Source organism: Microchirus variegatus (genome assembly GCF_963457635.1).
Source record: "Microchirus variegatus genome assembly, chromosome: 7".
NCBI lineage: Eukaryota > Metazoa > Chordata > Actinopteri > Pleuronectiformes > Soleidae > Microchirus > Microchirus variegatus.
The window spans coordinates 17,949,638-18,526,353 of record NC_139808.1 but is presented as its reverse complement, the minus strand read 5'-3'; the positions used below and the strand labels follow the sequence as shown (position 1 = coordinate 18,526,353).

The following is a 576,716-nucleotide window of genomic DNA, read 5'->3' as shown; positions in this document are numbered from 1 at the left end:
TTTTTCTTCCAGCAATGTGTAAAACATTTCCAACTGACGACATTCACATCTCCTTCTCTTTTGTGCAGCGTTTGCTGAGCTGCAGACGGACATCCATGAACTCACCCAGGAACTGGATGGAGCAGGAATTCCGTTCCTGGACTACCGCACCTATGCCATGAGGGTCCTCTTCCCTGGGATTGAGGACCATCCTGTGCTCAAGGAGATGGAGGTACGGGTCAGTAGAGAGCACGCAGCACACATGTACACACAAGCACTCGATGAACAGTTAGAAATGCTTAATTTAAAAAAGAGATTTAAGTTATGTGTTAAATGGGAAGGAAGAACAGACAGAATTAATCGTCTGGAACTTATTACAGGAAGGGAAAATTTATCATCTATCTGCTTTAAAATTATTTGTCTGGAAATAGAAGTTCTAATAGAGTTAGAAGTGAGTTCCAGTACCAGTAAGAATAACTCGAAATTTATAAGGGAAGCTCCACTTTGATTTAATACAGGGAAGGGATAGTTCTTCTTTTTGGGTAGTGAGCAATGTCTGCGCTCCACTTAGACTTGGTGCAAGTGATAGATGGCCTCTGCAGGACCGAGCCTGTTTGAGGCTCCTGAGAAAGCAATGTTCACACGTTCAATAAAACACTCTCCCCTCTGCTGCTGCTCATCCCTCACGAGGGAACGCTCTCTCTCACTCATATGAACCACACATGAACTGCGTGGACACTGAAATGCAGCATGTGTGCTTCAGTGTGCCCGACATTTGAACATTAATATACCTGGGCAGTGTGTGCTGCACTTAATTCCATCTCCTCTCTGTATATATTACACTCTTACACATGCATTACATGGAGCAGCACAGTTGCCGTCCGCTGACGTGCATGTACGTTGGCAACCCGTACAAAGTGTGGCAAAGCGGTATCTGCCCATGCCATCAACTTTATTCCAAAGGGATAGTGTAGCACGACATTGGATTTTCATTTGTTTGGTCCAGGCAATCACAGTCCACAGTAGTGCGCTCGCAGGCAGATCAATTTCTTATTACAGCATGAAGCTCGCATTCTCACTTCAAACCACCGTTGCTCTGCCTCAGAGGGGGAGGCCTGTCAGTCGCTTTGAGAAGAAAAGAATCGGTTGAAAGGAGGGGTAGTGAGGGATGGAGGGAGGTAAAAAAAACGAAGGAGTGACAGAGAGAGATATTGCGGATATAATTGTGCATGTGAATGTGTGGCTCTTTTCCCCAATGTACCCTTCATCTGATATTCCTCATTCTCACACATACTCATTAATCCATTTCTCAACTATAACTCATAACCAATGCTTATCTCCATTCCCTCCTCTTCATTCCGGCTCTCACCCTCTTCACTGCCTCTATATTGCTCTTTTTTTGCTGCATGTCTGCTGCTGATTTTTCTGCCTATTCCCCTCAATTACACCTTTTTCTCTCTCACGCCCCTTCTTTTAACCTCTCTTTTATACTTCCTTGCACTCCAACCCCTCTTCTCTGCACCTGTAACATATTCTCCTCACACACATTTCACTTCCCCTGTGCTACCTTTATCCCCTTGTTCCATCCTGACTGCCATTTAATTTTCTCTTCCCTTTGTCTACCACATGATCACCTTTCCTTCGTCCAAACCTCTTTCCCTCTCCTCACTGTCCTTCCCACCATTACCTCCGTCACTCTCTCTCCAGGTCCCTGCCAATGTGGAGAAGGCCCTGACGTTGTTTGGCCAGCTGCTTACCAAAAAGCACTTCCTGCTTTCCTTTATCCGCACTCTGGAGGCGCAGCGGTCCTTCTCCATGCGAGACCGAGGCAACGTGGCCTCCCTCATCATGACGGCGCTGCAAGGGGAGATGGAGTATGCAACTGGTGTCCTCAAACAGCTACTGTCAGACCTCATTGACAAAAATCTGGAGAGCAAGAACCACCCCAAGCTCTTACTCAGAAGGTATGAAAAGTGACAAGAAGACAGTTTGGAACACATGGGGGTGAAAGGTTTAGGGTCTGTCCCTTCTTTGTCCTCCTGTGTTCAAGACTTTTCCAGGGTATCCGTGGGGTCTTAATAAGTCTTAAATCCAATAATTTGAATTTAAGGCCTCAAAATGTCTTAAATTCTCCTTAAATATCATATAAGGTCTTAAATACAATTTTGAAAGGTCTTAAAAATCTATTAACGTTACTTTTATTTAAAACGTGCATAAAGCGTCTCGCTTTGATATGTTTCTATTTTTGATGATGCGATGACATAACTACAACATGGAACTAAAGTAGGCCACCTGTGCTGCCCGGTGAGAATTTATCGAGCACCACTAGCTAGAGTGCTGTGCGCGCGCCGCGATGTGTTACAGCTTAGCATAGCAGCGGAGAAAACTTAATGAAAGCCCACAGCTAATCCAAATTGCTTGCATAAGATGGGTAAGTGCAAGTTCAACAATTTGTGGCTCCAATTTTCCTTCATGTCCTTTGTACTTTTTTGCCAGTATGGATTTGAAATTGTATTCATTATTATTATGGCCTTAATAAAGTCTTAAAAAGTCTTAAATTTGACCTGCAGAGACCCTGTGTTCAACATATTCCTTGCAGAGATAAGATGTTCACTTTAGATACAATTTCATGATTTCTTCAACTTTATTCATCTGATATTTATCAACATACTAACGATACTATCAACACAATCGACTGATTTGACAATGGGGCATAGCAGGAAGTTCATGTAATGGTTGATAAATGGGAGGCTGCCAAGAGATCTAGTAAAAAATGTATGGAAAGAGAGGAAATACAGAGGGCAAAATTATGATGGGAGGAAAATAAAGAAGGAGAAACCATGCTCTGGTAAGGTATAGAAATGCAAAACAGTGAGAGAACAGAGAAATTAAAATGAAGAATTGCAGACAGCCAGCCAGCCAGGAAGAGATACACATACTGTATTTAAGGAAAGATACAATTAGAGAAATGGCCTGTCTCCAAATAAATTGGAATTAGACATTAAATGATAAAAAGTTAGTTTTTTTTTCCTCCTACTCCTTGGAGAGATATTTAATTAAAAATCTAATCAAATAAATGTTTCTCAGCCAGTGTGCCGGTGTGAAGCCTTTTCCAATCCCCTCTTGGGGCACACGGTCACAACACGCCGTCCCTGTTAACTACACTAGCCTCGGGAGCTGGCATTAATAAGCTTGGCAATTATTACACATGGATCACCCTGTTTTTGGTCTTTTTACTTCATTTTTTTATTTTTAGACACACTGTATGCACAGCAAAGAAGAGGAGAACGTTGTAATAGTGGGCTCTCTTGTGAGTTTCTATTGCCTGTGGTGAAACAAAGCTCTACCATGTTCATTTGGTTCCATTTGTACATTATGGTCTGGGAGTTGCCGTGTGTAGACAGGAACGCTGAATCGACTCCCCCTCCTGTAGCACATTTAAAAATGTTAGAAAGATAAGAGCTGGCACATTATTCAACATTAGTGAGATGATGTTACAAGTCGCCCAGTATCAAATGCTGACATGCCCATGAGCGTGTTCTGTCCAGGTGTGTTCATCTCCTTCATCCTTTGTCCCCCAATCCTTCACTCTGCCTCATCTTTCATCCGGTATGGTTTGCTGACAACCAGGAGAGAAAAAACAATGCTCTACACACATCAAACCACAGTCGAACAGGGAGGCTTGCAGCAGCGTAGGAGTTCATGTCTTGTTACTGCTAAAGGCCTTCGCTGGATTCATAACCGCAGTGGCCTAGTTTCCTGTTTGCCTTTCATATTCTTTTGCTATTCCTCTTTTGTCACTAAAAAGGCAGAGCTTCTGTGCGGAGTTGGCGAGAAAATATCTCCTTTATGCTCTCATATCTCATCCAAATGTACCCGTCCTCACCTTTTGGCAACTTGTGGCATGCTAATGACAAAAAAGGACTAATATTTACTATCAGTATACAAGCGTGGCCCAGTTAGACAAACCAGTGATCAGCAGACGACTGTGGAAAATTGAAGATGGTTCATGTGCTCTCCCTTCCATCTCGCGTAAAAAACAATGAATGAATAAATTTGCACTCTTCCTCATTAATGCCAAAAAAAGGAAGGATGGTGAAGGTAAATGTTACGCTGATACACAGAGAAGTAACTTTATTTTTTGGACCCCTGCCAGCTGTGTCCTTTTCAGCCATTTAACAAATTAGACACAATAAGTCCATTAATTACGATGGCTTTTAATTGCTTTGTTTTCATTCAGTCATCAGTTGTTAGCATGTGTGTGTGTGTGTGTGTGGAGGTTCCCTCCATTACACTGCACGTTTGTGATTAACGAGAGAAGTTAGCGAATTATACTAATTGCTGTATTTGTAATGAAGACGAGTGTGTTTGTTTTCCTTCGCCGTCATCCTCACCCTATTTTACTTTGCTCTCCCTCTCCACTCGTCACCGTCTCTCCACCATCCTTTCACGTCTCTCGCAGGACGGAGTCAGTCGCCGAGAAGATGCTCACCAACTGGTTCACCTTCCTGCTCTACAAGTTCCTCAAGGTAAAATTGTCCAACACACGCACATCTCTTCACGTCTTTTAAGCAGCGCTAACAGTAAACAAAAAAGGCCTCTTAAACACAAGTCCACACTTTCACAGCTGCAGTATTAGATAAGGCAGAAGACAGCAGGTGACCTGTCACTTACCTCTCTGTCTTTCATGTGCTTTCTCCAAACCGAGGACTGAACTGCGTCTGAAGCCCGAGTCAGACAGAGCTGGCTGTGTTGTTGTGATCACTGAAGCCTGTTGGGCTAACCTGTCGTTTCTTTGTCTCGGCAAAAAGAGGAAGCTTTACACGTTTTTTTTCTTCTGTCTTTCTCCCTTTGAATTCCCTTCTCTCTGATATGGAATCAGAGGGAATAATTGAGGCTTAAACTGTGTTAAATTCTTGTTGACACACACACACACACACACACACACATTCTCCACATCCAAACATTACTGCAGCTAATCAGTTAGCAGCGGGGCCTCAAACCCCTGCCAGGACAGGCGTTCTGGTGGACAGCAAACCAGCCAAACCCCTGGGGGTCCCAGTAAACATCTGTCTGTCAATGTGTGTGTGGGTGTGTGAGAGTGAAGTTTGCATGTGCAATGCATGTGTGTATTTTGGCCTGGTTTGGACAGCTGGATTTGAGTTCAGAGAATGGGGACTTTCTTGCTAGGGAATTTGTTTGGGATGTTTTATAACATGATTACAAGTTTTAGTTAAAGAACTACAGAAAAAGAGCAGAGAAAGGTAGAAGTTTGAAGAGAGAGAGAGAGAGGAATATTTTAGGAAATAGGCAGAAGTGGTTATGCAGGTGAGGAGAATGAAGGCTCTAAGACGAACAAAGAGTTCAAAACAGTGTGAGAATTGGAAATTAAAGACATGGGAAAAATTAGAACTGATGTAAAGACTTGCCGTAGCTAACAGCAAGGTTAACAGACGAGCTTTAATCTAACCTCTGCAATTCAGCACCTCTCTCTGTGTGTGTGTGTGTGTGTCCGGGGTCACATAAAAGAAAAGCCTGGAACAATTTCTAGGTTCAGCCAGGTGTGAATAGAGATGAGTAAAGGTCAAGTAGTTGTTCAAAGGAAGGAAAGAGCGAACCCACCAAAGAGCACAGAAGAGAGAGGAAAAAAGCTTTTATCCATTAACCTATTCTAAGGGTTCACTTGTTCTCTTTTCCACTGACTTGTATACAAGAGAGTATGGGAGTCACATGACTACTCTCCTTCTCCTGCAGAAGTCCTTTCTGTTTCCTGTTGCTTTTGGGTAAATTATCACATTTTGTGTATGGATGCTATATTAAAAGTGTTATTTTTATGGTATAAGACAGTCCAGTGTGTAAGAATTAGTGACATCGAATGGTGAAACTGCTGAAAGAAATTCTCCACTCCTCCCTTTCCAAAATGCACCAGGGAATCACAGTGGATCAACCAAATATAATCAATAAAAAATAATGGCCAGATTAATCAATTATGAAAATAATCTTTAGTTGCAGCCCTTGATCGTACATTTCTACATACATTGGTGGGTAGTATCTTCAATTTCTGCCCGTGAAACCTCCTAAATGTTACACACTTATAGAAATGAAAGAAATTAAAAGATAAAGTATGATAAAACAGTGGAAAGGCTAAGTATACATTAATCATTACCAATTCAGCATCAGTCTTGCCTTGCCATAGCGGTGGCATCTGAAGGAGAGTGATTTCGATGCTGTGAGAAAGAGAGGACATCTGTCGGTGTGCTGTTTGTTCTCCATAGGAGGCGGCCAGTGCTCGATGATCCCACTGAGTTTATCTGACAGCTCACCAAGCTGACTGACATGTGATGATGCATGAACATGCTCAGCTGAGGGACAGAGGGCAGGACAACACACACACACACACACACACGTCCTCTGCCCGGAGCCACCAAGATGATGCACGTTAGGAAACGCGATTCACTCCTTTAACTGCATTCATTTGTTTGATTCAAATACTCAAATGTGACGTAAACAAAGCAGCAAATAAAGAATGTGACTGAGTGAGCAAAGGAGAGAGAGTGAGGGAGAGACAGGGGTCCCAACATCCCAGCGCTCGTTGCCTGGTTGACACGTCTCATGCACCAAAGTGCTTCTCCAAGCGTTTTTCACCCCTCAGTCATTAACCTTCTATTAACTCCTCCGTCAATTGCCACTCACTTACACTTTCTGTGAATTTTCTCCTTCTTGCTCACTCAATCACACTCACACACTCACAGAGTTGTTTTTCCCTAAAATAGATATTCCAGCTGGAAGTACTGTAGAGAGAAAAACAGTTCTCTGTTAGCGCACAGAGGCCACGGCCTCATCTCTTACTGCTGTGCTTGTGGTTGACTTCAAGAAAATAAGAAAAAGTGAAGAGTTTCACATTTTGCCGTCATGTACTCTTAAGTTTTTTGCACAGTTGCATTCATAGTTAGCATTATTCACAATCTGTTTCCTTCCTCTCGTCTCATCCGTCCACTTGTGTCTCTCTCCTCCCACCTCCTCCTGTGTCTCTGTCTCCAGGAGTGTGCGGGCGAGCCTCTCTTCATGCTGTACTGTGCCATGAAGCAGCAAATGGAGAAGGGACCAATAGATGCGATCACAGGAGAAGCCCGCTACTCCCTCAGCGAAGACAAACTCATCAGGCAGCAGATTGACTACAAGACTCTGGTTAGTATGCACACACGTAGTTAATAGTGAGTGTTCATGTTCATTTTTGCAAATCAAAGACCCTTTTTCATCCGCAAATATCCTCTGATCTTTATGATCTAAACATAAGACAAATGCAAAACCAACTGGACCATTTGATTTGGACAAAATGCCCTTAATAATCATTTTCAGGAGTTTAGATACTGGACTGGACTTTAGCAAAGGTGATGACATTTCACCTATCATTTAAGAGGCTTCTTCAGGTCCTCTGTAAGCTGGTTAACTGTCTTTGTACAAAACAATGCCTCATTCACCCCCAACCTAGTTTCAGCTTGATAATAATATTAATCCTAATATAATAAAAGGCTGAGTGTGCATTGTTCCGTGGACAAATATTGATTCTTAAAAGCAGTGTGAAGTGTTTGTTTCCAGGTCAAAAAAACATTCGTCCTGTCAATAATTAACATGCTGACTTCCTGCTCTAACTGTGACCTGTGACCTTTGCCCTCTGACCTCTGACCTCTGCCTCTGTAGACGCTGCACTGTGTGAACCCAGAGAACGAAAACGCTCCCGAGGTGACGGTGAAGAGTCTGAACTGTGACACGGTGACGCAGGTGAAGGAGAAGCTGCTGGATGCCGTGTACAAGGGAACACCGTACTCGCAGAGACCAAAAGCCTCAGATATGGACCTGGGTAAGAGGAGAGGAAGGTTTAAGACACACACACACACAGCAATTATAGACACAGAGCACAGGTGCACTACTACAGGGAGGGAAAGTGGGAATCATGTCGAGGGCTCTCTCAAACAGGAGGGGGGCCCTTCAGGCAGGAGAGGTGATTGTGCAGAAAATAAATTCAAGCAAGGCTTCAGAAGTCTTTGAAATGTTAGTGTTATACAGATTCTAACTTTGTTGAATCACTGAACATTACTTCTGGCAGCCTGAGTCCCAGCAACTTGATTTTGTTTGAATAAGGAAGGTAATGGTGCAAAGTCACTTGCATCTTTGAGGAGTGCCCACTGTTCCGGACAGTCGTCATGCATTAACGCCGTTAACGTGCCCAGCACTATTTTTTTTTTAATAAAAGTTTATTGTAAAGTATTGAACACTCACACTCAGTTCTTTTGTGTGACAGAATGGCGGCAGGGCAGGATGGCTCGCATCATCCTGCAGGACGAGGACGTCACCACGAAGATTGACAATGACTGGAAGAGGCTGAACTCCCTGGCTCACTACCAGGTACCGTGACCGTTTAGTTCATGTCACATATCTCCTACGGTCATCGTGCACTTGAAGACGCAGAGAACAAAGGATGTTTGGTAGTTTTGTGTTGTTGAACACTGATCTCACAGATCATGAATGTTGTATTTCAGGTGACGGATGGCTCAGTGATCGCCCTCGTGCCTAAACAGAACTCAGCCTACAACATCTCCAACTCCTCCACCTTCACCAAGTCCCTCAGCAGATACGGTACGAGAGAAGGTGTGTGTGTCTGTGTGTGTGTGTGTGTGTGTGTGTGTAGTGTAGGTGTGTTTCCATGCATTCAGGTAGTGCTGTCTCAAAAATTACCATTTGACTTTTATTTTGTCCTTGTTTTTAAACACGCTCTGCTGTAAAGTGTACATAGTGGAATTAATTAGTTCATTAGTTGTGTAGAAAATATCTAATCAGAGCAACCAAATCCCCATTTATGCAACAAGAACGTGTTCTTACCGACTGCCTAGTTCCTTCACTGACGAGCTCTCTATCTCTTCTAACTTAAATTATGCCTGATAACCTTTATGTCTTACTTCCCTATTCAGTGTGTGATATTATACCACTATCTATCTACATGTAAATTAAAACCTCCATGTGCAAGCTTGTCATTTCTCCTCCTGAAACTTTTAATAATTTTTGAGTTAGAATGATTAAAAGTGATATTCAACTCAGTCGCCCTCACACAAAAATGACGTTATTGTAGCATACAGGTAGTCAGGTTTGAATGGAGAGATTCAAAAGGCAAAAGTGAAGAGAAATTAGATAAATATTCTCAGAAAATGACCAAACAGTCATGAACACTGTATAATTCCCTTCAGATTTAAAGAGGGAGAGTATCCTGAAGTTCCTTGCTCTCTCTGCTTTGCTCGTGGACTTTCACGTCACACACAGCTGGTTTTCTCTGCCCCTGAATATTTGAATATGCAGAATCTGTTGCATTCTGGGTAACAGCTTCACCACAAACACATGACTCCAGCTCATTCCGGGTCCTTGCACACAGGAGCGTGTTAAATCCAGGTGTGAAGTGGACCTCTGTTCTTTATTGTCACTTTTCCCCACTGTGACATACACATAAATACTCACAACAGCCTCATCACACTGACTTACTCTCTACTTCCCTGGTTCACGTTTTGAACCTCTCAATCCTTTCCTGCTTTGTCACACAAGTGACAAGCATTTAAACTTAACGCATGTCACAAAATACAGGATCACTGTCCAATAGAGGGGGAGAGAGTGGCAGACAAATTTATTCTGGATGAGAGTGACACACAAAGTAGAAGAAGCTGTCATCTTCAGAAAATGCTTTTAACTTCACACAGGGTGAGAGTTGACTCTCTGTGCAGCTGCCTCATATTTCGTATTCATGTGTTTTGTCACCTGTGGTTTAAACAGGTTTCCTTGAAATGCTGATTATGTTGCAATAAGTAGCACTTGTGTAAAATTGCACAGCGGCACAAGTCGGAGCTTCTCAAACTGATGAACAGGGTTCTCTTCAAACTCACATTGAGATTTGACCCTGCTGTGACCACTGACCTGAAACAGTAGATAACCCTATTTTTTCATCGTCAAAATTGTTCATTTAATTAAATAAATAGAAACATAGTGCTTAATGTTATTTATTTTATTAGACCACCACCCAAAGCCACAGCCGCCCTAAATTAAAAGTGTTGGTAATTATCAAAATCATTTCTTATTTTTCACTAATGGGGAATACGGCAGTATGTAGAGGCTCTGTAACCAAAATTATACTTCTTATAATGTGCTTTACTTCTTACAGTAAAGCACATTATTTCTTGATTAAGATGTCAAATTATAGTTATTTACTTGCATTCCTGTACAGAAACATTCGTTTTAGTGGTTGTTTTATGTTTCTCAGAGAAATGTCTAAAGCGCACAGAGGCATTCAAATGTCTAAAAATGACATAATTTTCACATTTTAAATGCATAGTAATCCATTTTTAGGATTTATATGCCTCGGCATTTACATTAAGTTGAAGGACTGTTTGCTTTTGGTCGTCTTTTAATGACAAACTGCTGTAAAGTCTGGGTCAAACCCCCTGACCCCTGAAGGAAATGACTCGATGGCCAGTGTGTTGTCTTTTGTTTTGAACTTGTCAAACCCAAACATAACTCTTAATTTGTGTTGTTTGTTTTTATTGTGTTAATGTTTTTTGTCGCTCTCTGCTTACCTTTCCTCCATGTCTCCTCCTCCTCCTCCTCCAGAGAGCATGCTGAGGACGGCCAGCAGTCCAGACAGCTTGCGCTCCCGAACGCCCATGATCACCCCCGACCTTGAGAGCGGAACCAAACTGTGGCACCTGGTCAAGAACCACGACCACTCGGACCACAGGGAAGGGGACAGAGGGAGCAAGATGGTCTCTGAGATCTACCTGACACGACTGCTGGCCACTAAGGTATGGAGATGCTGTATATTCAACGCACACACAATTAAGCCAAAAACCTCCCGCACACCTCCCACATCCTTGTCATGTTGCCCGCTAACACACCAGCAGCCTCTACTGACCTTTGTTTGGTGCTGGTCTCAAAGCTCATTAATATTTTTCATAACCTTTTGCACAAAGACAAACATATGCACAGGAATGAGTGTGTGTGTCTTAATTAGGAGGTTGACCTTTGACTATTGAGTTGTTTGGTCGGTGTTAGTGGGCCCTGTTGGTGGCCTGAGGGCTTTTAGGCCTCAGCTTTTACCGTACGATCATTACTCTACTGAATCCCTCCTTTTCTTTCTTAAAGCACACTGTAGAGCCTGTACTTTTTCTGTCTGTCTATTTATGAGTTCATTTATCGATTTAAAAAGGTACAGGAGTAATGCAGGCAGTAATTCACATACAGTGACACCAACTATAACTGCTATGTCTAACAATACAACGCACTGTGCCAATAAGGACTTCACATCATCCATTTATAATGCAGATTCTCACATACGTTAAGTCTGGTGTCGTCCACACTACCTTTGGCATTTTTTACCTCCAGTGTTTCAGAAATTATTTATTGTTATTTGACCTTTATTTAAACAGGTAAGTCAACAGAGAGCCAGTTCTCGGCCTGGCCAAGAGGCAGCATAGAAACAAAAAGGGATGCATCAACAACAAAACGATATTGAACTATGCATAGCAATTACATGTATAAAACAGGCTACTGTTAAGTGCAGGTGCAACAGTCGTGCCCTCACTAAGTTTTTTAGAAAAACATATTTTTCTCAAAAGCTAAAGGTTTCATTTATTTTTATTAATCTCAAGAAAAGCCAGGTTATCATATTTAGAATTATACTGTACATTAAAGCACACGGAGCCCAGTGTTTCTTTGAATCTGCTAACACACACAGACTCATCTACCACATTAATATCATGAACACAAACACAGCAGCGTCCCGACTGCAGCCTGCGATAACGTCATTATTTATATGTAAAGGTTTAGAGGGGCATTGAAGCAGCCTGAAGACAAAAGAGCTTATCATGTTTACGACTCAACATAAACTTTAAAAACATACAGATATACTGTACATTACTACACATAGACCCCGGTGTTTTGTCCCAAATTCAAATCCACATCATGCAACTGAAACACTGCAAACACAGAAAAGTCCCTCATGCAGCTGATGAACAGTGTCAGGCTTTTGCTTTCATTTGCAAGCACTAACAACTCTGGTGCTGCAGCTCAGCTGCTACATCCTCTGCTGCGATGTTTTTCTCATTAGCTCTAAATTTCCATTGTTCCAGCTCCAGGTAGGAAAGTTCAAAGTTAGAGGGAACCAGTGCTGGGAAATGATTAACATGCAAAGCGGATGAAGACAATGGGGGAGCTCGGAGCGATGCAGTTTGTTCTTATTTATTACAGCTCCCACAGCTTTGTGTATTTTGGAAGCTGATTTGTGGCTGAGTGAACAAATACAAACGTGCAGATTGAACTTGTAGATTGGCAGAATGCTTAAAAATGAAAATGAAGGCATTTAATTCTGGTTTTAAAGCTGATGGACTTTTGGTGATTTTTGGTCATGAACATAAACAATTGAATATTATTTTGAATATAACACACTCTGTTAAGCAAAATTATCAGACCTGACTGATGGAGCGTTTGTGTGTATAAACCTGCGGTGCAGGGGTGGGAGGGGTCAAGAAGTTTTTTTTATTTGAGCAGTAGAATTAATTTCTGAAACTCTTTGTTTGTGTTGTTGCCTTGTTCCGTCTTGACATAAAACAAATCCCTTTTTGAATCTAAACACAGCGATACTGAGAAGTTGACAGCACTGTTTGAACTCATTGTACAAAGATTAACAATAACGTGAGGCACTACAGCAACAACATGACCAGTGATTCCATGATGTGTCTGAAATCTGAAACCACTTAATATCGTTCTACAGTGTAAACATGGCCCCAGCAATAATTTGTATTATAGTAATAATGAGATATTCATCATAATTGTCACATTGTTATGTATTAAATTGAACATTGCACTAAATGTATATCATGAAGACTTGTTTGTTATTTTAATTTCGGTTGTCCACGTTATTATTTAGTTCATTTTAATGTAAATACATATATTTTATATAAATATCTTCATAAGGTATCTTTACTGCAATCTCATGATGGAATATTGTGTTGTAGTTTTTACCTCCTTACCCTTACGAGACGTTAATTGGTCCGGAGGTCATAAGAGTTTGACTCCCCTGGTTTAGTCCCTAATCAAGTGTAACTAATGTTTACGACACAGTGTTCCTTCTTACGATGCCAAAGCCTTTTTCATTTAACATTATTTTAGCAGCATCCTTGACAGGCCACAAATTTGTGTCCTTTATTATGGAAAAGTAGCCTGAAATCAGTATTTTATCAAATGTCATGAAGTCATATTGTGGAATTGGAACATTTGGGAGCAATGGCTCATATTTTAATGACTGAAACATTCATTTATTTATAACTCATACGTTTACATTTGACTTTAATTTTTGTTTGTGTTTTATCTTGTATGTATATGTGTACTGTGAAATAAAAGAACCCGTCATTGCTTGTCATGTTCAGGGAACGCTGCAGAAGTTTGTAGACGACCTGTTCGAGACGATCTTCAGCACGGCGCACAGAGGCAGCGCCCTGCCCCTCGCCATCAAATACATGTTTGACTTCTTGGACGAGCAGGCGGACAAACACTCCATATCAGACTCTGATGTGCGGCACACGTGGAAGAGCAACTGGTGAGCGGAGCCTCTTTCACTCTCAGATTAGCTTTGATTTGTTTTACCCTATGAAGTCACTAAAATGAGGTGATCAACGGCACTTTAACAGAATGTACAGTGTTCTTAAATTCCCCTCCTTCAAGTATTTAATCACTCTGTCTCCTTTGTTCAGTGTTTATACAGCTTCATTCACTGCAGTTCTTTATAAACTGTCAAGTCCTTTCTAACTGCAACTCTTCTCCCCACCCCTTCCTTTTTTATCCCCTTTCCCTTCATACCTTTAATCGTTCTAGTCTTCCATTGCGGTTTTGGGTGAATGTGATCAAGAATCCGCAGTTTGTGTTTGACATCCACAAGAACAGCATCACAGACGCCTGCTTATCTGTGGTGGCTCAGACCTTCATGGACTCGTGTTCGACATCGGAGCATAAACTGGGGAAAGACTCGCCCTCCAACAAGCTGCTCTACGCTAAAGACATCCCCAACTACAAGAACTGGGTAGAAAGGTACATTTGCAAACGTGTCAAATTGCTTTGATATTTTAGTTTTAAATTACAGCAGAAACTGTGGCTGCAAATAATAAACTCCATGGTGTTTATTGTAGGAAACATTGTGCAGGTTTGTTTATTGATTCGCCAAAGGCTTTTGACTCTGTAATCACTGATTATTTCTACCTTTTGATGAAGAATCCTTTAATTCCAAGAACCACCTGAGAAAATATTGAGATCTCGATTTAACACCATTATCACCAACATTTAAATACAGAGGTGTAAATAGGTCGAGCAAAGTCAGCTACAGGAGGCAGATTTATTCCCAATAAGATCATTTGATCTCTCATCATCCTCCTCTTCCTCATATATACTTCACACACTGGTATAGAGCCAATAGATTAAGATGGAGCGAGAGACAATGTGACTTGAATTATTATTATCTCATTTATTATATATTTTTTGTTATTTTGCACTGTGGTCAAAATTCCTCAGCTCCACTGATCACATACCCTGCTATAATATACAGTCGAACAGTATTTCTCCAACTAACACCAGAGGAAGCTGGCGTACCACTGGTGGTACACGCACCACAGTTTGAAAATCATGGTGTTAAAATGGTTTCATGCTCTTGAGTCGAGCTCGGTGCAGAGATGCTCCAAGATAGAACTGAAATATTCTCTCAGTTGTTGTCTGTTCTCTCTGTGAGAGTTATGTGGGAGGGACATAGAAACACCACACAGAAAGGCCCGGTATTCGAACCAGCAACCTTCTTGCTGTGAGGCAACATTGCTAGCCACTAAAGCCCAATTTATACTCCTGCGTAAAGTGCTCTGCGCAGGCTACGCAGAGTCCTCTGCGTCGACTCTGAGCCTGTCGAAGAGCCTCTGCGTCGTCTCCGACTGCACAAAATATTTTTTAAGTGTCCGTCACTCCGTCAAGGGACAACGGAGACGGCAAGAGCTGAGATTGGTCCTCAGGACAGGCCGAGCGAAGCTGCTCTGTGCCGGCTCACAGTGCGCACCGAGCGTCCACAGAGGCGGAGCTGATCACCGCCAACAACGTCCCTGCCAAACTATTAATACTATTACTGCCACTGTTTCAACAACAACAGTCTTTCTCTCTCGGACGCCATTGCTCATTGTAGCCAAAAGCACAACAACCTTGCGCAGCAACCCCTACTGATCGGGAGGGAAATTGCAGCCCACAATGCAGAAGTATGAAGTCGAGGTGTCGGATAACGAATTATGCAGTCGGAGAAGTATAATGTGGCCTTAACATGTACTACTATTAAGCTCTAATTTTTGTTGCCACTTGCATTCAACTTGCTCCTCAGTAGACGACTGCAAACCTCATGTTATGCAGATGACACTGTTCTTAATGTTTCTTGTTTTACTGCACATTTTCAATTTGTGCATTAAAAAAAACACCTGAATGGAAACACGCAGAATTTGAAAAAGGTCTAGTGCAAGTTTTTTTTACACTTGCTGAAAGTGGTAAAGTTGGCATATCGATAAAAGGGAGATGAGTGCAATAGAAATGGTTTAAGTGAATAAAAGTCTCCCAGTATTGCATGTTTTCTTTTAGCGATGATTCTGAAAATGTCTTCATAAATGCAGCCCCTGCAGACTGAGATGTTTAAGCACAGCTCATGTTGTCAGAGTTTGTCCTGATCATCAGTGACCAAGTCTTCCCTGAATGAGTTTTCAGGTTATTGATTTGATGTTGTGTGTGTGCAGGTACTACTCTGACATCTCCAGGATGTCAGCCATCAGTGACCAGGACATGAGTGCCTACTTAGCAGAGCAGTCACGCCTCCACGCCAACCAGTTCAACAGCATGTCGGCTCTGCACGAGATCTACTCCTACATTGTCAAGTACAAGGATGAGGTGAGGATATTTTCATCAAATCAGAGCGATTGAATCTTCCACTTGCTTTTTCCTGATTTATCCCACGTGTTGTTCTTCTAATCAAACAGGCTCAGAAGAGTCCGGCTGTTTGTTGGTTTCAGTTTGCTTCATCGATTTAAGTGTAAACATGATCAGGCAGATTAGCCGTAGCAATTAGCAACTTAATCTGGTCCTTATTTTTAAGGTTTTCATTTGAGTGCCAGCTTCTACTAAAGCATTTACTGTCGAAAGCAAACATCAATCAGTGAACTCTAAACGCATTTATTTAGAATTCAGTAACACGGTGACACTTTCCCTCTGTTCTTAATTGTACATTTTCTAATTGTATTGGTTCTTTACTGTTTAATGTGTATTTTACTCCTTTATTGTTTCTTTTTATGTGAAGCTATTTTGGCACTTTTCCACAACACAGTTCCAGCACGACTCGGCTCTTTATGGCTCAAGTTTTTTTTGCTTTTCCATTAAAAATAGTAGCTGCTACCTGGTACATTTTTAGTACCTGCTCTGGCCAGGTTCCAAGTGAGCTGAGCCCATGCTAAATGTGGGGTTGACTGATTGAAGAGTCATGAGTGCGACGTCCAACACAGAAGTCGTGCTGAAACTGTATAGCGGAAAAGCACCATTTGAGAACCTTGCAGATATTTTAAAGTGCCGTATAAATAAACCAGTGCTCGGCACGTGAACCGCGTCAACGTTAACGCATGACACGTTTCCATGACGACTGACCGGAAAAAATACGTGCGTTCAGGCACCGTTTACCAGTTAGCTCTCTTAGCTGCGTTAACTCCTTTAGCGTCGCTTACAGTCCAACTGGAGCGGTCTGTTTATTAAATGAAAAGAGCAGTGCTATGAATAACCAGCGTACCTGTGTACTGCGTATGTGTGCCTCTGTTTTTAAAGTTTAGCGTTACTTTAGACAATTTAACAATCGGGAGTCACGTAAACATGACGCCACGCGCGTCTTTTTCTGGTCAGTCGCCATGGTAACGCGTCATGCATTAACGATTGTGCCCAGCACTAAAATAAACATTGATTGATTGATTGATCGATCATCCAGGTGGATCATCAGTGTGTGTGTGTGTGTGTGTGTTGTGTAGAATCCTTCCATGTTCTGAAAGCGAGAGCTTCCACATGTCTCAGCTCCTCTGACCTCTTCTCTCCTCTGTCCTCAGATCTTGTCGGCTTTGGAGCGGGACGAGCAGGCGAGGAGACAGAGACTGAGGAGCAAACTGGAGCAGGTCATCGACACAATGGCCCTGAGCAGCTGAGGACAATCCAGCACCTCCGAACCTCCTCGTCCTCTTCTTCTCCTTCACTCCTCGACTCCATTCGTCTCTCTCTCTCTCTCTCCCTCGCTCCTCTCTCGTAGAAAACAAACAAAACTCCAGCCCCCAACGACACAGACAAACTGCACGAGGACTGACGCAGTATACTGAAAACCTGGGGGGGGTTCGGCAGAGATGGGCGGGCATGTGTGCGCTTACATGTGTATGTGTGTGTTTGTGTGCGCGCCCTGGACAGTGTGAGACACTGGGACACTGGACTTCTTTTTTTTTCTTCTTTTTTTTCCCCACATGAATATGTGGAGAAACTTGTCAACTGACAGCATTTGATTATCGTGGATGTCTTTGGTGGTTTGCTTGATTTTGATTTCAGGAGTTTTGTGCAGTGGTCACAAACACACAGAGGACACAGCCTGAACATGAACTACACACACACACACACACACGGCATCATCGTTAACAGGATGGACCAATCTGTGCTGAGCCAATGGAGAAGAGGCTGTCAAGGTCACGTGACCCCGCCGGGGGTGTCACCGTTTTAAAGGTTGATAGTTTTTTTTTTTTTCCTTTTTTGTATAAATGTAATCGACTGCCCTCTCTCTGATCTCTCGCCACTTGTATTACTGCTGAATTTGCACAATTTACAGAAACGTTACAAAGGAAGACTATATAGATATTATATATAAAATACAGCTACGTTTTTAAAAGAAAGATTAGGGAGCAAACATTTTACTTGTTTTCCTTCTCGTTTTAAAGCAAACACAATAAAAACATGATTTGGTATTTCAAGTACAAAAGGAAAAAAAAAAACAACTACGTAGACAAAAGGAAAAAAACTATGAAAAAGAAACAAAAAAGTTGTACTGTGCCATGTTTTCTTTGAATGTTGTTTAGTGCAAAGACATTTTGTTAGATGGAATGTGCTACCGTATGATTTTTTTTTTAAATATATAAACATGCCTAGTGACTGAAAAAGAATCGTTTTGAGAAATGAATCCCATTTTAGATCCTTGTTGGAAGTAGCGGGAAAAGAGCGGCGACGACGTGACGTCGCTGCTGTTCCTCGTCCAATCAGTGCAATCGTTTGGTTTAAGGAAGCCAGATATTATGATATCGCAGGATTGTCTCTTTTATGGTGAGCGCGCTGTCGTCTGGCTCTCAGGCTGGTTCTTTGGTTCAAGGGTCAGGATGTGACAGCTCGGTGATGCCCAAAGACTGGGTCGGGACGCACAGATGTATCATGGGAGATGTATTTTCAGGATCCCCAAACAAATTTGCTGAATTTTTACCAACCTTTATTTTAGATGAATGTGTACATGTTTTAAATACCAAGCCTAAAATGAAGTTGTAGTCCAATGATTTGAATTGAAATTCAAAATAATCTTAGGTGTCACAAATGTGGCTGTAAATGAATAGACAGATCTGCTCGTGTCCTCATCGATGTTGTGATTTGCTCACGATAGTTTGTCATCTTTAAAAAAAAAAAAAAAAAAAAAAGTGGGTCCTCGCCGTTTTACGGTGACTGAACAATGAAGTAGCTACATTGCACTACCGCAAATATCCCCCCATCAACGCAGCCACTCTAAATCTAAAATAGATAAAATAGAAAATAGAGTCTGTGAGGGTTCCGCTGGTCCAGGGTCGTAGGTCACGGGTGATGCGTCCTGTGATTTCAGACTGTTTCCGTGGTTGCAGCAGCCTCGGTGAGGTCAGACGCAGCTTATTGGAAGTTTCCAGCCTAAAGCCGCCTCTTTTTTTATCATTTTCTCAGCGTTAATACTCAAATAAAGGGGGGAAAGGAAAAGATAAAGTCAGTGTTTTCTCTCCACCTCTAACCTGTTCTGTTTCATACAGGGATTTAGCTTTTTTTTATCCATAAGGGGAGGACGATTGAACAATTCAGAGGTGAGATACCTCTGTTCATTAGCGACGCGAGGCTGAGTAATCCTCCACTTAGCCCACGGCTCTTGTTTCAGAACTAGCCTCTTGCCATGTGTGGCTTAAGCTTCTTTTTTATTATTACTGCTCTCCTTAGAGGATTCCTTTGTCTCTATCTCTCTCTTTTTCTTTTTTTTTTTTGAAGTCATGATTTGTGGTGAGAAGTAATGTTGGATTGTTTTTTGTTTTTTTCTGCTTGCCGAAAAACCAAACTGTGGTCTGTAAAATGTTTTTGTTGATGTTTTCATTTGTAAATTGTGTACTTTTCACCATGAACAAAAGCTATATGCCATTTTCTTTTGTGATCAGGTTGTTCTTCTTTTGTTTTCGTTTGTCTTTTTGTTTTTCCACATGTAAATTGTACATTTGAAGGTACGCAGAAGACAAAATTCTCTTTAGTTTGCCTGAAAGTTTTTAACTACTTGACGGAACTCGAGGTGGTTTTTTTTGTTGTTGTTGTTTTATTTGTTTTTTTCTGATCTCGTGGATCAAAATGAACTCATCAGATGAGCATCAGTTGTCTTTGTGATGGAAATGTGACTTGCTGCTTTAACCTCGTACCTTGTTTTTCTGTCAGATATTAGGGCTGTCATTTTGTGCTGATCATAAATGCTGTCCATGTTCATTTTTAATGCCCCGGTTTCTTTAATAAGAAAACAATCCTGTGTCGCATCTGGGGCTGAACGGTTTGGAATCGATATCTAATTGCGATTATTTTTGACAGGAATCTGTGAGACAAAGATGTTCTTCTCAGTCTGTAGAATAAGACGTGTGTAGATCAACATTAATTATTGGCTTTAACAATTTCAATAAAATGTTGATGAATTGTTCAGCCCTAGTCGCATCTGAAAATCAGAAACACAAATTGAAGATAAAGCCGCCATTTTGTCTGATGAGACGTTGCTCTGAGCCTAATTTAAGTGAAAATAATAGTTTTCACGAGAAATTACAGTTAAAATGATTTCTCTCATCGTGCAAAAAACCTTTCACCGAAATATGCTTTGTTCACCTCTTTTTTCTCGTTTTTGTCCGTCTGACCTTTTGCTGTATGTGAACACGTCAGTGCTGTCACAGTTGATCACATGGTAAAGACGAAGACGGCTGCTGGTGCAGACTTCAGCAGTGCACAAACACATGTGAAGGCTTCTTCTTCTTCCTTTTTTTTTTTAAAGACAAACATTCTCAGTTATTCTCAGGTTCATGCTTTATTTGGGTCGGGGTGTTTTCCTCGTGCTTGTAAACCGGTCGATTTCTTGCCTTTTTGAGAGCGTCCACACACAAACTTTCCAGTTATTGCATGTTCCGATAGTCTGCTGTGTTTGCCGTGATCTAGAGGCCGACCGTAGTTTGACAGAGTCGCCGGGATTTTTTTTGCCGTTTTTACGTCCAATCGGAACAAATGAACACGTGAATTCACTGCCTACAGTTTCAGCACAAAGCCGTGTATCTCATGTTTTAATCCCCAGCTCTAAGGACAAACTAAGTCACACTTATGCCTTTTCCAAAACACCACCAATCTGTTTCTGTTTTGTTTTTCTCCCCACTGCTGTTCTCCATTTCTGAATGTGATGTTTTTATTTGTTTTTCAAAGAAGGAAATTGCATATAGGCTCCTAGGAAAACGCAAAGCAAAGGACTTTTAATACTACAGACCTCAGACTTGAAGCGACTGTCACAAGTTTGCAGGTTCAACATTCATTGTGTAAATATTCTGTTATTTCCTATTTTGCAGATTAACTACTTGTAAATAAACACGCATCAAGGAGAGATTAAACATTTTTTGCTAAATAGAGTGTGATGTGGGATTTCATTTTGTGTACAGTAGGTTAGTTACTGTTATTATAGTGTGTGTTATAGACGCAGGGCTTACAGCTATATATACTTCATAATATATGTATTTTAATGTGTTATTTCCTGACCTGTTATTTCCTCTTATTTACACAGGTAATATTATCACAACTGAATCTTGAGGAGATTTTAGTGACAAGTAAGTGGTAACTTATGCAATGTTTTACATGACTTTTATTATTATGTACAGTTGATCAAAGGGTTAAAACATAATCCCTGTTCACCTACAATCACCTGAACAACCATAATAGTGTAATAATAGTTATTTCACCCTCTTATGACCATAACTATAACCAGGACGCCTGGATTCATTTTGATTTGAAGTGCCTCTGCCCATTTTTCCAAGATAACTTTCTTACCGTGGGTTTTGAAGATAACAGTTTAAAGGAATAAAAGATACAAAACAGATATGGATTTTTCAAACTTATAACAAAATGGGAACTCTAAAATGACCATAAACAAACAATTTAGACATTTAGAATTTGAACTTTTAACTATTTTACATGTTTATGTGCAGGCGTTTCTACTCCCTAAACTATCCGGGTCCTGCTTTTAGACGTTTCCCTGCACCTCTCTATCTCTAAAGCTCCATTTCTCTGCTTTCCATTTAGTTTTTTGAATTGTTTAAATATCTCAAACGGTGTAGGAGTTATGATTATGAGACTGACGCATGTCAAATCCTGTCTGCGACGACATGGACAGTCACACGAGTGGGTTTTCTTTTATTTGGACTTAACTTAAACACTGTCCACGTTGTTAATACATTTACAGTGGAGGTTTAGACTTAATTAAATGTCGTACGTGCCGGACTCCGCCCGTTTGAAGAAGTTCATCACTGTCAGATGTTGGTCGTGATTTATAGGACGTGATATTACAGAGCTGATTCTTAAACTCATCATTCACCGGGGGATTTTATTAAAGTGCTGATGAAAAGCTGCCGTCAGCTTTAACCCTGCAGGGCTGAGACAAAATATTTAATATTACAAGGTGTGGAAGTTTCAAAGTAGTTTTTATCATCTTTAATAGATTTGTCCAACAGATATTAAATCTTAGTATTGTTTTTGGCTCAGCGCTGAGACAAAAAAGCCAAGAGATTTTGAACATTTACACCGTCTTGAATACGCATTTAAATTTATAGTTCAGGGTTTTTTTAAGTGTGGTTGTAAGAGATACTTAGTCACACGAGGACAAGACATTTTAGCCAATAAACCAACAGCTTTGGGACAATTAAGTTAAAGTTAAACCAGTCACTCTCCTGCACCAAAGTCCATAGTGAAAATGTGTGTTTTTAGCTCACAAAGCCTCAGGAGCTGTTGGTTTCCTGCTGCCTTGTTTTTGGTGCTTGAACAATTGATTTCAAAAACACGTACAGGTCACAGAATAAGACCAAAGTGCATCACCAACCTCTGTGTGCTGTAGTGTAAAAGTGCTGATTTTCTCCATGGGCTTTGGTGCAGGGAGTAACAGGTTTACACAGTTGCACATCATTTTTTGTCGGGCAATAAAAAAGCAGAAAAACGTGTCTTTAGGTTATTATAGAGATAAGCAGATACTGATGTTTTCAGGTTTTTATTGTGTCAACTCTGCCAACCAAGTTTTAAGTGTCTCAGGCTGGTTTCTGGCAAATATTATTGCTGTGTTTCCACGACATGGTCCCAGCTCGCCTCGGCTCTTTTCCTTGGAGATTAACAAAGGTTTTTAGGATTGTTAAGTCTTTTTAACTGATCTACATTTGGGCATTGTTTGGCTTGATTCTGGTGTCGGACATCACTTCCTTTTGACGGCACTCAATCAGTGCACGGCAGTAGCATAGTGTCGGTTCGGCTCGCTTGGAACCTCGCTAGAGCAGGTACTATCGCTAGGGGAAAAGGGGCTTATGTGTCAGTACTTCACGCCTGTATCTGCTGCTTTTAAGACCTATTTATCTTTCTAATTATATGTAGTCTTTATTTACATTTTTAACTTATTTATTTTGTGTTTCATTTCATTTCCTACATGTCTAACGTCCAAGTATCCTGCTGTGGCTTGAGCTGCTACTGGATAGTTGAATTTCCTGTCCGCCGGTCCGTCCTGTTCAGATTTGCATATTTCTTTCTACATTTGTGTCAGCATTTGAAAAAAAACCAAAAAAACGTCGATTTCTGCAGTCCTGAGGTTTTTCCTCTTGATATTCAGCACATTCGCTCTTTCATCCATTGTAGCGTCTTAATGGAATGTGCCCATATTTTAGTGTCAAAGAAGTGAGGCTCAAAATGTTCACAGTCAAGTGCAAGTTTTCTTGTCAGCCTGCAGCCTGATGGCTTCCCTCCTCCGTCTCCCTGCCTTTCACAACAGGCCCGGCGTCATTAATCATTCTTATGGGGGATGCACTTGAGTGGCTGCTCGGGGTTGGTTCTCTGGAGGTGTTAATACGAACACGTTTACCCCCCGACTGTACATCATGCTTGCACTGCCCTCAGCTTACCCGACCACTGACATGGAAGAGCGGCTCTGGCTGTATAATACAGTGGTGCATCAGCTGGATCACATCAATTCAACATGTATTTGTTGCTGAACATGGAGTCGAGGAGCAACAAGGAGACTGAACCAAGAATGAACCAAAACCTCTGTGTCCTGGTTTTTTTCCCCTGGCCTGCCGTAAACCGTCAGCACTACCCTCTCTCTCTCTCTCTCTCTCTCTCTCTCTCTCTCTCTCTCTCTCTCTCTCTCTCTCTCTCTCTCTCTCTCTCTCTCTCTCTCTCTCTCTCTCTCTCCCTCTCCGCGAGCAGATTCAATGAGCCCAGATAGACAGAAAATGTTATCGTTTGCACCATGTGTAACCAGCCGGTCTAATTCAATTAAAATTCCATCCAAGGAGGAACGCTGAAATTGCGTAATGGTCGTGGGAGCACTGAATCTGGTAATGATCCTGTCAAGAGGCAAATGATCTTGTGGCGCGAACATTATGATAAATGCCTTGCAAAGCACAAGATGCTCGTTTCTTCACCTCCCCCCGCTCTCCCCTCCCCCCATCCTCCAGCTCTCTTTGCATGGAAAATTCTGTTACTATAGTTAATATAGCCATGATCTATATTTCCTCCCCCCTCCCCCTTTTCTCTTTAATCTCCCTTAGTTACAATTGAAGATGGCTCTGTGTTTTATCGCGCACTGAACCCGGTGAAATTGGAATTCTATTTTTGCCGGAGAGTCTTTTGGTGTCTGTCAGTGTGTGTTGAATCAGGAGTCTGGCGGAACCAAAAGCACCAGGAGCAGCAGTGGTTTCTATAGGTGCCTCCTAAATCCGGTGAGCGGCTCAGTTGCTCCTGGAGAGGTAAAGGTGACAGCCGTGACCGGGGGGGGGGGAGGCTACGCCATGGATTACTGTCACCGCTCTTATCGCGCACAGGAAGAAAAAAAGCAAAAGCGCTGTGAGTCTGAAGGAGATGAGTAGGTGTGAAGTTCAGGTGCTGCCAAACATCAGCCCACCACAGACCTCCCAGCATGCTCGAGTAAACGTCTGCAGTGTTTAGTCGTCCGTGTTAGTTTAGCTGTTTATTCATCACATCATCTATCATCATCATTTAACACAAAAGTTTCTGTAAATAAAAGATACCAGGAGATTTTAGTGATCTTAAAGGAGGCATATTATGCAAAATCAACTTTTTAATCATTTTGATACTTTATATTTTGGACTCTGGAGGCCCTATGAGTAGGCAAAGTGTGAAAAAAGATGGCTCACTCATGTTTTTGTGGTCCTACGTCACAATGACACATTCCTGGAATTGTTATCTCGCGGAGCTCCGCTTTGTCCCTAAAAAACGCAAGAGTGCAGGCGAGGGCAATAGTATCCGGAAGAGCGGAAGTCTGTAAAGTGTTCTATTCTTGGCTACACAGTGCAGCACAGAGTTCTACACAAACTTCCAGCCTCAGGATTTACGTATCCATTGGATACATGTTATATATGACGGCAATGTGCCGGCTAGAGTCGGCAAATAATCACTTTTCCAAATGCTAACTGCTGTTAGCTGCTCGAGTGACGCTGGCATAGTTTCCTGTGTCTCATTTACATTTAAAGAGACAGACACTCAAAACAGAACGTTCTGAACAGGGCTGTTTTGGCAGAGTGATTGAACTGCTGTGGTGCTTCAGACTTAAGTTATTTTGACCAAAGCATGTCACAGACATGTTCATTAGGACACCAGGGAACTAGATTAAGTTCTAGAAATAGGAATACACACACACACACACACACACACACACACACACACACACACACACACACACACACACACACACAGGGAGAACATGCAAACTCCATGCAGAAAGGCCCTTGTTCTGACTGGGTTACATTCAGTGAATATAATTATAACCACTTGCAGTAGATATTGTCCTTGTTTAACAATAAAAATAAAACACTACACTACACTACGATGAGAATGTCACGTAATGCATCATGGGAAATTATTATTCTGGGCCATAACAAAAAAATTGGACAGATCAGCCCACTCACGTGAAGTCCCACAACACAAACAAAATAGCAAATTGAAGAAGTGCCGTTACTGAATACCGGACAGTAGCAGTCCTCTTCAAGGCAGACAGAAGAGGAAAAACAAACCAAGAACCAAGACAGGAGAGTAAAGCAAAAATAGATAAAACAAAAATACCTGCGGGAAACACAAGAAGCAGGAACAGGTATCCAAACACAGCAAAGCAGAGCATAGACAAACTGACAGAGAGACTGAGGAGTCCAGAGACGAAATACTTCAGAGAGACGGAGATAATACCACATGTGAAACTCATGAGAATAAGGCACGGATCGACGACCTCAAAGATGGAAACACAGGAAGTAAATACAGACAGAAACAAACACGAGGAAGAGCTACTCTCTGGAGCTCCAGGAGCTGACATCACATGATCCTGTCATGCAACACTTGGAATCAAAACAACGCCATTTTGGCAGGAAGCCGCACTCTTCTTCAAATCCATAGACGTACAGAATGTACCAGGCAACTCATCTCTTTGCTGGCTGCTTTCATAAAAATTGAAGATGGTGAATCACTGTTGTGTCGCCGGACGACAAAGCAAGTCAACGGGAGGGCGTTATACCAAAGATCCTGAGAGACGACAGATACAGGAAACAGATTCCACTGGTGTGGTGATGACTTCATATCAGCGACACAATCCAAGCCTTATTAACTTTATTAATCCTGTTTATTCTACATGCTTTCTTTTTGATGTGCAAGAGGTCGCGACAAGGGAAAGATTATCAGAAAGTTGAAGATGTCAGGTTACTGCAGGTCTGGAATAATATCCGCTCCAGCTGTTTCCATATTCATGAAGAGCACATCGGGAACTTCACAAGAGTCAGATATTATTCAGCCTCTCAGGTTCGGAGATATTCTGTGTGGAAGTGCACAGTGAACTCTGAAACCCTGGAAACGTTTGCCTGCCACCACAGAGGTGAAAGTCACATGATGTCCAGCGATGTATGAAAAACATAAACACAAGGAAAACCAGGAACAAAGATCTAAGAAGAAACCAAATAAACAAAGCATCATATGCAGTCAGTCCAAGTCAGAGGGAAACACGCTCTAATCAGATATTTCTTTTGCTACAATGAAGCCCAAAACTTTTTTTTTCCACACGCAGCAGACTGTAGCCTCTGTTTGTGATCAACTACCGGCTCAGCATCAAACAGCGAGCAGACAGTTAGCAACGAGGTGGAGACGAGCGCGGAGCATTTGTCAGCTAATTAACCAAACTGTTCCCCCGAGGAGACGAGAGACCAAATATCAGGCTTATGTTGTGGATAGAAACACAACTCTGAATAAATATGTGTAAAAAAACACACTGAAATCAAATCACTATTGTTCGCACAGCGACGAGTCAAAGTGAATTCTGACATTAGAGCGTAGATAAAAGTGGACGTCGTCTTCTTCTCGGCTCCTATTGGACGACACCAGCTGTCAATCACACCTGTGTTCGCTGATATGTGTCGTGTTCAATTGTTTTCCTCTAAACGGGAACATAACTGACAGTATTGACGCCATGTTCGATTAAAACTGTCCCTGAAACCAGTGACTGAGACATTAACTCCTCAGGAACGTGTCTATTGATTAAGTGGAAGCCCATTTTCACAGACTTCCATGAGTCGCCCCCTGGTGGCTAACTCCTACTCCCTTCCTACATGCGAGGCCTCACTCTTTTCGAGCTGCAAGTCTACGTCCAGTTTGAATCTACAGTCTATGACTGCAGCACAAAGAGGATTCATGGCTGTTTGTAAATAATCTGTATTTTCTCGTCTTGATGATCACTCAAAGCTGTTTTTGTCGTTCACCCGTTCACTCACACGTACATACAGCGCATCTAAGTGTCTTGCAAGGACAGATTATACCTTACAAAGTCCTTTTTTTAATATTTTTATCCATTGAAATATCCTTAAAGGGCAAATACAACCCATGAAATGTACATTTCCACTCATCGAAAAAAAGGTGAATGCAGCTCCTCCTGTGTGACTTACATAGTTTTTTTCTGCATGAAAATCACTTGGTTTCATTCACGAGGGGAATATCTGGACAGGGACATGTAGACTCACTCAATCCCACCACCTTTAAGTTTAAGGGTTGGAGGGCTACTGTCATGCTGGTTTAACATTTAGAGGGCTAACACTGTCAGGCATAAGCCAGGCCAGTTTGTGCCATTCCATACTGTATCATTGCCTAAAAGTTCTTTGAAAGAATACTCCATGTTTAAAAACGGCATGTTTTTTGACGTGCCATATTCCATTGTGATAATTCTGTGTCAAACCATCAGTGGAATGACGTGTGTCTCGCTCCTCCCTTTATCTGATGGACCACTGTGTCAGGGACCTCAACTTAAGGCTGCCAAAAAGTGGGGCAGATTGTTTTGTTTGCCTTCTCGAACTCGGGATAATTGAAATGCAAATAAACTAATTAAACTGTACCTCTTGGTGGAAACAAGGATCTATAATAATGGAACATTAAAGAGTAAAAAAAAGTCAGGTGAACAACCAGATTCAGAGATGCTAAGTCATCTGCCTCGGCCGGTTGTGGTGAAAGGAGAAACTGTGTGACGGACAAAGAGAGGGTGGAGAGAGGGAACAAAAGCATTAGGTTAAGATTGAATCTGTCCACGTGTTTCTTAAAATAATACACAGATTACAAATGTACATAAACAGTTATTGGTCTCTAAGGTTTATACATTTCTGACTTAAGATGGAGGACATGAACATGGACAGACCTTTGACCTCTCGACCTCTGCTCACCTTCCAAATCCATATTTTTGCTGTTTTATTTATATATTTCTTCCCTGTTGTAATAGAAAATAATCTCATTCTCTATTAACATAAAAAAGTTTTAGAAAAAACACATTACAATCTGTCAGTTAATAAAAAAACTATCTAGATTCACGGTGCATTATTTGTACAAAGCTTCTTTCCTGATTAAAACTCGTCATTGTGGTTGCGCATGAAAAAAAAGGAATAAACAACAGATACTTTGTTCGTGTAATATTTGCAGTCACTGTAATTTTGATTAATGGTTGAGTTGAGTCATTTTTAAGGCAGACAGGTTCTTTTATAATTTTCTGCAAACTGTAATTTATGTGTCACGAGTTTCACAAAACCTTGAACCAATTATAATCCTTTTGTGTCATTTGAAAAGTTAAGTTTAGTCTCCTAAAATATTTGGGAACAGATTAAATTAATTGGACAGAAACAGAAACAGCCGACAACTGCTCAGCACATGAGTGGCAGAACAACTTTAAATAAAGTCTGAGGACATGAACGCACCAGAGAACCCACTCAAGTCTTTATCCACATGGAACCAGAGTTTTAGGAGCGCTTACATTTTTGGAAAGCTAGAGTGAAGGTGAAGGTGGTGGGGCCCTTTTCCAGTCTGTGCCCAGGGGCCCACTGGCTCATAACCCACCCCAGTGCAGTACCAAGGGTTAGAGCAGCTTCAAGTTTCATTCTGGTTTCAGCAATTTCTAAACAGTTTGTTCTGTAATGGTCAATTCAATTTCTCTATCTCAGAGCTACATTTGCCCTACACAGATACCCACCCAGTACAGAATCCCAGGTCCTTTGTGTATAGTGTATTGTATATTGTGTATTGTGTCTAGCCTGCACCTTCCTGCAGCACCAGCAGGGAGCCAGCTCCCTGATGCCTACAGTAGACAAAGAGGTAGAGTTTTTGTCTATTGGAGGAATGCGAAGTGCAAAGTGTTCACTTTTCACTTTTCCAGCAAGGATCTCTCCTGTGAAGATTGACCTTTTCATTGCAACGAAAATAAAACCTTGTCGGCCGGCAGAAGTTCTCTATTTCATTCTTCACCAGCAGCAGAGAAATTTCCACAACAGTTCTCATTCGTATGTGATGTAAATACTGTATTTGACTGGATTTCCTTTACGTAATTCTAAAGAACGTTTCCATGGTTCCTGTCTTCTTTGTGGTCTCTTTTCACCAAAACAAGTGTGCTCAGCCTTTGTCAGATTATTATGTTCCTGTGTGGATAATTAGACCAACCATGATACATTCACAGTCACTTAAATTGTCTTTCTTCTTCATTCTTCAGCAGACCATCATGACGATGTCTACATGCCTGAATTAATTAAGCTGCTGTCACATGATTGGCTGAGTCTATATTCGCCGTAACAATGATGCAGAATGTTGCGTATCGGACCTTTAATGGACCACGGAGTTTTATAGATTTTTGCTTTGGCATTTGATTAACTTCCTCTGTTTCAAATAGATAATGGGTTGAACTTGACTTCCAAGCGTCACCTTGGTCACCTTTGAATTTTCCTTCTTCCCTAGATTCATACACACACACACACACACACACATAGAGCAAACAGACCGAGTTCCCTGAGGAGACAACCCCCACCTCGACCCCCTGCTGTGAGCGTGAGGAGATGGTCTTCCCCTCCAGGTGAAGGGGTCATGTCCCCCAGGGTCTGAAGGAGTCTGTCTGATTAGCCCATCCAGCCTTCAAACCTCCACTCTGCTTTGTGTCTGTGTGTGTGTGTGTGTGTCTCTGTGTGTGTGTGTAGAAATGCTTTCACATGCATGCATCTCTCATGTGCTGCTGCTGTGCATGCGTGCATGGTTTGTGCCGAGGTCAGAGAGGTCAACTGCAGACTTCCCACACAAAACACCGTCAGTCAATTTAATCACAACTCAAGCAGCTGACAGACCAGACTGAGAGAATGCTGTGGAAATGCTGCTAATGGCTGAATTCCACGGCGGCTCCTTCTCTTTCTCCCTCACACACACACACACACACACACACACACACACGCACACACACGCACACACACACACAACACACACACACACACACACACACACACACACACACACACACACACACACACACACACACACACACACACACACACACACACACACACACACACACACACAGTGCAGACCCTTTTGATCTTCAAATGTGTGTCTTTGGCAATTCCCCCCCCCTCCGTCTTGCAGCTTCGTCAAACCACACTTGAAAGGCGCTGCTTTTCCTCGGAGACAAGAATGAATCTCTTTAGGTCTATTGTGGCATTAAGCTTTGAGGAGGCGCAACAAAGACGTCAAACAGATATGTACATATTTTTTTAGTTGCTTATTTTTCCTCTCAATTATTTGAACGATTCTTGAAAGAGCAGCTCCTCAGACAATAAGTGCAATTATTCTCTCCGTTATTTCACCGCTTGGTAATAAGCTGCGATGTGTTGCAGTTACAAAAAAATAGAAGAAACAGAAGAATTGCATTGCATCGTGTTCTTTAAAGATAACAACACAGAACAGATGAAACTGAAGGAATGTTTACGCAGAGATGTGCGCGTGTGCGAATCATTTTTAAAACATTCACTCAGAACAAATGTAATGATAAATTATTAACGGCGGCGAGACGTATCAGAGGACGCCAGATGCAGCTTAAATCCCTCAAAGATTTCCACTAAGCTTTGCCCTTTAACCCTCACGTTCAGCTCATCTGTCGGCCTTTTATGTGTGATCAACAGACTTGCTCTGAACATGCCACTTTCACACTCGCAGCGTCCTCTTCCTCCCGTACATTCGCTGGCGATGTCACTTTGATGTCACAGGGATGTGGTGTGCGTTTGAGTAGCTCATGAATTAATTAATCACTTCTTGGGAACGTCTCAAACACAGCAGCTAGTGATCAAGTGCATTGTGGGACTGAGATAAGGCTTGGACATTGTCTGGCAATGGAACTGACACAAGGACCCTTAATTAGTTTAATTAATTAGCCATGGGGATGAGGCCACAGTGGATATGTGTGTGTGTGTGTGTGTGTGTGTGGGCACCATAAGTGACAGCCACCTGGAGATCGAGGTTTAATGGTGCGTTCCAGTTGTAGTCAGAATCATTTTTGAGTTCCTGTTTCAAAAGTTTCAAATGGAATGCCCCAATTTGGGAAGTTGTAACTCAGGCTGCTACTGTTCACTGCACTTCTGACTTACTATAAGTCACATAAGGTGTTATTGACTTTTATCACGACTCGCTCAGACTACTGTAACCCCCTCTGTGTTGGGCTAAGCTTACTTACATCAATTGCTCAACTACAGTGAGTTCAAAACGAGAGGGATTTTTAGCGTCACGTCATTGGCTCTCGGTTTGTTTTCGGATTGAGTTTAAAATTATTTTATTTGTTTTTAAATGTCTTACAATATCTGTCCGATCTGCTTCAGTTGTACGCTCCCTCACCTTCTCTCAGGTCAGCAGATCAGTCGTTGTTACTTCGTCCCTAAGACTTAGCGGCGACTGCGCTTTTTCCAGTCGCTGTCCTGAAACTGTGGAAGGAGTTGCCTTTGCACATCAGGCAGGCCGACTCACTTCCTGTTTTTAAATCCTCTCTTAAAACAGGATTTTTACTCAACTTGGCTTTTACTGTTTTTACTTTTGTATTTGTCCTCATGTCTGTGTATAACACTTTGGCCACTGACTGTGCTGTTTTTAAAGCGCTTTATAAATAAAGTTGGATTGGATTTTTTTCCTCCGACTTCTCAAATGGAACGCTGTAAACTCACAGTTCCGACCTCCTATGTCACTTTGCAGTTGTAATGGTTGGTAAATGATTCTTGTTGACGAGATGACAACGCTCAGCGTCTCACACACAAACTGTGGTTTAAATCTTTGGAAACGCAAATTTGAGAGAATCACTACGAGAGTGAAGACTTTCACTGTCTGTTCACGTATGCGTAGAGTAGGAAAACTACTACACTCTACACAAGCACTACAGGCTTGATACAGACAGTCGCTTCATCGGATGTAAAGTCTGGAAGCAGTGAAAAATGTGCGGTTGTGACCAAGGTTAAAATGTCCACAGCAGTTTTATTTATGCACAAAGACACCACATTTCAGATGTTTAAATATTTGACAGAGCCAGACAAATATTTATTTTAAATCCCCAAACTGAACAAGACTAAAATAAGTGTCCTTCTGAAATAAAATCTGTCTCATTTGTAAAGCCCACATACACTTGGTTTTGTTTAAGGAACAATCCCCTCCCACCAAAAAAAAGAAACTTTTAACTCAGCACAAAATGTATTAATATTGTATTCATGAATGTGCTGGCCTGTTTCAACTGGTTAAACTGGTTCTCTCCCAGTCTGCTGCTAACTCTACACTGGAAACGACTGCTTGAATTACTGCATGATATGAAAATTCTGCTGCTTCTGCTCATCTCCCAGCCCCAGCCAGCGCCACTGCCAAATGCTCAGATGTGATTTTATGTAGTGTAGCAGGGATATTACAGTGCATATTCCCTGGTAGCTCATACATCAGCCTGTGCAGAGTATATAAAAATGTCTCCATTCACGAGCAAAGACAAAAAGCTCCTGGGTGACAAAAGGAGAGCTACACAGAAGCACGAGAATAAGTAAATACTGTGTTAATGTTATGAACTCACTGCCACTTTGTTAGGTACAACTGTTCAACTGCATTTTAAGACAAGCATCATTTAGGCATGAAATGAGCTGCTAAGGTTCAAACGAAGCATCAGAATGCAGGAGTGTTTCAGAACCTTCTAATCTACTGTGATTTCCACAATTTGTCCACATCTCTTTTTTCTTCTTTTTTTTTAGAGCTTACAAAGAATTGTCCAAAAAAAGAGAGAATATCCAGTGAGCACAGTCCATGACAGGTCAGGGGAGAATGGTAACTCAAAATGCAGCAGATGAGTTGCAGCAGCAGACGACCACACTGGGTGTCACTCCTGCCATTCTATAAGGTTTATTAGGCATCCTCTGACCCCAGTAAACTACTATACTGTAGAACTATGTCTTCTATTCCAGTGTTGCATGTACATAATCGAAAAATCAGCTTTCATAGCTGTGCAATTGACTACTTTAATGCTGTTGTTTTAACAATAGAAAAAATAATCAATGCAAGTCATTCCAGAAGGTCTGTAATCACCGATAGAGAGAAAAAAGAGGCAACAATGAAAGGAGAAGTTCACAGTGCACAGCTTCTTTCCATTGGCCATGAATTTTTTAAAGGTCTGTTGCTTGTCACTTCCTCTCTCCTGCCTTTGTCTGCTGAGTACAGTTCTCCTTGCACTGGAGCTCTTGAAAAGCACAGAGCCATGACCTTCTCCTCTCTTCTCTGAATGCACGGTGTTTGTCTTGAAGGGGGGGGGGGGGGGGGGGGGGGCGAGTGATGGAAGAGAGAGCGAGAGAGCACGAGAAAGGGAATGTTAGAGGAGGAAGCGGTTGATGTAGCACAGATGGATGGAGAGGTGCCTTGAGTTGAGTGTCAGGTAGTCATGGTAACCTGTTAGAGCGGAGGAAAGTTGGGAGAGAGTTGAAAGAGGGATGGTGTTAACTTGTGAGGACCATCTCACCTCACGGGGGAGGAGGAAGTGCTGATTGATGAATATGTCAAGTCATCGTCAATGAGGAAGAAAGAATGCGAAAAAAAATGTTTTCAAGGACAATTTGCATGTTGTTATTGTGAAGAATTTCAATGTCAAGAGACACGACCAGAGAAACCATGATAATTATTATATTTGTGTATGTAATGTTTGTCAAGTTTATATAAATATATTACATTTCTGCCATAAATGTTACACACTGACCCTTTAAAAGTAACTGTTCTGTGCAAAAAAGCAGGCTAGAGGAAAGCAGTTATGGGGAGGCAGCAGGTGTTTGTCTGATAATGACCAGGTGGAGGGAGCTCAGCTCGGTTTTACTCCAATCGTTCTCCTGAGTCCTGTGGGGCAGAGAAGTAGGAGGCAGACGGAGAGGAAAAGGAAGACGAGGTGAAAGGAGGTGAAAGTAGCCCCGAGTCTGGGGAGGTGTTGCCAACATACCAGCAGACATGCTATCAGCCTCCACCTGAGCTCCTGTCAGGACCAGGCTCCTCAGCCAGATCGATCACCGGACTGCGGGAGAACAAGAATAGGCCCGACCTGCAACATGGCGCCACAGAGAGGGCATTTTCATCAACATATAATCCCCCGAATGTCACGGTGTATTATGAACTGCTGTCATCATCAGGTACTTTACACCTGTTTGACAAAGAGTCAGGTATCTCCACGCACACCCACTGCCTCGTTTTCACTGCAGGTGGTGGATAAAAAACTTTCTGCCCTGAATTAAACCTCACTCTAACTTTCCTGTTGTCAGGAATATTCCAGTAATGATCATATAAATCACCATATATAAAAAGTGGACATTGTCTTCCAGGAAGTACGAACTTACTGAATAGCCATCAGGGGATGATACTGCTTGTTGCAAAAAGAGCTCTGTTTACATTTTACTGAGGTGTGAATGGTCTCAAGTGCAAGTTTAAGCTCTTTTTGCAACAGGACGTGAAGTCAGTTTTGAAAATGATTGTCTTATTATCGAGGAAAATAGATGAAGCATGGCACTTATGAGTGGATATCAGTGTGATCGGACTGTCCAGTGGGTGCCTGATTGCAAAAGACCAGTCAAATCCCAAATGCTGAGGCTTCTAAACAAAGTTTGCTTTGCAGCTGGACTGTTTTTTTTCTCTATATATTTATTAACTGTGATATACATAGCTTTAATTTCACTTTGCAGCGCCGCTGAGCCCAAAGTGAATTACCTGGACAATGAAGTATCTGAAATAAGTTTGATTTGACTGTAGGGTCTTAAGTGTAGTGGGTTTCTCTTTTTCAGCCTCATAAATATACAACAGACAGAGTCAGAGAATATGTTTTGGTGTAATCTATTCTGAACCTGCCTCTTAAGGTGAATATTAACATTAAAAAAGTAAAACATGTACAATGCTTTTTTTTTTTAACAATATTACGATATTTTTGCCACTTTCAAACTAAATTGTCAAAGTGTGTAAGTGTCAAATAGACTTTTTTTTATTCTTAGCTCCTCCCACTAGATGCAATAATTCTGCCTAATAAAACTTTTTAACGATCCTCAGAAAATAGAGTCAAGACATAGGCTACATATTTTACACAAAATTCTTAACTTTATTTCGTTAACCACCAACCTGATTTAAAACAGTTTAATAAAAAAAAGGAAAACGTAACTCATGTGACGTCACGGCGCCAGGATTTCCTTCCTAATCAGGAAAAAAAAGGTGCACCTGTTTGTTGACAAACGGCGGATTACGGTGTAGGAACGACACTGGACGACGTGGTGAGTGTTTAACAGATTATCTAAGACTATTTTTATAACAGAGTGAACGTCCTTAACTGAACTACTGGGTCATTTAATGTATGAGCGAGTTTGCGACAGTTTAATGAGGAGCGCGCGCACATGTTTGTGTTTGCGTGAACGTGTGTGTGTGTGTGTGTGTTGCAAGTGTGTTTGGACACGAGGAAGAAAACAATGCCAACAACTATTCAATAATCATTGCTGTCTATTGTTTCACCTTAGAGACGTGGAACTATTGTTTTCAGCTGTATGTTTCCCTATTGTTCATTTTTGTGGGTGCTCCTGTGTGTAAAGATGTGTCTAGAGGCCTCCATTTTGGTCCATTTGATAATTTAAATGCACCCACTTTATTATTATGTTCAGGTCACTGGCTCAGTGTGTGTTTGTGTACATCATCACACTGTTTTACATTAGGTTTGGTTCAGTCAGCTGTAGTTTCTGAAATGTCAAGTTAGATAATAATAATTATTTCTTTAGATTTATGTCATTAAAACTTAAACTCATCCTTCATACTCACTGTAACCACAACCTCACAAATGAGGTTCTTCTTCAGTAGGACCAGACTTTAGTGCTGAAAAAGGACTAAAGTGCTTTTAGTGCTTCTCAGATTCCGGGATCCTTACTTAGTTGAGCAGGTCATTCCATGTTAGGTCCTATAGAGACGAGGCAACACTCCCTCCTGTAGTTTTGTGGGAACATGTAAATGGAAGAGGCCAGCAGATGTGTGTCATTGCATCATTGAGAGGATTCTTCGCAGCAAAACATGCATGCACATGCATTCTTAAAAATCCCCTGTGGGAAGGACGCAGTCCATCTTAAAACATAATGATACTAGTGCACTACCTATTCAATATGCAGCTGTTTTTGTGTATTATGTATTTTGAATTAGCGCTGAACAATTAATTGAAATTTTATCAAAAACACAATATGGCCTACTTCAATTTTCACAAATTACAGGAGGCGCAATATTTCTTAAAGCCTGAATGTGTGTCAAATTACCATTTTAGATTAAATATTGTATTCACCGATATACTGAGGAAAACCTTTTGTTTCTCACAGATCTGCACCAATATCGAAGACTACTTATTTAAAAATTGTTTCAAATGAAATTGAGAATGATTATATAAAAGAATATACCATTACTTCTTCCATTGTGAATCATATACTAGTTCAGCCCTAGTTTGAATGGTCACCATTTCACAACAAAATAATGTTTTTATTTTTATGACATAATTTAAAGTTAAATAATGACAGATTTAAATCATTTAGACATTGTGAGGAGCAGAAGTGGTTGTGTTGCATTTCTACCAACACACTCTTATCTAAGCACTGCCAAAGTCAGCAGCACTGCACACACTGGTGAGAAAAGGTCAGGATAATGCTGTAAATATACACTCATAGTATGGGGAATCGGTTTGATTGATGCACACCCACAGATCACCTACAGCACTGTAGATTCAGTGACAGTTTTAATTACATTAACACATTTTTTAAACACCCACTGATGGTATTTCATATCCTTGTCATTTGGTGATTAGTCATAGAAACTGTTATTTTTCCCGTGGACATTGCCGTCAGTGGAAGTTATTTTCTCCATTTGACTTCTGCATAAAATGTGACACATACTTGTGGAATCCTGTGCTTTACTGAGTCTCTAGAGTTAATAGAAGAAATTCGAAGGACTGTATTTTTTCTCTAGTTATGTAATGTAGTTCAGAAACCATAGGTTCATTAAACACCTGGTTGTGACTGTTATGGTCTGGTTGAGGAGCACTATAGGAAACGGCTGTTTTTTTGTTTAGTTTTTTTTAGCAGGATCCTCATCCTTTGACCATTTAACAGGATACAGTAGGACAAGCACAGGTGTACAAAATGAAATAAATGACGGTTGAGGCCTATTTAATTGCCTCAGTTTCAAAATAAGTAAATAAATTATAAAGACTAAAAAAAGAATCATGTGAGTCGGTATCTAATGAGGGAAAGCCAGTGCTCGCATGAATTTTACTGAATTGATAGAAATACAATACTGCCTACACTGAAGAAGAGAGGACTGAAAAGTCTACCACTTTGCTGCTTCAGGACAGACTTTAGAACATCTGTTGGAGATTTGGAAGATTTGAGCAAGGTCCCATTTGTTTTTTATACCTAACCCTAAAGTTTGCTCATTTGTTTATTTGAATAGTTTACTGTCGGAACTCTAACAACACACACTCTAATTGGTTAGATGTGTACTTGTTGAAAGCTAAATTTTGATCATCTGTCTGATGAAATAAAAAACTGCAACATACAGTGTGTAAAATTCTGTTAATGATGTGAACTTAACATAAAGGTTAGGAGAAAGTTCTTTAAACATAAATAAATAGCACATAGAAAAGTGTCTGGTGTGCACAGGCCTTCAAGGTGCATGTTATAGCTCTGTCACCATCTGCCCTGACTTGGAGGAATGGAACAGAGCCACAAAGTTATCAGTAACACCTGTGCTTTTCCTGCTAAAACATATCAGAATGTCTGCTGTGAAAAAGCCCAATGAATGCTGAGGACTGTGTTCTTGTTTTGGGTCGAAAATCTATAAAAAACTTTGCCATGAACTGTGATGCCAATGAGACATTCTGGTGAACATCAATGTTGAGCATGTTGGCATTAGCAGGAATATGCTATGTTGTTATCCCAACAATTAACGCCAATTCAACCAATTGCAACGAATGCACGGCCTTGCATTCTTCCAATTTGACCAATCACTTTGGCAGAGGTTGTTTCATCATTTGTCATTGATCTTTTCTTTCTTAAATGTTGGGTTTGGACTAAAAAAATTGGTCACATGACTGGACATGACTGATTACACATGGCTATGTTGCGTTCAGCTGCTTCTCTCCTCTCACCGCAGAGACACAGTGAGCTGCAGGACTCTTTAATCACAACCAGGGATTTTACTGCAAGTCCTGACTCTTCCTCCCAACAAAAATCCAGCTTGTGTCTTCAACCAAAATTTTTTTTTTGTAAAGAGTATTGGTGTAATCACAGGGTACCTCACCGTACGTGTTATATGGTCCACAATATGAGTCTGTGATAATCAATATATTGCAAGGCAACAAATCACAATATCTGTCTAACTGAAGAAAACAAAATATTTGTGAAAATTTAAACGTGCATTATTTCTCTGTTTATTCACAACATGGGTCATCCCTAAACGTAGCTTTCGCCATTATTCCACTGTAAACTCCCTCTTCCTCAACCAGGTAACCTCTGCCAAAGTTTCCCTGATTCATTTGGGCAGCACCACTGTGAGGAGAAGTCATTTGAGTGAAACTGACCGATTGTTTACTTTAGATATACAGTATTTACCATGGTGTATCAATTATCATATTGCTCCAAGAAGGGTATATATATATCACCAAATGGATATTTTGAATAAAGAACATTGACCTTGTTCGGTTTGACGTTGCTAACTGAAATTGCGACCTTGCGCTGCTAAGGGGGGTGCGGCTCAAAGCTCAGAGTGCAGACACTTTGTTTTTTGGTTTAGAAAGGCATGTTATCATCTGCACATTGTGAATAAGTATGAAAGATGTGTGATAGCAAACGTGCTGCACATTGCTGTTGCTGAATGAATGTGTGAGTGAATGGTTGAATAGCAAAACTGTTGTGTAAAGCAGCTTTGAGTGGTCATCAAGACTTGAAGCGCTATATAAATACAGACCATTTAACATTCATTGATTAGTACATTTGTTTGGCGAGTGCAGGCTGTATTGATTCTGGTTTATATGTTTCCATGGTTAAATCTTGAGGTGGAGTTTGTCTGCAAGAGGCAGGATAATATGACGTTTTGAAAAAGCAAAACAAAAAGTGGATATGATTCTAACTCTCTTTGATCGTCAGAGAATTTCACACTCAAAAATTGAAAGTGTTATAAGTTAAATGCATGGCTCCTTCATGATGGCATTCATTCATTCAGATTTATCCATCAACACTGAATACATTATTTCAAGAAATGCTTGCAAATCTTAAATATTAAAAGTTTAGCTGAGAGTAGATATTAATTGTGTAGAAAACTCTGTGTTTGGCATCTGTGCAATGTTTTTAATTTTCCCAGGATGCAGGGGCCTTGGTGTTTTGGCGGTGTCACACTTTTTGACAGCTCCCTGCTATCTGCCTAGATTGTTTTCCTGTTTGGCAGATATGTTTCTTCTTCCCATCCAGTCCCCCACGCAATCTCTCTCTCTCTCACACTGGAAAGTTTATGTTTTCATTCCGTATGTGGGAAATAAGGCTTGTCAGAGCTGTTGTGAAAAAGTTTCCTGTTTTGTTTTGTGTGTCTGCAGAGGAGAAAACAAGTTTGACTGAAGAGAGTAAAGAAAGTGAGATGGTAAAAACAGACCTGTGGTGGATTATAAGGCACCAGCAATTAAAGGCAACAGACCAGACACGGCGCTCAAAGAAGGTACACACACACAAACGCACACTCAGAATATGCACTTACAAGACACTGGCAATGTGAGATGATCTGAGTGGAGTGTTTTTCTTTGAGGAAAATCCGATACATTCCAGCTAAAATCCATTTAAATCTACAGAGTTGACATGCTTTGTGTTTTGTTTGTGCAGCTATTCTTCTAAGGATACTGCATTGATGTCTGTTTATTTGGACAGCCTAAACAATGTGTTATAACAAAATGTAACCATAACCAGTTGATACCTAACATTAACCTAACCATAATTCAAATCTTAACCCAAAACTTAATTAGTTCTACTTTATTAGGACCAAGTTTGGTCCCCATGATGACTACTGGTCCTGACGGGGTCAGTGTTCATGCCAGAAAAGGTCCTTACGAGGCAACGTATGCAAGTATTCTGGCTTCCACATGCAAACACAGATGAGACACTGCCAGGTTTTATACACCTGTGGTACAAGTACAAGGCCAGCAGCTGTGTCCTCCCAGGTTCAATTACACAACATATACACTCGTATAAACAAGGACATGTGAGGCGAGGTGGCAGCCACACCATTGGATTTTGAAGGTGTTCCTGGGCTGCAGAAGGGAGGGGTTGTAATGCAAAGAGACAGATTCAGGTCACTCACTCGCAGCGGGAATGAATATAGAAGGAGGAGAAGAGAAGATGTTTCGTGTTGGAGAGAAAAAGGGAGTGTGTGGGATGACGATGAAACGCAGGACGATGAGAAGCTAAAAAGCGGTCGAGTCCTGCCGGGAGATGAAATGAACGTGGTATGGTTTTAGAAGAAGAGAGGGAATGCAGAAGCTTCACACGGAGGTAACGTAAAAAGGATGAAGAAACAAATGACACTAACGGTGAATGAGTGACAGTCAATAAAAGGAATGGATAAGTAAGTGGGGGAGGATAGATGAACGCGAGGAAGCTTTGCATGGGGAGTGATAGTAGAGGAGTAGAGAAGAGGTACATAAGGACTGATGAGAAAATAGTGGGATAAGGTGTGAGAGAGGGCGAGCAGTGCCAGAGGAGGGGGGGATGTGGAGGGAGATGGTAATTGACATGAAGGGAAAGTGACAAGCGAAAAGATGAGTATGTAGGGAGGAGGAGAAAAGTCAGAGAGAAAGAATTACTATTGAATGAGGAATGTGATGGGAAAGAAGCCTTGGAAGGCCGAGCAGACGAGAGTGAACAGGCTGTCATACAGGTCGACATTCAGTGTACGCCACTCATGACTATTTTAAATCATTGAACAAAATAGGCTGTGTAATGACAAGGGATTGTACTCTTCTTCCACATTATTAATGTATCTATGGAGTGTCACATTTGGCAGCAGCGACCACGCCCACTTCTAGAGTCAAGTGAGGTTTTTTTCCTCCGTCTTAAGCTTTTCTCTCCTGGTAATTTCAGTGTGACAGTACCATAGTGATGTTTCTACACTGGACCAATATGCAGTGCTTGAGTGGCATCAGGGCTGGTTGTTTGCTACAACCTCACAAGATGATACGAGCCACCAGACAGAGGCTGTACTTTTGAGTGTTAAAAATATTCTACACAGAATTTACGATAAAAGGTGCTTTATTAGTCTTAATCAGCAGGAGGTGTATTGAAATATATGTTGCATCAAGTCAGTTGACCTCTGCTGCCATCCACTGGTTAACGTGATTATGTCAGAAGACTACGTTATTAAATAAATACTTATGTGGTGTTCACACGGGACCGATTGTTCATGTCACTTCGATAATTTTGTTCAGTTTGTGACTCAATGGTAGCACTGGACGCAAGTATTGTAGCACAATTACTGTTGTAAATATTTTCAGAGAAGAAACCGCCATCTTGCGTGGGTTCACAACGCCATCCGTGGCTGGACACAACTTGGCAACAAACGTTTAAAAATTTCAACTCAAGTGACAGATGTGATGTGTGCAAATTGACTCTCATCTATCGCAACACTTGGCCAGTCCGAAGCAAACAATCACATCTGTGCATTGACTTTGTAAATTTGTCACATGACAAATTCACTGTTGGTCCGGTGTGATCGAGCCATGAAGTGGCACTGGTCATCGTATTTGATCATGACTGGCTTATGAGGTATTTAGGAGCAGTTGAGCAAGTGTACCTTATATTTTTTGCAAAAGAGTTCAGTGTACAGAAAAGGCTGCACTTTCTTTCTCTCCCTACCTTCTCTTTGTCTTCTGAGATCTGAGCGAGCAGAGGCTACATGCAGAGGAAACGATGCAGGCCAAAGCCTCCGTCTGTCTCTGTTCCACTCCCACTTGCTGAATATGTAAGTCGGAGAGCTTTCATGAGGATGCTGCAGGTGTGCTGTGCAGGGGGTCTTTGTTCAGTGGGGCTGCCGAGCAGTGCAGGGTGGCAGGAAACTCAACCACACTTTCCTTTCCCAGCAGGAGCAGAGTAGCTGAATTATTAAGTCCCACAGCTTATTATCATAGCAAAGGTCTCGGATATACATAGTGATGGGTTAATACTTGATGTGTTTTACATGTATCCATCAAATTGATGAGATGGTTGACAGACAGGCACTGCTCTTTAAAACAATGATGATCACTCCATCTCTGAAATACTGAAGAGCATTTTTTTGCTTGTTTCCTTTGATGCCACCCTTTTTAGTCCTGAACAGTTATTGTGGCTGATGGTGGTTAATTTTACTTCACCTCTGCAGAAAAACTTGCAATTAACACATTTTCCCCCACCAATTTAAGTACATGACTCCTGCCAAACTGTTTGTGTGTTTTCCTGTGACAACCACACACACACACACAGGTTGGTGCCGCTGTTCTTAGGAGACTGCATCCCATTCCTTTGTAGAGCCAACAAAAACATTTAACCAGTTAATGCCTTACCCTCACCTAACTACAATTCAAATCTTCCCTCTACCCTTAATGAGAACCTCAGCGATGAAGTTCTTGACTCATTAAGACCAAGCTTGGGTCCCCATGAGGACTGCTGGTCCTAAACCATTACACAAATGTTGTGTCAACACCAGAAAATATTTTAAATGGGTACCAGTGGCGGCTCCTGAAGAAAATTTCAGGGGGGGGGCAATTTTTTCTGATAATGATCAGGTGACCCATTCAATAGGTGCATAAAGAAAGACTGTATCAATTTGTTGTTTGACAATTGAGAATTTGATGATTAACAGAGTCCTTTTTGTGTCCACTAGATGGCTACTTGATAAACACATTTGCATGAATCTAATGTATGATGTTAAATAGCTAAACAGGACACAAGATGTGTACAGCAACTACATTAAGACAGGGGCAGCTTATTAAGTCAAGTATTTATTAACTGACCAAGGATCAAGAGCTTTCACAACTTTTACCAGATACATACAACAAACAAACCAAATTAATCAAGTCACATTATCCATTAAGTGTAAAGGAATGTGCAGAATTTGATCTTTAGATGTGTTGCTAAATGCATCTTACAATACTTCGCTCACACAAAACAGTCCGATTGTCTGATTTGCGTGAAGTTTAACCTGCAGTTAAACCCTGAGCGATACAAACATCAACAATGTTGGCAAACAAGCTAACGAACGTTGCTTCAAATTACTGCTGTCCGCTGTTACGAGCCATAAACAGTTAACGCGTATGAAAGTGTGAACTCCGTGACACTGGTAAAACTACGTGTACTTATCAGTTAGTGCTGGGACCGATTAAACAAGCACAATCCTCTGTGTATTTTTAAAACGGTCAGCTTCGCTGAGAGCGCCACCACCAGAGATGCGAACAACTTATCGGGAGACGTGATGTGAAGAGGAGAGAAGATATCCCCTCCTCTCTTTGCTCAATTTACATACGACACAAGCACGTTGGTGCATGCACATAAATCGTCATTAAAAATGCATTGGAGGGTACGTGTTTCGAAAAAAACTTTTTTAACACGAGAGTCAAGGGGAGAATTGTCGGGCCATTCTCCACGTCAATCAAATCGCCCCAGAAGAGGCGGAACCATAAAACGTGACTTGAATCTGACGATTCTGATTGGACAATCACAGATAATGTCTTGAACACTAATAATAACTACTTTTGCTGGCAGAGACGGCTGAAAGGAATATTAGTACTAAGGATCTTTGGAATTGCTGAGGAAAAAAAATGATCTTTCTCCTTCTAGTTGTTAGGGCGTTGCCCAAATCGTCCCTATACACCGTCCACCCCTGATAGGTACATAAACAAATACACACAGGTTTACACAGCTATTCCTCTTTGTGTGTCTTTGTCTGTTTGAATGAAGTTGTGACCTCCGGGTTTTCGACAGAGAGGAAGGAGAATAGGAAGAAAGAGTGGAGCAAGGGATGGAGAGATGGATAGAGGGCATGATGAATAGAATGTTGTGGGGAAAAAATGTCTCAAAAAAGGAAAGGGAAGAGGAATGAGGTCATTATCTCCATTATGTCCCCACCTGTGGCCTCCAGTCCACACACACACACACACAAACACACACATAATCCACATTTCAACAGCAATGCGGATTAACTCTTTCTTTCTTAATTTCTTTCTTTTCCTCCTTCCTCTTTCAACTGTCCTTTCTCCAAACTTTGTACGTCTCCTTGTCCGTCATGAGACTCCCTCCATCCTGATCCATATCTGTCTCCGCTTTTCCTTTTTCTAACCATCACACTCATCATGGTGATTTCTCTGCTCCTCACATCACTATTACAATCGCTCGCACCAATTCCCTTCCCTGCCCTATTACTGTTCAATTTTCTTTGCCTCCGTCTCACCCTGTTCCTCGTTTACCACACAGCACAGGCTGTAATCACATCCAGTGGACTGTGATCACCCCTCTCAACCTCTTCCTCTTTTTTTGCCCCCCCACCACCCCACCCCTCATTTTCGCGAGGCAGGTCACGCCTCTTGAGGCAGCAGAGCAGAGAAATTGCCTGTTATCGGGGGTCGATTTTTCATGCGCTTGTAAATTGCTTTGTATTGACACTCTGTCAGAGTGGGGTCGTCACACCAGCCGGGGCCACAAGCCACCCCACGGTCACGCTGCTGAATTTGGGGTGCTTCCACCATGAATGAGTGGATCAGGAGGGGTACAGACCGTGTGTGTGTGTGTGTTGGCTGTAATCTTTGGAGTGCATGTTGAGTGCGTGTCATGGATTTCTGTAACACTCGGGGTCGCTGAACAGAGCTTGGGGTGAAAATTATAATGCTAACACTGGCTGCCTTTCCTTTGTTCAGATAATTTTTATGCTTGTGTATTTATATTTGGAGGCTGTCGCAGTGATTGTATTTGCAAGTGGTTGCAACAGCAGATGTTAATTTATTACGCAATGTCTGTATTTCATAAATGAGATCTTGTTTTCGCTCCTGATGTACAAGTCCACTAATTAATGCATCATTTTAGGACAATTACCCCAACTTATTTTACACTGTATTCATTACATGTCCCACTGAATTCGCTTTTAAGTCACTTTGTCTGTTTGTTTGATCTTGTCAGTTCAGACCTGGTGTGTGGACAGCCCTTGATATCATGTGACTTTACAATACATCCTTAAAGGGATAGTTCGGAATTTGGAACATAAGACCTATTTTCCAACTCAGCCGGTGTGATGGAGACGTCTGGAGACGTCTGGAGACGTTTTCAAGAAATTTCATTCAATTCTTCTAGTTCCTGAGTTCGCTGATGCTATGGCTAGCGCAAGTCAATGATACAAGTTAGCATGGCATTAAAAACACTCATACCGACTCCACAGTGCACCCGAGGCAAATCGATTGTAACGACTATCGATGTACATATCTGTGTACAAAACTAACGTCGCATCGCATGAATTTTTGAGGGACTACTTTCTCAGCACTATACTTCCGGCAGCGGAATCAGTCAACCACTGCCGGAAGTATGACGCGCTGCTGCTGCTGCTGAGACATGAATCCTTCAAATTGCAAGGTTGGTTTTATTTCAAACATTCTATCAACACAGATATGTACATCGATAGTCTGCCGTTACAATCGATTTGCCTCGGGTGCACTGTGGAGTTGGTATGAGTGTTTTTAATGCCAAGCTAACTTGTATCATTGACTTGCGCTAGCCATAGCATCAGCGAACTCGGCAACTGGAAGAACTGAATGAAATTTCTTGAAAATGTCTCCAGATGTCTCCATCACACCGGCTGAGTTGGAAAATAGGTCTTATGTTCAAAATTCCTACCTATCACTTTAATGTCTCCTGTGAGTATTTGATTACATCTGCCTTCTGTTATGCAGTGAAAAACCGCCATTAAAGAGGAATTACAGGAGTTTTCAACTTGGGCCGCATGTTTATAAGTTGGACACAAACCTTTTCACTGATCAGTAGATGAGTCTGGCCAGCAGCTGTGACATGGCAGCAATGGTTCCAATGTAATCCCATGGGGTAACTGAGACATTGTGTTACATCCTGTAAAATAGCTTGTTTTCATCAAAAAAATAATTGCCACCCCCCCTCCACAGTTCTAATGGTGTAAAATGACTAAGTATAAATGACATCACATTCCAATCTTGTAATATTCTGTAATGTTGAATATTTTGCAAGTAATTTGGACTCACTCTCAACATTTTAGGCTTTTAGGAATGTGAGATTCATATGCTCATATTAAACTATATCATATATACGTATGTATTTGTTGAATTATAGTAATTTTAAATTCCCTATTTGAAACAGCCCAATTTTCAAATGTTGCAATTTTATTAAATTTATTTGGTGCATACATTAAGTCATCCATCCAATAAGAGAGGAACATTTTCAGTGCTAATATAATGGTCAGTATTTACATCGAGCGTCTCTAGTCTTGATGTAAAAGCTGCTTTGCACTATACACTTTTGCAATTCAAACAATCCAATGATGTGCAGCACTTTCTCTACTACACGTCTTTCATATGCATTCACACGCTGCCGGCACAGTTGTCATCTGACGGTGTACCATCCTAGTACAAACCAGGCCAGACCTTGCTGAGCTGAATACGAGATACGCATTCAGGTTGGCATGCTTCATCCTTATGATATTTTGACTAAAGCATGACACAGACATGTTCATTAGGACACCAGGACCTAGTTTAACTTGGGTTAATAGGGTATAATATGGGACCTTTAAGGTCTTTACGAGACATTGATGACATTTTCAAAATAAAACAGGATATTTTCATTACTCTCTGTCATAAAAGAAGCAACACCCCCTTTTAAATATATAGCATCAAGGGAATAAAACAAATTACCTGTTGGGGTTTTTGCTCTCAGAAATAAGGATAGAAAATGTATAGTTTTTCTGCAGATTTAAGTGAATCAAAGGGATCAGATCCTGGCTGAGTGGGAGGGAGCAGACATATACCGTATTCATATTTCTATGCAGCCTTTGGCTTCAGAGTGGCTCTTTTTCTCTGGCAAGATGTGCCAGTGTCTGTGTTTGACACCCACTCTCTTGGTAGGGTGGCACAATCAAGACCGCACTGGCACAGATCTCACACCAAGCTCTGTGGCTCCTTTGGAAAAAAAAATGAGAAGATGGTCTAAAAAAACACACGCACACAAAGAGCTTGCAGTGCAAAGAAAAGGATGAAAAACGAGGATGTATAGTACTTGGACAGGAAGGAGAAAGAAAGGCAATGTGAGGAATCCAACAGTGTTTTTGAAAAGTGAAAAAAAAAAAGGCTAGAGGGAGAGTGAGTCCAGATGTGGTGTGAAAACGAGGGGCGGGAAAAAAAGGCAGAAACTGATAAATGGGGAGAGAAGAAACAAGGAATGCCTGAGAGACTTTCTTTCTTCCTTCTGCTCTCACCAGTGTGAGAGCCAAGCCAGCCTCCCCTTGGCAGTCGTCTCCTCCACCTCGTCCGTCCCGCTTGCTTTCCTTCCCCCTCTCCTCCCGCGATCCTCCCACTGTCCTCCTCCTCCTCCATCCTGTATGCCACACATCTGCTCATACACTCCCCGTGCATTAGGATTCATTCATTCATTCATCTGCCTTGTTTTTGTACTGTAAGAACCCACCAGTCTGCCACTTATCTCAAATAACATTACACCACTGTTTCACTAAACTTTATATATGGGGGACCCACTTTTTAAAGAGGACAAACTATAATGACCCAAATCAGAGCAAGCAGATTTTGCCTAGTTTAGGAACTCATTTTTGTACATGTATATATGTATAATACATAAACACACACACATCTTAACTTAAAGGCTGGTTGGTATTCTGTCAGTCAATGTGATGCTGCATTGTGATGACTAACTAACGTTTGAGTCAAATACATTTTTATAGCACATTTAAAAACGACCTCAGCTGACCAAAGTGCTGCATTAATAACACATTTATAATTATAACAAATACAAACGGCAATAAAATCAGAAGTAAGCTGTGCTAAGATTAAAAAAAAGAAGTAATTAAAAGAAGATAAATAAGTAATTTTTCAGAATCTAGGCATGTTGAATAGGGACTTTTCTAGAGCTGCAACTAACAATTATTTGCATAATCAATTAATTGTTTGGTCCATAAAATGTCAGAAAACGTTAAAACATATTTATCAAACCTGGACATGATGATGTTCTCAAACGTCTTGTTTTGTGCACAAACCAACATGATTCAGTTTGAATGATTTCTTTGTTGTATGGAGCAAAGAAATGAAGAACATATTCACATTTAAGAAGCTAAAACAATCAGAAATCTTGTTTTAATCATGAAAAAAGCTGCAAGCTGATTGATCGATGATCAAAATAGTTGACGATTAATATCAATTATTAATTAATTATTAAATATATATATTATATAAGTAATTGATTGATCAACTCATTGTTTCAGCTCTAGACCTTTTCCTACCCAATCAAGTTCAGAATATACAACCTAGAACAGACAGACCTATCTGAAGTTATTACCACATGGTACAGCAGAGGGCCCTAAAAGGGAAGTGTGGCCTCAGGTAAATTTTGAACGCCCTCTTGCCCATCAGAAAAATACGTCTCGTTTTATAATTTGCTGTAAAGAGAGAGGACGGAAGAGAGAGAAAGACAGTCTTACAGTACAAGACGCATCTTCTTAAAATCCATTTATTTATTAAAATGTTTGTTTGTTTGTTTGCAGCTGATGTCAGAGTCCCATCACCACTCCCTTTCAAACAATAGATTTCAGGTGGATCCACACCTTCTTCACTGCTCTGACTGAAATACAAACCAGTGCTTGCATCTTTGTCTATGACTACAAATCAAATTTGAGCACTGTGTGTTTAAAATCATGTTTCTGGCCACCTGAGTTCTCCACAGACACAAAGCAACAAATGCACCAACAATTATTATTTTATTACATTTATAAAATATTAAAGGGTTAATTTCGAAACCGTACAAACAAATAAATGCATCATGTGATTTCAAACATCTGTACCTGAATGACTTTTTGACCTTTAGCAGATTTTTTGTTTCTCTCTAAGTTTTGTTCTTTTTCCTTTTTCTGAAAATTCCGGTAAAGTTTTTTTTCATTGTTAAGTTTCAGTATCCTGGGAGTGTTAAGTCCATAGAGAGCTGACCTAACAAATAGTTGAAAAATGCTGCTGTGGGGATTTTTGTATAACCAGCTTAATTTGACAAACAAAAAGAGGGAATTCACTACTCGGAGAATAACAAAACCATTATACATGTTTTCTGAGGAATGAAGAGATGCAGACTTTAGAGGAATTCCAACTGTTATCTCAAGCTGCCACTTGGGACGACAGAATTGGAAATCAGTTTTGTGGAGTCTTCGAATGTACACAAGTCCTGTGTCGCTTCAGCAGCAGATGCGTTGCTGTGCAGAGATAAGGACAATTTTCTATTTTCAGTTAGTGGAAGGATGTCTGTTTGAGATTCAATTACATGTGCTGGGAAAAATAATAATGAAACACAAACTGGTGAAACTCTTGAGCGTACATGAGTATGTTTTTGTAATTACATGGGTCATTCTGCTGTTTGGAGCCTCTGAGAGTAGAGGCTAACTGCCATACATGTAAAGTTAAACTTGTTTTCTTTGAGTTTGGATTGACATTTGCAAATGCAGTTTGCTGTGATTTCTGAAGAGAAATTACAAAGTAGTCATGAATCGAGAAAGGAAAGATGCAATACTTGTAATTTAAAATGTCTTGGGCTGTGTTTATATGACGGGCAAATCAGATCTTTTTTGTGCAATATGAGATAAAAATTATAACATGATATTCCACCATGATATTGTCATAACAATTATCTGTGACAGTATTTCAAAGGTTTTCAAAATAAAAGTTTTTGTTTTGATATGGAACTTTATATAGTCCAGAAAAAAAAACATATTTATGATGCAGAATGAATGCAAAAAATATTGACAACAGATGATTGTAAGGTGATATTAAGTTGTGGGCCGCATTAAATGGATTTCTGGGCTGCCTATGGCCTGCGGGCCGCAAATTTGAGACCTCTGCCATAGACTGTGGCCGTTTCTCAATACCTAAGTATGCCGGTATGTACTTGCTTACTTGGAAAGTACATACTTGAGAAGTACGACTGGAGTACATACTTGCCAAGTATGGGAGTACACGAGCATGATTCTTCAATTGGAACAGCAGTGTACTTCCTAGTTCTACTGTTTGAATGGCGGGTGGCGCGAAGCACTTAAGCCTCATTACCGCCACCTACAGTGTTGATGAATGAACATATAAAATGCTTTTAATAAATGCATATATTGTTATTTTCACATTTTAAATATTTAACTTATGTATTAATTCATGTTTATTAAAATATACAGTACCATGTGGAAAATAGATAAATTAGAGCAGTATATAGTAACACACACACACACACACACACACACACACACACACACGCATATATATATATATAAAATGTGTGTCTATATGTATTTAAATATTATAGTGTCCATTATATTTAAATACATATACAATGACAGTGCGACTTTTGACTAAATCTAACATTAATATTATACAAATGTTCACACTGTCAGGTCAAAATGTTTGCATTAAAAACAAAACAACATGTCAACAACAAATCTATGGATCACACCAAGTATGTAATGACGGAGCCGTCTGAGCCAGTGGATCATTTCATCAGGACAGGCAGAGTTAACGCTGCTCTGTGCCGGGCACTGTGCGCACCGAGCGTCCGCAGAGGCGGAGCTGATCACCTCCTACAGCGCCGCTGTCAAACTATAAATATGTCATATCTTATTATATATCACAAACCACATGTTTGGATTCTAAATGACAAATTTCTTGCCTCAAATGATTTCAAAACCTTGTCTGGGACACAGAAAAATATTTATTTCAGGTTTAAATTAGTATTTTATCCTGCCGTGTTCCGCCGAAATGCATTCTAGGATATATGGCTTTCTCAAGTACGCTCAAGTCACCACCCAATGCATACTTGGTAAAATGGGTGTTTTCACAAGTACAGGAGTACGCAAGTACGCACAAGTATAGATATTGAGAAACATCCTGTATATTGAAATGGATGTTGCATTGCGTCACATGCAACAGGCTCCTATTGGATGATACCAGGTGTAAATCACACTGGGGTTCAGCAACACTTTACACATAAAGATCACTGCAACACTCACTCACTAGCTCCATAACACAGGACAGCCTTCACAAAGGCATCTAAACATGTAAATAATTTCCAAATACATTTCTAAATATGAATGAGCTTTAATAGATTTTGACTTGCTATATGAGAGCAGAAAGAAATCACTTCAAAATCGCACACGGCGTGTAAAGCAGTAAGTTTTAATAGATGCTGACTTTATTTTTGAGGATGTTGCTGAGAGAGAAATAAAATCTCCAAAATGCTAAATGTGCCAGTTTTTTTTTATTTTTTTATTTTAAATGGGAACATAGTTTTAAACATCATTTTCCATTTGAGAAGACATGAAACTAGTGTTTGAGACCATTAACTCCTCAGGATTTGTTTTTACTGATATTATAAATCAAGTGAGAATTAGAAGCTCATTTTGTAATAACTGATACTGATGCTGTTACTATCGTCATACTTCCTGGGCTTCACCTTCCAAACTGAAAGACTATACAACAGCTGTTTGTGAGTTCTTTGATGGCATTTCCTCACTTTCCTCTTCTTTTCCCCACTTCTTCACTTCTCCATTGTTGTTTTATTATTTTAATTTTTATTATTATTTTTTTACACAATACCAACCATTTGTCACCTGAAATAATTGTTTGGTGTGTTGCTTTCTTTGTTTTCTATCCTGTGAAGCACTTTGAGTTGCATTGCTTTGTATTGATCAAATTTTATTTATAGAGTTTATAATCCAGTCATAACCAATTTATTTGTGTGGGTTGCTTTTGCAATGACGGTGTTATTCATGTTTATGACATTGACTTTCAAACGACATGGATTTCCAAACTATCGTCCTGTCGGGTCGTTGTGCAGTACTCCTGTCTTGCACAAGAAAAGCTCTGCGGTGGAACAGACGAGTTTACAGTGTGTTCTGTGCTGTCGTTGGTGAGGGGTCCTGGGCTTTCAATCTTGGATTTGACATCGCGGACGTCATCATGTCGCATTTAGAGTGACGCAAGAGAGCAGTTGAAATCTGATATGAGCAGATGGAGTGTTCAGAGTATAGAAATCTGATTTAAATCACATTTCAAATGACCCACAATGACTGGATTGTATCAGTTTTGTTCATATCAGATTTTTTTTTTTCTGTCCAGACTTTCAAACCAATCTAGATAAACTCTGATTTGTTCCTGGCTGCCTGAACAAGGCCTTATCCATTAGTTCCTGTGCTGAGCATGTTTTTGAAAGAGCTGTCATGATTCATACAATGCAAGAGGTTAATTTTAACATGGATGTGACACATGAAATGAGACACAAGCAGAGAGGACTAGATATAAGGACTGAGATCAAAGGGAGCAAGTATAACAGGATAGGTAAAAAAAAGAAAAGAAAGAAAAACAAAAGTGCCACATGCTGGAGGAGCCTAGGAATAGTTTGGGAAAGAGTAAGAAAAACCATCTTTCTTTGATGTTTTAGATTTTTGCCATTGCTTGATTGTTGTGCTGCCCTTGTCAGTCCTGGCGGAATAACATTTTGAATATCTTTGACAACTGCTGCCAAAAAAACTATTTCTGTCACTTTTTCAGATGTTTTCCATTGACATTGTGCCAAAGTATTGGTATCTCTTGTCATCCTTCCGGTTTTACACCCTGCTGTGTGATTATAGAACACTGTAAGGAAAAAGACAACCTGCAGTATGAAATGACTTTGTCTGGGAATTAAACCTGGGATCTGCCTGGTGAGAGAGTTGAACTACCTCCTGATGATTGAATAGTAAATGGGTGTTATCTTCATGCAATAATCTCAGGCTTACTTTGATTATGACGAGGCTTTGATAAAGTTGTTAACATGGATAACAAAGGAGAATGACAATATTCACAATTTCATGCATGGATGAACATGAGCGGCTATAAAAAGCAAGGTGAGCTCATTTGCGGAAGAGAAGCACCTCGTAAAGCGTATGATGAGGCGTTTTATGCACCCTGCTACAAACAGCAGGACAGCCTTCGCTAGTTTGTGAAGTTGACTCACACCTAATGAAGGAAAGTTCATTATCCCGTCCACTCAAATATGACTGAGGTGTCTTTCCCTTTGAAAACAGGTTTTATAGACTGCCTGGCTGAATAAAGGTCACAAACTGCCATATGTTGTCAGAACAACTTGAACTTGATAATAGCTCACATTCTTTGATAATATTGTTCAATGTCACATTTATTTCAATCCACAGTTGCATTTTATTTTACCAGGATCTTGTATTTATGAGGGATCGCTGTGTTAGTTCTGTGTTAAGTACATGCCAAAGATTTTCAATGGTGTGAAGGACTGAATAGCCAATCCATGTGTGAAAATAAATAGATAGATCAGGGTTCCCACGGGTCCTTGAAATCCTTGACCCTAAATTGAAAGGGTAATTGAAAATGCTTGAATTTGTGCAAGAAAGAAGTCAAGTTGATATTTAGGTAAGTGTCTCCCTTGTTTGTTACGACGCCACCTACTGTTTCATGCCCTCCATTGCTTTATGTACGTAGACTAGGTATACACAGAACAAGCGTCAAGTCATAATTACTAGCGGTGTTGTGTTCACCGTCTCTCCGCTGTTGACATCCAATTTCATGCATAGCAACGACCGAGTAAAGTTAAGTAAGAGAGAGCAAATGACGTGATGCCTGGGAAATGAAAATTCCAAGATCTCTGTCTCGCCAAAGAAAACTTCAAAGACCAGCTTTGACCAAGATCCCAAGGACAATCACTTGTCCAGATGCAAAGCGTGCTGCAAATCAATAAAAGTGGACGCCATGGACGAAGCCTCTCTTACAAGTTGCCCTCCCATCTCCAAGATTCAGTCTTTGAATGTGAGGGAACTGGTCTGGGAAAGTCCTTGAAAAGTCAAAGACTGGGACATTTTTGTTATAGCAGCACAGTTTCAGGCACTAACAACTCTTAATATAACAAATAGAAGATATAAGATTAAAAAAACAGCTATATATACATCCATCCATTATCTACCACTTTATCCTCCACATGAGAATTTTAAACAATTTACCATGCATTTACATGCTGCTCATTTCAATAGCATAATGCGAAAACTACATGGGAGACATTGGTGGCGTCTATGGTCTCTTACAGTTTCTTTGCATTTACTTTATTTTATGATTTTATGAATTATATAAAATGTTTTTCCTCAACAAATGATCCAGCAGTGATGATCAGTATCAGACCCTTATACAGATACTGAGTATCAGTATCGTCCCTATGGGCTCGTCCCTAATTTAGACCTGACCAACTGAAGCAACACTGCCCCCGCATGCTTAGGCACTAGGCCAAATATTGTGATTACGTGTGTGAGCAAGTATGTATATCATGTGACCATATTGGAAGAACACTCCATTAAATGTAAGTTTTAATGGAGCCTTTTTTTAACAGCTGATATTCTAATTGATCTGAGAATATGAGGCGTAGCACATACACACACACATACACATACACACACACTCTCCCTAATGCTGTATTAATTTATATTTTCATTGCTTATGGATGCAGAAAGTGGGGTGCAGTGGGAGTAAGAGAGGTGGCGGGGAACCATGTTTTTGAACAGGTTGGCGATGATCACAGAGTCTGGGGGGCCAGAGTAAATGACTTATTCATGGACCCTTCTGGCCCCTCACAGCCCCTGGGAATACACCAAACAGATGCAAAAGAGAGAGAGGGGGAGAGGCAGAGCGAGAGAGGGAAGAGAAGGAGGGAAGATGCAATGGAGGAGGAGGAGGAGTGATGTGGGACAGAGGAGAGACACAGTGTGTACGGACAGTGGTGGATGTACATGGATGCAGAGAGGGAGGCAGGGTAAGCTTTGCATAAAAAGACAAACACAAACGGAAGATGAAAAGGCGGGAAATGGAGTGTGGCGAGGAGCAGACAGAGGGAATACCCTCACTGGTGAATATGTCCTAACCTTGCCAGTGCCAGTTCTGTGACACAGTCACTGCTGCCAGAGATGCTGCAGCAGGAGTAACAGGCTGGGTTCGGCAGGTGTCCAGTGGCCATTGGATCATTTCCATCTACATCTTCATCCATGAGAAGATGATGAGTGTGGGGCATTTTTCAGATTTTATAAGCAGGTAACATGAGATCTAATAATTGGGGGTTTCATTCAATTTAAATAATATACTAATCAGATGGACCCTTTGCGATTAATTGCACCTTTTCACTGAAGTGTGTCGTAATTGATGTTTAAATGTAAAAAGACGGAATTCATATTTAAAACTATAGTGCATGACTTAAAAACAAAGATATGTGTTACATTCAAACCACTGTCAAATAACTTCACAAAAAAACTGACTACGCCTATCAAAAAATAAATTCCAATGATTAAAGCTTTAATTTTGATCATGCTTTTAATAGTTCAAACAATCATGTGGTGGTAGTAAAGGGACTGTAAATGAACGGTAGCATCATCGCCACATGTATGTAAAATCTTTAAATAATCCAAATGACAATGTCAGGAAAACGCAATCCATTGTCTTTCCTTGTGAAGTTACAGTTACCTGCAAGTGTTCCACTTCAAACATCCAAGCACTGATAATTATTTTCTCATGAAAACAAGAGCCTAAAAATAGTTCCTGCTCGCCTCAAAGTGTTTGTTACAGGCGTCGCTGAGAAATGGAAGCATTTAAAAAATATTGAGCAAAAATATGTTTGATTCTTTTGTCTTTGTTTGAATCAAATAATTAAAGAAGAAAAAAGTGAGATTTTCTGGGCCCAGGTGACTTCTCAACTCTCCATAGAATTGGATTCTTTATGTTTTTTTCACTTTTTGTTCAAATGCTTGTTTACACGTCTCTACCTCAGGTTGTTTATCCAAGCCATTTGAAATCTGTCTTTATCAGAGTTGTGTTCAAAGATAAGATAAGGGCTGAGCAAATCCTTTTTAACCCACCAGCAACACACTTCACAGCACATTTACAATGTGCAGTGTATCTTAGAGAATAAAAAAAAGATGGAAAAGATGCAGTCTCTTCTTGACAGACTGGCAGATATCCACAATGAATTGCTCTTCTTTGTTTTTCACTGAAACATCAGACTTCGGGTTTTTTGAAGCGTGTGGTAAAATTTAGAATGCCTATTTAGAATGATTCTTTTTTTTCTCTGAGCGATAGAAAATGTCAGATGAAATGTTATCGACAGGCTTGAAACTTGTTTTTGCAGCTGCATATTTTTAGAAAGATGTCGCCCCAGTTTTGCAAACTTTTATTTTTTTAATTCCTCAAATTAAAGATGATTTTATTGTTTGTGGAAGAGTGCTCCCTCTATTGGATCTCTGCCTTATTTATTTATAATGACAATAGACTTTACTGCAGTTAAAGCTATGAAACCCATCCGTCAGCCATCTTTTCTTGTGAAACTTTTACCTTTGTTACTTCACACCCACGTAGGTTGCCTATGTTATTGTTTTATTGTTTTGTTCTTGTTGTTCTGTTTTGTTGGTTCATATTCCCCTCTCTTTTGTTGGCTCTCTCCCCCTTCCTGTCCACCTCTCTTCTGCCTCTTATTTTCCTTTCACCCCAACCAGCCGAGGCAGATGCTGCACATCTTTGAGTCTGGTCACTGTTCTTTCCTTGCCTTACCAGGCAAGACGCCTTATAATTTTTTATAATCTATTAAGCACTTTAAGAAAATTGATTACAAATTTAGTTATTATTATTATTATTTGATCAAAGATGAACATAGGGCTGAACAATGAATCGTAATTCAAAATAAATCGCAATACAGCCGACTGCAATTTTCAAGTCGTAGAAGGCACAATAAGCCACTATGTGTGTAAAAATATCAGTTTCGATGAATTATTGCCTTAATCCACACTGAAGCGAACATCTGTGTCTCTCACAGATGTGCACAAATATCACACAGTCATCATTTTAAATGTTTTCGAATGACAATTACATAAAAATGACTAGAGCTGCAACTAACGATTATTTTCGTAATCGACTAATCTGTCCATTATTTTCTCTTTTAATCGATGCATCGGTTGGTTCAGAAAATGTTAAAAAACGTTGATCAGTTTGTCAAAGCTGGAAATTATGATGTTGTCGAAAGTCTTGTTTTGTACACAAACCAAAATGATTCAGTTTGAATGATTTCTTTATGTGGAGCAAAGAAACAAATAAATTATTCACATTTAAGAAGCTGAAACGATCAGAAATCTTGTTTTAATCATGAAAAAAGTTTCAAAGCGATTATCGATTATCAAAATAGTTGGCAATTAATTTAGTAATCGATTTATAATCGATTCATCGATTCATCGTTTCAGCTCTAAAAATGACCATTCCCTCATCATCATATCATATTGCAATAGCAATAGATATTTATTCAAAATCATTCAGCTCTAGTCAGGCTTTTAGATAGGATATTTTTAGAGGGTGTCCCCCCCTTGCCCTCCTCTGACTGTTCTTCTCTCTCTCCTGCATTGTGCGCCGCTGTAAGTGGGCTCTCCGCAATGTCTGCATCCAACTCAGAATGGATAATATCTCTATGCGCAGTTATATCCCCACATCCATATATGACACATACATAATGATCTTTATGACGAGAATCAAGTACAGTCCCGTTTTCACTCCGGTCTCAATCTAGAAGACGCTTTAGCGCTGTAATTAAGGGAATAAGAGATTAATCAGATGAGCTGACGTCTTTAGTTAACTGCTCAAAGAGAGAGAGAAGCGAGTTCTGTCGCGGGGAGTTCATAATCTGTGCTGCGCTGCAGCCAAGTTTCGCTTTTGCGCAAAGAGACTTTCCAGCATTTAATAGGTGCTGTTCCACTGTGTCCTCGCGTCTTGTTGGAATCGTTTTATTGGTGTTCCAAACTGATCTTTTGTGGCCAGCACGCACCTGTCTTTACCCTTTTGTCATCACAACATCGTTTCAGTGGTTACCGGGGGAAACGGGAGGAAACAATAGGGCGTCTATTGGGCGTCCTGCCTAAAATTAGGGCGTCTAATTTCTCATTATTTTCAGGACGCCCTGCTGGCTAAAATCCTGGCCCTAGTACTACAGTAGTCTCTCTCTCATGCTCACACAGAGGAGACTGCTATTGAATATCAAATCATTATAAAGTATAAACTTTTTCATAGATCAGGGGATGAAGCTCTCTCCTCTCTACCCACATCTTTTCACTTCCACATCACTCCATCCACTTTGATGCAAATTCTTAAAATAACTGGTGGGTAAACAAAAAAAATTATTAAAAAAATCTATTTTTCATAGAGCAGCATTGCCGGTTGTGCTTCTCGGAGTGCGGTACATGTGATACTGAGAGGAAGGGGGAGCCAAGAGGAAACCCAAACACACTCAAAGAGCCAGAAGTCTGACAGCAAAAAGCAAGATGAGGCTTTAAAAGCTTGTACTTGCCACTGTTTTAGGGCTGTCGGTGGCTCCGTTTGGCTCACTGTACTGTATGCTGCAGCTGATAAGAGAAGGAGGGTTTTGTGTGGGTGCTATTCACATATGGATAAACTCACACACATGAAAACACAGATTGATACGGCACATTGCTCCACCATGACTCCAAATCTGTTGAAGTAAGGGTATGAAGCTATAGCCTTGGGGTATCAGCCGAGGTTAGACTAAGTTTAGTTCATAATAATATATGTTAAAAATAAAGGATGGACACAGGAGGAAGCCACATGTGTGACTTTGTTGACATAAAAGTGGAATTGGAGCTTCTACGGGAAAGCAAATCAACATACTTTCCAAGTGTGTTGAGCAATTCTTATGACATTGAATTTAAACATCTGTATTTATATTTGTATACAGTGGAAAGGTCATAAACTGTGAAGTGACTCGCTGTCATTTTCATTTATAAACACAAAGGAATCGCAACACTGCATTCACGGTTTTCCATTACGTGACTCTTCAGCATCTTTAATTTCCAGAATCTTTATTGGATTAGCTGTTTTAGTAGCTTCATTCCCACAGTTTATTTTTTAAATGAGTTAACTGGCTTTCATAATGTGTAACCTCAGAGCAATACCAATCAGTACAGGTATGAAAAGTGGAGGATAATAAATAACAAATAAAGCTGTCCCTTTGTTTAAGGGTTGTGTTATTGCTCATGCAGTGGAACAAAGAACAAATCATACAAAATGTCATACTATAACTATATAATTCTAAAATGTGATGACCAGCAATCTCACATTAAGAAAATCTAGGAAAATGCTGTGTAGATATCAAACCAACATGTCCTTTTCTTGAAAAGTGTAAAATGGTAATTGTTAAGACAGATGCTGTCACACTGATGATAACATTTTCATAGACTAATGGACTGCATTCATAATAGATCAAATAGGAAACCAACCTGTGAGTGAGACATGATCTGTTTTGTCAGTTGGTGACTAGTATCTCACTCTTTTAATCCTTACCATATATCGTTACCCTCTGCTGACTCCTGCATTTTGCTTTGCTCAGAAAAGATTATCTTTTTTTTTCCAGAAAGACATTATCGTCATTCACTTTCTCACCGTTCCTCTCTTCTCTTGTGTTTGGAGAAACTTCTCTGGGAGAATTTACTGGAATATGTGTCTCATAATTGGCAATCTCGTCACCTATTAATGGGAAAACCATTTGTAATAGATTCTCGCTTATTTACAAACGGCGTATGTTCACTAATGTTGGTGTTAAAAAGGGGCCTGATGTTGACTCCAGTAATTGCAACATCCACATGGGAGGACGTTCAGGAATTATCTATCTCAGTAGGGAATGGGGGAAACACAATTTGTATGAATCAGCCTATTTTTTTTTTTTTGTAAATCAGTGATTATATTTTCTGGTTTTCCATTTATGTTTCCTGGCACATAGCATGCATACAGTAGACTGTATTTGAAAAAAGGACAGTCTTCTGGTTGCAGTCCGAACCCCATCTAAACCCACAAGATCCGTCATCTGACATAGTTTAAAAGACATAATTTTTGAAGACCTGAAACCAGTGATTCAGACCATTTAGACATCAGATCACATTTTCAGATAATAACAACTTCATATTTCATGTTGCTATCACAGTCTCATCAATCGGATGATTTTTGAGAAATTTTGTGCTTCACGATTTCAATTTGAAAGAGCTGCATGGGACTTCTGTGGTATTGAGGAGAGCTTTCCTACAGAAAAACCAAACAAGGCAATCAGAAATTGCAGACTTAACCCCATTCACCCAACAAGCCTCTGGCGGCCTCTGCTGGTCATATTGGCAAGTGCAAGTGTGGAAGCACAAACAAACAGACAGTGACTACCGACAGATTCTATAGAAGACAACCACAGAACAGAAGTGAAATGTTTTGAGCCTTTCAGTGGTTTTAAAAACAGCCATTTGACTCTCGAAACCATGCGATAATTACAAAATATGACTTTTCTCAGAAATCATCCGATTGAAGTGATTGTGACACCAACACAAATTATGAACTTGTTATTATCCGAAAAGACCTTGAATGTCTGTAACTCTGGATTTTTCCTTTAACTTCTCAGGAAAATGTTAACTCATGCTCCATCAGTTTTTTGCAACCAGTGGAGTCGCCCAATGGTTGCTTCCTTTTCAAATTACTTGCATTCTGTGATACACACCCTGTTGTGATCGATCTTCCGTCTTTGTTTACATCTGTACTACGCCTTCCTCATGTTAATAAACCATGAATTTTCTCTAAACACACACACATATACACACACTACTGTAGCAGTTAACACCTGCTTATATACACATTAGTTTTGCTTGAGTACCTGTGCAATGACTATAATCCATCATGGGCTAGTACCACCCTGATATCACAGCGCAGCTCCGACATGGGTGTGCAGATGTTGGGAATGCTGCCAAGGCCAGAGGAGGAAAAGATGATCCACACAACAACTCCTCCCACTCGCTGCTTCATAAACGCCTCCTCCTCCCTCCTTCGTTATACACACAATCAAACATGACTCGCATCCCCAAACTATGCAAGCTGGCAGTCATGGATGCATTTCTGTGATTCAGCATTAATTGTATATCATTTGGAACACCTTCAAATCACACGAGCAGTCAAACGGCATCATTTCACCAAACATCTTCAGTCATCAAAAGCTCAAAATGTAAGCTGTGATGCAGCAGATGCTAAAAGATAGATTTCACATCCTCTGTGTTTATTTGTAACAACGTGATTCTGTGACAAAGCTACAATGTGACAGATACTTACAGTGCTTAACACATTTTATTATACCACCCGTCACAAAAACGAGAAAACATACATGTTTTAGAAATCGAGACAGTGATATATCGTGTTATTTTGCATGGCAATATTATATGGCTTTTGAGACACTAATTGTTGATAAGCTAAAATAAAATCAATAGATGTTTCAGTCCACTAGATGGTGCCAAGCGCTGACTCTCCCTAGAGCTGTTGTGTGAGTGTATCGCAATATAAGTTTGTGATAATATCGCGTTGTGACTTAAATATCGTAATAATATCATGTCATAGTATATCTGGTGATTTCTAACCCTACAAATGGCATATTAAAGGCTACAAAAACCAAACAGTTTAGATTTTAAAGCAATTATACACCTATCGATATTTAATTTCTGCCAGTTCTTCTCCTGTTACACATGGCTGCATGTCTGCACGTTCATGTAGATTAAAAAATCTGGTTTTCACAATAAAGATTTCAAATCATTGATGATTATGATTTTGATAATTATCACGATAAATAACTGCCAGATAACTAAAGATTGAGTGTTGCTCCTGAGTGAAATAACTTAATGTACAGAAAATGACAAACATTAGTTAAACAGAGAAACATTTCATACCTTTCATAAAAATGGAAAAAAATGTGTTGTATTATGTCTAATTTTGAACCTGTTTATATTGATATAGAGGAAATGTACATCATGATTAGCATTTTTTATGTAATTATTAATAATGTTATCTAGTGTTTATGATAAGACCACAGGAGACAGAGAGCACCTGATGGATTTCCATCCATTATGCATTTTCATACATAAAAGCCTGGAACATAAGTACCATCGGATGCACAGATCAAGTGCTGGTCTCTACTCATGGTGCATTCAAACAGAAATCAAAAGGGGAGTAAACATTAAATCGGTCTCTGAGCACTCACTCTTTCCTGTTTCTCACCATTTTGCTGTTTCTTTCTTTCTCTCCTCCTTTGCACTTGCATGTCCACACGATGACAAACAACTAAATTTGTAAAGCCACCCACCAGCAAACTGGCACCACCTCTTCTCATGCATACTCACACATGCATATACACACTTGTGTCACAATCATTTGTATGCAAAGTGGCTGGCTGTGATGGTTGCTATGGTTGCAGTTACCAGGTTATGTGACAAGAAGCAGCAAGTTGCCTCACTTCTGATTCGTGCCAATATGTCAGTGTGGAGACTTATGGAGCCGAGGAGGCAATTAAATGGCACAAGGAACAACAAGGGAAACTTGTTTTTTAAGCAAAATTTGCTTAATGTTTAAAAATGGGATACATGCCTGTTGCTACTAATTCATATTTTTATGTTTTCAATTGCCAACCTTACAGTATAATGTTGTTGAAAATCCAGTGTAAATAATTTAGAGTATCTATCAACAGAAATTGAATACAAAATTTTAAATTATGCTTTTTATTATCACATGAACCTGAAGAATTGTTTATTTCCCTCTGTTCCCATGGAGTCTGGCATGGTGTACTCTCTTAAAGAAATAAAAGTGCTAAGTAGAACCATATAAGATTCTTCGGCTTGTCCTCATAGAGAACCATTTTTTGGCTCTAGGTAGAACCTTTTTATAAAGGTTCCACCAAGAACCCTTTTGTAGGGTTCCACCAAGAACCCTTCTAAAACCCTTCATTCAGGAAAGGGGTTTTAAAGGGTTCTCTGGATCAAAATGGTTCTTACTGGAACCATTAGTGTTACCAAGCAAATGGTTCCAGGTAGAACCTCAGACGTTGTAGAAGGACCATTTTGGAACCCTTATTTCTAAGAGTGTAGTTGGATTCAGTTGGTTGAAATATGCAGCTTGATGCTGCCTTCACGACAATACTTAAATCGGAGCTACGGGTGCGTTACGTGCAAGTGCTTTTGTTTTTTTGCTGTAGGAATAATGGCTGACACACTGTTCACCCTTCACTACTTCTTGGGTTAAACCAAACAGACTCGTGTATCAAAATAATCAAAATAATTCTTAGTTGCAGCCCTAGAATCCACTAAATTATACACTGTGTTTATTTCATGTTTTGTGGTATGAATGTGTGAATTCTCCGTGTTTTTAAAGCTCACATAGAGTGGTCCTGTTGCACATATGTTATGGAGGTCTACTTATTTACATTAACTTGTTTTTATGGTCAAAAACCTCCTAGTTGCTGTAAACGAGCCAATAGAAATCCTCTTTTCTGACGGTGTTTCCCAGCCGCAAGATTTGAGACTCAACTCTCACACTCAGAAGACAGAGTCTTGTGATTGGCCAGTACCCGGAAGTGACATATTCAGTACACCCACAGCTCCCCCCTCTGGAACGGTGGATGCACTGCTACGCATTATCAAAACATTGTTTTAACAATGTTTAAAAATAGCTTCTTCACAACTCCCTGCCACAGTCCCTTTTATGACTTTGACCCGGAGTCAGACCTAGAGTCAGAAGACACTGTCGCTCGTGAAACACCTCCACAACGGACGTTATTCTTCTTCTGCGGTTCAATGTACGCAACCGGATGTGCCCGGACTAGTGCCCGGACTAGTGACCGGACTAGTGCCCGGAGCAGGACGAACTGCTGTTCCGGAGAACCGGTGTTTACGTAACCGGACCGGGTTTTTTCAGAGATCTCGCTGAGCCCGAGATTACAATACAACACATCGTTCTCAGCAGTGGCTGAACTGTTTGTTTAGAACCTTCAGGGCTTCTTAAACAAGGTAAGGACGCAGATACACACTAAAAAACATACAAAACGTTAATTGGAACTTCCGGTCTAGGTCCGCTTTAATCCATTACACAACAAATGTTGAACTGAAGGCAACTTAAGATAAAAAAAAAAATATTATTAAAGTACAGTCACAATACCTGTCTGAAAAAGCTCAATTAGTTATTTTCAACAAATCATTTGGCCTCGCTATGAACACAGCGCATGTGGAGGAAAACATGGACACATTAAAGCAGCACTGTTGAGAGTGGAGGCAAACATTTGATAGCCAGCCAGCATGAAGGGCTCAGCTCAGTAATTGCCTCCATGAGATTCGTCAGTATGCGTGCGTGTGTGTGTGTGTGTGTGTGCTAAAGTATGTTATGTGTGAGTGGGTGTGCATGTATGGAGAAGATAACACTGACGGCTTAAGGTCATGAAGAAGGGAAGGGCACATCTGAAGACGACGTATCTTTGATCTCAGCATGAGGAATGTGTATGAACTGGTGTGTGCTGTACTTGGAGGAGATACAGTAGATGGCAGAGTCGACGTGTTGGAATTTTTTGTGTGTGTTTGTTGGCTTTGCATTTGTGCGTGTGCATGTTTAATGCATGAACTTATTTATGGTAGACATTTGTGTTTGTGTTGGAGGGAGCGGTGCAAAGATTTAACTTTTGTACAGTTTCTCAGTGTGAATGTGCAGGGACACCAGTGTCAGGATGTGGGGCAGACGAAGCCTAATAGGGTGATGTAGCAAGATGACAGTTTACGATGGATGTTGAATAATAACCCTGGTTTTCACCAAAAATGTATTGCAAATTAAACCACATTTCCACTGCTGTTATTACTGGGAGTTAGATCACAAAGATAAGCAGGATTTATTTAGATTTTATGGCTGTAGAATTGTCAAATGTTCAATGTGCTTCCGCCCTTTTCTGCCCCTTTTCCAAGATAACGTTCACTTTTGATATCTGGCAGTTATTCGTCACAAACCTGTGACGTGCTGGTGAATCTTGTCTAATTGGACGGTCGTTCCGCAGAAGTCCTGAGGGCTACTGTAATGACAAGTGCATGGGTACAAAGTGCAAACCCCTATATCTCAGCTGACATGGGGCGGAAGGCGGGGTCACACCCTGGCCAGATCACCAGTCCTTAGTTTTGAACTTTCTAGATATCACAAATGGTCTAGGAGTAACGGTAATGAAAAGTACGCATGCCAAATCCTGTCGGTGACGGCCCGATGGTAATGGAAGGGTTAAAATAAAAATAAGAACAAAAAGGTGCAACTGGATCTGTAAATAGCTGTTTATATATGTCATCAGTTATGGTTGTAATATTTGTTTCTTGCATTAAATTGAGGAATTGTGTAGTTTCCTCTTCTGTACACACATTTTCTCTCTCATCCACTATTTTACAAGCGTGGTAACATGTGGAAGCTGCAGGGACGTTTGAGTCACAAGATTTATTCATCCTATATTCACTGAATCGGTTTCCAGATATTTGCATTCACTTTTGTGAAAAACTGTGAACTGCTTTTTTTTTTCCCTGACAAAAACCCACCTGATGTCTTCTCTTTTCTGCCACCATTTTTGTTTTTCTGCATCTGCAATCATTTAAAACCTATAATTTGGCTTGCTCAGGTTAACTCGCACAATCGATCATCATGAAATGGATAATTTAGGGGCTACAAGTCTTTTTTAAAATGCTGCAATCACAAAATAGCAATCAAAATGTGTGGATAATGGAAGGCAATCAAGATGGTGTCTCTGGACAGTCTCCTAATGGAGTGTTTGACTAATTGACTGAATCTATCCGTGAACTGTCTTGGCCCCCTCAGCTTCTCCGTCACTTCTTAATTGGCTATTGTTCTGTTATTACCAGTTCTCCAGGGCAGAACCATCTGCCATCTTCAACAGGTGAGCTGTGAGCGGCACACGTGTGTTTGTCTACATCTGTATTAAGGCCTGCATATATTTATCTGCATTTATCACTGGTTTTGGTGCATTTGCATCATTTTCTGAAATGCTGCATTTGTAGCATCAAACAGATATTTCACGGTGCCAGTACATGTTCCTACTGCCTCCAGAAAAATAACAGGTGCACTGTAGTGGGCAAAAAGGAAAAGGGGGGGAAAAAAAGGAGCTGCAGAAGGTGGAGGGGGATCTGTATCATTCATCAGCAGTGCAACAGAGCATGCACTGTGCTGGCTACAGTATTATTTCAACTCTCCCTCTCATTTACCATATTATCTCCTTATCTGTGCGCATCATTATTGTGAACGTAGCCAGTGTGATGAATAGCCTTTTTGATTAGGGATGTGTGGTTCCTTTTGTTTAACATATGGAGCTCGCCTTGTGTGCTGCTGCTGCTGCTGCTGCTGCTGCTGCACTTCGGCCTCTAATATTGCAGTATAATGTATATTATTGAAGAGTTCTCTTACCTTGTGGAGTAATTACTGTATTTGGAAATTACGTTAGTTTAAAGTCTCTGTAAAGTGATAAATAAATAAAACAATATCTTCTGACTTTGTCACTCCTCAGAGAAACGTGATATAAACAATCTTACTAAATTTGAATGTCTAAAAGTGTGTTCACGTTTCAAAGCAACATTCTCTGCTCTGAGTCAGCTGGAGAAGCTGCCACACGCAGTAACTCTGAAAGAACATTATTTTTCTCATAGCCCTCGTTTGGGAGTTCTTGTGAGGTGTCCGCCAACCATTGTGTGATTGACCATGAATTTGAAGTGGGCGTGGTTAACGTGCAAATGCTGTCATTCCCTATGACGATGTCCCAGGAGTTCTGCACTTGTGAAGTATGAAATGTCCTGAACAGAACTAACTTCATTCTTGTTCTTGACACCTCGAGAAAGAGAACACATTTCTCTGTTGCAGAGTATGCAGGTCTTTACACGCATACTGGTCTAGTCGCTTGAATGACGTCTGCAGACGTAGCTGTTCGTCAAATGTAAATGCACTGTTATTAAACTTCCTGTTCAACAAACACGTAGATAAGCTTTGCTTTGTTTGCACCTAAAGCGTGCACGAGTCTGTGTTAGCTGGAGGAGATGTCCTCTCCTCCTAATGCATCGCCACGCACACATTCTGGCCTATTTACTTGACTGGGGACCAACATGTAGAGAAGCAACCATCAACACAGCAGGGGTATGCTCTTCTTTCTGTTATTTTCTCTATTTCATTTCTTCATCTTTAGGAAATGAAACGGTTTTCTTTTATGAAGTGGCAGAGCTTTTCTGTGTCTTTTTCCATCTTGGGAAGACACATTCTCAAGACAAATACGTCTCAGTCAGATAGCAACGCAAAGGCACTAGAAGCAGATGCTATTAAAAATAAATGCTGAATTGAAGACTGGAGAGAATGTGTAGTTTTTTTCACCTGTTCTCAGCTAACGAGGAGAATCACAGGTCACCTCACGATATGATACGCAATACATGGTCGATGGCACGGATGTGTCGCCAGATGGCTCAGGTTTTTGAACCTGCGCTCGTTAGTTGTCCACCAGAGTGCAGGATCTTGACTGGGTGAGATGCCGTCTACATTGTGTAGTGTTGTGTAGGGCCAATGCCCTAAATATAAGCGCATGTTCGTTCCCTGAAGTTCCTGAAGCTCACGAAGGTCTCTGCCGTCAGAAAAACCTCAGTGTAGGCAGTATACTCCTGGCTTCGACATATTAACGTGCCTCCGGACGTCGACGTCACACAACCAAGGTAACGCCTCCAAGATGCTTCCTGGCAGTGAATTACTGTATATGTGTATGGGATGAATCAGGTTTTTGGCTAAATGATTGATCCACAAACCGAGCGGATAAATGTCGTTGTAGACAGGGTAACGGGAGAGCATTTTACCGGCTCCCCACAGATTCAGATGCCTCCTCTGTGTCTGTGTGAGTCCAGTGTTTAAAAATTAAAAAGTTCTAGTATCTGAGTGTCTGGATCCAGTAAAATATTTTTTTTTATCGCCGCCATATGGCTGCCACATGTTTCATCCATGTCAACAGGAAATGCACGAGCTGCCTGTGTCTTCAACTTCCTGCATGTGCTTTAATGTTTTACTCAAGAATCCAACAAGAATCCAAACATTGTTGTTTGAAGAAATTACCCACACTGTCATTGTACGTGCCTAAGATGAAACATTTTAAGACTCGGTTCAAGCTGTTGTTTTTTTCCTCCATAGCTATTCAGAGTTGATGCAACAACTGCACAATCGTTAATTCAAAGAGTCATGACGTCGACTTTCCCGCGATAACAACACTCCTGACCCTCTAACAGTGTCAGACAACTTAAATAAGTGATGAAATGGCAACCATTACATCCCATAGATGTCATTTTGATGAGCCTGGAATAAATGGGGTCTAACACTGTCTATTTAGCAAAGCACTTTAGTTATCCTCTTCCAATCTGAGTCAGTTTGGAACTGTAACACACATGCTGTGTTTCTGACAGGCTACAGTTGATGCGTTGGAAAGGCGCTGTGCTCACTAGCCTGACTGTAATGAGCGCTAGCCGCTAATTAGCTTGTTGCAGGATGCCAGATACGGCTGGAGCTAAAGCCCCGTCACTGGTGCAGAGCAGCGAGGAGAGGAGAGAGCTCCTCTAATGAGCTCTCAGTGGTGTGTTTACTGTTAACCAAAGTCATGGCTTTACTCTCTGTGTGTCTTCTCCTTCCATGCAAAGCACTCTTGGATCTCACCGGCAACTGCACACACAAATCTATATTCATAACTCTTGTGTGCAAATGGCAACGCACAAACACAAAAAAGGCACCTCACTGATTCAGCCCTCAGTGTTTGCCCAGTCACGAAGGCCTAATTAATACGGCTACGCTACAACTCGTCATTATATCTGTAACAAGCCATCTCCACTCAAACAGGATCAATCAGGCTTGATGTCTGACTCATTATGCTGTGTTCGGTACGGCACTACTTTTTTGGTGTTTCCATTAGAAATAGTACCAAGATAACAGGCCCCAACGGTTTCATTCTTCGGCACCCTTCCTTTGGGGGACAAATAGTACGGTTACGGGTGGAGCTTGACCTGCTCCACTCACGATAGTCAGCTGATTGGGCGACAGAAAAGTGCCACTGGTGTTTCTTCAATGCCCATAGTCTCTTCTCATACAAAGCTTGATGTCTTGTGGAGACAAACAGCCACAAACCGAGTAAAAAAATTAGTTGCAGGCTGTCCTCCAAATCAATGTCTTTCTTTGGTGTTGTCACATCGGTATGACATCACACTGCGTATCTTGCTCACGCGGCCATCGAGCACAGAACACACCCATCTATCAAGTAAACGTACTGTTCTTCGTCGAAACACAAGCCTGTCCGAGGCCTTTACCCTTCTAAAAAGAACCGCACTGTATCGAACCGAACTTTACCATGATGTAAACATGGCTTTAATTTCTTCACAGCAAAGCAAAAAGATAGTTCTGCTGCTGGCCATTCCGACTGGCCAGCAGCAGAACTATGCCCACATCACCCGCATTTTCCTTTTTTCGTCATTTGTCCATTTAAAAGAGCTGTGTTTCTTAACAAGGACAAGAATGTCTGCTTTAAAGGACAGAGGCACAGCTTTGTTTACCTGGTTTCTTCAAGATTGATCATCAGAAGGATTGAGGAATACCAGTGTCACCACAAGGCAGGCAATTACCTGTTGAGAGTATGTAGAGCAGCTGTGAGCGAGTCAGTGTGTGTTTGATTCTACTGTGAGTCATTGTCGGCAGCAGCTAGAGGACGTTAGCGCAGCGGTGACTGGAGTGCAAGTGAGTGCCTGCGATGTGGTCCCCCTACGGTTCATTAACAATACAGACCTGACAGAGCAAACTCATTCAGGATGGATGAGCTCAACCACTGCACACACGCACACACACACACACACCTGCCATGACTATTGAATTTTTTTTTTCCCCTGTCGAGAGCTTCTCTAACGAAAAGCAAGTGTTTTGAATCTGTCTGTTGTGGATATTTGTCAAGGCTGCAGTTTGGTTGCAAAGGGCAGACACTTTGTATGTGCAGCTACCATTAAATTTGCTCATCCTCTGTCTTTGGTGTAAAGGTTATTTTAGTATTTTGGGTAACTGAAGATTGTGTCTGAGTATGACAGATAAGCTCTGAAGTGGGAGTCTTTTGAATTTGCAGGTAAATTGTGAGTATTTAATGCTGGAAAATATTGACACAATCGGCGCATTTAAAGCATTCTGTTCTCCAAATTGCTGCTGGCGCAAACTCATTTATTTGCCATGAATTCTGTGTTTGACTGAACTTGGCAATAACAGAATTTTTAAATACCCCGTTGTGCACAGAGGAATATTATGTTTGTATTCTAAATAATCAAGTACAGCTCACACTGAATGTAAAAGTAAATGATGGCCTTGGTTTAAAAGTAAGGGTGGGTTTTCTTCCTACAAGAGCAGAGAGTCTGCAAAGGCTCACTGCACATTCAAATGAAATAAACACTGGGTTCTGGGCAGGGTTGACAAAGTTGCATTTATCAAACTGTCTGCAAACCAGTTGTTTTTTTTCCCCAGGTCGGTAATAAAGAGGGTTTGGTGTGCAGACACTTGCTATTTTTCTTCATTGAAAGAACAGTTTGACATGTTGGGAAATGTTCTCGTTTGCTGTCTGTCCATTAGGCCTTCAGCCAACAGCTGGTTAGCTTAGCATGGCATGAAGTCTGGAATCTGGAGGAAACGTCTTGCCTGGCTTCATTTGTCTCCCCAAGCAAACATTTCATTATTGAGAATTTGTTGAAGCTCGATGAAAGCCCAGATGTCGTCAACGTCATCAATTCTATTTAGAATTTTATTTAAATGGGACTTTTAAGTAATCTGTAATACTATAATACTGAATTTGATGCGTCTTTTGTGATTTTGACTGAATTTATTAGCAACTACCGATTATTTTTATAATCAAATGTGGATTGGTGTTTCCTAAACCTGTGCATGGTGATGTCCTCAAATGTCTTGTTTTGTTCACAATCCAAGACTATTCCATTTGAATGATTTCTTTGTTTTATGGAGCAAAGAAACCAGAAAGCACACATTTAATAATCCGAAAACTGTGTTGATTCTTTACGTCTAATTACGATTAGACGTAATTACTAATTACTCAAACCAATTAATTGATTATCAAAATAGCTGGCAATTAATAATCAATTAATTGAACAATATTTGCAGCACTAGTATTCATACACAAATCTAATTGACCCATGCTCCATCTTTCCACCAACATTTAGACTAAACATTGCTGATAAACAAGATTAACAAATTGACATGGGACATAACATTCCTGGCAGAAGTAATACATTCTCTCAAAGTAGTTACTTCTAATTTACTTATTAATTCCTCACATTTCTTTGATTATTTCCTGCAGAACCTTGTGTGACTTCAGCCACAGTAATTTCACCTCTGCCTCCTCTCCAAAGTCCTTGTTTTTGGCCTGTATTGATGCACGCTGGCCTTTTACATTTGTTTCCTTCCTGCAGTGTCCCCGGGTGAGTCGGGACAGATAACGGTCCTCAGTTATTCATGGGGCTGTCGGACACAGTGACTGGTGACTTGCACAGGTGGCCACGGGAAATAACAATGGACTGTGACTTTCACAGCGAGCAGCTCAGGTCACCACCGGGTAAAACTGGAAAAATGAGAAAGTCGGTCTAAGTTTTCGTCAGTCTTGTCAAAAAAGTATTAGTATATAGTATTTTTGTCACGATACTATAAATGACATTACATCATGTCCATATCTTTGTTATCCTCGGTGTTAATCTCAATTTAAACAATGGGATCAGTGAGTATATGCAGGATTTTTAAATCTGGATGAAAAAAGTTGGTTAACATCATTGCCGTTGCCTTGTGGTGTTTTCTTTTTTTTTCATCCCTGCATGAATTGTGAAGTCACAGCAGACAAAAACAAGTCAGAAGAAGAAAAAGCAATATCACCATAGACTTCAGGGATAATGTTACTATGGTTACTGTTTTCCTTTTTACTTCAGTCACCTTAAATCTATTGAATAAATAAAAAATAATGAGCACTGTTAAAAAGCAGGGTGGCATCGCAGCTTTGCACTGGAAATGACACATTACTGCCAAATGAATTTCATTTCCGATAATGCCGATACATTTCCACATGCGTACGGGTTATGTGACCCGTGAGTAAATGAAAATTAAACGCATTTCCAATGGTGGGAACTCTGCGTACACCTGGGTTTAAATGTTTATTTTTGGCCTGTGGGAATGAGATATTTGATATTTGTTTATTACTTTTTTGTTACGCTGTGTTCGTCACATTTCCACTCAAAAGTCTTTCCTTCTGTGATGTAAGGTGACTGTGGTGACATCTGAGAGCTTTTGCTCTCTGCCCAGTTACACTTTCTATGGCAGGTCTCACTGTCTTCAGCCACAGTCTACACTTTGAAAAGACGCCCAGATAACTCTTTGTACAACAGCGTGTGAGGTGAATGCAAGTCCCCTTCAAAGTTGAGTTGAACCAGCTGGTGTCAGTCCCTCAGTTCCGAAACATGGGTGTCTGTGATCATTGTGACATTACTCATTACTGCATCTGTGTGAATGTGTGTATGCTGAAAAAACCCCCCCGACATAATTCCATGTGTATCTATGGAGCCCCTGAAGTGACATGAGAAAGAAAAAAAAGACGAAAAAAAATAATTAAATTGAAATCTCGAGTTTCAAAGTCGAGATCTCGAGTTCCAAAAAAAAATTGAAAAAAGAAAAAAAAAACTTTTTTTGTCATTTTTTTTCAAAAATTACATTTTTAATTTTATTTTTTTGGAATATTTTTTTCTTCATATATTTTTGGAAACTCGAAATCTCGACTTTGAAACAACTTTGAAAGTTTCTTTTGACTGGCAGCCACTCAAACATGTTCAGGGCTTCTTTGGTTCAGCACCGTGGACAGTGGTGAGAGAGAGAGAAATAGCGAGCTGCTCGTCATTAGCAAGAAGCAGTTTGCTTATGCAAAGAAATGAATCTGTTTGTTTAAACACAAAATAATTTTGTGAACTGAAAAGGAATGACAATGCTGCTTGCTTGCGTGTGTGTGGGGGTCCTCCGTTGTGATAGCAGAGCAGAGAGCCAGCAGCTGGATTTACAGCCGAGGTCAGTGTTAGTGTGTGTATAGGCAAACAAACAACCACAACGACCGTTACTCATTGCGTTATCACAAAATTACAATATTGAAAGTTGAAAGCGTGTTTTGTTTGTAGTAGGTAGTGGCTATTACGTTTGTTGAAAATGTATTACGTTTGTGGGATTATTGCAACACACGTATCACAGAATTTGACCTGTACACGCATGCTTGTGTGCGCTCCTCATCTCGGTGTCTATCCTGCTCTACAGCTGGCAGTGACCCCCTGTGTTTCCAGCCAGGTGTGCATGTGCACATGCATTTGTCTCTGTCATTCTCTCTCCCTCACACACACACACACAAACACACATAAACAGATAGACATGACTCTCCTCTGGGCTCCACGCTGTCACAGAGGAAAGCTGATTATCAGACGTTCCAGGGTGTCAGGAACACCCCCCTGCCAAAATTATACAGACTCGCAGCTTTCCACTCATCTGTATGGATGCAACTGCAAAGCTGTGTCTCTTCCGTTTCCTCCTGCCATCTGGAGACCAGGCGATGTGCTCCATCCACAGCGTGATGTAGAATTACACAATTGCTTCATTTTTTATTTATATTGTTACTTAGTCCACAACAGTTATTTTCATCAAACTGGAATCAGGCTCACTAAAACCAGCACTCTCCTAGGGATTGGTGTAAATCGGTGTTGGTCAGTAACGTTATTGGTCCGATACTGGGTAAAATTGCTGGATCAGTTAAAATTCTGAATTTGATGCAATCCAAAAATCCTACATATCGCATGCTTCACTATGCACATACTGTAAACATGGAAATATAAATCTGTTAAATGAGAGTCATGTTTATTTCTTCTTTTTGGGAGAATCAATATTTGTTACAAAGTTGGAAGATTGCGTCTTTGAAATGGCTCGGCACAAAATGTGAGTTTGTGATATCCGTTTGGTATTGGACATGGAGAAGTCCAGTGTGGGGATGGGGTGATACACATTCCTACACATGCATATATTATATTTTAATATAACCTTGCAAACATTGGCACGGTCAGACACGTCTCTTATTTTACCTTGGTCAAGTAAAGTCACTTTATTTTTCTCTGTTAGTAGATTTGTTGTGCAGTTTCAAGTGTCATCTTTGTTACCATTAAATATCAATCTGTCATCATTTAATTTATTTAAAAAGATTTGGTTATATAGCCTTTTGTTGTTTTTTGGGGTTTTATGTCATAAAATATGAAATAAAAATATCACAAAATAAAATGACTGAGGTAACAGTGCTCCAGGTGCCACTAATCAAGAATAAAATAAAACACCAACGTCACTGCACCAATACTAGAATTAATATGTGAAGAAAATCTATAGCTCTCAGACACGATGAGATTTCTGATCAGGCCATGAAAGACTGTTCTGATTATTCAGAGTTTAACACGGTTAATCCACAGCAATAATTTAAGGTATTAGGACCACATAATCTGGCTTATTGACCATCTTGAGAGATATAAATGTTTAATTTGACAAATGACTGTGTTATGACCTCACTTTGAGGAACTTGGCAATAGATTCTTAAAAAAGCCAAACAACTGGGAAACATTTGACTGCACAATCGATGTGTTAAGCACTTCATTAAAAGTTAGTCATTACCTCACTGCTATAATGAGGAATGCATTTAGAAAGTTGGTACTTGAGTAATGATCTTAATTTATACTTGTCCAGCTCAAACAACTGAAATCAAATGCTTGTCTCAAAATTGAGGCATTGATTTTGTCCCACCGTTTCTTCCTGATGAGCTTTGTCGTCGTATTGTTGTGACAGCCGGATCAAAAATTATTGCATTGACCAGCAGATGTTTGAAAGAAAATCTTCTTTAACTGGGGACGAGCAAACTAATTGTCACTATTATGAAGTGTCTAGTCTTTTTCGCGGTACTAATTGACTCCTCGTATTGAGCGTGTTTCTCTTTGAGGACGGTGCCAAAGAAAGCGTGAGGCCCCTTTGAGTAAAACCTATATAGAGTCTGTTTTTATCAATCAACTAATGCTTTTCCAATGGAGCTCTATAGCTTTGTTAAAGCAGAGAAAAGAACAAACAGAGCAGAGGCGGGACATAAACTTACACACACACACACACACATGCATATACACGCATCAGTGACTGTTGTCCACACATGCGTGAGCGTGGCTTTCTTATTACTGATGCAGCGCAGCCCACTCTCAGCTGTCTTGCCAGGGACATTTGGTGGTGGTGGTGGTGGTGGAGAAAGTGACCAGGCTCCCATGAGTATCTTGTCCACCCGGGGCTCTTCAGTACCCGCTAATTATTCTTCACACCTAATATGAGAAAGAGAAGGAGGAGAGACAGATGAGAGTGAAGGAGCGACAGCGAAAGAGAGGGAGGAGAGACTGGCCACCAGTGGGACTTGGGCTTTCTTACAGGAACAATGAATCACATGTATCCGCCACCTGTCTTGTGTTGTCCCTTCTGTTGCTCGCAGCATTGCTGACAGGACGACTGTGTTTGTACAGTATCAAGCCAGACTGGTTCATATTGGCTAGAAAGCCTGTCACTGGGCATTATAGGCATTAATAACAGATTGGACAGCCGTTGGCGGAATATCTTTCCTTGTTGGTATCAGACTTTTTCATAAGAGCCAAGCAACATTTTGCAGCTCCTACACCTCGTTGTTGTCTCTGTCCTCCTCTGGAATGACAGAAGCTGTTCTTAATACTAATAATATAAAACATCTTGATAGGTGATGATATAACACTGTCATTATGTATTGAAGGACGAATTAAACATTTGTGTTTGGCTGCTCAATCCAGTCCTGTTTTAAGTTTTTCACGATGAAGAGGTTGTGATGGTCCTGTCCAGCCGAGGTCGCAGCAAACCACACTGCTTTTCAGCTGGTATCACGTGATGATTCACAAGAACATCTCACTGCAGAGAGACAATGTTACCTGGTGTCAAAAATAGAAGGGCAGTTAAAGAGTGGTATAGTTTCCCCAAGAGTAGAACTTAAAGACTGAGCATAGTCGGGTCAATGAGTCACATTGCTATGTCACAATGACACATTCCTGTAATTGTTGTCTCGCGGAGTTCTGATATTGATCTGATATGGGCAATGTGCCGGCTAGAGTCGGCAAATGATCGCTTCTCCAAATGCTAACTGCTGTTAGCTGCCGGAGCCTCAGTGACGCTGACGTAGTTTCCGGTGTCTCATTTGCATTTAAAGAGAAAGGTACTCGAAAACCGACCGTGTAATAATATCAACTTTAAATGCTTGTCCAAGTTCAAAATATACAGCCTAGAAGCGCAGCAGAATCAACTGAAGTTATACCACTTGATCCAGCAGAGGGTGGAAAATAAAATCAAAATGAAACAGCCCTGTGAAAATGGAGATAAAGCTAAATCATCCTCCTGAAAAAAATCACTAGAGTAAAATAAAGCATCTGAAAAGCAGCTTGTGGAAGTTTTGTAGTTCCTCCATTGTAGATGACGATGTATTGAACAAAGATAAGGCAGATTCACAACTTTGTACGACGCAGCCGTCTTGCACTTCAAGGACAACAAATCTGCAGGCTCACTTGTTAGCTTTCCATCCGATTGATGCTGCAGAGGAGACATCACAGACACTTTTCAACTTCATGTGACTGCCTATTTTTTCAGCACACTCTGCTTTAGAACACACCTTGCCAGAAGTGTAGGAAAAGGCCATTACTGATAATACTGCATACATTTGTATGCTCGGATCAGAGATCCCCAGGTTGCATTACAATCTCGGTACTTGCGATAAAAACCATACGACAGACAGCACAAGAGAAAATATCAAGACAATTATAAAGGATAAGATACTCTTTCTTACGACTGATTGGTGTACATTGTTGGCCACACTTGTGACAGTTACAGTGCAGTGCATGCCTGACTTGTGGGAACTAAATGATTATTGTGCACTTAAGAGCTGAGAGGAAACCACACAGCAGTCCCTGCGGCAGAGGGCATTGGCACTGCTCTGGATAATGTTGACATTACATTTCACATAAAGTGGTTGGGGCTGTTACATCGGACAATGCTATGAACAATGTGAATGCTATATGCAATATAGGGTTTATTGATGGACCATGGCCCTCACACTAAACTTGGCAGTGTGCAAGGGCCTTGAGATTAAAGGCATTGATACAGCCCTTTCCAGATTGAAACAAAGTGCAGCTAATTTTTTGAGGTCTCCATTAGAGCTGGGCGATTTTATCGATTCTGCGATATATATTTCGATTTTTCTTTTCCCAGAAAGTATCGATTTTTCAGGCTCGAGTATCGATACATTAAGTCCCATTCAAATCCCCCGTGTTCAGCCTGGCACGTCCTTGCAGGAAGAGCGATTAGGTCAGCCAGCCGCTAGTGTCGCTGTAGAGCATTTATAGCAAGTGACCTGTCTTCACACGCCGACGTCTCCCTCTTCCTGTTTACTCAGTGAGAGTCGAGGAGAATCAAGAAAATACCGGCGAACATAAGTCCAACACTTTCGTGCTTAAAAGCGTGTGTGGAAGCACTTCAGGTTTAAAAAGAAGAAAGTAACACAGTTTTTTCATAACCAGTGTACCTGTGTACTGCGTATGTGTGCCTCTGTTTTTAAAGTTTAGCGTTACTTTACAGACTAATTTTAACAATCGGGAGTCACGTAAACATGACACAACGCATGTATTTTTCCAGTCAGTCGTCATGGAAACGAGTCATGCGTTAACGCCGTTCATGGTCCAGCACTAATTTTAAGTTAAAGTAAAAAGTTGTTCTTATTGACTGTTTGGGAAAAGCCATGGTACTATGTTTACTTACCTGGTGGCTAGACTGGCTGCTTCATGTGTTAAGTGTCAAGCTAAAAAAGCAACTGTTCAGAACAGGCCACTTGATGCTCTTTTTTAACTCTCCGTTGTTAATTGCAATACTGAACTTTGTTTACTATTCAGGCTTGTAAGCTACAGTTTGCACTGTTTCAATAAAGGGAACTAATTTTCTCATCAAATTAATCACATCTTTAATTCATTTTGTCCAGCATTTGCAAGCTGTAGACTCTGTCCAGTCAGAGACATATATTGTGTAATTGATGTTTTTAGTTTTCAGTTCAATTAATTCAATCCAAGTAAATGGAACACTCGCAAGATGTCACCAAAATCACTTTGTCCCCTTTAAATCTTTCAGAAAATTATGTAAGAGTATCGAATTATATCGAATCGTATCGTTGAGTGAATATCATGATATATATCGTATCGTGAGCTGAATATCGCGTATCGTATCGTATCGTGAGAATAGTGTATCGCTACAGCCCTAGCCTCCATCTAATAGTTTGACTGCTGGAACAGGAGGTTCTTGGATTAAAGAAGAATGGATGGATAATGATTGTTTCACCAGTTGGAATAACACATATGACTTGATATGTTGTGCATCACTTCCGAGTGGATCCATCTGAGAAACTTAAAGACTGACTGAAACCATTTTCACACTGGGTGCATGTATGATTTGACAGCCACACCTGTTAAGTATTGAATTCAAGTGTTTCAATCAGGTTTTGGGCTCTAGGCCCCTTATCTCCAATGAAGGACAATCTTAACACTTCAGCATACCAAGACATTCTGGACAGTTTAGGGAAGACCCTTTTCTATTTCCAACATGACTGTGCCTCAGTGCACAAAGCAAGGACTATAAAGACATTCTTTGACAAGTTTGGTGTGAGCCCGAACCTCAACCCCATCAGCACCTTTTTTTTGGAACAGAGATTGTGAGCCAGGCCATCACGTCCAACACCAGTGCCTGACCTCATACTGTTAATGCTCTACAGAATGAATGGACACTATTTCCCATAGAAACACAGGGAAGTCTTCCAAGATGTGTGAAAGCTGTTATAGCCCACATGTCACTAAAGCCTCCAAAAAAACTAAAAAAATGGAATTAAAAATCTATTTGTTTGCTTCTTTTGACTCTCTCCATATTAAACTGCTGCATTTGTATCTGAATACGTCATTACAGGCCCTGTTGATGTAATGGTCAGACGTCCCAATACCTATATATAGTACAGTATAGACAAGTATTTCAAAATTGTTGTTGCTGCTGTCCCACAGCAGACCCATGCTGCCAAACAACATGTATTGCAAATGTCAATATAAATCATAATTTGACTAAAGTGGTCAAGCCATCCCCTCTTTTGAATGATCCATACAGGTTTGAGATGGATGGTTTGCATCTGGAAATGGAAACTCTGGCCACATTTTCAGTGTCAATGAAAAATCCAACAGGATGAAATATATGGAATTTATTTCAACTGAGGTACGATTCTACCCATGGTCCTTTGCATGTTCACCCCCTTTTCTCCTCCATACACTGCCCTTTCCCCATTGTTACTAGATGTGATAACTTGAGCCATTATGCTCATGTTGTTCGATTGGTTGTGTTTTTGGTTACAGCTTTATCTGTCTCTAATGTCTCTGAAATGGCATTGACTCATTGCAAAAAAACAACTTGTCACCCAACCCACTGAAGGAAATGTCAAGTGTGCTTTGGAACATCAGAATGCTTAAATCCCTGCTCTGGACATATCCAAATGCCATTAGTTTGATGTTTTTATCAGTGGCGTGGTCACCGTTCAGTGTGCAATCAAATATTATCCAATAGTGCAAAGGGTATGTAGACGGACAAGAATTTTTTTTTTACAAAGTTACACCATCACTACGTAGCTGCTTTTATCATCGGATTGTTGATTTAGTTTGTCACATTATTTGTCAATGCTCATAACTGCTTAATTTCTGACTTGTTTTCTGGCAGACAGAGTCAGACAGCAGTGATCACTCTCCTTCTATTCCTCCGTGTCTCTGTGTCGGTCTTCGTCACTCCATCCAACCTTGGACAATTTCCTGAGGCATGGGGGATATTTGGCCGAGATGAAAAATCCTTTTGGAGATTCTTACCATCCCAGCAGCATATGGAAACATGCGTGCACTCCACCTCTCCCATCATCCCTCATTCCACCCCATCCTCAATCAAACCCCACTCTCCTCCTGTCTCCACCCTTTGACTCTTGAGGCCTAAAACAAAGCACACAATCAAACACACACACAACCTTTGCTCTGTCACACGCCGCTGTAGCCCTGGTGCCAAATTCTCCTGCATACAGGCATCTCCATTCATTTTCTGGCCTGCCCCAGATTGATTTCCTCCTGCAGCACATTAAAAACTTAATGACATGCCCACATCCACCCGTGCCTGACTCTACTTCCATCTAAAAGGCTGGCAGGATAGAGGAGGGATGTGGGGTTTAAGGCAACTGGAGGCTCCAGAGAGAGAGGTTGGTGGCTCAGGATGGCTCGATGGGTCGTTCCAGACTTAATTAAACTGGAGCAGATTCTGTAATCTGTGGACATTAGCTAGCACTGATGCTGCTGCAAGCTGCTGCTGGCTATGTTTGGTGTATATGAGCAGCTGATGCCTATATGGTGCTGGCTATGCAGGGCTGCAGGATGTTGATATAACTGGCAGCGTAACTGGCATACAGCGCCGTATGTGGGTCTTTGGTGGTTATTCACAACACAAATGTGAGGGAATATAATTACATTTATGGTGAGAATTTGAACAAGATGACAAATTGGTAGTAAATTGATAGCAGACTAATGCTGCGCTCCCTAAGCTCAGGCATAAATCAGATGTCATTTAGGTTCCTAATGAAGCCAGATGGTATGTATGTAAGTCAGTGTTCTGCCATCTGATGTTGGTTGTAATTTTTAGAGTGCATGTGTACTATATGTTTGTGTGTGTGCTTCTGTCTCTTTAATTAGATCAAAAGAAAGGAACTGACAAGTAGACCAAGTTTAATTTCCAAAGCCTTCACATTGTAGTGTTTCTTAAAGCTCCAGTGTGTAGCCTCTATTAACCCCACCCTCTTTCACAAATACACAACAGCTCTTACCTGCCAATGCTGATGTAAGCCATGTGTTGTATATCTGTCCAGGTAACTTGAACCTGGAGCCGCGTGGTGCAGTGAACAGCAGAAGCTGCGTAGCATTCCGTTTGCCCACATTTTCAATATCGGTCGTGTTGGCAAGATACAAGATTGTACTAAACATCCAGACTTATATTAAGTATAAGTCTAGAATCCACCTCTGTTGGTGTGATTGTGATGTGCCACAGTGCGACATTCTGCTCTGCCATGATGTAAAATGTGTCACTCAATGTGTCTAGCTCAGTAATGTTGCCATAGACATCAAAGACAATCGCTACTACATGAGAAAGAGAGGGAGGGAGAAAGTCACGTTGTGGGGACCCATTTGACAATGGTTTCAATGTCACAGATATTTGATTATCTCTAAAACTTAGTTTAAATTTCACTTCTGACATCGAACTATCTCAAAATTGGCAAAATATAAAGGTGTGTTTTTTCCCTCTATCTCAGGGAGAAACATTACAACCTTGCTCACTCTGTGCTTTTCTCGCATACAGCAGGGTGTGAAAACACAAGGTAGCAGTATACACAGTACAATGCTCCATCCAGCAGTTAAACCTTCCACTTCTGTACACAGAGCTCTGTTTTTTTCACCAGACGAAGGAAAACACTTTTGTTTATGCTGACCCAGGACTGATCAGAAATGATGTATAGCAGGCACAACTAGCAGAGAACTGTAATCGCCTGCCTCAGGCTTTTAATACTGTTTCTCCCTTTCAATTCTGAGGTCAATTACCAGCAGGTTAAAGACATCATTAAACTGGTGTTTCCTGAATTGCCTCTTGCTCTCTGTCAAAATAACTTATGATGCATTGACAGGATTGATTTTAAATAGGGACCAACAGCGTGCCCGGAAAGCCTCAGCAAAGGCATATATTTTCATTATGCATCACGTTGCATCTCCAACAAATCTTTCTTTGTCCTTAGACTGAACATGGGTGATTTGTCACTTTGGCTTTAAAAAAAACAAAAAAACCTTTTCTTTCATACATTTTTTACAATACGTAAGCTCATTGGCAGTCTCGGCTGGAATTCAACTGGCACACAGTCTTTGATTTAGATGAAGGTTTTCTGCCCAATTATCTGTTGGTTCTGTGTGTGTGTGTGTGTGCTGCAGTTAGTCTTTCTGTGTGTTTGTGTACAAGAATTAGCCAGGTCATCAAAGGCCCGTCTTCATGTGGAGCTCACTGTGCAGTGGTGACAACAGATTACGCTGACAAACTGACCCATAATCTATCCATCTCTGCTGGGTCAGCCATGTTGAGCGGCCTGTGGAAATCATGTCTGTGAGCTGTTGTCTATGTGACGGTTTTATTCTCTGCTCGCCTCGCTCTAAACCAGACTGGATGGGGAGATCTGCTGCATCCCATGCTGTCAGATAATAAACTGGATTTTTACTGTTTAGAAGCACAGTGTTGCTTCTTAAATTATTGCCACTGTAGAGTTAGTTTAAGGTCATTATGTTTTGTTTGGTTAAATAAACAAGAGTCCATCTAAGCCTTCTCCCATAATCCAGCCAAAACAATGACTTTGCATTCTATCATAAAAAAAAAAAAAAAAACATATTACACACACCTGGAGCAATTTACTGGATGGAATGAACACAAAAATGTAAGAACTGACACCAGGAAACATACAGTTGCAGATAAAAGATCATTAGGAAGAACATCTTTGTGAGCGTTCGGCTCTGGAAATCGCAACTTTTATTTTTCTACATGCAGGACAGATGGAACTAGCCCTCATTAAAAATGGCCATGCATGGCAGTGCATGCTGGGAGCTGTTCTGATGGCAACCACTGATCCTTGACACCAGCGATATAGTATAGAGCCTAATGAATGTACAGAACAAAGTGACGGAGATTAGATGGAGAGAAGAGCGGATGGTAAGCGATGGATAAAAAATTAAGAGAGAGAGGGTGTGGGTTGGGGGGAGTCAGGGCGGTTTAGGGGAGCAGAAACGATGGGGCTGTTAAAGAGGGATGGAATTGCATTATTCTGCTTTTCCTTCTGGGAGTTTTTGAGTCTTTGTGGAAATATGCCAGATTGTTGAGCCTAAACCGTGTGTGTGTGTGTGTGTACTGCGTACATGTGTGGAAATGATGGTAAGACCGGGAGAAAAAGTATTTGCTAAAATGTGAGGTGTAGAAATGTTTTGACTCGAGAATAATTCCTCTTTGTGTGCATGTGTGTGAAACAACCTTGATTATAATTGCATAGCAGCTCAAAGCAGGAACTGGAGCCAAGCCCGAACCAAGCCATGCTGAACTAGACTAAACCAAGCTTGGACCTACTCCGCTCAACATGCTTTGCGCCTTAAGCCCTGGCTAATTGGGCCAAAGGCAAGCTAAAGCCCCTTCCCAGCTGTGATGGGCACTGGACTGGGAAAATAGGGGCCCAGAGAGAGGAGGAAGAGAGCAAGGGAGACAGAGAGGGAGATTAGTTTTCTCACCATCCATTTACATGAGCCCCTTGTTGGATCAATACCATTTTGTATTCCTCCCTTTTTTTGATGCTCCCTCTTTCTCTTCTGTATGCACAACCATTTTCATTGGCTCAGCTGGTCGGGAACCCCAGATGTTGCATTCGCGTGGTTGCTCTCTCTGACTTAAAAGTGATGTCTAGAGACTATCAACAGCCTGGCAATCTGGCCAACTAAATAGGAGGACCGTGTGGAGAGGCCTACACTGGTTATTGCACTCTGTATTTCTGCCAGTCTGTCAATTTAAAGACTGGGATTGGGTGTCTCAAGTCCACCTACCAGCTGTTTTTAGCAGCAGGGGGCCCTCTAGCCTTGCTATGAGAATGGCAGAGTATCAGATGCAAAATAATTGCTTGTGTGCCCTGCAGTACCATGGATTTCATCATCGTAGCGAGCTGCTTGTGGCTCTCTTCTCATCTTCCACTTGACCCCTCCATTTGTGTATTTTTGTACCCTTGCTATAATGAGCTACTCATGTATTATGTAGTGATACCATATGCAATACTTACATTACTCCTCAGTGTGCTCTGTGTCCAACACACACTGTGTGTGTTGCGTCATTAAGTTGTCTTTGTTTCCAACTCCTAAATAAGAGAGGAAATATAAAAATGACATACTTAAGATATGAAAAGATGGGGTCGTTACAGCCAATTGCATTATCTGTGCTCTTATTTTCACGTTTATGAACTGTGTGTGCATGTGCATGTGGCCTCGAGGCTAATCTCCTGCATGCAGACAGATAGGTATACACACACACACTCGCGCACTCGCATATGTATTCACTGCAGGCCCCCTGCTTCTCACTGGCTGAGTGACAGCATGACTACTGCATTCAGTCTCTCCATTATTCAACAGCATTAGGGGGAAAGAGGAGAGAGAGAGAGATTAGAAGTAACAGAAAAAGAGAGATACAGGAGCAGAAGAATAGGCTGTTTGTGCTCACACATGATTTTGGATGCCAGTTTGTTTTCAAAATAATGGAGGAATCTGTCTATGAAGGCTGAAGATGCCATTTGCTTTGTAGGGGGAGGAAAAAAAGACAATTCAGAGGGTGCATTACAAGCAAAAAGAGACAATGATAAAGAGACAGAAGAAATAGACAGAACAAAAACCATTTACAAAGGAGGAGCAGTGTCTGCGGCAAATTACGAAGCATGCGGATATTAGGGTCAGGAAGGTCTGGTTTGAATTAAAAAGAAGCAACATAGCCTGAACCTGTGTGTAACCGAATTTGCCACAAAACAAAATTGATGTGACTCTGGAGGGTTTGAGTTATCTCCAACCTCAACTCGGGATGTGTTTCGATTATGAGAAAGGACCTGCAGACAATGTGTATGATGAGAAAAGGGTCCGTATCAGCGTCATCTGATATCCTGTCTTAAATGAAAGGTAAGCTGAGGTGATATCCTCCACTGCAGCCGATCACCACGATTAAAAGGTTGTTTCTGATGAGTTGTCTCCATAGATAAACTTTCGCATTTCCACCCTTGGGGGCAACATCGTCTTTGTGCTTTTACAGATACTTGCGGTAGGCGCGATAAAAATCGTGATGTGAAGGTCTAACTGATTCTAACTTTGCATTAAAGCGGAGCTATGAAGGATTTTAATTTAACAGCTTCAGTGTCATTGTGATGGTTCGATGGCTTGTTGTGAGGAGATTTAAGTGCGGTCTCCACTCCCCCTACAGTCTTTGAGCAGAAAATCAGCCTTACAAATTTATGGCTGCTGACCCAAAATCCGAGGTTTCGTGAAGTCTCTGGTCTCGCGAGCTTTATGGCACTACACACTATGATCATGGCAGCGATAGCGTTATTTCAGATGTTCACCAAGGCAGAGCCGGCCAACAAGAAGCAGACAAAACTGTTGTTGAGGGAAGCGAGAAAGAGGAAAAGACTGTCTGACTGAGCGAGGGGCCACAAACGGTTTGCTCTCAGTAGATGGTTTGCTGATCTTCCATCAGCATGGACATGGCTCCATGGCTTGTGTTCGCCAATTCCGTTGAAAACAAATGCACATGGCCAGGAGAGGGGAAGGGAAGGGTTCAGCATCCTCTTTGAGTTTTTATCACAGTGAGGATAAGGCAGTAGACACAAGGGGGAGCTCTGTAGAGAAACGGGCAAAACAAAAAACAAAGTTCTGCTTCCCCAGCTATCGCATGTGGAGGAAGATGGAGATTATATTTGTATTTGCTTCATTTACTCAACAACAAATATTTAAACAAATAACCATTTGTTGCAGCCCTACTATTCATATATTTTCATGTCATGTAATGCACTACCAGTATCATTATCAGTATTAATAAAATCTAATAGTTCTCATTCCTTCTCCTCACTCTCACCGTATAATTTCCAGCATTGTTCATTCATCGTCATATAAATCAGGAGTGTGAGTGATGGTAAAGGTGGTAAAGTGATAAAGGTGCTAGTGCAGACTGGAAGCATTCAAATTATATGTATTTTTTTTTAGCTTTCTCCTGTTTGAGATTCAGTGTTAGAGAGTTAAACTATTAACTCTGTAGAACTTTATACATGTGGTATATTATTGACTTTGCTTTTTCTGGCAACTTTTAAACAATATGTTTTTATAATAAATGGATGCAAAATTACTGTCGTGGTCTTTTTAATATAAGAATACTAAATCACTGTCAATAGCCAACTCATGATAAGAAGTTTTCTTAGCACAACACTTACTTTTTTCCCTGTGTTTATCTGTTCTTCCTCATCGTTCATCATCTCCTCATCATTATTCTCCCATTTAGCTATATAAAACAAGCACAAACCATTTATGCCGAACAATGTCGGGCTAAAATAGGCTTCTGTGTCTCTGAAAAGGCCAGGCTGTAATTGTGTATAATTGAGAACACTGTACACAATACATTTGTGTGATTTCATATTAGTCCCCTTGAATACACAAAGCTCCAAGTCTGAGTGGTTTAGATTGGATCGCAACAATAAGCCCCACTCTACAACGCTGTAATTATGCAAATGTAATGCAAGTTTCAATCAAATTGTGTACACATACCACACTCATTATGATTTGAATGAATCACAAGGCATTTAAGAAGCCTGCCACGAATGTTTGAGTGTGCTGAAGAAGAGTTGGGGTGATGTGATGAAGGATAGTTTTGCCAGTGTAATCAAAGACACAAAACGGTGTAAAATAAGTTGGTTAACAAGCAATAAATCTGCCTCTTTTGTCTGATTGCACCTTTTGATAGAATAAAAACTCAAACCCGTTATTGAATAGAGGAGGTGAAACTTTGTTTTCGGCAGCTGTTCTGTGTTTTCCTTCAGTCAGTTGCAATGAAAATATCAAACTTTACAGCAACAATTGCTGATGAGATGTTGCTTTTAATGTGGAGTCATTGGGAAAGAAGTGGACAGCTACAAAGCGACAAATACAAACAAGCTGCTGTTGAGATGGTTTTCTCAGAGGACATGATCTTGAGAGGATCATGTCCTCTCTGCTGTCGCTGTGGTAATGACTCGTGATCCAGAAGTCTGGTGTCTGCAGCTCAAGCTAATACTGCTTCCCATTGGGACCTTAGCGACAAAGCTAATGCTAATAATTATGCATTACTATTAATTTATGTTTAGGCTTTCATTTTTATCTGCTTTAATGCTGGAGGACACCAGCTGCTCAGTTCAACAGGACATAATGTGGATTGTATAAAAAGCTGTGTATGAGTGCACTCAAATCAGGACACGGTCAAGGTTCCCACAGGTCCTTGAAATCCTTGAAAGTTTGTGAATTTAAACAAAACCACCCTAAATAGACATCGACAGTGCTTGAATTTTGTGCAAGCAAGAATTTAAGAAGATATTTAGGTAAAATGTCTTTGTCAACGCCACCTACTGTTTCATGCCCTACATTGCTTGATGTATGTATGCATGTAGGCCTGCCCGGAACAAACGTTGAGTAGTAATTACTAGCGGTGTCTCTCTCCGGCGTTGTCATGAGATTCCTTGCAGAACAAAGCCTGGAAAATTCCAAGATCTCCGTCTCACCAAAGGAAACGACAAAGACTGACCTGACCGAGATGCCACACAGGAGCCGCTCTTTTTCCCTCTATTTTTCCCTCCCAGCGTTGGTCAACCCATTCTGTTCTTGAATTTGAGGAGGGAAATGGTCCTGGAAAGTCTTTCAATTTGATGTGAAGGTGTGGGAACCCTGCACTGTAAAATTAAAGCATAAACATCACCATTTTATCCACTTTTCTACACACTCTGGTCAAAATTCCACAGCTCCACACCGATCACATTTCCTGGTATACACAGTCGAACAGTAGTTCTGATTTTCCTCCAAGTACCACCAGAGGAAGCTTGCGTACCATTGGTGATACATGTACGACAGTTTGAGAACCATGCATCTAGATAATCAGCCCCAGAGATGAAAGCTGGTCAATGTGGCGAACTGTTGGAAGTAGTTTCAAGGAGAAGGTACATTTTTTTTTTTTATTTAGTTTTCTATATTCATGTTTTGTATTAGTGTCATCTTAAGAAAGTGGGTCCACATTTATACATTTAAAATAAATACACAGATTTTAATGCAAGTTTAATCCGATGACAGTCTTAAGAGAAAGTTGACAACATTTCCAGAACAGAGTGCTTTTTTTTATTCTTCTTCTTCTTGGACAAGTACTTCCTGTAAAGGATTTGGATAAATTGAACTGAGTGTTTTTGAAGGGGGAGAGCGCCATCGCTCTTCTCTTGGTGTTTGTGGTCTGTTTGAAATGATGTCAGCCCCGAGCAGACGGCAAACATCTCTTGAGCCGTGCCAGAGCCAAACAGACAATGCTCATTTAACATACATATCATGTTTCTGACTTTAGGGCACTAATGATTATTTGAATTCTGTGAGTTGTCGCCATTTGCCTTAAAACTCACTAATAACTACCTCAATGTCAGGTCTCTTTTACAGCAGCATGCTCTGCTTAATTGCGATAAAAAAAAAATGTTCAGTTTGCATTATGTTGTCTAAGCAAAACCTAGTGAGTTTCCAATGTCACGAGAAAATATGGGAGGAGAAAACATTTCAGCAGCTTCTCCCTCAGGGAGAAATTAGAGGAGTAAATCACCCGTTCCTTTCTTGATGTTTTATCTCAGCAGTTTCCCCTCTAACTAGATCTGATGTTGCCTCTAATCCAAATTGTACATCATGGCCACACATATCACACAAATTCAGAGTTTAGATACCGTGGCTTAGTTTATAACAATCATTTCATCCGATACGATGTGTGGATTGCAGACCATGATGCCTTACTAGGGTAGTGAGGTTCATCTTGTCGTCCTGTAGAAAGGCTCCCTGTCCTATAGGTTACATCACATTTTTAAGAATGTTTTTTTTTTTTTAAGTGATGCAAAAAAGAAACGCAAACCTCTTAGAGGCTCATGTTGTCTCATCAAATCCTGGAAGAATTACGTATTGAAAACCTTTCATAATGAAGACATATCGACTCCTGCTGAGTTTTGAACGATTTAAGGTCAAATATGCATTAATGAGTTTTGTGATAACTTTTGTTCCGCCTCCACGGAATCCACCGATTGTCTGTGACACTTTTATTTCCTGATGAAAAGCACAGCGATGACTCATTTAACTCAAAATCCTGGGGTGCTATGATTGGGTAACATGCAAAACTGGTGTCTCGACCCCTGATGTGCAGAGAAACTCCTTTCATACACCCAGGTGTCTCGCTGTGTGTACTAATCAAAAGATGTATAGTGACAGAATGGAGCAGAACAAGGCAGTTGATGTTTTGTCAGATGCAGTAGCACTGCGAGACGCAGCGATGCTGTGCGATGCATCGGTTAGAAACTTTTATCAAAGAGAAAATACATTGAAGCCCCAAAGAAAGAGAGATAGAGGTATGAGTGAGTGAGAAAGCTTGTGTGTGTGTATTTGTTTGCTATGTAAGCAGCATTTTTGTTAGAAACTGGAGTCAGGGTGGAGAAGTTTTCATTTTGAGTGTGAAGGAGGGATAGATTGGTTAATGGATATTTCGGCAGCACTTTACTGAGCTCTAGTTGCGGTGATGGCCAGACGCAAATGTGCTCATCAGTGTCCTTATGAGTCACCTGCTGTAACAAAAAGCAATCATGACTCATTAGTTGCCATTGGTGCACAAATCAAGGACAATCAAAGGGGCGTTATTGGTTTTAAATCAGACTCGGTTGGAGTTTTTCCAGTCATGGTGGAGGAAAATGGAAAATGAGATGAGAAAAACTAATTGCAGAGATGTCGGATGCCTCTGATTTTTAGCCATTTTGCCTGAACTAAAACTTGTAAATTAAAAAAAAAAAATGATAACCTGACATTTTAGAGTTCACTGGGTTTTATAGAGTAAACACGCACACAGGCTCCCCTGCAGCAGCCTAGATGTTATTATTCAGCTGTTTACACTTAGTGCTCATTATCATTTGTGTTGAGATGTTGTGTGTCTGATTGATTGTTCTCTGTATATGCATAAACCAGCCACTTTATTAGGTGTTGAACTGCTTGTTAAAGCAAATAATATCTAATCTACTTGATGCATTTAGGCACTGAGATGTGCTCAAGATGAGCATCAGAGTAAGGAAGAAAGATGATTTAAGTGACTTTGAACGTGACACGACTGTTGGTTTGAGTGTCTCGGCAACTTCAAGGTTCTTTTATTTGTCAGGGGTGTGATTTTACCGTTTTTGAACGTGGACGTGAATCATGCAGATCCACAGAGTGTTTTTTGGGGGGGGGGGGTGCGCAGGTGTGCGGTCAGGTAAACTGTGCAGCGGTTTTAGTGCCTCTGCCACAAGACTGACTGGAAAAAGACGCGTGTTACGTCATGTTTACGTGCCTCCCAATTGTTAAAATTTTTCATGCCACGGCACTGGAGTCCAGGCGCCGTTTACCAGTTAACTCCATTAGCTCCTTTAGTGTCGTTTAGCACGCCTACAGTCGAACTGGAGCGGTCTGTTTATTAAAGGAAAAGAGCAGCGCTACAAGTAACCAGCATACCTGTGTACTGCGTATGTGTGCCTCTGTTTTGAAAGTTTAGCGCTACTTTAGAGACTCATTTTTAACAATCCGGAGTTACGTAAACATGACGTCGCATGCGTCTGCTTCCGGTCAGTTGCCATGGAAACTCGTCATGCCTTATAGCGCTGTTACCGTGCGCAGCACTAATAAAATGTTCAGTGAGCAGCAGTTCTCTGGGTGAAATGTCTTGTTGATAGTCAGGGGAGAATTGGAATTTAAGACCATCAGACTCTCAACACAGAACATGTGGAACCTTGTACCCCACATGTTGTTGTGGTCCTCCTCAGTCAAAATACAGGAGATAAAACGTGATGTTGACTTCCGTACTCATTGTTACGTCACAATGAGACATTCCTGGAATTGTTGTCTTGTGGGGCTCTGCTTGGTCCCTAAAAAAAGTAGTATCCAGAAGAGCGGAAGTCCATGAAGTGTTCTATTCTTGGCTGCACAGTGCAGCACAGAGTTCGACACGAACTTCAGAGGATTACAGAGGATTTTTCTGTGTCCAGTGGATACTTTTATATATAACGGCAATGTGCCAGCTAGAGTCGGCATACACAGACATGTTAATTAGGACACCAGGGAACTATGTTATTGGAGAAATAGGGTATAATATGTCTCCTTTAACAGAACTTGACTTCACTTGACCCTAAAATAAATGCAGTATGACTTTCCACATTGCAGTAATTTAACATGACAACATTCACCCACAGGCATCAAGCGTCAAGAGTGTGGAGAAACATCTCCATGTCTCACTGCTACAGGTTCTGTTCAGAATTGACCCAAGACTTCCTGGCAAAAATTAACGACCTGACTTCACCAAATGCAGCAAACTGCTTCAGGTTTGGAAACATTCTTCTTAACACTAACATTCCTCAAACTCTGTTTTACCATAATTTTAAATCCCCCTAATACACTCTGGGAAGACAACTCCATTTCTAATCCACCAGCCCGGTTCATGTGAAAGTGTCTTTAGTAACGACACACCCTGGGAACCTTATTGACTTAAACTTTATTTAAGCCTTCTACAGGATACAGTATTTACCCTTGCAGACACAGACAGATGTATTTTATCAGACGAGTGGGTGAGAATCTTTCTGTTTATCCAAATATTCTTAATACCAGCTGCTCTGCAGTCAATGCACCTAATAAATAGCGGCTTACAGAGCCTGACCTCAAGGTTTAAACTGATGAGTGCATTTGTCTGTGAGGAGGCAGACAATAGGAAAAGCTAATCTCACTATCGTCATCAGTGCATGGAATCAGATAGAGGAAGTGAGCGAGAGGCAGAGAGAGACAGAGGAAATGATGAAAGAAGACCATGGGTATTTTGGTCATTATTTACACTAAGTCCTAATAAAGAAAGGGAGATGAATGCTGCTGCCATGGTACAGTGGCCACAGATGATACGAGACAAAAACCAAGACAGTTGTTGAAGATTATCAATTCCACTGAGTTTATTCTTTGTAAATGTAAAATAAATATAAAGATTGGCTCCATAGTCTGTCTGTTATGCTCTCTGAGGTACCATTAGTTTGAAGATGGGCCAAAAAAAACTGATTCGGCCAAAAGCAGTGCAGTCTTTCATCCTGGTGGAGGAATTTCCTTGACAAGCATAGCCTTAATTAGGGCTGCAAGTAACAGTTATTCTCATAATCAATGATGATCTTAAATGTCTTGCTTTGTCTTTAATCAAAAACTATTCAGTTTTAATGATTTCTTTGTCATACGGAGCCAAGAACCAGAAAACGATTAAAGAAAAACCTACTTCATTGATGATCAAAATAACTGACGGTTAATTTAGGAATCAATTAATACTCAATAATGAAATAACCGTTGCAGCCTTAAGGCCACATTATACTTCTCCGACTGCGTATGCGTTATCCGTCTGCGTCACCACGGAGACGCCTCGAGCATTTATACTTCTGCGTCGTGGTGACGGACACTCGCTGCAATTTCCCGCCCGATCAGTAGGGGTCGCTGCGCAAGGTTGTTGTGCTTCTGGCTACAGTGAGCAATGGCGTCCGAGAAAGAAAGAGAGAGAAAGACTGTTGTTGTTGAAAAAGTGGCCGTTTCTCACTTTTCTGTGTGACGGAACGCAGTTTTAAGATAATTTGAGGCGAGAAATTGGCCATTTATAGTCTAAACATGTGCTGTGTGTGTTAAGATATGACGTATTTATAGTTCGGCAGCGGCGTTATCGGCGGGGATCAGCTCCGCCTCTGCCAGGACGCCCGGAGCGCACTGAGAGCCGGCACAGAGCAGCTTAGCTCGGCCTGTCCTGAGGACCAATCGCAGCTCTTGCCGTCTCCGTAGTCCCTTGACGGAGTGACGGACACTTAAAAAATATTTCGTGCAGACGGAGACTACGCAGAGGCTCTTCGACAGTCTCTGCGTCGACGCAGAGTCTCTACGTAGCCTACGCAGAGCACTTTACGCAGAAGTATAAATTGGGCTTTAGTCATAATGTTCATGCATGACTCTCGCTTTCTGCCGACTTAACTTCCTTGATACACAGCACTGCAAACACAAGAAAACACAGCTACTGAAATACATGACAACTGAAATGGATCTTAACATGAACTGAAGTGCAATAATGGCAAATCTGGTGGGAGATGACAAAGAAAGCCTTTGTCAGTTGAAAATGCAGGTGCTCTCTTCAAGATCTTCAGAAACTGTGGCATTCTCCCTCTTTAAAATAGCTCTTTACAGTCTTTTTTTCATCAGCTATAGATAAAAATGGCATTTGCTATTTAATTATTTCAATTATTCTAAAGGGACAGCGTACGGTTCAAACATATATCACCGTTTAAATTGCACCGTACCAGATTACAGCTTCAAGCTTGTTCGTGTCTGTGGTCTCCTGGCAGGTGAGCGCTAACAGCACAGAGAGATTACTTGCACGAATGAAACCACAAGTGATTGTTGCCCGACTGTAAAGTTCCTCTGAGAGCAATAACGTTTTCAAGCACTTTTAAGTCATTGTTTTTAGAGGTGCTGTGGCTCTAACGCAGTATTTTGTTTATTCCAGTCATGAAAGAGAAGTTTCCAAACATAGATGAGACATAAAAATGAACGCAGTCTTTAGATTTGAAAAGTGAAGCTGAGGAAGACGATGGAAATAGCAGTGAGCCGCCAGGAGACGACTCTGCTGGGTGCAAGAAAGAATAGAAGAGGAAAATGAGGCGATGTCGCAATTGATTTATACCTATTTTCCTGAGGAGTTAATGGTCTCATTTCCTAGTTGCAGCTCATGTCAATTTAGTAAATTATGTTCCCATTTAGAGCAAGACTTTTAAACTCCGCATCGGCGAACACGCTCAGTCGCAACGCTGTTGTTTACACACGGGATCAGCTGTTAGCGCTTAGCAACGCTAGGCTAACACCCGCGGAGAGACCGGTCATTCCCGCTGAACTACGGAGGAGACGGAGAGGATGTAGAGCCGGAGTCAAACGCCGTGAAAAGAGACGACGGTACAAACCAAGCCTCCCATCTGTCATCATGGGAAACGTGCGGTCTCTTCAGAACAAATTCGAGGAGCTTGCGGCGCTAACGAAGCTACAGCGGGAGTACCGTGAGTGCAGCCTCATTCATTTCACGGAGACTTGGCTGACCGATCTCATCCCGGACTCACTGGCGCAACTTGAGGGGTTTCAACTCGTGCGAGCGGACAGGAATACAAGGGAGAGTGGTAAGAAGAAGGGCGGGGGACTGGCGATGTTTGTGAACAATAAGTGGTGCCACCCGGGACACATTCACGTGAAGGAGCAGCGGTGTACTAGGGACATTGAGCTGCTAGCAGTTAGCATTCGACCATACTATCTTCCGAGGGAGTTCTCACACGTCATTGCTCTGACGGTGTACATCCCTCCCTCTGCGAATGCTGCTGCTGCCTGCGAGCTTCTCCACAGTGTTGTGTCCCAACTACAGACAGCACATCCCCAAGCCTTTTTCATCATCACTGGGGATTTTAATCATGTTTCCCTATCTGCCACTCTCCCTAACTTTCATCAATACGTGGACTGTCCCACCAGAGAAAATAAAACCCTGGACCTGCTGTATGCAAACACAGCGGGTGCCTACACCTCCTCCCCCCTCCCCCCGCTGGGTCGCTCAGATCACAACCTTGTCCACCTACACCCTGTCTACACCCCCATGGTGAAACAACACCCCCCCACCAAAAGGAGTGTGAAGCTGTGGTCTGAGGAGACAAGTGAAGCACTCAGGGACTGTTTTCACACCACAGACTGGAATGTGCTCTGTGAGCCACACGGACAGGACATAAACAGTGTCACTGACTGCATCACGGAGTACATAAACTTCTGTGTGGAGACCACCGTGCCTACCAAAATGGTGCGGTGCTTTTCAAACAACAAGCCCTGGGTAACTTCTGAGATGAGAGCTCTGCTGCTGGAGAAGAGGAGAGCTTTTAGATCTGGAGACCGTGAGGAGCTGAGGAGAGTGCAGAGGGACCTGAAGAGGAAGATCAGGGAGTGCAAGGCAACTTATAGGAGGAAGATGGAGAACCACCTGGAACATAACAACGCCAGGGAGGTCTGGAGGGGACTCAAAACCATGTCAGGACAGGGCAAAGTAAGGACGAGGGACCCTGCTCCTGGTGACAGAGACTGGGCCAACAACCTTAATGTCTTTTTCAACAGGTTTGACACCAGTCTCATCCCTCCCCCCTCCAGCCTGTCTACTTCCAGCTCCCCTTTTCTTCCTGTCCCCCCCCCCTCTCTACCACCATTAACACCTCTCAGGCTCACACCCCCCACCCCTCCCACACCTCAACCACCACCTCAAGGACCCTCACCACCACCTCCCCCACCTCTGCTGCCCTCCTCTCCTCCCTTCACGACCACAGTGGATCAGGTGAGAGCACAGCTGAGAAAGACAAAAGCCAGGAAAGCTACGGGTCCTGATGGCATCAGCCCCAGACTCCTCAGGGACTGTGCAGACCAGCTCTGCCAGGTGGTTTGTTATATCTTCAACCTGAGTCTGAGCTTGGAGAGAGTACCCACCCTGTGGAAGACTTCTTGTGTGGTCCCTGTCCCCAAGACATCATGCCCCAAGGAACCCAACCACTTCAGACCCGTGGCCCTAACATCACATCTCATGAAGACACTGGAGAGGATAATCCTCAAACACCTCCGCCCCCTGGTGAGCCCAAACATGGACCCTCTGCAGTTCGCGTACCAGCCTGGCATCGGGGTGGATGATGCCATCATCTACCTGCTGCAGAGGTCCCTGTCTCATCTGGAGGGCACTGGAAACAGCGTGAGGATTACCTTTTTTGACTTCTCCAGTGCCTTTAACACCATACAACCATCGCTGCTTAGGGTGAAGCTGGAGAGAGCAGGTGTCAGCGACCGGCTGGCTGCATGGACCACCAACTACCTCACAGACAGACCCCAGTTTGTGAGGCTGCAGGACTGTGTGTCAGACACGTTAGTCTGCAGCACGGGAGCCCCCCAAGGCACTGTGCTCTCACCCTTCCTCTTCACCCTATATACATCGGACTTCAGGTATTCCACAGACAGCTGCCATCTCCAAAAGTTCTCTGATGACACTGCCATTGTGGGGTGTGTGTCAGGAGATGGCGACCAGGAATACAGGAGGACTATCATGGACTTTGTCAGCTGGTGTGAGAAGAATCACCTTCTTGTCAACGCCAGCAAGACGAGAGAAATGGTGGTAACCTTCAGTAAAAAGAAGCAAATCACTGCACCGGTGAACATCCAGGGACTGGACATCGAGAGGGTGACAACATACAAGTACCTGGGTGTTCACCTAAATAATAAACTGGACTGGACTGACAACACTGACTCGCTCTACAAGAAGGGTCAGAGTCGCCTTTATCTTTTGCGGAGACTGCACTCTTTTGGGGTGAGCAGGACACTGCTGAGGACTTTCTACGACACTGTGGTTGCGTCAGTGGTCCTGTTTGCTGTGGTGTGCTGGGGAGGGGGCTGTTCTGTGCGGGACAAAAACAGACTAGATCGGATAATTAAAAAAGCCGGCTCGGTCTGTGGCTGTCCCCTGGACTCCATCGAGGTCATCCAAGAGAGGAGGGTACTGGCCAAACTATCGGCCATCATGGACAACACCTCTCACCCACTGCACGAGACTGTTGGGGCCTTGAGAAGCTCCTTCAGTCAGAGACTGATGCACCCTAAGTGCAGGACGGAGCGGCTCCGCAGGTCGTTCATCCCTACTGCTGTCCGTCTGTACAACAGTGTGCAAACCAAATAACTATGTTTGTGTCACTGCTGTATTAGTCTGTTATTGTTTACAGTTTTTGTTCCTCGTTTTTAGCTGGTCTGTTATGTTATTGTTTACAGTTTTTTGTTTTCGTTTTTAACTGGTCTGTTAAGCTATTGTTTACAGTTTTGTTGTTTTTGTTTTGAACTGGTCTGTTAAGTTATTGTTACAGTTTTTGTTTTTTTGTTGTTTAACTGGTCTGTTATGTTTATTGTTTACAGTTCAGTTTCTTGTTTTTAACTGGTCTGTTAAGTTATTGTTTACAGTTTTTGTTTTTTTACTGGTCTGTTAAGTTATTGTTTACAGTTTTTGTTCCTTGTCTTTAGCTGGTCTGTTTAGTTATTGTTTACAGTTGTTGTCCTGTTTGTCTTGTCTGCCTAGATTTGTCTTATTTTTACCTGAACCAAATACGCACCTTATTTACATTCACTCTTATCTTATTTCTTTCTTTGTACAGTTTTTATAACATTGTGTAATTGTTAATCTGTATACGGAGCTGCTGAAACCCTGTTCTCTCCCCACTGTGGGATAAATAAAGCTATCTTATCTTATCTTATCTTATCTTAAGAAGGACAATAAAGCACCGCACATTACAGTATGACAATAGTGGTTACTGCTGAGACGAGTGTACGCTCCAATGTTTATTTATTCTGAGGCTTAAAAGACACCTTCCTTACAAGTTCTTTAGATACTAATCGTAAACTGTGCACAATTATTCATCATGCGTAGATTTCAAGAGTTCATCAATAAAGGAATTGTTCAGGCTTTTTGAAGTGTGGTTGTCTGAGGTACAGTCACGTTCTGCTGAATTCTGCTGAGTCACTGAAAATCAGCTTCGAACATAATGTTTGTGCTGAAGACTCACTAACACTATGGCAGACAGATTTTAACCATTTCACCAAAGGGTCTCCTCATAAAATTGGAACTTGCTTAAGTCTACGACACGTGTCAAACTCAAGGCCCGGGGGCCAGATGTGGCCCGCCACATCATTTTATGTGGCCTGAGAGTGATTAATTGGTCTTAAAAATCTATGTTAAAATAGGTCTATGCTGCTTTAAGGCTTGTGTTGACCATATACTACATTTCACACAATGCATGGCGATTGCGTTACCCGCAAAGTGACGGCATCCCGCCACTAGATCGCAGTGTATCATTGTATATGTGTCATGTGACGAGTGAAATTGAGATTGAGACTGTGATCGTAGGAAATGTGTTCACAAAAGCCACAACCAAAAAACGATGAGGGAGTGAAAGCTGGCTTTATTGTGGTGTGTGTTTGAAGCAGTGCATGCTGAAGGTGTGTGAGCAGGTCTGCTCCGACCAGAGACAGACTTTTAAAACTGTTAGTTTGTCAAGAAACACCATCGTGGACTGGGTTACATCTATTATTTGTAACTTGAATAAGTAATAAATACAGAAAGTTATTTAGCAATATGTTACAGTGTAGTTCCCTTTATTTTACATTATATTTGGTTACATTAAGTTACATTTATTCTGTATGACAGTTGCATCTGGCCCTTTGATAGTAACCATTTTGCTGATGTGGCCCTCAATTAAAATGAGTTTGACACCCCTGGTCTACGATATCTTAAGAAACTCACTGTTTCTCAGGTAGTTTGGAAACTCTGCTGCACCAAAGTCCTTCGAGAAAGTCCATGTTTTTAGCATGTGGGGACATGGAGGCACTGAAGGCTCAAAACACCATATCTGAATTTACTGATAGAGGCAGCAGTGCATCAACAGTCCCTGTGTGCCGTTATGTAAAATCATTGATTTTCTTTGTGCGCCTTGTTGTAGCGAATGAGTGTTTCACAATGTGATGTAAATTGCAGTTTTTATTCAGAAAAGGCTGTTTAATGGCATATTATTTGAGCCTTTTTTAAGTGACTAATATAACTTTTCTCTTTCTGTTTTTTTCTTGTGTCCTTGCTGGCGCCATGTTTTCAGTGAGTGTGAGCTTTCAGTGTTTAAGGCTGGTTAAACATCAGTCAGAACCTCATACGACCACTCTTCAGAAAGCCTTGTTAAGCTGCGCAGTGAGTTGGAGGGGTTTAGCAGGTAGATTCTGTGCTTCATGACTGCTGCAAAATCAGTCTTTAGACTTAAGGATTTTCTGTCACTGCTCAGATCTCCTCCTTTTCTCTGATGATTGAAATTTTAATGCATTTTCCTTCTCTAAGAACAATATGTATTTCCATCATCTTTCAGCTTATGTCCCAAATCACAACTGCAGCCTTTCTATTTTAATGCCAGACCTTAGAAATGCCCTACATTTATGTATATTTCTGACCCCCACTACACACACACACACACTGCACACCCTCCTCTCTCAGGCTCATTCATCTATGTGAGTAATCAAGTGTTTGCACAGGAATGACTTTTGTGATTGGGATGAATTTTGAAGGATAAATCAATTTTCAAAGTTTAATATTTAAGAGAAGGGAGTGTGTGGGGCATCGTTGAATAATGCATGTGGTTATTTAGAGTTGGAGACAGAGGGGGAGAGTCTGGACCGGCTCCAAGCCGAAGGATGTGAGAGCTCCAAAGCAGTTCGCTAATGAAAAGGAGACATATTCTCATGCTCCCTCGTTTGAATTTCATAACTCTGATGCTCGCCTTGTTTCTTTTAGCACCACAAGTTGTCAAAAGAGTTTACACCATGATGATTAAGCCTATCTGCTCCACACAACTCTGTGTCTGTTTCTCAGTGTCGTGGTGTTTAGATCTTGTGTCACCATATTGTAAATATTTTTATATTTATCTGGAAATTATTCTAAATTTAAATTGTATTTTATTTTATTTTATTTTTATTTTTATTTTTATTTTTATTTTTATTTTTACTATACTTTACTTTATCTTATTTGATTTTATTTATTATTTATTAGTGCTTCACAGTTGCACAGAGGGGCTTGTTTTGCAATGTCATTCGACTGGGGTGTACTTGTACATCCACATGTGACAAATAAAAATCTTGAATCTTGAACCAGGCAACATAACTGAGCTGCAAGTGATTGGCTTTACGTCAACAACACGGATGGAGGCAACAGCAACACAGCACTATTGAAAACTAGGACTGCAACTAAGGATTGTTTTCATAATTGTTTAATCTGTTGGTCTGTAATGTTGACCAGTACCGATGCTTACATGTGCAAAATTTGTTCGAATTTGTTTACATCAGGGGTGTCCAAACTTTCTTAAGGAGGGCCAGATTTGATAATGTGAAGATTCCCAGCAGCCAATGGTCCCTTCAGACCTTCAGGTCTACTTACATACATTAACTTGTTTTTATGGTCAAAAACCTCCTAGTTGCTGTAAATGAGCCGAAAGAAATCTGTCTTTTCTGACTCTGTTCCTCAGTCGCGATATTTCAGGCATAAATCTCACCCCCAGAAGACAGAGTGTGTTGTAATTGGCCAGCCAGCGTAGAGCCTTCCCAACTGTCTTGTGATTGGCCAATACCCGGAAGTGACATATTCAGCACACCCGCTCTCAGAAGTGCAGCGCCCCCCTTTGGAACGGTGGATGCACTGCTACTCATTATCAAAACATTGTTTTAACAATGTTTAAAAATAGCTTCGTCACGACTCCCCGCCGCAGTCCCTTTTATGACTTTGACCCGGAGTCAGACCCAGAGTCAGAAGACACTGTGGCTCTTGAAACACCTCCACAACGGACGTTATTCTTCTTCTGCGGTTCAATGTACGCAACCGGATGTGCCTGGACTAGTGCCCCGAGCAGGACGATCTGCTGTTCAGGAGAACTGCTGTTATGTAACCGGACCGGGTTTTTTCAGAGATCTCGCTGAGCCCGAGATTACAATAAAACACAGCGTTCTCAGCAGTGGCTGAACTGTTTGTTTTGAACTTTCAGGGCTTTGTAAAAAAGGTAATGACGTAGATACACACCAAAAAACAGCGTTAATTGGAACTTCCGGTCTAGGTCCGCTTTAACAATAAAATTTACATACAAATGCACTATTTTATAATGATTTATTTTCATTGTCTGCCAAATCTTTATTGTCTGCCGTGCAGGAGTGAACAAATGAAGAAATTCTTCCTTTCTTGCACATCTGGAGTCAGATATCATAATAGGGGATGAATGCATAATCCTGTCTGTCATGGTTTTTAAAATGCTCCTTAGCAGGTGACGCATGACCAGGGCTGATTTTCTATCCCACTCTGTCCCTGGCCATACATAATACATTATAAAACTGAAGCTTTGGGCCGTATAAAATCTGACCGAGGGCCGTGATTGGCTGAATTTTGGATATGTCTGGTTTACATTGATGCAAATTGAAAATATCTGATTGTGGTGTGTGTACACATGCATAAAGTGTTTCGTCAGAATGGACCATTTCGACATGCACAGTATTTTCTAATTCTCAGGAAGTAGAAGCAGAGGAAGAAGCTTCACTTCCGCTTCCATCGTAAACAAACGTGTCTGCTCACCCCCTCGCTGTCCACCATCCATTTCATTTACCTCCTCTTCGTGTCTGTTCATTTGTCTTTACATTTACGTGGATCAGACACCAACGTGGATCACATTCGAGAATTTTATTTGTCTCCGAATCGGCTGCCAAGTTTTCAGATTGGCATGTTTACATGGCGTTTACTTTTGTCAATGTGAAAACAGCTAGTGTTTCTCAAACTTTGAAATGATGACGTTCTCAAATTTCTTGTTTTGTCCAAAAAACAAAATTATTCAGTTTGAATGATTGCTTTGTTATGTGGAGTAAAGAAACCGGAAAATATTCACATTCAAGAAGCTGAAAAATACAAATGCTTGTTTTAATTATTGAAAAAACACTCAAAAATTGTTGACAGTTAATTTAGTAGTCTAGTAATTTAGTAGTACAAAAAATGCCCATGAAAAGCCTCATTAGGACCAGGTTCTGGTCTCCATGAGGACTACTGGTCCTGACAAGAGCAGTGTTTGTACCAGTGAAGGTCCTAAAGAGGCAACAAAAGCTAGTGCACACACACACAACCATCACAATTAAATTACCCCTGCCTTAGCATAATTCTAACCCTAAATCTGTGTCTTCACCTTCAAACAGGCCTTGAAAAAGTGAGGCTCAGCCAAAATGTCCTCACGCTCCCAAAATATCCTCAGTGCAGTCTGTGCTCAAAATGGTGCCTCATAAAGAAAATGAGTACAAGCTATAATGATGATAAAGCTGGATAAATATCTCGTAAAGGATATGTAATCACACGGTATATTAAATCTGTTTGAAAGAAGTGCTACACCATACGGAGGACAAACAGACGAAGTATAATTGTCATATTTGCAATCTCCCCATCTCTCTTCAGAGCATGTTGTCATGTGAGAAGAGCTGGGTTTAGTTTCTCAGCATGCCGCTCCTCGTTTCTGTCCTTTCACTTTATCTCTCTCTCCTGATCCCACTGTGCAATCAGATATGTAATTGTTAGTTCTTTTAGACAAAAACATGTTTTGAATGAAGGCGGTTGCTGAAGATGAGCCTCCGGAAAATTAGGCAATTGTGTTTTAATTGCCTCTCTTCTGCTGTAGCATCTACAGTACTGTTTACGGCTCCTCTTCTTTTAATGCTCCAATCCCTCCTCTTTAATACAAAGAGAGAATAGAAACAGGAAAGAAAAAAAAAAGAAGAAAACGGTGTACTTTGACCCGCTTTCCCTGAGTCTTTTCTGCACTGCAACTAATGTAGTTTAATAGGTTTGATTCACCATGACATTACAGGCTCAGTCTGCATGAGTCCATGGGCGCTGCACAGTGTGCATATGTGCTAAGATACATTCCTATTGTCTTTGGAAGCTCTGTTTCTGTGCGATGGTCTATTTTGAACTGTATGTACTTTATGTACTGTGTTGTCCAGTGGACCTTTTAGAAATCAATCAATGCTTTTTGGAGGTCCTACAGGGGACATGTTGTCGTCTTGGGACTGAGAGGGGGAGAAAATTGGCAGCAAGGAATCATTTGGACGCTTCTGCTTCTGTCAATACATAAAACCCTCAAATGCATGCAAAAATTCTATTGTAGCATGCCTTGCCGTCTCTGTGACTTCATTTGACACACACAGGACACACAGGACAGGCCGCTTACAGCTGAAGTAGCTTCATTAACACTCACTCATTCATTGTCTAACGCTTTATCCTCCAAAGGAAGGTTGGAGGGCTACTGGAGCCAATCCCAGCTAACAGGGAGCTATTGCTCTATGACAGCAGGGGAAGCTCTGTTTCCTTTAAAAATTGTCATAAAAATAAATGGCCAAATATGTACTATTGTATTTACATTTCATCTGTAATAGTTTGCTGGAACTCAATCAAGTATTTGACTTGTTTGTTGCTGAACGTCTGACACGGTTTTAATTGTATACATCCTTGGATGGATTGTTATCCGATTTGCCAAACCACTTAAGGATCGCCAAGACAACGTTAAGGTTGCCAGTTCATCACGGGGCAAACACATAGAGACAAACAAACAATCACTCTCTCGCTCAATTTAAAGTCTACAATTAACCTTTGCATGTTTTTGGACTGTGGGAGGAAACCAGAGAACCAGACACACACAGTAAAGCTCTTTGTACCACTACTCCGCCATGTGGCCCCTTCATTAACACTGTCACAAATAAACAACATACACTTCACATTTTATTATGACACATTAGGCCTTTAAAAGTCCCAAAAACGTAGGTTAATCTCCGACAATTACCAGGGAAATGTCTAAAATCTTAATATTTAACACAGTAGTCTGGTCCGCGACTGGCATCACGCTGTCGCTGTATTTTAGTGCAGAGAATGTGACACAGACTGTGCTACAGTCATGGAGGATGTATTTATAATAGTTGAATTAACTGACACTGAAACACTGTGTATGTGTGTGTAAAACGTCATGCATTTACACATCATATGAATAATTCTTTTGTCTTTAGTAGTTAAAAAAAAAAATCTATTTGAATCAAAAATCTGATTTTTTTATCAATATATCAGGGATTTTATTTTTTAGGCCATATTGCCCAGACCTATGGCGCACACATCTAATTTGTCATTCTACTGCATAGGAAAGTCTGCTTCCTGGTGCAAGTGAATCTCATGTTAGATGGACATCACTCCTATAGAAATCCTTCCTCAGTGCCAGTATATTTCTCTTGTCTCTCTCTCTCTGTGTAGCAGGTTACTGAAGACAGTCAACAGGGAAAACACACAGAAAAAGATTCTTCTCCTCTCAGCCTGACTGATCAGATAGTCCCTGGTGGATGCCACTAGATAAAGTGAAGAGGAGGATGTGGGAGTGGGAGTAAGACTGGCTGACGATGGATTTGCAGCCATGTTTACATAGAGGCTGACTTAGTCAACTGGAGCTGCCCACAAATGACTTATTGATAGAGGGAGACTTGACTGTGTGGTGTAGATTAGAGGATATGACACAGAAGAAGGAAGGTGGGAGAGTCAGGTTCATGCACTTGGCTGCCGTATATAACTCTGTGTCCTCAACTTAGAGGATAGATGTGTACATTTCTGCTTGCTTGAAAGACTAAGAAGGCTGCCTACTGCTCCACTGCAGCAGGAGACACTGGGAGGTGACGGGGAGAAGTCAACCTAGATCTGTCATAAATACACCGCATTACCCATCATTCACTGCACCACAAGGGTGAACTGAGCAGCAAAGGGGATGATGGGGGAGGATGAATGGAGTAAAGACAGGTTCACACGCCTCTCAGGGTCCCGTCCTGCCTTTTTGACATGTGACAACTGACCTCATTGTGTGGGACAGGTGACAGTTTGTGTTGTTTGTCGGGCAGAGAATCTGAGACAAGGGGTTGGTGTGATGCACACTGTAATTGAAGAAATGAGGAGTGCAGTAAAAACCCAGTGTATATGGGTGTCTCCTGATGTTAGATGCTGATCCATGTGCAAATCTTTACAGTTTAATGTAAAGTATTGAAATACATGATGTGATGGGGTGATTTAGATTTTAGGCTGATTTGAACAGATTATCTGGCCAAATAATCCTGTCGTGTGAGGCGTTAACAGAGGCGATTTGAACATCATCGGACGCATTGCAATTGGGGGCGTAAGCAGATAACCAACAAGAACAAGCTGACCGGGAAACGGATGTTTTGCACGTTTGTTTAGAGCCGTAACTTGTATAAGTCGAGTTGATTCCGTTTTCTCAGCCATGAACTCATCCTACAGTTTTTTTGAGTTTCTCAGCATAAAACATCGCACACACAACAACTATCAACTGACGACACCGACAGTCCACCTCCATGTCGGGTTATATTCTGACATCACGTTAATACAGGTGGGTTTCCAGCAACCAGCTAATTCCTGGACTCTCCTCCCTGAAATTGTTTGTTTCAACGCCAAGTGTGTAGTCCTGTGTCTTGACTGGATCATCTAGACTCTCCCTCACTCAGCCCTCAGCCCACTTCTTGGCATTTTCCAAAATCATACATTAGCCTTCAGAGTGAGTGTAGTTACCCTTTAAAGACTGGTGACAGAGAGATACGATTGTGGGCTCTGGGTTTTGACAAAGTGTTGTCGGACTTGCCTTTTAGACGCATTAACTCCAAACATCTCAAAGTGAAGCATAGTACATTTGCTTATATAGTGGCTCCAAAACTCCTGAACAAAACAGCAATTTCTTTCAGACGTTACAGAGTTTGACTTTAAATGTGACTTTTATGTATGTAATTTGGCAGTATGTAGTCAAATATATCGTTTAAAGTAACAAACAAGTAAATGTCACTAATGGTTGAGTGAATGTAGTCATGAAAATGTTCAATTTTTGTTTGTTTGTTGTTTGTCATGAACCCTTTTCTCTCTCTCTCTCTCTCTCTCTCTCTTTCTCTCTAAAGGAGACATAAAATCAAAAAAGGATAAATCCAGAACAGATGCAGGAGGGAAGACAGAAAGATATAAGGTAATTGAGGACTTCCTTTCTTGCAGGAGCTTATCTGATAGCATTGATCGATTGATATCATTGACAGCAAATATTCCTCTAATCTTAACACTGTCCGTCCACTGCATTTGTACAGAGTGAGAGAAAACAACCTCTTTCCGGCTTGCACTGAAGTTTGCAGAAAATAAATCACTCCTATCAAACACAAATGTACATGTCATGTTCTCCCTAACAGCTCTTTTCCAAAAAACACACAGCTTTACTCACATTTATCATCTTCAACAGCACCTCGGGCGTTTTGTTGTACCGGCACTTTTCAGCTGGCACCGGCACCAGCCTCCCTCACACCCCTTTTAGCAAATTAGGCCGTTTAATTAGAAAAAGCTCATTTGTATCAAATAATTTACATGGTGCAGCCAGCCTTTGCCAAGGTATTCTAATTGATTATTGTTGCCTGAGGTGCTGTTGGCTTGTATGTGCGTTTATGGATACATGTGTATTCTTCCAGTAAATTACTTTGTGGTGATAAGTGCAGAAACTTTAACATTGTGGTCATTGAAAGCAACTAGTATTCTCACAATTTATAAATAACCATGTTCTGCTGAGAAGTATGTTCTAACTTTGTGCCAAATGTGTTCTCAAATCACTCTTTTCTCTCCTCTGTAGCACTAGTTAGTTCCTAACTTTAGTCTTGAGGGATTGTTGTGTTTGCATACACTGCATGTGCCCATGTTTACATGCAGAAAAGAGGAAATAATCCACTACATCTCAAATATGTGTATTTTATTGTATCGAATCAAAAATCAGTATTCAGTCAGAGTCAATGTGAAGTTAAACATTTCAATAAAGTAAAATCAACCATTTCGTAACATTTCTGAACAAATTATATATTTTAGGGACATCATTTACATTTAACACCTTAAAATTAAGTTGTTTCCTTACAAAAAACTAATTAAATGCAAAATTATTTATATTTTAGATGGGGGAAAAAAACTTGTGGAGCTCTGGGCCCCCTCAATTAGGGTTGGGCCCCCTGGTTGGCTGGCGACCTCTGCTCTGGAGAGCCTCTCAGCAAACTCCTGTGGTGCCACGCTCCATTCAATTACATCCTCCCAACAACAGAAGAGACAGTTCCCCAATTTCACCGTTCCCTTTCTCCTCAGAGCACTTCTGTCGAGGCAAATCCCATTTAGGAAATGAGTGAGCCTACTTCACCATTTGAGCCTCACAAATGACCCTTTGATGACACCGCTCTATGACCCTTTTTACAATGCTGAATGAACGAGAGAGCGCGCGAGTGTGTGGGGGTTTCAAGCATACTGGATAAAGAAGAGAGACAAGGAGATGACAGATTATTAGAATTCATCCAGTAGTGCAATGAAAAGCCTTTCAGCAGGCAAGTGTCTCTTATTATTCAGCAGTTGCACAACAAAGAGACATTAAATTATAACCAAATGGTTACCATGGCACCACGTATGAGCGAAATCTTCCTATTTCTGTGAGTCTCTGAAAGCTGTCTCTTAGAGGCGTCTGAATAATTACAGCCAGTTTTACAGGTATGGGTCCACATAAGGGTCAAAAAGGCTTTCAGCTTGTAAAGTGATGTTCACAAATACTCAATTTATAGTTTTTAAATCAGACTGAAAAATAAATCTGTATAATTATGTTCTTCTTTGACCTTTGTTTGTCTGCTCCCCGATGTTGACAAAAACAATATATATACACATACATAATATATATATATATATATACATGTATGTATATATATATATATATGCATATATATGTGTATGTATATATATGTGCATATATATGTATATAGGTATATATATGTATGTGTATGTATATGCATGTATATGCATATATATGCATGTATATGCATGTATATGCATATATATGCATGTATATGCATGTATATGCATATATATGCATGTATATGCATGTATATGCATGTATATGCATGTATATGCATATATATGCATGTATATGCATGTATATGCATGTATATGCATGTATATGCATATATATGCATGTATATGCATATATATGCATGTATATGCATATATATGTATATGTATATATATATACATATGTATGTATGTATATATCAGAGGTTGCGCTAGACTTTTTTGTTGTCATTTTGACTGACAGGGTCATAAAATTCCTCTCATAAGCTATTTTTACCGGTCACTTTAATTTATTTTAAATGATAATACATTTTCAATTGCATTTAATTTTAATTCATATTTAATTAATATTCAGTCCAAAAAAGCTCAACAAATAATCCACACCGTGGATACACACATCAAGCAGAATATGAAGAATATGTAACTTTTTCTAACAAAAACATCTGACTGTGGCCCCAGTAGCTACATATGAACAATGAATAGTGAAATATGAGCGGGTCACAGAAGCGCTCCAAAGCCTCCTGTCCATAGCTCTTTAACGCGCTGTCGGCACCACCCTTAGATTTTTCTGTCGCCGTTTTAAAAAACCGGTCAATGACGGAAAATATTCGGTTAACACGACCCCTGATATATATATATATACCTTTATATATAAAAATTCTCCCATCTATATATGAATTGAATTTTGAATGCCGTTTTATGCACCTGATTCTCATGAAACGCAGGCAATGGTCTTAATATTTTGTCAACAACTCCAAAGCTAATGTTGACTTAATTTGAACCCAAAGACACAGACAAATAACATTCTCCTGAAAATGAACAGAAATAGACAGATGGATGTGGTAAACCTTCAGTGAGAAAGCCAAATTAGCAAATTTATGTTCTTATTTTTCCCTCTTTTCTGTCCCATCCCAGCAACGTCTGTGCTGTTTTTGTCAGACTAAAACAATTTTAAAAGCAGATGCAAAAAAACAAACAAAAACAAAAAACGTGCAGATTGTGAAATATCTGATTTTTCTATAATGTTTACAACAAGGATTGATTTCACTGCTCAGTGACATGAAAATAAGTAATTTTACCATCACTCTTCACATTAACAAGACCGCAACAACGCTGCAATTTCCTCAACTTAGTGTCTGGAATTACAGGCTTGAACTGGTCAACTGGATATATTAGGCCCACACAGTTGGTGAAGTGGTCTTGTCTTTGCAGCAAGAAGACCCGGGATCGCGACCCTGTCAGAACAAAGGCCTTTCTGCATGGAGTTTGCATGTTCTCCAGCTTCCTCCCACTGTCCAAAAACATGCAATATGAGGATTCAGTAAATTTGACACTCTAAATTGACCGTAGGTGTGAGAGTGTGAGTGAATGGCTGTTTGTCTCTATATGTGTCCCTGTGATGGACTGGTGATCTGTCCAGGGTGTACCCCGCCTATCGCCCTATTTTAGCTGAGATTGGCACAGCACCCATCGCGACCTTCATATGGAGGATAAAGCGGTAGAAGATGGATGGATTGATGGATATGTTACCCTGGATTTCCACTGGACGCGTTACACGTGGCGTGGTCGCCGTTGCAAATCGCTTCCATTCTAATCAATAATTTCCACTGGGCGCGCTGCGGAACGTCTCAGCAGCGTCTCAGAAGCGGCTCGCCGCACCGCAGCGCTATCGATACGTAGCAGTTCTATTTTTGCCGTTGCCGCTGCTGAACCGCGTAAATTTCAACAGAGCAGATCGCACCAGACAGGAAGTGCGACACAGACTCAAAGTAAAACATTTCCGTCCCCCCTTTCAAAATACGCAGGTCATAATGTAAGACGAGAGACTGATTGTTGAAGTGGAGAAACATTAAATCATTTATGACACCGGATCAACGGTTCTTCCACGTCGGAGAATGAAAAGAAGTTGTGTTGTTGTTGTTTCCTTTCCCTCCTATCGAGGGATCTCGCGAACTCGGGTCCGTTCAAGATTATCGCCCGATCTTCCATGAATACCGCTGGCTCCCAAGGCACCGCGCCGCTGCCGTAACGCGCCCGGTGGGCATTGACGCTGGGCAGAGGACGAAGCAGAACCGCGTCGCTGACGTTCCGCGGCTGTAACGCGTCCAGTGGAAATCCGGGGTAAGTATGTATGTATGCATGTATTTTGTTTTGCACCTGACACATCATTAAGCCATCTGAAGTGATACCAGACATTGTGGATCTCATAAGAGAGGCATTATCACTCCATGATCACTAACATAAAAGAAAACTAACTAAAAAGAGTGACCCTTCCATCATCAAAAGCTGGGCCATGTAGTGAAGGAAAAGAGACAAAAGAAGAATCAGAGACAGAGAGGCTGAGGATACTTTGGAACCTTTTCCCATTTGTTTTTGTGCAAATATCACACATGCACACCCTTAGCTCTAAAGCGCTGCAAATTAGCTGTATTTTCTTCCTTCCTTTCAGACACCCTGCTGTGAATCAAATTTAACTTGGAAACAACAGGCTCCTTTTCTCTTTTTTTTTTATACTTTTTGATCAGGTTATTCTGACCAGAGACGGATGGAACAAAGCACTTTCCTCCCATCTCTGATATATCTTTGTCTGTTGTTGTTTCTAAAATGCCAGAGCCAGTGTGTCGACAAATCCATTTTTCCCCTCAGTGATCCAACACAGATGCCTTTGCAGTCATAGCAGTGAGAGGGGAACTGTGAGCAGAGAGAGAGAGAGAGGCTTCACTTTGTTTTGTTGCAGATTAGACAAAGGTAGACAATGATAATGGCGATGTTATTAAGGTTTTATATGAGGAAATACTGGGATAATGAGTCATATCAGAAATAATTTACTTCTGATTCATGAGCCACAGTATCAAAGACGGATAACACCAATGATTTGATGATATGATGAAGCACATTTTGAAGTCTTATATCATTTATTTATAGACCTATTACCATGTGTCCCTTCATAACACTTTATAGAAAAGATATTTCACTTACAGTTTGTACTGTTTAAAAAAAGAAACCAAAATGATTGGGTTGAAGTTTCAGTTTCTAATACCAGCTCGAGCTGCCGTGTTTCCACATTTAGATGCACTGTGAAGAAGGAGGGGAGAGTGGACGGTTGTCTTTTAAAATAAATCAGTTACATGCGCTAGAATAATAATTAACAGCTATTAAAGTTGTCAGTTAAATGTAGTTTCTGCCACTAGAGGTCACTCAGTTAAAACAAGAACAAAACACCTTTGGTGATGTTGGGGAAACAGTGGGGGATCATGGGAGTCGTTGTATTGTCTTGTTTTGAGGTTCAGCGGCAGAGCGAATAGTAATGAGTAGTACAAATGCACACTATAAAATGAAATTTTAAGAAAATAAGCCCACTGAGTGATCAGTTGTACTGAATATTTATCCTCACGCTGATGTGTCATGGTGAGTTTGACCCAGAAGTTAAAGCGGACCTAGACCGGAAGTTCCAATTAACGCTGTTTTTTAGTGTGTATCTGCGTCATTACCTTGTGTACGAAGCCCTGAAGGTTCGAAACAAACATTTCAGCCACTGCTGAGAACGCTGTGTTTTATTGTAATCTAAGGCTCAGCGAGATCTCTGAAAAAACCCGGTCCCGTTACATAAACAGCGGTTCTCCTGAACAGCAGATATTCCTGCTCCGGGCACATCCGGTTGCGTACATTGAACCGCAGAAGAAGAATAACGTCCGTTGTGGAGGTGTTTCACAAGCGACAGTGTCTTCTGACTCTGGGTCTGACTCCGGGTCAAAGTCATAAAAGGGACTGCGGCGGGGAATCGTGAAGAAGCTATTTTTAAACATTGTTAAAACAATGTTTTGATAATGAGTAGCAGTGCATCCATTGTTCCAGAGGGGGGAGCTGCGCTTCTTAGAGCGGGTGTGCTGAATATGTCACTTCCGAGTATTGGCCAATCACAAGACAGCTGGGAAGGCTCTACGCTGGCTGGCCAATCACAACACACTCTTCTGGGTGTGAGATTAATGTCTGAAATATCGCGGCTGGGCAACAGCGTCAGAAAAGAGGATTTCTATCGGCTCGTTTACAGCAACTAGGAGGTTTTTGACCATAAAAACAAGTTAATGTATGTAAGTAGACCTCCATAACTACATACATGCAACAGGACCACTCTATGTGAGCTTTAAAGGTGAAGTAAGTAGTTTATAGTGACATCTAGAGGAGAGGCTGAAATTTACAACAAAGAACTTCTCCTCTGCTCACCCCCTCCCTTCCCTGAGCGATACGGTGTCCGCAGCCAGTCATATGTCGTCCTCGTCGTCTTTCTCCGTGTCAGCAGATGAGGTTCGTGAGACGAGGGAGAGGGCGAGCTACCACCGCCGTAGCAGACGAAGCAGAGAGAGTGGAGGCGGGACTTCCACTACAAGTAAAGCGACGCTTGATTTGTTCTCTCGCGTTTGTCCTTACAGGCTCCGGTTGAAACATGGCGTCTCGCTGCTAACAGTGGCAATGCAGTAGCGGCCCACGACCATGTTAGTTTACATGATTGTTTGAAACACTACGAAAATGAAACAAAAACTATTATACAGCGACTAGACAATGCAGGAGCACATAATATGTATAAAAAAGTGGATTTTGGGTTATATAAACCCATAAATACTACAGTGTCCCTTTAAAGCAGATAATCTCATTAAGGGCGAACCAAAATTAAATGAAGTACTGATTTTTATGGATTTTGGAAACATTTTGACGAATGTAAGAACAGTACTGAAGAATATGTAATATTAGTCTTTATATATAGATATTCTATATTACATTTTTATTTAATTAATACAGTTTTAATCACAATTAGCCGACAAACAGGAATTCTTTAACATCTCATAGTCAACCATATGCATCACTGCAGGTCTGTAGGTCTAAAATAACTTCACTTCAACTGAACTTATAGACAGGGCCGTTTGTAATTCCTCTAATTCTGCAAACTACATTGGAGAGACCCCTTCAGGACCATTTTGGATCTGTTTGTTTGGCGATTTCAGATGATGAACATAAATCAACATAGACTGTTGCCTGGAATAAAAATGCAGGTGGCTTGGGGAGCCATGGTCCACATATCGGCAACGCTTGTGGGCAGCACAGCTGACCAACCTGCTGCCCCTCAGAGTGCACAGATGTCAGCAGAAGCATTTTTTTTCTGCCTGACTATCAACACACCAAAGCTGCTCTCAGTGAAGAAAGGACTCAGGAGATGAGACTCAAGCTAAGTGTCCACATGATCAGGACTTGGTTGTCTGCATTTCCTCCCGCTTCACTGCTGCAGTCGGCCCATGGAGCTCAACGGAGCAGACAACCACAGCTCACAGGTTAAGAGGAGAGCGAAGAGAAAGTCAATACTACAGGCTGCCATGGTATCCCCTAAAGAAGACCAGCCAGGAAACGAGAGATAATAAGACACCTGCAACGGTGCGTAGAGATGTCAGAGCACAGCACGGCATCACGTTACTGTTCATATTTGTTGAAAACATCCTCTTTTTTTTAACCCTTTTATTCACCAGGACAAAATACAGATAATGTGATGTAACAAGAAGAAGAAGAGATAAATAAAGCTAAAGAAGACAAATTGAAACATAACAAAGCCAGTATGGTTAAGCAAGGCCATTAATCTAAGAGAAAACAAACTCAAATAGGGATTTTGAGTGCATTTCAGTTGTAAAAAGTTTTGTGTTACACATAAAACATGTTGAAATAACACTTATTTGTTTATATTTTATTGTACTTTATTTACATCTACATTCACTAACTCACTTACCTGGTCCTAACCCAAAATTGTCTCAATATCAGATCTTTTTTTTTTTACTTTCCTCAAGTCTTGCTGCTGTTTCTTGTTTAACGTGTCTTCCAGGAGCAGGAAAAACCATGTGTTGTTTTTTCTTTTTCAAAAATAAGGATGGAGAAGGGGGGCGGGGGGAGAAAAATCCATAACTCTCTTCTCTGCCTCTGATCCCAATTCTCGACATGGGTTTTTTATTTTCAAGAAGCCCCAGTTTCTCCTGCGTCTCCTGAGCCTCAGTAGTGTGACACTCAAACATGCAACAGGTGTGTTTTCGCTTTCCTTCCCTCTCTCGTCTCCATCTCATGCACTGACAGCCGTGCAGGTGACTCTCTGCTCGTTGTGGTTCGGCAGTCAGTCGCGTATGAAGGTCAATACTTTGAAACGGGGGACATGAGAAGAACAAGCCAATCGGAGGAGGAGGAAGGTGAGGCAAAAGTGATTGACTGGCCTGGGGGGAGGGGCCACGCAAAGTGGAGTTGAGGACGCCGAGCGGAATATTATACATACTCAATATGAAGTCAGGAGATGAAAGGGCTGCGTTGCTACGGCAACACACCTGCCGTGGTAGAATATCAGTGTGGTTTCGATAATATTACGATGGCGACAAGGCTTTAGGCCATGAGGCGTTGTAGTAGGATTGTTCAGGATATCACACCTTTTGTGTGTGCGTGTGTGTGTTTGTGTGAGAGATTGTGAAGACTTGGGTTTTAATGTTAAACAGCATGAGGTCTGCTTTAAAGTGTAAACTTCTGTCGTATGCTGATGACTCAGCCAGCGCTGCTGGTGTCCCACTTTTTATTGGAGGTACACCAACTACAAAACAGTATTAAAACATTCATGGCAATGGCATGTATGAAGTGAGAAAGCATACATGTTAAATGCAGGTGCAAAAATAAGGGAATATTGAAGATAGGGGAGTCCTTGAGCGTGGGAATTCATCAGTTGAAGAATGGCTTATGTCAGGAGTCTGGGCGACCTTTAGGACGAAAAGAGCTGACTTTCTGACCCCTCTCGAAAAAATAAATTAAACTAAATTAATCTGGAGCCACAAAACCAATAAAATTAATTAACAACATGGTTTTTATACAGATATAATATAAAATGCATTTATGAAATCTAAGAACTACTAAGAAAAGAAAACTGTTGACATCTCATTGCTGTGTTTATAACCAACCTCTTATAAAGTGGAGAAAAAAATGAAACAGAATTATTTAGACCTAGTCCTTCCGTTTGTGAATGAATGAATAAAGATATATCTGGATGTTATGTAGTCTTCGTGTGTAGCTTGAGAAAACCTGCCAGTGGATCCAAAGATGGACAGGACTCCAGATGTTGTAGACAATGTTTAAGTTTCACACACAAGTTTTGTCGAGGCTTTTTTAATTCAAGATCTTTTTGTTGAAGTTTTTCCAATATAACAAAAGTGCAGTGCTGAATGATGGTCATTACCGAGATATGAAATGAACATTGGTGTATATATCCGTCACAGCATGCGCCAATGTAGCCAAATAAATTGGAGGGTGGCAGAAAAAGGCAAGGCCTTTTAATGTTGCATTTGACGTAGACATGTTAAATGTTAAAATAATAACAAATAAAAATATTTATTTATCACCTTGATCTCCAAATAAGAGGTCTTCATTTTGAAAGGAGCGACAAGGAGCCACTGCAGAGGGTCTGAAGAGCCACAGGTTGCAGAACCCTGGTTTATGCAGAACAAATTTGGTTTAACCAAGTGGCGCAAGGGTTTACGTGAGCCGGCATGTGTCGGTGTTTGGCCGTTGTAAAAAAATAATGTCAAAGGCCAAAATGTCTGGTGGAAAACAATTCAATCAATGATGGATCATTTTGGCTTCGCCAAGACGACAGACACCGTGCATCTGCAGCTAGATGTGATGCCAATGATGACAGATCTGCGTGGGTATGGCGGCTTGATATTCCACACTGTCTGTGAAACAGTCACCAAGGATTTTTGGGGAAATCTACCCCAACTGTGGAAGATCACCAGCATAATTCCCATAATTCTCGCTCCTGAACAGGATTAAAAATATTAAAAATAAAAACAGCCCAAAGAAGTCATGTCACAGAGGAAAAAGTGATGAGAATTGCACTTCAGTTCAATGAAACACGAACTGAAATATAAACAGAGAATCTTGGCTGTGTTGCACTAATTCCCCTTTTTTGTTTTATTTTGAAGTTAATGCAAGACATGTGCGTGTAAAGTAGTCTTTATTTAAGTCGGCAAAATGTTTTTCTGGTTAATTCATAACAGCAGGGTATTTCTTTATTTATTTAGTTAGTTTATAATAATGTGATCTATTTTGCCTGCTCAGTTTATAGTTTTTGGAATGTTTGTTCTGTTTAATCTTTTTTGTGTGTGTGTTTCTTGTTCAGTGGCTCTATTTAAGAACATGTCCAGCAGACATTTTGACTGTGTTGCTCAGCCTGGTGTAATGGTGTCACTTGGAAGAACAAAATAATGTTATTAGATGAATGAAGAATGACAGAGCTCCAGAGTAACTTAAGGTATTTTTAGCTTTAACAAAGATCTACTTCTATCCACCTAACAGTTGTCTTCCAAATGTCTTATTAAGGAGAATATTAAAGTCTCAGTAGTTTTAATGTCCTCACTTTTCACTTTCAATTTCCATATCTGCAAATGTTGAACTGTAATCTTTGGCAGTGTTCAATTTTTTTAGCCCGTATTTTTCAATACTTTGCTTTGTCCCGAGGAAACTGTCCACCACAATTCAATAGTAATTATAAAACATATCCCAGATGCTCATACTTTTGAATGAAACTGACTCACAGTCTTGACTCTGTTAAATAATTGGTCAGATTATTGGAATTGAATTGTCATTTTCATGACCGTTTCGAGCAGACGGAAAGAGGCACAGATGTAGAACATGCAGTACAACATATCATACTGTACATTTTATTTTACATTGTGTAGGTGATAAGAAAGTTATTCATTTGTTTGTCTTTCGACCACAACCTTTATTCTATTTGCCGACACACTAGCATAATGTGAGCTGTACGTTAAGATCAGCTGTAGATTTACCCATAGAAATGCATTAAGTGGACCATATCAGATAACCTTGATAGAGCGGTTGCACGTGTCAAGTAAATATGGTCACAGATTGAAATCTGAGCACTTCTTAAGGGTCTTGGATGATGTTTTTATCGCGCACAGGTTTCATACATATTCTCCCTGTGTGTGCGTGGGTTTTCTCCAGGTTCTCCGGCTTCCTCCCACAGTCCAAACACATGCAATATGGGGAATAGGTTAATTGATCTAAACCAGGGGGCTGCAACCTGCGGCTCTGGAGCCACATGTGGCTCTTCAGCCCCTCTGCAGTGGCTCCTTGTAGCTTTAGAGATCAAGGCGACAAATAAGTATTTCAATATCTTGTGCATCACATCCAACGTCGGCGTAAAATGCAATATTCAGTACACTTTTGGATGTGTCCTCTCCATCTTTGGATCCACATACCGTTTTCTCGAGCACAAACAACATACAATCCAAATATTTGCTTCATTTATTTCAAAGTGGGTTCATTTGAATTTCTTTAATTTGCCACAAACAATGAAACAATGGAAGAACCAGGTCTACGGGGTCTAGAGGTTGGGTATAAACTGAACATGTTGTAGTTCTTAAATGTCATAAATGAAAGAGACTATTACTATTGTATATAATTTGTCTGTATAAAAACCTTTATACGTGTTATCTTCATTTTGTGAGGTTTTTTGCGGCTCCAAATGAATTTTTTTTGGGTGGAGATGCAACAAAAATGGCTCTTTTCATCCTAAAGGTTGCAGACCCCTGATCTAAATTGACCGTAGTGTGAGAGTGAATGGTTGTCTGTATTTGTGGTCCTGTGATGGACTGGCGAACTGTCCAAGGTGTACCCCGCCTAACACCCTGTGTCAGCTGTGATTGGCACAGCACCCCCGTGACCCTCAAGTGCAGGATAAAGTGGTAAAAAAAAAAATGGATGGATGGACAGGTTTCATTCTTGAGCCATTTTAAGTTTTGTGTATCAAGTCTTGTCAAAGTTGGTGGAAGAATAACGGATGAAAACATGTCTGATGAGTGAATGTATGACATGACTAGGTAAAGAACAAAGTAAAGGCAAAAAACAGAGATATTAGTGAAAAAAAAATACTTGACTTATCCTCGAGGCCATATGGAGTAAAAAGACCTTGTTGTCCTCCTCCTCCTCCTTTTTTCCCTCCACGTCTCTTCTCTCCTCTCGCTCTCATTTATTTCAATTTGTCATGCTTTACTTTTCCCTTAAGAGAGCACGCTTGCTGGTGAGCGACCCCATATAGGCCGCGAAATTGTGTCTGCGCTGAGGCTGTAATGAAACATTTAGATGCAGGGGAGAGTGATGGTTGCGCATTAATACAAGTGGTGTTGTTGCCAATGCGAGCGTCGGGTCGCAGCAGCCGGCTCGGCTCAACACTCCACACAGCATTGAGCTAAGAGGTGTCTCCTCAAGTGTGTTTTTTTTCCACCCAAGTAGAGGTCAAAGGTTTTCCAGTGGTGCATGGTGATTGAGAGTGTTTGCCGATATGTTATGAGGTGATAATGGAACTGTGGAAATGGGAGGCCCTGGACTAACATCAATACAAGTCAAAACATGATCATCCAAAAGGGCAGGATAGTAAAGATGCTGATAAAAGGTAATAAAAATGTAGGATTTTGATTGGTTTCCTTTTGTTCATCATTTGTAAACAGATAACTGCAGTGTCCATCCATCCATCCATCCATACCGCTTTATCCTCCACCAGAGGGTCGAGGGGGTTGCTGTGCCTATCTCAGCTGACATAGGGAGATAGGCAGGGTACACCCTGGACAGTCTGCCAGTCCGTCACAGGGCCACACATAGAGACAAACAACCATTCACTAACACTCTCACACCTACGTACTGTGAGAGGAAAGCGGAGAAAACTGGGGAGAACGTGCAAACTCTATGCAGAAAGGCCCTTGTTCCAACCGGGGTTATAACCAGGGTCTTCTTGCTGCAAAGGCAAGAGTGCTAACCACTATACCAACAGTGTGGCCCTAACTGCAGTGTTTACACTACAATTTTTAGGGGGCCATGAGTATGTCTCTGGGGCGGGGCCCAATTTCGTTTAAGCTGAATTTTTGTTTTTTAATACATGTTTCTTTTTATTAAAAAAAAAAATATATATATATATATAGGGCTTTTAATTTGAAATCTCTCTAAAAACTCAACAGTAAACATTTTTGATTTGCAGTATGCTAGTAGACATACATGTCCTGAACACAACCTAGTCGGTCCTGGTCAGAACTTATGGAAATTGCTGTTTTTATTACATCTCAAATTTTGGATTTTTAAAATATTTGTTTTTAGAACATCAACTTTTCGATTTTTGGGAATTTTTTTCTTTGATTAAAAAGTCAGAATATGGCACTTTCCATTTTAAAATCTCTTTAAAACTGTACAATAAAAATGTCTCACTTGTAGTATGCTACTAGACATAGATGTCCTGAAGACAACCTAGTCAGCACTGGTCAGAATTTATGTAAATGTTTGTTTTAATAACATGTCAAATTTTGATTTCTTTTATTAAAAAGTGTGAATATGGGAAAAAAAAATCAAATTAAATTGCCAAATAATTATTGTAGATTATCATTTCTTATCTTCATTTGTGGTGTTTGATGCTCACATGGGTCAAGGTGTTTGTGATAATCATTAGGGGCACAGTGATTTTAGCAGGGCGTGCTAAATAATCAGCACTGCTGCTGAATGAATGCACGAGGAACAGTGGACAAAGTGAACCGCCTCAGTTATATGTACTCGACTCCCTTCCTGACCAATATTAATCCTCTAAAATCTATAAATCTAAATTTCACCTTGGATTAAAAGGGTTATTTATGAAGACAGAGAGAAGGGGAACAAATCAAAGCCCTCATTCATCCTGTATCATAATAATTACATTTCCATACAGACAAACAGCATCTTTCTTCAGATTTTTTTTTTTTGACATGGCACAAGTAGTTTCATTCTTCACAAGTATTTGAGGCAGAGTTCTCGCATGGAGGTGGAGGAGTAGGAGGTGTAATGTAACAACGTGAGGCGTCCACCAATCAGCAGACCACAGTTTGAGACCAGTTTTAGCAACAAATGTCGGAAGATCTGTTGCTGGTGTAGATTATTCAGACGTGTTTATGGAGAGTGAGATGTCCGCCACAAGCATTGCGATTGTTTCATCGCCCGAATCGGCTGATTTTTGGTTCAGATCCAACCAACATAATATGGAATGTATTATTGATGAATTAGTCAAACCGTTTCCTGGTGCCTTTTCCTCTTCAAATACCAACACACAGCTAAGACTACATACATAAGTGCTTATATTTTAGATTGAACTGATGTAAATGGGATTAAATGTGTCACAAAGCAAATGTTATTCACTGGAGATTAATTAAGTTCTGCCTGAAGCAGCTGTGTAACATCTATTCTTGAACCAAAGCCCTCTCCAGTCAACACTCTACTACACGTTAGTGCAGACATACACTGTTATATTTGTGGGTGTCATTTTTGCTCTTATCCTGCTGTGTAGATCAGCTCTGCTAATGTGTGAATTTACAAATAGTTCACAGGCATATCTCATCATATTAAACGCGTATTATGCTGTGTATTAAACATTTGTTGACACAGTGTTGTCGATATTCATGCATCTTTGAGAGGCATATCCAAGCTTTCAGCAAATTAAATAATGATAATAACGATAATAATGCACATGCTTAATGACCCATCTTGTTTTTTAGGCCTGAAGCAGCAACCACAGAACCATTAAAACACACAAATCCACTCGTCCACAGCACTTCCTTTGATAAAAGTCCAAGACTTTCCACTTTGCCATTCAACATTCATGAAATAAAATAAAAACCCAAAAGAATATACAGCAAATTTGACAGCTTCTTGTATGATGCTGTGGCCTCAGGCACTCAGTCACTTTATTACATGAGACCAGTGTGTGTGTGTGTGTGTGTTTCTCAGTGTGTCTTTGTGTTTGAACTTGGTTAAGGGTCTTGCATTGTAAAACAGGCACAATACACATGTGTTATTGAGAGATCAAAAAGAGACATGTCATTGTCCATTCTTACATATCTCTGCTTTTGGAGACTGCAGGCAGACAGAGTGTGTTTTGTATGTGAGGGAGACAGAGGCAGCTTCAAAGGACAGAAGGACCCGTTCACAACATCCTCAAGAAAGCATTCACTGGCAATTTCACAAAGAACCAAAACGGATCTATTTGGTATATTTAAAGAATACAGAAGGACAATGGCAAACTCAAAATTTGGGAAATCAGCGTCTCATTTACTAGTTCTTGCTGCAACATAGTCATGACATAAAACGGTGAAAGGCCGATTCAAGCTGGCTTGAAAAATAAATTAAACATAATGGTTCCAAGGCCACGCGGTTGGTGTAGCGGTTAGCATTCTGGCCTTTACAGCAAGAAGACCCGGGTTTGTGACCCAGTTGGGGTCACAAAGGGCCTTTCTGCATGGAGTTTGCATGTTGGGATCTCTGGTTTCCTTCCACAGTCCCAAAACATGCAATATGGAAATAAGGTCATTTGGATACTCTGTATTGATAACAGGCGGACCGCGGTCCCAGTCCAGTCCCAGACGCCGTCCTGTATGGACCTGGACCTACAGTGAATAAATTATTTAAGTATTTTAAATGTTGACGAGGTGCTTCTATTTTGACCGGCGCAGCTTCTCTAGACTTTACGGTACTGGTTGAGCGGATCCGGAAATCTCTACTGACCAATTGAATTCGACTTGAGCCATCCCACGTGACGCCACTAAAAGCCAATCAAATCTGTGCATCCCGCAAAATTTTGCGACCCTGAATACGGACAGATGAAGGCAGTGAGGAGCGAGTGACAGACAGGGAGACGAGTGAGCGATACAGCGAGAGAAAACGGAGAAAAGTGCGTTTACAGCGAGAGAAGAAAGAGAGAAAAGTGCGTTTACAGCGAGAGAAGAGGGAGACGAGTGAGCGATACAGGTAGAGAAGAGCCTGTGAAAAATAATTAACATGGCGCTCTCTAAGAAGGGAAAAATGGACAGCGAAAATAGAGCTTTCAACCCAGAATGGACAGACTCATTCATGTTCAATCTTCCCCCTGGAAGCACAAAACCAGTCTGTCTCATATGTTCAGAGACGGTGGCACTTGTAAAAAGTGGCAACGTGAAACGCCACTATGAGACCAAACACAACATTTTTGCACACACCCACTCAAATCTGAACTTAGGTGACAGAAGATAAGCACTCTCAGAGCTTCTTTTCCTTTAAGACAGAAGAAAATTATACATATGTTCAGTGTTACATCTATATAATTGTATAAAAGTGACAATAAATATTGTCGAAATGTTTTTGAATTGTTCTTAATGTATTTGATCTGACAGGCAGTTGTTGATTACATGCAGACTACTAGGCTACTTCAGTATATATCCCACTACTAGATAATAACGCAAGTTAGACATCATGATGTTACGGACCTTTGCTTGAGGAAATGTTCTCAAAGTGGACCTATTAGAATTTTAGTGGATTATCCCTGGCGTAGATGGTTGTTTGTCTCTATGCGTGGCTCCTGTCTACCGCCCTATGTCAGCTGAGATTGGCACAGCTCGGTATTATATATTTTGGATTAAAAACCAGAGACCTTATGTATGCAGTCTCATGGCATTAAGTCTATTAGTTGTTGTTGAGATATTTCAGATCGGGCCTACAGACACACTGATACTGCCATTCATGCTGTGCCACGAGCACCATACTAGAAGGAAGAACAGAAAATCATGCTGCATATTAGTAGAATACATCTTTAGACATAGGACACACAGTTTGTCACTCCTGAAGGTGAAGCCTGTGGCAGCTGAGGACGGGGCCAAGTGCAGTAAAAGTGCCATTTTGTCCTCGTGTGGCTCCCAAAAGCGCGTCATAATGAAAGGATTGCAAAATCAGTGAGGATAAAAAAGGAAGGAGACAGAGGTTATTAACATTTGATGATAGACACCAGATATTAGCTTGTAAGACATTCATCCTCTCACATGACTGATAGCTCAGTAGTGGTGCCAGCCTGTATGATCATCACTTGTGTCAGAGCCATAACCTCGAGCCAAAGCATAACTTATGCACCACAGGCTTATACTTTTTCCTTAAGGTTTCCAGAGCCATTTTAAAGATGGCTCAAATCTTCCTCGGCAAGCCCATTCATTTCCACTATGCAAGCAGCGCGACACACTTTTGACACAATCATCACGGCTAATGTAATTAGTCTGAAGTTATAAAAGGAAAGGTGGTAATGAATTGTTTAATTCCGGAGCCAGAGTAATACATTTTCCTGCTTAAAAGTTGCATGATCTCGCTGTAACACATCCTCTCAGCGAGGGCAGTGTTAAACTTGTACATTGTGAAGAGTGTGTGTAGCACACAGTGTATCAGACAAATCCAGCATTACCACATATTGTGGTAATAACAGTCAAATAATCATACACACACACACACACACACTCACACTCACACTCGCACAAGCTAAAAGCATCATAACTCCCTGTCCTGTTGGCCCTGTCAGTGTGATCTGCCCCTCAGGCGAGCACAGGAGCAGACGTGGAAGGAATCTGGGTGGGAGTGCCTCGGGTCCTTTTCTGACGTGCCCATATATACTCTTCTGTCTGCTGGAGGGTGAAATGAGCCCTGGTGGAGCATACTGAGCAGTGGCTGGTGTAGTGAGACCAGATAGAAGGCTCTTCCACCTTTGGCCCTCCTGCATGTTTTCCAGCTGATAAATTGCATATCTGGTCCTAGAAGTGTGGAGCGGAGACGGTCTGTCGGTTTTTTGAGCTGTGTGTAGGATGGCGGTGATGCTATTGGTGGAATGCTCAAAATTCACTTGCAGCTGATGCTCACTTGGTTGGCCATAAGTAGATATTGTACATGTGCGTGAAATCACACATGAAATCTAATAAAGTGGCAGGAGTGGGTGTTGTGCTGCTGTAGCCCATCTGGTTCAAGGTTTGATGTGTTGTAGGTGAGATTGTCTCCTGCACACCTTAGTTGCAAAGAGTGTTTGTTTGAGGTACTGTTGCCCATCAATCATATTAAATCAGGGTTTTTCAGCAAGTTCCTAAATCAGGGTTCCCAAACCTTGGTTACATCAAATTCAAAGGCTGTCCAATAACTTTCCCAGACCAATTCCCTCAAATTCATGGACCGAATGTGCTGACACAGCTTAAGATGGGAGGGCAACTTGTAAGAGCCACTTCGCTCATGGTGTCCATTTTTATTGATTTGCAGCACGTTCTGCATCCGGACAAGTGATTTCCTTGGGATCTTGGTCAATGTCTGTCCTAGACTTTGCATTCCCCAGGCATCGTTGTTCTGCATGGAATCTCATGTCAATGATGGAGAGCGACAGTGGACTGTGTCCAATCACTTTCATTGGTATATACTAGGGCGTATCGGAATCGAAATTGCGACACTCAGACACACAGAATCGCGAAACGCCCTTTCTAACTCCCAGTTATTTTTCCAGTCAGCCACATGATATGAGCTAGTGCTACCAAACTTTTACTTTTATTATTAATAATAATTACTATTATTTTTATTAGGGGTGTCAAATTATCGCGTTAATTGTGATTAATTAATTACAGACATCATTAACGCGTTGTAATGTTTTTAATCGTGTTAACCTTTTCTTTACTGATGTCCCCGCTACCGGGGGCAGCGTCAGACGCAGCGACAAAAACCATGTCTAACTTTAACAAACACAGACATACTGCATACCCACAGAAAGATCAGAAACTCAGCTAAAAGCTCATATAAACCATTCTCATGTTCACGAAACACAGTTAAAACAACGATGGATCAAACCCGCAGAACGGAAAAAAAACATTACAGCGCACATGTTTAAAAGCAGCACCAGAGCATCAGCGTGATTATGTAAACATCGAAGAATCCACAGATTCAGGCCCAAAATAAGAGCAAAACAACAACTGACTTTCAAGAAATACAAGCAGAAATGTTGTCTTACCTTTGCTGTTTATCAAACCAAGTTTTTTCCACTGGAACAAAACTGCTTCTAATGTAGAACTACACTTCCCAGCATGCTTTGGGGACAAATCCCAGTCTGATTGATTTACTTTGTATTTTTCAACAGTATTATTTTGTTACAGAAGAAAAGGAAACCTTTGGTTATTTATTTATTTATGTTCGAATTTTGGAACACTGTGAACAGTCACAGTGTTCCAAAATATTTGTTATTAAATGTGACATTAAGTTGTTTTATAAGTAAATGTTTAAATAAAATGTTTTTTTAAATTTAAAAAAAATCGTGGAATGTATCGAATCGTGGGTCAAAAATCCTGATACAAATCGAATCGTGAGTTTGTGTATCGTTACAGCCCTACTATATACAGTAGAACAGTACTTCTGATTTTCCTCCAAGAAAAACCAGAGGAAACTCACGTACCACTGGTGATACATGTACCAGAGTTTGAGTACACACACACACACACACACACACACACACACACACACACACACACACACACACACACACACACTGAACCAACAGATAATTGGGCAGAAAACCTTCATCTAAATCAAAGACTGTGTGCAAACCTAATGCAGGAAGGCAGGTCATGAACCTGGGGCCTTTTTGCTGCAAGGCAACAGAGCTGACCAATACTCTGCCATGTGTCCATGTTCTTCCCCATTCTGTACTTCAGCAGGTCGTCTTCACCATGTTGACGTGCTTTAATGCGTTGAGTTTCTGCCATTTGCTGTGAATTTGTGTTAACAAGCGTTTAAAAGGTTTACCCAATAAAGCAGCTGGTGAGTCTATATTGTCCAAGTAGTTTTGTTGGTAGATGTAACCAAAAGGAAAATATCTTTTTAGGAAATGTGAAGTCGTCCTTTTGAGGCTACTTTGTACAACACAACAAACTGTTAAACCTTGCTCTGTGTAACAGCCCAATGTATCAACTCTCCCCAAGAGCGAAAACCAACAATTTTCATCAGATTGATTTTGGATGCAAATAGCATTCTTGCGCATGGTAGAAAATGAAACTTGTTTCCTATTTTCTTATTTTTCACCTCCCTCTGTGCACTCCTTTGTAAATTAAATGGAGTGTTTGTGACAGCTTGATGCTGGTGGAAGCAACAGCGAGCGGAGCTTTGGATTGCAAATGTTCCCTGAGGGGGCCGGTCCTGGTTTGATATACTTAATAAACTTCAAATCCGACAAGCTGGCAAAGGCAGCACACACTGCTGCTTATTTCTCACCATTCCAATAGTGAGATATTGGACCCTGTGGAAATGGAAAAAGTTTAGACACTTTTCTATGAAGGATCAGCAAGAAATACGTGTGTATATGGGTGTTTGTTTGTTATAGAAGTCTGACAATACATTTGGAGGTATGGACTAAGTGGTTGGGGCAAGAGATGAAATGGTATTGAGCCTAAGGCCTTGAATAGACTGCAGCCCAAATCGGATTTGTCAGCACATCTGAACAGAATTTGATCTTCCTGAACAACTGTCTTCCACATAGATTTCTAGAGTTACAGGTTACACTCTGAAAAAACAAGTAGTCCTTATTGTTCCCATTCTTGATTTCTTTGTACTTGGTTTTTTTATTTTCTGCTGACATTGATGCCACGTTTTCCAAAACCCTTGCTCCTCCATCTCATGCACTGCATCCCAGACAAATTCCCCCAGATAGCATTATCAGACATTTATCTCCTCGTCTGCTCACGGTCCGTTGTTGTCTGTCATGCTTTTACCTTGTTCTTTAAACATCGTTTAACGAACCTCCAATTAACTTCCCTCTCTCCAGATCTACGCCATTGACGTTCAAGACAGAGTCAGATCTTCCAAAATCTGATCAGAATCGCACTTGCTGGTGTATTTTAGTTGCCCAAAAAATCAAGCTAGATACAATCTGGGTATGCTTAAAAATCCAATTAGGTTTTAGGTTTCCATTACGAATAGTACTAATACTAGTACTTCCCTTCCCTGGGGGCACCAGAGTAATGGTATCTTGTGGAGCTAGACCCACGACAGTCAGCTCTTTGGGCGACAGAAAAGCACCACTCCCTTGTGACCGGTGTTTCTTCCGCGGCAGCAGTTGTGTCGTTGTCGGTGCGCTGCTACAACATTGCAATATGTCTCTCACTGACACTGCCATCGGGCGCAGCCCTCACCCTGCCCACCAAGTAAAGGAACTGTTCTCAGTTGAAATGCAAGCATGGCCGAGGGTTTTACCATTCCAAACTGTACCGTACTGTAGCAAAACACACTGTACCATGATAGAAACATGCTCAAGAGTTTAAAGCCTTCTTTGCTAATGCTAATATTGGTTGATATAATGTTTATTGTTTTGAACATTTTGGAAAAGTAAAGAATGCTTTTAGTTGATGAAATTAGGATGTTGCTATGCTAACATTTGCTAATTAGCGCTGCACAACAAGGTTGTTGTGCAGCGCTAAGATTAGCAGGGGATTTATGATTAAATGTAACATTTATTGGTGAAGTTACATTTTGCAGTTGAATATACCTCACCTCACCCTCCCCATACAAGTGTGTTCAAGAACCTACGTGTCCTCAGTAAGCATTAATACTGATGAAAAAGATGTTTAACTTGTCCATTGTGAGCTAATGGTGGTAAAATGGGCCACCGGTGTAGAGCTGACCTGCCTCTCGGTATGAATATAAAAACAATTCATACACTTTTAAAGAAAATGAATTATCATTATTTTATCTGTATCTGTTTTCTGTCCAACAAAAACAATTTCACCTCAATTCTACGCTCTGGACCTTCAACCAAATATTGCAAACCTCATTTCACAGAAACCTAAATGGAATCAACAAATATTGCCAAAACTAGAGCCACTAGCTTGGTTAAAAAGAGAAAATGTTTGGATAAATTAGCAGTGCACGCTTGGTATGGCCATGATAAAAATCTGTAATAATTAGAAAGCACTACACAATCCCAAAGAATAGAACATCAGCCTCAGTTTGTTTCCATCTCAAGCTTCACTTTGGCTCATAAGAGGGTGAACAGACACAGAACACACCTGAAGTCACCTAGTAATATTGTTCTGATGGTTATGGCAGTGGTATCAATCATCAATAATTAGTCATCAAAATCAGTAATAACCCTAGTGTTTAATTACATACAACCTTCCCAGGTTTCTCAATTCCTTCCACTAGCTGTAAGAGCCAACTAAAAACTTACCAGCAGGAAAGTGCTGTGTTATAATCCTGCAACATCTCTCAGGAGTTCTTTTTAATCCTCCCTGAGTAAATTAAAGTGAGTAATTGAATTAGAAGCTTTTCTTGTTCAATAATACAGATTTAGAACAAAGTATGTGATGGAGAGCAAACATGTTAGTCTCCTCAATTCTGACATATCCTCAAAAGTCTAATCTGTCACGTACACGAAGGGTTTGATGTCCAATTAAGCAGAATGCACACAACTGAATATCCCATTTAAACCCTATTATCTAGACAAGGTAAATGCTCAGCGCTTAAGTTTTCTGTCTAAATGCCCATGATCTGCATTTCCAGTGATGCAAGCCCTTTGCAGATTTAAAGGAGAGATAAAAATAACATGGACGGAGAGAAAATTAAAGGTGCATTATGTAATAAATCTAAATCAACTGGCCATAAAATCCTCCTAATATGTCACATAGACTCAGGAAAAATGTTCATATAACAAACTGAACTCACCAACAACAACAGTACAGCCAAAATATTTGCATTAAAAAAAATATTTTGCAGACTGCAAATCATGTTTAAGTTTTGAAATCATGTTTTGGCATGTGGCGCCACCTACCGCCGTCTACCAATTATTGCAGTCAGTAGAGTCTCAGCTGCCGTGCAACCACGGGTTGCCAGTTACGTCAGAAAACGAAACTTAAAAGACCTTGGTATTTTGAATTTGAATGTAGTTTCAGGATTCACAGTTCCCTGAAAGCAGGAAAGGCAAAACATCATTGTTATCCTAACTGTGTCTTTTAATACGATCACATGTAACAGCTTTCAGTCAATTACATTGACATGTTTTGGATTTCATATTGAACTATCGAGTTGAGTTTTCCATCGACTCCAATCCTCCTGTTTGTTTACTCTAGAATGTCTAGATTAGGCTGTAGTATCAATCTTAAGCGGACCAAACATTGAATATAATATGGCTCTATATGAAAATTTAAATATTTGAGGGGTTTGACCCTCCTGGGAAAAACGCACCACCTGGAAAATGGTGTAGAATCAAAATGAGAAAAACAATCTTACCACAACACAACTTCAGTTTATTCCCTGTCTTCATTTTAACCTTATTTTAATGACGCTGTGACATTTTTAGCACATCTTGTCAAACAGTGCATTTAAGACTAAAATACACACATTTTAAAACTTGAAAAGGCATTTCTTCCTTCGTGAATATACAGGTACAGTCCACTTAGATGTAAATGGCATGTAGTTTGACAGCTGAGTATGATAAATTGTGGCAGCAACTATGATCAAAATATCATCTCTTGGGCTTATGGCGTAGCAGATAAGCTGTATGATTACATATCAGAAAACTCTTTCTCTTTGTCTCTTTGCTGCCATAGAATGAGATTTCAATCACTTGCACCAGACGTATTAGGTTCATATCTGAGGACGGTCAAAAAAGATGAGTAAATGCCGTTTCCACATGGGCTGAAAGGCATCAACACCGTATAGTCAGTCAATCATGACTGTGGGCATCTCCAAGGCCTCTGGATCTTTGTTGTCATGTCAGACCACTCGTACTGTTTATCGTTTCCTGTCGATTACTACGGTCATAAGTCAAGTAATGCCAAACGCTTGCCTGACTCCCTTGTCCTCAGCCACGGAGACCAACTGTAACCCTTATCGTCCACATGGCATCAAAATCAACATGTTAATCTATTATGTATATTTTACTCGACACAAGTATGCACCCCAATAATATTAATATTACTGCTTGAGGTTGCTATGCTTTTGACATTTCTGATGACTCATTTTGTAGTATACTTATTTGAGTCCAGTCAATTGTTGTATGATTATTTTGATGCCCGGTCCTGCCCCAACCTGAGGTAACATTCAGATGCACCAACCCCATCACGAGAACCAGCATTTCTCCGATCTGTCCTTCCTCAGTAACTCCCCAACATTGCGTATCGGTTTGAAGATACAGTTTGTGGCCTTACCCCTCCGAAATATCGCTCTCAACTTCTTCTTTTGGTGAACACAGCAGAGACCGGCAACAGTAATGGTGAGGTCTTCCATGTTTAGCTATCGCATCAGCTGAAACGCCCAGTCAGCAATATTATTGGCTACACTAAGATCATCTGTTCTAACCAGAAATATATAAATATGTAGAAGCTGCCAGTGCTCGGAGAGCCATTAGGACTTTAAAGATCCTGTAAAGCATGGGTGTCAAACTCTGGCCCGCGGGCCAAATTTGGCCCGCTGTGTAATTTCATTTGGCCCTTGAGGCAATATCAAATTAACATTAGAGCTGGCCCGCCGGTATTATTATACACTTATCTATGTGAGCAACTTTTCTCCTCAATGAAGATGACAAAAACGTCTCACAGGATACGTCTGACTGATGAACACCTTCGTTCGATAATGAAGGTTCAAAGCCTGAACCCCGACATTAATGAACTAACATCCAAGAAAAGATGCCAGGTATCTGTCTTGGGCACATCAGATTAGATCAGTGTGTCGCAAACTGAGCAGTAAAAAGGCCTGAATGGTTGATTTATTCATTGTTATTTTATTTTCAAATTTATTAGCTTGTGGAAAAAGTTAATGTTGATATTTACCTCAGAAGGCTGCAAATAGAAAAGAGGCATTCAATTTTTTATAAAAATGTTATTTAATATGCCATTGATGTGTTTTCGTTTGTTTTTTGAAAGTTGATTTTGCACTTTTAAGTTATATAAGCGTTGCTTGTTCCATATTCAGTGTTAAAGCAAATCAGTGTAGCAAACTGAGCAATAATTAACGTTTTATTCATGCACTTTCTCTTGCTACTTCAAGGCTTGAATGTTTGATTCATTCATTATTGTTATTTTATTTTCAAATTTATTATTAGCCTGTGGAAAAAGTTTATTTTGATATTTACCTCAGAAGGCTGCAAATAGAAAAGAGGCATTCAATTTTTATCCATCCATTATCTACCGCTTATCCTGTATTTAGGGTGCATTCAATTTTTATTAAAATTTTATTTGATATGCCATTGATATTTTTTAATTATTATTATTATTTGAAACTCGATTTTGCATGTCACTATAAAGTTATATAAGCCTTGCTTGTTCAATATTCAATGCAAAACTTGTTTGGGTCCCTATTAAAGGGTTAATTTGTTCAACCTTGGCCCGCGGCTTTGCTCAGTTTTAAATTTTGGCCCACTCTGTATTTGAGTTTGACACCCCTGCTGTAAAGCAAATTCAGCATTTATTGTCTTCACATATTGTGGGTTAGATATAAAAACTCCTTTAACTGCTCTCTTCCATTCACTTGTGAGTTACTGCACCTCCTCATTAGTGTGGCCATACGTCCAGATTTCGGCAGTCCGGATTTTAAATACCCTGTCTGGCATCGAGCACAGGCTCCTGTCGGACGCTCAGTTGTCCTTCTTTTTGGTACTACTCTTACACTAGGGCTCTACCAATCAAAACTAATGTTTGGAGCGATAATTACGATTATCGCTCCAAACGACTACATTAAAGCTCACATAGAGTGGTCCTGTTGCATATAAAAAAAACAAGTTAAAAACAAGTTAATGTATGTAAGTAGACCTCCATAACTAACATATAATATATGTTAGTTATGGAGGTCTACTTACATACATTAATTTTTATGGTCAAAACCCTCCTAGTTGCTGTAAACGAGCCGATAGAAATCTGTCTTTTCTGACGCTCTCCTGAGCCGCGATATTTCAGACATAAATCTCACCCCCAGAAGACAGAGTGGTGTTGTGATTGGCCAGTACCCGGAAGTGACATATTCAGCACACCCGCTCTCAGAAGCGCAGCTCCCCCCTCTGGAACGGTGGATGCACTGCTACTCATTATCAAACCATTGTTTTAACAACGTTTAAAAATAGCTTCTTCACGACTCCCCGCCGCAGTCCCTTTTATGACTTTGACCCAGAGTCAGACCCAGAGTCAGAAGACACTGACGCTCGTGAAACACCTCCACAACGGACGTTATTCTTCTTCTGCGGTTCAATGTACGCAACCGGATGTGCCCGGACTAGTGCTCGGAGCAGCATTTAATTGGTTTTTAATAATTTGGTACCTAAGAAATCTCAAATGGCACAGATGGTGCCAAGCTGTGCCAAAAGTGAGAACGCCCAGACATCTCTTGAATAAACCTCTGTAATTTCACTCTGCTTCATTTCAGCAGCATCAGACTTTGCACAGCTCATGTCCACATGTTGTTATATGACCTACATGTGTTTATAAGCTCCTACTGCATTTTTTAAAGGTGATATTTGCTTTAAAATGCAATATTTTTTTAGGCGAGAGAAAAAAAATCCTTCAGTTATGCTGTGTTCCATGTACATTAACTCTGACACAGTGGCATCTACAGTGAAACTTACACCTCTGGTGGAATCTCACAAGTGTTATCTTCATTTTGATACCAAGATAATCCACATAGAGCTTGTAACTGCAGAGGTTTACTCTATTTAGTTTGGGCATGTCATTTTCGAGCAGGGACTCCAAAAAGAGGGTCAGGGAAGAAGTGGTTAAACAAGGTAATGACGCAGATACACACTAAAAACCAGCGTTAATTGGAACTTCCGGTCTAGGTCCGCTTTAACAAAAAAAATGTTAACAATTAAATCAAATCTTATTCTGAAAATAGCAATTTTAATGTTGTAATGGTTGACTTCTTGGTTCGTCATCTGGCAAAAATAGAACACAGACATTTAGTGGAATCCCTGTGTTAAACATGCCATAAGTAAAGATATATACAATATACAATCATTTCTAAATTAAAGGTAAATTCATAAGGTTCATTCAAAATTTCACGTTTAAAGCCACTTTTTTATGTGCAAATAATTCCATTTGTTTCAAGTCACGTTTGAAATAATCATGATTTAAATTTTGACTCAAATAATGATGATTATAATTGTTTCCATCATAGAGCAGCCCTGTCCTACTGCGTTTGTTTTGTGAGCTAGAGGAGATGTCTTTGTCCTGAAAATGTGTTGTACATGGATGTAAAAAGTTTTAACACATAGAAAAGCTGGAAGTTTATATTAAATTCCTAGACATGAGGAAAGGAAGTAGGGAAGAAGAACAGAAAGAGAAGCAGAGTCCAGCTGTGAGGCTGCAGGTGCTGCTGATAAAGAGGAAGAGGGAGATAAAGGGTGGAGGACTGCTGCTATTATGTGAAAGGTGTTGTTCAAACTATACTCAACAAAAATATAAACGCACAAACTTGAAATGGTGAACAAAAATAGAATGTCATGACATTTGCTCAGATTCTTGTTGCATTTGTGGAATGATTTGTTTTGCTCAAACCCAGTAGTCCAGTGTCACTTGGCCACTCCTATTGACTACAAGAGAGTCATGGAGTATGGCAGAGTGGTGGTCAATATGCATGACCAGTACACAGACACTCCTTATGGTCTGGTCAATCAAAGGGCACACCAAAATGTGGACTTTTGTCACTTGTCAATATGCCACAGTTGTCACAAATCATGAGGGAGCGTGCCATTGGGATGCTGAGTGCTGGGTTGAGCGTTACAGCTGTGGCAACACAACTGAATGACGCTGTATTCACTTTTCGAACACCTTTGGGATATTCTGGAAAGGCGTGTCCACCAGCGGGTTCCAGTTCCCCAGAACAGCCGCCCAACTTCAAGTGGCTCTGCAGGAGGAATGGGACAACATCCCCCAGGACACGATCGACAACCTGGTGATGTCCATGCGTCGCCGGTGTACAACTCTGCGTGAGGGTAATGGTGGACACACACGTTATTGAAGTTTGTGAACTTGGATCATCGACCCCCATTGTGTTCTTCCTGCCATTACTCCAGGACTTTTGTTTTGAAATTCATCCTAATGCTCGCAAATTAAAGCCACTTTATTGATAAAGTTGTACTGTTATTTTTAGATAGTTACTAACTACAGGTTTTTCTTGGTGCGTTTATATTTTTGTTGAGTGTACGTGTGACTGGAGCTTTTACGTTAATATTGTTTACAAACACTGATGCACCACCTGTAGCAGCCATATCGTCAAAGCAGAGGCTGTCGTTTTATATGGTGTTTGCCGTCAATCCTTTTCGGGGGGGTTTTTTCTTCAAAAAAGCGAATCCTGGGTGCACATAATGCGTTTCCATGATGAGTGACAAAGACGTGCGTGACGTCATTGTTTACATGCCACGGCATCGGAGTCCAGGCACAGTTTACCAGTTAGCTCCGTTAGCTGCGTTAGCTCCTTTAGCGCCATCGGAGTGCCGTTGGCGTTCCTACAGTCGAACTGGAGCGGTCTGTTTATAAAAGGTACAATGTGTAGTATTTATGGGTTTATATAACCCAAAATCCACTTTTTTTATACATATTATGTGCTTCTGCATTGTCTTGTCACTGTATTATAGTTTTTGTTTTATTTTTCGTAGTGTTTCAAAAATTCATGTAAAATAACAGGGTAGCGGGCCGCTACTGCATAGCCACTGTTAGCAGCGAGACGCCATGTTTCTACCGGAGCCTGTAAGGACAAACGCGAGAGAAAAAATCTAGCGTTGCTTTACTTGTAGCGGAAGTCCCGCCTCCACTATCTCCGCTTCGTCTGCTACGGCCGCAGTAGCTCGCCCTCTCCCTCACCTCACGAACCTCATCTGCTGACACGGAGAAAGACAACGAGGACGACATTTGACCGGCTGCGGATACCGTAGCGCTCAGGGAAGGGAGGGGGTGAGCAGAGGAGCAGTTCTTTGTTGTAAATTTCAGCCTCTCCTCTAGATGTCACTATAAACTACTTACTTCACCTTTAAAAGAAAAGAGCAGTGCTACAAATAACCAGTGTACCTGTGTACTGCGTATGTGTGCCTCTGTTTTTAAAGTTTAGCGTTACTTTACAGACTCATTTTAACAATCGGGAGTCACGTAAACATGACGCCACGCATGTCTTTTTCCGGTCAGTCATAATGGAAACGCGGCATGTGTTAATTGGCGCCGTTAACGTGCCCAGCACTAAAAAAAAAACGCAATGTCAGTTTTTTCCAATATTGTGCAGCCCTAATGTGGAAAACACCATCCACGTTACTATTAAAGGTACAATATGTAGTATTTATGGGTTTATATAACCCAAAATCCACTTTTTTATACATATTATGTGCTCCTGCATTGTCTAGTCGCTGTATAATAGTTTTTGTTTCTTTTTCGTAGTGTTTCAAAAAGTCATGTAAAATAACATGACCGCGGACCGCGGTTGCATAGCCACTGTTAGCAGCGAGACGCCATGTTTCTACCTGAGCCTGTAAGGACAAACGCGAGAGAACAAAACAAGCGTCTCTTTACTTGTAGCGGAAGTCCCGCCTCCTCTCTCTCTGCTTCGTCTGCTACGGCCGCGGTAGCTCGCCCTCTCCCTCGCCTCACGAACCTCATCTGCTGACACGGAGAAAGACGACGAGGACGACATTTGACCAGCTGCGGATACCGTAGCGCTCAGGGAAGGGAGGGGGTGAGCAGAGCAGCAGGTCTTTGTTGTAAATTTCAGCCTCTCCTCTAGATGGCACTATAAACTACTTATTTCCCCTTTAAACTCTTTGAAAACAGAATTTCAAACAAGCCACAGTGACCTTTCTGCTCGATGCTGCAGAGCTACTGCAGTGAGGAAGTGTCTGAAGTACGGTTGATGTGAGCCAAGTAATTGTGAACCCCGCTCCTTTTTTCCCTCTGCTGGCTGTTGTGAGGGGAAACCTGCAAGCGTGTGCTGAGGTTGTGAGAAGCCCTAGCATTCCCTCTAATAAGCCCCAGTGGGACCTGTGTGAACGCTGCTGCAAGTACATGCAAGCCTCCTGCAAAGTCAGAGCAGCAGCTACGTTTAAGCTGAGCTTAACAAGGCAAGTGTGAACGTTCACGGTTATAAAATAATGACCTAATGTCAACCTCAAGATCCATGTCTCTGTGACGGATTTCTGTCAATTATATCCTAAAGAGACTCACACATAAGATTAACGCAGATTAAAAGAAATGTAATTTCTACTTGAGAGCACAAAATCCTGAACCTGGCTGCCAGGCAGGTAATCCATCTCTTTGATATGATTTGTTACTGAGCTAAGGATTGTTAGTTTCATATCATTTTATGCCCTTGTTATGTCAATAGGTGCTGGTAATTAGCTGTTTATTCACAAGGGACCAAAGTATGGTGCTGTTCTGCCTCATAAAGCAGCTCACTGCTGAAAGGAAATGACCCACTTGTTTGTTCACTGCACTTTTCGAACTTTTTTGAGGTTAGTCATACTACAAAATCTGTCTGAAACAACATAAAACATTTATTATTAATAATTAGAGTGCTTGCTTTGCAATGCAATACAGTAGAGTACTTCAGCAGAGGTGGAAAAAGTACTAAAATATCGTACCCAAGTAAAATTTCCAATACTTTGAAATATTACTCAAGTAGAAGTAAAAGTAGTCATCTGAAAATGTACTCAAGTAGAAGTAAATAGTAATTCATTTGAAATGTACTTTAAGTAAAAGTTACTTATACTTTGCGTGGGGTGTGATGGTTGTAGAAATATGACAAGGGCTCAGAAATCCGAAACTATTTTGGAGCTCACGAGCCCGGCGCAACACAGGATCTATGTTCACACGCCAGTGCTGGTGCTAACACATCATCATTCGTCTGGTTCTGCTATATATTTCCCCCCTGTAGGTCTTCATTTTTATTTTTACTCAGTCACGGATAGGATTTATAAAGTAACTAAGTACAATACTTGAGTCAATACGTACTCAAGTAAAATAGAAAATCCAGATTTTACAGTGTACTTAAAAAATACACACAAAAAAGTATTCAATACAGTAACTTGAGTAAATGTATTTCGTTACTTTACACCTCTGTACTTCAGTAGTATTGGAGTACTCCGTTGATCCTATATCAAAATGTGCGGTTTGTTTGGGAATGATCACATAGAGGCATGGTTGAGTCAAAGTTTTGATGCCTATTACAATGAGCGAGTAATGTTGTGTCATTGCATGTTAGTGTGGTGTGAGACATCTCATAAACACGCTGATCTAACTTCCTTTTGGGGGTTACATCATTCAACTGCCAGTTAACGTCCTCTGAGGTTTAAGCAAAGCAGTACATACTCTTATGTTTTTTAATATGAGAGTAAAATATAATTGAGCTGACGGGGAAATATTTAAATGAACATTTCCAAAAAGAAATGCACATGAGAGATACAGGTCAGCATCAAGCATATGATGCAAATTCTCTGTATTTATATTTATATGGTGCTTTTCTAGACTTGATGACCACTAAATTGCTTTAACTACAGTCTTGCCATTCACACAAACATTCATACAGCAAATCTACAAGCTGTCACCATATCACCATATTGATGAGTGAGTTGAGAATCAAAGAACAACCTTCTGGTTGGAAGACGACCTGTGATACCGCTGATCCACAGTCAGGAATGTAATGATATCAAGACAAAGGAGAACAGTTAGAAAATGTGAGAAATTCACAGATATGCCAGTTTCCTTTTTTTCACTTTCACATTGTGCAAGTTCCTGACAACATGAGATTTCGACTTAACCCTGTTTGTTGACACTCAGTTGCTGTGTTCTTCAGACTGGTGAGAAGAATGTCATCAGGTGCTGAAGATATCACTGTGTGGAGCACTGCTATAATTATTTTTCTGCGAGCTTTGGCCCCAGAGCTCCAGAGCCTCTTCTTTTTATTCTGTATCAGGCTGAAGGATCTCCTCCTCCTCAGAGCTGGTGGTTCTGCTGCAGGTGTCTCCAGCCTTATCTGCAGCCCTGTCTTATCTCCAGCTTGTCCCTGCAACCTGACTGTGGGAAGATTAGTTCTGCACCTCTTGTCAGCTCCTGGTTTTTAGTAAAGAGAGAAAGAAGCCCATCATAAGCCAAGATTAAGCCGATACTGTGCTTGTTGTGCCGCTAACTATGTTTTTTCTGGAAGCTTTCTGGAGCTGCGGAGGCTCGGATAAAGGTCAAAACTGTTTACTTTCACTTTTGCAGAGCAATCACACTCTGGTGTAGTGACTGGTAATTGGTGAGTGAGTGTTTTTTGAGAAGCAGATTGTTGTTTTTTATGTTATCTTTTCAATGATATAGTCCTAGTGAATTCGGCTCAACTCATTTGTCCTATTTTGATAGTACCTGGTACCTGGTGCTTTTTTAGCACCAGGTCTGATGAGGTTCCAAGCGAGTGTGGTAACTGTCAGCTGAATATGTCTGTGGTTGTGGTATTTGTATGAGTATCATCTTATGACTAACTGACAACCTAATAACTTGACTGAAATAAAATAATAAATAAATTATCGTGATGTAAATGTGTTCTTCTTTTTCTTTTTTGGAGTTGACAGACTGGACGCAGCTTTTGCGTTATTCTGCCCCCTACAGTCTGAAGACGTATCTGCATTTAAGGGGTGTCCCATTTCTAAGTGACAAAATAACCCTCAACACTTGGTTTTGAGGGCCAGTTAAGATTAAGGGTTAAGCTTGAGGGTTAAGATTGAGGGTTAAGATAGCAATTGGAATTGGCCCAAAATTCCTCTCTGCTTTTAACCTACATTTTTCACATTTTACATTATTATCTGTTTGCATCTCCTTGTCTTTCCTCTTCTTTGGGCATTTTTGGAAGGGGAAGTTAAGTGTTGAGTGACTCATGTTAGGGTCAGGTTAATTCCGACTCATAGTTGCACCTTGCTTTATTTGTGCTAAAAGCACTAGTGAAAAGGTGACTCAACTGGAAATTACACAAACTGAGACCATAAGCAAAGTTTGTAGGCTGTACAATGCAACACTTGTTTCATAATGTACCTTCAAGTGCGGCGGTGAACGATATTTGTCAGTGTGACCACACTCATAGTGCGTGTGTGTGTAGTAGAACACATATTAAGACAGTATTTTTTTAACGACATCCACAGACCGTGGGTATCAGGTGTTTTAATAGTTATATGAGACTCGGAGATGTGTTCTGTTAAAAGCTCAGTAATGACCAGTCTTATGGTAGATTTGGGTCAGTTGTTGGCTCTGAGCTGTCACAAGAAGAGGGCTAAACGCAGGAAGCTGAAGGCTCTGATGTAGGCACCTTCGGGGGGGGGAGATCACAAGCTCAGCCAATTATCAGCTGAAAGGCTGGCATTGAACTCTGACCCTGCCCGCTGTACTTTTATTCTACAGAGAGATCTCATTTTGTTCATTAAGCCATGTGGTATTCTCCGCTGTCCGCAGCTAACAATTACACAAGCTTCAGAAGCGGGCCAAATGGTCCAGCTACAGTTTCACTTCAGCATTCTGACATTTAGAGGAAATGGTAGAGAAATAATAAGAAAAAAAAAGTGTGATTGTACACTCTCTTAGAGAGATAAGACTCTATAATTAAATCCCGGCAGAATCCAGTCACTCTTTATTTCTCATTTATCCCTTTTTAGAGAAATGTTACTGTAAATGTGTCAAATTTGTCAATTAAGACCGTCTCGAAAAACATAAAGCTGGCTGCTTCCTCATCCATTGCCATAAAAACAAAATTAAAGCTCACCCTCCCATCACAAATAACCACTGATCTTTCGTAAATACACATACTGAGGCAAATTATAGGACACTAAGTTAGTGTTTGAATTTTTAATTATCTCCTTCCCCCAAAATGCAGTTTGACAATCTGTCAGTTGATTTTTTATATATATATATTTATTTTTGAATCGTGTCCATAAATAATCTTGTAGTCAGACAAGAAAATGTCAGCGCATGTCAGACAAAACTCCCATAATAAGTGCAAAACATTACATAATGCAAAAACATTCTAGGGCTAAAGCTACACAAAGTCATAAAAGACAACATCCTCACCAGCCGATGTTTGTCCAGTTTTTTTATGATTGAAATAGAAGTCATATCATAATTTCTTTTTTTTCGATTTCCTGAGCCGGTCTGTAATTATGCCTTGTGTAGCGTCTTTACGCCTTATCTTCACCCCACACATTGTGTGTTTGATATGGCATTTTATATATCAGCATGTGCAGCCAGCAGAGTCTCTCTTGTTTGCACAGCACATATGTGGCTCTGTGCTCACATGTGCATGTACTGAGCACACAAGAATGTACACAGTTCTGTCATCACTATTTAAATTTGGACCGTCACCCATCGTTTCTGAATACTTGACCATCTGCCTGCGTTCTCCTCGCCCTCAGAGGGGCTTGGCCGACACGGCAGCAGCTAACAATCGGCCTGCTGTGTTTGCACAGGAGCACAGTCTGAAATCTGTCGCAGCCTCTGTTTAGACTTAGAGTCTCACATGTTGGTCTCTGTGTGGAGTGGGCCTTCTCCTTTTGTATGAAGGTTTTATAGCTGTGGCAGCATTGTCCTTTAATCACTTAAGCTCCAAAGAACCCATTCAGGTTCTGGTAACAGGTTACATCCGTCCTCCTCTGATCGTGTGCAGATTGTGTTTTTTTTGTGATCAGACTTTAGGACACAGTAAGGAATGCATGTGGCTTAATTCCTGTGCAGGCATGAACGTTATCATTTCTCAGGGTGGATGAGAGACCTCATCAGCTTATATGGCACTTTTACGTTATACAGTTCTAGCACGACTCTGCTCCACTCTACTTGGTTTGGTAACTGGGACTTTATTTTCCATTACTATAGTACCTCCTCAAGGGCCACATGGTTGGCGTAGTGGTTGGCACTCTTGCCTTTGCAGCAAGAAGACCCCCGTGACCCTCCGGTGGAGGATAAAGCAGTAGATAATGGATGGATGGATATTACCTTGTCAACGTGGTCTTCATACCACGATTGCGCGAAACCGCAGTGATGTGGTGACGGGTAAATACACCAGACTCTGTTACTACTCTACTCTGTTAAATATTGAGATTTTAGACATTTCTTTGCTAAATGTTGGAGATTAGGCCATGTGACAACACTCTCTGACCAATCAGTGGCCATCAGTCTGCCGACATCAAATTTTAGTATCAGCTCGCTTGGAAACTCACCAGAGCAGGTGCTAAAAAAAAAAAAAAATGTACTATCACTAATGGAAAAGCACAAAAAACCCAAGTAGAGTCGAGCTGAGTCGTGCCAGAACGGTATCATGAAAAAGCGCAATTGGACTCTTCCTTTTTTTGAGGTTTCTTTGCAGCGTAGGAAGTTGTTTCCATTGCTGTAGAAGTTTCTCAGAGGAGTTTCTGTCTCTCAGATCACAAAAAAAGTACAATGGAATGACTGATTGTTGTATTATTAGATCTGTACCTTTAAATAAAAAGCTAAAACATTGTTGTCATAAGTTGATGTCGTGTCTCAAATTTAGGAAGCAGAGTTTGTTTTATCGTCATGTTGACTACATGAAAATGCCTGGTTAGCATTTTGAGATTTTGTGGCGTGGTTAACCATACAAACTTTATTGTTTTCATTTTACCTCACAAGACAGGCCAGCACAGAGGACAAACTTTTATTTCATTTTCTGACACATCGCTGTGATCATACAAAATCATGAAGCTGAAAAACAGGAGATAATACAACATTTATCTCTTGCCGCCACCGAACAGTGAGTGGTTCTGTTCTGGAAAAAAAAGAGAAAAGAAATAACAGACAAGTTTGGGATGATTGGCAAACAACAGCTGGGAAGGAGGATAACAAGCGCGGAATACAGTGTCACAGGAACACGAGTGTCAGTCAGAACGCCTAATTAAAACAAAGCCAGCAGTGTTAATGAGAAATGAGTGAATGTCCTGCCGTTCTCAATTTACCTTTGAGAAACTTAGCAGCAAAGAAACACTCTGTGATCTGAACAAAGTTCACTGACAAAGTTAAACTATAATTGGCTGAGAAAAAGAAAAGAAGAAGCAGCGTCCTGTGCCTGTGCATCAGTGTGAAAACTTGCAGACCGATTATAATATTTTGTAGGAAATAAAAACCATGCTTAATTGCTATAAACCTCAGATTTACTAGAAGAATCATGATTTATTTTTTCCTCCAACTAATTTATATTCTCATGTAAAGCTTGGCCTGCAACAAAAAACATGCTGAATAACTCTGACATGAAAGCTCCTCTGCCCTATACTCACTTAGTGCAATTCTCCATGCAACGCAGGTTCCTGTTCATACAGACAGAAAATAGAAAAGTCTCTTTTCATAATTCAAATTAAGAAATTGAGGCAAGTGCAAGAACTAAACTTTTGTCCCCTTAATCTACCTCATCGCAGACGGGGCTCACAGGAGGAGATTGCACTGCCCTGGAATAATGTTGTGTGACTTGCATTCACTGACCACTTTATTAGGCACACATGTTCAACTTCTTGTTAACCCACAGATTTTATCAGCCAATGACTTTGCAGCTACTCAGTGCATTTAGGCCTATAGACATGGCCAAGATGACCTGCTGATGTTCAAACTAAACATCAGAATGAGGTAGAAGGGTGATAAAAGTGATGTGGTTACAGACCAGCAAGCCAAAGTATAACATATATTACGAATAATCCCTTTTTTTGTCCTGACTTGATACACAGAAGCAGCAAATTTATAGACATGAAATCTTCAATTCACCAGATCATTTCTAGATTTTACTTTCTAATGCCATGGTTCCCAAACTGGGGTCCAATCTCCCCTCAGGGGGGCGCCAGATATCACATAGGGTAGAGGTGTCAAACTGGCAGCCCGTGGGCCACATGTGGCCCTCCAATCATTCACATGCGGCCCGCCACTAAATATGTTCATATGTTACTATGAAAATATGGCTCACACGGCCTGTGGCTGAGGTGATATATATTTATATATAAGTATAGAATAACACAGAATAAAATACTATATATCAACATGTAATTACATATATAAGCTTTATTCATGTTTGAATTTACAGTTGTCCACGTTATTATTTGTGTCATTTTAGATGTATTTTGCATCATAAATATTTTAAGATTGTGAGGTATTTCATATATAAAAACAAGCATTTTTACTTTGAAATTCTGTCAAACATCATCTTGGAAATCTTAGGATAGGAACTGTATATTTTTACATATGAACTTTTGTAATTATTCACTTTATGTGTGTGGTGTGTGTGCGTGTGTGTGTGCGTGTGTGTGTGTACAAGCAACTTTAAGGAAAAGAGGTTGGGAACCACTGTATTAATGATTTTCTAATCATACTTCCTATAGGATTCACTTTGCCAGTAATCACTAACACTTTAGGTGACACAAACATTGCAAACATGGGCAGATTATGACATTTACATCACATGGACGACGGCTGATGACAAGTATAGGGATGAAAGTCAATGGTGATGATGAACTTGCAAAATTTTGACTAGATAGAAAGCGGTGTAGACAGCATCAGGGCCATGTTTTAAGATGGCAGCAACTCAGCAGTGGACATGCTTTTGCATGCCATGACAGTGTTGTTTGTCAGTCAAAAATGTAGTCTAGAATTAAATCATCCAGTGAACCAGACCCAGAGATTGTGTCATTGTCGTCTTCAGGTGTGTTTTCAAGCAGTTTGAGTTCTTTCTCGCCTCCATATTTCAACAGCAGTTGTCTCAGCAGGTTGTTGCAGCAGGAACATACCTGGGTTCCATTCCGAGTTAGAATCTGGTACAAGTCAGCTACAACAGCGGACTCCAATTTTGAATGCACTGAAGAGGAAGAAAATAAACAGAAATTTCATGTTGTGTTTATGTATTTCATTTGTATATATGTGTGTTAAAAAACAAACGGACAAACTGTTGTACATAACTTACAGGCAAGACGCAGCGAGATGTTAAGAGTGACCTGTAAAACAAACAGCACTGCTAATGTTATGAGCCCAATTCTGATGAGTCTTCTTTCTGTGGATGCAACACATACAGTACATGTTGTGTCATTGGTGGTCATCTACCCTTCTTCAAATCAGATCACTGTACATTTCATGATACTAAAGGAGACATTAAAACCATAGTATAGCTTTTGAATATAAACAAATGTCTATTACGTTCAAACCAAGTTTGTCAAATTAGTATACTCAAGCCTTAATACATAACTCTTTACGTGAACATCCTGGGGGGTAGGTGAGTGTTTATAGGTCACATCTTCAGGCTTTTTTGCATTTTTCCATTTTACCATATTTCACAAATTCAATCCATCCATCCATTATCTACCGCTTTTTCCTCCACCAGAGGGTCACGGGGGGTGCTGTGCCTATCTCAGCAGACATTGGGCGATAGGCAAGGTACACCCTGGACAGTTCGCCAGTCCATCACAGGGCCACATATAGAGACAAACAACCATTCACTCACACACTCACACCTACGGTCAATTTAGAGTGACCAATTCACCTAATCCCCATATCGCATGTTTTTGGACTGTGGGAGGAAGCCGGAGAAAACCCACGCAGGGAGAACATGCAAACTCCTTGCAGAAAGGCCCTTGTTCCGAAGTTGTTCCAAACGGGGCTCGAACCCAGGAACCCGGGGCTTCTTGCTGCAAAGGCAAGAGTGCTAACCACTACACCAACCGTGGGCCCAAATTCAAGGAAAGGATATATGACACTCACATTTTAACATTCTAACACAGTAATAAAAAAGCAGCCAAAATGCTCCAATGTTATTATTATTATTATTATTATTTATTATAATAATAACAATAATGATTCATTATCATCACCTCTATCATCTGCATCATCTCGTCCATGGTGTGACATCATGCCTCTTGCCCCAACGCCATCGGGGATTGGTTCCAGCTCCTCATGTGACCCTCCAAAAAGGATAGATGAGGATAATAATTACATAAGCAGTTATGAGTAGCTATATCATATCATATACTATATCATATATATCTATATAAAGAACAATAGTTTGTTACATTTACAATGTAAGAATTAAAAAAAGAAAACTGTTGACATTTCATTGCTATTTACACCCAGAAAACAACGGAATTTTTAGTCTTGTTTGTGGCAAATCAATGAAATTAAAAGCAAGCAGTATTTGGTGATTTGGTTTATGTCGAGACAGAGGGAGGCAACAGCAACATTGCACCCGGAGTATGACTGGAAACACAAAGAGGTGTCCACAAATGTTTTTTAAAAAAAAATGTTCTACTGGTCAAAAAGCTGGTTTGTTCAGCAGTTGGACAGGATAAATGTATAAACTCTAACGCTCCCTCAGTCAGGTCTGATAGTATTGCCTGACGGAGCCTGATTTCAGATGAAGGGTGCAATATTACATAATAATGTAACATTGTTTACAAGCATTTCTTAATTGTGAATTTTTTTTGAAGAAATCATTCAAACTGAAAGATTTTGGTTTGTGGGCAGAACGAGACATCTGAGAACATCGTCAGATTAGTCAGTGATGGAAAATAATCGTCAGTCGCAGCCCTAAATGCAACTGAAATCACCAAAAGTTTCATAATCATAAAAAAAAATGAAGTAAATAAACCAAAAGAAACGGTTGTATCATCTTACCTGAACGTTCATAAATGTTACATCTTTTAGTCCCGGCCTGTTGAAGCTCAAACTCTTGTGCCATGTTGATGTACTGAGAGAAGGTTTGTTCCTTTAAAGAGTCTTTATACGTCTGCTGAACGTCTGCCCTGTGGCTTTTTTTAATGACGTCACTTAAGGAAGTTTGATATGAGAAACTGATGACAGTGGAGTTGTGGTATTCGTGAGCTTCCTGAAAGACTCATATTTTATTGGAATGGTGTGTTCACATACAAAAATAGTGTCAAATCCTGTTTGGTTCATTTGATAAAATCAGCATTTCACTTAAATGTCAAAAAAAAAAAAAAAAAAAAAAGGAAGTTTAATCCAAAATGACAGCCTTCCTGTAGGATTTACGGCAAAGTCGTCATTGACTTTTCTGAGTGTCCTGACATGATGAACACGTGTAGTGATGTTTTTTATCCATTTTGGTTAGCCCCTGCCTCTTCCATTTTGGCACACCTATTCACCAAACCTCTTTCAGACGTCCACCAGGGCTGATGCAGTCACAAACGACTGCATTGCATAACTCTGTAATGTTTCAAATAAACTGAACTATAAAAGGTGTTCACTGTTACATGCACTCATTGTTTTCCCCTGCAGAGCAAGCAGACACCACATCGCATTTATGGATGAACTCTGGCGCTGTTTCCCCGAGACGGTGGAGTCCAGGGGAAGGTGAGCAGGTTGCCACAGTCAAAACAAAACTTTATCTGTTCACATTAAAGCTTTCGCTGGTGCAAACGACACAAAAGCCAGACAGTACAGTTCCCTGCCACTCCCATATCCTAACAACCACGGGGAGCCACGTGTGATAAGAGGCGAGGAGATGGTTGAAATAAATGGGTGTGTCGCTGCAGAACGGACGCTGAGGAGTATTGAAAAGTGCAACAGTGCATTCTAGTGGTCATGAAGGAAAACCTCAGCGAATGTTAAAAGGTGTCAGACAGAGTGTCTGATTTTGTGGGGCTTTCACGTAGTGGCTAAAAACAGATAGGAAGCTTTATTTTGATGTGTAGCAGCACAGTGACTGAGATAAAGCTGTATGTTTAAAAGGCATGGTGCCTTTTTGATGTGTGGAAACAAAAGTCCAAGTTAATTAATAATATCTGGTTTAATTAATAATGCTTTGACAGATAACGCCAGCCCATAATGACAGTGTTCTTCTTTGCAATGATAATGTTGCACGACTGCCCATCTTCCCTTTCCTTTTCTTCACTCCTTCACGGCCTGGAAAATACTTTTGGCCACGAACTGGGGTCGACACTCACCTGCCACTTTATTAGGTACACTGGACGTTCAGAGATCTTCTTCTTCCTAACTAATAACAAGTGGTTATTGGAGTTACTGTTGTCCTGCACATCCATGCTTCTCAAACTGTGGCATGTGTACCACCAGTGGTATGTGAGTGTCCTCTGGTGATTCTGGGGCCAGAAATACTGTTCTACTGTATATACCAGGGTATGTGATCAGAGCGGAGTTGGGGGATTTTTACCAGAGAAAAAAAACAAGTAGCAAAAAAATTAGAATTAGAGTCACCTTATCTCTTGATCCATCTTGATTTCACTACACCAGTGTGTGAAGTATATGTGACGAAGAGGAGGATGATGAGAGAGGAAATGGTCTTCTGCCTCCTGTGAAAAGTCTGTCGCTGACTTTGCTCGGTCTATTTACACCACTGTATTTTAACGTTGGTGATAGTTGAGCTCAATATTTTCTCAGGTGGTACTTGGTGTAAAAATATTGAGAACCACTGATCTATATCACCTAATAATGAAAATGCTGTGCCTCAAAAATGAATCTCACTAGCGTCAGAGAGCCAGTAAACAACAAGCTGCTGCAGAAACATGGCAGTGTAAGATGGCAGAGCAAGGCCTTTGCCTGAAAGACTTATAATAATAGGTTGTATATTCTGCAAATAAACCTTCCTACACGTTAAACACTGTACTTTTAAATCACCTCTCCTCCTCATTCTGATGCTCAGTCTGATCTTCATCAGCTCACCTTCTCCATGTCTACAGGCCTGGCTGCATGGAGGTGCTTCCATGTGATTGGCTGATTAGATATTTGCATTAAGAAAGCCTTTGAAAGGGTGTACCCGATAAAGTGGCCAGTAAGTGTATTGTATATTAATACATATATATATAGTATACATGCAGCCCCATCCATCCATGCAGAAAAACAATCCCACACTCGGAGGCAGCAGCGCACATACCTGCACACATTCACTCAAAAACCCTCAGCCATTCATGCACTGAGCCTCTCTCTCACACACACACACACACACACACACACACACACACACACACACACACACACACACACACACACACACACACACACACACACACACACACACACACACACACACACTATTCCATATCATGCACCTGTGCACACAGTCACATTAAATTACATGAATTCAGATTCACTCATGCAGGAGGACTCACACAAACACCCAGCTGCATTCATACAGGTACTTAAGTGTGGACCTGTGTGTGTGTGTGTGTGCCTGCATGGGTGAGCACACAGTGTCCTGCCAACAGGCTATGATGTCACTCTGCCGGCAGAAGAAGTTGCTTATTCTGTGAGGATTTATATTTAGCCACAGTGGCAGTGTGGTGGTGAGGTGGCATGGTGGCCTGTCACTGTCCGTCCACCCACCACTGTGGTCCATCTCTTATTCTTCCTCTTTGCTGTTGACACCCATTACGTTGCATAGCTGCCTCATCTCGCCATCCTGTCTTTTTCTTTGTCTTTCTCCGTAACTTGAAAGGACTCATATTAAACTCTATTTCTACAAGTCAACCTAGTTCCCTGGTGTCCTAATGAACATGTCTGTCAATCACCCTGCCAAAACAGCCCTGTTCAGATAGCTCTGTTTTGAGTGCTTGTTTCTATAAATGCAAATGAGACACAGAAAACTACGTCAGCGTCACTGAGGCTCCAGCAGCTAACAGCAGTTAGCATTTGGAAAAGCCATCGTTTGCCGACTCTAGCTGGCACATTGTCTTCATATATAAAATGTATCCACTGGACACATAAATCCTCTGAGGCTGGAAATTTGTGGAGAACTCTGTGCTGCACTGTGGAGCCAAGAATAGAACACTTTGCGGACTTCTACTCTTCCTGATACTATTGCCCTCACCTGAACTCTCGTGTTTTTTAGGGACAAAGCGGAGCTCAGCGAGATAACAATTCCAGGAATTTGCACAATGTTTTTTCACACTTTGCCTACTCAAAGGGCCTACAGAGTCCCAAATATAAGTATTCAAATGATTAAAAAGTTGATTTTGCATAATATATCCCCTTTAAAGTAAATGTTAATGCTCCCTAGAGGATTCATTTTAGGGAGTTTTTTAACAGGTTCCCAGGGTCTCATGCCCGGTTAGGTTTACGGTTAGAGTTGGCAAATGATGGCTTTTCCAAATGCTAACTGCTGTTAGCTGCTGGAGCCTCAGTGACGCTGACGTAGTTTCTTGTGTCTCATTCGCATTTAAAGAGACAGACACTCAAAACAGAGCGTTCTGAACAGGGCTGTTTTGGCGGAGTGATTGAGCTGCTGTGGTGCTTCATCCTTAAGGTATTTTGACCAAAGCATGTCACAGACATGTTCATTAGGACACCAGGGAACTAGGTTAACTTGGAGAAATATGGTATAATATGAGTCCTTTAAGAAGTTGAACTCAATGCCACAGTACAATCATTTAAAGGTTACCACAGAGTGTCTCTCTTGTGCTGTTTATACTGTATAAGTTTAGGGTGTTTAGTGGAATCAAGCTGGAAAGCTTGTGGTGTGTTTCAAGTCACAGTGCATACTGCAGGAACACAGAAGGATCATGAAGGTCTGGGAGTGCAGGACATGGCTGTGCTGTCTGCCAAACATGTAGGATGATAAACAATTTGACAGCAAACAATGAATGGACTTGTAAATGAGGTTATACCAATGCAGAAGTGATGACCAGCTAATTAGCGAGTGCAACAGCGAGGATTTACAGCCTGTTATAAATCTTAATGCTCCATGATTGATGGCATTCAGGAGAAACAAGATTTGTTCCCAAGGAAAAGAGCCACAGTTTTTATTTCAGTTTCTTCAAAATACATTAAATGTGGAACTTAAAATTTAGATTTTCTTTAAGTCAGCTTTGTACGCTTTTTCTTGTCTTCATGCGCTGCCGTCAGGAACAACTCAGGGTTAAGTGTCCTGAGCTGAGCCAGGGATCAAACCCTCAGAAGGTGACCCGCTTTTACGCTGATGCCCATGAATTAAAATCTAATGCACGTATTGGCACAAACTTTAGTGCAGACACTGAATGTCCCTGTTGTATCATCATGACTTTGGAGATTTAGACCGATGCATAATTCGTGTATAATTTAGTATATACATTTACTTTAAAATGTTCATTAGGAGGTTACGTATTTTTTTTTTTTTTCGTAGCTGTGTTTGTTTATGAGTTGCATAACTCATACAGTAAAGGCACAGATTTGAATGAGACTGTCTGACGATGTAGGCTATGACCCAAGAAAAAAAAAATACAATTTCAATGTTGATCCAGATTCAGGATTTATTTTTAAATTGTTAACATGGCGAGCTGGTGGGAGTGTATTGACACTGTGGGAAACTGAGCGTCTGTGGCAGAGGTTTGCACTCTCTTGAGTACTTTTACACAATTAAACTCCCATAAAACTAACTCTTGGTATTGCGCTCTAAGCACTGAGGCTTTAGCACAGCTTCAAAGACTTCAGAGAGTGAAACTTCTACTGCTGCTCTGATCACGAGTTGACACTGACCCAACTGTGACACCTTTTGCTTTATTTGGTGCTTTTTAAAAGTGTTATATTCGGGATTAGACCTGTCCAGCTCCCCCATGAGGCTAAAGCAGTGGATGGATGGATATTTGGGATTGGGATTAATGCCATTCTTTTTATTTTTGGCACCAATGCTGATTCCACCTTGAATAGATGATTCCCTTCATTTCCTCGTGCTGCTGATCTCTGAGGTCGGATAATTGTTGAGTCACGATCAGACACCGTGGAGACCAATGTTGAGGGCGAGCATCAGAGGTCACAGAAAACGTTTGGCTCAGTTTAGTTTGATTTGGACGGAGAATCATAAATCAACGGAGAAACAGTTTTATGAAGGACGAACAGATATTCATCTTTTAAAGGTGGGTATGATCCAGATGTGACATGTCATTTATTATGCTCTTCTCTTGACTCAGTCAGCTTTTTTGTTTTTATTTCCGCTTTTACTAGAATTCTTCTCTGTTGTGTCCATTTGTGTTGGGGGGAGGGGGGGAGGGGGTGGTAGTGGTGGGAAAGGAAGACCAGAGCATGTTAGAGAGACACAAAGTGTCTTTGGACCAGCTGCACAGCAAATCTGTTTATCCTGCACAATTTGGCATCAAACACAACAGACTGCTGAGTGCCTGCTTCTGCTTGTGGTGCCCCATTAAAATGGAATTTATCGCTGCCTTAAGAGCAAACCCCAAATTACACAGTTTTTTCCCTCTTTGCTCTATCCTTCTCCCCTCTCTCTCTCTGTCTCTTGTTCACACTTCCATTTCCCCCCCCCCCCTCTGACTGTGGAGATGGTGATGATGGTGGTGGTTTGGGTTTTGGTCCCCCCCCCCCCTCCACTTCCTGCAGCTGCTGTCAGACATGTCATCAGAAACGGCTCATTACAGAGCAGGTATGACAGGTTTGCACACCTTCCTGACGCCCGTCACGGTCATCTCCTCCGTCACCTCTGAGCATGGCTCAAATCATCTCAAAACAGATGAGATTGCTGCTCTGTCTATTTATGTGGTGGCTCTCACGTGGTTTTTATTTAATTTTCCCCCCCTCAGAGGTGAAGTCACACGAGATTCATGAAGACATCGTTGTCGTATACGTGTCATGTGCATTCCACTTGCATACAGTTGACGGAGGCTGAGATAATCGAGTCCCTGCTTAAGCTCCAGGCCGTATCATACCATTAGCCAGTTACCCATTTAGTTTATGCTCATAACGAGACATTGAACTTATGCTGTAAAGTAGGCGTGAACTCGGGGGCCCACACCTCGCTTCATAAATCTCCTCAGCTAATGATAAATTCATATTTAATGACTGTGGCCATCGTCTGGAAAGGAGGAGCATTCTTTCATTATTGCCTCTTCCCCCTGCTGCTTGGTCGAGATAATTGATTTTTCTGTGGTAACAAGGTATCGACCACGCGCGGTAGCCAGCGAAGACGGTGGTTCGATTCAAAGGAGAGAAGAGGGAGGGAGGGAGGGAGGGAGGAAGAGGAGGCGGGGGTGCCATGTAAGAAAAGGCAGAGAATAAAAGCGTTAAAAGCCAAGAAGCCAGTTAAATAACTCACAGGTGGGTGTAAGATTGGACAATGACTTTTTTTTAAAAGGGTTATACGGCAGAGAACGTAGTTTGGTGTTTCAGCATGGTGTGTTTAATTTTGCCATAAAAAGCATATTGATCACAGTCTGTCACATAATTCACTGGTGAACAGTGTGAAAAACAAATCTGGAGGATGACTTTTCAAGCACATGCTTTGCCTGCGACATGGAGGCGACAGAAAATGACTTTGGTAGAAGTTGAAGTCACTTTTTTTTAATAATATTACTGTAGTTAAAGTGATATAATATGTAGTTTTAGGATTGGGATTGAGCCATGGTAGCTCAATGTGAGTTGTCTTCCAACTGGAAGGTTGAGGGTTCAATTCCTAAGTATATGTGCCCTTGAGCAAGACACTTAACCCCATGTTGCATTATGTGTGAAAAATATGACAAAAGTATTTGTACCTTGGTACATGACAACACTGGTGATTGTTCATCATTATGTTAGCTTCATTAGTGAGTCTGGCTCAAAGTGTGCAGTGTGTAAAACATTTATCAGTGACTTTGCAGAGGAACGTTCCTCAACTCACTCTTCATTTCCAAACGTGTTGGAGAACCTACACTTGAAAAGTGTTATTGTATTTAGTTGTGCCGAATTTCCCGAAATTCTGCGGGTATAATTGCCCGGCCCGAGACGAACAAAAAATCCTCTTTACACCATGACCTCAACTCAACAGGAAGTCAGCCATCTTGGATTTGGCGTATTTCTTGCCATTTCGCAAGTTTCATAACTGAGATGGTAGTCTGAGGGCGTTTGTTCTAGGAATAATAATAATAATAATTTCCTCAATTAATCAATAATATTGATTAAATATAGTTATTATTAGCTCTATTATTTACCTGTTTTTTTGGGGGGGGGGGGGGGGTTTAAACAACAGGAACAGGATTCCCTTGAGATAGAAATATCTTCTATGTAAATTAAAGTGTATTGTAGGTGCATATTTTATGGCTGAAAGTCGTCGAATAATACGTGGAGATCATTTGTCTCGTCGTTAACATGGTTTCCTACTTTAACAAACATATTGATCAGGATCAGGAACATGATCAGATGGGTGGATTTGACTGGCAGTTATTGAGTTGACATCTGTGAAGCGCTGACATTATTGGCTCCGACCTCAAACTGGCAGCACTGCAGACGCACACAACACGCCGACGCGTATGGATCATATTTCCAATCCGTCAATACCGGCGATAACTAAACCTTCTGAAACTGAATAATGTATTGATTGTACTCTGCTTCCAGAGATTGCGATTGCACTGTTGTTCCCTTTGGTATCAGTGGCTGACGTCCACTGTATAAATAGAGGAATTAAATAGTGCTGTTGTTGTTGTTGTGTGTTTACGAGCTTGCATCGTAATTTATTTAAGAGCTCTTAATTGGAATAGTTACTCATTTGGCCCTCACTAGTCCCACAGCAGAGTGGAGCAGTATCACTGTACACTGGGGCATGCTGGAATAAGGAGCTACAGAGACACACACTGTACACAGCCAGCTGTTTGATGTCTGCAGTCTCTGAGCATATGCTGCATCGTGCAGCATAAATACACAATCCCCCCCGATGAGAGGACAGATCGACACACAGGAGACCTTATTTCAGGCTAATGAACTATTAATGTTGATTTGAAATTCAAACATTTTCAGAGACTCTCCTCTGCACGTTGGCGAGATAAAGAGGAAGCAGGAATAAACTAATTTGGATGAACTCTGCACACTACATTTTCATTTCTCTCCCCCCGAACAGCTGTGTTTGCATCTCAGAGGACTTAATGTGTTGCAGAGGCTCAGTGTTGAATGAGGCCATATAAAATGTGTGTCAGTGGGTTCAGCCAGAGCTTCGCTATCGCGACAGTATGTGTTCGTGAAATAACAATGAGAAGAATAAATGATCCCTGCATTAATTCATAATAATTTTGGACCTCATCGCCTGCTCACTCTGCCCAGTAGATTATGGAAATAGCTGTAATGACTGTTTGAACAATGAGCCAAATTACATTATCATTCAACGCTCTGTCAGCTTTGGAATTACTGGCGTCATGCTCTTGCTCCTCCACTCGGGATCTTTAACAGTGGTCAACATCCACAGTAGACCTTTAAAATGAAGATGAATTAATATTCTCAGCTACGTGAAGACTTGGCCTGTGTATTTGGCAAGATTCAGAAGATAGGATACATATAACAATACTCACACATCCGTGTCCTCGCCCAGCATTTCAAGCTCACGCATGAACACCACCCACAAAGACAGTCATGTTTTGAGGTTTTATTGTGGACTTCTGTGATCTCATATAAACCAAGAGAGAATATAATATTCTGTCCACAAAATCTTTTAAGTCAGTTTCACGACATGTCATTAAAGAAACAGGATCGTATATAGTTGTATAAATGTATAAAATACAAACAATACAAAGAGCAGTGTTAAAAGGACTGCAAATTCTTTCTTTTTTTGGCACTGGCACACAAAATCACATCTGTAGCAGTTTGGTCATCATGACAAAATCTGGAGTTTGTAAAAGTGACAGAAGACATATTCTTCACTTTTTAGGAATAAATAGCAAACTAAAGTGGATATACACTCTAAACAGTGACATGTAAATCAGTTTTAACAATAATTCAATTTCTGTTTTGACCACACAGATGTGTGAGCATTTGAAGGTTAGATCAAATTAAAGATCCCTCATGATCTGCTAAAGCAAAACAAAACAAAATAAAACGAAAACAATAAAAAGCATAATCTTAGTCCATGTCCATCATAGACAGTATATCATTGGTTGATGTTTGCATATTAAAAGTGGAGCAACAGCAGCCTCTAGTGGCAAATATACCCAAGTAGAAAAATACTTAAGATTGTTAACAAACAATACACACAGTGCAAAAAAAGCAACAACATTCCCATTCAGTATCAGTGTTAACTTTGCAGCATTGTTAAAGTAGAAGTTAAAGTAATGATTGTTATGCAACACCACACAATCAACACACTCGCATATAAAAGAAAATGTTACATCAGAAAAACAATCAGGGGGGGAAAAGACACTGGCCAATAATATAACTGACTTTTTGTGCATCATTGTTTGTTCATCAGTGTTGCTGCAGTTAGAACCACAGGTTCAAAGATGGATACACACCGATGGCCCCAGCTAAAGAACTTCAATACCAAGTGTTAATAGAGAATATTGATTCTTCAGTTGGTTTAGAATGCTTGAATAAACCCCTCACAATCACAGATGTGAGCAGTTTTGGTCAAAACACATCATTAGTACTCAAGATAGAAAAAACAAATGGAAAATAGGACTAGGAAGTTATTTTTTGTTAAAACACTTGATTAAAGAAATTACAATAAAATACTTGCATGTTTAAAAAAATTGCACAGTTGATTTCCCACATGATTATGTGAATAGAAATTTGGCTAAGTAACCCAAAAGTACAATATAGGTTCATCTTTTCTTGTTTGTTTTTTTCTTTAACCCTTCATTACACCAGCTGTGGAGAAGTGAAGAAGTTCCCCTGACGGTTGGAAGCAGCTGTTGCTTTGCCCTTGCTCCCAAATCTAAAGAGGGTGTTGGTGGGGAGAGGCAGATAGAAATATTTTAATCTGTGTGTATCATATAAAGGACAATAGGAAACACTAATGGCACAATTAGGGAGGAGTAATTAGAGGTGATGACACAGAAACGTATTATCCAAACTCTAAAGAGTGGCTCTGCCCACATACAATTAGAGTCATAAACAATGAGGAAAGAGAGTGGAGGGAGTTTTAAAAACACTCTGGTTTAAAACAACATGTGATGAGTTTGTCACACTCTGCAGTTTCACCACTAATTATTACAAGTAGGACATGTACAGTTGTACAGTATTTAAGCCCCACACGGGTGTCAGGACAGTGTGGGCGTGTACAGCCAGTACTTGACTGACATCCCTGATTTAAAAAAATAAATAACAAAATAGGTGCCAACTGGCTGACATTACTGTGGCTAAAGCTCGACGCTGTGTAAATATATTATAAAAAGTGAACTTACATGGTGGTACTGGAGAGAGTCTGCATCATGCGCTTGGACAGTGAGCTGGAGGAAGGTGTTTTTGCCATCATCTGGTGCTCTGGAGTGGTCACTGGCCCCAGGATGCTAACTAAAAATTGATTTAAGATACATTACCGGTATGTTCATTATAAATCAAGGTGGTAGCATATATATACAGACAGTTAGTGGTTTAAATCTCGTTTTTATCCTGTCTTCTATGAATCACACCAATCCCATGCTTGCACCAATCCCATCTTAATCCCATGCTTGTAAAGTATACGTCTACTTCAGTTTGCACTTCATTATTTTACCTTTGTGTTCTGGAGTTTCAAACTGGTGATCATTGTCCATGCCAGCGATATCTGGAGAGGCGAACTGGCTCCAATAGTTTGCTGAAATACTGAGCAGGCGCTCGATCACCTTAAGAGACAGAATCAACATAGAGCTTATGATAAAGTGATGAAAAGTCCACTAAATTGCTAGCTAACATTTTCTGTATTTTTTAAGAACAAAGACATTGTTCTAGAACTGATTCACTTTACCCTTGGTTGTCTGCTTGTGTCGTGCAGGATGGTCATGGGGTCTGGGTCAGAAACAGCGTGACCCACGAGGGTTGGGCCAAAGACCCTGGCCAGGTTGTTCACATCCATTTTGGTAGCCACACTATGTGACACTCTGGGGAAAGAAAGAATGGGAAATTAAATTTCATGCAGTCCTTTCAACGGCACATTATGACCTGCACAGCAGAAATGTAAGCGCCTCCATTTGGCATGGAAACGGTCTTAAACAAAAGCTTTCTGAAATGTTATGAAAATTACTTCTGCAGGTGAATCATCAGGCAGGCCAGAGTGTCTCGGTTGGGTTGAGGCAGCTCACTAATGGCCTGGTAAATCATGGCCAGACTGTTGCCGTCATCCTGGATTTCTACCAAGATATAAACACCAGTCATTATCTGTAAATCAGTTTACTCTATCAAATCCATTTATTTGTTATGTAATGAAGACAGGAAAAGGGTAGTGAGAGAGATCAAGTTGAAGATGGATTCTGCAAGTGTCTGGGACTCACCAGCTGCTTCCATGAAAGCTTTGTTAAGGTGGAAGGTGAGCAGCGGCTCTGGGAGGTTTCTCAGGAAGTCTTTGAGGACTCCTGTGACCACGTTGATGTCATCAACTTTGTTAAGCTGAGGTAGAACCTTTCCTCTAATCAGCTTCTCCTTCAGCTCCTTTACCATGCGCTCCTGGCCAGAGATTCTGTACAGGCCAACCTGCAGCAAAGGAAAGACAAAACCAACTCACTGTCTGGCTACCTGTGATACTATATTACTGCAAGAAGATAGGCAATTGACTTGAAGGTGAATAATAAACAACAACTTTGATTAAGTCTGTCTCACCTCACGTAGGCCTCTGTGCTCAATCTCCTTAATGCAGCAGATAACCAAAGCTGGGATCTTTGGGGAGGTGGCTGGAGCAAAATCAGCCAGAGTGGCCTTTACAGACACAACAGAAAAGTATTAATGTAAACAACATGTATGTAAAAGAAAACGTATGAAGAAGAGTGAAGTTAAGTGAGATAGATGTACCTCCGTGTTTGTGATGGGAGTGCTGGCAACTGTTGGATTACAGGGCAAAGGACAACGCTCACGACATTCTGGATGAGCCACGATCCTGCAGTCCTGACAGCGAAGGAAAATCTTACCAAACTTTGTTCTTCTGCCACATGGCACACAGAATTCAGACCGGATCACCTTGGGATAGGGAGGAGCAAAGTGTGTTAAGTGTCATACACATCAGTATGAATTATTTAACCTTCACAGTAGTGAGTATACATCTTACTGTTTTGGGGACAAAGTGGTGTTTCTTTCCTCCTTTAGGTTTGGGAGTGAGAAATTGATGAGGGAAATCTGAAACTGATGTGCTGGGAGCCTCACTGGCAGTCTCTGATTGGTCAGTAGTGGTTGTATCAGCCCAGCTTGGAGCAACTGTAAACATAATCACTCATTAGTAAGTCAAAGGAAACAGATTAAAATACAAACACCATTTTGTCAATTTGTTGTTTTGTTAATATTCTCACCACTTTTCCTTCTGCTGCGTGTCCAGTAAGGCACAGTTTCAATGGTGGAGACAGCCTCGACAGCAACACCATTGACAGGCACAGTGATAGTAGTTTTGGCCACAATAGACTCATTTATCTGAATCGTTTAAAAATAAAAGATATTTAATATACACTCTTTTCAGTAGATGTGAAGCTTTTACTTGGTTTAGCAGTAGAGGTCAGCATTACCCTATCTGATGTGCGTCCAGTGGAGCGAGTTTTCTTCACAGCCTGTGGAGGACCGTCACAGAGTTTTCTGGAGGAACGCTGTAAATTTAAATGCAACTTTTAAAAACACTTATTCTCATAGAATAACTAACAGCAAGACAAGCACTTGAGAACATAAAATAATGACTAATCCAGGGGAAAAAACGCATTGGTGAACATTACACTGTTATAAATTTCAGTCTTTACTCACCCGCTTCTGCCGTTTCCTCAGTCTCACAGTCTTCATCACAGACGAATCCCAGTCCTACAGTAAAAGGTTCAGCTAGAGTATTTAACAAGTCAAAGCATGATTGGAGTCTGTTACCCAAACTCACTTTAGCAATATTCAGGAAAATGCTTAAGATTTTACCAGCGAGTCATCTGTCTGGTCATAGCTAATGTCTGACAGCAAAGACGCAGATTCATCGATTGTTGTTAACCTGTAAAATTAAAAAGAGAAAAACTTAAATATAGGAGCTTACATTTCATTATACTGAATTCAATAGTCTCCAGTTTACTGCCTGTGACACCTCTTTAAAAGACAATAGAAAGTGATATGCTACAGTACCCTTAAAGCTGTGTTTCCACCAAGTGGAATGGTACATTTCAGTATGTAATTTTTTGCATTTCAATTTGGAACAGTACCAAAATAACTGGCCCCAAAGTTTTCATCTTTTGGTCCCCTTCCCTTGGGTGCCATTGGAGTAAAATGATACAGTGCAGTCAGCCCAGCTCCACCCACGACACTCAGCTTATTGGGCAACAGAAAAACATAACTCCCTTGGGATCGCCACAAATCAAGCAGGGGAAAACAAAGCTGCTGGGCGTTCTCCATCGCTATCGGCCACAGCCCACACCCCACCACCAAGTAAAGGGACTGCTCTCAGTCGAAACACAAACCTGACCCTGGACTTCACCGTTCCAAACTGTACCAAACCGAACTGAACCATGATGGAAACGCAGCCTATGGTAACTGAAAGCTCAAACGGCAACAAATATGAGGCTCTGACCTTCGGCTTGAATTGAGGTTGCCTTTAGCAGCCTGTGCTGCCTGGGAGTGGGCACTGAGGAAAGCCAGGGCAGAACGCTGCTCCTCACTCAAGTTGATACTGTTAGCGTTGTTGTCCGATATCAGCAGGTCCTTAATCAGTTGTAGCTGGCGTTCCTTTTACACCCACCAACCAGAAAATGGAACAGCAGAGAAGATAAACAAAAAATTACCCATGAGTTCATTTCAGTAAGTTTAATGCTGATTTATGCACTGAGAATGCTTATTAATGTATGTAAATGCATGGCCATATTACCCATTTTTTTAAAGACAAAAAAGAGAGATGCACATACCAGCTTCTCATAGACCATCTCAGCCTTTTGACGCCGGCGAATCTCGACGTCCACCTGGTTGCGGGCGTGCTTCAGTTTAACGTCCAGGGCTCCTCGCTCAGTCTCTGCTTTAGTCATCATCTCTTTACAAGAAACTAGCTCATCACTTGCTCGCATCCACTTCTTGCGACACTCCTCAAAGTTCATCGCCATCTGAAGGAACTCTGAATCAGACATAATGTTACTGCAGCTGGGCATATTCACCTCTCATTCCTTATGTACATTTGGTCCTATTAATCCCTTAATTCAGAGGAAACTATGCAAATTACCTCAACACAGAGCAAATCACAGGCCACTTTCAGGCCTGGTTTTTACATCTGTCTTGAGAGATCTATTCACAAGTGGACAGTACACCTGTTTACATCTGGCATTAAATTGTGCTCCGTCTGCAAATGTGATCGGAATTGAAGTTCCCATGTTTTCAATAAGTCTGACTGTGGTTTTATATGATTGAATTTTAGAACACATTCAGGAAGCAATGGGTGTGTTCAGATCTGTACTAAGTGCTGTCCAGTGTCCACTCATGATCGTCTCACTCGGCATGGATGTTAATACCAGGTCTGAACCGGGTCAAAGAAAAGAGTGCTCTGCTGTTAAGAGAGCGAATCAATTATAGTGCTTTCCTGTTGGTTAAAATGGAAATGAGCTGCATCATCCGGACTATTGACATGGACATTTTTATTGAACAAAGGCCTCGTCAGACTTTACAGCACTGTTCCTGCATTCATCCTCCTCTGTGGTTAATAATTCACTGTGGCCCTTAAAACATTTTGAGATTAAAACTGAATGAAAAACACACCCAGCAGATTCATGCTCATGTTTAGTTTGCACATTCACATTGTTTGCACTAAATTTGATAAATGCTGTAAAGTGCACTAAAACTTTTCATTCAAGAGATTAGTTTTTGACGTATTGTTTTCTGTATTTAATATTTAGCTCATCGTTTTTATTTATGCACTGCAGTGCAGACACAAAGTGCAGATTGGAGAGACAGACCATAAGTGTTGTTCAATAAATGTTTATCGAAGTTAAGCATTAAGCAACTTTTACGTTTGTTTTTCTTTAATTAAACTTCTGTTTGATCAGACAGAGGGAGGAAAACGGCCAAACACGCAGCCCAAAACAAATCTGCAGCATGTGGCTGTCAGATGCTCTGATTTCTTCAGACTGGCATCAGCTATAATAAAACCCTGACTCTGATTTCAACTGGGGATGAAGCAGTAATAACTTTTAATCATAATTTAATTTCTGTATTTTTAACTTTTCTTAAATGTAAGTATGTGATACTAATTAGGGATGCACACTATTATTAGCAAACACACCAGGATCTGCTGATATGACTAATGCAACATTTATATCTCACTATTGGTTATTGGCCCATGCTCTCCTGATATATTGGCATAACATACAGTTTGCATAGGTTTCATTGGTGCCTTGTGTGAATGCAAATCAAATCAATAGAGATTTCCCCAAATCGCTAAGCCCTAGTTAGTTTCACCCATTGAAAAGCTCCATTGTTTCAGTGGCAGGTTTCAAACGCGGTGGCAAATACCAAAACAACGTGTGGAAATAACTTACGTGGTTCAATGCCCTCATTCAGGCTGTCCGCCTGGGCTCTGAGACTCTGGAACTGGTTGTACGGGTTCACAACAGACGACTCCATGGTGTCCTCCTCCTGCAGCTGCTTTAACTCGAGCTAAAGTTACGTTAAAAAGGGGAACATAAGGTAATAGCGGTGTTATGCATGCGTTACATCGCCGTTAGCGCTGGCTGAGCACGACGTCTATATTTCAGATTATCATTTACAGGCTTTTCACGTCACTTGGGTGAAAGTAATACGTTTCTAACGATCGCTGTTGCCACTTCGTTTTAACCAACTTGTACACGTGTTGACTAAATCAGTGTTTCGCCCGTTGTAACGTGTCTACGCCCGCAATGAAGCTTCATGCAGGCTAACAGTAGAATACCGGTGCTAGTGTTGACATGACTAAACTTCCCATTGTTACCGTTGGTAAATAAGAAACTGGTAAACACTCACCTGTGTAATAATTCTCCACTGAAAACCACAGCTTCCACGTAATATTACAGCATTCGGTGTTAACGTAGAGGTTGGTCGGTTCTGCCCTTTATCAACCGCAGTAGCAACAGCAGAGCCACACCTGCCTGATAAAGTTTTCGCATTCTTCTTCAAACTTCAAAATCAGCGCTTGTTTTCTTCCTCGCTGTGTGATTCGGCAGCGACACGGGCGCTCTATCGCCCCCTACACCTCCTGATGTGCAACTGCAGCGAGATTATCAAGACTTTCCTTTTTTTTCTGCCATGTACCTGGTGTTTTTGTCGTTTTTGAGCAGTTTTTTTTAAGCTCTTTTACAAGTGAGACGTATATATTAAAGTGTATATATACTTTTTCTGTTTGTATATATGTTATATATAAATTGTCATATATTTATTATTATAATTGTTACTGTCTTTTAATGTTTTTCACACTGGTTTTGCTTATATGTTGCTACAATGACTGAATTTCCCCTTTGTGGGATTAATATAGTCTTATTTTATCTTATCTTAGACCAGGCATGTCCAAAGTCCGGCCTGCGGGTAAATGGCCCTCAGTCAGGTTTTTCTACAGCCCACAGCTTCAGTTTTATTATCCTTCAATCTCAAGTCTGCATATTTTGTAAATAATTTCTTCTTTCTATATTTAGGCTAAATCTGGGCAAAAATTGGTAATTTGGTGTCACGTGATGTACACTGGCTCTCTTGGTGCTTGAAATTTAAATTATTGTTGGAAATGTAATCTAAATAATCTAAATATAAAAGTTGGCAAAAATGAATGTGTAAATTAAGTCCAGTTTGTAGTTATTTCAATATTTAAATAAATGGGTGAGGGGAGAACTGGCACTCATTTTTCCCACTTGGTGTGTATCATGTGTATTATTGAAGCTATATGATGTTGCATTGTATTCAGTTGTTGCAGACACACAGAGTTTTTGAAATAAAGTCTAATTTTGCGTATGATTTAAACAGAAATGTATGCAAAATGTTATGACTCAATATATTACTTTTGTGCATTTAATTTTTTTAATGAAACCACCAATTCGGTTAACATATTAATAATATGTTAATTTCATTATTAATCTCTGTCTCACTCTATTATCTAATTCATTATTAGTTAATGAATTGCTACCTAACCATTTAATGACTCTGGAGGTTGTCCAGCCATTACATTATGGATGACTTCCATAATACATTCATATATCATAATCATGACCATAATGATCACACGGTATATGTATTTCTCTGCATAAAGACATGATCACAGATAGGCATCAGTTTGAGTTCTGGGTCAGAATCAGTGGAGGTTTTTGTCTGTGCTTCATCTGCTGAACCTGATTCATGATGATTTATGTACCTTGTGTTTTTTGCACAGTAATAAATAAGCAGTTTTGGTAGAAATGCATCAGTGCACTAGTTTCCTGTTGGTTTTATGATTGATCGCAACATTTTTTATTTGTTTTTTTTACATCTTTTACTGGACTGGCACCATGTTACCTGTCATATCAGCTCTTGTTCTTGGACGTGCCTAAAACTCAGCTTGAAACCCAGGGTAGTCACGCCTTCTTAGTGGCTGCTTCCAAGTTATGTAAAGGCTTTCGCTTTCAGTATGAATCTACCCCCACTATAGAACATTTTAAATGATTTTATAGACCTATCTCTTCTTTCTGTCCTTCCCATTGAAATTAAAACATTTTATCCAGGCAGATCTTACTAAATTTTACAGCTTTGCTATTATACTACTTTATTTGACTATTTGTGTATTATGTTCTTGTACCTTTTCTCCTTGTAAAGCGCTTTGGTCAACCCTGGTAACCCTGCTGTGGAAATAGAGTTAACTTTACTCTACTTAAGTGTGTATGAAAATACTCTCTATAGCAGTGTTTCTCTAACGTTTTATACCAAGAACTACCTGAGAAAATATCGAGGTCTCGAAATAACATCATTATCACCAACTTTAAAATACAGAGGTGTAAATAGGCAAAGCAGAGTCAGCTACAGACTTTTCACAGGAGGCAGATGTATTCCCAATAAATATTACATATACTTCAAACACTGGTATAGTGACATTAGATTAAGATGGATGAGAGATAATGTGACTCTACTTTTCGTTATTTGTTTTTCTACACAAATTCCTCTGATTACAGATTTATACAGTAGAACACTATTTCTGATTTTCCTCCAAGTATCACCAGAGGAAGCTCACATACCACTGGTGGTACATGTATCGCAGCTTGAGAACTGTGTGCAGTACTGCATTTTACATGATCAGTCTAAACGTCAATGAAATCTCTGCAAATGTCCTGTTGCCCATATGCACACATTTTAAATTCCTTTTAATTGCAAATCACTTTACAATTATGAGCCAAGAGAACAATTTTACTTTTGTAATAATAATCTCAATGACAGACTGTAACTGATTTGTGTCCAAGATTTAAATGCATTGGCTGTCTGTGTGTGTGTGTGTGGGGGGGGGGGTATGCGTGTGTTCTGAATACCCCTGGTCCTTTCGAGTTGATCTGAGATAATAGGATCTGTCAGTCAATATGAGCTCTCTGTCTTCATCAATTATTCATCTCCATATATGTACATTTCCTCCAGTCACAGATAATTTAACTGCCATAACTCAGGTTTTTTTTGGGGGGGTTTTTTTTAATACCAATTGCAATTTGCTCCTTTTTAAACTGAGTGAGGCATCACTGCGATCTCCACGTATAACAAACCAAGCTTTTCACCATGCAAATCACACCTGACACTGTAAAAGGTCTGTTACCATTTTCTCAAGTTTATTTAGACGGGCAACATGAGTCAACACATGTCCTCACAATCTTACAAAGCTTTGTGCAGCAGTACCTTGGGTACTGTGTATATACCGGCACCTTTTATTTAATTCACGTGCTGTTTTTGTTTACCTGAAGAATGAGTTCACAGATTTTCAGTTGTCTGTTTAAAAGGTGCATGGATATCGCAATAACAAGGTCCACATTTCAGTAATGAAAAAAAAAAAAAAGTATCGGGAGGCTCTCATGCACTGAAGTTTCAGAGGAAGCACCTGCAGTTTGTGCTGAGTACAGGGTTAGTCAGTCAGTGGCACCACTGGAAGGTTAATGGATCCACAAACAGCCTCATGGGGAACACTTGGCAGATATACATCTACTTAGGAAGATGCAGTGAAGCAGAACACCCTCTCTATACATCCTGTGCATGTTTTGTACAGAAAGCAAAGTTAAGTTTAAGGGTCTGACAAAACAATACAGGCTCAATGTGACATTCAGTGCACTTTGGTGTATATGCCATAAATTGAGAAAAGAAAAACCCAAAGCTTATCATTTGTTGAGTCCAAACAAAATCATCCACACCGATCAATGTAGAGGAAGACGGCACACGACATGAACACCGATACAAATTATAATGCAGTCCGACACAGCAGAAGCCCTATAATAAACATTAGTTGAATTTAATTGGTCATTTTGAGGCAGTGGTTAGTGATATTTGACCTCATGCTTTCCATTACAGCTTTAGAGATCAATATACCACATTATCAGCAGAAACGGAGCGTAAGTGTTACATCGGTTTTGTGCTGTGGCATAATACTGTGCTGGATTCCATTATGTTTCACAGATGAACAGATGAATCTCTCTGTATGAATTTTATAGACTGGCACCAGACGTCAGTATGAATAAAATGTTTTTCCTGCGAAAAGGATGTTTTGTTTTTTTAGAAAATGGAATGTCTCAACCACTGGCAAAAACTGCTTTCACCACCTGTGAAAGGAAGTCAGATGAATATGTTGGTGCTAAGTGAGTTTGCATGTACATGAAAAAAAATCTATGGCTAAGAGAGTATAAAGTGAGAACATAATGTGCATAGGTGCACTCCAAACATTCCATCAATTGAATTACAAGTGGAATCTCCTACTTAGAGGGTTTCCTGTAAAGGGCTCCCTCTGTCCTCCAGGGCTAAAACATCATCATCATCGTCAACAACAACAACAGCATTTTAATCTTCCATTTCTTGAAACCTGACACTTGGTAAACATTCTGCTCCACAACACAAACACATTCTCGGGTGGATTAAACAGCTCATGTTTTTTTTTTTCTGCTTGAAAAATGGGAGGGAAATCTATAAAAATATTGTTTTATAATCGATTGAAGCTTGAGTACTACTGTTTGTGTTGTAACTTAGAGGAAGTACACGGTCATTCAAACTAAAAGAAAATGAAAACAAAAAGTCGACAGAATCCATTACTGTTTATAAACTGTAGATGTAAAACTCTTATGTACTGACAAAACTATTATACTACAGAGGAAGAATTTAAGCCCTGTAGTGGAACAGCAAAAAAGAGTCAGGCAGTGCTCATGGCTGAAGCTGATTCACAATGCTACAGTAACAGTGTTGCTTTAAAAAATAAAATTAAAAAAAGAGCACATGAAATAAGGTTCTGCATGGAGGTTGCATGTTCTCCCCGTGTGTGTTCTCCGGTTCCCTACCACAGTCCAAAAACATGCAATCTGAGAATTAGGTCAATTGGACACTAAATTGACCATCGGTGTGAGAGTGAATGGTTGTTTGTCTCTCTATGTGTCCCTGTGATGGACTGGTGATCTGTCCAGGGTGTACCCCGCCTATCGCCCTATGTCAGCAGAGCTTGGCATAGCACCCCCTGCAACCCTCATGTAGAGGATAAAGCGGTAGAAAATGGATGGATGGTTGAAATAAAAAAGAACATGATATTGAGAGTTTTCATTGGCTCAGTGATAAACTCTCAGAGTTGGTATAGAATTATTTTAAATTAATCTCGAAGGACTTAAATATTTGACTGTAAATAGTGTAACAACAGATTACTCTTACTTACTCTTTGCTATAACTACTGTTCTTGTTTTTCTAAAGTCGTGGATAATGATGCAGCATGCAGCAATGAAGTCACACTCTCATTCATCTCGGTGAGAGTGATGTGCAAGTTCCAGGATACAGAGCATAGCTGCTGAACATAAATGTTAAATCAAATAAAATGAAGGGGGGTGGGGGGGGACGAAGATGTGGATCGTCTGTGATTGTCTTCACGAGCTCACGGTGCAAATAGGAATGACAATGATGAGAATGATAGCCACTGCAGTGGCAATAAGTGCAAATAGCTTGCAGGCCTTGGCCCGGCGCTGGTCAGCCTCTTTACGCCTGAGCAGTGCATCGTAGCCCGGAGTGTAGATGTCGTCCATCCAGAACTCCATGTTGTTGGGGTTGAGAGACTCCTGGCCCTGAGGAACACGTCAATTATAGAGTGTTAGGAGATACAGTGCATGGAAACCTTTTACAAGGGACCCACTTTTTAAAGACAAAACAAAAACATTGTGACACAAATAGCAATATAATTTGTGACGGGACAAAATTTGTGCATAAAGTTTCTGTCTATTTTTTACTGCCAATAATAAACCAGTCATTTCCAGGACAGATCTATGTGTGATAACAGAATTACCTTCACTTTATGCATGTATCAGTGAAAAAACATAAATGCATTTAGGGCAGAAAACAAATCCCAATTCACACCACAGCTAACTTTAGCTGCGGCAATCATCAATTTATTATTGTTGACAGGTGAATTGAGAGCAGAGGTGGAAAATGAAGGTGCGCCTCATGAGGCTCAGATACATCTTAAATAAAGACTGAATAAAAATTTAACCCAGTCTCTGGGAGCTACTGAGAAAGTGTGCACACATCCAAATTATATAAACACAAAAAAACTCCCAAAAAACTTTATTACTAACCAGGTGATTTCATTTTACCAGAGGACTTCATGTTGTTTTATTTTATCATAATGACTGATCCAAGCCTTTCAAATAATGTAAACTCCTCCACACTATAATCTTGGGTAGTAAGGTGTACTTTACCAGCCCCACTTTCCTTGAGTCTACATCGAGCATGTATGATAAGCCAGTTATTCCCAAAAAATCTCACCAAAAACACAGGAATGTAGTCTGTTTAGTCGTGATTAAACTTAGCTAATGATATTGCATGTAATTTAAGTCTAGCCCTTTAAAAGTCAACAACCTACCTGTATGTCCAGAGGGGAGATTCGTGCCTCTCTGTCATCCACAGTCCAGATGGGCCTTCCCCTCCCCTCAGCCAGTCTGGTGTCCATGATCTTCCCAGAGCTCAGTCCACCTGTCAGACTGCTGTCTTTGTGGCGGAACAGGGATGAGTTAAAAACTTGTTCCACCAGACTGGAGGACTTTTTCTGGGAGAGTAGGTTAGTTGTGCTGCTTGACTGATCTGCCTAGAGAGAAAATAGGCCAAATGCACAACTTTTTTAAAATGTTGCAGTTATATGAGGCAAACTTGGCTGTGTAAATTCCTCCATCACTAAACACGCATCTTCATTTGATAAGCTTTTCAGCCGAGCCACACTGTAAAGATTTGAAGCCACATACCACAAAGCAGCCTGAATAGATCATCAACAAAGTACAATCACATGTATCGACACATTAACCACAGAGCTGGCTATAGGCCATGCAAGCACAATTTTGTTTATACAGCATCAAAACGCATGGTGCACATATTATATTATATTATATAATACTATATTATATTATATTATATTATATTATATAAAGTTTTGCTACCTGTTCCACTTTTCCATGAGAGCCTTTTCCATCTTTATTTTTAGAGAATGACACTGTCCAGTCTCTTGCAGAGTTAGAAACATTCATTTGTTTGGAATCAGAGACACCTTTCTCTTCAGGCTGTGTTTTGGAGGCACGGCGAGATGATGCATCCTTCTTCCCTTCTTTTCCGCCTTTAAAATCAGCCTGACCTTTGCTGCTCTCTGGTTGCTCCCCGGGAGTGTTCCATCTGCTCCACTCCAGACTACTAGAGCTGGTCAAGGGAAACAGATGCCCGGACACTGACAGAGGTTGTGGCTCTGATGATTCAGAAGGAGTTACAGGGTGGCTCATAAAGGAGGAAACGCCACTGAGGGGCTCCAGCCATCGCCCACTGCTGCTTTGTTCAGCAGCACTCACAGGCTGCTGGATCTTTTCATCCAGTCTCTGCAGAGCAGATAGCACCTGGGAAATCTCAGCCTTTACATCATTTAGTGATTCCAGTTGTCTTTCTATCTGGCTCATACGGAGCAACAGCTTACAGACACTGGCCTTTAACCCATCGTCACTGCTTTCCAAAGAATGAAAAAGCCTTTGGAGTTGACCCAGGCGGCCACGTCTGGCCTCTGGGGTGTCCTGGTTTATAGTCCCTGTTCCTTCACTGGGGTGCAGGACTCCTGTAGAACCACACATGCTTATGTCATCTAAGAAACGAAAAATGGCACTGATGTCATCCTCACCAAACTCAGGGTCATCCAATGAGGTCATGAATGAGAGGCGATCGGCATGGACCAGGCTACGGAGACGTCGAGGGTCTGGTGGGTCTGTCTGGGTTCCCTGAGCCTTTACATCTCCTCCACTTGGCAAACCACTATCTGCACTCTCACCTCCAGTCGACCCCAAAGCAGGTGTTGATCGTCTTGGAAGTTGTCCCTTTTGTGATTCCATCCCAACACTGCCCAAGCCTATGCGGTCCTCTAGACTGTGACTCTTGTTGCTCCAGATGGGTTTCTGTGTCTTTGGAGGCTGGAGGTGTCGAGGGGACCAGTCTGGAACTGACCCAGGTCCAAAATAAGTTGAGTCTTGCAGGTCATCAAGACTTTCGTGTTTTGTCCGCTTCTCTGTAATCTGGTGGGCTGCGCTTGGTGAAGGGTAAGGATTTGGGATCATTCCAAAGCTGTGATTGTCAAAGCTCGTCTGTAGCCTATTGGGACTTGGAGATTCACTGTTTACAGTTACCTGTGGAATCAGAGGTGGCTGGTTATGGAAGTCCTTCCTAAAGATGCTTCTCTTCTGGTCAACAGCCGATTCCTCTTCAGCTTCAAATACCTCCGCGTGTGTAGAATCTCCACTAGATTCACTGTCCGTCTCCAAAGGCAGGTAGATGTTCTTCATGACCTCGTTGGGTATTTGACTACTTGAATACAAGAGTGTTGTGTGAGGCAAGTCGAAAGACACAGCCCTTGCCCTGATTGGAGGGGAGGACACAAGGGAGATGGGATCAGGAGGAAGACTTCCTCGCTTGCGGGCTGAGTAATTAGATTTTGGAATCAGCAAGTGCTGGTCAATAAGCCTTCCTCCAGAATCTGAGTGGGCACGTGCTCTTTCTCGACCAGAAATGTTCAGCTGGTGGATTCCAGGAAGGCTCGGGCTTGAGGAATGGTCGACTGGGAGGACGGTCTGAGCTCTCATTTGCTGACTGTCATCAGGAGCCCCACCCGTCATTTGGATCAGATTGAAGATTGTCACAATATCAGCAGCGACGCCTATGGGTGATAGCCCCTGTCCTCTGGCGGAAACCCGGTCTCTGAAGAGAGTGGCTGGGAAACAGGGGTCCCGACTGGCGGCAGCAAACAGCAAACTCCTGAGCTCAACGAGATGCTCTAGGTCGAACCGGGTGCTGACCATACGACAAAGGTCCTGGAACGTCAGCCACTGGCGCATGTTAGCCAGTTCCTCCAGGATCCCCAGAAGAACCCCGGGGTATTCCTGCTGCAGGTTCGCCATGGCTGTGCACCTGAGGGATGAAAAGGCAGTAAGCAAGAGAAATCAAATTCATTTGTAGAGCACTTTTTTTTAAAGTAAACTCATAGTGCTTCATTGAACATAGAGGCAGCCTTTAATATAAGACATTAAACAGAAAAAACGACATAAAACAGGCTTAAACTATGAAAAAAAACAAAGGTATGATTGCTGGTAGAATTAAAACTGTTTACCATATCAAAGTGCATGTAACAATTAAACATTAGCTCAGCTTCCTTTGTATCATAACAATGCATATAAATGAACATGAATAAGAATAAGAAAGCGACAGTAAGGTACTATTAAGATGTATTTTTTATTTATATACTTTAGTTTATAGAATATTGATACAATTATGCATATTAAAATTAACTGTTAACCATTGCTATGGTAGTTTATTTTGTGAATTAAACATGTTAATGCTATATCAAAATCAGCATATCGGTTGACAGCGTGGCAGCTTCAGTGATAACAGGAAAATACTCTTTAAAGGGGAGCTTGCAAAGCGACCTTATTTTTGGCCCTAAAATAACTGATCATCTGACCTGATGATGACGCTGTCACGCTGCGCACATCTTTGACTCACTGGACATTTTAATCCACATTATTTCTATTAACAGATCCAGGTCAAATTCTTGAAAATACTAATGTGCCTTTAGAAAGTTATTGTGGCACATTTGATAAGGATCTGAATACAAGATTACATTACATCTGAAAAGATTACAGTTATGTGGGCTGGGATAACATCACAGGGTTGCAAACATAATCCAGCATGCACACATTTTACTAAAGGTGTATCTTTAGTGGAGGTAAGCTTTATTTTCACTTACCTGATTCTATTCAGAGATAATAGCATCCATCACCACTGACAAATAATGTCCAGTATTATTATTCCAAATAGATCCAGGTTGCCTCATTCTGACACAGTCCTTTCACGGGCTTCTGTGTTTGTAACAGTGACTAGTCCACAGCCCACAGCCCAGGCAGGAGAGGAGAAAATTAGAAATCAGGTCATCTTCACACAAGTCCCTGCAGTCCCTAAAGGGACCTTAGAATATATCCAAACGGTTTCCCCTCATCAAAGATCAGCGACAACGCTTGTAAAATCAACAATACACCCACATTTCTAACACATATATCAGAGGTGACTCTTGGCAGGACACTCCAGTGTGAGTGAGTGAGTAAGGCAGAGCTAGCAGCATATTTTCTCAGGGTGCCATAGCAGTAATTGGTTATGTTCGCAAGGTGAGCATACGGATAAAGGTCAGATTAAAAATTGATGTTGACTAAGTGACACTCTTAAAACTCTAAACTGACAGAACACCATAAGGCAGAGGGTGAATTGCCTGCTAGATTGCTGCTTAGACACATGAGTGTCTGCCAGACTTCAGCCCTCCCAGACTTTTCACCATTATTCTGCATTATCATCCATAAAGGCTTGTACTTAAAACCCCATTAGTGCAAGAGAAGGGCAAGGCTTTCATCGCTGAGTAGTTGCACTCTGCTACAATCACAACGGACATCTCTAATTCATCCGACAACTAACCATGAAGCGCATCCATCATCCTATGTACTCAGCAATCATTGGAAATCAATGCCGTGAATGAGCCATGGTATGAAAAGCAATGAGGGTCTGGATAAGGGACAATAATATAGTTGCACGCTTTCAGGCCTGTAGCTTGAGAGTTTATTATAAAAGTTGAACAGTGCATTCAAAAGAACAGAAAAGCCAAGTTTATAATAATAGCATTAGTAACATAAAGACTTTATATGGGTAAAGCTAAACTGCTGTGAGTCTTAATTGGTGTCACTAGTAAGACTCACTAACTTCAGTGAGTCACCAACTCACCAGTATCTTTTTTGAAAGAGTCGGTTGGAGACTGGGGATAGTAGCGTCTGGGCTTCCCAGCTGAGACTGATGCCCCCAGTTTGAAAAACATCAAGACTGTTATGTCTTGGCAGGGTTTCCCCCAGAAAATCTGCTAAGCCCGGTGGTAGGACCTCTCGGGCAGCCCACCGTCGGACCACAGCGTTTTTGTAAAAAAAATTAAAAGTTCACAGGAAATGTTAAATTATGACTATTATATGTTATTGTAAGACATTTATTAATAATACTTTTACACCAACTATAGAGTCTTACTAAAAGACACGCTCTTGAAATTAAATAAAAATTAAAATAATTTTTATTTTTTTTTCCACCAATGTTAAATACTAATTAAGTAATTGGCCAGTGAAAAAACAAGCCAAGCACATGGTCACATTTAAAAGTAAAATAAATCAACATAAATAAAAAAGTGGTAGTGCCCCCTGATCTGCCACATCTGGTGCAGACAAACGGCCCTTTTATTTCTGCGCACCGCCCCTGCGCTGTTCTCTTCTCCCTCTCCTGCGCCATTCATCGCTCCTGTGCTCTGCGTCTCCAAGTGGTCTCTTCGTATCCAAAGGAGATTGGATAATTTCTCTATGTGTTTTATCCCCACATAAAAATAATGATCTGTACCGACTGTACTCCATCCTCGTGGAGTACAGTCGCGATACCTGCTTGGGATCAACCAAAACTTGACCAATCTGAAACAATTAGGAGCCTATTCTGGGATTGTGGTTCACACGATGCAATCCAACTGTGCTGTGATGTCATCTGTGATGTCAAATTGTATTTCAAAGGCAAATCAAGAAAAGAAAAAAGCCTTGATGTTTTTTATTTACTAAGTTATGAATTAAGAACACCTCTAAACTTTAAACTACTAACCCACCAACCAACCGATGAGAAATTTGAACTTCAAACTCTCATTGAGAACTTCAAACTTTCGAGGGAAGCATAACACTTCTCAGTGTACAGTCTGCCGGAAATAATAACAACCAATCAATGGATTGAGCATCTGAGCACCAGAAAGAGAAGGGGTTGAAATCATTGCAGACGAAATGGATACAGTCTTTGAGTGTATGGATGCACTGTCACTGAAGAAGATTTCCCTGATCTCAGTCAACACAACAACCACATGGCCAAGGTGTTAACACTAGACATGTGTTAAGAACCTGAGAGCGTGGGCCACAACTAGTGGTTTCACTATCGACAAAGTTATTCAGACAGGGGTTGATAATCCTTGTCACCCCTTCATCATGACTGTGGGCATCATGACTGTGGGCTGTGTCTTTAAGGAGCTGATGGATCCCATCATTGAGGACAGACGTGGAGGATACAAACCCTCGGACAAACACAAGACTGACCTGAACCCTGACAACTTGAAAGGTGACGATGACCTTGACCCCAACTATGTCCTGAGCTCCGAACAGGACGCGGCATCTGTGGCTTGTCCCTGCCACCACACTGCACACGAGGTGCAAGGCGTGCTGTGGAGGCACTCTCCATTGAAGCTCTGGCATCCCTGAGTGAAGACCTCAAAGGAAAATACTATGCCCTGAGGAACATGACAGAGGCTGAGCATCAGGGATGGCTTGTGACTGGCACAATGACAAGACATTCCTGGTATGGGTAAATGAGGAGGACCACCTGCGTGTGATCTCCATGCAGACAGGAGGCAACATGAAAGAGGTGTTCACTCGTTTCTGCACTGGACTGGACACCAGATCGAGAGCTTGTTCAAGGAAAAGGGTTGCTCTTTAATGTGGAATGAGCACCTGGGCTACATCCTCACATGCCCATCTAACCTGGGCACTGGTCTGCGTGCAGGTGAGCATGTGAAGCTACCCAAAATGAGCAAACACGCAGATTTCGAAGAGGTTCTAAAGAGGCTGAGGCTCCAGAAACGTGGAACAGGTGGGGGTGGACACAGATGCTGTAGGCGGAGTGTTTGATATGTCTAACGCCGACAGACTGGGCTTCTCTGAGGTTGAGCTTTCTAGACGCTTTCTATGATTAAACAACAACCTTAGATTAAGAGAAAGATTAATCTGATGATAATCACTAGCTGTAGATTCAGCTGCCAATTTTATGGTGGCTACACCATAGATGTACAGCCGTTTTTAATAAGTTGTTATATCTGACTAATATTAGATTTGAGGGTGAGTCATCATATATTAATGTTTTTAGTGGAAAATAAAACAGTTTAACTCCAGATATCTTGCATATAAAAACATGCCCATATTTAATTACCATAGAAGGAATTCCAATGTTAAACAGGCCAAAAATGTTTTGTGAGGCCATCTTAACATTAACCTTTGAACACCCTGAATCCAAATCAACCATGAGTCCAAGTGGACATGCCAAATGTAATTAGATTTATATGCGCCCATTGAATATTACATTTATTAGGAACACCATGATATGGAAAATTATTTAACCATAGATTTGAATTCTGAACAAAACATATTCAGTTTATTGTCATTTAAAATGGAGTGAACCTTTGTGCCAAATGTGAATACATTTCTTTAATGTGGTGTAAATAATACTCTTGTTTGAGCATAATTTAAACAGAAATAACATTAGATGATAGAGGGCTAATGAATCACAACCTAAATTATACCTATTGACCAACTCTTAAAAGTCGTTCTCAATGATCTCATAACTTTTATAGTGAACTGAAATGAATAATTATTAGATGAACCACTGCAAACGTTTTGCTATTGCATAATTTTGAATAATGCACTGAACACAATATCATGTTTTATCATTTTATTCAGTAACTATAAAGCACTCTCTGAATGTACAGCCCATATAGAAAGTATGTTTGAAAATATACTTCATGTTGTCTTCCGTCTCACTCATTTGGCTGCATCACTCTCCAGCCCCAGCGGTCCAACAACCATCTTGGCACAGTGAAAATCTTTCCGCCTATCCTTACGAGAAACTGTTGGCCTGGTTGGTTTCCATTATACTGTATCAACAGCTGCCTTCTTGTCTCTGCTTGCTCTCTTTGTGTGTCTGTGTCTGAAACTGTATGGATGTCACCAGTCCTCTTCTTTGTTTGGTGTTGGAAAAAAGTTTCCGTGTCAGGATTCGTCGTCGTCGTCTTCTGTTGAACACTGCTCATCTTGTACTTCAACAGAATAGGGTAGCATTGCTTAAACCCTCTGGTCACATCCCGCACATTTGGTCCTGCAACTATGATCTTACCAGTGAAGTAAACCTGGAGAGTTGCTTTGGGATTTGTGATTCGGTATGTGGCAGCCGCAGGAAAGAGCTCCGGCTCGTACGTGACAGACAGTTTATTTTCTGTCACAAGGCGCCTGAGGCAGATATGAAAAGGAAAACTGTAAACTGCCAGCACATTCACAACTCTGAATTGTGAAAACTTCACTTTGTAGCCCAGTTTTTGGAGATACCGTGCAACTCGGCGAGCGCCCTTTTTTGCATCAGCCTCACTCTTTGCTCCAGCACAGGCGACACCGCCTGAGGGCGAAATGGTCGCTGTAATCATTGGCTTTCGAAGCTTCATCATGACTTTCCCTCGTTGTTGCTGATAGATGACGTTGTGTCCCTTTGAAGCAATGAAGTGCATGTTGAGGGGACACTTGGTCTTGAAGGTTGCCACCACATTGGTGATGGTGATTTTATGATTACAGCTGGAATCCATGGCTGGAAAAGTTCTGGTTCAACAAAACAATCTCTTTGTTTCTCCTCCTCTGCTAATTCCAGTCAAGCAGCAACACCATTTCTTTGCTTCTCCTCTGCTAGTACTTTCTGCCAAACTTCACATTTTATACTCTGTGCTGGCTTTAGTCCTTTGATCCTTTGATACGTCATGGCATCGCGACGTCGAGAAAGCCAATCAGCGTTGAGATATTCTCGTGTGACGTCACGTCCGGTGTCCGACCGCCGATACGATACTGTTCAGGATGGAAGAACCGACGCTCGACCTTTACCTTTCTCTGTACACAAACCCGGTGAATGAGGCTTGAGAAAGTCGCCGGTAAAGTCGCACTACTTGGTCAGTTATTTGTGTTTTTTAAAAACGCATCTCTTTAGTTTTTTGCTCCACTTTGCTATGAAGCTGGTTAGCCTTAGCATTAGCCCGAGTTAGCTTGACCGCTCGCACGCTTTTCAAGCGTGCATAAGTTAGCAGGTTGTTTGATATTCGCTGGATATTCGTTTTCGAAAGATATTTTCTCATTCTAATTGCTGTAGTAGTTGCCAATGGTAGACAGCTAGTTACTACAGGTGACGTTTTGTTGATATCTGCCATTATTGTGAAACATTATGAAATTAAATATTTAAAATATTAACCAAAAATCAACAAATAGACATTTTCCCATTCTGAATGCTGTAGTAGTTGCCAATGGTAGGCGGCTACTTACTATAGCAAAACTGCTGTTGTTAAATATTCAATTTATTCGAAAACGAATATCCAGCGAATATCCTGCTAACGTATGCACGCTGTTTTCAGTGGTGTTGCGTTAGACACCGAATATTTCTCTGAACTCATGGGTTTTATTCCCCATTAAATATGAACATTTATGCATTATAGTTTATGATCCCTGTCACATACTTAAATTACATTTATCAATTATAGATATCTGGTGTAATGTAATTCCTTTGGTTTGTTATTGTTTAATATTGTCAACTGTTTACATTTGCTTTTAAATATGGTCAAATCATATAAGTAGTCAGGCTCATTCTGAACAACTGCTATTAACTGAGATTTTCGATTCCATGTTTTTTTTTATGATTCCTGTTACTATCAAACACAGGCTCACTTGCAGCTGAGACAGATGACTACTCGGCTGGAGAGACACTTCTACCCCATCTATTGCACAGCACCCCTAACCACATCCACACAATAAGACTTTCATGACAGTAGAGAAAGGTGATATCGAGTCAGTTGAAGCCCAGATGCTCAGCAGGCTAGGCTGCACACATTCCTTGATTAAAAACATGATAGTGTTCAAATGTCTTTGATGTAAAGACACTGATGATGAAAGGAGCATAATGGCATTCATCCAAGGATCATCTTGTTTGTGAAAGGTAGGTTATAGTGCACAAGATTTAGAAAACTGTGAAATAACCATGCCCTTGTGAATAAGAATAAAATCAAGTTGTTATTCAGAAAGTGGTTTTCATTACTGTTAAAAGTGAAGTGTAATTCTATTGTCAATAAAGTAGACTTGTGCACTGAACACTGATCTGTAAACACGGACGCAGCAGCGTCACAAGAGACACGTCCAGTGGGAACTAGGCCTGGGTCTTTTTGGCTCAGTTCAGACCTGGTTTTATTGATCCGATCACAAGTGGGTCACTTTAGGTACTGATGTAAATTCACCCAAATGTGCCATGAATGCGTCTTTAGATGTGATCACACAGAATGTATGTTGCCACATTCTATATGTAAAGTCTAAATGTAACTATATGCAAGTGAAAGCAAATTTATTCTCTGGCACATTCATGGCACAAGGATAGAGAGACTGAGGTCTTAAAATAGCAAAAGGGCAACTTTTGTCATTAACATGGCTTTAACATGAAATGCCTTCAGAAAAGGATAAATAACATTAGACTACTTTATAAAAGTTATATACACAGTAAAGCACAGTACACGCAAAAGAACATAAGGATAGGAAGGGCAGAGGAACAACAGTTTACTTGGGTTATGATTAGGGCTGTAGTCACATGTATTTTTGGCCAGGAAGTTTTTGCTTCTGGGTATTTTATTCAGGCAAAAAAGTTCATTTAATTCACGTATGTTCACGATATTAACACTTGGCTGTGACATCATTTTTATGATTAAAATCTTGCTTCATCTCACAGCACTTTATATTACATTAATATACAAAAAGAATGTCAAGAGTTTGAGCATTCGCCTCAAACTCCCCATTGATTTCATGTGGCCCTCACAACGATGTGAAATGAGTCATATATTCATGTAATCAATTAAATAATTGTAAATAAATACATGTAAATAATTAATAGATTCCCTTTGCATCATAAATGTGTGTTTTTATTGCATATTAGAACACCAATTCGATCCTAAGCACTTTAAAACAACCACAGTGGACAAAAGTGCTGTGCATAAATATTGTTACTGTAATGCCATAATGGCTCATATCACCCCGTCTGAACAGTTGCTTTTACAAAAAAGAACCATACTATTGACCAGAGGGTGGCACTAACGTCGCTTCTTTGACCAGGTCCAAATAAAGCCCCATGAGAAGAAGAAGAGGAAGCGGAAGACGTTTCCAAACCAAACAAACATGTCGAACAGAGACGAGTCAGTGGACCGCAGTGATCATTCTGAAGGCACTGGGTCACTAATATCAGCGGAAGATGAAAACACGGAGACACGTGAAGCTGAGGAAACTCAGGACCTGAAAAGCGTTCTGGTCACCAGCGTTTTAAACCTGGAGGAGCTGGACATCGACCTGTACAGGTAGATACAGTAGCAGACAGATTTAATTCAGTTGTTCATAGTCACGTTAAACGCATCAGAAATCCACATTGTAATGTTTCTTCATGGACCAAATAACGTCACTCTTTTCATTCATTCATTCATTCATTCATTCATTCATGCATTTGTATAGGGTTTCCTACCTTAAATTCAGCAATTTGATCACTTAAAATGATGACCGTAATTCCATTTGCCTTTTATATAAATCTAAATTGACTTATAGCTCTCCTGAACTGGTTTTATGACTAATCAAAACTATGTAGGTCAATCAAACTGGAATTAAGCATTGTATATAACTTTATTTTGCCTAGTTAAACTCAATTACACATTTTCTCTAACTGGCAGCGAGTCAAAATATAATGACAAAAATGATTATGCTGCTATATTTCGGCACATCTAGCCTTTAAATGTTAAAGCAGCTTGTCACACGTTCAGATCGTCTTATATTTACTATACATATTATATATACTGGACTGTGCAAGTCATTTTAGGCAGGAAAAGTGAGCTAACAGGAAAAATAAATTAATTCATTAATCAAGTATTTGGTGGGACCACTGTTAATTCAAAACGGCATCACTTATTATATGCTACTGTACACTTAGAATGTTTTATTTTTGCACATGCACGCCAATTAGTGATAGTGAGCTTGGTATGGCCATAGGGTGCATGCACAAAATCAGGGATTTTGTTAGGTGTGTTTATGATTAACCACTTGGACCAAACCGGGGTTAATGATCATCATATTCATTCAAATTCATATTTATATTCATATTCATGTTGATTTTTTAAAAGATGGACATAAAAGTGGTTTTCCATTATTCTTCCAAGCTAAAGACATTGTTGAACCTTCATTCATATCAGTAGACAGCCTCCATCATAGAGCTTAATCACCACAAACTGAGGTATAATTTAATTAAAGCTTGTTATATTTGACTATATTTGTATTAAGTGATTTTGGCAGTGGTTTGTATTTCTCACTTATTTCTCCAATTCTCCTCAGAGGGACACATCACTGGGTTCCCAGATCTCAGCGTTTGTTTGGTGGTCAAATAGTGGGTCAGGCCCTCGTGGCGGCTGCCAAATCTGTTGGCGATAACCTCTACGCTCATTCTCTCCACTGCTACTTTGTACGAGCAGGTAAGATAACCTGACACAAAATCAGCTTTCCTAAGGGGGAAAAAAAGTCTACTTTACCTAGTTTAGTTAAAGTAATTGTTCAGGTTTTTTTTAGGGTGGATGTATGTGGTACTGACACAGTTAGTGCTGCTTGTGCTGTGCATGTCAGTGACATGCCTCCTGCACCAGGAACCAGCTTGTGACACAGATTCTTGACCTCAATAAAAAAAGCTTTTAGTCTATAATTAAGGCCAACTGAATAAAACTGACACCAGCTTTAGTCTGCAGTTCACTGTTTTATCTTGCCATTAGACTACTAATATCTATCTACTGGAAACTGAAGTGTGTAAAGTTACTGCTCACTCTCCTGCACCAAAGTCCATTTAGAAAATGAGCATTTTAACCTCATGTTGACACAGCAGCTGCTGATCAACTGCTGCCTTGTTTGCTAAGTTTGTGTCACTGAGGTAAAAATAAACGGACAATGTCAAACACAATAGTCACAAAATAACACATTTGAACCTCCCGATGGTGGATCCACAGTGTCTGTGTGCTGTCAAGAAAAATTACTTTTTGGACTTAGTAAGAGGTTTACAAAGTGATACAAACCTAATTTTGGCTAAATTCTGTTTTTCTTCGTGTCTCTGCTGACATTCATTCATTTCAACACCACTTCAAAAAACCTTAATAATCCTGTTACGTTTCAGTTCTAAGCAGTGAATTACCTATTAACAATAATTTTCTCATAATTAATAAAATAGTAACGAGAGCACTGCACACAGAGAGTTCAAGTCAGTGCATGTCTTTTAGGGGATCCTAAAATTCCAGTGCTGTACCAGGTGGACCATATTCGAGATGGCCGGAGTTTCATGGTGCGTTCTGTGAGGGCCATCCAGCATGGACAGCCTATACTGATTTGCCAAGCGTCCTTCCATAAGCTGCAGCCAAGCCCCCTGCAGCACCAGTTCACTATGCCTGTGGTCCCTCCGCCTGAAGACCTCCTCACTGTGGAGCAGCTGATTCAACTTTATCTCACGTAAATATTTATTTTGTTTGTGCAACATTGAGGTGATTGTTCAGTGCGTGACCCCTTGTGCTTAGAGCCAGCTGTAGACATGGATGCTCCAACACACTGAAAACAGTTTGCTGCTTTGTCTTGCTGTTGCAGGGTGTTTTCTGAGATGTATAAATTACTTACTCTCCTGCACCAAACTCCATAGAGGGATTTAAGCTTGCCTGGACACTGTGGTCACTGGACTACTATTGTCTTTGTTTGTTAAGTTTGTGTCACTTATCTGAGAGAAGGAAGAATGTTAAACACAGAACTCACAAAATAACACATTTGAACTTACTGAGTGGATGAACAACCCCTGTGTGCTGTGATGTAACATCTCAGATTTTTTTCTGAGGGATTTTAGATCGTGAGGGATAACATTATTACAGGAAACATTACCGTCAGATGTTTCAAGTTGAGCAGTTGGTATAATTTATTTTATAATTTATTTACACCTCGATCATGACCCTATTAGGACAGAGGTCAATATAATGTTATTTGCGGGGGTCTCAAAGCACTGAAAATGTATGCAGATCATTTCAGTAGCTGTGTGTGGGAGATGAATAATCCACCTTCCTGAATTTTGGATACATACTTTATCATCTCTGGTTTATTATATTCAAAACTATAAGAAATCATTATAATAAATGAAATAATAATAATTAAAGTCACCATATCTCACTTCATCTTAATCTAATTTCACTGCACCCGTGTGTGAAGTACTGTGAGGAAGAGGAGGATGATGAGAGAGCAAATGATCTTATTGCGAATAAATCTGCCTCCTGTGAAAAGTCCTTAACTGACTTTGCTCGGCATAAGTATTTACACCTCTGTAATTTAATATTGGTGATAATAGTGTTACTTCAAGAGCTCAATATTGTCTAAGGTGGTACTTGGCAGAAGAACCTCATCTTGCATGCACAATGTTGCATTACTGCCATCTTCTGGACTTAGAAAACTCCTACACTCTGTTAGACACTAATCAGTTGTAGCAATAAATCAGTTAGTGGGTTAAAATGTTATGTGATGTTCATTTTTAACAATCTGTAATGTCATTTTAAACTACTTTTTAAAAAAAAATCTTTCTCCATGACTTCATATTCAATCAAAAACTTTCAGTCCCCTGTTTTATTTTTGTGACCGTATCAGTGTAGATATTTATATCAGGTTTTGTCCTCTGTTATTTTACAGTAAACCAAACGTGCCAGAGAAATTAAGACAACACCTTCACAAGCGCTTGGCCGATGAGGTTCCCATCGAGATAAAACCAATCCAGCCACAACCTTCGTTCAAGCGACCTGCCGCTGAGCCGAGGAAGCTGTTCTGGGTGCGAGCACAAGGACATATTGGTAACAAACTCTGAATCAGTTCTAATACCCTTTGTATCAATATACTTGTATTGAATATTTTTATCTGTGTAATTGAAGTTCTTTTTTAGAAACATGGAATTCTATTGGCTTTCTTGATTTCAAAACTGTTGTGTGTAATTCATAAGGAATTCATATCAGCTCCACACGACTATGTTTCACAGTATAGCAGTGAGTAAATCTCATTCTGCACACAGGAAGTGATTTGTTTGTTTAGAAATGGAAATTGGACCCTGGAAATGAAGATGCTCTCGAATGTCTTGTTTTACCATAATGATTCAGTTTTAATGATTTCTTTATGTGAAGCAAAGAAACCAGAAACTATTCACATTTAAGAAGCTAAAACAATCAGAAATCTTGTTTTAATAATGAAAAAATCTTCAAACCGATTTATCGATTATCAAAATAGTTGACGATTAATTAAGTAATCAATTAATAATCAATTAATTGTTTCAGCTCTACCACCAAATCTCCAGAAGTTAGGCGCTAGAGATTTAAATGAAACAATACATCCAGATTTTAAGTTAAATTGTTAAAGTTTAATTTTAATCTAATCACTGCTGCAGTGTTTTATTCAGTAAGCAAAAACAGAGCAAACTCATTTTAGGTGGAACGTTTTTTTCTAAACTGTATATCAATGAACAAACGTTTTTGACAATGTTGAGACATAATAAGACGCTACAAGCTACATTCGGTGATGCATTTCTTTTGTGTGTATTTGTAGGGGAAGGCAACATGAAGCTGCATTGCTGCGTCGCTGCTTACGTGTCAGATTACGCCTTCCTGGACACAGCACTGCTGCCCTGTGCAAACTACAGGGCCAAGTTCTTTGCCTCTTTGGACCACTCCATGTGGTTCCACACCACATTCCGCAGCGACGAGTGGATGTTGTATGAGTGTGACAGCCCATGGGCCGGTCAGTATTAATATAATAAACCTTCAATCTGCTGTGTTTAGGGTTGATATCAAACTACTAAATTACGAACAAGAACTGTTTCACAGTAATTACATTTCAGTAGTGGAAGTAATGTAAATCTGTTTTTTGGGGGTGAATTGAGGAGTTACCTGGAAATGGAACAATGGGTTACAGGTACCAGTATCAATTAATATAAACACAGCCCTAGCTGCTGTTTATATTAATAATTTTTGTCTTGTCTATATAAATCACAACACTACAAAGTAAAGGAACTGCAACAGCAATGTAGTCATATGCATCTGTCGGCATTAATTTATCCACAGACTTTCAGAAGGGTCTGATGTTCTTTGTCAGTCTTGTTTAGAACCAGACCAAAAACATATGAGGGTTTATATGGAGAAATTGAATATACTACACCCATGAGTATTGTGAATAATTGCTTTAATAAAAAAATCCTATGGCCTTAGAATAAGCCTAGCAGCCCAAATAGATGCGCTGTAAGTTTTGTGCTGTGAAGTGGAAGCTGACCAGGCAAACAAAGAACAGAACATCCAGCTTTTGTCTAATGTTTTCTGTTTGTGCTTTTTTTCCTATAGCAAACAGTAGGGGACTGGTTCAAGGACGAATGTGGAGAAGAGACGGAGTCCTGGCTGTCTCATGTGCCCAGGAGGGTGTCTTCAGGGTGCAACCCATCACAGAGACCAGTAGACTATAAGAACATTCCTAAAATCTTTTTAGATGTCATATTTATTTTCAATCTATTTGTAATTTAAGGTAAGAAATATCATATAATAGAATTGCTCACATCATAGTGTCAATATAATTAAAATATTATAATCAGTGCATGCTTGTCATTTGTCAGAGAAGTCCCTCACTTTATTAGGTACACCTTTGACTGTGTTTGACTGGAGTTTACAGAGAATGCTCTGAAAAAGAGAAAGTTTAAGTTTAAAAGGTTGATTCATTGTACCAGATTAAGACAGATACAGAACGAGTCACTATACTTTAAAACAAAACAAACAAAATATTTCAGCTCACTGAAGGATTATATGAACTAACGAGGACAAAGTAGGGAAAATATGTATATAAAATATGACAAAGACTGGGTGACGGAGAGAGCAGTGAAAGACAAGACTGTGTGTGTGTGTATTTGTGCTTCATAGGCACAAAGCTGATGACAAGGCAGGAGAGGAAAAGGATGCATTTTTATTTTCATGCTTTCATCTCTTTGAACAGCGGCCATTTTGACACGTTTTAGTAGGAAAGGCACAGGCGTTTGTGATCACATCAAAATGGCTCTGTAAGTCAGGGCAGTGTGACAGTGAACCAGCATGCGCTGTGAAACTGAAGCTAAATGGAACTCGTACATCGCATGTATTTATTATTTTTAATAAAATAATTTTTATTATTTTATTACACGCTGTTGTCTGTGCAAAGGGCCTATTAAAATGGCCAGTCAAAGATTCACTTTGTGTGTGTTTTTACATATTGTTTACAAAATGCGTTTTTTTTTTGATTCACTGAGAAAAAAATAAATTTTCAGTTTGTTACTTACCTTTGATTTAAATGAATGTATGTAAATGTGTGTGTGTATATATGTATATATATATATATATATAGGTAGCATCAAAAGTGGGCTAAAACCTGGTATAAATATAAAAGGCTCATTCTGTGGTTATTAAAAACCCAACAACATACAGTGAATCATACAATCCGGTGACTGTACAATTTAGGCGTAAACGTACAACTGTCCTTTGAATTTAAATTATATTTTTATCAACTCTGTCATTGACACTGAAAATTAACAAAACCGTTTAACAATACAATGGTCTTTCTAAAATGTATTTATTATTTAATGTATTTATTTACTTATGTTTTATTTTATTATTTGGTTTGTTTCGTGTCTGCTGAGATAGGCACAGCACCCCCCGTGACCCTCTGGTGGAGGAAAAAGCGGTAGATAATGGATGGATGGATGGATGGGTTTGTTTCGTTATGGCCTTATAACCCTCCCCCCCCCCCCACACACACACACACACACACACACACACTCATATTAGACCACAGACAGACGATAAGTGTTGCTTAATTATTGTAAATAAAATCAAAACGGAAAAATAAAAATATATTTTGATTCTCTCGCGGGATTTGGCAATATGGTTTTATTTTGAACACCGGAACCCAGCACCGGAACTCAGCAACCCCCTGTTGTTATTTTTTTATTTTTTTTTTTTAAAGAGGAACATTGATTGAAAAAAGCAAAGATGCAATTTCTCTATATTGAAAATGAACTGAAATAAATGTGTAAATATAGAATAAAACCAAACAGGACCTATATTCATATTTGGTTATCTCAGGCACAATAATTTACATATTTGTTCCTCCACAGGATTTCATGCGGCAAGCAGGTGAAGTAACCTATGCTGATGCTCATAAAGGCCGCGCCAATGAGGGCGTCATTGAATTTAGATCCCGTTCAGACATGAAGCGAGCTTTAGAAAAGCTCGATGGCACTGATATCAATGGGAGGAAGATCCGTCTGGTGGTCGACAAACCTCGGCGCAAGCATTCTCATTCTGGCAGTAGATCCAGGTAAAGAATAAAGTAATTGAAGGTTTTGCATCTGTCATGTTTTTACCGTTTTTATTCTTGTTCAACCCATAGGTCTCGCAGCAGACGGCGCTCTCGCAGCCGAAGAAGCAGGAGTTCTCACAGCCGTTCCAGGTCACGCTCGTGGTAAGTCCAGTACTTAAGTCTTGCACTGACTTGAAAATAATGTTTACAGCATCTATGAGGTACTGACATAGTTAGAGCTGAACCACTTTGAGATATGGATGCTTGCGCTCACTGAGATTATGGTAAAACCACTTGAGTTTCGCCACTTAACTCAATGAAATCCAAGCCCACTTTAGCCTATGATATCTTAAGAATATGTTTGCTGTTTTATCTCACTGTCAACAACCTTCTGCAACTAGAAATGTGCAAATTTGTAGTTGAAGCACTCACTCCATGCATCAAACCTATAGATGATATCAACTATTTTAATTCACGGGCACATAGGAGTTGTTGATCTATTGCTGCCTAAATTCAAAAGTTGTTGGAAATTATTTGTTCAGATTTGCCTAAGTGACACAAACTTAGCAGACGAGGAAACAGTAGAGCAGCAGCAGCTCCCATGTCTCTGCAAGATAAAAAACGCTGATTTTCTCTTTGAACGCTGGAGCAGTTTCTAGTTGGGGAAAAGTCTAACGATGAAGTATTCACGACTTGAGAAGATGTACATTTATTTTGGTGAGACGTTTTTCCTTTGTTTTTTTTTTTGGCGGCCATGTATTTGGAGAGAGCATACATCTGTGTCTTAAGCTCAGTGCAGCCGGCACTGATTATGTGTCAATAGCAAGTGGCAACCAGTTGTGACGTCACCCATAAGAATTTAAACTCCCATTTTGAAGCCTCCAGAACATTGGTTCTCAAAGTGCGGCCCGGGGGCCAATGGCGGCCCGCAGAAACATTTCTGGCGGCCCGCAATGAATTACAGTTGATAGTTTTAATCCAGGAGGTACTAAGCTTGTTAAAATGTTTATTGAGATTACTGGATACAGACCAATAAGTGTAAACAAAAATACTGGGTATTTACCTGGTTTTATATATGGTGAATTTTAGTGTATTATTGGGTTATAAGCTGGTAATAAGCAGGTAGCTACAGCTCCCAATTACTAGCTATTTACCCAGTAAATATATGGTAACAGAAATGTGTTACTTGGTATTAACCTGTAATCAGAAGGTAAGAACAATGGCCAAAATACTGGATAATTACCCAGTAAATTATAAAGCGTTATTATATTAATGCCTAAATTACATTATATTACTTAAGGCTAAAATGTAGAACTGCAATCTGGTCTTTAAAATTATTACAAATGGGATTTCTTTCTGTTTTTTTTTCCTTTTTTTCCCTTTTTTCCCTTTGGTGGCCCTCAGTCCGATGTTGGGTTCCTAAATTGGCCCTCAGGTATCAAAACTTTGAGAACCCCTGCTCCAGAATCACAATTTGGCCTGTGGTATTCTGATGTTTTTCAACCCGAAGTCCAGCTTTACTTTCTTATTTTTTAATGTTTTTAGGGATAATAAAACTGACAATATTCTGACTTCCTGATTAACTTCACAAAGGAAAATTCCATATACGGTCTATAGTCAGTACCTCATACAGCCACACTTGATATGTCATACTAGTTCATAATAGGTGTCTAAAATAGTAGCTGCAGGGGTCCTTATGATATTTGGGAATGCACCTTGCAGTGTTTTTTAGTGTGAGTCATAGAGACCATGCTGTTAAATTACAGTTACAGAAATGTAATTTTCTGATAAGCCAAGATCACGTGCAGGGTAAATGAGTCGTTTTATGTTTCTTTCTTTTCAGTTCTCGGTCTCGCAGCAAGCGCAGGTCTCACTCCAGATCGGGGCGGAAGTCCCATTCAAGATCAAAGAGAAAGTCCAGCCACTCTAAATCTCCAGAGAAGTCACACTCCCACATCCACAAATCACAGAGTCCCACCAAGAGCAAAAAGTCCCGCTCTCACTCAAACAATTGCAAGTCTCGCTCCAAGAGCACATCCAAAGTCAAGGCTGAGCACAAATCCCAGAGTCGTTCTAAAGATAAATCGTCCAGTAAGAAGTCTCGCAGCCACTCGTGTTCCAGATCGGAAAGCAGAAACAAAAAACACTCCTCAAAGTCTCCTCCTGCCACAGACCATCAGTGCTCCGAGTCTCCCTCCAGTTTCCGCTCTAGATCGCGTTCCAGGTCTCACTCCAGGTCTCGCTCATGATCCTGGGTCAGCCTCTCGAGACTGACCACATCTTCAACAATGTACGGGTACACATCCCACTCCTGTGTTTGATGTGCGAGATGATTTGTACCTTTTGGAATATTTTCCTGAGTTTTATTTTTTTCTGTAAAGCGTTTATTAGAGTTTGTTAACTCTTTGGTTATTTCACTTGCTTTCATTAAGCTCAAATGCACCATTTGAGTCCAGCAACAGTGGTTGCTCCATATTTTGATAACATCTGAATAACATTATGTCCTAAGTTCTAACAGAAAGATGTTAAACGTTGTGGTGATTGTTTTGTCAATGTCAACCTGCTCTTCCACCTGTGCAATTCAGGTTTTCAAGCAAACTGCAGCATTTAGTTCTGGTCTCTGATTGGACTTTGAATAAAGTCTCTTTGTTTTCCCATAAACATGAGCTGTATTTCTGTATAAATAAAGTACAAAGACACTTTTCTTTTATGTCTCACTTTCCCTATATACCCTTCAGGTGCCCTCAGTAAGTCACCTACCAAGTTTAAGGTTCTGTTAAGTGACCCATTTGATGGACAGATAGACATTCTTTTGAATTAATAGATGGATGACATCATGCTCCTTTCATCATAATGATGGAAGTTCACAGACCAGTTGGCTTCAATATGAAAGAAATATGGCAGAAATTGAAAAGGGATTAATGAAATTAAAACATAGTTCTTCTTCATAATTATAACAAATGTTGGGTGGATGGGGTCTTGATTATATCAAAACATTTCCAAATAATTGACTGATGCATTTATTAGTTTTTGTATAGCATGATTTAAAATGTGTACCCTTCTAAGTCATAAAGGACAAAAATGTCTGCTTCTATCTTTTCTTTTTTAATCTTTTGATCAACTTCAGTCGTGATCAAATCTATGGAATATTGAATAAGTATCAGGATTTTAACCCTTTAAATGTTGTGCTGCTAATGATGTTTTTAATGAAAAAAAATAATTATATGGAAAAAAACAAAAATCTTTCAATAACAGTGACATTAAGTAATCAAACTGACATTTAAAGTGTTAAAACTCTCAAAATGATTGAACGTTTGGTAGTTTTGAGCAGGGCAAAAAGCAAAAAAAGGGAAGATTTATGATTTGATTTTGTTTCAAGTGTAACTGTTATTTTTGCATTAGCCCAGTATAAGCCTTTTAAATTTAAATCAGAAGCCATGTCCTCTCTATGAAGTCCACCATTGTATTAGTTGTTTTTAATATATTACATTATATAATACCTGAAGGTCCCCTTGCGACCGTCATGTGGATGATAAAGCGGTAGAAGATGGATGGAATACCTGAAGGCTCCATATGTTCTCTAGTACACTTGGAAGGAAAGAGTGAGGAAAGCAATGATCAGCTGTAACCTGAGACACTTCAACAATATATCCTGCTAAATTCCACACACTACACCTTTAAAGCCCAGCTTTGTAAAGGACTAAACATATTACATCAACATGTCAACATGTACTGTTGAGCATCATATTTCTGTTTCTCTTACACATGCGCTGCCTGGTTGCTATGTGTTAGCGCCCTTGGTTACCACTCTCTGCCCCATAATGCACCGCTTCTAGCCGATCTTTTGAGATAACTTCAGCTACGCTAGCTATTAAAATAATGTAACGTTCAAATGCAAGGCTTCATGTGTGCATAGGTGGAAGATAGTAGACCGGCAATCTTCGCTTTGTTTGTATTTAAATGGACTGAAAAGAAAAAACTTGGTACTGGACGCTGTTGCAAGGTAACAACGGGAAGCTATGAGCTAACGGCTAATGTGACTGGTTAGTTAGCTACGATGGCTAAAGATTACACTGCTACTTGTTTGTACTTTCATTAGAGATTTCTCTGTTCCATTCGTCGAGATAACTCGTCCCACAGCCAGATATGATGCCAAAAGTGTGTTATATTATGAAGTAAATAACTCGCGTATTGTCAATAACTGAGCTCAAACCTGTCTCTAGGTGTTTGTTGGGATAAACTGAGTTGATGACATAAACGATGGAGAGGGAAACGCACACCTTCGTGGTCTTCAATGCTTCAAAAAGAGAACTTTTTACCTCCATCAATGGATACAAAACAATGCAGAAGAGACTTCGGGCTCAATGGAAAATCCAGAAGTAAGTGCTGCTGTTGGAATCCTTCACGTGTGTATATATGGAAAACCCTTTTATTAAGATTTAATCACCAAGTTGGACTAGCTGGAATTACCTTTACAGACATCTGTGACGTCATTTTGACTAGTTGTAATTTCATTGTGACTAGTATCAATGAACTAGTAGTTGTAGATTTCTGGAAAGTCATTCTTACTAGTCAAATCCTGTCTGTCGATGAAGTGTTCAAACCGCTTGCCATACATGCGTTTGCTTTGACATGAGTCCAAGTTGGGGCTCTGTTTTTGGGGAAGAGTCAATACAATTTATAACATAATGAATGTGTTCCACAGTATGAAAGAAGAGTTGTCTGTGGAAAAGTTGAGGGGAGTTAAGTTGTGGATAACTGCAGGACCAAGGGAGAAGTTCACGGCATCAGAGGTAATAATGTATTTGTGTGTGTAACAGGATATCATTTTCACAGCTTCAAAAAAACAAATAAATAATAATTATTAGATCATAATAATATCGAGAGGAAACACTCCACCAACACTGTTTCCCCAGTCTTTCAAGTTTAAATGGTGAATGGTCTGTATTTTTACATATCGGTTTTCTAGTCGTTTCTTTACCATTCATACACTGCATCTATGTGCAGTTCATTTTCTGTCATATGTTTATACCCATTCACACACTGCCGGCAGGAACAACATGAGGTTAAGTGTCTTGTCCAAGGACCCATCTCCACTGAGCTATCATCGCCCCCTAACAATTGCTTTAAAAGAAAATTCCTCCCTTATCATTGTTTAGTTTTTGAGTGATATTGTTCACAAACGAACAGACACATGCATCTTCTCCACAGCATGGCTAACAATAATGTAATCAATTACATTTACATTTAGGGCATTAGCAGACGCTTTTGTCCAAAGCGACTTACTATAAGTTCATTTGTCACAAGAAAGAAACTTTCCATAAGTGCTATGATACAAATGCTGAAGGTAGGAACCTATTAGTTCCTCAATAAGAATAGTTTACTTTAGTTTTGTTGAATTTGTCCCTGTTTAACAAGTGTTTGTGACTTAACAAATGGCCCAGGGAACGTGGACGTAAATGTGACAAGTTTGCCAGCTGAGTTTTCTCACAAGCGTGTTATTGACGCTGTTGTGTATTCTTATGTCGTCCCAGCTGGAGGTGCTGAAGCAATACCTGGACGGAGGAGGAAACATCCTGGTCATGCTCGGTGAAGGGGGAGAAAACAAATTTGACACAAACATCAACTTTCTCCTGGAGGAGTTTGGAATAATGGTTAACAATGGTGCATATTGAAATGACTGAAGTTGGATAATTTGCCTGATCATTATCAGTCAGTTTTTTTAATGGTGGTTTTCTCTCCATCACGGCTGCAGATGCTGTTGTGAGGAATGTTTATTACAAGTATTTCCATCCCAAAGAGGCACTGGTGTCCAATGGTGTACTGAACAGGTTTGTTGCTTTTTCTCACACAAATGTCCAATTCACCCCAGTGTTGGTAATTATACAGAATCTGTGTAAGTGGAGTATTTAGGGCTCCAACCACTTATTAATTAATAAATGAATCATCTATTATCTAGCAACAATTTTAAGCGTCATCTATATGAGTGTTCTTCTTAAATATGAAACAAGTTCTGCTTTTTTTCATCTTCTCACATATGAATATACTTGTGGCTTCTTTTTGATAAATAAACCAGAAAAACTGAATATCTTTGTTTTTTAGTCGATAATGAAAATACCTGTTAGTTGAAACCCCAGTTGCGATGTCTATAAAGCTGTTGCACATCACTAATCTACCTCCTCCTTGTCCAGAGAAATCAGCCGAGCTGCTGGCAAAGTGGTGACAGGGATCATTGAAGATGAAAACATTGGAAACAATGCCCAGTAAACAATTTTACTTTTATTACATTTCAGTATACAATCTTGTGCTAGCTTTGGGGGCCTTAAACACAAGTTTTTCTTGTTTTGTGTTTTTGTGAAGGGCTCTCACATTTGTGTACCCGTATGGTGCCACGCTGGGTGTGATGAAACCAGCTGTGGCCGTTCTTTCAACAGGCTCCGTCTGCTTCCCTCTCAACAGGCCTGTCTTGGCCTTCTATCATGGAAAGGTCAGGAGTTCAAAGAGGCTTTCATTCTCATTGACAGCACTTGTGATTTTAATGAAAGGTGATATTGGAACATGTCTTGTGTCTATTAAAGGAGGCTGGCAAACTGGTTGTGCTGGGTTCCTGCCACATGTTCTGTGACCAGTACATAGACAAAGAGGAGAACAGTAAAATCATGGTGAGTCCAATTGTCCTTTACAGGTTTATTATTTAAAGGCTCAGCGCACTACATGATTATTGCAATTATAACACACACAATGTTATAATTGGACCAGGGGTTCTCAAAGTTTTGATACCTGAGGGCCAATTTAGGAACCCAACATTGGACTGAGGGCCGCCAAAGGAAAAAGATTGCAGTTCTACGGTTTACACTTATTGGTCTGTATCCAGTGATGTCCAATAAACATTTAACAAGCTTAGTAGCGCCTGGATTAAAACTATCAACTGTAATTCACTGCTGGCCGCCATTGGCTCGCGGGCCACACTTTGAGAACCAATGCATTAAACCTTTAATATTTTAGAAGGACAATGTTGTCTGATGCTGGTTTTAGGCACAGGACACATACATTGCAGTCTGCACCCACAGTGTCAATATCTCATACAACTGCACTTCAAAGACCTGAACGATGCCTTTTGAAAGAAATGTATTCTGCCCTCCTGTGGATTTTAAGTGAAAGTCTGTCTTTCCAGGATGTTGTGCTCCAGTGGCTCATGAGCGATACTATTCAGCTGAACCAGATTGATGCAGAAGACCCTGAGGTGAGGACATAGACATAATATGCTTGACAGGGGAATGATGTCATTGAAGCCCTTTTATAATTAGCTGATATCCTTCTTCTCTCCTCTAGATTACAGATTACACCATGTTGCCAGACACCGGGTGCTTGTCAGAACAGCTCAGAGTGTGTTTACAAGAGGGCGATGAAAACCCCAGGGACTTCACCTCTCTCTTTGATATGTCTTTGTTTAATTTCTCCACTGACACTTTACCCCAAGTCATCAGGTGAGGATTTAAGTACATACATTTTCATTGTTCACATTGAAACTCACAGCCAAAACATCAGTAACATTGTTCCTCCATTACAGCAGTTTTTCAAAAAATTCTCATTCATTCATCATTGCCGACTAAGCTGAATGTCCCTCCTGTGCCCGTGAACCAGCTTGAGAATCGACACCTGCTTGAATCTAGAATATATTATGAATGTTTGCCACTTCATTTTACTATGATAGCTTTTTCTGACTGGAAACTGAAGCTTTTGTAAACCCCTCACACCAAAGACTATAGAGAAGTGTTGCAAGTGTTTTCTTCTGTGTGAGTGACTTCTGTGTTTTAATGCATTTATTATTCCCATATTTGCCTTAGTGACAAACTTACCAAATGAGGTAGCAGTAACCCAGAATCTCCTGACTAATCCGGCATACATTGGAGTCTTTTTCGGTCTCTAATATGTTGTTCAGTGTCTTTGGTAGTAGCTATGATTTCCAGACTGGTTCTCAGTGAATGTGCCATTTGTGTCAGCAGTTCATACAATCACACTTTTAAGACTAAAAGAAAACTTTTGTGCAGTGCTTACAAGCAGCTGAATGTCAAAGATGAGCCACTCCAGCTGATCACACCACAGCTAGAGACCCCTCTGCCTCAGCTTCAACCTGCTGTAAGGATCTTCATCCTCCATTACCGTTTTCAGTGCTATGCAAATTTAAGACTCACAAATCCATTTTGCCTCGTCTTTTAGGTTTTTCCACCTGCCTTAAGTGATCTACCGCCACCCATGTTGGACTTGTTTGATTTAGATGAAACATTCTCTTCTGAGGAAGTGCGTCTAGCACAGCTCACCAATAAATGTAAGTTTGGTGCTTTGAAAGTTACCATTTAAGAATGTTGTGAGCAGGGCTGCAACAGCTGCTGAGCTGGTCATTTGATAGTTTTATAAACTTGATTAGTTTCTAATTTTAGCTTCTTTAAAATGGGAGTACAGTATATGCTGGTTTCTTTGTTTCCATATACCAAAGACATTAGAAAAACTTTTACACCATTTTCTGGATGAAGTCTTTAAGTGTGTCAGATTAACCAGTAAATGAAAAACTGTTAATTGCAGTTCTTATGACTGGTCACAGGTACAGAGGACGATCTTGAGTTCTATGTGCGGAAATGTGGCGAAATTCTAGGTGTGACTCCGAAGTTGGATAAAGACCAGCGAGATGCCAAGCACATCTTGGAACACATTTTCTTCCAGGTCGTGGAGTTCAAGAAGCTCAATCAGGTGAGTATTAATATAAAAAAAGAAAGAAAGAAAATTAAGTTGTAAAGTAATTAAGGACTTGTTTCAACAGCGTTTCCCCTCTTTGCAGGAGCACAATATGGACAATGAAGCACAATTCACTCCATTGTGAATGGATTGAAGTAAAAATCTTTAATCTCAACTTGCATCTTTTCAATAAACCTCTTCCACATAGATTACTATATTCTAGTAAGAGAACTTTTGCATTGAATTTTATTATGTAAAGTTTTTATTTAAAGTATTCAAATCTTTAAAAGCATTTTGTTGACAGCATACTTCTTTCTGTACAAGTCTCCACTCATGGATGCTGTTAAGAACAAAAACAAAAGTTATATCAAAATGTTGTCATGGCATACAATTAATATTTAAAACAGTCAAGTGAGCATCTTACCTTCATATGGTCAAGGGTTTTATCCACCGATTCATCATGGGTGCAAAGGAAAAAAATAAATTCTCCACATTAAAGTGTGACAGGGAAACAGTCAGGGAGAAAGTCCAGCAACTGAAAGTTGTATAGACTGAGGCTTTGGACTCCATGTGGACTCCAGAGTACTGGACTCAGTGAAGGGTTTGGGGCTGTTGCTCTCAGATTTGATCAAAGACACATCCCACGACATCTGAGAGGCTGTGAGATCACTGAACGACTGGTCAAAGAAAGTGGACTTTTTTTGCTTTTGAAGGAGCACGCAGGGAGTGGACGACTTTCCCAGCAAAGGCACAGCCAGGTGACAACCATCTCTCTCTTGGGTATTCAAGTTATTCACCGAAGCCGTCCGAGGAGAGGAAACCGGGTCTGATGACACGCAGGGGAAAGCCAGGCTCGACACCTTGGCATCAGATCGATCAGCCACCATTTCGTTCGATACTCTCGATGTGGAGAGTTGCTCCAGAGACAAAGAAGACATCAAACTCGGCTCCTCAAAGAACTTCCTGTCAAGCTCTGATGGAGATGAACACTCAAAGCTCTTCATGTCTAGGAAGTGAAATGTCAGATTATGTTATTGGAATTAAAAGAGTATTCCTTCATAGGGAAAAAAGCATTTTTTCTTACCAGCGATGACAGTAACTTTCTCCATTGTTTCCCACAGGCCTGTTAATGTCACCTGATTCACCTGTGGCTTTTTAAACAGCTGATGCTGCAGGTTGATTGACCCAGCTGGAGCCTGACCAGTGATCAGTATGAAGGAGGTGGAGGAGCAAATTTGTTAAGGCTTCACACAGATCCAACTGTGACAAATGGTCTTTCATATGTTTCAATATTCACTTATTTTATATATATATATATATATATATATATATATATATATATATACATTATCTAACAGCATAAATGTATTTTTAAAATAAACAACTTTATTGTCACACAAATGTCTAAAGCATTTCTTGTGTTATGTTGCCATAACAGGTCCATTTGCAATGTCACACAAAACACAGGGGAAAACAAAGACGTGTAATAAATACAGTTAATCGCATCATACAATTTGACACTATGCAATGAACCACACAAAACAATTACAGGAAAGAGAAAATTCATATCACCATATGACATTTAAAAACAATTAAACTATTCATTTGTTACTCTTTTAAAAATGTATTGGATATATCTTCAAATTATCACAACTTAGCAGGAAAAAAGATGTGGAACTGCATATAGCTACACCTTATGGATTCCAAAATATCAGTAACATAACAAAATATACAAACATTTTAAAACACAAGTAATTAGAAAAAAAGAAACACAATATAATGTAATTGACCATAAACGATATGAGAGAACATGTATTTAATTCATGTATTTGTTTGTTATTTTATTTTCCATTGTTTTAGTAAAATAAATTTAATGTGTGTCGTATTAAATTTGTTTGTGAAATATTATGTCGTAATGTGCGTAATGTTCAATAAATAATAAAAAAAAAAAGTTTGAGAAGCACTAGTCTGCGCACGCGCTGCACTGAACCTTTTACTTTGAAAGCGCCCGCCGGAAGTTTTATTGAGCGTATGCGCACACCACTTGCGCAACTACGTCACTGTCCGGTGACTACGCCAGAGAAGGGCGCGAGATAGAAATCCAGGAGCGCGGAGAAGCATCCTGGCTCTCTGCTCCAGCTGGAACTTTAGCACTGAACACAGTAACACGGATCCTCCGTCACTGCAGTCTAATAACCGCGGTGTGGAGGAAACAAATACGAGGAAAACACGGAATTTACATCGCACATGACGTGTAACGGCAGCAGGACATTGTACCGTCAAACCGTCAACAACAGAAACAGAGGGAAATGTCTTGGTGGCCGCGCGGGTAAGACGTTCATCTTTGTTTTCTGTATTTGTCACCAAGATATAACTGCCCTTTATCAAATCGTGGACGATTTTAACGTTTTATTACAACCCTACGATATCAATAAGTGTCATTATCTGTACAAAATGTGCTTTTTGTCAGTTGTAAGTACTTCACGGACTCAGGTGTGGCCGCCTTTTTCCCACACTCACTAAATATAGGATCATTTACGCGCCAGGCACACTTTATATTAGATAATATGAAGTAACTGGACACTGGTCACATTATAATTTATAATATTTCAAGCTTGTGCTGTTGATGTTATGTCCAAGCTACAATTAAAACCAGATCATCAAGTTGACCTCGTCGCTCCCTGACTGCAGGGCGGACCAGTGGCTAGTTTCTGCTCCCGCAGTCAGTCTGTCAGTCTGTGTTGTGTTCATTCATTCCGTGTCTGTTTCTTAGGGAAGATGGAGAGGAGAACATGGTCCAGGACACCGATTCTGATGTGGCAGAGCAGAGAGACGCTGGCAAAGTTAAGGTGAAATGGACACAAGAGGAGGTGAGTGTCCTGTCCTGACTCGTCCTGTCCAACACATTTGCATGTTGACATAAGGATTCACTGCAGTAGGACAAAAATTTAGATTGGAGAGACCATAAGTGTTATTTAATAAATATTTATGAAGGTAGATGATGGGGGTATGGGTTCTAAAGAATGACATCGGCTAAAGACAAATGATGTAAACATGGTCATTTTGTCTGTGTTAACAGGATGAAAAGCTCAAGGCTCTGGTTCAGAACCTGGGACGTAGTGATTGGAAATGTATCGCCGGCTACATACCAGTAAGCTTGATCAACCTGCTGTTGTTTATAGTATCCACTTGGTCCTCCTCCTTGGTGATGGGATGTCCACAGAAATCATATTGTTTCAAAGTGTCTGACACTTGTTTTGTTTGTTCTGCTTAGAATCACACTGAACATCAGTGTCAGCACCGCTGGTTCAAGGTCCTGGATCCAGAATTGGTTAAAGGTCCTTGGACTAAAGAGGAGGACGAGAAGGTAGGTGAAATGTTCAGGAAGCAATGCAGAGGCTTGACGTGTGATCCTCTCCAAAAGTTTCAAATATCTTGTCGGTTGTTGAAAAAACACCTTTTAAATAAAATGTAAATACGGTGCTTTGACAGACAAAGCAAATGCAGGACATTCAGGGACAAAAATGAGACAAAGGCGAAACCCCGAAAAATGTAATGTCAAAAGCAAAAGGGAAACGAGAAGAAAGCGCCATGCAAAAGCAAATGTAAACCATTCACAGAATGTATTCAAAGTTAGAGCTAGTTGGAGGAGAGTGACCTTAGCATTAACCTGAAAGCAACTGTATTAATCCATTTCCAAACCTTTTTTTGTTCAGTCAGATTATGAGTTGTAATTCAGGTTCTCATTATTTGCTCCTCAGGTTATAGAGCTTGTAAATCTCTATGGCAACAAACAGTGGGCAATGGTAGCCAAACATCTGAAAGGCAGACTGGGGAAGCAGTGCAGAGAGCGCTGGCACAACCACCTCAATCCCAACGTGAAGAAATCATCGTGGACAGCTGACGAGGATCTCATCATCTACAAGGCTCACAGCTTGCTGGGAAACCGCTGGGCAGAGATTGCCAAGCTTCTACCCGGACGGTAAACACCCCCATCAGTGCTTTAACTCGTCAGCTTATGAGATAGAAATTATGGTTCAAGTTTTTTAAACTGTGTTTGTATGAATTAGTGACGTATAGTCAGAACTGATGGCATTGTTCTTGCCCCCCTTTGTTGATGTTTGCCCTCACTGAAAATATTGCTGCCCGCATGGAGCAAGGAAAAACGGATTTCTGCCACTTAACAAAAAGCTCATTGTAGTTCCTAGCACAATGTTGCAGTGTGGGCTATTTGTCAGTTTACATTCTTGAAGTATCACTTTAAATTGTTGGCATTTTCTTTGTGTAAATAAAGCTTTGTCATTTGTTTGTTATATTTTTAATTCACAGAACTGACAATGCAGTGAAGAATCACTGGAATTCAACCATCAAACGCAAACTGGAAATGGGCTTCTATGCTGGAGAGGTTTTTAAACCAGAAGAGCTTGAGGAGCTGTTGGCCCGTGCTGATAAAGACGCACAGGTGGGTTATCTTCTCATCCTCAATGAAATTCATACAGAATTAAATGTGTCTTATTTAAGGTGCAAACATGGAATGGTGGGTGTTTTCCACAAATCTAAATCAACATCTGAGTGCCAGTGTAGAGAGATCTCTGTGTATAAATAGCTTAAACGAACTGTAGTTAGAATTTTTTTTTTTTATCATTCACAGGTGGCCGGCTGCTCACAGAAGGATGCAGACCATGACTCAGAGCAGAGTACACTTTCTTCAGTAAGTGATCGAATGTATCAATTTGATAAAACTGTAAAATACAGGATGGCTTTGACTTTGTCAGTAGAATGTCTGCTCTGTTATATAGTAATGTGATCATCATTGTAGTTTTACTCTTGCCTGCAGTTGCCAGATACACCAGTCTCAGCCACTGCCAACGCTACTCCCAAAGAAGCAGGACCATCAAAAGCTGACCTCTCTCAAAAGGACAACTCGGGCATTAAGCCTGAAGCAGACACCTCAGGAGAAATGAACAGTACTAGCTGGGTGGTAGACACCTCCGGGTTCCTCTCCCCTGCAAGCTCAGGCTTAAAGGAAGTGCTAGACATGGTAGATGGGGTAAGTATCAGACTTAAGCTTGTTGTGTAGTGCTATCTTTGGTCTACTGATGACTAGCGTTGGGTACCAAACTCTTAACACTACTGGCTTATTTTTCTCAACTTCATAATGTGAATATGTTCTGGTTTCCTTGTTCCATATAAATCATTAAAACTGATTCATTTTGGTATGTGAACAGAAAATGATAATTTGAGAAAATAATTTCATGGTTTTCCAACATTTTGGACCAATTGCTAGAGATTAGTACGCAGATTAATCGACTATGAAAATAGACTTTTAGTTTTATATTATTTATTTCAAACGAGCATAGTCTTGTAAACTAATATTGATTTTTATTTTTTATTTTTTTTAGTCTTTTAAACCATTTGAAGCAGTGACTGTCAGGTAAAATGTGTCTTCTGCTATTAGGACCTGGATGGCTGGTGCAACCTTGCAGCCTTTGACCTCCCAGAGGAGAGTCTGAGTCCAGAGCGCCACATGTTTCGTCTGGAGGGCAGTGCTCTTCAGGAGTTGAGCAAAGGCAGCAAAGGGGAGCTCATCCCTATCTCTCCTGGAGGGGTGACTCCGCCTTCCATACTGAATCGCCGAAGCCGGAGACGCACCACCTTGTCTCCTGATTCCAATAACTCCATGACCCCCAAGAGCACGCCTGTGAAAATCCTGCCCTTTTCTCCATCTCAGGTAAACTCTTTGACCTAACTCCTGTACTAATTACTGTGACGTTGCTTTTCAGGTCATGTGAAAAGGTCAACTAACACGTGTGTCCTTTCAGTTCCTTAACATGTGGACCAAACTGGACACTCATGACCTTGAGAACCCGTCCCTCACGTCCACTCCTGTGTGCAGCCAGAAAGCCATTGTTACTACACCACTGCAGCGAGAAAAGACCCCTCTCACACAGAAGGAAAACTCTGTGTATGTGCTTTCTAACCCGCATCTGATTTAGTGCACACTACATTTTGAGCGTCCGTGTTCATGTGTTTTATTTTCATGCAGATTTGTTACACCCAACCATAAGTCGGATCTGAGTACAATTCCACGAACTCCAACGCCGTTCAAAAATGCCATGGAGAAGTATGGCCCTCTGCAGCCTCTGGTTAGTGTCTGTGACTTTTCAGTGCATTACTTTGTACACACCATCAGTACATTAACACTATTTTCTGCTATGCCCCCTCAGCCTCAGACTCCAAACCTTGAGGACGATATAAACGAGGTCATCCTAAAAGACACTGGGATGGACTTGGTTGTTGTACGCTCGACATCACCCAAAGCAAGGCGCAAAACAATGGTAACTACACATCATCTGTAATTTACTTCACACTAATTTTGTTCTCTAAAACCCTAATAAAGGTATATCAGAGTATCTGTACATACTACTGTTGTTTAACTGGTGGAAATGCTGGACTGGCTCCACCCCTCCTGTATCTGTTTGTCCTGCTTTGGTGAGAACAGCCTGTTGACAAACTGACTACTTCACACATTGGAGTAAAACGCTGCTGTGACAGTCCTCCTTTGTTGGTCAGCATGCAGCTGCAGAGCAACAACTCTGTGTGAAAACTCTTGTCCATTCAATTCCACCAACCAAAGACATATTTGCCTACACCAGTCAGAAATGCTTTAGTTCAGTTTTTCCACACCTTTGCATGTCATGTATACAACCAATGCCAGAAAAGGCCTTCTAACAGCAAGACAAAGCAGCAGGTTTATTCTTAAGAGGTCAATTAAGTTCAAAAATGGTCCCAACACCATCAACACCAGCAGGAGCAGCCTGGACTTTACACAAGGCAGATTGGATGCATGGACTCATACTGGTCATGATAGTGTTGGGGACTGTTTCTGCAACAGTCTGGAATTTACAGACACGCTTCAGTCTTCAAAACAAAAAAAACGTTGGCACATAGACAAAAAACTGTTTTTAATTAATCACCTGTGCCCACTTCTGCCTGAATTGCAGTTCATCAACTATTGGTGCTTGTTTTAATTTGCAGCATCGCTTTCCAATGAAGAAAGTGCGGAAATCGTTGGCTCTTGACATCATCGACTGTCAGGTGTCGAAACGCAAAACCATCAAGCTTGAAGCCCAACACAGCATCAAGGCAAGTGTTGAAATGTTATCTGTCTGTTCACATACTTTGAAGTGTTACGATTCTTGACTTCTGCTCGTCTTTTCTGGCCACAGGATGAACCCGTCATCGGTCCTCTGAACTCCTCATCATTTTGCAGTAAGCGGCATGACAGTATTTTGGATCAGGGCTTCCTTTTGGGACCAAGTGATGGTGCCATATTTCCCAGCACAGTGTACCCAGTTCCTGTAAGTTTTATCTTTCAGCTTTAAAGTCCAATATGCAACATTCTACATTCCGCAACAAGCTATCATGAAACAAATTTCAGCTATGTTAATATATAGTAGAGTAATGATGTCTTCCTCTGTGTGTTATAATCAAGCCTCTGATTTGGTTCTAATCCTGCAGCTGCAATAGATTTTACTTTAAATATGCTGCATTCAAATTAGGTTGTTCGTTTTTCTCATGGGAGGAGCACATTTGAACTCTCCTCTGTTATATTCATTGCCCATTAACGTGTGAGTTTTTTGAAAGCTCAGAGTTCAGTATGTCCTGTGTACAATATGTAAGTCAATAATATTTAATCAGAAAAAAATCGTCAGAAAAGACGCAGTGAATAACGAGCTGCTCTGCAGTGGCAGAAAGTCGTAAGTTATGTTACCAATGTTATGTTGTAATGTTACCAGTCTGAATACACATGATGGCTTGTATAAGCTGGGATGATCACTTTCGACCCGCATGCTCATTTGCTTAAAGTGGACCTAGACCGGAAGTTCCAATTACCGCCGTCAGAAAAGAGGATTTCTATCGGCTCGTTTACAGCAACTAGGAGGTTTTTGACCATAAAAACAAGTTAATGTATGCAAGTAGACCTCCATAACTAACATATATGTGCAACAGGACCACTCTATGTGAGCTTTAACTTTGAACACTGGTGGTGCTCAAGTGTTACATATTGGACATTTTTAAAAGAAATGAATGTCCTCGTTTCTGTAAAATATTATGTCGGTTTTTTTAAATTTGACCTAATTCCACCATCATGTGTTTCTTCTGCTTCCAGATGTCAAAGGAGTGGGAGACCATTGTATGTGGACAAACTAAAGACCAGCTCATAATGACAGAGAAAGCCAGACGCTACCTTCGCTCACTTAAATCACACGCACCCAACCGGGCTCTGATTCTGTCCTGAGATGTCTCTCATCTTTCCACCATTATGTTCCATATTCGGAATGTAGTGTTGTTTTTGATGTTTGTACCAAGCATTTTTAATGTGTGAGAAAAGAACATGTCCTATGTAAGGTTAATACAAGTCGATCAGTCCCTTACAGGGTGTAGCTCTGTCAGTAATTGGAGAAAGAATAGTGCTTTTCGATTTAGTCTTGCTCCAGTGGCTTTGTACAGGGCTTGAAGTTTGATATCTCATTTTCACCTAAATGTGTATGAAAAGAACAATGAATGTAAAATAGGGGCGGGGGGATCATAGCACCTTTGCTATCTAGAAGACATGGTTTTTACATTGCATAATGCATCTGTCATTTAACAGTTTTATAATTGTGAAGAGTCCAAACACTCAGGTCGAAGGTCCATAACTGCTTTTGTTGTACAACAAAGGTGTAGTTTTGGTCGTGGGATGAGTTCAGGCATGTTAATACATCCCACCAAGCTCAATCTGTGTTTTCAAGTGTTACATGAAGACAGACCTATTGTTAGCTCTGTTTAGCACATGTATTGGATTAACGATGTTAGCTTTGTTTAGCACATGTATAGATTTATGATAATTTCAGAGTGACTTGAGGACATCTTATTAACACATCAAGTTGACTTTCTATTTCCTGGGAGATCAACAAAGTGACAAATACAACTGGGAAAGTTGTTTTTATGCAATATTTGATAAATTGAGATGCAATGGGGGCATGGAAGGTGTACCAGCCACTGATGGCAATGGTATTGTTATTTGGCACTGTTTGTAAATATTTAGTGTTGTATTTTTTTACTTCATCATACAACAAGTTAAATGTAATGAGACAGAAATCTTATTTTCCAGTACAATTGTCCTCTGGTGATGATTCTACTTCTACCCGATACGTAATGCAAAGCTGTCATTTAATTTGTGACCTAACAACGCGTTCAGATGAAGTGGATTCATGTTTAAAACAGTTCACCTCAGTGTAACAGTTGTGTTGTAGAATTTACCACTTGAAAAAAGAAAATTAACATTCTTTTGTGTAAATTATGTTTATATTTTTGTCAATTTGAATCAACATATGGCTTGATTTTTACCTGTGCTAATAAATGTACTAAGGAGTGCAGTCTTTCCTTCTTCTTTTCATAAATACACATTTGCAGCGGTGTATTAATATTTGCACGCTTTTCATCATAAATAAACTGGTAAACATTATTGCTTACGAGTCAATATAGAAATTGAACGAAACAAATCGTTTATTGGTATGACTGAATATTTACAAAAATATTAGGATTGTGCTTTAATTTTGAAAAGTGATACTCAACCGGATATGTTACGTCTGGTGACAGGTCGCTCTCAGAAACACCGGAAGCAGTCGTGGGTTTTGGTGACGCTGCATTAGACTCAATAGACTGCAAGACATGGACCGGTCTCGTAAGTGAATTCATTCATTAATTCTTTAGAAAATAGTATTGGTAATGCGTGTTTTTCGATGTTATTGTGTTTTATGTGCAATTATCGACCCGCTGTTGTTAAAGTAGCGCAGAATGAAACACGCACTGTGCTACTTCCCACTGTAACGTTAGCTTACTCGCCTGTTGGCTAAACCCGTCTTGACCACGGAAGCGTTAACTCCGTGAATGAATATCAATCGCCGGTGTGTTGTTAACTTTCTTCGATGGTAACGTGTGACGTGTCCCCGCTCTGTGCCTGTAGGACTGTACGGATGGTTCCTCTTGAGCCTGACTCTAGCCGGAGCTCAGGCGGTCACACCGGCGCACCACCTCTCCCTGGCTGATGTGGCCCGGCTACAGAACATCCTGAGCCAACCGTTCACAGACCTGGAGTCCGCGTACCACTCGGTCATTGGCCTCACCAAGCTCGGAGCGGCTGTTCCCGATCACGATGTAAGCGAGTTTTTACAATGTTAATGTGACTTGGCGCTAGAATTTAATATTTAATTAACCCCAAATGTTCCTTTTCTTTGAAACTCATTTCTATTGCAGCAAGTATGTCAGTTCATCAAATCCCAGCTCGACCCCACAAGTGTCGACTCCATCTTCTTTGCTGCTGAAACCAGTCAAGCCATATCTGGATGTGAGGTATGGGATAACATATTTTATCTTAAAACAGAGGGCATATAGCTCTATTCATACACATGGCAACTCAGGGACATTAAAATTACATTAATCATTATAAAAGCAAGACGTCAAAATCATAAGACATAAAAGTGTGATTTACCAATAAATGAGTATTTAAATAGAGGAATGAATTGAAAGCTAAGATGATTACTTGAGAAGTTAAGAAACGGCTGCAGTGAACTTTGATGTTTTCAGGTGTGATTTAAATGAGTCGAGTATCTGAGCAGACCTCAGTTATTCAGGAAGTTTGTTCCACAGATGAGGTGCAGAATAACAGAATTCTTCTTCACTTTGTCACTTAAGTATTGTTCGGCTCTGTATGTCTGTCTGTCTGTCTGTCTGTCTGTCTGTCTGTGTGCTTCCACACTTGCACGTGTCAATATGACCAACAGAGGTCACCAGATGCTTGTTGCGTTAATGGGGGTGAAGTCTGCCATCTCTGTTCTCTTGTTTAGTTCTGCTTCTGGAACCTTCTGGAAACACCAACATTTCATAAGGCCCACCACTTCATATAATTATTTATAGAGTTATTTTCCTCTGTTTTTGTTGTTCATAGATTCATTTTGAATGATAAATACTACATTTTTTATACATACAATTTTACATGTTAACATACATATTAAAACTTTTGAAATGTAAAAATGCTGTGAAATATCATTATTGTGATATCAAGGTGGAATATTGTGATATCATTTTAAGATCATATTTCCCACCCTTTACTGAACAGTTTTCAGCGAAATGTAGGACTTATTTTCGCTTGACCGGCCCCCTACTGACCAGACAAGATGCTCACTGGCCCTGGATCATTTGAGTTTGAGTCCCCCATCTTTTAGTGTTACACTGGCTCCCACACAGCTCTAGAATATATTTTGAAATTCTGCCACAGGTCTACAAATCACTAATTGATTTGGGTCCCGAACACATCAATGACATTAAAATAATTTAAACCTAGTAGATCTCTTAGATCCACTGACTAAAATAAAGTAAATAGTGAAGTCTCATTTAACCCTTAAGCTGCACACAACTGGAACAAGATACCAAAAAGAAATGAGATCTGCAACAAATGTTATTCCAGATTTAAAAAAAAAAAAACGTATGCCTATATTGAGCTTTTTAAAGCTTTTTATTTCTGTATTTTCTATAAAGTTAAATATATTTATCATCTGTCATATCAGTCATATGCTGTTTTAATCTAGCTTTTGGTTTTCTCCTCGTTCTATTTTTCTAATTGTTTTAGTTTTATTATAATTGGGCTAAACTATGTTTGTGTGTGTGTTTTAATGTTTCTAATTTTGAACTGTTATTTAGTTTTTACTTAAAGCAAACTGTTATTTAGTTTGTTGTTATTTAGCACAGTGATTTGCCCCCTGTGTATGAAATATACTTTTCATACACTTATCTTCTCCAAATTCTCCAAAGCAGTATTATTTGTACAGTAAGTTTGGTTTCTTTTAATGGTGTTGACCATAACATGTTGGACTGATATTTCCTTTGATGTGGCATGGTGATTAATGTTGTTGTGTAGCGCAAACACCAAAGTACTTAACAGTTTATCTGAATGTTTTGTCCCCGTCATAGATCCCTGTGTCCAATGAAACCCGTGACATTCTCCTGGCAGCAGTGAGTGAAGACTCCTCCATGACTCAGATTCACCGAGCTGTGAGCGCTCTCAGCTCTCTGGGACTTCCTGTGGTATCTAAGGAGGTCATCGGTGCCCTGACGGCTCGCATCAACAAGGAGGACAATGTTATGGCGTAAGTACTGGTCAGTGAGGGCACTGCAGTCCTTGCGAGTAAATGATTTGACCATTTGATTTCACAACAAACCTGTGTTTTCTTTGTACAGTATCACCTCAGCTCTGCAAACAGCAGCTCGTCTCCCACAGCAGGCAGAATTTGGAGGAATACTGGAGGAGATTGAGGTGAGCTCTTTAACCTCCAACAGGTCATGCTATATGACAGTATTCTGAATCAGAGAACCATACAGTAGACTCAAATTAGGTACAGTATTTTTTTCTCTTAGCATGATTGGGTATGAACATGTCTTTGCTTTTCCCTTTCAGGATCTGACAGCTCGTTTGGATGACCTTGGTGGTGTCTACCTCCAGTTTGAAGAGGGACTCGAGGCAACTGCCACTTTTGTCACTGCTGCCTATTCTCTGTCAGATCATGTGGATATGGAGCCCCCTCTCAAGGAGGTACAGTTTGTCAATCTGCTTGAAAAGGCAATTAACACCAATCTGGTGTTTCTACTGATCAGGATCAGAGCTGAAGCCATTCAGTCATTTTTTCCAGGAGTGATTGCTGATAAAACACATTTCTAATGGTCAAAAGCTCATTTAAACCTAGGACAAGTGTGGTGTTTTTTAAGGTTTAGACATTGATGGAAGATGTGTTCCATTTGTAGGACCAGGTCATCCAGTTGGTAAACTCCATCTTCAGCAAGAAATCCTGGGACTCTTTGGCCGAGGCTTTCAGTGTAGCAAGTGCTGCTGCTGCTCTTTCCAACAACCGCTTCCATGTGCCAGTCATTGTCAGTGCTCAGGGCCCAGCCACAGTGTCCCACAGCCAGCCGACTCTGCAGGTAGACATGGTGGATCCGAACATAGCACCACTCCCCTGTGTGTGTTTTTTTCCGATTGTCCTGTGGTGACTTTCTCTATTCAATTCACAGCTCCTGGTCACCGATGTCATGTCTCAGTCTCTGGCTTCAGCCAATGTACTGGTGGAATCTGCATACTCTGTGGCCTCCAAGAGCATCATCCTCAACCAAGCACCCTTCACTGTTAATGAGTATGTATCGTTAGGGATAGCGGTGCCAGATTAACGTCACACGCTTCAGGCTTTTCCACAACGTGAAAATTATTCCAACACATGGAAGATAGAAGTGGGTGATATAAGGTTAAAATTATATTGTAATATTCCAGGGAAATTAGCAATAATGGTATTCATGGCCATTTTTATTTAAATAAGAAAAACAATCCAAACTGAGTGTTTTATTGATGGTTCTAAGGAGCAGCATTTACATGCATATACCTACTTTCTACTGAGTTGATGACTACCTAAATAGAAGAGCAATTATTACCTCAATGTAATATTTTTTCATTTTTTTTGGTTTTAATTAGTACGGGGGTTGCAAAGTGCGCCTTTGAGCTCTAATGATGAGGTACAATATATGCTGTGGTGTTATAGACCCTTTGAAGTAGTACCCATAGGATTCAGCAGAGGGTGCTTGTAAGGTTTCCTGCTAAATGCCGTGTTTCCTTCATGGTTTGATTTGGTACAGTATGGTACAGTTTGGAAGCCCTGGCTCAGGCTTGCGCCTTCGACTAATAACAGTACCTTTTACTTCGGAGTTTATATTGGTACTGTTCCGAATGGAAACACTAAAAAACACTGGTAAAGACAGCAGCAACAGTACCTTGGACATGCAAGCCTACATGCGGGAGACTCTGTGACGCTCAGTTGTTATTAGGCCTGGACAGCACTACAACAGTGCTCTCACATAGCAGATTAATAAAAGCCAAATAAACGACAGACAAGAAACAATAAAAAGTACAAGGAATAAAAAGTACAATAAGCAAGATGGTTTGGCTTTCAGCCGTGCTCGTGTTGTAGTGAAGACAACACACTGTGGACCTTAGTCATTGCTGTTTGCGTTTGCTTCAACCTACACTTTATCATTATTATATTTCCTCTTTCTTTTCAGTGGCATCTTTGAACTGAACTTCATGTCCACCCATCCTGCCAGTGGATATTACCAGTTCACCATTGCAGTTGCTGGGGACACCCGACTGGTTGCTAATCGCGTTGAGGTGATTGTACATATTTAACTTTTTTTTTTCTACTTGCATAATATTTAAACTGAGTTTAAACAAGCTTTCTGATTTTTCAGCTACTTAAATATTAATATTTTTAGTTTATTTGCTCTGTATAAAAAAGAATTAAATTGAATGTTTATTTACATTCAGTAGAAAAGGATTTCAATAGTAATGGTATTAAGTCAATAATTAAACCCCAGGCAAAACATGCAAGGGTGAGAAAAATCAATCGATATCTATTCTGGACAATACAGATCATCAGTTTGGTCTTTTTAGATGACGAAGAAAAGTTATGTCAGTAAAAATGTGCTTTTATACTTCCACTACAGCATGAGTGATTTATCTTGTGACTGTGTCCACTTGCAGCTTAAAGTAAAGGTGTCCACTGAGGTGGCAATCAGCAACATGGACCTCTCCGTGGTGGATAAGGACCAGAGCATCGGCACAAAGACCACCAGGTTAAAAAAAAAAAGAGAGAACTTTGACCAATCAGTCAGTTTTCCTGGAATCTGAGTGGAATTTCACTTTTTTGTTGTTTGTTTGCTTGTTTTTAAATCAGGGTGGACTATCCTTCCAAAGCCAAGATCCCCTTCACTGCAGACAGCCACCAGAACTTTGCCATGTCTTTCCAGTTGGTTGACGTCAACACTGGAGTGGAGCTAACTCCTCACCAGGTATATAATAATCACACATCAGCAGTCTGAGCAGAGTTGCAGACTACACCTGCTTTTCATAGTCACATTTGTGACCAGTACTCATGAAAACAATCCACTGTGACTTGGGGCTGGGAAACATGGATATTATATCAATATTGTATATATATTGTCACATTGTGATATGTTTTAAAGGCTCTTGCAGTGCTAGTATTGAGGACTTAAGTCTGGTATTATATTTCTGATATCAAATTCAAAAAATGCTTAATCAAACATTAATAAATGAAAAAGATGCGCCAGATGTAATCTGTAATTTAAGGTAACGAGTGTATTTGAAGTGTGTAATTAATAGCATACTTGACAATAATGCTGAAATTACTGTATCATTTTTCGGGTAGATATTTCCATTTATTTTAGAGTAGAGCTCTTGTCTGGTCTTCATACCGTTTTAGGATGAAGAATCATTTACTCTCTTTCTGTCATAGACTTTTGTGCGGCTGCACAACCAGAAAACTGGCCAGGAGGTCGTGTTTGTGGCTGAGCCCGACAGCAAAAATCTCTACAAGTTTGAGTTGGATACAATGGAGCGTAAATCTGAGTTTGACTCCATCTCTGGTACCTACTCCCTGTACCTCATTGTTGGTGATGCTACCTTGGAGAATCCCATCTTATGGCACATGGTGAGTAACTTCTCAGAAGTCAGCCCCGTTTCACACATTGTCACTTAACACTTTTAATTAATCATCACTCAGAAGATCATAAGAAGTCACCCAATGTATGCTCTTTCAGTCATCCGTTTATATTGTATCATCCTTACTGTTACTGTCTGCTAGTGTTCATGTCTGTGCTACTTTTTCTTTATTTTTAATAATGGATGTACATTGAGGAGAAAGAGATTTGGACTTTTTATTTGTGTTTTGATAGGGCTGGGCGGTATGACCAAAAATATACATCATGGTATAAAATTCAAACGGTTTCACAGTATCTGACGGTATTTTTTTTTCCATGCATAATCAGGTGTTAACAGCCTTTTCTACTGGTTGAGAACAGAATTACTGCAGTAGATTAATTTAGGGTGGTCTATTTTACTGTCATAAATACTGTAGAATAACTCCACACTAGTACATATTTCCCCAGAAAATGATGCTGTTTACAAAGAAGAGCTACTCATAATTCTAATGAAGTGAGGAATCGGAATGCAAAGACAATTGCAGTCCAAATACAGAACTTTGACTGTGCAAATCAACATCTTTTATAAAAATTCCCCATGTTACCTGCTGATGTGGAGGGTGCCGACCTTAACTTCATGCATTCTTGATATTCCAAGACATGCTTACTTGGGCTGTCAAAATTGCTCAAAAATGATATTCGAATATTCCCTCTTAAAAAACACAGATATTCAAATGTATTAGCTTACAAGACTCTGATATTGAGGTGTAAATTTAAATGTAATCTTTTTTTGAAGGCTGATGTCATTCTGAAGTTTCTGGATGAAGAGGCTCCTGCTACCATTCAGCCCAAGACTCTTTACGTGCCCAAACCAGATATCCAGGTAATGTATTGATGTTTTTTTTTTTTTTTCCTGTTGTTGCATCATGATATGCTCTGTGTATCTGACGGGAGTTAGAACAAACTCTTTTCCTCTGCAGCACTTGTTCAGAGAACCAGAGAAGAAACCTCCAACTGTTGTCTCCAACACCTTCACTGCACTCATCCTGTCTCCCTTTCTGCTTCTGCTCATCCTGGTAATAATTTCAACTGTGTTGTTTTGAATTTTTGGTGTCAGCTAAACTAGAGCAACTACTATATGGAAATAATTGATTAATCATTTATCAAATGTAAGGGCAAACAAAAAAAACTCAACTAAACTTCCTACACCATTAATTAAAACAATTTAAATAGCACATTAATCTTTGTAATTGCTGTTGTATTCACAGTGGCTCTTCAGTAGGAAGCCGTCATACACAATGAATGAAGCTGCAGTACAGCATGAATAAAATGCATATTTTAATTAGAAATTACAAAAGATATGAGGTATTTATTCCCTGGCATTTACAGTACTTAGTGATGGTCATTGTTATAGTGGTTCAGTGTATTATATGTTAGGCTGTAAACACTTTTTCAGCCCCTTTTGTTCGCAGCTCTTGAAGGGAATGAGAATCACATTGTTGTTTTTTGTTCACCCTCTCCTCTTCAGTGGTTTAAGCTCGGAGCAAACATCTCCAACTTCAGCCTCGCTCCCAGCACCATTCTCTTCCATGTAGGACACGCAGGTCAGTCCCCCCGTCTTTTAAAAATGTTTCTCACACATGTGATTATTTCACAGCCCTCTTCATCTGCTGCTGATCCAGCAGTGTTTGACACTGCGCGTCATTATCATAATTAATTTCAGTCATGTATTATTCATGACGTTCTGTAGATTAAGTCTTTCCAGTCCATTTCTACCTAAGTGGTGCAAAAACTTTAATAAGAGTTTCAGGGGGAAAAAAAGAAAATGTGAATGGAAGTTCTGTGTCCTATCTATCAATCTATCAATAAAAAACAAAGTTATATATTAAGTTTATATTGCATATGGCTCTATACCGGTTCATGTTCTGCCTCTCTCCGACTTACAGTATGTTACGTTCATTTGTAGCCATTTTGCTTATACGCTAATGCATTTTTGACCCGTGTTGACCTGTAATTTCAGCCTTGCTGGGCCTGATGTACGTTTACTGGACCCACCTGAACATGTTCCAGACCCTGAAGTACCTGGCGATTATTGGCACCATAACTTTCCTAGCCGGGAACCACATGCTGGCACAGAAAGCTATAAAGAGGTAGGTCTCCCAATTGGTGCCTTACACAAATTGTATCCTAGAGGGCCCTTAATCCCAGAGAGAAAATCCTAGCCTCATTCAGACGATGAGAACTCGTCAGATTTGAGGCCTCTTGGGAGTTCTTCACTCCCAGCCGGAAGAAAAGTGGCTCTTCTATATCTGTAGCTCCTCATGTGGTCCCCAGAGACTGATCTCAGTGCCATCCTTTCCACCCAATAAGAGGTCTTGTGCCTACTTGGATCAGTGGAGATGTGAAGCAACAAGTTCGGTTAGAGTGATGACCAGGGTGGGAAATGTCTCCACACCATCAACCTGTAGAGTCCTACGAGAGCCCAGGAGTGAGCAATTTGGAACCTGTGACACAATCTCAAGACGTCGCTCTGCAATTATTCTCTTTCACTGCTTCCTCTTAAGATGGCCTGTTTAAAGGGATAGTTCAGGTCTTTTGAAGGCTGGTTGTATGTGTTACGGACACACGGTAGCTCGTAGGAAAGTAATTTCCCTATAAGGAAAAGTACAATTGTGCCACTTTACAATGTCTTTTAAAATCATATTCACTTTTTTTCGAACCGGAATTTAAAGTTTGAAAATTCTTCATCGAGAAAATCAGTGATTTTGTATCATAACACAGAGTTGTTGATCTGCTGCTGCCTCCATCATAAAGTTTAAATGTGGTATTTTTGACTTTGCTATTTTGAAATCCTTAACTCAATTATATAAGTGAATAAACAGCAGACCAGCAGCTCTAATATAAGCTAGAAATGCAAATTTTGTGCGGTGCACAAAGCAGCACAAACTTGATTTTCTAAAGCAGTGAATATATTGTAAGATACCATAGACTTAAACAGGTGCCAATTTGTTATTTGAGCCTTTTTAAGTGATGAGTGACCACAGAAGGTCCCTGCTGATTGGGTCAGAGTTCAGGGATCTCAGGGGGCTTATCAGATTCAGCCCAATGATATTTCATTACTCGCAGTACAACCACACATCTCAAAAGAAACTGAACTGTCACTTAAAACAAGATCAAGATTGTAATTTCTGATCACACAAATGTCATTCCCCCCCCCCAGCTAGGATTTCTTCTCTTCTGCTTGTCCCTGTCTCTTTTTTAATCAATCTGTCCACACCTCCGCTGTCTCTTACTCCTCTTTCAGGATTGCAGCAGAGCAAAGTAGTAGGTTGGCAAAGTATAGGAGCCTACGATAAAGCCCCCATTTGTAACAAACGAGTTGATGGTGTTCCAGGCTGAAGTAAGGGCGCCCTCGTAGCCTGCTTCCACAGTGCATTCTCATAGTGGCTGGCAGCGTGCATGACTGCGTGCTGCTCACTCATTCTAACACATCCCCCCCTGAGTGTTCACTGTATTTGCCTCCCTTCCCCCTGGTTTGCCTCCTCACTCACCCCACACTGTGGTCTCACACTCATGGTTCTGGATGTGCCATCACGTCAACACGTTGTGTGTTTATGAACCAAAGTGCGTCGTCTCAAATGTGAACATTTGTCTTGAGAATTTCTCTGTCTGTCGAGGAAGGCAACGACATAATGCATGGTCAACCCTTTACATGACTCTTCAATAATCAGGCTTTAAAGCTGTAGTGCGTGGCTTTTACATATAAACAAACCTGATAAGACATATCAGCTCCACACCACTGTCTGTTTCTCAGTATAGCAGTTTGACAATATTGTGGCCTGCACACAGGAAGTTATTTGTTTAATGTCAAGACTGACGGAGGCAACATCAGCATTGCATGATTTGATGGCTGCATACAAGTTGGAATAACACTGAAAACACCCACAAAAGAAGTGAATTCCACTGTTCAAAAATAACGAGGCAATTCAGGAGTTTGATGGGATAAGCGTTTCTCATCCCCACCCACCCCTGCGCTGCTGCTGTATAGATACAAATGCTTCCTCAGTCAGATCTGACACAGGGAGCACATTTTCAGATGAAGGACATGGCAAAAGCATAATATTGTATCGTTTTTGTTCACAAATCCCAAACGGATGCCCAATGATAACATCACCAAAAGTTATGCACTGCAGCTTTAAATAACGTGATAAACTTCCTCTCATGTTGCTGTTCACTAATGTCCTCTCGTTTTTTTTCTTCTCTTCCACAGGAATGAGAAAAAATAAAAGCAAGGCACAAATGATTTAAAAGAAGACACTGTCGAAGTTCGTTTTTTTGTTTCCAAGGAGTCTGTCATCAAAATCAGACTTTGTACATGATATGGCAGTTGAAGAGTCCAGTCACCACTTTAAACATGCAGTTTGTCTCTGTGTTGCCAGATGGAAGAAATTGAGACATCACAGCATCTCTAAGGGGGGAATAAAAAACACTCACTGACAGATTGTCCCACAGAGAGCTGTGAAGCTACTGATCATTGCACTTCATCTTCCTGTGAGATTTGTTCCGATTGTCCAACATGCCCATATTTTTGAAGTGAGCTGGGATTTTGATTTGTGGTATTTTTTTTAGTTTCTCATCGAGTTTGGGTTCATCTTTGTTTTTTTTTGTACATTCCTCTTTGTTTTGACTCTGTGCCCATTTTATATTCTATGTTTCAGCTGATAAAACACTGGCAGCAGCACCAACACTTGGATCATTACTAACTTTGCCAGCGTGTTCACCTGTTAGGTGGTTCAAACATGCAGCAGGAGCTCCAGTGTCCTATTTGATACATTTGAGTTTTGCCCCCCAACCCCAAGACAAATTGTTAATAATTAAATATGGGCAATTTGAGGATGTGATGTTTTTTGTAATGACAAGGAAGAAATAAAGAAACTGAGGGTGAATCCATGTTTCTGAGCTTTTGTTTAGTAGAAAAGCAAGAAGTAACCTTATTATTATTATTATTACCATTATTATTATTATTATTATTCAAAGACTCCTGAGCATACATGTGAGATCAAAACAATAGTGATCTGATGCCAGGTCGTTATCATGCCTATTCCAGGTGGTCACCCATGAAAACTGATGTCACGTGGCGTAAGTAGAAAGTAACTTTTCAAGTTTTTTTTTGCATTAAAAACTGCAGGGAAGAAATTATTTTAGCCACTTTAAAGCCTCCTCTAGTACAATCTGTGTCTGCTTAAATCTTATGGATATGTTTGCTGCTTTATCTCACTTATGAATAACCTTTATGTAAGTTTGTAAACGGTTCACTCTCCCACACCAGAGTTCAAGGAGGAAACCAGAGTTTTTAGCTCTTGACTGCTGCCTTGTTTCTTTTTCTCCCTGAAGTGAATGTGGATTAAAGATCGTAAACACCAAAGTAAAAGAAAAAATGCATTTGAATGTACTGATTAAGTCAGCAGTGGATAAAGTAATTCTGAGTGTCATGAGGAAAAAATATTTCCAGTGGAGTCTGCTTCTCCATTTCCCCATATAACCACACTTTCAAACCTGAACTCTAATGCTGTAATAATTACTTTACAGACATATAACATAAAAATTAGATGTTTATAAGGACTGATGATGACTCGGGTAAAGAGGGCATTTGAATAGCTCATTTTTTCTGGTCATGTATTTTATGTAACCTCTTCTTTTTTTCGTCCTCAGAGATGTAAATATGGTGCACCAAGCGGACTTTCCTGCGTGTCATTCCCCATCTCTCTGCCTCCTGTTTCCTGTCTCTCTCCACTGTACTATCATTCAAGGAAAAAAGGCAAAAAAATAAATATAAAGCAGTAATAAATGGAAACAGATGCACAAATTCATGTAAGTTCATTTTACCTCCGGTCACAGCAGCAAGTTCAGCATGAGCCTGACCTGCACCACATCCTCATAGACGGCCTGTTTTTTTAACGTGAGATTGCACAAGTTTTCTTCGCAGCTTTTAATGTCCACAACAAATGAATAAAAAAAGACAGAATTGTTTTTTATTTTTCAAATAATAGGTCGGAAGAAACGGAGCAGATACGATGACTGGCAGCAGCTTCCTGTTCTCAGCTCAGCAGTCTGTAAAGAAGAAAACCTGCAGGTTAGTGAAGGACTATAAAGGTTAAACTTCTAACTGTTGGACCTGCTAAGGGAGTATTAATTAGTTATTATTTATTATTTACCTTGGTCCCATGACCTCGCCGTGCACTCCTCTGTATCTGTGCTTGCTCTGGATGGATGTGAGATCTTCTTTGTAGGTGCCTTCATAGATGTCGGACTGACGCTTCATGTAGCTCTCGCTTTCATCTCTGTGAACAAAACGACAACAATTCATAGTGCGAAGTGTTTCTGGAAAAACTGTCTCAAGAGACACGCTTCCTTCAAGTGTTAATATCATATATTTTTGTCACTTATTAATGGATATACAAGTAAATACGGCATTAAAAGGTGGTTTAAATATCTTGATTTTTTTAAATCAATATTTATTCCTGTTGTATATACGTGTATAACCATGAATTTGGGACAAAACTAAAAGAAATGAACACTTAAAGGGAACCACAGTTACATACTCGTCCATCGTCCTCACAAGTATTAGTTTTTTTTCGGTCTCTGAATTTCCTATTTTCCATTTTATAATTATTTATTTCGACAATAACAAACCTTCATGTCAAAATGCATTTTATTTCACAATTCTCTCTTGCTTTGGTCGTGTTCCAACCTGTACACAAGATGTACACACTGTGTACAATGTGTATATACCTATATTTTTACAGCCACAACTTTAAAAAAAAACCCATTATTTAATATAATGTAGGGCTGCAACTAAGGATTATTTTCATAATCTGTCTATTACTTTCTCGATTAGTTGAGTACTTGTTTGGTCCGTAAAACGTCCGAAATGTCACTTTTGTCCACAAACAAACAAAAGAGATTCTGTTTTAATAATTTCTTTGTTATAAGGAGCAAAGAAACCAGAAAATATTCACATTTAAGGAGCTGAAAAATCTCCAAAAAAAATAAAAATAACTTAAAATAGTTGACGATTAGTTTAGTAGTCGATTAATTGGATAAAATAAAGTTTAAAATAAAAAATAAATAAAGTAAAATAAAGTGATGTCATTGCTTTCTTCATACTATACCTACCCCAGCCGTTTGCCCATGATTGTCTGCAAGAACTTCCTGGCTGAGATTTGACCCAGAACTTTCCTGTAACTGTTTGTAAAGATGGCATCAGCGTGACGTCCAGAGCTAAAACCGGAAAAGTGGAAAATTCATAAATTTTTTCAACAATAAGGAATAAAAAAGTATTTGTGTCTGTGTAAAAAAATGATATAATATTTTTTTCTCTACTGTTTTTACATTTTTGGTGCAGATATTCTCCTTAGCTATTGGACACTGACACAGAGAGATGTCTCGGAAACTCAGTTTACCTCCACTGCATTGGTAGAGACCAGCAGAGGTAAATGAGAACATGTGGTAAAGTGTCCTTTAAAGCACTGGGTGTGTGTGAATGTGCTAACCGTAACTCTGCTCTCTCCCTGGGAGGACTGGTGTCATCCTGCAGCTTCTCTGCTGGGTCATTGATAGAAGACGTCATCAGGATGGACGTGTCCCTCTGACCGAACCTGAGAAACGTCCCCGTCAAAAAAAAAAAAGAAAAAAAAAAATGCAGGACAAAGTATTCACTCTGATGTGTCAATGGAAGAAACAGCGAGTCATTTACTTGTGACGGAAAAAAGGGGGAAAAATATCCTTCATGACATTTTCTACAGCTTTGACACAGGACACTGTGATTAAGCTTGTGTGTAAATGCAACACTAATGTGACTAATCCACACACCTTGACCCCGTTTAGCATAACAAGTGCAGAGGTCAGAGCTGTGACAGGCAAAGTGGACGCAGGATGCTTGAAAACATCATATGTGACCTTTTTTTTCCGCGCAGACGCTGGGTTCACGTCAGTGTGGTTTCTGGGTCTCGCTACACAATAGAGTGGGAACTAAGGATTATTTTAATTATCATCTCATCTGTTGATTATTTAAGATTAACCACTGAGTTGTTTACTGTCATTCAAGAGCAAAAAAACAGAACATCTTCACACTGAAGGAGCTTGAAACCCCTTCTATCCGGTTCATTTTATATAGTTAATGATTAATCAATATTACTTGTTTGAAATAATGAACATTACATGTTTTTTTTGGCCTACTACCAGGGATGAGCTTGTACAATATTCTCATTGGTCCGATAGTTGTTAAAAAAACAAAACAAAACATAAAAATACACTCTGCAGTGATCAGTCTTATTATAAGATTGAAAAAAGACACAAAAATAAGCAAAATAGTGTAATTTTGAAAAAAAGGCTGTAATATTTGTTTTGGACATGACAAAGTGATGTCAAAGCATCACTCCCTTTTTTTTTTTTTTTTAAATTATTATTATTATTATTATTATCATTATTTTATACATATTACTTCTTCGTTCAGTTGGAGATTTAAGATTTTCTGTGTCACTAAGTAAAGCATTAAATGACACAGATAATCTGTAGTGTTTTTAAAATTAAATTTAGCAGTGTTCTATTCCAAAGAAACTTGTTTGCTCTTTAAATCTTGGAGGGAAAACTATAACCACAATGTGTCTAATTAGGGTGTACAAGAGTACGAACAGCTTAAATAATGTACTAAAAAATAATTTTATGGTTAAAAAAAAAGAGGAAGTGAGTAAATCCAGTAAATGTGCGAGGACTTACCTGATGGATGGGTAGAGTGGGGAGCCTGATAAAGACATGACCAGGCAACAGAACAGCAGCAGTGCAGCTTTGTCCATCATCACAGCTGGTCCTGGAGAAAAGAAGAAAAGAAAGGAGAAGAGAGGACAGCTAGAATAAATGACAGGAGAAGAAATAACATTATGAAAAATAGAATATGCTGAGAGCACAGTTTCTCCTCACACAGCCTTATTACTCTGTCAAAAACACTCAAGTTACAGGATATGTTTGGAAATATCAGCAGCTGAATTGCCACAAAAAAATAAAGGATTTAAAGATATTACAGATATTAAATGTGTGCACATTTACACACTTAATTTACCTTGATGTTTTTAAAGTAGATTCTCAGTGTCCCCGCAGTTCTTCTTTATTTGGCGCCGTCCACTTTCCTCATCGCTCACTGCCAGGAAACACTGGACAGCAGGGTCACTGGAACAGAACTGTGTGTTATTCCTGAATACATGGTGAGTTTATACTAAACCTGTAGCTCACAGTCACTCCCACATTACACAGTATTCTCTCTCTCTCTCTCTCTCCTTGAACTCAGCAGCCTCTGTTCCCTCTCTCTCTCTCTCTCTCTCTCTCTCTCTCTCTCTCATGTCATATTTGCTTTTATTGGAATGATCATTATTTTAACAAAGAAAGGCCAAAATGGTTTGTCATAAATAACAGTCTAGAATATACTGCAAGAAACATTATAACAAATGCCCAGTTTACTAAAATAAAAACAAAGATTGTCGTTAAATGGTAAATAGTGCACAATTTAAACATGTTTGGATATAAAAATCTATTAATAATAATAAAAAAAAAACATATAACAAAAATAATGTATTATGAGATAGGCACATCACCCCCCATGACCTGGTGGAGGATAAAGTGGTAGATAATGGATGGATGGATGGATGGATAATTTATTATAAGTATAATGATAGAAATTGTTTGGGGGCCCACAAGTTTGAGCCCTCTGATTTAAACTTTGAAAATCAAGGTCCTCAAACATTACATTACCGTCTCTGGCTCCTAGAGTCATAACACAAACTGCACAAATACAGAAAGAACGAAACAGTTAAAAGCAGTTGATGCACATAATCAAATATATCGCTTTTTATTTAAATATTATTATTTCAAGAGTAACTTATTTGCTCGTAGAATTGGACCATAATATGACAAATAAATGGGAACTGTTGACTTTATCTCACTAATAAATGTTCAGCTTCTAAAGTTGATTGCGCTTCGGTGAACGATGCCGACAGGAAGAGCGTTCCATGCCCGGAACGGAGCGCGAAGTTTGTCGTACCGGGGGGACATTTTCAGCCGACGGACAACCGCGGTACCACAAGAGCATTCCCTGTCACTCACTTCTAACTTCGCAGTGAAGGATATTATAGTACATTTATCCAGACAATATTGTCTCCACATTTAAGAGGGTAGTTATACATTATTTGTTCTAACACAGATACAGCCGCTGTTCCTTCGCGTTCGTTGACACACGGCAACAATTCACGTTTGATTCGTCGATTTTTCTCTTGACATTGAGACATCTTTGGCTCCACAAGACATGGACATGAATGACATGTGTAGCTAGCACACTTACAGTGAGCTATTCAGTAAGACAAACATGGGACACATATTGGATATAATGGACTACAGCGACACGCTAGTGTGGTAATTTAGCGCGAAATTCAAAACGTCTTTAGCCTTTTGAGCTAAAACTAACCTAGAATGGAGTTTCTCAGGACTTTAAAACCCTTGTTGACTGTGTCCAGACCCTGGATTCATGTTAGGTGCATCCAGCTCAGATATTGCTCTAATATAGAGACCACCAGTGTCAATAAGAGAGGGAGGACAACCGTGGACAGGTTCAAGACTCATCTGTCCTCTGGTCCAAGTTTTAAGGATTTCATTAAAGGTGTTGATGCTGCTCATGGACATCAGTCAGACACAGATGACGACCTTTATGAGGACCTGGTGATGGGCAATTCAAGGAAAGGTCAGTCTGTGTGAGTGAAAGCAGTTTGTTTTTGAGACAGATGTTAAAATGGTGCATTATTTTTGTTTTTTATGTAGTGTATTTTGAAACCTATGGATGCCCAATGAATGTGAATGACACAGAATTAGCCTGGTCCATACTGCAGAAGAAGGGATATCAACGCACAGTATATATAAATGAGGTACAGCTGAGTTCTCTGTTATTTTTTCTGCTTTAATATCACTGTTATCAGCACTGATTTGTCTTTGCCTTGCAGGCAGATGTTGTCCTCCTGGTGACATGCTCTATCAGGTAAGACAATCTCATAAGACAAATAGATTAGGGCTGCAATTATTATAGCAACCAATTTGATAATCGATTCAGTGTTTGTTCAATAATTCAAACAGTCCTTCTGATATTCAGCTTCTTAAATGTGAGTATCTTCTGGTTTCTTTGCTCCATATAACAAAGAAATCATTAAAACTGAAAAATGTTCGGTTGTGGACAAAACAAGGCTTTCGATCATTTCCACATCTGGTAAACACCAATCAACATTTTCGGATATTTTCTGGCCCAAACAAGTACTCGATTAATCGAGAAAATAATAATTTAGTTGCAGCCCTATAATCGTTATTAAAACACTCAAAATTATGCATTCAGGAGTTTAGATATAGACTACTGGACTTATTTTAGTTAAGTTGAAGATGATTCCCTTCATCCAACAGACATCTTCGCCTCTTTGAGGAAGTCCACTTACCTGTATTCAAATTGATGAAAATACAATGACTGAGAACTTTCACAGTAAAAGTGATACAGTTCTGGCAATCGAACCCATTCAACTATGAGATGCGTCAACTGACAGAGACATTTGAACTCCTTCTAACAGAGAAAAAGCTGAACAAACTATTTGGAATCGATTACAAGAACTGACGTTTATGAAAAGGCGACGGCTGAAGACCCGCGCACCAATGAAAATCGGGATTTTAGGTAAGTGACTTGAGTGATGGCTTGTTTTGCAGCAGCAAAGACACATTTAACCTTATCGGTTGTGTCTGTTCAGGTTGCATGGCAGAGAGGCTTAAGACTGAGCTGTTGGAGCGGGAGAAGCTGGTGGATGTTCTTGCAGGTCCAGATGCTTACAGGGACCTTCCCCGCCTCCTCACTGTAGCTGATGGAGGTCAACAGGCCAGCAATGTTCTGCTGTCATTAGAGGAGACCTACGCTGACATCATGCCTGTTCAGCATGCCCCTCATGGACACAGTGCTTACGTGTGAGTTTGTGGAGCAACTCAGTCTCTGTACTCACCGCCAGACTTGCATGACACTCATGCTTAGAGATTTGACTTTTTTTTGGAGTCTGTTGGCAAATGGAGACATGTTGCATGTATGAAATGTTGAAACTGACTCAGCCTTTATTCACTGGATCTGTTTCAATTATACTTATTTACTGTTACCTTTTATTGACACCAACATTTCAACCTCCCTCAAGCTTAAACATGTTAATGTGTCTGTGTCTTCTGTGTCTGTTTTTGATCCTCTTTTCCATCCGCCTGAAAAGAAACTTACTGCATCAACTGTGTGTGGTAATCGATTTGGTTTGTGTCTTTTGCGGCCGGCAGGTCCATCATGCGAGGCTGTGACAACATGTGCAGTTACTGCATTGTTCCTTTCACCCGAGGCCGGGAGAGGAGTCGACCTGTCGGTTCAATTCTTGAGGAAGTACGCATGCTGTCTGACCAGGCAAGTTATAAACACAACATCAAGACAAGACAGCCCCAAGTAGGGGCACTAACACTGATTACACTATTATTATCAAGGAGGGCAAGTTAGGACATTTCTTATAAAAAACAAAAAATATTACTGGACACAAATACAGTATGTATTTAAGAAGGAAATTACATTTAATCTATAATTATGTCTACAGTAAAATGAAGAGTTGTGTTTTACAATTGCCAGATTAAAGGGTTCAGGTTTTTTGAAGTGAAGTTCAAGTCAGAAAGTCAGAAAAACAGATTTTTGACAATTAACAAAAGCCTCATCTCATGAAACCCACGGCAGTAAATGATCTTCAGAATATGTTCACTGCTTTATCTTGCTGCAAAACAGCCTTGGTAAGCTGCTCACTGCCCCAAACCTAAGTCAATCAAGATAATCTTTGATTTAAACCACAGCCCACAGTAGTTGTTGATCCACTGCCTCCTTCAGTGAGTTCAAATGTGTTATTTTGTTCTGATTCACTAAAGAGGAAGAGATAGTGTAGCTCAATGGGAACTTCCTGGTTAAATAAATGATGAATAAATAAAATAAAATAAAGACAAACTTTCCAAGAGAGGCAGCAGTGGACAAGCAGCTATTGTCTCCTGTGGGCTAACATTTAAGATGTCTGCTTTAGTGTGGTGGAGTGAATATTTTACAAAGTGATACAAACTTTAGTTTTCTGTTAAAAAGGCTCTCAAATGGTGAAATTAAGCAGTGAACACTTTCTTTAGATAGTTTACACGTACGCTGATATAGATTGGTGAGTTATTTGTTCAGTGACTGCAGCCAGCCTGTCTCAGCACAGTACTGTGCAAACTTTATATTAAATGAGTGAATAAATAGTTCCCTGACTTGATTTTGTGTGGTGGATATTTTCCTCAGGGTGTGAAGGAGGTGACGTTGCTGGGTCAGAATGTGAACAGCTACAGAGACACGTCAGAGGAACAGTTCTGTGGCTCAGACCTGACCAGGCTCAGTCCCGGCTTTAAGACGGTTTACCGCTCCAAGCGGGGAGGACTGCGCTTCTCCGACCTGCTGGATCAAGTGTCGCGCATCGATCCTGACATGAGGATCAGATTCACCTCCCCTCATCCCAAAGACTTCCCAGACGAGGTTCGCTTTTTTTCATCACAGTGCAATGTCGAATTCCAGCTGTCAAAATAAAAATAAAATCCACTTTCCTGTTTGTGCACAACAAAACAGAATGAACTTATGAACCAGAAGCTCATTGACCTGGGATCTGTTTTACTGTTTGTGATGCAGTTTTTGCATCTTATTGCAGAACGAGGGAACATTTGTAAGCAGATTCACCTTCCAGCCCAGAGCGGAAGCAGCCAGGTCCTGAAAGCAATGCGTCGTGGGTAAACAACAACTTTTCTAAACTCAATTCCATTTTTTGTAAAAAAAAAAGTTTCTTAAAATGTCAATAATAGTACTGATAAAGTGTCTTTTCCTTATACAGCTACACAAGAGAGGCTTACCTTGATCTTGTCAATACCATCAAGAGAATCATCCCAGGTAGGTTCTGTTTTCCTTATACTTTGTTCCACATCTTTAGGTAGAAATCTTCACTCTATAATTTGATTTATTAAAATATGTCGGGGTAGAGATATTGTCAAACCTAAGATCTGCAATTACATAGGCCTTACATATACAGTGGTATGCAAAGGTTTGGGCACCCCTGTAAATTTTAATTATTTTCTTTTACAAATCATTGGTTGTTTGGACAAGAAATTTCAGTTAAATATATCACATAGGAGACAAACACAGTGATATTTGAGAAGTGAAATATATTTTATATGATTTACAGAAAGTGTGCAAGAATTATTTAAACAAAATTAGGCATGTGCATAAATTTATGTATTTATGTCATTTTATTGATTTCAATACCTTTAGCACTAATTATTGGAACTCAAATTTGGTTTGGTAACCTCAGTGACCCTTGACCTCCATACACAGGTGAATCCAATCATGAGAAAGGGTTTTTAAGGAGGCCAATTGTAAATGTTTCTCCTCTTTGCGTCTTTTCTGAAGTGTGGCACGGGAGCCTCAAAACAACTCTCAAATGACCTGAAAACAATGATTGTTCAACATCATGGTTTAGGGGAAGGATACAGAAAGCTATCTCAGAGATTTAAGCTATCAGTTTCAACTGTGAGGAACATTGTGAGGAATTGGAAGACCACAGGCACAGTTCTAGTTAAGGCCCGAAGTGGCATACCAAGAAAAATCTCAGATAAGCAGAGGCGAAGGATGGTGAGAACAGTCACAGTCAACCCACAGACCAGCTCCAAAGACCTACAACATCATCTTGCTGCAGATGGTGTCACTCTCGTTCAACTATTCAGCGCACTTGAGATGCTGTATGGAAGAGTAATGCAGAAAAAGCATTTTCTCTGCACCCGTCACAAACTGAGTCGCTTGAGGTATGCTAAAGCACATTTGGAATAAGGTGCTGTGGACTGATGCAACTAAAATAGAGTTATTTGGGCAAAACAAGGGGCGTTATGCATGGTGAAAAAAGAACACAGCATACCAAGAAAAACACTTGCTACCTACAGTACAATTTGGTGGTGGTTCCATCATGCTGTGGGGCTGTGTGGCCAGTGCAGGGACTGGGAATCTTGTTAAAGTTGGGGGTCGCATGGATTCCACTCAATATCAGCAGATTCTGGAGAACAATGTCCAGGAATCAGTGACAAAGCTGAAGTTGTGCCGGGGCTGGATCTTTCAACAAGACAACGACCCTAAACACTGCTCAAAATCTACTAAGGCATTCATGCAGAGGAACAAATACAATGTTCTGGAATGGCCATCTCAGTCCCCAGACCTGATATTATTGAAAATGTGTGGACTGTCCAACGGACTGTCCATGCTCGGAAACCATCAAACCGGACTTAACTGGAGATGTTTTGTAAAGAAGAATGGTCCTGTTATTTCTGCAAAAGGAGGATGCACAAAAGGTTTCTTTTGTGGTGCCTAAATTTATGCACATGTCTAATTTTGTTTAAATAATTCTGGCACACTTTCTGTAAATCATATAAACTTCATTTCAATTCTCAAATATTATTATTATTATTATTATTGTTATTATTCATTACATTTCTAGAGTGCTTTTCTAGACACCCAAAGCGCTTTACAAATTGGCCATTATTAACACATTAAATATCACTGTGTTTGTCTCCTATATGATATATTTAACTGAAATTTCTTATCCAAACAACCAATGATTTATAAAAGAAAATCATGAACATTTAAAGGGGTGCCCAAACTTTTGCATACCACTGTATTAAAACATACAGTAAAGTAGAGTTTTTATCCATAAATTCTAATTAAAACATGCTCCCATCTCCTGAAAATAGAAAAAACCTCAACCTTCATGTGCCATGGATATATAAGAAATCAGATCAGCATTTCAGACCAATTTAATGACGAAATATTGATTGTCAAAAAGCAGTCCAAAATGATCTTATTTTCAAATTAGATGTTTTTCATGGAGAAGTGATGACTTGTGTGTGTGTGTGTCAGATGTGAGTCTCAGCAGTGACTTCATCTCAGGCTTCTGTGGAGAGTCGGAGGACGATCACCAGCAGACTCTGTCTCTGATCAGAGAGGTTGGCTACAACGTTGGATTCCTTTTTGCCTACAGTATGAGAAATGTGAGCTCCTATAACTTGTGTCTTCACACCAAGTATAACGCCGACTTTTGAAATTGAACCCGTGTCCGTGTGTCCTTCATCTCACTCAGAAAACCCACGCCCACCATCGGCTACAAGACGACGTGCCAGCAGAGGTGAAGCAGCGGAGGGTGAGAGAGTGTTTCGTTGTGTTCAGGGAGGAGGCTGCGAGGGTCAATGCTGCTCTCATCGGCAGCACACAGCTTGTCCTGGTGGAGGGAGTGAGTACTGCAAATGGACTTCAACACTGATTGTTTACAGTAGCGATGCAAGAAAACAAGTATAGTAGAGCAGTAGAGAGCTTGGTAGCCCACCAGTTGCATTTGAGTACCGTTGGAAATGCTATGCCTGTTTACACTTAAAGTTCAGGATGTTCTATATATGGTGTGTTGATAAGGTTTTGTCAAAAAAGTATTTCAAAGTGTCCACCGAAGGCAAATCTCAGGATTTACTTTCAAAGAAGGCTTTGACTAAAAAGGCTCCAGACAAGGAAAGAGATCAAACCAGGGTTAAAATTGATCTTACCGCGATAAAGAACTATAAAGGCAAAACAGCTTTAAAATGCCTTGAAGCTAGCCCTTCTTCTCCAGATTTCTTCTCAAGATTTCTTACTTGGACCTTATTTTTTATTTTTTTTTAAAAAGGGTTTATATCTTAGCCACATGGAAGCAGAACTTTATAAGATCTTTTTCTTTTTGCAGGAGAGGTCTTCAGATGTTAGAGTTTAGGGTGTTCAGGCTCCCAAAATACTGATCCTGTGTGGATAAAGAATGCTGAATTATACAAAACTTTTTGCAGATTCTGCTCAACTTTTTCTGGTTCTCATAAATTGCTAGAAAACAGATTGATGGACAGCTACTTCTTTAGGTTATGTGTGTACCTAATAAATTGTGATCCACTCACTGATCCAGGACAGTAAGAGATCCGCAGAGGAACTGTGTGGAAGAGCTGATGGCAACCTCAAAGTGATTTTCCCCAAAGAAGATATAGCTGCTCAAGCCAACACTGCACCCATCACTGCTGGAGACTATGTGCTGGTGAAGGTAGGCTTTGGTTTATAGCGTACACACATTTTAAAATGTTTTTTTTTGTTGATATTGTAGGTAAAGTTGACATGATTACAGATCTGTTAGTAGCAGTGGACCCTAAAATGTGAGGAGAAATGACCATTTAAATTATATTGTGGGTAAACTACATTTAGAAACTGTAAAGAATGATATGTCCCATTATTTTCAGTCAAAGTTGGAATAGTTTTGCTTTTTCCTTAAGAATATGTTAAAGGCATGAGAAGAATAGCAGCTCCTGTGTCCTTGTGAGTTAAAAAGTGTGGTTTCTTTGAATTGTATGAGTATAAGAGTATATTTAAAAGTACGTAATTACCTTTTTCTTGGATTTCGGATGAAAGTGGACTCGTTAGAGAGAGCAATTTTATGTTTGGAGTTTCATGGACATGTGGATAATAAACAAACATGGACATTTTGCTCTTTATCTTACACATGTGAAAATAAACCAGTAACCGTAGTGATTGTGTTTGATAAGCAAAGGTCGCTGTAATGTCATCCAATAATATGACCTGTTATATATATGTCTTGTAATATGCACATGTTAATGCATTATTATATAATTGTACTTCAAAACAAACATAAACGGTAGATTGGAGGGACGGACCATTGATTTATAAAAATAAACGGCATATGCGTCCATCGTTAAAAAAATCCATCAGTTTAGTTAATCTAGTTTGCAAACCTAGAGTTTCCAGTCAAAACAACTATTTTACTGTGAGACAAAGTGGTGAAAATATTGTGTCTTAAACCAGCAAAGATTTTGGTAATGTGGCTTAAATCAGTTTTCTTTTACAGCTCTGTGCTGAGTGACTATTTGTCAGTACCTCAGAGCTATTACTTGAGGTGGGAAAGTATTTACACTACCATTCAAAAGTTTTGGATCACTTAGAAATGTCCTTATTTTTTGAAGGAAAAGCTTTTTTTTTTTCAATGAATATAACATTAAATGAATCAGAAATACACTCTATACATTGTTAATGTGGTAAACGACTATTCTAGCTGCAAACGTCTGGTTTTTAATGGAATGTGTAGAGGTGTATAGAGGCCCATTTCCTGTGTTCTAATGGTACATTGTGTTTGCTAATCTCGTTACAAGGCTATTGGATGATTAGAAAACCCCTGAAAACCCTTGTGCAATTATGTTAGCACAGCTGAAAACAGTTTTGCTGGTTCTTTGACGAGTTTGAAGGGCATAATTATTATTTGGAATAAAAATCATTATTTATAATCTTATTAATGTCTTGACTATATTTTCTATCCATTTCACAACTCTTTTGATGAATAAAAGTGTGACTTTTAATGGAAAACACAAAAAATTGTATAGGTGACCCCAAACTTTTGAACGGTAGTGAACATACTAGTCCAAAAATTAAGATTTCCAGCTGTTCAGATATTGGAACACATTTTAATAGTATAATAAAAACCTCAACTATAAAATAAAAGAGCAAAGTGAAGGTTTGGATGAAAATATTATTACAGGATCTCATCAAGTCAACAATCATCACAGTCTCCACAATTAAGGCATTATATATATGTTGTTTCAGAGATATGGATGTTAGCCAGTCATTCAATTCATTAAATGTATTTTTTTTTGTCTCTTGATTGTAGATATTGTCGGCCAACTCTCAAAGCATGCGAGGTCGAGCTCTCAGTCACAGCTCTCTGAGAGGCACAGTGAAAAACTATGAGACTCTGCCAGAGCACCAGGTCGATGAATGTGGCACAACCATGATGGAGACCTGCCACTGATTGACAAAGGTAACGCCACAGGCCACTCACTAGCTCCGTCTCCTTCTCTTCTCTGGCTACAAAGACACACTGTGGGTGTTTTTACAGACACTGATCCAGTCCCACTGAACCGCACTGATGGGCTACAACGGCTTTAATCTGTCATCACCAACTATGTGCATGTACATACTGAACTAACTCCTATTTTTTTTTGTCTATTTTAACCATTTCAATTAAAAGAGTCCTGCTCGTTTTGCAGAAGAGTGCTTGTTTGGTGCTTTTATTTTCTTATTTCCTGGAGATTCTTCAAACAAATATCACTGATCAGCAATTCTTTTGTACTACAGAGTCAGAAACTTTGGAAAAAGAATTTGTCAGCAGCAGAAAGTGCTGTGTTCTGCTTTGCTCGGAGCCTGTTATTACAGAAAAGATGACTGTGTTTACAAAAAGAAAAACCGCACCCTCACACATTGCTGCTTGCAACTGCCTCAGCAGTTCTCATCTACATTTAATATGTAAACAATAATATAAAAATCATTCAAAAAAAAAAAATATGTGAGATCCTAATGCGATTTTTGCGTTTACCAGGTTTTTAGAAGTAATGCTCATACAATGTCTCAGAGATTTTTCAGTCAGGTTGTTGAAGTCTCTTCATAATGACATGCTCCAGTGCAGAAAGGAAATGTGGGAGTTTTGAGGAATGCAGTTTAACCAGTAAACTGTACGTCTGTTCCGATCAGCATGTAGTCCTACATGAAAACAGAGCACAGCAGCAGCAGATATTTACTTAAATGGCTTTGAGATCACGAGTTCTATCTATCAAGTAGTTATTCAAGATGATTCCTGACTGAGTACTGGTTATGTCACTTTAACCCTCATTAAAATGGCTGTCATAAAATACATGTAGCTCACAGCTCACAACATGCAGTTTTATACAAAAACGTCACGTCTCTGACCTTTAGGACCTCGACCTGTGTGTTCACAAGCTTCATCTTTCCAATCGCAGGGAGAGGGTATCCCTGTGCAAGTTTTACTACGGAGAAAAGTTAAAACATTTATGAGAAAAACATGCTCAGAAATCTTTTGTAAAAACATGATCATACAGTTGTTAGATTTATAACACAGCCAGGTTTTCACCCTTGTGTTTGTTCCCTTTTTTAAGACATGGTGAACGAAAGAGCAAGAGCCCATTAGATTTTAGATCATAGGAATTGTGGGAGTTTATTGTCATGTATTGTCATTACTTCCTCCATTTTTCATCTATTTTAACAGTTGGGCAGGCCCTTAATCTCATAAACGGGCTCCTCTGTACCAATACCCATTGAGATGATCAGCGATTTTGTTTTATAGCACAATATGTTGATCCATTTCTGCCTCCATTCGTCAGTTGACATTAGTTATTTTGTGATCTTGTTTGGATTCACCTACCACAAACCAATTCTATTTTAACTTTTTATAGTCTTATTGTTAATATCTTTTTATATTGTACATTCTTGGAAATGCATGTTTATTATTTATTATCTTTATCTTTACTGTCGTTGCGACTGTGACAATATAAATTTCCCGACTTCGGGACTAATAAAGGACTATCTTATCTTATCTTGTGTGTTCCTCTGAAGTACAAATTCAGATTTTCTCTATGGACTTTGGTGCAGGAGAGTGAGCTGTTTACAAACTGGTTTCCAGTTGAAAATGTCTGCCTGATGGAAGGAAATTGGGCTTCTAACTAGAGGGCTGCCGGTTCAAATCCATGCACAGGTCAAGGGCTGGGGTGCCCCTGAGCAAGGTATCCAACCCTCATTGCTCCCCAGGCAGAGATGAGCGCTGCCCACTGCTCCTGTGCATGGTTTATGTGTGTTCACTACTGGTGTGTAATAAGGATAGGTTAAATGCAGAGGTCAAATTGTCTCTTCCTAATTGTTATGTGTGCACATATAAACAATTCTATTTCAAATGTAGAATGCATTCAGTGGCTAAAATAATGTTTTCCTTGTGTCCTCATTGGCAGCCATGTTTTCAGTGTTTCTGGTTCTCAATGCAGAAGGCTTACCCTGGTACTGTGTTTATAGTTGCATAGTGTTGCTTTAATTTAAGGCATTAAGTCATACACAATCCGAAACCTACGTCTAAAATTTGACCTCCGAACTCTATTCTTTGAACTGATCTGCACGCAGCAGCCCGAGTACATGATATAACACAGAGTTCACGTAGGGAACAGCTTAAAAATGCACAAACTTACCATTCAGTTTGGGTATCACTACTGCTTTGAGGACCATTTGCAGGACACTGTCCAGGGTTCTGACCTGAAGATTAGAGTTGGGGTTAGTTTATAAAGTTGTTAGTGGTGGTGCACACTGTGACTCGTGCTATAATGCATCCCTCACCTGAAACTCTCCCACATAACTTGTCCTCAGGGTCAGATCCATTCTGTGCAAATGAGGCAAAATTAGACCCTGACGTTCATCTCTGCCAGGACCTTATGGCCCCATTTTTCTCTTCTTGGAACAAGTCCCAATTTTTTTTTTTTTTTAGTAACTCACTTGTTGAGGGTGACAGCTCCAGCCAGCTTTGTTCCACTGACGGACACTTGGGCACTGACGCTGGTCACCTGTAAAGATAACACAATGATGAGTCACGCTTTGGTGTTTGTTCCAACAGTGACTTTTAATCATGTTGTCTGTGTAACCCACCAAGTTGAGGGCAAAGAGAGGGGTAAGTGTGGCGTTGGGCTGGATGGCGTATGCTGTCATTACTGCACTTGCTTGAATGGTCACATTGTTGGGGCCAAAGGTGATGATCGGTGTTTTGTCTGCCTGCAGCAGCAGTTTCATCATCAGACCTGGGTAAAGCTTGGCGATCTGAAAAAAAAAAACCCCACCAAGAAATACCCTAGTTGACAAATGAGCAATGAAGGTAGTGTTTACAAGCAAAGCAGTGAAGTGTGTTGTTGTAACCTGCGGGATGAATGTTCCAAATGTCTTGGTGTTGAGTCGGATGGGAGAGCTCTGTGGGATCTGTTGTGATAGAATGAGAAACGTTTTAGATTTAGGAGATTTATTGAGTAATGAGTCAGGAGGGTGTTTCTCACCATGTCGTCAGTGATGTACAGGCTGAGAGCTCCAGCTTTGCTGTAGACGAAGGCTGCAGTGTCGGCAGTGTACGCCGAAATGCCAATGTACACCATGTTGTTGACCTGCGGCGGCAGGTAAAAGGCTGTGGGGGAGAACGGAGCTTCCTGATGCTTCCCTATGTTGTAAAATTCACCCTAAAGGACAGAGGAAAGAAGAGGAGCCAAGGTAGAAAAACAATAACAATGTGTTTTTTAAGCTTATTGAGTTTTCAGATTCTACAGTGTTGACTGATATCAATATCAGACTCTTTACCTTCAAGCCCAAGTCGATGGAAGAGTTTAAAACTGTGGGTGACGACACCATGGAATATTCGATCTCTGCATACTGGTCCACCTTGGCTATAACTGTAGTTAGACAGAAAGCCACTCATTCAATATGGGTGAAACATTGTCGTATTCAGACCTGGTATAAGACATATAAGACATATAAGACATATAGACGTATAAGACGATAAGGACACACTTGCTTTAGGACACACTTGTCCACATTCCCGGACTCAATGCAGTCATTCGCTGGACAGGTTAGAGACCACCTCTTAAGCTGATTTTAAGCAGTTTTTTTCTTCACGCTAATCAGGGCTCATACATTTTTTCATATGATTTCTTGTGTGTATTGGTTAAAAGTTCATTTTATATCGTTTTTCTCTGACTCTCCGTGTCGCCCTGTCACTGACGGCAGACACATCTGTACAGTCCAGACTAGTTTTCCCATACAAACATGACATCAGTGTGTTTTTGAATACAGGTCAGGTCTAAACCAGGTCTGATCTCATCTGGTCACAGGAGACACATCTAGGATGCATTTTAATGCCAGGTGTAAATGGTCATACTAAGGGCTAACCACATATCATCGGACGTCTGAGGAAAGTTGATACCAGATCTGCTATGTCACTGTTTCTTAACATGTTGGGCAGGACAATAGGTGAGGAAGTAGTTGCTCCTCTGAAAGCTTGTTTGTTTTAAACACAGCACTGATTGGCCGGTACAACATCAGTATCAGTCTATTACTGGTTAAAAAAAAAAAAAGTACTGGATTGAATATTGGAAAAAGGAAATGGAACATAAAGTCGAATACCATCCAAAAACTCTAAATATCCCAAAAGTACAGGCTGTAAAGAGAGACAACATGCACCACCAACTAAATGTGACCAGAAAGTGAGTAAGGGATGCACATATATGTTGTTTAGGATAAATACTTTACCATTGAGAGTTTTCAAATAAGGGTTCATGTCAGATACAGCGTCAGCCACCAGAGGGCACATCTGCAACAGTAAAGAGCAGTGAATCACTACAGTAAAACATTTATACATGAATGTGCCACAATGTCATCTTTATTAATGCATCACTCACACAGAGGTACTTTTTTGTATACATTAGATAATGGATGGATATATAGTAGTTACATGTAGTTTGAATCACAGTGCTTTAAAATGTGTTTTCACATTAAAGGATCATTCGGGTTTTTTGAGGTGTGGGTGCCAGCCTGGGACCTGGACACTTACTCCCACTGGGACAGAAATTTGTATCGGTTTGTAAACTACTCACTCCCCACACCAAATACTGATTTTAATCACTTTTGTAAAGTGGTTAAAATATGTTATCCCTTCTGTCTCTGATGCTACTAGTAAAAGAGCAACTGTTTGGGTCCAGGGCTGGTTCACAGAAATGATGTTGCGCTTGGCAACACACTGCAAAGTCAGTGTTGACAATGTGTCTGTGTCTCAACCACACTTAAAAAACTGAACTGTCCCTTTAACCATTTGGTGTTACTCTACTGAGTGATAGCTTTATTTACAAAATATGATGTCATCCAACGCAATGAGTACATTTACATGCACAGTTTGATAGAGTTAAGGCCGTAGTCTGACTAAGAGAAGCAATCGGACAGTGCTGTATCTCTCTCTATAAGCTTGTCGTTTTTGAATCAGTTTCCTGATTCGTTAATGACAGAAAAACAAACTGGTGAGATGTATCGTGCTGTGGTTCTGTATGTGAATTGTGATACAAATTAGATGGAGCATGGCTCTTGTGGTTGCTGTGTTGTCCGAAGAAAGACTTCTGGGTCAAAGAGCGGGGAGGAAATGTTGGAACATGCGCGGAACGTCAAGTCTGACTACAGTCCGACTAAATGTATACATGCAGGTATAATCTGACTATGAATCGTATTATCCAGGTATGTAAGACTGGCTCAATGTTAGTCGTACTAATGTGTTTCCATGACTCTAAGAAAACCAAATTATTGTCTTAATCCAACTAAAATCTGACACGCTGAGTGATGGTTGTCCAGTTATGACCGATCTGAGCAGTGTTGTCGTTTAACCTCACCTGTTTCTGCAGTGTGCTTCTCAGTGCCTTATCAATGAATTCACTGAAGAGATTGTACAGCCAACTAAAACAAACAAGCAACAACCACAGGAATGATGGTGGTAAACGGTGAATTGAGTCACATCGGTACAACCGTAAATTGACATGCTCATTCAACATTCATGCAAACAGTAATGCTTGATTTTTACCTGGCTCCATGGTGGAATTTGATGCGTGCACTGGCGACAGTAGCTGCACAGTTGACACTGCTGACTGTAGGTCGGCCTGTCTCGTCGCTCTTGATGGCAATACTTGTGCTGATAGTGATTCCATTCACATTCAAGTCAAATGAGCCACTGTCTTTCCTGTTGAGGGAGAGAGAGAGGGAGACTGACTGCAGCACAGAAACATCACAAAATGCAATTTAAAGCTGCAGTGTGTAACTTATTAACTTTAAACAAATTTATGTTATGTTTGAACCAGTGTCAGATGATTGAGCCTATCACACAACCCGGTCTGTGTTTCCCAGTACGGCAGCTATTTTTGTGCCGGTTGGCAACATTCCAGCACTGCACACAGGAAGTGATTTGTTTTATGTCAAGACAGCAACATTGCGCTTGTAAACAGAGATGTTGACAAAAAGGTTGGGGAGTATGACTGAAAACAAAGACGTGTTTGTCGAACAGTACTGCTCAAAAAACTCAGTTTCATGTTTCCCCACCCGCCCTTGTGCTGCTACTGTATACACACAGCCGCTCCCTCACTCAGGTCTGGTAGTACACAAGTTAACAAATTATTTTGCATAAAAAGCCCAAACTGAGGCAGGATAATAACACCAGCAACAACAAAAATTACCAAAAGTTACACACTGCAGCTTTAACTGTACTGTTTAGAGTAAATCTCGCATACATCTCAAAAATCACACTCACACTATTCGCATATACTTGACCTTCCAGTTTCCCTTCAGAGTGAGGAAGGCGTCACCAATAGACAGTCTGACGCCATTGCCCGGTACAAGATCCACTGCAGACTTGGGTAAACCCACATTCACAATTTGCATACTGGAATAAATAAAAATGCTTGTTTGTAAATTGTGCTTGGATTTCCAGGTGATATAGATGAAGATGTAGAGCAGCCTTACTTTGACAAGCTGTACTGGACTTTGCCAATGACTTTGACTTTCTGCTTCCCTGCAATATCTGGGATTTTGATGGTCTTGAGTCTCTTCTGGATTGAAGCCATGCCCAGTTGTCTGCCTAGCAAAAGACAAGAACATGCGATCATGGGACTCTGGAGACAGATACACAGAGAGAGATGCTTTGTAGCTAAAAGACGAATCTGTTACTTACCATATTCAAGGCCCTTTTCTGTTAGCCTGACCTTTACTCCAGGATTGGTGCTTGAGCTCACGGCGATAAAAGCCAACACAAGGAGCCAAAAACTCAGGGACATCTTGACTGTTGTGAGATAGAAAGGACAAGTTCTTCAGCCTCATAAATCTAACAGAGATTCTGTTTCAGTATGGTTGACGATTGAGAGGACAGTAATCAGCACTTCCTCATTGAGGGGATTTCTTTTCACTGCTTCCTTATTTGCCACAGTAACCCATTCATTCGACGGCTATGAATTTCTTTTTACACTATTGCTTTCTGTTTTAACTGAAGTCAACATTTACTCTCCAGAATAAATATGACCTACATTCTATGCATGTGGACTAAATAATATAACATAATATATGAAGTGTTTTAGTCATTTCATTCTGAGAGAAGTCATAGGGTCAGTGGTGAGAAAAGAGCTACTATTTAAAGGGATAATTCATGTTTTCAAGTATGGATAAATGACAGACAGCACTGTCACGCAATCAGTGATTAAACCAATCAGCTCCGCATGACTCTCTGTGTTTCTGGCAACATTGCCGCTCCACACACAGAAGCTGATTTGTGATTTATGTAAAGAGTGACGGTTGCAGCAGCAACATTGCGGTAGCAAAGCAAGACGGCAGAAAACATGTTGGAGTTTGTTTGACTGAAAACACAAAGTGGCGACCAAGAAATAGTTCAGAAATGAACTCTATTGATAAAAAACCTTTTACTTAAAGGTGCCATATGTAAGAATGTGGCCAAAAACGGTTACTACATTCAAATTCAAAATACCGAGGTCTTTTAGGTTTCGTTTTCTAATGTAACTGGCAACCCGTGGTTGCTCGGCAGCTGAGACTCTACTGACTGCAGTGATTGGTAGACGGCGGTAGGTGGCGCCACATGCCAAAACATGATTTCAAAACATAAACATGATTTGCAGTCTGTAAAAAAAATTCATGCAAATATTTTGGCTGTACTGTTGTTGTTGGTGAGTTCAATTTGTCATATGAACATTATTCCTGAGTATCTGTGACATATTAGGAGAATTTTATAGCCAGTTGCTTTAGATTTATTACATAATGCACCTTTAAGTTTCATTAAATGACAAATTATGCAAAGAAATTATGCATTTATCTCTTGGAAGTGGCTGGTTTACCTCTTCTAAATGATATAAGGTGTTAACAGAAATGGCAGCAAAAAGTAGTCAGAAATGTTATATTATGTACAAATTAGCAAGATACACTATATAGACAAAAGTATTTGAAGATTTGAATTCAGGTTTTGGGCTCTAGGCCCCTTTTCTCCAGTGAAGCAAGTGCTTCCAACTTTGTGGCAACCGTTTGAGGAAAATTCTATTTCAACATGATTGTGCCCCAGTGCACAAAGCAACGATTATAAAGACATGGTTTGACTTCAGTGACCTGACCTCAACCCCAGTGAGCACCTTTGGGATGAACTGGAACAGAGAGTGTCTGACCTCATAAATGCTCTACAGAATGAATGAGCACAAATTTAAATATAGAAACACAGAAAATCTTCCAAGAAGAGTGGAAGCTGTTAGAGCTGCAAAAGGGGGGACCAACTCCATATTGAAGTATGTATTTGAATACGTCATAGCACTGCCTGTTGCGTCCATATAATTTTGTCCTTAGTGTATATTGTGTTTTTTGGTCACAATGGTTAATCTTTAAAAATGGGTCCCCATATCACAGTTGTGTAACGCACCACACGGGCCATGTTATTTTTACACAGACGTGCACCATATCGGCCATTCTCTCACCCAAGCTCACACTGTCCTTATCGAGGGCCCGTGCCGTCTGTCCCACATCTGAGCTGTTTACAGACTTCAGTTTCCCGCCAGAAAAGGTTGTTTAATGAGATATTTTGTATATTTGAGCAGATGTAGATTTAATTGGGTGTCTAAAATCTGGCAGTCGTGTGAACGAGCGAGCCTCCATTATGTTCCAGACTGAGATTCTGTTTGTTTTACAAATTAAAGTTACCTATGTTAGGTTATTGTACAGAAACACCGAATGTGCAGAGTTGCCACCGCTTTCTTTTTGTCAGAGGTTCCTGCTTCAATCTGAGTCTTGTGAAAGATTTGACCACTGCGGAAGAAACCACATGACTGCCAATAGGTCAGCAGACGAGCTGCAGTTTTATTAAATTAGCCAACGATTAAAGGACAAATCCACCATTTATTTCCCTTTTGAATGTGAATTTTTGTCAAAAACACTATAGAAAACATAGAAAACCAGAAGAGTCACACTTCAAGGTTGTCTCCTTGAGTAAGTCGCTACTGTTCAACCTCAGATATAGAGGGAACAAGGCCCAGATTAATGCAGAGAGAGAGAGAGAGAGGGCACAGGTCATCTTGATCCTTATGCACTGTCTCAAAGATTGATGTGCACGTTTGTCTATATGTATTCAGCCCTGGCAAGATGCTCATCAGAATCTGAGACCACGCCCTGCACTTCATGTCTGGCGTTGTCTCTGTTGTTCTCCTTTAGAACTGAGCTGCTGTCAATAAATTCTTGAAACTTGACTCATCAATGACTGCAGAGATTTCTGCTCACTGATCCCAAAAACTTGGTTTCAGAAATCTCCCCCAACAACTCAGCTTTCACATGTTGTTAGTCTCTGATCAAAAGCACCACGATGAAACAAATTTAACCAGTCCTAAATCCTGCTTTAATGTCTTAGGCTGTGAAAGAAACCAAATAGAGCTCTTTAATACGCCAAAGAGGAACAGTTCATCTCCTAACACGAGCAGCCCTGACACTGATGATACACAGAATATTAGATATGTCTTATATAACCTGTTTGTGCGTCATAGTTTACACAACTTGTAATGCTGAATTGTCTGCTTCTCAAATCAGGGCACGGAAAAACACTTGACAGACCTGTGTAATACATATTTTACAATATTTAATGATACATTATCAAGAGAAATTAGCAGTATGTGTGGCTCTTACCTGAAGCAGCAGTTTGTCCCGGTGTGTCACTGTGACTGCCAATAAGACAGACTGAGGGAAGGAACTGGAGACACATGACCTGTAATCCACTTACTCAATCAGGAAACTGAACCGATAGCAACAATAAGCAAACTTGGTATCTGAATGTCTCGCTGCTCTGCCCTGCGACAATCTCCTCACAAAAAGAAAAAAAAAAATGACAAAAGACCAACTGTGTAAGATTAATATTTATCTGAGAGTTGTTTACAGAGACAACACACTGTGAAGGTACAGTTCTAAATGTTTGACAATAGTGTTTGTCTTTGTAGCTTTGACTTTGTTTAAGTTCCTTGTGTGGATTTCCAGTAAATTCATGAACATTCAAAACATTGCCCACAAAAAAACCCTAGTTTCAGAACAATTCTGTGTTGGTTTACTAGTCCTGCACTGCATCACCACACTGATGTGTTTACAGAAAAGACCACATTAATACATGTGTATTAAATAGTGTTTATCTAACTATTCTACTTCTTTATAGAACTGCACTGTTGAATCATCTTTTTATTGCCTTTTTATTATTTTACAGTTTTTCTTCTTTTAGTGTTTGTTTTCTTTCGTGTGTACTTCTTGTATCATTAACACAATGTCATGTTCTCCCTGCGCTAAGTTCCATGCTCCACTTTTAGTTCAGCTATTTTGAATTATGAGGAACTGACACAGTCATATCTAAAGGTTAATCTAATACAATAGATGCCTGCTTAAATCTACAGTGGTAATATGTTTGCTGCTTTATCTCACTTTTAGACAGCCTGTGTAAACTTCTCACTCTCCCACACCAAAGTCCATAGAGATAAATCAGTGTTTTTCAGCTCATGGTGGCACAGGAGCTACTGGTCTACAGCTGCCAGCTTTGGTAAATGTGTGTCACGTAGGTAAATCTGAACAAAGGAATAACACATTTTGACTTTCTTATGGAGGCTGCAATGGACAAACTTCTCCTCCATACCTGTAAAATCGATCATTTTCTTGATGGACTTTGCTGTGGGAGAGTAAGTGGTTTGTGAAGTGGTACAAACTTAGAAAAACTTTCTTAGATTTTATTCGGTGGTATTAAACAAATAGGGACATCTTTTCCCCCCAATTATACATCTTTAAAGTGGGAAGCAGAGTTTAGCCACAGGGTCTCGTCAAAAGCAGCTTTTAAAGGAGATTAAGTATAAAACACCAAAGTAAAATGTGTTTGTCCAATTACTGTAACTGAAACAGTTCATTACAGAGCTCGTATGAACTGCAATAAAAATGTATGAAGTAAAATGCACTTACATACTCTGAAAATGACTGTTGTGGCAACATATTCAATACAAAGTGTGTTTTTATTACAAAGCACCATCATTTAATCATCAACGTGTTCTACCTAATCAGCATTCTATTTAAAAAAAAAAAAAAAAAAAAAAATCCATATAAACTGCATTTTGCCCAATTGGGACTCTAGGGACATCTAGTGGGCGAAAGTGCACAAAACATTTCATCCAAGTGTGCTTCACTGTCACCACACTTTACCATGTTTGACCTCATCAGGATTTACTAATATACATTTACATTTGTTCACACAGTGAGGAAACAGCCATTCATATTAATAAATGAATAAAGAACCATAAAGTCATTCCTGGTCCTTCACTGCCACAGCCACAGTCTCTGCCACCCTCTTCCTGTCCTTGGATTAAAAATTCTCTGTAATTAATACATACAAATATGTCATGTATTGTATACATTCTAATCTATAATCAGCTTGAGACGGCTTAGACGAGCCTTTTCTGACAGGGAAATTACAGTTTGTGTTGCTTTGTAAAACTGCTCACTCCCTGCACCAAAGTCCATAGAGAAAGTCAGCGATTTTACATCACAGCCAGAGGCGATTCTAGAGTCTGTAGGGGCCCTAAGCAAAAATTCCCAGGGGGCCCTTCCAACCAGTGTTCATCACCATGGTGTTATAAATAATCTGACACCAACAAAAAATGTATGAATTCAAAATATATATTTTTTTCGAAATGAATGAAATAACATGGAAAAACCTTGTAATTAAAGTGTGTGAAACTTTAAATGTAAATAACAATAAAATACTGTAAATAGCTATATAAACTTAGTAAAAAAAATACATTTCACTGTAAAGAACCAACATTATAAAACAATAGAAATATATAGAACAATAAAATACTGTAAATAACTGAAAAAAACATATAAACTGAGTAAAAAAGATATGCATTACACTGTAAATAATCCTCTTCATTTTCCAACTTGCAGAACGATAACTTCACACAGGTTAACGTGAGGTGGGGCCCCTTTAGGGAGTTTTCCTACTGAGATCTCATTGCAAATCGCCCATTGTTTTTTAAGGGGGGCGGGGAGTAAAAACAGCCCTCAAGCTCTGAGTGTCAGGGGCCCCCTATCAGCTCGGGGCCCCAAGCAGTTGCCTGCCCTGCCTGTTCACAAACTACGCCTCTGATCACAGCACAGTGATCAGAGGAGCACAGGATTTGTCAACCCACCAAAAATGCTGATTTTCTCAATGGACTTTGTTATAAGAACTTTAAACTATATTTTGAACTAGTGCAATGTTCACTTTCACTTTTAAAAACATAATTTCTACCAAAAATTGCCACGATAAAGGCTGTTAAAGTTAGGGAATGATTTCACATCCCTGAATGAGCTTTTAGATTTTACAGTACAGGCATTGTAAAGAGAGACTAGAAAAGCTCTGCAGCAGTTCTTCACCTGAGGTCTGAGGACGAGTTCAGACGGAGTTCAGTGTCATCATCACGCTCTCCTGTGCTCCTGCCTGCAGGCTGTCCACCCTCAGTCCGATTACAGAGAGTACCTTTTTTTTCTCTTTTTGCTGTCAGCGCTGAGTTTTATCTAAACTGCCCTGCGTGCATGCTGACACTTCATGGAAAAAAACAGAAAATGGTGAAATCACTGTGAGGCTTTAATCGTTGGATCTGACTTTGTATGGTGACTGGTATCAGATGGTGCCATTTCAATGTGACCTTTTCAGTTTTCTGTCAGTTTGATTGGACAGGGGTTTTTTTTCTGAACAGTTTTTCAAAACAGGAAACGCATTTAGAATGTGAATCGAGATCCATCCTCTGTGCTGCAATTAACCACAATTATCTCCCGTTTTAAAATTGATTACACATGCAAATGCCACATTTAAAGGTCAGACGGATGTTCCCTCATGGATTTACTTAAAGGTCCAGTGTTTAACATTTAGGTGTTGTTTATTGGCAGAAATTGAATATACAACCCATGGGGATGTTTGTATTTGTGCGTGATCGCTTTGAAATGACAAGTGTTGGGCTTTTGTAGCCTCAGAATTAACCTTTTATGCATACTTTTGGCAACAGGGGACCACCATCTTGTGCCGCTATGTTTTTTTCTACAGCAACCATTATGAGGCTGCAACACAAAAATAAGAACATCCTCTGGTATGTGAAGGCCACCGTACTTCGCTGACTCTCTTGGGGAAGAGAGGGCTGAGCAGAGGAATACTACATGTGTTACTATCCTCAGATGTCTTACAACTCGATATTATTAATTCTTAATGTTGCAGAGAACAGTGAGGAAGTCATTGAAATATACACTGTATGAATAAAAATGTATTGGGACGCCTGACCATCACATCAATGTGACGGTAATGACGTATCCAAATACATACACATGACTTTAACATGCAGTTGTTTCCCCTTTTGCAACTATATCAGCTTCCACTCTTCTTGGAAGACTTTCTTCAAGATTTTAAAGTGTTTCTATGTAAATTTGTGTCCATTCATTCTGTAGAGCATTTACGTATTGAGGACAGACACTGATGTTTTGGACGAGAAGGCCTGGCTCACAATCTCTGCTCCAGTTCATCCCAAAGATGCTCGACGGCGTTGAGGTCAGATCGCTCAAGTTGTTCCACACATAAACTTTGCAAACCATGGGCACAGTCACGTTGGAAATAGAGAAGGTCCTTCCTCAAACTGCTGCCACATAGTTGGAAGCACAGCATTGTCTAAATTGGTAGCAGTGGGTGTGTTTTTACCTGTGTCTCATTTGCATATAAAGGGACCAGGCACAAAACCGAGCGTTCTGAAAAGGGCTGTTTTGGCAGGGTTATTGAACTGCTATGGTGCTTCATCCTTAAGGTATTTTGACTAAAGCATGTCACAGACATGTTCATTAGGGCATCAGGAACTAGTTTAACTTGGGGGAAATAGGGTATAATATGGGCACTTTAAACACCTGAATTCAATACTTAACAGATGTAGTGTACTTGGTTAAGGAGAACAGAGGCAACATCAAGACAGCCTGATGCTTCCTTAAATTCACAAGATCATTTCTCAAGATGAACATAAAGTTATTTATCTAAGACACAGACTCTCTCTGGATTAATCTGCTCTCACCTCTATGCTTATCTATATTTTGGTTTACACCACACTCTAATCTAATCGGCCTCTTACTGGCCAGGATTGACCACAGAAGCTTTGTCTTGGAGCCAACTGTGAAACAACTGTACACATGTTCTCTTTACTCTCAATGATAGCAATGGCTATATTTCCATAATAATTGATGTTTAATAACGCTAAAGACTGACCCAAGAGTTGGACCTTTAAAGCGGAACTAGACCGGAAGTTCCAATTAACGCTGTTTTTTAGTGTGTATCTGCGTCATTACCTTGTTTAAGAAACCCTGAAGTTTCGAAAAACAAACAGTTCAGCCGCTGCTGAGAACGCTGTGTTTTATTGTAATCTCGGGCTCAGCGAGATCTCTGAAAATCCCGTTATAGTTACGTAAACAGCGGTTCTCCTGAACAGCAGATCGTCCTGCTCTGGGCACTAGTCCGGGCACATCCGGTTGCGTGCATTGAACCGCAGAAGAAGAATAACGTCCGTTGTGGAGGTGTTTCACAAGCGACAGTGTCTTCTGACTCTGGGTCTGACTCCGGGTCAAAGTCATAAAGGGACTGCGGCGGGGAGTCGTGAAGAAGCTATTTTTAAACACTGTTAAAACAATGTTTTGATAATGAGTAGCAGTGCATCCACCGTTCCAGAAGGGGGAGCTGCGCTTCTGAGAGCGGGTGTGCCGAATGTCACTTCCGGGTACTGGCCAATCACAACACAGTCTGTCTTCTCAGGCGAGATTTATGTCTGAAATAGCGCGACTGACAAGTGCTTCAAAAAGGACAGATTTCCATTGGCTCGTTTACAGCAACTAGGAGGTTTTTGACCATAAAAACAAGTTAATATATGTAAGTAGACCTCCATAACTAACATAAATGTGCAACAGGGCCACTCTTTGTGACCTTTAATCCATACATACTGTGTGTGGTACTCTCACGCCCCCCTTAAGGTTAAAGGCAGTATTGCACCAAGTTGCTGCAAAAATATGCCTTTTCCAGGATCTGCTGAGAGAGAAAATATTGATATTTTATTGTATTTGTCTTCAGGGCTTCGACACAGAGAATCCATTCTTTCAAAAATACCTTTTCTTCACTTCCAAATTAACTTCACTGTTCGCCCTTAAACTATTTCTCAGTATTGATAATACAAAAAAAAAGATCAAGTAAGCCTCCAGCTACTGTGAAACTATACACTCACTGGCCTTTTCTTCAGGTGCTAGCTGCATCTTATAAATAGGGGAATATTCTGCTACTAAAGCCCTGCATCTGCTTTAAGGGTCAACATGTTTTTGCGTTTATTGATGATCGTCTTATTACCTCGGTTGTAATGAGTGGTTATTTGAGTGACTGTTCCCTTTCTATCATCTTGAACCAGTCTGGTCATTCTTGTTTTGCGTCAACCAGGCATTTTCACCCACTCACCGGATGTTTCTCTTTATTTCTTTCTCTGTAAGCTCCAGAGATAATTGTATGTGTGAAAATCAGACCAACAACCGTGGCACGTTCAAAGTCACCTATATCGCCTTTCTTCCCGCTCAGTTTGAACTACAGCGACTCATCTCGACCGCGTCGACATGACTGAGTCGATCAAAGAGAAGGTGAACGGGTGAATCTAAAGTGAGGGAAATCTATTTATGTTGTACCATGTCTTGGTGTGTGGGAAAATCCCATCAGTGGTCATGGACGGATAAAGATGAAAAGGGTTTTTAGACGGTAAAAAAAATAAAACCAAAAACAGATTTTGCAAAATGGAAAAAAAAAGTGTAAAACACTCCCAGATTCCTCAATAATATTACCTGAGTTGCCTCACACTCCGCTCATTTCCTCAGGGAGGTGCTAAAGGTCACCGTCCGACAACACCAAAAACTCCAATAACTTTTTTTCCCCCTGTGCACGCTCGCCTCTAACTCATATACCTGACAGGAATCACTACTCTACAACATTGTGCACTGTTTTTACGACGTGTTAGTCTTATTTTTGTAAGTTTTCTAATTGTCTGCCCTCTCTATGGGTATGTTTGCATTCCAGAGTATGATTACTGCAATGATATCAAAACCAAATGAACTATTAATGCAACAGAAACAATTTGCAGTTTCAGGACGATCTGTAATTTAGATTTTATTGAACTGCTTATATATCTTGTGATCTTATTTGCTCATTTCAAAGCCAGTTTCCATTTTAGCCTGTAAGCAGTTCCAGCGCAAACTTATAAGTCATCTGTAGTTATTATGTTTGGTCCACTGCTCAAACAAGCTGAATGATCAACGTGGCGTATCTGAGCCGCTGAGCGAGCCGTCAATAATTCGCTCTTATATACAGTCCACTATATAAACAATAAACATTGACTTTTTACTAACTTGTTTGGTTGCCTATCCATTTCATATATAATCAGTAAACTGACAGGAGAATAAAACTGCAGGACTTGTAAACACTGAGTCGATGTGTTGTAATAAATGAACAGTGGGGTTTAAAATGTAATATAATATATGTTATGGGTAAAAATGATTGACGTCAGCTCATCTGGAATATCTTATCTTCACTTATTAAAAGGTGTATAGCAAAGCCATGAGGTTATGTAAATGCTCTGGTAATGAGATAAAACAGTAACGGCCTGAGCACACGTTTGTGTGAGGAGTCTGATGGTTTTTATTCAGGTCACATATTTGCATAAAATCAACCAAAGTCACGTCTTCCTTTATTATAGTGTTGGTGAGTTTCTGACCAGTTTCCTTCCTTCTGTCCCATTACCTCTTCAGGCACTTATTTCAATTCCTTTCAGTCTTTGTCATGGATTATTTGTTTATTTTTTATTTATATCTTTTTCTCTGTCTTGTTTTTAAATGTTACTGTACAGCACCAGTGAAATTGACTGATTCTACTCTGACTCTGCTCTGGAGTAGGAGACGTATTACATCACATTCATTATTCATTTCAAAGGCAAATCCTATATGTAAAACAGCAGCAACAGCTCTGCAGACACAGACACAGACTGAGCGTAACAGCGTTACCACAGAAAACAAAACCTAAAAGACCTTGGTATTTTGAATTTGAATGTAGTAACCGTTTTTGGCCACATTCTTACATATGGCACCTTTAACTGATTATCAAAATAGTTGACAATTAATTCAGTAATCCATTAATTGAATAATCTTTGCAGCCCTAGACAGAATATTGGACATTCTAGACGAGCTTTGTTGCCAAGGAACCTTTAATAATACGTGTTATCAATTTACCATCTTGATACGATAATAAGAAAAGCAAATCTGCAGAAAATATGCAAATAAATGCCTATATACTATGAGAGTTAAGGTTTACATTTTTGATTGAAAATAAAGAAGTCTGAAGGAAATCATGTTTTCTACAAACATGGAAGACAAAATGACATCATGTACTAATTCTACAGCAAACAAACGCAGATGAGGTAATTGTATTTATTCTCTTTTAAGCCACAGTTTAAAAAAAACATGTGATTTCTGAACGTAGTATGTGTTTTACACTGCACATGTGTGAATTACATATTTAAAAGGCATGTTGCGCCAGTTCAATATGCTCTTGCAATATGTAGGTCAGTTAATATTTTATCACTTGCTGTGGGCTTTGCTTTGTTGGCAATGTCGGACAAACATGAAACTACAGGCCAATGCTCTGTTCATGTTTTTTTTTCTTCCTTGGATTGAACCAATATTGAAATGTGAAAAAAAGATCATGATATACACTACCGTTCAAAAGTTTGGGGTCACCTATACATTTTTTGTGTGTTTTCCATTAAAAATCACACTTTTATTCATCAAAAGAGTTGCAAAATGAATAGAAAATATAGTCAAGACATTGACAAGATTATAAATAATGATTTTTATTCAAAATAATAATTTTCGTCAAAGAACCAGCAAAACTGTTTTCAGCTGTGCTAACATAATTGCACAAGGGTTTACAAGGGTTTTCTAATCATCCAATAGCCTTCTAACGCGATTAGTAAACACAATGTACCATTAGAACACTGGAAATGGTCCTCTATACACCTATGTACATATTCCATTAAAAAACAGATGTTTGCAGCTAGAATAGTCCACATTAACAATGTAGAGAGTGTATTTCTGATTCATTTAATGTTAGATTAATTGAAAAAAAGTGCTTTTCCTTCAAAAATAAGGACATTTCTAAGTGACCCCAAACTTTTGAACGGTAGTGTATGCGCTGTATAAAGAGAAAGGGAAGTTGTTGAGCTGGATTCCAAAGAGACTCGGGCTGTAGTGAGGGTTACACTCAACAACACAAAGTGGAATCAGGGAAAAAAAAAAAAATGACTTGCCAGAATCATAAAAAAGCCTCAGCGTTGTATTTGACACACTTCCTTCCACTGACTGTGTAAAGTGATCATTGCATCAGCCAGGAGAGAAGTGCAATGAATATTAAGCAGTTGACTGTGGGCCAGCAGAGAGCGTTTACTGTAGCTGACCACATGACGGACAGACAGACATAAAGAAAGAGGAAGATTGATGTTTTTCATCTTGCAGTTTTCATACTTTTCCACATAAACTTTTACAGTCACAGTCTTATATTTAATGAATGATGTAACTACCGGACTTCACCGTATATCACCTTAGTTTATCTTTGACCATTACGACATAGACCTTTAGTAAAATGGTGTCTACACCACACCTGTGCTAAAGTCTCAGGACACCAGCAGCTTTGTTGTTTTGTGGCCAATCGCTAAATAAAACCCCTCAATTCTAATGAAGTTGGGACTTTTGACAAACACGCGACAAAGACAAGATATTTATCACGTTCAGAAATGCAGAGTTGGAAGAGAATAGAGAAAGGAGAAAATATGCTGGAGTATTGACCCTCACCTGCTGAAGAGCACAGTTTAAATACAGGGAGAGGGACACAGGTGAAATCAATTAGGGTGGAGACTAATCACAAGGGCGAGGAAGCTTGACAGGAAGTGGGGAATAGTCCCAGACATTTCAAAATAAAACAGGAAAAGAAACTAGACAGGACAAAAATACTATGCCAACCCTATCAACCCCGACATTATACTTCTGACAATATTTAATGTTCAAACTGATAAACATTATTGTTTTTTTTGTTGTTGTTTTTTCCACTCCATTTTAGTGTTTGTTTTCAGTTTCCATGGGCCAAACTGACCTGGAAGTACACTGATCTGTGTCTCTCTTTTTCATGACCTCCATTTGTTTTTCCTTCCATGTCCCTTCCTGTATTCATGAACACATCTAGAAATCACAATATTTCCTCTACCATTTCCCTGCCTGTTACAGTGTCCTTTAATATTTTATTTCTGTTCAATCATTTTGTGGAGCACCCCCCCTCCCCCCCCCACACACACACACCCCACACTTTGAAAACCACCTTTTTCATATCACAATAAAAAAAAAAAAACATTTCACACACATTTGAAGATGAAGTATATAAAATAGCATCGTAGGACATTTCCAGTTCAGTCAGCCATGGAAATAATTTCACAGCCTGCAGTGTTTCGACCACAGAGGGAAGACTAACAGTGTATGGAGCAGAGGGCATGGATGAGTGCCCAGGTCCCACAGCTGCATGGTGCTGGGGTACACACACACACAGACCTTCTCTCATGGGCACATTGCTCTTTTTATGCACGACACAGTGAAGCATTGATCCGCGGCGCCTCATCTGCGCTGCACCAGCACAGCTCAGGTCAGCGCAGACCCCAGCAGCGGCTCAGCGGACGCCATATGAGACAACATCTCCATGCAGACATTCATTTGCTTAAAAGCCCTGCTGATGTATGAGATACTGGGAGGGGGGGGGGGATTCTGATATGTTATCAGGGCCACTTTAAAGATTTGAGGATACAGAGATGCTTTAAGAAGACATTTTAGCCAGGATTCACAAAATAGTGAGCTCAATGAAGAATTTAGGAATCGGAGATGATTTATTATCATGAAAAATACTGTTTAAGCAAACGTGCCCATTGCAGTGGCACTGCTGACTCAACATTTATTAACACGCAAAGCCACAGCTGCCCTAAATGAACAGAATTGGTTATTATCAATTTAATAATCAATTGTTTTATGTTTGTGTTATGGTTAATGCACCAGAATGTATAGAAGCTCTTTAACCGAAATGCTAAAATAATGCTAAAATATCATTGTTATTGTTATCCATGAATATTCAAATAAAAAAACAGTAAAGCACAGTGCCAAATTATAGATATTTACTTGCATCCCTGAACAGAAGAAAATAGTTTTAGTGGTTGAATGTTATGCTTGATTAATTTCTGACTTCTCAGAGAAGAAGCCCGGCTCAAATATGAACAAGTTTTTAAAATTATTTCTAAAATATTTATATTTTTTATGACAGGTGGTCTAAATTTGTTATGCACTGTGCCTCCTCAATCTATTTGTGATAAATGTGACATGCTGTAGTGCTAGTGCATAGTGTCCCTTGAGAGTGCAGATGTTAGTGGAGTCAGGCAGTTGTCATTGTTGTTTTTGTGATGACCTGATGGTTTCCTGTGCATCTGCGTCAGTGCTGCTGCAATCATAGGAGTTGTCTATGCAGCACGCGCTTGGTGGAGCTTGACAGGCGGTTCGCCCTTTGACCTCTGGTGCGTAGAAAGCTACAGGGGGCACAGGAAGAAGTAAAGCAAACAGAAAGTCGTCTTAGTGTCGTCCAGTTGATTAGGATGCCATAAAAAGGTTAATTTCTTTCTCCGTCTGTTCAAAAAGGTCGAGAGGGTCTTTTGTCTTTTCCTATGAAACACAAAAGGTCTGCTGTGATGTGAGTCTTATCAGTCAAGGCTCCTTTAGAAGCGCTAAAAACAAATATTTCACTTTTCATGCCATCAATCATTCTGTCAGAGAACGGGCGCGGGACCCTTCAAACCTGTACAAGCATAGACGCAATTTTAATCGACATTTTAGTCCCACTAATAGCCCATTTGGTTGCCCTCCATTTTCATCACACAGAGAGACTGCACTTTGAATTCAACCTTTTGTATTTGCCTTTTAGCTACAGCTACCGTCCACGGCTGTAGAAAAGGTCACGCGGTGGTGGAACAAATGAAGAGAAGGAAATAGCCGTGTCCTGGTCAACAGATAGCAAAGGGGGGGAAAACGGAGCAGACAGAGAAGAGACAGGAAGCTGCAGCTCTCCTCTGAGTCTTTTAGAAAACAGTGCAAATCACTCGGATTGGCCCACTTTATCATTTCACGCCATACTTTGTCACACAGAGAGGAAAATTGTTTGGGAAGTGATTGTTTTACACAAACAGATCGGGGAAAACGCTAAACGCTAGCAGTGACAATCACACTGAAATACACTGAAAGTGCTGCACAAACAGAACAACACCGTTCCTTTGAGGTTATTGTGCACGTCGTTGGCACGGTGGATCAGTGGAGACTGCACCAGGTTTGACTCATGGCTCGTGTGGACACCTGATAAAAAAGCAAATCAAATTTGCCTTCAGGGTGAATAAAAAAATAGTGATGGGTTCAGGGAAAAAGCCAATTTTGAATGCTTATCAATTTTGTTCCACTTTAACTGGTTTTTGCCTTCATAAAAACAGAAAGACTTAAGAATAATAACATGCAACAAACCTCCCAGCATCCCTGCAGCTTCACTGGGCTCTAGAGATGCACTCAAACTGTTTAATATTAAATTAAAATAATGAAATACTTAATCACATCAACAGATTGTGTGAAGTTAATTAAAGAACCTGGAATTGTTTTCTACTGCTTATTATTTATTACTATTAAAATGAATATAAACTATAAGATGAATAAAATTACAGTGAATAGTCGCTGTTCATTTTTCCATAATAACATTTTTATTCATATGTCCGGAGGGAGTGGTGTTGCTGTCATCTTTCAGACAGTTAGTCTGCTGTCACTGAGAAAAATACATAGAAATCTGTGGAAATATTTGGTACTACTAATTAGCCACAGTGTGGTGTTTTTTTGTTTTTCATTCTCCCTCCCATTATCTGATGCCTCATCTCCAAGTCATCAAACTAGGTCATTTTCTATTGTTTTGATGGAGAGACCCCTACAGGCAGGAATTATCATAAGGTGTGTTCAAGGCTGTGCAACGCTACCTTCATAGCAGCTAGTTAGTATACTGTCAACTTTTTTATTTATTTATTTATTTTTAATAAATAAAGCATGTCATTATAGAGCCTTCATCTGGATTGTTGAGATTTAACAAGGAATGTATTCATTTATAGAAATAACAGAAGCCTTTTTAAATGTGTTTTTATTATGCTAATGAATTTTTCAAGATGTAATGTGACATACTGACTGTGCTGGTGTGAACAGGGACACTCAATGAAAACTTGACTGTCAGTGACAGTGGGGAAACAAGGAAACACATTTTGGCAACCAATGAGAAAGGCTCACCTTATAAAATCTCTAACGCATCTAAACGCATGGCATTTTAAAACGATACAAGACGATCCACACACACAAGACAGAAAAAAGCTGCTTCCTGTTAGACGAGAAATTTAAAGTGTTGCATTGGTATCAATCACCAAGACCTGGCTACTCCGAGGTGGTGGGAAATCAAGCTTCGGGTCCCATTTCAGAGCCGTCCCTGAAATCAGTGGACATAATTCTTAAGGTATTGTGTGTTGCTACCTCATACACCCACACTTAAAAAAAGCACAGTCTATCCCTTTAGGGTATTATGAGAATTTAAATTGGATTTAACAGTTGCTCCGGCTCGTTCTTCATCTTCCGTATGCACCATGCATGGATTACGACAGTTTGGATTTCTCCGCTGAATGGCTCCATCTGACCAGCAGCACTAAGTTGATGGAATGGATATGATTCAGGAGTCTTCAGCTACAACATATGTTTCTAACAAACTAAGCAAGAAGCATTCACTAAAGAGTTGAAAAAAGAAAAATGGGAAAACAATAATAACAAATTACATCAACAGGAAAATGAATGTGGTGTTTTTTCCCTTTGGTTGACTCTGAAGTTAACTGCTGAACATTTAATTACATTTTATGTCCTGTTTGATTGATGTTTTTTTTTGTCGTTACAACTGTGAGTCATTGTTGTATCTGTAAAATCTTGTATACTCGTATTGTTTTCCCAGGCCCAGTGAGTAAGTATCAAGCTCAGAGTGTAGTCTGAAGACCTCACAGTGTCCTTCAGTTTGAATAACTGCATCTGTCTCTGTGTGTTTGTCACGTGGTGCACCACCTCCGTGTGTTTCCCTGCATTCCGCCCTGTGCCTGCTGGGAAAGAAAACTGTGTCGGTGAAGAGGGAGCAGAAGTGCATGAAATAATTATGATCTTCTGTCCTATTTAGAAACGTCACTGTAACACACAGCTTATCGACAACATGCGGCGTCAGTGCTTCACACAGAGTAGACGTGCCGTTTTTTGACGAACAACCTGAAGCTGAAAGAGCTCTCATAGATTATCCATCAGTTCTGGTTTTGGCAAAACATTCTGCTCTTAGAGCTGAGCTGAGACGGACAGGTTTAAATAATGCGTTACCAGGATTTGTGTGGTTTCAGCGGTTTCTGTTGTCCGCATTGCATCCCCTGCCCTGCCAAGTGTATGTGTTTGCCTGGAGCCAAAGAAATCCTGCTTCCACCGAGTCGTAAACAGACAACTAGTTTGTACTACAGCATCAGTGAAATGGAGGCTGGAGGTGTTTATGTCTGTCAGCGTTCTGTCGTTCCCTATTTCTGTGGGTTTCCGGTGTGTTTTAGTGTTTTGGCCTGACCTGAATGCTGCCTCACGGCAAGAAGGTCACTGGTTCGACTGTTTGGAGTTTGCATGTTCTGTGTATGCGTGGGTTTTCTCCAGGCACTCCAGTTTCCTCCCACAGTCCATATACATAGAGAGGTTAATTAGACTCTCTAAGTTGACCGTAGGAGTGAGTGTGTCCCTATGTAAGGTTTTTCGCTCCTTATGTGGACAATAAAGTGGTAGAAAATGAGTGAGTGAAAGCTGCTTTTAAATGCTGCTTTTTTTTTTATTATTTTTTTTTTAGTGTAAGAATTTACGCTGAATTTACAAAGCACGACCTCGGTGCCAGCACAAAAGAAAAAAAAAAGATTTTACTTACTAAAGAAAAAAGCGGACCTGATATTTCTACAATATTTGAAGAATATTTATTTAAAAAGGACTGTAAACGTTTTATAAACCTCCGACTCTCTGCACCAAAGTCCATAGAGAATATCAGCAGTTTTAGCTTGCAGGTGCACGGGAGCTGCAGGTCTACTGCTGCCTTGTTTTGTAAGTTTGTGTCACTCAGGTAAATGTGAATGAAGGATTTCATACACAGAATATAACACATTTGAACTTGAATGGAGGACGTAGTGTAGGGATAATCAACTAAAATTCTAATAGGTCCACTTTGAGAAAATTTCCTCAAGCAAAGGTCCGGAACATCACAATGTCTAACTTGCGTGATTATTTAGTAGTGGGATATATACTGAAGTAGCCTAGTAGTCTGCATGTAATCAACAACTGACTGTCAGATCAAATACAGAAAGAACAATTCAAAAACATTTAGACAATATTTATTGTCACTTTTATACAATTATATAGATGTAACACTGAACATATGTATTATTTTCTTCCGTCTTAAAGGAAAAGAAGCTCTGAGGGTGCTTATTTTCTGTGACCTAAGTTCAGATTTGAGTGGGCGTGTTTGGTCAAAAATGTTGTGTTTGGTCTCATAGTGGCGTTTCACGTTGCCACTTTTTACAAGTGCCACTGTCTCTGAACATATGAGACAGACTGGTTTTGTGCTTCCAGGGGGAAGATTGAACATGAATGAGTCTGTCCATTCTGGGTTGAAAGCTCTATTTTCGTTGTCCATTATTCTCTTCTTGGAGAGCGCCATATTTTTCTCTGGCACACTCTTCTCTACCTGTATCGCTCACTCGTCACTGTCTTCTCTTGCTGTAAATGCACTTTTCTCTCTGTCTTCTCTAGCTGTAAACTCTCTTTTCTCCCTGTCTTCTCTCGCTGTAAACTCTCTTTTCTCTCTGTCTTCTCTCGCTGTAAACTCTCTTTTCTCTCTGTCTTCTCTCGCTGTAAACTCTCTTTTCTCTCTGTCTTCTCTTGCTGTAAACTCTCTTTTCTCTCTGTCTTCTCTCTCTGTCTTCTCTCGCTGTAAACTCTCTTTTCTCTCCGTCTTCTCTCGCTGTAAACTCTCTTTTCTCTCCGTCTTCTCTCGCTGTAAACTCTCTTTTCTCTCCGTCTTCTCTCGCTGTAAACACTCTCTTTTCCCTCCGTCTTCTCTCGCTGTATCGCTCACTAGTCTCCCTGTCTGTCATTCGCTATTTAGCTGGATGCACAGATTTGATTGGCTTTTAGTGGCGTCACGTGGGATGGCTCAAGTCGAATGCAATTGCTCAGTGGATTTCAGGATTCGCTCAACCAGTACCGTAAAGACTAGAGAAGCTGCGCCTGTTCAAAATAGAAGCACCTCGTCAACATTTAAAATACTTACATAATTTATTCACTGTAGGTCCAGGTCCGTACAAGATGGGGTCTGGGTCCGGACTCGGACCGCGGTCCGCCTGTTAGTGACCTCTGACGTAGTGGATCAATATCTTTTGTGTGCTGTGATGTAAAATCACTGAATTTTTCTATCGACTTTGGTGCAGGAGTGAGCTCGATAAAGGGTGCTTGATCATTATCTCATAATGAAATAGTAGACTATCCCTTTAAAACTTAAAGGTATGGCAACATTTTGTGTCATGTCATTCACTTCTTCCTCTGGCCGAACCTTTAAGCCTCTGTAATCTCTGACCTCTGGGTGTGGTGAGTGCTGCACCTTTAACAGAACTTCCCAACAGTGAGAAGTTAAATCAGGCGAGTGGGCGAAAAGATAGAGCTGAGAATAACACAAATATGGATTCTTAGTTGTTATTTTATATTTTGAACGATGTATGCACTTCAGAATTTAAAGTCATTCTGTGGTAGAAGCTTAAAAAAAAGCTGAACTGTGGCAGGAAGGTACACGGAAAGGCGTGGGAAGATAGCAACAAATAGCCTGCACCCATGGGATTTCCCATGAATTGATTCTCTTTCTCCCTGACAAACAAAATGCTTATGTCTTCAGAATAACTCAGCTCAGCTCAACACACTTTATTTCTCCCCTGAGATGCAATTTGAGGCAGTTTCCAAACATACGTGCACATAAACAGTCCATTCACGCACATAAATAATGCGAAGACACAATGTGTTGTGGTGCAAGGAAAGTTGAATCACATTAACTTAGACACAACATGGATGTTCTGACTGCTCGTGATTATGCAGGATTATGATGCTTTTTGCATTTATTTAACACCCACATGTTTGTTTTGCTTCACTTTCCTCCAAGGCCTGACCATCATTTTCCATTTGAAGAGTCTCCAGCACTGTTTTCTACAGAGGGACTACATTATTAAGCAGTCTGTCTCTAAAGTAGTTATTATTGATTGCCACATTTTAAAATGCTAAGTACATTGATTGGTAAATACTTAAAGCATTTTCATTTGTGTTGGCCTTATGGTTCACAGTGATTGCTGCTCGCTAAAACAAATATCCTGAAGAGAAGAGGAATATATTAACGTGGACATTCAGGGGTTTCAATTCTTGTTTGCGTGTCCCAGGGGGCAGAAGTACTGTCAATAAAACAGGTATCAGACTCTAAAGGCGGATTTCCACTGGACGCGTTACAGCCGCCACACGTCAGCGGCAAGGTTCTGCTTTGACCTCTGCCCAGCGGCAATCCCCACTGGACGCGTTACAGCAGTATTCACTGAAGATCACGCGATAATCTCAAACGGATGCGAGATCCTGCGATATACTGTGTGTATAAAGGAAATAACAACAACACAGCTTCTTTCATTCTCCGACGTGGAAGAACTGTTGATCCGGTGTCATAAATGATTTTATGTTTCTCCACTTCAACAATCAGTCTCTCGTCAGAAGTGTTTTACTCGTGTCGGACTTCCTGTCTGGTGCGATCTGCTCTGTTGAAATTTACGCGGTTCAGCAGAGGCAACGGCAAAAATAGAACTGCTACCTATCGAAAGCGATTCGGCGCGGCAAGCCGCTTCTGGACCGCTGCTGAGCCGTTTTGCAGCCTGCCAGTGGAAATGCTCTCATTGATTAGAATGGAAGCTATTTGTAACGGCGACCGTGCCACCGCTGTAACGTGTCCAGTGGAAATCCGCCTTCAGTCAAGCAAAAGGCAGCCATTGAACAGACACCTTAGTGAACACTGTGTGTGAAAAAGGTCCTGAAATCCCACACGGCTAAAAATGACAAGATGGTAGTGGGTCTGCACCATAGATTGTATAGACACTACAAAAGCTGCTGTCATCAGCTGTCCCCATCCCAGTCCTGTCTGCTTGACGTCTGCATCCAGGTCCTGGCACCAGGCGTCCCCTCCTTGTGGTTTAACTTTCCTTGTGGTTTCCACGCCATGGAGTCCATGCCTTGTGATGTTGGACGCCAGTTTTTCCGGGGATGTTGCCAAGTCAGCCCCATCTTCTTCTCAGGATCTCTTGCTTCATAGGACACTCATCTGTCTTCTATCCACAGCACAGGTGGGACTAAATATCCATAGAGGTAAAACCAAGATTTTGAAGGTCAACACCATGGGGGAGGAATCAGCGAGGTCTGCCGGCGAAGCCCTAGAGGAAGCTGAGTCCTTCACATACATTCGCCAGTGTGATGGATAAGCAAGGAGGGACAGGTGCCGCCACACCAAGATACGTCTGTTCAACACAGAACATCAAGTCTGTACTGTTGTACGGAGCAGAAACACGGAGGACGACAAAAACCACCAAGAACAAGATCCAGATCCTCATCAACCAGTTTCTGCCTAGGATCCTTTTAATTTCGCCGGCCAGAGGTCATCACTAATTTGGATTTGTGTCAGAAGACAGATCAGCACAAGTTGTTTGAGGCGCGGACACATAGTCATAGTCAGTGCTGACTGTGCCAGGCTTGGCCCAGCTTGAGAAATCTTACTGAAAACAAGGGTACCAAGCGGGGACACAAGGAAAAACTGATTTGAGACACTTCACAAAAGGCTCACTAAATAAAATCTACATCTGCTTAAAGTCTACAATGTCTTAGGAGTGCGTTAACTGTTTTATCTCACTTTATCTACAGCCTTTTACAACTGGAAACAGGAGTTTGGAAACCTCTCACACTCCTGCGCCAAAGTCCATAGAGGAAATGTACATCTTTAGTTTGAGGGGAGATGAGAGCTGCTGGTTTATGGCTGCCTCGTTTGATAAGTTTGCATCACTTAGGTAAAATATGAAGGAAGGATTCAAAAGACAGATGGGTGGAGGCAGCAGGAGTTCAAAAACTACTGTTTCCTATGATGTAAAAGTGTAGATTTTCTCTATGGACTGACACACTGGATTTACTAGTCTAACGGTGAGATCAAGCAGAGCAAACACGTTCTTATGTTGTCTGTGATTAACACAACTCTGTCCTTGGAGCTCTGTGGACACATTTCCCACAAATAAAAGGACATTGCTCTTTGGGCTGTAGCACTTACACTAACTGGATCATGAGATGGTGATGACCTTGTGTGTTCCGTATAGAGGCTTTACAAAGGTGTTTAATACAATCAACACCAGAGACCTCTAATCAGTGATTAATTATATCAAACTCACACTTGCCTTTCAAAATAAAAGGCTATACCTGGTCAATATGGCAACACACAATGGAGAAGTGATATTACTGGTTTTCCAGTTGCAGTCATTTGTGTTTTCAGCAGCAGCAGCGCGAGGCTCACCCTTCCAATAAATCCTATCATGTCAGTGCAGTGTGGGCTCAGGTGTGGGGGTTTACAGGCTGTGCGTTTGTTAAACAGTGACCCAAGTGATGAAATCACAGGGTTTGTGCGCCATCCTGACGACACAGGAGGAAATAAGCAGCAGTCCCCCCCTCTCTCTCTCTCTCTCTCTCTCTGATGTAGCTGAGCCAGCGCTCTTTAAGTATTCCATTAAAAAAAAGAAGGAAATAGAGGAGCGGAAACTGCTTTTAAAAGTATTATCTTAAAAAAATAAAATAAAAAAAAATCCCCGATGTGCATGAATAGAAAACACTGACGCTTTGTTATCGTGTTTATTCAGGCTGGAGAACTTGTTGACGTGTTTTTTTTTTGTTGTTGTTGGATTAAGTCAAGCTTGTTTGTATTCCGCACGTCATTTACGCATTCATTCCAAACACGGACAGTATGAGCGTCTCCCTCCTGCCTCCCTGCATGTGACAGCGTCCCTCCCTCTTTCTCTCCTCCTCCTCCTCCTCCTCCTCCTCCTCCTTTTCTCATTAGGTTTTTTTTCTTCCGCGGGTTAAACACAGACACACTCCCTTTTCCCTTAAACCGGGGGAATAAACACGGAGCGGCGGCAGGAGCTGGACTAACCTTCCCTCCCCGGTGCGCGCCGGTTCTCCCCTTGGATGCCCGTCTGAAAGGAGGGTATGTTGATATATCCATGTTTTTTCCTCCACTGTCACTTTCCTCGTGTCGGACTATAAGCACAGCCGTGTTGTGTTGCATATTGTGTTGGCTTTTATGTGACCGAGGCTTTTAACGCATATTGTGCCTTGCGACGTTTTTTTTGTTTGTTACATTATTCTCTTTGTGCGTTTGAGCTGCTGCTGCTGCGAAACACACACACACACACACACACACTCACACACGCATACACACACACGCGCGCGCATTTAAACTGCAGCTGTTCATGACACCATCATTTTATAACGCGGACTTTGACCATTTTGTTGACCCTACCAACGCTGGAGGATGAATACTATTATTATTTTGGGAGTGAAGCTGAGGCAAGTTGTGTGGTTATTGTGGTTCTCCAGTCAGTGTTTTTGACAACACAGCTGCAGAGGGAGCAAAGCTGCAGCCTGGCGCTAAAACTGGAGCCATGTGATGTTGTCACACGAACAGCAGTGTGTGTGTGGACCTTGACTTTCATTTTAGATTCCTCACTTGCTTCTCCTTCAAAAGTTATTGCTTGACTTGAGAGATCATGCTGCTGCTGCTGCCTGCTGTGTTTTTGTTTCAGTGTCAGGCTGCCATGGCAAACTGGATCTACTATTGGCTTAGTCACTCTACTCCCCACACACACACACACACACACACACACACACACACCCATCACTGTAATTATGCAATGACCACACTGACATACACACTCGCCCAATGTTGCCATGTCACACCCTCTCATCACATCAGCACCTCTCCCACTCAACGTGTCTTTGAGTTTTGCGTTTAAAGGAAAACTTGAGTTGATTTATTTCTTGTTTCCTGTTTGTGTTGGACTCACAGTCAGTCAGTGGTGACTCAGCCTGACAGTGAAGTGTAGAAAATGTGTGTGTGAGATATTCGGCTGCAGAAGGGAAGCAGTACTTTGCTTGTTTTTTTGTTTTTTTTTCACCTGCGTGCTCAGACAGGTCTGTGTGTGGAAATAACTTCACCTTTGCCCCCCCCCCCCCCCAAAAAAAAGTCCATTGGTATTGCATACAGTACTGAGGAGGAATGTTTCAGCAATGCAACAGTTGACTTCAGGATGATGTTCTGTGTGTTTGTGCTGTGTGTACCAAATGTATTTCATTTCTGCAAGTGACACTTGCTGAAGTGTGGTTGCCACACAGGGAGACAGGGGAAAAATACAGATTTTAGCCTATGAATTCTGTGCCTGTATCATAGTCTTTAGAGAAAATCACCATTTTTAGCTCATGGGGACACACGAGCTGCTGGTCTGCTGTGTGCCATAATGTGAAATGGCTGTTTTTTTATGGACTTTTGGTTTGGGGAGTAATTGTTCGAGACAGAAAATGCTGTGTCATGGTGATATGAAGCTGTTGTAGACTTGAGCTTTAATTGGTTGAGTGTTTTGCTGAAAAATGTTTTTGTTTTTTTCCCCAATTGTGTCCCCACTGACAGCCATGTGTTCAGTGAGGGGGAGCATCTGTATCTTCAGCTGGTTCCAGATGCAGGGAGTGAACACAGCACAACCAGCTTTGACTATAGCCGTGTGTTTGGTTCGGTACCATACTTATTGTTTTGCGTTTCGATTAGGAATAGTACCAAAATAACCAGCCCCAACAGTTACATTTTTTGTATCCTTCCCTTGAGGTACCAGAGTAATGGTACAAAAGAGTATGGGTGGAGCAGAAAGCATCACTCCCTTACAAATGGTGTTTCATAGCCTGCAGTCTATTCTCATACAAAGATTGACATCTTGTTAAGACAAACAGCCACAATCCTAGCAGAAAAAAACATTTGCTGCTGGATATTGTCTGTTGTGTTGCATACGATATGTTGGGCCAATTCCAATTCCTATCTTAACCCTCAATCTTAACCCTCAAGCTCAACCCTTATCTTAACTGGCCCTCAAAACCAAGTGTTGGGGGTTATTTTGTCACTTAGAAATGGGACACCCCTTAAATGCAGATACGTCTTCAGACTGTGGGGGGCAGAATAATGCGAAAGCTGCGTCCATTCTGTTAACTCCAAAAAAGAAGAAGAGGAACACATTTACGTCACAATTATTTATTACGATCCGTTTGCCAGTCAAGTTATTAGGTTGTCAGTTAGTTATAAGATGATACTCATACAAATACCACAACCACGGACATATTCAGCTGACAGTTACCACACACCACGGCTCATTGAAAAGTAAACCATAGCAAACGATCGCGTGTGCACGCCGGCTATTGACAAAAGATCGTAAAATAAAAATACATGTTACGCAACAATGACGTCAGTAATCCATAATATGGGCCTAAACTAAGATAATACAATGGTTTTCGTAATTTTTATATCTCTATTAACAAAGAAAATACTTAATTTGTAGCGTACTCGGTTCGCTGCTTTCGGCGCCATCTTTCTTATGTGAAAACACGCAATGCATTCTGGGTAGCCCTTGCTCCCAAGGGTGGTCTCAGAAAATCGCAATATTGAGGGCAATACAGCCCTTAAACTTGCCCCTCAACTTAATTTTTCTGAGAATCGGGACAGCACTTGCACTAGAGGGAGAGCGCATTTTTGAGATTGAGGGTTAAGCAAGGAATTGGAATTCACCCGTTGTCTCTGGCGCACAGGTACAACGTCAGGCTACGCGTCTCACTGATATGACCTTCAGGCACAGCAAACACCTCACCTACCAAGTAAAGACACTTTTCTCAGTCTTAACGCAAGCCTCGCCGAGGGCTTTATCGTTCCAGACCGTACTGTACTGTAGCAAACCGAACTGTACGATGATTGAAACATGGCTTATGTGTCAGCACCTCCTGCAACCACGCTAGAAAAATCTGAACTATGCCTTTAAAAATGTCTAAAAAATTCCAAAATCCTTTCCAGCAAAATCCAATGAAGTGTTATTGTGAATTGAATATTTTCTTATCACAATTCTTATTATATTTGTTTAGTTATATTATAAGTGCTCGTATTGACTCGGCTCCTCTGCAGTGCTCTCGCCTTCACCCTTGGCTTGTTGTGAAAGTGTGCCGTTCTCTTCCCCAGAACACACACATACACCGTCAAACTCGGCTGGCGGGCAGACCTGCTGTTATGCACCATCCGTGCCATCAACATATGACACAATCCTGTGTCTGCTGTGTCGGGCAGCCAGGCAGTCGGCCTCCCGCCCCTCTGAGCATCACCTGATGCTTCTTCCCCCTCCTCGCAGCCAGGCAGCCATTACCTCATCTCACCAGGAGCATCACTTTCTTCTCTGTGTGCTCATCAGTGTTTCAACATAAATGGGCTATAATATGCACAGTCACTTCCTGGTTTTCAGTTAGCCAGCCTGACTATTTCCAGTAAGACGCTGTTCCACAGTCGGTGTCTGCAGAACTTACCGACAGTCTTAAGTGATGAATTATATAATTTGGTGGAGGCTGTGCACAGAGGGATGCAGCAGTGCTCTGCTGTTGCCTTTTTCATTTTCTCTCAGGGCTAACGACTAAAACAACGACTAAAAGAGAAAATGGAAAGTTTTAATTGCTAACTTTAACTTACAAAGTCCAAGGTTCATCTTAGGAACAAGTTACCAGACGTTTAAGGCGCTGTCTTGTATTGCATTTAGCGGAGGTTGTGATCGATGCTCCTTGCATATAATCGATTCGTGATCCGGCAGAGTTTAGACACTTATTTATCTTTTATTTAGCCAGGACAGTCCCAGGATCTCTTCTTCCAGGAGTCCTGGTCAAGATAGCAGCACAAATAGTTGCAGAGACGAAACAATTTCATATATAAAACTCACAGCAAAATATAAATGTTAAAGAGAAATAGTTGATAAGGGATGAAAGACATAATTGGCAGGATATCAGCCGAATCACTTGTTATCGGCATATCAGATATCGGCAAAAAAAAGTCCAATATCGTGCATCCCTAACACTGATTTAATGTAAGAATGGCTTCATCATCATCATCATCGTCATCTTTTCTGCTACAGTGTGTACATGTTTGTGTTTGTGTTTGTGTGTGAGTTCCGATGCTCCAGGGTGCTAAAGGGAATTTAACAACGCAGCGCGCTGCCGACCACCATTTGCAATTCAAATGAACATGTATGAGGCCTCTATTGAAACTGAGCTGGCTTCCTCTTCGCTGTCTCATTGGAGGCAATTATTCTCTGCACTTGTAAGTGAACTCATCCACTTCTTATTGACTGCTCTGTCGTAAGAGAGAGAATTTTGGTTGGTTTTTAGGTGGCTGAAGTGTAATTCCATATGTACAGTCCAGTAAATTGCCCGGAGGGCTGCAACCATAACGATTACCTCAAGAGATTTTTTTTTAATTATACCTTGTTTATTTTTCCTCACTCATTCCATCTCTCCTTGCCGTGGGCTCTGCTTCTGTTCCAAACTCCAGTCCATGTTTTAGTTGAACAACTGGAGTCTGCACACCTGTGAATGTGACCCTCTCTGCCTTAATGTCCCTTAAGGACCCATGAAATATTTGAATTTGAATAACATTAATACATATTAAATAGTTTAGAACAAATAGTATTATAGTATTATAATATATTTCATAATATGAGGCATTGACACTTAAATTACGCATTGATTAATTGACATCACTGATTGTATTTGCACTTGCAGTTTTTCAGTGAAGATTCTCATTCGCATAGAAGTGCAAATCACTGTATATTGTGTGTGTGTGTGTGTGTAGTTTCAAACTCGCATTTGAAATACAGATATTTTCCCTGTAGCATATTAAATATCATAGACTTGAACAAGCATATATTTTATTGGGTGAGTCTTTTAAGTTCGTGAAATCTGTGTTTCCTTGTGAAACCAAGTTTTCAGTGAGTGTGAGGGTCTGTGTTTCATCTTGGCTCTTGGCACAGGGGGGTTGTCTACAGTGCTGTCAGTACCTCGTATAACCACATTTGAAAATATTCTGTATTATCTTTTCAAACCACGACTTAAATCCTTGGAAGAAATCTGTCCATGGAAGAAGTCTAAAACGTAAGTGGTGAATGTAAGAAGTATAATAGTAAGAGGATTTTCCTGGGACATAAATTAACTCGTTACCTTTGTTACATGAATGTAAACGTCTTTGACAGAGGAATTTTTCACAACTTTCCATCAGCAACGCAAAGATAGTTTACGCTCCCTCTGACTCATACCTGATACCTGATAACAGACGAGCACCACTGTGTTATCGATCGCTGGCTGATGTTGCTGTGATGGCAGCACTGTGGTGGCTCAGTGCTCTGCAGCTTTGTGTTTGTTTACCCAGTAAACAAGCACCTAGTCTCATTCTCCTGTATGTTTTTTTTTTTCTCTTAAAGCTTTGTTTTAAATAAGCAAAACAGGAAAATGCAACATTACAGCAGCTCAGTGCAACCACAGTTCTCGTTTTTGTAAGAATTGAATTAAGCTTCATCAGGATGCTGCAGCCACTGCAGTCCTGTCCAAATCTTGTTACGCTGCTGACTTGAACATCATATTGCTTCGTTGCCTGAGCTTTAATAGTGTGTCCGGCAGTTGCTTCCACAGTCATTTGGTCCATATCCCCCTTACTGTTTGTTACCATGTGTCTTATTGGAGCTTTATTTCTAGATTTGTTGTTTTTACTCACACAGCTCTGGGTTGTTTGTTGTCATCCTCGGATTGCATCGTTCTGTCTGCACTCGGGTGTGAGGGGAGAGAAGAAGCCATTCAATCCCATGAGACAGTTTTCTTTCACCACTCTGTTTCCCATCTTCAATCGTATATTGTAGCTCTTCACAGTTGATGGGAAGCAGCACTTTGTCCTTCCAAAGGGGAGACAAAAAGCTTTGCCATGAGCAGAGGCAGCTCAGTCTGCCTCAGCCTCTTAACAGTGAGTCAGCATCTTCTCTCATTTTCCCCCTCCTTTGCATTCTTGCACTTGTCTTCCTCACCCCCCTTTGGTTTCAGTCTTCTCTAAACAAATCCCTCGCTTCTCAAAGATGAGACTCATTATGCTGTTGTCTAGAGCAATGGCAGCCATAATGTTTTTGGTGCTCTCCCCATAGTAAAAGAGAATCGATTTTTCCACCAAAGTTGGCTGATGACGGGAGAGAAAGAGAACATTACCTTCCGGCCGGTTTATTCCATCTTCATTTGTGGAAATGCTTTTCTTCAGCTATTTCACCCTTATTTCCAAAAACCCAATCCAACCGCTATTGTTTTCCTTTGGCCACTTTGCTCATAGCAGCCACTAATTAGAGCCTCTGTATTCAACAGTTGCAGAGGAAGGCTAATCCCATTGTTAATCTGTGTTTATTTTCCCGTGGATTACAAAATGTAACTGGCTGAATCTCTCACATTCAGTACAGCTACGTGACGTTAGAAAGAAATCTAATTATTGTGTTTGGTTGACTTAAAGCGGACCTAGACCGGAAGTTCCAATTAACGCTGTTTTTTAGTGTGTATCTGCGTCATTACCTTGTTTAAGAAGCCCTGAAGGTTCAAAACAAACAGTTCAGCCAGTCAGTCAGTTGACAGCCCTAGTAAAAATAAAAATAACAAAAGCCCTAGTTAGATGACATCAGGATGCAGTGTGGAATCATGGGAAATGTTGACTCATTTTGTTTCTTCTATGCATTTGAGCCTTATGGGGAGAGTAGTCTTGATCCATTAGGAACAAATACACACATTTTTTATTCGAAACATTTAATATTTTTTTTGTTTTGTTGATATTTTAATGCAGCAAAGTTGATGAGTCAGACACACTTCACTCAATAAATGGATTATTCGTCAGTTCTTCTACACTGGGCCAAGGACAAATTCATTGGTGTAGTCAAGGGACAACTGCAGCTTGAATTAACTGTGCATGAAAGTGTGCTGATTGTAAAAGGCTGGTGAATTAAGCAACAAATATAAAAACTGACCTATAAAAGGTCAGTTTTGCTGCAAATTATCTACAATTACATAAAGCGAGAGCCAAACAGCAGAGAATAGAGAAGACCGAAAATTCACAATCACACTAGTACTGTTGCAGAGTAAATTCCTCAGTTGATGTGTACGAGATTATTTTTACAACGTGTCGAGACAAAGTGAATTTTCAGGATGATGCTCCCATGGTAACTGTGTGCTGCTGTGTGGTTAATGAGATATTCAGTAGGAATGTGGCTACTCTTGATCTCAACATTATATTTCATTGTTAATTAGACGGAAAGATGATTATGAAGCAGGAGGATGTTGTCTGCTGGTGGATGGTGAACTAGTGTACTTGTTGGTTTGGCTGAACTATTTTGATGTTTGATATCGTGATATGAAATTGTTTTGAGTAAAACAATTGAATTTGCAGTGTTTGCATTTTGGCAATTGTGTTGTTTCAAACTGCTATATGAAAACTTGAAAAATTTGGTTTGCTGTTGTCTTTGGAGAAGTGCAAGACTAGACACAAACTACTCCCAGTCCCTTTGGGCCCATCATGTGGCTTCTAAACTGGTTGAACAGGTTGGCAGATCTAGACACAGCTGCAGTCACTAGTTCACATATTGTTCACTCACACTAGGTGTGTGTGTGTGTGTTTTTCAGTTCCCAGGTATAATCTGTGTTTGCACGTGACACAAGCCTTATTTGTTTACTGCGTGGCTCATGCTTGGCTTTGAACTGTACTGTAGCTTATTGTCCTTGCAATGTACACACACACACACACACACACACACACACACACAGTTTGTACCGCAATTCCTCTTTGGACACTGCTTAAAAATTTACTTAAAGTAGACATATTATTCCTTATTTCTACCAGTTAACCTAGTTCCCTGGTGTCCTAATGAACATGTCTGTGACATGCTTTGGTCAAAATACCGTAAGGATGAAGCACCACAGCAGTTCAATCAATCGGTTTTGACTGCCTGTCTCTTTAAATGCAAATGAGACACAGGAAACTACGTCAGCGTCACTGAGGCTCCAACAGCATTTGGAAAAGCCATCATTTGCCTACTCCAGCCGGCACATTGTCGTCATATATAAAATGTATCCACTGGACACGTAAATCTTCTGAGGCTGGAAGTTTGTGTAGAACTCTGTGCTGCACTGTGCAGCCAAGAATAGAACACTTTGCAGACTTTTGCTCTTCCAGATACTATTGCCCTCGCCTGCACTCTCGCGTTTTTTAAGGGACAAAGCGGAGCTCCCCAAGACAACATTTTCAGGAATGTGTCATTGTGATGTAGCAATGAGTGCAGAAGTCAACATTGTGTGTTTTATCTCCTGTACTTAGACTGAGGCGGACCACAAAAACATGAGTGAGTCATCTTTTTTCACACTTTGCCTACACATAGGGCCTCTAGAGTTCCAAATATAATTATTAAAATTATTAAAAAGTTGATTTTGCATAATATGTCCCCTTTAACTTCATTAACAGATGCTTAACCCGAACCTAACCACGATTCAAATCTTTGCTCTAAACTTAACCAGTTCCTCAGTAACGAGGTTTTGGTCTTCAGGATGACTACTGGTCCTGACAAGGTCGGTGTTTATGACAGAAAAGGTCATAAAATGGTAACAAATACAAGTACACACACATCGTTATACTCAACTGGATTGTCAGGACTCGTCAGCATGAAACCGTGCATGTGTCAGTCCTGTAGATATTTCACGAGTGATTTCACTTTGAAACAGGTACAGAAAGTGTTGTGTTTGTGAGGTTCAAACTCTGCTGAAAGGTCAGTTCCACTGTCTGGTGTACAGAGGAAAATGGGATGATGAGTGCTCTATTCTCTTGTCAGAGCAGAGTTTGTCACTTGGCTGAGCTGACAGTGTGGCTGCTCTCATCTTTCAACATTTCTGCCTAATTGTAAAACAAACCTTCTCCTACGCAGTCTGGCCCGTGCCTTACAGTCATTTCCCCAAGAGATTTAAATAATGAAAACTAACTTTTATTCTAACCTTAACCTTAACCTTGCCTTAAAACAGGTCTCTGCCTTTCAATTGAAAAACTACATAACGGGATTCGCTGCCGGTCCCTGTAAGGAATACATTTCCCACAGACACAAATTGGACTGTGTGGCAGACAATTGGCTTCCATTTGTATACAAACTGCACACTTATTCACCTATCATATCTCCATGACAACAAGAATAAAAATGTCAGATCTTCCACATGTGGTTTCAGACTTAATATTTTCTGTGTGTTTTGCTACTGTACGAAGGACTCGCCTTCCATTTATGCGGAGAATAAAATGGAGCCAGAGAGTCTGAAGCTGAACATGTTGACTTTTGCTGTCGGTAGTTAAAGAACGGTTGCATCATGGTATGAGCTGGGACTGAGGGATTATGCAAGCGCTTTTCATGCTGGAGTATGGTTATTGAGGTGTGCTGCAGGGCCAGATGAGAACTGGCAGCTGCCTGGAGAGTTGAGTCAGACAGTGTGAGAAACTGAGAAATAACACGGTGCATGTCCACATCCACTGAGAAGAGCCAACCCACAGTAACACGTGTAAAAACACGGGTAGTGTTTGGTTACTATACAAACACAATGTAAAAAAAAAAGTGTACTTTTGGGGAATTTTTTTTTATGTGTTAGAGTTAAAAAAAAATAAAAAATTGAGTGCGAGTTGTCAAACAGAGAGCTTTTGTTGTAGTTATGAGTTTGACCACGAATACGGGTGCTGACGGTTCCATCTTAACTCCTACATATGCTGTAGTGTCCTTGAGCAAGATCTCGAACCTCAAATTGCCCGTCAGTGTTTTACTGTGAGTGTGTGTGGGGGCGTGTGAGTTGATGAGTGAATGGTATGTTTTGTTTTTTAGTGATTTTAGTGGTCGATGAGCATTGAGAAGCTCTGCCTGTATACACGTACACGTATGTAAATGGTGAGCCCTTCCTTATCTGTTATTAGAAGTAATTGCTGATAACTGATTCATGAAAACGTTGCTGTCCAGTTGTATATATGATGCTGCTAACAAGTGTCTTCTCTCACTTGTAAAAAAAATCTACTCTCAATATAACTTAAAATAAACAGTCAGTTTATTAATTGCAGTTAAGGATTGGATTATGCACAACTAGTAATAACTCTCATTTGAGTTTGTCATTTATTTGGACTGTACGCGCTGTGCGGTTAAGTTTTATACCAACAGAGATTGCACTGTACAGAACAGTCACAGATGGGTTAGGCTAGTGAGTTCCAGAAGGATGGTGTGCAGGGGTGGAGAAGTTCTGTGAGGTAAGAGGGTGGCTTGCTTATAGAGTGCTTTGAATGTCATGTCGAGTAGGACGATTTTGAACTGGATGCCCTGTCCTCCAGAAGCCAGTGCAGGTTCTGGACGATGGGGCTGATGTGGTCCCTGGAGTGGGAGTGAGTGAGTGAGTAGGTGTGAGCAGCAGAGTTCTGGACATTATGTTGAAGTTTATTGAACTGTTGAGGATGCTTTTGTTGTAGTAGTTGATCTTGAAAGTAATGAATGCATGAATCCGGATTTCAGCAGGAATCTTCCTCTTTTGGCTTCTCCCTTTCAGGGTTGCCACGGTGGATCATCTGTCTCCACCTTGTCCAATCCTTTATGTCCTCCTAGACTACATCCATGAACCTTCTCTATGGTCTTCCTCTTTTCCTCCTTCCCCTACAGCTCCATCTTCAACATCATTCATCCAATATAGTCACGATCCCTCCTCTGCACGTCAACCTTGACTCTCTTACTTTATTTCCAAACCGTATATGCTAATTTATAATCCTGTCCGTCCTGGTCACTCCAACCTCCAGCTCCGCCTTCTGTCTTTTAGGCAGTGCCATACTGTACATCATAATTGCAGGTCTCACTTTCAGACCTTCCCTTTCACTTATGCTTCTGTCACACATCAGCCCTGACACTGGTCTCCACCCACTCCACCCTGCCGGCAGACACGTCTTCATCTTTCTTGTGCTCTGTCCGTTGCTTTGAAAGGCTGACCCCAGATATTTAAACTCATCCATTTTCCGCATCTTCAACTCTCTCACTGCCATTCACACACAGGTATTCTGTATTCTACTGACCTCCATTCCTCTTCTCTCCAGTGCATACTTCAAAGTGTATTAGTTTTTTTTTTTTTGGTATTAACACATGAGCAGCTTCTGCAAGAGAGAGCATCATTGTTTTATTAAGCAATTAGTTCTGCTAATGGTCTGGTCGCGGGTTAGGGTTAGGGTAATACGTGATAATATAATGGTACGTTTAGGTTTAAGATTGAAACTATGAAAAAGACGTGTTTTTCTTATTTATCTTGTTGTTACTGATTAACTTAGTTCAAGTCCTCCTTTATTTACTGCTCTTGCTCACTAATTCTGTTCATGTAGGAGTTGAATCTCAATTATCCAGGTGTGCAGTCGTTTCTTGATATTCATGCAACCATATTCAGTATATCGAAATACATGGCCAGTGCAACTGAAAGGGCGTGCAAACATATGTAAATTTACCGTGTGGTGCTCTTAACTTTCGTAAGATGTCGTTCCTTCCTTTTTGTCCCCATTGAATTGTAACCTCTCGCTGGATGTTCGTCATTGCTGAATCAGCCGCATGTCCTGTTGTTCCTCTCACGGCCTCATTCCTCTCACTGCCAATACGTGTCCTCTCACCTCATTAATAAGGCTGTTGATTTAGAATCACAGCAGATGCTCTCATATGCAGCAGGTCTCTTTGAAGTTGCAGCAAGGATAAAACAACTCATTGCCTTGTTGATGGTTATCAAACTGATACCAGTCACTCACTTGAAATATTCATGTTTATCTCCGTTAACGATTATCACTATAATAAAAAAGACATTCACCAAAATGAACTTCTTGTAAGTGCTGTTTATCATGATGAGCGATAATATCCTACATTGTCCCATCACTAGTCCAGGGTGTACCCCGCCTTTGGCTCCCTGTCAGCTGGGTTGGGCTCCAGCCCCCTGCGACCCTCATGTGGAGGATAAAGCAGCAGGCAATGAGTGAGAACCTGACGTAACACTTACATCTGCAGCTCTCTGTAAACGTGAGGCATCGCAGCATGTTTCACTGTTTTAGCAAAGCTCAAAGCAAAGCCTATTGTCTCCTTTGTATAGTAGCTGCTCACTCTAGATGTTGTTTAATTTTAAAGGGGTCATATTATACCCTATTTCTCCAAGTTAAACTAGTTCCCTGGTGTCCTAATGAACATGTCTGTGACATGCTTTGGAAAAGAACATCAGTCAAATAGTAGCCACAGCAGTCAGCTGGAAAGTGTCACTCTTCCTCACACTGCTCCACCACACCTTTCTGTTCAGGCGTCCTCAGCACCAAATTGTAGACGAGTAACAATAATATTGATAAAAAGGCAGTATCAGTATCAGTGCACTGATAAAATCCTAAAAATACTTATCTCTCTCTGTGCAGTTGCACGGCAGTACAGTTATATTTTGGAATGGTTTACTCCAGACTGAAACTGTCTGTGTGTTTGATGATTGTCGCTCATGCGTGAGCGCAGTTATGGCGTCACGTACCACTCAACACTCACTTTCACTCTCTCCACATGCACTCTAAGAAGCAGCGAGGCCACTCCTCAGTAACAGAAACAGCTCATTCTTTTTAGCATCGGTCGCTCCCTCTGTGATATTCAATTGCTTTGCTTTTAACCTTCGGGCATTTCTCTAATTGTCTCTCTGCTTTCAGAGCTCTCTTCTTTGCTGTCAACCATAACATTTCACTCCGCAAAAATAATCAATGCTTGACAGACAAGCTACGCATGATCGGTACATGCGTAGCTTGTCTGTCAAGCATTGATTATTTTTTTCCTCCGTTTTTTGTTTTGGTTTTATGTTGGCAGTGATAATGCGAGGCTCTTTTATAATTCATGCCATGATTGATGTCCCTCTCCTAGTGGTTTTCATGCTGCAATCTCACCAGACACTTTTACTCCGACAGCACTCAGCGCTGCCAAACACTCCAGTCCACAAATTAAGATGCTCAGCGTTGGCTTTTAGCTGCCATTCAGCAAACAACACTCTGTTGTTTAGATTAGTGGCAAGAGGCTGATTCTGCTCCAAATAATATTTTTTTTAAGTAACACATTGTAGGATTTGCGCTCTGTCCGTTGTCAAATGCTGCAGGAACACATGCATTTGTTGACTAGCCAATGATACCGGCTAAACTATGAAGCAGTACTTCTAATGTGCGAAAAACCAACAGCGATGATCTTGAATATCTTGTTTTGTCCACAAACACAAAAAACAACAACATTTTTCAGTTTTAATAATTTCTTTGTTATATGGAGCAAAGAAAGCAGAAAATATTCACATTGAAGGAAAACTGCTTTTAATTATAAAAAAACAACTGATTGATAATCGATAAATCATTAATGTTTTGCCTTAAAGTAGAATGTTCTTGTTATTTTTGTGTCATCATACGGAACCGTATTGCATTTACTCGAAAAAACAACAACACCTGTGTGTTTGTTTTTTTGAATATTTTTTTTTCTAGTTTTTTCCGTCTAATTTTTTTCCAGATTTTCTGAATAATATTTATCTGTTTTTCTGAGTATTTTTTTCTTCTGTTTTTCGTGCAAATCCCCCCCCCCCATTTTTCACAGTAATGTTTTTCTCATTATAGTGAGTGTTGTAATGTCATCCAAATTCGTCCGTGACTTTTCGAGTTATGTTGCTAACTAACAGACAGACAGACAAACAAACAGACAGACAAACTCGAAAACACAATCTCCTTGGTGGAGGTAATACATTACTCCGAAAAACTGACCAAAAAATGTATTACTCCGAAAAACAGACCAAAAAATTAATTACTTCGAAAAAAACCAAAAAACAATTAATTACTCCGAAAAACAGAAAAAAATTTACTCCGAAAAACTGAACAAATATTAGTAAGAAAAACAGAAAAAAAATTATACAAACCGAAAATTAAATACTCAGAAAAACAGGAGTTCTTTTTTTTCAAGTGAATGCAATACCCTTCTGTATCATCATGGTGCTGACTGGAAATCTTAAGTTCCATTGTGCCAATGCAGCTGATGCAAACCTGCTCAGGCTTGGAAAGAGGTGCCACTCATCCTGTTGTAAGTTGATGTACTATCAAAAACGATCTTTGAGACTTTATTTTGTAAGGTGGCGCCTCCTGAGTGGCAGCCTGTTACAGCAGTTCATCTCATCTCATTATTTGAAGGTCAAGATCCTAAATTGTGTTGCTTTGAAAGACGAGTGCAAAGGGTTGTTGAGCACTATTGACATAGGCTTTTGTGCCTCACTCTGCCCGTGCCTGTCTATACCTAAACAAATACTGACCTCCTTCTTCAGCCTCTTTACAAATCCTCTGACACTGACACCAGTAACACACAGAGTTCCTGTAGCTTCCCTTCAGCCTCAGCACTGATCCTAATAAGGCGATGAATGGCTTTATACAAACAGCAGAGCCGAGCAGGGGACTGTATACGTCTGATGCTCTCTCTCTCTCTCTGCTTTGCTGTGGGTGAACTACCTGTTTCAGTCTGTTCTTATCCACTGGCGCAGGGGTTTCCAACCTGGTACTGGACAGCAGTTGTCATGTTTCTGACAGATCGGTGGTGCTACATGATCCTACTAGTGACGTCATGTTATGATATGTAAAGCAAAGTAATTCAGCTGTATCCACTGTACAAAACTCGGTGAACTGAAGACTGTTGTAGTAGGGCTGTCACATTCTATCCAAAATACTGAATTCCACTTGAACTTGGGGAGTAAATTTCAAATTTTAAATCAGTGTCAAAACAGACTGTCTGAAGTCAGGATGCACATTTTACAAAGACAGAGAGAGCTCACTGTTTATAAGGGTGGAAAAATATGATGTGATCACGTTCTGCTTAGCTTGAGACCAGACTTGATTTTCCATCTTCACTTCTCACCTTTACTAAAGTGTGATAATTATGAATGGTGTCGTAGCATTAAAGCTGTTTTAGCTTGCGTCAGTGTACAAGTTTCACAGATTATTTTCATGGTGCGAATGCCCCGTAGCTAATGTCTTTTCTAATTTCCATATTTTCCTTTGCTTTGCCTCAATGAATTTGAATTAGGGGTGACAATCACAGGATACTACATGGTCCACGATACCAATAATATCATGACACCATGATTCTGTGATAAGCAGGATGTTGTAAGACCATTGTATAGCAATACATAACAATATCTTTTCTAAGTGAAGAAAATAGATGCTTTAAATGGTAATTTTTGAATTAAAAAAATCCATAATATTTGCCCTGGCTTATCGATTGTCATAGCACGAGGAAGGACGACGATATATATCACCAAATAGATATTTTGAAGCCGCCCCTAATGTGGAATTCACATGATGATATTGGTTTTACTTTATCAGTAGGTGAAATGCTAGAATGTGATTATTATTCAAAGTTTTCCATCTATGCTACATCTGAATGCAACCTTGACTAAATTTGGATGAGATGATCCAAATTTTTTTTTAAATCCAGACGAGGCAAATGTATGCGAGGCGTTTCAAGGTGCTTTACATTAAAAATAACACCTCATAATAAATGGCATGTAGAAAGAAACAGATCTGTGCAGCAGATCAGAAATGGTATTTGGTATTTTGGCCCCGAAGCCTTTCAGTGCTTTATAAACCAATAGCAGTGTTTTTACGTCAATTATTTGATGTCAGAACTGGACTGATATGATCTACATGGATCTGCAGAGCTTTCTTTAAACCTTCAGTTTAGACAGAACCAGGTTTGCCGTTTTCAGACTTTGTACTTTGTGTCTTTGTTAGCATGGACAATGTCTAAGGACATGAGGCCAATAATATTTTACGAGCACATTAATAAGTTGTACAGCGCTGCAGGCATCACAGCCCCCAGTCCCTCAGCTCTTGAATTTGGGGTGCAGTGTCTTGCATCAAGGACATTATATGTATTCAAGACATAAAACTAGAGCTACACAATATCAGGCAAAACATGCAGTATGCAGATGTTGTTGAATATTGCAATGGCGATATGATTATGCAAGAAATGTATTGTAATAAGTCATAAAATGACCATAATGTGAGAGATCCAGTGACAACAATGTTCATTCTGTATATTTGCAGTTCAAATGTTCATTTGCGGCGTGCAGTATGTTTCGTTCGGTGTGGAGTTTGTCAAACTTTCTGAACTGTAAATGCCTTTTTTCCTCTCAAAAATGCCTTAACCAGAGCAGAAAAGGTTAGGATCTGCAGTAGAGATACATGAAAATAAACATATGAAAACAGAGAAGAAGTTCTGGACAGGGAAACACTTGACTATGTACCTGAATTATTTCAACAAATAACTGAAAATAATTTACATTTTTAAATAAATGTAAACCTAATCGTTTAAATAATTTATCTGCCGGCACAGAGGGACTGAACTGTGGCTGTAGTTCTTAACAAGACAGAGGCCAACACTTATGTAAGTGGACTCGTTAGCATTTTAAGCTAGCGATCTTTATGCTAACGTGTTAGCAAACAACAAACAGATGGATTATTTAGCGGCAGAAAGAAAGCAGGACATGACAATAACTGGACGTAGTAGTTAGTAGTAGTGGCTTAAGTTAGCTTTTGTTACGCTAACGTCAATTCATGTGTGTGTTTCTTTAGCAGCATGTTTAGCCATGTTTACATTCAGTGACGGTGTGGTCATCTCTTTGTGTGTTATAATAGCCAATCTGCAAATTCACAATGTGTTGTCTGCTGCTATTTTCACAACTTATGTGTGACACTTCCTAACAACAATCTCAAATACTTATTGACCTAAATAAATTTGTTATGAGACTATACTTCTTTTTTGACTAAAACTAGACTAAATCCTTTTTGAGTTTTCGTCGACTAAAACCCTTTTGAGTTTTCGTCGACTAAAACTGGACTTAAACTATCACATAGAGAAGTGACTAAAATGTGACTAAAACTAATAAACATTTTCGTCCAAAAAACTAAGACTAAGACTAAATCTAAGATGGTTGTCACAAACAACACTGCTGCCTACCTAGTAGTTGAGTAGTTGAAAGACAGAGCAGTACATACTTGTGATCATGAGTTGTCCATGTATTTATATGTCTTTGGAGAAAACATGCTGGAATGCAGTTTTAATATCATTTGAGCAGAGAAATTAGTAATTTAGAATAAAAAAAAAGGTTTATGCATCAAGATCTGACATATTTATAGTTTGGCAGCGACAGTGCCCAGCACAGAGCATCGATACCTCTCGTGGGGCTTTGTGTGATTTGATTGGTCCATGCTGCCTCTGAGATCCGCCTTTATCTTTGTCTTGCATACGGATACATAATTATCTACATTTATATCTTACTTGCCAATTTATTTTGTTTAATAAGTGTTTAATATGAACAGTTATTGGCAGTGATGAAAATTCCTCAACATGCTGTGTAGCTTTTTGTCAAACCACCTTCCGACTGTTGGACGACTCACTCCGCATCCTGAGCCACGGCCGCTTGAACGTGACAGATGTGTTTATTTAATGTTCCTTGTCTTTGTAAATGTTTATCTTGGTAAAATGAGGATCTATAATCAGCAGTCAGCAGACTTTCCATCTGTCTCCACATAGTCTCGGGCCAAGATGGGCTGCACGCTGCCATTGAATTTTCCAAACAAACAAACGAAGCAAATTAGATGAACAGTGTCTCGGTGACGCACTTGACATTTCGCTGTGATTGATGTGGCCCCACTGACATCCCATGAGGACAAAAACAAATGTCTCCTGCATGGAGGGGTGGACCAGGGCGGGACCAAAACCATTTACTCCTCTGTGCTGCTTCGTGTCCTCACTTAATCCCTCAACACTCTGCCTGAAAACCATATTCATAATTCATATTTATTACAGTCATGGTTTTTAATATTTCATCTTTAGGGTGGACCATATTTCCTCATAGTGTGAAGATGAAACACAAATGTATTTAATCAGGAAGCCCTACTTTTCAGGGATCAATGTTTATATCACAATAATTCATATTCACCTCCAGACGTCACATAGGACTATAGATCGGAAATACAGAGATCCTCCTCCAGAGAAAGAGTGTGAACCCGGCTGCTAATGGAACATTCAGTCCGACTACATTCATCTCACATTGCCTGCTTGTCTTTGACTCTCACAAATCCTGCCATGTTCTACTCCAGTGCTCGTTTTAGATTCACAACCTCAGCAACAGTGTTCAGGATTAATGGACCTATACCTTTGTAACTCTAGTCCATTGTCCCGTCCTAACAGCTCAGAGATCCCATCCCTCCAGGAAAGAGGTCATTGAACCCTTGTTCAGATCTGGCATTAACATCTGCTGTCTGATCCGATCCGATCGCGCTAAGGACGGCTGTTCAGTTCTGGAATTAAGAAGCATCCAGGATGCATCTTCTGTGGACACATGAGATTGGATATGGTTCTCCTGGCTCTTTATTCAAATTCTCACTGCCGTCATGTTTTTTAGCGAGACAAAAAAATTATGTTTTCAGCCAGTCTGACTGTACGGGTGTGTCTGTGAGGTCAGCTGAGGAGGCGGACTCTAATGACGTGTATGGTCCTTTTTTTTTGCGTTTCCATGAGGAATATACCAAAAATAACCAACCCAACCGTTCCATTTTCCGATACAGTACAGGTGGAGCTAGACCCACGACAGTCAGCTGATTGGGGCGACAGAAAAGCATCACTTCCTTTTGACTAGCGTTTCTTCAACTCTCATAGTCTCTTCTCATAAAAAGCCTGACGGCTTGTTGAGACAAACAGCGCCAAATCGAGCAGAAAAAAAACGAGCTGTTGGATGTCCTCCTGTTGTCTGTTGCGTTCGATGTAGTTAGTTGTTGTTGCACCAGTAACCTTTCCTCATGCGTCCACATACCTGCTCCAAATGTATTTTTGATCGGACTGGGACAGATTAGGAATGATCACACCTGTGCTTAGTGCAATTTCAACGTGATTGGCTCACTCTGGATGGATGTTAATACCAGGTCTGGTCGGGTCGGGGTCTGACCAGTCTTTACAAACTTTGCTCTCACAACTGTATCCTGTGCAGTAATTGTGTTATTAAATTTAAAAAAGTGTCATTCAACAGTTCCACAGGTTGACTGACGTAAAAAAAAGGACATGAAAATTAGCTCCACACATTTCACTCTCATTTGTTACAGTGCAATCTGTGTCAGTCGAGCTCTTAATTCACTGAGGCAGCAGCTCATTTCGCAGTCAAAGCCTGGGACTGTGCTCCAGGCCCAATCTGTGTGTGAGAGCGGGAACGGTAGCTTGGTAATGAGATTTGCCCCAGATTACCAAGCCCAGGAAAGAAGTAATATTGTAACATTTAATAAAAGAGATCGTAATGAAGTAGGGAGATTCAAGTATAAGACGCAGCAGCGGAGAGAAGAGAAGGTGGTGGGTAGGGAGATCGTGTTGATACGGCTGATGTCTCGGTAGAATAGTGAGGCACATGCAACTGTGAAGCTCATAATAAAAGAGTTCACGGAATGTCACGGTCAAGTTAAAATGAAAAAAACCCTACCATTTATTGCTCTACCTTTAATGCTTATCTTATTATTAAGCTGTTCATTAGTCTTTTCACATTAGTCTTCTGAGTGAGAAGTCAAGATGGCAAGAGTCTTTAATCATCAGGGTCACCTTAATTATGATGTAAATCTGTGTGTGTGTGTGTACTCGTGTCCGTGCAGGTGCAGCTGAAGGTGGAAGAAAAAAACTAGTCAACTTGTGACTTTCATGTCGCCAGCGGTGATTTCTTCATGTTTGTTTGCACTTGCTTCCTCGTGAGATCTCATCAGAGCATTGACACGAGGTGGTGCACACGGTAATCTTAATATCCTGTTGTGTGTGTGTGTGTGTGTTGTGCCATTATTTGAAAATAAATACTGCACTGTGTGCATGTTTAAGATTAGATGCAATCAATCTCGGAATCCGTCAGCATTTTAAAACCCCCCTGGAGTCTGAAGCCAGTTTTAGAACTGTCCTGGTAAATATTTCCTCAGTAGGAGTGTAAATAAAATCCATTTTGCTTTTTTTTTAATAATCCTTCCTCAAATGCATATGCAACAGGGAGAGATGTGTGAGTCACTGCTGACTTGCAGACACACAGCAGGCGCTGCCAGAGCTGTTTCCTCACTGCGGCTATGAGTACATGTGGGCTTAATTACTTACTAGTGCACCAGAGGAAATACTGCAGCATGTCAATGCTCTCTTGCTGTCCTAATTCCCTCTCGGCCTGGGTATCACTGCTTATTTACTAAATCGATTTGATTTTGATTCTCAAGCGCCCAATTGGATTACATTTTCCATTTCGAATATTAATTTCCTTGGTGCGTCATTCAAAAATGTTGCTATTGGCCCCTGAGTAGTTATATTAATGTTTTATTTAATATATGGTCCACACAGTGCAACTCTACAGTACAGTCATAGGTCATGATTAAAACTCTTAACACAAATCGACAGTTCAAGGTCAAAATATCCAGCCTACAAACACCTGCAGACATTTTAAAGTAATGAGTAATGTAATTGTCCAGCAGAGGGTGCTGTGAGTGCAGCTCATTATAATTTACATATCAGTGATTTTATGTTGTTTTTGAGGTGACGATAAGTGAAACGGAAAACCAACCAATCACGACACCAAAGCGTCTGCAAAGTGGCGTGTGAGTATTTCTGGTTCTACACGATCGATAAAGTAATAAACAAATCTTCAGTCTATCACGGTCAATGTGATGTGTGCAGAGGATGCAGTAAATAGCAAACAATAAAAGATGGGTTTTATGAAAGTTATCAGACCTTACAAATACAAATCATCATGAATCAGAAACTCTGTTTCTAACTTGTTTTTAACCCAGCCCTAATTCACTCTTGTTTTTCCGTCTCCAGTTTTTCCAAAATCCAAACTCCAAAAATTGACCAACAAGTTTATGTCCATCATTCTCCCGTTGCTCTTTGCTTATTTTCTGTTCCTGTTGGAACATAATAATTTCACTTGTGTGGTGCTCTGTACAAACAAAGCACTGCGTTTAGAGTGAAGCTCTGCAGAGCTGAGGGGAAGAGCCCAGTGTGCTGGTAATTCTCCAATGGTTCTTAACTACAGGCGCTCCCTGTAAATAACACAAAAAATATTGATTGTAGGTGCTTAAAGTAAACACCAGCAAAGCAAACTTGCCTCAAGTGATTCTTGTGCAAAAAGCGGAGCGTTACTTGATTGAATCAATTGCGAATGAAAACAGCAGTAATAATTCCAAGCAAATGGTTATGATTTTGTTTGCCAGGCATCTGTTGAGCCTAGGCTGTCACTTTTTATCCAAGTTCATACACATATCAAAATATATCTGCGAACTCCATCTTCCAAAGAATAGCTTGTCGCAATAATCGCACCTAATCGGGAAGGGATTGGCAGTCGCTTAGTTGGTAAATGTATGATATTCAAAAATGCAGCTGTGGAGATGCAGCAGTGTCTCCTCACTGTATTGCAGATCCTTAGGATACCAGGTCAGGGTGATGGCAGCCGAAACCTGAGCAGGAATACAACAGCGAGAAAGAAGAGGCACAAGGAAGAAGAGAAAAACAACATCTACTGTACAAAGGTGACAGAGAGATCACCGCGAAAGCAAATAAACGCTCAACTGTCAACCTTCAGACGTGAAACTGAGCCAAGTTAAATCTAGTTTCACGCATCGTTCCCTCGTGTCACTTCTCTCACGTGTGTTTTGTGATTTTGTTCCTCCTGGTGAGAGATTCTGCAGTTTGTGACCTCCGCCATTCTCGGTCACTCTACAAGTGACTGCAAACTTTTCTGGTCATAAGACAGCACATCGTGTAGAGTGGGGATGTGAAGAGAAATGCCTCTTATAATCTTAGTTTAATTTATTAGTATGCCCACGGAGCTGTTGTAACTCATGCCAGTGCTGCATGTACATGATATCTTTTAGAATGAATAATTCTTATGATGAATGCATATCTGTGATTGTTCCCACAGCAACTGTGGCTGATGTGGTAACAGTCTCTTGGTCTTTGAAGGACTTCACAAGTCTTGAGCATTTGTTGCAGTTTTCTGGTCTGAGCCAAAATGTTGACATCCTGTCATTGGGATTTATCAAATGCTGGACAAATAGAGTATTATGTGGTCGGGTAACTTTTCACTGGTAAAAATGCAGCCTCGCTGTAGCAACGGGGAATATTGTCTGCGCTCAGTTGGAGGACTGGAGTGTCCTGAAGACGAATGAGCTCAGTTCATGCAACTCTCCGTGTTGCCTTACTTACTGCACATCAGTTATTCCTTCATCATTGTTCATTGTGTCCACATTCATAATTCATGCCTATTATACTTGAGGGTCGTGCATTTTTCATGGTTTAGGGTGATTACCCATTTTTCAAAAACTCCAGTGCGTCCAGTGTGGATTTGTTGTTTTTGTGTGAATATTTCATGTAAGAAGATGGAGAGGACAGTGGCTGCGCTACATTACAGGTTGTCATTTGTATGATTGGTGAGAGAGGGGAAGCTGCAGGACTGTGTTAGTGCTGATGTGGTCTGCTTTAGCCTCTGAGTGATGTTCAGTGTTAGGGATGTAACGATACACTCAAGTCACGACTCGATACGGTTCACCATTTTTCAAAATGAGCTACAGACAAATTATGACCAAATAAAATTATCTTTTATTCGTAGGAAACAGATCTTAGAGGTGCTTTCTTTACAGAAACTCTGGGAAACAGTTTGTGTCCTCTTATAAAAAGTGCAACTTACATGGTCATCTTAAACAACAATATACATGAAAAATATCTCCTTTCTTTAGAAACACTCTCACAAGTAAGGGCCACATTATACTTCTCCAACTGCGTCACCACAGAGACCCCTCGAGCCTTCATACTTCTCCGTCGTGGTGATGGACACACGCTGCAATTTCCCGCCCGATCAGTAGGGGTCGCTACGCAAGGTTGTTGTGCTTTTGGCTACAGTGAGCAATGGCGTCCGAGAGAGAAAGACTGTGGAAGCGGAATAACATTGAAACAGTGGCCATTTCTCACTTTTCTGTGTTACGGAACACAGTTTTAAGATACTTTGAGGCGAGAAATTGGCCATTTAGAAAGAAGAAAAAGAACATATCCTACTTCTCTCGCATTCGCGAATCGCGATTCATTTTTTCAACCGGTGCGAATCGTCACGCATTTGTACCGATTTTAATCGTGTCACAATGCGTCGTTACATCCCTATTCAGTGTAGATTAAGAACAAACAATATATTTTTTTAATATGACATTTTTTTGTGTTTGTGTTATCGGTAAAAAATGAACAGTGCAACTTCTGAAAGCTTAGAAGTTGCACATCGAAGCCAATGTGTGGTCATTACGATCATTTCTGGTCTTTGTCACCAGAGAGGAGAGATTTGAAAACCTGTACATACGTTTTATACTGTTCAAATTTGACACACAAAATCTGGTGGTTTTTCTTAATAAAACCTTTAATTGTTAATGCACTATTTTAACATGCAGTAATTGTAAATAACTGCTAGATTGGATGTTATTCTGAAAAAATGGGCAACACTGGACATATTTTGGTCCTTTTTATTGTTAAAATAAGCATAAGAAAAATTTAAAAATGAAAAACCGTCCCTAACCCAGATGGGCATTTTGAGGCTTATGTATAAAAGGGTTTAATGGTTTCGCCCTGATATACTGTATACTAACTCTATACCTGCTAAAGCAGGTGAGTGGTTTACTATCTGAAGCTTCCAATGGGGCAATACTTGAAAATGTCTTGTACCCCCTAGAAGCATATTGTTAAATTAACCCTCTGTGGTTTCACCATCTTCATTAACAGTAATGAAGTATTGGAAATTAAATTCATAATTTGAATTTAAATAATTTTTTTTTTTTTAAACAAAAGCGATTACCAGTCTGGGCTTAATTGTGTAATGACAAAGAAACTGTCATGCATTAAAGCTGATGCAAGTTTTTGTATTTGTGCCTCTGTTATGCAATGAAACATCTAATTATATCATTTAACTGAGCCTAATTAAATCTGAAAATCCAGTCTCACCATTAGCATCATTAAATTATACTGCTGCTCCTTAATCACGCCTACAACCCCGAGGGTAGTCACATCATCTGAAGGAGACCAATCTTAGTTTGCCTTAAGAATACTTAACCCAGTCATTTCTCTGTCTCTCAGTTTTCATCCGTTCATGCTGGTGCTCCACTGCGTGCCCTTTTCTGAGCATTAATCTTTCATGATTCTCATATTATTGTGGCGTGGGCACCTTGGCCAGACGTGGAGGGAGCATTGATTGATCAGAGCCACAGGTTATTAGCTATCTCTTTTATTTACCTGGCTGAAGACTACGCGGCCCGAGTCCAGATGCAGGAAGCAGAACGGAGATCAATGTCAGATATGGAGGGAGGGTTTTTTTATCACGTCACATCAATCACAGGTGGCTGCCACTGACGCATCCTTCAAACTTATTTGATTTGATAGACGCTCAGTCTTTCCAAGGTTATTACAGTACCTCTTCGGACAGCCCGTGGCATGCACACTTTGAGTAAATAATGTTGAAGTGCATCACATAATGAGTGATGTCATCATTTGTGTGTCAGAACTATTTATGTAGGTCAGAATGAGCTGAAGGCTGATAGTTGATGATATTTAGCAGCCGGACATAAGTTTACTTCTTGACCTCTGTGTGTGAATTTGTCTTCTGTATTTGATTTGTTCTAAACTTTGAGGAGCAGAGGTCAACCATTCTCCACTGTGACGTCTGTCTGTGACATGCTTTGGTCAAAATACCATAAGGATGAAGCACCACAGCAGGATAATCACCCTGCCAAAACAGCCCTGTTCAGAACGCTGTTTAGTAGTATCTCTTTAGGTCCACCTTAAAAAAAAAGAAAAAAAAGTTCATAAAGTAAAACTAAACTTAAGGGACAGGAAATGACATCAACCACAGAGGCTACTGTGAGCTAACAGCAGTTAGCATTTGGAAAAGTGATAATTTGCAGGCTCTAGCAGACACATTGCCGTCATATATAACATGTATCCACTGGACAGATAAATCCTCTGAGGCTGGAAGTTTGTGTAGGACTCTGTGCTGCACTGTGGAGCCAAAAATAGAACTTTTCTCTGACTTTATCCGGTTTTCGGATAACGTTCCCCTTGCCAGCACTCTTGCGTGCTCCGCGAGACAATAATTCCAGGAATTTAGCGCATTGTGACGTCCCAGTGAGTGCGGAAGTCAACATCGCATGTTTTATCTTCTGTACTTAGACTGAGGAGGAACACAAAAACGTGAGTGAGCCCCTCTTTCACACTTTGTCGACTGATAGGACCTCCAGAGTCCCAAATAAAAGGATTTAAATGATGAAAAAGTTGATTTCGCATAATATGCGACCTAACACATTGTCAACTGTGTAAAAGTTTATAGCGATAGTTTTTTTTTTGGTAGTTGTGTAGTGTAGGTGCATGATGTACTGACACAGACATAGACACTGGCTTTGAGTGGAGACACAAGGAGAGACTGATTTAGGCCACTCAGTAAAATAAATATATAGATTCCGGTGCTTGAAATCACTGAAAGTGGTGGGTTTTAAACGTTGTTTTTGAGGTTTAAAAGAGCTTTTCTTTTAAACAGTGTCGCTGACAGGATTTCGCACGTGCACTTCTTTTTACTGTAACTCCTAGACCTTTTGCAATATCTTGAAAATTCAATTCGCCTTTCGCCTTATGTCACCTGAGATTGGCTCGACCGTCATGTTGAGGCTAAAGCGGCAGAATATGGATGGATGATGAATACCAGAAAGCAGAGTAATAGAGCTTTGCACCTATATACTTGTCATTACGGTAGCCCTCAGGACTTCCATGAAAAACGGCCGTCCAATCTCTGACAAGATCCACCAGTGCGTGACACGTTTGCTTCTCAGTACCATTATTCCTAAATGGTTGATATTGAGAGTGAAAGTTATCTTGGAAAAAGGAAGCAGAAGCACCCACTCATTGAACATTCATTGACAACTCTACAGCCATAAAATCAAAATAAATCCAGGCAGCCTGATTATCATGATTGTCATAAGAGAGTAAAATCCTTGAAAATGATTGAAATTGTGGCTTTTACAACAAATACCTATCTGTCAATATAGTTTGCTAATCAGATGGAGAAATACAATAAGTCCTAGCAGCTTCTTAAATAATCTCACTGACTATCTGGCACTAACAGCCACACCATGTTCAAAACCACTTAAATCGCCTTTCTTCCTATTTCTGAATCTCAGTTTGAACTTAATTCAGCAGGTCACCTTGACCATGTCCACATGCCTAAATGCAACTGAGTCGCTGCCATGAGATGGGCTCATTCATTATTTGTTGCTAAGCAGTTGACCCTAGTAAAGTACCCACTGAGTGCATGTTTCCACTTACAAAACACTTTTTTGGTTGTTTATATCATCTCTTTGAATGTGTTATTCTGAATACATGTGTTTGTATAAATATGTAATTTACCAGAGCTGTAAGGTGATAGAAAAGCTTGAAAATAGACCTTGAAAATGTGCTTGAATGCGACCTCGGAGCATGAACCTTGGTCTCTGTGTAGGAAGTGCAGCTGTGCACTGAATTTAAAGTGGTTGTTGACATTTGTGCTAATGAGTGAGTGAATTCATGAATATATGAATAGGTGACAGCTTCATGTCAACCTTTTCCTTTTCTCAGATGCCACGATCTGTCTTTGTTGGCTCCTGTCTTGAACTTAATCTTTGCTTATTACAACAGTTTGTGAACCAGATCAACTGGTAAATACTCAATTTGCTGGACATCTGATTTCCTTTCTTCAGCTTCTGGCCTCTTGTTGTCCTCTGTCCAGATTCTCACTCATATTCACCCCAAAACTTCTGGATATAACTGTATGAACCTTAAACAAACTGTTTTATATCATATTCAGCATGTCAACACTGTGTAGATTTTTCCCCTCTGTTGAGATTAAAATTCTGGTAACTGCACAACAAGGATCTTGTGATGACGCGTGTTTGACAAACAACCAACCAGACAAACTGGAAATCACAATTTCAGATCATCATGTGACAATCAATGGCATTAGTTTTCCGTCCATTTTAAAAAAAAATAATGCATTTTTGCAGTTTTACTGGCTTCAATCATTTTTGCTGGTTAAATGCCGCAATCGTTTCTTTTATTTATCCATCTGCACTTGTGATGACAACATATATATGGGTATATATTGGAGTTAAAGGTTCATTACAGTGAAGATTAGGCTGAATTTAATTATTTTACCTGTGATATGTAACTGACTGCAAAGACAAGTCCAATTGGCTCAGAGCTGTATTGTTCTGACCCCTGTTTATATAATGGTCATGCAGCATTGACTCTCTTTTTAACAGTGGGGCAGACGGCGCCTGGAGAAAGATCTGACCAAAACATTGTTGAGATAGAATTATCCACTAAGTTGATTAGCATTTCCACTCAGCCGGTCTCAGTGATCCACAGCTCAAGGAGACAGTATTGAGCATTGTTTTGTCTGTGTGTGTGTGTGTTTGTGTTTGTGTTTGTGTTTATGAGAGAGTGAGAGTGAGTACCCGCATTCATTCCTCTCCATGGACATGGCTGACAGGACAGATAACCATTTACATTCAGAGTACTTCTGGGTCAGCACATTCATCCTCTCCTATTTCAAGTCGGCCGCTCGCCAGCTATCCCATGGAAGGCAGAGGGAGAGAATTGAAAGGTGTTTTTGTTTTGGTGGGCTGCTGCCTCCACTCACTGTGTGAGATCCACTATGTCCATATGACTTACAGTCTTTTGTTTGCTGTGTGCAGCCCTGGCTGAACAGAAAGTACTGACCTCTTAGTGCAATATTAAGGAGAACTGCTCACTTTAACGTCCTTATTGTTAAAATTGGACTGTGTATATTTTAAAGATAAACAAATGTCTGTTGCACTCACTTTCTCTGTGTTTTCTCAGTATAGCGGTGTTTACATCTTGTCATGAATTGATTCATGTCTGGATCAAGTAGGGAACGTTCATGATGTCACCCACAAGAATCTGAATTAAAACTGGTGAAACCTTGAGGTTCACAATTTGGTTGATGCCATGTTACTATTGTGCAAAGAGAAAGTTCTCAGGTGTCATTCTGATGACCATAAGATGACCGTGACCATTTACCTCTAAACAATCACAATTCACAACATTGACATGTGCTATTGAGGAAGACATGGAACTAGCAATTTAGGCCAATTGAAGCCAACAGTAGTGGAAATTGCACTAATTGCTCTTCCTTAAATTCACGATCGGTGGAGGCAACAGCAAGATTTGCACTAGTAAAGTGAGACAACTGCAAACAATTGGAGTATGACTGAAAACACAATAGTCGTGTTTCCATCATGGAACAGGTCGGTTTGGTACAGTACGGTACAGTTTGGAGCGGTAAAGCCCTTGGTCAGGCTTGTGTTTCAACTGAGAACAGTACCCAGTAACGACATACCGTATTGAACCGTTCCATTCGGTGGGAACACCAATGAAAAGTTTCAGAAGTGAGTTCTACCTCTCAAGAAACGTGCTCATGTAGCATGTTTTCTGTTGATGAAGACCAAATATAGGCTGAATAATAACATCAACAACAAAAATCGCCAAAGGTCACAGTAAAACTGCAGCTTTAATGACTGCTCATGTAAAATGGAAAATAGTACACTATAGTTAAACGTAGTTGTAGCTTAGTTTCTTTGGAGTTCATTTAGATGGAAAACATCCACTGATAATGGAACCCAGAGGTGAGAGGTATTAAAGATGTCAAAAACATGATTTGCAGCTCTGACTGCTTAAGTCCTAATCCATTTGTTGCAAATGAATCTTGTCCTTGGCAGCTGACGCCTCCGCACTGAAGTCTAAACCTGTTTTTCCCACAATGAAATTTGTGATCTGGCATTTCTCAGATACAGCCAATACATTTTGAATAATTCCCCTCATGTGACATCATTGTGAACTTCAGAAATCAACATGATCTTATTTTTCTTGGGGCTCTCCTCCTTTTATCTGAACACAAACAGCTGTCAGTTTTGGCAAACGCGGTGGTGAAATTCTTATTTTTGAGCAAGTTTTCAAGTCGGAGAGTATTATTTCCATCTTTCCGTTTCCTTTGTGTTACATTATTGAGTGACAAAGTCATTTCTGACTTTCCCAAGAATTATTTAGCAGCATCTGCTTATTTCTAAGGCATCAGTTATACTTAATGACATTGTTTATGGCCAGTAAATCACTGATGATCATGTCACTAGTGAGAACAAACTGTGTGCTCCAGCAGGACACTTTTTTTTTTTACTTTGACTGTAATTGACATTTGTTTATGTTTAAAAGTCACTCACTACAGCTGTATGCTTAATAATTTATTACTCTTTATTTTTTTATTCATTCTTGTTTGCTTAAAGAACATCATGTACTATGCATCAGTAGAACTTTGGCTGCTGCATACTGTGTCTGACATAGGTCGAACCCTGAAGTATAACCTAGAACCTAGTTTGTTGACCTCATTTCTTCTGTCTGTAAAAAGTGTCACAGGGTGATTCGCCATATTTTTTTCCCCGAGACACAGAAGTTACTTTTTAGTAGAGGAACACGCTATTCAACATGGAGCTCACGGGAGTGAGGAGGATAATCATACTGTAAATAGCAAAGAGGCTGTCGATCATCTGATAGTGTCTTATGAACAAAGACAAACATCAGCATGATTGCACAACATCACTGCAGTCATAAGGCCGTTTATCATCATCAAGTCTCATCACATGATAAGTAGACTCGTCTGGCTCTGGGTATTCCCATAGCATACAGGATATAACTAAAAGAGAAATCCCGGAAAATGTTCCCTCCTCAATTATTTATCCACTCAGGTTCCAGGTCAACCCTTGTTTTTTTTTTTACTAATAGTTTGAATTATATCTGAGGTTCAGGACAAGCATATTAAGCAGGTGATTATGTGTAAAGTTTTCTTCTGTTCCTTCTTCACCATGAGCCAAATGGGCAAAGCTCTGGATTTACCAGTTGATCTACGTCCACACCTTCAACTATGGCGATGTACTGTGGGTAGTGACCGGAAGAGCGAGATCACAGATACAAACGGTCGAAATGGGTTTCCTCCGCAGGGTGTCTGGTCTCTCCTTTAGAGATGGGGTGAGAAGCTAGGTCATCCGGGAGAGGCTCAGAGTAGAGCTGCTGCTCCTCCGCATCTAGAGGAGCCAGGTGAGGTGGCTTAGGCATCTGGTTAGTATCCCTCCTGTACGCTGGAGAGACTATGGGCTCCCGCTAGTGCAAGTGCTGTCCCGATTCTCAGAAAAAGTAAGTTGAGGGGCAAGTTTAAGGGACCACCCTTGGGAGCAAGGGCTACCCAGTATGCATTGCGTGTTTTGACATAACAAAGATGGTGCCGAAAGCAGCGAAACGAGTACGCTACAAATTAAGTATTTTCTTTGTTAATAGAGATATAAAAATTATGAAAAACATTGTATTATTTTAGTTTAGTCCCATATTATGGAGTACTTACGCCATTGTTGAGTAACATTTATTTTTATTTTACGATCTTTTGTCAATAGCCGGCTGGTGTGGACAAGCGGTCGTTTGCTATGGTTTACTTTTCAATAAGCCGTGGTGTGTGGTAACTGTCAGCTGAATATGTCCGTGGTTGTGGTATTTGTATGAGTATCATCTTATAACTAACTGACAACCTAATGACTGACAAACAGATCGTAATAAATAATCGTGACATAAATGTGTTCTTCTTCTTCTTTTTTGGAGTTAACAGACTGGACGCAGCTTCCGCGTTATTCTGCCCCCCGCAGTCTGAAGACGTATCTGCATTTAAGGGGTGTCCCATTTCTAAGTGACAAAATAACCCTCAACACTTGGTTTTGAGGGCCAGTTTAGATTAAGGGTTGAGCTTGAGGGTTAAGATTGAGGGTTAAGATAGGAATTGGAATTGGCTCTATGTCTCTTGGCTGACCTGGGAATGCCTCGGGATTCCCCCATTAGAGCTGGACGAAGTGGCCAGGTAGAGCGAAGTCTAAGCTTCTCTGCTCAAGCTGTTGCCCTCGCGACCCAACCTCAGATAAACGATAGAAGATGAATGGATGGTTTTTTGCTGTTGATCAGTGAGGGTCTTTGGGGTGACGAACCGAGCAAACACAGGTTCATGCAGCAGACTCTGCATTGACCTTTGTTGCCAAAGATGAGTTTGTTACTTAGCCATCTACGGCGTAGAACCTGAAAAAGGTCCACATTTTCGCTTTTTCAGATTTGGTGCTATGATTATCCACTCAGGAAGACAGATGAGCTTGTCTCCTCCATTTTCACTGCAAAGCAACAAAGTTACCATCTTTTTCTCTTGGACCAAGAGGGCAATGTGCTTCTAGGTTGTATAATCTCAAACAAGATTTTTGCAAATAAAGTCTTATGTCATCTGAAGTAAAACTTTTATGTTAATCCAATTGTGTTTGCTCACACTCAGATTAAGTGCACCACATGGGTGAACTCAAAGTGTGAACTCCAGTAGTAACTCTCCATTGTCAGCCTGTGGCTTATATCGCTGTGCCTTTACACTTGCATTTTATTTTTCTCTTCTGAGAATGTGCAATGTGGCACAATAGAATAGATGAATGTACAGTGTATGATGAGACACTGGGGAAGTGAAATATGCTCATAACAGTACAATAATATTTGGAAGGAAGCAGACTAGAGCTTTGCCAGAAGGCTGAGTTGGCTCCATCTCTGCGGTGAATGCGAGGAAAAGGTCCTTCATAAAGTGATAGTGATGTTTGTGTGTGGGAATTCTCGATCTTCTGTCTTAACTTGTCAGGCTTTAGCATTCACTGTGTGAATGTCAAGCAGTGCATATAATAAGAATCAGGAAAGTGAGAATCACTTGGTTGTAGTCTCTCAGCTTGCCTGAAGGAAGCTTCCCTCACTCAGGATTGTTGCTGTAAACACAATCTGTCTTTTGTGTACAGTCTTTTACGGACTCGGGACGAACGCTTCTGGCTCCTAGCAGAAAATGATGAGAATGAAGTGGCAACGTCACTGATTCTGCAATTGAATATGGGCTTTGTATGAGTGCATTGTAAAAGTGCACGGGTTAAATTGGTGCATCTGCTGTTGATTTTATGATTTTGCTTTTACATTCTATATTTCATCTGTGTGAGATACAGTGCAGGAGGTTGTTCCTGCTGCTCTGCGGGGCTGTAAATCAAAATGCCGCGACATGAAAATCGTAAATCCAGATCCAGGAGGAGCATGTGTTCAATACGGAGGAGTAAAAACACCTAATCACTGTCATAACAACAGCACTGTTGTTGTGCCTGGTCGCCTCTCTGGTGCCTCCATGAGCAACATGTGTCCTGTCCACTGCAATTATTCAACACAGCCCTGATAAATACCACCTTAATATGCGAGCTGGACACTGCAGGGGTCAGTTTCTTTCAGATGCTCTGCACAGGAACACTTGTGAACACTTGTGCTCATTTGATAGACATGAAATTATCAACACCCTGTGCTGGATACTAGGGATGACAATTGGTATCGGTCAGTATCGGTCAAAAAACAGATATTAAAATCCTGTACAACCACTGTCAAAACCTATTTGCATATCAATACAGCACCTCAAATAACACCACAGTATCATGCCATGAAATATCACAGTATCTATACGTAAGTCTATCACCGTTTACTTACACACCGATCCCTGAGTGGCACTAAATATATAAGATGAAGTTAAAGGTTGATGCCCTTGGAATTGCTCAGTCCATCAGTCCATAACATTTTTTTATTTATTTAGCGTGAGGTTTTTTATTGCTGTTGTTGTGACACAAAAAAGAGAGGTGAGGAAAACATCTCAATCAGACGTGGCACCGTTTCTCCTTCTAAACAATAGCCATTGTCCTGCACCTCTGAAGCTTTGTGGAGAGAATCCTGAAATGTGCAGCTATGTCTGCCACACAGCACAACCTCAGCTGCTCTGACCCTGCAGCGATGGAACGGAATAACAATGTCACTAATTGAATAACACTCATTTGTGACTCAGTCATCGTCATGCTTCACTCAGAAATACCAAAGATTTGTTTCTGCACTGCTTCTGGGAAGTGAGGATTTCCACCTCTCTTTTTTAATGTCTTTTGTCACACTTTTTTGTTATTTAAGACCGTGAGTTGCAAACTAAATAGATTATGTATTGACTTTGGAAATAATAATTGAAGTAGGATTAGCTGCTAAAAGCCTTGTAATTGCCTGAACCTCTTTGCTTTCTTTGAAATGATGTCTTAGAAACAGCATGTCTGTCTGATAATAGTAAAGTCAGTGCAATGTCATTTGTTTACATTCTTTATTATTCATAATCTGAATCTTTAACGCTGCAGTCAATAAATAGTGCACCATATGCAGGTCATTAAAATACTTGTGTGTTTGTTGCAGGTGCTGGAGTAGCAATGAAGTGACCTGCATACAGAGTAGATGTAGCAGGAATAGGCGTGGGTCAAAATATCGGTTTGGACGACATACTATACTATGACGTTTTTGACCAATTTTGAGCATTTTTGGACGACATACTATACTATGACGTTTTTGAGCATTTTTGGACGACATACTATACTATGACGTTTTGAACCATTTTTGGATGACATACTATACTATGGCCTTTTTGACCATTTTGGACGACATACTATACTATGACGCTTTTGACCGACATACTAAACTATGGCCTTTTTGACCATTTTTGGACGACATACTATACTATGACATTTTTCACCAATTTTGACCATTTTTGGACGACATACTATATACTATGACGCTTTTGACCATTTTTTGGTGATTTATCATTGTCCTTCCTTGTGCAATGTGATAACCGATACGGCAGGGCAGATATTGATATTTTGGTGTGTATAGATAGAAAAATCCTGCACTTTTGGTGGACGTTTTGTTTTCTTCACTTAGGTATCGTGGTGTATCGCTATATGATTGCCTTGCGATGTATGGATGATCACAGATTTGTTTCGTATCGTGGTATTATTGGCACCGCACCATGAGGCACCCTGTGCTTCCTGCTGATGGTATCTTTTAAAAGATCAAAAATCCCCTGGGATCATTTCACATTTGTGACTCCTGACTGATTTAGTCTGCCAGGGGAGCAGTTCCTGACTTCCTGTCCTCTGACTTCACTGTGTAACCTTGTGGAATAAATGCTCTGCCCCCACCGGCAGATTGTATCACAGATGTTGTGCAGGACTGGACGCTACACAGAACTCACTCTCTCTCTCTCTCTGTAGCTTTCTCTCTCTCCATGTGGCTTTTTAAGGACACACAGCAGAGGACACGGAGAGAGTTGAGGAGGGCAGATTGATGGCAGCGAAGTGTGTGTGCTGTGGCAGACATCACACCACAGGACACACGCACGCACGCACACACAGGTTTTGAAAAGCTGTGTCATGTCTTATTTTTGAAGAATCATATGATACAGGATATTTCTGTAGTGTTAGTCTGGATTCATATTTTTGTTTTTTTGAAAACTGGCTAATACAAGATAGTGCTGTAGATGAGTGATTCTCCAGATTTGATGAAGGAAAAAAATTCAATCTAAAAATGACCCATGGCTTAAACCTGTCACAAATACAACAGTGAAAAAAGACAATAGTTGACAAACTAAACATGTTCTTTAAATGGTAAATTCATTCAACTCTTTCATATTTAAGTGAACAATTTGTCATCACATAACTGGCTCACTCCGTTTTTAAAAAAAAAAGTCTGTCAATCATTTTCTCTTTTTTTTGTGTAAAACCAAATCTGTATTTGTTTTTTGTTTTTATTGTTGTCACACTGTCCTGCTGCAGTGGCAGTCATCCATAGTCCATACATGAAAAAAGAATGCCAGTACGTTTGTGTGTGTGTGTTTGTTGTTACGTTAAATTTGTGGAGGTGTTTCACGAGCGACAGTGTCTTCTGATTCTGGGTCTGACTCCGGGTCAAAGTCATAAAAAGGACTGCAGCGGGGAGTCGTGATGAAGCTATTTTTAAACACTGTTAAAACAATGTTTTGATAATGCATCCACCGCTCCAGAGGGGGGAGCTGCGCTTCTGAGAGCGGGTGTGCTAAATATGTCACTTCCGGGTATTGGCCAATCACAAGAAAGCTGGGAAGGCTCTACACTGGCTGGCCAATCACAACACACTTTGTCTTCTGGGGGTGAGATTTATGTCTGAAATATTGCGGCTCAGCACAGCGTCAGAAAAGAGAGATTTCTATCGGCTCGTTTACAGCAACTAGGAGGTTTTTGACCATAAAAACAAGTTAATGTATGTAAGTAGACCTCCATATAATATTATGTGCAACAGGACCACTCTATGTGAGCTTTAAGAATTTTTTGTAACAAAAAACACTGTATCCTTTCTGGAGGATAATTTGTGTTATTATTATGTTGTTGCTTATCATTGTTGACTGGCAATACATGTGGTTACCATGGTGATGCACTAGAAGAATAGCTACCGTAAATTGGTCAAAAAAGTCTAATTTTAAAAAGAAACCTGTGATCAGTGAAACAGGTGTCTATGAAAAACAGACTGACAGACAGTTATTTTTCCATTGCTGTCACATGATTAAAGACGGATGGATTATCACATTTTCCAAACTCCATGAACAATTTTCTCATCCATACATTCATCCACCTTCTAAACACTGCCTGTTTACAGTACATTGTCAAAAGCTAAGACACTGTTTTTAAGACTATTCATGATTTAGCCTTGGCATTTAAGAATTCCTTTCTTTGATATGTTCTTTTTGCACAAGTGGAAGGAGATGTGAAAAATACGGACTTCTGAGGCAACTTGTTGCCATTCTATTCACCACTAAAACTATTTAGTATATGATGCTCGGTGATGATTGTGCTGCTGTTGATGAGTGAATTCACCGTTTTGATTGAGTAGTGTCAGTATTAACCAAAGCTTGTTAGTTGCTACCTTTTTGAAAGACCCAGTCATAATTAAGCCAAAACTATTTTAACAGCCCAGCTGTCAGAAATGCAAAGGGATAGAGGATTTGTCTGATTATCACACAAAATCCTGTTATTTTAATAAAGTCGTTCAAAAATAATTAGCAACCAGGATCAGATTTCCTCTTTGTAGTTTAAGGCCTGGGACTTAGTGGGTTTTTTGTGCAGTGTGTGACGGCTGTCTACGCTTGTCTGCTGCATTTTGTGCGTTTCTTTTGTTCACACGTGGAGCGTGTCATCTGTGCGTCTGCCTGCCGCTGTTTTACACAGGGTTAGCCTTTGAAAACTGCTATAAATAATGTACTTTTGAATACTCCTTTGTACTCAACTAAATGCCACGACTCATGAATGGAGTTGGAAACGCTGGAGTGCTTTTCCTTTGAAACAGGTACAGAAAGTGTTGTTTTGTAACATATTTAAAATTGTGGTGAAAGATCATTTTCAGTGTGAAACTAGGGATGTGTCTTTAGCAAGTTGTTACAGCTCTAATTTGATGACACTTACTTGTGCTTATGCAGGCATCCTGAATCCCACACAGTAATGCTGTATTTCCTACTAAAACTACTGTGTGAAGAAATCATTTCCGTCTGCAAATATGTATATATATATAATATATATATATGAAAACAAAAATAAATGTTGTGGGGAAAAAAAGTGGCAGCTGTTGCCAAGAAACAGGTTTTTGATTTTGTGATAACAACATAAAAAAAGTGACAGGAATTATACATCAGCATTCATAGCTGAGAAATCTCATATCAGACCAGGTGGAGGGTGGAGATAGATGCTGCTGATACGGTTGATGCCTCAGTGCAAACCATTAATGTCTATCTTTAGAGGGCAACCTGCATGTATTGACGTTATGGTTCGCCAAACATCACCTTCAAGTTAAATTTCAGGAGCAGTGCAGCTCCCTTGTCACATATATGAGACACTCACACGTTGTCTGCGGACTTTTGTGGAAAGTCAGAAAAGCCCGTCTGAAATGTTTGAATTTCAGGTTTCATTCCCCTGTCATTATATTATTTATACTGTTTATCTTTTTGAGAATTTGAGAAGTGTACCTGGAGCCAATCCCAGCTGACAATGGCCTCGATCAGACCTGGTAATAACATCTGTCCTGGATCCATCTCCTGTGACAACATATTATTATTGGATCTGGCTTTTTGGACATTTGGAAGGACACGGGAGAAAATTAAAAGGGCCCCTAGTATGCTTAAGGCAGACTAAGGGCCAATTCCAATTCCTATCTTAACCCTCAAGATCAACCCTTAATCTTAACTGGCCCTCAAAACCAAGTGTTGAGGGTTATTTTGTCACTTAGAAATGGGACACCCCTTAAATGCAGATACTTCTTCAGACTGTAGGGGGCAGAATAACGCAAAAGCTGCGTCCAGTGCAATGTGATTTAGCATTTTGGACGACATACTATATGTATGACACATTTACGTCACAATTATTTATTACGATCCGTTTGTCAGTCAAGTTATTAGGTTGTCAGTTAGTTATAAGATGATACTCATACAAATACCACAACCACGGACATATTCAGCTGACAGTTACCACACACCACGGCTTATTGAAAAGTAAACCATAGCAAACGATCGCTTGCTATCGTCTGATAGCCGCACCGGCCGGCTATTGACAAAAGATTGTAAAATAAAAATAAATGTTATGCAACAATGACGTCAGTAATCCATAATATGGGTCTATACTAAGATAATACAATGGTTTTCATAATTGTTATATTTAGGACACACAGGGTTTCTGAGGAACTGGTTAAGTTTAGAGTTTATATTTGAATTCTGGTTAGGTTAAAGGGATACTTCACCGATTTGAATGTGGCTTTGTATTGCTAGAATAGCAGTAGTATTCTTTAGAAAATGTGCTTCCCTCCCTCAGTTTTTCCCTGACTTGTAAAAAAATGTGTTTTCCCTTATCCAAATGTACCCTACTGTGAGTCAAATGATGAGTTTTGCATCACAGTAGGGCACATTTTGAAAATGGAAAACAGATTGTTTACAACTCAGTGGAAAACTGAGGGAGGGAAGCACATTTTCTAAAAAAATACTACTGCTATTCTAGCAATACAAAGCCACATTCACATCGGTGAAGTATCCCTTTAAGGTTAGGTATTAAATGGTTATGTTTAAGGGTGTGCATGCACCCAAGTAACAGAGAGTGAGAGATAAACAACAGACCAGAGGAGCTTGAGTGAATTAAAGTTCTCTTCAAGGTGGAAAAAAAGTTTATGTATCAGTGCTGATTAGAATTTGGGGAAAAAAAAAAAAAAAACTGTCAACTATCGCTGTGTGCTTGTGTGTGTGTTGTTGATAACAGAGCCACGCCCACCACCTAATGAATGCCTTAGCTGAGCAACCTTGATATAAATGCTTAACATGCTGAGGCTAATTTTAGGGCTTTACGTTGCGATGATGATTTCTTTTCTAAAGCTATACTCTTGGCATCGGCCTCATGATTATAATTACGTGTCACTGTGATGCCTTCCGCTGTTATTACAGAGCGCTGCTGCTCTGTTGCACCTGCTGCAATCCGTGCATGCTTCATCCGCGTGCCGTAACAGAGCAGTACGCTAACTGCTTATTATTCCAGGCCTATCAGATAACAAAGGGCACTGGTGGAGAAAGGGGAGGGAAATAAGGAAGAAAAAAAAGAGCGATAGAATGTAACGCTGCTCTTTTGAGACCTTGTCTTCATCTGCAGTCAACACCAGTCACCATCTGTTCTGAATGTAAAGTGGGACGCCTTCTTGCATTTTTGAGCAGCCTGGTGAAGGTGTGGTGAAGTGTCTTTGGCCTATTTAAGGAGAAAACCTCCCAGATCGTAGAGGCATTAATTAATGTGATGGACAGTCGAGGTGGGAATATGAGGAGCTATGAATCAATCTTCAAACAGTTATCATCTCCGTTTTTCTTTTCACATATTTCTGAGGAGATGAGGAAAATAAACCAGCAGTGTTTAATACTCAGACTCAGGCAATAGTGGCTTGTAACAACATTTGAGTTTTCTATTTAAGCGTTGTATAATATAAGAGAACAGCATAATTATTATCTGAGAGGGATGTGATCTGTCTCTTTGACAGAAATCTAAACAGTATTTTCTGCTCTGTTTCATGCATTTGGTAACAAATATTGACAATAATTAAGTTATTGGCTGAAACAAGCCTCTCTGAGTCACACAATCCTTCTGAGAGGATTTTCAGTAATAAATGTGTATAAAACTCACTCGAGGACTATTTTGGAGCATGAACGTTCACACGATTCTGATGAGGTTCACCCTTAGTGCTCACGTGGCACGGATCTGTGCCACCGCTGCACCCTTGGTAATTTGCTGTGGGAATAATACACAACTGCGTATATGGACGTCCTGGTGGGTTTCTGTTTATAGGTAACATATTTGGGCTTTAAATTATAATTTTTTTTTCATCTTCTTATGTGTTGTTGAGTCAAAGTTCTGAATAATTTAGACTATTTTCCTTTTCTTTTTGGTCATATAAACGAGCCAAGTGGATTTGGAACTGTAATTTATGTCCACATTTCACAAATTCTGTGATTTTAAACATTTTCAGTACTTTTTGTTCAGGTGTGTTTGTATAGTTGGTGAAAATGAAAAATAAATGTAATCAGATTGTGGTGAAAAAAATGATATACGGTACTATATTGCACTTCCTATAGCCTCTGTACTGTATATACTGTGTGCTTTAATGTAGTAATGGACAAAAGCTTTTCAATTTTACAGTTCTATCACTCAGCTGGACTTTATTTCTTTGTTTTGCTTCTCCATTGAGGATAGTACCTGGTACCTGGTGCTTTTTTTGATACCTACTCTGGCGAGGTCATCACTGGAAGAGTCATGAGCGCGACGTCCGACACAAGAATTAAACCGAACAATGCAGTTAAAGAGACTTAAGAATCCTGAAAACGTGACCGTGACCCTGCAGTTCAGTGACTGTGTCAGACTAGGTCAGTCTGTGCTCCAGTCATACAGGAAGTACTGAACTAATCCTTTTATTTAGCTGATTCTAATGATTCAGTACACTGAAAACAACTGCTTTGATTTTCACTAGTTTGTGTGTTTGTGTTGTGTATAAAATGACAATTTCACACAGCCGTGCTATGACGCCTTCGTTAAGGAGTGGAGTCGAGCTGAGTAGTGCAAGAACTGTATTGTATAATGAATGGAAAAGCGTAATTTTTTCTCCTGTTTCTATTCCCTTGCACTGCTGCAATGCTCTCTCAGTCAGCTCCGATAGTATTGCTTGACAGAACCTGTTTGAAGAGCAAACAATCACAGAAAGTTACACACTGCGGCTTTAAATTGACTATTTAGGATTTTTCTCTATCAATTCATAATTGTTCTGGAGAGAATGCATTTAAGAACACACATTTTTTCCCCTAGTATCCTTTCTTTAGGATACTTGGACAGCTCAGCTCTCCTGTACCATGATGCAGTTCACCACAATCTGTATAAGAACATATGGTGGGGACTTCTGCCACCTTCTCCATGGGCGTTTGGGAACGAGCTTGAAATGGGCCATGACAGGAAGTGACAGTGGGTGGGGCTGCTGGCTCTGTCGCTATTGTGTTTTTTTTTTGTGGCTTTGTGAATCAGCACGGCAATTTGTAAGAGGAGGTGCCGCGCACGTCGTCTTCTCTCTCCTCCCTCACGCGTGTCCTCTCCTTGGGTCGCTGTACCACTGCGGTATTTTGCATGCAGGTGGAAGAGCTGCAGATAGCACCAACACCAAAGCTTCATTCTCTGCATCCTGGCTGGTAGAATGTGAGCAGGCGTGCAGCCAAATTATTTTGGAGTGTGCCCCGCTCTCACCTGGAATATGGAGTGTGTGTGCTGTACTTGGGTGTGTGTGTGTGTGTGTGTGTGTGTGAGGGAGTAGAAACCGTGGGGATGGGAGCAGGCAAGCGAACTAATATTCGCACCTGCAGCATGCCAGTCATTCTGTTGCAGGCCCACATTCGCACTCTGCTTCTCCTCTCTTTAAGCAGTCCATTAGCCAACAGTGGCTGATTGCAGCTTTATATACAGTATCTGGGCAGCAGCAGTAACAGCAGCAGAAGCAGGACATGCTCAACTGGCAGACAGCTCAGCCGCTGGGAGCTAGCAGGAGGCCCATTTGTGCTGAAAAAGCATACAATCCCTCAATAACCCCTCTGTACGTTCCCTGAGCACACTGCAGTTGTCTGAATCTATTAACATTCACAGAAATGCTGAACGTTCCAAAGATTAAGCTCTTATCCTTCCGTTTTCCTCGTTAAGAGCTAAGCTGTCCTCTTAAAACTGAGCATAATTTTCGAAAAACAACCACTTAAAAAGCTGAGATTGTTTTGTCTGAAAAAACCTGACATTCACCAGAAAACCTTTAGTTCTCGCTCTCTGAAGCACAGGCTTGAAATAAAACCGTTTCGACTTGTAATCTTTTCTAAATCAAATTGACCTTATACTGTATGTTGTAGATAAAAGCACACCTCAATGTAATGCTTATATTATTTAATGAGTTCAGATGAATGTTAGCGTAAAGGCCGTAGTTTACAATAAAAGCTGTAGTGCTTTTCATTACCTCCGCCAAGGAGGTTATGTTTTCGCCGGATTGTGTTTGTTTGTCTGTCTGATATTAAGCAACATAACTCAAAAAGTCATGGACGGATTTGGATGAAATTTTCAGGAAATGTCCGCAATGGGACCAGGAACAAGTGATTATTTTCACACCCAATTTTGGGTGTGATCTGTAGACACTATCAATGGTTACAACACTAGCTGTCTGACCATAACGTTATCACTGGTTACAACAATTGCTGTCGGCAGGCACGCCCCATCATCACTAAATGATGGGGCTAAAATATTTTTTTATATGTTGCCAAAATATTAATGCTAAGAGTAGATTTTCAAAGTCCAAGGTGGACTGAATTTTAATAATTTGTGTTTATTCAAAGGCTGAGAAATAAATGTTATATTTCCGCTATAAGATTAAACCCCTGGTTTAACAAAAACTTCTCCAGTCATGTCTATCATCCTCATCTTTTTAGCAGGTGCAACTCTTTGTGAATCTTTAAGGTCATAAGTGATGTCATTATGTCTCCTCTGGCTCTGATGATGTACCGTACGTGAGAAACGCAGTACATTGTACTCAGCCTTCAGAGCAGTAAAAATGCATCGAGTAAAAGGAGAGAATGTTTCATTCCTGTTTTGTTGTATGTATCACTGTCTCTAACAGTCATTCTTTCATCTCACAAAGGTCAGCAGATAATGCATTTTCTGTGAAAATTGTCACACGTCTCTCTGTCGTTTGGAATACTATACTTTTTTGCTGATCTCACACTCGGTGATATTTTGAAAAATAATTGCTGCAGGCTCGCTGCTGTGAGTCTCTGCGCAGTACTTCCTGTGTAGCTGTACACCACTGTGCAGTAAGATCCTATGAGATAAAGCCTTTGACTGTAGTTCCTGTAGCCTGTTTCAGCTGGAAATGTTGCTCTGCGTAATTCTTCCTCACCATTTTGTAGCGGAAAGATGCTGACACCGTGTGACTGAGTTGTGTTGTGTAATCTCCCATTGTGATGCCTCAAGTTTAATTTTTGGTGCTATCCATGAAGGAAGTAAGCAGTGTTTCATTACAGTTTGTAAAAGTCAGTTGTCAGGTGAGATGAAACCGTGACTCACCAGTGGGACATGCCAAACACCCGCAGGTGCACCAGTGTATTTACTTAAATTAAAATACTTTGCTTGGAACAATGTTTGTCTCCTTTTCCTCAGAACAGTAAAAGTTCCACCTTACAGAAACTCAGGAATCAGTTTGAGTTCAAAACATATATAGAATCTTAATGTGTTGACACTTCTTTACATGACAAACTAAATAACCCAAATATAAAATTTGGGAATAACACATTTCTCACTGTTCAAATATTCATGATTTTAATATTTTTGTGTGAAAATGATTTGTACTAATTATGAATTACTTCACTTGCAATTCATCCGTCAACAATAATCACAATATGATTTTTGACCATAGTCTGTGGGGCACACTGCTCTGATATTTAAAGACAAACACCACGGTTGAGTAATGTTGGCTTTGGTTCAGTGTAAATAAGCAAAAAGAAAATCAGCATGATGACAGGCTTTATTAATGGCAGTATCACAGGATCTCTATGAAACGGGCTCATGCGTCAAGCTATGAAGAGATAGGTCCAACTGTGATGCCACCTGACATTTCCCTGCTGATTTATCACGTTCTTTATGACTTGTAGGGGTTAGAGGAAATTGGAGAAACCACCTCTGTGTGGAGAATGCTGTGTATATAAGGCGGCCATTAGTCGTATCCTTCCCATGAAAGATAATGGAGGCTTGTGGCTGAGTTGCTCTCCCTGGTTATGTTTCCACAGGCGACGACAGCTCTCTCTAATGAACTCTGATACAAGGGCATGCGCTTGCATTCGGCAGTGGAGCGTGACCATTAGCATAATGTTGCTGGACGTGAAGGATGACACAAGGTTTATTTCCTGCAACGTTCCTGTGGTGTACACAGAATGAAAGCCGTATTTTCAAGTTTTCAAATGGTGAAAATGTGGGCATGGATTGAGGACATTCAAAAATAATGTGAATAAATCAGTCAACAATTATTATTTTACATTTTTTTCCAAAGAAAACTTCAAGGCACTCTCCTTTTTCACTGATAAAATGTCCTTAATATAAGGACATGGCCATGTTCAAGCGTTTTGAAAGACATATTCAAACACATTTCTACGTGAAGCCTTGACTTCATTTTGAAAATACAAAAAACACAAGCTAAATGGACAATCGTGACACCAATCCCCACACAAATCTGCATATCTTTGAAAGAAAAGTGTGTCGCGTAATATTTGTTGAAATTATTAAACTGCCGTAACTCATAGTCGCTGTTAACTGCGCTCCAAGAACCAGCATGAGACACAGATGATTGCTGTCGATGAAAACATGGCTATTAGTGAGGACACAAGACAAAAAATTTAACAAAATTACTACTACGCACACTATTTTAAGAATATATTAATTGTTTAATCTTTTAGGCGGCCCTTTCTGAGTGGACACTGCTGTTTGTAAAAACGCTCACTCTGATACACCAAAGTCCAGAGAGAAATTCAGCTTTTTTTGGCTTGCAGGGACACAAGAGCGCCTGGTCTACTGCAGTCTCTTTTGGTAAATTTGAAACACATTTTAATGTACTTGTAAATGCAGTAGTTGCTTAACCTCTCAGGAAAACGGTGATGTAAAATCGCTCACTTTCTCTATGGAGTTTGGTGCTGGGTCAGAAAAGACTGTTTGACGGTGAGACAAAGCTGTGAATATACTGTATTCTTAAGATGGTCATAAAAGGAGAATGAATCTGAGCATTGCACCAGAATGGCTAAGACTGTGGGAAACAAAGCAGGTTTTTATATCAGTGCTTACAACGTGGTCACGAGGCAAGACTTTCTGTGGGAAGGGATGGATTTCACAACAGACTTAGGCAGCTGTTACTGAAAACCAGAGGGATGCACATTCCAAACTGCAAGCCCTTATGCTTTTAACAGAGACATCCAGCAAGTTGTAAGGCATTAAAGAATAGTTATGCTGCATGAAATATGTTATTTCATGTGTATTTAAATTACCATAATTACTATGGAATGTTTCCAAGCCACAATGAAGAACAAAAAACAGTATTAAGCAAGTTGTCATTTGTCTCATATTTGGTTCATATTCAAAAACATGAAAAGGGACAGGCCAAATATGTATGTGCAAATTATAATTTTCAAATGATAATGAAAAAGCAACTGTTTACTCCACCACACCTAAATTCTGGTTCAGTCAGTGTAAAATCTACAGAAACCCACACGCAGAAATTCAACGCCTTGTTTGTTGTAATCAGAGTAATCAGTTGGCTGTATTTACAGTGTGTCGTCTGCGGTGTTGGAGCTGTTACAGAAGCTTGTGTCATCAGAAAACGCTCTGCTGTCAAACTGACAGGAAGCCAGCTGAATAATGTCTGCATAAGACAAATCATTGTTAAAAAAAAGTTTACATCACAACATTTTACAAATTTTAGCCACAAGACCAAACATTTTTGTTTGGCAGAATGCAGAAATCAAAGGGAAGGTTAGAGTGTGAGTGTGTTTGTGTGCCACTCTGATGCAGAAATTGAATCCCTTTGGGTCATCATACGTTGAAAAATTGTGATGTGGATTTATTGACACAGCGAGTTGAACTTTGGCGCAGAGGACCCCATCTTCTTCTGCTTGAGAACAAACAGCAGCGTTTCTGAGACTTTGGCAAGTTGTAGGCTGCTGAAGTATTGTTTGAAATAAATACAAGGTATAAAAAAATGACTCATCTCTGCATCTTATCTTCGTCTGTAATCAAATTACTGTAGGCTCTTGTGAGTCGTGACCAACACCAAACAGTAGAAAACGCTTGTGAGTACACTTTTGTCGAGGTGCAAAAAACGACTTAAGACAACATTATCCAAACCTCACTAACCTGTTTGCTGTTTTTCATCAGCAGCACTTTGGCAAAAGCCAAAATAAACTGATGCAATGTAGGTTCTAAGCTACAGGAAGCAATTTTCCTGCTCAGAGATTATAGTGGTGGAGAATTTGGTTCGGGAAGTGCGACGATTTGTGACAGTCTCTCATTATCTTCAGCACTGTGGATGCTTCCCCTCAAAAACACTTGCACTCACCAGTCTTCTTGACGAAGGAGGCATATATGCTTTTTAGACACAATCTATAAGCATACACGTTGTGTTCAGTGAGTTACATGTATATTAAAGATTTAGATAGACACAGGCGACAGAAGGAAAAGCCTCTGAAAGAAACCGATAGGTGACATATTTACATTTCCCCGAATTTAGCCCACTTCTGAGTGAGCTGATGAGCAAACGAGCTTTGGCTTGTCTTCGTGTGTCTCCCTGCCCTCAAGGTCTCACAAGCACGGGGTGTGTGCTCCCACACCCATGTCATTGTTTCAACTGCAGCTCTAAACTGCTGTTGCTGTGCTCTCAAACTGCTGTGTTTCCCTTCAGCTCGGCTGCTTATGCTCATTTATCACAGCATCAGTTGAGAGAGAGAGAGAGAGAGAGACCACAGAACAAAGGGGGGGATGCTTTGCATTTGTCCCTGTGGAGTGCAACGTCTGGCAGCTTCAGGGACAGATCTGTCAGTGGTGAGGTGTCGCTCCTCGTGTATGCACCAATGGTCTCCTGCACAGCATGAGAGAGGTCAACTTCCATTACATAGACTGTGACAGAAGTCTCTGCAGCAATTTAGGGCAGGAGGCAAAACACACTGTGGCGAGGTTGTGATGAGTCCTGGATCACTCTAAGGGACTTCCTGAGGCACCGTCTGTGTACTTCCTGTAGGCTGGGGAGCTTTCACCTGGTGATATGTGCTGTACACACCACCCACGCAGGGCTCTGTGGTCTATGCTGCTGCAGCTCTCATACCAGGAGGCAATGCTTCCTGTTGGGAGGCTCTCCATCCAAATGTATGCCCAATAGATGTACTTGAGGATTTAAATCCTCAGGTCAATGGTCATTGTTTTGCCAAATGAGGGATTTTGGTTTCGAAGTAGCCACTACATGCTTCAAATCACAGTATTGTGGGTTGTAAAACCATAAACTTTGTATTTGAATTAGGGTTGATTGATTGCTGTGAATCGATTCCTAGTCAGGGTGTGGTGATATCATATTCATCACAGAGAAAACACACCTACTACTTATATGCAGCCGAGGCAGCCGCTCCTCACTGTGCATCAAGAAGCTGCTGTGTGTGTTCACCGTTGAATGAAGATGGACAAGGAAAGGCACAGAAGAACTAAATCATGGCTGTACTTCTTAACAAAGACTGAGGCTTCTGGTCATGCGGACGCTGATCTCACTTCTGCTGTGCGAGTGGACACGTTAGCATATAAACTAGCGGACTATATGCTAACGGGTTAGCATAAAAGTTAGCCGACTTCGTCACAAACTTTCTCCAGAGCTTATGTACAACAAACGGATGGATTATTTAGCAGCCGAAAAAGAGGACATGAGAATAACTGGACACCTTGAGGAAGCAGCCGGCTGGCTCTGTCTAGAGCAGTATTGTTGTTTTAAAATGCAAATGTTTTATAAGCTGTAACAGGAGCACGCAAGCATCTGCTATTAATATGAATAACAAACCAACCTGATGTGCTTGAATGTGTGTATGACACCACTTTGTGTTTGAAGTATTGACTGTGATGCTCATGATTTAGCAACTAGCTAAGAGTTAGCACATCAGCTCATTCAGCATCAGAATGAACCATCCACACTACACCACAGAGCCACTTATTATATTTTATTTTATTCGATATTAGAAATATGTATCTATCTTTGATCCTTCTAACTCTTAAATATTATCAGGGCTCTCGAGTCATTTCAGAGTGAGATTTTGTCTGGAAGGGCAGGGGTAGTAGGTGAGGGGTGTCAGTGGCGGGGGTATGATTGTGTGTTGTGTCGTTTCTGGCCGTTTCGATACTCGGATACTGAAAAGCAACATGGTTGTGTTATCAGGGTTGGATACATTCAGTCTGTGAAGTTCTGCTCGATCTCAGTGGATTTAAAGTGCACAGTGAACTCTTGACGGCCTGAAAGCGGCACGTGCTGTTCATTTTTGCTGAAGCTTTTCCTGCCAACATGGCAGTGTAAACAAACTCTACTGCAACAGCTGATTCCCTTACTGCAAGGACTCATCTACTTATTACACACTAATGGTAATTGTATTCAGAAATAATACTCAAGCAAAAAGACCCACTGCACTGTAGCTAATGTATTGTCTTGCTCTCTTGCCAGTGCATTGTGATTATTCAACTGCCTCGTGTTCTCGGTGCATACTAATGGAGAGAGCCATGAATTGTTACAATGGGATAAATTGCCCTAACAGCGATGATGTCTGTGTGCTTTGAGGGCTCACATGCTGAGCAGGTTAGATGGCAGTTTGCAGCAGTAGCTACATCTCTGCTGCTGCTCCCTGTGTTTGGCTCCTCCACCACTAACCAGAGGGGAGGCTGCTTGACATTTCCGTTGAGCAAACGCTGCCACATCAGCTTATTTCCCCTCCTCTTGCCGTTTCTTATCTTTCCCACTCATCGTCGATCCCCCTGCCTTTCTGGCCACCTCGTATTTTGGCCTCTCATCTTCCCCTCTGCTTTGGCTCGTCTTTCTATTTCTCTGTGACTCCTCTGAGGAGAGAGGGAGAGATGATCGGGTGTGAAAAAAAAAATGAAAAAAAAAGCACTCTACTGTATGCTGTTACCATGGCAACTCGGAGCCGAGCCACGACTCCTCCACAGATACGTGTCCTCCCTCTCTCTCACTCTCCCTGCCACTTGCCGTACTCAGATTAAAGCTCACGTCTGATGAGCGTGAAGAGAGAGGCAGTGGGAACGAGGGACGAGGCTGCACTTGTTTGGGAAGAGCAGCGCTTCATAACCCTCCAAGGAAACAACGCACTTTCCTCTGTGATGAATTATTATTACTGATGGCAGATATCAAAGACAGACACTGTCAGTGAATGGCACACTATGCATAACAAAGGAAACACACGCAGCTCCTTCTCCACTTTGAGGCTTGCTATATCTCCTTCACTGCAGAGATCTCAGGGGCTGGGCCTGACAGAGGCGATTGTGGGTATTGGGTAATGGCCTGTTACAGGATATTAATGCATTTGCAGAGCTCCACTGGCTCACTTTTTGTGTTAATATGTTAAATCAATCTCATTTCATGAGACGATGTCTCACTAAGGGGATCACGTTTACCACAAACTAACTTTACATTTATGTGATTTGAATTAAATTGTCAGTGCACACGTGTCCTATGAGGCATTATTGGCTGACGTGTATCACACGAAAAGCAAGAGAGTAGCTATTGACGTGTGGCACGGTCGGTGGTGTACTCGTAATGTGTTCACAAGAGTAAAAGTGAGAAATGTCATCAGTGGGGGGAAACAGAAATGCTTTGACTGGAGTTGTTTTCAGCTGATTTGTTGGTGTGAACACAGCGCAGCTGAGAGAGTCGATGAACACACTGTGTAAATACATGTGGCCCGGATGGATGTTAAGTGATTTGGCACGTCAACTCCCGTTTGACTTGGACTCAATGAGCGAGTGTGCACCTGTATAGTAGCACACAGGAGAGATGCTGCTCGTTTTTAGCTTGACTGATTTGGACCTGGAGGAAAATGCAATAACAGAAAAAGTCACTGAAAGTTTGCTCCGACTGTCACCAGGAACACAACACTCAGCGGAGTTTGTACTTGGCAGCTAATCCTCTCATCACAAAATCCACAAACGAGCCAATGGTGGAAAAACTGATTTTGCAACTTCAGACTAAAAGTAAATCAGATGTATTTATTTTTCTCAAATCAGCTATTTTCAGACAGGCTTTCCTAGCTGTTTATTGCAAGTGATTACATTTGTGTATACATATTTGTAGGGAAGTGTATTGCGTTCACCAATACAATACTCTATATAAACTCTATCGATTATCTATATAATAACTCAAACATATATCCATTCCCTTCTCTTTGAGCTCAGTTTAATAAAAACATTCACATCTACATCTCTATTTTTGGTTTTAACCAATTTTACTTCGTTTTGGGTTTGAGACACTGGTGTGTCACTTCTCAGATTATATCTCCCATGATCTAAGCAGAATGTGTTCTTGCCGTGTGTGATGACCGTCCTCACCCACATGCGCATTGTGCTAACGCTGTTTGCTGCCTATAGACTTTCAGAGTCATATAGAGATGGGATTTTATACAAGGTCCCAGGGAAGGTCTATGATTCACAGCCATTATTCATTATATACGACGTGTTGAGCAGAGCCTACCGAGGATGCGTTCATACATCGTGTGTCCAGGGTCGTCTTTTCATAAAAGGTCAAAGAAGAATGTTTTCCAGGGTGATGATTATTGTCTGGTCCGGAGGATCTGAGTGCTTGTGAAACTATAAAAACCCTGGATGACACAAATATGTATCTGTGGGATGACTGTAGACACAGCAGGAAGGTTCTAATGGTCTAAGAATATAGACACTGACATCATCTCAGCAGCTGCAAGTTTAGCAGCAGGACATTGTGTCTTTTTAAAAATGAAAAACCATGTCTTTGCGCTGACATCTGACATTTGCGATCTTTCTTACTTCAGCATTTGCCATATTATAGATAGATTATAGAAACAAGTCTACAGACTCCTCTCTATGTATGGAAACGTGAAATAATTTTTGCTGCGTGTGGTATCAAGGAATTGCTGGAGGGCTTTTGTTGGGAAATTTATTGATTTGAGTTTTTGCTTTAAGTGACATGACAACATGGATAAAACTCTCATGCCGGTTATGTGAAACTAAAGCCAGGAAATGGTCTGCTTAGCTGGTATTACCTGCTCCCAGTCAAGGAAAATAATTAAATTAAATTCACTTATGATGTATTACGATCAGAGGAGCATGACGGCCCGTGGGGGATTCAACACATTAATGCCTCTATGAGTTAAATCAAATATTACACATTATCCTGATATGGCCATTAGTGGGCACCTGTTTTAATGTATGCACTCTTACCTCATTAATGCGTTCGAATGCAGGGCTTTTACTCGCAACACAGTGTTTAAGTGAGGTCAGATATTTCGTAATGATACACGTCCTTACTGTTTCTCTTTGTAGATGTGAAAGCTGCAGTAGACACAGGATCCCTGGGACAAGTCTGAACTGCAGGTTTTTAAAATACTCGAGATGGCGGCTCTCTGTCCTGAGCTGCGTTCATCACGAACACAGACAGACGCACTTGTTTTATACGTGATTTATTAGTGACTAGTTTTATTAGACTCTGTTTTTAGGTGTCTTTGCAGTGTAAGCTGTTTTTGGAGCTGAGGTAGTAATAATTCAAGTGAAAGGACCTGCATGCAGAGTAGGTGTAGTCGAACTTAAGGATGGGATGAATCCACTTTTTGGTGTCCGATATTGATATCACAAACTCATGTATCTACAGATGCCGGCATTAGTCCGATACAGTCATTTTAGACCATTCTTGAACTATGAAGCTGTTGACACACATTTTGTGCTGAGTCATTTCAAAGACAATTCTCCAACTGTGTAAGAAATATTGTTCTCCCACAAGGAAGAAATACACAGCCCAAACATGACGTGGCTAAAATGCTTTTGCAGATTTACATTTTTACAGTCTGTGCACTCTGAAGCATGCGATATATAGGATTGCTGATACTGAGGTCAACGACAAGGTCGACAACATAAGATAAAAGATAAGATGAGTCCCGCTTTATTAGTCCCACAGTGGGGAAATTCACATTGTCACAGCAGCAAAGGCAGTAATGATAAAGATAATAAATAGTAAACATGCATTTCCACATTATGTGAAAGTACAATGTAGGAAGATATTAACAATACGACGTCAAAATATAACCTACATGAGACGAGTGACGAGGTCTACTGAGAGCAGTGCTCGTCTAACAGCTGCAGGGAGGAACGACCTGTGATAACGCTCCTTTAAACATTTAGGATGTTTCAGTCTGTCACTGAAGGAGCTGCCCAGTGCTGCGATGGTGTCCTGCAGGTGATGTGCTGTCCTCTAAAACTGCCAATACGTCAATATAGACAGTCGTTTAACATGAAGCCATGCTGCAAATAACACAGTTGTGCGGATGCATTCGCCACCTATAATCACTCATTTTTGAAACATAAAGCTTAACAGAATACAAATTACACATATTTGGCTCAATTAACATACTGTTTTATTGTTTTTTGGTTTTTTTTTGCACTCGGCTGTTTTGCTCATTTCCTCTTTAATCGATGCAGTTAAATCCATACAGCTGACGCGATGACTGCAGCATGGGAGGCAAATGCAGCCCTCATGACGTCACACGTCTCCCTCTACAGCCTGTGCTTAGTAAAGCGTTTATGTAGTATTTAGGGATTTTTTTCATTCTAATTTTCTTTTTCCATATCTGATCCAGTGATTTTTACCAGAAACAGCTCCTCCCTCTCCTTTCTTGTCTCTAAACTGCACTGTGATTGGTCATAGTCGAACCATGACACTGCAGATTTAATTATGAGGCTGTCAGAGGAGTTACAGAAGTGTCATTTCACAATGCTGAACATGATATTATTATTGATCAATAATGCCAAAATAATCATTCCCCCAATGCTTTTATGAAAAATTGCAGATCCAAGCAAATGTAATAATCATACTTTTAGATTAAAAAACAATGAGTCAGTCTTGTTTTTAGTATAAACTGGAAATATGACTCGTCTCAATAAGCAGCTTTGTCTTTATTTGAGTTGTTTTTATTAGATACAATGGGACATGTCTGTAAAATCAGATTTAGTTTTTATCTTTTCATTTGTCAGATGACAACTGTGCACTATGATGTATTCAAGACAATTACTTAGTCTGTGGCACTGTGGAGAGACAGATTGAACATTACAAGCATACATACAGCTCCTGCTTATTGAAGAGTGATAAGACTATAATGATTTATTGGGTTGAAAATATTTATTATTATAAGAATATGATAGCCATGGGTAGCAGAGGTGGACCTCATGGCCTGATTCCCAAATTTATTCTTGGTTTCATTTATTTATTTTTCTATTCGCGATTGTTGTCCTCTTCCCAAAGCATGTGCAGTTTAAAAAGATAATCCTCTTCTGCCTCAGTGATGGATTTTACAATTAAAGTGAAAACGTCCTTGATGGCAAGGTGAATTATGTTCGCAGAAACCGTTATAATATCAAGGTGCTGCAGCTTTATGAAAGTGTAATGAAGGCGATGCCGGCGACGGTGCTTTGCTGTCATTGTTTTATTGTGCATGCGTTCGTGTTTGGAATTTTGTGTCAGTCTCCAGGTGCAGCTTGTGTTTGCTCCATGACTGAGGGAAATCATTCATTATTTAATCTGAAGGATTTAAAGGAATTTGTTGACAGAATAATAAATGAAAAGTTATATGAACAGTACTCTATTATAACCTTTTTTTGGTTTGTTTTTCCTTGTAATAAGCCCTTTTTATGTGTGTCGTGAGACTTTTTCCACAGACAATGAACCAAACACTGGTTTTATAGAGAGAGACATTTTTATATTAAATTCAAACTTTTTCACCTGAACCAAGTGTACACACATCAGTGACACACTACGGTTCTCCTGCTTGCTTTGGATGTGGAGGAACAGAGTTGCCACACAACCTCACACCTACTGTATTATGTTCTAAAGCTTAATGTCCCACACATGGTATTCTTAAGGGAATTCTCCATTCACTGTTCTCTGTGTCTTCTTTCAGGTTGGTGTTACTTCACTGAAGCAGCAGAGGCAGCCCCCCCCCCCCCCGAGTCAGAGTTGAAGAGTGCAAGACAGGAGTCCTCCCAGTCAGCAGGGGGTAGCAGCAGCAGGCATGCAGGACTCCACCTCTGACACCAAGATGGCCAAACAGGTATAGTAAATTGCTGCTAAAACTATATTTTGGTTGTGTCATTATCAGTTTTCTTGGATTGTGTTGCACCATGTGCAGTGAGTCATCTCTACAAGGGAGGTGGAAACGTCAACAGACTTCAATGTGGACGCTTTTATCGAGCAGATTTCCTTGAACAATTTAAACAGCAGATTTAATTCATCTGTACTTAGATTATCTAACGCTGATTCTGAAGATAAAACACAAAGGATGTTTTGAAATTCCATTTATCCTCTTACTGATACTGTAACAGCTTTTTTAAGTAACACCACTATCGCCAACATTAAAGGCAGCAACAGACTTCTCACAGGAGGCAGATCTGTTCCAAATAAGATCATTTGCTCTCTCATCATCCTCCTCTTCCTCACATATACTTCACACACTGGTTAATTAAGATGGAGTGAGAGATAAGGTGATTGAAATTATTATTATTTAAAAGTGCCATATGTAAGAATGTGGCCAAAAACGGTTACTACATTCAAATTCAAAATGCCAAGGTCTTTTAGGTTTTGTTTTCTGACGTAACTGGCAACCCGTGGTTGCTCGGCAGCTGAGACTCTACTGACTGCAATGATTGGTAGACGGCGGTACGTGGCGCCACATGCCAAAAACGTGATTTCCAAACATTAACATGATTTGCAGTCTGCAAAATATTGTTTTAATGAAAATATTTTGGCTGTACTGTTGTTGTTGGTGAGTTCAGTTTGTTATATGAACATTATTCCTGTGATTAGTCTCTGTGACATATTAGGAGGATTTTATGGCCAGTTGCTTTTGATTTATTACATAATGCACCTTTAATTTATTGTACATTTTTTTGTTTCTCATACCCTGCTATATAGAGTAGAACACTATTTCTGATTTTCCTCCAAGTAATCCCAGAGGAGGGTCGTGTACCACTGCCGGTACACGTGCCACAGTTTGAGAACCATGACTATAGAGCATTACTTTTGCTGATGTTTGGTGTTGTTGTTATTTCGCCTCAGTTTGGTCTTCATTAACAGAAATGATGCAGCATTATTTGTACGCTGCATCCTTTCATCTACTATCAGACCTGACTCCAACCTGCAGCGTTACTCGTGCAATGTTGCTGTTGCCTCCATCTGTATTGATATAAGAATAATGAATAATGACTGCTATAATAAGAATCAGAAAGAGAGAGTTATGTGGAACCGGTAGTCTTAATCAGTGCTGTATAAAATCATTTGGCAATGGTTTAAATATAACGGACCTTTGTTTGTTAAAAGTTATGCTCTTCAGTTTTTAATTACCTCAGTGCTGCTATGTCCCTTCTACCTAGATAGGGCTGTGAGACATGACCAGAATCTCATATTTCAGGTCCAGATAGCTGTAGGCAGCTGTACGCTTTGTTCTGTTGAAGTAGGCTGGATGGCATCCACAGTTTATTAAAAAAAACAAAAAAAATATACCTTGTGTTTTGGAATCATCAGCTCTCTGCTCTCAGTTTCTCTCATCATATGAGCACTGACAGACTCCTCTTTCATATACAACAATTGACTCCAGGCCATCTCTCCATTGTTGCAACTCTCTGCTGATATCAACACGTTTTATTGTTTGTTTGTTGTCCAACTCTCTTTTCGAGTCTTTCCATTTGTTTTTGGTTTCTTCCAGTGTAGGCAGTTTTTAGCAGTGCTTTTACCAGCAAACAATTTAGTATTTGCTCTCTTAACTGCCTCCTGTGATGCTACAGATGTAGTTTTGAGGCTGTGAACTAAGCATAGAGGATGTGCAGACGTGTCTTTCCCTCTTATATCACTTGATTTACACTATGTTGACAGGCTTTTATGGAGTTACTGAACAACTTTGCCATATAAATCCTGCCTACTGTACCTTCTTCATCTAAAATCAATGTCCTTATACTGGCATGTCAAAGTATTTTTTATGTATTTTGAATACTGACTGTTGTCAGGGATGACAGTCGATGAGAGTCTTTCTTTTGCATCTGTCAAGGAACACAACTCCAAGCATCTGGACGAAAACAAAGAAACAGACGAGATGTCTGAGAAGACGTCGCCAAACAAGAACCTCAAATCGCCGCAGAAAGGCTCCAAGCGGCTGAAAACGGCTCCCTTCAAAGTGACCCTGCTGGACTCCGTGGAGTTCGAAGGAGAAATTGAGGTATGCACAACAGATTTAACAAACTGTGGTAACACACTTTGTGGAATTAGTCGTAATATGCTTTGAAAAGCAACAGTTTTTTTCCTCCCCCGTTAGTATTTTCCCTGTGTGGGCAGTTACAGTATGTGTGTGTTGTACTGTATGGTGCTGCACAGAGCAGATAAAAACAAGCAGAGAGAATAAAAGAGAAGGTGCCATGCTATGAGCTCAGCAGGCGTGCAGAGCCAAAGAAGTCACACGTTTCTGTAAAATTTAACATAACAATTTATAACCAAGGACCTGACCTGATGATGTGTCCTGCTTGTTTCTTGTTTGTCTCATACACAAAGCATCTGTGAAGCACTGTTAGTGCTTTCTGAGCATCAACAGAAACGTTCCTGTAGCAGTATCCAAAAATTCCCAAGCCACGAAGGACAAAAGTGGTTTGTTCCTATTCTAACACCTTTTACTTGGTTGGTGGTTGATTACGTTAATGGAGCAAAAAGAACTTGTAGCAGATGAAAAGAAACCAACATGACGCATGGTAAATAAAGGTTGTTTTGACATTTGACTTTCTGAATGTCACTGCTCTCAGCTAAAAATGAGTCTGTAGCACAAACACGAGATTTAATTATTATTATTATTATTTTTTTTTTTTAACGTTTTCTATTTATAACGCAGATACATCAATCTGTAATTATTTCATTTTTGTACACAATTTGAAATCTTGTCATGAATCTTCTCCGTAATGTTTGTCAGTAAGTGGTGTCTCTTGGTTTCGAGTGTCAATGAGGACTGGAAAAACACACTCGAGTAGAAATGAATGTCAGAGTTTAGGATACTACTTGAAAGTCTTAAAGTGACTAATATTTACTGTACCTGAGAATGAATGAAAGGTTAATTTGTTATACTTACGCTTTGAAAGTTAAAGTACGAGTCAGAACTTTGACAGTTTTATTCAACCTCACTAAATATTCAGCATAAAATTGAAACCATTAAGGATTTCCATTGTCCCTCCCTTTCAACCTTTCTCCCTCCTCTCCCCTCATTACTTAAAGGGATACTTCACTGATTAGCATGTGGCTTTGTATTGCTAGAAAAGCATTATTATTTTTTAGAAGTTTTGCTGTCCTCCCTCATTTTTCCCCTCATTTTACAATAAAAGCATTTGTGTAATCCTCCTCTGACGCGTTATGACGCGTAACGCGTCATATCGCGTCAGAGGAGGATTGCGCAACGTCGAGATTAGAACTACAATATTAGGTTCTGCACTTTTTTGACTCACCCACAGGGAGACTTCATTCCCAGAATGAAAACACAGTGTCCGCCATCTTTGCTAAAAGCTACCACCGGCTCTCGCTCTCTTTAATTTGGCCTTGTAAACTCAGAAGACAATGACAGAATGTAGTTTTCAAACGGATATGGCTGCGAGGGAAAGGACCTGCTTTTTGGCGTTGCCCGCGGCCGGAACCGGGTACCTGGAGAACTTTTTCTGGGCACTTGAATGTGCCGCCGCGGGCTCTGGCTGCCGCAGCGGAGCGAAGCTGCACACACTTCGGCCTGGCACTGGCCGGACCTGGAGCAGCTCGCTCCAACTCGGCCGGGCGGGCAACGGGGGTAGCGGGCGCTGGTCCGATGGATGAAGGAAACGGGATAAACGGCCGCCTCAATATAAAGTGAGTATTTTTTTTTTTACCACCGCATTTATCCATGTTTATATGTGACGCCAGCTGAACTAACGTTAGCATATTTACAGTTCATTTACATGTAAGAACAGATACTTCGATTCGCTAACGCTATAATCATTGTTTTACAGACAGTCATATCACCTAACACCTTACCATCACTGGAGTGGATCCACAGACTGGGGAAAGACGATCGTCTTGTTTTACCTGACTGTGTTGTTGAGAAGAACATACGCAGCTCCTGAAAACAGTACTGTCTATGAAGACTGTTGATAATAAGTCTGATTTTTCTTTTTATGACTATTAATATTAAAAATCTAAATTCATATATGTTGTGGTTTATTTTCTAGCCCTTAGTGTTCCTCTATTACAGTATTATTAGATGAAAAGTGATTTAATTTGGAGAAAAGGGTTGATAAACATTTCAGAATTAATAAAATCAGTAACTATTCAGCCTCCTTCCTCAAGTCTTTACTTTACAAAAATGTACAAATGCATGCAGGGTGTGAAGGTGAAAAAAATAACTTTATTATTCACAAAGGAAAAAGTTTTACCATCATATTCAAGAGTACACATTAAAAATAATCAAGGAGCCATATCTAAAATCATGTCTAACACAATATGCAAACAAAAAATAAATAATGAAACATGTAGAGCGGTGTCAGAATCTGATGTGGGACAGCTGGAGGAGTCACAGTGGTGAAGAGGAGCAGAGCTGGATGCTGTGAAGAGTTTCTCCAAGACTTGATTAAACCAGGCTTCAGCTGTAAATGACAAGGAATATAATTACACATAAAATATGAACGAAGATTTTACTTCTTTTCAGGAAAACAAACATTTCAGCTAAATATACCAACTGGGTGAGCTGTGAGCATTATACTGTTGTCTATATAGGCGTCTTGAACAAACATGAACAACAATAAAACATTTGAATAACACTGACATTATTCTCCAGCGAAAACAAGGTGACTTTACTTTGCTAACAGAATACGTGTATATAACGTGTGTGTAATTGTCTATCAAACGTTACGTTTACAAAGTTGTTGCTTCACTGCCGACAACTATATCACATCGAATACTATGATCAGAAATAGAATGGCATATTATCGCCAGTCTTACCTCTCAGTTACGTCTTCCTGCTGGAACTGTAGACTGTGAACCCCGCTAGCTTCCAGGTTTTTTTCTTTCGATTTCTTCACTCCAAACAAGCTTAGCATAGCTTAGCTTTCAAGCTTCAGCACCGCTCTGAATCTCTGACCGGCAAATAATGGGAACTTACTGCTTGTCCTTTCCTTGTTTTTACTGCACGTCCCGATATAATTTAGCACAGTAGAGAACAATCCTGTGTGACCTGCAGGTCCGTTATGTATCCGGAATGTATATGTAGCTTTTCCCCTCGGGGATTTGTGTCCGTGTATCACGCTGTCTGCTAATGGACGCGTCTGTGTCTCTCGGGAGCAACAATGGCGGCGTGTGAACTCTCGCTGGAAACGAGCGCTGTGCATTCTGGGAGTTGGTGTCTTTCGTGTACATGAGCGATAAATACATTTTTCTGCTTTTCTCAGCCAAGAAGGCACTTGCTTCAAATATTATTTCACATTTATACTACATAGATGACCTAGTTTTAATAGACATCCATCTTCTCAACGGTGAAATATCCCTTTAAAGGTGCCATATGTAAGAATGTGGCCAGAAACGGTTACTACATTCAAATTCAAAATACAGAGGTCTTTAAGGTTTCTTTTTCTGACTCAACTGGCAACCCGTGGTTGCTCGGAAGCTGAGACTCTACTGACTGCAATGATTGGTAGACAGCGGTAGGTGGCGCCACATGCCAAAACATGATTTGCAGTCTGCTTAAATATTTTTTTTAATGCAAATATTTTGGCCGTACTGTTATTGTTGGTGAGTTCAGTTTGTTATATGAACATTATTCCTGAGTCTCTGTGACATATTAGGAGGATTTTATGGCCAGTTGCTTTAGATTTATTACATAATGCACCTTTAAACTAGTGCTGTGCCCGTAGGAAGTATGTATTCCTATAGTGGGAGCTTTTTTTTTTCAGCTTTTTATCTTCTTCTCATTATGGCCAAATGAGGCTGTGTGTGAAGGTTGGATGTACAAAGAGGTATACTCTTGTGTCGTGTTAATATTCAAAGTGTATATTAAAGGTAAGACATGGATGTACATTGAGATATAAAGAGACACAGAAATAGTTATTTGAAGAAAAAGAAAACACTCACTCACGGTAAAACTGTGTTTTGTCACAATAAAATACTCATCAGTCCTTAAAGTTATGAGCTTGTACCAGATGTCTGTACAACAAACACATATTTTTGACACAGTGCAGATGCATTGTTTTAAAAGTAGGGGGGGGACTGTGCTTACTATGAAAGAAATCCTGACGGCGCCCCTGCCTGGTGCAGTGGGACAAATCAGCGGAAATTAAAATTACTCCAAAAAACATGAAAATCAAGGATGCACACCATCGGGCCATGCTCAACCCATATCCAAAGTCTTAGGGCGATCTGAATAACGGTCAGCGAGATATGCCTGTCACAGACAGACACAATTTGCCTTATAGATAGACACTAACATTTCTGTATCTTCAGGCCTAAGTCAGCTTAATCGTGAAAGAAAAATCTTAAACATATGAAAACATTTTCTTTGTCACCTAAGTGGTTTATCTTAAGAGCAGGCACTGTTGCTATTTTTTTTCCCATTAAATTGTTGAGTGGAATTCTAGCAGAGTTCCTTGTGGTTGCTCACATCTGTCTAGGTCTGTGTGGAAAATCATCCGTGGTGATGTCTGTTTGCACTCGTGTGTTGTTTTTCGTGACTCCAAAAAAAACCTAATTTGCTGTCAAGTGTCAACCACAGGCTTGTGTTTCCAACATTTCTTGGCTAGACCAAAGTTCTGTGTTTCTGTGCAGCCATTCCCAAACTGAAGAGTACCAGGGTTTCTCTGACTCTGATCAACACACGAGACTAGGATCAATAATTCCCATATATTGTATTTTTTTCATGTGAACATGGGATAGATTAAAAATCAGTCCGCTTCTCTCTATCTCTGAACACAACTGGGCTCCATGTATTATTTGCAAGGTTTGGCTGGTAATTATCCATCAACTTAAATAACAATGTATAGGAATTAAAATGAACAACTAAACATCAAGTGCACATGCTGAAATACTGGGCCTGTGTGCTGACCAGCGGCTGACACTGGAAACTTGCACATAAAATGTCACAGTATTGAGATTGGAGAAATTTGGTACAAGGTAAGTACAAATGCTCTTCAGAGCCAAAGAATACACATTTTTAGCATTGTCATAGGTTAAAGCTACAAACAGTCTCATTTTACTGACTGTACCTTTATGTCAGTTTTTTTTTTCACATTCCCTTAATGGACATTTCATCAAGTTAAGTTTTTGCTATAATCCTGAAGCTATTGATTTGACATTCATATCAGGAATTTTCAAATCATACCGAGCCCTTCACAGGAAGTCAATTTTGTCCAGTAAACGCCCCCAGCGGCACACGCTGCTAACTGTGTGCGAGGAAATCCATAGTTATTACATGGTTGAAAGGCAGGTGCATCCAAGAAGAAAATAAAAGAGAACATGTTATTATGTGTCAGCCTGTAGGATACTTATGCACAAGTGCATGAAACTTTGTGTGTGTGTGTGAGAGATGTGGTGGAGGATATTTTGAAGGAAAGTGTGTATGTGTATGTGTATGTGTGTGTTTGTGTGTGTGCGCGTGGTAAAAATATTAGGAATGCTATGCTTGTCAACCTCTTTCAGCACTGTGGAAATATTCTGAAATACCTTTGGGCTTTTTTCCACATCTCAACAATAGTTTGCATTATGCTTTAAAAAAAAACAAAAAAACTTCTGTGTCTTTGTTCCTGAATGTTCTCATCTGCTCTCAAAATACTGACAGTCATTGCCAAAGACAGATCTACAAAGCGGCTCTTGTCTTGTCAGCTCATGTTTTCTTTTTCCACATTATGGCAAGCGCCTCAGATGCATGTCATAGGTTTGCTCCTGCTTAGTGTCTATTGTTGCAGGGGTGGACATGTGTGCCTGCTATTTATGAACCAATCCTGTGCCTCCAAGAGGTCACAGGTCATACTTTTGTGAATGGCTTTTCCTGGAGGAGTTGCTGTATTCACTGGGTAATTAAGTCTCCTGTCATGGATGCATGGCTTAACGTCTCTGTGGTCCTTGGACGGGAGGAGAGGCACTGTGCCCTTGTCCCCTCCTCTCACTCAGCTTCCACCTCTGCTCACTTGGGTGCAGTCTGACTCAATTTGAAGCCTAGCTGAGGAAATGAGAGGAATACAGCCATTTTCTGGTGGAACTGAGTTACCACTAGGGATGGTTGCTGTTCATATTCGAACCAGTACTGTGGCAGCTTTTCAGTTTCAAAATGTAGAATATCTATTTATAACATACACAGTTTATTACCCCTCCTGTCCTTCTATAAGGCTGTCCATAGTTTGCCCAGTGACACTCATCGACTCGTTGGTGAGGTGACAACTTGTGGTGCCTGGTAGGTTGAGCTGCTTTCACTGTGACACGGGGGACAATTTGACAGTTGGACCTATTAGTGAAGGCAAGTATTTTAGTATTTTTTGACATCCCATTCTTTCAGGCTATGAAATATGCCTCATAATGCCGTTACTGACGATACGCGCCAACCTTATGCAGGTGTTTGGGATTTGTTGAAAACCTTGCAGATAAATGTACTGAATCAGTGTAACAACAAATGCTGTGATGATAGTCTTGTGATGTAGACATCACCGAAAGCCCTGTGTGGAATTAAGTCAGCAGGGGTCCGAGTTTAATAAAGCAGCTGTTGTAGGGGCAACGGTAGCTCAAAGGTTGTGGGTTTGATTCCTGGTTCTGTGGGTCTACATGCAGATGTGTCATTCAACACGAGATCTCTGAAAATCCCGTAATAGTTACGTAAACAGCGGTTCTCCTGAACAGCAGATCGTCCTGCTCCTTGCACTAGTCCAGGCACATCCGTTTGCGTACATTGAACCGCAGAAGAAGAATAACGTCTGTTGTGGAGGTGTTTCACGAGCGACAGTGTCTTCTGACTCTGGGTCTGACTCGGGGTCAAAGTCATAAAAGGGACTGTGGCGGGGAGTCGTGAAGAAGCTATTTTTAAACACTGTTAAAACAATGTTTTGATAATCAGGAGCAGTGCATCCACCGTTCCACACGGGGGAGCTGCACTTCTGAGAGCTGGTGTGCTGAATAGTACTGGCCAATCACAAGCCTCTGTCTTCTGGGGGTGAAAGTTCACTCTGAAACATCGCGGCTGACGAAAAGCGTCATAAAAGATGATTTCAATCGGCTCGTTTACAGCAACTAGGAGGTTTTTGACCATAAAAACAAGTTAATGTATGTAAGTAGACCTCCATAACTAACATTTATGTGCAACAGGACCACTCTATGTGACCTTTAAAAAAAGACTAATCCATTGGATATCGCAAATCATTTGAAAGATCGTATTAATCGTATGAAAGATGAGTCATAGAAAATGTGGTGTATGAAAGTGTGAGTGAAGAGTGAAGGGGGGGATGGGGGAATGGCAAAAACTGTAGTGTAAAGCTGCTTTGAGTGGTCATCAAGACTAGAGCACTAAATTGTGATAAATGTTGTAGGTAATGCTCAGCCTTAGCGGATTTTGTGATCACGTTAACTGCATGTCGGTCCGTACACCTATATCCCCATCGCTCAAGAATACGAGGACATATGAACTCCTGACGAGAAATCACTGCTTCTGCAATCGAATATGAGCTCAAGTACATATACAGTATACACCCTGATTTATGAATAGAACTGCAGCTGGGTAGTAGCATGCGGGCATGAGTAGCAACTCTCAACACAAAATGTGGAAAGTATGGTGGTGCTAATACTGATGAGTTAATTTAATATTACTGGCTGCAGCTGATGTCAGGAAGTACATTCTTCTTTTACACTCTTGCTGCCGTGAACCCTCCGAGACAGGAAAATTGCTAATAAACACTTTCCAAGTGTTGCTCCACCATCCTTTCACACATAATAAGGCAAAGGTGAAGCACTTTTTTTTTAGGTGCTGTTGCCTTGAGATGTTAGAAATAAGACAGCAGAGGGCTAATACTGCATCTGTTTCCCTGGCAACCATTTGCTTCATCTCTCTGTCTACTCATGGGGAAAAAAGGACCTTGTGTGAGTAAGAGTATACTATCCTCTGTGAGTGTTTAGTGTTTAGTGTTAGGGCTAAACATTCATGTGTTCCTCGTTCAATATGTTCAACACTAGCAGATGTGCTCATGCATGAATTCATATTTTATGGACTGTGAAATGGCTTATGACATTGAAGTGGAAACATTTTAGTTGTGTTTTTTTGAGAAACAAGCAAATGGGGCTGCGAGAGATTTTGACGATTTTCAAAATTTTTTCTTCTTCAAAAAAAAAACATTTCTGGGGATGTATGTTATGGTCCATGGAAGATGTGGTTACATTTTAGTGATGTTATGGATATGGTAAATGGTGGAGGTTTGAAGTTTCTGATTGCTTTGCCTTGTTTATGATGCACTATTGAATAAAACATAATTCGTGGGCAATATTCATCAACATCATCAAGCATTTGTGCACCCAATATGGTTATTGTCAGACTATTGAATGGTCATTATCAACACACGAGTCCCATATGCATGGGTGATTTGTTGAAGGGTTTGACCTCCAGAAGGCAGAGTGGGTTCCGCCTTCTGCTCTGTGTTGTGGATCACCGATAGATAATGGGTAATAACAGTCTACTAGTAGGTAAGTAGGCCCCTACTGGCGGTTACATATGGGACCGACCATTCGGGTGATTTCAGACACGTTTTAACCGACAGGAAACACTGTACAGTGAAATGTAAACATAACATATGCTATGCAATATAGTGATTGCATTGTTATTACATGTCATTAAGATGCTCTAAATCCTCGTCTTGAATGTTTTCTTCTCAAATGTGATTTGTAATACTACTACTTAAGAATCCACACACACCACAAACCTGTCACTTAAACGTCAAAGAAAGTGTTGCCTCACCTTTGACAGGAATTCAAAAAGCATTTGCACTGTCAAGTGTTTGATGCACACTGGCTGTGACTTAACACTCAACGGCTCAGCTGTTTGATTGCGTTTGGAAACCAAAGAACAGCAAAGCATTTTCCAGCTGAATAACAGGGTCTGATCATAGACTGTGTATAAAACAATATAAAGTCTGCTGCTTCTCCCAAGGATGTCAATGCGAAAGTCAAAAATATATTGATTAGATTAGATTAGAAAGTTTATTGTCCACACGGGAAACTAGTTTTGCTTAGGTCAGTAACATAGAGCAAACAACAAGCGAGACAGTAAATTAATAAAAAACATCTCTACTGCAAGTAGCTGCAAAAATAACTCCATTTGAATGAAACTCTGTGGTAGATGTTGCTTCTACTTCTCTCTTCATTTGTAATGTTAATGAACATTTTCCTGAGGAGTTAATGATCTTAATTGCTCATTTTTAATAGAACATGATATCAGTTTTTATTAATTATGTTTCCATTTAGTGGAACATATACAATAAATCATGGCACATAACATCACATCATCCAATTTAATAGGAACCAGTTGCAGGTGAACATGTCGTCAGACAAATTGTCATTCTCTAGGGTTCAAATTGGGAGTTCAGATGAGTGACACCACAACCTGTTGCCATTTGGTAGAAAGTAGAAGAAAAAAATCTTTCCACTGCTTTTTTCTGCTGATGATACTTTTCCCATGGCTGATTATTTCATGTTTGCCTTCACAGAAACACTCGAAAGGACAGACCCTCATGGACATGGTCTGCGAGCACCTCAACTTGCTGGAGAAGGACTACTTTGGTCTGACCTTTGCCGACATGGACACACAGAAGGTCAGTGAATTGTGTACTAAAATGTCCTAGCGGGAAGTTTTATTGCATCAACATGCTCCTCACAGAATGATCTGTATGCCCCTCACTTTGTCGGATGGGTTGGCTCACCAAGGGGAACACAATCCATCATTCAAAGATAAATGAAAAATGGAAATATCTCTGCCAAGTCTGGGTCTGAACAAAAGGCAAAATTAAAAACTTGCACTTTTGGAGAGAAGATGGAAAAAAAAACAAAAAAACTCATATACTCGCTGCAAGATGCATGTATGAGAATTTGTTCTTGATATTTCTGAGAGGTAGAAATTTTACAGGAAGCATAAATAATCTTCCTCGAATAGTTCAGTTTTTAATCTCCACGGACTTTCTGCCATAACAAATGTCAATGTGGAGGCAGGATCGACTGTGCAGCTCACACTATATGACCTGCTTGTCTTGTGACCAATTATTTTGCAGAAGTGACTGCTGCTGTAGTCAAGATCACACTGAGACCAAATCATGATCTAAACCAGAATAGACACCAAGACTTTTAGCGAGAAAGACAGAGTCAAGACCAAGGGAGGGCTAGACCCACCAGTGCAGCACATTTACTGTTTCATACTATTTTTGCCATTCAAGGCAACAAAAAATAAACTTAAATTCGATACTGAAATAAAAATGTTCCTATAAAAACATAACTTTTTTAAACATATAAATCTTTCTTACCAGTTGCCTTAATAGCAAGTGTATTTTTAATAATCAAAGCATTGTTCCACCGTTAAATTGGGCAGAAACAAGGTCTGAAATAATTTGGAGAAAATATTTATTTGTGATCTGACAGATTCTTTACGTCGAGCTTCAGTTTTAAATTCACTGTGTAATAGATTTAAAACTTGTGGAGCATTATTATTAAAACATTTACTATTTCAGTCAAGAAATCAAGAAAAAAGTATTGCATTTCACTCAATGCAAGAATAAGATGAGTGGAAGTTAAAAATTAATTGTTTTCCAATGTGTATGTATGTATTGTTTTCTGTAAATAACAAGGAACAATTCAATAACATGGATTTACTCATTTTTGATTTGAATATGAATCATTTTTCAGCCCTTGTAGAAATACCATAATTCTTTGGTCTACCATTCTTTTAATAGTTCTGAGTACGTTTCCACACGATTGCTGTCATCATGTTAGAGGATGCACAGAGCAGATTTATGAACATTTGACTGACAATGAACCGATGTCAGTTCACATGAAAGCTCTATGTTGAATGTGGACTTGGGGTTTTGAGTGATGTGAGACTCCCTCAGGGCAGCAGGTTTGGTTGCACAACAGGCTCCAGAGGAACCTCCTGCCTTTTGAAGTTAGCAAAGATGACAAGACTATGTCTCGCTTTACATCTGGAGCGTACTCTCTGTCGCCTTCATCAGTGCACTCTTTGTCAGCTCACATGTTGTGACATGATGTGTTTGGTGTGTCTGACAGCTGCAGCTTTGATTTGAGGCTAATCTGGGCCTAATATGGACAGGTTAACTGGTGTGAGAGCCGAACAGCTTTGAACTTCAAATATTTTGATATATGTAAAAAAGAAAAAAGAAAACAGGTACATCTCTCTTTCTGTCTGTTGCTTGACAAGCCCCAAACTTGGTAGGTGACTTTTATCTGATGTTATTTGGAAATGAAATGCAAGAGATATGATATCAGTAGAAATGCCACAGATATATCAGTGGAAGAGCTGTTTCCACCCTCTCAAAAGCAGGCACATATGGAACAGATACCACACAGAAGTTGTATTTATTCATAAAATAGCTCATCGGAGATGAAGAAAATATGTTGAATTGAAATACGGACTTCACTGATAGCAATGGTATAGCCACTTTAGAATGTAGATTTTCATTTGCAGGCAGCAAACTCCTGTTCTTAAATTCCTTGAGAGTTTTTGAAAATAGACATGGGTCATTGAAAGTGCTTGAATTTTTAAGTCGATACCTGGATAAATGTCTTCCGCCGATGTGCCCTTGTTATTTATGATGTACGTAGGCCTACGAAGAACAGACATCAAGTCGAGTCGTAACGCTAAGCAAGAGAAGGCAAATGACGTGATGCCTGGCAAAATACCAATTCCAACACCTCTGGCTCACCAAATACAATGACAAAGACTGATTTTGTCCAAGAGCCTGAGGACAATCACTTGTCCAGATGCAGAGTGTGCTGCAAATCGAATCGCCATGGGCGAAGCGGCTCTTACAAGTTGCCGTGCCATCTTCAGCTGTGTCAACACATTCGGTTCTTAAATTTGACGGAATTAGTCCTCAAATTTGATATCAACCAATGTGTGGGAACCCTGCAAACTTTGTTTATGATTTGGTTTGGTGTTTTGGTCTGTTGCGCCACCCACCCCATAACACAGCCAGTAGCACTGAGACACCCAGGTTGCCTAAGGAGTAAGTCAAACAGCAAGCTGAAGTTATGGGTCAGAAATGCTGAATTTTACCAAACCTAAAGAGAAGAAAAAATATGGTCTACAGTGGAGTGGAGATGCATTAAAATACTGAAAGTTGAAGAGAGATGCCAGTGTGAATAAATCTCCTGAACAGGGAAGCAGGGAGCTAATAGGTTGTACTGTATGTATGAATAAGTGCATGTGTGCGTGAACACAGTGTAATGCCACCTCTATGATTCCTTTTCAATAACCGTAAATGCTAATGACAGCAGTTTTGCATATTTTCCATATAGCCCCTTTTGAGGCTACGGCTTCAGATCAATATGACAGGCTTATCAAAGACGGTCTCCTCAGAGTCTGGGGGTCACTGCTGATTGGTTGACCAAACAAGTCTGATAATTTAAATGTCATTCCAGATGTCCTTTCTCTGTCTCAGGACTTAATCTTTTGCCCAGCGGGAGAACGTTTATTCGGCGTGATAGCTGCATGAACTGATGCTTGCAAAAGCAAAAGAGTGAAGCCTCGATCAGTCCGTGATTAAAAGTCCCCCCCCCCCCATTTCTCTGCCGAGAAACGCAAAGCAGCGGTGAACGCCTCACTAATTGAGTGCCCTTTTGGCCTTGGGTGATATGAGGAGGGGCGATAAATGCCCATGGTTCATTAAAGTCTTAAGCAGCGTGATTTAACACTGGAGGTGAATGTGAGTTTGTGCATGAGTGTGTGTGTGTGTGTTTGTGAGGACAAAGCTGAAATGAAGGTGTGCTCAACAAGGCCAAGGGAGAGCACTGTGCTGATTCAAGCTTTCACACTGATTCCACTCTGACTGATGTGAGATCAGCTGGCAAAAATACTGTCAGCCTCAGGTTGTTATTCAGCCTGGTGAAGATCACGGTCAGCTCTCTGCATCACAGGTGGAGCAGAACTGTGATGAATGCTGCCAACACCTGTTAAAGCTCATGTTACAGTAGGGTGGTATTTTTTTGTTGTTAAATAATAACATAATAATAACGTAGGGCAAGGGCTAATGGTCCCATCAAACCTTTTTTTATTCTTTTCTTACCCTAACCCATGGAGTGAATGGGAATTACACATAACCAGGGCTGATTTTCTGTCCCAGTTGGTCCATCAATAATATATTATAAAATGATGAAATAATGATGAGGGTTTCATGATAATCTAGGAAAATTAGCAATTTTGCGAATTTGGCTCCATATACGGTCCATAATAAGGAATAAAACATGTATTTGAGATGCAAAATTAACCGACAAATTAAAACCATTACACATTAATTATGTGTAATGAAGTCCTACACACATTAAACAAGCCTAGGTTGGATTTGCTTGAATTAGGTTTGATTTACTAGGTTTACTGACCTCACACCACGTAGGTAAGAATGCAATGGGTTAAATGTTGCATTCTTCTTCTGCCTCGTCTGCTCAGTCGTGACTTAAAATTCATCACTCAGTGTGCAGCACAGTTATGTCACCACGGACATAAAAACAAATAACTGCTATCATGAGACACACAAAGAGAGCTGCATTAATCAGCATTTTGTGAACTCATTTGGCAACGGTTTGAATGTAAGGCCGTTTTTTAATGATTATTTAAGCTAAAATGAATTAAGTTATAATGAAAACAACATCATACTGTATATTCCACATTAGCTGTCCCGATTCCTGAAGATCACCATAGAAAAAAACATATTGCTTGACCTCTTGGCAAAAGTTACTGTGCAACAGTATGTTATTTCCTCACATATGGTTAAATTAAAACCTTAAGACATCATTTGATGAGACATAAATTAAGTTTGGAATGTTGACAAGGAATTTATCTCATATTTTGGTTGATTTACAATCCATGTTACGGGGTTTTTTATGTGGAAAAAATCTACTACTTTCAGTAATTGCAAGGGATGTTGGCAGCATAGTGGTGCGGGGGGTTGGCATCAAAATGCTTCACAGCAACAGCATCCGAATTTGAATCCTGGTTTGTTTGGGTCCTCTTTTTGGAGTTTGCATGTTCTCCTCATTTGTACAGCGTGGGTTTTCTCCAAGTACTCTGGCCTCCTGCCACAGTCCAAAAACAGATTGGTGTTAGGTTAATTGGAGACTCTAAATTGCCAGTAGGTGTGAATGTGTGTGTGTGAATGGTTGTTTGCATTTTGGCCATCGGGATGAACTTGCAGCCTGTCCATGATGTTCCCTGCCAAATCTCTTGGCTCCAGCTTCTTCTGTGACCTCCAAAGTATAAGTGCTGGAGAATGAATGAATTAATGTTGATGAGGAGTTCCGGATTAGATTAAAATGAATGTGACAGGATGTCTTATAAGAAAGAAATCTTTTGAGTAATTGCAAAGGTTGTAATTTAGGAGCAAATCAAATGAGGATTTATCTCGGAGAAGAGAACACTTCTCTCTGAATTATTAGAGAGAATAAAAAGTAAAATAATAGAATGAAAAGGAAAAGAAAGATCCTATGAAACTGCAAAAAATTCAGAGAGGTGTTAAAATTAACCTGGGGAAGTCTTATGATCCAATCTGATTCAATTTGATACAATATGATTTGATATGTTTCAATAAAATACGATAATACTTTATAATACGAAACACTTTATTGTGGTGGAATTCTTTTACATCACAATCATTAAATAAAAACTACATATATCGCAGTTAATGCTTTTTTATAAAATATAGACTAAGAAGACGGGAAGAAAATACTAATACAAAATGTAAAAACGAACATTAAACATAATTATCCAGCTGCCAACATTGTACCGGACCACATATTGCACAGAAATTAGCAACATATTGCACAGACAGATTTTTGCCATCAACAATTTTTTTTAAACTTCATCTTATAACAACAAAGAGAAGTGTTGAGAAACCAAATTAATTCAATTTGAATGAACTAAATACAGTATTCTTTTCATTTGTTATTTTCTACTGTTCAGTACAGTTTCAATAATCACATCACTTGAGGGAAATATTTGTTGGGTGTGTGTGTGGCTGAGCTAGAAAAACAACACGTTTCACAGCTTCTGTAACAGAAGAGTCAAAGTCCACTGAACCAAAGATGAGATGCTCCCATAGTGACATGACATCAGAAGTGGGCTCCCTCTGGGTGAAGCGGGTCACTGATTGGACGTGGTGAGATGGTTGGTAACTCGCTGGCAGTAATTTAGCAACACAATAAAGCCAACAGCTGCTTAAAATTAAATCTGCTCTCCGCACGTTTCAGTGGCTCAGCAGGAAAGGGCTCACTTACTTTATCTAACCATATGGAGAAGGCTTTCATTAGGAACACTGACAGCAATTAGAGCAAAATGTGACACCGGGGTGTTCGTTAGCCATGTTTTCACTCTGCCCTGTGTGAATTCTGCCTTCTGTCTTTCAGAACTGGTTGGACCCCTCCAAGGAGATCAAGAAGCAGATGCGCAGTGAGTGTCTCCTCCAAGTCAACGAGAGAATAAATATTTAAAAAAAAATAATTAGTTAAGTGCTGAATGAAATTCATTGGATCACTGGGGTTTTTTGTGACCATAGAGGCAAAGCAGGCAATTGCCTGGTGCGCTGAGCAGAGAGAACCCCCCCCCCCCACACACACACACACACATACATACACACACATCAAGGGCGGCTACTAGTTGGTCTATAGCATTGGTTCTCAAAGTGCAGCCCGGGGGCCAATGGCGCCCCGCAGAAACATTTCTGGCGGCCCGCGATGAATTACAGTTGATAGTTTTAATCCAGGAGGTACTAAGCTTGTTAAATGTTTATTGGACATACAGACCAATAAGTGTAAACAAAAATACTGGGTATTTACCTGGTTTCTATATGGTGAATTTTAGTGTATTATTGGGTTATAAGCTGGTAATAAGCAGGTAGCTACAGCTACCAATTACCAGCTATTTACCCAGTAAATATATGGTAACAGAAATGTGTTACTTGGTATTAACCTGTCATTAGAATGTAAGAACAATGGCCAAAATACTGGATTATTACCCAGTAAATTATAAAGCGTTATTATATTAATGCTTAAATTACATTATATTAACGCTTATATTACTTAACGCTAAACTGTAGAACTGCAATCTGGTCATTAAAATGATTACAAATGGGATTTCTTTCAGTTTTTTCCCTTTTTTTTTCCCTTTGGCGGCCCTCAGTCCAATGTTGGGTTCCTAAATTGGCCCTCAGGTATCAAAACTTTGAGAACACCCTGGTCTATAGCAATGACAACTTACTGAGAATTGCCTTTAACTCTAATACATGGAGTAGGTACCTCTGCAATCCTGTGCACTTTTTTTGATTGACAGGCTGTTTTTACTGTAATCAAACGCAAATCAATTATCAAATCAAAATATTTCCATTTTTTTATTTATTTTTTTTAATAAAATATACCGTCAGCTGTAATATAACATAAGCTTTAGTAATGCAATAAATCACAAACAGGGCTTCAGTGCAGCAATTTAACATGATACAATTATTTAATAATAGTAAAGAAAATAGCATATAATATATCAGCACAATCACAGTGTGATAATATTACATAAAATTATTCTAAAATTAACATTAATTATCCTCATCATGAAAGTGACTATTCATGTAGAAATGTAGTATTTGATTCAGTATCCATAATGTGTGTGTGGTATGTGTAGGGCCTCTAGGTCCCATGAAATGCCCCTGTTGTTGGATAAAGTAATTAAAAATTTGCTGTTTACTGTCCATCACTGACTTAGTATTTCTAATTTGTTTCCTAATGCAAATACGTCACTTGACTCGTCATCTCTCATTGTTGCTCTCTTTTCAGACTCTCCATGGCACTTTGCTTATGCAGTCAAGTTCTACCCTCCAGACCCCTCCCAGCTCACAGAGGATATTACCAGGTATCTCACACACACACACACACACACACACACACACACACACACACACACACACACACACACACACACACACACACACACACACACACACACACACTCACCCACACACACAGAACATTGACAGTTGTAGTTCAACTGGATCCATTGCCGGATGCTCCTCAGGTTTAATGATAACAGAAATTGCCCAAATATGTCAGTTTCACAGACAATTTGCCCTTTTTATTTTTCTAGCGGTAAGTGTTTACTTAAAAGCACAGTAACAATTTTCATTTGCCACGGTGTCAAAAGCAACCCAAATCGCACAAATCCCTCTCTTCTTCGAAAGATTAGACCTTGGAATGCTGCTAACCGCCATAGATTATCTATGCTGAATACGTGTTGGCGCATGCCTTGGCCCATTCTTGTTTGACTGCCAACACCCTCCTCCTCTTTTGTCTCATCTGACAGATACTACCTGTGTCTGCAGCTGAGGGACGACATGCTGTCAGGTCGGCTGCCATGCTCATTCGTCACTCACGCCCTCCTCGGCTCGTACAGCGTTCAGGCCGAGCTGGGCGACTACGACCAGGATGACCACGGCTCGGACTACGTCAGCGATTTCCGCTTTGCCCCCAATCAGACCCGCGAGCTGGAGGAGAGGGTGATGGACCTCCATCGAAATTACAAGTACCAGACATATTGTTGCTTCAATCATATTTTCATCTGTTCACAAATCCTCTGGGTTTATTCCCTGATGAGTTTTCCATTGTGTCCAAACACATCCCTATTGCATATGGCTGATAGATGCCGCCATATTACTGCACAATCTGTCAGTGAGATGTCAACAATTCAAGTTTAGACAGTGTTATATTTTCTTCACCACACTCTTGTCTTTTGGCATAAGACCAAACACAACACTTCAGGGTACGGATGCAATGAATTTAGGACTGAATATACTGTATCATTCCTTTTACCAAGCTAATTCTGCTCCCACTGTGCAGGATTATGGGCTCTTTATTAAAGACAGCCTGTTGATGTTGCTTACATATGTTATGGTTATTCTGCTCACAGGGGGATGACTCCAGCAGAGGCTGAAATGAACTTCTTGGAGAATGCAAAGAAGCTGTCCATGTATGGTGTGGACCTCCACCACGCTAAGGTTAATGATTATTTCCTGACTTCACATTTTCATAAAAATACAGTAGATTTTCAAGTGCTTAGGAGCCGATCCGATATGTAGTAATGGTGTAGATCAAAATTGGACTGAATATTGGCAAACGAAATAAAGAAAATAGACTCGGTATGATCTACAAACCCTAAATACAGTATAACATAAACTAAACATAGTTGACATGCTGTGAAGAGAGATATCATGCAACAAGGACCTGAATATCTGTCACACAGTTGGAAGATTTTGTTTTTGAAATGGCTGGTTAAGTGGCATGCATCAGCACACCTGTTTTACATCTCAGCTGTTTAAAGGAGGTAAATGACTTTACTGGGTTAATATCGGTAATGCTAGATATTCAAGGTTTTGATATCGGTTTACTATAGAACTTGAACAAAGTGGTATCAAGCCATGCCTAGTTTCAGGAACACGTTTGCAGTTTATGAGTAATGTGTGCCCATCTTTTGCTGCAGGATTCTGAAGGGATTGAGATTATGCTGGGTGTTTGTGCCAACGGTCTGCTCATTTACCGAGATAGGCTGAGAATCAACCGCTTTGCCTGGCCAAAGATCCTGAAGATCTCTTATAAGAGGAGCAACTTTTACATCAAGATACGACCTGGAGAGGTGAGGTAGTGTTGGGTAGTGAAATAAATAACCTGTATTTTCTCAGCTTTTGACTCAATATTTATATCTGCAGGCTACAAATCTGCTGTTCAAAACAATATTAGGTGTTGAAATGGCAGTAAAAAATACCCACAGACGTTATGTCACTTCCCAAAAATAGCTTTACAACATGGCTTTATATTGTGAATTGGGTCACAACGGTTTGTCATCTTTAAAAAGTGGGTCAGAGTATAAAAAGTTGGGGAAACACTGATCTTGCTTATCTGGGATTGAAGATTAAAATAGAAAGAAAGAAATAGAAAGCCTGTGGTACCATCTGAGTATGCTATTTCAATGACATGAGTGTTAACTAAAAGTGAGAATATTTTGGTCTCTGTTTTGACTGTTTTTTCAAAAAAATCTTCCTTGTTGTCCATATGGTAAAATAAAGCTATAGTCAGTGCCCTATTAGGTTAGCATACTTATAGTCTAGTTTTTAAATTAGCAGAGGAGTTTCTGTTGCTTAAGTGATGACAATATAGTTTCTTTCTCTACACAAACAAAAACACTAACCGTGTGGTGAGAGGTTTTGTTTGAGATGTTTGGACTGTATGTGCTTAAACACACGTGAACATTTCTCAACTTCTGCTGCACATACAGTAGCACAACAGGAGCAAAGCTACTTGTCACAAGCTAAGCGAACCAAACCATCTCCTTGTATCAGTCATTTAAATCCCATAAAATGCTTATTCTAAGGCTATAAAAATCAAGCAATTTTTTTATTTGGAAGGGATTATACACGTATACTAAAACTTGTTTTTTGTGATAAATTTTTTTATTAAAAACATACACTGTGTATATACTCACATCATACAGTTTTTTTCTTCCTTCTCAGTACAAACAGAAAACAAAAGCATTTGTACATTTGCAAGGAGGTAACAATAATAAGAACCCCTATGTGGGGGTGCGGTACATCCTCTGAACATACAATGTACCAACTGTTTTTGGATGTACCACTGAGGTTATTCCACACTGTGTACTTGTACTAATACTTATGGGTTGTTGATTCAATTTCTGCCGATAAACCCTCCTAAATGTTACACACTGGACCTGTAAGCCATGACATCATATAGTATTTGAATAAACCGACAACAATAGTTAATGCTCCTATTAACTCCTATTCATCCCCAAGGGGAAATTTCAACAATTTCCCCTTGGGGATGAATAAAGTATTTCTATTCTATTCTATGCAGGGGAAAAAAGGATATAAACCCTGTGTCCTTTTCGCTCAGCCTAGCTCCTCTGAACAGTCAGGAGCTATCTGTTTTGGCTTTCCTCATTGCGCTGTGCCGTGCTGCAGCTTATACTCCATGCTGAGCCTCAATGCGACAGGCTGTCTTGGCCAGACAGACCCAGTCAAGTGACAGAGCTGCACAGTGAGCCAGTGATCGCGCCAAATAAAGAGCCCTTTTACCAGAGCTGCTGCAGCTGCGGTCAGAATAGATGGATAAAGAGTGTAAATATAGAGCCATGAAACAGTTTTCCTCCCAACTGATCCCAGTGTCTGACCAGCGAATACTAATACAGCCTTTGTCCGCTTTGTTTGCCCAATCAGCAAAAACCCATGCTGTAATGCTCATAATGTGTTTCCGTTTGTATTGACATACATACTGAATCAGAAGTAGAGCCAAGCAAAGGTTGTATTATTGTCTGGGTTCGGTATCAGTGCAGGTGTGAGGTGGAGTAAAATATCCTGCAATTTTTATGACTGTATTAAGTTCCCCTAAACTTTTAGTGCACTGAAGGTGGCCTTCAGCAAAACAGAGTAAACACACCACACTTCTCTCTGTCTCCCTGTTCTCTCGCCCCCTCCAGTACGAGCAGTTTGAAAGTACAATTGGTTTTAAGCTTCCCCACCACAGAGCTGCCAAGAGGCTGTGGAAGGTCTGCATTGAGCATCACACTTTCTTTCGGTAAGAATCGATCTCCACTCCTGGCCGGAGTCCCTTGTTCCTATGGCTGTCTCGGCTAACATTTCCATGTCAACGGCTTCATCAAGTTCACCCACACTGCAGTAGTTTCTCTGCAGCTCATGTTAGTTCGATGACAAACGCAGCTTTCACCAGTTGTACAAGATAAAGATTTGCACAAAAACAAGGACTAAATACATGACCCTCATTATGTGGATAATATGCAAGAGAGTCTTTTAGAGAGATAGACTTTTAAAGTGTGGATGATTAAGACACTGACACATAGTCAGCACTAAATGTGCTTAGTGCACCCCTGAGAACCAAATGAAGACATCTGTGTTCACATTGTCTTTTTTTGACATGGCTGCCAGCAGGGACACAAGGAAAAACATTTTTTGCAAGAGGCTCAACTATGAAAGTGTATGTCCACTAAAGTCTATGATATTAAGAACATGTTTTCCACTCAATCCCACCATTAGAAATATTTTTCCATGTAGAAAATTAGGTTTGAGTTGTGTGTAAACTACAGCACAAATTCCTCCTATGGGCTTTGGTGAAGGAAGATAATTTCAGCTTCTAGTCAGAAAAAGCTGTCTATTGGTGAGATAAACATATCTATTTGATATCAAAGACTTGAGCATGCATATATTTCATGGGGTGAGCCTTTGGTTAGATGGCTAAAATCATTTTTTCCTTGGGTCCCCATCGGCAGTCATGTTTTCAGAGAGTGTCCACGTCTAGCTGGTACCAGTAACAGGGTGTCACAAACAGTCAGCATTGAACTTATTTCACTTTAAAGGTGTTTAGATTGGAATTAATGATGAACATAGCTTCTCCAGACCACAATATAACAGTATATACAGTATGTGATGAAGAATGTTCACTGTTTTCCACAGGTTGGTATCTCCAGAGCCTCCACCTAAGGGTTTCTTGGTAATGGGTTCAAAGTTCCGATATAGTGGAAGGACACAGGCTCAAACCAGACAGGCCAGTGCACTTATAGACCGGCCTGCTCCACACTTTGAGCGCTCCACCAGTAAGAGGTATCTGCTGTCCAGGAGCTTGGACGGAGGTGAGAGCTTTGAGAAAATCAATTCCTGTTTTTAACAAAATTTCAAACTATGATTTTGCTCACCTCTCCTGATAATTTGTCTCTCGCTTACTTGCAGAGTTTTCGCGGCCAGTCTCTGCCATGTGTGAGAACCATGATGACCTCTCCCACCGCAGTGAACAGCGTTGCCTCCACAGCCCATCTGTGGATGAGCAGGAGACCGAGCTAGAGCCCAGTCTGGAGCAGGATGAGGAGGACAAGGACCAAGACGAGGGTCAGGAATCAGAGCAGGACAAAGACGCAGATGGCAACGTTAGCCCAAGCCGAAAGAAGGAGATCAGGGTAAGAAAGATTTCCTGAGGAACTGTGACTTTTTTTGCATATTTTACAGGTTTATATACAAAGTCAACCTGAAGACTCAGGAAAAACTCAAACTGCGGGAACTGCAGTGTGCAGGTGCTGTGCAAAAGCTTCTTAGACCAACTGAAGCTTATCCAATAGGAGCATAACACTGGGGATGCTCTGGTAGATTTAGCGTTTACTAACTCTTCTACTTTCACTCTTATTCACTCAGGCTTATATGCTTATATAGCACTGCTCATCAATTCTGCTAACTGCTATACAATTTTTAACCCTTTCTCATTCTGCTGCAAGATGCAAACTCCAGCTAAGCCTTCGGTTGCTAACATGCTTTTCCCCTTTTTTATTTTTTTAACTCTTGCTGGCAATAAGGAGGAGGCTGGGTCACCAGTTGACAATAAACAGGAGGTATTTGGTGTCTGGTGATTTGGTCTCTGTCTGTTTGTCTGTCAGTCTCTCTGTCTAGCTGCTCCTCTCTCTTTCTCTCTGCCTGTCCTCCTCGGTCTTGTTTACTGTGGCTGTCAACTCAGTTATCATTAAAAAAAACTATGCTGCATTGCACCACATAAACAAGTGATGCTGTGATGGTTGTATCTGGACTTATTTGTCACATTTAATCATCCCAGCACACATTTGGCTGACAGCGATTGGTGCAGTGGGGACACTGTTGAACTGGAGAATTATTTTTCTAAACATAGACTGTATTTAAAAATAGACATAGTCCTCCAGTGGCAAAATGAGCTCCCTTTTTGAAGCCTTGAGATTTGCAGTTTGACTGACGCCATGTCATAAGCATCACCTGCCACCAGGAACCTGTTGTGCGATACCAACTGTCAATCACACTGGTGTCCACTCATGGGAGCCTAATTTACAAAAGTGTAATTTATCTATTGAAGATGACCTGAAACTGGTGACATTAACGCCATAGGGAAATGTTCATTGACATCATAAATCAAGTGAGAAATAGAAGCTAATTTTCCCATAAATTTCCATTCAAACTTTTCTTATACATGGTCTATGTTTCCAAAGCTTTAAAAATGGTAAACATGATTTGTTCAAAATGACTACAGGGATTTGTTCAGATGATTTCCACAGTTTTCATGGCATGGTGTAAAATTGCAGTCTGTCTGTCTGCCTGTCTGTCTGCCTGCCTCCCTTACTGACAAACCATTTACTGTCCTGTCTCTGCACCTGACCTTGCTCCTGCACTCTCTCACCCTGCACTCGTCACCTGACTCCTCTTGTGCTCGCCCATTACTCCTGACCCCAACTCAGGTTTCTCAGTTGGACCAGGAGGCCACACCTCGGCACAAACAGGAGGTACAGGTGCCTGTCTTTAGCTCTTGTTTATTTCTGTTCCTCTGCACCTCAACTCTTCTGAGGCTTCTCGGGATAAAAAGATTTGCTTGCTTTGGATACACAGACATTTCTGTCTGGCAGACATGAGCACAGGATATTTAAAGGATTGGAAGGTGTCCAGAGAATTACCTCTATGTTGTAGAAAAAAGCACTTCTCCTTCGTTAATTCCTATAAAATATTAGTGCATGTTCTTCATATGCTTCTTTGGCCAGTGGTGGAACAAGTACTCAAAACATTCAGTTACCAAGATAAAAGTATTGTACAAGTACAAGTACAAGTACAAGTAACAAAATATTTGTTAATTCAGTGAAGTATTAATTGAAATATCAAAAAGTAAAGCTTTATTAATGCTTTAATTCAGCTATTGTTTTAATTGAATATTGACTAATGACTAATGCCATTTTTTATCCACTTTAACAACGGTTTAAGGTTTGGCAATGTGATAATATCAACATTATAAAGCATATTATGGTTTATACTGTTTTTTTATTTATCGAAATGTCCGGTGAAATTGAAAGATTAAATAATTATGCTCAGTTTTTTAAGTGCACAATCACCTGATTGTATGAGCCAGGTCAACTCGATGGAGGCTTCCATTTAGTTTTTATAGAAGCCCACAATGGACAAACTAACATCTTTTGAGTTTTGATGCTTATTCTGAAACATGATCAGATATGTTTGATTTAATATGTGAAAGTATAAATTAGTTGGAAATACAAGTAAAATACCTCAAAGTTCTACTTAGGCACTGTATTTTACTTAATTTATGTATTGTAGTAACTTCCCACCACTGATGTTCATCATACAAAAAAACAACAAAACTCATTTTGTGCACATTTTGTGTTTACTTCCGTCTTAAAATCCTTTGTTGTTCTTTAGCAATTCACACAACACCTCCTTGTGTGTATCTGCAGTATTGGTGTCATGGCTGTGCATTTGTCATGATGGTGTGTAACGTCCAAAGTCCTTCTATTGCACCTGCCTTTCTCTTTCCCTCATGTTATTCTCTCTTCTTCTCCTCCTCCAGTTCCTGGACAAGTCTCAGGACGTGTTGTTGAAGCACCAGGCAAGCATCAATGAGCTGAAGAGAGCGCTGAGGGAACCCAACAGTAAGCTGGTGAACCGTGAGAAGCGTCTGTCCGAAACCTCGCCGACCAGCACACCAGAGAAGAAGGCTGTGAGTCGGGGCTTAGTGTGGAGGGCGGGGTTTGGGTGGAGGGGGGTATTGCAGTGTCTTTGGCCTTCAAGGTCCACCTCGGTCGATATCTCAAATCGAGAAACCTCTGATGCTTAACATTCCATGAAATGACACTGACGTCCCCCCAGCTGGATGCTGTTATGTGGAGTTCTTTTCCCCCCCCGTGCTTTACTCAAGGCAATCTTTCTGTATGTTTTGTCACACAAGCTGTTGCAAATCTTATTCAAACTGTGTAAAATTTGTCATTTGTGTTTCCATTCACACAGAAATCTGAAAATCTGTTCTGCGGGCGGGATTGGTTTTACATGGGGAGGCGGAGTAATGTAATTTTACCACAGGACATCTGTAATATTAATGGCCAGTTCATATGGGATAAGAAATCTCTTATTATAATTGTGAGGGGTAAATCGGGGTTAATCACTCCATCTGTTTTACTGGGCCTGGTCGCGAAGCCGCCACTTCGAACAGTTCTGTGCGCTCCTGGTGACCCCCCAGACAAGGCACATGTTCTGTCACCCTACCTAGTAACCCGGGTCACCAAGGGTTTAGAGAACCTGGTGGTCCATGATCCGGCACCGGCTACGCGCAAACTACTTCACCCCAACTTCCCGCACACCGACACTGGATTTATTCACCGTTGTCACCTGCTATTGTCTTGATATCACAAGTGAAAACACACTTGAACTTAATACCTCATTCCATGCTTGAAAATCTGTGGAAAACTACTTGTAAAAGTCGCAGTAATCTTTATGGACATCGTCTGGTAATAACCCATTATTGACATGGCACATTCGGGCACATGGGACAACAATCATTGAGAAGCTCGAGTAATGATTACTGTACCCCACCTCCCCATGTAAAACTGCTCTGTATGAATAGAGCTAAAATAGAAAAAATTAACGACGGGTGGCACAATGGATGCAACACAATAGATGATCTGTTGCATCAGAACTGCATCATTGCAATTGTGATAATTAATCACTATCGAGATTTTTCCAATGCCACTGACGTTCCGACATCATGACGCTATTTGAGAAGTAGGGGACAAAATGATAGTTGCATTTGCATTTGCATCCGCTCCTCTTTGCTTCTCATTTGGTGAAAATATGTTGACCTCTGGACAACTGCATCGCTAAAAATTATCTTGTGGTGTCCTGCACAATGTGAACATGCAGTTATGCAAAATCTTTTGGTTTTTTTCAGCACAATTTTCATTACTACTTCCTGTTTATTAGTGTAGAAGTAGTAGGTGTTTGCCTCTTGCATATAATCATTGTTATTCTCTAATCATACATTTAAGTAATATGTCAGGCTTGGAGAATAATTGTACTGGCATGAGTATAGTAAATGTCAAAAGCACATTAGTATGGTTATTAAATTGTTTGCGATGTTTTCCAGTAAGCAATTTTCCCATGCAAACATAATCCTACCCACAGAGGAACAAACATAAAAACCTGCAGTTTATTTTAAGATGTGTGTATAATGAAGTGCTCTGTCTGTGCCTGTCTCCTGGTGCAGTCGACTCATTCTGACAGGATCTCAGCAGTACTTAAAGACGTGCTGTACTACTTAAGACTGACTGACAAGTAGCACAGAAGGAAGCATCTTGATGAGATTAGTTTCAAGATGTTTTACTTTTTCTGATTTGAACGGTGTGAGATACTTGATAAATTACCTTCTTTTTTTTTTTTCAATTCCTTTATGGCAGCACCAGTGACACAGTTAATCACGAATGCTCTCGACCTTTCATCACATTTTAATAAGTAGGAGGTTGAGGATACAGCACACTCATGAGATCTTCAGACAGAATATTTGGTCTGGGATGATGATGTTATGCCCTCGTTGTGTTAAATAGTGCCCGCATCAGAAAATTAAGTCTGTTGTGTTTTATCCCAGAGAGTCTGTTCTGTTGAGCTCTAGTTGTAGAATTGATTTATTGAATGAGGTATGTCTCTATTAGTATGAGGCTTTTCCCTGTTAAAAATGATTACACAGACCACAGGTCTATTGTTGTTTGTATGTGTTTTGGACAGCTTTATGGCTCTGTACAATTTTGTAAGGCTAGTTCTGGGTCAAAGGCCGGGGGTGGAAACCATGGAACATGAATAACTGTACATTCTTGTTAGCGTCCACTCTTTTCCTGCCTTTCCCATTTTCTCCATGCTGCATGATCTTACTAATTTACTCCCTCATTTCCAGTGTGAGCTCTAACAGCTGTTCTTCCCTCTCTTTTAAACTCTCTCCCCTGCCTCGTGTCGGCCAGTCTGTGGGCCGAGCAGCTGGGAAGGAACCTGTAAACAGCCTGTCTGTTGAGGGTTTCGTCCAGAAGACTGTGGTGACATCACCTGAGGTTGCAAATATCTCACTCTTCCTCTTCCATGATGTATTTCTTTATTTTTTAGCATTTGTGGTTTGGTGAAATTCACTCCCGATACTCATGTGTCTATTTTCTACGGAAAAAAAACTACGGCATATTGTCCAAGTAGTTCCTTAAAGCAAATGCATGCTTATCAAAAGCCACTGTGTATTATTCAAATGATTGTGTAGATGTCATTGTCTGCAGCAGCTTGGCATGTCTAACTGTGTTTAATCTATACCAACATGTAGGGCTCTGAGGAGTGGGTATTGATTGAAAAACAAGAAACTTATCAACCAGACCAAAAGTGGAAGGCAGAAGAAAGAAACAAATCTCTTGCATCTGATTCCTTGTGGGAGAAAAAGGAGCTGGAAAAAGAGATCAATGTTACCATGATGATACATAAAGAGGTGACAGGGAATGACAGAAAAGGAATGAAAAGCCATATTGGTGAAACAAAACCATCCAGTGAGGCAGATGAGTTCTCTGAATCTTGGCCGACCAACAAAGGCCGTTTTGTGATTCAGTTATCTGAGAATGCAGACTCGTTTCAAGACACATCTCAAAGTAAACCATCCCACGCCTCAGACCCTGAGGCGAACAGCACGGCGGCCCTGGGCTCACGCCAGACAAAGGACCATGCAGTGTCTAAACAAAGGAAAAAGAGGAGACCCCAGAGCTTAAACCTAGGAATGCCTGCAGAGCTCATCTACAGGAAAGCAGGCAGTGATTCTTCCGGAGACGAAAATGAAGAGTCAGACTCGGACGTTAGCCCAAAAATAAATTCTCAAACCAGAAATCACTGTGAATCCTCCATGGTGATGAAGGAAGATGACGAGGCATCAGAAAAGAGTAATTTGGTCAGGGTTTCTGAAGACGCTAAACAGGAGGAATTCTCCGTAGAAGAAAGTCGAGAGAACACCGAGCAGGTAAAGAGAAAAAAAGTGAGCGAGGTTGAAGCCACAGATATTACTTTAGGGTCAGTGAACGGACCTGGAAAGATGGAAGCCGATAGTTCATTAATGGGTGTTAAAGGAGAATGTGTGATGAAAATGCGAGGAAAGGGCCTTATTGACAACAAAGAGCTTGCAGAGGTAAAGTTGAGACAGGTCAGGACACACGAGAGGAAGATCAGTAGTTCTGGCGCTGAGGATATTGAAGGTTTCTTGGGAGAGAGAGGTCAGAGGACGTCTCTCCACCGACTGTCAGGCAGCAGCTACCAGTCTGAAATCACCAGGATTGTTCCTTTAAAGCCAGAGAGGTCAAAGAGCATAGCATGTAAGGATGAGAGGGACAGGACAGGACAGGAGGAGCCCTCTCGGGGCCTCAGAAGAGAATACCGCTGGTCGGTCGGTTCTCCGGAAGGATCCTCAGACCACAACTGGACGGATGTCTCCGCCTTCCATTCGGCATTTGCAGCAGATGTGGAGGGCTTTGCTAAAACAGAGCAAGGTGATGATAACTATCAGTCTGGTAGAGGAACTACAGAGAGTCACTCATTCAGCTCAAAGATTTCAGCGCTTCACAAAATGGCTCCCCCAGCGCCACCCGTTAAGACACAGAAGGCCAGGGAGTCCGGGCTAATACTGCGGAACAGTCGCAATGTCGGCAGGGAGCCGAGCCTGGACGCAGCCAAGAAGAGACACTCGGTAACTCTGCTTGGCATCTGCTAATCAGTCATTGGAAGTAAAGCATCGCATGAGCTTCAGACTCGCACGCCATTTTTCTTTTTTCAACGTTTTCAGTGACTTGAAACACTCATCCATCTTACCTGTTCGTGCCTGTGTGAAGAGCAGGTGGAGCAGTACATTTTGCTCTGTCTTGTTGGATATTTCCCCCTTATGGCACCAAATATCTCCCCTCTTATTGGCCTTAGCGTGCACCACGCTGTCTGGCAAATCTGTGCATCTCAACACTGGCTGTAAAAGTTACCAAAAAAAGAAAAGTTAGCAGTTATCGTGTTTCCTGGTATGTCCTCACCTTCTCAAAATCGTGAGCCACAAATGTCCTTCCAGCTCACGTTGATCTCCATCAGTGTGGCAAGGAAAGAGAGGCTCACGTATCACCATCGCTCCGATGAGTTTTGCAAGTCTCCATGTCATTTTCGAACTGGAAATATGAAACAAACGATTCATTGCATGCTAATGTTGCAAATGAAATCACTCATCTGAGGTAGACATTGTGAAATGTACCTCCATCCATTACAGACAGCTATTATCTCCCAAAATTTGAGATAAATGGAGTATGGAATTGGTTTGCACACAAGTGATTGATAAGTCTACATTAAACTGATTTATTGTGAACAACAGAATTCCCCAAATGTCACTTGATTCTTCAGATTGGCGATGATGCATCATAAATTGAATGCATAATTCTCCCAAATCTCACCAGGATAAAAAAGCAAGCGGTGTTGCAAACATGCTGTTTCCTCCAACTGTGAAACCCCCATCAGGCGATGAGCAGCCAGACGCCACAGCTCAGTGCATGACAGTCAGATTTGCTGCTTTCATTTCACCGTTGGTATCATTAGGGGCTTGCATGCATTTGACACTGGAATGAAAAGTAATTTCAAGTGAATTGACGTGACAGCTTTCATCATTCCCAACCTTCTCATCTGAGTCGAGCTCTTGCATATATTGAATTAAGCAGCCACGAGAAGAGGTGTTGCGTGGCTCTCACTGTGCAAATGTGTCTCACGAGCGAGTGACAATCACATTAAGATCTGATTGAACTTGGGGAGTGTGGGAAAATATTAGGTGGCTCCACCAAACATGTGGAACCCCCCCCCCCCACCCCCCGCCCTCGTCCCAGTCATTCTGGCAGGCTCTGACATGCATCTATTTCTCATCTATTACACATTTAAAAACATTATCTATCAACATGTGAATGTGTGCTTGTTGACGTTCAAGGTGCATAACATTGCAACACATTGTCAGTTGTGACTGCTGCTATGCTGAAAACCTGCTCATCATACAGACTGCATGGTTCTATTGTTTCCGTTTCCAGTGTTGGGCAGTAATGCATTACTCATACTGTGTTTAATGAATAACATGACTTTACACATAAACACGGGTTGTGAAATATTATTTATGCTCTCAAAAAATAACTCATCACAACTTTTAATTGTGCGTGTCATTTGCCTCCTACTAATTTGAATCTGATATCTGATTAATATTTATCGTTGTCACAAGTGCAAAGTCACCATTACACAGCCGAAAATAGAGAAAAGACGAACAGTGTACATTTGGACTATTTTCCAGCTGCTTAATATTTTAGCGATATATAAGTATATCTCTACAGCTGGGTGTATACAGTTTAATACCAAAATGTCAATGTACACAATCCTCAGAAGCATCCACACTAATGCTTTTTAATGTTAAGTAGCGTAAAAAAGCAGACTGATAGTATGAGGAATGAGGACGAACATGAACTGACCCTTGATTTGTTCATGTAACACAGCAAAAGCGCAGTGAAAGAACATCTTTGACAGCTAAACGCCAACTTTGAGGCAGCGTGGAGGCATTCATTTGGTGTCGTTTACAAATTGATTTAAGTGCATGTTTTCAGTAATATATGCATGAAATGAAATTGCCATTCCTTTATCAAACAAGTCTCATACTGGTGTATCTTTTCAGAAAGTATTATATTTTAGGGAACTGGCTTAAAAAATATTCAGAAACATGATAGTATGCACCAATTTTATGATTCACGATTGTGAATTGGGTTTGTCATCATGAAAAAAGTTGGTTAAGAAACACTTATTTTCTCATTCATATTTAAACATTATATATTGAATGCGATCAGCAATCAGTTTCTTGTGGATGATTATTTTTGGTGTGACACTCGATAACCCTGACGAGGTGCACGTCGATTCTGAATTCAGAGGAGAAAGAACATTATTTTCAAGTTTGTGGTGTGCAACATAAAGGGATTGAAGAAGTAGTGGAACTTTTTGTTGTTGTTCCGTGATGTGACAAGTAATAATAACCTTTTAAAAAGAGTAATGGAAAGTCATAAATTACATTTTCTGAGTAATGAGCCCAACACTGTTTGCTTCTGCTTAGTCTAACATAAGCACTTCTTTTGGAGTAAACTCACCTCTTTTCTGTCCTTGAAACTGCATTTTTTTTTAGTTGCCATTTTTCTGTAGAGTAGTGCTTGAAATTTGGGCCAGAATCCACTGGGAGGTGACATGGATCTTGAAATTGTACCTGTCTGATTTTCTCAACTCAGGTTTCAGTGATTAGGCTGTTAAAAATACTGATTTATAATCCACTCTGAGCTGTTAAACTGTCAGATTTGGACACCCACTGACCAGTACATCGGGATCCCAGTTAAAGTTAAAACTGAGATGGTTAATGCTCAGAACAAACTGATCTCATATCCCCCCCTTCAAGCTCTGCTGCTAGGATTTCTGTCTTTGTGTTGGCCTGTCAATCCACTGTGGACCACAGCCTGTTCTAACCTTCACATGCTCTGTCTGCTCTCCCTTTTGCTTCCCTCTGCAGGAGCCTGTTTCCACTCCTGCCATTTATGAAGAGCCGTTTGCTGATTTTAAGGTTATTCATTTATATTTAAACCCCCACCTACCTACTCTCCACACCATCAATTCTTTTCTCCTCCCTGCACCACTCACTGCGTAAACTCCATGCCTCCAAACTGATTGCACCAAGTCTATAGAGAAGAAGCCAAAAGCAATAAAGGATGTGGAGTGTGATGCTTTTTACTGGCAACTCAGTCTTCCATCACCATGATGAAAAAGTGAAAACAGAGTCCCTTATGCTCGGCTGTTGCTGTCTGAGAGCTAATTAGCAAACCACTTGTAATTAATATAAGTGGTTTTACTATAGATTGGATGCCTTAATGACTTCATTGTAATTTAATGGTTCCTAACTTTTTGGCTTCTGTCGCTTAACAACAAAGTTGTATACATCAAGAGGTTTCTTTTTACTTTGTTGTATTTGAACTGAAGTGACAACAAGGACAATGAAGTTGAGTTGGTTTAAAGTTTTCAGGCTGTCATATTTCTATAGTTCTAAAAGCTCAGACTAATGACATTTATGTTGACATTTTCAAAAATAGTGAAACCCACTTTTTGTTTTGTGGTGGAAGTTGAGAAAACCATGCGTTGTTGCTTAGTAACGGTGCTCTTGTGACTCGGCTAATTGGAGCACCATGTGTGGTTTTGTTAAAAACTTAAGTCCAATTTGAAGGCAATCAGATAAAATGGCGATATTGAAAATTATAGTGTTGAAGTCAGCGTTGCATGTGCAATGTGCACCTTTACAAATGCTAGAAGTTAGAAACTAGAAACTGGCATTTGTGAAACTCTCCCACATCAAAGTTCATAGAGGAAATTAGTGTTATTAGCTCATGAATGCTGCTGATCTGTTGCTGCATCATTTGGTACTTTGTACTTACACACAGTGGATTTCAAAGTCAAGTAAAAAAATAAAACAAATTTGTACTTAACAAAGTGGAACAAACTTCAGTGTTCAGGTGGAAAAGGCTGTCTAATGGTGAGGTAAAGTGGCAAACACTCTTCATAGACTTAAGCAGGTGTTGTTTTACTTGAGTACCTGCTGGCAGCCATGGTTTCAGTCGGGGTGAGTGTCTCTGTCTCAGGTTGGTTGGTTGATGTCAGACAGTTGCATACCTTTGGTGTGCAGGGCACAGTCAGCTCTGACTATGTTTCAGCGCCTCATACAACCACAGTTGATAAAAGCTGAACTATGCCTTTAATGATTCCCTGCACATGACTGCACAGCCTGTGATTTTCTACTACTCAGGACAAATTGCATGTATAGAACAACTTTCATTGTGGATCATAAGGATGATGCTTCCATCTCCTTGTGTGTCATTTACACCATCCATCCATCCATCTCGAGTCTCGTTCGATTTGTGACCCTGTGTCTGTACCCAGAAGGAGTTTGGGGACAGGAGGCTCCAGCCTAGTGTAGCCACAGAAGAAGAGCAGGAGCGGGACACCGTGGCCTGCATGAGAGAAACCCAACTGGGCATCGAGCGGAAGTGCTCCAGCATGACTGTCAGCTCCACGTCCAGCCTGGAAGCCGAAGTCGACTTCACCGTCATCACTGATCTCCACCCTGGTGTGGAGGACTTCTCTAAAGGCTTGTTGGAGCTCGGGGAGAGGGAGCGATTGCCCGAGGTGGGACGTGAGGACTTTGAGGAGACCTCCAGGTTCTACTCAGCCCGTCTGATGGGCTCACGGGACAAGTCTCCCATTGAGGAGAAGCTTCCTGAGGCAGCAATGCATTATGAGGTAGACAGATGAATGCATCACCCTTCATCATCATCATCACCACCACCCACTGGATTCCCCCGTTTGGTTGGACCTGCCACCTATTCTTTATTTTTCCTTCGTTCTATTTCATCTGACCATTGTTTGCGTTTCGTTGTCTATTGTTCATGATTAATTTTGTTCACATCATTTATTCTCTTTGTTGATGCATACATTTTATATTTGCCTGTTGCATCAGTGTTTCTTTGAATTCCCCTGCGGTGTCATTTGCATTTTTTTCATCAACGTCAACACTCCAATACAAATGTATTTCTGCATTTGTTCCTTTTAAGTTGAACCGTATTAATTTTAGTCTGAAAAATGTGCTGTGCATAAACAATACGTCAAGGTCCTCCGAGGTTTTTCAGGGAAAAAACATTTGCTTGATGCCTTTTGATGATGTTGTACTGTTTGTGTTGCACACAGCCTCCCGTGGCAAAGAAAGATCCCAGTGCTGTCACTGTGGCTCATATGCTGAAAAGAGCCGACTCCAAGACTGAGACGCACACAAATGGATCAGAAGTTCATCCCAACATCGTTAGTTCCTCACCACAGGTAAACAACTGTATTACATATTATAAACATGCTGCAAATTCACACTGTGGTTTTCTACGTCCTTACTGTCTTACACTCTTTACAATGCAAGAAATACACCTTCTTTCTTCATGGGATGTATGTGGGTGGAGCCATCCATCCGTCCTTCTTCTACCGCTTTATCTTCCACATGAGGGTCGCGTGTGCCAGTCTCAGCTGACGTAGGGCGATAGCCAGTCCATCGAGGGGCCACATACTGCATAGAGACAAACAACCATTCACTCTTACACCTATGGTCAAGTTAGAGGAGGGGTCTCAAACTGGCGGCCCATCGGCCACATGCGGCCCCCTAATCAATTACATGCGGCCCCCCCACTTAATATCATGTTATAATGAAAACATGGCCCACGACCTCGCCGTCCTTTAAACACAGTGTGTAGCAGAGGCACAGCTGCCAGCGAGGTGAGAGAATATAATATTTTCCTAGTTCCAAAGTTTCCTTGCGATGTTTTTATAACAGTAATAATAAGACATTTGGTCATAATTATCCCATTATTAAATGTTTCATATACAATATTCAATTACATATATATAATAACACTTGTTAGGGCCCGAGCCACGAATGGCAGTGGCTGAAACAGCTTTTAATGACAGTTGTCCACCCTATTATTGATGTTATTTAAAATAAATATCTGTTTTACATTCATTTTGCATCATAAATAGTATTATTAAGTATATGTGTGATATCATCATATCATGTGATATGGCTACCCTGACGTATAACAGGTTACAAAAATAAGTGTTTCCCAAAACAATTCATAGACTCAAGCTTTAATGTTCAGTATCGTGTCTGTTTATTCTGTTTATATATGATCTGTGTTCATGAGAGTTAGAGGTGCTGTGGGCAGATGTTGTCGCTGCGTCTCGACAGGGACGTGCCAGCTTTTTCCCCCCTTGTTTCCACTCCGTTGCTTGGAGCAACACATTAATCCCGCTTCTGTCCCCAAAATGTCAAGCTTCTTCATTATGTAATTAAATAATTGTAGAGGCATTTGCACACGGTTGGATTTGCTTTAACCTGCCATACTTTATAGTGTACTATGTAATATGTTTGATGGTGCCCTCCATTTTGGGTTACTTTTGAACTGAAGCTATTGATAGAAAAGGCCACTGAGGACGGCACTCATCATGAGATAAGTTCCATCGGGTAACTGATGAATACATGTTTGGTATTTTGATATTTGAAAAAAGCACTCATGAGACACTGTGTTATGCCCTGACCCTCCCACAACACAAGGATGGATACATCTAGTGAGTTAAATTTATGTTATGGAGGGGATTACTTTTTCGCCTCAAGAAAACAGTATCTATCAAGTTATGGACTAAGTAGGTCAAATATTATGTAAAGCCTTTGCGACTAGATTTTGCAGAGGTGTCAAACAAATGATAATGTAATACCTTGTCCTCCTGTTATTTTATTGATTTCAATTTCATTTTATTTTTTTTTCACCTCTCCTGGATATACTTAAGAAGCACTTTCTCTCTGACATTCTTTTTATATGCTTCGATTACAAGTGCTTATGCACTGCAATCAGCGCAGTCCAAAAATAAAGCAATGTTCAATCAGTCTCTCAGCACATGGACATGCAGCGAAAGACAGAGGCAGAGAGGCTTTTCTCTTGGCTTCAGTGACACGACGACCATATTCCCCAGACACAGATGGCATAATTTAATCATTATCGAGCGATTTAAGTATTGAAAGTGTGTTAATGAGGCTGATGAAAGCAGGTGTGAATCCCATTCATCTTGGGAGGCAAAGAGTTGAGTGCAGCCAGGCTGTCCCACAGGTGCCTTATTAAAATGTAATCATCGCTGGTGTTCTATAGCAATTCAGCTAATGGCGTGGATGAACTCAATCAATGATGTGGGGAGAAGATGCCTTTGAAGTGCCAGATCGGTGCTGAGTCAAGTTTTCAAAAGATGTTAATGTGTGTGCGCGTGTGTGTGTGTGTGTGTGTGTGTGTGTGTGTGTGTATGTGTGTGGGCCTTGGCTAAGATTTGTATTGTGGTTAAGTTAGGGTTAGGCATTAACTGGTTATGGTTGGTGTTAGGGATAAATGTTTAGGGCCGATGCCCTCTAGTGGGCTGTGATTGTACTGCAGGCTGGCCGTTTGTGATTAAATATTTAATATTAAAAATAAATGTTTTAATTTTGAGTTTTGCAATTAAGTTTGAAATTACTGTAAAATATGTACCATGGATTTTAAGAAAGACAAATTCATGGCATTTTCCTTTATTTTTCCTTTAGTATAGCAGGTATTATATATATACTGTATAGCAATATTGTGCCTTTTTTTGTACTGTAAGTATCCAGTGTCAGCATACAGGCCTAATATATCAGTTTTAATTTTAATTTGTACATTTATGATGATGGATAATTACCTACTTTGTTGTGAGGTGAAACCTTTCAAATATTACACGAAGCCCAGCTTTAATTACTTCATGTGTGGAAAGATATGCAAGTTTAGAAATAAAGTGAAGTGGACTGATTATTAATCAATCCCTTGTTCACATGAAACCAATAATATCTTTGGGATTTATTGGTCCTAGGCACGTGTGTTGATTTAAGGTTTGGATTTGGACCTCAGAGGACTTTCAAAATGAATGGAAGTCAATGAGAGTCCTTAATACTGTAGCTGTGTGAATGTTAATATTATGTTATTATGTTTTGGAGGAATCTAAATCTATTTACACAGTCCAATTATTTTTTCTTATGGAGGCCATAATGTACGTACATGTAATTTTAAGTTGAAGATATGCTGCCACGTTTAAAGGGATAGTTGAGGTTTGGCTGCCTGGGGTACTGACACATTGTCAGCTCTGACTGCACACCTGCAAAACAAATGTATGTGTCATATACAGCCACACATCAAAAAACAAACCTGCACTGTCTGTTTGTGTGGAGTAAAAAAAAAAGAAAATCAATGACGTCATCCACAAGCAGACAAAGGTCTTCAGCACTGACCGCATGTGACCAGCAGAGGGAGACATGGCATATCCTTTAAAGGTTCTCTCCTCATTGACTATAATGTGTTTTGATCAAAAAGCAATACAACTACGCCACAGTAAAATAACATTATGGGCTTGTAAGTAAGCGTTAAGGTTGGGCACCTTGTTGTGTTGGTTAAGGTTAGGGTAAGAGGTTAGGGAATGTATTAAGTCAATGATGTGTCCTCACTAAGATATAAAAACGTGTGTTTGTGTGAGTGAGAGACTGGAAGGGGAATTGAACAATTATGAGATGGTAGTTGGACCTTCTGGAAATGTGATATATCTTCCCAGTGTAATTTTTTTTTTTTCTAGGTTATTCACAACACACAAGTCAATTAACAATTATATATTGGTTAATAATCTTCCTTTCTCTCCTTCAGAGCTGTGGAGTGGTCAGTCCACGGGAGGCTCCTGCTGTCCTGAAGGAAAATGGCTCCCCGGTAAGTCTCTTTATAGGCAGAACACATCAGTGTGACAGTGAGTGTGGGTGGTGGAATAAGAATAAGAATCTCCATCCATTGTGCTGTCACTGGTCTTCTTTTCTTAAGCCTTGACCTTTACTCGATTTCCCTCTGGAATGAATAAAAAATTATTTATCTGCACTCTGATCCAATTCTGCTATCTGATGTCATTACAATGACTCAGGATTTTTTCTTTTTTTATGAAACAGAATGTATGAATGAGTACATGAACAACATGTGTAGGTAAAATATAGATGTTTTATTTTTTTTTACACAAAGCCCACATTGTTAACTGCAGGTGATAGCAGGAATAGCTCAAGTTTTGTTCAATTGTGGTTGTATGAGATACTGACACATAGTCAGTACTGTGTTATCTATGATAGTTTTCATTTTAAGAATATGTGCCCTGTGAACAAAAGGGAATATTAAGGCTCACCTCATAAAATATTTGCAAACTTTCACTGTATGATGTTCAAGGTTTTATCTTACCATTAGACTGCATTTTGGGACTGTAAACGGAAGTTTGTGTTGCTTTCTACACACTCACTCCCCGCACCAAAAAGAAAATCAGTGATTTTACATCATGGCTATTAAGAGTGTTAGATGCAACGTTACAAAAACGATAAGACATTGAGAAAATATTGTAAAAGCGCTGATTTTCTCTGTGGACTTTGCTGCGTGAGAGTACCCAGTTTACAAACTTGAGGTACTAGTCAGAAAAGGCCACCTCATGGTGAGATAAAACATCTTCTTACGATAGTGCAGATCACTGTATCATACCTCAACTATAACTTTAAAGAGGAGCAAAGTAATGCAAAACCAATGTGCATTATGGGAATTTGAATTTGACTCTGAGTCAATGTGTCTGTTCACGCTCCTTCTCTAATTATTTGGACTGTAGGTAAAAGCCAGTCCCCACGAGAGAGACTCCGTCGTGTCCCCACTGACCATCACTGCTGAGAACGTCACCTCAGCAACCACGACTCAAGTTACTAAGGTAACCTCAACTCTTAATAACTGGTGCCTGGAATCAGCTAACTAACTAACGCTGGTTTGAAAAATGAAGCTGAAAGTAGCAGTTAGCCACCAGGGGGCGACCCTGCTGGTTGCAAAACGTAGTTGAGATGGCTCTTCTTCAGTAGAGCATGATGTTTTATAAACTGTGTCCCCATTTAGAAACATTGGCACAGCTTGTATCGTCCAATAGCTGCTTGGTTGTTATTGTCACGGCTTCAAAGCAGGATTTATGTTGTTCATTTGTTGCAATAAGGCAACTACAACCATTTGTGGGTAAAACATCTAGTAAAAACAAAATTTCTATATTTCTGCTCTGAATTATAAACTCTACAGTACTTTTATATATATATATATACATACACATGTTCCCATGTTCGGGAAAACAGACATTTCTTCCTGTGTGTATTCTGCAGACTGTAAAAGGAGGATACTCAGAGACCAGGATCGAGAAAAGGATTATCATCACAGGAGATGATGATGTGGACCAACATCAGGTGAGAGGAGTTCTTTAAGTCATTAGGCAGTGGAGTGGAGGCTAATTATGTGAGGTTTATGAGCCTTGTCTGCTCTCACCTCTCCAGGCGCTCGCCATGGCGATCCAAGAAGCCAAGCAGCAGCACCCCGACATGCTGGTGACAAAAGCAGTGGTTATCAGGGAAACAGAGTCTCCCACAGAGGACGTGCAGCAGAAAGCTGAGGTATGTGACTATCAGGGTGCTTATGGTCTGCTCATGAGTGACATAGGGAATGAAGTGCAGAGAGGGGGCGGTGCCAAAAAACAAACAAACTATAGGCTACATTTCACAAACTATATAACTAGTAGATCAACAAAACCACTACAACCTACACCTCCACCACTCCAAAACAATACAAAAATCCTTAATAGAGTCGAATTATTCGGTTTGGGGTTAAATGATCATTGATCTTCAGTAAAGCCACGCCCCTTTTGCATCCTTGTGACACCGGGCCTGTCTATCTCACTCTATAATACATGCTTTCTGCGACTCCCTTATTGTGATGTCAGTAGGGCTTTAACTATTTTGATAACATTTTAATCTGTTGATTGTTTTAAGATGAATTGATTAGTTGTTTGGTCAATAAAGTGTCAGGAGAGGTTTGAAAACCAAACGTGCAAAACAAGCCCATTTAAACGCAGCATATAAATATCCAGCATTTCCGACAGGTACTTGAATGCAACAGCTGGAGTGGCAGCCAAAACTGAGGCTCAATAACAGAAGAAGTGTGATGTTACTTTCTGCTCAACACATCTGCCCTCTACTATTTATATTTACATAATCATTTAGGTTGCATATTGTGTCTTTAATCTTCTGTACGATCTTAAAAACAGCTACAATTCTATTGAAAACATAGTGATGTTGTGTTATTTTGTTGCCCAATCATTTTGGTTTGCAGTCCTGATCGGTCATGGTTGCCGGGGAAGACGCGTGGAGAGAAGGATCCTCCTGCTCCTCCCTGCAGTTCGCCACCGAGAGGACTATCTACCCCCACTGAGGACACACCATCACAAGAACTAACTGAGCTCCATGAAGTCGTCAGCAGACCTTCACTCTTGTCCCTTTAGACAAACCAACTGTGACCCAGCTTCTTGGACGAGCCTGGCTCAGCCTGGCCCGGCCTGGCCTATCCCAGTCCTCCACCTCCTTACAGAACAGGAAGAGGTAACCACTCAGCGTGACGCGAGACTGAGAGAGGAAAAACCCAGTCATGGGCTGTCACTATTTGAAATCCCCCTCTATTTAGAGTCATTTGTCTGAAACTTTACTTGCGTATTATTTAATCAAAAACATTTCGACTCATTTGAGCCCTCAGGATCATTTTAAATCCTAACACCCCACAACCCCCAGTACCTTACCCTTTACCTAAAAAATAAGAAATCTTTATATTTTAATGTCAAATACTGTATCTCCTCTGTGCTACTGTCACATATGAAATGTATATAAGAGCAGAGAATGGTGATGGTGGGGACGGGGGGCACGGGGGGGACGGGGGGCAGCCATTTTGCTTGTCGTTGCCACCTCTTGGCTGTGACGCCTTCACTATAATCAACAGCTGTCTTATTAGCTTTTTACATTTTTATCGATAGAGAATCTAATTTATGTCCAGTGTTTGCTTGTTTATGAAATATGTATAATATCAGATTATTATAATCTGCATGAGTCAATTACAAAATAGCAGAGAGAATGAAAAAAGTAAGTAAACCAAGCTGTGATGTGATGGGAGCTGCAGCCGCAGAGGAAAAACACATGGTATAAAACAATATAGATATATAGATATATATAAACAATGCTGGGACAATGAGTGGTGGACAATTAACCAATGTTGAAGGACTTCACAGAGGAATGTGAGGACAGTTCAGTGGACAGCTGGAACCCCCGTCTTCATCACACAAACGTCTCTACTGTCCTTGTCCTCTTTCTCCCGTCCGCCACTGTTTTCATTTTCACCGTCAACGTACATAAAGAAATGCTGGGGACGCGTTTTGGGAACTGTTATAAAGATTTGTAGAGAAATTTTAATATAAGTACAGTTTCATCTGATAAGTTTGAATAACGTGATGATATGTTTTACTGTTTTCTTACTTGATTTCTTTATTTGATTTGATTTGTTATTGTTGTGTTTTTGGATGTTTCAGTCTTCACATGTGAACCTTCTACTTTGCAAGTTGCAAGTTATTAGAGCAGGAGTTTCCAACTGCTTAGCCAGGTATGAAACCTGCCTTCTACATTGAGTTTTGTATTTTTTTTCCTCCTGGAAGTGTCAATATTTTATTTATTGAACATCAATTTATTGAACATCAATACATTTTCTGCACAAAACAGGGTAGAGGTTCACACTGGTGGTGTGTTAAAGGTCCTGCGTTTTAGAATTGGTGACATCAGATGCTGCAGAAACACAGCATCCTCCTTAAGTACATATAATTATGCTAAGGCTTTCAAAAACAAACAGCTTTATATCAGTGTCTTTGAATCTCTTTTGTGCCATAGCACATTTTCTTTCCTTGTAAAAGAAAAATCCCTGTGTACACATCCATTCCAAACGTGACAGAATGAAACATCACAGTAGACTAATATGGGTCTGTATTTTTCCTCTTTGTTGGCAGCCTTGTCACCTTTTTTTAAACATTGAATCTTTAATTCCCTAAATCTGAATATCAGTAATGTCAGATCAGGCTAACACACTACTGCCACCCACTGGTAGTACCACCAATATTGCAACCATGTGCTCAAGAATTTCATGTATGTAATCAATGCAATTGAGTAAACATTGATCATTTTCCACGTCTGATGGCACAGTAGTTGTAGAGGAGATCGTAGATGAGAAACACTCTTTTATGCATCTTATGACATTTGCTCTGTAGTGAAGGTCGGCGGTCAGAAAAATGACAACGGCAGTCTGATGTTTGCAGAAAAAATAGGTTGGGAGCCCTTGATCTAGAGCAGGGGTTCTCAAAGTTTTGATACCTGAGGGCCAATTTAGGAACCCAACGTTGGACTGAGGGCCGCCAAAGGGAAAAAAGAAGGGAAAAAACAGAAAGAAATCCCATTTGTAATAATTTTAATGACCAGATTGTAATATATAAGCGTTAATATAATGTAATTTAAGCATTAATATAATAACGCTTTATAATTTACTGGGTAATTATCCCGTATTTTGGCCATTTTTCTTACATTCTAATGACAGGTTAATACCAAGTAACACATTTCTGTTACCATATATTTACTGGGTAAATAGCTAGTAATTGGTAGCTGTAGCTACCTGATTACCAGCTTATAACCCAATAATACACTAAAATTCACCATATAGAAACCAGGTAAATACCCAGTATTTTTGTTTACACTTATTGGTCTGTATGTCCAATAAACATTTAACAAGCTTAGTACCTCCTGGATTAAAACTATCAACTGTAATTCATTGCAGGCCGCCAGAAATGTTTCTGCGGGCCGCCATTGGCCCCCGGGCCGCACTTTGAGAACCAATGATCTAGAGAGACAACATCCACATTGGAAAAACAGCTTCCAGTGAATTATAAGACTAATTTTCCTGTTAATAATCCATCCATGAAACTGCTCAAATAAGATTTTGATTCAATGTTCTTAAACTGCCTGAAACATTCAGAAACATAAGATTAACATGGTTTGCTATTTTGTTGTATTTTTTTGTTGTTGTTGTTGTTGGATTAACTCTTTTTTAATTATGGTGTATGAGTTTGTAATTGTATTTATAGGAGTGGCGAGTGTCAGGCCTGTGCTTTCCCTCCTCCCCCCCCCTTACACAGACAAAGATGAGACTCTCAGTGTGTCACACTCGACTATCCACAGGACCCGTTAACATGTATCCTGGATGACCTTTAATACTATGCATCACTTATCATACATGAGGATCCTTCTGACAGAGCCTGAGCCGTGTTAGCTGTACCGCTGTCATTGTTAACTCTGTGCTACTGTTAGACCAACGCAGTGAACCTGCACTGCTTGTAAGAATTTGCAATAAGCAGCCATTACTCTCGTGTCCTCTGTCCTCTAAAGGGAGAAAACTGTGAACTTTCATGAAAGTGAAACCAAAATATAGCAGAGTGTGCTGGAGCTTTGCCAACACTTGGATTTCCATGGCTTTTGTCTCCTTCCGTGTCTTAACTCCCCCTCAAAACCCCTAGACTTGAAATTGTCCACCTGCTGTCGATGTGTCTGTGGAGAAAAAAAGAGATTCCTACACTGATGTATATTTTGCTCTATTTGATTCTAACTGGTCACATGACACTGGACTGTTTTGAAGGCACTAGCTCGCCATGATAGCAGCGCATATACTGTTAACTATTAGAAAACTTAAAATGGCCTCTTTTCTGAAGAGAAACAAGAGGATTGGACGACCTGTACTTTATATATAACTACCCATACTTGTGTGAATTAACCTGTAAATTATGTAGAAACTGACAGGGTCAGATTTGTTAGTAGGTTGAAAGGACGAGGCAGTATAAGTAGAAGCAGAAGGACAGCGGAGCAATAGAAATGACACATGAACGGGTGCCTTATGTTCGAGGTTCGAGTTGTGGCTGTGGGAGACGCAGTTATCATCAGTGGTCCAGCTGAAAGTACCGTTAATCACCACGAGGCAGATGTAGAAACGGCCTGTCCTGTCAGTCCAAGGTGAGGAGGAGCCATTTTATAAAAGTGAGTTAGTGTCTTGTAAAGAATGTGACACTGAGTGCTGTGGGAAAAGTAGTCTCTGTGAATCTGCACTGTTAGTCTACAGTGAGGTTATAAAAAAAAACAAAAAAACATTTATTCACCCCATTAACGTAGAAAACCAGCTCAGTGCCATTAATAATTTATTTCTTCTTCTTTTTTTCTTTTTTTATATAGGTGTTTTTTTTTTTTTTTCATGAAGAGCATCACTGTTTTAGCACACACATTCAACTCTCCACTGCCTTTTTTTGCTCTACATCCCCCTAGTGCTTGGTGGTGTGTACTTGCTGTATTTGCATTCAACCCTAAATGGAAAGCATACTTGCATAAATAAATGTCTCAGTATGATTCAAACACTGTCTCTGATTCCGGGGAGTGAGAGTTCATGTTGTACAGTTACCTATGGGTCTGCAATTCTTTTTTATCCATGTGCCTGGAACATTTCCTGCATGAAAAATTCATGAAGGTTTTATTTTTTCTTACACCAGCCTTATGAAAGGCCAATGCTATGTTGCCATCTTGTGGTGAAATTCATTCATGTTACATGAGGTGGTATTTGTGTGCTCCTACTGCCATCTAAAGCATTTTGTGCAAACGACAAATTGAGGCAATAAGTTCACTCTACATATGAAGTAAGATGTGGGTGTTATCCAGTTATTGAAGGATCTAAGATGAATTATGGGACATTATAATATATATATATATATATATAAATGGTATTATAGGAGCTTTCATCCAGGATATCTTTCTTTAGAATCAGTTTTTTAAAAGTGAAGTGCAAGACTATCACAATTTGTGTTGTATTCAAAATACTTCCTGATTTATGACTGCGCAGTACACAGCAACAACAACTTAAAGCCCAGGTTGTAACATTTAGGAGGGTTTACTGGCAGAAATTGAGCATATACTTTGGAATCTTGATTTTCATTGCCTGAGAAAAACACTTTGCACTTGCCAATATGACCAACAGAGGCCGCCAGAGGCTTGTTGCGTGAATGGGGTGAAGTCTGCCATCTCTGATTGCCTTGTTACTTCACCCCCACAGAGTGGGAGTGAAGTGAATTATTGTTTTAGGCGGCTCTGTGTGTCTGATAGCTTGCTTGTTTGTTTGTTTGTATGTTTGCTTGTTTGTATGCTTGTATTAACGCACGTCCACTTGTCACTGTGAACAGCAGATGGCGCCAGAGGCTTGTTGCTTGAATGGGGTGAAGTCTGCCATCTCTGATTGCCTTGTTCAGTATGTGAAGGCTGATGTGCTTAGGAAAGGGTGAGCAGAGTAGACCTCTGTTTCTTACAATCTGCCTTCCCCCCGTTTGACGTCCTCACACCAGATCTTAAATTGATCAGTTATGCACAAGGGACTGCAAGTGACTAACTAGGTTAAAAGGTCACTTTGACCTGAGGCTCGAGGATCCATTTTTGTCCTTGGCCCTTGCTCTGGGGTCTCTTGATATGCCCCTAACACTGTATTATATAATAGCTTATGTATTGGGAAGGACCGACAGAGCTTGGCGTCATTGTATAAATCAATAGTCTTTATTAACACAGTATAAACAACAAACAGCAACAGAGGAAACCCTCCTGTAGAGCATATACGGACAGTAGGCCTAGTGCATCTGAGTTGGGCTGAATGAGACAGAAGCATAGACATGGGCTAATGATGGGTCAGTTCTTTATGGTACACACACAGTATACACAGTTCTATCAGATGGATGAACCTCGCATGTTCCTAAAGCCATTCAGCCGCTTTGCAGACCGACAGAAAGAGAGGATAGAGAGGGAACAAAGTACAGTCATGCTGAGCAACAGTTACAGCTACTGTATGAAACGGAGTTCTTACATAAAAACCGAGTAAATCATTTCTTTAGAAAGGTTCTTTTAATATAAATGATTTGAAGTGTACAAAACAGTATATTACACGTTTCTTGATGCATGATTCCGAGCGAAGACCCAGTAGCCTACAGTACACTTCCCCTTCAAAGTACAAACTACTACAGCAGTCCCACGTGGCATCAGGACACTATGGAAAAAAAAGGAAAAGATCAGCAGCATCATCTTTTTTATTGAGAATACACACCCATAAAAAAATGCGCCAGGCCTCATATATTGCCAATATCCCATGCGAAACAGCACAACGCCATCCAAACTAACTTCAGTGACCTCAGCCGCTACCTCAACCCCTTTACCCAATCCTGACAGTTTCTATCAACACAGCAGCATGTAAACATCACCACGGCTGCTTTGTAGTTCTACGCATCTGATGTTGTTTTTTTTTTTGTTTTTTTTTTAATTATACATGATAAGTTAAGGCTCTTTAAGGACCTGAGGATTTTGAACATATGATGAGGCACACAGAAGGCAAAGAATAGCTCTAGACACAGGGCTAACTGAAAAATAACGAGGAGCATGAGACGACCATGTGGGTCTGGCCACCAGTGCAGTTCCATGGCCAAGGTTTTGGAACCCAAGGAGAGACGGATGCTATACAACAACAGCATAGCGTTATTTACTGGGTCAAAGGTCAGTTACCAATCTCATGAGTGACTTTGAGGCAATTCATCAACTTTCGGTGAGTTCTTTGTCATCTTTGCCCGAGAGGATTGGCACCAAAAACATTTTTTTTGTTTTCTTTCTGTATTTTCTTTATGTTAATGACACAGAAACATGGAATCCATTTTGATTGTAGCTGGGGATTTTGGCTAGCTTAGCAACATTAGCATGTGTCTGTCTGGAGACAGGATGTTAATCCTACTTTCGCGCAGAGTGAAACCCTTCGGCCCTAGTCATACTTTCAGCGTTCACGTTTTTGTAGCAGTCATGTAGCAGCTGTCCCTTTGCACCGTAGTCCACACGAGCCCTTTGCACATGAATGCGAGCACGTAGCTCATTGTAGCACAGCACTTTCCAGTCCCCTTAGTGACACGCTCTTTTCCAGTCAAAAGAGACAAAAAAGGACACAGTAACCCCATGCTTAAGGTTATGCGAGGAGGACCAAAAGGTGGCCATGTTTGCGCACGAGGAAAGAAGACGCTCTGCGCAGACAAGCAACTCTGAAAGTATGACACAGGCCTTTACAAGTCAGCGCATTTTTAGAGTGAACTATGACCTCAGAAAATAAATCCAGAGATGCAACAGGGGATTGTTAACAGTTCATTTTCTTTTGAGGAAACAGGGTTACTGTCAAATCACATTCTTAAGCTCCAAAGTGGAAACGTTGATGATTTTATTTGCCATGCATCTTCCTTCTCTCACTTCAAAAAGGCCCAGACTGACTTACAATGTAATAACAAAACAAATCTATAAAAAGCTCAACATGTCATACAAAAAGATGCATATAAGACATTTTTCTCTTTACTTTTTTTTCTTATGAAAGCTGCTTTGGTAACAACATAGTCACAACATCGGCCAATTTCCTTTGCTTAGCCTGGGTGCTGAAGGGGGACTCTTTCCCTGACATCTCAATGGCATTTTTTATTTTTATTTTTAAAAATTTTTTTTTAAATAAATGTAATTTTTTTTCCATCAGCGCCTTCCTTTTGCCTCTAAAATCTAAATGAATGTATCCAGTTACACCAGAGTGGGCTGTGTTTGCGTTCCGCCGCAGAGAGCCGTCTCCACATCAGAAGCAACGTCTGCTGAGAGCTGTTTGTCATAAAGACGTCCGGGCTGTGAAAGACAGTGCTATTGTGCTGAGCGCTGACAGAGTGGAGACCTTGGATGCCGAGCCGACTGCGTTGGGGCCTGAAAAGAACAAGGCAGTTAGTCTGATTGCAGTGAAAATAACAGAGAAAGAAAGCGAAAAATAACATCTCACAGACTTTGGCATTTCATTACTTTAATCAGCTGCTTCTTCAGACTGCTATTGCAATCACAAACTGAAAACATGCATTTCAAAAAAAACATTTGAGAATCATTATTTCCAGATGATGAATAAGATTTTCAAAGGCCCAGTTCCATTTCTCTACCTTTTGCCCCTTTGAACTGAGTAACAAGTACAGACCATTCATTAGAAATTGACATAGTCATCCTGTTTGAAATGTGGAGCTTAGGGAATAGGACGGATGTAGAGTCTATCCACCAGGGGTAACTCTGCTGGCTGCATAAAGCACTTTGTTTGAATTCTATGTGAATGGGTTTAGCATCTTACTTGTTTAATGTCAGTAAACATTTTCCTCGATAGTTTCAGGTCTTCTTCAAAAGCACATGATTTCAGATTTGTGGAAAAAAAGGTGCCTGGTCAAGTTTCAAAAACTGACATGGCACCAGTCAAATCGCAAATCTTAAGGCAAAATCTAACCCTGTGAAATCGGACGCCCCTTAAACAACTGGACACATCATCAGTAATCAGAGCACCCTCTGCTGGAGTATGCAGTAATTACTCCAGATGGCTGTGTGCTTCTTGGCGGTGTATTTTAAGCTCTAACGGATTTCTGCGGTTTGAATTTGAACTCCAGAGCCATCCCCAAAGTTTGGATAGATAACCGAATTTTGGATAAAAATAATGACTATGCAAATAATGACATAACTGTTTCATGTAGGACATTCATTTCCTGCTCTCTCTGTTCCCTTTGGAGATGATGATCACCCCCGGCAAGACAACAGCAGGTGAGATAGTTACTCATCTGAGCCACAGGGGAGGTACAAGCTAGCTCTCCACTGACCTGGTATCCTTGGGATAGTGATCTGCCTGCTACTGCTGCCTTCCCCTCCCTCGCCAAATGGTTTTATCTGTATGATATAATCCTCGTCAGTGGGCAGGGCGAGCTCCACAGAGGTGGTGTTGGTTTCCATGACGTTGGGGCGACTGTGCCGGTTCTTCTTGTAGAGCACCTGCAGGCGAGTGGCGCAAGTTAAGTCGAGTCAGGCACAATTTTCTGATAGACTCAGAACTCTGCAGTGACTCGGTGCTTACTTTGTAACCAGTGACCTCTGACTCATTCTCCAGAGCTTTGACCTGCTCCCAGTTCAGTATAATCTTGGAGTTTGATGTGTTCCACATCACTTTACCCGGTGGCTGACTGGGCGCTGAGAGCAAAAAAAAATACATTATTCACTGCAAACATAAGCTGATTGTTGGCAGAGTGGGACTGTCTTATAATGAGGGACGGTACTCACGTGGCTTTTTAGTGGTAACGTTGACAATGGTGCTGGGAGGCCCTGCCCCGGCAGTGTTATACGCCCTAACTGAGATGTAATACGCGGTGCTGCCTTTCACTCCGTGGATAATAGTAGATGTTTGATTTCCGATCGTCCTTTGCACACTGGCTGTGTCTTCCCTTTCACTTCTGCTCCAGTACCTCAGCTGGAAAGTAACAGGGCAGAATCACAGACTTGAAAAAGCAGGAAAAACACGACGGACACCTTAAAAGCTTTACACCCCCCGTCAATGAAGTGTGAACGAGAAACAGGCAGATGTGAACTCAACTGCACGGAAGATGTGAGATGGTCTGAAAACATGGGGGTTAGGGTTAGCTCGCTGCGTTTTTAAGTAGCTTATCAGACGTGTGTCAGACGTTTAGTTTTGTGGTGAATATGGTGGTTATATATGAAGAAGAATGAAACATCCCCCCAAAAAGTAGAACAGAATCCTCAAAAATCCCCAGCCATCAACTTCCACTGATAACAGATTTTCTTTGTCACCCAGCTTGTCAGGGCTGAAATAGCTGGCACGCTTGACAGCACAAATATAATTTGTCTTCCCTCACAGGAATGGTTTTCTCAGACCCTGCTCTTCTGTTGACTTTTAGTGGTCAACTATTTATAATTCTGGCACTATATGCAATACGAGAATGAAAACTGCGCCTTTGTTCACGTCTTGGATTGCAATAATGAGCAGAATTGAAATGACAAGAACTAACTGAGTGCAAAGCCACTGTCTCCAACTGCTTTACTATGTGGATTAGGAGCTAAATGCTCTATCCCTTGGAGTATTGCATCAGTAATCAGGGTGGTTACAGTACTTAGGTAAGCAACAAGAGAAACACAACTAAACCCATAGGCATGGGACCCGTCTGCACCATTATGCATGTAGCAAGCTATTATCTCCTGTGCCCAAGGTGCATAAGCCTGAAAAACACATCAATAATACACAAGAACAAAATTCAACAGCAGTAGTTGCCATGTGTTTGCTCGCACACACACACACACACACACACACACACACACACACACACACACACACACACACACACACACACACACACACACAAACACACACACACACACAAACACACACACGCACGCACGCACGCACGCACACGCACACGTTTCACTGCAGCTCACCTCGTAGCCCAAAACTCTTTTCTTGCTGGCGTTCCAGGGCAGTGCTTTCCACGAAACTTCGATCTCAGATGCAGAGAGGGTCTTGGCACGAACCCTGGTGGGCGCGCGGCCAGGCTCTGGAGTTAATGTACAAAGACGCAGAATGATTTCAGAGGCAACGCCGAGCTTTGACGAGCCCTCAAAGCGGGAACATCAAAACTGTTTCAAAGTCACTTCTTTCATCTCGACAACAGAGGGAGGGAAGTGAAGGGAGACACGTCTGTGAGGTCTAATAGAAGAGCGCTGGCTGCAACTTGACGACTGCTACCACTGAATGAATGGATCTTAGTAGCCTCATGGCCCATGCCTGCATACAATCGGTACATGGAGAGGTACTTCATAACATGTTGTGCATGACATGAAAGCACACTTACCATCCTCGGCTGAGTAAATAGTAGTAATGGATCCAAAGGGCCCTTCCCCCTCATTGTTGTAAACCCAAACTTTCACATGGAAAGGGGAGAATGGCTGGATGCTCTCATTTTTAAAGACGTATTTGGAGGCCTCAGCTGAGGGTACAGCAGCCTGCATCCACCCTGTGGCACCGTGAGGTCGAAATGCCACGACGTATCCAAACCCTGGTCCATTCTGCAGCTCCTCTGGGACAGGCTACAAACACAATGAGGCAATTGTACAGCCTTTGATTTTTTTTTTTTTTATTTCCATTGAGCGCAGCTCTGGCACACAACTACTTTTGAATAAAAACGTTTTAATTAGGGCTGTCACTTTTTTTAAAATCAGATATCCATTTGTGTTCAAACGGGCGTTCTCAGTGCAGCTTGGCCTTGGATCACCATTTAATGCCGTCTTGATCCATGAGAAAAAATAAGCCAGTGTTGTTCTGTTGTGAAAATGGAGGACAACCCGTCCTCCTGAGTGGACAATCATGACCTAAAAGCTTCTGAAGAGTGGTGTGTGGAAGTATTTCACGTTCTACACCATAGATGGCAAAGTAGTGAACTCACCCGAGTGAGTCAGTAGAGGAGGAGGCATCACAGATGTGTGTTCAAATGCACGTAGCGAATAGTAAGCAATAATAATAAATAATGTCATCACATTCGTGTGCATATGTGTGAGTGGAGGCAATATCCGGATACCTTCAATAGAACAACCTGTCACATAATATTAATTTGAACTTGATTTTCGGAAAAAGTGACAGCCCTAATCTGCATACAGTTTACTGTTCGGTTTAAGCAAAGCAAAGCCAAAAAATAAAACATCAGAATGTAACACCCTCTACCCCCGCTTTTTAAGTACAAAAGAAAAATGCCTGAGGAGTTTTCAGGGCTCGGAACAAAAAAAAGCGGCTTTGTTTGGCAGAAGTTAGACTTTAATTGAACTCCTGCATATTGAAATATCAACAGTGATTCTCTGGGAACGTCTCACAGCAGGGGCTGATGATTTTGCGGCAGCCTGAATAAATAGAAACCTGCAGAGTTGTAGAGACAATGCAGGAATGAGGAGACAGAGAGAAGGAAAGGGAGAAAGAAGGAAAGAAAGAACAATCTAAAAAAGGCTAGGACTTCGAAGGAGCCATTGAGTTTAATTATCTTATTGAAACCTCAAAAGCATTTTTCTCTCCCCCAGGGTGACAGCAGCAGTTATTGCCTCTCTGTTCTTAAAAATGAAATGCCATACATTAGGCCGTTCAGCTGTTATTAATGAAACAGAGGCCTGGATCCATAGAGAATGATGATGTCTTCCTCCCTCAATGGGCGAGGGAGTCCTGAGTGAGCTCTCTTACCTCCCATGTGATGACTAATTCGGAGCGACTGCCACCGCCTCCGTTCACATTGGCCGGTGTGACCTTCGGAGCTGGAGAGAGAAGATGGATCGGCTTAGCTCCGTTGACTTAATTGACATACACAACACAGAGAAGGCACGTGGTCGCTTTGCCATGGGGCTACTCCCCAACGACAGAGACAACACGTCTGAACCTCAGCAGCCAGAAAATCCTGTGAGAAGTCAGCAAACTGGCATAGCGATGTCAACAAGAGCAGGACACACAGAATGTAACTGCTGCCTTTCAAAGATGGATAGATAATTATAGCACCTCTAATTGTAGTCCTTTTTAATTCCTTCTGGAATGTCTGCCATTGAGTTACAAATTCCTGATAAACTGAGACCACTCTAATGTCTTTGCAAGAAATATGAAGCTGACAGTAAGCCAGGCCACTTGTTTTACTCCAATTTTTATGCCTGCATGCTAAAGCAAATCTATGTCCAAAACCTACAAGCACAAAGAGAAAGCCAACCAATTCAAAGCCAAGGCTGGATATAGTCTAAGCATAAAGCTGCAATGTAGCAGCAGAGGTTTTTATGCTCAGCAAATCAAATTAATCAAAAATTATATTCACAACTATTTAGCAAATGGCTCTAACATATGTTCCCAGAGCCAGATCCAACCCACTGACCTGATTAATCTGGCCCAGAGGAAAACAAAATGGCCGTCCAAAAATTAACAACAGGCGGCATAATGAATCTCAGGCACTCGCGCTGCCAATTGCACACAGCAGCTTGACTGATTTTAGAACGGACAAATTGATTTTAGACACACACACGTACAAACAGAAATCAGTGGCTGATGCCACAAAAGGCTTAGAGGTGGGTAGAATGAAAAAAAGATAAATAATGAAGTGTAGTATTCAATGACAAGCTGTTTTTTTTTTAATTTATTTTTTTTTTTTTAAAGTTGAACTCTTTTAATGTGAATTCTGGTGTTGTGAAAATGGTTGTTTATGTCAGTGATATCGTGTGGAATAGGGAATTAAAATGGGGAGGAAACGCTGAGGCAAAGATTGATAAAATAACAAGAGGGGCTGGAAAAATGACTGGACGGACTAACAAGACAAAGGACATTGTATATTGTGACCGTCTGGATTCCAGCCACCTTCTCCATAACAAACCGATGGTTATCATGGCGAGCAGGGGGAGGCTGAGGCCAGCAAACAATAGGCTCTCTCTTTTATACCTCGAGCAATAAAATAAACTATAAACTAAGACAGTAAACTTGATTCTTACTCTGATCCGTCACCAATTATATAAGATATGTAGATCAAATTTAATCGCTGCAATTTTCAGGACCAAATTACAAAATGTTTCACCTCCTACTGTTCCTAGTTCCTCCTCACATTATAATCATCTCACTGACGAGACACAGCTTGACTTTTACTTTGAAGCTGTCACAGGAAGTTAAATGTTTTAGTGAGTTCACCAATTGCTGCTTTAAAAAGTCCTAATTAAAAAAACAACAACAACAATACTTTTAACCGCTTCTTATTTGTAGCGCACATGATTTTGCTTCATAGACCTGCTCAAAAAGCTTCCCTGACTTTTGGCACTTTTCCAATGTACAGTTCTAAGAGAGTGTTGTCACTGGAAGAGTCATGGGCCACGAACCAAACCGAACAATGCCGAACTGTAGATCAGTTAGAGACTCAAAAAAATGTGTTAATCTCCAACAATTAGCAAGGCAATGTCTAAAATCTCAATATTTATTAGAGGAGCTGCTGAAAGACGTGTCTGTGGAAGAAGTCTGTGCCATGGAGGAAGTATTGAACTAATCTTTTTAATTAATAATCTAGTTACACTGAAAACAGCTGCTTGCTCATCTCAAGTTTGTGTGTTTGAATTGTGCTTTTATGTCGCAGCCGTGCTATGATAACCCCTCCCACACTGAGGAGGTATAAGTAATGGAAAACATTGTTACCTAAACCTTAGAGTTGAGTTGAACTGAGCCAAGTCGAGTCATGCTCAAACTATAAAATGGTAAAGATGTAAGAGTGGTATCAGTCTTGTCAACTTAAGCGTACTCCCTGAAAATGACTACAACTTCATTTATTGACAAAATAAAAAAAAAAAGGCAATTTGTAAATCATGTTTTGTCCTGAAAGGAAAGAACAAATAAACAGAACAACAATTTGCAAGAAGCATAAGGAATGATTTGATCTGCTCATGCAGTACATACAGGTTCCTTTCGTCCTTGCTTGTTTGGATGGCTTGCTGGGCTCGCCGGTCCCAACGGTGTTGCTTGCCAGAACTCGAAACTCATATTCCACCCAAGGGCTCAGGTCTATTACTGTAGCTGTCAGCCGGTTGCCCCCCACCACCTCAGGAACTGGCATAAAAAAAACACAGTACCCCCTTCAGTATGCAGAAAACTCCCCCCATCTCTCTCTCTCTCTCACTGTGTGTGTGTGTGTGTGTATCAGCAGCAGAATGTCTTCCAGGCTGACAAGTCAACTCAGACTCCACCACAGGTACATGGCACAGGTGTATTCCCTCACAAGGACGCACAATGCACATTCAAATTCAAACAACAACAACACAACTTTAAAAATAACGACAGTATAATCAAAAGGTTTTTTTTGTTTTGTTTTTGTTTCACTTTAAAAAAAAAAAAAATCTTATTAGTTGGCATCCTCTCCATGACCTGATAACCATCAATAAAATTGTCAATTATTTTTTACAGGTGACTCACTCATGATGTCGTCAGGTGTCACAGAGCCATCTCCCCACTCAGGTGTTTTAAGGGCGGGGCTTTGGACACCCCTTTCATGACGTGGAAGCGGATTGTCACAAATGACATAAACAATTTCTTATCTTTTGATAATCAAGCATTACCGTTAGTTCCGACAGAGGGAGCGTTTGCGTGTACAGTGGCATCGCAGAGGCGAGTGGGAACAAGAAGTGTTTGTCCAGTTTTTTTAAGCAGTAGAATTCACATTTCTGTGGGGGCTTCTGAGCATTTTTCAGCCATACATTAACCTGTTGTAGCCACCTTACTTCACCAGCATGACTCTTTGAATTTGTTGATTTTGAGAAAGCGTGGGTATGTTGCCGGGCAACACGAGAACTAGACACCGCTATACAGACAAACACAGAGAGCTGTGTGGAAAGCCAATTGACTTAATCAGCACTGGCTTAAATGTTACAGACATTTATTTAATGTTTTAATGGTATGCAGGATAGTTTTCAGCAATATGTAATTTTTTTTTTCTTGTAATAAAATAAAAAAATAAAATGCCTGTTGTAATTCCTCCAAGAAATAGATGCAATTTCTTTAAGAAGCAGGATTTCTATTAAACCTACAAGGTCACAGTGTAATCCTGTTACAAATATATGATCCTGACATAGGAAATCAATGAGACCTGGAAAACTATCTCACATCAAACTGTCCGTAATACCACAACAAATATTAATAGAATAAGGAATACAGTGCCTGAAAAAAAGCACATTATGGCAATAATTCATAAATGCTAAGGGCCACATTAAAGAGGATGAGGGGGAAAAATAACACAGATGTTATCATTTTAACAACTCAAATTACAGGCAAAATAGTGCTTGGGTAAAAATTACCTCTCCTATATTCTCACAGGCGAGGCAGAAGAAGAAGAAGTAGAGCGGCCCCCTCCATGTGATTGGAGGAGGCCACGGCTGGTTGAAGAGAGCTTACCTGTGGTGACAGTCTGCCACCCGAGGGAAAATGGTGTCCTGGCCTGGATGGTATACGCCGTAATTGGACTGTGATTATCAGGACCAGGCCTCCAGGACAGAGAGGCTGTGGTATCGCTGATTTCTTCTACATGGATGCTGGTGGGAGGCCCCGGGGGACCTGATAGATGGCACAGCCAGGCAAAGGGAAAGAGGAGGGAGAGATAGAGAGACAGGTGGAGGAGCGAGAAGAAAAAGGCAGGAGGAGCAGGGTATGTAAATCAGAAGGACGTGGAAATGGTGGAGATGGTTTTAGCACCTGCGGCTAATGTAGTCAGTTCAGTGTGAAACCTATGGGAGCTATTTGGTATAATTAGACATTAAATTTCCTTTAATGTTTGAATGGAAAAAAAATAATTTTCTTCCTTAACTATATTTCTTCCTCAGTGAGGCTAAAGAAGCTGTAATAAACATTACAGTGAAACATACCACGAGTGATTAATTAATTTTGCAGGCTAAAATTTGTACAGATGTGCTGATTTTTAAACTGAAGCTTTATAGACTGAACTCACCTCTCACAACCAAGTCAACAGCGATGGAAATACTGTCCACCTTGGTTTGCACGGCACACGTGTACTTCCCAGCATGCCTCAGCTGGACGTTTCGAATCATAATGTCTCCTGCCGAATGCTGCTGTCATTCACCACACACACACACAGTCACACACACACACAGTCACACACAATTCCATAAGCAACATGGTTAAGACCCCAGCTGTTGTAAGTCAAGAACAATAGTGATTTTTCAGCCACATGGAAATAAAAAGAGTGAAACAGAAAGCTTATTATATGAATTTAATTTATTCATTAATTTGTAGTTTTTGAAGTAGAAAATCTATATTTCCCTGTGAAACATTTTCTTTCATGTCCTAAAGCAAACCCAGACATGTCTCCCGACATACTAACCGATTTTTTACTAAATTTTGTACGACATGCTACCCTATGACTTTTTTGTCAAATTTTGGACGACGTACTAATGTTTGACTTTTTTGTCAAACTTTCAACGACCTACTATAATAAGATTTTTTGACAAGTTTTCGACGACATGTTACAGTATGACATTTTGGTCAGATTTTGGACGACATACTAACCTATGACTTTTTTGTCAAATTTTGGACGACGTACTAATGTTTGACTTTTTTGTCAAACTTTCGACGACCTACTATAATATTACTTTTTGTAAAATTTTCGACCACAGTTATAGTATGACTTGTCCGATTTTGGTCGACATGCTACAGTATGACTTTTTGGTAAAATTTTGGACGACATGCTACAGTATGACTTTTTGGTCAGATTTTGGACGACATACTAACCTATGCCTTTTTTGGCAGATTTTGGACTACATACTATAATATGACTTTTTGTCAAATTTTGTACGACATGCTACCCTATGACTTTTTTGCCAGATCTTGGACAACATACTAACCTATGACTCTGTTGTCATATTTTGGACGACATACTAACCTATGAATTTGTTGTCAAATTTTGGACGACCTATTATAATATGACTTTTTGACACATTATGAATGACATGCTATAGTATGACTTTTTGAGACATTTTGGATAAAATGCTTTAGTATGACTTTTTGGTCGAATTTGGACAACATGCTATAGTATGACTTTTTGAGATATTTTTAATGACATGCTAAAGTATGACTTTTTGGTCGAATTTCGGAAGACATGCTAAAATATGACTTTTTGTCTAATTTTGGACGACATATTATAATATGATTTTTGACAAATTTTGGACAACATGCTGTAGTATGACTTTTTGGTCAAATTTTGGACGACATGCTATAGTATGACTTTTTGGTCGAATTTTGGAAGACATGCTATAGTATGACTTTTTCGTCAAATTTTGGACAACATGCTATAGTATGACTTTTGGTCGATTTTTGGAAGACATGCTATAGTATGACTTTTTGAGAAATTTTGAATGACATGCTATAGTATGACTTTTTGTCAAATTTTGGAAGACATGCTATTGTATGACTTTTTGGTCGAATTTCGAAAGACATGCTATTGTATGACTTTTTGGTCAAATTTTGGACGACATGCTATAGTATGACTTTTAGAGATATTTTGAATGACATGCTATAGTATGACTTTTGGTCAAATTTTGGAAGACATGCTATTGTATGACTTTTTGGTCGAATTTCGGAAGACATGCTATTGTATGACTTTTTGGTCAAATTTTGGACGACATGCTATAGTATGACTTTTAGAGATATTTTGAATGACATGCTATAGTATGACTTTTGGTCAAATTTTGGATGACATGCTATAGTATGACTTTCTGGTCAAATTTTGAATGACATGCTATTGTATGACTTTTTGGTCAAATTTTGGACGACATGCTATAGTATGACTTTTTGAGATTTTTTGAATGACATGCTATAGTAAGATTTTTTGTCAAATTTTGGATGACATGCTATAGTATGACTTTTTGGTCAAATTTTGGACGACATGCAATAGTATGACTTTTTGAGATATTTTGAATGACATGCTATAGTAAGATTTTTTGTCAAATTTTGAACGACATGCTATAGTATGACTTTTTGGATGAATTTCGGAAGACATGCTATTGTATGACTTTTTGGTCAAATTTTGGACGACATGCTCTAGTATGACCTTTAGAGATATTTTGAATGACATGCTATAGTGTGAGTATTTGGTCAAATATTTGAAGGCATGCTATAGTATGACTTTTTCGTCAAATTTTGACGACATGCTTTAGTATGACTTTTTGGTCAAATTTTGGACAACATACCAATCTATGACTTTTTTCAACAACTAAACTATCACTGTTCTGCCCAAGACAGGACTTGAACACATAATCTCTGGATTGAAATCCATTGACTAATCCACTAAGCCACTAGTTGTGAGCCTTCTTGTGACACATTACTTTTTATTTGACATTTAGGACAACGGACCATAGTTTGAATTTTTTGTCAGATTTTGGACATCATATTAACCTATGACTTGTTTGTCAAATTTTGGACAACATATTAACCTATGACTTATTTTGTCAGATTTTGGACGACATGCTATAGTATGACTTTTTGGTCAAATTTTGGACGACATGCTATAGTATGACTTTTTGGTCAAATTTTGGACAACATGCTATAGTATGACTGTTGGTCAAATTTTGGAAGACATGCTATTGTATGACTTTTTGGTCGAATTTCGGAAGACATGCTATAGTATGACTTTTTGGTCGAATTTTAGAAGACATGCTTTAGTATGACTTTTTGGTCAAATTTTGGAAGACATGCTATAGTATGACTATTTGGCAAAATTTTTTAAAGCATGCTTTAGTATGACTTTTTCGTCAAATTTTGGACAACATTCTATGGTATGACTTTTTGGTCGATTTTTGGAACACATGCTATAGTATGACTTTTTGGTCAAATTTTGGATGACATGCTATAGTATGACTTTTTGGTCAAATTTTGGAAGACATGCTTTAGTATGACTTTTTGGTCAAATTTTGGATGACATGCGTTAGTATGACTTTTTGGTAAAATTTTGGATGACATGCTAAAGTATGACTTTTTGGTCGATTTTTGGATGACATGCTATAGTATGAGTTTTTGAGAAATTTTGAATGACATGCTATAGTATGACTTTTTGGTCAAATTTTGGACGATATACAAAATTTTGGACGATATACAAATATAAAGTATGACTTTTTGGTCGAATTTTGGAAGACAAGCTATAGTATGACTTTTTGGTCAACTTTTGGATGACATATTAACCTATGACTTTTTGGTCGAATTTTGGAAGACATGCTATAGTATGACTTTTTGGTCAACTTTTGGATGACATATTAACCTATGACTTGTTTGTCAAATTTTGGACAACATATTAACCTATGACTTATTTTGTCAGATTTTGGACGACATGCTATAGTATGACTTTTTGGTCAACTTTTGGATGACATATTAACCTATGACTTGTTTGTCAAATTTTGGACAACATATTAACCTATGACTTATTTTGTCAGATTTTGGACGACATGCTATAGTATGACTTTTTGGTCAAATTTTGGACGACATGCTATAGTATGACTTTTTGGTCAAATTTTGGACGACATGCTATAGTATGACTTTTTGGTCAACTTTTGGATGACATACTAAACTAAGACTTTTTTGTCACATTTTGGATGACATGCTATAGTATGACTTTTTGGTCAAATTTTGGATGACATGCTATAGTATGACTTTTTGGTCGAATTTTGGACGACATGCTATTGTACGACTTGTTTGTCAAATTTTGGACAACATATTAACCTATGACTTATTTTGTCAGATTTTGGACGACATGCTATTGTATGAATTTTTGAAAGAATTTTGGAAGACATGCTATTGTATGACGTTTTGGTTACATTTTGGACGACATGCTATAGTATGACTTTTTGGTCAAATTTTGGATGACATGCTATAGTATGACTTTTTGGTCAAATTTTGAACGACATGCTATAGTATGACTTTTTGGTCAAATTTTGGATGACATGATATAGTATGACTTTTTGGTCAAATTTTGGATGACATGCTATAGTATGACTTTTTGGTCGAATTTTGGACGCCATGCTATTGTATGACTTGTTTGTCAAATTTTGGACAACATATTAACCTATGACTTATTTTGTCAGATTTTGGACGACATGCTATAGTATGACTTTTTGGTCAAATTTTGGACGACATGCTATAGTATGACTTTTTGGTCAAATTTCGGACGACATGCTATTGTATGACTTTTTGGTCAAATTTTGGAAGACATGCTATAGTATGACTTTTTGGTCAAATTTTGGACAACATGCTATAGTATGACTTTTTGAGATATTTTGAATGACATGCTATAGTATGACTTTTTGGTCAAATTTCAGAAGACATGCTATAGTATGACTTTTTGGTCAAATTTTGGATGACATGCTATAGTATGACTTTTTGCTCAAATTTTGGATGACATGCTATAGTATGACTTTTTTGTCGAATTTTGGAAGACATGCTATTGTATGACTTGTTTGTCAAATTTCGGACGACATGCTATTGTATGACTTTTTGGTCAAATTTTGGAAGACATGCTATAGTATGACTTTTTGGTCAAATTTTGGACATCATGCTATAGTATGACTTTTTGGTCAAATTTTGGACAACATGCTATTGTATGACTTGTTTGTCAAATTTTGGTCAACATATTAACCTATGACTTATTTTGTCAGATTTTGGACGACATGCTATAGTATGACTTGTTTGTCAAATTTCGGACGACATGCTATTGTATGACTTTTTGGTCAAATTTTGGAAGACATGCTATAGTATGACTTTTTGGTCAAATTTTGGACATCATGCTATAGTATGACTTTTTGGTCAAATTTTGGACAACATGCTATTGTATGACTTGTTTGTCAAATTTTGGTCAACATATTAACCTATGACTTATTTTGTCAGATTTCGGAAGACATGCTATAGTATGACTTTTTGGTCAAATTTTGGACGACATGCTATTGTATGACTTTTTGGTCAAATTTTGGACGACATGCTATAGTATGACTTTTTGGTCAAATTTTGGACATCATGCTATAGTATGACTTTTTGGTCAAATTTTGGACAACATGCTATTGTATGACTTGTTTGTCAAATTTTGGTCAACATATTAACCTATGACTTATTTTGTCAGATTTTGGACAACATGCTATTGTATGACTTGTTTGTCAAATTTTGGTCAACATATTAACCTATGACTTATTTTGTCAGATTTTGGACGACATGCTATAGTATGACTTTTTGGTCAAATTTTGGATGACATGCTATAGTATGAGCTTTTTGGTCAAATTTTGGATGACATGCGAAAGTATGACTTTTTGGTCGAATTTTGGACGACATGCTATTGTACGACTTGTTTGTCAAATTTTGGACAACATATTAACCTATGACTTATTTTGTCAGATTTTGGACGACATGCTATAGTATGACTTTTTGGTCAAATTTTGGATGACATGCTATAGTATGACTTTTTGGTCGAATTTTGGAAGACATGCTATTGTATGACTTTTTGAAAGAATTTTGGAAGACATGCTATTGTATGACGTTTTGGTTACATTTTGGACGACATGCTATAGTATGACTTTTTGGTCAATTTTTGGATGACATGCTATAGTATGACTTTTTGGTCAAATTTTGGATGACATTCTATAGTATGACTTTTTGGTCGAATTTTGGAAGACATGCTATTGTATGACTTTTTGGTCAAATTTTGGACGATATGCTATAGTATGACTTTTTGGTCAAATTTTGGATGACATGCTATAGTATGACTTTTTGGTCAAATTTTGGATGACATGATATAGTATGACTTTTTGGTCAAATTTTGGATGACATGCTATAGTATGACTTTTTGGTCGAATTTTGGACGCCATGCTATTGTATGACTTGTTTGTCAAATTTTGGACAACATATTAACCTATGACTTATTTTGTCAGATTTTAGACGACATGCTATAGTATGACTTTTTGGTCCAATTTTGGACGACATGCTATAGTATGACTTTTTGGTCAAATTTTGGAAGACATGCTATTGTATGACTTTTTGGCAAAATTTTGGACGACATGCTATAGTATGACTTTTTGGTCAAATTTTGGACGACATGCTATTGTATGACTTTTTGGTCAAATTTTGGAAGACATGCTATAGTATGACTTTTTGGTCAAATTTTGGACAACATGCTATAGTATGACTTTTTGGTCGACTTTTGGAAGACATGCTATAGTATGACTTTTTGGTCAAATTTCGGACGACATGCTTTTGTATGACTTTTTGGTCAAATTTTGGAAGACATGCTATCGTATGACTTTTTGGTCAAATTTCGGACGACATGCTATTGTATGACTTTTTGGTCAAATTTTGGAAGACATGCTATAGTATGACTTTTTGGTCAAATTTTGGAAAACATGCTATAGTATGACTTTTTGAGATATTTTGAATGACATGCTATAGTATGACTTTTTGGTCAAATTTCGGAAGACATGCTAAAGTATGACTTTTTGGTCAAATTTTGGATGACATGCTATAGTATGACTTTTTGCTCAAATTTTGGATGACATGCTATAGTATGACTTTTTGGTCGAATTTTGGAAGACATGCTATTGTATGACTTGTTTGTCAAATTTTGGTCAACATATTAACCTATGACTTATTTTGTCAGATTTTGGACGACATGCTATAGTATGACTTTTTGGTCAAATTTTGGACGACATGCTGTAGTATGACTTGTTTGTCAAATTTTGGACGACATGCTATTGTATGACTTTTTGGTCAAATTTTGGACGACATGCTATAGTATGACTTTTTGGTCAAATTTTGGACAACATGCTATAGTATGACTTTTTGAGATATTTTGAATGACATGCTATAGTATGACTTTTTGGTCAAATTTCGGAAAACATGCTATAGTATGACTTTTTGGTCAAATTTTGGATGACATGCTATAGTATGACTTTTTGGTCAAATTTTGGATGACATGCTATAGTATGACTTTTTGGTCGAATTTTGGAAGACATGCTATAGTATGACTTGTTTGTCAAATTTTGGTCAACATATTAACCTATGACTTATTTTGTCAGATTTTGGACGACATGCTATAGTATGACTTTTTGGTCAAATTTTGGACGACATGCTATAGTATGACTTTTTGGTCAAATTTCGGACGACATGCTATTGTATGACTTTTTGGTCAAATTTTGGATGACATGCTATAGTATGACTTTTTGGTCAAATTTTGGATGACATGCTATAGTATGACTTTTTGGTCGAATTTTGGAAGACATGCTATTGTATGACTTGTTTGTCAAATTTTGGTCAACATATTAACCTATGACTTATTTTGTCAGATTTTGGACGACATGCTATAGTATGACTTTTTGGTCAAATTTTGGACGACATGCTATAGTATGACTTGTTTGTCAAATTTCGGACGACATGCTATTGTATGACTTTTTGGTCAAATTTTGGAAGACATGCTATAGTATGACTTTTTGGTCAAATTTTGGACATCATGCTATAGTATGACTTTTTGGTCAAATTTTGGACAACATGCTATTGTATGACTTGTTTGTCAAATTTTGGTCAACATATTAACCTATGACTTATTTTGTCAGATTTTGGACGACATGCTATAGTATGACATTTTGGTCAAATTTTCGACGACATGCTATAGTATGACTTGTTTTTTCAAATTTCAGATGACATGCTATAGTATGACTTTTTGGTCAAATTTTGGATGACATGCTATTGTATGACTTTTTGGTCAAATTTTGGACGACATGCTATAGTATGACTTTTTGGTCAAATTTTGGACATCATGCTATAGTATGACTTTTTGGTCAAATTTTGGACAACATGCTATTGTATGACTTGTTTGTCAAATTTTGGTCAACATATTAACCTATGACTTATTTTGTCAGATTTTGGACGACATGCTATAGTATGACATTTTGGTCAAATTTTCGACGACATGCTATAGTATGACTTGTTTTTTCAAATTTCGGATGACATGCTATAGTATGACTTTTTGGTCAAATTTTGGATGACATGCTATTGTATGACTTTTTGGTCAAATTTTGGACGACATGCTCTTGTATGACTTTTTGGTCAAATTTTGGATGACATGCGAAAGTATGACTTTTTGTTCAAATTTTGGATGACATGCTATTGTATGACTTTTTGGTCAAATTTTGGACGACATGCTATAGTATGACTTTTTGGTCAAATTTTGGATGACATGCTATAGTATGACTTTTTGGTCAAATTTTGGATGACATACAATAGTATGACTTTTTGGTCGAATTTTGGACGACATGCTATTGTATCACTTGTTTGTCAAATTTTGGGGAACATATTAGCCTATGACTTATCTTGTCAGATTTTGTTCGACATGCTATAGTATGACTTTTTGGTCACAACTTGGATGACATGCTATTGTATGACTTTTTGGTCAAATTTTGGACGACATGCTATAGTATGACTTTTTGGTCAAATTTTGGACATCATGCTATAGTATGACTTTTTGGTCAAATTTTGGACAACATGCTATTGTATGACTTGTTTGTCAAATTTTGGTCAACATATTAACCTATGACTTATTTTGTCAGATTTTGGACGACATGCTATAGTATGACTTTTTGGTCAAATTTTCGACGACATGCTATAGTATGACTTGTTTGTCAAATTTCGGAAGACATGCTATAGTATGACTTTTTGGTCAAATTTTGGATGACATGCTATTGTATGACTTTTTGGTCAAATTTTGGACGACATGCTCTTGTATGACTTTTTGGTCAAATTTTGGATGACATGCGAAAGTATGACTTTTTGTTCAAATTTTGGATGACATGCTATTGTATGACTTTTTGGTCAAATTTTGGACGACATGCTATAGTATGACTTTTTGGTCAAATTTTGGATGACATGCTATAGTATGACTTTTTGGTCAAATTTTGGATGACATACAATAGTATGACTTTTTGGTCGAATTTTGGACGACATGCTATTGTATCACTTGTTTGTCAAATTTTGGGGAACATATTAGCCTATGACTTATCTTGTCAGATTTTGTTCGACATGCTATAGTATGACTTTTTGGTCAAATTTTGGAAGACATGCTATAGTATGACTTGTTTGTCAAATTTTGGATGACATGCTATAGTATGACTTTCTGGTCAAATTTTGGACGACATGCTATAGTATGACTTTTTGGTCGAATTTTGGAAGACATGCTATTGTATGACTTTTTGGTCAAATTTTGGACGACATGCTATAGTATGACTTTTTGGTCAAATTTTGGATGACATGCTATAGTATGACTTTTTGGTTAAATTTCGGACGACATGCTATTGTATGACTTTTTGGTCAAATTTTGGAAGACATGCTATAGTATGACTTTTTGGTCAAATTTTGGACAACATGCTATAGTATGACTTTTTGGTCGAATTTTGGAAGACATGCTATTGTATGACTTGTTTGTCAAATTTTGGTCAACATATTAACCTATGACTTATTTTGTCAGATTTTGGACGACATGCTATAGTATGACTTTTTGGTCAAATTTTGGATGACATGCTATAGTATGACTTGTTTGTCAAATTTCGGACGACATGCTATTGTATGACTTTTTGGTCAAATTTTGGAAGACATGCTATAGTATGACTTTTTGGTCAAATTTTGGACAACATGCTATAGTATGACTTTTTGGTCAAATTTTGGACAACATGCTATTGTATGACTTGTTTGTCAAATTTTGGTCAACATATTAACCTATGACTTATTTTGTCAGATTTTGGACGACATGCTATAGTATGACTTTTTGGTCAAATTTTGGAAGACATGCTATAGTATGACTTTTTGGTCAAATTTTGGATGACATGCTATAGTATGACTTTTTGGTCAAATTTTGGATGACATGCTATAGTATGACTTTTTGGTCGAATTTTGGAAGACATGCTATTGTATGACTTGTTTGTCAAATTTTGGTCAACATATTAACCTATGACTTATTTTGTTAGATTTTGGACGACATGCTATAGTATGACTTTTTGGTCAAATTTTGGATGACATGCTATAGTATGACTTTTTGGTCGAATTTTGGAAGACATGCTATTGTATGACTTGTTTGTCAAATTTTGGTCAACATATTAACCTATGACTTATTTTGTCAGATTTTGGACGACATGCTATAGTATGACTTTTTGGTCAAATTTTGGACGACATGCTATAGTATGACTTTTTGGTCAAATTTCGGACGACATGCTATTGTATGACTTTTTGGTCAAATTTTGGAAGACATGCTATAGTATGACTTTTTGGTCAAATTTTGGACATCATGCTATAGTATGACTTTTTGGTCAAATTTTGGACAACATGCTATTGTTCGACTTGTTTGTCAAATTTTGGTCAACATATTAACCTATGACTTATTTTGTCAGATTTTGGACGACATGCTATAGTATGACTTTTTGGTCAAATTTTGGACGACATGCTATAGTATGACTTTTTGGTCAAATTTCGGACGACATGCTATTGTATGACTTTTTGGTCAAATTTTGGAAGACATGCTATAGTATGACTTTTTGGTCAAATTTTGGACATCATGCTATAGTATGACTTTTTGGTCAAATTTTGGACAACATGCTATTGTTCGACTTTTTGGTCAAATTTTGGACAACATGCTATAGTATGACTTTTTGAGATATTTTGAATGACATGCTATAGTATGACTTTTTGGTCAAATTTTGGAAGACATGCTATAGTATGACTTTTTGGTCAAATTTTGGATGACATGCTATAGTATGACTTTTTGGTCAAATTTTGGATGACATGCTATAGTATGACATTTTGGTCGAATTTTGGAAGACATGCTATTGTATGACTTGTTTGTCAAATTTTGGTCAACATATTAAACTATGACTTATTTTGTCAGATTTTGGACGACATGCTATAGTATGACTTTTTGGTCAAATTTTGGACGACATGCTATAGTATGACTTGTTTGTCAAATTTCGGACGACATGCTATTGTATGACTTTTTGGTCAAATTTTGGAAGACATGCTATAGTATGACTTTTTGGTCAAATTTTGGACATCATGCTATAGTATGACTTTTTGGTCAAATTTTGGACAACATGCTATTGTTCGACTTGTTTGTCAAATTTTGGTCAACATATTAACATATGACTTATTTTGTCAGATTTTGGACGACATGCTATAGTATGACTTTTTGGTCAAATTTTGGACGACATGCTATAGTATGACTTGTTTGTCAAATTTCGGAAGACATGCTATCGTATGACTTTTTGGTCAAATTTTGGATGACATGCGAAAGTATGACTTTTTGGTCAAATTTTGGATGACATGCTATTGTATGACTTTTTGGTCAAATTTTGGATGACATGCTATAGTATGACTTTTTGGTCAAATTTTGGATGACATGCTATTGTATGACTTTTTGGTCGAATTTTGGATGACATGCTATTGTATGACTTGTTTGTCAAATTTTGGGGAACATATTAGCCTATGACTTATTTTGTCAGATTTTGGACGACATGCTATAGTATGACTTTTTGGTCAAATTTTGGAAGACATGCTATAGTATGACTTGTTTGTCAAATTTTGGATGACATGCTATAGTATGACTTTCTGGTCAAATTTTGGACGACATGCTATAGTATGACTTTTTGGTCGAATTTTGGAAGAGATGCTATTGTATGACTTTTTGGTCAAATTTTGGACGACATGCTATAGTATGAATTTTGGTCAAATTTTGGATGACATGCTATAGTATGACTTTTTGGTCAAATTTTTGAAGGCATGCTATAGTATTACTTTTTCGTCAAATTTTGGACGACATGCTATAGTATGACTTTTTGAGATATTTTGAATGACATGCTATAATATGACTTTTGGTCATATTTTGGAAGACATGCTATAGTATGACTTTTTGGTCAAATTTTGGAAAACATGCTATAGTATGACTTTTTGGTCAAATTTTGGACAACATGCTATAGTATGACTTTTTGAGATATTTTCAATGACATGCTATAGTATGACTTTTTGGTCAAATTTTTGACAATATGCAATAGTATGACTTTTTGGTCAAATGTTGGACAACATGCTATAGAATGACTTTTAGAGATATTTTGAATGACATGCTATAGTATGAGCTTTTGGTCCGATTTTGGACGACATGCTATAGTATGACTTTCTGGTCAAATTTTGGATGACATGCTATAGTATGACTTTTTGGTCGAATTTTGGAAGACATGCTATAGTATGACTTTTTGGTTAAATTTTGGAAGATATGCTATAGTATGACTTGTTGGTCAAATTTTGGACGACATGCTATATAGTATGACTATTTGGTCAAATTTTTGAAGGCATGCTATAGTATGACTTTTTCGTCAAATTTTGACGACATGCTATAGTATGACTTTTTGGTCAAATTTCGGAAGACATGCTATAGTATGACTTTTTGGTCAAATATTGGACGACATGCTATAGTATGACTTTTTGGTCGATTTTTGGAAGACATGCTATAGTATGTGTTTTTGAGAAATTTTGAATGACATGCTATAGAATGACTTTTTGGTCGATTTTTGGCCATCATATTAACCCATGACTTGTTTGTCAAATTTTGGACAACATATTAACCTATGACTTATTTTGTCAGATTTTGGACGACATGCTATTGTATGACTTTTTGGTAAAATTTGGGACGACATGCTATAGTATGACTTTTTGAGATATTTTGAATGACATGCTATAGTATGATTTTTTGTCAAATTTTGGACGACATGCTATAGTATGACTTTTTGGTCGAATTTCGGAAGACATTCTATAGTATGACTTTTTGATCAAATTTTGGACCACATGCTAAAAAAACCCTCATAGTTTAGTTGTGTTGGAAACATTACTTTAAAAAAGTAATTAGTTACAAATATTTTTCCCAAAATGTATCTGATTTAGTTACTGGGTATTATAAAAGTAGTAAAAAACTACTAGGGAAAGTAACTATTGCGTTACTTTCAAGTACATTTTAAATGCTAAAATATTTTGGACGTCACCTCCACTCCCTCTTTAACAGAAGTTACAATTCATGTGCATGTTCAATTACTTATGATAAATCTGAACATTATCATGAAAAGGACACTTAATACAATAAATTACTCACAGAACCTGTGTACACAAACTAACTATTTTAATGTTGCTTTGGGACGAAGGGAGTCTTACAAACCTGGCTACTACCAAAAAATCAAGCTTCAGTTGTTTTGATTGCTTCGCACTGTCTTTGTCTCCTTTGGTGTTAATTGCCACTTATTTTGTGGAAGCGCCGTTAGTAACGCCGTTACTGTTTACTGTACTCCCATCACTGGAAAGAAGTACAGGCTGAAAAATGCTGAAAAACGTACACTGGAAAATCTACTTGCTGAAAGCATTTAATTTTGATAGCTGTTTCACAACCCTGATGTCAGGTACTTTTTAAAAAAAAAAGAAAAAAGAAAAGCCTTTTATTCTTGTCTATAATTGCAATTCCCACTCCCACATTATCATTCTGTGAGAGTACAGCACAGCAGGTTTTGTAATAAATTGGACTTGGCGGAAAACTGCGGCACAGTGGCAGTAAGAATTCTGTGGAGTGGCTTCTAGCTTAATCAGTGTGAGTGTAGATGTACAGCAATTCATTTGGAGGATGAGAATGTAAATTATGGTACAAGAAACACCTATATCGTAAAAAAAAGAACCCAGGAAGGACACCTCAGTTTTTCCGCCCCTCTCACTCTGCTTGTTGGCAGTTGTTGAAGAAGCTTTGAATTTCTCTTGAGTGAAAACAAGCCTGGATATCACATGTTGAGATGCATGCAAGTAGGTAAATTAATCAATTTAACTTAAAGTTAAAAAAGCCTGTGGTATTAATAGAGAGTTTGACATTCACTCTTGAGTATCGGGAATCGAGTTTGAAATCCGAGGATCGCTACAACCCAAGGTGGTTTTTTTTTGGGTTTTTTTTAACAGTATACAGTATTCTGACCGAGACTGGTTGCAGGGTGAGTATGTAAATTTCATTTTAAAATAAACCACAGGCAGCAATTTTCTGGTCATAAATATTACACAGGATACACACATTCCCTCTGCACTGCGGCTGAATTTATTATGACCCTGCTAAAGACAGAAGTATAATCCTGACGTATCAATGAATCTTCAGAGTCACCTCTTGACCTTTGCTCGATAAAAACCTCTGGAGGGGGCTGCAAAATATATCAAAGTTTCAAGAAGCACAGTGGTGCTAATAAAAAATGAGTGTTCTACAGTACAAACACAAGCATGAGCCTTGCTTTTTTAAATTACTTAGTATGTAATACAGGTCATCTGAAGAATGTTGATGTGAAAAGCGCCTCAGGGGTTTGTGAATGACAACACATTCCACAACAACAACAACCTGTAATGACTAGGAACTCGGAGGGAAACCAATAGGAGGTGCAGCAGAAATCTCAGAACTAATGCGTAAAAACGGCTCAGTGTTCCCAGAGGAAAACCTTTTGAGCTCAGAGTGATTAATTAGTCGTAGTATCTACATTCTTGATGTGGTGGTGGAGGATTTTGTATCTGGTAAGAATGATTATGTTTGTGGCTGCTTAACTGTCACGATGAGGATATTTTTAGATCAGCGTGACACAGACATGTAGCATTGATGCACACTTATGTGTTGTTGAGTCAAAGTTATGATTTTTAGTTGTGATATAACGTAGCAATCATTGTGCAGAAGTCACAAAATAGACCATTTCTATTTTATGTTTGTTCATAATGAGCCAAGTGAACATTGAACTGCAACTAGTTTCAAATTTCACAAATTCAACCTAATTTGAACCCTTAGTGACACAGGTGAACCCATGGTAATTTGCCGTGAGAATACACAACACCTTATATGGACATCCTGGGGGTGTGTGTTTATTGGTCACATATTCATGCTTTAAAATCTTCTTATGCGTTTTTTTTTTGGTTTTTTTGAGGCAAAGGATGTTGCTTTCTTAAACATGGGCTACACGCTGATTGATTGATTGATGGAGGTGTAGTGCACGTAGTAGTAGTAGCAGTGCCGTGCACGATCATGCCTTAACATGTAAAGTTCCTCATGCTGGTGCAATTAGTAATATTTCATTTACAAAAAGAAAAGTCGTTCACAGGCATCCAACAGTTTCTTTCAATGATCTCGTGTGGCTGATGAGAAATGAATAATGGCAATTTTAAAGGCCACATCTGCGTTTATTTAATGAGTTTTTGTACTAATGCTAAATCAGGGAGTGAATTTTATTTTAATGCTCATGCAGGGTCCAATTAATTTCTTTAACACTAAGTTATTTATATATTAGGACTACACTGCATTTTCATATTTGTTATAACATACAGTATGTCAATATATCATCCATGAATTTACCTATTTTTATTTTATATTGGTCATTATACAGCATTATGTTTGCATATGACTTTAACCAAGGTAAACCGAGGTAACGTTGTGCTTTGCTTTTCTCAAATAAATTTGTGTCAGGTATTATTATGTTTAAACTGAGCTCACTTTTCATGGTCACATACAAATAAACTCAAAGTCAATCGTGTAAATGTCCGTATGCATGCTGTTGTCACACCTGTGCAGTTCTCACACATTCTCAGAAACCATGAAGGATTATGCACTTACTCCTCCCACTTTTTCAAAAAATCCACCATGGCTGCCAAAGTGGATGAGCTGCTCGTTGAAGAACCAGGTGAACTTGAGCTCCAGCGACGGGTCGTGGCTCACCTGACAGGGCAGGACCACGCTCTCCCCCACAGAGACGTCCAGCGTGGACGGCAGGGTGGTGATGATGGTTGGTTCTGAAACGCACATCCATCCATATTTGATCAAACACACTGTGCTCTGCTACACCCATTTTTTTTTTTTTGCCCAGACATTATAATTCAGTACAGGAAATGGCTCTGCAAAAAAAAAAAGCAGAGCCCTTCCATCATCCTTATGGATATGTCAGACTCCGTTAATAGAAGGATATACGGGACAGAGCACACAGCAAACCAGGGTGCACAGCTACAATAACTGGTATTAGTTTTGGCCTGAGCCTGTCTCCACGGGGACTAAAAGACGTGTTGCTCCTGCATTCTGAGGAGCCTTCATGTGTCACACTGTCAGTTCTGTCTTTAGCCTGGAACTCCAATTCCCCGATTGGTGCAAAATTCCCAAAATGCACTGGTAGTAAAACAGTAAACAGCAGTGAGCACTTTTCAAGCCTGCAGCACATTACAATAGCATCACATGGGAATAAAGCAGGCGTCCCTTATCTGCACTTGTGTGTGAGCGTGTGGAGTAAAGAAGGGTGGAAGGACATGAGAGGAGGCGGAATGAGAGGTAGAGGCTTTGTTCTGTGGCTGTACAACACCTGGCTCCCTCTTGGGGGTGCTGTGATTACTCGGTTGAAATTGCCTCTCTGAGTACACAGACTAAATTAACCATGGCAAATGATTTCTGGACAGGCATACATTCATGTAGAAAGTGCCCGCAGTGCAGTCTTCATCCAGAGTGAACTCGATGCTTCATTGTGTTGGCCGTCCTACTCTCTCACTCTCTCTCTCTCACTCTCTCACACACAAGCACCAAAATACACTCCAGATGTGATTTATATAGTCGTTTCTCTGATATCACACCAGACAGCTATCAGCTGCCTCAGCTATAGGTTTTTGTCGTTTCCACAATGAGAGTGTATCTGAAAGTCCCCACTCCTCTATTGCTTGGGGGTTAAATGGTTAGTGATTGTGGAGCAGTAAAAAACATCATAATAACACACAGGAGGTATTCAAGGTTCTGTGTCTATTCTGCCGCCGCAGCTTCCAAAGGTCGGCTACACCTTGTAGAACAAGCGCGGGAAGGAAATGGAAAACCTGAAAAATTGAAAGGATGAGGAAAAAAAAAACCCCACAACACTCTTCACTTAAACAAAAAAAATGTGTCAGGTCTATTTTGCAGGAGTTTTTTTTATGGTGAGACCGTCGCTCTAAATATATGGGGAGGAGAATGTGGGTAAAATGAAATGACAGGAAGGATCTACGAGGAAATATGTACACAGACTGACTGTCAAAAATATTTACTCCCAAATCTCTGCAAGACGGAAACACACTATAAACATTTATTTCCTTTTGTACTTCTCTAGTAGGCTTGTGTGGTGTATTTTTCCTTTTCCATGAGCTCCAGTCGTCACTGTGTTTACTGCCTGGACTACGTCTGCCTCCAGGGATCCACTGTGACAATGACTGTGGGAACACGCTCCCTTATTACCCTCTTCTGTCATCATTTGTCACAGATTATATGTACAAGCAGGCCTGGTTACACAATAGCATGCTGGGCACTTGACCATAATTTGATTACTTTCCATCTCGTATGAAGCCTTGTTACCTACTGCCACTGTAAACAGGAGCATAGTAACCAACTCTCTTAGCAGAGAGGGTCAATCAGAGACGACACGGAGCATGTGCTAATGCGCTCAGACAGCCCGGGTGGCATCTCGGGGAGCGTTACTGGGGTAGGTCAAACCTTTATTGGCATGTTTTCAGTTTCTACTTATCAGGCAGAACATTTGTAAAGCGCTCTTTCTCCACAGACACCAATATGCCAGTGTTTAACATCAATAACTGACCATTACTTAACCAAACATGTCAAACCAATGTGCAGTGAACTAAATGATTTTGCCTACAAATTTCACATTTAGGTCAAATAACTCCTTCTAATGTACTGGAAACTTAAATTATCAACGATGACTTTGCTGAGCATGGCACAGTTTCCGTGAACCAGCCTGTGAAGTGAACACTAAATCTTGCCTGCAACATAGTCCATAGAGAAAATCTGTGATTTTTACATCTCGGCATAAATGAGTGGTTGATTCACTGCTGCCTCCATCAGTGAGTTTGTGATATTTTGTGACTTCAGTGTTTCTTCTTTCACATGACTCACACAGCCAAAAAAAGAGAAAAAAGGGAAAAATTAACCTGGTCACATTCCCTATTAGTGGGTGAACAATCCAACAGTTTGTAAATTCTGCTTCACAGAAGAGCAGACAACTATGGATCAAAAAGCGATGTTGATATGAATGCTTGGCTGCTACAAACCATTTCTCCCAGTGGTAACTTTTCCGACACCCCTTGTCGAACCCAGAAATCCCAGTCTATATTCAAACTGAAAATCAAGATTAGGCAAGCTGAACATCCTGGGTGGACCTTTAATTATTGAAGCAACATCTAGTGGAAACACTGCTGTTACACAACAGCCACAACACACGTACCCTTATTTACAGAAAAAGAAGTGAAGGCAGTGTAGGATCGCTGACCTCTAATGAAGCCATAAGGATGACTTACCGACACAGGTTCACAGTGGGAAAACTCTGAGAAGCTGTGCAACAATAACATATGGTTGACCAGAAAGGAGAGGGAGCTAACGGTCTACAAATGACTGCCTGCTCATGTGCTGTCCATGCCTCACATGGCCAGTTTCACCAGTCTTCCCACAAACATCGGCATCATCATGAATAATGCTCTCCTCCGTCCTCCCCCTTCGAATCCCTGTGGGCAAAACCTCCCAGGTTTAATGGTCTAAAGCTGTAATTCATGTATTCTTCTTGAGTGTATATACACTATAGATTTTCGCACAAGGTGAGTGATGTGAGTTTGAATAATGCATCGAATCGAGGGCATGGCACAGCCAAAGGTCCACGTGATCCACGAGATTCGAAAACAAATTTACCAGAGAAATGGCTCGCCCTTGAAATCATTCAAACTGGGATCCAGCGGCATGTAGGCTCAAGACAAACATAAACCTCTAAGGGAAATGTTTTTTCTCTGACGGGTCAAAAGCCCTTTCTAAATATGATCTGCACAATCTGGTGAAATTGCATCAGGCTAAGGTCAGTGCCACATATGTGAAGGTAAGTGGCTGTATAATGTCATGCTTGTCATTCAGTGTTGTTCAAAGAGCCCTTCAATCCTCAGAGCAACCTCTCAGGTCATTTTGTAACAAAAATGTGGTGACTGTTATCCATCCATCCACCATCTACCACTTTATCCTCCACTGGAGAGTCAAGGGGGTTGCTGTGCCTATCTCAGCTGACATAGGGCGATAGGCGGGGTACACCCTGGACAGTTCGCCAGTCCATCGCAGGACCATTGACTCTTACTCTCACACCTACGGTCAATTTTGAGTGACCAATTTACCTAATACCCATATTGCATGTTTTGGAACTGTGGGAGGAAGCCGGAGAACCCGGAGAAAACCCACTCACACATGGGAAAAACATGTTTCTTGCAGAAAGGCCTTTGTTGGTGACTGTTATATGTATATATATATATATAAATAAAAAAAACATATTTTACTTTATCCTTGCTTTCAAATCAACAAACCAAAAGTAACAATTTAATCAGCGCATCACAAGCTCCTCTGACATATTTTTTTTCTTAGACCACTTACTTACTGAAAGACAAATCAAAGGTCTCTCAAAGACAAACAGGGACAACCTTGTTTACATCACTTAACAGATACCCACACGTTGCTCTCTCAGTGCAGAGGCACTTATCTGCAGGAACCTGCTGGTGATCACTAACAGATGGCTGCTCATTATTTTTCTATATGGCTGTCAGGAATCACACATCACATTTATTTTACGTAGTCGCTGGCTTCTGAGATGGACAAAAGGGTTTGCTGGGAGAAGGACCACCAAGAGCTTCAGTAAAAAACATGAATGTTTTTTCCCCACAACATTTTCCCCCCCAGCATGTAAAACAGCATACATAAACAGCCAAAAGCATTATAGTAGGGAGGTTAAGTGACTTTTGACTTCAAGTCATGATGCAAATGTCCCCTTTGGTATGGAAGTACCTTAGAACCATACAAATAAATTTATCCTAAGACACAAGTGAGATCACACTTTGTATCGGAAATAAACACGCTTCTTCAAAAATGGCCGCCAATGTTTCGAAAATACTCTTGAGCCCATATCTTTGCTTCTGTTATAGCTACAATGACAAATTTGGTGTCAAAGTGTACATTTTGGGGGTCAAGGAATCTAATAAAATAGGTTTCAAGTTTAAGAAACCAACATTTATCCCCTTATTATGACAATTGGGGGTAAAAACGCACATTTCACATTGTGTCTTTGAACTGTGTCATCAAAGTGACTTTATTTATCTTTTCCTTCAAAAACATCAATGTTGTATTTAAGCAGTGCAGCTACTTCTGTACATTACATTTGTCCTAAGTAGCATGAGATTTTGACCAGTCAGGAGTAGCTTATGCATCAGTTCCTGCGACAACACATCTCATCTGCACCAGCTTAAGGTTAACACTTTGAGGGACACATGATTTACCCATTGAATAGAAAAATGTGTTTAATGTTATATAACTAATAACTAGCTAACTAGTTAGCTTGGGTAAGGGTTACCCTACAGATGGATAAAACATTAGATCCCTCTTCATCATTCAAGCTGTGAAACAATCCTGAAAGATTGCAATCGTGTAACAAAGAAACTGTCGACAACATCCAGGAGCTGAAGGCATGAGGGGATCTGCCTGAGTTTATAGTGGATATTAGTGGTGGTAGTCAGGATGTAGTTCAGCTGATGATTCAAGCTGATTGTTTATCCTCAATGAGTTGCTTGAATATGTCGAGGACTATCGTTGCTCAGGGGAATCACTGGTGATGTGTGACTTGACAGCCTTCTATGACGAGCATATTGCTAATCTCGGATTTATAAACATTAAATGCAACACCACATGCCTTCGGGAGGATATTGAACGCCTGATTCCTGACATCAGATCAGTCCAAATTAATTGTGTCTGGTCCCTTGTATTTGATGATGACCTGAGCAGAGCTGTTTTTGACATGAAAAACAACACATCTACTGATGTCTCCATCATCTTCCAAGCAGCCTTTTGGCAAGAGTATCTCCCCATGAAGCATGCTTTTACAGGTTCCTTCTCAACTTCATGTGAAGCTGATTCTATCCCTCCCATGCTGAGATTATTCTTACACATGCTTCTTGATGGATCGGGTATTGATCAGCCATCTCCTGGACCTGAGAAGTCCCAGGATGCAACTTCCATTGGGCAGCAAATAATATTCAACTCTGCAAGATGCAGCTCAGAAACCAGCTTCGCTATATCTGGCAATGAAACTACACCAGCAAAGTGGTAGTAGATATCTGGTGGAGACCATGCATTAAAGAGGATGTGTGTCATATGACCGCTTGAAAACATTCAGCATAGTTAGCGAATTCGGTGATCAGTCACTGGGAGCAGATTGGTGTTGTGGTCCCACCACAGGCAGTCAAGGTTATCAATAGTGGTTTTGATAACATTGACCACAGCCCATCATCAAAAATAGCAACATTAGCCCTCCATGGTACATGCATCAGCATCATTCAACAGCACTTCTCTTTAGTAAGTCAACAGTCTGAGAATCTGACTGACATCCTCGATCCAGCTGAAATGGGGAAGAAGCATGTGAAATCCTTGCCACCTCACTAAACAACAATGGATCTGGATGTGTGACTGCCACCGGATGAGGTTTTGTATGTTCCTGCCCTGAATACCAACAGTCATCCTCATCCAGCCTCCCGTCCTCTCATCAGTGTGATTGAAGAAGGTTAGAGAGAGGTTAGTGGTTAGAGAGAGTCAGAAACCTTCTCGTGGAAGAGAACCTTCAAGCCGGAGAATGGATCTCATGGGCTGCATATTATGCCAGCATCACTACTACTTCTACTACTACTTCACCCCCTTGCTTGGCATGCAATAAAAGTCCTCAGACAAACAATCAGCTACCTTAATCCAGGTCAGACACCTGTAATGGTAGCTGATCAACCACTCCTCACACTGGCCAAGTAACTTCAGTGGAAGTTTCCCCAGACAGAGCTTGGCGAGGATTCCTTTCTGGTAACATTGGGGCCAATGCATACAGAGAAGATGCTGTGGAGTGTGTCTGGTGACTGACTGGATGGCAGCGGGTGAACCACAGCTCTTACTTAAAGTGGCATCTCGATTTGTGTTAACTAGGGATGCACCTATTGTCAGTTTTTGGGCCAATTGCAATTTCTGGTTATTCAGGGAGTTTGACCTGCAGATACCGATTTTAACTTCTCTTTCTGTCGACTCTCTGAGTTAACTTGCTATCTCCTCCTCTCCACCTGCACCAGCTCATGTCTTAACGTGTGTTGCTGTTGAGGCGTGCTGTTGATCATGTGGTGTGCATGTGCATTTGACCGCCATATCTCTGTCTGACCGGCCCGGTCGCCGTTCATGGCCGATCACGTGAAAATTGGCCAATTCTGGTCACCAGCCGATCAATCGGTGCATCCCTAGTGTTAACCACATTTGCAGAACCCGATACGTGCTTCAGGTGTCTGGAGCTACTCTCTTTGTGCGTATGAAGATTATGATCAGTACATGGAGCTATGCAAATGTTGCATGCAGAGGCAGCCTTGCATGTCTCTCTGTGGATGTCATAGCTCATGTTCCCACAGTGGTACAGACATATAGGGAATCATCTTAGTGTTGTAAATGGAATGTGTTTTTGGCATGCGTTTTTTAAATAAATTTTTTTATATTTTACCTCCAATTGTCATGGTAAGGAGAATAGTATTATTATATATTATATAGAATATATAATATATTTTTAGTCTTGGAACCTATTTTATTGGATTCATTGACCCCAAAAATGTACACTTTCACACCAAATGTGTTATTTTAACTATAATAGAAGCAAAGATATGGGCCTCTCAAGTATGGTCGGCGACCATTTTGAAAAAGATTTGCGTATTTTAGATATAAAACGTGATCTCACTTGTTTTTATTTCTAATTTATTTCTATGGCCCTAAGGTACTTCCATGCCAAAGGGGACATTTGCATCATGATTTGAAGTCAAAAGTCACTTATCCTCTCTACTATAATATCCACTATAAACTCAGGCAGATCCCCTCATGCCTTCAGCTCCTGGATGTTGTCGACAGCTTCTTTGTTACACGATTGCAATCTTTCAGGATTGTTTCGCAGCTTGAATGATGAAGAGGGATCTAATGTTTTATCCAACTGTAGGGTAACCCTTACCCAAGCTAACTAGTTAGCTAGTTATTAGTTATATAACATTAAACACATTTTTCTATTCAATGGGTAAATCATGTGTCCCTCAAAGTGTTAACCTTTCACCTCAGACCTTGAACAGCTGTCATAGCTGGTTCAGATGAGATGTGTTGTCGCAGGAACTGATGCACAAGCTACTCCTGACTGGTCAAAATCTCATGCTACTTAGGACAAATGTAATGTACAGAAGTAGCTGCACTGCTTAAATACAACATTAATGTTTTTGAAGGAAAAGATAAATAAAGTCACTTTGTTGACACAGTTTGATGACACAATGTGAAATGTGCATTTTTACCCCCAATTGTCATAATAAGGGGATAAATGTTGGTTTCTTAAACTTGAAACCTATTTTATTAGATTCCTTGACCCCCAAAATGTACACTTTGACACCAAATTTGTCATTGTAGCTATAACAGAAGCAAAGATATGGGCTCAAGAGTATTTTCGGCGTATTGGCGGCCATTTTTGAAAAAACGTGTTTATTTCCGATACAAAGTGTGATCTCACTTGTGTCTTAGGATAAATTTATTTGTATGGTTCTAATGTACTTCCATACCAAAGGGGACCTTTGCATCATGACTTGAAGTCAAAGGCCTATTTTTTGGCCTTAACCTCCCGACTATTAACCAGTGCCTATTTTGAGAGAGTCTAAATGGGATTGCAGATAATATTTTTTATTTATGCAGCCATGCAACCAACATTTTACCTATTAAATCTTCTACTCAACCTACAGTCCCGAGAAGATATGAATATTGTGAGGCGTGATTTGTGTGATTGGCGCGATGCAACACGCCAATCCCTCCAACTCTCTTTGGCGAAAAATCGCGTTGGCACGATCACTATTCAGCGTTGAGATTCTCCGGCTGACTTCACATACTTGTGTGGACACCCAGAGCTCTATGAAACTTGTGGAATCTCTTGTGGAAACCGGCGTCAGGTGTGGGTCCACAACCACATCCAGAGCCGGAGAGACAACAGGGAAGTTACACCATTTACTTCGAGACGGATGAAAACCGCTTCCTGTGATACTTTTGCATGACGAGCAGTTAATTTGACAACTTATCAAGGATAGGCCATGATTTCCTGCTACAGGCATGTGTGTGTCACACCTGTTCGTCGGCCAAAATACACAGACTTCTGGAATTGGCATCATTTGAAATGTGAATGCGCAAAAATGCACTACAGTCATTCGGTGCGACAGACACAGAGGGTGTGGCGCGGTGTGAACATTTGTGTTTGGTGTTAACTCATCATAATTGTTATTATTATTGACTGTGGCAATGTTTTAAATTTGTCTGTGAATATGAGTTGCATTTTATGATACATTTGGCTTCTGCTTTCTGCCCTGGGATAACTGATGAAAATTAGCTCATAACTAACTTTAGTTACAAAGCTGCACATTGTCCCTGCAAACTAACTAATAAATAAGAGGCTAACATCAGCATAGTCACATGCTGGTTCTTTTTAATCATGTACAGTATGATGTTAACATATGTTTATATTAAATTAGAAAACAGTTCGAGGTGAAGCCAGAAAGGAAGAAGATACTTTTCCTCAGAGACGGTGTTTAATCAACAACACAGCCAAACTCAAACCCATTATGGGAATTTTGTAATGTAACTAAAGTACATTTCTAATTGTTCCATTCAAGAAAATACAATTATGTTTCAGTTTTCCATCAAAATAATATTCTCTAGGAAAGTGATTTAAAGCAATAAGCACAGATTATCAGTAATATAATCCAAGCAATGTTCAACCTGCCATCGAGCCAAACACTTAAAGCCACCAACCTCCTGTTTCATAATCTCTTTGGGGAACAACAAAGAAGAAGTTTCCATCAGCCTAAGCCGTGTTTTCCTTTTATGTGAATCACAAGTTAATCCACCGCTGACAAGCACAAATGTGCAAACTGGAGTTAATGTGAATATCACACGTTTCAATCCAGGATTTCTTTTGCACCTATTCAACATTTGCATAAAATAATTGAAGGAAATACTATGCCCCTGCTAATAATCTGGTCCTTCATTTTCTGATACTTCTTTTTTTCCCATTGTTTTATCTGACAATAGGGTTTAGCATTGTGTGTGAAGGGGACTTACAGTAACAAGCTACCATTTGCAAATTAGCGCTGAACTTAAAGTACATCTGAGGCTTGTGTGGGAATGTCATTACATTTGCTAGTATGTGGTGATAAATCAAATTTCAAATTGACCTAATAATGGCAGTACAAAGTTAACGGATCATCCAAGTTATTACAATCTGTCCTCTGGGGATCATTAAAGTCTGAACAAAATGTCATGGCAGTCTGTGCGATAGTTGCTGAGATATTTCAGTCTGGAACCAAAGTGGGGGGTGGCAAAGGAGCTGTCATTTCTGGAGTTATGCTGCTATTGAGGCATGGATAAAAACTGTCAAATGCCTTAAACGCAAAGGGAAACACAATGGTTCAACCGCCTCTTCAGCTACATCTGCATTACTCCATTTTAGATTAAAAATGCATAAATTCTGCTCCAGATATGCCTGTCGTCCACAAAAATGCATAGGTTTTAGTTTGAAAACTACTGGGCTTATAGACTGACAAAACTAAAGACCTTTGAAAGCGATGACGCAGTTAGCTGCATTCACTCTGCAACAACAATAACACTCTTGCTCAATGTAGCAAGAAGCACAACAACCTTGCGTAGCGACCCCTACTGATCGGGCGGGAAATTGTAGTGTCTATCCGGCACCACGACGGAGAACTATGAAGGCTCGAGGGGTGTCCGTGGTTACGCAGTTGTAGAAGTATAATGTGGCCTTTACACTTAATGAATAATTTGACTGCACTATCTTGTCATATGTTTGTTGTATGTATCTGGTAAAGGTTGTGAAAGCTCTTCTTGATCCTTTGTCAGTTAATAAATACTTAAAGACTTTAGCTATTTTACATCATACAACATTAGATTCACGTAAAGAATTTTTGTTTATCAAGTTGCCATCTAGTGGACACAAGAAGGACTCTGTTAATCATCTAACAACACACTGTCTTGCTTTATGCACCTATTGAATGGGTCACGTTAATCATTATCAGGTTAAAAATTGCTCTCATAAAAGAAGTCCCTGCTTTGACTTTTGACCATTGTTTCTTGTAGTACTAGCACAACTTGGCCTGTCTCTACTTGGTTTATTTTGCTTTTCCAATTAGGGATAATACCTGGTACCTGGTACTTCTTTAGTACCTGCTCTGGCGAGGTTCCAAGCAAGCTGAGCTGATACTGAAATGTGACATCTACAGACTGCCAATCACTGATTGGTCAAGGACACTTACAAAATCCTGAAAATATGAGTTAATCTCCAACATTTAGCAAGGACATTTCTAAAATCTCATTATTTAGCGGAGGAGTCGGGTGTATTTAGTGACAGCACTGCTGAAAGATGGCGCTCGTGAGTCTAATCACAACCGGTTCAGCCGTACTTTAGTCCTGTGACTGTATCAGTTTGTGAACTGCGGTCCTGCAGGAATTACTGAATTTTTTTAATTGTCACATACTGTATAAAAAAACAACCTCATTGCAGTTTCATGCAGCTGTGCTATGAAGACCCTACCCACATTGAGGAGGTACTATGAAATAATGGAAAACGACGTGCCTTATACACAAACCATGTAGAGTCGAGCGTAGTAGTATGGATGTAGCCTCAGACAAAAAAAAAAGCTCTTTTCTACTGTTTTAAAGTAGAGGGATGAAGCAATATGCCATGATGAAATATCGTTAGGATTTACAAAAACAAGTACATGTGCTGTAATGTCAGAAGTTTTGAGTTTGCTGACCATCCGTAATAATCACAGGCACCCCTAATTACGAGGACTCATCTCCAGCGTAATCAAAATTCAGGGAGCATGTCTACAATCAAGTGCAATTAATTTGCTAATATCTCCCCAGTGTTGGCATAATGGAGACATTATCGGGGCTCATCTGTTGTGACTGCTCCTCTGCTGTTTGCTAGGCGGCTCTTTCAGGGTGGGAGACATCCAATGGTTTCTGACAGGTATTTTTCAGCGTTCATATCCCCAAAGTCAATTTGAATAAACTACTGTCATCTTCCATATGTGGCGGCTTGTGCAACACACACATTTTCTTCCCGCTAAACAGGCTCCCTAAATCCGCAATGAGACACTGTAATGTAAATTACCCTGTGTCCCATTTTCCACCCTGAATCGACTGTGACAAAAAGGCACAAGATCATATGCAGGAACATTTGTACGTCAGCTTTAAGTTATGATGATGGAAAGGAGGCGAGGGAGATAAAAAGAGAGAGAGAGAGTGTGAGGAAGAGAGAAGGTGTCAAATAAAACCCATATTCGCTTTCACAAGAATAATAAGTGGATAACCGCACCATCTATTTCTGCTGAGAGGACATATGAGGGTGTGTTTCCTTGCAGCTTGATTGGAAAATCACATACAGGCCATCAGCCTGACCCTACAGCGAGAGCTGCAGGTTTCACCGGACTCCCGCTCATGCTGATTGGCTGAGGGGTTTCTCTGTGTGTGTGTGTGTGTGTTTTCTGTCCCATTTTCACTTCACAGTGTGCTACAAATGGATAAAAGGAATGGCAAGAGTGATTCTGTGTTTCATTCATTAGGCCTTGTATTGGAGCTGTGCACTTAAAATGAACATGTGTAAAAAAATACAAAGGCTAATGATTATCTTTGTGCAAAGCCAGAGTTGTCAATGGCAGGAAGAGCAGGGATGCAGCATAAACCAGCGTGGAGGTTCACTTTGAGCTCCCACAAATTCTTGACTGCTGCTGACTTTCGAGCATTCATAATATATGGAATATGCCTTTTATAATTCAACAGCAAAAGGAAACATGGCTTGATTTACAGGAGACACTATTTCTATTCTTTTCTCCTATTCTTTTAAATTTCCATTATGTGATGTGCTTATTGATAGAAAAGACCGTGAAGATTTATCTTACTGTCTTTCACATTGACATTTATCGACATTAGTTTTCAAACCTGCTGGTTTAAATAAAAGCCAATTAATCCAGGTTTCTATAGCAACCTCTTCGAAAAAAAAAAAAAAAATAGGAAGATATTTTAGGATTTCTGTTGACATGGCATTTCAAGGGATTTTTCAGATAGCTACTTTGTAGAAGAAAGACAATTAAGTGGATGAAAGTTAATACCAAAAAAGCAAAGGAAGAAGGAAGAACTTTAATAAAAAAAAATATTTGACTTTCGTGAGTGGAGGAGAGCACACAGCGTTGGAAGGACTTTTATGGCCTGTGCTGTAAATTCCTTACAAGGTGAAACATTCACACCGGCACAGGCAAACTAATTTTGTTCTGCGTGGTCACATGTGGTTATATTGAACTGTATTCTCTGCTCGGCAGGTGAAAATGAGTGCTGAGTAAATTTGCACAGCCAGATCTTGCCCACAGGGTTTGACTTAACATCTCAGAACATGCACCTTGAAGTGAAACTGAGAAAGTGCAATAGCAGCCGATTTTATTTGTCGAACAGATTCGATATGATGCCTCTAACAATCTGTTCAAAATGTGAATCTATACTTAACCTTTTAAATCATTAGGCATGAACTTGTCTCCCTAAGGACAAAATACTGGGGGATTGATAAGTCTATAAATCTACACAAGCCAGCCAACAAAGCAGACCAAGGCAGAATAAGCAACAATCACACAATGTGAACAAAGGGCGGGGGGTGGGGGGTGGTGGGGGGGTCACAGTGAGGGTATAGTTCACCGAGTGTGTCAGCAAATACACCAGGCAGGAGGTGAGAACACTATTCCCTGGCGGAACGAGAACAGAAAACAGCAGTGTGCACAGAATAAAGCCACTCAGTCCGCAGCGATTTAGACCCCAGTTCACATTCATTTTTAATGAAGTATAATAAGTCACAGCGCCGGAGCAGAAATGAGAACAACAGCCCAGAAGATCACTAGAACCCTAGAACCATAGGCATATCCTATGACTGTAAAGGCACTAAGCTGAGAGTTTCCAACAACTTCAAGAAAAAGCTGTAAGCTATGTTTTCAACAGTACGGTTTGGAATGATAAAGCCTGATCTGGCTTGACTTTGCACCGCGGCGTGTGGGCAGGATGGTGACTGGAATGGAATGTGAGTTCAAGTAAGTATGAGCAGAACTCTGGACTGACACAGACGTCGTTGGTATGATTGACACTGTGGACACGTATGCACATGTGGAAACGCAAAGCGGCTCTCTGGAGACACGAAACGCGGAAAGTTTAACTCAAAAGTACCTTTAACTGTGACACTTCCTGTGCTGCTTGCCACACCAAACTGGTTCCTTGCCACACAGGTGTAGAGGCCTGCATCGGATTTGGTTGCATTCCATATCCGAAGGTTCCCGCTGTCCAAAATTGTGACCCTGTAACCGAAAAGAAACAAAAAACAGTTATATTAATGGTGGCTTGAAAAGTTGGTAACAAGTGCTGGCAAAAGTAGAACTTCTTGAAAGAAGAGTACACTTGTTCAGCTTCTCTAATTAAGTTGAGAGAACACTGAGAAATAGGATTGTATTTTCAGGGATGATTAATTCAGCACATGAATTCCAAGATATCGAGGACAACAGTGGCTACCTGCCCTTTGTGCGACGGCCACAAGTGCTTCAACAAAGGTCAAAAGGCCTTCACAAAACTTGACATTTCCTAAATAACAAGCAAAAATGGGAACGGTGCCCTTGAGACCACGGTACGGTGGGAAATCAAGGGTGGACCTGCACATCAAAGTTTGCTGAATTTTAATTATCTGAAATGCTCTGCTGAATCCGCAAACTGTAAATATGAAATAGCGTCAGCCAGAGTGTGAGGAGAGAGAATGATGTGTGGCTGCTAAATTGCTGTGTTCACCTATGGATGAGTTCACCCGAGAGTCAAAGGAGTCAGAGTGAGCAGTTTCATGGCTGAGAGGGTTTTACAGATTCAGGCAAAGAATTAACTAAAGGACAGAGAGATTATTTCCTTTAATTGCACTTCTTTATTTACACACACATTAACACAAGCAATTAAGTGTTATTGCAGACATATGCATGTCTGCGCACAGACACTCCAAACGGCACCAATGGTTTTTTTTAGATCAACAATGAATCAGGGTGAGGTGCTGGTGGTGCTGGTGGGGGGTGTTTGTCACGATAAACCAACAGATAATAATCACCCAAGTCTACATTTCTCCTCAGCTCTACAGAATTTTAGCGTCGTTCAGCTTATTGTGTTGCTTTTAAGGCCCAGACACATATACACTGCTTCACTTTCACTGCTCTCATCAGTGTCGTTTGCAGAGAAAGTGAACCACTGTTTAAAGCAAAATGACCTCATAAACCCACTGTTCACTACCTGCCCACCACTAAAGAACAAGTTAGGCAAAGTTAATGTATGGACATATGAAACATTTAGCAGTTAAATATGCACATATCCCCCCTTTAAAGGACAAAAGAGTACTTAAGTAAATGATGTGACAGGCAACACTCCATTTCTGTAGCTGCTTTGAATATTAGGTAACTATTTGCTAATGGCTCCATTTAGCCCTGGCATTAACACCAGTCATGAGAGATGCCATCACAAATCTAGTTCATAAATAAATTAAGTACGACTGTTCACACCTGGCATTCAACTGTGACCGTGTGAGATCAGATTTCACTTTTCTGCTTAAAAGCAGGGCCCACGGTTGGTGTAGTGTTTAGCACTCTTACCTTTGCAGCAAGAAGACCCGGGTTCCTGGGTTCGAGCCCCGTTTGGAACAAGGGTCTTTCTGCAAGGAGTTTGCATGTTCTCCCCGTGTGTGCATGGGTTTTCTCCGGGCTCTCCAGCTTCCTCCCACAGTCCCCAGATATGGGGATTAGTCACTCTAAATTAACCGTAGGTGTGAGAGTGAATGGTTGTTTGTCTCTATATGTGGCCCTGCCATGAACTGGCGAACTGTCCAGGGTGTACCCCACCTATCGCCCAATGTCAGCTGAGATAGGCACAGCACCCCGCGACCCTCTGGTGGAGGATGAAGCGGTAGATAATGGATGGATGGATGCTTAAAAGCAAATACAAATACATGTTTAAGATTTGATTGCTTGCTTTTAAGGTTTTAAATGGGCTGACCCCAACCTATTTATGTGAATTGATACATCGCCAAACTTCTGCTAGCATCAAACCAGTTGGATATTCCTAGAACAAGGTGTAAAAGCAGAGGTGATCGAGCCTATTCAATAGCTGCTCCCAGTCTGAGGAAGAGTTTATCACATAAGAGCAGCCCAGATTGTAGAAAAATTGAAATCCCTGCTGAAAACGCACTTCTACTCTCCTTGACATTCAATTCAGCATGAACGAGACAACTTGCCTTTTCTACTGCACTGCCTCGTTCTTATTTTACAATATTATACATCTCTATATATTTATTTATTTTTTATCTTGCTTTTTTAATTTCTTTTTACCCGTCTTTGCACTGAATTTGTTCTGGCTGTGATCAACTAAGGATAAAGTTGACCTTGACATTTGACAAATGAATACGTCATTTTGCTTTTAAATTATTATGTTTTTATTGAATCTTCATCTCCCACTCATTTGGCATGGCAAGCGAGCCTGGTCATGACACGCGTGACAGCAATCAGCCACTACTGTATTCAGATTATTTTTTTTCTTTGACTGCCAAAAGGCCAAAACTCAATGCACTCTGTGCATCAAACTTAGCGTCGAGTCACCTGAAGCTTCCCCGTTTGGACTGATTGAACAGCGATGTGACAGTTAACTGATGATGCAGTCCAAGCTCAAAGAGCGAGGAGTTCGATGTCGGCGGCATGAGTCGAAATGACACACGGCAAAGAAAAGAGTTCATCAGTTTTCTCTGTTGTTATGTGAGCAGGGTGTTTTCTCATTTGTTTGCACCAGTGATGCATTTAACTGGGTCTGCATGAGGAATGTGCTTGATACAGTCTGACAGTGACAGTGTTTTCCTCATGCCTCACTGTTGTTAGTGGGCCTTTTTTTTTCAAATGTTGGCTGTGATAAGAAAGTGCATAGACGGTTAGTCTTCTCTTCTGAAACCACATGGTGCTGCTGAGTGCAGACTTCTTGGTTTTATGTGAGGCAGAAATTAAAAAAAGGAAGTGCTGAATGCAAACAAGCCAACAACAGGCCATCAGTTACATGAAGGGATATTGCTGTGTGGGATGGCCCACAGTTAATGACATCAAACCTGCGGGCAGATAAATTTCAGGAAAATGGCCCATTTAATGGCACCACAGTCCTACAACAGACCATAACCCGGAGCAGAGTAAGCACAATTAAAACAACTGCTATACGTTAAATACATTACACCACCGGAGCTGTGTGTAGAAAAACAACAAATCACATTGTCTAAAGGGAAATGTGAATAGTTTTGCATGACTGTGAGTTTTTAGTTTTATTAGTTTTTGTTGTGTTTTTTTTTTTTTTTTACTACATATACAGCAACTATGTATATATATATTGTTTTTACAAGAGCAGCAATTGGTGGAAAGCACAACTCATGACCTGCACCTCATGAATTGATGCTGACACCACAAATTGATATCTCTCTCCTGTATTATATTTTTTTATGAGACAGAAAATTCTGTCACATGAAAAATATAATACAGAAAATGTTTCGGATTATTCAGCTGCTTTTATATATTTTAACACTTTTAAATAACAGTACATTAACAATATGGTAATATACTTACTAGTAGTAGTAGGGAAGCAATATTGTGGTATTAACATCTTATTTCTCTAATAATCATCAAGTATTAGCTTGGTAAGAACAATGTCAAAAGTATGTGGGACATAAGGGAGGATCCACTTCAACTTTATAACATGTTAATTTTTGATTCCCAAACATTTTAATGTGAAGGTTTAACAGTGATGGCAGCCTTCAGTAATTGTTATTACTCAGCTATTACTTTGCAGATAAGTTATTTCTCTCATCACTGGAAATTACATAAAAGAGGATACATTAATTACCTCCATATGAAATATTATTACCATAACATTAGTTAAGTTCTCATTTTCAAAGTTACTCTCACCTCCTGTATTTATTTGTGCACATCATAAACACAATTGCTCAATGTTCTGAACAAGTAGCAAATGCTTTGTCACATGAACGCAAATTATTTTGTACAAATCGTTTGCTGTTTTGCTGTAAAAGCTTTTGCAAACCAGATGTATTTGTTTGTGATTTATTTGCAGAGTAATAGTAATTTTGGAATCTGTATTCACTCAATTTGAGCTTTCACATGTGAGACAGCATTTCACCGAGTGATATTGCCAGCTTTTATTCTTTGGACCGAGATAGATTTTTTGTTTTTTGTTTTGTTTCGCTTCTGACTCATACACATAACCGATCACAAAGTGTGACATTCAAAATATTCAAATGAACTAATCTGGACAGCAAAGAAAAGCTCATAAGACCATACAAAACTCCATCCTGAAGCAGTGAAGTGGTAAAGTTTACTCTTTCTTTTTTGTTTAATTCAGAATAATAACTGAGCACTCAATTCTGAATCCACCTATTTCTTCTTAACCACATCGTGCTTGGTGTGTATAATACGACGGTACGTGTAATGCACTTTTTCCACAGATGATAGACAAAGGAATTTAGATCCAATCCACACGTGTTTCTTTATCACCAACCAGTCGTCAAGAGCTTTGTTGGGCGCAATCATCATTGTGTCAATCCCGCCCAGCATCTCCTAGCATTTATTTAAACTGGATGTGTGTGACTGTAGAAAAATGTCAAAAGAATTATTGCATCCCTTTAATTTAATCAGCTCCTAAATTTCATTGTGTCTTCCCTGGCCCGAAAAATATGTAGCACAGTCGCTTTTGCACCAAATATACTGCTATATTTGGTGCAAATCGGCTCTTTGTGAATCCTGCTGGTAAATGAATAAACAAACAAGCACATAGGTGGAAACATAACCTCCTTGGCGAAGGTAATTAACTGTTATAATCAGAGAGAGTGGAAACAAATGGGAAAAGCTATTACTTTTAACTAGAACAAGCTCTGACCCAGTTCAAGCCGGACAGCACAAGCCTCGCAGCAATTCCTCAACATAACTAAACACCTGCATTTGTGCACTATGCTCTGGGTACCCACAAGCCCCTTATCCTCAGGGACAAAACAGATACCATGTGACGCATGCACCATGCATCTTGTGAGATGAGGCTTGTGGGAGAGCAAACAAGTGGTGCCGCACGTGAGCTACACAATAGCTCTTATAGAGAGTTAAGTCCTCGATGGGCCTCCTGCGGAGCCAAGACTGTCCTCGGCCATTCACTGTGTCGTCTACCATAACTGTAACTTCATAGGACCATATAAATTTCTTCTCTGGATGACATGTTGCCTTATTTTTGATTTTACACTGGTTAGTCTAACACTTGGGATACAAAGTGTAGGTGGGAGTTGGAGTACTGAACTGGAAATAGTTAGAAGGCCGAAATGGAAGTGACATTTTGAAATCCTCGCCCCAAAGGCTTTTGTTGCACCAGTTGAGAGAGTCACGTGATTTGAAGTGTGTTTACATGATTCGCCACTATCACATTTTTGAGTCGCATTGACAGGGAAATATCTGATCTGTTTGTTTAGGTGACATTTGCAAATGCACATATCTGATTCCTATCTGATTTATTCCCAGACATGAATGAGGCTTGAAACTGGAGCACCTGAGGAAAGTCAAAAAATCCACATCAGACACTTCTTGCCCGCCCCTAAGCTGCCGCTGTATCCACACTTGCTCCCTCCGCCAGATCTGACTGTATCACACTGCATTGCTTGAAAGAGCTTTTTTCCCCAAATGAATGCTGCATCGTTTCTGTTCAAAAAGACCAAACAGAAGCAAAATCATTTCGACAACTAATACCAAAAGCTTCACAGCGCAGCTTTAATGCATTCAGTTTCACCTTGTAGTTGGTTTGATAAATGAAGTCCTTGTTCTTACTTTTCGCCATTGTTGTTGCTAACAACGTAACATGCTCTGAAACAAACAAACAACTGCAGAGGAGATTCTTGTTTACACTGCCATCTGTTTTTAGGTGTGTTATTGTATACACCGATCACTTCTGAAATGGGGCAGAAGTGCTCGTTTGGATGCAGACCATCTTTTATTTGAAATTGGCATTTTTAATTGAAAATGTAATAGTATGGATGTAGAACTCAGAGGTGCAGTGGAATGGACTGTGTTCATCATTTGAGTCTGAAGTTAATGGAAGAACAGCTGAATGCTGCAGAAGCCAACTGAGGTGTGGCAGTGGTGAATAAAAGATGGAGGCTTACTATTAACAACATTTCAGTTTTGCTCCTGCCTTCCTCTTTCTCTGCCACAGCCCAGACAACATGTCTGCGTGGTGTGCCCATTATGTAAGGAGACGTTTCCCACCTCCACCCTGAGGGAAGCCAGCAGAGGGGCAGGTATCAATAATTCACAGGTGAGAGAAGCACCAAGTGCCAAGTCCTTTCATCTGCACTTCACATGGGTTTAATGGACAGGATGATAATTCTTTTCAATTATTTCGAACACGGTGCCAAATGCACTTTTGTATTCTGAAAAAAAAACACACACAAAAACACAGGTGTGTATTTTGGGTGAGATCAAGCCTGTGAGGACGGGGGCTCTGCAGTGTTGATCCTCCCCGCTGTGTGACAAGATGAAAGAGACAAATAACATCAGTCACGGAGCAGCTATCACGGGCACTGTGAAGTGGAAATCGCAAGAACGAGCCGAGCCCAAAAGTAAAAAGCCTGTTTTTTTGTTATTTCCTTACGTTCTCTTTCAGAAGCTGTTAACAGATGTAGACACTGCCTATTTGTAAGCTTCCCCTCACAATCAAAAAGCACTTGAAAACCTTGTTTTGATGTTTTTTCAGACATACTCTATCTTTGAACTCCTTGATAAATGCTTCATTGTAAGAGGAAACGGTCACAAAACAAATAATATGTAATGGAAAAGAAGTGCAGCGGCTTTCAACTAAGTGTGGGGGACTTTCTAATGGCAGCAGGCTCAAATAGTGAAATTCTATTTCTACACAAATGCCCGTTGAAAAAACGGGGGTAGCATCCCACACTCACAAACATGCCTATTCCTTTTTAATTGGGAACATTCTGGAAGAAAAATAGAGATAAGTATTAAAGCTCACATAGAGTGGTCCTGTTGCACATATATGTTAGTTATGGAGGTCTACTTACATACATTAACTTGTTTTTATGGTCAAAAACCTCCTAGTTGCTGTAAACGAGCCGATAGAAATCCTCTTTTCTGACGCTGTTTCCCAGCCGAGATATTTCAGACTCAACTCTCACCCCGGCTTCCCAACTGTCTTGTGATTGGCCAGTACCCGGAAGTGAGATATTCAGCACACTCGCTCTCAGAAGTGCAGCTCCCCCCTCTGGAACGGTGGATGCACTGCTACTCATTATCAAAACATTGTTTTAACAATGTTTAAAAATAGCTTCGTCACGACTCCCCGCCGCAGTCCCTTTTATGACTTTGCCCCGGAGTCAGACCCAGAGTCAGAAGACACTGTCGCTCGTGAAACACCTCCACAACGGACGTTATTCTTCTTCTGCCGTTCAATGTACGCAACCGGATGTGCCCGGACTAGTGCCCGGAGCAGGACGATCTGCTGTTCAGGAGAACTGCTGTTTATGTAACCGGACCGGGTTTTTTCAGAGATCTCGCTGAGCCCGAGATTACAATAAAACACAGCGTTATCAGCAATGGCTGAACTGTTTGTTTTGAACCTTCAGGGCTTCATAAACAAGGTAATAACACACTATAAATACACACTAAAAAACAGCGTTAATTGGAACTTCCGGTCTAGGTCCGCTTTAAGAAGAAATGGAAGTGGAAGATGAATATGGCAGCAATGCAACATTACAGAGGGCAATCGCAAAACACCACAACCAACCAACCCAAACTGTCACAATCCAAATAATGTGCCATCAAAACAGGCAATACGAATTTTGCATTGAGGAGCAGGGTAAGCCTCACCCTCAGCTGTGCTCTCTAGCTTTTATAATCACACAAACTGGTGGAAGCCATTCAACAAATGGGGGGGAACAAATCCTAAAGCAAACAGAGGATGGTGTCAATCTCCATACATTTACAATGGGGAGAAATTGCAGAAAAATAGGATAAGGAAATGGATCAAGAAAAAAACAAAACAGAAGTAAAGGAAAAATCCAAAATAAGGTAAATCGAACGATACACAATTCTGAAAACTCCAAACTGGCTAGCTTGAAAGCAGAATTCCACAGGCCTTCACTCAAACATCATTCCAAATTAGTTTAAAAATATCAAAACAAAAACTGTGTCAACTCTGCAAACTCAGTGTTAAAAACATGTCAACAGTGTGTCAAAGTATAAACGAGGCTTCAGGTGTCTAATAATAAACATGTCTCTGTTGTAATCTTTTTATATCTGTGCACTGCCTTTCTTTGTACTGTAAAATACTATTTCAGGACGAAAAAAGAGACAAGAACACTTTTAAAGGTTGTGTTTTTGATTGAATACATCAGTGTTTATTTGTTGCCCTATAAGACATAAGCATGCAATAACTGTGTGTATTGTTGAGGCGGACGGAATTCGTTTTTTTTGAGGAGAGAGAACGTTGTTTTCACAATGCAGATCAAACTCTTCTCAGTTTGTGTTTAGAATTGTGAGCAATTGAACGAGTGACTTTCTGGAAATGTGTTTAAATATCTGAGTAAAGTTGCCCACAACTGCTGAGAAAAGATTTTTGTCCATATTCATTCATTTTCAACAAGGCAAACTGGCAACAAAAACTGAATATTTTGAAAACTGGATAAGATCAAGGAAGAATGGACATGAAAGAGAAGAAGTAAAGTATGAATTGAGAAGGCAGTAATGCAACACCATGGATGCCAACTGCAGAAAAAACACCACCACAATGACCCAAACTGTCACAATCCAAATAAGGAGTGAAATCATGATAGCTCCCTTTCTAAAACGGGGTCGTGTATGTTTCCCCTTATTTTCCACGGCAAGAAAAACAATTGTGACAAACTAAATAAAGAGAAGGATCAAGAAAATATTGAAAGAAGATCCGAAATAAGACAAAATTATGGAACTGCCAAACAAAAACATAAAAACACTACAACCAGTTGAACTAAGTGTGCGTCTTGAATGTGGAGCAACATTCTAATGGCAGCAGCGGGAGCCTTAACCTAAAATGCTGAAATTCAGTCCACTAACTCACAGATGAATGAGGAGGAACACTCGTAAAAGTTCCACATGCAAACAATGTGCATAATCACAGTTCACATTCTGAAGTCAGGGTTCTAAACCAAGCTGCTCATGAATACTTAGTGAGCCTGAAATGGCTGATTGGTAGCATGACTGCAAGAAAGAGGCCTGTATGCATGTCTGCTGAATTAATAGGGTAAATAAAAGCGCTTGTGAAAACAGGGGTTAAGATTCTATCAGTGAAATTACTCAGCCATGAGACCACAGGACGGGGAGATTGTGACAAGCTTATGGTGATCTCACCAAATAATTAGTCTCAGCAAAGGCCTTTTATACACAAAGATTATTGCCTAGGTGCAGAGACGGCTCACTCAGCTCACCACTGCAGCAGGCACTCACTTACAAACACCAGTTAGCTTAATGGGAAAGGCGAGTATGTAAAAAAAGTACTGCAGGGGATGTGTTTGATATTATGTTTGCTCGCCGCAGTAAGTGCACAGATAAGGTGAGGTGTGTGTGTATGTGTTGCCGCGTCTGATCCACACTGACCATCGCCGACCTACCTGCAGGTGACGTTTCTAATCATAATTGTATCAAAACGTCCAGAGGCGAGCGGCTGTAACGTGGTGAGGGCACGGAGAAAGAAGGCGAGGTCACCACATCCTCTGAGCCGGGACACGGGGTGGGATCTGACTTCAGGTGTTGATCTATGCTCTTGACTGCTTTAAAGAGCCTGAAGTGCTGAGTGGGGAGGGGCCGTGTGAGATAAATTGAAAGGCTGTCCCTCCTGAGGTTCCCCACAGTGTGCTGCGCTGCAGAGAAACGGCTTTGTCAGCGGCATAAATCAAGCCCAGCTGTGCAGCGTAGACTCCTGACGCTAAAACCTGCCAAGTGTGGTGCAACTTTCTCGGATGCCGTTATGCAGCATCATGATTAAACAAAAGTGCCTTTCTCTTTTCTTGTGAAGTTGTCAATGCCAAGGGTAAAGGGCAATTAAAAACCACAAAGCAGGTATGCTCTTTCTTTTTTGTTTTGTTTGGTGTTCTTTCAGTCAACCAAGCAATTGGCTGACGGTCGTGAAACAGGGACACCTGGGCATTTACTTTTTGACAATTTTCCAATATAGGAGTAATTGATATTGATTTTTGTCGTACTCAGACCTGTACCATTGACTCTCACCTTGTTGCATGGATCATTAGCTGCAGCAAATGATCAGAACAATGCCACATGACCTTATGATGGGTGATGACAAACTGATTTTCAGGTTTAAAGGAGCTTTAAATGCTATTACAATTACTGCTCGCAAAACAAACTATATTTAACATCACTCAATATGTAGTCACATAAACTTGATCTTGTTGAGCGGTCACAGAGGTGAGCTGCAGCTAATTGCAGCAGACGTAAGGTGAAAAGCAGGGTACATGCTGGAAAGGTTGCCATTCCATTACAGTGCCAAAATGCAGAGACATTAACACATCAGTTTAGAGTTTAATTTAGAGTTGGATGACTGTGGATTGTGGGAGGAAGCTGGATTACACAGAATGAACCCACATACACTAGAAAAACATGAAAACCCCACATAGAAAGGCCCTCAGTCAAACCACCTACAGGTGAGACAAAGCATGGACATCAACTTGGTCCAACCAGGATTCTAAACGTTGACCATGCTGCTGTATGAGGCAACAGTGCTATCATTACACTTGCTGTAAGTGAAAACATGGCTGCCAGGAGGACAGAAGGGACAAAAAAACAGATTTTAGCCACTTCTCTCAGTGGAAAATTAAGTTTGTAAACCGTTCACTCATCTGCACCAAACTCCATAGAGAAAATCTGTGTTTTTAGCTCACGGGGACACAGGAGCTGCTGTTCTACTGCTGCCTGGTTTGGTTACTTTGTGTCACTAAGGTATATACAACAAAAACATTCAAACATTTAAGGTGTAAAATAACACATTTGAACTTCCACATGGAGGCCATAGAGGATCAACGACTTTTGCGTCCTGTTTAGTTAAATCACTTATTTTTTCTATGGACTTCGGTGTGAGAAGTGAGCTGTTTGGAAACCAGTTTCCAGTTCTGAGGAAGGCAGCAAGCATAGTCTTAAGCTACTGGAGACTGACGCAGGGTGTAGATTTTTTATTAAATGTGCCTTTTGAACTATTAATAATGATTGACACAAAATACACACTCATTCCCTGAGTCTCACCTTTTGGGAGGGCAACATCACTATTAGAGTTCATAGCTGGCAATACTTGAAATTACTTTCCTTTTGGTTCTCAGTGTACTGACACTTGTCTCCAGGGCAGCAGTGAGTATTAAAGCTTCTGCCAATATGGCTGCTTTATAAAAACACAGCCAGGGGACAGAGGTGCTGGGCTGCTGTGCAAGTATTAATCTTTTACTGTATGAAATGCACACTACCACCACCACTACCACTACAGTTCCTGTGTGTATTACCATAATGTAAGCAGGGAAATGGCAAGTTCTTCCCCATAGCCCTAACAGCCAGGATGTATTGCCCTATTTCTGTATTACTTTTCTTGATAGATATATAGCAGGCATTATGCACTTGCACACCGCATTATAATACTAACAGTGTCTTGTACAGTTTGTTAAGCCATTTTGAATATTGGATTCCCCATCCCAGGGATTGGCTGCTAGATTTATTTTCTAAATAACAAGAATGTGCAGCCTCAATATTCATAATGTTGAAATAAATGAAATTAAATGCCTGACAGATTTCGGTATCTGGTCTCACTTCAACAATAAAAAGAAACAGTGCTCAGGATGACATCATGTCCCCAGGCATGAAGATATTGTTATTATTATAATGAAAAAATGAGCATAAAAAAATGTTTCTTCTCAATAACACACTCTCTCTCACACACACACACACAACGTCTGCTGTCTAGAAACCTCAGTGGTAAAGTACCCTCTCAGAAGTAATGTTATGTAAATGTTAATTTTTTTTTATAGGAAGGTGTCTTAATGAAGCAGGCTGATTGAGAACATCTTAAGTCGTGTCTGTGGAGCCCGATGTGATTGTGTTGGTAATTGCATTGCGAGCAGGGGGAGTTTATCAGCTCAGACCGCACAGGGGGTTTGTGTATGTACTTCCAGAGGATTCCTTTAATCACAAATTGCTCTACTGCTTTTATTCCCCCTTTCAGAGATATTCATCTCTTCCTATGTGCTGAGGTATCCCTTCAGGAATAAAGCGCACACACATGTTCCACGGGAAATTGTCAGAGGAACCAAGATGGATTACTCATGCTGCGCTGGCGGATTCTCGCTTTGAAAAATGATATCAGCTACAGTCCTCCAGATAAAAATAATCCTGGCGAGCAGTACATGGGATGTGGATGGTAAAGAGGGTTCTGACCTAATCTCAGCAAACATCTCAGAATGCACTTTATCTCTGCTTTGAAATTTCTTTGAGTGCAGTCAGTTAGCAGTAGATTCATAGGGAAACATGTCTCCTCCCTTTGCTTAACAGAAAATTAAGCAAATGCAGAGTCTGATTGATTGAAAATGTTATAGCAGGACATTACAGGACCTGAAGTCTTTGTAGACTGAAGGATAAATCTGTCTCTGAGGTGACGCGGCGGGATGTGAGTGGTGCAGCACAGCCAGGATAGCTGGAAGGTGAATTGATCTGCTAATCATTTTGATGGTCCCTAAATACAACAACAAAATCAATCAACGTCTGTGCTCATGACCTGACAAGCAAAGGTCAGTGTAACGTAAAGTCTGTCCATCAGCAGTGTGTCCTTCAACACAGAGCACTCTGAGGAACAGAATAAAATACAATTACGTGTAGAAACGTGGCGTCCACTTTTCTTGATTTTGTAGCACGCTCTGCATCTGGACAAGATCTTGGACAAAGTAAATCTTTGTAATTTCCTTTGGTGAGCCAGAGATCTTCTTCATTCACTCGTTACTCGCTTATTGTTCTGCAGGGAATCTCATGTCAACAGCGAAGAGAGACAGTGACACTTTAGTCTACGTACATCAAGCAATACAGGGTGCATCAAACAGTAGGTGGCGTCGTAACAAACAAGGACATCAGCGGTGGGAGACAATTGGTGAACTTTTTTTGGGGCAAAATTTAAGCACTTTCAATGACCCATGTCTATTTCGAGTAATTTAAAAACAAAACACTTCTTTCAAGGACCTTGAAAATGTTTGCAATCTGAACAGCGCCATGTCAGTTTTTCAATACTGACATTACCTGTACCCACACATCTAGTGGACGATACTAGCAGTCAGTTACACTGCAGTCACGTTATATCAGGGAAGGCCATGATACTATAGCATTTGAGACCATTAACTCCTCAGGCAAATATCTATTGGTATTATATATGAAATGAGAAGTCTTTTTTTTAACCATTAAAACAGATTATTTTTGCAACCAGAGGAGTTGCCTCCGTCCTGCCTTCTGGGCTTTACTTTTGAAAACAGAAGTCTATGTCCATTTTTATGTGCATTTTATGATCTAAGGCCAAGCTGTGCTCAGAGTGGCCTCTGCTGGACCATAATTGAAATGGTCTGATGCACTTCTGAATTCCAAAGTGTTTTTAAGATGCAAGTTTGAATTTTGGGCCCACGGTTGGTGTAGTGTTTAGCACTCTTGCCTCTGCAGCAATAAGACCCGGGTTTCTGGGTTCAAGCCCCGTTTGGAACATCTTCGGAACAAGGGCCTTTCTGCAAGGAGTTTGCATGTTCTCCCCGTGTGTGCGTGGGTTTTCTCCGGGTTCTCCGGCTTCCTCCCACAGTCCAAAAACATGCGATATGGGGATTAGGTGAATTGGTCACTCTAAATTGACCGTAGGTGTGAAAGTGTGAGTGAATAGTTGTTTGTCTCTATATGTGGCCCTGTGATGGACTGGCAAACTGTCCAGGGTGTACCCCCAATGTCGGCTGAGATGGGCACAGGACCCTCTGGTGGAGGATAATGGATGGATGGATGGAAGTTTGAATTTCAGATAAAAAATGACAGCCCTAGCTTCTATGGGGAGAGAAGGTGGGTGGGACTCCTTGGTGTGGCTGTTTTTTTTTTTGGTTTTTTTTAAAGCAACAATCTAGGCAGTGAGGTGCAAAATCCAAAGCACTGGTCAGCTGTCCACTGCAGCCTTGTCAGGTCATAAACCTTTCCTCAAGGTGCAGTAATGAAATATGCCCTTCTGGATATGTAAGCTTTCAGCCTGGCAGTGGGCACTCATATCACTACACACTTCCAATGGCAGATGTTCAATTAGAGCCCAATGTGTTTAGTCAAGATCTGATGAGAAAAATGTGAAGTGACATTTACACATGATGAACCGTGTTTTTTAATAAGTGGAACAGCATGCAGCTTGAAAAAGAGGTGACTGAAATAGCAGTGCTGGGGCCATCCACTCACACACACACCATTTAATCACCACCTTTATTAATCCACCTGTTTCCATACAGAGCTTATTAATTCCAAGTTCTCATAAAATTAAACCCAGAGATATTTGATGAGACTTTTATTAAAATCTCCATGAAACGGAAAACAAAGGCACCGCAGAAAGATCGGAAGATACGGATAAGTAAATTAATGCAAAGTTAGCTGCTCTGCCTCCTCTGCAGTTTCCGTGTTCTCCTGACACTGATTCTTCCTGGAGTGAGTCTGGCAGAGCAGATGGGCCTATAAATGGAGATCACTCTTCAAGACATCTCTTCATTTTACGTGACAACCATTTTTATTTGCTCTGCCAGTGTGGGAAGGATATGCAACATGCGGGAGGGACAATTGTACCAGTGGGTCATGACTACAGGCAGGATCCGGCCAATACAGTGAACAGTGAGTGGTGTTTCCCCTCTCTCTCTATGGGCTAATATATTAATCAGCATCCACAGAACATACAACAAGCCCCCTGTGTCTCTCCTGAGCTTATCACTTTAAGCTTGCACCTACAGCTCAGATATTAACAGACACAGCTTTAGGCTGTAAACATATCTAGCAGATTATTTCAAGGATGCTGCAGGCAAATGAGTCACAACCACATCCTGTGATAGTAATTTATCATGCTGACTGATTCAGGTGGCACATTCACTCCTCAATGTCTGTGTTGATAGTGCGGCAATTAAAGAAGCCTCAAAGTGTATGTGGGCGTGAAAAAAAAGAAAGAAAATAAGAAGCTTTTGATTTCTTTACTGCAGGAGTTTAAAACCACCAACCTATTAGTGCAACAAGCTGCACGGGGTTTGTTTCCATTTTGTGATTTTATTACATGGTTTTGGTCTTGATGAAATACACGTAATCCTGGTACACAAATTATTGTGCACTAAGAACTAATGTTTGCAGATCGACAACTGTTTCTATTTCTTTTATAAGAGGAGTGGACAGCAAAGGTTTCCTCATTCCTGAATCAGCATTTCTGTTTTCAGTCGGATTTAGTCATGCATTAATAACGAATTTACCCTTTTATAAATAAAAATGAGGTCTGTCAAAGTAAACAGGACGGAGCTGAAACGATAATGTCGATGGTGAGACATAATTCTGCTGTGCCTACATCATTTTAGATCAACACATGTTAATGCTGAAGCCGCACTAGTGAAACATAGTGAAGTGGGTCATGATGGAGAACCCACATCTCGACATGTGGACAATGACACTGGTCATCTGCACAACCCTAGCAGCAATAATAATGCACAATTTGCATAAAGCAAACATTTGTTCACTCTCATGCTGATTATGGTAAATGAAAAAACATCCCTTAATATTTAAAAATGGAGTTATTGAATATGATATAGAGTATATATATATATACACTCAACAAAAATATAAATATATTTGTGCTTTTTTTTTTTGTTGAGTATATATATATGTATACATACATATATGTGTATGTGTTTGTGTGTGTAAATATATATTTATTTATATATTTATATACCTGTCCTGAACCAGACATTTTCTTTAGACATTACGTTCTACATTTTCCATTCACTCTCACTGTAACATCAAATGCCTGACTTCTGCAGACAGAACTGGGTTATGGGGTCTCTGTAGCTAGGCTAACATTGGTTTTTAAAGTTTGTTTATAATGTGACTTACAGAGTCGGCCAACCCTAAAACCTGTTAACTTAGGCAAGTGTGACCTGCAGCAGTTTCTGATGGCTCCTATGGTGCATTTCAGGGGGAAATGAATTCCCGATGAGTGGAAATCATCTGCTGACATCTTTACTACAGGAACAGGAGCAGGCCGGGGACAAATTCATCTGTCATCCAGCCAAGAATCACTGGTGTCACAGATGACGAGCAGCTCACAAAGACAAAAACACCATCAGAGGTGGGGGGGGGGGGAGGAAAAAAAAATCCCACAGAAATTGACTCGGATGGAGTCCAAGAGCCTGTAAGTAGAGAGTGTGAGTATGGGACTGATGAAACAAGCTGTGGGATTTATACTATGCTAAAATGTTTCATGTTTCACTTTTACGAGAGGAAAAGCTTCAAGGATAAGAACTGTCTTCTCTCTGGACAAACAGTATTTCAACAGCAGTATCAAATCGTTCTTTATATACGAAAGTCACATTACAAAAACAAGTGTTGGAAAATAGAAAGTTAGGGTCACATTGGGACACGTATGCAACAAATATATTGTGGATATTAGAAATACTAGTTAGATTGGTAGATGCAGTCAGATATAAAGAAAAATCAAAGTCTTAGAATTTCAATATGTGAACTAGGGGTTAGCCGATTAATCCATCCATCCATCCTCTACTGCTTTATCCTCCACATGAGGGTCGCGGTGACAATCTCAGTTGACATCGGGCGAGATCGACAGTCCATCACAGGACCACATACATAGACAAACAACCAGCCACTCTCACAAATGGTCAATTTCGAGTGCCCAATTTACCTAATCCCTGGGTCTTCTTGCTGCAAATGCAGCAATAGTGTTAACAACTACACCAACTGTTTGGTCATGACTGATTCATCATTTTAGCCAATTTTACATCCTATAGGCACTTTTCTAGTCTTCATAACCACTTAAAGTCCCTTCACACCACTTCTTCTACCACATGTCTTTCATACCTTTGGGCAGCTGTGGCCTAGTGGTTAGGGCTTCGAGCTCGAGACCGGAAGGTAGCCGATTCAATCCCCGACCAGTCCGCAGCTGAAGTGCTGTTGAGCAAGGCACCTAACCCCCTCACTGCTCCCCGAGCGCCGCTCACTGGCATGGCAGCTCACTGCGCTGGGTTACATGTTCTACACCTGTTCACTAACTCACTGCAGAATTGAATTTCCCCTTGCGGGACTTAAAGGGTTCTTAATCTTAATCTTAATCTACCTATTCACACTCTGGTGGCTGCTACTTGGGGTTAAGGGGCTTTCCCAGGGACACATTGGCATGTAGACTAGAGGAGCCGGGAATCGACCTTCCAGTTGAATGACTTGCACTACCACTCAACTACTCAACTACTGTTGCCCCAAATGGCTGATCTGCCTTCACCCAGCATGTGGAGCCATCTTGGCATTGAGGCTCCATGTGGTTGTGGTTGTAATTATGGTTTTGCACCTACAGGGTTCCAATATTTTCATGGCATTGCTCCAATGATTCCAATGCAAAAGTGCGCAGTTTTCTAAATTTTGTAGCTATTTATGGATAACATGTTTCAGGGTTTGACTTGACTAACCCTAACCCTAACCCTTTGGAAATAAGGACCAGGTACTCCAAAAAACAGCACAGAAGAGCCTGTGTTCTGGGGGCAGGTATTAACTAAGGTTTCAGTTGTAGCACTTTCTGTCACCCTAATCTGTCCTGAGTGTGTACCTGGCAACGCCGTCAAATCCATCGGCCATGGGAGCAGGTCTGACAGGGACGCTGAGCTTTGGTGTTGTGCACTTAAAATTACCTGAAAATTCAAGGCATGAGCCAATATTTTATTTAAATGAATTTGGCATGTTGATTAATTTTTTGACTGTACATATTGACTGTTAAGGTTACAGAGAACTTTAATAAAAGTTTCTCATTGTTGTACAGCTGTGTTCCTCCACTGTGTCAATGACTCGACTTTGACTTTGCTGACAGATAAGTCGATCTGAAAAAATGAGACGTCATTAATGCCCAGGTGTGTGATAAAGATGATGGTTCCCTGTACTGAGCCTCACCATGAATACATGTATACAGGGGAGGGTGTTGAGGTTATTTACAGCACACTGGAGAGGAGCATTTTCTGACAAGATTAGGATTTCTGTCTTATCATTTCAGAACCAACCCAACCAGTAACCAGGCTAACATGTGATCAGAGGCCATGCAGGGCACTGAGGTGGTGGTTGCTGTGAGAATCCATGGCAACATTTTATTTATATAAAAGCTTTTTAAATATAAATGCTATAAAAGATGCAACTGCAACATGACATAACCTGGCCTGCTAATTAAAAAGCTGACAAAATATGCATCTCCATGAATTAGTTTCCACTCTTTTTTTGTTTCATATATTCAGTATGAATTTCATAAAGAAAAGATGTGTGACTCTTGCTTTATGTTCCTCTGTGTGTGTGTGCAGTGGGAATACACTTCTGTAGTTGTTTGGAACCACTAATCCGGGTAAAAAAAGAAAAGAAAAAAAAGGAGGTTAAAAAAATCGTTGAACAGATGTTACCTTGGCAACAAGGTTCCTGTACTAAGCTTGTTTCAAAGATGTCACTCAAATGGTTTCACTCCCAAGCTGACACTGGTGCATAGTTTTACACGCTTCACACAATATTAGTGGGTGTGTAAAGTAGTTTTCTGCTGGAAATCAGGGGAAAATTTAATATTTTTTAAACAAAATTAAAAAGAAAAAAACCCCAAAAACCTTGCTATAATATAATTAAAAAGCCAAAGGAGATCAATAGATTCAGTCTGAGGATTGCAGAGCCTTAAAGAACAATCATTTCAGGGCTGTCACAGCCATGACATCATCAGAGAATGTTTCACAGCCAGTCAGCAGGGTTTTCATTTTAAATCAATAAAATAATTAGTGGAAGCCTCGACTTTCCGAACACAGCAAATGTTATTACTGTCAGTATGTTCAGAGAGTTCTGTTCACAGAGAGTTTATGTACCTGCTGAAATCTTCTTGGTAGTCAGTTGCAAAGACAAACAACATCACAAATAATAATAAGTTAAATACTTTCAATGAGGAAGTAGTATAAAAAAAGACACTCATTTATTGAGCATCTTCTGTAGCACATTTCAAGCCACAGGTATGAAAACAAGAACAATACAAGAACACACAAAAGCCCCTTTGAGTGCAAATGAGCTGTGGACCCACTGCTGCCTCCATCACTAAACTTCAGAGTGTTATTTTTATGACTTTGGTGTTTGAAAGCCCTTATTCAGATTTACCACTGTGACACAAACGTATGAAATTAGGCAGCAGTATCAGTAGCTCCCAGCGAGCTTAAAGCTCACATAGAGTGGTCCTGTTGCACATATTATGGTAGTTATGGAGGTCTACTTACATACATTAACTTGTTTTTATGGTCAAAAACCTCCAAGTTGCTGTAAACGAGCCGATAGAAATCCTCTTTTCTGACGGTGTTTCCCAGCCGCGAGATTTGGGACTCAACTCTCTCACCCAGAAGATAGAGTCTTGTGATTGGCCAGTACCAGGAAGTGACATATTCAGCACACCCGCTCTCAGAAGCGCAGCTCCCCCCTCTGGAACGGTGGATGCACTGCTACTCATTATCAAAACATTGTTTTAACAGTGTTTAAAAATAGCTTCTTCACGACTCCCCACCGCAGTCCCTTTTATGACTTTGACCCAGAGTCAGACCCAGAGTCAGAAGACACTGTCGCTCGTGAAACACCTCCACAACGGACGTTATTCTTCTTCTGCGGTTCAATGTACGCAACCGGATGTGCCCGGACTAGTGCCCGGAGCAGGACAATCTGCTGTTCTGGAGAACCGTTGTTTACGTAACCGGACCAGGTTTTTTCAGAGATCTCGCTGAGCCCGAGATTAAAATAAAACACAGCGTTCTCAGCAATGGCTGAACTGTTTGTTTTGAACCTTCAGGGCTTCTTAAACAAGGTAATGACGCAGATACACACTAAAAAACAGCGTTAATTGGAACTTCCTGTCTAGGTCCGCTTTAAAGAGCATATTATCTGAATGGATTTTGATGTGGGCAATGCAGTTTACAAACAAGTTTACAAACAGTTACAAAAAGATTGTTTGATGGTGGAATAAAGTGAGTTTCTCTCTTCACACATTGTTAGTAGAAGACATGGGATCACTATTACAACTGTGGAGTTTTTACGACCCAGCCTGTAAATGGGGAGGGAAGCAACATAAAATAACCAGGTGTTTTTGGAAAATAAGATTATTTATTTAATAAGGTAAAGTTAGATTAACAAAACATGCAGGGACAAATTAACTCTTTTAGTTGTTAAGGAGTCATAATAAGCAGTGGTGAACCCCGCTTATCGCCCTGTGTCAGCTGAGATTGGCACATGATTCCTCATGTGGAGGATATATCGATATAAGGATCGATGAACACCGGAGAGCAGAGAAATAGAGCTTTGTGCTCATATACTTGTCATTACGGTAGTTCTCAGAACTTTCACGGAAAGACCATCCAAACACAGACAAGATTCACCAGTGCGTCCCAGATATCTTGGAAAAAGGATCAGAAGCACTCACTCTTTGTAAAAAAAATTTGACAATTCTACAGCCATAAAATAAATCCAGGCAACTGGACAACTGACATACCGCTAGGTGTTTTATTTAAACACAAAAAACACCAACACAGAGTTCTGAATTGAATCGCACAGGTTTTCAAAACGGACAAAGTCAGCCCCAATAGAAGTCTCCCAGGCGTCTTTACACTACAAAGCTGGCAGGCGTTAGGTGTTGGTTGGCCGATTGCTCTCCACTGATTGATGGCTGACAGTCCACAGCTGGGCAATAGAAGCTGCAGCAAACCTAAGGAAAACATACAGTACGACCAGGCGCACACACACGTGTACTAGGGGAAGCAGCAGCCACCGCAACAGGAGTAAAGAATGAAAAGCCTTGAGTTGAGATCTGCAGCCTCAAACGCTATTATGATATTGAAACCCTCAAGAGCCCTAATATGACTGTTAGACAACAAAAGGCTGTCTAAGAGAAATTAATCAGCACACAGATTTAACTGGGCATAGATTTTTACAAGGTGAGCCTTTAGTTAAGTGGGTAAAATAAAGACAATGATGCTCTAGTGAGAGTCTGTCTCAAGTGCTTCCTGGTGCAGAGGGCACACTTAGCAAAGTCAGTGCTGACTATGTGTCAGTACCTCATTATTCTTTGTAAGGACACAACAAAAGCCCAAATGTTAATTTGGCTGGGAAGTCGTATGCCAGGTACATTTTGTTCTTGGAGTACAGTCTCTTCTCAGCAATTATAAGACACATAAAGGACTTAAAGTGTGCTTGCCTAGGAACTCAGCCAACAGCAGGGTTCACATTTTCCACCATTCTAAACACCTTGTTTGGCGAACATGATGCATAACCCTGGGGGGCAAAAGAAGCAGCACATTCAAATAAAATAAAATAAAAATCTTTTACAGCATTCATTTATTCTGGATATGTGACCTTTTACATTCAGCTAACTAAAAGGAATTGCGGAGCACGCTGAATTTGTGACTGCCATCAACAATGTTACATCCTCGCTCCTCGCTCAACCATTTTTTAAAAAATGTTTTATTTTTTTTGCACCAAAACAAAGGACAAAGCAACATGTTCCCGCTGTGCAGTTGAGGATCCACACTGCAGCATCAGAGCGTCTGAAAACAAGAGTGAGTGGGATTTGTCGCAGCCACACCCAAACGCCTTCTTCAAGGCATTGAAAAGATCCAACACAAACATTTGCATGACTGCTATAGCCGATATAGATAAATACTCAAGGTCTTGAATATTTGAGCGAGGAGGAAACAACACGAGGACGTCAGCACGTCCCATGGTGGTCCTGTGAGAGGACAGTTGATTGAACACTTCTGGCGTGAGCAGCCTAACAAACTTGATTTCTTCCTGCCAGTGACATATTGAAATGGCGTGGGGTTTTTTTTCCGGCTACACTCCATAGCTGGCACGGCACACTTACACTCTCATCAGCAAAGACCTGCTCTGCTCTGCGCTCTCAGCTGCTTTGTTCCAGCTGATGTCATCTAAACTTCGTCCCTGCAGGGTTGTCTGGGGTAGATAAGACATCCCCTCCCTCCACTGGTCTCCTGCAGGAAAAAAAAGGGGATGCTGCTGCTGCTATAAAGATGGATTACACAGCTGGTGACACTGGTTCCCTTTCCGCCGAAGCCACTGTGGAGTGTTAACGCAATTAAGGCAATTAATCTTCTGCAAAAAAGGAGTTCACAGCTTCCTCTTATGAATTTGCACCTTTGCGTACAGGTGAGTAACCAAACAGACGTGCTCAGACATGCGTGCAAACATACTGTGCAGACAAACAAACACACACACTCACAAATGTATTTTATTTCTTTTTTTTAAATCTTAAAGTTAAATGATCATGAAACATGTAAATAACTCATTTACGCAGAACAAATGTAGCACTCAAGCTCAGCCAGGTTCTAGAGTGCTTTAATAAGGGGATGACGGTTCACTGCCAGACCTCAAGACTGATTATCGGGGCACTCGTTAGAATTGCAAACTTAAGCACAAACTGTTTAATGACGCTAAAACTGAAGCAATAGCATAAACAAAACATAAAACAAAACAAGTGCCTTCTGTTTCCCTTAATGCCTTCAGAGGAAATCCAACTTCCTCAGCAAATAACTCAACCAAATTTTACGCATAAGAAAAGTACTGTGCCAACTTCCTCAGCTAAAAACACAAGCCAATTTTCCTGACGGTGGTGTTACAACCATCTGAATTTTTGTCTTTTACAGCTTTGCAACTTAAACAAAAATGTAGGCCGAATAAATTGTGTACTCTTTAAGTCCATCACTCTGTTTTCACCAAAAGTTGTAAAACTAATATTACTTGTCCCCTTTTTTCCCTCAGTTGGCATCTTCAGACTGTTCTAAACAATCTACACAGATTTTTGATTTATCACAAATTGAGTATACAGTGCATCAAATGCCGTAAACATACACTTTCCTCCTCTTCAATTTCTTGCTGAGGAAATCTTCATTGATCATTAAAGATGAAGTGTGTAAATCTTGACTGCTTGACTTTGTCTAATTCTAACCCTCATGTAAACTATCACACTCTATGATAAAATGATTTCTTATTCACGTCACTTTTAGAAAGTCTTTATAAAAACAAACCATCCATATCAGTCTGTTGTCTAAATGACAAATGCAAAGTCATTCAAAATCTGTGGTTTCTCCCTTAGCCTGTATTTCACTGGGATAGTGACTTGACTTTGATGTTTCATGTGATGCAGAATATACACTGCTGCTAAAAATGCCCAGCCAACCCCACTGCACCTAGTATATTCAAATATGTTTTGAATTTTAGGATGGGTCAATATAGTTGGGCAGATAAATCACTTGGTAAGGCATTACCTGCCCTGTGCTGATCATCTTCACTGAATGTCAAACCAACATGGTTGTCAAACATAATGTACTCAGAGTTACAAAGTTACTTTTTTAACAAAGTTGGGTTTCTTTGATGTGTCGTGCAAAAAGGACAAGGGGACACAAATATGTTTAAGTGCTGACACAATAAAATTAAGACGTGCAAAGGTCACTTCTCTACATGTTTTTGCCAGACAATTGGTTTGATACAGGATCGTTTAAGTTTGCGTACAAATACGAACACAGTGATGTTTGCCTGCTTTGGTCCCCACTACAGCGTGTATGTCTTTGTGTTTACAGTATGTTTATACAGTATGTGTCAGAGCACACCAGGTGTGTCCATGATGTCATGGTTGTCTAAGAGCAGGTGTCTGCATCTCAAGCTGGTTCTCTGTACATCAGTTATATGTAAAGTTCCTTTATATATCAGTACCTTGTTCAAACATACCTTTAAAATATGATTTAATGCTTACTAAAAAAAGATGATTAACACTTTTATTGTGTGGTCTATAATATGGATATGTATGGGCTGAAGTCACAGAGGGAGAGACGTTGAGAATGAAAGCCTCTACATGTGTTTGGAGCGCTATAAACAGCTACTACGCTCATCGGGTTGTAATGCATCACTGTAGCATCATTGTAAATAAAACAACCCTTCTTTAATGTAGTACAGCTGGGATTATAATTTAAAATATCTTTCTCCTTAATCTTGCAGAGGAAGCACAGATGGCCAGTTGAGTAAAGGCACTTAAACTTATTTGTGAACATCAAACAGACTTTCCTGATTACAAAAATAAAAAAAAAACAGCGTTAAAAAAAACAAAAACATAACCGGAATAGTATTTATTTACCCAGGAGCTAAACAGCAGTAAACTTTAAATTACAGCTACAAATCCCTGAATCATTTATAACAGTTGAAGAATTTGAACCATGAATGATGCCATATTTATCACAGCAGCTGGTCATGTGACTTGTAATTAGGAATAATTGGTGCACTGGAGGATCAGTGCACACGGTGGTTCAAATTCTAGGCAGACAAAACTTCACTGAGAATCTATGTTGTGCTGGTAGAGCCATTTCATTTCACGTCACATGTGATGTCAATTCATGTCACACTGAAGACAAATGTACAATGAATGTCAACTACGAAATTCAAATGAACCCCGTTCAAATGTGGAATTAACATCTGCTCAGCGTAATCCGATCAGGTGCAAATCGTGCTCAGTTCTGGTCTGAACATTCCCAATCTGTCCCGAATGAGCTCACAGATCTGATCACAAAACAAACTAATTTTGGAGGCCGTGTGTGGCCACATTTCTCACTCATATGTTGACGTATTTATCGCCACTTACACGATATTAACACTGATGACCATGAGAAAAAAAAATGTGACAACAACATGATATTGGACAAATTTGTAAACTTAAAATGATATCTTTGGAAAGAGAGAGTAAAGACAAATCTGCTGTGCTTAGTGCGATCCACTTGCAACCGAATCACTGAAGATGGATGTCTATATCAGGTCTGAACTGGGTCAGAGTGATGTGGTTACTGCAAGGTGGAAAAGTGTGATGGAAGTGGCACAGGACGACTGAAGGGCACCAGCAGCAAGACCACTATGCAAATCCTCCGCCACTTTGTTTGACAAGCAACAACACCACTTTGTATATATGCAAAGCCTGGCAAGACACTGTGCACACAGGTCTGCTGCCAGAGCGGAGTCATGCTAGAGCGGTGAGACCCAGTGGGTGACCCCTGTCTGCAGTGAGCCAGACTTCACATACACGAGTCAGAAACGCACAAAAATAGCGAAAAGTTCCCCCACATTTGTCACACTCACTTCACATCTCTGGGGTCAAACGTGGCAGAATGCTGAGATGGACCTCCGGAAATCCAAAAAAACTTGGAAAATGTGTCACACGCAGCATATAATTTGATTTGATCGTTGCCGAGGTGAAAAGTCCTTGTTTTGCAGTGTGGATTTGTTTGGTCTCTGTTGCTACATTTAAGCAGCAGGAGATAAAACATGGCAAAACACGTAAAACATTACTCAGTTAGGGCTCGTGCTGATTTCCCCTTTAGCTGTTCTTGCGACTGTTCTCACCACATCTGGGGACTGCATTAAAAACCTTCTACAGACACACAAAAATAAAATATGCCACAGTGACCATGGCCTTTTGAAGAACCATGATTAGTTTTCACTTACATAACAGAAAACCCAGCATCTAATTCCAAATTCAGCAAATCAAGAGATATTGTATGGTCTAGAACTACAGGTAATGTGTTTCCTGTGAAAACAATTGCCCTTTTCCAGCCGAGCAACAGATAAACTGGATGAAAAATGATCGTCCCATTAGTCCTCTATGTCTGTTCATGTTGCAGTATGCATTAATATTTCACTTACTCATTATAAATTAACCTTTTTGAAAAGCATACTTAAAATGTGGCTTTTAAAGAGGCACTCCAGCTATTACATTTCTATCGAGCTGGGACTCACTCGAGAGATTATAAAAGGAAATTGTTGCATATGAGGAAGCAGAGGCTGAGTATTTTAAGCTGTTTTGAAACATGAACTCTAGGTTATTTGTTGAGATTCGGATCTGGACATTCTCCGGTGTTTGCTGTTCAAATATGACAAAGGGGGTGGGACACTGTCAGGGTGAGACACGTTTTCCGAAAGCAAGAGTCTACTGGGAAAATCTCTAGCAAAACGTCTGCAGACTGTGAAAAGTAGAATAGATTTTAAAATACTTCTACTCACATACAAGGCTCTGAAAAATCAGGCACCTTCTTATTGTGACTTAATCACTTTATATCAACCCAATAGGCCGCTCCGCTCCCTGAACTCAGGTCTACTGGTACATAGTAGAATAGGTGGTAGAACATTTAGCTACCAGGCTCCTCTCCTGTGGAACCAACTTCCGCTTTCAGTCAGACAGTCAGACAGTCTGACTCGGTCTTGCCTTTAAGGTGAGACTGAAAACCTACCTCTTTAACATAGCCTATAGTCAAAACTAGATCCTGCTCCTGATTAGAATAGTCTATCTTATGCTGCCATAGGTTTAGACTGACGGGAATTTCCCATCATGCACTTAGAATGAGCACACAGACTTTGCACGAGCCGCACTTTCTCTCACCCCGTCCTAGATTTCTCAACCCTCACCACTAACCCTGATGTCCCTCCATGACATGTAGCCCATAAATCCACATGTAGCACATCTCTAACTGATTTTTAATCTCTTACAGTTCTGCTGCCACCAGTGAACGACATGAGGTCAGGACAGGAAAGAGGACTCCGTCATCCCCAGATCTCTAACCACAAAATTCACTACAGGCTGCGACAAACCCAGTGGTCCAGATGGGTCCTGGCATTTAAAGACTTTTTACTTGTTATTCTTTGTCATTGTGTATTGTATGTTTTGGGTAACATCTACTGCACGTCTGTCCGTCCAGGGAGTGGATCCCTCACCTGTGGTTCTCCCTAAGGTTTCTACCTTTTTTCCCTGTTATAAGGGTTTTTTCCCCTGGTAGTTTTTCCTTACCCTGGTCGAGGGTCTAAGGACAGAGGATGTTACCAACCCTGTGAAGTCCCGTGAGGCAAACTGTGTTTTGTAAACTGTGGGCTGTACAAATAAAGATTGATTGATTGATGTTGCCAAGTCATGACATCATACATAAAGAAATATAAAAAAAACTACTTTAGAGGCAGGTTTGGTGAAGTCTTATTACCAGCTTTAAATGTTTTTTTTTTAATTGTGGCTCTCTGTTTGTAGCTCCTCTTATTAGATGCGGACATACACACTTATTTCACATTGATTTCATCCATCAGATGACTCGAGGCAATCTCTGCATCTCTAAAAGTCTCCACTAATATTGACGTGTTTAATTGTGTTTATTGTCTGACCCATTTTTCTTTTTTTTAGGTTTGAAATTGTTAGACCTTTGTAATATTGTGTGTAGAAGAGAAGAGAAGATTTTATGTTTGCAGTTATGATGTGCTCTCCGTGTCCCAGCTTTGGGATATGATATGTATATAATTAATTAATGTATGAATAAAATCAAGTAAGAACAACCAAGGCTAATCAAGTTAATACCTTTTTGATTTGCCACTGTGAATTGAAAGGCAGTTCCAGCCATGTGCATCACACATCTGTGCTGAATCTTTTCTTTATCACCAATGCTGGGATAGCAACCTTTCCTCCGAAGGGAGCACATATGCCCAGCTGCTTGGAAGAACAACCTCAGACCCCACCTCTCTCCGAAGTGGTCAAATGGCACTTTTCCACGATACAGTTCTCGCACGACTTGGCTCGGCTCTACTTGCGTTTCCATTGGTGATAGTATCTGGTACCTGGTGGATTTTGTGCAGTAGAACTAGAATGGTAAAATGTGCCTAAAGTTTCCTGCTTAGGGCCAGAAAACCCAGAAACAAGGCGCAGAAGTTGGTGGCTTCAGACTTTAAAGTTATTAAAGAATTTTTGACCAAAAATGGCCAATGCCTACACCAGCTTTAATTTATAATCATTGGCAACAGTCTGTGTATTGTGTCCTATATTGTTTGTAATATAGCTAGAAAAAAATATTTACAATTAGTAACAAGTCTAGCTATGCAGTTTTAAAAATAATATGCCACATCAACAACACAGTTTGTATGCAACAGAGTCCATGTTCGTTTTTTCCCACATTCCGACATCACAGCACAAACAAATCGAAATTTGCTGACGAAAATCCACTCAATCAGGAAATGGGAGATTCAGAGGAGCATGTGAGTCGCCAATAACATTAGATTCTCTCAGTCTTCTCCACACTCCCACTTTATAATGCAGACTTTTCCTCCTAGATGACACCATCATGCTTGAATACACTAATGATTGGCTTCTCTTTGAGTATCATTTGTTCTGATCCTCCAGCTTTGCAACCCGCTGGGGAAAGCATCACATTTGACGTAATTCATTCAGAGTGTTACAGATTCAAATGTGAACAAGAAGCTACATGTGGAAGCAGCGTTGTGTTGTTTAGCATAAAGACATGTCTGGATTAATACACAACAACACAGTCTCCAGGGGTCTGTACCTGGCTGAAAGTAATCAGAGCACAAGCAGAGAAAAGTCCAGCAGTCTTCAGAGAGACAAAAGCTGAATACGAGTTTAAAAAGTTGTGTTACCTGTTACTTTCTCGGAGTGGTTCACTGCCCTTCCGCCAAGAGATGGCACCCCAGGGAGACATCTTCGGCTTGCACTCGATGAGCATATCTCCTCCCACCTTCACCAGCGTCTGGCTCCGCAGTTGATTGTGAGAGAAATCTGGGGCAACAGCTGAGACAAGATCCGCATATTAAAGCCAGTATTTGAAAAAGCCTCACATCCACATGACCTCTGATCATTAATCTGACATTAAACTCATCGAGTTTTCTAAATGTTAAAAACATAAAATGGGGTCATAAATACACCGCATTATTGCCATGGATGATTCAAAGATGCTAGATTACATTTTTTTTTTTTAACATTTAACTGTGACCTGCAGTGGAAGTGGAGGAGCTGAAAAGATCAATCTGATATATTAGTATTCTGAGTTGCAGCTGCATGTGATTCTCTTTCACATTTTCACAGCAGTGACACAGATATTTCATTCCTTTTTGTGTTTCACTGACATGATCAGCCCAACCTGATAAACACATCTGATGAGAAACTACTTAAAAACATGATCTCCTTTCAGGTGTGCGACTGTCGAAACCTGTAACCAGACGTTCTCTCACCGAGGCTCTATTTAGACATGGTATTAACATCAGAAAAAGTACAATCTAAGAACAAAGGCTCACACCTGGGATTGTAATGTATGCTAGATTATACTTGCTGGAGCTGGAGTTGCTGACCTTTATTAAAATACATACTGTGTGCGACTGTGCGTGTGTGTGTGAGAGAGTGACAGGGACAGGTGAGTTCAAAGCGCTACTCACGCTGTTGTAACATGAATACATTTACAACTGTTAATATTGTTGCAGTGGCTGCAAATTAATCAACATATGAGATAGAGGTAAACTAATATGGGTTATTGTCTGGCTGGTAATTGATGTTGATTTGGCCCATATATTTTCTTTTATTCGTCCATCTAATAAAATATACCTGGATTAAAAAAAAAAAAAAAGTTTCCGAGAGTAAAAATGCGTGATTTCTGAATTGATCTACCTGTAATATGAGAGCTATGGCATGTTTCCACGAGCGCATGTCTCTACTCGTATTGGCACGGCATGGTTATTTTGCTTTTCCATTAGCACTTTTCCAACTGCTCAGGCGACGCTCTAAGCGTGAGGATCCGATTCTATGTGTGATTGACTGCCGTGCCCAACATCTGCAAGTCACTCGTCACTAGTGAATTGCAGTTCCATGAAATGTGACACATTTCATGGAAAAAAATAAGAATGTGCCGCTGTGATGCCCACATTGAGGGGGTATTATAGTAATGGGAAACCAACCAAACTGTGTAGAGTTGAGGCAAGGCAAAGTGAGACGAGCTGAGGCAAGCTGAGGTGGTACTATAAAGTGGAAAAACACCACTAGTTAGTGTAAAAACCTGCACTAAGCGCAATCTGGATGTGATTGGACCACTTAGGATGGACTTCAATGCCAGGTTTGAAGTGGGTCAGGATTCTTGGTTGGAGCTGCATGTGATTCTTATTTTTTCACTTTTTTCTTATATCTTATTCATAAGTGTCTTACCCATGTGATCATCTCAACATGACTGGAAACCACTCCAAAAAACAACAATAACAACAGCATAACCACAACAACAACAATAATAAACACTACAATCCCTTTTTTGTGTGTGTAACCGTCTGAACCAGTAACCTGACATTCTCTTTCTGAATCTCCCTCTTGACTTTCAAGCTTTTGGTATTCTCCACTACTCTGAGCCTGACTCCAATCAGCAACGTGATCAGGACGAGTCATGGAGGAGGTTGAACAGTGGGAGAGCTGCTGGCAGCCCAGAGCGGAGAGTGACAGGCCTGACAGTGCAGATGGGCGAGGCTGGTGAAGAGCGCAAGCTCTGGCATACATCACTGTCAGCCAGACGCGTTCCTCCTTTAATTAATGCTTTTCAATTAGTGGCCAATAACAGAGAGGTTGGAGGTCATCCCAACTGCTATTGAGTGAAAGGACGGAGGTGGAGCATACCTGAACGCAAACACGGGGCAAATTTGTGCTCGTGTAATGGGGCTGTCGCTTCTTCTAAAAACACGTTCCACACAAAGATATTCAGAGAGACTATTTTAACTTTAATTTTGACTATTTAAGGAGGTTCCATATAAAAGTAAACGTCTTTGCTAAACATAAAAAAAGACCATATATCAACTTAAAGGTAGAGTATGCAGCATTTTCCTGAAAAACAAATGGAAAGTAATCCCTGTCGATCTTTAATGACCCACTCAAGTGTGGTTTGTTTTTCATCCGCAGAGATGATATTGGTATTAACAGTTTATCCCTGAGTTCGGACATTTCTGGGTGGAAACGTATGGCCAGCCTTTAATTCAAATTTTTTTGTTGTTTTTTTTAAACTAACCATGAACATGAACTAGATCATTCTCATGTGCATGAACTGACCTTTGAATTAGCATGCATGTGCGCCAGCGTCTTACCTATAACTCGTAGCTCCATGTTGGCGTAGACCTCGCCATGCTTGTTACCGGCCACGCACTGGTACATTCCTGTGTCAGACAGGGTCAGACGAGAGATCGACAACACCCCATTGGCCACCTGTATGCGCTCCTGTGGACACAGAGACACGTACTCTTAATATGCCTTTATTCCCAGTGCTCATCTACATAAAAACAGGCAGCCAGTGGGCCACTGAATTATAGTCTGGAAGTGACAGACTTGGCAATAAATCTAGGTTTTCATCACTAATGGAGGGAAAGGCTTGGGTGGATGGAGGCAGGCTAGCAGAAAATGACCCTAATCAATCTGCATGTTTATGAGAGTGAAATAAAACCGTGCCCTATTTATATCTCTAACTGCACCATAGGGCCTGTTTCCCCTTCAGCGGGAGGAGGGAATAAGGAGGAGGGGAAGGAATATCGTAACATCTGAGGTATAGTGCATTGTGAAAATTGCTTTTCTGATAGGTATGCCCTATACATACTAAGTGCTGTGTACACAGTCATGCTGTACCGCCTCTTCATCTGCTTTGACATTTTTTTTTTGACTGCCTGTGTGGCAAATCTTGCTTGTCACTGAGCCATCAAATTAAAATCTATTTAAGGACAGATGGGCCTGATGAACTAAAAACTCAGTTGAATATGTGCATGAGTTGCAAATCGTCGTTATATGGGAAGGGTATTGTTAGGATTTTATCAACACTGATATCTACTTACCAGTACATGATGCAAGTTGCTTTTCTACAGAGCCTGACATGACATCAAATGTGTACACAAAATACTAAATTGTGGGTTTAGTATCATTCCCATCAACAACTTGGGCAGCTGGGTAAATGGAGCACAACCTCAGTTGAAACTGTGACAGTAAAGTAAAGTTAGAAAGATTTTCACAGATTTGAACCTCCATGATCAATAACACTTAAACAAAACCTTGTTGAAACATGCAAGACATATTTTCAATAATAGCGAACAAGCTACAGCCTAATTTTCGTCAGTGAGACCGGAGCACAGGGACTGTCTACTTTACAAAGTGCAACACCCGGAAAAATACATTTTAAAACATATTAAAAACTACCCCATGATACATCGTACAGCCATTGAACTCACCACACATGTTTCGATTGGATTATACTACACCACTCAGTGTGAAAAATATGCTTTTATATATTATTAGTGAATATTTATTAGTAATTATTTTCAATAACTAACTAGCGCACATTGTACCTATTTTGTGGCCACAAATTAGAGTTTTTCCCCCATGTCATGTCTTTTTTTCAGCAAATTGTGCCCAAATACTACAAGCACTGGTCAGCAATGGTGGCTGGAGTAAACAAAGTGCAATGTCACAAGTAAATGCCTGACATCAGCAGCTGTGCCGTCATTTGAGGAAGGTTGGGAAAGCTAAAATAAATATAGTATAAATATCTACAGTGCTATCATTTGTGAGGCAGGCACTGGCGAATGAAGGACAGATGTCAGTTTAATACCAGCTCTCAATACCCATCTTCACTCAATAAACATTTATCTCTTTGAACTTGGTTTTCTCAGTCATCTCCTTCACGACAGTATTTAATCCTTGAGCAGTTTTTATACATCTCTATGCAGCGGTGTCAGGTTGTGTCACCTCATGCCCTTCATCTCTTATGTTTTCCTCAGGCTCACCCTTAATGTCATTAGAGCCCATTTCCATATGGGGTGTCTCAGCGGCCTGAACCCAAGTCACAGGGGATTAAGGTAAGAATCACATGAAAAGAAAAACTCTCCTCAGTGAAAGATCACAACCTAATCCCGTGTTTGAGCAGGTTGTGCTGTAATTTCCATAATGCTTGGAAGCTCTGGGTGAACAGGGACGAATATCCCTGCTGGCAAGGGAGGTGAATGGTGGCGTATATCTATCTGTCTATGCATGGAAAGCACTCCTGTTTACGACCGCTATTAATTAAGCATGACGTTCCCCTCAAATCAGCAGTTTTTCATGCAGGGACCTGGGGGGACCATCTGTACGCCTTATGCTGAGTGAAAATGATTGGCAATGTCATTTCCCCACCAACGCCAGTTTGATTCGTCTGATGTAAAACTGCAAAAGATGTGTGAAACACTGGATGGCAGGAAGGAGATGACTTTTATGGTTTAGAAAAGTGAGGTTTTTGAATTAGATTGCTTCCAGCTATGGCTTAGTTCACGTGAGTAGGTTGAGGGGATTCATAACCATTTTTTTCCCCACTGATGTGAATCAGATCAGATTTTTTCAGGACCATTTGGAGCTCCAAAAGTGGAGGACAGTGTTGTCCTATTGAGCTAAATCTCACCCAAAATTCCCCCCAGTGATAGCTTCTGTTTCTCAGTTTCTTATCTCATGTACCTATATTTGAGAGGACTGTCGTGTTCAGACACGAGACACTTGTTCTTCATGAATGAGAACCATCAAATCTGGTCAGTAAATGCAAGGAATGTTTGTCAGTTGATTGCATAATGTCCAGCAAGTCATTTGACGGGCTACACACTTGGCAGCTGACTTACTTAGAGTACCAGTGTGTGCTGTGTCACCTTTGGCAGTGCTTGGATAAGAAATTTAAGAAAACGGCCTGCATTGAAAGGGCACTGCACTAGTCAATCAGACTTGAACAACGTGCCCGGAAAATTGGAACCCAGCCTTATTTCCTCAGAAATACTAATTGCTGGAAACCTTTGTGAGAATAAGACATTATGTAACATTTGAGAAAGCTATGTATTATAACACAGCAGCATAAGAATATCAAGCACTATACTGTGGGTTTAAATGAAACATGGAAAAAAGACTTTGTACCCTTCAAATGCAAAGAAGAAAAGGAAAACACGGTCAACTTGGCTTTTAATCTCAAAAGTTTGCTCTCCTTAACTACAAAAACAATCTCACCACAGGGTTTGACAACAAGTAATTATCGGTGCTCAGTGGGGTGGAACTGCAAATGAAATCTGCGAATTCCATTGATGGAAATGTGATTGATTAGTGTTTACTCCCAAGTGTTACAAAAAGCTACAAGCAGAAACCAGTCACAGTTTTAGAACGCAGTAGCATGTTCACCGTTTGTCTAACAAAGATATCAGTGATTGCAAAATCTGATGTGTTGACAATAATAATACATGCGCAGTTGCGCACACACTCAGCTTTATGTGTCTGGATCGTGTTGAGTATTTACTGCATTGTCTAGTCAAACTTTTTGTCCCACAGTTTATGTTTTGTTTTGTTGTATTTCAGAGGGACGACTCTGTGCGTGTGGGTCAAAGTTAGAAAACAGTAAGTCAGTTCCTGTGAAGTGCAATTTCTGAAAGGTCTGAATTGATTCGCTGTAATAAATAACAACAAATGGTGCATCCCCTCGCAGACGCTCCTTACATCGCTGACCTTTCCCTCTTCCACTCATTAAGCCACTGTGGTTAATGGTGGCATTTCAGACAATGCAGCACCTTTGATGATTAATCCACTCACCCATGCATCCAAGATATATGCATTCATTATGTGTATCTTAAGGGAAAATGTGATGTCACATGAAAATCAACACACTCGCTGCAGCATTAAATCATTAACAGTATAAATCCACACGAATGTGTGTGACGAAGTGTATTAGTTTCACCTTATTTTTCTATCATTCTATGAACAATTGAATGGGCAGGTGTGGCATTAAGGTCTGATAATCAGATCAAACTGTAATGACACAAGGCCTTCAATATTTAATATGTATAACAACTACCTGTTTACACACATTAAAACAGCTGTTGTCTAGTACCCGCACCAAACTCGGGCGCATTACCTCATAAAAAAGATTTTGATGAAAATATTTGCCAAGGGCCAAACAGATTGTTGATTATTCTTCTCAGCCAAATCTCTCTTTTTTTTATGGGAAACAACATTTTCTGTGCAGAGTCTTGCCTCCACTAATATAACAGCAGACTGGGCTCATTCCGACGACATGTATTTCAAGTACTGATCGATAACCCCTGGTGTGTTTGTCCCCTTTTTTGCATAATGAAGCAAATTAGCATAAAGCCTGTTTATTTATCAGGTGCAAGCTGTGCCTGAGTGTCCAATCAATCTTCTCCAAACAACCTGGCAAAGGGGCTGTTCATACACAGCGTCTTTGGGTGCACACAAATATATAGTTTGAAATGGAGATGTGCATTGAGAGCTCTGCTGTTGCGACGTGCATTTGTCACGACACACCTTTTCTTCTGCTGCAGAGGCTACGCTCATATTACTACACTTTCATTAAAAACAGTGTTCTCAGATAAAACAAATGAACTGCACCCAGATGAGCTATTTTTTTTTTTTTTTAGCTCCATTGCAGAAGTAATCTGCATCCATATTAAATTAATATACCTAAAAATATACATATTATATCATATACATATAAACAAATGTTTCTGCTAATCTTTCACATACCAGGCTGCAATAATCAAACCTAAACATAATCCAGTTTGCATAAAGTATCTTGAAAATAATGAATTTATTGTGTTTTTCTGACCATAAATAAGTATGGTGCATCATGAGAAAAACTTGGCAATTTAAGGATTCAAATAAAAATAAAATAAAATAAATATTTGATTTGTATGGAAAGGACTGCATATTTATGACTTAATTTTTTTGGTTGCACGTTAATGCAAATTTTTTGAAGGCAAGTTAAGGACATAACAGACAAATTAAGTTAAAAAGAAAAGTTTGGATGCACAATGTTTATAGAGAAATTCTTACTTTTTCCTTCAAGGTAGCACTGGGATTAATAACCCCACTCAGCAGGGAGAGATTTAACAGAAGATTCCGACAGCTCTTACATCAAGGTAAGACTAGTGAGAAATACTTGGGTGTTCACAGTTTTTGTCTGTTAGCACCACAGCGGCTCCTTCAGAATAAATGCTCTAGTGCAGAACTGAACAACATAATGTATTGCAGCGCAGGAGGCACTGTGTTGTAATGAAGAAGACGATAATGCGAGGTAATTAGTCAGTAAAGCTTGAACAAGCAGCACAATAAAGCTTTGGAGATGCAGTACATTGTTGCTCACATTCCTCATTCAGCAGCAGCTGCAAGTGTGCAAGAAACATCTGTGCCAAAGCTGCTGCCGCATGTCTCACCTTGGAGGCGGAACTTTATCTTTGCTTCAAAAGACATGCAGCGCTCTAGCAGCTCTCACCTCAGTGGAATCCAGGTTCTCTCCATTTTTCATCCACCTGTAGGAGGGCTTTGGCTTTCCTGTGGCTTTACACTCCCACACCAGCGAGTCATCAATGAGTTTCTGTGCATCCTGGGGCTTCTCGATAAGTTGAGGAGGCGCTACAGGAATTGAAAAATAAGAAAACAACAAGAGAGAGTCGGGAAATTAATAAATACATGCAAAATAACTCAGCTTCACAGTATGGGAATCATTAATTTCCCCTGGATTAAAACATATCATCCATGATTTTACAGTTTCAGTCTGATGACATTGATAAATCTCCTCGTCAAAAGTCCAGAATCCACACGAAAAACATGAATTTGGTGTCAGGCTACAAACAGGCAGAGCTTCCTTCTTGCTGGAGGTTTGTGGGGCTACACTGGATGTACAAATCTTACAAAGACGTGTGTCCCAGGCCCATGGCCGCATTGGATGTGTGAGCGTGTTGCTTTTCACTGCTGTCTCATGCAAGTACTGTTGCCTAGTTTCCAGCATAATAGACAGGGAAACCTCACATTCACAACAGATTCACTGTGTTTTGATGATATCACATAAAATTATGTCACAGACACAACATTTTCTGTACCTGTTTTGAAAGTAAAAGCTCTCTAACATTTCAGTTCCATCAATCCAGGACCTCAATTGGTGGATGCATGACCTCATAGTGAAGAGTCCTGACATTTTAGCCAGAGGTGGTAAATGTACTGTAAGATACTAGAAATGAATTTTATTTCAGTGAAAATCACAAAAAAAGAGTAGTATTCTTAACCTGTTTCTTAACCTGTATATTATGACCATGATGACTTGCTTCCTGTTCCCTGATTCACTTTGACTTCATTCCTACTAAGCCGTGCAGTGCCGCTCAGCTCAGCTCAGCTCAGCTCAGCTAAGCTCAGCTTGCCATGGTATGGTTTGGAATGATTTGGCTTGCGTTTCTATCACGGGGCGTGTGCTTTGGATGGCGGCAGCTGGATCATCTACGTAAACAGTGTGATGTCATACCAGCACGACACAGTGTACAGTGCCAACAAATTCCATGAAGAAGAAAAACACAAAACCGTGACTAAAGGGACACAATAGAGGACACCGCGGCCATTGTGTGTGTTCTTTCTTCTTGACATGTTTATCACAAAAAGGAGACAAGTTCATAAACGCGTGCATCTGCAGACACGAGTGACAGTCCTAATTACAGCTAAAAGATGCTAAAATTGAGCAAACGTCAGTGGTAATAAGATAAGATCATCCTAGATGTACAGCAATGGGGAAATGTGTGAAAAAAATGATGGCAGTTTTTTCTTGTTCTATCTCTGTGTCTGTTCTGATTGTCCCAGTCTCAGTATTTGGAGGTCAGGCTGGGACTAATGCAGCAAACACTGTGCTTTTGGTGAAGGGACATTTAATTTATCATGAAATATAAGGTAGGTATAAAGAGAAAGTACACAATTCCACTGACAAAGTGTTATTTTGAAGACAAACAAAGCCAAATGGAATTACCAGTTGATTTAGAAGTAAGTAACACTATCTACCTATTCCCTGCAGTGTGTGTTGAGTGACAGGGCTTTCAACCACACATTCAGCTGCTTTTAACGGTTTCCTCAAGTTTCTTACACATAGTGTAACAAAAATGATGAAAACCACATTTATATACATAAGGACGGCCACACTGTTGCCATAAAAACCCTTCCTTCAATACAATCTGAGTAAATGATGGTGTAATTATACAGGGGGGGAATTGATTCTTGCTGTGCCATGCAAGTAACTCAAGGCTAGTTAATGATGAAGCCCCCCAAAACAGAGTGGAACATAAAAGTGGATCAGCATGGCTTTCTCTGTGTAATGCTCGGTACATTCTGGATGATGTGTAGGTCAAGCTACTATCATCCTATATCACACAAGGCCAGTGGCAGGACAAGAGTAACGGCTGGCCGCACTTTTCCATTTCATAGAGCTCACCTAATGCCACTCTCAAGGACTGACCTTATGGGGGTGGGGGTGTGCTTTCAGTAACAGTACAAATCCGGCTTTAATTGGACTCTGCAATACAGTATTTTTGCCTTTGAGTAAAGCAGGATGACACAGGGAGAAATTCAACAACTGCAAACGTGTCCCTGCACAATCTCTCTGCATGAGCCAAATACCTCAGGATATATATATCTTTGCACCTATGCAGCGCCCTTATTGCAGTGCAAAAACTGCTAATCTATCTATCTATCTATCTATCTATCTATCTATCTATCTATCTATCTATCTATCTATCTATCTATCTATCTATCTATCTATCTATCTATCTATCTATCTATCTATCTATCTATCTATCTATCTATCTATCTATCTATCTATCTATCTATCTATCTATCTATCTATCTATCCATCCATCCATCCATCCATCCATCCATCCATCCATCCATCCATCCATCCATGTCTGCCTGTCTATGTCTGATAATTGAGCAGTGAGTTGTGCACATAAAGTGCACATGACTTCTTCAGAAACATTATTGGATAATGATAAAAGGAGGTGAATGCAGTAAGTGCATGAATGTGTGGGGTCCACTACATGGACTGTTTCTGTCCTAAGCCGTGGACAGTGCATCTTGTATCCTACTTTGATTTTCCTGTACGACTGGCTGTGGCTGCTGCCCATGTTCAACTGAGGTAATTATCGCTGAACTGTAGCCTGAGTTGCTGTGAACGAAAGGGTTAAAATCCCCTTTCCTTGTGGAAAAAAAAAAAACATGTCATTTATCCTGCTGAGGAGAGGAGACATTTATTCTTTCACCTATATGATGTAACACCTACACTATGTGGCTGAACACTGGAGGCATATACGCCTGCCACTGGACCCCCATTTTAGGCAGCTCGCTCCTGTCCTGGAACATACACAGTGAAAATGGCAAATCCTGACAAAGATTTAGATTGTGTCTTCGCCAGTGAATTCCCCTGGCACTGTTCTGCAGTTCTGCATCCCAGGCTTCATTAAAGAAACACAAACAAGAAAGAAGGAGGCTTTTTTTTTTTACCCATATAGCAGAATGATAATAGGTGCAGTGAGACCATTCTTCAGTGCTGACACAGCAATGTGGATATCGGTCGGGGAAAGTGAGACAGCATCAACACCAACACTATGTTTACTGTCAGGGTTTTCTTTACAGAAATAAAGAGGGATGTAACGCAACTGTCAATTTCAATGTGTCTCAATACTGTTGTGGAACAATGACGGTATCAAACGGTAGATTTTATGAGGGGGAAAAAGAACTACCCTGTAGTTTTGTTTCAGTTGCTGTAAAAGAGGGTGGAGGAAATTATGATGTCCATAATAATCAATGTACACAAATGAAACAATTTTATAATTAGTCATTGATATATAACAGTAATTTGAAGCTTACTTACTTAATAAAATAAAAAAAATCACTGATCCTTTTATCAATCTTTAATCAATCATATTTAATCTAACTCACCACGGATAGGAGGAATTCAGCAGCTACTAGGAGCTATATTACTTCTGTAATATCGCAATGTTGTACTGTGGCCTTATTACAGCAATAGTATTTGTGAATCATTCCATTCCTAAAAGGACCAAAAAATCTACAGTATGTATGCACCAGCCGGCCACAACAGTATGCATATAGAACAAAATAATCATAAAAAAATAAAACAAGATAAGGGTTAGTCTCTTAATAGTCTCACACCAGTGCATTTGTATCCATAATATCCATGAAATCCAGCCTATACACTCTCATATTTAAATTGACTGTACTTGGTTTAATGCAGTTAATGCATTGGGGACAAAATAAATGTTGGAAAACTTTTTCTTCGCCTCTTTGCTGGAGGGAAGCAGTTCAAATTCAGCAGAGAGGACGTGCGTCATGTCATGTATGATTCAAAGGGCTTTCCTGTGTACAGCTGTGTTGTAAAGATCATCGATTTGCTTCTGTTTGGCGGCTTATTATCTTTCCTGCTGTCTTCATTGACCTTGTCAGCTTGATTCTGTTAATTAAAGGCAGGTGTCCAGAGTAATTAAAACCCAGGACACTGTCAAATAAAAGTACCCCCCCCCCCCAAGATGTCGTGTCTGACACCGAACTCCTTTCATTTCCGAATCAAAAACAGTCTGTGGCTCGCTATTTTGCAACTCAAATCAACAGTCATCAACTATACCTCATATGTTCCTGTGTACTTAAAACTTTACTGTGAGAAAATAAACATTACTCTCAGTAAATGTGTTTAAAATCAGGCTAAAGTCACCAGTGAGTCACAGCGTCATTAGTTCCAGTGTTGAGGATGATCTGTACATATTTTACACTGCAATTTTGAAAGTAAATGTCAGCTTTTTAATCAGTGGTTACATTTGCACAACTGTGTGGAAAGTGCCTTCACTGTATGTGTGAGTGTTCAGACATGAACTCTCTGCAGGGAGTCATAGAAAAACATTATTATTATTTTTTTTGCAAAGCGCTACATTTGTACATTCTGTACAGAAGAAAATTGATAATATTTTCCATTCACCAAAGATTGTTGTCTGCCAACACCACGCACAAGACAATCCAGACTCTTTACGTGTGTAGTTCTACGCTGGGGCATCCCTGCCTAGCTTCAAGAAGCTCTTAAAGACTCAGCTCTTCCAAGAGCATCTTCTCTAACCTTACCCCCCTCCCCTGCACTATCCACTTCTGCACTCTCACCCTCTGTCAGTCCAATGTTCCTATATAGTGGATTTCTTTTCAAAGCTTCTTCTATGTAGCTTATTCCTCTTTTGTAAGTCTCTTTGGATAAAAGCATCTGCTAAATGCTTAAATGTAAATGTAAATGTAAATATTCTACTAGTTTGTTCAGACTGTTGTGTTCCTATGTAGTTCACCGTGTAATTGGGACAGGAAGGTGTATTTTAACCCTGCAAGAAAATACATATTTTCTACCCATAACAGGTGGCTTCTGTGCCGAAACCAAACCATAATAGCAGGAATGTAATCAAAAGCACCACTAAGGGTTTCAATCTCACTGACTCTGGACATCATTTTGGTTCAGATATGAAAGCTCACATCTATCCTGGTGATTGGGTAGGAACTCCAGACAGATAGCAGAACGTTTCCTGAGGAGCTTTACCTGTCTTTTCTGATTATGTCTATTCATTCAACCAGTTTTCCATCATAGCCTGACAAAGTTGCCCCACCCAAAGCATCTTTCAAAACCCCATTGTTGTTGTTTTTTTCTCCCCACTGTCAGGGTCCTTCACTCCATCCCTCACCCACAGAGAATGTATTGACTCTCAGTCGCTGCTTACCAAATGAAAGCAGGCAGCCCATCTTTGCCTGCACAGGGGCGAGCGTGCACACAATCAGGCTAAACGTCAAGTGGCTAAAGCGAAGGAAAGATGGGACTTTGCCTTATCAGTGCACACAATCCCAGGGAGATAATGCAGCAGTAAGTCTGCACAAACACAAATGTAAATACAACAGGGGAAACCAACCAGTCACACGCTCTGAGTAATATCAACAAACTAACAGCAAATAGACATTTCTTCCCAATAGTTTTCTCGCATTGATGGGAATTTAACAAAACCACTTGTCGTTGGACTTGAATTCTTCAATTTCTGTCTGAGAAATCTGCCCAATACGGAGATTAATGATAAGTAGGAAGAAAGATGGAGGCTTAATAACCCGAGAACTGCATTTGCAATAAGATTTAATTAATCAAATATTCACCTCAAATGAAAGAACACAAATGTGCCTTTGAGACTTCGAAGTTAATAACTGTTTCATTTCAGATTATCCTTTTATTGTTTTATGAATGTCTTATACATGTACATGACGGCAACAACAAAAAAAGACGAATGCTTATATAGTTGAGGGAGTTATATGCACAGCAATCGACAGGATAGCAAGGACACAACACTGACATCTGGGTATATTCACACAGACATGGGAAAGTGTGAGAATGTTTCAACAATGAGCACAGTGCTGTCATAAACTGACACCTCCATTTCTTCCCGTCTTCACACAAAGACACCCAGCTCTCTTTTCACTGTCGCGTACTTGGATGTACAAGAGATGCTCTTTATCGATTCACCCATTGGCTTACACTGGTGACGAATGTCTCTAAGGCTTAATTCAAAGGGATTTCAAAATAAGATAACCGATTATTATCACCTGGCTGCAGACAGCATGAGATAGACAGAGAGAGTGACAAAATGCATCTAAAACCAGATAGGACCAGCAGCTTAAAAGGACAAATCGAGCCTTGGTAGATCGCAGCATGCTCCTGGGCTGTTCTAGTGAATTAAGCTAAGAGCTTCCAGGGCTGCTGTAAATAATGACAAATTGTTTAATGCCCCAAATGAGTTATTTGTGAGAGCTGACACAGCGAGGCTCGAAGGGGAGAAAATCAAACAGAAGAGCAAAGAGAGCTGTGGAGGTGGTGGGAAAATGAAAATCCATAGATTGTCCAAACACAAGTTAACAGCTTGGCAAACCTGAACAGAGAAGACATTTCACGGTCTAAGTATTATAACAATACGAATAGAATGCCGCTGTTATCGCTAAAGGTTGCCAGCTATGTTTATGTGGACAAATTAATAATATATTAACTACAATGTCAGTGTTAGGCAACACTGGTACTCTCTATTTCTTTTTGTCTTATTTGTAACTTTTTGAGCATCACAATGGAAACAAGGCAATCAGAGATGGCACCCCATTCACGCAAAACAACCCTCTGTCGGCCTCTGTTGGTCATACTGGCAAGTGCAAGTGTGGAGACAGACAGCTCATTGTGCAAACAGTACACTCACCCGTCCTGTTAGCCATGTTTTTGCCTAAAAAGTGTATTAAAGGGACACTGTGTAGTATTTATGCTTTTATATTACCCAAAATCCACTTTTGTATACATATTATGTGCTCCTGCATTGTCTAGTCGCTGTATAATATTCTTTGTTTCATTTTCGTAGTGTTTCAAAAAGTCATGTAAAACAACATGGCCGCGTGCCGCTACTGCATTGCCACGACGCCATGTTTCTACCGAAGCCTGTATAGACAAACGCGAGAGAACAAATCAAGCGTCGCTTTACTTGTAGCGGAAGTCCCGCCTCCACTCTCTCCGCTTCGTCTGCTACGGCCGCGGTAGCTCGCCCTCTCCCTCGCCTCACAAACCTCATCTGCTGACACGGAGAAAGACGACGAGGACGACATTTGACCAGCTGAGGATACCGTAGCACTCAGGGAAGGGAGGGGTTGAGCAGAGGAGCAGTTCTTTGTTGTAAATTTCAGCCTCTCCTCTAGATGTCACTATAAACTACTTACTTCACCTTTAAGTCCATGTCACTATCATATTCTAATTAGGCATCAGGTCCATTCATGCCCATATGCAATAAAGCAACGTATACTGTATGCATGAGGCTTCATTAGATAGGTTTACAGTAAAATGTATCACAAGTTCCGCCCTGCTCTTATTTCACCAAGATAGGCAGTAGGTGGAGGAAAAGTCTGGGTCAACACAGAAGAAGGATAAGACGCAAATAGAGAAAAAGGCAACACTTGCACCAACCCCCCAACCCTGTTAGCATTTCTGTTAAAGTGCAGTGAAATGTGAACGCCGGAATGACATTTACAGTCACAGCATTTCTATTTCAACCCCTAATTTTGTGTTTCCAATTCTCCATTTTTTTAGCTCTTGTATTCATGCACAAAGCAAAACAAAAAAGTGCATAAAAACAGGCTGAATGAAACACAGCTATTTTCATTTTTTATAATTAAGAAGTATTATGCACGGTTTCATAATAAATCTTTTCAGTATCCAGTGTATGCAGTTACTTATGCAAGTACACAAACTGCCTCTGCCGCCACCAGAAATCACTCAAACTACAACTTCTCACTGCTTTTACAGCAACACGTCTTGACAAAAACTTTAAAAAGACATGATCTTATTTTTTTGTGTTTTTCAAAGGCGTTTTCCTGGCGCTGCTCTACCTTTGAGCGCTACGCTGCGGGAGGGGTGGGCTCACACACCGACAGCACACCCAAATAACTCAAAAGTTGTTATGCGTGCTTACAGTATCTCACACAGACACACACACAGCGACAGAGGGAGAGAGAGAGAAAACCTGCTGAGAATTACTACTAGATATAAACACGAGAGACTCTCTCTCTCACAAAGTGACACACGTGTGTCTTTTATGTCTTATTAAGGCAGTGACGGGAGAAAAAGTACAACTGTAGTATGTACAAAAAGAATATGAGCAAACAGAAAATAGTGTATCATATTTTTACATATGGAGTTTTGGGATGGTAAGGGGAAACTATGAGATTATAGGAACTTGCAGTTTCAGAAATACATTTTAAAACAAAACTTGTGGTTGAACATTTGCCTCTTTCAGCATTACACCTTTTTCAGACATTAATTTTATTAAAACTGCATAAGTGGACTGCACATTTATTTTTATCAAGATATTTTGTGCAGCATATACATATAATATATATACATAATATAATAATATATGTAACACATTTTTGATTGTGGATGTTTAACTGCACCTTCCAGTGAGTATTTTCTTTTTGACTTATATCACCTGGAGTCTGTAGGTGAGACTTTAACGATGGCAACATTGACTCTAGCCTACAAACATCCTCCCAATCCAGATGCTGTGGAGCAGATTACGTCCCTGACATATGTGCCACTGGTCTATGTATAGTACGTGTAACAGCTTTGATCTCCAGTCAAGTTGGATGTCAATCATGATGCCATCTGGTGGAACTCAACACAAGGCTCACCGACAAGGTCGTACGCAAGGGCTCAACCACATCCGCATCGCTCCTTTAATCTGGATCAAAATATTAGAGGCATCATGGCTGACAGCCTTTAATCATGTTGATGTGTCGTCAAAATGAAACCTCCTTCCTCGTGTGTGCCACGCGAGCCTGTGCTGATCTCTGCTGACGGCTTTATGGGACCAGTTGTGTTTGCTTTTTTTTCTGCCTCTTCTCAGTTTGAGCAGATCTGACAGATGTGGTGCATGTTAGTCAAATATTAATGCGTGGCGTAGCGTCACCTACCGTAGAAGGAGAGCTTCCCTTTCACCATATTCATTCCTCTGGAATTCTCGGCCACACACTCGTACGTGCCGGCATCCTCCTGCTGGAAATATGGGATTTCTAGGACGCCACTGGCTTTCCTCATGTCCACTTTCCTGGGGAAGGGTATGCTGTCCACTCTCCTCCAGTTTATAGAGGGGACTGGGCTGTGAGGACAAACAAGTGTTAAAGCTTTACATTTTTATGCAGGTGCAACATTTAAATTTCATTGATGAAAGTGAAATCAGGACCGCGCAACAAGAAATGGGTATTGGTCCAATACTGGTCAAAATCACTGGATCGGGTATTGAACAGATAAAAATGTAAAATCCGATACAATCCAAAAATCCTTTATATATATGTATATACTGTATATACATATATATATGTATTAGGGCTGTCAAGAGATTAACATGTTTAATCAGATTAATCACAGGGTAGCTGTGGATTAATCATGATTAATCACGATTAATTACCATTTGTAAATATGCCAGAAACATTCTAATTTTCTCTTTATATTGTTGTAGGAACAGAGAGATAAATAAAGTATGTGAAAATACAAATATAAAAAATATAAACAATAAAATACTGTAAATAACTTTAAAAAAAACCTATACAAACTTAGTAAAACATAAACATTACATTGTAAAGAACTTATAAAGAATTATAAGACAATATAAATAAATAGAAAAAATAAAATACTGTAAATAACTTTTTAAAAAAAACTTTAAAAAAAATTATACATTGCACTGTTAATAACTCATATTATAAACAAAATATAAAGTATAGAAGTTAAATAGTTTTCTTACTAAACCCACAGCAGGAAATTCCTCATCAGCACCTTTGACGCACTGCTTCTACTAGTTAGCGTTAGCGTCAGCTAGCATTCTGACGCTAATGTTAGCTGCTGTCTGTGTCCCCGTTAGTTAGACAGTGACTGTTAATGTTATGATTAGATCATTATCTGCGCCAGCAGCGCCACTTACAACTTTGTTTTTCTTTCTTTTTTCTTCATCCTCTCTTTTTTCTTCCTCTTTTAACTTCCTGATTGATAACTCCTCTTCATTTTCCATCAGCTTCATTTACAACTTGCAGAACGATAACTTCACACAGGTTAATGTGAGGAGACGTGGGGCCCCTTTAGGGAGGTTTCCTACTGAGATGTCATTGCTAATCAACCATTGTTGTTTAAGGGGGACGGGGATGCGGCTGCTCACTGATGCATTGAGGCTCCGAGTGTCGGGAGCCCCCCTATCGGCTCAGGGCCCCAAGCAGTTGCCTGTCTTGCCTGTTCATAAACTGCACGTCTACCCGTAGCGCGATGAAAGTGAGAAAGTGCGTTAATGGGTTAAAAAAATTATATATATATATTTATATATATACATATATATATGGACATTTTTAGCTGAGTCCCGTTTCGGCTGTTTATTTCTTCTTTTGGGGAGAACAATATTTGTTACAAATTCGGAGAGTTAGGTCTTTGAAATGACTCAGCTTCATAGTTCATTAATGGTCCAAAATATCGGACTGATACTTTGTGATATTGGTATCGGACACGAACAAGTTGTATCGTCTCCACTCCTACCCGCAACCTCATCTGGAGGATAAAGTAGATGATGAATGAAACATGAATGAATGCCCGGTATCAGGATAATGCGATTAAATCTTTGTTGTGATGATTTATAACTCCTCAATTTCCACAGAATACTGTTTCTCAGTCATGCAGTCTCTAAAGGTGTTGATGTTATTTATCCTGGTGTTCATACACTCTGGTCTTAGTCAAATGACTCAGTGTTGGTTAGTGTGGCCTTGACTACAAAACTAATGTCTGGTACTTTGTGAAAAAATGTTACTTGATTCAAGCTTTTGGTTGTATTTTACTCATCTCTAATATTCACCCCAGATAGGACTGACTGTCTTTAGAAGTACTCATTACTTAGATACTGGTTAAAAGGTCAACTGGGCTGGTACATATGTACAAATTAAATGTTTAATTTTCCAGTACATGTAAATCTGAAGAAAAAAAACTCACCTCAAGTGCTCAAAACTCCAGCTTTAAATATGTTACACAGTCTTTGGGATTTAGAAGACTGTATCACAAAACAAGACACACAAACTGAAAAGTCTTACAAGTCTAACCCTCTAATTTCTGTGTGGCTGAGCTTGAAACACATGAGAATTGCAGAAAAGTGGCAAAACACATGAAAAAATAAATAACCCTGTGCTTTCCCGGGTGGTAATTTTCTTTTACATAAGCTGTTGGGCACATTGAGTCTAACGAATGAGTGCAGGCTTACTTTCCCAGAGCAAAGCATTCCAGCTTCACAGTGGATCCTTTGGCGACGTGAACAAACTCTGGAAACTGAACTTCAATCTTTGGCTCATATTCACCCATGACACCTGAAAGAGAAATGCAAAAAGAAGCATCAGTGTAATGCTCTTCTGAGCAACACATTAATAAATATTATAATTTTCACAACCAGCCCTTGTGGTTTCTGCTGTTGCTGCACTGCACAATAAATGAAAACCTCTTTTATACTAGCTAAAATGCATCTTCCCCCCCCCCCCCCCAACTTCCAACAATATAGAATCTCTCTCTATGTGCTGTCACAGAACACTCTCCCATTGAAAATAATGAGGCGGAAAAATGTAAACAAAAAACAAACAGAATAAAGTCTCCAGTTGACATGCAACACACTGATGTTAAATAAATAAAAACACTACTTTGAGGATTCATTGATGGTTTGGGCTTTTACATCCAGATGAGTTTCATCTTGTTGTACTTGTTAACAGCTGTGAACCAGAAAATGGGCCTATAAAATCCCCTTGGGTGCTGCCACCGCGTCTACAAAGCATCCCATTCACTGTGTGGTAAAGCAGCTCTGCTGGATTACAATATTGCTGCTGTCTGTGCATGCTGAAATCCTCAGGATAAAATAGAAAATGAGAACGTGGGCTCGCTGGTATTCTTAGCTTCTGGCTCTCACTTATTCATAAATCACGACTATATGGTACTAAACATGACTGGCAAAAAGCACACGTGTGTCGTAATCCTCTCCTTAAATGACACAACAGCAAACGGGGTACAGTTGTTACTATTTCACGTCTTTTTCCGTTGGTCGCTATGGTTTAAAATCAGCAGCAGGTGAATGATTTTAATGAGTGACTGAAATGATGCTGGGAATTTCCATCTCTGACAAAGATGAAGCAGACGAAGAAGAAATCGCAAAAAAAACCAAAAACATTTTCACCCAGATAAATTAGTCGTAGGGAGGAAAACAGTTGTTACGGTTTTGTATCTTTTACTTAGGTCCCTTGCTCAAACAGCAGCAAGTTAACGATTTTAAGGCACTAAAATTGAGTAAGATGAAATAAAAAATATCGAGCAAATAAGGTTTACTAAAAAAATGCGACAACGAAACAGCCGGAAGATGAATATATACACCAGAAATAAAACTGAAATTTGCATCACTGCCCAAAATGAACATATTCCATAGTCTTGCTTCACATAAATAAAAACCTGATAAAACCTGTTCAAGCCAAGGACTTATTTTTGACAAGTGTGAACTGCGTATGTATGGTAGACAAATCAGTTCATTTGTAATAGGGTAGGCTTTCATCTCTCAGGCTGTGCCAGTTTTCAGCCTGGGTGCACAATGTGGTATTTTGAGACACTCTCATCCACCGGTGTAACAAAAGGTTTTTTCCCTCCATTTCTGTAATTCAGAGCTGTGCTGCACAAATAGCTCTAGAGACGGAGGAAACAGGCCAATTTCATCTTGTTGATTTGGCGAGGCATGTGTTTTCAGGATGGCTCCCTGAGTGACTGTGAAAGCTCATTCAGATCCTTATCACAAGTGTCTCATATTGGAATGTAACCACAGCACTGCCTGCCATGTTAAAGCAGACAGGTGGAAGTGGACAGGTAATTGTCTCATACCATAACCTTTTGTAGGGGGACACATGTTTAATGTGCCTGCATGTGCCACTCCCAACTAACACACGTGTTTGCACATCATTCCAAGTGAGGACCCTCATAGAAAATGCATTCCCTAGCCCCTTTCCTTGACCTTAACCACTTCAACTAAATGCCTAACCAAAACCCTTACCTTAACCCTACAACTAAAATGTTCTCATTTTCCAAAATGGAAAGTGCCTTGCAGCACTGCTGTGAAAACAGACAAGGATAGAGGGATGGAAGGAAAATAATATGGAACTTGAATGAAATAATAACATCAGTTTTTCACAATCCAGGGAACATGGGGCCCTATTTGAATAAGCATGGACTAAAATGTGAAAGTGCATTAGGGTTTATTACATCCGCAACTCCAATTTTGCAATTACTCAGTATTTGCTATTTATTTTTATTGCATGTGTTTAGTGTCTGAATTATTTGTAAGTGTGTTTTATTTGTAACAATAACTAAGCCAATCAGATATTTGTGAGTCATGCCTCAAAATGTCAAATGTCCTTTTTTTTTTTTTTTTGCTTATTTTTTAACCATTAAACGGCCAGAACATGTCCAGTGAGTAAGTGCTTTTGCCAATTTTTACAGAATACATTTCAATATCTGGCAGTGGTGTACAATTTACTGCATGTTAACAGCTTAAAACATATTTAAAATAACATTTGTTTAAGTCAAAGTCTCAATGTTCAAAAACAGGCCAAAAAAATGGAAATTATGTACAGGCGGTTTTCCAACTCTCTCCTCTCTGAGAGAAGCTGATTCGCTGGCTTCCACAAGTGATATTACTGTAATAACCACATTATTTGGCTTTGACTTACAACTTTTCATCTTTCAAAAAATGCTGGAATTTTTGTAATTTGCGGTAATGCAAAGTGCGCTTGCGCAAAAGTGTCGCCTGTGATACGCTCACTGGTAAAGGGTTAAAAGCCTGTTTCTGGTGTATTGCTATTTAAATGACAAACATGGGAAACTGGATAAGTGAAGAATTATCTGCTGAGGATCCTTCTCACCATCCCTCCACCGTCTACCAATCCTCCGCCCCATCAACAACTCCATTAGTCTGCACAGGATAAGGAATTACACTGACATTCAACCAGCCCTGAACTGATGACAAAGTGGAAAAGGAGGAGCACTGAGGTGTGTCCCTGTGTGTGTGTGTAACAGAGTGTACTGTATATGCACTTAGAAACTGCCTATGTTGGTGCATCTAATAAACAGTTTAAATAAGCATGACGATACTGAGGCATTGACTTAAGACCAGGTTTTTGTTGGTCACAGGCACAGAGGGTTTCATCTTCCCTCAAGATATCAAACGCACCTGAGTGCATTTGTTGCTACTTACACAACGGTTACATGTGAGACCCAAAAGCAGAACCATTCCCACTGGTTTTTATCCTAGATTTACACAGGTTTTTGACTAAAAATCTAAATTGTAATGATCTTCCAACCGCTTTATCTTCCACCTGGTGGGTTGCAGGGGTCGCTGGTGCCAATCCCAGCTGACATAGGGCAAATGTAAAAATATGTGTTATAAAAAAATAAAGATTGTTAAAATCTACCAGTGAGTGATAAATGTTGTGTTGCTTATAAATGTTAAATAGGAGGTTAGAATAAAGTATTAGCAGGAATAAAACTAGTTTACAGTTTACAATAACAAAGGTCCGTTTAGACTTATAACATATCAAATTAGAAAAGACATAATATTTATAACAGTAAAAACCAACATGAATATATCATATAAAGGGCATTTCTCGAATGCTTGTATTTCTTCTCAGCTATTTCATTACATTAGAAACACTAAGGAATGCGCTTTTGGTGGAGAAGCGTACAATTGGATTACTTGCTGACAATGACCTTTCCTGTGCAGTGCCTTGATGAGGGCAGACTGTAGCTTAAGATACACATGCTCAAGGACATGCTGAAATTAGCCCACAATTACATAATTAACCTTTACATTTCAGTAAAGTTTCCCTTTCTTTCTCATCATTACAATAGATTATCCTAACAGATCAGGCTGTGTTAAAATGCAGATTCAACACTTGATAACCATTTTGATAAACATGCAATAAATTAAACCGATGCAGTAAAATGATGAGGCAACATTTGCATCCAAGTAACTGAACAAAGATGAGTTTCGGAGAACAAACTTCTGCACTAATCCACAGTCTTATTCATCATGACTGATAACATTTACATGGTGCAGTGTGTGGGCTCACCATCGCTGCGGAGCACCAGCGGAGTGGGTGGACCCTGGACTCGGGTCTTGGTGACTGTGTTGGTCACCACGCAGGTGTAGTTGCCAACGTCGGAGGGCTCCACTTTGGCGATGTACAGATTCCCCGTCTCCTGCGAGATGAAGCGGCGAGTGTCCTGCTTCACGAACGTCGGGTACTCGTTGAAGATCCAGGAAAATATCAAATCTGCGAACGAAGACGAGTTTCGTGTCACCAGATGTTTCAAAGAATAATGGGGCGTGGGTTCAAAGTTAAAACAGTCGGTTGCCTCAATGCAGAGTTAACGGTACATTATGGAAGAATAGCTTATGAAGTTATAAAATGAACATGATATGTCATGTCAGAGATAAAGGAAACAATTCAAATATTGGCTTTACCGACGATGGTTCAGACAGTTTACCCACATTTAAAAAAGTTTGTGTCTTCTGTGCCACCCATCAACTATCGGACACTGAGGTTGATAGCAGAGACGCGTAGAAATCGGCAGGTTACATGATTAATAAAAATAAAACAAATAGTGAGACAGTTATGTGTGTGTATGCAATGTGCATAAATAGAGTTCAGCTCCTTGTTTCTTTGTTTCAAATATATGTGGCAACATGTGCTCTCCTATCTTTTGAACTGAGATTACAGCTCATTTCAAAACATTGGAGAGCATTTAAATATATTATCATCGCGCCATTGTATTCAATTTCTTCTGTGTTTTTGCACATCAGCTGATGGGTGGTGGGTGGACGGGACAGGATTTGAGAGCTGTGCATGTTTGAAAGTGCGGTTGTTATTGTTTATTGTTTATAGAAGCCCCCTCGAAAATGAGATTCTAGATCTCAAGAGGCTTTAATTTCAACAAATTCAAGTCAAGCTGTCTTGTTTTTGGATTTAATTTGTTTTGGAGGGAACACGAAACATTGGAGAGAAAACACCTCCTTCCACTAAAAATAAAGATAACACTTATAATAAGGTGCCAGCGACCTAAAGAAAAAATGATGGAACTATAGCTGCTCATTACTGAACAACATGCCATTTCTGAATTATTCTGGCTCAATTTGTTGTTTTGTGACAATGAGCTATTATCAGTGAAGAACAGTTTATAAATAGGAGAAATAATATATGTTCATTAGGTGAAGATTTCAAAAAAGAGGCTTTAAAAACAAATGCCTAGCATTATCCAAACGCGTAGTAACACGATAATCATTCGTCATCGAGCAGCATGTGCAGAGTTAATCTGGAATAATTCCATATAATTGGCTCATAGCTTGACTCCAATGCTCTTAATGCAGCATCAGAAATTGCTCATTGAAATACTCAGGAGCATAACTCCATTATCTTTATTTAATCATCATTATCCGTCCTCTAATCCATGTTTCAGTATTATTCAGGAAGTCCTGGTAGATATTAGCTCCCTCCTGAATCTTACAGCCATGTTTCACATAAATGGCGAAACACTGAATAGCAGTAAATGTTGTAAGTGTGCAAGATGACCTGGGCTGGCTCTCTCGAGTAGATACTTTATGATGTATGAAAAAGGATTGGGACACATTCAACATTCATTATACCGAGGTGATCCTCTTGACATTCTGGTGAATTCTAAGTACTTTTCATTATGCAAAACAGGTCCATTTTTCTTTTCCATTCCGTCTAAAACATTTACATTTTGGCAGAATTGCACTCTTATGAAATCAACCACAGGTGTATGACTTTTTCCTAACAGGAAGTGGAGCATGATGTTGCGCAATATCTGTCGGGCTGCTATAATCAAAGTAAGGAAGAGTAGAGTTTCGGGTGACAAAGGGATTTTCCTTTCTTTCTTTGTGAAATTATGAAAAGGTGTCACATCAAAGGTCCACTGTGTATCATTTCAGAGAACTTACTGACACTAATTGAATGTACTACCCATAATGTCTGCATAAGTGTATAATCACTTATGCAAAACATTTTTTCGCAGCCTTTCATATGTACTGAACTGACAAACCAGTCAGGATTTGAATTTTCAAAGTGACCCCAGAAAAAAAAAGAAAGAAGATAAAATGAATAATCATGACGCGTAATCATAGAATTCAATGACCTGAATAAAACAATACTGATGATTTCATAAAGTAATAAGATGTGGGTAATTAATATGTAATAACAATTAATGACCAACAGTAACAGTAGTTGGCATTAGGCAATCATAAGACATGATTAACCTGGCAAATAATCCAATTTACAAGTGAAACAATGCTTAAATTGAAACAAATGACAAAGCAGGAAATTGTGAGCGATGAAGGTCTTTAACTATATGATTCATAAAAATCCAATACATTCAGCAGTACAAGAACCATAATTCACCTCTCCTATTTCCCATTTTGTTTCATTTTATGCACTCCTGTATGCAGCAGAACAGTATTTCTGATTTTCCAGGGGAATTTTCTTCCAGGTACCACCAGAGGAAGCTCTTGTACCACTTGGCGGTACATGTACCACAGTTTGAGAACCACGGATTTAAGGAATAAAATGTTTACATGTGGTGGTGGACTGCCAAGCTTTAACAGCTTACAGCAACCACTAACTTCACTATATTACAGCTTCTGGGTTTAGATCTGATAGAGCGTTATGGCTAATGCAGTCTTTTAGCAGAACATATACAAGCCCCACTCAGAACTATTTCCTGTACTTATCACAAACTGAAAATGTCTGATTTAAAGTACAGCCTTTTATTTTTTTTAACAGTTTATCGTTCACAGTAACTAATCTGCATAGAATATATGACTCATGAGCAAAAAGCATCAATTTAATCACAGTAAAGCTCCAAAATGTTCACCATTTTTCATCCTCTGCCACATGCACTTCAAGAAAATCTAATTAATGGACCTATAATGCAGTTCAGTAATGGAAAGGAACGGCTGCATACAAAGCAGAATTATTTCAGCTGACATCGTGTGTGCGTCTCCTGCATTACCTCTTAATCCTCTGATGTCACATGCCAGGGAAAAGGAACAAGATACTGTCATCCCGTTTTGTTGCGTGTTATTAGCTTCATTATTACTATATTATATTATATTATTATGTGCTTGACTGTGAGGAGCTCCACATTTGTTTTCTTATATTCCATATTTCATCCAAAATTGAATAAAGGCGGCCTTGCAACACAACCGGTTGCATGTATAAGACTGACTTCTGGGTGAGTTTGTGACTGGTGAAGGACACAAGAGAACCTAATGGTGTAATGTGGTTCTCTAACTGACAGGAACGTGTAATTTTCTAGCAGAGCTCAATCAAACCGTACCAACTGTTAGCAGACTGGCAATTAAACAAAAACCTCCAGATCCATCTATAGCCGCTTTCCTATATTTCACAGCATGAGCCCATATTCCTGCTGGCTGAAAGGAGCAGCCACTGTAAGAATCAGGATCTTGGGCTCAGGCTTTAGCTGCTGTATGTTTGGAGCTGAAAACAAAGTAATGGCACAGCAGAGGTCCACAGGGACAAGGGACACTTCGAGGCAGGATAAGGCATGTTGTTTGTGTTTGTTTCCTCTCCAGTGCTTTGGACTATGGCTGCACCTGCTCTCCCTTCTATGTTTAAAACCCATATGCCTACACTGCACAACATGAGCTGCAGAATACCACAGAGAGCACAAATATAATGAGATGGCTCACGCAGCTGGCCGAAACGGTCTTTGCAAATATCATCCAGGGCATTGATTTTATGGGTTACGCAATGCTTCCTCGTATGAAACCAGGGCATCTCTTTGAGCTGCTTTTTATTGTATTGTGAGAACAACAGCCTTTACACATGAGCTCCAACTGCAGTTGTTTCAGACTAAACCCTGAAGATGCAAAGGTGAACATATACAATAATCTTGGCGTTGCACTTGGTATAACAAAAATAAAATGCTATATTTTACACGCTCCCAGAACAGTTCTTTGTTGTTTTGCAATTGAGGTTAAAGACTGCTTCACTCACACAAGGAGACACGGAAGCAGGACAGGCCTCACAGAATATCACTGAATATTCATGTCAAACAACCATACCCTCGCATAGCTAAGATCATGCTCACAATAAATTGTATTAATGTAAAAATGGAGACCGGATACAAAGAAGGGGGGGAGGGTGTATTCCCAAAGTAGGTTTCATATTACTCCGCTCTCATTAAAAAGTGAAGTCTCAATCAACTTGTAATGCAACACCTGTGGGAGGACACACAGACACCGAGGCCGATGTACTGATACTGATCATGCGCTACAATCAGAGTAGATCGTGCTTTAAAGATAAAGAAAAAATATTGTTACTGTTAAATGTTTGAATAATTCCTTAACACAAATGTTGTGATATGCTTTGCATTCATCATATTGTCCCTAATAATAATAAAGGGTAACGCTTTCTTTTACAGTCCCCTAATTACCTGGTATTTAGCTGGTAAATTCATGGTAACACTAAAGTGTTGCTAGGTAATTACCAAGGGTAATAAGATAAGTAAATACAGTGAAACCGTTGCCAAAATACTGGGTAATGCACAGTAATGTACTCGGTAAGTAAAGTTAAACTGTACTGTAAAAGAAAGCCAAGCTTGTTTCCATGTAATTACACACATTTTTAGGGTTAGGTTTGTTAGGTTACCCCTTGGGTAAATAGCTAGTAATTAGGGGACTGTAGGTACCTGCTTATTACCAGTTTATAACCCAATAATACACTTACATTTACCATAGTTTTGCCATAGTTTAGCTGTACATACCTTCTTATTAACAGCAGTAATAACACGCTATAATTTACTATATAGTTACCAGGTAAATGCCCAGTATTTTGGCAACAGTTTCACTGTATTTACTTTCTTATTACCATTGGTAATTACCTAGTAACACTTTGGTGTTACCATGAATTTACCAGGTAAATACCTGGTAATTAGGGGACTGTAAAAGAAAGCGTTACCTAATAAAGATAACTTGAACCATGAGCATCCTCCCTCAAGAGAATATTAATGGTTTACAAGACCCTTTAATATCCTGCTGTACCTTCTTATTTTATTTTTTTTATCTGTGAATAAACACAATAAGACTTATTCACAGGAACAGGAGAACAGGAACAACTTTATTTCTGTATCACACCAAGACAAGCTGCGAAAACAATCGAAAGTGCTGCACTGAGGCTTTCACACATTTGTCTAAATATGATTGAACTGATTTTTAAATCCGACATTTAATTTAAAATTGGATAAACAGTGGTTGCACAGTACGAGCTGTGTGTACTTTAAAATTCTTCTTCTTATCCTTACAGGTTTTGTCATTTTTACAAATATTTGTTATGCCATACATCTACTTCATTAATAGTGTTTTAATTGTAATATTTCATCAGACATTTTTGGTTTGGAATTGTCATCACAATGGACAACAGATTGCTTTGTTTTGGCAATAGAAAAAAACTGCACGATCTGGGCTTATTTATTTATTGTTCCCTGTTAAGTCTTGGTGTTGATATTCATTCTTGGTCTGCGTCACCGTGTTTGTAACTAACACAATAACGTGGGCAGCGTTCACCTGAATCAGCCACATGGACAAAAACAAGTCAACCTTGCACCATGCACCATGAGAAATTATTCCATCAATGCAGAAAGAAAAGAGGTAGAATAGAGTGATAGAAAAAGAGACCAAAAAAAGTTATCGTAGTTATGATTAAAAAAAACAAACAAAAAAAAACAGGTTTACAGGTTTCGACTTTCAGTATAACATAAGGGAAACTTGTATTCACTTCTGTGGTTTACCTCTGCTGCATTATTTTCCAAAGTGGTATCGATAACTCTGAGCTGATGTTGTGCTGTAATAAGCACCCCTGCTGTGAAAAACATCACTGCAACGCGCATTTACGTCAAATGCACAATAGGGGTGCTTATCACAGCACGGTTGCTTATTATGGCACACTAGTGGTGCTGTACCTGCTTCCTGAAAGGCTTCTTCCTACCGTCGCGTCCATTAAGGAACTGACCAAACAATGATAACACCAGGAAATGCAATAGGGCTATAGGACACCCCCACTCTGATCTTGCAGGGACGTTTGCACACAACCAGCCATCTGCACGCACATTTCAATTCATCTATCGCAAATATTACTGTACTGTGTGACACTGTGCATATGGCAATAAAATCAAATTGAAAAATAAAATTGAATTGAATTGAAAAGTGAATTGATTCAGCAAAATGCCGAACAATGCACTGCAATGAAACTATGTCAGGGATCATGTGCAGAGGTCTAAAGTTATAATACTGTATGACAAAAAAATGAGAGAATACTTCATTGTCCGACAAAAAATTGTCCTGCATTCACCATTCTCACAAAATCAGACAGCAATTCAACTATAAAACTAAACATAACATGTATTAAAATTCAAAATACAACTCTAAAATATAAGTCCCTAATTAACGTAAAAAAATACACAGTAAAAACTTTCTCAACAGCCTTCCTAGGGGATTACTTTTGGGTCAGGAGTTATTACATTTCTGACATTATTTCTTCAGTCAAACTTCAATTCAATGTTCACTGTATTACCACATCACAATAATAGTATTAACTACTATACACTAATGGAAGGATCTTGATTAATCCCAATGAGACTGCACAACATTTTTTTAGAGCATAAAATACAGAACAATAAAAGAAAAGAAAAGAAAGAGGAAGGTGCAGCCTTGCTCAATTAGCAAGTATGAATAGCACTAAAAACCTCTACTATATGTGTCTGCTGGTGAATAAATGAAATGAATATGCACCAAAAGAGCAGAGGTAGTATAAGTGCTTGTACTGTTCACAAAGGGATACAGCAGAATTGTGGTTCTACTGGAGAATTAATGTTTCAGAGGGAAAAAAAGAATGGTCAAATTGACATTTATTTTCTACAACACGAGTTGATCACAGCTGCAGTTTGCAACACATGGCGTCCTCTTACAAATACGATGTCAAAGATGAGCGGGTATGATGTCCTCTGTGTTATTTTTCTCCGATTACAGAAAGAAGAAACAGCCGCTAACACTGGTCGAGCAGTCCCTTCTTATGTTGTTGCCACATGCACAGTGAAATAAACAAACCTAATGACTTCGACATCCATTAGAGGATGGTGAACGCTGCCACTCCAGCTTTGTAAACACAGCATCATACGAGTCAACGATGACAAAATGAGCACTGCCTGCTCAGCAGCTGATCTGAGGTAAACACAAGGCAGCATATGACAACTAAACTAAGTCATGGTGGAGTGGAGCAACAGTGACTGCAACTGCGTTGACAGGCAGCTCTCGTATATCTGGTACTGATGTCAGGCACCAGATGAAAAATCAGCCATATTTTTTTTTTTTTTTTTTTCTCAACCGTATAATGTGATTAATTTCTGCACAACACAGGCCTTGGCCTGTTTCTCGTCCTCTTGCTGCAGCCTCACAGCAAAATCAGCCACTGACACTGTCCCCAGGGGCATCTGCCCCTAATGCTTGAAGCAATACATATTCATTTAAACACAGGCAACATTTCTGACAAGGATTAACAGCAACAACAAAAATCTTCAATTTTTGCCAGTAAACAAAGCAGCCATCTGTCAATGCACAAGAACCACAGTACTCAAAAGGTCTGGCATCATGATATATTATCAGCATCAGCTGCCTCATCACTTGATATTAATGAACCATGTAAGAGCACACTGTGACAACAATATGCATTTTTAATCGTCCAATTATAAAGCAGTGGGATTTGGGAATGCTGCAAAACGCAAACATTTACAACAAAACGGTGCAGATGCCTTTCTGCAAAATCCTGCTTTCAGGCTTCATTAGAGATGGTTAATGAGAACCAATATTACATTGATACCAATCACAATGTATCAATAAGCTCTTGAATGGATGATATCATTATCGATATTTATGTTACTTTCATCATAAATCTGTTATAGAAAGATTGGTGAATCATGAAACAATACATTAGCATGTTCTGCAGCTGTCACCAAATGATCAAAAAGCTGCTCATATCAGTGCCATCACGGTGGCTCGTTACTCGACAATTTGGGCACACAATTTTGCGATAAAGAAGCAATTTGTGCCACATGTAAATAAACAGGTGAGTTAACAAGGTAACACTTGCAACCCAAATGAAAGCTTAAACATGAGGCAGTGCAATGTGTTTGACCATTTTAGCAAAGCGAATGTGTTTGCAGATGATGACTTTCAGCTCTTGCTGCGAAGCAGTTGGGATGAAGAAGATTGACAAGCAGATTGGGGGAACTGTGGACCCTCAACCTGGTCTGTTGTCGTGAAGAGGGAGATAACCCGGAAGATGAAGCTCTCGATTTACCGGTCAATCTATATTCCAACCCTCACCTATGGTCGTGAGCTTTGGGCAATGATCAAAAGAATGAGATCCTGAATACAGGCTGCCAAATAAGTTTCCAATGCAGGATGGCCGGGCCCCAGCTTTAGAGATAGCCTGAGGAGCTTGAACATCCGGGATGGATTTAGAGTAGAACCACTGCTCCTCCACGTCGAGAGGAGCCAGTTGAGGTGGTTCCGGAATCTGGCTACGATGCCTCCTAGACGCCAAGCATCTTCAACATTAAATTATAGATAGTGTCAACAAGCATATCGATACGTATCAGTATCAATAAGCAGAACTGATATTAGTGCGATACTCATCCTTAGGGTGCAGTAGTGTCAAACAAGGTAAAGCATGTTGATGTGGTGCATTGTGAGCTAGCTACTCTCTCTAAAATCCTTCCCGAGCAATGAAGAAGAGCTTTAGTCCAGCCAAACAACACAGCCACAGACTGACAATTTGCTCCGATTAGAGTCTACACATTCACAGATTTAGTGAATTGTCTTTTTGAGAGGCCGCCTCTTTGCACAGGAATAAACCAACACAGAAAGAAACTCAAAACAAACAAACAAAACAAAAAAATCCTCCTCAGTTAAACTCCTGTCGTCCCCCATTGTGTTACCAACCGCTGCACTCCTTAATCTGCTTCAGGCTCCAGGAATCCTCCATCTCTACTGTTTCCCTTACAGGAGCAGACGGGATGCACATGCTCAATGCTCTCAAAAGCCTCTGGTGGGAGCACAAACAGGGTCAACAGAGTGGAGATGTACACAAGCAATTTCAGTCTTGAGTGCCCCTTAAAGGTCTCTACCCCATTAGAAAATAGAGGTCAGCAGCATTAGGTCCACAACTAAACACAGTAATTGTGTAGTACAAAGAGTTCAGCGAGGTCACACTGGCAGACCATTAATGCTGTAGGCTCTGAAATAGACAGGCACTGACAGCCTTTTCTGCTCCTCGTGCTGTGTCCGACCCACAAACACAGACAGGATGGAGAACTGAACAGCACATGTGGCAGAAACAAACATTTCTGAGGTGGTTTGCGTTTTCAAAAACACTACTCATGTTGCAACCTGGTTGTGATAATTCATTCCCTTTCCTTGGAGTCGGCAGATAGTGATTACCATATATTTCTGGCACGACATTGGCCTGTCAGCTGGAGAGTGAGTGTGTGTGGATGTAGCAGGAAGGCAACAACCCATTCCGCCTTTGTGCCTGTGTCTAGCCTGGCAGGGTGGATGTGCACTCAACCTCTTCCCCCCGTCCCTTCTCCAGTGCTGACTGTAAAAGAGCAGGTAAGCTCTCTGATTAAACATAGGCACGATGAAAGACAAGGGCAGATTGATTTGTTGAAATATTCAATGTATTTCAACATTTTCTGACACAAAAAAATTGCATTCCCCAAGAGGTGTGACAACCCTGATACAAGTAATAAAGTGAACGATAAATACATCAATACTTGGATCACAGTATTGATGTTTTAAAGTTAGTAAGTTATGAAGCTGCTATGTTGTTAAATTCTGTGACTATGGGTGAATTCCAATTCCTTGCTTAACCCTCAATCTTAACTTTATTATTATTTGGATGCTGGCGTACACAGTCTGACCTTAGTCACTCGGGACTACTCGGGTCCTTCGGCGTTGTTCGGTGACGTGACTGACGTCCCGATTTTTTTAAATGTAATTGTTAACCTTTAAAAACAAACAAACAAAAGCTCATAATGTGTAACGGTATACTATTCCCTGTGTTTTGCAGACTGTGGTCTTTTCACAATGAGCAATTTGAGCAGAAAAGGACCTGTGTGAAGACAATAGAAAAAGTCAAGGTGATGTCATAAAGTATAGAAACAGCAGCACTTCTTTGTGCTCACGCTGGGTTAGCCTACACCTGCTGTAATAGTAAAAGCACATAATGCATCTGCTGTCACGAGACACTGCATATTATTGCACTATTTTATTATTCTTGAGCATCCTATTACAGACAGAAAATGGGACTGGTTGAAAGAAACTGGTATTTTATTCTTTATCAAATACTTTTAATTTGTACAACAAATAATTTATATGAAAAAACTAATTGATAATTACCAGCTCCACTAGTCTACAATACCAATGCCTCCTTGGGCAAGACACTTAACCCCACTGAGTCTGAGTGGTCATCAACACTAGAAAAGTGCTATATAAATACAAACCATTCACCATTGGGTACTTAGATCCGGTCTATTTGAAAGGCTAAAGCACTCGTTTTTAACAATTTTGGACAATGGCATGTTGATTGTATGGCAAAAACAAGTTGCATCTGCTTATGTGATGATGTGTCACATTCTTGAAGGGGTAGATTTCAAGCATTACCAGATTTCAAGCAAAACCATCAACCATTAAGGGGCAAGGGGTAGTGAAAGGGGCAGGGGTAAAAATGAGAAATGGAATTGGGCCTATGACTTCGGTGATCATGATTGTTTGTGCCAGATGGGCTGGATGAAGGATTTCTGGAAGGATACTGACCTCCTGGGATTTTTTCCACAAACAATAGTCTCTACAATTTAATCAGAATGGAGTGAAATACAAAAGGCATCCAGGGATCGTCCATGTGGAACAGTAGCAGTGCTGATGATAGAGGTCAGAGGAGAATGACCCAACTGGCTCACTGCCTAGCTTTAAAACTGTGGTGAGCAGCACTGCACCTCAGAATCCACAACACATCAAAACCTGAGGTGAGCAGACATCTGAGGCTGTAGTAGACACAGACTTTTAAACACCAATGTCGTCTACTCTGGTCATTCTTAACAGCATCCAATGCCCGAACCCGCCTGATGTACAGTATGTTATCTTTGCCCCTTAAATTGGTAGTTTGGGTTTTTGTTTTAAGTTTGGTTGGACTGACTCGCATTCAGTGTTAATCATGCTGTGGACGCACCCTGTGCCAAAAACCTGGTAGAGAAATGGACAAGTGTCCTCACTAAAAACATTGCTGCAAGTGGAGACACAAGGAGAAACCGATTACAGACATTAAACCAAAGGATGATCTCATAAAACCTATGCCTGTTCAAGTCTACAATACCTTAAATATATGAACAGTGATTTATTCAGCCTTTTGTGACTAGAAAAAGTAAAGTCTGTAAACGGCTCTCCTTTACCGAAATCCAAAGAGAAAATCAAAGTTTTTTGCTCGTGGGCACACAGGAGCTGCTCCTCTACTTGTTAGGTAAGTTTATGTCACTTAAGCAAATCTGAATAAAGCATTTCAAACACTGAGGTCAACAAATAACACATTCACTGCTGGAGGCAGCGGTGGAGCAACAATTCATGTGTGCTGTGATGGAAAATAGCCGATTATCTCAAATGACTGTTGTGTGCAGTTTACAAAGCAAATATGATATTCTGGTCAGAAAAAGGCAAGAAGATGTCGTTTTTACAGATTTTCTAAGGAAAGCCTTTTTTTTTTTTTTTTAATCTTTAAAATCTGTTCTATTCTTGTGTCCCCATTGACAGCCATGTTTTCAGTAAAAGTGAGTTTTCCTGTCTCAAGCTGGTTTTCATTGCAGGGGGTGAGCCGTGGGCATGCACAGTGCAGTCAATACTTCTCACAACTACCCTTCAGAAAACCTGAACTACAGCTATAATTCCAAATTGATCATACCACAGCCAGTGTACGTATTGTTGCGGACACATTTTACCACCTTCAAATGGCTACTTCCAGAATGATAATGCTCTGTGTTACACAGTAAAAATCTCAGACTGAGATCAGGAGAAGGAGCTGAATTGAGAAGAAAACCTCTGGGATGTGGTGAAACGGGAGATTGACAGCATGAAAGTGCAGTTGACATAGCAGCTTTGTCTCCCAGATAAACACTGCTATTTTGCTTATCTGCAAACCATGGTAAAATGTTTCATATGCATATGACACATCTGCCATGTATATCATCAGAAAACATTTTGCGGAGGAGTTAATGGTCTCAAATTGCTAGTTTCACATCTTTGTAGACTTTGTAAATCTTGGGGCTGCAAAACAGAAGAACAGATTCTTATGGGTGATAGCACAACAGTTAAAGCTCACATAGAGTGGTCCTGTTGCACATGTGCACATATGTTAGTTATGGATCTCTATTTACATACATTAACTTGTCTTTATGGTCAAAAACCTCCTAGTTGCTGTAAACGAGCCGATAGAAATCCTCTTTTCTGATGCTGTTCCCCAGCCGCGATATTTCAGACTCAGCTCTCCAGTGTTGGCCAGCCAGCGTAGAGGCTTCCCAACTGTCTTGTGATTGGCCAATACCCGGAAGTGACATATTCAGCACACCCGCTCTCAGAAGCGCAGCTCCCCCCTCTGGAACAGTGGATGCACTGCTACTCATTATCAAAACATTGTTTTAACAATGTTTAAAAATAGCTTCGTCACGACTCCCCGCCGCAGTCCCTTTTATGACTTTGACCCGGAGTCAGACCCAGAGTCAGAAGACACTGTCGCTCGTGAAACACCTCCACAACGGACGTTATTCTTCTTCTGTTGTTCAATGTACGCAACCGGATGTACCCGGAGCAGGAAGATCTGCTGTTCCGGAGAACCGCTGTTTACGTAACCGGACCAGGTTTTTTCAGAGATCTCTCTGAGCCCGAGATTACAATAAAACACAGCGTTCTCAGCAGTGGCTGAAATGTTTGTTTTGAACCTTCAGGGCTTCTTAAACAAGGTAATGATGCAGATACACACTAAAAAACAGCGTTAATTGGAACTTCCCGTCTAGGTCCGCTTTAAGGACATGCTTAAAACGTGGTCTTTTCCAGCTCCAAACTTACTTCATAATTTCTGCCAAAAGCATCACAAGCTATTTAGACATTCACATTAATATGCATGTATGTAGACATTGTTTTGGTTCAAAACTGTCACACATATCTTTGGTTTGCAGGAACGTGCAAGTGCAACATATGATCCTGGCAACTGGGTTGGACAAATCTACAGGGATGAAGTTCTCAAAAGAACAGAAAAGAGCTGAATCCATGCGACTGTTGTGCTTCTAATAAAGTGCACCATGGTTCTGTATCACAAGGAAGCACAATAGACACACACATGCCACTGAGGAGAAACGTCATGACTATTATTTCTGTTCCCTGAAGCAAAGGAGCCAGATTGCAACATACTATCTTGATACTGCTTTAGCACAGACTCTGGCTTGCATCATTCTTTCAACAGGTGAAGCCGAGCGCCGTGGGACATGCGGGACAACAAGAATCCTCAGAGGTTCTGCACATGTGAGACACCTGGTTACTGTGATACTGCCACACAATAGCTGAAGGTCAAGTCAATAACCTCGTTTTACCAGGAGGAAATATTATCTGTACAAAACACACATGAATAATGTGTGTGTAATAATGAGGCACAATTAACAGCTCCAATTTCATTGGCTTTTTTTAAAGAGCATTACGCCAATTTACAACACAGAAGTGCAGGTCAAATAAATCAATCAAATTAAATTATATTGCACCTTTCAAAGAACTTGAATACCAGTCAAAGTGCTTTTCAGGTCATTAACAAAAACACAGGATGTTAAAATAACTGAAATAAATGAGACATTTTGAGACTAATGCGTGCAAATAAAATTAATAACAGAACATAAAATACTTCTGTAAAGATAAAGAAAATGGTCAACAACATATGGAATTAAATGAAATCAAGTATGATCCCAAAAACTTAATTTACATAATTTCGTATATATATATATAACATACCATAATTTTGCATAAATGCATCACAAAGCACAGACTGTAAAAATATGGGCTGTTTATGTCTTCTTGAAAGAAGCAGAATGTTTTTGTTTTTTTAAATGACTGGTTATGACATGTTATCAAATGCATCACCACAAGCGTGTTCAGTGTTTGTTTTAGTCAAATTTAAAAGATGTAAAAATTACTGTAATGGACTGATATTGATATGTTTTTTTTTTTTTTTTACATAGAACCTGTACCCACACGTAAGGACAATACAGCACTGACATGTCAGTGACAGATTTGTATGTCAGAATGAGCTAATGCAGCTTTAAGTGAGGGAAAAGGAGCAGGCTACAGACATGATGAGATTACTTCGGTCTAACTTAATCTCCAGCCCAAACCAAAGCCAATTCCCATGTTGTTACTTGAGGAAGTTTATTGAACTTCACACACCACCGACTGGAGCCACAAAATGCTTTAAATTTTACTTTTAAATACTCATTTTCCACTGCATATGCAGTAATATCCCCCAAGACCCAGAATAGACCTCAGAGAGAGGCCAGTGTGTTTGTATTTTGATGATATTCTGGTGAAAACCACTTACATTTGGTGAACTGAGAATCCCCGCAAATTCAAATGCAACACATGCTGCCTTTTCCCTCTGTTTTATATCATTGTGAAATAAATGTCTTTGGTTAGACCTGACACATCTCTCCCTCTGTCACCTTGGGATCTGGAGCGGATTTGGAAGTGATTACCACTTTTCATTGCACAGACTCTACAATTATATCCTATACGTTGTTCATTTAGTTTCCGATATAAACAATAAAATGATTATATTGCTCCTGCACATGCACAAGTTGCACATAGCAGATTTGTTATAGCCACCCCAAGGCTTTGGAACATTTACCCATTTACAATTAAAACTTCTGCCTTAAAATGCTATTATGCACTTTTTCTATCGTATTCTATTTTTATGTTATTCAACTCAAATGTTTCTATTTTACTTTATTATTTTAGGTCTTCTAATTGTACAGTCATTTGGTTCACCCTATAGTTGTTCTATAATGTACTTTTTTAGTCACAGCATAAACCCATTTGAAAGCCGGCAGTCTGAAAGCAGTGAACAGTACCCACAAATGGAGCTGAACTCTCTGCAACACCAAACACAATAATATAGTTGTAAAAGCCACCTATAGCGTTAAAGGCTTATGGATTCAACTTAACACTGCAGTCCAGTGCTCTGCTAAGCAAGCTATGTGCCGTGGACAGAGCCGTCATGTTTTCAACAACTGTTATTTTTCCCTTGCACAGCAGGTGACAGAGCATTTCTTCTGGGATGAAATCTCCACGGGCAGCAAGGGCTTTGTGTTTATGTTGCAGCACCAGGGAGCCTATAAGGACCTGACATGTGACTGCAGCCCTGCGCCGAGGACGGAGGTGCTTACACATCAGCCACAAAGAGAACCATACAGCAAACTCAGATATGAGTTCTCAATATGAAATCTGACAGGTATGTATATAAGCTGTACATGTGAACCTACAGTGTGCTCCACATCGTTTGATAACTGCCTCCAATTTTTGTCCTTCCTAATCCACAAATACGTTCATACACACACACACACTTCAAATATAACTATAACAACAGCTGTGTGTACTGCAAGGTTTAAGGAGCTTAGAAGGAGATTTGGGAAGCGTGTCATTCACACAAGTCTTCTGGGAAATGTGCGCTCGCTCTCTACACTCAGACTCCTCTGTGACCTTTTCATACACGATTAGAAACTGCAATCAAACTCAGGAGTGTCACTCTCAGCCAGAACAGCACGTCTCGTTTCCTGCTTTACTGTCAAAGTCACTGAAGTTCGTCTTCACTGTAAGGTAACTGCTACATTCATTTAAATCTGTGAAAAAAGGCTCTATGGATTTTTGTGACAGTGACATGTGATATTATTTTCGAGAGCTGAAGTCCTCAGACTCATGAAGAGGAAGGGTGGGGGGGGGGGGGTGTGTGGACTGATTACGGGATTATGAAAGGCGATTACTCATTGAGATTGTGAAATGGGTCGTCTGCTAATCAGATTTAGAGCAGAATAATCCCTGACGTAAGAAAAAGAGAAAGTAATTAATATAGGAGCAATGCACAGTGTCATAGGCGAATGAACATGCTTTGAACCCTCCCTGATACAGTGCATGGCCTAATCTGAACACATTTTTTTTTTTACAAATTTCCTACAGCATAAATGGTTTTGTTTTTGTCTCATCACCTCTCATTATCCTCCACAATCAACATCTCAACAAATAAAATGTAGCCATATAGTCCCACATTTGGTGTTCCCAGTAAAAAAAAAAAAAAAAAATGAATGAGTAATTTTATATTATGGTAATACAACAAGTAGAAAATATTGAAAATAGACAATAGAAAAGAAAAATAGACCCACAAAACCCCACCCCCACCCACTGAAGCCCATTCTCATAGGTCCGCCTCTCCACATGAACCACACCTTTCAGAGCAAAAGAAACCATTAAGTAAATGTATTAATTATTATTTTCTCATGGTTTCTACATTAGACCACAAATACTGACATGAAAGGGCTTCATGAAGCACAGGGCAAAGGTTACTCATACCATGGACAGATTAGACCTTGAAAGCAAACAAAGTGGCGCTTCATTTAATTTCATGGTGCCTTCAAAAGAGAACTGACATCTTTTTTTTTTTTTCATTTGACATTGAAAGTCACAATTATTCAAGGATATTCAAGTGGCCATTTGAAAAGGCTGCTGCAAATTGGCTACAGACCACAAAACAATAATGTTGCCCTGTTCCTTTCTTTCTTTTTAAGTTAAAGCCTACTTACTGAGTGGTGAATACTATGTTTTTATGGGCTGTACAAAATGTCTTTTTTTCCCAGTGGCTACATGGACATTTACATAATCACGATTAAAGGTCACCCTTTGAAAAAAAAGAAAACAAAAGAAAAGATGATTTCATAGCCTCTGAATCCAGAGGAACTAATACTACAAACAATTGTCACTGTATTGGTCATTTTCCTTTCTCTATTATTTATCATGGTTTCTCTACATTATTGTATGTGAAAATCAATAACCAGGCTCTTCAAACTTTCTTGAACATTGCAATTCAACAACGTGAAGAAGAGGTTTGCATTAATCTGTCAGTGACATTATTTTTTTTCCCAGTCAGATTAAGTAATGCAGGCATTTTAAATCAATATGCAATTGAATTTCAGTTTCAAGCAATAATGATGTGAGATTGGAAGAAAGTGGGTTTTTCGTGTTGCACAGAAATGAGTGGGATTTAAAAGGTGTTTGGACAAGGAGGTGAGAAAGGTAGTACAGGCAAGAATTGGAAACTACTTTCACTCCTAGTTAGACCTCACAGAAACATCTCTTGTTGTTCAGTGTTGCATTCACAAAGAACAAAGGATATAATGGTACTTATTTTTCACATAAAACGATGGAAACAAGATAATTAATAAATCAATCACTCAGTCAATCAATTGGTTGATTGATTGATAATTAATGACACAACAGAATATACACAACAGTGTGATATGAGAGATGATTCCTGGACGTGAAGAAATACGAAAATCTACAGGAGGCCAACAAGAAAGTTTTAGTGGATGAAATATATATATATATTTTCTATTTTTTGTAATTCTAGGGCTATTAGACTTGAAGAAACAAATGCACAGGCAATATAAATGAGAAAGTTAATCAGAAACTATCATCAGCAGCATCAGGTCAAACTATACATGAGCAAATACAACATGAACAAAGATGATCATAACCGATTTATCTGTCAATTATTTTCTCGATTACTTTCTCGACTACTTGTTTGTTAATCTTGTGTTTATTAAACCTGTAAACTATGATGTTCTTGAATGACTTCAAGAAACTTTTCAGTTGTAATGATTTCTTAATTGTGTGGAGCAAAGAAAACAGAACATTTAAGAAGCTGAAAAATGTGAAAACGTGTTGACAGGAAATTTAGGAATCGATCATTGCATCAGTTTTACTGACATTACTTAACTGGATTTTGTTCATGTATTTCAGTTCATTTATCAATACACAAAAACAACACAGAGGAAACAGAACAGCTAACATGTTGTATCCCCTCTTTCTATCAGTTCTATCAGCATTGTTTTTTTTTAAATACAGTATTAAAGCAGGTTAAATTATTCTTATACTACTTTTTGCTTGTTCACTGTATTGCATTTTTAGAGCCCAGTGTGTTAGATGTTGGCGGAGGTTCTCAAGTCATCCAGGTCATAATCTTCTTCAGTAGTTAGCCATGGGCGAGTGGACCTGCTTGAGTTGAGTTGAAGACAGTTCACCTCTTATCCAAGGCTTCTTCAATTCTAATTAGCTGGTGGGGAAAACCAGGTATTTAACCTCTGAGGTTGGTACCTGTCTAGAGAGTCGTTAAGTTGAACAATGCAGGTTGTTCACCCCTCTCAGTTTCAGGTTGCTGGTTTCAACTGAGACAAAGTGTGAAAAAGTGTCAGACTGAGTCACATGAGTCCAACGTTCTATTGCTTCTATCTGTACAACTAACCCTTTAAGACCCAGCGCATCGCTCACAAGTGCACTTCACATTATCATAGTTACACAAGGGTTTGTGCTATTGGAAGAAAAACATGTCTGAGATTTCCTCTTATGAAAGACTATGCTACAGACTGCAAGACAGAGAAGATATTTATATGAAAATATGGGGATCTTTTGGTACTGTAATCTGATATAGCAAGGGGTTACACCATTTCATTTTAAATGTATTTTATCTCTCAGTCTATACCTATCTATCTATATATATATATCGGGTTATATATTTTATATATTTTCAGAGAATATGAATGATAACACGCAAACTCTTCTTTCACTCATGGTTAGTGTTTGGTTTAAGCCATTTATTTTCAAACTGTGTTTTCTCCTTTTAAAGCATAATTACAACACAAACTATCCAAATGACCCTGATCAAAAGTTTACATACCCCATAAGGATGGGGCCGATCTGATCCAGTATCGGTATTGGGTTCCGATACAGACGGATTGACGGATCGGAAATCTCTATAGTTGGATTGGTAATTTCCGATCCGTCTGTGTGTGTGTCTGCTGAAATGTCTCCACAAGCCAAGACACAAAGCTAAAGACACAAGTGCCAACGTTGGCATTGTTTGGATAACAAATGCAAGAGAACAGGTGAGTTCACTGGCTCACAACAGGGTTTTTCTTAACAATTTTTATGGCTAAGAAAAACAGAGTTTGTGTTTGTCCTATAGTATGTGTGTGTCCATGCCTCCCTGTCTATGCTACATACTTGCAGTGCCACAGACATGAAGGAAATCTTTCATATGTTCAGCCATGTGCAGTCATATTTTATAATCTTCCCTTAGCAAACGGAGGAGGCAGGATCTCAGTGTGGCATTGGCAGCCTGACAGCCATTAACAAGACAATAATGACTCTGAGGCCACCTAAACCACCTTCCCTCCATCACACGTTTTTAATCAAATTGTCCACGTGTGTGGCACATTCAAGGAAAAGCTTGCCACGTCCCCTTTTATCGCTGCCATATGTTTGTACACCCTCCCGTAGTAGTGGGACTCCTGAGTGCATGCACGAATCACTGGTGGTGCCAGAGGCGGCTCTCAGGGGGCACATTATGCATGGCAGGCAGCTGTCCTGCCCGCTGTATGTATGTATGTATATATGTATGCATGCAGCATGAGCTCATCCATGCAGAAAGACAAGTAGGACACAAGAAAGAGCAAGAGAAAATGTGGGAGGTTTGGCATTTCGAGGAAATATGATAATATGAGTTTGTCAGGTTGGTGCTGTTGGGAAGCGCTCACATCTGCTGAGAGAACCTGTCATATGGTGCGGCTGTGTTCAGTGAGTTAAAAGCATTCATGTTATTGCTGCCCAAACCACCACAGCCATGCTGTGCCCTGAAAATGCTATTTAAATGATCTATTTAATTTGAAACATCTCGTCACCATGGAAGCATATTATGTGTGTTCACTTCGAATAAACTTCAATCAACTAAATAATCAAACCACATTTTCATTTTAAAACAAGAATTCTGCCTGTCTTTTTTTCTGAATTAACTAGATTCTTCTACAAGATTTCTGCTATTTTCTAATTGTATGAGATACAAAAGAAAGTTTGAAAATGAAAATGTTTTAAAAATCCAAACACCTCTTAAATATAGTGCGACATTCACCTGAAAAGTAATTTCGACTCTTTCTGAAATAACAACAATTTAGTTATTAAATAACTGAATTGTTATTTCAGAAACATTTTGCAGACTATTATGTGAATCAACAATCAAAACAAAAGAAAAATAGATTACCCAAATTACTCAAAACAGAGAAAAAAGAGCTTTATTAAATCACTGAAACACAAATGAATGAAATGAAAATCTCAGGAACAGTGTAAACTAAAGAAACCTTGTATGTGGCACCAAGGTCCATTCATAAATACTGAAGATATAAATCTTTAAAAAAACAGGTCACACATTTTTAGTTTCATTTTTCAAAAAGAAAGAAAGAAAAAGGCTGAGCCATTAAAACAGTGAGGCACTATGGCTTGAAGTGAACTAATCTCAAACTTGCATTTATTAGAGCCTATTTTCAGCAGCAGATTAATCAACATTTGGTGTTTAACAGAGTCTATACAGCAGGAGGGTGCTGTGGGTTTGATTCAGAACAAAAAAAAAAAAACAGTGTGTTAATGGCAATGAAGGAAAATGTCATCCATCGCACCAGTGCAGCTCATCGAGGCATCTTTAATATTCAGTATGGAATACAATTAAGCTTTATAGCATACCACAGTAAGCTGTATCAAGTCCTCTCTGCATGTTAGCAAAATGCATTTATTGTAGTTTAATTTATGAGATTTATTGGCTTCAAGCTCTCGGCTGATTTGTTTTTCTAAATGATCCACCAAAGAAAAGGTTGGACACAATAAACAAATCCAGTTAAGCACCACATTTACACCAACTACCAGTTACAGTCATACACATTTTCCCAGAGTGAACAATTACCACGAAGAACTCAGTTTAGTGAGAGGTTTTCATAAAACATATCTGATGCCACTCATTTTTTTTTTTCCAGGCTGATTACATTTAAATTACATGGAAATATAAAACAACATGTAACTGAGGAAGCTTTCAGGTCATGTGACATTCAACCCTGCCGCTTAAGGCAGTCACAATGCTGTTGCCAAATCACTGACTCTCCTTGCTGCTGCACCAACAACATTTAAATTGTTTGATACCCTAACCAACAGCTCGGCTGACCGTGTGTGCGTGTTTAGTGCCAGGAACCTTGCGAGAGCCGCAACTAACGATTATTAATCTGCCCATTATTTTCTAGATTAACCGAGTAATCGTTTGGTCCATGTCAGAAAATGAGTGGATCAGTGTTTCCAAAAACGGGAAAATTATGATTATTCAGCTAAATGATTTCTTAAAAGGCCACATGTTAGGTGTAGTGGTTAGCACGCTTGCCTTTGCAACAAGAAGACATGTGTTTGTGACCTGGCCAGGACAAGGGCATTTATGCATGGAGTTTGCATGTTCTCCCCATGTATGCATTTCCCACAGCCTAAAAACATTCAATATGGGGATTTGGTAAATTGGACACTGTAAATTGACCGTAGATGTGAGAGTGGGGGGGTTGTTTGTCTCTATGTGTCCCTGTGATGGACTGGCAAACTGTCCAGGATGTAGCCCACCAATCGCCCTATGTCAGCAAAGAAAATATTCACATTTAAGAAGCTGAAAAATCTGATAAAAAAAAATAAATATATATATATATATAAACAGTCAAACTGATGAATTGCTTATAAAATTTGTTAACGATTTATTCAGCAATTGATTAATAATCGATCTGTAACTATGCCTATGTAACAAAGTCAAGGAAAAAAACTCCAAAGCGACTATTAAAATGCCTTTAATGTTGAGGAATGGTCATAATAATCCATTTAAATTAGCAATACTCCCCTTATTGCATAGCATAGAGTTAAATATTGCATTAAATTAATACAATTAAAAAAAAACATTATGAGGGACTCTCTTTCTCTCTCTTATGTTTCAGCATGGAGAGCATGGCTGTCATTCACAAGTACCGTTACTGTTCAAAATATAATTTCCCATCAAAATCAGCTGGAGGACTGACATAGACTTCTTACTCTCTGCTCCATTTCAGTGTGACATGTATCTCAGGCAAAAACTTTGCGCTTCTCAATATTTTCTCAAAAATAAAAATAATAACAACAAATGACAGGGAAACCGCGTACAACCTACGGAGACTAGATACACTGTTTTTGTCTTAACCCACAAATGTATGATGGTATATTTGAAAAATTGAATGGAAATAAATACATCTGGTTTCATTAAATACATCCCTAAAACTGCACATTTTGCACATTTATTGGCATTTATTTTGTAAATACAATGAGGAAATAACACCAGATTGAAAATGAGGAGGTGAGGGAATCCCCCCCTCATCAATGCAAGCTGGACCACACAGCAGCCATCGAGAGATAAGTGATAGTAGCCTCTGCTCCACCTGAGAGATATGACTCACTAAAATGAACTTCTAATTGACAGCTTGTATTGGTCCTCTCTATTAGTGAGGAGACAAGTGTCTTGAGGGGGCTTTTCATGTGCCTGAAGATGCCCGACATGTTGGAATTATTTCCCCGTTGGTCTTAAAAACCAAAGCTTAATTGGATTACTTCAGCACAAATTGGCAGGAATAAAGAGTGGGTGCAGCAACAGTATAGACGGCAGTCAGGTACAGACACGCCAGCTGAACTATTTGCAAATAAACCTTAAAGTCCACATTGCCACAGAGCTTGCCAAGCTTCCACCAGATAAAACCCCCAAAAGGACACAAAGCTCCAAACAATTACAGTCAATTCGTGACAAGCATCATTTTGACCACAGCAGTGGACCAGCGTGGGGATCAGTGATATTGGGTGGATGTCAGCTGGGGGAGTGTAATCCAGGCAGCTGTCGCTGGGCAGTAAGAGGAGGGGAGAAGCAATGAAAGGACGCATCTGCTGCAATTAAGCAGGAAATATGAAGAAGCTCAAAGTTTCAACTTAGAAATTCATACAAGGCATTATGGCAAATCCAATCCATGCCACGTGTTCCTGGAATAACAGTGGACTGTGAAACATGACAAGCAGTACATCAGCAATTTTATTCAATTTGCTTTCTTGGCAAGAGTTGGCCAAGATTTTTGAAACTAGGATTGTGTCTGCTATGTTAAATATGACGCTAAGCCACAAGATGGTCACTTTAAGACAAGACTGTAATTTGTCAAAAATAACACTCTCAATGCTTTTTTAGGCATTCGGTATTAAAATTCATCTTCTGCAATGGTGGCACATTTTATGTGTTAGATTTGGCATGAATAACTACTCACAAAAAGTAAATACCCAGCTAAGCTAGCTCACAAAACCACATTCTGCTGTGTCCACGTTCCTGGGCTGCATAAATGCAATCTGTCCTCAGGACAGTTTAGAGACCGCCTTTTCAGCTGATCTCCTCTAAACCAGATGCATATCACTGTATTCAATTTCAGTGGCAGCTCCTGAAGAAAATTTCAGGGGTGGGGGGGCATTTTTTTCTGATAATGATTAAAGTGACCCATTCAATAAGTGCATAAAGAACACTATCAATCTGTTGTTAGATGATTAACAGTCTGTCTTGTGTCCACTAGATGGCAACTTGATAAACAAATATTATTTACATGAATCTAATGTATGATCTAAAATATCTAAACAGAACACAAGATGTGTCCAGCAACCACATAAAGACAGGGGCAGCATATTAAGTCAAGTATTTATTAACTGACCGAGGATCAAGAGCTTCCACAACCTTTACCAGATACATACAACAAACATATGACAAGATAGTGCAGTCAAAATCATTATTTAGATGTGTTGCTAAACGCATCTTTGAATACTTTCTTGCACAAAACAGTCCGATTGTCTGATTGTCTGACTCAGCTAAAAGCTCATATAAACCATTCTTATGTTCACGAAACACAGTTAAAACACCGATGGATCAAACCAGCAGGAGCGAAAAAAAACATTACAGCACACACATTGAAAAAGCGGCACCGGAGCGTCAGCGTGATTATGTAGACAAAAAAAACATGCGTGAACTGGACAGCGGAGAACCCACAGATTCCAGCGGTACCATTTTTTTTTATCACTCTGCGACCAAGATTCACGGATCCAGCCCCAAAATAAGAGCAAAACAACAACTGACTTTCAAGAAATACAAGCAGAAATGTTGTCTTATCTTTGCTCTTTATCAAAATAAGTTATTTCCACTGGAACAAAACCACTTCTAATGAAGAACAACGCTTTCCAGCATGCTTTGGGAACAAATCCCAGTCTGATTGATCATTACAGAGCGACAATATATCGTTCTGATTAGAGAAGGGCGAATGTCCGCACAAATGTGTCATATGCATTTATGTCCTTTTAACTCGCTAATGAAGTGATTCACATGCATTTGGAGACCGAGGTCTGATTCTACCGGTTTAGAGGTTTAAAACGAGCTGTCAATCACCCTAATTGATCAAGGTGAGCCAGAGCTATGGCGCGGCGTAACTGAAGACGCTGCAGAGTCACAGAGTTGTTATTACGCACCGCACAGGAAGCATCGATTTACAGCGAGTTATCATACTTTTTTTTTCAAAACAAGTTCTTTTTAGATCTGTTGTGACATATAAATACAATTAAATGGTTTTTTAATAATTTGGTACCTAAGAAATCTCAAATGGCACAGATGGTGCCAAACTGTGCCAAAAGAGAGAAAGCCTAGACATCTCTTTACTAAAACCTATGTAATTTCACTCTGCTTCATTTCAGCAGCATCAGACTTTGCACAGTTCATGTCTACATGTTGTTACATAACCTCCGTGTGTTTTTAAGCTCCTACTGCATATTTTAAAGGTGATGTTTGCTTTAAAATGCAATATCTTTTTAGGTGAGAGAAAAAAATCCTTCAGTTATGCTGTGTACCATGTACATTTACTCTGACACAGTGGCATTTACAGTGATACTTACACCTCTGATCGAATCTCACAAGTGTTATCTGTATTTCGATACCAAGATAATCCACATAGAGCTTGTAACTGCAGAGATTTACTCTATTTGGGCACGTCATTTTCGAGCAGGGACTCCAAAAAGAGGGTCAGGGAAGAAGTGGTTAAAGCTGGAGGAGAGGCCGAATTCCACTCCTTTAAAATCACACGTGGAGCAACTGCCATGCCAAATCTGAGAGTGAGTTGTAAAGCAGAAGGGAGTTTGTAGGAATAACTGGAGCAAGCAAAAATTGCTTAATGACTATCAGGATCTAATTGTCTCGTATAAATGACACTTTAGAGGTGGAAGATGGCCCAGAAAGATGAGATCTTGGGCCAGAACCAAAACAGTTGTCCAAGAGTCCCCTCAGCTGCCTTACATTTATCACAAAATTGTGTTCAGCATGGTTTTTTTTAAAAATGCAACCAATGAACGACTGGATAAGCTGCAGTCTGGCATTGATGGAGCATATCCTGATCCGCTCAACACCCTGCCCCACAGATCATCAGTTATGGGCTCTCCTAAATCGAAGGCCCATGCATCACTAATATGAACTAATATGAGAGAGTAGCCTGGAAGAATAAACGAACAAGCTGCAAAATCAAGTATTTCGAGGTAGGAGTTTATGTCATTCAGTCATAAAAGGTATGTTCTTTGGGCAGTGGACTGAAAGTTGCTAGTTGCTTTACATGTAGCTCCTTACTTGCACATAACGGGAAAAAATTACTAGACGGGAGATCATAACTGGATTGTAGCTGAGCAAAAGATGCAAATTTACTGTGAACATAAAAATCCTTAATAGATTTTGACAAGAGGTCAAAATCCCCATCAGGCTGACCTGATGTAAAATCCAGGTAACATTTTAACGCCAAGTGTGAACAGTCATACTTAGTGCTAGCGTTTCACTGAGGACGGATGATAATACCAGGTCTGAAAGGGGTCTAAATGCACTTGACCTTTAGCTTGTAGGTCTATACTATAATTAGTGAATGGATATCATAGGAGATGGGTGTTATCAGTCAGCATATAAAAGCGTGGTTGAAGTCTGATTCCATTTTTTTCTCTTCCTCCTCATCCAGCAGTGCAAGTGTGGGAGGTGGAGGCATTTAAATCAAACATATTTGATTTAAATGCTCCCTGTAACTACATCCTGCCAACATTTCGCTCTGAAATATGTCACACTGCAGAAGAAAAAGACAATCCCGTGTTCAAATTCACATTACTCATTCATGGTTATTGTTTCTCTTCAGTCTGAGGGACAATGGTGAATAAACTGGGCTGTTATACAATAGTTTAACATTACAATGAAGCAGCAAATTAGGGCTTTAATCAAAGCAGCCTCAGCTGCAGGGTTTTGACAGTGACGCTGTTGCACTTCTCATGCCCTGACCAAGACTGATGTCACCTAAGAGATGCAAGACTCACTTTGAAACCTTTCAGGTCCCATAGCAACAGATGTAAGGTGTTGATTACCAAGTCAAAGGTGCCACTGCAACAGCTGGATCTTAATCAGCACAGGCCCAACCAAACACTGGGCGCTTCAAACCACATACACCCATCTGAAAACATGTCAAACACTGCGATCTCATTCACATCTGTTTCTCAGTCAGCCAGCTTATAATTACCAGTTTAAAACAGACATCTGTTTTTGCATGCTTGCCAACACAGTCCAAACAGTCAATAAAAATGATAATGCGGTGTTTTACCTCCAGAGTGTGGCGGAGGGCCGCACAGCAGAACCACGCCTTGACCTTCACGGACGGAGACAGAGCTTCTTCTGTGAGTCTTAAAGTTCTCCAAGTCTGAAAATTTCAAAGGAAAAAGAGCAGTAAGCAAAACATCCTCACAAGTTTATTCATGCGGTCATGAATAAATGACTGTGTTTTTCCAACATCAGGTTGTCTGGCTTTTTATTCAAGGTCACAGCCCAAGGAGCCTAAAGCAGCAAGCAGCAGGCAGAGAAACATTCGCTACAGGTTGCAAGTTTATTATAGGGCTCACACTTGCACACTTCAGCAAGGTTCCTGGCCTATAGTTCTTTGGACTGAGGCTTAAACCTGACAAATGCAGTGCTGTAAACTCCCAAGGGACAAGGTTCAAACCCACGTTGTGTGTGGGGCAGCAGTGCAAACCACAGAATCACTGTGTTGCACCTCATCAATTATATACAGGTACAGCAACATCATGATACCTTCCATTTCTTTACTAGACAGAAACATTTCCAAAATAAGAAAATACATGTATATATCTCAAAGAGAGGCTGACCCTTCTGCAGCAACAAACTAAACTTTTTTTTTTTTGTGTGTGTGGTGGGTACACAGCCTTTGGCTTTGCCTCAGGTAAAATCACCCCCTCCATGTGTCTGTAGAGATCCAAGGTTCATTGTATCAGAAAGAAGTTACTTAACAGAGCCAAAATTGGGACAGCAATGTGATGGAATATAGTACTGTAAACAAAAAAAATTTGCAAGAAATGCTCAATTTTACCAAGTCATTCTAATTAAATTAGTTGTGGATACATGTGAACAGTTGCATTATTGTTAATGTGTTGTTCAAAGGCAAACATGTTGTACAGTATCTTGGTTTGGGGTTGTAATGTTTGAAAATGCACGAGTTAAGAGGTAAAACAATTAAACAGGTAAACAATGCATATAAGAATAACAAAACAGTGACTATACATAATTGTGGTTTGACCTCAGATTTATAGAACAGTCACAGTGAAAGCACTAACGAACAAAAATGTTTTCTAGATTTAGAAAACCACAGTGCAACCGCTACTGATCTACCTTTTCTGCTATTAAACAAATGATTTGAACCTCAATGTGACCTTATTTACAATTAAATGAGGTGGATTGGGTAAATGCAACACACTTTAAGGATTTTAAGAGGGGCTCGGCATATTCACACAACAGATTTACTGATTTGAATTTCCACAAGAAGCATTTTTGAATGACTTTATATAGATTAAAAATAATGAGCATTCAGGTACGATTTCTATTAATATGAACTGCAATTATTATAAAACAGTGAGAGAGAAAGTTCAGTCGATGATATATTAGGAGGAGGTTCATTGAGGCAGTTGCTCATTCTCAAATCAATCGCCATTAAACACATTAAGATGATATAATTAAGAGTGGATGTCAAGCTTTAAATAGTGGAAAATGTCAGAGAAAACATGAAGCAAAGTTTGTATTTATGGCATTTCCTCCCACATTCTCAGGAGCACATGACTTTGCTCGGCCTATTTACACCTGGGGCCAAAAAGGATCTAGTGTGGCCAGTAGGGGGGTGGTCGACTGAAAAAAACAACAACAATTGTGTGTTGATATGGACTGACATAACGTTCACAATAAAAAGGTCTTCATGATGAAAAACGTATATATTACTAGACAAAACATACAGAAATATAACTTGATATTGAAAGGTGGGTCACATGTTGCCCGCTGGCCGCGAGTTCAACACCGCTGCTACAAATAGTTTGAGAGCCACTGCTTCAATTCATTTTCCTGAATTAAAAGTCCTTCAGTGGGGCACAGTCACATGTAGCATATGCTAAGGCAGACAACATAAACCTGCTGGATAAATGCACGTGAATAAAGACTATTATTGTACCTTGCACCACAACAAATGTATTTTGTGAATTAGCAACGGTGTCCTGCATGAGCTGAATGCATTAGGGCGAAGAAAAAAAAAAAGGTTTGAAATCAATAGATTCACATCCACTAATATGTAGAGTCCAGCAGCAACGTGCAGCCACTCCTCTGAGCAGCGAGGGTTTGCTGCGGCTGGTCACGCATGAGGGATTTTAATAGCTCCACTGGTAATCAGGTTACCTTTCATTCAATACGCCCACCACATACTGAACATTACAAAACTATTGCTGGCATTGTTCTGACACCAGTGCACTATTAAAGTGAGCTAATTTTCCTTTGACAGTTGATGGAAGCAACAGCAGGTCGTAACCACTTCCAATGATTGCCTACACTAATGGCGTATATCCTGGTGGAGCCGCGTAAATGTAATTCATAGATCACATGGAGGCATCATGTCTGCACTGATAACCGTGGCGGCGGGTGGAAGGGGATACATATTTTCAAGTGGATCTAATTAAATCTAATAATAGCTTGTTAAGCTATATCACACCCCATTGTTTTATGTTAAGTTTCAAAAATACAAAAAAAAGTGTTTTATTTTCGATTTATTTAAAACAAAAAATAACAGGCGACGCTGCGAATATGAAGTCACGACGTAAGTGCTGAAAAAGAGTGTGTCCATACATATTCTCCAAATTGGATTAATTAACCTTAATTAACCTTACTCTGTAACACTGAGCATGCAGTGAGTGTGAGCAGCAGCGGGGTCACGGCTGCTCTCATTGTCGACCTGCTCGTTGCAAAACTGCAAGCAATCCACTTTCAAATGAGATTACTGATTAGTTCAGCTCCGAGTGATCTAAATGTAAAATTACCGGGCTCACTGATTTATGAAGAGGACTATAAGGTCAGTTAATGTATGTCATATTGGCTCCAGGACAAGTCAGTTAAGAGGCAGCCTTTAATAATTTCTTTAAATATAAATCTCTTTTTAACCCACGAGCACAGTTAGACTAGGCGCGATTTAAGACTCTTAAACCCTATTAAGGAAGGCATTCCTGATATTTTTTTTTAACGATTTATGCCAGATTCGGGGTCGGCTGAGTGAGTCTGTTTAAACTTGTACTCAAGCTTAATGAAGACATATGTATACCGTGTCATTTTTAAAATATAATTCACTCTGGTATTACCTGAAATAATTTATATCATAACGTTTTAACAGCTACTTCACTCAACCTGTAAATGGAATGTTGCTTTGACTAATTTCTATTAAGTTTGGTGTACTAGAAAATTGGAAAGTCGCACATTTTACACAGTTTTTTTTTTTTTTTTTTTTTACACTGAACATCACTCTTGTCGTGAAGTGAACACATTTGTTTTCATTTAAATGAACGTGAAAGTGACCGTGTCATTTACAAAATGTAATCAAATCAAGTATTAAAAACATAATGTTTGATGATCAATGTGTGTCTTGCTAATTGGACTTGAACTAATTAGGCCATATCAGCTTCATAAATTATAGGATAGGAATAAGAATACTACTACTACTAATAATAATAATAATAATAACAATAGCAATATTAGACATTAAGTTGGATAAACTAGAACATAAACTCAGTGACCATTTAATGATGAGTTTAAGTTATAAATAAATAAATATTTTAGATCAAACATGAAAAGTATTTGTTTCCCTTTAATTGTACTTGAACTTATCAGGTTACATCATCTTTACACATTGCAAGAACAAATGTGTCAAATGTGTGTCTGTGTCAAGTTAAGTAAACAAAAAGTTTCTGTGGGTTTGACAGTCCTAAATGTGTGTGTGTGTGGACTCAAAAGTCTCCTTTCACGTAGGGACTGGGGTTTTAGGCAGGAGCGTGAATGTTCACCCCCTCCTCACGTTGTCACTGCTCTGACGGCTGCAGTGTCAGTGTAGTGTGAGCCGAGCTCCCAGGAGCTGATCGTAAACCAGCAGCGTTTGTGCTCTAGTTGTTTCCCTCCTGCCTCAGCAGACACGGTGGCGCTGCACTGCAGTGGGTTTCCACGCAGCATTGTTTGTGTGGAAGAAGCACAGGTGTGTGACAGTAAAGGACTCCAGCCTTTAAGAGATAAACTGGGAGATGACACGAGAGAGACACTGCCGACTGAAAAAAAGTAATTTCGTGGTATATCTTCACTGAGACAGGATTTCTGTGCCGGTTGTGGCACCGAGTTGACAAAGTTTTCAAAAGTTTATTTTGTGAAAGATGCCGGGGAAAAGCATGAGCCTTAATTGAATGTTACAGTTACTTTTTCTGAAACGATGTTATAATGATGCACGTCGTAGTAAATAAAAGACAGTGACTGTCTGTTATTCTGCCGGTGAACTCTGGAGAAAGATAGGCTCCATCACATTTTATTGACTTCTTTGATTGATGTGTTTGTCCAATAAGCGTCATCTGCTTTTCTTTTCTTCTCTGACCTGTCAAGAATTCTGTCCACTCCCATCGCTTTGTCTGAAACCTAAATCCTGACAGCACTGAAAGTGAAGGCGTGGAAGTGTTTGTGTTGGTTTATTTATATTCAGCTTTCCACACCAGATATTTTTTTTTTTCCATGGTCATGCACACTGGCTCTTATAGCCACCCAGGTTGGGTCAGCTCCCCAGCTTGAGAAACAGTGATGGTTTCTAACCTTGGGGTGTGAAATTGTTTAATACAACCAGGCTATATACAGTAATACTGACCAATGGTGAGAAATAAACAAGTATTGGGGTAAAATAATAATAACAGTTTTGAAGTACATTTTGACCCAATTTGATTTTAAAGGTCAACACTGTTTTTGTGTATTACATTGATTTGCCAGCTGCATGTATTTCTGACTGCTCGAATAAAATCAATATTGTCATTGTACGATAATGTCAAAAGTTACAATGACGACAAAAGTATAACAATGTGTCAGTGATTGAATATAGTGACAAATCTACAGAGAATAATCACCTAATCATATTGTATCTCTGTAGATGTGTCTGTGAGTCACAGCTCTCATATGACTTGTTTCCATCATGGTACAGTTTGGTTTGGTTTGGAACGGGGTGTGGCGCAGAGGGCAAGGTCAGTGGCGTTGTACCGGTGCAATGACAAACGAACAACGACATCGAACATGACACAACAGACGACAGAGGACATCCAGTTCTCATTTTGTTTTGCATGGTTTTTGGCGGTTTGTCTCAACAAGACGTCAAGCTTTGTATGAGAATAGGCTGCCGGCGGTGAAGAAACACCAAGAGAGCGACAGTTTTCTGTCACCCGATCATCTGACTGTCGTGGCTCTAGCTCCACCTGTACCATACCGTACCATCACTGAAACATGGTCAGTCACCTGTAACGTGAGCCTACATGGTGACAACAGCAGTTCTCTCCAGTGGCTGTGCATGCCCAAGCATGTGTGTGCGTGTGCGTGCAGAGCAAACAAGCTTTCGATGATGTTTAGGACGGGGGTGGGGGACACAACACAAGCCGTCTACACGAATGAAGACGGCATCTCCACTCCTCCAGTGAGCCTGCAGATCTTTTTTAAAAGATGTCTCAATAGGTCCATAATCCAACCATTCTCTTTTAACATTTATTTAGGTATTACACTTTTTTCTTGTTCTTTCAACTCCATCTCTTTAGGGGTCTCCATAGCAGATGATCCGCATATTTGATTTGGCAGATTGATTTTTATTGTATTTTTTTTGCCGGATGCCCTTCCATTTATCCAGGCTTTGGACCAGTACAATGAGTAGCTTGGGTCAATTTAGTGTCCTATTAACAAGGAGTAATGGGGATTGGTACCTTGCTCCTTGGGGTACCTCGGTCCTTGACCTGGCAGGGACTCGAAAAATACGGAAAACCGGGGTTAGTTCCTTAGCTTAAAGTTGTGTTGAATAAAACGGACAGTTGTGTTAAAGCTACTGACAGCAGTAAATATGATAGTTTAAAGAGGAATAATCAATCTAGATATTTTCATGCACAGGTGTGTATCCAGTGAAAGCTTTTTTAAGTTGATGCAATCACATCATGAACTTTTTGTCAGGGCAGTGCTGCATCTGTCTCTTATGTCCAGCATCACAAGTGTGAATCACTTCCACACCATTAAAGTAGTAAAAACAGTGCAGGATTAAACTACTCATAATGTATAAATCCACTCATTTGATTTATGTTCTTGTTTGTCTCTGAACCTCATTGGAAAAACAACGCCGTCTCCACAGCCAGAATAATTGAGCATCTGAGAGCGGACCGTAGATGTGATGACAAATTTGCTGTCGAAAGTCATTTTTACTCTGCAAATCACTGTCCCTACCAATTAGATTTCCCGTGCTGTGAGAGAATCACTCGTCACTGCCTGGCGGGGCGGCGACCGAGTCGTAAAAGTGCTTAAAATATGGAAAGACAGAGCAAAGACCTCAGAAGATGTGAATTTAAGATGCTTTCTCTGAGCTTTATGATGTGTGGGGAATTCAATCTGGCCTCGAAAATTACTACAGGTAATTTATTTTTATAGCTTGTCATATTTTACAAATTGCTACTTTTCAGTGGCTTTTTAAGGAAGGCTGGATGTCTAGTTATCTCTTAACTGTCAGTCAAAGGTGATTAATGTTACAAGGCAAGGCTAATTGACTTCCCTGTTGTCAGGGCTTTATCTGCCTCTTCATGCCTGTTGAAAGCTTATAGCTAAAATATATTTATATATTTATATACATATATCTTTGCTTCTTCTTCTTCAAATGTTGACATTATTTACATAATTGTTTTGGCAGCACAGCAGCCATTTTCCCACTCTTTGAAAACTAACCACAAATACACACTAAGAAATCAAAGAACAAGACTGTACCTAAAAAAGGTACAAATGCTTTGTTGCTCCAGTTGTACCCTATCAGGGTACAAGCACTGTACCTTTAAAATGCGTACCTGCTTGTTTGTACCTCTAAAAAAACACATTTCTGCACCCCTAGTGACAAAAATGTACCTGTACACACTGAGAAAGGTACAGTGCTTGTACCCTGATAGGGTACAACTGGAGCGACAGCAAAAGGTACAGTCTCGTACTTTGATTTCTTAGTGTGTAGGCACAAAAAAAACCAAAAGAACAATAATAAAATAAACATATTGAATTTGGGGGATGGTTGAAATAATATAGCCACTCCAAAAATGGTGAGAGATGCTTTGTTTTCAGGAGACCCACTACTTACTTTCATCTGAAGACACGATAGAAGGTTAGATAAAAGCGTCCAAGCCTTCCCAAAATATGAGCCTAGAACAAAGTGGACAAAGGGAAGGGACATCTGAGGAACCACCCCCCCCCCCCCACACACACACACACACACCCAAAAAAAGGTATTTTGACACAATTTTTGGCTCAGATCAAAGCAGTTGTGATGTCTATTCCACTAAAACCACTGATCGTCCCACTCCACATCCACAGACGTGGCATTGCCCATGCTGAAAGCAGTGGTGGTAAAATTTGATGATCCTTCCCCCACCATGTCCCTCACAAAAAAAAAAACAGAGACATTGTTGTGAAAAGGGAGCAAGGACAGCAGTGAAAAGCATCATTGACAATAGTGGGAACATCGTAGGTTGGGGGGTTGTTTCACCAAAGGCATGCTTTTCTGAGCGTGCACAGCTGTGCTTCAAAAGAAAGCATGAAAGCACATAGATTTGTTTTTCTTTTTTACCAGTCAGAGACATTTCAAATGACATATCTATTAAAGCAGCCACATCAAAGAAAAGCAGGTAATATAACTGCATTCCAAAATTCATGGATTTTCATTAATTCTTTTAAACAAATGTTCTCTGATGCTACACTGAATTACATAAGCTTTGGTGTCATTTACAAAAAAACAATTATTAATAGTAAGTTAGTTAGTAAACGTGATGCCCCCATCTCAAACCATTTACATCTCTTATTACAAACCTAGTATAGAATTAAAAAGAGAAACGGACAATGATCCCATTCTAGATATATGAGCTTCCCTTAATGCCATCATAACTTTATCATACTTCAACGAGCCTGTCCAAGCATGAAATTCATCACAACCTGCGACTCCTTAAGGGTGCTCTTTATCTTCAAGTAGACAGAGGGTATATCCGTGTGTCACAGCTCACTCTGTACACTTTGTTAGAGATTCAGGTCACATGAAAACCCAAAGCAAACTCCAACCAGGCAATGCCATAATGTTATAATCATTTCTAGCACACGCTGATTAATGATGGGTTAACTTGAACGAACTGTACACAGTGTTACTAATGTGTACTGCCTGACGAGGCCTCGTTGTATAACTTATTTTTTTTGCTAATAATTTTGCTGACCCCAAACCATGAGACACCATATTGCGGACTACAGGCCTAATGTGTCCCACCTCATGTGGTGCGCCACTGTAGGGCTCAGTGGTGTCCAAAATCATGTTAACATTTTCAAATCAACTTATAATTATCCCAATATATATCAAAACTAGCAAAAACTGCAACTAACTTTCATTTTCGTAATCGATTAATTTGTCGATTATTTTCTTGATGAATCGTTTTTGTCCATAAAATGTCATAAAAATGTTGATCAGTGTTTGTCAAAGCTGGAAATGATGATGCTCTCGAATGTCTTGTTTTGTCACAAATCCAAATGATTCAGTTTTAAAGATTTCTTTGTTTATGTGGAGCAAAGAAACCAAGAAAATATTAACATTTAAGAAGCTAAAACAATCAGAAATCTTGTTTTAATCATGAAAAAAGTTTCAAACCAATTATCGATTATCAAAATAGTTGGCGATTAATTTAGTAATTGATTAATAATCGATTCATCGATTAATCGTTTCAGATTTAATCAAAACAAAATAATAATATGAGCCAATATTGAAGAAACCAGTTACTGCTTTTCATCTTTATGGACAGAAATCAACAAACACACAGAGACACTGATACACATTCCTACCAAGTATCTACCAAGAACCTCATTGAAGTAAAAAGTAAAAATAATACTAAAAATATCAATAAAACATTAACTTTAGAACTTCTGTGAGCTGATTTTTTTTTTAATTTGACCAGACGGCATAGCTTTGAGTAGGTATACCTAATAAAATATCAACTGAGTGTTAGTTTTGCTTTTCTTCCTCAATAAACACCAAACAACTGTAGCTAACGAGGTGTAAACAGCAGAGGACATTATTCAGCTGAATTCAATTTAAAAATAATTTGTTCACTTCTAAAGGCCCTGACCAGCTGCTTTAGACGACAAACAAGTCCAATCAAACGCATGAAAACAATCACAAATAAAGACGAAGCAGAAACTTTTCCACACAGAATAATCTATGTAGCTTGGCTGTTAGTGTTTACAGCTCCTGTGACCACTGGAATAAAACCAGCAAAACAAGCAATTTAACATTTACTGTGGTTAAAGTGGTACTGTGGATGTTCATTACTGCACCTCCATAAAGTTCAGAGGAATAAAGAGCAGAAAGGGGGAAAAAATGGGATGTTTTCAGTGGAATCAGCCCAGGCTAAAATAAAAGCCTAGCTCAAGCTGCAAAGCCACTGGATTCTGCAGGCTCCCCTCTGTCTGTAAGTGCACACGTCTTTCATTCCTCCCGTTTATAAATGCAGAATTCTACACATATCACCCTTATAATGTCATCTGGGTTATCTCCTCATCTGCATCTAAGATCCTCCAGAGCCACGTGTGACATCATGCTACACCCTGGCCTGTGTTCATGGTGGTCATGGAGGTACATGGTGGACTTGGCCTTCAAACACCAGAATTTGAATTTCAAGTCAATGACTGACTCTTTTAGGTATCAAGGAAAGATGGCAATTTTTTCTCAAGATTAATTTTGTTCATGTAGTCAGTAACAATGCAAGATTATTACCATAAAGGAGTTTGTGTGTGTGTGTGTGCCGTATTCCGTCACATTTTGTGGATCAATTTGTGCCATGGTGCTGACCGAAACCCATAGTGCCATAGCGCTAATGTAAGACATGCGGACACGCTCACGCTTTGACTTGGCGGACATTACCCCTGGCGACAGCTGCTGTACCATCAAAATTATCTTCGAGACTTTATTTGAAGGTCAAAATCCTGCAGTGTGTTGCTTTAACAGACATTAAGGTTCTTCGCAGGGACTCACATTCAGCTCAGGTCCTAGACAATTGCCTGCTTTTCCAATTTGTTCCAGCATCCCTGGATCCATGCGTATTAGCATATACCATGGCTAAACGAGATCCGATTACAAGGACTACATTTAGACTTGGTATTAACATCTATCTTTAGTGATCCAATAATGTCCATACCACACTAAGTACCGCTATAGACGCAACTAATCTGTCCTGAATGCATCCTCAGCTCTTACAGTCTGGTTGTTTGAGGACACATGTCCACATTCTTTAGCTGAATGAATATAGAATGCATTAGACACAACCTCCTCAGCTGACTTTGTCTGATTTGCAGCAGTTTCAGATTATTTTTTACACTAAGTAATGCCCACACGTTCATTTATTTGGAGCCACTGCCACAGTTTTGACATTGGTTACCTTACATTTGAAGTCTTTTGTCTAATGATTAAAACGTATTTCATGTGAGAGCAGTGCGAATAGGTTTTGATTCACTCAAGCACACACCCTAACCTTAACCTAACCACAATTCAAATCTTAGGCCGAAACTTAACAGTTCCTCAGAAATGAGGTTCTGCCTCATTAGGCCCAGGTTTTGGTCTCTGTGAGAACAACTGGTCTTAACAGACACACACCCTGACAAGCACGCTGATAGGAGACACATCATTACGGTCAGACTCATTACCAATATAACGCTGTTGCAAACACTCAAGTTTGTGTTAGAATAAAAAGAATAAAAGAACGGGAGCTAATGTGGTCATGGGAGATGTCAACAGTCAACAGTCATACTTAGTGCTATCCACATGGGATCACTCAGGATCGAGGTTGGCTCCATGGTCTGAATGGGGACACGGACACAGTACCCATTTCATTTTCATCCCTCAGAAAGCAGGGACACATTAAGTCCTGAGAATGTTCTGCCGCCTTGGAGCAGGTTCTCAGGAGTGATAGCTTGATAGTGTACTGCAGATAAAAAGTAAACGCCAGAGTACTCCCATTAGCTATTTACACCTCATTAACTAAGTCAATATACTCACTCCACATTATCAAAACAGATGAGAGGAGTCAGGAGGATTTGTTTGCATTTAAATGAGGTAGTCATCTTCTCCCTAAAGGCGTTCAGGCCTGTTCTAGTGACATTAGGAATATTCATCCTGCTATGCTTTGTAAGAAATATGAGCTTGTCAAACAGCAATGTAACACTATATCAGTGCTGGATAAAAACTCCCACAGTATACAGGATAAGTTTCAGGGCAACTTTTACTTTCTAATACCTTTTTTTTCTTTTCTTTTGTGGGAACAGTTGATATCTGTGGTCATGCAGTGGCATCTCAGAAAGTGAATTGAAAGCTCAGCCCTCCTCAGTGCCACACAGTAATTCTGATATTGAATATACAGCCTTTCATCAGTATGAATTATGGGTGTACATCTTTTACATAATCACTGATATAGGATCAATAGACATACTAATCAAGGGCAGTGAGTATTGAGCGGGGGCGCCCACTGCCCATCCGTTATCCTTGCCTCAGGAGGTAGACAGCCACAACCGCTGTGAGGACGAGCATCATCCATCAAAAGTTTGTGACACCGAGAGGAATGCTGAAGTGTTTGGACTCGCGCCAATTTCCTGGAATAACCTTGAAGGCATCGTGGAGCATGTAAACGAATGTATGTTGACCGGAGGATAGGATTTTTGAGACGAATTGTGTCTTCTTGTTTATTGTACAGCATGTTTACTACACAGCATGTGTAATATGGAGGCAACAGGCTGAGGTAGCAGTGAACAGACTACGCCCTTGTTGTGCCGTGGAATTCATCCATAAAAACATCAATCCATCCATTTTCTACCCCTTTAACCTCCACAGGAGGGTTTTGGGGGGTGCTGTGCCAGTCTCAGCTGACATAGGGCAATAGGCAGGGTCACACGCTGGACAGTTCACCAGTCCATCGCAGGGCCACATAGAGATAACCATTCACTCTCACACTCAAACCTAGAGTGTTCAATTTACCTAATCCTCATATCTCCTGTTTTTGGACGGTTGGATGAAGCCGGAGAACCCGGAGAAAACCCTCGCACACACAGGGAGAACATGAACACTCCATGCAGAAAAGCCCTTGTTCTAACTGGGGCTGGGACACGGGTCTTCTTGCTGCAAAGGCAAGAGCGCTAACCAAAAACAGATATTGCATTTAATTAATGGGAAATTGTTTCTTCTATTTTATACAACTCATTAGCAAACATTCTGACTTGAAAACCTCTATTATAAACAGATGCGGTCCATTGCTGGCAAGTACTCAACAGAGAACCTACAGATTTATTTAGAATTTTTTAACAAATTATTTATTATTTATTATATATATATTTGCGTTTTGATTCACGTTAAGGCAACCGGCTAACTTGCACTCCTCCACCCCAACACACATCACAAAAACAGGCACATACTGAGTGGGTACTGCACTAGTATTATAACCACTCTAAATAGCTAGTTATTAATATTGTTAATATTTGTAGGAAAATTACCAAAAAATGTTGACGAAAGTCCCACCCTGCAATGTTAAAGGACATGAAAAGAATCCTCGCATCCACCCTTTGAATCAGATCTGATTCAAAATTCAATGACTTCTGCCTTAACACCCATCATATTTAAAGAAAATTGAATTGGTATTTTCTGCGTAATCCTGTTAAAAGTCAGGCAAATGGACACTAAGAACAAATAGCACCAAAAACAAACAGGACTATTGATCTTGTTGAACGGGTAAAACATAAATATTATTTTCTGTCAACAAACCACAATGAATGGACCAACGGACCATGGAACGATTTGACAACTTCTCCGCGAGTCACTCTGGAACTCTATCACAGATTTACATACTTTCAATTAACAAATCATAATTTCCTAAAGCAGCGGAGCACTGTGGTTGTTTTTCAACCAAGACAGACACACTTGTTATCATTGTTGCTTTTTGTATTACTCATAGCATTCAACACAAAGCAGACAGAAACCATCTTGTTTCTTCTGTTTGTACATCAAGAATCACGATATCCTTACATTATAAACTGCCCAAAAAATACAGCTGTATATCATACATTGTCATGCCTTCATGCTACAAACAAATCCTCTCTCAGATGTTCTTTGCCTGCGCTGTGTCCCACCTGCTCTAACAGCAAAGAGAAAGTAAGGTACCCATCAAACAGGGCACATTTAAACCGAAGATCTAAGATAAAATCTGTAAAAGTCTCCTGTTTACTTTGAAGTGTATAGAGATTTATACTTTTATAGCCACAGATAATAACTCCCATTCTTCCTCCGACAAGCTGTAATTATCTCAGGCATTGAATAGGCTCAGAGTCTGTCTTTTGACAAATTCACCACCAAATAATGTGCAAAGCTAATTATCTAAACTAAAAGGTCAGGATCTTCAAAGGGGAGAATATATATGACACACAACAAAACGCAACACACTCGCGCAGGAAGAGATTCAGGTGCAAAAATCATCGCATGCCACCGTAATCACATGTGATTCATTATGTCACACCTGAACAGGCTTTGATAAATTTGATGAATTATTGTAATTTGAATATCACACGCATATATATTCATGGTTTAGAGACCAGGGGCCTCATGTACAAAGACTTGTGCGTGGATTTCCTACAAAATCTTGGCGTACGCCAAAACCCAGAAAGTGACGTACGCACAAATAAATTCAGATGTATCAAAGTGTGCGTACGCATGGATCCAAGCAAGTTCCCTCAATGAAAACGCGCAGGGAGATTTTGTTTGGTATGGGATAAATATGACAAAAAAAGACGTGAGTGGGAGCGTGTGCGTGAGTCTGTAAATGCCGTGGGATCTGAGCAGCGCGCGCGCACACACACACACACACACACACACACACACACACACACACACATACACACACACACACACACACACAGATTATAAAGAAATGGTCAGATCTCAAGGTGGAGGTGAAGCGGAGGGTTTCTGCTCACACATCGCTCGTGCGTAAATATGGCAGGATACACTTTGACTCATGTTTAATTTTTTTATTATTTCTCACAATTAATGAATTTTCATTTCATTTCAAACATTTCCAACTTTACGCCCGTTTTTACTGACATGAATACTGAACACAGGGAGACTTTAAGGGGCTTGTTAGAAAGCTCTGTAGCTCTAATTTCACCAGCAGAAAATAAAGAACATGATATTTGAATGCGCACATGCCGAATTGTGCACGGCGCTGGTTTACATACGGGACAATTAAAAGAATAAACCTGAAAGAGTTTATAAAAAGAATAAAGAATAAACCTGAAAGAGTAAATAAAAATTTACTCAACCAGAAGCCACCCATCGCGCACTGTGCCAGCCTCCAACCTGTTCCCATGCCGTTAGTCATAATTAGTGAGTCGTGCGTTGAACCAGACCACCTTGCCATGATGTTAGTTAGCTGCATTTGCGCATCACATATGATTTGAACATTGATGGAATGAAAATGTTTCCTATTAACGTAAACAAATTCATCCTGTGACAGCGCTTTTATATCAATGTGTGTGCAGTCTATAGCTCTGATTACATTAGGGAAGCCGGCTCTCGCTGAAAATTGCGCTTTAATGTTGGCCTGGTTAACAGCATTGTATGGGAATTTGATGAACCTGGATGACATTCGGATGATTCCGTCCCACACAGCTGGCGTGGCTCGTCTCAGGGTTGACTGGCACACTCCTGACCGAAATCGGCTTCTGAGCCAATTATCATCGTTTGCAAGTAAATCCTTGCTTTCCCTAAATACTCGCTCACGTCAGATTGCACCATTTGCAAGGTGTTAATTGTTCATAAGTGTGTCTCTGATGTGCGCATCACTCTGATGACTAATGTTTTGACATTATTAACAGTTTCCCAGCATAACCACTAAGTGTCGCCATAAGGAACAATAGATGGAGAAACGGGCGTACGCCAGCCATGAAGTTGGCGTGGGCACCGCACATTTCCACGATCATTTCAGGTTTCATATATCTGAACGTGAGCGTGGAAAAGGACGTACGCCACGTTTTTGTGCGTACGCAACCTTTGTACATGAGGCCCCTGGCCCCTTGAGTTTATGACACTGAGATGAGCAATACAACCAAGAGGAGAAGCTCCTGCTGAAATGTCTGTTTGGCAGCCTGAAAAGTGGGATCAAAGGAAGTCAGAAATCAAAAGTGTGGAGAGTAATCACCACTGTGTCAATAGCAATGGTGAATAGTCCAGTCTCCGACTCAGACTGAGGAGGTGCTGAGGATTTCTCCTGTATCTGAGCCAGATACTGCCAAATTTGTAAGAGAGACATGTCTCCAGAGTTTGAATATTTTGAATTTATGATTAGCACAACCCTTTTTAGATGCATACAGTATAGTACCATAGACATGTCTGTCTTTTTAAACAGGTCTGTAGCTCCATACATGAATCCTTCACCTTATGATAAAAAAGATTTAAGTGCTGACTGTGTGGCTATATATTAGTATTATCATCATCATCATCATCATCATCATTTGAACACTAATACAATTCAATATTTTGCATAAAATATCTAACTTAACAGCAAGTCTGGGAACCTCTTTGTGAATGGGAAATAGCACTAATAACATTTATCCGAGACAACCCTACACTGCACTACAAGTCCATACCAATCTTTGCAAAAAAAAAGTGAGTGTACACATAATTTTTTAGTGTGTATACGTTTGATCGATGAGGGCCAACGAGTGTGTTTTGGAAGTGTGTGTCACAGAAGTATAATATTTCCTCCTGACTCCCTGCAGCAGCGGAAAACTCATCTACTATATTTCCTTTAAATTTTCTATGAAGAATTACATGACACTTTCCAGTAATACCAGTTGACCTTTGAATTATTCGCTTGAACCTTCACCATTCAATCACGGTGCAGAGTTAATTAAGCTACACCAAGAGTAATAAAGAAGATAGATGACATGCGGTCATACATGCACATCCCCACTCTGTGACAACCGAAGGCTGTATAAGGTCAGGGCCTAACAATTGATTGATCTGTCATCTTATCGTTTTGGAAATCCACCAGCAGAACCTTATTGTGGGATTGACTCCCCACTCGTTCAGGGCACCAAAAACAAATGACCTGAGACATATTGGTGGCCTCTTCTTCCAAACGCGAAAGCTCAGAATCTAATCTGAGTCGGCGATCACTCGGTCGCTGTTAATGCCATCATTTATGCTTGTCCGATAACTGCCACGTACAGTAGGCACTTATTGATTTCAGAAATATGAAGTCCAGACGATGTCAGTTATTAGACTCATTGGTCTAACAGTCTTATGATCGTGATGGTCAGAAATCGCAAAAAAAAAATAGTCATTAAAAACATTAATCCACGAAAGTAGTAGTGCTTTAGTAGACATTGCATTTAGGAATGATTACTGAATGGTTATGTGAACATAGAACTGATAATAACATAACAGGCATTTGAAAGTGCAAAGGAGTACACGATTATGAGGCACTTTTACTTTAGATCTTCCAGTTTTATACATCTAGTACATTGCTTTTGGACGGCAGTTAAAGCTATAGAAAAAATATAATCAGCACCTAACATCTCATGAACTACCCAGCACTATAGAAACTAGGCAAAATAGCTCCATTTACAGCAACTAGGCTGAGTTGATAATGTAATAGTGGATATAAAAATGGATATTGGGTCTAGAAGTTGAAGATAATGTGAAAGTACCTGAACCTGCAAGAGCAGTTTATGAAAAATTCATATCATAAAAAAAAAAATAAACACAGTTTTCCAGCAGGAACCAGTATCCTGCCCAGCACTAGTTTAATGTAATGTAACTAACTTATAAACACCAGTAATATGAAATATATTAGATTTTTGAAGGAACTTACTCAACACTGGTCGGAAACTCACAGAGCCCACAAGACATTTTATAATTTATATCAAAAATTATGCAGGGCTCTCTTTCCAGCCTTTAAAACTGAAGTGTGTAATGTTAAAATTATAGACAAATATCTTGTACATTCAAATCATATCCTGCAGACCCTTACATTCAGTGAGTCGTGTTTGTGGCAAACCGATGAATGCATTTCTCACTTTCTTTTAGCTGCATTGTTACTCTCCACTTACTCCTGAGGGAAATATCTGGCTCTTAACTGGTGAACAGCTTCTTTGTTTTTTGTTTTTTTTTCCAGCACATTGCTGACACTGTCTGTGTGATGTCTGCTGGTGTTTATCTGGGAATGAGGTAGATGAGAGACCAGAGTTTCAGGCCATAAAAAACTAAACAATGAAGCTGGAAGGCACTAAAATACTCTGCTGAGCAGAAGGAAGAATCAGGTGGAAATTCTCACTTGGTTTGTCAAATTGAGAAAGATTTAGATTTAGAAACCGGGTGTTAATTCAGTGAGATTTAGTTAATGAACTGTTACTTATTCACCAATTCAATACTTACAGAGCAACCCTATTACTCATTTGAGCTAAGTTACCAGGCAGAAGTGACTCATATCCAATTTGTTTTTCCATTGTGACTTCAGTATGTGGTCCAATCAGATGTGACTTATATATAAACAATAAAAGTGTCAACTAAAGCCACATATGACTCTGTGTTTAATGTCAAGATAGACAGAGACAACCTGGTGGTTAAGAAGCTTGATGGGATACATTATTATTGTCCCCACCCACGACTGTGCTGCTGCTGTATACACACAAACACTCCCTCAGTCATTTTCAGAGGAAGAACAGACAATACAAATAATGTGGATGTCTATTGAAAGACTAAACAGAGACAGAATAATCAACAGTCAACAGTAACAAACATCACCAGAAGTTACGCACGGAAGTTTGAAATAGAGTATTCCACTGCTTAGCATTGATAAACTTTGATTTTTAGGTTTTCCGTTTTTTTTTTTCATGTTCATGTTTGATCTGCAGTGATGACTCATAGGGAGCTCATACCTCCCGAGGAAACCAGAAGTCACACTATTCTGCAGAAAATAGGTGTAACTCTAGCAGCTGCTTTTTCACACACAAATGTACCTACAGAGACAGAGACTGAAACAAATAAATTGAGACTCACATGCAAAGGTTAGACTGGCCTCCCTGCTGACGATGGTCCCAAAAGAGTTGGAGGCGAGGCACTGATACGTTCCTGCATCTTGGTCTTTGTTAAGATGGTTGATTCTGAGGTTTCCTCCTGAGAGGCTGTAGTGAGATCCAGATTTGGGGCTGATTTCTGTGCCATTCAGTTTCCACCTGAAGAAAAGACAAAATGACATGAATGGAGACAGTCTAACGTGTAAATGAAGAAATCTAATATTGTTGAGTGTAAAGCGGGTTGATGGAAGCTTTTCAGACTACAAGCAGAGGAGCATGATTGGTGTATTTGATTGTTTTTCTACGAGAAAGAAATAAAACGTGGAGTGGGCCCTGAAATCATGCCCTCCAGCTTAGTGTTAATCTAAGCAGCACTGAACCTCCATGGTGCCAAGGACTTGACTCCCTGGGAATAGATAGCATTGCAGGCCATCCATCTTGCCAGAACCCAGTCAAAGTGCATAAACATGCTGCTTTATCATAATGGCGCAACAATTAAAACTAATGCCTGCAACCGTGCCTTCAGAAGCTCATGCATTCCAGTCATACGATTATCATTGGTGTTAAGAGTGATCAGCGAAGGGTATAATTCCCCTAAAAATGGCAACAGACTCTCCTATCTTTTCACACAGATGCACCTTATTAGAACAAAACACAGATGGGAGGAAAATAAGAAAAAAACACTTCCAAGACATAACTTACTTTCGACCTGGGCCAAAAAAGAAGAGCTCAGATGGTTGTAGTGTAGCCAATCAGTATTTAAATGACCCATTTTTGTGTTTGCTCAGTTAAAACCAAACTTTTAAAAACACATTTGAGTCCAACTAAAACTGTACAAAATCAAGTTAAACTGGGAGCTGAATGACTACTGCATGTATACATTCACCTGGACTATGTTCAACAGTTACCACACAGAGGGCCTGATTTACTAAAGCTTTGCGCGTGCAAAAACGTTTGCACACGCAGATCTGCGTTGATGCTGATCTACTAACAGGGCGCAACGAGGAGCGCGTCCCTCAGACGGGCAAAATAGCACTCGCAACCCATTTAGCGTTCTTGCCTTAATGCATATGCAATATGGGGCGTTTACACGATATTTTGCGTGTGATGGGAGAAGAAAATGTAAATATGTTATTTTAGCACGCGCAAAGTGATTTATCAAACCTGAAACTGATTGCGGTGCTTATTTCTGCGTCTATATTTAGCACGTTTGAAAGGCGGGTCTTAACTGGCACAGCGGTGCGCACACATGGCTGCGGTTATTTAAAGTTACATTATATTTGTAAATCAGGAAATTACGCTTTTTCCAGAGCAGCTCACAGATGAAACCAGGGACGGACTGGAACTAAAAAGCCGTTGTGATGATCCGCTTTATTTATTTATTTATTTACTTATTGACAAGAAAGTCACTCATCCATTGAAATTAGACCTATGTGTAATCTTCAGAGAAACAGCAGAACTCGCTCCCTGGCAGCTGTCAGTGAGCTGCAGGTGAGTCAGGAGGAGAGCGCAGCACCTTCTTTTTTTTTGTTTACGGCAACATACATAGTCCATAGTTTTCTTTGTTTGATACGTCAGGTAATGATGGAGCTGTCAGAAATACCGACGCAGGATTAAAATAATAATAATAATAATAATAAAAGGTCCTATGGACCCAGGGAACAAGGACGTCACATGCCTTGATCTCAGTTATCTGCTCATCGCAGAACGTCAGCTGTGCTCTCTGTTCAGTGGCTTCAAATTTCATTCTGCGCTTCCGTTGAGTCTGCTCTTTCTCCATGTTGACAACACTAGCGCAAAATCCTCATTTAAATAGGGCGGTCTTAACCACTTCTGCGCCTTTAGTCAATTGCGTCAGCAATCTTTGTAGTTCACCCACAAAACGTAATCCAGTAACAGGCGCAGTCTTTCTGCTCGCGCAAGCAATTTAGCGCTCGCTATTTGGAATCTTAGTAAATCAGGCCCAGAGACTTCAATAGAAGAAACCAGAATGCAGGGGAGGAAGACAACAACAAAGTCAAGACTAGGCATTGGAATATTACGTGATTTCACTATTAAATGTTATGATTTTTAACCAGAAAGGCTCGGCTTCACCAAGTGCTTCTGGTCACACTCTCAGAACAGAGTTTTTAGCACAGTATTTTCTATTTTCCGACAGTTCCACAGTAAGGAAAATGACACATATCAGGTGTACGTGGAACAATGGACCACACACTTGCCACCTGACATTGAATACATGCTGCATGGCTATATTAGCTCAACAATGGCATTGTTTCACCATAAAAAGCTTAAGTCTAACGACAGTCAGGTATGGCAGTATTTTGGATATGAATGAATGATCGGGGGTTTGTTCAAGGAGATGGTCATATCCAAGCTGAAAAACAGTTGCTGCTACAGGATAGAATGTATTGCAACATGTTCAACATCACCATCCAAATGCATGTGATCATATAAAGGTAGCAAACTAAGCTCAAGCGTCACTTGCAGTCAACATAGTAGAGGTGGATAAGAGGAAACAGAATGTACAAAGGCATAATGTCATCCACTTTAGAGACAACACAGTAAAAATCTATAATTAACAATGCTTTATTGTGATTTAATTGTAGTGTAATGTCAGATAAAAACACACAATTAATTATAATCATAAAGCCATGTTTGTTTTTCCTCCGATAATTTAATTGTTGCATCCCTGGAGACAGAATTAATGCTCTGTCTGGCTTAAAGAATAACATATTTTGAAGTTAACGGCTGCTTTGTTCAGTGACACAATAGGTCAACAGGAAAATTGCCGCCTAACACTGACCAGCTGAAAGAAGGCATATTGCTACATATGTGAGTCAGACACTTCATTAAATAAACTGATTCCTTACCAGTGCTTGTATAATGGGACAGTATTTTTCCTCTACATCAACAGACAGTAGTTCAAACAAATGGCGCAATCAAGCTACAGTTGTCGCTACACTTAACTGTGAAACATAGAGAGCGATGTATAACCATCAAAGCAATAACGTGCACGTGAACATGAACAGAGCATTTTGTCCCTTATTTAATGCAAATCTGATTAGGGCCCAAAGCAATATGGCAGTTGATTATTTCTTTAAAGACACGTTCTGAACTCCCTTCTGCTTTGATTTTTCTTTTTTCTTTTAATTTTCACTCAACAATTTCAGGCTTAGCTGGAGAAAACAGTGGATTTTTTTTCACTTGGTAAAGAAAGCAGCTTTGATGTAGAGGAAAACAAGCCCCTTTGTACAGAAAAGCAAGTTGTGCAAAGCTGTTTTGTGCGGCGCTATCTTAACGCCTCTTGTTGTGCCAATTTGGTGCCTTTGAGGCATAAGACAATGCTGTTGTGTTATCACTATGGTACTTTCATCATGTGTTACATCTTTTACTGCTTATGATAAGACCAATTTACTTATTTTTGCTGATCAAAATCAACCCTGTACAATGTTGTGGCCACTGTCAGTGCAGAATCAACATACTATTATACACAAGTAGGAGCTGATTACATGAAACACAATGTCAGAGTGTGTTACTTACCCGCCTACCCACAGACTGAAGTGTCTCCAGAACAGCAGGATGTTTGTGGGTTGGACGCTGCCGCACTCACAAACTGCCTCTACAGACTTTTTTTTCTTTTAATAGACAAAATGTGCAGCACAATGGTCTTTCATGGCCTTTCTCCAGTTCAGTCATAAGTAAGTGCACACTCTCTCTGGAGCCTTATTGCTACATACAATAGAGAAAAGCCTGAGGGGGTGGGTTGGGGGGGGCTACACACTGGCTGCCTTCTCACAGGACCACAGCAGCGATTCATTTGCAGCACAGGAGCAAAAAAAAAAAAAAAAATCAGCATAAATGTTTTACATTCAAGGAGCTTCTTGGACTTGAATGAACAATGCAGAATGGACCGAGGGATGAAGCGAAGTGTTGGTCCAAACCTCAGTATTGGGCAAAGAAAGTGCCTTTTCCCCTTTCTCGAAGTGGATCCCATTAATAATGAATACATCTTTTTCAGGGTCGGAATTGCCCCACAGAAACTCTGGAAATTCTGAATTGAAACAGGTTTAATCAGGTGACAGGTGGAAAATGTTTTTGAAAAAGGTTTCTTGTGAGAGTTGTTGATCCGTTATCTTTATCTATGCCTTTCCGAAACATTAGACTTGAACTGCTAATTGAGCCGAGAAAATGTTTTGATGCATCGGAGTCTGCAGTCAGGTCTCATGCTTAAAAGGGCAAAGAATTTGACCCAAATAGTGGGACATAGTGGGAATTCCAATAACGTGCTACGTTGTGAATGCGTATGTAGGTGTTAAAAACAGTGGTCCTTAAAGGTAACTGCAAACGCAAAGATGCCATTGCTCTTCTGAGACAAATTGAATTCCCAATGGTAACCCTTGCTGCTTTAAGCCAATTAGGTAACATTGCTGAAGCCGCTAAGTGACAGATATTCAAAATATGAAACATTGAAACATCAAATAAATTGAAAACAGTAGTGCAACGAAGAGAAGAAACAGCATGGGAGGAACTTTGGATTCCCGAAATCGGGTATATCCACGTCTGGAGCAACAGATTACATCAAACACATGTAAACTAGATTATTTAATTATTCTATTTACAGTGATTTATGCTGGAACACAGGCCAGCGGTTCCATTTGTGAGGCACATGCTTTATGCAATCATGTAACAACAGGCCACACAGAAAGTGGCATAACACAGCACCATCTGGCTCATGAGGCTGTGAATGTGAGGCGGTCTGTTGCTTTTCTTGAGCCTGGTGCTTTAATGGGTTCATAAAAACATACTATTTTCTGAGGTGGATGACCTGCCCTACATAGAAACAGCCGAAGCTATGTTACGTAAGTGTAACACCACCCATGTTGTCTCTACAGGCTTAATTGCTGTTGTTGCTCTTCATCCACTGGTCAGGAATTAACTGGTCAGTAACGGCGAGACTCCAGTGAGAGTATGGGTTCATTCAAGGTTCAGCATGTAACATTAAGGCCCTGGTATATTTCCAAGCACCGTGTGCATGACGCAAATTGTGCCATCAACGCACAGGCAGCCCAGATTTTGTGCGTTGGGTGTGCGTGGACAGCACAAACTGAACTTCTACCCCACTAGTAGTCCGACTAGTCAGGAGAAACTGTGAAGTTTAACACGAGGTAGCATCACCTGTTACACCTCAAAATGACTGATGTGCTCATACACCTGCCTTCTTCTACGCAGCACATGTTGCAGTACGAAAGTAACACTGAACATGTCAATTTGACACCATTTTTAGTACAAGATACAATTGGGATTAGTGTTATATTTGACTTGTTGAATAAATAAATTTAGTGTTAACATAACACTAAAAGTTGAATATAAAAAGTTGAAATTATTCTTTTTGACTGTCAGACTGGTTTACTATGTATATTTTGCTGGTATGTCTGTATGTATTATGTATCTCCTTCAGCGGTTCACTTTTTTCCCCTCCTCTCAAGAATGCAAAACGCAAAACTGAGGCATATGTGGAGTGCTAACATCAGTGAACAGGTAACCTTTAATGTGGATCTGGATGGTTGAACAATTAATTGAAATGTTATCAAAATCGCAATATATATCCATACATATTGTATTCTACAGGCTGAAGAAAAACATCTTCATTCACTCACAGATCTGCACAAATATCATACAGTCCTCGTTTCTTTTTCAAATGAAAATGAGAATAATGATGTCAAAATTACCATTCCCTCTGATATCGCAAATCATATTGCAATCACAATTCCAGTCAACATAATCACAATTCAAAATCTTTCAGCCGTAGATCTGGATAAATGAAGAGGTGGCAGAGATGTGTGCCCTCAGAGCTATAGGTGTTGTCAGAAGTGTTTTTGACTCTGATTATCATTGTACATGTGCCAGTCAAAGTAATTAACAACGGTACAACACCTTTCACATGTGCTGGTGGGAGGATTTGTGAGCAGGATCCTGGCAAGGTAAATATTACCCTCTGTTTAAGTAACCCAGGAGCAAAGTGTTGCTATGATCATCCAATAATACTTTTTGACACAAGGCTTTCATCAGCATGAATTCACAGGGTTGGGGTTGTGTTAACCCTAACCACTAAAAACAAAGCATTTATATACAGTACTCTTATGTCTGAATATTTTATACAATAAAAGCTAGGGGTGGGGCAGTTTTCTAAAAAAAGGCTATTTAAGTTTTTACAAAACCCTTTGAAGGCCATGCTGAATTATTAACTATATGTATGATACTAAACTGCTTAAATGGTGTTTTGGCAGGAACTGTTCGCCTTTGATGTCAAAAAGAGCTAAAGACGACGCTACAACAAGGTGTGGTGAGTCAGTCTTGAGTGGAAATGAGTCTCTGTGGGAGTCAGTTTTGAAAAGAACTGTTCACAGCAGCAGGTCATCCCAAACAGAGACGCAAAACCGCAGTTTGAATCTTCTCAAAATGGAAGTAATACAGGTTGGTGTCCTGTCACTTTGCACTCATCATTCCTCTGCAGCATAATATTTTTGTGCTGTCACCTTTCTGTCACATCAGCTACTTTCACATTTTAATACATTACGATGTGGCTTTTGCAAACTCGCCCGCATATTCAGATTTAAAAGCAGGCTTTTGTTCTTGCAGAGTAGCAAAATGTAGTTTTGGCATGGAATGCTAAATGTTATCTTGTCCATTGCACAGCAACAGCAACAAAGCTTCATCATGCCTCATCCTGGATTAAATTTGTAGTTCCTTTGCTATTAGCTTGCTCACCAAAAAACCCTGCATAACGTTGCCTCTGTCATAATGTCTGTGTGTTGGGAACAAAAATTGTCTTTGTTTGCAATTTTGAACCATCTTCATTTGCCACACAAAACGTCCCCCATATGTGTTTTTGTATATATTTTTTAATTAGGTAAATATTAGTGCTGTCAAACGATTAAAAATATTTAATCGCGATTAATCGCATTAATGTCATAGTTAACTCGCGATCAATCGCAATTAATCTCACATTTTTATCTATTCTAAGTGTTCCTTGATTTCTTTTGTACCACTATTTTTCCTCATTTATATACTCTTATCAACATAAAAAAAGTGGATTGGCTTGCTTTGTGTAAATGTTATTTGCATATTTTGGCATATACTGTTGTCTAGGGCTGAACAATTAATCGAAATGTATCTAAATTGCAATACAAGTTACTGCAATTTCAAGACACAATATTTATAATATAATATTTGGTCAAGCCAAAATATAATTTTAGATGAATTATTACATTATTACACATCTTATTCTACAGACTGAACCACCCTGGCAGACAAACTAATCTATGTTACAGACTAAACTGGTGTGTGTAACGTGTGTGCGTGTGTGTGTGAGGAGCTGTGTGTGTGTGTGCTGTAGGAGGTACGAGAGGTACGTAGGTGAAGCAGGAAGTAATGTGTTGTTTACATTAGCGAGCCGCAGGCGAATATCACCGTCGCTCTGCATATTTTACGTTATTCCTCTCATTGTGATAGAGCCGCACAATAATAACAGCATCTGTGTATCACCCCCAGTTTTGTGAATAAAGAGCCGTTCTTTCCCGTGGTTTAATGTGTTGTTGCCGTAACGAGCTAACCCGAGCTAAAGGAGCTAGCGGAGAGGCGCTCGCCATCCGCTCAAAACGGAACGTTTACTCTTTAATTACGTGAGCCGACTACTCTTTGACCGGCTCGCGCAGCGTGTCTGATGTTTTGTTTCCGGTCTATCTAGATCCAGTGTGGTGTTGTAGTTGTTATAACGTTACTAGTTGACTACAAAGTTTGCTCGGCCAAAAAGAGCGTTAATCTCGCGATAAAAGAATTGACACAGTTAAAATGGGTTTGCGTTAACGTCGTTAATAACACGTTTAACTGACAGCACTAGTAAATATCAATTTTTTGGACAGGCCCAGTCAACAGCCTTGAGGTTCTCCACCATTGCTTTAAATAGGTTTTCGACCAAATTGGCATTCACCCCAATGACTGCATGCAGGTTTATTTTTTTTATTTTTATTTTTTACAGGTTTTGACCAGTGGGAATGGATTAGTAGTTTTTGTCTGTTTTTGTCCAATGTTTTTGTAGTTGAGTGTGTTGTGTTTCTGTGTACATCATATCATGCTTCAGAGGCTGGCACTGGATGTGGGCGACATTTTTTTCACACGTTCTCTAATTTACACTGATAACGCTGGTGTTGCTGAGCTGTACTTTTCACATTTGTCGCCTTATTTTTAACAGGCTGATATGAGAGCAGCATCCATCTTGTCATCTGACTCTCGTAGGAATGCCAATAAGTATTTTTGCCAAAAAGCTGATCTTTTCCTCTGACACAGAATTAGACCGACTTGAGGACATGAGGTGTCAAAATGTCCTAAAGAAAGCATGTGTGATGATGTGTATTTATATCAGCCTTGTCTACAAAGCTCAGCAATTACATTTTAACCACTTATAGAGCTTATGGCTAATAATGATGAAATGAGGGTGATGATAATTCCTGTTTATGGATGTGTTTAGGTTTAGCGACAGCGAGTAACCTCTTGTTAGCCATTTAAGCTCGGAAAAGATTGAGGTTTTTCTTATAGTGCCCACATTCTCTCAGTTAAATACACAGAGTCTCTGATAAAAAAAAACAACACTAACAATCAAAATAAACATCTTTGGTTTGGTGTCAAACTAGCTTGGAACTGTGGTCCGAGGCTTGATAGACAATTGCAATATCTCGCCTATTCCCTCCATAGCTGTGAATAAAGTCACTATTCAAAGCAAAGCAAAACAAAAAAAGTAACTTAAGTATCCATCAATACCAATATGATTACGATGCAGTCTTTTTTATCCCTTTCAGACAACTGAGAAGTTAATAAGACGTTTGTGCTGATGCATTTTATTAATCTGGGTTATTACGTGTAAAGCTACAACCGCAATATTGAAATAAATCCAGCTAAAAGCAGCTCGGCTATTAATCTAAATTAATTACATCAATCACCTTTTGGCTACTACACTATAAAATATATTTCAGGTCAAATTAATTTTGACAGATGAGTCATTGACTAATAAACACTATAGGCTTTCAGGTCCATCTTAGCATAAGAGCACAGTCTCATATGATGTGCTTTTACAAGACAAATAAATGCTTCTGTGTTCAATTAAAGACGGTTCATAACATCGCCCCATCCAGTGAGAACAGGTAGGTCCACTTATGTTGAGGAGCAACAGGTAAAGGTCTTGGTAATCATTCTGGCAACTTCAGCCACTAGGGGCCAGGTTAAAAGACAGCCACCTTTAAGACATGGAAATCTCTGGCTTAAGACTCAATACACCTCACTAAGCCACTAATCCTACTTCATCATAGACACTTCGGATCTATTAAAAGATTTTTGCCAAACCACTTCAGTAGATGTGATTTTTGTTTGTTTGTTTGTTATGTTTTGCTATTATGAAACCGTTTCCCCCCCTAATTAAAGAAAAAAAAAAACTGTCTATGTTTTGTTTTGTTGTCTGGGTTTAGTGTAGACAATATTGAACATAAATCTTTGCTCCCGGCATTTAACGTAAACACTGCAGCTGAAGCTGTCACAGGTTTTGTCGTTTGATGTGCAATTAATGAAACTTTGAACACAACTCAGCTGCTGCAGCACAAACCGAGGCAGCAGCCACTCTGACGGGACTGCACAGCGACCTTGACAGAAACCAGCAAATTAGGTCATCCTCTAAGCTGGATCAATCCCAAGTATTAAATGTACCAATCCTTCCAAATCTCACACCAGCAATTTCAGTGAGCAAACATGATTGACTCAAACTTTTACTTCCCACAAATTGCGCTACACAAACACCACAGCCCTCCAATAGACTGATGGTCCAGGCGAGCGGGAGGTAAAGCGGGGAGGGCTCTTTTAACTCTGCAGGAGAAAAATGTTTGTGCTGGGAGCATGCAGAGCTTTGCATGCTTTCCCAGGCTACGCATAATACATGTTTTAGGCAGGGAGTAGAAGAAAAATATCCACCACTAAATAGGATTAATCACTTTATTTTGATAGTCCATTTTTGACTCTCTATTAGAATTCAACTGGAAGTCTCAAACACACAAATAACCAGACAACACTTTTTTTTTATTTATACCTACTGTTCTCAACTGTTTTTCACTTTAATTTGATGGTCCTGACACACATTTACATAATTATGGACAATAATAAAAGTCTGTTTATTGTCAACAGAGATGTCAACTAATCTATGATTTGATGTTCACTTCTGAATCTGTAGACCAACACTGAAGCACAACTCATCTATTAATTTGCTGATCACTACTAGAGAGCCAACAATGGACGATCAAAATAAAGAGTTACCAATGCGGTTAATTCTGTCCTTTAAACCTGATCGCCTCTGGCTTGATTTGTGAGGATGAACGAGCCTAGACTGTCTCACGATAATGCAATAAGAAGAGAAATCCTGGCACTAGTTGGAACCAGGATGAAAGGAAAACAGAACCCGTTTCTCAATATCCATATTGGTGTGTAGTTGTCCGTACTTGCGTACTCCTGTACTTGTGAAAACGCCATCAGCCTCTATCCAAGTTCTGTTTCAATTCTCAAGAACGCGAGCAGTGAGTACGGTTCTCAAGTGTTCTCGCACCGCAGCAGAATGCATTTCGGCGGAACAGAGCAGGATAAAATACAAATATAAACCTGAAATAAATATTTTTTCTGCCCCGGAACACAGTTTTAAATACATTATATATACACACAGATATATTATATGTATGTGTGTGTTTGTATGTGTGTGTGTGTGTGTGTATATATAGTGTACATATATATAAGTCTAATATATATATTACTCTACGCTGCTCTAATTAATCTATTTTCCACATGGTACTGTATATTTTAATGAAAATGAATTAACACATTAAGTTAAATATTTAATATGTGAAAATAACAACAATATATATGCATTTATTAAAAGTATTTTATATGATCATTCGTCAACACTGTAGGTGGCGGTAATGAGGCTTAAGTGCTTGGCGCCAACCGCCATTCAAACAGTAGAACAAGGAAGTACACCGCTGTTCCAATTGAAGAGATCGTACTCGTGTACTCCCGTACTTGGGCATTGAGAAAGGGCCAGAATCTCAGGACATGACTGCAACAGCCATGTCAGAATATGGACACTGCTTTGTCTTCATTTTGACTGTGAAGTCACAGATGGTATTAAAAGGCCTCAATATATGTGAGAAAAAGAACAGAGTTGAACTGACCATCAGTGCAGCTGCTCCCCTGCTGCTTCGTCACATTAGACCCTCGCTGGCTTCTAGTTTTACAGCAGAAGCAGAGTGTGGAGATTAAACTGTCGAGAATGAGAAGAGATTCTGAACAGATAAGTAATCTCTGTTGTGCACTTCATTGTTGTGACTCATGACTGAGCCTGAGCAATGAGTAATTTTAACTGTGCTGACTGAACATCCCTTAAGCTTGTGAAACTTTCAGGAGAACCACTTAACTCATGAATAACTACTTTTAGGATCTCTTGGAGATGTTTTTATATCTTAATATTATACAATCGTAAAAAAATGGATTAAAAAGATAAAACTACCTCTTCTCTTGGATCCCATGTTTGGTACTATTATCACAACCTTGAGTGCCAATATCAGTTTGATGCAGTTAATACAACTTTTAAATTACCAAGCTTTTAACGACACCTTTGTGCTGATACATTCACCACGATTGAACTATTAACTACTAACTATTTTGAAAGCAGATATTCTGCTCTCTCTAAGAACAAAATAAACAGCCCACAGTTTTACAATCTGTACTTAATGAAGCAATGTACAATTGGGAATTTGATGTTCTTCTTTTCCTGACATACGATCCAGTGAATTTAACCACTATCAGACCAAAACCCATACTGAATTTCCTATCATATTGTCTCATCCGAAAGAAAAAAACCAAAACAAAATGTGAAAGGATATTTCAATACTGTCTGAGATATTACTGTCACAATAAATCGATCAAAACAATGTCACAATCTCGACCTTCCAAAGCAAAGGTGGAATCAAGGATTTGACTGCGCCCCCAGTGTGATGTCCTGCTAGGGTGTCAGAGGGGAGAAAAACAGTGTTGTGGTTGTAGCCATTGTAGCACGACGACACGTTACCTCCTCCCGGATAACTCAACGCTCCTGCCAACTAATAGTAACCATGGCAACTGCTGATTTGGGGGGACACATCGACAAAATGCCATTAACTCAGGCAACTCTTCTGCCCTCATATGGAGCAAAACCTTAAAATTCTACTCGCACACTCAAGTGATAACTAGCGGTACAGGCGTGTTTGTAGTGTGTTTGACACGCAACCTTATTCAGTGAATAAGAAAACCCTGGATTTAAGCATTTAATTAGTGTACTGAAACCAGAAGGTGTTGCCTTCCATGTATGATAACAACCGGATTGCCGGACCTTCAGAGCAACACAGAGTCACATGACTCTCTATGACTTCTCTTCTTTTTACGGTTAGTTACCAACTGACTGCTTATCGTCTTTTGTATGTATTGATTTACATTTGAAAATGATGCCTTAGTGTGGTACATTGCAAACAAATGATGGATATTATATCACTCCATGTAGACCTCAAAATCAAAAATCAAATCAAATTGCGGATTTGGATAATCGGGACACCCCTAAATATTACAGATGTAATGTCTCTTATTTCTTAACCCTGACACCATTGATCCTATTACGTGTAGGGTGATTTGAAAACAGAGTAAAATCATGCACTGATGTCTTTGATTGAGGTTCAGGGCATAACCCGATCCCTGCTTTTTTTGTATGCCCTTAATTCTCACAATTTGGTGAATCTGTACAATGAAAAGTAGCTGCATGAGCTACTAGCAGTCCCTATTACCATGTTAGTCACAGTAGTGCAGCAACAGGATAGAGGCAAATCAGGCAACGGCCTTGGGCCCTAAGCTGAAAGGGGCCCCCAGGAACAGCTGCTTATTCCACAGCAATTTTGTGGGAAATTAATTTTAATGATCGGTATTGTACAAGAGACTACAATGAGACCATGGTTGGAAATCCCCTAATTAGGCCCAATGCCACCAGCTTGCCTCGGTTCAGTTCAGTTGAAATGCCCCTGGTTACCCATTGGCAACAATAAACTACTTCACTTTTAGTGCAGATAATGATGATTTAATGGTGGCAGCCCAAGATCTACTATAAGCAATCAGAATGTGTATCATTTAGACAGTATGTTTTATTATGGCCAACATTATGGTCTGTAATAGTGACACACACAAACACATTGGGCTGGGCACTGTAGATTCAAGAGAATGTTCCACAAATAGTTAAATATCTTATGTTAGGGATTACAGCTGCAGATTAATATACAGTATGTATTCATTGCAATGTATATTTGAGAATGACTCCAACATTACTATGTTCCCATGTTTTAACGTAAGGGATGATGTAGTTGCCTAAGATTCATTTATAATTGGTTGTATTATGTTTTAGAATTTATTTTGAATTTTTTAATATTTACTTGCATATTTTAAAGATTCTGGTTAACCTTTTTATTGTGGTGTTTTATGTGACACTATAGCCGAGGAGTTTGCTACCACACACCATCCAATAACCTGTTTAATCCTGAGTTTAAATAGGTTTTTGACCAGTTTAATCAGCATTTGTCCCCTAGTCAAATGACTGTGCAATACACACAGGTTTTTATTGGCTTTGACTTGGATCACAATTAGGGGCAGTTCACAGGCAGTCCCTTAAAACACATGAAACATTATGGGAAGATGCCAGAGGTGTTTTTAACCAAGGCGCTAAACTCCTGCCGCGTCCATTGTTACTAAGCAACTAAACCTGGGAGCTGCAGAGACGACCAGGCTCACTGAATTAATAAGAACATTAAACCAAGAAAAATCAAAACAAAGACAATGAATTATTAGCACCACATTTCCCTCACAGCTGCTTTGCGCGTCTTAAAAAAACAAATGTGTTTGTGTTCATACTGATTCACTACTTTGGAAGACGAACCACTGGTAATGTTGGTTAATAGTGATAATTGCCTTTCTGAGGCGAGTTCACTTGCTAATTTTAGAGTGAAAGAAGGTTTATTGACTCAGTTGGTAAAAACTACACAACAGGATTTGAGGGAACGGAACAGTTCTCTCTTATTGGCATTCACAGCTGCCAAAAAACAAGACTATTGGAAGACAAGATGATGTCATGTGCCAGGGATTGTTTGTTTGAATCTGAAGGGTGTTGACATTGTCAGCTCCATAAAAGCCAGCAGAATCAGTGGAGAGGAGAAAATGTGCAGGGGGCTGAGGGTAGGGCTGCAACAGATGCGGCGCCGCAGTCACACACTCACTGGTACATCGGAGGTGGGCTTGCTTGGGCTTCGCAGCTGAACACCACTTCCCTGGTCCTCTCCAGGTTTTCCACGGGATACACAATGCTGCCGGGCTGCTTGGTGAAGACAGGACTCTGCAGGACACTGCTCTCTGTAGGAGGACACAAAGACAATGCGGCCGTTGGGTACAAAGTCAGACAAAGGCCTTTTTGTAAAACAGCCAATTAGTCTGTGGCAGAAATAGGGTGATGCCCCGTGTTAAGTGTTACCAAGGGCAAAACCACAAGCACACCAAACATATCAATTTGAACAGCCTGTCATGACACCGTGGCACAGGGACAAACATTTTGAAGTGAGGCTTGTCTGAGCCAGCTATTTAGGTGGTAAGAGGAGATAGAAGCTGACTGATGTTGAACAACTGTCTGAACAAAGGCCTTCATTAACTTCTGTCAAGATGCTTTTATTTGTTCACTTATTCATTCATTTGTCCAGCTATAGCAGGATTGTGTGTCCATGCAGGGCTGTAATCAGCTGCTTTCAAGTGGTTAGAGCTCTTAGACGGTGAAACATCTCACTTCCTCCATAAAAGCAGCCAATAACTCAAGGTGTGCTTCCTTGTGTGTATGTGTGTGTGTGTGTGTATGTGCAGTTCATGGTGGTTGCCTTGCATCTAATCTTTTGAAAATTGCACAAACTTGTTCCGGGTCCCATTGCAAACATTTTTTGAAAATGTCATCCAAATTCGTCTGAGACTTTTTCGAGTTATGTTGCCAACAGACAGACAAACAAACAAACAAACAGAAAGACAGACAAACTAACAAACTCTGGCGAAAACATACCTCCTTGGCGGAGGTAAAAAAAACTTAATATTTGACTAAATTAAGGGACAATTCTGCAAATATTTTACAATGAAAGCCTTTTTGAAAACAGAAATGGTGTAGAGTGCTTTTACTTTGAAACTGGGACAAAAGGTGTTTTAGATATTTGTCACATCACTGACCACTGGAGCTGTATTCTAAGATAATTTTCACCATCTTTTTGACTGCAAACTCTTTGCAGGACACAGAGAAAATAGACAAGAGCCCAAATCTTTAGATGAGCAGAGAGACTCATTGTGGCAGCACTAATCTGACATAAGAGAAACATAAGTGTCGACATGAAAATCAAAGATGCACTGTGATGTGCAGACCAGGCAAACCAAAACATTTATAACCGCTGTGTGTCAGAACTAAATCCCACCTGAGTCAAATTGCTGGCAATAAGATTACAAATTACTCGATTCAGTCATGAACTTATAAATAATCTTTTCCAGAACACCACTGATGTCAAAAGTGATATTAACCTCCATTATGCTATATATTTTGTTATAAGTGAATTATTGTCTTATACATTGAAAACATTAATACCTGAGAAATATCCTCAAAGTAAAAATTAGATATTGTTTTAGCATAGGAACTGAAATCATCTCAGGACGTATGTCCACATGCATGTGCTATTATGCATACATGGTGGATGATTCATAAGTTATGCAAAGACACAAGAGAAAACAACTCGAACAAAAACAGGAAGAACAAAATAATCACAGCGATAATGGGAGGTTAAGGTGAGCCGGATCTTGTGGGGCTGCAGTTTGGAAAGCGAGTTCCTGGCTAATGCTCAAAAACAGAGGTGGGCGGGACACCAAAGGACATGTTCATAAGGTTCATGGGGAAGTTGTTGCCGATCCACAGAATTATGATCACCAAAAGACCTTGGGCGTTTGAGTGTTTCTAAGTAGACTGAGGTTATTCCACTGCTACAATGAGCCCACTGTAGTCCACTTCTGCTCGCTGTTTGTGTTGATATTGTAATCATTTGTTCATTTGTATGCAGAGTGATTCACAGTGGAGAGCCTATTTTAATAATCTTTATTCTAATTGATCTATCTTTCATCCACCTATCTGACCTAATTTACACACGTCTACTAATGGTTATGTCTATTAACCTGTTATGTCTATCCGTCGATATTATATGTAAAGGAAATGGAGAGAAATACATATTTGTGTACGTTTCCGCAGTCTACACTGGAATGGGAAGATTAATATTTAGTGACATGAGGATAGTAGCTGTATATGTATGAGTATAGTATAGTATCTCAGCCAACTGTGGAAGATGGGTATTCCCACTGGTTGTGGTATAGCCGAGTCATTGAAATGGTGTAAATCAAGACCATTATTTTCCTCATTTTACATTCATGTTTTGGACAGCTTTCCGTGAAAACCCTGCCTCGCCCCGAATAGCCCCCTCATGTGCAAATGTGCTCTGCTGCTGCCGCTCTGAACTGTTTGCCTGTGTTCAGTCAGATATTCTGCTGCTGCACAAATGTCCCACACTTCAATCTGACTCCTTCTCCTCGCTCCCTGGCTGCTTTTGTGCGATTCCAAAACTTTTCTCAGCTCTCAGGGCTTGGATTTTCATGAAATAACCCTATCAAAATTCCACAGCCAATAGAAAGACATGCAAGTGTGAGGTTGGCGACTGCCTCATTGCAGGCAGTTGCAGCACATAGCACGGATTTCAAGTATGCATAGTTGTATTTTATTTCAAATGGTACAAACTTTAAATTCAACTGGCAGACATATTTGCAAGAACATCCATGACAACTGTTGCTATAGGGAAGAAAAAAAAGACAAAGACGCTGACGTGTTTCATTTTGTCTGCATTTCACTGTATATTAATGGGAAATTGGGCAATGAACACATGGACAGGGAAAAAAGTCCGGGAAAGTGTGGCGACATCAGTTATATCTGCATATTCACAGTATGAAATGAAGGGAAACAATGAGCTGTTTCACAAATATTATTCAAGATTATTTTAATTTAAGCAAAAATGAACATTAAGGCAAGCTTTGCAAACATTCTGTAGGAGAACAAACATACACATACACATTTTATACACACACACATATATATATATATTGTGGCAAGACGAGGAATGAAGAGACGCAGGTGAGTTTAACCAGGTTTATTGCCAGAACTCAAACAGCACATGTGCCTGGAAAACAGGGATAACACTTCCTGACCCACAACCCACTGGGTGAGAAGACACACCCCTCAGTGCCCGCCACACAGCCCCCCCCTGAACACCCAGAGGGAAACCCCATGGCAAGAGTCAGTACCTCCTAGGAGGCTTAACCAGCCTGCCAAACCGATTACGCCACCCCACGTCTGAAACCGTAGGGGGGCGACAGGCAGGAGAGACACCATCCACAGCAGACTCTAAATCAGGACACACAACCGGAGAAGACATATCAGGGGCCACTAAAGGGGGACGACCCCGACGGGGAACCAGGGCCGGCAACACCTCTTCCCCGGCCATTGAATGAGCCGGGTTGAGCCTATCCACCGACACGCGCTCCCTACGCCCGCCCATATCCAGCACAAAACTTTTAGAGCCCGCCTCCAGCACCCTAAACGGGCCATCGTAAGGGGGCTGGAGGGGCGAACGGTGAGCGTCATGGCGCACAAAAACAAAACGAGCCGACGCGAGCTCCACAGGCACGAACTCCAACTCTCAGGCAAAAACTCCCCTGGAACACGGAGTGGTTGACCGAGGACCAACTCCGCAGGTGAAGCATCCAGGTCCTCTTTAGGAGCCGAGCGCAACCCGAGCATCACCCAAGGCAAACGATCCACCCAGTTAGCATCCGAGAGCGCAGCACGCAACGACGCCTTCAGCGACCGGTGAAAACGTTCACACAAGCCGTTAGTCTGAGGATGGTACGCGGTAGTACGGTGAACTTGTGTGCCCAGAGACCTTGCCAGCGCTGACCAGAGTTCTGAAACGAATTGAGAGCCTCTGTCAGAGGTGATGTCCGACGGGGAACCGAAACGCGCGACCCAAGATGAAAGAAACGCACGCGCCACATCTGCAGACGTCGTGGAGGACAGAGGAACCGCCTCTGGCCACCTGGTCGTCCGATCCACCATTGTGAGCAGGTGTGTAAAACCCTGGGAGGGAGGCAGAGGCCCCACCAGGTCCACATGCACATGGTCAAAACGCCTGGCCGGAATCGAAAAAGGCTCAAGAGGCGCCCTAGTGTGTTGGTGAACCTTAGCACGCTGACACGCCACGCACGTGGCCGCCCACTCCCTGACCTCCTTGCGCAGGCCAGGCCAGACAAACTAAGACGACACCAGCCTCACCGACGCCCGGACTCCCGGATGAGAGAGCGAGTGAACCAAATCGAAAACCCGACGGCGCCAAGCAACCGGCACGACCGGGCGGGGGCGGCCGGTGGAGACGTCACAAAGGAGGGCGGGACCACCTTCCTGCACCACCGCCTCTTCTAACTCGAGACCGGTACCAGCGGACCGAAGTGCAAGAATATCCGGGTCACCAGGCTGATCGGCAGCCATCGCAGAAAAATCGACCCCGAGATGCACAGGACACACCAGCACACGCGACAGGCAATCCGCAACCGGGTTCGCTTTACCCGCCACATGCTGAATGTCCGTCGTGAACTCGGAGATGGCCGCCAGGTGGCGCTGCTGGCGAGCAGACCACGGCTCTGTCACCTTCGCCATTGCAAACGTCAACGGTTTGTGGTCGACATAGGCTGTGAAAGAGCGGCCCTCCAACAGGAAACGGAAATGGCGCGTAGCGAGGTACAACGCAAGCAACTCCCGGTCAAAAACGCTGTACTTGCGCTCGTTGTCCCGCAAACTACGGCTAAAGAACACGAGGGGCTGCCACGCACCCCCCACACGCTGCTCGACCACCGCCCCCACGGCCACGTCCGACGCATCGGTCGTGAGAGCAATGGACGCCCGAGACACGGGATGCGCCAGGAGCGCCGCGTTGGCTAGGGCAGACTTAGCCCCGTCAAAAGCCCGGATTCGTTCGGCGGTCCAGTCGACCTGGTCGTTGGCCTTCTTCAGTCTCAGGGCCCCGTATAGTGGCTGCAGGAGGTGGGCCGCACGAAACAGGAAACGGTTATAGAAGTTCACCATGCCCAAAAACTCCTGCAGGGACTTGACCGAGACCGGACGAGGAAAGTTCGCCACCGCCTGCACCTTAGACGGCAAAGGAACCGCGCCCTGCGACGAAATGCGATGGCCTAAGAAATCGATCACTGGCAGCCCAAACTGACACTTCGCAGTGTTGACAATCAAGCCGTGCTCGTCGAGGCGCCGGAAAACCTGTCTAAGGTGAGACAGGTGCTCACCAGCCAACGGGCTGGCCACCAAAATGTCGTCCAAATAGACAAAGACAAACGCGAGGTCACGTAGCACCGAGTCCATCAGCCGCTGAAATGTCTGTGCCGCGCCCTTCAGGCCGAACGGCATACGCAGGAACTCAAAAAGCCCGAATGGCGTGATCACCGCGGTCTTGGCCACATCGTCTGCGCGCACGGGAACCTGATGATAACCACGCACCAGATCCACCTTAGAGAAAACCGTCATACCAGCAAGGTGAACCGAAAAATCCTGAATGTGCGGAATTGGATAACGGTCATGCGTGGTAATATTATTCAGACGGCGAAAGTCACCGCACGGCCGCCAAGACCCGTCCGACTTGGGCACCATATGCAGCGGCGAGGCCCACGGGCTGTTTGAACGCCTCACGATCCCCAAACGTTCCATGGTAGCGAACTCCTCCTTAGCTGTAGCTAACTTAACCATGTCGAGGCGCCGCGCGCGTGCAAAAACAGGCGGACCCACGGTAGGAATGAAGTGTTCCACGCCATGCTTGGTAACCGCGGTAGAAAACGCAGGCGTCGTCAGCGACGGGAAATCTGCCAGTAAACGCTGAAACACATCCCCCGACGCTGAGAAGTTAGCATGAGTTAACGGCCCAGAACCCCCCGTCTGACATGGGTAAGTAGCAAAAGACACAGCATCAATCAAACGACGGTTAGCAACATCCACCAGCAAACCATTAGCACACAGAAAATCTGCCCCGATAATGGGGACTGTAATGGAGGCTATCACAAAGTCACATTCAAAACTGCGTCCATTGAAACAAACATTCACAGACCTGGTACCAAATGTCTCGATAGAGGAGCCGTTGGCCGCACTCAACCGTGGGCAACCGCCACGGGCCGACAGGTCCGCCTCAGCCGGAGGGAGGAGGCTCTTCTGTGAGCCGGAGTCCACCAGAAACCGTCTACCTGACAGCGAGTCCTTAACAAACAGCAGCTCCTCTCGTTCGCCAGCGCCCACAGCTGCTACTGAGCGCTGGCACCGCCGTTTCCCGGAGCCTCGAAAGCACACGGAGGGACGCAGCGCCGAGCCTTGCCCCCGAAGCGCTGGTGGAAGAAACACAGGTCCCCCCGCCGTCTTCGGGTGGAGACTCCAGCCGTCAACACCGAAGCCGCGCACTCCGCCGTCGGCAGCAGGGAATCCGACGCCACACTCTGCACGGAGACACGTCTGGAAGTCAGCAGGACGCGGTCCGCCTCCTCAGCCAAACCGCGGAAATCGCCAGCAGCCAGGCACGGAGAATTTGCCAGGGACGTGCGCACCGGCAGCGGGAGCTGTCGCAGGAAAATATGCGGGAAAAGGAAACCGCCGTCCTCCGAGCCCAGCAAGGACAACATGGCATCCATCAGGTCCACCGCCGAACCATCGCCCAAACCGGGAAGCGAAAGGAGTTTGTCCGCTCTCTCCGCGGTGGACAGGCTGTAGCGCCGGAGAAGAAACTGCTTGAGCGCGGCGTACTTTCCGTGCCGCGGCGGGGCCCGCAGGAACTGCATCACACGGCGAGTGGACTGCTGGTCCAGTGCTGCGACCACCAAATAATACCTGGAGTCGTCTGCAGTTATCCCTCGCAGGTGGAAAAGTGCCTCGATGTGCTCAAACCACGGAGCGGGATCGCTCACCCAAAACTCTGGAAGCTTCACCGGCCCCGGGAAGCCGGCCGGTTGCGGGAGTTGGGGCATGGCTGTAAAGGAGGCACGTCCACCAGCTGTCGAAGAGGAGACACTTTCCTCTTCTTCTTCGAACATGTTCAAAACGGGGTCACCAATGTGGCAAGACGAGGAATGAAGAGACGCAGGTGAGTTTAACCAGGTTTATTGCCAGAACTCAAACAGCACATGTGCCTGGAAAACAGGGATAACACTTCCTGACCCACAACCCACTGGGTGAGAAGACACACCCCTCAGTGCCCGCCACAATATATAAATTATGCAACATGAAACTCCATAAACATCGATCACCCACAACATTTAAACCCATAACTGGCCTTTATGATGTGGCTGATGAGTTGAGACCAGATGATGGCATTAATATATTATTACCAGGAAGTTTTTTTTTGTTTGTTTGTTTTGTTTTTGCCCTTGTCCTTTAACTTTCTGTGTAAGTGGAAAATTAAGCTTTTCGACAATCTGATTGTGATTTGAGTAGTGATGAATATTTCCATATTTTTAAGAGGGGGTGAAAACCAAAGTTTATTGGTTCTCTTCATGCACCTTAGTCCAACAACCTTGGACTACAGAATAGCTGGACATGTCTCTGAACGCAGACATTTGAAGCTTCAGATTGATAGCGTCGAATGATTTAGTTGACCCAGTGACCCTTCATACAACACTGCTGTCAGATCAAAAATGTCCTATTGACAAAGTCTTTGGTGCTTGACAAGCTCAGTCCACATGTAATAATAGGATTCCTGTAAAATGTACTGCTGATATTTGATTTTCCCTGGGGAGGGCACATGACATTTAAATATTCTGACCTTTTCTTTATCACCTCTATTAGGCTAAAACTTTGACCTACACACAGTCACTGAACAAAAACCTCTGATTGGCCGATTCTGCTAAACCTTTTTACACCATCTTAACTATACCGAGGGCCAAGCAAAGGGTGGATTCTGCCTCCACTTTACATTTGGAACATTTAAATGTTTTCCTCAAATGATGAGTAGCAGAGCCTCTGCATATAGATACATAAAGACATGCACAGGGTTATGCATGATTCAAGGAGTTGCTCAGTAGGCAATCTAATTCGAGAAAATGTCTCCCTGCACACCTCACATTTTTACAGCATCAGGGCTTTGCTTCCAATCCCCAAGTAGCATTCCAATCTCATGCTAATTTTAGTATAAGACTAAGCTATTCTTTTTATATGCAAAACTGAACACAGCATTCATTGAAATGTCTCACATGCACACTGTTTGTAAAAATCTTGAGTGATACAACAACAAAAAATGCATTTTGTGATATAATATAGGAACAATGTGCAGAATTGAGCAACATCAATTGGAAAAACTGGCCCCGTGGTGTAAATGGCAAGCAATGTTACCTCACAGCAAGAAGGTCATTGGCTCAAATCCTGGATCGGCTGAGGGCCTTTCTGTGTGGAGTTTGTGTGTTCTCCGTGTGTGCGTGGATTTTCTCTGGTTACTCTGGTTTCCTCCCACAGTCCACAAACATACAGAGGTTAATTTGACACTAAAATGACAATAGATGTGAAAGTAAGAGTGAATGGTTATTTGTCTTTGTATGTTGGCTCTCCGATGGACTTGCGACTCGTCTATGGTGAATCCTGCCTTTTGTGGATCAGCCAGGAACCTCATGTAGAGGATAAAGTGGTACAATATTGGTGAATTTGAATGTTGCTGTTGAATATCTCCCTTTCTTTCCAAGCATGTACGAGAACAAAAGGTTATCATCAGTTATCATTAACCCTCGAAAGGTATTTAGGAGGGCTGTTAAAGTGAATGTGTTAATCATTGCGAATAATATAGCCGAGATTAACGCGACTAAACAATTTAACGCAGTTAACGCAACTTTGTTTCTGACATGAAAGCCAGGAATTATCCACACGATCTCATGCGCAGAGCACTTCCTCAACATCGCCAATGAGTGGAGAATATAAGTGGTAAACTCACCACTCTAAGCACCAATAGTGTCTGTAATATGCTGGCAGCTGCCTTGCCAGTTCTACTTGGACACCTAACCTGCGTGGCTGACTGTGCTTTCGTTCTCTTGTTCTCTCTCCCTCTGTCTGAGTTTCTAAGCACAATCTCAGGTGGATTTTTTTGTTGTGATGTTAACAGATGTTCTTGTTATACACAGGATGTCAGTGATCCATGTTGGCCTTTATTTTGAGATGACCTGTTGGCACTTGATAGGCCTGAGTATCTTTGAAATTCACATAGGTCTGTGTTTAAAAAGACATATACAATTAAGCGATGACGTCTGAAATGCACACTGTCTGATTACTCATTAATGTAGTCATTAAAACAAAAGCAAACTTTTAATTGTGAGTAACACGTTTCAAAACTTGAGATATATTTTTTGGGGGGTGGGGGGTTATCTATTGACTGCCCTCGTATTTAGCTTTTCCATTAAAAACATGATGGTCCAACATGGGGGCCTCAGCTGCTGCATATTGCATATTGAGTGAGCTGTCTTTTTTTTGGCAACTGCAACCCACTTCATAAGTAGATAAGGAGGAAATGACATCTTCCTCATCCGTCCAGTTTCCTGAGTTAGCAGCAGCTCATATATACGTTTGCCACTATTCAATGTGCTCACATGCAACAGGGGTCCAGCCAGGGCTGCCAGCAGCTTTAATTTAAATTATGGTTTTGATTACAAATGTTCTGCAAAGACGGCGCAAAGTGCTGCTTATTTTGACTTTGCCTTTCAGCCATTTACCATCCAACCAAAAGAGGATTCAAAACAATACAGGAAAACACATTCACTCAACCCTTATAATTATTTTTTGGAGTTGGTTGCTTCCCGATCAGCCACTAGTAATTACTCAGGTTGTACAAGGACACAATAATGAGCCTTGTATGGCAAACACCTTCTCAGTATTATTCTTCAATATCAGCTGTAACCTCATACATTGTTGGGCAAAATGAATTGACTGTGTTCATTGCCAACAGGCAGAACTGCACCATTTGGAGGAAAAAGATAATAGTGACTGTCCCACAACCGCAAGAGTAGTGACTTTTATTTAACTGCAATTGCAGCGTGAGTCAAAGGCTGTGACAATTGCTGTGGTGCTCTTAACAAACTGTGTGTATCTGCCATCAGCTATTTAAACCTCACGGAAAAGGCAGGAAATAGCAGAGTCACACACTACAACTTTTTGGAATTGGGAGACAAAATAAAATTGTTCAAATACTGATAATAACAATAACAAAGAATTGCAGCTGTGAAAAAGAAGATCATTTCCACAGCAGGATACGAGGTCTCCATTAATCCACAACTGTCAGGATGAAAAAACAATGCTTCATGTCAGTAGATAAAGTGACAGAAATTCCACATGACTCAATTTTATATTCCGCTAAGATTAATGTGTTTATCGGTCGTAAATCATCAGGACTATTTTCAGTCGGACTGCAGCGAAACTATCTGTGAAATTATCTGCACATATATGGCAGCTCGGTTTGTTGTGATTATATGCCAAATTGAAAAATTCATGGGCTAAATAAACATTAGTAAAATGCAGTATATATCCTTTAACGACTGTTGTTTCCAACCACGAGGCGCATTTATCTTAATCCAGCCTTCCTTCAGGCACCATGCCCACATTTTTCCTTGTTGCCAATCCTGACACACTAACCCGTAGAAATGTCATTTGCATATATTTTGAAGATACTGACTTACGATCTGTATCTATTTGGTTCACAAAATATTTCTTTGGATTTCAGTTTATAATAGAACTCCACAAATCTGCTTTATTTTTGGTATTAATGGTGTTACATTGAGATTTCTTCTCTAATAATGCATATAGCTGCACAAATGTGCAAACTAACACGACAACATTATACATGACAAGATTTGACTATTTGATTGTTAAAAAAAGGGGGGGGGGGCTATTTTTCTGCAAAGCATAGATATGTGTGAGCTCATATTTCAAAGCCCCAATTACGTTAGATCTTCTATCAACGTGCTGTTATTTTTAAATCGTTGTTTGGCATTTTGATGAAATGATAGTTGATGATAACACTCCCCTGGTTATGAAACTTCATAATCAGACATTTTAATTCTATTTTAACTTGGTTGCCAGAGAAACACAGTTGTATGGTACAACTCAGTGGACCACAATATGTTGCAAATTTATGTGACAATGTTCTGAATTCCCTGTTGTTTGGACGATGAAATGCTGAAACTTAAGAAACAATCTGCCAAAAAGTCACACATGTGATTGTCTTGAGAAACATTGATATGCAACAAGGGGTGTAAGGGTTGGGTGTACAAATTTGAAATTTCCCATGACGGTACCATTGAGATCCTCTACCTCTTTACCGTTCACTGCACTCATCTACAATCCAAAGTGGATGCTGCTTTTGTGATAAGAGCTATGGAAGGAACCTCCTTCTAAATGTCACAAATACAGAATAAATTTATACATCCAACAACTTCTAAAAAATAATGTTGTATTTAATTGTTTCTTGTTTCATGTACTTTGCAGAATGGTGTCACTGTGTATAATTCCATCTAAGTCAGCAACATGGCAGCTTGTAATGGAAAAATTGAGAAAATTGGGTGGTGGTGGTGATGGTTTTATGAAGTTCCTTTTGGGAGAAGGTCATGGTGGATGCACCAACAAAATGTGGGCACTAATACAAATAGGAGTCAGATGTATAAAAAACACAGACATTAATTTTGTTTTCTTGTGCAACATACGTTCCCGCTTACATATTTCTAGTAATGCCCCCATGATGCATATCACACAGCTGCACCCTTTCTAATTTTGTTCCCTGAATGATGTTCTTCATACTGCTTAAACACTGGAGTGTTTCAAAGTGGGCTTTTATTTCTGGCAAGCCTCTTTTGCTGCAGCCACGCAAACCGTTGTGTGGTTAAATGCCTTGTGTACAACACAAACATGAAAACACCCACAATGTTCAGAGAAGCCTATTTAAAACACTGTTTTGCGTGTACCCAAAGAATGCCGCTAAAATCTGAATTATATCAGCAAATTCCACAACTAAACATTGGCAGACAATTTTTTTTTTCTGTTGATAAATTCATCAAAGGACAAACCGTATCGTAAAAGGACACAGAACAGCTTACCAGTGGAGAGGACAACGGACGGATGATTTTGTGTTTAAAACATGCACAGTTTTGGGTGATGTTTATATCAGTTTTACTGTTTATAGCTCTGCATCAAATCACCAAAAATATTGATCATACTAATGTGTCAATGTGGAATTTTTGGGTTCATTTATTGTCTATTGCATTATCCTCTACATAAAGGTCATGTGGAGGTGGAATCAATCGCAGCTGACACAGTGTGCGAGAAGCGGGGTACGGCCTTGACAGGTCACGAGCAAGGTCAACATACAGAGACAAACAACCATTCACTCTCACAATCACACCTACACCTACTGTCCAATTAACCTCTGCATGTTTTCCAACTGGGATAAAACTGGAATACCCAGAGAAAACTCACGCACACATGTGTAAAGGCCCTTGGTCAGACCAGTGTTAGCCACCAAGCCACCATCTGGTCAGCACATCATGCTATCATTAAATAAAATGAAACTGTGTAAATGTACATTTTTAACCACAGTACTGAACGTGCTAGGGTTAATATTGCTTCCATTTTCTACCATGACTGCATTCTGTATGATACAAGCGTATTAATGATGGCCCAAGAAAGAGAAAAAAAGAGAACAAAAAAAAAAGCCAAGATTAACAGTTTTGAAAGTGAAAGCATTTCACCAAGAAAAACATCAATGAAAATACAGCAATGGCTGCGTGCTAACGAGCTGAACTAACATGTGCTGTGATACATTAGCAGTTGTAACAGGCTACTGTTGGTGCAAAACAACACTTTAATTGTCAGCGTTGGAAAACACATGAGTTTTGCTCCGTGACTAACTGTGGTGAAAATGGCTGAGTGACTCAAAGCACACACATGCTTACACATTTCTCTCTGCAGCTGCAGCTAACAAAACCAAATTCTCCAGCAACAACTTTAGCGTACCTTTCACAGAATTGCCAGCCTAACTTTTCAGAGTGCAACAGATAGTTACAACACCTAACCGCAGCTAATTAGTCTGTGGGTTGGAGCATATCAATAATTCAGTTGTAAGCTATTTAATTAGTTGCAGTTTATTATCTGTGATAAACTATGATACATAGCCTTCAATTTGTTTGTGTTATAGTTGTACTGCTAACCAAAGGCAAGTAGATGAGTTTCTCATTGTCTAATTTTACGAACAATGTGTATAAGGGCACCGCTTTTTTATTCTAACTTCTTTGTGAACAGAACTTGCTCGAAATGTTCCTCTTATTCAGTTCGTATGATGCTGCTTAGCATACTCGTGCAGAACAGAAGTAGGTCATCATTAAAAACACCCATCCTGTGTGTCTCTAACATTCAGGTGGTGTTACCAAAACTCCCAGTAGGCCTCACAAACCTGTGACAGCCACTTCCTCTTCTCATTGTTACAGCCTGATTCATCTGCGTGCAACTCTGTGTGAGGAACATGTCATCCCAAAGCACCAGGTTACTGCCACAGGGAAAACCCACAGTTCTGTGGAAATTGGCTGTTGCTGTGACATTCGTAGATTTTTACATTTTAAATGGAATGAAAAATATGTAGAGATGTAAGTGTGTGTGGGGGGGGGGTCTTTGATCTCTCAACTTCTCACTTTTTCCTGTGCGTCTCTCGCTCTCTCTCTCTCATTGGAATGCATTGTGGGTGAGACATCTTTAATATGTACATGGTGCTATTTATCCTTCCGTCCTACTGTGCATTTTTGTTTTTAAATGGGAGGTAAAGTCTAATAATGTCTCTTCTGAACTAAGGTTAATGGAATGTCATGTTACAGTTTGTTACCAAAAAATACATGATCCCATAGAAAAAAGAAAACTGAAGCCTTACTTTGTTGTGTGCTGGTTGCCATAACATGGTCTCTTATACCTTACTGCACAGATTGAGCCTGTAACCCGGTTTAACCTGTGAGGTACACGGGTTTAAGGGTCACCAGTCTGTCTGGGGCAGACAGACATGACCCTATGACCTGCCTGCTCCACCAGAAAACGTGTCGATTTCTACTATGTTCACTATGTTCTGTATCACATAGCACTACAGTCTGAAAACGTTATTTCATACAAATATTTCAGCTCATTCACGAATACATGGCCACTGAGGTAACGCTGCCATGGTAACCCACTGGTCCCAGTTGAAATTAGGCTAACAACTGTTGCTCAATCAAAAATAAATCTCAGACATTAATGAAATAATTGAATTAATTAATTTGGATTGCAAAGCCTTGTATGGATCATATGTATTTCAGCACACTACCAACCATATGTGCACATACAGTAAGAGAGACAGAAAAAGAGAGGAAGACAGTGGAAATAAAAATAACCTGTTCCTGTCAGCGGAGGAGACACCCTGTCCAAATGTTTTTCATTTACAGAGGACATACGGGTCTCAAAGTTGGTGGAGCGCTATTAAATGGACAATTGCTGTCATTCTTGTTATTCTAGGCCCATGAATTACAAATTATGGGTTGTAGAACGACGTCATACAGTAATGAGTTACTTTTATTTGACAGTAACATTGTAACGTTATAAATTACTTTCCAAAGTAAATACACACAACACTGTTTAATAAGGCCAATGGTGCAGTACAATTGATTGAATTTATATTTTTTAATCAAGTGCAAAACGAGATGCCCTCGTGAATTGCCACTGTGTATCTTATCTGCTCCGAGTGTAGCAAATGTAGGAGATTTTTTTCGAATTTCCACAGCTGTAATATCAGTTTTCTAGCCTATAATCTCAAATTCTTTCTTAAAGGTCTTGGTAGGGAAAAACAAGGCCCTCAAAACGTCTGTAGTCTTGGACATTGAATGCATAAAATGAAATAATGTATTTAATATTAACATATACCACACTTGTGCAATGTTCACGTTTCAAGTATTTTCAACCTAGACTTGGCGCTGCCTAGGGTTACTGTATGTTCACAGGAAATGTGATTAAAATTACCAAATTAAATGCAAATACACAAATGCGTTGTCTTGGCAAACAGGCTAGTTGAAATACTAACTAGCCTAAATACTAACTAATACTAACTCATGCGTCAAATTTGACTGATGCGTTATCATGATAACCAAAAAGCATTGACATGTAACTGACGTTGTGACGATCTTTCAACTACTTCCGCTCAGAAACGGCTGCTCTTCATCCCTCCTCTTCCAGCAGAAATACAGTACATGGCAGGCTACATGCAATAGATGCAGCTAACAAATCACATCATGTCCAGTGAGAACTTACATTTAGATTTGGGGTGAATTCCAATTCCTTGCTTAACCCTCAATCTCAAAAATGCGCGCTCCCTCTGGTGCAAGTGCTGTCCCGATTCTCAGAAAAATTAAGTTGAGGGGCGAGTTTAAGGGCTGTATCGCCCTCAATATTTAGATTTTCCGAGACCAACCTTGGGAGCAAGGGCTACCCAGAATGCATTGCGTGTTTTCACATAAGAGCTTGAGGGTTAAGATTGAGGGTTAAGATAGGAATTGGAATTGGCCCTTGGTCTTGACTGTAGCCATAAGAACAGGTGATAAAAAAACAACTCCCTCTTTCATCATGAAAAATTACATGACCTCTTCCAATTATTGAAATTGTGTATAGTGTGTAAAAAAGTGTATAATTAGATATTGAAGTGAATACTAAACAGGAAAGGATGGGAACTCAAGGAACATAAATATGGAAAAATGTGTATTATATGTCCATTGTCCATTGTGAAAACATCACATCTTTACACATAAACCAAAGGCTGTTAAACTCAATCAAAAAGTGACAGTTGTGTCTATTAGATGTGACAGAATACACCACATTTAACGTCATTCACCCTGTGTGGTGAAAGTCAATCACTGTAGACATGATGTCCAGAAGACTCAGTGCCACAAATGTTGCCCTTCAAACTCATCTTTCCCCTGCTGCTCATTCGGGTCTCTGTAGCTAATCCACAGAGAGGCAGGTTTTAAATGTCATCCAAGTTACACAATCAAACAGCTATTCAAAAGGCATCACCCCCAATCCTATAAGAGCTGGAGGTTAAATATTTTTGGACAGCACGCTCTCTTTTAAGCTGACAAGTCAAACGGCCTGAAAATGGCTCTGTTCCTGTGGGCCACCGTTAACAGTCTTCATGCTCTGATTCTGACCTGTTTGTAAAGTTGACGCTCAATCTGAGCCACAACAAACCTCAAAACAGTTTTTATGAAGGAAACGAAATTTCAGGACATCTAATTTAAGAACTTATCCCCTAAGACATAGCTGGTTGGATGTGTTTTTATTGTTCACTGTGGTTCGGTCCACGGAAGTAGAAGAGAATAAGTGTCTCAAAAAGTGAGTGGAGCCATTGTTGTGTTTGCAAGCATTGAAAGAAAGTGGTTTGACAGATAAGAAAGAAAATACTGATTTCTTTGCACAATTGGAACAGAACCTTTCTTCTTTTAAACTAAAGAAATGCTGTGTGTACTTAGTATTACAGAGACAAGGTGAATGAATTATTCTCCCGCAACAGAGTGAAATCTAATGAAAAAGAAACTCCTGACTCATGTTTTTCTTTTGGAATAAAGTCTGTAACTACTGCTTAGGCTCAGGAACACAACACAAAGTGACTGACTTTTGTGTTTGTTTTGTCCGCCGCCATGCCAACACTATTAGGGCATGGTGTAAATTTATTGTCCATGGTTAGTGAACAGCGTGGCACTCTAATGTGGCCATTTTAAAGCCTCACTGCACAGTCTGCAGCGTAAGCAGCCAGTTAAAATTAAAGGCTACAGGTAAATGCTCTGCATATACTGTATGAGGTTTACATATGCTAAGACAGAGATAAATGTAATTTTCCATTTCAAGCTGCATCTAATTCCAATGCATTTGAACTGTAGGCTATAACTGAACCTGCTTATTTTTTTCCTTCTTTCCACTTCAGGCAACTCACTGAGGTGACTCAATTCTCCAGAGAAGTGACAGATGAGTATACAAGCCTTTAGTGTGAATGATGTAACACCTTTATATCACTGGCAACACCTGGATGGAAAAGACTTACCTCCACAACATATTTTACACTTCATAACATTATAAACCCAGAAGCCATTTGTTTGGCTTCGAATAAAGACAGACAATGGGGTAAAATTTAACAAATCGATATTAAAATTGATTCTACTCTTTTATATTTTGCAGAAAAGTCCAAAGAAAATGTGCTGCTTTACATCATAATGCACAGAAATTGTGATTTGAAATCTGATTTCCCTAAGAGACACAAATGTCAGACAAGACTTTAGTTAAAATATTTGGCAACTGATTAAAGTTGGAAAATGAGCAAACAGTGACTGCCAGTTGGAAAAGGAGAATCATTAAACAGTCCACAAATCTTCCGTTTTAATAAATCTTCACCCACATTCATGCTCTCATGTGAAATTTGTGGCGATAAACTGTGGAGCATGTTGTCACTGCCCTGTTAACACATGTCTTTTGGGGGACATTTGCAAAACAACCCTCTCCATTGTCTTGCATTTTACTACTTGTACCAATCATTGATGATGTTCATAGAAAACACACTGTGCCTTCTCTTCTGCAGTAGGATCATTATTGATACGAATGAATCATAACTCTTGTTTTATTGCTGCAGACTAATGAGTTACCCTGCCTATAGAGTCCCATTAGTGGCTGTAGCCTGTGCACAAAGCGCTAGTGATCAGATAGCAGCTTGTGGTCTATCTGATAATCAGATAATTAGGGACAGTCTAAAGTGGCTTGTTTTAAGCTCAGCAATAGTCACACGTATGCACTGATTTAACAGATATGTCCTCGACCAGGGTGGGATCATGCAATTTAATAAATGCTGACAGGATTGTGATAAAATAAAATTCTAATTAAATTCACATCTTTAACATTATGATTAGCATAAGTTCTCTTCTCTGCTGAAACAACTGTGCCCATTGGGATGTGGCTAGCACGCCTCACCCCCGCAGCTCACCCTGTCCTAGTACTTCTTAACCCAGTCATTTAGCATGGCTGTCTCCTTAAAGTAAAAACAAAAAAATGTGTACAAGCTGTCACATAACTAAGACGACAATGTAGATTGTACAGTCTCAGTTGTTCGGTACCCTCAAATTGACAGTCAAATAAATCATTCATTTCTTTGGGTTGCATGAGAGTGCAGGCGGCGACTCGTAAATTGGCTTTGAAATGGCAAAACCATCCACACATGCTTGTGGCAAAAACAATTCTTTGTGCGTATACAGACAACAGTGCAGAGATCTCAACTGAACTTTTTAACTCCAAAAAGCCATGAATAAAATATGTATTGATATGCATATCAAAAGGCAAGATTTGACAAAGCCAAACAAAGATGTAGGGGCAGTGAAGAGAGGAGAGAGTTTTTCCCTTGAACCTGCTCTGAATCCCTAACATGGCCAATTAGCAGGGGTTTGGCTCGGAGGCCATCTGGGGATGCACGCCCCCCCCCCCACACTCCTCGTCTTGACATAATTGCTCCTCCTGAGGACTAACAGGTGAGTGCACCTAGAGACGCCTGCTCCAGGTTAGCAAGACATGCTCTTCAATTTCATGGGCTGCGCCTGAGCTCTCACTAATACTGTCATCAGACAGATCTCAGACTTAATGAAAGCTTAATAGGCCAGAGAGCAGTGTAAAAACTGATGAAAACCTTAGTCAGTTAAACAGTTTAAATGGTGGAGTAGTGGGGTCATGTTACAAGGTACAAATTTGGTAAGAACGTGCCCGCCTTTCATTGCAATGCAGTTGCCTCTTTAGGCAGTGCCGCAGATCAGGGGAGCAAACCCACCTCGTGGAGCAATCTAGTCCTAATCAGCACATAATAAAGTGGGGACAGCTGGGCCAGACTGGAGGTGTGCACGGCCGCATGGCCGCAGAGACGGGGCCAAAGGGCCACAGAGTCTGCGTGCCTGGCAGCATGGCTCAGCTGGCCTGGCACCAGCGGACTTACCGTAGGCTGCTCACGCAGTAGAATGACAAAGGTCAATGTTCATCCTGTCACTGTGAAATGGCCTGAGGAGATCGGGGGCAGCACTACCAGAGGAGACCTTGACATACAGTATGAGGCCATCTGACATGCACGTCAACCTCGGGAATGCCCTTCACGGGCTGTGGGCATGATTACGGAGAAACATTAGGTGTGCATCATTCTGGGTGACAGTTATTGCAACATCCAGGAGCACTGCTGTGATGACAGATGCTATGTGCTAGCTTGAGTCAACAAACTTTCAAAGCATAACTGATAACAGAGAACATATTTATCACTGTGCATCTTCAGTCAGACTTAAAACTATGTGAGAGTTAATCCGTTGATTTTATTTGAAATGCAGTTGCATTTCATATTCATTTTACGCTGTTATCTCATCATGAATAAATGTCTTAAAGTGGACACTGAGGCAAATTTTAAACTGATATTTTGAGACGTACTGTACATTTTTAGTTTTTGAGACAAAATTCTGATATATGATATACTTTAATTTAAATTAGATGCATGTATCCATGCATTTAGGTAAGTATGTATGCATGTGTGTATGTATATAGTTCCCCCCTTCTCTTTTGAAATATACAGTATATATAGGACACTGTACAAGCACTGTCTTTTAAGTTACTGCTTTGTTTAACTTAATCTATGTCATTTGCATTTGTGTGACTGAATAAAAAGTACAAACACATTTCTCAATTATTTTTGACTTAAGTGAGTTTGCTTGATGCTGCCATTTAAAAAAAAAAATTTGAGAGCGTCTTCTACACCGTACTTGCTTCCTCTTCTTCTACAGTCTCAAACCTAATTTGTGGAAATCTCGACTTGCTTGAGACGCGTCATCCATCACGGCCCACATCCTGTCAGCTTTTGCTGCTGTCACGGTTAAATTATGGTCGTAGATTGTAAATGAAAGAATGATTTAAAACGTCTTCCAAATGTTACCACACAACAATAATATCAAATAAATAAGGCTGTGTAATGTCTGACATCGTATTCACTGTGATGGATCACCTACAGTATCCTCGCAAAGTTTTTACATATGAGCCTGAATAAATAAGAGGAAACAAATGGTGTGAGAAAAAAGACACTCGGATTTGTCAGATGTGTTTGGCAGAACTCCAAAGTGTATAGGAAATGTAGAGAATGTCACATTGTCCTCCATGCGACGTCTGCAGGGCTGACACCTTCTGTGCGCCTGCCAACAGTGAGTCAGTGTCACTTAGTCATTTAGCAATTAAGCATGTGGAGCCATGCCATGTTTTTATTGGAGCCATATTTCTTTATACCTGGCCAAAGAGTATAGCATTTTAATCTTTACCTTGTTTTCAATGCCAATGTGTATCCTATCACTTGCACGCTACTACTTCGGGTGAACATATTACCTTATAAAGTGTCTGATGTGCACTGTTGCGGCTGTGGCTCATTTGACTTGAGGTTTGACGTGTTGTTCATTGAGAGATGGTCTTCTTTATACCTTGCTTGTAACAAGTTACAGTTGCATGTCCATCATTTCAAACCCGTCTGGACTGTTTTCTTACATCAGCAAGACACTTTTTGAGAGCATTTTCTTTAAACACTAGAGATTTGCACATGAAAACACTAGCAGTTTGTTTGTTTGCTTGTTTGTTGTTGTTGTTGTTTTTGTTATTTTTTAATACTCAGACCAGCCCATCTGGCACCAACATTAATACATATATATATATATATATATATACACTTTTTTTTTCCCTACTGAAGAATATTACTACCATACCAAAGAAATAACAATGCATTAGTATTACACAATAATGTGAAAAGGCGACAAGTTTAATTCAAAGGGCAAAACAAAGAGGTGGAAGAATTGCTTTTTCAGCAGGTCGTCTGTCTACACGCCTAAAAATGCATTGCGTTAAATGCTGCCATGTAATTGGCTGACTAGATATTTGCATAAACAAGAAGTTAATCTGGACCTTATAAATTGGTGAGTGTAGGTTATAAATTGGTGAGTGTAGGTGAAAAAATGTTAAGGGCTAGTAGTATTGACGGGTGCTCTTTATGAACAGGGGAAGCTTATTTCAGACCCAGTTATTATACATACATTCTGAGAAAAGTTCAGCAAATGAGCAACTAGAACTAGGAAACACAATGTTTGTGTAAAATTGAAATGCTTAATAGTGCTTTTATTTATAGGGTTTATTGTTGAAACAAAAACTGGGCTATATGTATCGCGGAGCAAACACAAAATTATTATATAGTTATTGGTCTACAGATGAAATCCGTGAAACGTTCTAATCCTGCTCTAGCACACATTAGTTATAGAAATGTAAATACAACACAGTACATATTTGACGACATTTTAGAGGAAGCTGAACTTCCCTTGCTGTCTTTGAGAAATCACCACTGCTACTTAGCAGCTTCAGCACAGACAAAAACAAATTTCCCTGCAAAAAAGGTGTTCCGTTTTCCCCCCAATGATGAGTGTGAAATGTGATTTCTTTGTGAGGTAATAATTAAGAAAAACATTAGACCGTTTTATTACACCTTCAGGATTTAACGCAATCCAATACACCAGCCCTGCCATTAATTCTATCCTAAGAAGCGCATGTTCACGTTTTGTTGACACCGTGAGAGTAATGTAAATGCAACACTAAGTTTACTGTTGCATTGAGTGGTGGCTTTGTAGAGGAGTGCGTTATATTAAGGGTTTTTCAGTGCTGTTTTAATGCCTCCCTCATGTACATTAGCAGCACCTTTGAAACAAACCTGACCATTATAGGCTTTGTAAAAGGCAGATTTTATGGCAGAGCTACTACATTAGATTGCACTATATTGCATAGATGTACATTCTATTTTGTTACGACTAGTTATTGCTGCCAAGTTGCAGAGCACTCACTTTAGCCAACACTTTATGTAGCAGCTCCTCAACACACTGATGTGTTTATCCTTGTGTGAGGGCCAGCATTAGCAACAAGAACACAGTCACTAACTCTTTCATCGAGAGGGGATTATGATGATAAATCACCGGCTCAGGAAACAAGGCACGGTTCCACATGGCTAATTGTGGAGTGGTGCTGATTCACTATCAGCTGACTTAAGGGGATGACAAACCCCGTAACCATATTTCATTCAGTTATAAACAATTAATATTGATTTTAAGTGTCATGTTAGCTAAGCCGTGGATCTGATAAACTTGAGCATGATATCAAGTTTAATATGTTTGTACCATTTGATGACAGCATCTACTGAGCCACAGACTACTCAGCACAAGTGGGTATACAAGAATAACATCATCATCCATAGGTAGGCGTTACACTGAATCTAAGCAAGAATAAACCTTGTATCATGGTAATTTAGTGCTATTTATGTGTATGTAAAACATGTACAGTAACAAGAAAATAGAAAAAAGGTTAAAAAATAAACACTATGGATCAATAACGATTAAAACATAATCAATTAAAAAATGCATCCATGATTGGATTTGTACAATGCACTGCTAAGTGTGCAATTCAACTATTTAATTTTGGCAAGTCAAATTCAAGTCAACACTACCTTTAATATACCTCAAACCATGGCTTAAATTAAAATTAGTGCTGTCAGTTAAACGCGTTAACGCGAACCCATTTTAACGGCGTCAATTTTCTTTCGCGCGATTAACACTTTTTTTGGCCGAGCAAACTTTGTAGTTTTTTTCACAAGCTTTTGCATCAACTAGTAACATAAGAACAACGACAACACCACACCGGATCAAAAAACAGACACGCTGCGCGAGCCGGTCAAAGAGTAGTCAGCTTGCGTAAGTAAAGAGTAAACATTATGTTTTGAGCGGATGGCGAGCGATGTGCGCTTTGCCGCTAGCTCCTTCAGCTCAGATTAGCTCGTTACGGCAACAACACATTAAACCACGGGACTTCGTCTGCGTTAAAGAACGGCTCTTTATTCACAGAACTGTGGGGTGATACACAGCCTCTGTTATTATTGTGCGGCTCTCACAATAAGAGGAGGAATAACTCAAATTATGCAGAGCGACGGAGATATTCACTTGCGGCTCGCTAATGTAAACACACGGAACACATTACTTCCTGCTTCACCTATGGACCTCTCGTACCTCCTAAAGCACACACTCACATGCATGCACGCACGCACACACACACGTTACACACAGCAGGTTTAGCCTGTAACATAGATAAGTGTGTCTGTCAGCATGGTTCAGTCTGTAGAATAAGATGTGTAATAATAATTCATCTAAAATGAGATTTTGGCTTGAACAAAAATTATATTATAAATATTGTGTCTTGAAATTGCAGTAAGCTGTACTGCAATTTAGATCAATTTCGATTAATTTCAGCCCTACACTACAGTATATGCCAAAATATGCAAATAACATTTACACAAAGCAAGCCAATCCACTTTTCTATGTTGATAAGAGAATTAAATGAGGAAAAATAATGGTACAAAATGAAATCAAGGGACATTTAGAATAGATAAAAATGTGTGATTAATTGCGATTAATCGCGAGTTAACTATGACAATAATAATGCGATTAATCGCGATTAAATATTTGTATTGTTTGACAGCACTAATTAAAATATAAATAAATAATGAATTGTCACAATAAATATGAGATATCTGAATGAAAACTCTCATAATTCAACTACGGTCTAGTGACTATGATGGAAAAAGTCCCACACACTTGAATGGATAATCAAAATGAAACTAAAGATGTTGAAAGTTGGATTTTTATTTGATCAAAACAGAATTTGGGATTTTAACCTTGGCCAAGGAAGTGATGTCTTGTTTGGTTGTTACAACTCAAAAAAATTAAGACAGATTTGGATGGAAAACAATCTGGGGAAGTCAATGGTCCAAAGAAAAATATATTTTCTTATAAGAACCAGATATGGACACACAGGACTGTACTATTGAGCACTCTCAGAGTGATATTACAATTATACTATTATTATATATACTATTCAGTTGTAGTAGTGGTAGGGTTGCTGTTTATTGAAGAAACAAGAATCACAAAAGAAATAGAATGAACTGTTCATCTCCAGTACAAACACAAATATTAACTGAGCACACTGTCAGAAGGGGAGATCTTTGATATGCAAAAGAGCACCATCAGTTTACATCAATAACTTAGCAGATAGTGCCATCTGACTTTTGTTGCTTTCAATGTACATTTTGAAGAACATGTAATGATACCCCCAACTCATAACCCTCCACCAGCACAAACAGGAAATGACTGCCCGTTGCCGAACCTGCACTTCCACATGTTCGATATCACATCAGATAGTTGTTCTCTTTGTGCGAGCGAGCGAAGCAGAAGTGTGAATCATGGTCTTGAAGATTATCTTATCAAACGTGAAGCTACATTCAGACCAAATGGCAAAATTAACACCTCCACAGAGATCTCTTTAATGACATGTTATAATTAGGACCTAGTCATATCTGTCTGTTCCAGTAAGTCAGGAGTGTTATGGCAACTTGAAAGTCAATTACTTTTTTTTGGAGGTAAAGCAGCTTTAAGTTCATAAAAGTGATCTACATAAAAGCTGGACCTGTCACTGTCAATGAAACATCTCGGAAGGAAAAGGCCACCGCAAAGGATGATAAGCCACTGTCACTTCCTGTTTCACAAGCAGGGGCGAACTGTGTATAGGGACGATTTGGGCGACGCCCCACCAACTAGGAGGAGAAAGATTTTTTTTGTCCCTAAGCAATTCCAAATATCCTTAGTACTAATATTACTTTCATCCGTCTCTGCCAGCAAAAGTAGTTATCTTTCTAGACATATTATCTGTCATTGTCCAATCAGAATCGTAAGATTCATGTCATGTTTTATGGTCCTGCCTCTTTTGGGGCGATTTGATTGACGTGGAGAATTGCCCGAAAATTCTCATGATTCATTGACTCTCATGTTAAAAGTGTTTTTCCGAAAAACATACCCTCCAATGCATTTTTAATGAGGATTTATGTGCATGCACAAACATGCTTGCGTCATACGTACACTGAGCAAAGAGGGGAGGGGATATCTTCTCTGCTCTTCACATCACATGCAGGCAAATCAGACAATCGGACTGTTTCGTGTAAGAAAGATGCATTTAGCAACACATTCAAAGATCCAATTCTGCACTTTCCTTTACACTTAATGAATAATTTGACTGCATCTTGTCATGTTTGTTGTATGTATCTGGTAAAAGTTGTGAAAGCTCTTGATCCTCGGTCAGTTAATAAATACTTGACTTAATAAGCTGCCCCTGTCTTTATGTGGTTGCTGTACACATCTTGTGTCCTGTTTAGCTATTTTACATCATTGATACTGAATTTCTTTATGCACCTATTGAATGGGTCACCTTAATCATTATCCGAAAAAAAAAAATGCCCGCCCCCTGAAATTTTCATCAGGGAGCCGCCACTGTTCACGAGTGTCAAGCTGTGTTTTCTCTGTATACAACAATTTATTGTCATTTCATACATACAATTCACTGTGGTCATACACTTGTTTTTTTACTCACCCTCTGTTCGTGAAACTGTCACTCTCTTCTCTGTAAAATGTACCCAGTAGTTGTCCCGGCCAGGCTGTTAGCTAATATGGCTACTTCCACGCCCTCTGACCCAGTAAGTCAAACCCACGTGTAAGTGAAAGACATATGCTTTACATGTGCTGTTATACAACATTACACTGAAGGAGAAGATGTTTCAGAGGGAGGACAGAGCACCCCCCCCCCCCCCCCCCCCCCAAAAAAATAAAATAAAATAAAATAAAACAATCTTGACTATAGTGATTATTCTAGCCTAGCCTAGCCTAGCAGTTAGCTTAGCAGTGATTGCTACTCTCTCTCCTGCTCTCACTCTGAAAGTGAATGACACGTTAAACAATATCTAATGGGACATTACCACTATACAGTGGTAACACTTTGAATCTGTTGCACAACATCTTGCACAACCAGTGTGCACTTTATGTACAGTTTTTCTTACTCATGCACATGTTTATACTTATTTCATGCATATATATTATTTTAGTTTTTTTGGTAATATTTATTTACAATTTTTTCTTATGTATATTATACTTTTTAAAAAATGTCTTTCTACTTTATGCTGGTATTTTTGAGTGGACAGCAAACTAAGAATTTCATTGTACAGGAAAACGTGTTTCTTTACTGTACATATGACAATAAACACTTTGAATCTTGAATCTTGAATACAGTTCTAGCACAACTCAGCTCCTCTCTACTTTTTTTCGTGCTTTTCTATTGATGGCTGCCAGCCATTTTCAGCGCAGTACTGTCAAGCGTTTTACAGCATTTTTTACAACAATGACAAACTGTAGATTAGTTAAAAGCAATTCAACAATCAAGAAAACATGGGGTTATGCCCACCATTTAGCAAGGACCTTTCTAAAATCGCAGTATTTACCAGAAAAGTCTGGTGTTTTTAGTGACAGCACTGCTGGAAGTCTGCGATTACGAACTGAATCACAACCCGTTCAGCTGTATTTCAGTTCAGTCACTGTGTCAGACGGAGTATGCACTCAGGTCATGCAAGAAGTACTGAACTAATCTTTTCAATTAAATGAGTCTAATGATTAAGTACCCCTAAAAGATCAGCTTTGCCTGTCACTAGTTAGTAAAGCGACATGATAGATGGAAGACGTAGGTCTTGAAAAAAGAAATGTCCAACAGTGTGGTAGATCTCCTTGATAACGCTGCACACTGGGCTGTTAAGTCACTCCCAATAACCTCCCAATAAAGTGGGTATAGTATTCATGTTAGAATAAATGTGACAACATGGAAAAAAAAAAAAAGGTATAGCTATATACTGCACTGAGTACACTTCAAAAGTGTTGTAAAACTAGAAAAATGTCTGGTGTAGTGCAGGATGGAGGACTGGACTGTACAACTGTAGTGCATATGTGCTTTTTTCTACATAATACATTACCTCAACAGTTCTATTGGCTCCACTTTTTTTTTTACCTTCCCTTAGGAAGGAAGGAACAAATATGTTGAATAGAATTAAATGTATAAATCCAAAAAGGACAAAAACAGGGTGGAGTGTATTTATTACATTTTCTAAAACTAAATTTCTAGACACACAAGTGGGAATCTTGTATAAGTAGCCTAAAAGTAACAATTGGACACTTGTGCAACTTTTTTTTTTTTTTAAATGTCAGCATCCACAGCCCTTTGTTAGAAGTACAGTAGTTTGTCCTATTTTTTCTATTTGCAACAGCGGTCAGGTTGTGGTCGTGGTCAAATGCATACTGTGTGCTGCTGAGGGCAGCCTGTGGCTCACTTAGTGAATCCAGTCTTTGGGTGACATATGACTAAATGGCTGCTTGCTTCCTCCCCTCAGCTATGTGTCTGTCACAGACTGCAGCTGAAGAAGTATTTGAAGAATACTTGCATTGACAGCTCTGACACAGTCCCTACACCAGCATTTCATTTTCAAATGATTGTTGTTACATGTAGCTTTATAAAAATGTAGTTGGCAGTGCATCAGGATTAACAACTACAGATAGATGTATAAATGGGCCAGACTGTTACATCTGCTGATGTGAGCTTATCACAGATTTCCTATCAGTATCTATACACAGGTCAGCAGATATATACAGCAATGAGAAATTGCAGAAATGCAAAAACAGAATATGTTTCCATAGGCTCTTTGTTTACATCGTCACATAAACATTCACACTACGTAGAGGTAAACTAAAGTAAGACTTTCAAATAAAATCACTGATATTTGTATCCCTTACCTATAAAAACACTAACAAACAAAAACAATCACACTCATGTGACTTGCAAGGCAACTGAGTGATGAAGACTGAAATATTTGTCATGAAACAGATTGTAAGTCTTACTTTTTTTTTTTTTCAATTGGTGCTAAATTTTTAATCTGTCTACATCGTATGTGCTAAAATGAGCACTAATAATATTGCCTCTCATAAATATAATAGTCGCTAACAGGGGTGGCATTTAACAGTTTCGATACAGTGAAATATGAGACCAACAATTGTTTCACTGCTCCATCTGCTAATCACAGACTTATACATGCATGTTATGCCAACATAGGAAATGTTCCATACAAAAGAATAAGAATAGATCTAAAGAAAAAAAAATAGAATCACGTTTGATTCTACCCGTTTAAACACAATTGTCGGATATATAGTTTAATAATTCATACTGTTCACACTATTTGAAAGTAAATAGAAAAATAAAATTTTCAACACAAAATATAAGTTGTACAATTTCCATATCAAAATACAGTAAATAAATAAGATAAGTCTGTTCTATATTTCACCTTAAATGTACTTTGTATGCAGTAAGTTGACAGTGATTACTAATTCGATTGAGACTCATAAACATAATATTCTTTAAGTTTAATGTGTTGAAACATGGTGAAATAGTGTTGCTGTAATCCCACAGAAGAGACAAAACATCACGGTCTGACTGTTTCCAATAGTGTACAGTTAGTATTTATATAAGAGTAAGATTTAAGTTGGTCAGTCAGTTTACGTGTGCTATTAAGTTCTTTAAACAATGAAAAATAAAGAATAATCATCTTAAAATAACATGTGCACTAATCCTAAACTGACAGGCAAGGGTGAGAAATAAGAGGATATTAGCTTCCGATTCATCTCCCTGCTCCCACTCTGTGGCTGCTGCTATTCACAGCAGAGCTGCTTTGGTCTGTCAAAAGGCAGCTTTTGTGCTGACAAGTGACAGAGAAAAGGAAAACAAAACAAAGAAGCTGTGGTCCAATTTTTGTGACAATATATTACTTTAAACATCATGACTCAGTATAAATGAATAAAAACTGGGTTGAGAAGCAAAATGCTGCTTCATCAACTCCTTTGCATATTTTAATGACATGTTTGTGAAAACACAGATAGGTGTGCGCTCATACATTACTGATCCAAACTCATAGTAGACATTCACATTTCTTCAGACGTGCATACAGTGTTTAAAAGCTGAGGCTTTGGCTGGAATGAGGAAATGAGGGTGATGATAAGAAAATTAGTAATTCTATTTTTGACAGGTATATCTTTAATGCAGGTTGAAAAGTAAAAATGTAACGTACACATGTTGGAATTAGTTCTCATTCTTGCAATAGAATATTGAGTAGTTCCTGTTCTGATGGTGAAGTGTGGCAATGCTCCATCACATTTTAAATCTATTACGCAGTGAATATTGATCTGAACTCTGACTCAAAGAAATTATAACGCAAATCCAATCGCAGCTGCAATGTCAGTCAGAAAGATCCCAATTAGACGTTTTCCCCAAACCGTTCAGCCCAACTAATAAAATGCATATTGAATGACATTTCAGCTCCACTGGCCAACGAGAAACGGCAATGGTAAAAAGTCAGAGCGTGGGTTTCTTTCATTGAATCGACAGTGACGTGCACAGAAAGTACAGTATGTGTTCACAGAACAAAGCTGGGAGTCAAGGTGTGGCCAACCAGGTAGTGATCGCAGGGCGATTGTTTACAAAGATCTCCATTTCCAGACCAGACAAAGATCTATAGTCCACATGTATGAGGTTTTTTTTTTTTATGATCTTGTCGACATGCGACAAAAAAAAATACAAGAAAAACAACACAACCAAGAGTTTGCCTTTGCAAAATGCACAGAAAAAGCTCTGGGTCATTAGGCTAGCAGACATTACTGCAGTAGAATTGACGCATTTTTAAATGAAAACAAACTTGTTTGGATGTAGCCTACGTTACACACCACCAGGAATTTGAAAAATACTGTTTAGAAATGTGAACATAACCACAATATTCCAAAAAGTAACATTGAACATTGGTTTTCCCTGTACAGACCGTACAAATGTGAGGAAAAATAGCAGCGTTCTTCTGGGAGATTGGGCTTTTTTAACTTTCATATCCACCACCTGGCCTCAAAACCAAAGCAATAGATAGCACATCTTTTGAGGAGGCAGATCAAATATGTTGTGCTGATGCTTCTTCCTGAGCTGCTTTGTGGAATTAATTAGAGATTGTGTCCTTTGTGATTATTGGAGATAATACTCGGCTCTGCTCTGAAGCAAATACTGCAGCAACATAGGAACCTTGATTAAAGTGTGTGTCTGTGTCTGTGTCTGTGTGTGTGTCTGTGTGTGGCACACTAATGCAAAGACTCCATGAACAGGTTCAAGGTGAAGAGAATAGAGGATATCTACACATATCTCTCATGCTTCCTTGTAACTATCAGAATAGATAGTTCTGTCAAAGCACATAAGTAGTTCACTGGGCTGGAAATATTCATTTTCTATAGTCGGGACACTGATATATGGAGTGTGTTTTAACAGCAACGCTCTGATTCACACCCAGTGGTCTAGAGAAGGCAGACAGAGAGAGAATAAAAAACCAAACCTAATGGAATAATAATGCAGTCTCAAAGAAATAAACTGCCTTTACTTTGCCACGGTCATAGTTTAACAGAGCATTATTTCACCCAAAATTATAAAATCATTACACATTATATTACAGATTTACCCTTAGATAATGGAAATCCTTTTTTTTTTTCACATCTTATAGCTTCACCATTGATTACAGTTGCATGTGACACTAAATTGTCCCACCACACTGAAACTGATGTAGCTCACAGTGACATCATCCGTGCTTTTTTTGTTTGTACTGTTAAAATTAAATATGTATTTCACTTAAGATTTTTTCCCCACTTTTTTTTTATAAACATGCATATGTTACTACTCAATTTGCACAGAAATTAACAACTATAAAATGGTTGTAATAACTGTGATGGCACTTTTTCCCCCCATCTGGGAGGCTGTGCTAAAGCTGTTAAGCAGCAACATCTAAGTAATCCGTTTGATTTAACTATTCAAATGTATTTATACATTGGGTTTGGATATAAAGTGACATAAATCCTGCATGTTACCGTGTTGCAATATATGCTTAAATCACATGTTAACACGTGTGACTTTGTTCGTTATATGAAGGTCTATCCAAGGACATGGACAACTGAACAATAAAATGAGTGCATCCATGTGCGGGCTGTCTGGAGGTCTAACACAGATATTGTAGAGGAGCTTAGACGAAGACTCGCCAACACTGACAATAAGAGGTAGAAACAGTTTGAGGCAGCATTTCTGCTGCGCACTGTGACTGCAGATGCTGCAACCAATAACGCAATAATTGAAAATATTTATTTAGATATGTTAATTCATAATTTTATGTATGGAGGAATATTATTTCATTCATCAAATAATTCTCAAATTGGCGCTTACAATTGTAATTAAGGAGAGAAAGTGCATACAGTAGTACGTATCCTTGATGAATGAATATGATGACTGTGTCATGCAGTTTACCGATTTTTGATGAGTAAACTGCACAAAAAACTTAATTTTATTTCAAATAAATTAAGTTTATTAATGTATTATTACATTTTCAAAGGATTTAAACGTTATTTATTCTGTTATTGGCTTTATTACATTTAAAATGCCCAAAATTAGCCTTTATTATTATATTATTGGTCGCTCCAGATTTCTCTCAAAAATGTTGCATCCCGCCTCTAAACTAATCCCCAGACCTTGCAGTGAATTGTTTTAATTGCCATGGATTTGTGCCACTGCGAAACAAAACAAGATTAGAGTGAGGTCTGTGGATTACACACAGAAACAGGGACACCGTCTTTGTGAAGAGTCTGGACTGTTGAGTTTTCCAAATGTTGCTAATTTCAATTGCTACTTTTTCCATCCCAAATCAAATTAAATTTAATTAAATTCAGCTCCACTGTGTTTAGATGAACAGCTAAAAAAAACAAAAAAACAATTACGACTTGTAAATGACATGTTTGGAAGTTTGTTAGTCTTAAAAGATATATACTCTGGAAACTCACTTGTTTGTAAGCCTATAACCTTTGTGTCAGACATATTTGGTTGTCTTTGGCTGGAGAAAGTACAAGTTAGTCCTTGTTGAGAACCCGAATGTTTTAACACAACCCTGTCTTCATTCCTGGCCTACTTCCTCCCGTCGGTGTCATTTTTTGAACCACTCTTTTCCTTTTATTGTTTTCTTACCCTGTTCATATCAGCCTTTTATTTTCTTTATGTGCAGGTAACATCAGCCTGTTGGAGAAGCTAACATTTATGTAAGCTAAAAAAAAATAAATAATACAATATAATAATATATCCTGTGTCATGTTTTGGATGATACTGTTAAAGTGAATGATGTGAGCTCAACTCAAACGGACTTCATAACCTATTTATGAAAGAAAGAAATGAAAAAAAACATTTAATATTTTCTCGTGAATCACATCAGTGCTACAACAGTATCAGGTTTGATGATGTGAAGCATTCACATTAAGTGGAATATTCTCAATTTTATACATGTGTGGCTTTATCAGGTGCTTTGCTCTGAAAAATGCTATTTTAAAAGAAAAAGAATAAGAATTTAAGGTCCAATTTAACCCTTCTGTTACCAATCCTGTTGTTGCAGACAGGACTTGGCATGCCCACTGGCGATCTGTCCAGGATGTTCCCCACCTTTCTCCCTATGTCAGCTGAGATTGGCACAGCAACCCCCCCCCCCCCGCCCCGTGTTATTACTTATTTGCATTTTTACACTCTGTGCATATAGTGAAGCATAAAGGATATAAAGGATTTTTGAATTTTGTCGGATGTTACTTTTTCTATGTTGGATACCCAATCCAGTGATTGTGACCGATATTAATACCCATCCCGATATAAAACGTTGGACCCCTATGTAAAAATTAGGATGCGCATTTTCTTGTTTTTCATGATGTGGGTGTAATATTTATATTTAATATACCGTTCTAATTTCCTTTATTTTATTATCCCATAATACTATATGTGCATCTAACAATCAATACAATGTTTTATTAATTTATTTTATTATTTTGTATTTATTTATTTTTGTCTTTTCTTTTCCTCTGGCACTGACTGGGTTTGTGAAGTACAGCCTAGCCTGGTGATCATTTAGTTGTTACCTCAGCAATAACAACTTTCATAGGCTCCATAAAACAAAGCCTGTGATATCACAGACGGGAGATGTATGTCGGCTGATTCTCTTACTTCAGCGGAAGACGGTTATGAACTGATTTAATCTAAACACACACACGCGCGCGTACACATGACCATGCCATTCCCAGTAGAGATTGTACAAGTATAAATTGTGTAATGGCAAATAAAGAAAACAGGCGTTTATTCCTCATGTGAATACAGCACAGGGAATAAAATAAGATATATGATCCCAACATTATCTCATTTAATGAATATTCAAATCATAAATTAGAATCGTAATGATATTTAAAAATGCATAGCATGGACTGAGCATTGTTATATTAGCATAGTCATACCAGCAGTGAAGAGTCTGACTCTTCCAATCATTCATTATAACTAATGTAGATATGATTGCTTTAAACTGCCCTATGTGTTACTGTAGTTACTTGATTAGTAAGACACATTGGGTAAATTATGCCTTACCTGATTGATTCTATAATTGTTTTACGCTCATACATTTATATACAGTATATCATATTGGGAAATGATCAAATTGGGAAAAAAAATATTTAAGAAGATGCAAATGTGTGTTTAGACGAGTACTGTTTACATTAATGATGCCCACAGTAATGGAAAAAAAACAAACTTGTTTGCTTACGTGAACACACAGGTGTTGTGGTTTATGTCAGATGGACGAGTAAATAAGAAACTACAGTATTTTATATTCACTTAGATTCTTATTGTCTCACACTCTACTCAGTTTGGTATCAGTCACGTCGTTTTCCATCCGACTATAGTACCTCCTAAATGTGAGCGGAGGTCGTCATAGCATGGCTGTTGACGTCCTTCTATACACGACACAAACAAATTAGTGACTTCTAAAGCAGTTATTTTTGGTGTACTGAATCATTAGAATCAGTTAATTAACCCTTAGGTGATGCACCCATGGTCAATTGCCGTGGGAATACACAACTCTGCATGAGGACATCCTGGGGGTGTGTGTTTATAAGTCACATATCCAGGTTTTAAAATATGTGTTTTTTTCCTGTCCTCTTATGTGTTGTTGAGTCGAGGTTATAATTAAATTCACATGACATTTTTAGTCGTGATATAAGGTAGTAATAATTGTGCAGAAGTCACAAAATTACACCGTTTTTCCTTTTCTAATTGTTCATAAAAACAAGCCAAGTGAACTGGGACATGTTTACAAATTTCACAAATTCAATCCGATTTTAAACATTTACTTTTAGCTCCGGTGTGTTTATATAGTTGGTGAACACTGGTGAAAAAAATCATCAGATTGCATAGGTTGTGCTGAAAAAAAGGGGATATAAGACATTCTATATTGCACTGGACAAAAATGACCACTGTTTGAATGGGTGAGACTATTACAGTCATCCAAGAGATGGAACACATTTTCAAGGTTCCATTGGTGCAAAACAATAAGATAATTTTATATCAAGATAAAAGTTTATAACATTACTCACTAGTTCTTATTGGGCATGTAATAAATGTAAATGTCTGTCTCGCAGATGGGAGTTGAGGAAGCAGCTGTTATTATCTACTCAGTAAAACGCAAGTTTTTGTTTGAGATTTATTTGAAAGCTGTGGAACTCTTACCTCTCAGCCTGACGTCAAACTATCACACAATTGCACAATTATTTTGATAATCCATCAAATGGTTTCTGTCAGTTTCTTTCTATAAGATAAAAACACAGTCTGTGATTTCAGCTTCTTAAATGTGATCCTGTTGTTTTTGCATCTCCGTGACAGAAAAACTTAAGTATCTTTGGTTTGTATGATGGGGACAAAAAGATCAATTTTGCATAACAACTAATAACTTTTTAAAATAATTATTGTTTCTCAACTTCACCACTTATTGGTTTCAGGGAGATTCCTATTATAGCCATAAATGCATTCTTCTTTTTTGCAATGCTCCATGATTTGATATTACAGGCGTTAGCGTGCTCGTATTGTTTTGTCGGTTGTGTTTGTGTTTTGTTCTTTCCGTCTTCTGTTTTTTCAACACCGATGGTATTCTTTAATTATTGTGTGTTTACTCAACACGCCGCCGGCCAAATCACAACTCTGGAGGCTTCAGACTCTTGGGAGTGACATTGACCGGCTGCCACTTGGTTTCTACTATTTTCTGAAAATTGAAGTCTCTGACAATAAACAGAGCTAGTAAACTGGTTTATAAATGGCTGGTTTAGAATAATCCACGTAAATAACCACATACTGATATATAATATACAGTATTTGAGATAACTTGACCAAAATATATTTAAATGTGATCAATGAGTGTTTAAAAATGACAAAGGTATGGGTCATGGAAAGTTGAGCGTTGCTTTGTTTCCACTATGCATTAATGCACAAGCAGTACGTTGCTGAATAATTAATAAAGTATAAATTGCACAAACATAAAGTCATTTCAGGGTAAAGCTGTTGCATAGGCTGTAGACTGTCCTGTTGAGGAGAACAAAGATGCTGCACTTGTCTTTGTGCAAGAACAGGAAAATATCACTTTTGCATTGACTTTCATTTCAAGGTAAGAAAAGATTTCAAGTTGCTAAAAGGGTCAGGTAAAGTGCATGGAAGCAGTGGGGATCATGGTAAACACATGACTTTTGTATCCAGCATGCTATTCGAGTCTGAAAAGAAGGCCTTGATGGTACATTAGTGCCCCCAACTATCCAGAAGAATTCACCACAGGTCATGCCTCAGCCGCGCTGGGAAAGCTGTGAGTGGCTCCAACAATGTGCGATAAGCTGCTGAGGTCAACTCAGTCAGAGACGGTTTTCAAGACTGAAATCCTCCTTTTCTTCCTTATAATACATTGAAATCGGTACAAACACTGGAGAGGCAAAGATTATGTTTGGGGAATACAAATCATGGGGGAAAAAACACCCAATGACTGTAGAGGTGATGACTGTGAGCTGGCTTTAACACATACGCACTAACAGCGTGTGCGCGTTTCGAGCCCACTCACTGAACTTTCAGCTCACCAGGATCACCTTCTCTCTCTCTCTCTCTTTCTCTGTTGTTTTACCACCAGTCTCTCAAATGTTATCTTGTCTGTGTAGATGAAGCCCAACACTGAGAGAAAATGTTTAACTTAAGTTAAAACACTTTAAATTCACAGACACATGACCTTGACTCTTAGCATTGCATCGCAGCACAGCGCACACTTAGAGCTATAGCATGGCTCAGACTAGAGAAAGACCAATTAATGAAGCCTATTTTTGGCCATTTTTTATATCCGGTCGAAACAAAGGTCTTTCTGCATGGAGTTTACATGTTCTTCAGGTGTGTGCGTGTGTTTTCTCTGGGTTCTCGTCCTCCCACAGTCCAAAGACAAGCAATATGGGGATTAGCTAAATAGGACACTTTGAATTGACCGTGAGAGTGAATGGTTGAATGGTTGTTTGTCTCTATATGTGGCCCTGCGAAGGACTGGTGAACCGCCGTTCACCCTATGACAGATGAGAAACATAAGTTTGTCTAATGTTTTAATTACAATTATCTACATGTTATTTTGATATTTTATTTTGGTCTGTTTTTGTTATTACAGATTCATTTCGCATCATACATACATGTTTACTTTGTTGTTGTGTACATCAACAAACAAACACTTTCACGTTTTAATCATCCTTGATATATTTAAGTGCAACATCCTGATGGATTATCAAGATATCATTTTAATCTCTAACCACTAAAGAGTGAGTTTTTCCCCCAACTTGTCTTTTTTAGGCCCCTGGCTTAGATAATAATTACAAGAAGTGGAGTCAAGAAAATGTCCATATCAGCCTTTAAAATGTGCCATTCACAGTCTCTGCAATATCTGACACATGGTGTCATGAAAAACATCCAACTGGTAAAATGGCTGCGGTGACAGTTTTAATCCGTATGCTCAGGCAACTACAAGGTTGTGCCCTACTGCCAGGGGTGGCGCTTGGTGGTGGTGGGGGGGGGGGGGGGGGCACGCCCCCGGATAGGCCCGGATAGGAAGTGGGTCTCGAGAAAGCCGGGCCTCTACCACGGCTCAAGAGAGCTGGAAAAGGCGGGCCATCCCATGACTTGTGGCCAGATGTGCCCGAAAGTCTGGTCACAGCCCCTTTCAAATAACCTCATATGCTAACTCATACAGGAGTTATAGGTTGTCCAAGTCAGGATTGAGTCATGGTTGCTAAAAACTTTACAAGACCGACTGACTTTAGTGATGTAGTAGGTGTAAAATATTGAATAAAACGTTGTGCTGCATGACTGGCTTTATTTTAACTCTCACATTTAACTTTATGACGCACACATTTACAAGTGGATCGCCGATATTGTCTCCAAGTGTATTTTGGGTAAAACTCGTCACCAACGTCATCATCAGTCACTTGTCAACAGACTTTTACGGAAGCTAAAATGAGTGGTACTTCATATAAACATAAGAGCGAAAAGAAAAGGGAAAAAGAGGGCAAGGAAAATCCAAGTTACAAAAACTGGACACAGAGCATCATGGACGAGTTCGCGGAGCGCAAGGCTCGTCGTATGCCCTTCAAATAGTGGTGAGTCGGCCTATAGACTACTTCATATTGTAGTGACGGGAGCAGTACCGGTTGCGGACAGTGAGCGCTGATGGCCCGGACTCATGGGAGTCGGTTCTTATGTGTTGACAGAACTGTTGTGATTGTTGCAGTTTGTTGTTATGGCCTGCTGTGTTCCCGGGATGTTTGTTGAATTGGTGGAGACAGTGATTTTGTGGTGTGGCACCATGACTGAGTGTGATGGGGTGGGGGATTATGTCCATCAAATGTTGGTGTCTCTGGTTGTTAAAAGAGTGACGGACTTACTCGCTGCTGAACACACAGCGCGAGAGCCGTGTTACACTAAAGATCTGTCTCTTGAAACTGTCTTCCAATTGAGCTTGTGACAGTATAGCTAATGTGTTAGTGAACATGTGGGCCGCTGTGTCAGTTTAACCAAACTTTATAGCTACTGATACAGGCTCTGAGTCAAAATAGTTAAAGTGGGTGTCAAAATGATGCGGTCGCTATCCGTGGTGCTGAACTGCTTTGAATTTGTGTTGTTTTACTATCAATGTGCATGTAGCCTAATGTTTTTGTTGTTCTCTTGGTTTCATGTCCGCTTGATTGACTTCCAAATGACATAGTCGCTCTCCGTGGTGCCGAAGCTTGTAAGCCCCGCTGTTGCGGGCATGTGTATGTTGTAAAATTATGTTATCATGCGCTTTATTATTTGGGTTTAAAGGGCCCGGTCATTTGCCCCGCCCTCGGCCCGGCTCTGATTTGTTCCGCTAGTGCCTACTGCAATATAATTCTGTTCTTTTCAAATAGTGTTTGTATGAGGTATTGACATACTGTGCGAACACCAACGATACACTGAGTGTGCCACCAGCTGAAAGATGATGTTTTTTAAATATATTTTAAAGGTCACATAGAGTGGTCCTGTTGCACATATGTTAGTTATGGAGGTCTACTTACATATATTAACTTGTTTTTATGGTCAAAAACCACCTAGTTGCTGGAAACGAGCCGATAGAAATCTGTCCCTTTTGAAGCACTTCTCAGCTGCGGTATTTCAGACATAAATCTCGCCTGAGAAGACAGACTGTGGTGTGATTGGCCAGTACCCCGGAAGTGACATTCGGCACACCCGCTCTCAGAAACGCAGCTCCCCCTTCTGGAACGGTGGATGCACTGCTACTCATTATCAAAACATTGTTTTAACAGTGTTTAAAAATAGCTTTGTCACGACTCCCTGCCGCAGTCCCTTGACTTTGACCCGGAGTCAGACCCAGAGTCAGAAGACACTGTCGCTCGTGAAACACCTCCACAACGGACGTTATTCTTCTGCGGTTCGAAAATGTCCTATTTTAACACAGATTAAGACCAATTAATCACTTGCGGGCCACATAAAATGACATGGCGGGCCACATGTGTCTTGAGTTTGACATTTTTGCATAATATGGGACCCTTAATTGTTGAAATCCTTTGTTTGGATTTAACTAAGTGACACAAACCAGTTTTTTTCTGTATGGACTTTGGTGTTGCAGAGTGCACTAGGAAAAATAAATCTGTTTTGTGTTCAAATCACTTCCTGGTTATGTTTCGTTGTTAAATCCCTTTTTTTTTGTTTTTCAAGCACATGGCACAAAATCTGTTTGCAATTTTCAACGCTGAGCCCATTTGAGACAAAATCCCGAGAAACCAGGCTCTTCCACACTCACAAAGCAAAAGTCTGCTTTTTGTCTGTGTGTTTGTGTGTAAATATAAAATGCTGATGCTGTCTGGAAAGACAGGCACTTTAATCTGCTCCACAGCAAGTCTCAGAGAGAGGAAATCACCCGCTTCTGAGAGAGGATGTCAAAAAAAAAAATCACAGACAAAAAAAATGCACAAGAGGGCATGAACAGAAAAGGAGCTTGCTGCTATTATTATGGTTTAACACACAGGGGCAATGAGCAGGGAATTAGGATTGTGGATGCATCAGTAAGAAGCATTGTGGTAAAAGAAGGGACAAGTGATTCATCAAGCACATGAAAAAAGAAAGAGAAAAAAGAATAATAACCTTAAACATGTCGAGACACTAAATCACCTCCATATCAGCACTCAACCCCCACCCACCCACCTAATTTACTTCTTGGGAGCCTTTTGGCACACAAACAACACACATACGTCCAGGATTTCATTAGTAATGGCAGGGTAACAAAAGAGAAGTGGCGCAGATGCTTAATGGCTTTTTTTGTGTTGTAACATCATATATTTCAGGTTTTTAAACAGACCACTATCTCAGTTCAACCATGAATGGGATTTTTTTTTTGTGTCCAATATGATATCATAAACTCTATATCTACTGATACCTATAGTATAGTACTGATACATTTGTGCAATCATTTCAAATACATAATTCTCCAACCATTTAACAAAAGTTCTGACTGATGCCAATTCCATTCCCTACTCAGTTGCAATTATATTTAAAACTGTCTTCAAGACATTTAGGGCTTGTTGTGTTAATATCAATAAGGGAACTTTTTTTTAAAAAAAGTGATAATTGTGCAGAAGTTGCAAAATAGACCGTTTTTATTTCGTTCATAAAAACGAGCCAAGAAACTTTAAAATGTGACATATTTCCAAATTTCACAAATTCAATCCGGTTCTTAAAGAATTGAGTACTTTTAGCTCAGGTGGTTTATATAGTTGGTGAAAATGGCAACAACAATTATATCATCACATTGCCTGTAGGTTGTGCTGAAAAAAAAGGATATAAGACATTCTATATTGCACATTCTTATAGCCTCAGTATACGATTTAACATAGCAATGGAAAAAAACCCAGCCTAAATGCTCTGTGTTCTAAGGTTAATCAGGAGGAAGCTCATTTACCATAGACTTGTATTCAAACTGAGTTATTTTTGCAACCACCAGAGGTCACCCCTGGTGGCTATTTAATCTATTCCCCCTTCCTATTTGGCTTCAGGAGGAACTTGAAAGACATAGGCCGTCTTTTAAAAAAAGAAAAAAAAAAAAAACGGCCTATGAAACACATCAGTGTAGGGCTTTTTTTCTTGTGCCAGATTAGCAACCATTCCCACTGAAAGGAGCCATATGTAGAGCAGGTGCAGAGGAACTGCCAATGGGAGCGTCTGAACAGCCTTTTGATTCCTGTGACTACACAGATAGTTGTGAGGCTGTAAATGGAGTCCAGACAATGGATGAGCAGAAATGTTCACTCAGACTGACTTATGTGCTGCTGAGAGGTTATTGTGGAAATATTGATCTGGGTACCCTTTTATTAAACATGTCAAAGACACAAACTGTTCCTGTAAAGTTGACTGTATGAACTATAGGTGACTGTACGGACTAGAGCTGTGTACTGGCAAGAATCTGGTGAAATACCTGATCTGATATACCTGATGAATGTTATATTGTGTGTATTTTAAGAAAAACTCTCAGTAAAAAGAGAATTTCTGCATGTACATGTGTATCATAAACAATATATGTTTTTCTTTGACTAGTGAGAGGAGTGGAAGTTGAGGGAGCAGAAAGATGTCTGATGTAACAACACAGCACCACAGATAATCCATATATTGCACATATTGCAATCATTTTGTTAATAATCGGATGAATAGTGTGTGGCACAGGTAAAATGCTACATTGATATATTTTTTACATTTATTTCTTCATTATTACTTAATGCTTATATTGTACCTATTTGACCATATTTCTTTTTCACGTGCAAACTCAAAAAAATAAGGACATAGCTTCTTTTCCCAATTTGCATCTTTCAAGCCCAAAAGCATATTCCTTACATCTCTACAAATAAAGACGCACTGAGCAGAACATTATCCAGATCAATACTGACAATGGGGGAAATGTGACAATAACACCAGGTTTGACAAACACTGGAGTCTTACTTTGATTTCTCAAAGATTACCCGCATCTGCCACAGAAATGAAGCGACACCCCTGTTGTCATTTTTGTTGCAGAGCAGCAGTTGAGTCAGCAGGCAAATAGGCAGGTGACTAATTTAAAAATGTAATTGGATTTCTAGTTTCAACCGGCACGTGTGCTATTATTATCCAGCTTTTTTTTTATTCGTTTTTGCATGGTGAACAAATCAACTTAAAACTCCCAAGGCAGAAAAGTGGAACTGAAGCTGCAATACACATCTCTACAATTCATTCCCCACACCCTCACCCCCCGCAGGCCGACACGAGGTTCAGTCCACTTGCAAATGCATTCTTACTTTTAGTCTACAGCACGTGTACAGCTTCAGCCACTTCTCTAATCCATATCAGGGCCATGCCATGTACTGCAAAGCGAGCTTTTTTTTTTTCAAACTGAAAGGCAGAGGGGTTTAAAATAATGATAATGTGCTCAAGCTGCAAAGGTGCTCCGTCTAAGAAATGCATGAAACGGCCATGACGTGTCAGATTAAGAGAGTGAGGAAACCATACACAGTACATGTAGCAATATACCGTATATTTTCATTTGCAGGGAGAAAACTGTGTTTATGTCAGCAGAGATTTTGCCAAGCATCGTAAACGCTGAACAATACCATACCTAAAAAGCCTCGGTGCCCACTGCAAAACAACTCAACCAGCAGAGAAGAAAAACAAATGTCTGCAGTGGAGATAAGTACGGATATAGACGGCTGAAAAAGGAGAGGAAGTTCACGACTGGCTGCGACAGACATAAAGAAAAGATCATTTTCTCCAGCAAGCAAAATGGGGAACTTCAAGCAGAGGTCAACATAATACGTCTCACTACCTCTCTCTTTTTCACTTTGTCAGTGGATATTTGATGTATATTATGTTTTTACAGTCCCCCTCATTATTTTCTACTCATTTTACCTTTCAGTCTCTATCTGTTGTTGACATGCGACAATTAAGCAAATGATTCAGTGCCAAAACGTTCAGATTTTATGAAAAGAAAATACTTTGGAACAGTTATGTATGTAAATGTGTGTATGCAAACAAAGTCTAACCCAGGTATATACGAGGTTGGACTAAAAAGTTCATAGGCTGACTAAGAAGTGCCTACACCCTAGGCTGAAAATTTGAGGTTGAGTTCATGACAGGTTTGATTTTTTTTTAAATGTTGTATTCTTAAATTTCAGATAACTTTAATACAGGTTTGAATGTGTGCCAAATGGGCATTTGGTGATTTGTATTGTCTAATAAAAGCGACTCAACATTTTTCTGGTCAGGCAGCGGCTGCACAAGCCGTTCGCCATAGCATTCGATTACAGAGCAAAGGCACAGAACTCCTAACTCCTAACCCTGTTTGCGCATGCGCAGTCAGTGTCCCGTATAGTTAAGATATACAAAAAGCACAATGCTACGCTGTCTATTGACGTTACTGTACTATGTTTGTGCTGCATTTACGTTCACATTGCTTTTGTGAATTGTCAACACACCGTCACGCCCTCTCGCTGTTTTTACGTTGAGCAATTTAGCAGGAGGTGTAACGATGGCTCTACAAGAGAGGCTTAAACATTTCTTAAGGCTGGCATTTGATGAAAAACGGCAGCTTTTATTAGCAGGGAGACCCACGCCTGAGCTACCGGACCTTCTCCAAAGGAAGGGACATAAAATTATACGTACTTTTCAAAAGGAGTGGTATAAGAAAACGGACAGAGCAACTGTAAACTCTGTGGACTCTGTAAACTGAAGGCCAAGTCAGGAGACTTTTATAACTCTGTCATCGACAACTTTGTGAAGAAGGAACGGAGCATTGGCTTCATCTTCAAACGAAATAAGCAAGTACACTCCCTCTCTTTAACACGCAACGCCCACACGTGCACACACGTGCACACAGTTTAAGTTTCTGTTATAATACAGTACTACAATCTTGATGTTCTCAGATTGCATGGTGCACTGTCTGCAACAAATCCAACCAGTTGTCTCCCGATTGGGAGGGGTAGTGAAAAAGGGAACAGTTGGGGCCGGTTATATTGGTGCTATTCCTGATGGGAAAAAAAAATAATAATAATGTAGCGAACCGAAACATGCCATTAGAGAGATTTTGTGAACATCATTGTGAAAATTTGACAGTAGTATTAACATCCAAGGACATGGGTTGCTATATTAGGGGATGATGCTCCAGCTTTATCAACTGTGACGGGTAGGGAGAGCTTTGAAGACCCAAGGTCCGGACGTCCTGCCACAGCGACCACCCAAGAAAACATTGATCGTGTTCACCACAAGGTGATGGATGACGGACTGTTATAGCTCTAAGCGTCTCCCATGAAAGAGTGGAGAACATTCCGAATAACAAAGGCTGGTCATGTTGCAGGAGAAGGAGGTTTTCTTGAACATTATATTGTGTTCACCACTTCAAGCCAGAGACAAGAAGACAGTGGAGATATCTGCTGTTGAGGAGATGACCGCAGCGGATGACGGTAAAATAAACCATAATTGGTCAAATATATAGGTAGGACGGTCCCCTCCAGATATTGGTCATCAATATCTATGTCTATAAACTTTTCGGCCCACCGTCATAAGTGCAGCATCCCATTTACACAATTTCTCAAACCTGGCAACCTCCTTGAACCACGCTTATGTGCCGTTTTAAACTGCGAGTGCAGGAAAACGTTTTACTTAAATCACCTGTTATGTTCGAAAAAGAAAAATGTTCCAAGGTGTTAATTTCCACCTCAGTTGGAATCACATTAGTGGTTTTAAAGTCCAAGTGCTGTATATGCTTCTCTTAAAGACTGTTGAAAGCAAACATTCATTTGTGGTTAATTTCACGGGGATACACTAATTTTAGACATTGAGGCATCACTGCAGTTCATGGGTGTTCGCAGTGGGTGTGTCTGCACATGCTGCTCTCATTCTGTATGAACTCTACCCTGCTTTTTCCATCATGTAAATATGCATACACTGCCCTCACTCCTACATCAAAGCTGTCTCAATGAAAGAGAACATATATCATAATCCAACACTATTGCAGACATGTTAACATTTAGTTCAGAGCACAAATTACTGACCATAGTATGACTGTTTCACCTACAAACACTCCATGTGATTATTATACATTTTGGATTATTGTAGTTTTCTATATTCTATGTTCCATTTGTTAACCCATTAAGGCCTGAAACACCTGGAAAAAATGCCTGTCAAACCAAATGGGTGATTTCAGAAAGGACCTCTAAAACCTGAGGTTCAAAAAAAAATTAATTAACTATTTTCAATTAAAAAACTGTAAGAAAATGAAATAATATCACCTTGTGTCAGCACCATTATTTAGTCCTGATGGACAGGGAAGAGCAAGAATAGCATGTAATGACTGTAACAGTCTGCTTCACATGTGACGGTGATATTGCTTACAGCGGTGTGGCATCTGCAGGTAAATCCACTTTCACCCCTGATGTGCGGTTGAAAACGCTCCTTCGATTACAGTGATAATTCTCCGCCCTCCCTTTCTCTTATTTCAACTTACTTATTTAACTGTTTTTTTCCTTATTCTGTGTCATTCTCCCCTGTTTCTGCCCTTTAACTATTTCTAGAAACATTTATTGATCTGAAATATTTGATTAGGTTACTGTCACGATCCACATTTCATGGCGTCTATTTTTATTGTTGTTGTTGCCTGCTGCTCTCTGTTCTTCTCTCTGTGTTCACCCTGCAGGGGGCGTGGTTGACCCAGTTCCCACATGACGCCAGAGATGACGTCCACCTGCGCAGTTCCTGCCCAGCTGCGCCTGATCAGCAATCATCCGGGCATATAAGGCGGGACTTCGCGTCTCTCTGGTGTCAGTTCCACGTTTTCGCTTAGCTGGTAAATGCTTTCATACTACGCTACTAGAATTCCTGACGTTTCCAGTACTCACCTCAATCTCCGTATTCAGGTCTCCACGTCTCCTGCCGAGAGAAGAACACCGAGTCTCCGCGGATTTCCTACCACTCCTGGAATCGCCTACTCCTGTTTTTCTCTACCGCATTCGTCTCTTCCACCACGACGACGCGGCTTCACCTCTCCTCAACCTTCGTGGATCATCACACCCTCCTCGCTGTACATCTCGAGTGAGTCCGTTCCGTGGGAACGTGAAAGAACGAACTGTGTTTGCCACGAAGGAGTCACTGAGGATCTGGTCTGCTGCTGTTTCACCCTCTCTTATACTGTCACATTCTACACCCTCTCTAGCGCGTGTATTTGTGTTTATATATATAGATATATATTTATGTTCTCGTTCTTAATAAATATTATTATATATATATATATACTCGCCTGTGTCCTGCTCTGCATTCGGGTCCAACTCCCTAAAGATCTAGGTTTCCCCTTTAAAGGGAAACGTAACAGTTGGAACTGACCAACTATGGACCCGGCAGACAGGGACTTGATACACCAGGCGTTAACTTCTCACGGCGAGGCCATATGCAGACACGAGGGCCTGCTAAGAGACGCAGCCAACGCCGTTCATGAGCTAACCGCTAGCCTTCAGCCGCTGCTAACTTCCGGGTTACCTGTTCCACTGCCTGCTCCTTCTCCACCAGCTACCCCTACGTTAGCCCCCGCGCTAGCTTCCCGCGAACCATTTGTTCCTACCCCCGAACGATTTTCGGGGGAACTTAATAAATGTGCGAGTTTCCTGTTTCAATGCTCACTTGTTTTTGACCTACAACCTAGCACTTACCCTACAAGTCATGCTAGAATCGCGTTTGTGGTAAACCTGCTAACTGGTAGAGCCGCTCAGTGGGCCACGGCCTTCCTTAGAGATGATCACCACCGCTCCATCTCATATACTACGTTTTCTACGGAGTTAAACCGGGTTTTCGACCAAGCGTTTCATAATAGTGACATTTCAAACCAACTACTTTCATTGAAACAGGGTAACTCATCTGCCGCTGATTTTGCCGTCAGTTTTCGCATATTGGCATCTGAGAGTGGGTGGAATGACGCGGCTTTAAGGGCCATTTTCTTACGTGGGCTTACAGACGAACTACGGGACGAATTAGCTACTCGCGATATGGCATCCCATCTTGAAGTGTTAATCGAACTAGCTATTCGCATTGACTGTAGGCTCCGTGAAAGACGAATGGATAGACGACGTCACTCTACTGTTCGTACCCCAGATACCCCACATTCTTCCGTCTCTTCTTCTCTGCCTTTCCCTTCTGCTAACGTGGTTAGCCTTCCTGAACCCATGCAGCTGGGGCGAACACGTTTATCGCCCACGGAGAGAAGACGACGGTTACAGTCTGGAGTTTGCCTATACTGCGGACAGGCTGGTCACGTCATGTCGTACTGTCCACATCGCCCAAAAAGCCTGAGCTCACCAGCGCACGCAGGAGTGCTGGTGAGCAGGACCATCTCCTGTCCTGCACCGACCCGGGTCTCCCTGAAGGCTCAACTTCGCTGGAACCAAGACTGTTTTTCCACCACATGCCTGGTGGATTCCGGAGCCGACGAAAGCTTCATCGACACGCATCTGGCAGAACAGGCTGGCATCCCTACGATATCCCTGCCGCAACCCAAGATCATCTCGGACCTCAACGGAAATCGGTTGGCTGAAGTGACTCTTCGCACCATTCCCCTCACCTTGGTCTTGTCTGGGAATCACGTCGAGGAGATCCAGTTGTTCCTCATTCCTGCTTCCTCCGCGTCAGTGATCCTGGGTCTTCCGTGGCTGTCGCTTCACAACCCCTCCTTCGACTGGTCCTCGGGTCGGTTGTCCAGCTGGAGTATTCCGTGCCATTCCCGCTGCCTCAGATCTGCTCTACCTTCGCCACAGAGAACGGCCGACGTCCCACCAGTGCCCCCCGACCTCTCCGGCGTCCCAGAGAGTTATCACGACCTGTCGGAGGCATTCTCCAAGGATCGGGCCCTCTCGTTACCCCCTCATCGTCCTTACGACTGCGCCATTGATCTCCTGCCTGGCGCCACTCTTCCTTCCAGAAGACTTTACAACCTCTCACGCTCCGAACATCAAAGCATGAACGATTATATCAACCAGTCATTGTCTACAGGTCTCATTCGCCCCTCATCTTCTCCTGTAGGGGCAGGATTTTTCTTCGTAGAAAAGAAGGACGGATCCCTTCGTCCATGCATTGACTATCGTGGGCTAAATGATATAACGGTGAAGAATCGTTACGCACTCCCTCTTCTAGACGCCGCCTTTAACCCCCTCAGTAAGGCCAGAATCTTTTCCAAGCTCGACTTGCGCAATGCTTATCACCTGGTTCGTATCAGAGAGGGGGATGAGTGGAAGACGGCGTTTAACACTCCCATGGGACATTTTGAATATTTGGTCATGCCTTTTGGCCTCACTAACGCCCCTGCAGTATTCCAACACCTGGCTAATGACATTTTGCGCGACATGCTGGACAAATTCCTCTTTGTTTATCTGGACGACATCCTGATATTTTCTGAGACTGAAGAGGAACACGTCCAGCATGTCCGACTGGTGTTACAGAGACTCTTAGAGAACAAACTGTTCGTGAAGGCCGAGAAGTGCATGTTTCACGCAAAATCGGTACCATTTCTTGGTTTTATTGTTGAGCAAGGCAGTCTTGCACCAGATCCTTCTAAGATCTCTGCAGTCAAAGACTGGCCGACACCCACCACCCGGAAGCAGCTACAACGCTTCTTGGGTTTTTCTAATTTCTACAGAAGATTTATAAAGAATTACAGCCGTATTGCTGAACCTCTTACCAGACTTACCTCTCCCAAACAGGCGTTCCTGTGGTCCAATGATGCCGAGACTGCTTTCCTCCGCCTGAAGGAGATGTTCACCTCAGCCCCTATCCTCTCCCATCCGGATCCTGAGCTCCAGTTCGTGGTCGAGGTCGACGCTTCTGACACCGGGGTAGGGGCGGTCCTCTCCCAGCGAGACCACAACGACCAGAAACTCCACCCCTGCGCCTTCTTCAGTCGCCGATTATCCCCTGCGGAGAAGAATTACGATGTCGGAAATAAGGAACTCCTGGCCGTGGTCTTGGCACTGCAAGAGTGGCGACACTGGCTGGAGGGGACCGTCCTACCTTTCATAGTATGGACCGACCATAAGAACTTGGCCTACCTCCAGAACGCCCGTCGCCTGAACTCTCGCCAAGCTCGCTGGGCTCTGTTCCTAGGCCGCTTCAAATTCTCACTGACTTTCCGCCCTGGTTCCCGGAATGTGAAACCTGATGCTCTTTCTCGACTCTACTCACCAGATCCTCCGGAGCTGGAACCGGGGACCATCCTACCACCGTCTTGCATTCTGGGCGCTGCCACATGGCCGGTGGAAACAAGAGTCCGCGAGGCCCAGCTGACCGAACCTGATCCCGGAGGAGGACCTCCTGACCGCCTCTTCGTCCCGGAGGCTACCCGCTCGGAAGTTCTCCAATGGGGTCACTCCTCTAGACTGGTTTGTCATCCTGGTTCTGCGCGCACACTCCAATTCCTGAAACAACGCTTCTGGTGGCCCACCATGTCCCTGGATGTCGCTACCTTTGTCTCAGCATGCCCCATCTGTTCTAGAGGCAAGTCGTCGAACCGCCCGCCTGCTGGACTCCTGCATCCCCTTCCCATTCCCCATCGCCCCTGGTCTCATATCGCCGTTGACTTCGTCACTGGACTCCCTCCCTCCAATAACAACACGACTGTCCTCACGGTCGTAGACCGCTTCTCCAAGTCGGTTCATTACATCCCCCTCCCTGCCCTCCCCTCTGCCATGGAAACAGCCGAGACGTTGGTCCAACACGTATTCCGGATCCATGGTTTCCCTATGGACATCGTCTCAGACCGTGGGCCTCAATTCTCCTCCCAGGTCTGGAAGGCCTTTTGTACGGCACTGGGGGCGTCCGTCAGTCTTTCATCCGGATACCATCCTCAGTCCAACGGCCAAACGGAAAGAGCTAATCAGAGCATGGAAGTGGCGCTACGTTGTGTCGCCGCTCGCCACCCTGAGGACTGGAGCAGTGTCCTCGCATGGATAGAATACGCACATAATTCTCTCACCTCGGCTTCTACTGGCGTCTCCCCATTTATGGCTTCCCTGGGCTACCAGCCTCCACTCTTCGACTTCCAGGAGAGGGAGGTAGCGGTTCCGTCAGTCCAGGCCAACATGGAACGCTGCCAGGCTGTGTGGGTAGAGGTCAGAGCATCCCTCGAAAAAGCGTCACTCCAATCCCAGAAGCAAGCTAATCGCCATCGCATCCCCGCCCCTGAATACTTACCTGGCCAAAAGGTTTGGCTCTCCTCAAAGGACCTCCCTCTACAGGTAGAATCCCGAAAACTGGCTCCGAGGTTCATCGGCCCCTTCCCAGTCGACAAGGTCATCAACGCCACCTCCGTTCGCCTCAAGTTACCCCAATCCCTGAAGATTCACCCGACGTTCCATGTGTCACTCCTGAAACCTGTGATCGAGTCGGACCTGGTCCCTCCCTCTGACCCCCCTCCACCACCCAGGATGATCGAAGGCGGTGAGGCCTTTACAGTTAACCGAATTTTGAATATTCGCAGACGCGGCCGGGGACACCAGTACTTGGTCGATTGGGAGGGGTACGGTCCGGAGGAGAGGTCATGGGTTCCACGCCACTTCATCCTGGACCAGACGCTGATCCAGGACTTCCACCGTGACCACCCAGATGTTCCTGCCTTGGCGCCAGGTGGCGCCCGTTGAGGGGGAGGTACTGTCACGATCCACATTTCATGGCGTCTATTTTTATTGTTGTTGTTGCCTGCTGCTCTCTGTTCTTCTCTCTGTGTTCACCCTGCAGGGGGCGTGGTTGACCCAGTTCCCACATGACGCCAGAGATGACGTCCACCTGCGCAGTTCCTGCCCAGCTGCGCCTGATCAGCAATCATCCGGGCATATAAGGCGGGACTTCGCGTCTCTCTGGTGTCAGTTCCACGTTTTCGCTTAGCTGGTAAATGCTTTCATACTACGCTACTAGAATTCCTGACGTTTCCAGTACTCACCTCAATCTCCGTATTCAGGTCTCCACGTCTCCTGCCGAGAGAAGAACACCGAGTCTCCGCGGATTTCCTACCACTCCTGGAATCGCCTACTCCTGTTTTTCTCTACCGCATTCGTCTCTTCCACCACGACGACGCGGCTTCACCTCTCCTCAACCTTCGTGGATCATCACACCCTCCTCGCTGTACATCTCGAGTGAGTCCGTTCCGTGGGAACGTGAAAGAACGAACTGTGTTTGCCACGAAGGAGTCACTGAGGATCTGGTCTGCTGCTGTTTCACCCTCTCTTATACTGTCACATTCTACACCCTCTCTAGCGCGTGTATTTGTGTTTATATATATAGATATATATTTATGTTCTCGTTCTTAATAAATATTATTATATATATATATATACTCGCCTGTGTCCTGCTCTGCATTCGGGTCCAACTCCCTAAAGATCTAGGTTTCCCCTTTAAAGGGAAACGTAACAGTTACAGTCAAGCACTTGTTAACTTGTAACATTTATTAAGAAAAGTGTATCATTAGTGCTGTGTGGCAGCAAGGTCAGTTAGGTGGAACTATGAACCATACTCTAACATGGTCGGTAGCCACCACAAAACTACACCATTGTCAGGTAGACACCTGACATTAAATACCAACTCCATGGCGACATTGGCTTAACAATGACTGAGGTACCAAGCACTAAAGGTTGGGTTCCACCCAGAAAAAACCTCTTGAATCATCAGTATGGGAACATTTCAGGGCGTCGTTCAGGAAGACATATATACAATCTGTAAAACGTATCAATTAAAAGTCCATCCACAATTAACCTTGAGTTTCTTATTGAAACACTGAGCTGGTAGGATAGTTTAGTACTCATTAATGCATGTCTTTTATGTTGTTTTTTTCAGCACTTGGTACACCAACAGTAGCGACAATGCAATAAAATATTCAGTTAAAGATGTTCATGTGACTTCATTATGCCGTGTCAGAGAAATAACACCATTTTATACTTGTAAGGTTTTTCCTCAAACACTTCATTCCTGATTGGGGCGATACATTTCCTTACTGTGAATACAATCTTTTTAAAAAAAAAAAAATCTTAATGTGTTCCTCCGTGACAGAAATTACCTCAATAATGTATAATCAAGAAGTTTCATCTATACCCAGACTCATCAGCTGTCAACACTAAGATCACATGGGACTGTTAGACACAGAATAAGATGGGCAGCGACGTGTATAGGCAACGTTATAAAGTAGTTCAAAGGTCCACAGTAATGTAATGTGCAGAAAAGGGGGATGGGTCCACAACAGGCCTAATGTGTTGAGTAATGAGATGGTGCATTTCCACCACAGCGCACACCACAATCAAGCCTTTTCTTCATCTTGATTCGCATAATACCTGTTGATTAAACAGTCTGACTGATTCAGCCAATGCTCTTTGGTGACTCCTCCTATTTGTAAAGGAGACAAATTAAAGTCCTCCATCAAAATGTGATCAATGCCACAGGAGCCTCTGGCTGCAACTGGCACCGAGGTGTAATGAAGCTATAATTCAACTTTACTGCAAGGTAAATGAATGATGGACATTTGAAAGAACCCACAGAGGATATCCTGTTTACGTCTGACCTGTTTCCATCTGAGAATCAAACCTGGCTGTAACCTTATTAATTCCAGTGAATCAGGTTTTTTTTTTTTTTTTTTTTTAATTTAGTCATGCATTTTTGGTAATTTATTAATGCATGAATTCACTTTGCGATATAACATATCTGCAAAAACAATCACACTTACAATAGTCATTTCACCTTTTCACTATAAACCCATAGATATCTCTATTTTTCTATTAAAGACCATTTAAAGCGTTACCTTTTAATTACATCATCAGCTTTATGGAGCTGCTGCTATGTTTTACATAGGGTTTGCCTTTAAATGTCACCATAAATAATACTCTTAAACGCTCTAAATGCTCCTCTGTACTCAATAAAATACCAGGACTCTTCAGTGTGAAGCTATACATCCACTGCTCCATCAAATTGTTCACAATAAATGCCTTGTTGAAAAAAAAAAAAGAAGAAACAATTTGTTTTACCTTCCAAACAGGTACAGGACGTGTTGTGTTGGTGACACATGTAACAGATCTAGGTAACGCTGCTCTACCTGGTGTGAGATGAACACCAATGGACACATATCAATATCACACTGGACTTATTTACTGGCTTGTGATAAAAAATGCCCTTTTCACTGAGACTTTTTCAAGGTTAAACAGGCCCAGCATCTGTCAAAGACCAATGGACCCTAATATTCTGTTACATCTCTGAGGCAGCCTCCAGCATTGGCAGGTAACTACTGCAATGCTCAATTCACTTTTTACAACCACTATTCATTCACCAAAGATAAATTTTTCCACCAAACACATAACTCTTAAGTGTGTCTGTATGTGTGCCAACCGTGGTGAATCTGTTAGGATTTAAAAAATAAAAATAAAAGTCCCCACAGTTAAAAAAGAGCAAATTAAAGTTTTAAAATAGCAACACTTCTTGTTTTTAATTATACTACATTGTAAGGAAGTTGCTGATGTGAAAGGCTTTGGGGTGAGGACAAACATTTGTGACATGGTGTACAAGAATCTGGTGTCTTTTAAAATGGTGGCTTTGCACAGAGAGTGCAAAGCAAAACATGCGCGGAGAGGTTAATTCAGTGAGCAACTGAGAGACAGGTATACACAGAGTATTCTTTTAAAAATAGCTAAAAGAAGTGCAATTGAACGGCTAACCTAATCTAAACTTACCTCCTCTAACAGTGACGTTACATGAGAGACTCTTGAAAACCATTGTTGCACAGTAACACTGGTAGATTTAAAGATCCATTGTGTGCAGGTGTGAATCTTTCAGAATATTACGATTCTACTCTACTGCTGTTGTGTGCTAAGAAGAATTTTGTCATTGTGAAATCAGAGTTCAGTTTTTGCAAGATAAGGAGATTTTTATATTTGGATGAAGTCATTGTAAACAGCAGCAAATCACAAGTAGGTGAGTAAGTGAGGGTACGACACATCTTGGCTCACTTGTATTCATACAAATAAAGCCTTCGTTTTCCACTGTGTTGTAATTGTACAATTTTTGACACCTCTACCAGTGTGCAACAATAAGGGGGTTAAACTGGTAGAAATAGCTTCTTATGCAACCAATAAGTGTGTTTCTAATCACTTTCAAATAATAATAATAATAATAAAAAACTGTTCAGTTTTTGTAGCCTTAAAATAAGCCTTTCATGTTTGCACTTTAGGGGAGGCTTGTGCTTTGACTAAAGCAGCCCAAAAGGACAAACGAGACAAAGCATTAATTTAAAGTTTTAAAATAGAGGCTTACTGTGCAAACAAATACGATCAACACCCTTTCCAGTGTGTGAAGGCCACCTCAGGTTTTGTTTGCTTTATTTACACGTATTTATTTCATATATTATATCTCATCCTTTGCATTATTAGTTTCATGGTCAATGTTTTAGTACATTGTTTGTTGTCTTACTGTTTTTATTAATAGTTTTATTCTTGTGAAGAATAAAGTATAGCACCTTCCTCAGAAAGAGGAAAATACATTTAAAGGGAAGGCTGAGGGAACACTCCTAGTTTTGTAATTGCCTATCCATTGGATGTCACTTACTGTATCACATAAGACCGCTAATGTGTGCATACTAATACTAGTTTAGTATTTACTAGAAAGTACGAGGTGTTTTGTCATCCTAGTTTCCTATTCTTGATAAACTTTTTGACATGGCACACACAACCCGCTTTCATGTTCGGCATAATATGAAAAGGCTTTTTAGAGAGCCAGAGAGCCGCAGCTGCTGCAACTGGAGGTCTTCAGCTGGCAATGGCTTACTTTAATAATAATTTCCTTCTTGAATGGATTCCACATGCTTATTATTTTACATCAAATGGAGTGAAAATATGTTTTGTAAAGACTAATCTGCTTGAGACTGCTCTTTGTAAACATCAGCTTCACTCTATCACCTGCCCCAAATACATATGAATAAGGACTCAAGACTTCACAAAGGCAGCTTTGCCAAGCATCAAAAACTTCTAAATAAGATACCTTACCTGCAAGGCAACCCATAAGTGACTGCAGCAGCACCAGTTTCCATAGCAACATCATCTTCAATTTTGTAGGGTCAAAGTACTCTCACATTCACTCATAAATGTATGGAATCGTATTTTGGAGCCGGCCTCGTTTTGTAGAATCTGTAGAGGAGAAGAACAAAAAAAACAGGTGAGATGAGGATGGTGGCAAGGTTCCAATTAGCAGCATATTTTTCTCAGCATGGTCTTTGTCACCAAGTGAGGAACACAACAGGAGATCAAGCATGTACAGCAAAAAGCACAGTGATTATAATGCGCAGATTTATGGCAGGAAAGCTAGCAATCCTGAACATGTGACTTTATGATGTATTTAATCAACCCCCACTTCAGGATTAAAACATTTTAACCCACAGTGGCCCTCCAAAGAATATATTATTTTTTATTAACCACTAAGCACATGAACACCAAATACTTCATGTACATCACTCACATATACATATCCATGGAAACTCTAGGGACAGTCAGTGTAAAAGCAAAGTCAACCGTAAGGTCCCATAGCATTGGCCTCAATCAGTAATATGTACTCACTGTACGAAGTCAAGTGTGTGTACAAAAAAAAAATATCACTGCTGGATTCATAAAATGTGCACACCAGCCAGTTTTTAAAATGGTACTACATTTTGCATGTTTGTGAATCAGAATTGCTGTAAATTGACTCTGATGTCTGCATGCTGCCACGCCCATTTTTCTCAGAAAAGATGAAAAACAGAAGAATCGGCACAGCAGCAGATGTTGTGTCTCAAAAAATGTACACGCCTGTGTCGGAGACTGATGTTAAAAAAGGCCCCACGTTTCCATTCTGATGACATTGAAAGAAGGGAAAGAGGGAAAATAATTCTGCGCTGCATTGACTGACACAGTGAACGAGCTGGGTCCCCAGAGGTTTGGACGATAGTGTGAGAGAAAAAAAGGATAGTTTGACAATTAAGTTGATGGCAAAAAAAGGAAAACAGGAGGAGGATAAGAAACAGTGCATCTGACAGCTCAGGTTCAGAGGCTAGAGCGGTTATGAGACAGTAATCATGAAGTGGAATGTGTTCAAGGAATGAGAACGCCATTAGTGACATCCACCAAGAACCGATCACCTGTTTAGATAATTCTTATTTAATTAATGAGTGTAATTGGATCAGAAAAAAATAAAAACAGAAGCTGCTTTTGCTGTTTACAAACATAAATGATATATAATTTGTAAGCCACAATGATGCAGGAGCAATGTCAACCTCCTCATAATGAACTAAGCAACACACTATAACTAACTCAACTGGTGTGGATGACGATTTTATGATAATATAATGATTATGATAAGATGACTTGAGGCATACAAAATTGCTGTCTTTAGGCTGTTTTATACATTGTATGTTTGCCTCGATGGCTGAAACGCATTGGCATGGTTTCACTGTTGATACGATTCAATAACCATGAAATATTAAAGGCTTTGCCTCAGATTTCTCAAGTTCTCTTAGATGTTTCATATCCCCTAGTGAAGAACACCAAAGTAGCACTCCTGACGTGTTGTTTTTTCAAATAAATTGTGATGATGATGATGATGAAAGAGCATTCAATTTATTAATACCCCAAAATTAATATTGCTGACTATTAAAGCCTTTTAAAAAACTGAGTGGAGTGTTAATTTAAAAAGATAAAAGGCTGTGTATTTACATTTTCTAAGTCAGCCGACCAACATATTGATGAATCTCCAATTTTTGCATCAAACGGTTGTGCGCACTATTTAAAGGTGAAGTAAGTAGTTTATAGTGCCATCTAGAGGAGAGGCTGAAATGTACAACAAAGAACTGCTCCTCTGCTCACCCCCTCCCTTCCCTGAGCGCTACGGTATCCACAGCCGGTCAAATGTCGTCCTCGTTGTCTTTCTCCGTGTCAGCAGATGAGGTTCGTGAGGCGAGGGATGGACGAAACGACAAGCGACGCTTGATTTGTTCTCTCTCGTTTGTCCTTACAGGCTCCGGTAGAAACATGGCGTCTCGCTGCTAACAGTGGCTATGCAACCGCGGCCCGCGACCATGTTATTTTACATGACTTTTTGAAACACTACGAAAATGAAACAAAAACTATTATACAGCGACTAGACAATGCAGGAGCACGTAATATGTATAAAAAAGTGGATTTTGGGTCATATAAACCCATAAATACTACACAGTGTCCCTTTAAGCAGACTTGTGTGTATGCACTATTTGTGAATGAGGCCCATTGTTCCTACTTGAAAGCCTCATATTTAAAGGATGATAAATCTTCAAACATCCAGGAGAATTCTCCTCTGAACCTGAAGGTTTCCGATGGAAGCTAAAGAAAAGCCTGTCCTTTTTTCCGTCACACAGGAAGAGCAAAAAAACATGTATAAAGTTGTTTTTGTTGAAGACTCACTACTCAGTGATACATGACAGCTTTTGACACATTCATTATCTTGATACAGTGTGCGTTGCAGTGTTGCTTGCAGCAGTAGTTGAGAAATGGTCAACTCTCCAAGCTGTCTCCAATCAAAACTCATTATGTTAACATTCCATCAAACGAGCGAGAACACTTCAATGTCCAACTATCCGAACGGAACTCTGGGACAAGGTTGAAACAACTCTATGGCATCTCTACGATTGCATACATTGCCGTCACTTTAGCAATATTCGCAACTCTTGCTACAAAAATGGCCATGGCAAACCCCCGATCACTGAGTGTCAGGCAACGGCGAGCACATGTGAATCCCTCTCTACAGACACAACAGTGCATTTTCGCACTCTACAGTCTCCAGAAGTGTCTACTTTGCAGCTGTGTATTCATGTATCACATATACTTGTAAAGATACATTAGGGAACAAGACAGACAAAGGAAGTAGTTAAAAAGGTAACCATTTATAGTTTGACAACCAGCAACACTGGTTGTCAAACTATAACAGCTACAATTAGGCTCTCCATCCCAAGGCTGTACTTTATACACCTCATACATTTGGAACCAATTTGATGCAGATTTATCAAGGTTGCTAACAACTTTGATTGAAGAATGTGTGAAAGCAGTGACTTCTGCAAAGTCTTGCAGATGCGGATGAGGACAACCTTTCATTGCTCAACAACTTCATGAAGAGAAAGGAAAGGAAATGATCTTCATAGTCATTATACAACCAAAAATTGCTCAATTAAATTGTGAGGTCAGATGGAGGGTTGATCCACTAGAGCCACTGCGATTTGAGCTGTTTTGATAGTTGGAGGAAACTGGAGAGCCAGGAAGAAATCCCACACAGACACGAGGAGAACAAACACAGAAAGAAGAGAATCAAACACAGCACCTTCTTGCATTAAGGCAACCGGCGTTAACCACTAAGCACCTATGGCCAAAATGCTCCATGCAATGAAGCCTTTCCTGCACACCAGTACTCAATAAAATCACAAACTGTTCTGTATTCAGGGAGACTTTAGATCCACAACCTGCATATTGCTGGATTTTGCGCCCGTGAGTAGTTTTCAAACCATACAGCATAGTAGCATAGGTCATATTAATGAACCAGTGATAAGACAGGTTGTGCTATAGGCTACACTGTGTCCCCGTTTAATGTTTTAAAAATGACTTGTCACTCACTAGTTTGTGCAGAAAACCTATACCATTCCTGACAAAGGACTCCTGCATGGGTTGTTAAGCAAAGTAAATCTATGTCTGTCCACAAATTTGTTTATCCTGCCGGCTCTGACATTCTATTCAACCCCCTTAATCATATTGTTGTCACCCTCATCGGCCAAAATGAGAACATTCATCTGCCTCTAACACCATCACAGCTCATGTTACATGATGGAGAGGTTATTAACATTATGGACCTTTCTGACTATACCCACCCAATGTTGTTATACCTTTGTTGTCTTATGTATCTCTGCAGTGATTATGATTATTTGATGGGCAGTGTTGTGAGTCATTGTCCTGTAGGTGTTTGTTTGACATACACTGTATGACACAAGATGAACGTGTGAAAGGACCAATAAACATCTTCTCTCTCAGCTCAGACCCAGAATTTAATGGGCTCCTACTTTGGTCATGTTGCACCCATTCAACAGCATTTTAACAGAGATCAGTGTTTAGGTTTTTTTGTAATAATTCTAACTCCAGCTGTTAGTCTACTTGAAAGCTGCAGGGCGTCCTTCATCTGATGCCATCTTCAGTCAGTGTTGGACAGCTGTTAAGCCTTAAGCCTGCATTTACAAGTTATTGCTTATCAAATGTTTACAAACCTGCAGGAATGTACCAATAGCAAAGACTGTTTCTGGACTAATGGTGACGTCAGACGTGAAGTCAGATATTTATGCCATAGGTGGCATAGGTTATTCATAAATGTAAGTCAGGGTGTGTTTTGTTTTCTGTTTTTTTAACGGAAGCTGTGGAGTTCCAATGTAGACAGGACTGTTCTAGTTCTAGTCTGAATTTATTGAGTCTGTTTTTTTTGTTTTTAATGTGCTTTGCTAGTTGGGACATGTCAGTGTCAAAAAGAAAATAAATTGGACAACTGGTCAGGCTGTGCTGCAATATTTCTGATGTTTGCCTCAATTCTGTCAAACATTTACACAGAGCAGGGCTCGTCTCGAGGGCTCGGACTAGTGTTTCTGACTTGTGTAATCATTTATACCCCGAGTTCCAGCTGCTTTCATCGGGGCAAAGGTAAAGCCTCTGTGAATATACTATCAATACATTTTTTTGTTCCATCTGCTATTGCTCTTAATAAGCATGGGATCAATGATATTCCACTTTCCTTTCCTTGACAGATATTGGACACTGTAATGTTGAGTTGAGTGGACTGTACTGTATTTTTTCTTTTATAGATTGACTCCTGTCTGCAAATTAAATTGCCCCTTTTACTTTTTTATCTGCCTAACGGTGTCACCCTCTGGTGATTAGTGGAGTTAATTCCCATTTATTCACCCCATGATTTAAAGCAATAAATATATATTGTCAAAACGCTAAATCTACTGTAGTAGAACATCTACTGGGTAAAATATATATTTAGAGTTGAAACATGTTTAATACAAACCTCTCCAAAATTAAAAATACTACAGTTACAAAGAAGCATTATGACTCCACCCTGCTGTGATTCAGTATAGACAGCACAACGTTTCAAAACACAGAGAGCAAGAATGCGACAAAACCACTGAACACATGAAAAAGGCACAACAAACTGTTTGAATAGTGCGCATTCTCATTATTCTCAGATTTTCTACCTGGCAGCTCCATCTCCTGTCTCCACCTACAGAAAAGAGGCCTTTTATCTTCTTACATGATACAGAAGGTTGTCAGAGTGTCTCTCGGAAACATCAATGGTGCAAGGCTGAGTCTGACTCGAAGTCTGCCTTGAAGTGCTAGTTTTTGCATATTAAAGTAAGTGTTGTGAAAGCACCAAGCTCTTTACCGGTTTTGTTTCCATTTAAACTTTCACACCAGCATTAATGAGATGAAACTGTACAAAACAATATGCTGATGCACAAGTGCGAGAAAGACCAAGTATGTTAGCAGAACTCCATCGCGAGAGAAACAAACCGTTTCTTATATTTTGTCTACATGAAAAAGTTATAATTATGCAACTTTCAACAACAGTGAAAATAATCTAAGCAGCAACTGGCCATAATGCTAGAACATTTAGATTTGAAAATGCATACATTAGCAGTAACACACTTAGGGCCTGATTTACTAAAGCTTTGCGTGTGCAAACTGGATTGCACACGCAAATTTGCGTTGATGCTGATCTACTAACAGGGCGCAACGAGGAGCGCGTCCCTCAGACGGGCAAAATAGCACTCGCAACCCATTTAGCGTTCTTGCCTTAATGCATATGCAATATGGGTCGTTTCCACGCATTTTTTTGCGATTGCTGGGAGGAGGAAATGTAAATATGTTATTTTAGCACGCGCAAAGTGATTTATCAAACCTGAAACTGATTGCCGTGCTTATTTTTGCGTCTATAATTAGCACGTTTGAAAGGCAGGTCTTAACTGGCACAGCGGTGCGCACACATGACTGCGGTTACGCACATTATCCTCTGAGAAATCCATTAACAAAAATACTATTTGTCAATCAGGAAATTACACCTTTCCAGTTTTCTTTGTTTGATACTTCAGGTAATGATAGAGCTGTCCAAAATATCGACGCAGGATTAAAATAATAATAATAAAAAAAGGTCCTATGAGACACGGGGAACAAGGATGTCATATCCCTCGATCCCAGTAACGTCAGCTGTACTTTCTGTTCAGTGGCTTCAAATTTCATTCTGTTGAGTCTGCGCTTTCTCTTTCTCCATGTTGACAACCCTTGACTAGCGCAAAATCCTCATTTAAATAGGGCGGTCTTAACCACTTCTGCGCCTGTAGTCAATTGCGGTCGCAATTTGAGTAGTTCACCCACAAAACACAATCCAGTAGCAGGCGCAGTCTTTAAGCTCGCTCACGAAATGTAGCGCTCTCTGTTTGGAATCTTAGTAAATCAGGCCCTTAATGTATGGAAATTAAACCAGACACGATTTTAATGTGTTGAATACAGGATCTCTGAAAAGATAGTTGCTTAGCGAGATAAATTTGAGTTACAGCATTGACGAAAAGTTTGAGAGTTGGAAAAGTGAATTCTACTGCACAGAAAACCAGTCATTCAGCAGCGAGATGGGATGAACCCATCCTTGCACAACACACAAACGCTTCCACTGTCAGGTCTGATAGTAAAGCACTAACAGAGCCAATTTTCAAAAGGAAGGATGCAGGATACAAAATTTGTTATTTTTCCCTTTACACTGCAGGCGTTAGACAAATTAAGATACTGAATGACTGAGAAACTTCACAGACATGTTCACACAGGCAGAGTTACAACATCGACAACACACATCACCAAAAGCAGCAGCTTTAAAGATGCCCTAATCAATATATTTGCATGAACAATGAAAGCATGATGATGTTTAATGTGAAAAACATTGCTCGCGGTGAATCATCAAATTGACACATGACAAAAACCCTCTTAATGTCAAAGTTTCAAAGACTCTTTAGACCTATGTGTCTACCCTGGACACGCCCAAACAAACCTAACGTCAGTTAAAGGTGCATTATGTAATGAATTTAAAGTAACTGGCCATAAAATCCTACCTAATATGTCACAGAGGACCAGGAATAATGTTCATATAAAATACTGAACTCACCAACAAAAATAGTACAACAAAAATATTTGCATTAAACAAAATACTTTTCGCACCGCAAAGTTTGTTAATGTCTTGAAATTATGTTTTGGCATGATGCGCCATCTACCGCCGTCTACCAATCATAGCAGTCAGTAGAGTCTATATAACATTGTAAAAGGGGAGGCAAAAATGAAGGACAGTTCTGTCAAATATCATGCATAAAGTTATTCCATCTGATATATCCATCCCTAGTCAACAGCTAATGTTACCATAAATTATTATACATCTTGATCTTTACTGAGAGAACAGAATTGTGTGTCTTAGAGCCACTCATTTATGATAAAACGCTCGCTCGTCGCTTGTTGCTGACGGAGTTACATGTTAACCGCTCTGGCAACTTCGACTCTGGAAGGGAGGGGTGGAGTGGGAGGCGGATACGACTCGCAGCAGTGTTTTGATTTTGAGTGTAGTAACCGTTTTTGGCCACATTGTTACAGATGGCGCCTTTAACCTTTTGTCCTGGTTTTTACAAATCCAAGAGATGTCATATCTGATTTTGAGATCTTGTGTCCATACCATTTGCCATGGTGGCTCCTCATCATCTCTCACTTATAGAGTTGTAGTGACTTCTTTATCTTCACATTTCTATGGTCTGTTTTTTTTTTAGTATTTTTGCTTTGGTCCTTTCAACCATTTTTGCCCGGAGTTGATATAGTGCCCCTGCAGCTAAAGATAACACACTACTGAGGAACTCACTAACTTGCTCTTGCCTATTGGTGCTGCAGTGTATTTACTTATTTGATGCCAGGAAAAAATGGAAGTTGATAAATGTCCTGGCTACATGGAGCATTTCCAGCTGAGCCTTGTTAACAAAGGTTCTGGCCAGGTGTGAAGAGTTTACCAGTGCTTGTGAGTAGGACACACACTATTACGATGACACATAACTCTAACTCGTTAGCAAGGACAACTTGTCAAAACACAACAGAAAAGATGACAAAAGAAAAGAAATGTCCACTTTAGTGAACACAGGGCAATGATTAAATATCCCTTTCATTGTCACTGTACTAATACGAATAGAACAGTACACCTACTGCTTTTTCTTTTCTCTCCAGGACTTTAATAGTACTTATGGCACTTCTATTGATAGCACACCTACTTCAACTATTGTCACATTCATAATACAATTTACTTTTATAATGCTAATATTCCCTAATTACCCAGATTGCAGCCAGGCTCTGTACGACTAAAGCAGATTGATGTAATATACACCCGACAGTCCATTTAATTAGGTACACCTGTTTAACTGCTTGTTAACAGAAATATCTAATCAGCCCATCACGTGGTAGCAGCTGAATGCATTTAGGCGTGTAGACATGGTCTTGATGACGTGCCAAAGTCCAAACCATGCATCAGAATGAGAATGGAAGGGGATATAAGTGACTTTAAATGCGACATGGGTGTTGGTCGGAGTATTTGAGAGACTGCTGATGAAATGAGACTCTCAGACAACCATTAATTGCAGAGAGCCTTATTGATGCCAAATGTCAGAGGCGAATGACCGGATTGGCTTGAGATGATTGAACAGTAATGCAGAAGACTATCTTTGCACACAAAACTCATCAGACTTAAAGCAGATGGTTTTCAGCAGCAGAAGACCACAGCAGGTGCCACTCCTGCCTCTTTATTAGATGTCCCGTGTTGCATGTAAAGTGACCAGTGGGTGTATTCCGTCTGTATTTGTTCATTGACCATGAGTTTGATGCTACAAGGCAAACTGGAAGGACATGATCAATAGATTTACACAAGAAAAATTACAGATTTGCATCCATAATTGTTTGCCTGTTCCATTCTGAGAAATGCAACATCTACCTTGACAATGAGTAACACTGTCTACCATGGTGCTATTGAAATAGCATTGTCACCATTAAATCACCAGCTATTATTTCCCAGTGCACTGTTAGCAATCCCAAAACATGTTTATGCAGGACACAGGTCAAGAGCCATCTATTACAAACCTTGTTCCAAGTAGAAACTGATGTCTTTGAGGAGGAGCAGAATCACCACTTGAATCAAATCAGCTTTGGAAGAAATAACACATTTGTTTAATGTACTGCACTGGGATAACAGATCTATCGTCTTGTTTTCTTTGGTTTCAAGGAAGACAGCCAAATAGAATCAGCAGTGATGAAGGAGACAGTTCAACTTTAAGAAAAGTATATCTAACACTCAGTTTCTAGCAGGATGCAGCGAGATGAACATCACACTAGACTATAAGGATATAGGAAAATTGTTAGTTATTTCTAGAGAAACTGGCCAGCATTCAATTAAAGCAAAGAGACTCTTGTTTAATGAATTCTGTATATGCTCATATATTTGCAAGTCTGGTTGCTTTGTCACCTTTAATTCTATGGAGTTTCCCCCTACAGTTTCAGGAGTACATATTTTTTGACACCACTGACAAACACTGACACCCACCTCCTTCCCCTTTCCTGGCCATGTGCATTTGTTTCCAACAGAACTGACAAACACAATTATGGAGCCATGTAATTACTGGACAAGGATCTTGATAGTTTTTGAAAATTGGGCATGGGTCATTGAAAGTGCTTGGATTTTGTGCAAGAAAGAAGTAGATATGTGGCCTAGTTAGTTACGACCACCATTTGCAAGCCACATCATCATGACTTGCATTGCTTGATGTACGTAGAACAGGCCTACACAGAACAAATGATGAGTCATAATTAGTAGCGGTGTTGTGGACACTGTCCACTGTCTCTCAACAATGAGCAAGTAAGGTTAGAGTGATAGTTCGGAATTTTGAACATAAGACCTACTTTCCAACTCAGCCGGTGTGATGGAGACGTCTGGAGACGTTTTCAAGAAATTTTATTCAGTTCTTCTAGTTGCCGAGTTCGCTGATGCCATGGCTAGCGCAAGTCAATGATACAAGTTAGCATGGCATTAAAAACACTCATACCGACTCCACAATGCACCCGAGGCAAATCGATTGTAATGGCAGACTATCGATGTACATATCTGTGTTGATAGAATAATATTTGAAACAAAACTAACGTCGCATCGCATGGATTTTTGAGGGACTACTTTCTCAGCACTATACTTCCGGCAGCGGAATCAGTCCGCCGCTGCCGAAAGTATGACACGCTACTGCTGCTGCTGCTGCTGAGACATAAATCCTTCAAATTGCAAGGTTGGTTTTATTTCAAACATTCTATCAACACAGATATGTACATCATGCAACTTGCATTTATCAAAATTGGATTAAACGTGAAACGCCCGTTATCCGTTTTTTTCCATTTTTCATCTCTGCCCAAAATCGGAAATTGGAAAAACTAGTTGTTTTTTCATTTCGATTTTGAAAACAAATATTGAGAAAACAAGTTGTTTTTTCGTTTTTTTATTTCTGGTTTTATTTTGAAAAGCGAATGAAAGAATGGTACACAGATTCTGGTTTTCCCCTAACTGGGAAGGGGGAGTGGAGACTCTGGAGCTGTTAAATTAGAAGGGTAAAGGGTACAAATACTGCATAGTTCCACTTTTAACAGCTCGACTTTCCTTCACAACACTGGCAAACTGCAAACAAGCAAAGAAAGCAATGCCACACTAGTCAAGATAATTAACTGTTAAGTCAAATGTATCGGATTTCTACATATGTATGCGAGATGGATAGCTTTAAATTATCTTTTTTAAAGCAATATTTTCCTTTTCTTTTAATTATCATTTAAAATGTGTGATTCACACAAGCTCCTGTGTCAGCTTCAGTAACCAAAATTCAGCACATTTAATTAGCAAAGCTTTAGTTGCCTTGCTCTTTGCTGCGTGTCGAGGTGGCAGTGTTCTTGCTTTTGAGGATGACAGTGACTCTAAAAGGGAATATAATACTAAAGAAGTTGCACAAGGTCCAGTGTACATTTACTCAAAATAAAGTCTTTTGATTTGAGGAGCAGTCAACACAAGGTCTGTGTATAGAGCAGAAACCAGACAGATTACGTAATGTGCTCGGTTCTCTCAGAGTTCAAGTGGCCAGCTTCAAGTTGATGTAAAGTCCCTGACCTTACCTTTTTATTAACAGCTTTCATTGTACCACAAGTTTCACATTTTCTTAAGTAACTCACAGCCGTTAACACTTGAACTGCTTCATACAAGGGTTCGTGACTTAGGTCTCAACACTGACAAGTTTTATTTTCAGGTGATGCAAGGAGAGAACTGCAATATTTTGTGCCAACTGTTTTATGCAGCATTTGTGATATTCTTGATTGTGGTATGTTCTGTGCCAGTAGAGAAAATACACACGCACATTAGAATCAATTCATTTGTTTAAATGAATGCCAAAATTAAGACCAAATTAATCACCAAACTTTAAATCTAAATAACATAATTACAATTTTGGATGAAGAGATACATTTTTTTGTGATTTAGAATATTTACCAAGTTTCTGAGAAAAAAATTGACAATCTGAAATAACTGGCCCTTTAATACAAAATAATTGGCCTTGCCAAATATTGTCCCTATTTG

General features: G+C 40.2%; 13 protein-coding genes and 1 pseudogene across 15 annotated transcripts in view; 9 read left to right on the top strand and 5 right to left on the bottom strand.

Annotated features, from left to right (window-relative positions):
• Positions 1 to 17,326, top strand: part of plxna1b (plexin A1b) — a 162,206-nt gene extending 144,880 nt beyond the window's left edge. Inside the window, exons 20-31 of the mRNA XM_083892918.1 lie at positions 69 to 211; positions 1,687 to 1,943; positions 4,442 to 4,508; positions 7,021 to 7,167; positions 7,681 to 7,840; positions 8,282 to 8,385; positions 8,520 to 8,616; positions 10,627 to 10,817; positions 13,440 to 13,609; positions 13,885 to 14,097; positions 15,819 to 15,969; positions 17,163 to 17,326. Coding sequence (XP_083749044.1) covers positions 69 to 211; positions 1,687 to 1,943; positions 4,442 to 4,508; positions 7,021 to 7,167; positions 7,681 to 7,840; positions 8,282 to 8,385; positions 8,520 to 8,616; positions 10,627 to 10,817; positions 13,440 to 13,609; positions 13,885 to 14,097; positions 15,819 to 15,969; positions 17,163 to 17,258 — 1,796 coding nt within the window. The 3' untranslated portion in view covers positions 17,259 to 17,326. The remainder of the gene's footprint in view (positions 1 to 68; positions 212 to 1,686; positions 1,944 to 4,441; positions 4,509 to 7,020; positions 7,168 to 7,680; positions 7,841 to 8,281; positions 8,386 to 8,519; positions 8,617 to 10,626; positions 10,818 to 13,439; positions 13,610 to 13,884; positions 14,098 to 15,818; positions 15,970 to 17,162) is intronic.
• Positions 17,327 to 155,577: 138,251 nt separating this feature from the next.
• Positions 155,578 to 161,463, bottom strand: LOC310929228 (rac GTPase-activating protein 1-like; the record flags this gene model as incomplete). The annotated part of the gene is made up of 16 exons (XM_083891949.1): positions 155,578 to 155,653; positions 156,123 to 156,231; positions 156,434 to 156,542; positions 156,665 to 156,797; positions 156,941 to 157,046; positions 157,188 to 157,386; positions 157,513 to 157,608; positions 157,702 to 157,866; positions 157,955 to 158,100; positions 158,193 to 158,310; positions 158,403 to 158,480; positions 158,632 to 158,685; positions 158,791 to 158,860; positions 159,431 to 159,585; positions 159,762 to 159,964; positions 161,379 to 161,463. 16 exons carry the CDS (start codon positions 161,461 to 161,463, stop codon positions 155,578 to 155,580), a joined length of 1,902 nt encoding a protein of 633 aa, XP_083748075.1.
• Positions 161,464 to 166,913: 5,450 nt separating this feature from the next.
• Positions 166,914 to 170,456, bottom strand: LOC310929196 (major intrinsically disordered Notch2-binding receptor 1-like; the record flags this gene model as incomplete). The annotated part of the gene is made up of 3 exons (XM_083891917.1): positions 166,914 to 167,108; positions 167,903 to 168,124; positions 168,471 to 170,456. The coding sequence occupies 3 exons, from the start codon at positions 170,454 to 170,456 to the stop codon at positions 166,914 to 166,916; spliced, it is 2,403 nt and encodes an 800-aa protein (XP_083748043.1).
• A 1,618-nt stretch (positions 170,457 to 172,074) lies between these two features.
• Positions 172,075 to 174,348, top strand: LOC310929227 (creatine kinase, testis isozyme-like; annotated as a pseudogene). The gene is made up of 2 exons: positions 172,075 to 172,084; positions 173,436 to 174,348. The product of its transcript is annotated as a creatine kinase, testis isozyme-like (transcript).
• Positions 174,349 to 178,613: 4,265 nt separating this feature from the next.
• On the top strand, positions 178,614 to 184,163 carry acot8 (acyl-CoA thioesterase 8; the record flags this gene model as incomplete). The annotated part of the gene is made up of 6 exons (XM_083891948.1): positions 178,614 to 178,789; positions 179,808 to 179,944; positions 180,734 to 180,959; positions 182,169 to 182,326; positions 183,069 to 183,260; positions 183,857 to 184,163. The coding sequence occupies 6 exons, from the start codon at positions 178,614 to 178,616 to the stop codon at positions 183,973 to 183,975; spliced, it is 1,008 nt and encodes a 335-aa protein (XP_083748074.1). The 3' UTR covers positions 183,976 to 184,163.
• Positions 184,164 to 185,231: 1,068 nt separating this feature from the next.
• srsf6b (serine and arginine rich splicing factor 6b) lies at positions 185,232 to 188,104 on the top strand (the record flags this gene model as incomplete). The annotated part of the gene is made up of 4 exons (XM_083891947.1): positions 185,232 to 185,243; positions 185,650 to 185,852; positions 185,925 to 185,996; positions 187,678 to 188,104. 4 exons carry the CDS (start codon positions 185,232 to 185,234, stop codon positions 188,081 to 188,083), a joined length of 693 nt encoding a protein of 230 aa, XP_083748073.1. The 3' UTR covers positions 188,084 to 188,104.
• A 1,565-nt stretch (positions 188,105 to 189,669) lies between these two features.
• ift52 (intraflagellar transport 52 homolog (Chlamydomonas)) lies at positions 189,670 to 195,861 on the top strand. Its single transcript, XM_083892358.1, has 14 exons — positions 189,670 to 189,837; positions 190,058 to 190,213; positions 190,540 to 190,627; positions 191,369 to 191,498; positions 191,590 to 191,665; positions 192,026 to 192,097; positions 192,195 to 192,321; positions 192,413 to 192,496; positions 193,009 to 193,077; positions 193,167 to 193,321; positions 193,886 to 193,973; positions 194,055 to 194,163; positions 194,437 to 194,582; positions 194,671 to 195,861. The coding sequence occupies exons 2-14, from the start codon at positions 190,095 to 190,097 to the stop codon at positions 194,710 to 194,712; spliced, it is 1,305 nt and encodes a 434-aa protein (XP_083748484.1). The 5' UTR covers positions 189,670 to 189,837; positions 190,058 to 190,094; the 3' UTR covers positions 194,713 to 195,861.
• Positions 195,862 to 196,876: 1,015 nt separating this feature from the next.
• On the top strand, positions 196,877 to 202,869 carry mybl2b (v-myb avian myeloblastosis viral oncogene homolog-like 2b; the record flags this gene model as incomplete). The annotated part of the gene is made up of 15 exons (XM_083892897.1): positions 196,877 to 196,896; positions 197,341 to 197,437; positions 197,647 to 197,718; positions 197,842 to 197,934; positions 198,329 to 198,549; positions 198,897 to 199,029; positions 199,219 to 199,278; positions 199,411 to 199,617; positions 200,026 to 200,298; positions 200,390 to 200,532; positions 200,614 to 200,713; positions 200,795 to 200,905; positions 201,606 to 201,713; positions 201,797 to 201,928; positions 202,741 to 202,869. 15 exons carry the CDS (start codon positions 196,877 to 196,879, stop codon positions 202,867 to 202,869), a joined length of 1,899 nt encoding a protein of 632 aa, XP_083749023.1.
• Positions 202,870 to 204,230: 1,361 nt separating this feature from the next.
• On the top strand, positions 204,231 to 215,085 carry rpn2 (ribophorin II). 2 transcript variants are annotated; one of them, XM_083891844.1, is made up of 18 exons: positions 204,231 to 204,297; positions 204,580 to 204,770; positions 204,870 to 204,965; positions 206,583 to 206,758; positions 206,850 to 206,925; positions 207,067 to 207,201; positions 207,411 to 207,587; positions 207,678 to 207,796; positions 208,713 to 208,818; positions 209,191 to 209,282; positions 209,384 to 209,498; positions 209,963 to 210,157; positions 210,943 to 211,029; positions 211,127 to 211,222; positions 211,675 to 211,750; positions 212,167 to 212,296; positions 213,451 to 213,546; positions 214,417 to 215,085. In XM_083891844.1, exons 1-17 carry the CDS (start codon positions 204,285 to 204,287, stop codon positions 213,500 to 213,502), a joined length of 1,932 nt encoding a protein of 643 aa, XP_083747970.1. In that variant the 5' UTR covers positions 204,231 to 204,284; the 3' UTR covers positions 213,503 to 213,546; positions 214,417 to 215,085. The 2 variants fall into 2 exon arrangements, with proteins under 2 accessions (XP_083747970.1, XP_083747971.1); XM_083891845.1 differs by lacking the exon at positions 213,451 to 213,546.
• A 373-nt stretch (positions 215,086 to 215,458) lies between these two features.
• Positions 215,459 to 219,004, bottom strand: ghrh (growth hormone releasing hormone; the record flags this gene model as incomplete). Its single annotated transcript, XM_083891945.1, has 5 exons — positions 215,459 to 215,534; positions 216,362 to 216,487; positions 217,323 to 217,427; positions 217,700 to 217,804; positions 218,925 to 219,004. 5 exons carry the CDS (start codon positions 219,002 to 219,004, stop codon positions 215,459 to 215,461), a joined length of 492 nt encoding a protein of 163 aa, XP_083748071.1.
• A 1,660-nt stretch (positions 219,005 to 220,664) lies between these two features.
• Positions 220,665 to 229,159, top strand: cdk5rap1 (CDK5 regulatory subunit associated protein 1; the record flags this gene model as incomplete). Its single annotated transcript, XM_083891944.1, has 13 exons — positions 220,665 to 220,932; positions 221,010 to 221,113; positions 221,189 to 221,223; positions 221,798 to 221,898; positions 221,972 to 222,182; positions 222,531 to 222,651; positions 223,552 to 223,782; positions 223,933 to 224,030; positions 224,132 to 224,187; positions 226,198 to 226,328; positions 226,418 to 226,567; positions 227,258 to 227,389; positions 229,019 to 229,159. 13 exons carry the CDS (start codon positions 220,665 to 220,667, stop codon positions 229,157 to 229,159), a joined length of 1,779 nt encoding a protein of 592 aa, XP_083748070.1.
• A 592-nt stretch (positions 229,160 to 229,751) lies between these two features.
• Positions 229,752 to 236,024, bottom strand: LOC310929221 (bactericidal permeability-increasing protein-like; the record flags this gene model as incomplete). Its single annotated transcript, XM_083891943.1, has 15 exons — positions 229,752 to 229,887; positions 230,095 to 230,171; positions 231,378 to 231,441; positions 231,523 to 231,565; positions 231,679 to 231,746; positions 231,829 to 231,996; positions 232,093 to 232,152; positions 232,227 to 232,403; positions 232,522 to 232,613; positions 233,470 to 233,530; positions 234,594 to 234,657; positions 234,782 to 234,937; positions 235,502 to 235,633; positions 235,714 to 235,828; positions 235,922 to 236,024. 15 exons carry the CDS (start codon positions 236,022 to 236,024, stop codon positions 229,846 to 229,848), a joined length of 1,422 nt encoding a protein of 473 aa, XP_083748069.1. The 3' UTR covers positions 229,752 to 229,845.
• A 76,150-nt stretch (positions 236,025 to 312,174) lies between these two features.
• Positions 312,175 to 354,375, top strand: LOC310929220 (uncharacterized protein; the record flags this gene model as incomplete). The annotated part of the gene is made up of 22 exons (XM_083891942.1): positions 312,175 to 312,213; positions 314,203 to 314,370; positions 323,876 to 323,980; positions 329,790 to 329,832; positions 331,206 to 331,281; positions 331,729 to 331,947; positions 332,332 to 332,419; positions 332,902 to 333,054; positions 334,909 to 335,006; positions 335,900 to 336,075; positions 336,173 to 336,396; positions 338,802 to 338,951; positions 341,236 to 341,322; positions 341,580 to 342,977; positions 345,837 to 345,887; positions 347,252 to 347,611; positions 348,056 to 348,184; positions 351,595 to 351,654; positions 352,577 to 352,672; positions 353,106 to 353,186; positions 353,274 to 353,390; positions 354,295 to 354,375. 22 exons carry the CDS (start codon positions 312,175 to 312,177, stop codon positions 354,373 to 354,375), a joined length of 3,999 nt encoding a protein of 1,332 aa, XP_083748068.1.
• Positions 354,376 to 361,545: 7,170 nt separating this feature from the next.
• cntn4 (contactin 4) lies at positions 361,546 to 565,064 on the bottom strand (the record flags this gene model as incomplete). Its single annotated transcript, XM_083892325.1, has 22 exons — positions 361,546 to 361,637; positions 362,558 to 362,726; positions 362,809 to 362,921; positions 363,012 to 363,198; positions 364,179 to 364,294; positions 364,592 to 364,826; positions 365,962 to 366,032; positions 368,185 to 368,334; positions 369,673 to 369,831; positions 370,223 to 370,343; positions 385,952 to 386,127; positions 399,680 to 399,807; positions 428,335 to 428,485; positions 430,804 to 430,933; positions 435,990 to 436,129; positions 445,049 to 445,233; positions 447,364 to 447,466; positions 451,250 to 451,453; positions 478,122 to 478,217; positions 496,209 to 496,384; positions 510,598 to 510,730; positions 565,010 to 565,064. The coding sequence occupies 22 exons, from the start codon at positions 565,062 to 565,064 to the stop codon at positions 361,546 to 361,548; spliced, it is 3,090 nt and encodes a 1,029-aa protein (XP_083748451.1).
• Between the last annotated feature and the right edge of the window lie 11,652 nt (positions 565,065 to 576,716).

Coding starts and splice junctions, on each gene's coding strand:
- ift52 (XM_083892358.1), top strand. CDS start 190,095: ATGGAGAGGGAAACGCACACCTTCGTGGTCTTCAATGCTTCAAAAAGA. Junction 190,628..191,368: donor AGAAGTTCACGGCATCAGAG/GTAATAATGTAT, acceptor ATGTCGTCCCAG/CTGGAGGTGCTGAAGCAATA. Junction 193,974..194,054: donor TGCCTCAGCTTCAACCTGCT/GTAAGGATCTTC, acceptor CTCGTCTTTTAG/GTTTTTCCACCTGCCTTAAG.
- rpn2 (XM_083891844.1), top strand. Junction 204,966..206,582: donor AAGCCATATCTGGATGTGAG/GTATGGGATAAC, acceptor TCCCCGTCATAG/ATCCCTGTGTCCAATGAAAC. Junction 211,223..211,674: donor TTCTGCTTCTGCTCATCCTG/GTAATAATTTCA, acceptor TCTCCTCTTCAG/TGGTTTAAGCTCGGAGCAAA.